Here is a 576,716-nt window from a genome sequence, read left to right as displayed (position 1 = left end):
AACTTGATGATGGAGTTGGAGTTGTGCGTGGCCACGCAATCGTGAGTAAACAGGGAGTACAGAAGGGGGCTGAGCACACAACCCTGGGGAGCTCCCGTGTTCAGGATCAGTGTGGAGGAGGTATTACTGCCTATTTTCACCACCTGGGGTCTGCCCGTCACGAAGTCCGGGATCCAGTTGCATAGGGAGGTGTTTAGTCCTAGCTCACTGAGCTTGTTGACAAGCTTGGAGGGGATAATCCCACCAGCTTACCTGACTTAATTCCTGTGATCAGGAAGCGACGACGGCGCAAGCGGAGCAGACGAGCAGGTGCATTAGTGAAGCTGAGGCGACGTGAACACCGCCCCCCCCCCCCCTTCCGAGTATTCTCCTGGTGAATGTGCCGTCACTGGACAATAAGCTGGACGAACTCCGGGGGAGGCTCACCTTCCAGCGAGACATTAAGAACTGCAACGTCTTGATTTTCACTGAGACTTGGCTTGATCCATCGATACCGGCTTCGGCCATTCAACCAGAGGGATTCAACATTCACCGGCTAGACCGAACAAAGGATTAAGGGAAGAATAGAGGGGGTAGAGTATGTTTCATGATCAACAACTCCTGGTGTTCCGACGTGGAACTACTTACATCTTCTTGTTCACCTGACCTCGAACACCTGATGATCAAATGCCGACCCTTCTACCTCCCGAGAGAGTTCTCATCCGTGATCATTACAGCGGTGTATATTCCACCACAGACCAAAGCAAATAGGGCACTAAACGAGCTGTATGGGACCATTAGCAGGCTTGAAACTTCCCATCCAGAGGCTGCATTCATCGTGGCTGGCGATTTCAAGAAAGCCAATCTGAAGAAAGTACTGCCTAAATACCATCAGCATATCACCTGCCCAACGCGAGCCAAGAACACACTAGATCACGTTTACACTCCGTTCCGGGATGGATACAAGGCCCTCCTCCACCCTCCCTTCGGCAAATCAGATCACGACTCCATCCTGCTGCTACCCACCTATAGGCAAAAACTGAAACAGGAAAAGCCTGTGATGAGATCTCTGCAACGCTGGTCGGATCAATCAGACGCTATGTTACAAGACTGTTTTGATTCCACTGACTGGGATATGTTCCGGAATGCCTCGGACAATGACATCAACACATATACAGATTCAGTCATTAGTTTCATAAACAAGTGCATAGACGACATTGTTCCGAGGATTGTTGTACGAACATTTCCCAACCAGAAACCATGGGTAAATGGCGATATCCGTGCTATGTTAAAAGCACGGTCCATTGCATTCAATTCTGGGGACATGGAGGAGTACAAGAAATCAAGGTACGACCTCAGAAAAACCATCAAAAATGCAAAAAGACAATACACGGACAAAGTGGAGTCACACTATCATAGCTCAGATTCGCGAAGGATGTGGAGTGGACTACAATCTATTACGGACTACAAAGGGAAACCCAGCTGTGTCATGCCCAGCAATGCCTCTCTCCCGGACGAGCTCAACACTTTTTACGCCCAGTTTGAGGCCAACAACAACTGGCCTGTTACAAGGGCGCCCGCGGCTCAGAATGACTGGGTCTGCTCAATCTCCGTGGTTGACATGAGTAAGACTTTTAAGAGAGTGAACACCCACAAAGCACCCGGTCCAGATGGAATCCCTGGGCGTGTCCTTAGAGCATGCGCTGACCAGCTGGCAGCCGTGTTTACGGATATATTGTACTGTACCAGTCTGTAGTCCCCACCCGCTTCAAGATGACGTCGGTTATTCCAGTCCCCCAAAAAAAAGTAAGCTGTTTAAACGACTACCGCCCCATAGCACTCACTTCTGTCATCATGAAGTGCTTTGAGGGGCTGGTCAAAACCTACATCAATTCCTTACTACCTGACACACTGGACCCACTCCAATTTGCTTACCGCCCAAACAGATCTAGGGATGATGCCATCGCCACTGTACTGCATAGTGCCTTATCACACCTGGATAAGAGGAACACGTATGTGAGAATGTTGTTCATTGATTATAGTTCAGCATTCAATACCATTATCCCCTCCAAGCTTGTCAACAAGCTCAGTGAGCTAGGACTTAACATCTCCCTATGCAACTGGATCCCGGACTTCGTGACTGGCAGACCCCAGGTGGTGAAAATAGGCAGTAATACCTCCTCCACACTGATCCTGAACACGGGAGCTCCCCAGGGTTGTGTGCTCAGCCCCCTTCTGTACTCCCTGTTTACTCACGATTGCGTGGCCACGCACAACTCCAACTCCATCATCAAGTTTACTGATGACTCTGCCGTTGTAGGCCTGATCACAGATGGCGACGAGACAGGCTACAGGGAGGAGGTAAGAGCTCTAGCAGAATGGTGCAAGTAAAACAACCTCTCTCTCAACTTCAGCAAAACAAAGGAGATGATCGTGGACTACAGGAAGCGGCAGGGGGAGGGACACACCCCAATCTACATCGAAGGGGCTGAGGTGGAGAGGGTTAGCAGTTTCAAATTCCTGGGTGTATTCATTACGGAGGACTTAACGTGGTCCAATCACATCGACATCGTAACCAAGAAGGCATGCCAACGCCTGTTCTTCCTCAGGAGACTGAAGAAATTTGGAATGGCCCCCCAGATTCTCGCCAACTTCTACCGGTGCACCATCGAGAGTATCCTGTCCGGCTGCATCACTACCTGGTATGGCAACTGCACCGCCACAGACCGCAAGGCTCTACAGATGGTGGTGAAAGCTGCACAACATACTATAGGAATTAAACTACCTGCTGTGCAGGATATCTACCCCGAGGGGTGCCGGGGGAAGGCCCTGAGAATCATCAAAGACGCGAGCCACCCCAGCCACAACCTCTTCGCCCTGCTCCCGTCCGGTCAGAGATATCGAAGCATACGGTCTCGTACCAGCAGGTTTCAAAACAGCTTCTACCCCCAGGCCATAAGACTCATGAACGAATAATTTATTATTTATTACTGTTGTTTTATTTATTATTACTGTATTTCTATTAGTATTTTTATCATTGCTATGCCATATTTATTCCAATGTTGGGAGGACTCGTAAAAATCAACATTTCATTGTGCAGTACACACGTTTGCTGCATATATGACAAATAAAACTGAATTGAATTGAATTGAATAACCTGCTCACCGATGCTCAGTTTGGTTTCTGCCAGTACCACTCGGCTCCAGACCTCATTATAGCCTTGGTCCAAACATGGACAAAAGAGCTAAATTCCAGAGGTGAGGAGAGAGTGGTTGCCCCTGACATCCAGGCAGCATTTGACCAAGTGTGGCATGAAGTAAAATTGAAGTTAATGGGAATCAGGGGGAAACTCTCCAGTGTGTGGAGTTATACCTAGCACAGAGGAATTTCTTCACCCAGAGAGTGGTGAACCTGTGGAATTCTCTACCACAGAAGGCAGTAGAGGCCAATTCATTAAATATATTCAAGAAGGAGTTGGATATATTTCTTAAGGCTAAAGGGATCAAGGGGTATGGGGAGAAAGCAGGGACAGGGTACTGAATTTAGATGATCAGCCATGATCGCATTGAATGGCGGAGCAGGCTCGAGGGGCCGAATGGCCTACTCCTGCTCCTATCTTCTATGTTTCTATGTCTATGTTTTATGTAAAGGAAGATGGTTATTGGAGGTCAATCATCTCAACCCCAGGACAGCACTGTAGGAGTTCCTCAGGGCAGTGTCCAGTGTTCTAGGCCCAACCATCTTTAGCTACTTCATCAATGACCTTTCCTCCATTATAAGGTCAGAAGTGGGGATGTTCACTGATGACTGCACTGTGTTCAGTTCCATTCGCAACTCCTCAGATAATGAAGCAGTCCGTGCCCTCATGCAGCAAGACCTGGATGACATTCAGTCTTGGGCTGCTAAGTGGCAGGTAACATTCGCGACACAGAAGTGCCAACAAGCGAGACTCTAACCCCCACCCCTTGACATTCAACGGCATTACCATCGCCGAATCCCCCACTATCAACATCCTGGGGGTCACCATTGACCAGAAACTGAACTGGGCCAACCACATAAATACTGTGGCTAAAAGAGCAGGTCAGAGGCTGGGAATTCTGCAGCGAGTGTCTCACCTCCTGACTCCCCAAAGCCTTTCCACCATCTACAAGGCACAAGTCAGGAGTGTGATGGAATACTCTCCACTTGCCTGGATGAGTGCAGCTCCAGCAACACTCAAAAGGCTCGACAGCATCCAGGACAAAGCAGCCCACTTGATTGGCACCCCATCCACCACCTTAAACATACACTCCCTCCACCACCGGCGCACCGTGGCTGCAGTGTGCACCATCTACAAGATGCACTGCAGCAACTCGCCACGGCTTCTTCGACAGCACCTCCCAAACCCACGACCTCTACCACCTAGAAGGACAAGGGCAGCAGGCGCATGGGAACATCATCACCTGCAAGTTTCTCTCCAAGTCACACACCATCCTGACATCACATTACTGTTTGTGGGAGCTTGCTGTGTTCAAATTGGCTGTCACATTTCCTACATTACAACAGTGACTACGCTTCAAAAGTACTTAATTGGCACGTCCAGTGGTCGTGAAAGGCATTATATAAATGCAACTCTTTATTTTCTTCTTGCTTACATCTATTTCTCTCCATATTTTAAAAAACAATCTTTTCTTCAATGTCAACATAGTTTCACATGGTTCCATATAACTTGGAGCCTTAAGCACCATCTCCTAAAAACCTGTCTTTTTGATGGTAGTGTGTCTAGAATTACACACAGTATTTCAAATATGGCCTCAACAGTGGGTCTGTGCAAGGTTATAACCTATTTTGACTCAGCCCACTGCCAGAAAGATCCTTGTTTTTGACTGCCTTTGTTGATGGCAGCTTCACATGATCAGTACTCAAGACTAAAATTCTGTCTTTGTCTTTCCTTATGAACACTTGTTTTTAAATTAATATTCCTTGTATGAAGGAAGCGGTTTCAGAGCACCTTCTTGTACGTAGGAAAGGGATATGACAGAAAGGGAAGGGGAATGGAGAGGCTAGGCTGGGGAACACCAGGCACAGTTGAAGCAGAGGGTATTGAGAAAGTGTTTAAAAGGAGGAAGAGGTGGCAAGGCAGAGGAAACTGAGCAAAGATTTTTAAAATATTTGTTCTTGGGATGTGAGCAACACTGGCAAGCCATCCCTAATTGGCCTGAAGGCATTAAGAGTCAGCGCAGTTTGGGACTTGAGTCATACGTAGGCCAAACCAGGCAGAGGTGGCAGGTTTCCTTCTCTGAAGAACATTAGTAAGCCAATTGTGTTTCTACAATATTCTGGCAGATTTCATAGTCAATTTCTGGCACTAACCCAGAAATTAAAAGATTTATTGAATTTTCACAACATGGGATTTGAACTCATTACCTCTGGTTTGCTAGTCTAGTATCATAACAACCGTACTCCATGCTGATGGTGGAGGGGAGCAGCAGGGAGTGAGGAAAAGTTTGGTGTTGGAGCAGTGGAGGGTATGTGCAGGAGATCATCACTGTAGTATGGTGGGGCAAGGATACATATTTAAAAACAAGGATGAGAATTTTGAGATCAACTCGGTGAGGTCGAGCCAGTACAGCTTAGAGGGGATGGGGTGATTGCACTTGGCCGAGGACATGGGCTGTGGTATTTCGGATGAGTTAAGCTTGTGTAAGGTTGATGTGGGGAAGCCAGCTAGAAGGGCACAGGAGAAGACTTGAGGTAATGAAAGTATACACATCATTTCCTCTTCCAGCAGCTATTACCTTACACTTATTCACAATAAAATCTGTATTCCATTCCTTAGCACAGCTATTTAATCACCTGGATTCAGTTTGATATCATTGAAAATATATTATAAATAGCACTCTCTTTCAAGTCTTATGAATAACGAGAGCATTAAGAGACCAATAACTCAAGTTCCTGTGGAAATCCACTAGTCGCTTTTCCCATTTACTACTTCACCTTCTGCTTTCTATTTCTAAGCTGTTTTTCAATTCAGATCATTTGACTTGGCAATTCTGAACCTTGGCCCTCTTTCAAAGATCTCAAGTGAAGCTTTGCCAAATAGCTTCTGAAAATCCAACTCGATCGAATCTGGAACAGTACCCATGGATTGGAGGGTAGCTAATGTTACCCCACTATTCAAAAAAGGTGGTAGGGAGAAAACGGGGAATTACAGACCGGTAAGCCTGACATCGGTAGTGGGGAAAATGCTAGAGTCCATTATAAAAGATGTAATAGCAGAGCACTTGGAAAACAGTGACAGGATCCGACAAAGTCAACATGGATTTACAAAAGGTAAATCGTGCTTGACTAATCTACTGGAATTTTTTGAGGATGTAACTGGTAAAATAGATAAGGGAGAACCAGTGGATGTAGTATATTTGGACTTTCAGAAGACTTTCGATAAGGTCCCGCATAAGAGGTTAGCGTGTAAAGTTAAGGCACGTGGGATTGGGGGCAAGGTATTGACTTGGATAGAAAACTGGTTGGCAGACAGAAAGCGAAGAGTTGGAATAAACGGGTCTTTTTCCAAGTGGCAGGCAGTGACTAGTGGGGTACCGCAGGGATCGGTCCTTAGACCCCAGCTATTCACAATATATATTAATGATCTAGACGAGGGAACTAGACGTAATATCTCCAAATTTGCAGACGACACAAAGCTGGGTGGGCGTGTGTGCTGTGAGGAGGATGCAGAGAAACTCCAGGATGATTTGGACAGGTTGGGTGATCGGGCAGAAGCATGGCAGATGCAATATAACGTGGATAAATGTGAGGTTATCCACTTTGGTGTCAAAAACAGGAAGGCAGATTATTATCTGAATGGCAATAGATTGGGCGAAGGGGAAGTGCAACGAGACCTGGGTGTCCTTGTGCACCAGTCGCTGATGGTAAGCATGCAGGTGCAGCAGGCGTTTAAGGCGGCAAATGGTGTGTTGGCCTTCGTAGCGAGGGGCTTTGAGTACAGGAACAAGGATGTCTTGCTGCAGTTGTACAGGGCCTTGGTGAGGCCACATCTTGAGTATTGTGTGCAGTTTTGGTCGCCTTATCTGAGGAAGGATGTTCTTGCCATGGAAGGAGTTCAGCGAAGATTCACCAGGCTGATACCTGGGATGGCAGGAATGACGTATGAGGAGAGATTGGGTCGATTGGGCTTGTACTCGCTGGAGTTTAGAAGAATGAGAGGGGATCTCATTGAAACTTTTAAAATTCTGACAGAACTAGACAGACTAGATGCAGGAAGGATGTTCCCGATGGTCGGGGAGTCCAGAACCAGGGGTCACAGTCTAAGGATAAAGGGTATGCCATTTAGGACAGAAATGAGGAGGAATTTCTTCACCCAGAGAGTGGTGAACCTGTGGAATTCTCTACCACAGAAGGCAGTAGAGGCCAATTCATTAAATATATTCAAGAAGGAGTTGGATATATTTCTTACGGCTAAAGGGATCAAGGGGTATGGGGAGAAAGCAGGGACAGGGTACTGAATTTGGATGATCAGCCATGATCACATTGAATGGCGGAACAGGCTCGAGGGGCCGAATGGCCTACTCCTGCTCCTATCTTCTATGTTTAAATGCTGTTCCTGTTCTTGCCAAGTGAATTTAAACTTTACATACCATTAAAATCTTTGAAAAGTTCTATGCAAATTCAAAGTATTTTGTCATTTAAATTAACTTAAAATGTATAAGTTGGGAGGACACGCTGAGCTGCAAATAAAAGCTGGGAAACCACAGCAAGGGAGAGTCAGATGTGGGACATAAGCAGGTGGGGTGGTGCAAGTGTGTTCTTGCATCAACCCACTGAGTGAAGACATTTCTCCTCATCTCAGTCTTAAATGGCCAATCCCTTATCCTGAGATTATGTCACCTATTTCGAGACTCTCCAGCCAGGCGAACAACCTCTCAGTATATACCTCATCAATCCCCATTCAGAATCTTATATGTTTCAATGAGATCACCTCTCATTCTTCTAAACTCCAGAGAGTATAGGCCCATTCTGCTCAATTGCTCCTTGTAGGACAGCCCTTTCATACCAGGAATCAATCTAGTGAACCTTCATTGCACCGCCTCCAAGGCAAGTATATCCTTCCTCGGATAAGGAGACCAAAACTGTGCACAGTACTCCAGGTGTGGTCTCACCAAAAGCCCGATACAATTGTAGCAAGACTTCCTTGCACTTGTACTCCAACCCCCTTGCAATGAAGGCCAACATGCAATTTGCCTTCCTAATTGCTTGCTGTACCTACATGCTAACTTTCTGTGTTTCCTTTACGAGGACACCCAATTCTCTGAGCACCAACATTTAGTAGTTTATCATTTAAAAAATATCCTGTTTTTGTATTCTTCCTACCAAAGTGAATAACCTCACATTTCCCCACATTATACACCATCTGCCACCTTATTGTCCACTGACTTAACATGTCTATATCCCTTTGCAGGCTCTTGCCATCTACAAGATGCACTGCAGCAACTCGCTAAGGCTTCTTTGACAGCACCTCCCAAACCCAAGATCTCTACCACTCAAAGACAAGGGCAGCAGGCACATGAGAACACCACCAACTGCAAGTCATGCACCATCCTGACTTGGAAATATATCACTGTTCCTTCATAGTTGCTGGGTCAAAATCATGGAACTCTCTCCCTAACAGCACTGTGGGAGTACCTTCATCTCTCGGACTGCAGCAGTTCAAGGCGGTGGCTGACCACCACCTTCGAGAGTAATTCAGGATGGGCAATAAATACTGGCCTCGTCAGCGACACCCACATCTCAAGATTGAATTAAAAAATGCAGCTCCGATTTGGTATGTTTTCTCTAAGCCTTTTGAATAATAAAAAGTAATTCCGTATTATTTTGGGTCTCCAGATCCACTGGATAACAGCTGCAGAATTCAGCCCCATTTTAATCTAGGATCTGTACAGACACACAGGAAATTCATTTAAGCAGACATGCTAAATGGCTCCAGGAATCACTATTCTAAGCCAACATAGGAACACTACTTTATCTGTGTTACCATTAAGACTTCTACACAACAGATAGCCACATTGTTAAATGTAGATATTCTTGCATGTGCTTCACAGCTAAAACATGATGTGTTCTCTTTCACCCACCCCAATTTTAAATGAACCACTAACCACAGATCAGAAAGTATACCTTGGCCCTACTGGGTATATATTTACTCAAATAGATGACCCAATGTCAAACACATTTACCAATCATTTTAAGTTCTGTGGGTCTGTTCATTGGACAGATACTGGAATAGAATAGAATCATAGAATGGTTACAGCACGGAAGGCCATTCGGCCCATCAAGCCTGTGCCGGTTCTCTGCAAGAGCACTTCAGCTCGTCCCACTCCCCCTCCCCCACCCTTTTCCCCATAGCCCTGCAATTTTTTCTCCTTCAGGTACTTAGCCAACTCCCTTTTGAAATAACAACAGAAAATGCTGGAAAAACTCAGCAGGTCAGGCAACATCCGTGGAGAGAAATTTGAGTTGACGTTTCGGGTCGAACCCTTCTTCAAAATTTCAACCCGAAACGTCAACTCAAATTTCTCTCCACGGATGTTGCCTGACCTGCTGAGTTTTTCCAGCATTTTCTGTTGTTATTTCGGATTTCCAACATCTGCAGTATTTTGCTATCCCTTTTGAAAGCAGTGATCGAGTCTGCCTCCAGCACCCTTTCAGGCATTGCATTCCAGATCCTAACCACTCGTTGAGTAAAAAAGTTTTTCCTCACGTCGTCTTTGGTTCTTCTGCCAATTCACCTTAAATCTGTGTCCTCTGGTTCTCGACCCTTCTGCCAATGGGAACAGTTACTCTTTATCTACTCTGTCCAGACCCCTTATGATTTTAGAACACCACTATCAAATCTCCTTGTAATCTTCTCTGCTCTAAGGAGAACAACCCCAGCTTCTCCAGTCTATCCAGTGGAGTACTGTGTACAGTATTGGTCTCCTTATTTAAGGAAGGATGTAAATGCATTGGAAGCAGTTCAGAGAAGGTTTACTAGACTAATACCGGGAATGGGCGGGTTGTCTGATGAGGAAAGGTTGGGCAGGCTAGGCTTGTATCCGCTGGAGTTTGGAAGAGCAAGAGGTGACTTGATTGAAACATGTAAGATCCTGAGGGGGTCTCGACAGGGTGGATGTGGAGAGGATATTTCCTCTTGTGGGAGAATCTAGAACTAGGGGTCACTGTTTAAAAATAAGGGGTCGCCCATTTAAGACAGATGAGGAGAAATTTTTTCTCAGAGGGTCGTGAGTCTTTGGAACTCTCTTCCTCAGGGCGGTGGAAGCAGAGTCTTTGAATATTTTTAAGGCAGAGGTAGATAGAATCTTGATAAGCAAGGGGGTGAAAGGTTATCGGGGGTAGGCGGGAATGTGGTGTAATCAGATTAGCCATGATCTTATTGAATGGTGGAGCAGGCTCTAGGGGCCGAGTGGCCGACTCCTGCTCCTAATTCGTATGTATGTTCGTATCCACGTAACTGAAGTCCCTCATACCTGGAATCATTCTCGTAAATCTTTTCTGCACCCGCCCTAAGGCTTTCACATCCTTCCTAAAGTGCAGTGCCCAGAATTGGACACAATACTCCAGTTGAGGCCAGACCAGGTTCATCATAATTTCCACGCTTTTGTACTCTATACCTCTAGTCATGAAGCCCAGGATCCTGTAAGCTTTTTTAACTGCCATCTCAACCTGCCCTGCCACCTTCAACGATTGTGCACATATACCCCTAGGTCTCTCTGTTCATGCACCCTCTTTACGATTGTACCCTTTCTTTTATATTTCCTCTCTTCATTCTTTCTACCAAAATATATCACTTCGCACTTTTCTGCGTTAAATTTCATCTGCCACATGTTCGCCCATTCCACCAGCCTGTATCCTCTTGAAGTCTATCACTATCCTCCTCACTGTTCGCTATACTTCCAAGTTTTGTGTCATCTGCAAATTTTGAAATTGTGCCCTGTACACCCACGTCCAAGTCATTAATATATATCAAGAAAAGCAGTGGTCCTGGAACCGACCCCTGGGGAACACCACTATGCCTAACTGGGGAACAGGGGTATGGCACCTCAGCATTTATTTTATTTGAATGCCTGTGAAAGCAACAACATTTTTAAATACTGATTATTTGCAGAACATGAAAATTTCTTAATTCCTACACTCAGAATAAACTTTAAAAAATTTAATGCTGTCACACTTAGCAAACAAATACTTAAATTTGTGTGAAGAGTTGAATACTTTTAAATGTTAACACTTTTATATTTGCAGTTCAACAACTTTTTGCGGGACATTGAGCAATATAATAATCCTGTTGAGCAGGAGTATGGCAAGACAGACAAGGAAGCAGTTTTCAATCATAGCTAATCCATTTTATTTTAAAAGATCACAGATCTTATCTCAGACTCAATGAGCAAATCTATTCAATGCTGTGCAGAGGTGAATAGTTTAATGCCTCAAAATAAGACTGGATATCGATTCCATAACCAAAAATTAATAGCTTTACTTTTTGATAAAGGTAAACTGTGCATTGCCCACCAGAAGTAATCCTCTAGCTTTACTGCTGTGGGGAGACACATACCTCCACTACAAACTGTGGTGTCCCTTCTCCTTGATGATTTGGTGAAGAGGAGTTACTGCAAAACAACAGCATTTATGAGTTGCAGTTCCAACTTCACGCATTTTTAAATAAGGAAAAAGATCATAGTACTATAAATCTGTACTGCCCAAGATCTGAATAGGAATTTTGACTTTTATGCGTTAATCAGGACAGATGCTTAAATTTATCAAGTCTTAATGCAACTACATTAAACTGTATAAATATCACTGTACCTGTCAGGAACGCTGTAAGTACCGATTTGTCCAGACGTAAATGCTGGAGTGGTAGAAGGACTGCTGTTCACGTATGCATTATCTGGCCAAGGGGAGCACTGTAGTATTTAAAAAAAAGAGCAGAGATTAGGACTTCAAATTCTTTACAAAAACAGGGAGGGGGGAAAAGCTCCTATTGGGTACAAATGAATTGTGAATTTATGTATTAGGAGTGGGAAGAAAGCAGAACAACTGAGAATTGAACATTTTCCAAATGTAAATGATAAATCGCTAAGGATAGCAAAAAGAATCGATCAAATTGCCACTGTATAATCAGAAAAATGAACCAGGTAAGCAAAGGTGCAGATTTCAAACTAAGCATGTGTTAACACAAATAATGTGCTGTGAAGTAGTGGAACACATTTAGTGAAATGCCTGCAGTGGTCTTGCTGCATTATCTTAATTTCAATCACAGGATCTTACTTCAAAAATGTAAACAAACCTCAAGAACTGAGGTAATGAAAACACTATTCTGTAGTTTAGTTTCCAGATGATATGGTTTTAGTATCGTTTAGCACAAAATTACTCTAATTAACTCTCTTGCACACCACAGGATAGAAACTGTAAACGTACAAGTCCTAGTTAAGCCATGTTAAGCTATTAAGTTAGTTGCTTTTCATTATATTTATTTTCTTCAATTTCTACAGATAGTTCGATGCCAATATTAGTATAAAACTAGAACTGGTAGATTTACAGAACTCAACTTGTACAGAAATATGAATTTTTGTTTGGAAGAAAAAATAATTTTAGTCCAATATTGAATAAGTAGTCAATTCATATGGATCTACTGGCAATGTTACAGAACCAGTTAAACTACGCTGACTACAATCACTCAAAAAATGAAAATTAGTTGAGACCAGAGATGCATAAACATATTCCCAGGTTCCCAACTTACAAAAAAAAGAACCAGAATGTCCTGGAACTGGCACACTGCCTTTCACTTCCAGGACTTAGTTGGAAGTTAGCACCACTAGCCCCATTTTAAGTGAGTTTGGACATTCACATCAAGCCAGTTCCACGACACAAAAACTGCATGTAATTTAGCACAAAGTTGCAATACTGTTCAGAGAGACTGCAAGGACAACCGGCATGTGAAGCGGAAATACAATATTGGTACATTAAGGAGAACTGTTCTAAAGTTGGGTATGGGAATTGTCAGAACAAAGCAAAGGCCCCATTCCCCTGGATCTAACCTGAAAGTCAAACAAAGAATTGGATCAATTCTGCAACATTGACCTCCTTCGCCTTGAGTACAAAACTTCAAATATAAATCCGTAAGTTGGACTATTCTGAAAGTTGTGTGTAAAATGTGTGCTTTCAGAAAGAACAAACTTGCATTTACATAGCACCTCATATTCCCAATATATTTGCATACATGACATTGACTGTAATTGAAAAATAATTCACTGCTTTTGGTTTTATTGGGAATAAAACCAAAAGCAGTGAATTATTTTTCAATTACAGTCAATGTCATGTATGCAAATATGTCGCACACAGCAAGATTTGCAGACAGCAAATGAGATTTAACCACCAATTAATCTGGGGTTTTTTTGGTGGTGTTGGTTGAAGGATGGCGGTTGGCCAGGATACGAGGAGAACTCCCTGCCCTTCTAATAGTACCATGGATCCTTTAATATCCACTTGAACAGGTAGACTCAAGTCTCATTCAACAAATGGCACCTCGGAAAATGCAGCACTCCCTTGTTATGGCACGGTTATGTCAGCCTTGATGGTGTGCTCAAGTCCTGGCGTGGGATTTCAACTCTCAACCGTCTAGCAGAGAGAAGAGTGCTATCAACTGAGACCTTTGACAAACAGAGAAACTGAATGTCCTTTGAGGAGAACATAAAAGACTCCATACTGCTACAATATTCTTTAAAGCTATTTCTCTGCAACATATGGCACCTTAGCCAGAACAAATGGTATGCGTCATTCTACAAAGCAACTTTTCAAGAAAAGTGAAGCCATTATAGGCTCTGCTCCAATTTGGTTTAAGAAATTATGAATTACAGAATGATGGGAACATATTTGTTTCTCTTTCCCTTCCCCTGCTCTGGATCCTTCCTGTTTCTCTCCCACCACACTGTCAGCTCCACGGGCAGCAAAGATGCTCCATAATCTGCCAATAGGAGGGAGGCTTTTGCAGGGGAGAACAAATCTTAACAGATTTTTTTCTTTCCAGCTTTGTGTGAACAAAAGCACAGATGTAATTCTAGATTCAGAAACCCTGAATTAAAGATTATTCTGCTTAAGCATTCGTTAGGAAAGTGTTAGCCATAAAGTTGTATTCACTTTCAGATCCAGTACCAAATCCAACAAAGATTATTATTGTTGGCCTATGAAAATGACATAAAAAACATTTGGGCAAATGTTTATCAATTATGGTCTGTACTGTTCTGTTCAGATTCTCACTGCTTTTTGTTGCATCTTCATTCTAAATCAAAAATTGAAAGATAAGATAATGCAGCTTAAAAAGGGTGACTATAGGAAGTACTTTTTAATGAAAGTACTTCTTTTTATAAAGGAAAAATGATAAAACCATCTTTAACATTTTTTGAAAAATTTAATTTTTCTGCTACATAGAGATCCTCAAGTGCATGTCTCCAGGACATCAATTAAATGAAGCATGCCAAAGCAATTCCATTTCAAACAGCCACTTAAAGCTGCTCTGAGATATATCCGGAGCTGCCCAACCACACAGAATCATGCTCCCAACCCAATTATATTGGCTCAAATCTTGCTGGAAAAAGAACGGTGAGTTCACGATGCAAGCCGTTATTAATGCACAAATCCACCAGCAAGTTCAGGCAAAGAGATACGCCAGGGGTTGCAAATCACCAGAACTTGGTCAATTTACGCCGCTCCACCGTTTGCCTCGCCCTCAACTTCCCTATTATTTTTAAGAACTTGTTGCATTTTCACATTAATGGCCCTTTAAACTCACCACAAAAAGTTAGTGCTCGTACTTTACAGTGCAAGTATCCTTTTAATGACGCTATAATAGTAATGCAATACCAATCAACCTCTCCAGCCCAGAAAGGGAACAATTTAAACTGTTTAGTCTCATTCCTGCATGTAGTAAATTCTTGAGATTTTAAAAATACTTTTCCTTTCTGCCTTTTTCCTCTTGATGCAATCTTTCGCTCTCATTTCTCTTTTTATACCTGCTTTGACTCCAATTGACCCTCCTTCTCCTTTGTTCCTTTCTCAATCCCTAAATCTCATTGGTTAAGGAGATAGACTGTTGGTACCGTCGTCCACCAAGGTCCCAGATGCCCCATTGCCCTCCTGTTATTAGCTCGCACATGCAACAAAATACAGGGCAAAAAAATTTCCAAGCTGAAGGGAGCAGGAAAACGGCCAAAGGCGCACACCTCAAGATGCCCCGCTCCAGCAAGATTTGGACCATTAGGCCAGATTTTACTGTCAAAATAACAGCAAGGCTAATGGCGCTTGCCGTTATTTATGGGTAAATGGTACAGCATTTCAGGTGGTTAAATGTGAATATCCAAGAAAGGTTGCTGTACGAATTGTGCCGCTCCGCTGTTAGCTATGTGGAAAAAAACTCTCTCTGGCCCTGGAAATGAACCATTACAAGTATGGAGACTTTCCTTCAGGGTTTGAATTTTTTGGGGAGATTGTAAGTGTAAAATATTCTAACTTTCCCTTTCTGTCTCTTTTCTCTTACTCCAATCCTTCTTTCCCGCTCTATTTTTCTTTCTGTACCTAATTTGACAAGAGAATTTATCCCCTTTAATTCACCCTCTTTCTCAGTCATTCCTGCGTTTATTTCATAATCCTTAAATCTCATTGGTTAAGGAGATGCCCTGTTTACTCAGGTCCCAGATGCACCCCTACCCCCACCCCCCCGCTGTGCTGTTATCAGCTCACACTTTCAGCAACTTTGAGCGCAAAAATGTTTTGCATTGAAAGGTGCAGGGCCAAGTCTAACTAATGTCATTAGAAGCCCTGCAACAGCAAATTCTGGCCTAACAGTTCCTGGACTTGGGGAGCTCTGAAGCAGTCCCTCATATTTAATTTTGCAAAGCCACCTTGCAGGGACAGACTCTGTTCAAGGTTCTGCATGTTGGAAAGAAAACTAATAAATTTATATATTTTTTTGGAAATTAAGATAAGCTTATTATTTTCTTCTGTAAAGATTAAGTTAAAAAAAAGACTTTTTCCTCTTTAAGCAGTGATCTCTTGAAGTTCTGCTCTAAGTTTTGATAAAACCATTAAAAAGCCCTATAAAGATTCCACTTGAATGAAATCTCTGAAGTTGAATCACCTCAAGTAAACATTGCTAGGTTTCCCATGCTTAGCCAAGACAAGCAAGCAATGTGCTCCTTGACTTTTAAAATAACTATCTCCTCCAAATCAGTAATGACTGCAGGTTAGGTGAAAACTTATATTTATTATTAGTTGTCCCTGGAATGTGAGCAATATAGTATTTATTACCCATTCCTAGTTACCTGGAAAACATTAAGAGTCAACCACGCTGTGTGAGACTGGAGTCGTGTGCAAGACAGGTTCCTTCCCTAAAAGGCTTAAGTGAACCAGTTGGGTTTTATGGCTAGCCAGCGACTTTCATGGTCATTTTCTGGTGCCAACTTTGTTGAATTTAGTTTCACAATTTGCCATATTGGGCTTTGAACTCATAACCTCTGGGTGCTAGCCCAGTACCAGAACATCAAGTTACCATACCCTCCATCCTGAACCTTTCATTTTTTTTTTTAAACAATGCAGAGAACACAAAAAGTTACCGCTAGAGACTAGATATCAGAGTAGTGCTTTGCGTGTTAAAGACAGCAGGTTCAAACCTGGAGTTTGCATTCCTGTGAGTTCTGAATTCTCCGTGAAAAGACAGCACTGAACAAGTTACACATACACACAATAAATTAATGAGTACCCCTTCAAAAAAATATATGAAAAAACTATGCATCTTCAAAGGGCACTTTAGCTAGCCTAGGCTAGAAAAGGATTAACAGTACAAACAGCTGACAGCATTTGAAAGGTGAGGGAAAAAAGTAGAGAAAGACAAAAGAAAAAAAATCAAAAGCAACAGGAAGAGAAATAGCCCAAGTAGAACACATTGTTTACAATGAAATATAAAGCCGAATTATTCTACTGTCCACTTGTTAAATTATGCAAAATGTCTCACTGCTTTAGGCCACAAAAACCAAAATATATATTTATATGAATCTCAGCTCATTGAATTAAGTTTTTTTCCCAGCAAAACATTTTTACTATATTAAACAATTCATGAACAACTTTCAGCAGAGACCTCACATCAGTACTTTCCCCCTGAACATTCCCTCTCGAACTGTTTTTAAAATTATGACTGCCAATTTCAGCATGTAAAATATTATAAAAATTAAGACTATTCAGATTAAACAGCAACGTACTAGATGCATATTTTTGTGGCCTTTGAGGAATTAAGAGCTTCTGTATCAAGTGTTAGATTTAGGAGGGTTAAGAGCTGAAGGAGTTGAAAGTTTTGCATAAAAAGACCAAACTAAGTCCTTTCACAGGTTAAGTGTTATACGTAGGTAAAAGCTAATCCTATATCTAACACTTGATTGTATTCTTGCACAAGCGGTCTTGTACAACGAAAAGGTAAGCAGAAGTCCTTACACTGCCTCGCTTTGCCAGAGAATCACCGCAGTCTGCTGGCAAAGTCCGCTTGGTGGACTTTTTCTGCTCATGTTCAAGTGCATCTTCAATAATAGGCTCAAGCCTCATCTGGACAGACACCAAAGACTCGGATCAATTTATACAGTACATCATGAAATCATGAGCACAACACCTAGCAGTGTAAGCATTTCTTTAACATTAACATTTTTTTAAATTCAACTTCAATATGGAAAAACAGAATCCATCCGGACCTTCAATTTACTCTTCAGATGCAACTAAATATTTGGCTGTTCTCCATTAACTCTCACAAATATAGCTGGCTCAGAATTCCAGCATCACCAGAAGATATGTTTTTTTTCTTGCATCTGGCTTGATTTTGGCATAATTCAATGTAAATGTACCTCAAAACAAATAAAATCCAGACATCCCAAACAACCACTTGAGGCACAAATATTGGACGTGCACTAAGCTTAGATTTTTAATTTAAAATGTTTGATGTCTGGGCTCTAAAAGGCACTAGAAAGATTTCAGGAAAGGACAAGTTCATTTTGAGTTATATTGCTCACTTGTTCCGATACAGTTCAAAACCTTGTGTGCCGGTGTTAAGATTCTTGTGAATTGCCAAGATATTGGAGTACTACACAATCTGTGATGAAAAGCATATTTCCTTCCACATACAATCAACACGGACTGAGTTCAGCGCATCGGTGCTGACTTCCAGAAAACAAATCTGACCTTTATACTAAAGTCAGCACACACACCACCACTATTAAACTCGTAACTGTTCCAGGATTGGGTTAGAACTGCCTCCACTCTTGGGATTCAGGTTGTTTGTAAACTCTGCTTGAGCTTTTCTCACCTTCCAGATCATCATCTGACCAGGTAGGGAAGAGTCCGAGCCTTGTAATGTTTTAATACATCTGTTCATGCCATGATGTTCAGCTCAATAGCAGGCACAGTAGAACTGGGATGTGCATGGTTAAGTACTCCCCTTTCATCCTGTCCATCTACAAGCCCAACTAATTGATATGCTTCAATGCACGAGGTTTAGTTCAGAGCTCTCAGACTCAGACTCAAACTCACATCCTTCTGGTTTGGAATCCAAGTGTTATTCCTACCCAGTGAGCATTTCCATTTCTTTTAGACATTATACTTCCTGCAGATCCACGTTTCTCCATTTGGCCAGATAAAGTGTAGTGGAACATGGCGACAAGGATAATAAACATGGCTGCAAGCTAGAATCCCAAACGTATGGTGGAAGTGTACAAGTCAACATAGTACTACTGCCAATATAGAAAGGATAATATAAATAAAAAAGGTGCTAGCCATCAAAAGTGAAACGCATAAATTCTGCAATTGATTCCATAGTTAAACATGTCAGAATCCGAGGAGCTCCTTCTTTATGCATCCACCACTTTAGTGTTCATTTACTGGCTTCTCCAAAGCAAGTGTGATTCCAAATAAACATCCACTAGACAGTTAACATCAAAGTTACAAGCATATACTTTTTCAAAGTAAATTAAAACAGAAGTGGAAACAGAGCATCAGTAACACTTTGGATTCCTTGAATCTAATAGTGGGCTCCTGCAAATTAGAAATGAAAGCCAGAATGGACTCCAAGTTTCAGAATCCTTAGTTTTAAAGCCACGTCTTTACAAGATACTTCACCTTGAGCAATCTTGAAACAATTACAATAGCATTATTCACAGCTTCCTTTTTCTAAACTCAACATGAAGATCCAATATTATTGGAACAAACCAATCAAGTAGTCCAAGGATAAAACAAAGATGATTCTCTCATACTTTACATTATATACTGACAACCACTGGAGCACATTGCCTGCACCTACTGGAACCTCATTAACTAACACATAGGCCCAGAAATTAGTGTCCCAACGCGCGAGTAAGCACCGCGTACTCACGCGTGGGACCGATGGAATTGCCGGTTTTCTGCATGCACGGGAAACCGGCATTGCTGATCCTCTGAACCAAGGGGTTCAGAGGTTGAACGCGTGCGCGCAGGAGTCTGCGCGTGCGCGTTGAACTTCCTTTTTTATTCCAGGTTTGCCCGTGCGTGAAGGCCTCCACTTTTTACACTTTAAAAAAGCAGACGTAAGGACTTAATTTTAAAAGGTAAGTGGTCTATTAATTAAAATTAGAATTTTTTTCCCCACAGGTTTATTATTTTTAAAGACTTTACAGTAAGGTAAGTGTATTTTTAGCCCCGATTTTTTATAAAATTATTTTTTTCAAAAATTTAAATTATTGTTTAAAATAGTTTTTTTAAAGTTATTTGTAGTTCATTTAAATAGTGTGATTTTTTTTAAATTTTATTTCAAGTTTAAATACTGTTTTGGGCGCCTGGAGTTTATGAGTTTGTCAAACTCATGAATGGACTTTTCCCTCCTCCGATCGGTTGCCCAGTGCTCACGTGATCCCAGCCGACGCATCGCACTAAGTACACCGCTGGATCACGCAAGCACAGCGCGCCGGGAGCTGGACCGGGCCACAGAGAGGAAATCCACGCAGGCCCAGGCCTCAACTGCCAGCACGCTAGGTAAGTGTAGGTCGGGGGCTTGCACCCGCGGGAAGCCCCCGACACGAATTTCTGGGCCCTTAACTCAAATGTAAGCTTCAGCATAAAATCCTTGATTCGGAAGTTTTGCCACCCTTTTTGAGCCATGTACAGTACATGCACAGTAAGGTCACTCACATGGCATAGGTTCACACCAAGTAACTGTGCTCAGAAACTTCCACAGCTTTTCCCTCTCCAGCACCTTTGATAAACTAGCCACCCCTCTAAATCTAAAGTCAGCAACTGGTAAAATGAAGAAAGTGAACTCCAGTGTATTTCAGTAATTACTTTACAAAGTATGTAGACCTTCAGTCCCACAAACTGAAAAATGAACCAAGCTTCTTTCAATTCTGGGATGACACATCGCGTCTTCTTATCCAGTGTTGATTAACATTACAGGACAAATTCCTTCCAATACCTATGCAGCAGTTCTAATTGTGTCCTGTCAAAGCTGATATATTTTAGATGCAGCCACAGATAAACAGGCAATACATATTTGTAGCCGTGCAGGTCAACCAACTGCCTTTTAGCACCAGGAATAGTTACAAGAACTTTCAATTACAGGAAACTCTCGATTTACCGGCACCTAAATAACCTGAAATCTCTTAACCGGCAAATTTCAGGATTAGGTTCAGGTAAGTTTTACTTCACATTAGTGGCCGTTCCTGGATCTGTGGCCGTGTAACCGGGGTTCCTGCACCTGTTGCTATGCAACAGGGACGCCTGGATCTGTGGCCGGGGTTCCTGCACCTGTTGCTATGCAACAGGGACGCCTTGATCTGTGGCCGTGTACGGGGCTCTTGTACCTTTAACTATACCTCTCTGTAATCCGGACTTTTTTATAAACCGGCACCACGCCGGTCCCGGATAAAAGAGAGTTTCCGGTAGAACAAACCTGACTTTCCTACTCATATACAGTGGAGCTAGTGTGTTATTAAACAGCATTTTCAAGACTATTTGCACTGGAATAGATTGTAATAAGTAAAAAGAAATATTGCATAATTACAGTGAATAAGAAAATAAATGCATGAGCACCTTAAATCAAATGGTCACGTGAAAATGAGAATTGGTGAATGAGTACAAGTGAGGGGGAAATCAAAAGGTTAAGTGTGTCAGGAATGTTCCACTTAGAGAACATGAAGCAAATTTGAGTTTTAAGGTGTCTTTTTTCAAAAACAGGGTCTACAATAAAATGGCAAACAATGTCACAGCATGTCAGTACACCAAAATTTTGTATCATTACAAAATGCACTAATGACACCAAGTTATTTGACCAAGTGATTAGCATCGGGGAGATTAACAACATTCAGAGACATTTGGTCCAATTAAGCAGGTGGCAAAGCTATGGCAAATGGTTTTTAGTGTGCATATAAATGTACAGTAATAGATGTTGGAACAGGAAACAAAGGTATACAATTAATGAATGTCCATTAAGCAAGGTAGAAAAGGAGGGAATTGTGAGAGATTATTGACTGTTCACTCAAGTATCCCATCAACGTGAAGCTGTTATCACCAAGGTTAAAACATAAGACGTAGGAGCAGGAGTCGGTCATTTGGCCCCTCGAGCCTGCTCCGCCATTCAATAAGATCATGGCTGATCTGATCTTGGCCTCAACTCCACTTCCCTGCCCGCTCCCCATAACCCTCGACTCCCTTACCATTCAAAAATCTGTCTATCGCCACCTTAAATATATTCAATGACCCAGCCCTCTGGGGAAGAGAATGCCAAAGATTCATGACCCTCAGAAGAAATTCCTCCTCATTTCCAATTTAAAAGGGTGCCCCCTTATTCTGAAATATACCCCCTAGTTCTAGATTCCCCCACGAAGGGAAACATCCTCTCTGCATCTACCCTGTCAAGCCCCTTCAAAATCTTATATGTTTCAATAAGATCCCCTCTCATTATTCTAAACTCCAATGAGTATAGGCCCAACCTGCTCAACCTTTCTTCATAAGACAACCCCTTCATCTCTGAAATCAACCTCGTGAACCTTCTCTGAACTGCCTCCAATGCAAGTATATCCTTCCTTAAGGAGACCAAAACTGTACACAGTACTCCAGATGTGGTCTCACCAACGCCCTGTTCAGTTGTAACAGGACTTCCCTACTTTTATACTCAATTCCCTTTGCAATAAAGGTCAACATCCATTTGCCTTCCTAATTACTTGCTGTACCTGCATGCTAATTTTTTGTGATTCATGTACAAGGGCCCCCAGATCCCTCTGTATTTCAGCGTTTTGTAATCTCTCCCCATTTAAATAATTTGCTTTTTTATTTTTCCTACCAAAGTGGATAACCTTGCATTTTCCCACATTATACTCCATCTGCCAGATTTTTGCCCACTCACTTAGTCTATCTATATCCCTTTGGAGATTCTTTGCGTCCTCCACAGAATTTGCTTTCCCACCTATCTTTGTATCATCAGCAAATTTGGCTACATTACACTCGGCCCCTTCATCCAAGTCATTAATATAGATTGTAAATAGTTCCCCCCCCCCCCCCGACTCCAATAGTCCCCTGATTATCCATTATTGGGATGCTTTTAGTGTCTTCCACCGTGAAGACCGAAACAAAATATTTATCAAAGTCTCCGCCATTTCCCTGTTTCCCATTATTAATTCCCCAGACTCATCCTCTAGGGGACTAACGTTTACTTTAACTACTCTCTTCCTTTTTATATACCCGTAGAAGCTCTTACTGTCTGTTTTCATGTTTCTTGCTAGCTTACTCTCATAAGCTATCTTCTCTCTCTCTCATTTTTTAGTCGTCCTTTGCTGGTTTTTAAATATTTCCTAAACCTCTGGCCTTCCACTAAACTTCGCAACATTGTATGCCTTTGTTTTCAATTTGATTCCATCCTTTACTTCCTTAGTTAGCCAAGGATCGTTCATCCTTCTCTTAAGAGTCTTTCTTTCTCACTGGAATAGATCTTTGCTGAGAGTTACGAAATATCTCCTTAAATGTTTGCCACTGCTTTTCTAGTCTTAACCTGTAATATATTTTCCCAGTCCACTTTAACCAAGTCTGCCTTCATACCTTTGTAATTACCTTTGTTTAAGTTCAGGACACTAGTTTGAGACCTAGCTTTCTCACCCTCAAACTGAATTTGAAATTCTTCCATGCTATGATCACTCTTCCCAACAGGATCCTTCACTTCGAGATCATTAATTAATTACAGCCTCAGATCTAAAATAGTCTTCTCCCTGGTTGGTTCCACAACGTATTGTTCCAAGAAACCATCCCGCATACATTCCAAGAACTCTTCCTCAAGTCTACCTTTGCCAATTTGCTTTGTCCAATCAATATGAAGATTAAAATCTCCCATGATAAAAGCCGTACCTTTCTTACAAGCCTCTATTATTTCTTGATTTATAATCTGTCCTACGGTGTGGCTACTGTTTGGGGGCCTGTACACCACGCCCACCAGTGACTTCTTACCCTTATTATTTCTTATCTCCACCCAAACTGATTCTACGTCTTGATCTTCTGAGCCAATATCATTTCTCACTACTGCACTGATCTCATCCCTTATTAACAGAGCTGCACTACCTTTTCCTTTCTGCCTATCCTTATGAAATGGCAAATACCCCATAACATTCAGTTCCCAGCCTTGGTCACCTTGCAACCACGTCTCTGTAATGGCTATCAGATCAAACCCATTTATTTCTATTTGTGCCGTCAACTCATCTATCTGGTTACGAATGCTGCGTGCGTTCAGATATAGAGCTTTTAATTTTGTCTTTTTACCATTTTTCCCTACTCTGACCCCTCTTTCTGATGCACTCTTGTGTATACACTCTATCCCTTCCTGTCACACTCTGGTTATCATTACCCCCATCTACCCTGCACTTTTGCCTTCTCCTTTTTCTTTGACTTTTTAAATTTCTGCTCAGCGGATCCCTCCCCCCAACTATTTGGTTTAAAGCCCTTAATCAAGCAGTAGGTTGCATCTCAGGACATTTAGGTCAAAACAAGTTATTTTAATTCTGTAAACGCAACAGTAACACATTAGGTATAGTGCATCCCAGAAATTGGCACCTTACCTTGCAAAATAAATTAATGCACTGAAAAAGAGTTCAGAAAAGAACGACAAGGACAATTGCATGAATTAAAGCACAAAGTTGCGAAGAGACTTATACCCAGCATAGTATGAAGTTATATAGATCAGAAGGTCCAAGGTTAAGAGTCTAATAATAATAATCAACTTTATTGTCATTGTTAGTGCACAAGTGCAGTACAACGAAATGTAAGCTTGCGGCTCTCGAGTGTACATTTTGATTAAGACATTTAACATTCATGTGCAATGCATTTTTTTTTTTTTTTTTAAATGACATCCTTGTCAGATTTGGAATGGGCTAAAATGGTCATCCTGGATAAGAAATGGAGCATGAGAATAGGCCTTAGTGACTCTAGGCTTTGGGGGGGGGGGGGGGGGGGGCAGGCGGAGGGGAAAATTCAACCAGACTTTCCATTGCATTATGAGTATCTGCTGGAAAGTATGCATGTATAGGATCAGACTCAGGAGCAATGCCCTCCATGGTAGAATGTCTAGACGAGACGCACCGTCTAGGTTAATGTCTGAAGAATAGCCATTTCAGCAAGGTCTGCACCTGCAGGAGAAGAGGTGGAAAATGATTTTTAAAAAGGCTCTCAGAACAGAACTTTTGTTTTTACTGGAGACAACGATTGAGAAGTGATGCATCTTAGATTTGTGAAATGCTGAGGCAGAGATAGCAGATGCAAAAAGGCTGTTTTAACTTGCACCGTGAGAAAATGGAAAATAATAACAAAACTAAAAGGCTTCAAGCAAGGAATAAAAGGAAAATGTTGCCACAATAGTGGATATGTGGAGCAGAGTTCTGGAAAAAGTTCAGACACATCTTAAACATCTTTACAGAATGATCCTGATAAATGTTAGTTAGGAATGGGATTGAAGAATGTCATGGGGTACAGATAAAAAATAATCAACTACTTCCATGCAGCACGGTGGCATAGTGGTTAGCACTGTTGCCTCACAGCGCCAGGGACCCGGGTTCAAATCCGGCCTCGGGTGACTGTCTGTGTGGAGTTTGCACATTCTCCCCGTGTTTGCGTGGGTTTTCTCCGGGTGCTCCGGTTTCCTCCCACAGTCCAAAGATGTGCGGGTTAGGTTGATTGGCCATGATAAAAAAAATTGGCCCTTAGTGTTAGGGGGGATTAAATACGTGGGGTTACGGGGATAGGGCTTGGGTGGGATGGCTGTTGGTGTAGGGACCGGGTGCTAGGGTTTGGATGATCAGCCATGATCTCGTTGAATGGCGGAGCAGGCTCGAAGGGCCGAATGGCCTACTCCTGCTCCTATCTTCTATGTTTCTATGTTTAATGGTTCCTACACATCTGGGTCAAGGAACTCTAATCGGATTATGTGACACAGAAGGGTTGTATTGTGAAGGGGGGAAATTGAAAGATACGTTGCAGTTTTGCCCAATTATTTTTGAAATTTTGCAGAACTTATTCTTCAGGATAGAGACCACGACAGGGTAAATTGCACATGGTCGGTGGAAAATACATGTTTGAGTGGCCAAATCGCTTTTTCTCCCTCCCTACTTTAGTCAATTATTTTCCCACTCTTGAATAGGACTTGCTGCATTCAGTGGAGCAAGAGAATAGATGGACAAAAGAGCATTTGCAGAACCAAGAGAAAATAAAAGAATGACATGGATAGGGTGAAGTAAAACAAAAAGTAACATGATAAGAACTCCACTGCATTTTTTTGAAAACCTGTCAGCTTACAGGGAAGACAATAATTGTGGGCTCTGTATAAATCAGATTGTCAGAGAATGATTTACTCGTTTTTTTCCAATGTATTTAAGATTTAAGAAAAACTGCACCTGCGCTACCTGCATTCTTACTGTTCTTCCTTAACCTATACTTTCCTGTATTTTACCTCAGTCAAGATTGTTGTTTCATATGAAGGTTGATACTTTTCTTTTTCTTGAGCTGTTCGCTTCTCCATTTTTTCTCTATCTGTTTTCTGTTTTCGGTCTGCTCCTTTTGGCTGGAGAAAGAGAGGAAAACTGAAATCCTGCAACTCAAAATTATGTGGTAGAGAACTATCACAATTATAATGCATTAAAACTGAAGCTCCACTTTGCCCATTGAGTCAGTGAGCAAATACACCAGTACAGTACTCAGTGGCACAAAGGTGGTACCAAATTTAAACACTAGTTTGTGCTGTGAACTGATCTCAATGGAGATGGAGACACAAGAACTGACCTCAGTTCTAGGAAAGCCAAGGTTTACACTCCTGATTTTTTTTTTTTTTTAAAGCAGTGATCCTTACATCCATGTTACATCCCTCCCCACAATTGAACAGCCTACTAAAATTCATTCTAGACTCACTCATCAAAAGCAGCATTTTAGAGGGGTGTCCTTGTGCAGGGCCCATTAGATCACACCCCAGCTTCAATCACATTAGGTAGATTGGAGAAAGTGAAAAATTATTGAAAAGAAAAGTTTTTACATCATAAGATCAACAAAATGACACCCCTACATAAAGCTTGCATAATAAAAAAGCATCCGATTTACACAAAAATGTTACCACAGAACTTCAGGCCATTGGGGGCAGATTCCTATCTTTGATGATTATCTGTTCAAATGCGAGAATTACAAAGATGAAAAGAAACAATCAAAATGAAGTCTTGGGCACTGAAGGGTTTTCAGTTTCATTAAGTTTCTACTTCATAATTCAAAAGCATCACCCTGGAAAAAAACAGGATGCAAAACACCACAAAACACAATGTGACCAAAGCAGATGCATGAAACTCACTGCGGTCAGTGAGAACTTTGAAAACAAGGTATGTTTTCCTAGCAGATGCGTTAAGGCACACTGTTCAAAGAATGAATTAAAATGAAAAATATATATCCCAGGAAATAAGAATTTACAAGCTTCAAGTGGCACAAAGGCTTCTCAATTATGGGTACTGCAGATTTATAAAAGATAATATTTTAATCTATCACTTGACAAGTATTCTCACTATCCATAGAGGCGTCGTCAGAATATTACATCACCAGCTGTATTATCTTCAAGATGCAGTGCAGAAGTGCCACCTTAAACTAGAATGCATCACTTTACCTTGAAAACTTTAATTTGGCAGCTGGCTGAATGAAGATGGTCGGTGTACTCTCCAGTTTCGTTTTGCTTGAATGTGTCTATCTGAATCCTGAACGGAACCCCCTTCTCACCCCCATGTTTTCTGGGAGTAAACTCTGTGCTAATGCAATGTACCTGCAAGAAAAACAAATGTGTAGTTTTTAGGTTTAAAACTGAATACATTTGAGTTAAGCTACCACAAAACAACTGCTATAGATTTTTTGGCAGATACAATAAAACTATTGTATGATCCAGCTTCAAAATCAACAGTTTTACAGGCTTTCAAAGCTAGACAGAGTATTTCATTCACTGTACACTGTAAACTCATGTCCACACATGTAGAACTTGCACTTCCAACATCAGATGGCCATTTTCAATTATACCCAGTGGCACCCTGCCTAGCTGTTTAGTAGATTAGTTTGCACCCCAACTAGCTATTATACCATTATTTACACTAGCAATATATCTTTTAATGGAGAACAAATATCTCTACCAACCTGAACAAAAGCAGAGGTGTGTTTTGCTGGGTCCCACAGGAATTCAATAGTATTCAGTTGTGCTGGATTAGTCCTTGGGTCAATAATTCCAACCGACATTGGAATATCTGTCGTTATTTTAAAAACATAAATCTGTCACATCTCCAGAATAGGCACACAATAAAATCAAAGTCAGTGCAACTGATGTCAGTATTTAGCTATACACTACAATACATAAATTACACCCATCCAGCTCTCTCGTTTTCCTCCAAATGATCAGAGCTAACTTGAGGGAAATTGACTATGAAGTTTAAATGCTAGGTAACCTAAAAATAGGAGATTCAACACAGGCTAAGGATTGAACCTTCCTAGTCTATGTAGCTCACTGCTAAGTCATGTGGTATTGGTCAACCCACTGAGCCATCTGGGAAGTACTATTTCTTCTTGCACTTAAAAAAACATGAAAGAATGTTATGCCCTGCCTAAGGTGCAGCACTGCTCAATATTTCAGTTATTACCAAGGACCAATTAGGCAAATCTACCAGGAAAGTGGTTGGGGAAGAGGAGGAGATAAATCACATGGGGTAACTACTCATTCAAAAAGATTTCAAACAGAACAATGCAACCTCCATTCCTTGTACTGTATGGACCATATCCTCATTCAGCAACGTTTAAAAACACATTGGCTCTGATTTTGAGGTATAAATAATGGCGAGGCTATCAGTGCTCACTGTTATTAAAGAGTAAATCGGACACCTTCGGGCGACTGCACATGCGCAGTTAAGCGCAGAAATCAGGAAGTTGTTCTCCCTGCTCATCCAGAAGCTTCACTCCAACAGTATTTCGCCGAGCGACTCGGTATTCAAACACGTGGGACGGCGTGAAGTTGGGGTAATTGCCCACTAGATGCCAACTAAACACGGCATAAAAAGTTACAGCTTGTCCATTCAAGTATAAGTGAATTTTTAACGGCGTGTTAAGTCTTAATTACTGCCAAACAACCTTTCTGCCACTAAAAATTAAACTTTTAAAAGTGTGGAGTCTCACTCCTTCAGATTTTAATCGTTGGCGATTTTACTTTCTCTCTTATCTCCTTCTCTTCATTCCATCTTTCTTTTCCTGTCTTTATTTCTCTTTCTGTACATGATTTAACATTAAATTAAATATTCTAACTTACACCTCCTGGTTTAGACTGTGAGGATTCTTCAACCTGCTTACCCAGTTCACACTGGTCCCAGATCACTTGCAGAGGGCACCGCATTGTTTTGGATTTCTAATCACTGCAAATTCCAGTGCAAAAGCCCACAGAAAGTCTGTGGACAAGTATAAGTGTGATGAACGGCTGGTGACATACGTTCACCACTGACCACAAAATCCGGCCCAATATTTTGCCTAGCCGGCCCTGATCACGCAGATGATTTCAGAATGGTACCAACTTCTGGATGTTATCAAGGTCTTGTAAGTATGGTGATTAATTTTGCCCTTTAATTGCTGACTTTAATTTTGTTTCAGTTTCATTTATAATTTGCTGTAGTTTTTTCTTAAACAAAATACAAAACTGTCCATGATTCAGTATTTACCGATGCTCAGGAAGACCACAGGAGGACTGCTATACGATAGTAGGGCTGCTCTTCAGAGGCAGACAATTGCTTGATCTCAAGGCTGGGGCTGGGAGGAGATAAATGCCTCCACTCTGAGCATCAACATAGAATCATAGAATGATACAGCACAGGAGGCCATACGGCCCATTATGCTTGTGCTTGCTCCTTAGTAGAGCTATCCAATTAATCCCACTCATCTCTTTACACATAGCCCTGTAAAATGTTTCCTTCAAGTATTTGTCCAAATCTCTTTCAAATGTTACTATTGAATCTGATTGCACCACCCTTTCAGGCAGTGCAATCAGATCACAACAACTTACTATGTAAAAAAAAGTTTCCTCGTGTCGCCTCTGGTTTTTTTGCCAAACACCTAATCTGTCCTCTGGTTACCGACCCTTCTGCCACTGGAAAGTTTCTCCTTATTTACTCTATCAAAACACCTCAATCAAATCTCCTCTTAACTTTTGCTGCTCTAAGGGGAACAACTCCAGCTTCACCAGTCTCCCAATAACTGAAGTCCCTCATCCCTGGTACCATTCTAGTAAATCTCTTCTGCACCCTCTTCAAGGCCTTGACATCCTTCCTAAACAGCCTTCTCAACTTGTCCTGCCACCTTCAAAGATTTGTGTACATACACTCTGATGCCTTTCTGTTCCTGCATCCCCTTTAAAATGGTACCATTTAGTTTATACTGCCGCTTCTCATTCTTCCTACCAAAATGTATCACTTCATACTTCTCTTCGTTAAACTTCATCTGCCATGTGTCTGCCCATTTCACCAGTCTGTTTAGGTTCTATCGGAGACTTACTATCCACATCACTGTTTACTACATTTCCGAGTTTCGAAACAAGATGAGTTTCTAACAGAGCTTGATGAAAGTTATGTAATATTCAAAGTATGTAATGGAACAATATCTGTATATGCACAATATAACAAATAACCTATCCACCTCATTGTTTGCTACATTTCAACGTTTCGTATCATCTGCAAACTTTGAAATTATGCCCTACATACCCAAGTCCAGGTCATTAATATAGATCAAAAGGAGCAGTGGTACACTTCCCTCCAGTCTAAAAGACAACCATTCACCACTACTCTCTGCTCACTCACTCCTTTTTCAGGTCTCCTCTGCACTTTTATTCAGCTTTGTTCTCTACTGTATTATGAACCTTACAATTGACATAAGCCTCCTTTTTTGTCTCATTTTAACATCTATATCTTTAGTCGTCCATGGAGCTCTCGCTTCGGATGCTTTCCTTACCTCCCCATAGGAATGTGTCTACTCTGTACCTGAACCATCTCCACTTTGAAGGCCTCCTCCCTTGTCCAATTACTGCTCTGCTTACCAATTTTTGATTCCAATCTACCTTTTCAAGTCACTGAAGTTAGTCCTCCTCCAGTTAAGTATTTTTACACTTGTTTGCACCTTGTCCTTTTCCATTACTATTCTAAACCTAATGATATTGTGATCACTACTCCCAAATACTCTCCAACTGAATCATGCTCCACTTGCCCCACTTCATTCCCCAGAACTAGTTCCAGCACTACTTCCTTCCTCATTGGGTTGGAAACACACTGATTAAGAAAGTTCTCTTGTACACATTTCAGGAGTTGTCCCCCCGCCCTTGCCCTTTACACTGTTAGTATCCCAGTCTATATTAGGATAATTGAAGAACCCGATTATCACTACTCTGTAGTTCTTGCATCTTTCTGTATTTTACCTGCAAATTTGCTCCTCTATCTCCTTCCCACTATTTGGTGGCCTATAATATAGCCCCAGCAGAGTATTAGCTCCTCTACTGTTCCTTAATTCTAACCAAATACACTGTCTTTGACCCCTCAACTACATCATCCATCACCGGTGCTATGATCAATACGGCCACCAACAACCCACCAACCCGCACCCGCCCACTCTTCTTTTTCCTTTCCTATCTTTCTTGAATAGCTTGTAGCCGGGAATATTAAGTTCCCAATCCGCCCCTTCTTTTAGCTAGGTCTCCGTTACTACCACTATATCATAGTCCCATGTGGCAACTTGTGCCTGGAGCTCACCAGCCTTATTTATTGGCCCGGAATTTGCGGTCGGGATGACGGCGAACTGTCAGCATTCACCATCATTCCGCCTTTGAAACTGACAGCAAAATCCCAAAGTTGCGGCCAGTCATTTACAGCTCTGAAATGGGCTGCGCTGTGCCCCCCACCACTACAGAGCCGGCAATCTGTGTAATCAGCCAAATCATTGAAACTTATGAAAACTTTGGCTCGTCCGCAGTAAGTATGCTGTTAAATTACCCACTAAAAGTTAGAACAAATGTTAAGGGCCTGGATGCCTAATTTAAATTTTTTAAATTAAGTAACTGAGGAAAAAAAAAAATGTTTTTAAGTTTGTCTATCTTTTTCAGGTTTGCCTTTCCCCTGTGCGAGAGCCCCAATCTTTGTTTTGCTCTCTATAACATTTTTTAAAAGTTAGAATTTTAAGAGCTTACTCACTTCCTTGCTTGCTGTCTGTGCGAATTCTGCGTTTTGATCGGCTGCTTAGGCAGCTTGTTGACATCACAGCAGCTCGCACTAGGGGATCCCCACTATACTGCGTTGATTTGAATTGAAGACCGGAAAACCCGAAGTTCTTGACACAGGGATCACAAGATCCTTGTGCGAGGCGTAATTTCAGAACCAGCAGCGAATGCCTTCACTTCGCTTCTGACCGCAAATTCCAGGCCATTGTTTTATTGTGCCTTGCGCAGACTAGAATATCTATCTGAGAAAAGGAAGGGAAAACATAACAAAAGCAAGACTAGTTTATTATAGAAAACTTACCTAAATCAAGGAGTCGATCACCAGGCCGGTTCCATTTCCAACCTTCCAGTTGCTGATGCTCGGTGTATTGGAGTCTTCGGTCATGGAATACTACTCGCACTATACTCTAGGGTTGAGATGGTACAAGTCAGGATTATTTTCTATATACAAAGGCAATGAATCATGGAACTCTTATTTCTGCCAAACCTGGCTGTACTGTTAGGCAGAGAAAACTGCACATTACCCACCCAAGTCTTTTTGAAACCTACTACTATGGTGACTCAACATGTAATTTTTTTGCCTGCTGCTCAAGACAGCAGGAACCTGTCCCAGGCTCAATCCCTAGTTTAAGCGAAGTTAGCTTATCTCAGTAGGGGTGCCAGAACAGGAGGGAGGTGGGTGCAAGTGGCCAGGGCTCCCACTTCAAATTATCTAGCAATCCTTGCTGGAAATGCATCTGTGGGTACACGTGGTTCATTGTGCCAACTAAGCTTGATGTACATATAGTATACAGTACACACAGCATGCAGCTCTTCAGTATTTTCAAATCTGTTTATTTGACTGATATATTAGCACATTTGAATTCTTGATCCTACTTGTTGCGCTCCCCTACACATTTTAGCAGATGTCACTAGCTTCCCTCTTTTCCCTGTACAGGAAACTTTGGTTTATCCAGAGGTTGTATGTCCAGAAACCTCGATCTAACGGCAGAAATCAGCAGCCGTTTTGTTAGGTTTTTTTTCTTTTTTTTTTCCTTCTCCTAGCATTTTTTTTTTTTTTTTTTAAAAACAGTCTCTGGAAAGCCTCTCTGAAGCTGTTGCTAAGCTACAGAAACGCTTCCAAGGTACGGGCCGACTGTTTACAAGCTGTTGCTAAGCAACAGTGTTTGTTGTCAGATACGGAGATGAAAACCTCCGTATCCTTCAACATTAGCGCTGGTCTGTCCGCAAGTTTTCATAGATCGGCATCACGCCGGTCCCGTCGGTGCCGGATATCGCAAAGTTTCCTGTACAAAGGGAAATCCACCGAGCAACCTGAATGAAAAGTGATGAAATACACCAACTGTGGCAAATAGATCACTTCATACATTATCAGACCCAAACTCTCAACTTTCTGGTTAACAGTTGATCAACTTCAGTAAATACATTTGTAAGCCGTAACTGTCAAGGTACTGCAAATATCAAAAACAGTTGTGTTGGAAATCAGGGGTGTCCAAAATATATATGGTTATGTGGATAAAATTGTGATGCGAGTAATGCTGCATTTACGTGATTGTATTAGAACTGGAGACAAAAAGTCTCTTCAGGCTAGTATTAGAATAATTAGATAGATGCTTAGAATTTGCTTGTGTTTTGATTCTCTGCGGATGTTATAGCATTCTGTACTGTGACGGTCATAAATAATCTTGTTCCCAAGCTAACTATCTGCTGTTTTCAAGTTGTGATTTCAACTTGTTTATGTATCTTTAATTTGACCAACCAAGGCTCAAGACTTATATTTCTTCCATTACTGCTATTTTGACTTTGGTTAACCAAACTATTTCAAAATGCATAAGTTAACCAGTGTAGGAGAATAGAATAGAAGATATCTTTGGGAATTTAATTATTCATTCCATGGTATAATAGTCTGATAATGAAAGAGTTAGTTTTGCATAGCTAAAGCTGCATAAACATAAATAACTGGTAACAAGCAGTTACGAACATCTGATGGCCGAGAATGGCATGTCTGACTCCAAACTAGGGAGGATAGGGACAAGGGAGATAAGAGAAATTCCGATGGGTAGGCCATCAAAACGTATAAACAAAAAAACATGTGTAATGATTGTGAAGACCCCTCCTGGAGGGAGGATCTTCATCTCGAAGTCGAGACAAAGAATTCGATGCCCCATTGGGTAATAAGGTTTATGGGGAACCTCTATAGGTTAAATGGTTGTCGTCAATAATTTGGCCTCAGGCTCACCCCTAAAACGAGAATAAAAGTAACACCCTGAGTGCTTGCCCACGCAGACGGTGGAGGGAAGAGCCAAGCAGAAGATGGGTTGGTCAAACCCTCTTTTGAGAGTGACTCCATGATCACCAACTCAGGTTCTAGACGAGAGGGAGAGAGGCCGGAAGCCAGAGAACTGTTCACGCACACCAACCGTCTGTTGATTCGGGACCGGCACCATCTGCTTGTCACTGTCGTATGTTTTTTGCTGTATAACTAGCATTCCTTCTTAAACTCTGATTAAACACAAAATACTCACCATATTGGTTTGCAGTCGATCCCGATTATTTGAAAGACTAGAGATAAGCTCCTAATTGGCCTAATCTTTACAGTTGGCTACAACAACTTGCATCATAATGTCTCTAACATAAAAAACAGGAGAAACAGGAGCGAAGCAGAAACCAAAAAGCAGGAGTGACTACCAAAAGCATAGTTTTAATATATGGAAGAATGCTTCTACCCTAAACTCAACAAAAGGAGGAAAGTCTTTGGCTATTTTTAAGAGATGGGGTTTAAAAGCTAGCTGCTTTCTTATTGCTGCTGTAGTGGGGATTAACAGTCTACCCAGACAAAGGCTTCTCGCCTATCATCTAGATTCACATTATACACCAAGAAAAGAAATCACATATTCAAATTGTTACAATTAAGTATACATCAACATGTTTAGTCTTCTGCCCTATTTATATCTATATACAGTCATTTATAAAACCATTTGTCATTTAATAAAAAGGTGACCCACCTTCACCATTTTTCCACTTATTTCTGGTAAATCTCCTATTTTTCGGTTATCCAGCATTCGGATTTCATAAGATTGACCTGTTGAAATTCAGATGTTAGCTATAAATGACAAAAGTCTTAATTCAAAACCAACTACAAAGTAATGATCATTTCCAGTAACGTAGTTCAGTGATTCTTAATTTAAAGTCACTTTTTGGTTGAAAATAATCCACCAGTGTAAATTAAGCAAAACTGTTGGAACAGTACAGAAAAATCTAGAGGAACACGATAAGATGGCATAAAGCATCAAAGCTACTACTGAAATACACATGATCAAAACTTGTGAAAGCTGCACCGTTCTATAAATTGCCACAATTCTGTATGATGATGGTTTACTTCCTGCCAACAGCACATTAATCCACAAAATTGTGAAGTCTATTTAGCATAAAGCTCTATTAAGACATGTGGCTTAGCTGTAAGCCATTTATTCAGGAATCAAAGATTTGATCAACATGGCGGTAGTACAAGCTGTTCCTCTACTTCGGTCAACTGGTTATATCCACAGCCTTGAACCTCCTCCTCATTCTCGCTTTCACTGGTAGCAACATCCTCCCGCACAGCATCAACAGCAATCTGGACATCACGACTTCTTTATTAACACCAACAATGGATTCAAAACTCATGTCTATGGGCAGTGCAACATCGGTGCCTGAAGGAGATCCTCGACTGCTGGTGGGATGAATTTACTTTTCCAAGAGCAGTTGGCAATAGATTTCGCTTTTAGATGCAGGCACTTCGTGTAAGCCCCAGGGCAGTCAACCATCAAGGCAACTTTGCTGTCTTTCGGTTAAAATGACAAAGCCATTCATCCACAAAGTTTTGGTACCTCTGTAAGCTACAGGCAAACTAACACAACCAGGAATTTCTTGGGATGGGGACTGGAATTCCCAATCACCAGCTGCTTTCTATCTCCCCCAGTCTTGCTAGCACAACCCATCACAGCACGATGCTGCTTAGCCTTTTTCCCAGCGGACCATTTTTCAATGATGAAAGCTCAAGTTCTCGCTCGAGAGCAGCGGTTTGAAAGAAAAAAGCCGTTTCATCCAATATCTTTGGGCTTATAATGAGATAATAATTCACAAGTTTTATTGCACATCCAGTGGTCAACACTTTCTGTGGGAACATTGTTTGCGCCGCCTGGACTTAATTGGGTGGTGATTTTTGAAGCAGCTGATCCATGTTACAGAAATGTTTCCAACCAAATTCTTTGGCGAATTCATTCACCCTTTCTAGCAAGACAAAAATAGATAGCCCTGGAAGGTTAGCTGCTTTGTTGATCATGGAGGTTGAAATTGGGTTAAGCAGTGGATTTCACTGGTCAGGGCCCATTTCAATGCACGGTATTTTTTCTGCATGATTTGAATAAAGCAACTTTGAATTAAAACTAGACTCTGCCAATAATGTGGTTCAGTGCAAAGCAATAATAAAGTAATGACTATTACCAGTAAAAGAAAAAAAATATTGCAGTTGCTAGAAATCTAATGAGGAGGGGAGGAAAATGTATTTTGCACAGCGAGTTATGATGATCCGGAATGCACTGCCTGAAAGAGTGCTGCAGATTCAATAGTAACTTTCAAAAGGCAATTGGATATATCCTTGAAAAGGAAATCATTGCAGAATGGCCTCCTTCTGTACTGTATGATTCTATGAATTCTGAAATAAAAACAGAAAATGCTGGATACACTCAGTTCTGACGAAAGGTCATCGAGCTGAAACGTTAACCCTACCTTTCTTGCCACAGATGCTGCCTGACCAGCTGATTGTTACCACTATTGCCAGTAATGCGGTTGGGAAATTGTTTGATGACAAACCCCAACACATTTTGTTCATACTAAATTAACCTGTTATATCTGTAACCTTTTACAAAATAACCTGTATTCCTGACCCCTTAAAAGCTTCTCAATCATCTACATGACTCAAGCGCAATAGAATAAGAGGGCAATAGAATATTCAACAGTTACCTGGATGGGTGAATTCTGCATTGGAACACGAGTAGGCCACTCGAACATGGCTGATCTGTACCTCAACTCCATTGACCCACCATTGCTCCATATCCCTTAATGCACTTATCCAAAAATCTAGCAATCTCAGTCTTGAAAATTTCAATTGGAGTACAAGTTACAGATTTCCACTACCCTTTGAGTGCAATAAAGTGCTCCCTGATGGCTTGTCTCTAATTTTAAGATTATGCTCTCTTCTTCTAGATTCCCCCACTGGAAGAAAAATGTCTCTGTATCTGCCCTATCGAATCCTTAAACACCTCGATTAGATCACCTCTCAACCATCTAAACTCAAGGGAATACAAACCAAGTTTATGCAACTTGTCCTCAATTTAACCCATTAAGCCTTGGTTTCATTCTGGTGAATCTGCGTATACATTTCCTATATTATAACTACAGGAAACTTTGGTTTATCCGGAGGTTGTATGTCCGGAAACCTCGATCTACCGGCAGAAATCAAGAGCCGTTTTGTTAGGCTTTTTTTCTTCGTGGCCTTTTTTTGCAACAGTCAGGCTCTGGAAAGTCTCTCTGAAGCTGTTGCTAAGCTACAGAGACGCTTCCAAGGTACGGGCCGACTGTTTTGAAGCTGTTGCTAAGCAACAGTGTTTGTTGTCAGATACGGAGATGAAAACCTCCGTATGCTTCAACATTAACGCTGGTATGTCCGGCAGTTTTGATAGATCGGCAACAGCTCGGTCCCGTCGGTGCCGGATATAACACAGTTTCCTGTAATATCTGATGAATGTATCATGCTGATAGATGAAAGATACACAAAACAGCATCTACTCTGCACACAAACAAGAATTGTAATCTACAATGGCAAACATATATCTCCAAATAAAACAGCTAGAACGGGCTAACCCAATGAAGACTGCACCCAAAAGAGGAAGGTTCAAAACAAATTCCTAAATGATGCAAAAGGGTAGTTATGGGGACTTCCTGAATTCTGCTCAACTGAGCATATGCATGAGGTACAGTTTAAAACGCGTATACCTGAAATGTACACAGGTGTTTGACTCATGCAGTGCGTTATGTTTTACACCACTGACCTACACAATTGACCCAACATGAAATATTGATGACAACATGGCACTGCTACAATAAAACAGGATCATCAGCTCTGTATCCTTGCAACAAGAAAACATCTTTGGAGCACGCCAGTGGCGCAATCAGTCGCTGGTTGGTGTGATGGCCAGCCACTATCTCAGACCCCAAACTGCCCCCACATCTACCGCTTATGCCCCCAAATCTTTGAGTTACATCAAAGCATGACCCAGACCTTAATCCTGTCCTCCATCCCCAGTCATTGTACCCAGGCAGCCCGTCATCATGCTGGGCTATGGAGCAGTCCGCCGCTGGCATAGTCGCACAATCCGCCACTCAGGGAATCCTGATCTGAACCAGGACACTGAACAACGCACCAAGCACAGGCTAGACACTTACTCAGAGAGGAAAGGAACAATGTCACCTGGGCCATGCTGGCACACCTAGCAGTTGCCTACCCATCTTCCTCAACCAATGCAGATTATTAAGTGAAAGGAGATTTTTTTTTTTTTTATACTTCGAGGCACTCTTGAGCTCTCAATCTTCAAAAGAAAAATCATGATCCAGTTCGCACACATCAAAGGGGAACTCATTGACTTACATCTCTCAAAGCATACTAAAGAACATAGATCTGCAGAGGCTAGGAAAATAGCACAAAATAGATTTATGCTAACTAGCATTGCCATATTGATGTACACCAGGCCCTTCCAGTTCTGATAGATACACAGCATGAAGAAGTTTGGAAAGGATTTAAATCCATTATACAAATAGGAACACACATAGTAAATTAAACTTAACAGTGAGAAACTTTGGAGGCAGTGGAGAGGTGACCAAAGCTGCAATAATAATAAACAACAAGCTCGACACCATTCAGAACAGTGTAGTGCACTTCATCAGTGCCTCTGCCACTGGACTCAATATCCAACCTCTCCCCATCACTGGCACATTATGGCTGCAGTATGTACGATCTGCATGATGCCCTGCAATAACTTGCCAAGCATTTCCCAGCCCCAGGACCTCTATCACTAAAAAGGACAAAATCAGCAACATCACAGGAACACCATCATCTCCAAGTCAAACACCATCCTGACTTAGACATATACCACTGTTCCTTCAATGTCACGATCAAAATCCTGGAATTGCTTACTTTCATGGGAGTATCAGCACAAGGACTGCAACGGTTCAAGAAGGCGCATCATTGCCTTCTTATGATTAGGGATGGGCATTAAAGCCACCATGCCAGCGTCACCCACATCAGAGGGTATTTGTGGGGGGGGGGGGGTGGAAGAAGCCCCTAAACATGGCACAGAAATATGTAAAGTCTTAATTTTTTTTTCTTAAAATCAATACTCCACAACTTGCCTAAACACTCATAAGCGTAAAAAAAAAATCAGCTATAGCTCCAGCTCCGGATTGCCATACAGCAACCCCTGTAGGAGCGGTTGTGCATTTGAGCGTCAGATGAGGATAGGACTAGGCTCAGCTATGATACTCTCCATGGCTGCTGACATTAACTCATTTGTGGTATCAAATGGCTTCTAATGTCCCAGCACATATCACTACCTTCAGGAGAGGAGAGAAAATTTTAAAAAGAATGCTATGCAAATGAAGCTGACCAAGCAGTACATTTCAGTTTTTGTTACCAAGTTAAGTATGTCATTCAAATGGCAGAAGTCATCAGAGCTGACCTAAATACTGGTATATTGTTGCATGGTCCAATATACACAATTGCATCCAGTGGCAGGGATCAGATAACACAGTTACGTAACATTATCTGATGAAGCCTTTGGACGGTCAGGCTTCAAAAGAATGTTTCCAATTGGCAATTATCAAAAGATAGCATGTACTTCAGGCCCAGGGAATAGGGCTTTTAAACTGATATTCTGAAATGATTCGGGATAAGCAATTGAAATATAATGCTGCAGGTCGTTTCATTGCATGAATTTACTTTGGTTCACACTACCTCTAACATCAAGAATGCTTGCTGCTACCTCAAAAAACTAGTGCCTCAATTTGTCTTGTGTATAGATATTTTATATATATATATACAAGAAGTTTCAATAAAAGGAAAAATAATTTTTGCACTACATGAAGCAGTGTTCGAAGACAATTCACATGTTTTAGATGTTATGCTCGGCACTAAATATTATTTCCTTTGTAAATAAAAAGGTGCACAAGATCAGAGCCACAGTAATGCTAAAAATGAACCATTCACACATAATGCTCACAAGGCTTTCCAGTAAAGTTGACGCATCTTCCAAACAATACTGCCAGAGATGGATTTCCACAGGTAGAAAGGTTGCATGATGGATACAAGATATAGAGGTGCAGCTCTTCTGTTCCAGATACAGGCGTGGAAGGTCTGGTTTGAGCACTAGCAACTCCGGTAATGTTGTTACAGTGTAATCTTGCAGTAGACTTGCAGGTTAAACACCACTTTTCAGCAATGCAGAAGCCAGGCCCCAGCACAGAGTAGGCCATCTCCACCAAGCCGGGGCCTTGTGACCCGAAACTTTTTGCGCGCACATGACCCCCCACCCCCACTCTGATGGGCTGGGTCTGCACTTTGTGCACGTGCTGAGTTCTTGATTTGAACGAGATCCTTTCTCCTGAGCGTGGAGGTTGCAGCAGGTGGTGAATGAACTACGCTACACTTCACAAATCGGTTTACGCCCGGTTCCAGTGGCAGCGGTTTGTGAGGTTACGTGCCTGCCTTCTTAATCAGGAATAGTGCTGGGAGAAGAAGTAAACATTTGTCGATGGCAGTCGGTATGTCTTATCCAATATGTTGATGGTATCTAAAGTCAGTCTGATTCGTGAAACTTTTCAGTAGTTTCAGTGATCATAGAATTGGGCAATTTCTTTATAAAACTGACACCGATTCAGTTCTTGCGAATTATTCTGAATGGCTGGGCCTGCCCCCTCACTCAATCCCACATCTCACTCACTTTGCAACGAGTGATCCCTGCCGATTGAGCCGATTCCTCTCCTTGGCGCCGCGACCCTGTGCCACCCTCCGGATAAGTGATCAGAGCGCCTGCGGGGCCCTTCAAACAGGTGCCTGAACGTGTTGACGCAAACATGTACAATCCCACAGTGCAGTAGTTAAAGGACATTCCAGTGGGACAGTATGGCGATGAGCAATGTCCCCTGTAATTTTTCTTGGGGCTGTGCGGGCCTTTCAAAATACCTCGCATGCGCGGTATTTGCATTGAAAAGCCAGCAAGCCAGCTGAGAGAGTTCCCTGGAGTGCTGCACAGCAGTGCAGCTTAAAGGGAAGATTGCCGATGAGTCATGCTCCCAGCAGTATCCCAGCATGTGCATGGGTGCTCGTGCCCTTGCTCACCTTGGCCAGCCTACTGACTGCTTTAAAAATTGTCCAGTACTAAGTAGCTAATAATGGCCATCTGTTGCCACGGAGTACCCAGAATTGGTGCGGGAAGCAGACACACCCATCTCACTGATATCTGTAAGTAAATACCTGTTTTTTTTAAAAGCATTATTAAAACACTCTTAACATGCAGCACTTTCATATTATGAGTATTATATATTACAATTTAGATGGGGGGGTCCTGTAATTACTAATCCATTTGAAAAGGTGTCCTTCAACTAAAAAGGTTTGAGAACCACTGCTCTAGACCCATCCTTGTTTCTTTTATTGTCCCATTACCACCCCCTTTTGCTTTGTACTATCATCCTTTCAGTCATTTAATCACTCCTGCCTTCCAACCCATCAGAGACCTTCCCTTTTGTTCTTACCACCACCCCCCCACCCCTTTCCCTGCCTCTGTACTTGCTTAATACCTGTTCCATCTCTAACTTTTTTCCACTTCTGATGAAAGGTCACCAACCTGAAATGTTAACTGTTTCTCTTGCCACAGATGCTGCCTGACCTGCCGAGTATTGCCAGCATTTTCTGTTTTTATTTCAGATTTCCAACATCTGCAATATTTTGCTTTTGTACTGGTTTCTAGTATAGGTTTATATTTTCTTCTATTAGAAGTTCTTCCTATGCTTTATCATTGTGAAGAACGTACAAACTGACACCAACCAATGTCAAGCAGGAAAAGAGAACTGTATAAACTATTTTATACACACACGCTCTGACAAACCTGGTGAGACAAACAGGTTCTCACATTGCTGTCTGAGCTGAAGTCACTATCAGACAGATAACAATCATTACTAGAACTACCACTTCCTCCCACCGAATGTTTTACAGTGCGATAACATACTGACATGTACAGAACCCGAGGTGCAAAAGCAAGGTTTCTTTCTGGGCAGTAGCCAATGATGAATTTGGCAGAATCCTTCGAGTGACGACATTAAGCAAATACTGACACTGTAACTCATTCTTCCAAGTAGTATTCAAAAACCAAAATGCCCTAAGAGTTTAACACTTATCCTCTGTTGAGACAAATTTTCCATGATAGTCACGCTTATAAAGAATGTTAAACGACAGCTCACACAGCATAATAGGTAGTATTAAAGTGTCAACTGATCTGGCTGATCTCCATCTATTCCAGATGCTGCCTGCGAATGGCCTATACAGGTGCTCCAGAAGCCAGGTGATGAAGAAGGAAGCCAATAATGTCCTCCAGAAAGGGATTTGATACAGTAAATAAAGAGAAACAGTTTCCACTGGCAGGAGGGTCAGTAACCAGAGGGCACCGATTTAAGAAAATTGGCAAGAACCAAAGGGAAGATGGCGAGATTTTTTTTTTTTTTTTTTTTTTTTTTTTTTTTAAACACAACGAGTTATGATCCAGAATACATTGCCTTAAAGGGTGGTGGATGCAGAGACAATAGTAACTTACAAAAAGAAATTGGATCTAAACTTCAAAAGGAAAAACTTACAGGGCCACAGGGAAAGAGCAGGGGAGTGGGACTAATTTGATAGCTCTTTCAAAGAGCCGGCACAGGCACAAAGGGCTGAATGGCCTCCCTCTGTGCTGTCTGATTCTATGAAATGTCAGAAACTCCATATATTAACACTGGCAAACTACATCTCAAGCTCCGAGGGAATAGCAATAATGCACACGAGATCTCCCAGTCATTCACTATGGGCAAGTTCAAGCCCCATCGTGAGAATTTAAATCAGCAAATAAATATACAATGGGGAATAGTACTGATGCACTATCAATTGCTACAAAAGACTGGAAGTTGAGAAAGTAACAAACAGGCTTTTATTACCAAAGAACAGAGCATGCCTCTTGTGGTTGCCTGGTATCCAAAAGGGCCGGGGGCTGCCGAGCAGCCACCTTTATACCCAGCCATGAGGGTGGAGCCAGGGGCGGAGTCAGCTGAGGCATGCACAGACAAGTACAACAATATGCAAGAGTGAACAACAGTACTAACCGTGAACAACAGTACTAACAACAGTGGTGAACAACAATACTAACAACAGTGGTTTACCACAAGTACAATATTGAGTTCATGTCACTCTAGCGACGACTACTTGTGCTTTAAGGTCTTCCTTATTGTAGAATAAATTTGGTATTCCTGTTATCCCTATGGATCTCGGAGTTTACAGGCACAAATGATAACTTCAATCTGCTCTCGCTGTCATGCCACACAGGGTAGAATAGCTGCAGGTTTCCATCTCTGGGCTGCCCATCACCTGAATTCACCCATCAGACTTGCAACAAATTCTCTCGATTCAAAAGCACAAAGTGGAACATTTCTCAAAAGTACTTCACAGATGACTAGTACCAAAAGGGAAGGGAAAGAAGGATGACTTGGTTCAACTCTTGCCCCCACCCCCACACAAACCACTGTTTGCCAGCATAAAGAGACAACATGAAGTTAAGCCTGTTCCAAGTATTTAGATATACCTTGGTTCAAGTAGGTGAGTGTTTCATCGTGTAGTTTAACAGCAGGAGATGTGGCTGCGTAGAGCACATACTGGAATGGCGGATGTTTCGTTTCATTCTCTGGAAGGTTCGAGTCTTCTTGCTTGAAAATGGGCAGCGCCAAGACATCACTGCAAAACAAGAATATCAGTATCAATCAAGGCAGTATTAAAATTAAGTAAAGAATAAAAATTCTGTTCAACAGAATGAATAAATTAAGTTATTTCTAACTACACTTTCATTTTTTTTTAAAAACATAATTCAAACCAGAAAATGTAATTCAAACCTAATGCATAATGCTGAGATTTACTTCATAGTTTTAAAACACTGTACATTCAGATTAACCTGTTTCTGCCGATCAAACTATCTCTAAAAAGGACTACTAAACACATTCAAAAATGGAATCTTTCACATTTTGTTTATCAGATAAGATTTTGCACTTGTTCCCTTCAATGTGAGTACACTGCCTGCTCCAAATGCAGAACACACTACCAGACTATCAAAGTTTCTTCTGACTCTCATTGAAGGCTCAACAAGATATGCCGAATCGTATTTCAATTAAAAAGGAGAAAAGAGCAAAAATAAAACCACACGTTTACTCCAGGCCATGAAAAGGGGAACCAATAAAATGACAGATTGGACAGTTCATGACAATATCATTCATTAACTGCTCAATGTTGTTAAAGTGCCTTATTTTACACAATGTGGATGCAACAAATGCGTACGTGACGTGCCACCTGTCAGCTGTAGTTTATCGTGTAAATGATCCAACATTCGGCAAACAAACATCATTGTAGATCCAAGAAAGTGCTGTTGGATGAAGGTTGCTGGTTTCAGTTATAACAGGGAGTCAGACGCCCGCGTTTGCAATTAGCAATATCAGTGTAACTGCCAGCAAAGAATCTAAAACTTGCTTTATCCCTTGAAATTATCCAAATACAGTAACTGACTTTACTCTTGGAAATTTATCCGTGGTTGTACATCTTGCCTGGGGCTGGACCAGTCTGCAATTATAACCAGTTTGCTTAAGTTCTTATGTTTCAACTATGAAATACAGATCTTTACTGGTTACACCAGCTGCTTTTATATTGTTCCTTTAATTCAGTTTTCCTGAATTCCAGGTGAACTGGGTCTACAAGCCCTGCCACCAGGCAACAGAAAAGTGATTTAACAGTACATGCACCGGAAGCGACTCCCGAAAAACAAATATAAAATCAGCCGTCTGCTGCTGTTCCTTTAAACTAAGTATGAAGACTGTTGATGACTTACTGTAAAAAGGGGCACTTTATAAAAAGGTTTAAAATACACACACACCCACCCCCCCCGCCCCCCCCACCCAGATTCAATCTTGGGTCTGTGATCTGTGGAAACAGGTGAGCCATTATAATTGGATTCAGTGTACCTAGGCTAAGGGGAAAAAAGTAAGTCACGGCTCCAGCTCCTATGCAATCCACTGACTCCTGCTGGAAAGTGCACTGGTGCAGAATTGGGCTGGTTGTAATGAGCTCCAATAATGCTCACTGTCTCAACCTCGGGCTGCCTGCACCTATGAAGCCAAAGTCTGCCCTTTCAGAAGGAGGGAGAAAATTGGTAGGAAATCAGATCACACAGAAGAGCTTTAAAGTTTCAATTATAGATTCAGGTCTACAATCAACAATGTTAGCACTTAAATATGCACAAGTCATTATGGTCCCACAAAAAGAAACAGAAAATGTTGAGAAATACACAGCAGGCTAATCACACCTGTAAAAATAAAAGACAGGATGTGACATTTCAAGCATGTAAACCTTCATCAGAACAGTTCCAAAAGAAAATAGCAGCTTAGACAGACAGCAAGCAAATACTTAGAACAAATGGGTGCTGCTCGAGTTGGAGAAGGGTAGAAGTAGTGTACCCAAAGGATCGATGCCTGGTCCACCTTTATTCTCGGTATACATAGATGATTTGGACTTAGCTATAGGGAACACAATCTCAAAATTTGCTGATGTAACAAAAGTACAGTAGTACGTTTGGAAAACAGTGAAGAAAACTGTAGAAGATTGCAGTAAAAAACAGGTTAGTGGAATGGGAAATAGGCAGCAGATACAATTTAATACCGATCTAAGCATGAAGTAATACATTTTGGGAGGACAAACAAGAAATGGCAGTGTACACTCAATGGAAAGGTGTTGACAGGTGTGGACGAACAGAAAAATTTATGTTTCAAAAACATAATTCCCTGAAAATGCAAATGTGGGTGGATGAAGCCACAAAAGTCAACAGCATTTTGGGTTTTATACATAGGGGCATTGATTACAAGAGTAAATAAATAAAGATGAATTTGCACAGGACGATTAGCGAGTTCAGTGTGCAGTTTTGGGTGCCTTTATAAAGAGGGCACTGAAGCCATCGAAAGCATTAAGCGTAGGTTCACCAAGATGATGCAAGAGACATTGAAGTATAGTTATGAGTAGATACTCGAGATACTAGGACCATTTCCACTAGAGAAGTGGAGGCTAAGAGGAGATTTAATACAGTTTTTGAAATTATGAAGGGTTTTGAGAGTAAATAGAGGAAGACCATCAGTGACGGGGGTCATTGATTTAAAATTACCATTACGAGTGGAGAGAGAGATTAGAAGTGTATTTACACAGACGGCTGTTGAAGCATGGAATGCTTTGCCACAGTGAGTGGTTGGAGAAGAAAATATTCTGAAACACAGGAAAATAATCGGGCTACAGAATGAGACTCGGGCAAGGGGGATTCGTTTTGGCGTGCTCTAGCATAAAGCTGGCACACCCAACGTACTGAATGACCACCTCCTTGTGCTGTAAGTTTTTGCTGTTCTTTGTGCAGATGCTGACCACCCCACTGTGTATCTCCAGCATTTTCTGGTTTTTTGTTTCAGATTTCCAGCAGTTTTTTTTTTATATTTCTTTGAAGTCTGGCACAGTATGAAAAATCCTGAGAAAACTCTTAAAAATAAAGTCTGCTGAAAAGAGCTGGAGCAATTTAAGATTACTTCACGATGGTTCATGCACGTTATTGAATACAAACTCTCAAGGGAAAGTATCCCTTTGCTTTGGGTTTTCCTACAGAAAATATATTTATCTTTAAAAATATCCAAAGTTTCCTCAATCATTTTGGATGGAATGATTTCAACTAAGTTTTCAATTGTAATTACATCTATATTAGGCCATTTAAAAGACAAAATGGGTACCAAGTTATTTATCAAATGTGTTGTCTATATTCCACCTTCACAGTAGTGTTAAGTGGATCCTATCTAGTGTTTCTTTCCTCTCATCCAAAAAAATACTTCAGCCTATGTTTATTTGTTAACTCACAGCTTTTTATCATTAACATGAATAACTTTCCAATAAACCCAAATCTGATGCAAGCATAACCTTTATAATCCCATATCGATTATTTCCCCTATTTTATACAGAGATCCGCCACATTAATTCAAGCATGCAAGGTATTAGCTCCCCGAACTGATAGCACCCACCCAGACTTCATATCCAGCTGAAAATGGGAAGATTCAGGTCATGTATTTATAATAGCCCAATATGAAATATCTGCTTCACAACTGCCAGCTAACTTCCTGGAAGTGTTTTTATTCCACAGAATTCTTAATTTAATAAAAATGTTGCATCACGACAAGCTAATCAGGAGCCCTGTTTCACAGTGCCAAAATGCTAATATTGACCCGGAATTTGCCGTCAGCGGCAAAGTAACTGCTCTTGCCGCCGACCTTGAAGAAAGCTGCCCACAAAGATCTAGCGATCTCTGTGGCGTGAATTTCAGATCTCCCGACATTAATTTCATACTGGTGACCAGTCTGGAGAATCTCCAGTGTCTAACAGTGATGTCATCAAGCTGGCTAAGCAGCCAATCACTTTAAAGAATTCTCAGACAGCAAACCAGGAAGTAAAATGCACTGATTTTCCTTCACTTTTTAATCATTTAGAGAGCAAAATAAAGATTGGGATACACACATGGAATTAAATAGAAACTTAAATATCAAACAAACTTTTTTTTTTTAAATTTAAAAAATAAAATTAAAAAATGTTAAAACCATTCAATTTTTAAAATGTGACATTCCACAAATATAAAATTACTTTTTCAGGGCCAGAATGGCTGTTCTGCAGTAATTATGAATCAGTATGTCATTAAAAACCCAGTTACACCTCATTCAACAAGGCTTAACTTTTTCAGGGTTTTTTTTTAAAGAGCAATATTACAGGGTAAAAGCTTAAGTTCTGATCAGATCAGTGATTTCTCAAAGACTGCCACTCCGGGGGGTTCAACTGCGCACTCTATGGAGAAGCGTAGAATCAATGACAGCAACTTCTGGATTTCCGCATTTTTGTGCGTATGCGCGCGCTCGCTCTCTCTCTCGAACTTGCTAGCCATAGTTGCCTGGAACATGTCGTTGTAAAATGTATCACCATGGCAACTGTCTGGCCAGGGTTCAAAGGACTTAGATTCAGCAATGTACAACTCAGAACAGTTGTACCAATACGATAGCAAAATACTGTGGATGCTAAAAATCCGAAATAACAGCAGAAAACGCTGGCGGCGGTCCGCGCGCTCTCCCCCTCCCCCCGCTCTCCCGGTTGCTAGGTCCCGGTTGCTCGGAGGCGGCCCGTCCTCGCTCTCTGTCACGCTCGCCCCCCCAGTGCAGTCCGGCTCACACGGTCATGGCGACGTTCAGATCCAGACACACTGCCGTCCCTCTCCTGCTCTTCCCCCCTCCTCCTCCTCCCAGAGAAACAGAGTCAACATTTCAGGCCGATGACCTTTCGTCAGAACTGCTAAAACGTTGACACTGTTTCTCTCTCCACGGATGCTGCCCTGGCCTGCCGAGTTTTTCCAGCGTTTTCTGCTGTTATTACAGTTGTACCAATGCAATTATCACTTTAAAAAGAGGAAACTGTCAAAATGCACATGAAGAGGAGACAATTCCGTATCTACTTTTTTTAAATTTCCAGTAAATTTTCTTTCAAATATTTCTCAACCTTGGTCTTTGCATTCTCCAACAATAAATTGTTTAAATATATTAAAAAGCTAGAGTCCACCTTCTCTGGATACACTCAATTCTAGGAGAGCCTTGAAACCAGCGTTATCACTACATTTACCGAGCTATTGGTACCAACACTGTAGAAAAGAAAAATCATACTTAAACAAATACACAATATTGTACCTGTTCCATTCATATTATGCCTCTGTGAAATGCCTTGGGCATTATTCTACATTAAAAGCACAACTTGCTTTTGTGTGATGCTCTTAATTCCTTACCTTAAATTGTTTCCACCACTACCATCAATAGGCCTGCAACAGCTCAAAATGCTCTCAATAGAATGGAAAGGCAAACTAAGACCATGCGATATAATAATTACATTTCATGTTTGTTACACTTTACTGAAGTGCCAGGCAATGACTATCTCCAACAAGCGAGAATCTAACCACCGCCCCTTGACATTCAATGGCATTACCATCGCCAAATCCCCCACCATCAACATCCTGGGGGGTCACCATTGACCAGAAACTTAACTGGGCCAGCCACTGTGGCAACAAGGGCAGGTCAAAGGCTAGGTATTCTGCGGCGAGTGTCTCACCTCCTGACTTCCCAAAGCCAATTTTAAAAATGACAGGGCGAAAAACAAAAAGGAAAAGCTGCAAATTTAGGAAATCAGTTTCCAGTTCTAAAGAAGCATTATGCCTAAAACATTAACCTTTCTGATTCTATGGTTGCTGATTTGACCTGTTGTGCATTTCATAGGGTTTTTTCAATCCTTTTTAAAGTGGGGGGGTGAAGAGTTGAATTTCCAATGCATTTGCAATCCAATTCATCAGCTTAGTCTACTTCAACGGTGCACATTGGACAGTAGGATGTCTTACAGATCGAACCTGACTTCCTGTAAAGCATCAGCTATAATAAAAAATACATTAAAAGGCCCATGAAACAATCAGCACTCCAAGAAATCACATAAGGAGCACCCCCGCATACGGGCCGCCTAGTCACCGCTGAAGAGCAGGGCCTGTGGAGTAAAGTTGCCGATCCCAGTCGCACATTGGAGTCCTGCTGCCGAACAAAAGACCCAGGACCGAGGCCCAGGAGATCCCTCCGATCTGCACCGCCTTTCGCCTCTCACCTCATGCTATAAGCCCCGGAACCGAGCTCCTGGCCGATCCCGGACAAACTGGAGTCGAAATCGTGCACCAGTCCGGACTCGATGGCTTCGTCCATCTTCAGCACCCAGGCCATGGTCAGGGAGGGCGGCCGGTCCGGGCCGGGCCGCCGGGGGTCAGGGGAGCGGGCGCTTGCAGGCGGCGGTCCGCGCGCTCTCCCCCTCCCCCCGCTCTCCCGGTTGCTAGGTCCCGGTTGCTCGGAGGCGGCCCGTCCTCGCTCTCTGTCACGCTCGCTCCCCCAGTGCAGTCCGGCTCACACGGTCATGGCGACGTTCAGATCCAGACACACTGCCGTCCCTCTCCTGCTCCTCCTCCTCCTCCTCCTCCCAGTCGCTGTAACGCCGGCAGACGTTGGCACGTCTGGATCACGCACAGCCCGGCCGGCCGACGATGCCAACGCCGCCACCACCACCTCCTCCGCTCCGCTCTCTCACCGATTCCGGCACCAACATGGCCGCTCGCCCCCCTCCTCCTCTTCTCAGTCGCCGCCGACCGAACAACTGCGTCACCGCGCGCAGCGCCGCGAGCGCTCAATCCAACGGCAAACGCGCCAGGCGGAGGGGGGCGAGGCCCGCTGGCTGACTGACAGCACCTCGCGGCTAATCAGCACAGAGCTACTGGCTACCGCCCACCGCCAGCTGGCCAATAAGCAGGCAGGATTCCACCGCACTACGATGTTGATCATAAAAACATAGAAGATAGGAGCAGGAGTAGGCCATTCGGCCCCTCGAGCCGGCTCCGCCATTTAATGGGATCATGGCTAATCATCCAAATTCAGTACCGGTCCCTGCTTTCTCCCCATATCCCTTGATCCCTTTAGCCTTAAGAAATATATCCAACTCCTTCTTGAATATATTTAATGAATTGGCCTCAACTGCCTTCTGTGGTAGAGAATTCCACAGGTTCACCACTCTCTGGGCGAAGAAATTCCTCCTCATCTCAGTCCTAAATGGCTTACCCCTTATCCTTACACTGTGACCCCTGGTTCTGGACTCCCCGGCCATCGCGAACATCCTTCCTGCATCTGGTCTGTCTAGTCCTGTTAGAATTTTATAAGTTTCAATGAGATCCCCTCTCATTCTTCTAAACTCCAGCGAGTATACCTCGGCCCCTATTATATTTTTATATTTTTTATCCACACTTTTGGTTTGTGACTTTCCCTTTTTTTTCCTCTCTCCCACATGGCAGCTGTCTTCCACTCTGCCAGCGCATTTCACACTTCATTTAGAGCCATTGTCTGTTTCTTCACCTGTCCTATTACTATCTCATCTCACCTTGAATATCTCTTAATGTCTCTTCTTTCATCCCCTCCCCCATTTCCCAGCCCCCAAACTGCCTTTTGTTTCATTTCCTGCCTTTTCTCTCAGTTCTGTAGAAGGGTTTCAACCCGAAATGTTGACTCTATTTCTCTCTCCACGGATATTGCCTGGCCTGCTGAGTTTTTCCAGCATTTTCTGTTGTTATTTCGGATTTCCAGCATCCGCAGTATTTTGCTATCCTACGATGTTGATTGATGTGCAGAGCGGAGGTGTGAAAATGGTGCACTCGGAACAATACTGGGCAAGTTGGGTGTCGAGAGCTGCGTTTGGGGAGTGAGCTTTGACATCAGCTCACACCAGTTGCGGCGAGGCCAGGAAACTATCGAAGTCCGGAAGCTGGTAGGTGAGTCAGCATCCGAAAGATAGGACCTGTAACGTTAACTCTTGTCTCTCTCTCTCTCTCCACAGATGCTGCCTGTTTCCAGCATCCGCAGTATTTAGCCTCTGAAAGAAAAGTAGGTTGATGCGTGGGGTATAGTCCAGCAGAAACATTTATAAAGTGCTGGTTAGGCCACAACTGGAGTATTGCGTCCAGCTCTGGTCACCACATTTTAGGAAGGATGTGAAGGCCCTTGGGAGGGTGCAGAGGAGATTTACCAGAATGGTTCCGGGGATGGGGGATCTTGGCTACAAGGACAGGTTGGAGAAGCTGGAATAACAGAAAATGCTGGAAAAACTCAGCAGGTCAGGCAACATCCGTGGAGAGAAATTTGAGTTGACGTTTCAGGTCGAACCCTTCTTCAAAACTGGAAAGAAAAGAAATTAGATCGAAGGCAGGGCTGTGATCGGACAAAAGAAGTGAAAGAAACAAAAGAGCAAGACGAGATGGTAATAGGCTGAGATTAGGTGTAAAGTGTACTGGCAGGGCAAGAGATAGCTGCCAGGTGTGAGAGTGAAACAAAAGGAAAGGGGGGAGGGGAAAGGAGTGGAAAAATTACAAGAAAAAATGTGTAATAGGGGCTGAGGTTATGATCTGAAATTGTTGAACTCGATATTGAGTCTGGAAGGCTGCAGAGTGCCTAATCGGAAGATGAGGTGCTGTTCCTCGAGTTTACGTTGAGCTTCCGTGGAACAATACAAGAGGCCAAGGACGATGAGGTCCGAGTGGGAATGGAGCGGTGAATTAAAATGACAGATGACCGGAAGCTCAGGGTCACCCTTACGGACTGAACGGAGGTGTTCCGCAAAGCGGTCGCCCAATCTGCGTTTGGTCTCCCCAATGTAGAGGAGACCGCGTAGTGAGCAGCGAATACAGTATACTAGATTGCGAGAAGTACAAGTAAATCGCTGTTTCACCTGGAAGGGGTGTTTGGGGCCCTGGACAGTGGGAAGGGGGGAGGTATAGGGGCAGGTGTTACATCTCCTCCGCTTGCACAGGAAGGTGCCAGGCAAAGGGGAAGGGCTGTTTGGGGTGATAGAGGAGTGGACTAGGGTGTCTCGGAGGGAGCGGTCCCTATGGAATGCTGAAAGGGGAGGGGAGGGGAAGATTAGTTTGGAGAAGCTGGATTTGTTTTCATTAGAGCAAAGGAGGTTGCGGGGCGATTTGATAGAGGTGTACAAGATTATGACGGGTTTGGTTAGGCTAGACGGGGAAATGCTGTTCCCACTAGTTGATGGTACAAGGACTAGGGGACACAGATTTAAGGTTTTGGGCAAGAGGTACAGGGGGGATGTGAGGAAAAAACTTTTTTACGCAGTGAGTGGTGAGGACCTGAAACTTGCTGCCGACAGAAGTGGTGGAAGCGGAGACACTCAATGTTTTCAAGGGGAGACTGGATAGGCACTTGAGGGAAATAAACTTGCAGGGCTACAGGGATAGAGCGGGGGAATGGGACTGACTGGATTGCTCTACAGAGAGCCGGCATGGACTCGATGGGCCGAATGGCCTCCTTCTGTGCCGTTATGTATCTATGACATGCTTAAACAGCTAATGTGGATTTCCAGGTGTTTTTATTTCAGATTTCCAGAAATTGATGGGATGTATTTTTCCCCACAGTACTGACTCAAGGGCTGACTGCAGTAATCCGCCAGCCTAAAGGAGCAAGAGTAACTCTGGAAGTAACCGCTGCCCATACAGAGCTGCAATTTATGATCAATATCATTTTCTAAATAGCAATAAAAACAGAAAATGCTGGAGATACTCAGCAGGTCAGGCAGCATCTGTGGAGAGAGAAACAGAGTTAATGTTTCAGTTCAATGACCTTTCATCAGAACTGGAAAAGTTAGAGATTACCAGAATTTTAGCAAGTACAGAGGTGGGGAAAGGAAGGGGAGGGGTGGAAAGAACAAAGGGGAACGTTTGTGATGGGGTGGAAGGCAGGGGTGATTAAATGACAAAAGGTATGATAGTACAAAGCAAAAAGAGATGGTAATGGGACAGGTAAAGATACAAAAGATGAGTCTAGAAGAGGTGTAAATTGCGAGCCCATTTAAACCCGTGGAAATCTGGAACTCTAAAAAGCTGGGCTAGGTCAATGGAAAATGTCAGAGCTGAGTGATAGATTTTTGTTAGGCAAGGGTTACAGAACCAAGATGAAGTTAAGATACAGATCAGCCATGATCTAACTGAATGGGAAGAGGTTTGAGGGGCTGAATGTCCTGCTCCTGTTCCTAGAAACAGTTCTATATGTTTAAATGAGGGTGCAAGGTGGAAATCTGAAATAAAAGTAACTGGAAATGCACAGCACTTGCGTTATTTCTTCCACCGTACATCTGAGTGTGGCAGACTTCAAGATTGATCACATTTTAGCCAAGGGGAGCGATTGTTATTCCAAAAAGTGACACTTTGTGGATCTGCTCGAAATTGAAATTAATCCGCGGCCAGATGTTAAAAGACCCAAACTGCATATCAAAGCTCACGGTTACACCTGGGTGCCTGTAATTCGTGGGATTGCCACTTGAATGGAAACTTTTCGGTTCGGAGTCTTGGGGTCGAGGACTTTCTTCCAGTACAACACTAGTGCAGCAGGATATATTTGGCTTTATGAAAAGCAGTTTTAGGGAGACAAGTATTAAATATAAAACGAATCTAATTAAGATCTGGTGGATCTGATTCTCTATAACTTCAGCGAGGAGTTAACTTGTTATAAAATTGTTCTGCTAATAACCACATTAGGAAAGCTCCGCAAATTTACGAAACTAATTATCCAAAGTTGTAAAGAACTTCATTTTTTATTTGTTTTTTTTTAAAGGCGTTTTATCCCACATACTCATCAGTACTTAAAGATGCCAAGTGTCAGTAGGTGTTAAAAGTCGATTTAAAGGGTAATTGTTGGGCCATTCAAAAATGCAACCGCGATTGTGAACGGAAATCCAATTAATTTGAGTTTGCTGACGACTCGCTGTTGTGGGAAGGTTTTAGTTTCGAACCCGAGAGTTGTTAATAGGTCATTCTATGCGTAAAGTCCACACTAGACACAGCCTAGATCCGGCGTGGGGGCTGCTACGGCCAGCACAGATGCAATAATCATCGAAAGGGGAAGGGTTGAAGCTCCATTAACGTTCCTAAACCTTGGGGTCAATGAAAAGCAATCCCCGATCCCACTGCCTCCTCTCCAACGCTCGACCCCTCGTTTGATTTGACAGAAACAGGTGATATCTGCACCCGTCGGCTTTTACCCTGCAAATTCCTTCATCGGATTCATTACTATCGGAACCCAAAGCATCAACAGGTCTGATCCCTCCACAGACCTGCTCTGCATCTCCAGCATTTCCTGGGATTTTTCTGTTCCCAGCATCTCCAATCTTTTGTCTTAATCATAACATGAACCTGTTCTAAACGTTTTGCAAAGTTAGTTGTAGTTTTGGTTTTGTGGAATGAAAGGGGATTGTGAATATTTAAGACTCAACGCGCCAATAAAGAGCCAGGTTATTGTAAGCGAGAGAAACTACAATTTGGGTTCGTAAAGTTAAACGACGCTTGAAATAAAGAACTGAGTTAGAGATCGTGTTATTTTACTGATTGATCGAATAGTTCGGTTTAGGATGGAGTACTAAGCATCGTCCAGCTCCGTATACAGAACAAGGTAATACAAATTACAGAAAGGACATTCTTACCGGAGGTAGCTATTACTGCTGGGGTATTGATGGTATTGTTCGGGTTGCGAGTGCCAGAAGAGCATTTTGTGATGTGATCCGTGGTGTTCAGCCGAGTGGTCACTGAAACGAGAGAATGAGAGAGCGCTTGAGATTCCCGATGAGCCACCGTGTGCCTGGTGCTTTCCCTGGGACCCGCCGGCGACTTTATCACCTTTACCTGACGTCAGTTACACAGACAGGCACATCCAATGGGGCTGGGGAGGAAGAACTGCCCAATCACACAAAAAGAGGGATCAGTCACTGAGGAGTGTGCGAAAGACAAATATCCCCCTCCCTCTCTATATAAAAATAAATATTGACATATACATACAATATAGATATTTATACATATATATACATACATAGATAGCTAAAGATCCTAAGAGACATACAACTTCCATAGGAGGTTTATAATAATATTACAGGAAAACTTAATTATGCAATTTCATCAATATAAAAATCACTTTTCCGGTTAGAAATCGCTTGATAATATGTTCAGACATGTAGGGAGTGTAGGGGAGGAGTCTCATTTTATTTTAAAAATCTGAACTTTGTTTAATTAAATAATTGCACATTCCATGTCTCTTAGATTTGCTAGCTTTTACCGCTGATCAGAGTAGTGCATTGTAGCGTTCAAGCCATACAACAGTCGTGATACAACACTGATCCAAGCAAACCTGCTATGGAATTTGTATGTCTCTCTTCGGACCACCTTTTAGAATCATCGAATGATACAGCACAAAAAGAGGCCATTCGGCCCATTGTGCCGGTGCTGGCTCTTTGTTAGAGTTATTCAATTAATCCCAGTCCACGGCTCTTTCCCCGTAGCCCTGTAAAATTTTCCCCTTCAAGTATTTATCCAATTCTCTTTTGAATGTTACTATTGAATCTGCTTCCACCACCCTTTCAGGCAGCACATTCCAGATCACAGCAACTCGCTGTGTAAAAGTCCTCATGCCCGACATTCCCTCTAAGCTGTGTGGCCCCGCAGCTCTCTGCCAGTCCCACACAGCCCGGGATCGGCTTTTTCAATGTTAAATTTCACGCATGCGAAACTGTGAATGGGCCATGCAGCCCCTTAAAGTAGCCGCACACCCAGAAAAAAAATTGGGGGGGGGGGAATTGCTCATGCCGCCTCTGGTTCTTTTGCCAATCACCTTAAATCTGTCTCCTCTGGTTAATGACCCTTCTGCCACTGGAAACAAGTTTCTCCTTATATACTCTATCAAAGCCATTCATGATTTTGAACACCTCTATCAAATCTCCCCTTAACCCTCTCTGCTCTAAGGAGAACAATCCCAGTTTCTCTAGTCTACCCACATAACTGAAGTCGCTTATCCCTGGGACCATTCTAGTAAATCTCTTCTGCACCCTCTTCAAGGCCTTGACATCATTCCTAAAGTGCGGTGCCCAGAACGGGACGTATACTCCAGCTGAGGCCTAACCAGTGTTTTATAAAGATTTAGCATAATATTCATGCTTTTGTACTCCATGTTTCTATTAATGAAGCCAATGATCCCATATGCTTTTTTAACAGCCTTCTCAACTAGTCCTGCCACCAAAGGTTTGTGTATGTACACCCCCAAGTCTCTCTGTTCATACACCCCTTTTAAAATTGTACCATTTAGTTTATATTGCCTCTCCTCATTCTTCCTACCAAAATGTATCACTTCACATTTCTCTGCGTTAAATTTAATCCGTCATGTGTCTATGACTCAAAGTCTATATCCCTATGTCATTTTTTATATATATATATCTCAACAAAAGCAATGGCCCTATTACCTACCCATAGGGAACACCACGGTATACTTCCCTCCAGTCTGGAAAAACAACCATTTACTCCTACTCTCTGCTATCTGTCCCTTAGCCAATTTCGTATCTATGCTGCCACTGTCCCTTTAATCAATGAACTTTAATTTTGCTAACAAGCCTATTATGTGATACTTTATCAAATGCCTTTTGGGTGTCCATATATACGTCAACCGTATTACTCTCATCAATCCTCTCCGTTAATTCATCAAATAACTCAATCAAGTTAGTCAAACATGATTTGCCTTTAACAAACCCATGCTGTTGCTTTATTTGTTAGCCCATACTTTTCCAAATGTCAATTAATTTTGTCCCAGATTATTGTCTCTAAAAGTTTCCCCGCCACTAACCTTAGGCTGATTGGCCTGTAGTTAATGGGTTTATCCTGCTCCCCTTTTTTGAACAAGGGTGTAACATTTCCAATCCTTTGGCACCACCCCATATCTAAGGAGGATTGGAAGATTGTGGCCAGAGCCAACGCAATTTCCACCCTTATTTCCTTTAGCAACCTCGGATGCATCCCATCCAGACCGGGTGACTTTTCTACTTTGAGGTCTGCCAACCTTTTAAGTACATCCTCTTTATCTATTTTTATCCTATCCAATATCACTACTCCCTCCTTCTTTACTACTACATTGGCTGCATCCTCTTCTCCAGTGAAGACAGATACAAAGTACTCATTTAGTACCTCAGCCATGCCCTCTGCCGCCACAAGATGATCTCCTTTGTGATCCCTAATCGGCCCACCCTTCCTTTGAATACCCTTCCACTATTTATGTGCTTATAAAAGACTCTTGGGTTCCCTTTTATATTAGCCACTAATCTATTCAAATACTCTCTCTTTGCCCCTCTCATTCACTTTTTTAGATCGCCACTGTAGTTTTTGTATTCAGCTTGGTTCTCTACTGTATTATGAACCTTACAATTGTCATATGGCACCTTTTTCTGTCTCATTTTAGCCTGTATATCTTTAATCATACAGGGAGCTCTCACTTTGGATGCGCTTCCTTTGCCCCTCATAGGAATGTGCCTACACTGTACCCCGATCATCTCCTCTTTGAAAGCCTCCCATTGTTCAGTTACTGTTTTGCCTACCAATTTTTGAATCCAATCCACCTGGGCCCTATCCCTTTTCAAGTCACTGAAGTTAGCCCTCCTCCAGTTAAGTATTTTTACGCTTGATTGCACCTTGTCCTTTTCCATAACTACTCTAAACCTGATGATATTATGATCACTGCTCCCCAAATGTTATCCCACTGAAACATGCTCCACTTGTCCCACTTCATACCCCAGAACTAGATCCAGCACTGCTTCCTTCCTGGTTGTGCTGGAAACAAACTAATCAAGAAAGTTCTCTTCTACACATTTCAGGAATTCCTCCCACTATTTGCCCTTTACCCTGTTACTATCCCAGTCTATATTAGGATAATTGAAGTCTCCCATTACCGCTACTCTGTAGTTCTTGCATTGTTCTGTAACTTGCCTGCAAATTTGCTCCTCTATCTCTTTCCCACAATTTGGCAGCCTATATTATACACCCAGTAGCGTAATCGCTCCCTCAATTGTTCCTCAATTCTAACCAAATAGACTCTGTCCTTGGCCCCTCAAATACATCATCCCTCGACAGTGCTAAATCGTTTCTTTGATCAATACTGCCACCCCCTCCTTTTTTTCCTTCACTATCTTTCCTGAATACCTTATAACCAGGAACATTAAGTTCCCAATCCTCCCCTTCTTTGAGCCAGGAATTTTGGTAGTCTTCTGGTTTGATCTTGTGTGATATTTGTCCAAACCCTGCTGTGACAGGAGTGCCGGGTTTCCTGCTGAATGGACAGCAGGAGGAGCTGTCTGTGCAAGTGGAAGGGATGCTGACCCAGTACCAGCACAGTGCTGCTGCTGCCACCAACTGGTCGATTTCAGCAGTACTTCCAGTTGGGATCATATGCTTTTTACAATGAAATGCGAGGATCATTTAACTGTTCTGATAGGCCATTTCTTTTTGGACAATATTAAAGGAACACTATCTCCGTAGGATAAGAAAAAACACCTTTTTGGCTACTGACAAGAAGTAATGGAAAAATTGCATAGAAAAGCTTGTGCTGACAAATTGTGAAAGAACAATGTTGTTTCTCCTTCACCATAAAAATACTTTTGCACAGAGAAAGTGCTCCTTTAAAATGTACCTGAATATACAACACCACTGTTAATATACAACAAACCCGCGACCTCTACCACCTAGAAGGACAAGGGCAGCAGGCGCATGGGAACATCATCACCTCCAAGTTCCCCTCCAAGTCACACACCATCCTAACTTGGAAGTATATTGCCATTCCTTCATCGTCGCTGGGTCAAAATCCTGGAACTCCCTCCCTAACAGCACTTACTGGTAGTACCTTCACGCGGTCTGCAGCGGTTCAAGAAGGTGGCTCACCACCACCTTCTCAAGGGCAATTAGGGATGGGCAATAAATGCTGGCCTAGCCAGCGACGCCCACATCCCATCAATGAATTAAAAAAAAACAACAGAATTCACTATTAGCTGTCAGCCGTTGCTCAGTCTTGGCACGCTCACCCCTAAGTTAGATGGCCGTGGCTTCAAACCCCATTCCAGGTATTTGAGCACATAATCTAGGCTGACACTTCAGTGCAGTACTGAAGGAATGCTGCACTGTTGGAGGTGCCGTCTTTCAGATGAGATGTTAACCATTTCCCTTTCAGGTTGACATAAGAGATCCCATAGCACTATTCAAAAAAAAGCAGAGGAGTTTTCCTGCGTCTTGGTTAACATTTATCCCTTAACCGACAGATTATCTTTTCATTTATCTCATTGCTATTTGTGGGATCTTGCTGTGTGCAAATTGGCTGCAATGTTTGTCCTACATTGCAACTTACACTTCAAAAATATACTTTCATTGCTCGGGGTTTTGAGGTTGTGAAAGGCACTATATAAATGCAAGTTCTTTCTTTTTATCACCTAATAATTAGCATCAGTGAACGGAAACAGACTTCACGCCCTGAACAAAATGGGGAGGTTTTTTTGTGTTACTTATGTAACAGAACAAAGTAAATGAGCAATGGCTGGCTTTCAAAGAGGAGATTGTTCAGGTACAGACTAGACACATTCTCACAAGGGGGAAAGAAAGGGCATCCAGAGCTAGAGATCCCTGGATGACTAAAGATACAGAGATTAAAATGAAACAGAAAAAGGAGGCTTATGATAAATGTCAGGTTCATAATTCAGTAGAGAATCAAGATGAATACAAAAAGTACAGAGGTGAACTGAAAAAGGAAATAAGAGTGTATGAGAATATAAATTCACAGGTAACATAAAAGGGAACCCAAAAGTCTTTTATAAACATATAAAAAGTAAAAGGGCAGCCAAAGGAAGGATGGGGCCGATTAGGGACCAGAAAGAAGATCTTTTTGTGGAGGCTGAGGCATTAAATTAGTACATTCCATCTGTCTTCACTGAAGATGAGGATGCTGCCAATGTCACAGTAAACGAAGAGTGGGTAGAGAAATTGGATGAAATAAAAATAGACAAAGAGGAGGTACTTAAACAATTGGCAGTGCTCAAAGTAGAAAAGTCACCTGGTTTGCTGAGGGAAGTAAGGGTGGAAATTGCAGAGGCTCTGGTCACAATCTTCCAATCCTGCTTGGATATGGGAGTGGTGCCAGAGGACTGGAGGATTGCAAATGTTACACCCCTGTTTAAAAAAGGGGAGAGGGATAAACCTGGCAACTACAGGCTAGTCAGCCTAACTTGGTAATTGTATACAACATACTGGCATACGCCATGTCATTTAGTTTAATTAGAAAGTAGGCTTTTCCCCGTAACTCAAAACCGTAAGTTTGGTCTTAATGAACTTGGATGATACATTTACCCTTATGCATTAACCCATTAACTCAGGACAGTATTTCACATGATTTTTTCCGTTCTCCACACCAACCATTCATGCTGCATCTCTAGGCAAGATTGTCAGTATAATGACTATTTTGTGCCAAATTCTGGGCAGGTTTGTGCTGTGGACACTCACCCATTGGGAAACTTGGGGAAACCTTTAGAGACACTAATCCAGGAAAAAATTGATTAGCACTTGGAAGAATATGGGTTAAAAAATGAAAGCCAGCATGAATTTGTTAAAGGCAAGTCATGTTTTACTAACTTGATTGAGTTCTTTGATTATGTAACGGAGAGGGTTGATGAACCTAGTGCGGTTGATGTTGTGTATCTAGACTTTCAAAAGGCGTTTGATAAAGTACCACGTAATAGTCGCGTTAGCAAAATTGAAGCCCATGGGATTAAAGGGGCAGTGTCTGGGTATGAAACTGGCTAAGAGACAGAAAGCAGGGAGTAGTGGTGTACGGTTGTTTTTCAGACTGGAGGGAAGTGTGCAGTGGTGTCCCCCAAGGGGTCGGTGTTGGGACCACTGCTCTTTTTGAGATTATATATATATATATATATATATATATATATATAAATAAATAAATGAATGACCTGGATATATCAGCCATCATTTCAAAGTTTGCAGATGACAAAAAACTCGGAAATGTAGTAAACAGCGAGGAGGATAGTAACAAACTTCAAGAGGACATAGATTGATTGGTGAAATGGGCAGACACATGGCATATGAAATTTAACGCAGAGAAATGTGAAGTGATTGGTTTTGGTTGAAGAATGAGGAAAGGCAATATGAACAAAATGGTACAATTTTAAAGGGGTGCAGGATCAGAGAGAGCTGGGGGTGTATGTATACAAGTCTTTGAAAGTGGCAGGACAAGTTGAGAAGGCTTTTAAAAAGGCAAACAGGATCCTTGCCTTTATAAATAGAGGCGTCGAGTACAAAAGCAAGGGCGGTATGCTAAACCTTTACAAAACACCAGTTCGGTCCCAGCTGGAGTATTGTGGCCAGTTCTGGGCACCACATTTTAGGAATTTAGTCAAGGCCTTGGAGAAGGTGCAGAAGATATTTACTAGAATGGTACAGGGATGAATGACTTCAGTTACGTGGAGAGACTAGGGAAGCTGGTTTTGTTATCCTTAGAGCAGAAAAGGTCAGGGGGAGATTTGATGGAGGTGTTAAAATCATGAAGGGTTTTAACAGAGTAAATAAGGAGAAGTAGTAGAAGGGCCAGTAACCAGAGGGCACAGATTTAAGGCCATTGGCAAAAGAACCAGAGGCGAGATGAGGAATCGTTTTTTAACACAGCGTGTTGTTAGTTTGGTTTCATCAGCAAATTTGATCACTTTGGATTGAATTTGAGTCCAGATTATTTATGTAAATGAGAAGTAATAATGTTCCCAATGCCGAGTCCTGGGGCACCCCAACCCGACATAATTATTCAAACGACTACTCATTGCTTTCTACCCTTCAACCAGTTTCTTACCCATTTCCAGGGTCTACCCTGAATCCCCACAGCTTTGAGTTTAACGGATAGTCTTTCATGGGGCACTTTGTCAAATGGAATTCTAGGCACTCTATGTTGTAGGGCTTTTCACAGTCCATTTGGGATGTTACTTCCGCAAATAAGTCGAGGACGTTGGTCAGGCAGGATCTTCCCATTCTGAGTCCTGCTGGCTGTAGTAAATGGGTGGTTATTACACAGATATTCTTCCAGTATGAGGGGTTTTGATACAGTAGCTAGGGAGAAACGGTTTCCACTGGCAGGAGGGTTGGTAACCAGAGGACATTGATTTAAAATAATTAGCATAAAATTAGGAGAATTTTCTTTACTGAGCCAGTTATGATCTTGAATGCACTGCCTGAAACTTTCAAAATGGAATTGGATAAATACTTTAAGAGGAAAAATTTACAGCGCTATGGGGTAAGAGCAGGGGAGAGGAACTAATTCATTAGCTCTTTCAAAGAGCTGGCACAGGCATGAGGGGCAGAATGGCCTCCTCTGTGCTGTATGGTTCTATGACTTTATGATTCTAAAGTCCTAGGAGAAGAAATTCGAGTTGGGGCGCTAACTTTTGAAATCTTGAAAAATTAGCGCCAGGCGCTAATAATTGTGAGCTTCCAGTAAATTGGCTGTTAGCGCTCCAGGACGGAAGTGGAGCGCTAAATCAAGCGCTATAACTTCCCTTGGAGCACTAAAGCCGGCAAGAGGGGCGGTAGCAGTGCAGCGTTGCCCAATGTCGAGGGCAGCGCTGCTGGGAACGGAGGCTCCTTCCCTCCCTTAAAGGGAAGGGCCATCGCTGCAGGCTCTGCATTGAAACGAGGTCCCTCGTCACTGACGACAGCCACGATCTGACACTCCAGCAGAGTGCAGGGCTGATTGATTGCAGCCAAAGAAAATGCTGAAAAATGGGCGTAAGGCATTAAGAATTTTTTTTTCACGTAACCATCATCACCTTTAATTACCGCTCCCCAAGTGGTTAGCCTCCCTCACAACGCCTCCTTCAGCTATTGGTGTTGTCGCCCGACGATGCTGCAGGGAGCGGAACCGAATTTCGGGTCCAGGGCGATGCGCAGCACGATGATGTCATGATCTCCGGGCGCAGGAGAGCATGGCGCTAGGGGATACCGCTGCCGCAAACCTCGACGGGAATTTCGCAGGTGTTGGTACTCTCGCCGTGCCCGGTTGCAAAGCCGATAGCGCCCCGTTATCGCCCCCCAAAGGCGCTAACGGTAGGTGCAAAGGAGGCAAATTTGTAGCCCCTAGAGGTAAAAGCAATCAAGGTAAACTTTCCATATTTTAACTAATAATGCAAAATAGCTAACTTAAATTTACAAAGTTTGAAATGCATACCTGCTACATTAGTTGGAATAACAGTTGCATAACTTGGTAATTGTATACAACATACTGGTAAACGCCATTAGCTTAATTAGAAAGTAGTCTTTGCCCAACAACTCAAAATCATAAGTTTTGTCTTAATGAACTTGGATGATACATTTATCAGGTGTGGCATAGCCAGTTGTGTAGTAAAGCTGTCCCTTGTGCATGAACCCCAACCTCAGGGCAGCATTTCATGTGATTTTTTTCTGTTCTCCACGCCAACCATTCTTGCTGCGTCTCCAGGCAAGATTGCCAGTTTAATGCCCAAATTATGGGCAAGCCTGTGCTATGGACACCACCCACTAGGAAGTAGGTTGAGACTCCACAAACTCATTTCATTCCAGGTATCAGGAGGTGCCACAAAACAAGCCAATCAAATCAATCAAGCAATTCTTTTTCCAATTTCTTTGATAGCCTTGGTTTGCCAACTATATGCATCTTAAACTTGGAACTTCTAGTATAACAACTTCATAGAAACTTAAATATAATTTCCAAAAAATATTTAATCTTTCCTATAAAATTATTCAAGTCCTGTTGAAAATCATTCCAATAAGGTTTAGCCGCAGAGGCCTACCCTCTTTCAGGGGCCTGAGACTTCATTTTGATTCTTTCCTGAATTTGTTTTGTGCAGTTGGACTTTTGATCCTGATACTCTTTGAGCCACAATGTGTATACCAACTGAGTCCCCTCTGTGGCTGCATTTTAATTCTGCTTGCTTCCCTCCAGTACCCCTGCCCATATCAAAACAGCTTCACAGCCTCTTCTGCTATGCTTCTTGCCCTTCCCACCCATCATAACACTTCTACTGGGCTCTTGGCTCCCACAGTATGACAGGTACTTAGTGTCTCCTGCATTGCCTTCAGTTCCACGTCCCACTGCCTCCAACCCCCACATTCCCTAATCAGTGCTCCCAAAACATGTATACCACGTCAGTGCTACTACAATTCAGTCCACTCCAGTGCTCCCACATCCCACCTACCTCAGTACTTCCACATCCCAAACCACCCTACTCCCAGCCACCCACTATTCACACACCCCTTCCACTCAAGTGCTTCCAGCCCCCCTTAAGTGTTCACACCACCCCATTTATGAAGGCCCAGACACCAACCTCTCCACAGAGACCTCGCACCCCATATATCACGTACTTCCCCTTAAGGCATCCCCAATACAAAAATGCCCTAGATAGAGAGAGAGAGAGAGAAGGGGGAGAAAGAAGGACAAACAGAAATAGAGAGTGACACAAGAAGAATTGGATCAACTATTTTTATAAGACATGGTGTAATGCTCCTGTCACTGTAAAACAGCATATCCTGCAACTCACCATGAGCAATGCCACAGGAAACCCTAGGTGTGTTAAACGCAGTAACAGTGTGTGTTATTAATAATATGGATGTAAAACAGAATGTTACTATTTTATTCAAATAAAAATTGGGAGAGATGTGAAATGGGCTTACGGCTCGCTATAACGCGTTTTACATATTGCACAAAGTCAAGATCTACCTCACTCACTAAAATATTGGTCTTGATTTTAACCCCCCGCCCCACCCAGAGGGTAGAGGGTCAGGAGGAGGTTAAAATATCAGGATCCAGCAACCCGGCCCCATTCCCATCCATTTAAATTTTTACAAACCCAAATGAGGCCGTTAACAAGGCTCCCATGAAAGGCAGGCAGGGCCCTAATTAACATTCAAAGGTTGCGGCCCAATGACATCAGAGCCGAGAATTAAACTTAACTGTACGTCAGGGGAGGCCCACACGGTCGGTAAGTGCTGAAGATCAGCTCCTTTTAGCATTCCTTGTTGGGAGGATGGAGCAGAAGTGCTTCCCCCAGGCCTCACAAGTAAGCCTGCGGCCTCCCCCAGCCCTGATTTTCTGCCTCCCCAATCATGGCCCCTGATCACGCCCCAGAGCCTTCCTGCCCCTACTGACTGCCGTGGATCGTCCACACGGGTCCCTGGCTGTGGCGTCCTGCCACTAACACTCCCGCCCGCCAGCCAGGCAGTCAATGTGGCCGGCTGTCAGACAGGCTTCTGTCCAAAATTATTCAAATGAGGCCGTTAAGATCGGCCGGACCTCTACGCCCCAGCCTTGCCGGGTTCTTCGCTCACTACTGGTGTCCCCTGCGCCCTCCCCATTAATATCAGAGCCATGGTTTCCTCAGATTAGTTTTGAATTTACCCTCATTCAAGGGTAGGCCATGCCCTCTGGCTCTACTCTGCTGAACCAGGTGAAACAGCTTGTCAGGATCTACATTATCTAGTCCCTTTAGAATCCTAAAAACAGCAATCATATCACCTGTCAACTTTTTCTTTTCCAGTGAGAACATGCCCAATTTACATAATCACTCCTCAAAATCCAATCCCTCCAACCCCTCAATTATTCTGGTTGCTTTTTTCTGTATCCTTTCAATAACCAAGGTCAGTATGACCTGAATTCTATAAGAAGCACTGGGAAGTGAAAGAGATGCAACACATTGATCTCTGTGCTTATCTAGAATCAATTGCAGCCAATTCCAGTATCAAATGCTGGTTTATAACACTGCAGGCCCTAATTATAATCATTATGTTACCCATTGAACCGGAATTGGACACAATACTCCAGTGGAAACCTAACTAGCAAATTATAATGGTTTAACACAACTTCCTTGCTTTTGTACTGTATGGGGGCTAAATTCGATAGCCCCTGAAAACGTGTGCAGGGATCACAATGCGCGATTAACCCGTGCCTGTTGCTTCTGATTCAGGCAGCATGCCAACTTCGTGCTGCCTGCTAATTTACACGATTGCTGTGTGAAGCCAGCGTTAACTGCGCTATTGAGTGACTGCAACACCTCAGCAGAGGGCCCAAGATTGTGTGATGCTAGCGCCATTTAAAGCTAGCCTGCACTACTTAAAGCCAGCCTGCACCTCTTAAAGGGGAGGTGCATTGTGGCTGGAGCTGTGGAAGACATTCTGACCTGGAAGAAGACATACTAATGGCAGAACAGGGGAGAGAGCAGGCACCAAGATGTTCCGATACTGTACTGGAGGCCTTGGTGGAGGAGGTGGAAAGGAGGAGAGATGCGTTCTATCCACAGGGGGCCAATAGGCTCTCCAGACAAATTTTGCAAAGGCAGTGGGAGCAGATAGTCATGGCAGTCAATGCCAGGAGTCAAGTCCCGAGGACCTGGTTGCTGTGCCACAAAAAGTTCAATGACCTCACACGAGTGGTCAAGGTCAGTGAATTCATCTTCAAATGCCATATCTCACCAATCACGACTGAGACCTAACATTCATAGCTTCACCTCACCCTCACACACTTAGCACTGCTGTAAGCCTCACACCCACATCTCACAGCATGCACACACTGCCAGCTATTCAACCATGACAGGCACATCACCCAAACACATTGCACCACACTCACTGACACACTTCCCTCTCTCTTGCAGGACAAGGTGGCGCATAACCGGAGGCAGCAGGAGCTAGCCAGCGAGGGACAGGCAAGCCTGCATCTCCTAACCCTCATGGAGGAGATGGTGCTGGACATTATTGGAATGGTAATTGCTGAGCCCATGGCCAGCAGTGGGGCTGAATCAATTGAAGATGACAATATCCTCATACATAATTCGTCTTCTCACATCCCACAATATTTTCTGATTTAGAAGCAGATGGTGTAACCATGCACTTCTTACTTTGCCCCCTCCCCGCACTGCAACCCTACCCTTGTGCCTTTCTCTTTTCAGATACGCAAGAACTGCAACCTGGCCAGGCAGTGGTGGAAGAGCAACAGGTGGAAGAGCAACAAGACAGTGATGAAGAAGAAACACAGTCACTCGATTTCACACTTGCAACCACCAGCTCAGATACCGACACTGCGCGTAATTTAGAGGATAGCTTAGAGGCAGGATCTGCACGTGGTGAGACACCAGGCCCGAGTAGCCTGCAGCCAGGGAAGGGGGCAAGGGTGGCACAGGTGCAAGCTCGCCGAAGAGCGAGGTCGCACACAAGTTTTGCTGCTGAGGACTCAGATGAACACTTCGGTGGGGCGGCTACAGAAAAAGGCTGATGGGTACGCACAATGCAATGCTTGGTGCATTGGCAGGCCTGCCAGAAAGCCTGTGTACAATGTCAAGGAGCATGGAGGAGTCTAGCACCGACTTGGCACAGGGCATTGTGCAGAATTTGGAGCCCATGCTTTCCAGCGTGGAAGTGGTGGCCAACTCCATTCGCACATTTGTGGACCCAACCATGACACACTGTCTGCTGGCCAATGTCTCAGCTGCCATTGCAGCACAAGCGGAAACGACCCAATGTCTGAGTGCTGCAGATAAGGCTCAGACTTCTGTCATGCAAGGTTAGCTTGCTGCCATGCAAGCTCAGACTGGTGCCATCATGGCTGTGATACCAATGTTCAAAGGATCTTGCAGGATGTCACATCAGTCTAGCAATCTGTCCTCTAACAGATTACTAGGCTTGCTGAGGCAACGCCCCGGGGGAGTGGCAGTCACTCCGTGGAGCACAAACCTGTTGTCCTCTCTCAGGATGACAGTATTCGTCCTCCCACCACTGCCACTCAGCCAGTGCCCTTGTTGTTGCCTGTCAGCCAGCCAGTCCAGACTGCTGTCACCCATGCCGAGGTGGTGCAGTCCAAAGCCAGGCCTTCTAGGCCCAGAGTTGCTCGATGTCATCCTACAAGACCATCTGCAGTCTCCCCCACTGAAAGTCAGCAGCCTTCCACCAACCATGCTGCAGCAGTCTAGGTTGCCTTCTCCCTTCCTCTTCCTCCTGCTCCTCAACTGCTCGCCGTATAGCTGGTGGCAAGGGCTGTGCCCTCATGATGGTGAGGTTGACCACCACGAGTCTTGACACCTGATCTGCCGAGTACTGTAGGGCTCCTCCAGAGCGATCCAGGCAGTGGAAGCGTTGTTTCAGCATGCCCATGGTCTGCCCTATCACATTTCATGTGACAGCACGTCTTTCATTGTATACATACTGCCCACATGTGCATGGGTTGCACACCAGAGTCACGAGCCATGTCAACAACGGATAGCCCTTGTCGCCCAGTAGCCACCCTTTGGTTTGTTGTGGTGGATAAATGGAGAGCGGACTGCTGCAGAATGAAGGCATCATGACTGCTGCCAGGATACCGGGCATTGACCTGCATGATTCGCTGCGTATTGTCACACATCAACGGGACGTTGAGGGAGTGGAACCCCATTCAGTTGCGGTACATCTCAGAGTTGACATGTGGCGCCTGCAAAGCGACGTACGTGCAATCAATTACACCCTGCGCCATGGGGAAGCTTGCAACCCTTGCGAAGCCATGTGCTCACTTCACCTACTGCTCTCTGGCAAGGGAAAATTAAATGTAGTCCGCTCTCTTGGAATATGGAGCCGAAGTGAGCCAGTGTAAATTAATCAGTACTAACCTGCAAGTAGTTGATGATTCTTTATGTAACAGTGCATGGCAAGCTGCGAGATGTTGCAAATATCTCCAGTTCCAGCCTGGAAGGAGCCCGCGCATAAAAGTTCATGGCCATGGTCACCTTCACAGCTACTGGTCGTGCGCGCCTTGCCCTGCTCTGAGGTTGCAGTTGTGGCTGCAGCAGGTGGCAGATTTCAGTGAGGATGTCCTTAGTGAAGTACAGACGTCTGACACACTGTTCCTCGCTGAGGACCAGGTAGGAGTATTGCTCCCTGAACAACCTGGGTAAATATGGCCTCCTGCTGAGAGTCCTTCTCCCCGCCGCCCTCCTCCTTCTGCCATCAGCTTGTCCTGCTCTGTGTCACCTCTGGTCATTCTCCCAGTCATAGTCCAAGTGGAATGCCTACTACTGCACCCATGCCTGGGAGCAAGTGGTTTGTGCAGCATCCTTGAAGTCAGGACAAAGCTCTTCAGTACGTCCCACACCACTCCCTGTAGACTTTAGCAACTTTAAATAACTCTAGAAAACACCAAAGATTTCCACAATCGCAGTAACACCCAGTAGAAATCAATCAGCAACTAATCTGAAAGTAGTTAATGATCAATGTATCCTTTCAGCTGGAGGTCCTGCATAGCCAGCTCACTGGCTTTTAAATGGCGAAAACGCATATGTGCAAAATTTTGAATGGGCCACGTAGCCTGTTAAAGGGGCTGCAAGGCCCCCCCAAAAATTAGAGGGAACATTCCTGATGATCCCTTTAAATAGCACGGGTGGGAGGTTTTCCTGCTGCTGAACGTGTGTTCAGCTGTGCGTGTTTAAGGAGCCAAACTTTGCAGCCTATGCCTCTATTTATAAAGCCAGGAACCCCCTATGCCTTTTTAACAACCTTCTAAATGTGTCCTGCCATCTTCAAAGATTTGTGTATGTGAATCCCCAGGTCTCTCTGTTCCAGCATCCCCTTTAACATTGTACCATTTAGCTTGTATTGCCTCTCCTCATTTTCCCTTCCAAAATGTACCACTTCACACTTCTCTGCATTCAATTTCATCGACAATGTGTCTGCCCATTTCACCAGTCTATGTCCTCCTGAACTCTGCTACTATTCTCCTCACTGTTTTCTACATTTCTGAGTTTTTTGTCATCTGCAAACTTTGAAATGATGGCCATTATACCCAAGTCCAGATCATATACACTGTGGAAAGTCAGGGCCTATCACCCTGCGCTTTAAGGTAGCTGCCCTTTGGTTAGTCACTTTTAATATAAAGTGTTTTGGACTGCACTGTGTATCTAACAACAGATACACCTGTCTGGGTGTATTTTTGTGAGGTACATGTTATGCACAGCATGTTTGGATTGGTTCAACTGTAAATATTTCTCCCAAAAAGAAATGGGCTGATTTCCAAATTGCAGGCAGATGACAGTTCCCTGCACCCCTTGAATTGAAATGAAAAGCTCAGACTAAACAAACGTGATCCAAAATCTAGTAACAATCAAATTAAAATGGATATAAAGGAGGAACAAAAACTTCCAGCAATCCTGCAAGGGGAAGGGGTTCACTGGCAGCAATGCAAGAAAATGCAGAAAAGAGTTAAAAGGTGGATCAGAGGGGAAAAAAAAAGTGGCAGAGGCTAAACATAACAGTAAAAAATGATTTCAGTACCACAACAGTAAGAGGGCAGTCAGAGGAGAAGTGAAACCATAAAAGATGCAAACAGATCCAAAACTGAAGATGAGCACAAGATAGTTAATATTCTGAATGATGACTTCCTTCAAATATTCACAAGGAAAAACGTGAACAACGTGCCCTCCCCAAACAGGGACAGCAAAAAGTAAAGCAAGTGGAGTGTAAACTCCTTTAGGTCTGTTTTCAGGCCTGAAATGGACGTCACGGACCTCAACCGGGAGGCTCAAGGCTGGCCTGAAATTGGGCCTCGGACTTCATTAACATTATTTGGGCAAACTACCTTTTGCACTTCCACAGATGGCTCACCCATTTGATGAAGGTGAATGTTAGCCCGACGGTAAATCTAGGGAGAGCGGGTGGAGCGGCGGTGGTAGGGTCGATTGCGAGTACTATGAAGTGGGGGAAGCACGCCTGCCCCTTCTGGCACCACAGCAATGTCTTTTGAAATTATTTGTAAAAAAGTGGGGGGTTATTTTGGCCGAAGGGTGAAAACAGACGCTAAATGGGTGCTGTGCTAATAAGACATGACTGTTTGAAAGTCTGGGGCCTAGAACTTGGATAAGGTCCAAAAACGGGTGCGGGCAGCGCAAAGCGCTATGTACCCGCACCTATTCAAAGTGGTGCAGTTAGCACGCAAAATTCCTGCTGCCCGCTCATTATAATGATTGCAGCACTGATCTCAGCGCTAAACGCACTGCTGATTGGCTTAGCATTGAACGGGGGTGGGGGCCAATATCGGGTGCAATCTACAATAAAGTTTGGCCGAGACTCTCTGCACTACTTAAAGTGGAGGTGCTTTGTTGCAGAAGCACCTCATCGTCATCGTGGAGAGAGCCATGGCCCAACAGCCAAGGGAAAGGGTGAGGAGATTTTCAGCTGTGGTACTGGAGGCTTTGGTCCTGGGGGTTTAAAGACGCTGTCAGGTACTGTACCCACAGCGGGGCTAGAGACCTTCAAGGCAGAACATCAGAAGACTGTGGGAGGAAATGGCTGAAGCTGTCACTGCGACGAGTGTTGCCCCCAGGACCTGGATCCAGTGGTGCAAAAAGTTTAATGACCTCACACGAGTAGTCAAGGTGAATGAATACATCATCAAATGCCATATTCCACCATTTGCACCACACCCCCATCAGTCACCTACCAACAATCTCTAGCTATCGCCACTCATACCTTACAATCATAGCTTCACTTCTCCCTCACACACTTACCACTGCTGCAAGACTCACACCCACATCTCACACCTTGCACACACTGCCAGCTATTCTACCATGACAGGCACATCTCAACACATTTCACTACACTCACTGGCACACTTCCTTTTCTCTTGCAAGCAAAGATCGCTCATAAGGGGTCTAGACAGAGTAGATAGAGAGAAATTGTTCCCATTGGTGGAAGGGTCGAGAACGAGAGGACACAGATTTAAGGTGATTGGGAAAATAACCAAAGGCAACATGAGGAAAAACTTCTTGCTCAGCGAGTGGTTATGATCTGGAATGCACTGCCTGAAAGGGTGGTGGAGGCAGATTCAATCGTGGCTTTCAAAAGGGAATTGGATAAATACCTGAAGGAAAAAAAAATTGCAGGGCTACAGGGAAAAGGTGGGGGAGTGGGACTAGTTGAAATGCTCTTGTAGAGAGCCGGCACGGGCTCGATGGGCCGAATGGCCTCCTTCTGTGCTGTAACCATTCTATGATTACTGCTGGGAGGAGCAGCAGACAGGTGGAGGGGAAGCCCATCTGCAGAACCTGATGGAGCTGGAGGAAGCAGTGCTGGAGATCACTGGAGGGGCAGTCACAGTCCGTGGCGAGCGGGAAGTTGAAAGCATTGCTGATGATGACGGTCTGCTCATACCTAATACTTCTTCTCACATCCCCCTCATCCCACAATCTCTTCTCACTTACAAGCTGCTGATGGTGTATGCATGGATATTTGTTTTTCCCCTCTCCACAACCCAGCCCTTGTGCCTTCCTCATTTCAGATACCCAAGAACTCCAACCAGGCCAGCCAGTCTCTGAAGTGATGGAGGAGGACAGTGAAAGTCAGCTGTCTTCCACCAGCCATGCTGTAGCCACTGGGGGAGCACTTCGTAGGAGCACTGGAGTAGGAAAAGCAACATGAAAGACCGACACTAAGGGAATGCACTAGGGTGATTGGTTGACTTTGTTATTTTGATTTTGATTTGATAAATTTATAAATTATGTTTGGAATGTTCATTTTGTGGTGGCTCTCATTTCAGCTTCGTGCCCAGGGGGGACGCTGTGATGTTCCGTGACAGAGGGATGGTAAGATGGGGACGTGGTGAGCAACGGGGATCTGGGGTTTCATCCATTGGAACCGGAGTCTGATGAGGCGCTGATGGACAGCTTGTCCGGAATGGGAATCTGCTGCCTTCCTCCTCCTCCTGAGGTGATCTCAGAACCCATGGTGGCAGTGGGTGCGCCCCCATGATGGCCAACTTGTGGAGGTTGCAGCAGACTACCATGAATTGAGACACCTGCTCCGGTGAGTACTGGAAGGCTCCTTCCGAGCGGTCAAGGCACTGGAACCGTTGCTTTAGCACCCCGATGGTCTGCTCGATGAGGTTCCTCGTAGCAGCATGACTGTCGTTATATGATTGCTGGCCACGGGTGGTGGGGTTGTGGAGGGGAGTCATCAGCTAGAGCCTCTGTGACCTCCCAGACGGTGAACTGGGGGATGTTAGCTATGTCTCCTGCTCCAGACTGGAAGGGTCTGGTGGCGAAAAAATTGATGGCCACGGTGACCTTGAGGGCCACTGGGAGAGTTGTCGTTGCCCGCTTCTGAGGCTGTCGGTCTGGTTGCAGGAGGTGGCAGAGTTCTGTGACCACCTCCTTGGTGAAACGGAGCCTCCTAATACACTGCTCCTGGCTTAGGTGCAGATTGGAGAAGTGCTCTCGGAACACCCTAGCTGGATTAGGCCTCATGCTGAGAGCCCTCCTGCCCTTCCTCCTCCTCCCTCTGCAAGCATCTTGTCCTCTTCATCGCTGCCTCCGCTCCATCCCCCTGTCATACTCGAGCGCGAGGGGGACTGCAAGCAAAGCCCCCATGACTGGGAGCAAGTGGTATGAGCAGAACCCTTTAAATGAGAAGCAAGGCAATCTCCAATTGCAGCAACTTTAAACAACTCTAGAAATCTCTAAACAGCCGCACAAATATCACAGAGCCAGTAGAAAAGAAAAAGCAAGTCAGCTGCAAGTTGTTGATGATCCCTTTAAATATCGCTGCTGGGGACTCCTTCCTGCCACTGAACGCTTGGTCAGCTGGTCGTGATTAGGAGAGGGCGTTAAATGATGCAGCGATGACCAAAATGGCAGATCATGTGTCCAATCAGCATTGTAAGAACATAAGAAATAGGAGCAGGAGTAGGCCAATCGGCCCCTCGAGCCTGCTCCGCCATTCAATAAGATCATGGCTGATCTGATCCTAACCGCCAATCCACTATCACATTAACGTCACGATTTGCCCTCATGTCCCTCTCTCCTGCAGCAGCTGGTGCTGCTTTGCCTGACCTCACATCCTCCTCTCATTCCTCATCCAGAAAAAGGGGATTCCCTAGCAAGATGCCCATTCCCAAGCACTCCCTTTCTCCTGATGATTCCAGTATATTGTCCAATAAGGTGGAGTAGCACAGCACTTACTCTTTTTAGGTGTCATCCTCAGAGAATTTGTGGAATAAATGTTGCTCGAGTGTTGGTGAAGTCTTGACAAAATGTCCCAGAAAGTCTGCCGATGCTCTTCACAGTACCAGCAGCAAGTTTTTTTTATTCATTTATGGAATGTGGGCTATCATTACTTGAAATCCACACCCCCTGGTTATTGACCTCTCTGCTAAGGGAAATAGGTTCTCCCTATCCACTCGATCTCAGCTGCTCATCATTTTATACACCTCAATTAAATCTCCCCTCAGCCTCATCTGTTCCAAAAAAATCAACCCCGGCCTATCCAATCTTTTTTCATCGCTAAAGTTCCCCAGTCCTGGCAACATCCTCGTAAATCTCCTCTGTACCCTCTCTACATTACAAGAGTGACTACACTTCAAAAAGTACTTCATTGGCTGTAAAGCGCTTTGGGGCATCCGGTGGTCGTGAAAGGCGCTATATAAATGCAAGTCTTTCTTCTTTCTCTAGTGCAATCACATCTTTCCTGTAATGTGGTGACCAGAACTGCACGCAGTACTCTAGCTGAGGCCTAACTAATGATTTATACAGTTCAAGCATAACCCCCCTGCTCTTGCATTCTATGCCTCAGTTAATAAAGGGAAGTATCCGTATGCCTTTTTAACCACCTTATCTACCTGTCTGGCTACCTTCAGGGATCTATGGACATGCACTCCAAGGTCCCTCTGTTCCTCTATACTGTACTTCTCAGTATCCTACCATTTACTGTGTATTCCCTTGCCTTGTTAGCCCTCCCCAAATGCATTAACACTTCTTCGGAATAAATTCCATTTGCTACTTTTCTGCCCACCTGACCAGTCCATTGATATCTTCCTGCAGTCTACAGCTTTCTTCCTCATTATCAACCACACGGCCAATTTTCGTATCATCTGCAAACTTCTTAAACATGCCCCCTACATTGAAGTCTAAATCATTGATGTATACCACAAAAAGCAAGGGACCTTAATGTTCCCACTAATTTTGCTTGGTGCCGCATGGCTTACAGGGAACATTGGACCGAATACTGAGCCTTGTGGAACCCCACTGGAAACAGCCTTCCAGTCACAAAAACACCCGTTGACCTTTACCCTTTGCTTCCTGGCACTGAGCCAAATTCCCTCGGATCCCATGGGCTTTTACTTTTCTGACCAGTCTGCCATGTGGGACCTTGTCAAAAGCCTTGCTAAAGTCCATGTAGACTGCAACAAATGCATACCCTCATCGACCCTCCATGTTACCTCCTCAAAAAAGTAAATCAAGTTAGTCAGACACGACCTTCCCTTAACAAATCCATGCCGACTGTCCTTGATTAATCCGTGCCTTTCTAACTGACGATTAGTACGTTCTTCAGAATCTTTTCCCAATAATTTGCCCACCACTGAGTTTAGACTGACTGGCCTGTGATTACTCGGTCTAGCCATTTCTCCCTTTTTAAACAATGGTACAATGTTAGCAGTCCTACAGTCCTCCGGCACCTCACCTGTAGCCAGAGAGGATTAAAAAATGATGGTCAGAGCCTCCGCTATTTCCTCTCTTGCTTCTCTTAACAGCCTGGGATACATTTTATCCAGGTCTGGCGATTTATCTACTTTTAACAATGCTAAACCCCTTAATACTTCCTCTCTCACTATGTTTATCTCATCTAATATTTCACTCTCCTCTACTATGGGCCGTATTTTGCAACCCCCACGGGTGTGTACGAGCCCGTAAGGGCCGCGCAAGTGCCGGGTTTAGGTATGCGAAGCGCATGTGCTGAAACCCGGCACTTGCGATCTGTCAGGAATCCTCTTGACAGATCCTCTGCATCCCTGGGAAAAGGGCCTCTGCATGTGGAGAGTTGCGCTATTTGCCCAACTTCCGCCCGCTGAAAGGCTGTGGAATTCTTACGCCTGATCAAAGCAGGTATAAGGCCTGCCTTTACCAGCATAAGAGTTTTAAAAAAATGTGATCACTCACTTATACATTAAAAACCCTGTCCAATAAGGTATTGTAATTTTTGTATAAAATATTTAATTAAATGCCATTTTAATTAATTTTGTGTAATTAAAAAAAAAATTATTTCATCGTGTTCATGTATTTTTTTTTTAAAGTCATCCCCATTCATACTTATGACAGTTCCGTACATACAGAACTCACGTAAGTATGAATGGGGATTCCCTTCTTTCATTGGTTGGGCTGGCCCACATGATCCCAGGGGTGCTTACGAACTGCACGCGCCCCTGGGATACGTGGATCTCTATGCATTTCTACCAGGAGAGGCCCAGAATCGCAAGCCTCCGTATCTCTTGGACCACCAGGGAGATGCATAGAAAATTTGATGATCGGAGGCATTTGCCCGCAGGAAGCCTCCAATCGCAAATTCAGGCCCAATGTCTGCATCGTTCCTCTCTTTTGTGAAGACAGATGCAAAGTATCTATATCTATGTCTTCTGCCTCAACACAGGTCTTTTTGGTCTGTAATAGGCCCTACTCTTTCTTTAGTTAGCCTCTTACTCTTTATGTTTGGGTTTTCCTTGATTTTACTTGCCAATATTTTTTCATGCCCTCTCTTTGCTTTCCGAATTTCCTTTTTAATTTGACCCCTGCACTTTCTATACTCCTTTAGGTTTTCTGCAGTATTTAGCTCTTGGTATCTGACATAAGTTTCCCGTTCATGTCTTATCCAACCCTGTATACCCCTTGACATCCAGGGGGCTCTAGATTTGGGAGTCCCACCCTTTTTCTTTGTGTGAACATTTTTGCTCTGAACCCTCACTAGCTTCTCCTTGAATATTTCCCACTGCTCTGATACTGATTTACCTTCCAGTCCACGTTTTCCAGCCTTTTTTTTCCTCTGCTTAGCGGGAACATTGGTGGGGACCTCAGGAGGAGGCCGAGATGGATCATCCACTCGGCACTTCTGGCTGAAGATGGTTGTAAACGCTTCAGCCTTGTCTTTTGCACTCACTTTCTGGGCTCCGCCATTATTGAGGATGGGGATATTCATGGAGCCGCCTCCTCCTCCTGTTAGTTGTTTAATTGTCCACCACCATTCACGACTGGGTGTGGCAGGACTGCAGAACTTTGATCTGATCCGTTGTGGGATCGCTTAGCTCTGTCTATAGGATGCTGCTTCCGCTGTTTAGCATGTATGTAGTCCTGTGTTGTGGCTTCACGAGGTTGGCACCCCATTTTTAGTTACATCTGGTGCTGCTCCTGGCATGCTCTTCTGCACTCCTCATTGAACCAGGGTTACATAAGAACATAAGAAATAGGAGCAGGAGTAGGCCAATCGGCCCCTCGAGCCTGCTCCGCCATTCAATAAGATCATGGCTGATCTGATCCTAACCACCAATCCACTATCACAGAACCATCTCCTGAATCTAACAGAATTAGACACACGAAATAGGAGCAGGATCAGGCTACACGGCCCCTGGGCCCGCTCCGCTACCCACGGGGCCATGACCGATCCGAACCTAGACTCATGTCCAAATTCCTGCCCGCTCCCCGTAACCCTTAATTCCCTTTACTTCTAGGAAACTGTCTATTTCTGTTTTAAATTTATGTAATGATGTAGCTTCTACAGCTTTTTGGGGCAGCATATTCCATGGACCTACCACCCTCTGAGTGAAGTAGTTCCTCCTCATCTCAGTTTTGAAAGAGCAGCCCCTTATTCTAAGACTATGCCCCCAAGTTCTAGTTTCACCCATCATCGGGAACATCTTCCCCGCGTCCACCCGATCCAACCCCTTCACAATCTTATATGTTTCAATAAGATCGCCTCTCATTCTTCTGAACTCCAATGAGTAGAGTCCCAATCTACTCAACCTCTCCTCATATGTCCATCCCCGGGATTAACCGAGTAAACCTTCTTTGTACTGACTCGAGAGCAAGTATGTCCTTTCTTAAGTATGGACACCAAAACTGTACGCAGTATTCCAGGTGCGGTCTCACCAATACCTTGTACAACTGAAGCAATACCTCCCTATTTTTATATTCTATCCCCCTAGCAATGAAAGCCAACATTCCATTGGCCTTCTTAATCACTTGCTGCACCTGCATACTAACCTTTTGAGTTTCGTGCACCAGGACCCCCAGATCCCTTTGTACTTCAGTACTTTCCAGTTTCTTGCCATTAAGATAATAACTTGCTCTATGATTTTTCCTGCCAAAGTGCATAACCTCACACTTTCCAGTATTGTATTCCATCTGCCAAATCTCTGCCCACTTACTTAGCCTGTCTATGTCCCCTTGCAGGTTTTTTATGTCCTCCTCACTCACTACTTTCCCTCCCATCTTAGTATCATCTGCAAACTTTGATGTGTTACACTCGGTCCCCTCCTCCAAATCGTTAATATAGATTGTAAAGAGTTGGGGACCCAGCACTGACACCTGCGGAACACCACTAGTTACTGATTGCCAGTCTGAGAATGAACCATTTATCCCAACTCTCTGCCTTCTGTTAGATAGCCAATCCTCTATCCATGCCAGAATATTACCCCCAATCCCGTGATTTTTTATCTTAAGCAATAATCTTTTGTGTGGCGCCTTGTCAAATGCCTTTTGGAAGTCTAAATACACTACGTCCACTGGTTCCCCTTTATCCACCCTATATGTTACTTCCTCAAAGAACTCCAGCAAATTTGTCAAACATGACTTCCCCTTCATAAAACCATGCTGACTTTGTCCTATTAAATTATGATTATCCAAATGTCCTGTTACTGTCTCCTTAATAATGGACTCCAACATTTTACCTACCACAGATGTTAGGCTAACCGGTCTATAGTTTCCAGCCTTCTGTCTACTGCCCTTTTTAAATAAGGGTGTTACATTAGCAGTTTTCCAGTCTGCCGGGACCTTTGCCGAGTCCAGGGAGTTTTGGAAAATTATTACCAATGCATCCACAATCCCTACTGCCACTTCCCTCAAGACCCTAGGATGTAAGCCATCAGATCCAGGTGATTTATCCGCCTTGAGTCCCATTATTTTACCGAGTACCACTTCCTTAGTGATTTTGATCGTGTTTAGCTCCTCCCCCCCTTTAGCCCCCTGTTTGTCCAGTGTTGGGATATTCTTAGTGTCTTCTACTGTAAAGACTGATATAAAATATTCAGTGTTTTTGCCATCTCCATATTTCCCACCATTAATTTCCTGGTCTCATCCTCTAAGGGACCAACATTTACTTTAGCCACCCTTTTTCTTTTTATATAACTATAAAAACTCTTACTATCTGCTTTTATATTTTTTGCTAATTTACTTTCATAATCTATCTTCCCAAGCCAGGGTTGGTCCCTTGGCTTGATGGTAATGGTAGAGTGAGGGTTATGCCAGGCCATGAGGTTACAGATTGTGGTGGAATACAATTCTGCTGCTGCTGCTGATAGCCCATGGCGTCTCATGGATGCCCAGTATTGAGGTGCGAGATCTGTTCTGAATCTATCCCATTTAGCACAGTGATAGTGCCACACAACACGATGGAGGGTGTCCCGAGTGTGAAGACGGGACTTCGTCTCCACAAGGACTGTGCGGTGGTCAATACGGATGCTTCTGCGACAGGTAGATTGGTGAGGACGAGGTCAAGTAGGTTTTTCCCTCGTGGTGGCTCTCTCACCAGCTGCCACATGCCCAGGCTGGCAGTTATGTCCTTCAGGACTCAGCCAGCTCGGTCAGTAGTGGTGCTACCGAGCCACTCTTGGTGATGGACATTGAAGTCCCCCACCCAGAGTACATTCTATTCCTTTGCTACTCTCAGTGCTTCTTCCAAATGGTGTTCAACATGGAGGAGTACTGATTCATCAGCTGAGGAAGGGTGCTAGGTGGTAAACAGCAGGAGGTTTCCTTGCCCATGTTTGACCTGGTGCTATGAGACTTCATGGGATCCGGAGTCAGTATTGAGGACTTTTTTTGGGTCGTGCAGCCCCTTTAACGTGCTGCGTGGCTCATCGAAAAGTCAGCGCATGTGCGGTTTCTTCAATTTAAAAGCCGGCTGACTGGCTGCATGAGACCCCTGAAAATGGAATATTGCTTACAGGGCCACTGCCTCCAGGCTGTATGCCACTGTGTCGCCACCTCTGGTGGATCTGTTCTGCCGGTGGGATGGGACTTACCCTGGGATGGTGATGGAGGAGTCTGGGATGTTGGCTGAAAGGTATGATGCTGCGACTATGACTATGCCAGGCTGTTGCTTGACTAACCTGTGGGGCAGCTCTCCCAATTTTGGCACAAGTCCCCAGATGTTAGTCAGGGGGACTTTGCAAGGTCGAAGGTCTGGGTGCGCCTTTGTCATGTTGGAATCTGATGCCTAGGTTCATGCGAGGTGGTCCATCCCGTTTTATTCTTCTTATACTTTGTCGTAGCAGTTTGTTACAACTGAGTGACTTGCTAGGCCATTTCAGAGGGCAGTTAAGAGTCAACCACATTGCTGTGGGTCTGGAGTCACATATAGGCCAGACTGGGTAAGGATAGCAGATTTCCTTCCCTAAAAGGACATTAGTGAATCAGATGGGTTTTTATGACAAAACAATAGTTACATGGTCACCATTACTGATTCTAGCTTCTAACTGTATTCCAGATTATTTAATTAACTGAATTTAAATTCCCCGCTTCCATGGTGGGACATTAGTCCAGGCCTCTGGATTACTAGTCCAGTAACATAACCACTATGCTACCATATGTGACTAATATCAGTGGTGCCACCTCTCAAACCTTGACAAACATGGACAGTTCAATCCAATTAAACACATTCCAGACCTACTGGTGTGTACTGCCTCTCTCCAGCCACTGCGCAGCGCTGCACCCTACCATGGAGTGGCTTTATGGAAGTGCTGGCTTGTACCAGTGTTTTCACAGTTGAAGCTGACAGAGGGGCTTGCTTCCATCTGCTAACTGCTGCTGAAGTTATTTAAAGAATTTCCCCCACTTTTTTTTTGACTATTGTTTTTGAGTAAAGGGTGCCCAGGCCTGTGGTTGGAGATGTTAATGTTTCTATATAAGGGGTAACTTTCCGACTCCGTGCTGCCAGTAGGGAGTCTTGCCTGGATGTCGGAAATTTGGGCACATGCGGTGCATGATTTTCCAACCTCTAACTTGTGCAAAGTGTGCGCTGCCATGGGTGTGGCTTCCCAAACAGAAACCCAAAGTCAGAAAATTGCCCCTGTAACGTATACATCAATATTTATTTTTAAACTATTGTTAGGGTACAATGGGCAGATTTCAAAGATATGCGGACTGATTTGCAGAGATGAACCAGTTTTCTGTGGAGCAATGATGATTTAAGGGAGGGTTCATGGTCCAGGTGTTTAAAATGCTGAGAGCTGTACAGAATGTGAATGGAAGCTATTAGACTTGGACTCTGAGGATCTAAGGGGTAAAATTAACAGACCTCAACTGGGACTAGAGGAATGAACCTCACCCCCTCCACACACACAACAGTAGGGAGCAGGTTCTAAGATAAGAGTAAATGCTGCACTGGTCATTCAAAAGAAGAGCTGATGAATATCTGGTTCACGTGATTGGAGGTTATCATTTATGTACAAGCATGGATGGTCAAACACTCCACAAGCTCTGGTCATAGCAATTACAGCACAGGTGGAGGCCATTCAGCCCATCATGACTGTGCTGGTGCTAGCACGAGCTCTTGAACCGGAGTATCTATTGTAACCCAATTTTCCTGCCATCTCCTGTATCCTTTTATAGTTTTCCTTTTGAAATATTTATCCAAATTCCTTTTAACCACTTGTGGTAAGCATTCTGGGGTAGAATTTCTGCAGGAGGTTCCCTGATTTCCTGTTGTAACTGGAAGAATGAAGGTCAAAGGAAATCCCTAAAAATGGCAGTTTACATCGTTTCTCTGTTTCCATCGAATTCACTTTCCTGGGATTATTCTAGTGAGTCTTCGCAGTAGCTTTTCCATTGCTCTATTACCCTTCCTATAATGGAGTGACCAGAACTACAGGCAATATGCCAATTCTGGCCTAACCAAAGTCTTGTACAAATTCAACATCACTTCATTACTTTTATATTCAATGGCTCCATGTATAAAATCCAGAATCCCATTTGCCTTTTTCTGGCCATTTTTACCTTTAAAAGATCCATGTATCTGCATCCCTGGATCTGTCTGTCCATCCACCAGGGTATGCTCCCTTTCATTGTTCTTTTTCCCAGAATGTAGTCCTTCACATTTCTCTGCATCTGCCACCTACCTGCCAACTCTGCTAACCTGTCTGTGACCTCCTGCAATCTCTTACATGCTCTAGTTTGCAATGCCTCCTAATTTGGCATCAGTAATCTTCGAGATGAATCCTCTTGTGCCCATGTCCAAATAATTTGTATAAATGAAAAACCAAAGCGGTCCCAGCAGATCCCTGGAGCATACCACGACTCTCATCCCGGCAATCTGAAAAACATCAATTTGCCACCTTTCCGTCCCACAACGATCCTTCGGTCAATGTGGTCACATTGCGTTTAATACCATGTACCTCAGTCTTGCTATGTCACTTTTGTGGCACCTTATCAAATGCTTTCTGAAAATCCATTAAAAACAATATCCATGCATTCCCTTTATTTAATATAAATTCACTCCCAGTGGGCAGGTGTGCCAGAAGGAAATGAGTTGGAAAATTATTACATTGTAGTAACCAAGTCACTGACTTCTTCCCCTTCAAGCACAACACCCTGGTGAAATACCCTTCTGATATTTCCTCAAAAAATTGAATTCAATAATCAAGCATGATTTTCCTTTTCAGATCCATATCCACTGTCCCTGATTAGCTCATGTCTTCCTAAGTGTTCACTACTTTCATCTCATTATGAATTCCAGAAGTTTTCCTGCAATCAAGGTAAGACTAACTGGCCGATAATTTCCTGGCTTATCAACATAGATCAGTGATCAGTTATTTAACAGTTCAAGTCTCTGAGGAGAGATAGAACACAACCATACAACAAGAGAGACAATGAGTGCAAGCTTAGTTAAGCTAGGATAAGAGGAGAACTGAAGAAGACAATGATCATGTATCGCGATTCACTGCAGGCATCCGCAGAGATATAACTGAGCACCAGAGGAAATTAAACAGCTAATGCAACAAAATCCAGTCTACTACGACAAGGTTGTATGTTTGTGTTCCTATTGCTAAGGGAAAGCCTTCCTGTTGGAAGCTGGTAGTTTACCAGCAATACATTGAATACAAACCACGCGGAACCTTGCTAAATATACACTGAACTAGGACACAATTTAACTGTTATACATTGAAACTCTTAATACTGAGATACTGCAGTACTCTTAACTTATGAATGCCTGGAATGATTTAATCTTTTGGTTAGTACTGTAATAAATACCTGACTTTGTGATGGTGTTAACGTTGCCATAGATGTGTTAATAAAATGGTATTAGTTGACACAGCTTGTGTCTGATTTCATCATTGACAACTCTGGTGATTAGGAGTTAATAACTCCACACAGTAATGTTCTGTGTCCCTGTGGTTGGTTTGGTTTGTGCAATGTTCATATACTTTGGACAGGTTAACATAATACAGTTCAAAGGTAAATTAAATTTTAGGCATCTCATAACCTTAGATGTGGATAGTAAATACTGGTTTGTGTCACAGGTAAATATTGGATTTAATCTACCTATAACTTAAACTAGATCTAGTAATTAGTTAAAAATTAAACTATAAGCTAAGTTAATTAAAAACATAAACCTAATTCATTAAATAAATAAATAAAACAAGGTCATATAGGGATGGCAGTGCAGGCGGTGTGCCGCAACTGCAGCATGTGGGAGTTTGTGGAGAGCAGTGGTCCCGGACAACCACGTTTGCAGTAAGTGCCTGCATCTTGAAGAACTTCAGCTCAGAGTTGTTGAGCTGGAGTCCGAGGTACAGACATTGCGGGCATCAGGGATAGGGAGAGTTACTTGGACACTTTGATCCAGGAGGCAGTCACACCCTTAGGTTAGGTAGTGGTACAGATCTGGTTAGTGGTCAGGGACAGGAGGGCGTGACTGTGACTCAGGCAGGTTAAGGGGACCCCAGGTGCAGTGCTGGAGGAGCCTCAGCCTTTGCCCTTGTCCAACAGGTATGAGGCTTTTGCTGCCTGTCTGGATGAGGGCAAAGTCTGAAGGGTGGCTGAGCAAACTGACCATGGCACCATGGTACAGGAGGCCATTCAAGTGGGGGGAGTGAATAGAAATGTTCTTCTTCTTAGGCAGTCCCTCGGAACCGAGGATGACTTGCTTCCACATTAAAAATGAGCTCGCATGTGACCGATTAGTCCAATGCAGGACCTACAGTCTCTGTCACAGGTGGGGCAGACGGTGGATGAAGGGGCAGGTGGGTGGAGTGCTTGGGTTGACGTGCGCTCCTTGCGCTGCCTGCGCTTGGCTTCCGCGTGCTCCCGGCGAAGAGACTCGAGGTGTTCGGCGCCTTCCCGGATGCTTCTCCTCCACTTTGTGCAGTCTTGGGCCAGGGATTCCCAGGTGTCGATGGGGATGTTACACTTTTTCAAGGAGCAGTGGTAGGGGATAGTATAATCAGGGGCTAGATACTGTTCTCTGCAGTCATGACCGGGAGTTCCGAAGGTTATGTTGCCTGCCCGGTGCCAGGGTTAAGGACATCGCTTCACAGCTGGAGAAGAATTTGGAGTGGGAGAGGGAGGGTCCAGTTGTCATGGTCCATGTAGGAATCAACGACATAAGTAGAACTAAGAATGAGGTTCTGCTCAGAGAGTTTGAGGAGCTAGGGTCAAAATTAAAAGGCAGAACCTCAAGGATAATAATCTCTGGATTGTTACCTGAGCCACAAGCAAATTGGCATAGGGACAAACAGATTAAAGCGTTAAATGCGTGGGTGAAAGAATGATGAGGGAGGAAGGGGTTTCAATTCATGAGGCACTGGCACAAATACTGGGGAAAGAGGGAGCTGTTCCGTTGGAACAAGTTCCACTTAAACCAGGCTGGAACCAGTGTCCTGACGAATTGAATAACTAGTGCTATACATAGGGCTTTAAACTAAAAAGGCAGGGAGGGGTTAGGTGAGGGGAAATTTAGAAATCTAAAGAGAAAAGTCAAGGCAATGAAGCAATGTAGCAATTTTGGTAAAGATAAGCAGGGTGTGACAGGAAGGGACAGAATGTTTAACGATAGCAGTGCAACAGCCCATGAGGTCAAGCAGGGAATAATTTTAAAAAGTTCAAATTAAAGGCTCTTTATCTGAATGCACGAAGCATTCGTAACAAGATAAATGCGTTTGATTTGATAGCCATTACAGAGATGTGGTTGCACGGTGACCAAGGTTGGGAATTAAATATTTCAGGGTACTTGACATTTCGAAAAGACAGGCAGAATAGAAAAGAGGGGGAGAAGTAGCCCTGAAAATAAAGGATGACATAAGGACAGTAGTGAGAAAGAATCTTGGCTCGGAAGATTAGGAAGTAGAATCAGTATGGGTGGAGATAATAAATAACAAGGGGCAGGAAACACTGATGGGAGTAGTTTATAGGCTCCCTAACAGTAGCTATACCATTGGACAGAGCATTAATCAAAAAATAATAGGAGTTTGTAACAAAGGTAATACAATAATCATGGGGGACCTTAATCTTCATATAGACTGGGCAAATCAAACTGGCAAAGGTAGTCTGGAGGATGAGTTCATGGAATGCATTCGAGACAGTTTCCTAGAATAATACATCGTGGAACCAACCACGGAACAGGCTATTTTGATCTTGCATTGGGTACTAAGGCAGGGTTAATTATTAATCTCATAAGTATTTCACTCTAAAACTCAATGTGAAATTCTAAGTACGAAACTAGAGTCTTAAACTTAAATAAAGCCAATTACATAGGTATGAGGGGTGAGTTGGCTAAGGTAGATTGGGAAATTAGATTAAAAGGTATGACGGTAGATAAACAGTGACAAACATTTAAAGAAATAATTCTAATGAGAGTGAGGAACTTAAAGTAATTAAGATCAGTAGATCCCTAGAATCTAGAACGGTCCCAGCAGATTGGAAGGCAGCAAATGTAACCCCACTATTCAAGAAAGAGAAAGAGAAAACAGGGAACCACAGGCCAGTAAGCCTGACATAAGTCGTCGGGAAAATGCTGAAATCCATTATTAAGGAAGTGGTAACAAGGCACTAGAAAATCATAATATGATCAGGCAGAGTCAACATGGTTTTATGAAAGGGAAATCGTGTTTGACAATTTTATTAGAGTTTTTTTGAGGATGTAATTAGCAAGATAGATAAAGGGGAACCCGTGAATGTAGTATATTTGGATTTCCAAAATGCATTCAATAAGGTGCCACATAAAAGGCTGCTATGCAAGATAAAGGCGCATGGGGTTAGGGGTAATATATTAGCATGGATAGAGGATTGCTTAACGGACAGAAAACAGAGAGTAGGGATAAACGGGTAATTTTCAGGCTGGCAGGCTGTAACTAGTGGGGTGCTGCAAGGGCTTGGGCCTCGGCTATTTACAATCTACAGGAAACTTTGGTTTATCCGGAGGTTGTATGTCCGGAAACCTCGATCTACCGGCAGAAATCAGGAGCCATTTTGTTAGGTTTTTTTTCTTCTCGTGGCTTTTTTTTCCAACAGTCAGGCTCTGCAAAGTCTCTCTCAAGCTGTTGCTAAGCTACAGAGACGCTTCTAAGGTACAGCCGACTGTTTAGAAGCTGTTGCCAAGCAACAGTGTTTGTTACCAGGTACGGAGCTGCAAACCTCCGTATGCTTCAACATTAACGCTGGTATGTCCGGCAGTTTAGATAGATCGGCAACAGCTCGGTCCCGTCGGTGCCGGATATAACAAAGTTTCCTGTATATTAATCTAGGTGGGACAGTAAGCTGTGTGGAGATGACAAAGAACCTGAAAAGGGATATAGACAGGTTAAGTGAGTGGGCAAGAAGGTGGCAGATGGAGTATAATGTGGGGAAATGTGAGGTTATTCACTTGGGTAGGAAGAATAGAAAAACAGAATATTTTTTAAATGCTGAGAAACTATTAAAAGTTGGTGTTCAGAGAGATTTAGGTGTCCTCGTACAGGAAACACAGAGCGTTCGCATGGAGGTTCAGTAAGCAATAAGGAAGGCAAATGGCATTTATTGCAAGGGGGTTGGAGTACAGGAACAAGGATGTCTTGCTACAGTTGTAAAGGGCCTTGGTGAGACCACATCTCGCGTATTGTGTGCAGTTTTGGTCGCCTTATCTGAGGAAGGATATTCTTGCCATGGAAGGAGTTCAGCGAAGATTCACCGGGCTGATACCTGGGATGGCAGGAATGACATATGAGGAGAGATTGGGTCGATTGGGCTTGTACTCGCTAGAGTTTAGAAGAATGAGAGGGGTTCTCATTGAAACATATAAAATTCTGGCAGGACTGGACAGACTAGATGCAGGGAGGATGTTCCCGATGGTCGGGGAGTCCAGAACCAGGGGACACAGTCTAAGGATAAAGGGTAAGCCATTTAGGACAGAAATTAGGAGGAATTTCTTCACCCAGAGAGTGGTGAACCTGTGGAATTCTCTACCACAGAAGGCAGTAGAGGTCAATTCATTAAATATATTAAAGGAGGAGTTGGATATATTTCTTAAGGCTAAAGGGATCAAGGGGTATGGGGAGAAAGCAGGTACCGGGTACTGAACTTGGATGATCAGCCATGATCGCATTGAATGGCGGAGCAGGCTCGAGGGGCCGAATGGCCTACTCCTGCTCCTATCTTCTATGTTTCTATGTTTCTATGTACAAAAGTAAGGAAGTCTTGCTACAATTGTACAGGGCATTGGTGAGACCACACCTGGAGTACTGTGCATAGTTTTGGTCTCCTTATCTGAGGAAGGATCTACTGGGCTTAGAGGCGGTGCAACAAAGGTTCACTAGACTGATCCCTGGGATGAGAGGGTTGTCCTATGATGAGAGATTGAGTAGATTGGGCCTATGCTCTCTGGAGTTTAGAAGAATGAGAGGTGATCTCATTTGAAACATGTAAGATTCTGAGGGGGATTGACATGGTAGATGCTGAGAGGTTGTTTCACCTGACTGGAGAGTCTAGAACTAGGGGGCATAGTCTCAGGATAAGGGGTCAGCCTTTTAAGACCAAGATGAGGAGGAATTTCTTCACTCAGAGTGTTGTGAATGTTTGGAATTCTCTGTCTCAAAGGGCTGAGGATGCTGAATCGGTGAATATATTCAAGGCTGAGATAGATAGATTTTTGGACTCTTGGGTATGGAGATCGGGCGGCAAGGTGGAGTTGAGGTCAAAAATCAGCCATGATTTTATTGAATGGCAGAGCAGGCCCGAAGGGCTGTATGGCCTATCCTGCTCCTAATTTTTATGTAAATCTTCAGTTCAATTCTCTGATGTGGAATTGAAGGAAAGGGGCAAAAGATTCAACTGAGATTTTTTGATCTATATTCCTTACAAAGTCTATGGCCGCGGTTTTGCCAGTGCTCAGAGGGCGTGTTTGGAGGCGGGTCAGGAGTTAAAATTTAAATGCTTGACGGCGGGTTGTTTAAGCCGAGATCCATATGCACTGTGGCCTCCTTGGAAAACCCTCTCCCCACATTGACTGAGCGCTTATAACATCTATTCCTCAACTGAGATATACCAGCGGAATGGAAACCACTTATACCCTCTCATCCTGGTCCTCAGAAGAGCAGCCGCGGGAGCAGCAGAACCAGGCACACCAACAACAGGAGCGCCAAGCTTCTCCTCACCCACCTGATGCTGCACAGGGCAGAGGGTGTCAGCGCAGGGTTGCACCGCGTCGCAGGAGATACCCCCAACACAGGGTTTACAGGCAGAGGATGAGCTTCCTCAACATGAGCAGCAGTGCCAAAGGAGGCTGAGACATTCGCGAAAGGTAGTCACTGACATCTGCACATTGCTGCACCAACAGCTGGAGCCCAGAAGAGCGTGTGGACACTCCTTACCAGTGGCTGTCAAAGTCACCACCGCACTCAACTTTTTTGCTTCAGGGTCCTTCCAGGGATCAGCAGCAGACATCAGCGGCATCTCCCAGTCGGCCACACACACTTGCATCACGCAGGTTACTGATGCCCTCTTTGCAAAGTCGCACAATTACATCCACTTCTCCCCGGATGAAGCAAGTGTAACTGCGCATGCAGTTGGCTTTGCAAATATGGCAGGTTTCCCAAGGGTGCAGGGTGTAATAGACTGCACCCATGTGGCCATTAGGGCACCCCAACACAAGCCAGCTGTATTTGTGAACCGCAAGGGCTTCCACTCCCTTAACGTCCAGTTGGTGTGTAACCACACGAAGAACATTATGCATGTTTGCGCCAAGTTCCCTGGCAGTTGCTACGACTCGTTCATCCTGCGGCAGTCTACTGTGCCTCAACTGTTAAATCTGCCAACCCAATTTTCCGGATGGCTACTTGGAGACAACGGCTATCCCCTGAAGACGTGGCTAATGACACCGATGAGGAAGCCATCAAACGAAGCTGAGGAGCACTACAATGTGAGCCACATTTCCACCAGAAGCATCATAGAGCAAACCATCGGCTTGCTCAAAGTGCAATTCAGATGCCTCGACAGATCTGGTGGAGCGCTACAGTACTCACCAGCCAAGGTCTCCAGAATCATCATGGTCATCGCACAGCAGCGTGGCTTACTGCTGCCTGAGGAACAAGTGGCTCAGTGCACTGCCTCCTCAGAGGAGAAGGAAGACCTTGCGGAGGCGGATGTGCCAGTTCCACCAGCATGCGAGCACATTACTGGCCGTGAGACAAGGGATGCACTAGTCCATGCCAGATTTGCGTAAGTTTACGAAGCAAACACATGTGGCTGCCATGTGGAAATGAGTGTCTGGCCGACCTTCTTAACACACCATACAGCATCTGTACAATAAACTGTGGGTTCTATCACTCTCACCACTATCATTACAGATGAAAGGCGCCCTCACCCCTCACCGTGACACTTCCATTTCTGGACACACATAGGCCAACTCTTTGAATCTTTGCCATCGCATTTCATTATTACAATTGAAATAACAATGAGATTCTTCACTTTGTATTAGATCAAAACACCCAAGTGACTACCCTTGTGACTATTTGTGTGTTAACTTTCTCTTACGAGTGCTTCTATGTGGTGCTTCCCCTGTGGTTTCAACGGATGTTGAGGCACCTTGCTCACTTTCAGGCTGCGCCTGCTTCGACACCTTTGGCGGGCGTCCTCTGGGTTTGGGAGCCTGGGAGGGCTCAGCAACAGTCTGCTCCTCCTGCAGCTGTGCAGGCGCTGAGACGGCCATCTCAGTTGGGTGAGGAATCTGGGGCTCTGACCGAGGGCTCCGCAGTGGCATGGGAGTGTGAGCACTTGGAGAGGAGCCCACACTTCCTTGTTGTCGACCACCAACATAGAAACATAGAAGATAGGAGCTGGAGTAGGCCATTCGGCCCCTCGAGCCTGCTCCGCCATTCAATGAGATCATGGCTGATCATCCAAATTCAGTACCCTGTCCCTGCCTTCTCCCCATATCCCTTGATCCCTTTAGCCTTAAGAAATATATCCAACTCCTTCGTGAATATATTTAATGAACTGGCCTCCACCGCCCTCTGTGGCAGAGAATTCCACAGGTTCACCACTCTCTGGATGAAGAAATTCCTCCTCATCTCAGTCCTAAATGGCTGACCCCTTATCCTTGGACTGTGACCCCTGGTTCTGGACTCCCCAGCCATTGGGAACATCCTTCCTACATCTAGTCTGTCTAGGCCTGACAGAATTTTATAGGTTTCGATGAGATCCCCTCTCAATCTTCTAAACTCCAGTGAGTATAAGCCCAATCGACACAATCTCTCCTCATACGTCATTCCTGCCATCCCAGGTATCAGCCTGGTGAATCTTCGCTGCACTCCTTCCATGGCAAGAACATCCTTCCTCAGATAAGGCGACGAAAACGGCACACAATACTCAAGGTGCGGTCACACCAAGGCCCTGTACAACTGCAGCAAGACATCCTTGTTTCTGTACTCGAACCCTCTTGCTACGAAGGCCAACATACCATTTGCCTTCTTAACCTCCTACTGCACCTGCATGCTTACCTTCAGCGACTGGTGCACAAGAACACCCAGGTCTCTTTGCACTTCCCCTTCTCCCAATCTATTGCCATTCAAATAATAATCTGCCTTCCTGTTTTTGCCACCAAAGTGGATAACCTCACATTTATCCACATTATAGTGCATTTGCCATGTTTCTGCCCAATCACCCAACCTGTCCAAATTGTACTGGAGTTTCACGACATCCTCCTCACAGCATACCCTCTCACCCAGCTTTGTGTCGTCTGCAAATTTGGAGATATTACATTCAATTCCCTCGTCCAGATCATTAATATATATTGTGAACAGCTGGGGTCCTAGGACCGATCCTTGCGCTACCCCACTAGTCACTGCCTACCACTCGGAAAACGACCCGTTTATTCCAACTCTTGGCTTTCTATCTGCCAACCAGTTCTCTATCCAAGTCAATACCTTGCCCCCAATCCCATGTGCCTTAATTTTGCACGCTAATCTCTTATGCGGGACCTTATCGAAAGCCTTCTGAAAGTCCAAATACACCACATCCACTGGTTCTCCCTTATCTATTTTACCAGTTACATCCTCAAAAAATTCCAGTAGATTAGTCAAGCATGATTTACCTTTTGTAAATCCATGTTGACTTTGTCCGATCCTGTCACTGCTTTCCAAGTGCTCTGCTATTACATCTTTTGTAATGGACTCTAGCATTTTCCCCACTACCGATGTCAGGCTTACCAGTCTATAATTCCCCGCTTTTTCTTTACCACCGTTTTTGAACAGTGGGGTAACATTAGCTACCCTCCAATCCATGGGTACTGTTCCAGAGTCTATCGAGTTCTGGAAGATGACCAGCAATGCATCTACTATCTCCAGGGCCACTTCCTTAAGTACCCTAGGATGTAGATTATCAGGCCCTGGGGATTTATCGGCCTTCAATCCCGTCAACATCCCTCTCATGGGTCGCCCACACTTCACTGCTAGCAAGTAGCTGGAGACCACCTTGCTGCACATCAGTGGGGCCATGAGGAGCCTTCTCTGTACTGACAGTCCTCATAACAGGGACGTCCATGTACCTCTGGTGTCTCTCCTCAATAGCTGCCCATCTATCCTCCATAGCAGACCATCTATTTAGAACAGTCACCATGTTCGTTTGCATCTGGCGATTTATGTCCTCCATGGAGGTTGCCATCCTTTCCATGGCGACACCTGCATTCGCCATTGAGTGCACCACGGCATTGCTCATGTTTGAGATGGACTCCTCCATTCTCTGCACACTCACAGTTACAGTGGTTGCAAACCCTGTCAGAGGCTCCTGCACTTGTTCCTGAAGTTCCAGCACTGCTCTCTTTCTGGATGGCCCCAGAGGCACAGCGTCTACATGCAGCTGAGCAGAGCTAGGAGCGCCCTGCGGCCTCCGACGAGGACCCTCCACTGCTGTCCCTGTCTCCACCATCTGCTGATGCTCACTTGTGAGTTGTGATACACCAGGTGACAACACTAATCTATCTTGCGAATGACCCACAGAGGTGCGCGACTCTGCGCTGGTGCTGGATGGGCTCAATTCTGCTGACACTGCACCCTCAGAGGTTGGAACTTCCTCTGAGGTATCTTCCGGCTCTTCCTCCTGGACAGTGGGGAGGGGGGCTCTCGATGGTCCTGTGGGGGAGTAAAGGCATGAGATAGACATGTAATATTAACGTAGCAGACACATCCAATTGTGCAGATGATCAGAACTCAATCTGTGTGAACATCTGATGCCATATCAGTCTCTTATGCTATCTAAATGAGAGGGTTGCAAATCTATTCTGTCAGCAGCTTGCTCTACTGCGCCCATCTCTCCATCCACCACTTCCAGCTCCTCAGCACCTCCGGCGATGTCAAGAGCAGCCTCCTCAGTGGTGGTCAAGTGCGCCATGGAAGGTGGTCCTTCTCCTGGCCTCCTCTTTCCCTCTTATTGTGGGCTCTCTTTTCCTGCAATGAGGGACACAAGTGGAGTTTGAGTGAGAATGATGGAGTGAGTGTAGAGAATCCATAGCATAGATGCTCAGAGGGAGACAAAGATGGAGCCAATACCAAGGTCCCTCCCTGTGTGTTGTTAGTTGTTGTCATGGCATAACAGTGATAGCGAGTGTGAGGGGTGCATAGTAGAATGGTGAAGTGATTCTGTACATAGAGAGAGGGATGGTTAAGGGTGCAAGGATGCAAGGGTAAGTTGTGATGTGCAGAGTGCTGGTGATGAGAGGAGATGGGGAGCAGATTGAAGGTAGATGTGATGTTATACTCACTTTTGCTGAGCGTAGCGGATCATTGAACCTTTTGCGGCACTGAACCCAGGTGAGAGTACAAAGATCTGGCGCTCACCTCAGCAATTTGCAGCCAGGCTGCCTTGGTTGGCTGAGGAGGCTTCCTCTATCCATTTGAGGGAAACAGAACCCCTTTGTGCCCTCTCACTCCCTCCACAAGAGCATGGAGGGAGTCATCATCGAATCTTGGAGAGGCCTTTGCTCTTGAAGCTGTCATATCGCTATCTGCCACACTAAGAAGCAGCAGAATATGAATGAAAAACCACAAGGCTGTGTGGGCCCCTTAAATGCAGCTGGATGGAAGATGTCAGCAGAGGCGAGCAGCAGACCCGAACCTACTGATTGGGCCGGGTAACGCGCACGACGGGCTTAATCAGCCCAGTTAAGGGACAATCGTTAATTCAGCGTGGCTGAAACCGACAGCAGGACCGGAACCCGCCGAACAGCCATCCCGCCGCCGATGGTAAAATCGCAGCCTGTGGCTTTACCTTCCCAGCAGCATCACATTTCCAGGCTTCTGCTTGTGGAACACTCACTGTGTCGCACATCCCTCATATGCAGACTGAAATGATCAAAGCACTGCATTGCATTTACGTCCTTGCATGGATGGTTAACGGCAACACAGGCTGGTTGGGCTGAATTGTCTGTTTCTGTGTTGTAATTCTTATGTATATAATTGGTTAATGTAAATATAATTAGAATCATTAATATTCCGTCACCCTTGTATGGTATCAAATAGAATTTACTGGAACTAACAGAATTGCGCTAGAAGAACCTTGCAAGTTCACGGTTCCATTTGTGAAAGATCCATAGAACTAGAAATCTTTGGACCAAGAGGTTTATTGCATTACCAGTAGAGGAGCATGAGGTGGTACTAATTCCAATTCTTTTTATGACAGCCAGGAGTTAGAGGAAACGTTCATTGCATTGCAGGCAGCATGTTAAATTCACGCTGCCTGCTGTTTTACATGATCGCTGCATGCAGCCAGTGCTACCCGCACTGTTCATTGGCTGCACACATCAGCAGGGGGCCGATATCACGAGTGGCTTGCGCTACTTAAAGGCAGCCTGCACCTCTTTAAGGTGAGGTGCAGTGTGGTTGCAGTAAGTGGTGGGAGTCATGTGTGAACTGAATCTGTGCTGTAAAAGATTGAATAGCTGAACATGTAAGAGAGTGTGCACCGAGGTCTTCCAGTAAAGCACTGGAGGCCTTGGTGGAAGTGGTGGAAAGGAAGAGAGATGTCCTTTATCCACAGGGGGGCAGGAGGTAGTGGGAAGAAGTAGCTGCAGAGGTCAATGCAGGAGTGTTGCTCCTGGAACCTGGATGCAGTACAGGAAGAAGTTTAATGATCTCACACGAGTTGTCAAGGTGAGTGAGTTCATCTTCAAATGGCATATCCTACTAACTAACCAGCCTCATCCACTGCTCAATTCACTACACCCCCATCACCCACCTACCAACAATCTCTATCAATCACGACTCAACCCTAACATTCATATGCTTTACCTCACACACTTAGCACTGTTGCAAGCCTCGCACCCAGAACTCACAGCTCGCACACACTGGCAGCTATTCAACCATCAGCCACATCACCCAAGCATATTATAGAACACTCACTGATAGGGTAGAGGAGGGATCTGCACGTGGAGAGACACCGGGCACAAGTGCGCTGGAGCCATGGCGGTGGAAAAGGATAGCGCAGGTGTCAACTCACCGGAGGACGAGGTCACACACTAGTTCTGCTGCAGAGGACTCGGAGAACTTTGATGGGCCAGGCTACAGAAGAAGGCTGATGGCCGTACACAACCAAATGCCTGGTGCACTGGAAAGCCGGTGCTCAATGTCAAGGAGCATTGAGAAGTCCGGCACCAACTTGGCACAGGGCTTTACACAGACCTTGGAGCCCAGCCTTTCCAACATGGAACCTCTCTGCCCGGTACCGGCTTTTTCAGTGTTAAGTTTTGCGCTGTGAATGACTGCGCACCCAGAATAAAATTAAGAGGGAACATTGGTGATCACCTCCATAAGCACAGCTGTAGAACCCACCATGATGCAGCATCTGATGGCCAATGTCACAGCTTCCATCAAAAATAAAAACAGAAAATGCTGGAGAAACTCAGCAGGTCAGGCAGCATCGGTGAAGAGAGAAACAGAGTTAACGTTTCAGGTCGATGACCTTTCGTCAGAACTGGAAAAAAGCTGGAGATGGAACAGATTTTTAAGCAAGTGTAGGGGCAGGGAAAGGGGGGGAGGGGATGAAAGAACAAAAGGGAAGGTCTGTGATAGGATGGAAGGCAGAAGAGGTTAAGAGACATTGAGAGATATTCAAGGCAAAAGGAGATGGTAATGGGACAGGTTAAGAAACAAAGGATGGCTCTATCAAAGGTCTGGGTGCTGCTGTGGAAGCTCAGACTGCTGCCATCATGACTCTGGATACCACTGTTCAAAGGGGCTTCCAGGGCATCACAGCAGTCTATCAATCTGTTCTCCAACAGATCAGTAGAATTGCTGAGGGCCGCCCTGAGAGAGAGGCAGCAGCTCCATGGAGCACGAACCTGCTGTCCTCTCTCAGAACGACAGCATTCCTGCTCCCACCAGTGCCCTTGCTGTTGCCTGTCAGCCAGCCAGCCCAGACTGCTGCAGTCCAGGCCGAGATGGTGCAGTTTGAAGCCGGGCCCTCTAGGCCCAGAGCTGCTCGAGGTCGCCCTCCAAGGCCATCTACAGTCTCCTCAATTGAAGGCCAGCAGCCTTCCACCAGCCATGCTGCAGCCACTGGTGAAGCACCTCATATGACCACTAGGACAGGCAGACACAAGGAAGACAGGCACTAAGGTAATGCACAAGGTGATTCGTTTATTTTTGTATGCATTATGTAATTATTGAATTGATACATTTGGATTTGAATGAGCATTTTCTGGTAGTTTTTTACTTTTGTGTTGTCAGAAAGATGATGATATGATGGCCAGTGATAGAGGCAACTGTGGGACTGTTGGTGAATGGGGAGGTGTAGTTGGGGTTACTGGTATCGCTCATTAATTATTTCATCAAGTAGAGCCCGGTCAGAAAGGGGTTGTCTACGTTGTAGCCTCTCTTCCTCTTTCTGTTCCTCCACTTCCTGTTGCACTTCCTCGTCCTGCTCCTCATGCTTCTGGTCCTCAGCTTCTTGCGTGATATGAGGGAACATAGAAACATAGAAGATAGGAGCAGGAGTAGGCCATTCGGCCCTTCGAGCCTGCTCCGCCATTCAATGAGATCATGGCTGATCATCCAAATTCAGTACCCTGTCCCTGCCTTCTCCCCATATCCCTTGATCCCTTTAGCCTTAAGAAATATATCCAACTCCTTTTTGAATATATTTAATGAACTGGCCTCCACCGCCCTCTGTGGCAGAGAATTCCACAGGTTCACCACTCTCTGGGTGAAGAAATTCCTCCTCATTTCAGTCCTAAATGGCTTACCCCTTATCCTTAGACTATGAGCCCTGGTTCTGGACTCCCCGGCCATCATAAACATCCTTCCTGCATCTAGTCTGTCCAGGCCTGACAGAATTTTATAGGTTTCGATGAGATCCCCTCTCAATCTTCTAAACTCCAGTGAGTATAAGCCCAATCGACACAATCTCTCCTCATACGTCATTCCTGCCATCCCAGGTATCAGCCTGGTGAATCTTTGCTGTACTCCTTCCATGGCAAGAACGTCCTTCCTCAGGTAAGGCGACGAAAACTGCACACAATACTCAAGGTGCGGTCTCACCAAGGCCCTGTACAGCTGTAGCAAGACATCCTTGTTCCTGTACTCGAACCCTCTTGCTACGAAGGCCAACATACCATTTGCCTTCTTAACCGCCTGCTGCACCTGCATGCTTACCTTCAGCGACTGGTGCACAAGAACACCCAGGTCTCTTTGCACTTCCCCTTCTCCCAATCTATTGCCATTCAAATAATAATCTGCCTTCCTGTTTTTGCCACCAAAGTGGATAACTTCACATTTATCCACATTATAGTGCATTTGCCATGTTTCTGCCCAATCACCCAATCTGTCCAAATCGTACTGGAGTTTCTCGACATCCTCCTCACAGCTTACCCTCCCACCCAGCTTTGTGTCGTCTGCAAATTTGGAGATATTACATCCAATTCCCTCGTCCAGATCATTAATATATATTGTGAACAGCTGGGGTCCTAGGGCCGATCCTTGCGGTATCCCACTAGTCACTGCCTGCCACTCAGAAAACGACCCGTTTATTCCAACTCTCTGCCTTCTGTCCGCCAACCAGTTCTCTATCCAAGTCAATACCTTGCCCCCAATCCCATGTGCCTTAATTTTGCACGCTAATCTCTTATGCGGGACCTTATCGAAAGCCTTCTGAAAGTCCAAATACACCACATCCACTGGTTCTCCCTTATCTATTTTACCAGTTACATCCTCAAAAAATTCCAGTAGATTAGTCAAGCATGATTTACCTTTTGTAAATCCATGTTGACTTTGTCCGATCCTGTCACTACTTACCCTCGCCACCACCTAACGGCCAGGTTGTGCAGCACAAATCTTGATACTGCTCAGCTGAGTACTGCAGGGCTCCTCCAGAGCAGTCCAGGCAGCGGAAGCATTGCTTGAGGAGGTCGATGGTGTGCTCTATAACATTCCTTGTGGCAGCATGGCTCTCATTGTAGGTCTGCTGTACACGTGAGTTCCGGACTGGAGTCATGAGCCATGTAATGAGTGGATAACCTTTCTTGCCCAGTAGCCAGCCTGTGACTTGCTGTGGTGGTTCAAATACAGGTGGCACAGAGAACTGCTGCAGAATGAAGGAATCGTGACTACTGCCAGGATACCAGGCATTGACCTGCATGATGCGCTGCCTGTGGTCACACATCAGCTGCACATTGAGGGAGTGGAATCCCTTTTGGATTAGGAAAATAGCAGAGTTCACATGAGGTGCACGCAGAGTCCACATGAGGTGCACGCGAGGCAATATGCATGCAGTCAATGGCACCCTGCACCATGGGGAAGCCTGCAATCTGTGTAAACCCTCAAGCTCACTCCACTTGCTCGTCTCTGGCAAGAGGGAATGAGATGCAGCTGTCTCTCGGTGTATAGAGAGCCTCAACCTCAGTGACCTTCCTTATGCAGCAGTGTACTGAAAAATGCAAGATATTGCTTATATCAGCAGCAGCCTGGAAGGAGCTAGATTTATAAAAGTGAAGAGCCACAGGCAATGTGGTCCTTGCCTTGCTTTGAGGTTGCAGTTGTGGCTGCAGCAGTTGGCAGATTTCAGTCGCGACCTCTGAAGTGAAGCGAAGGCGTCTCAAGCATTGGTCGTCGCTGAAGTTGAAGTAAGAGAATTGCTCCCTAAAGACCCTCTGCCGATTTGGCCTCCTCCCGAGAGCTCTTCTCCCCCTCTTCCTTCTTCCAGCAGCTTGTCCTGCTCTGCATGGCCTCCCTTCATTCTCCCAATCATGCTCAATTCCAAGAGGAAGGCCTACCAGGCCACCCGAGTCTGGAAGCATATTGTTTCAGAACAAGCTTTTAAATGAACAAAGAAGTACTTCAGCACCAGCCAGACCACTCCTTGTAGATTACTGAAAGTTTAGGTAAGTATAGAAAAGCTCCAAAAACATGTACAATTGCACCAACAGCCAGAAGAAATAAGCCAGCAACTAACCTGTAAGTAGTTCATGATCACTGGTGGGTGGTCCTTCATGCCGTTTAACATCATGCTCAGCTGTGCGAGGTTAAGACAGGGTATAGGCTGGAGCGTGTCATTCTAAAATGGCAGTGTTGGCGTCAAATCAGCCTTGCACACTGATTGACATCATAATCTGCCTGTTCTGCATGCTGCCAGCGTAGGTGCGCGTGCGCAAACCCTTTACTAAAATGGCTTCTGCCGCACTTCCTGTTGGAATTATGCGCGTGCATCGCAGACACCATTTTCGCGCTTTAGGAGGATGCGTAGTGCCTAAAAAAATGGGCTCTACAGAGCCCAATTTCTCCCCCAGTATGCATAGTTAAGAAACAACAAAGGATGCAAGACTCTGGCAGTTGTCTACAGACCTCCAGACAGCGATGACATAGTGGGAGATGTATAATTTCAGAGAATAAGGAAGCATATAGCAAAAACAAAGTTATAAGAAGAAATATTGTTTCACATAAACTGGGAGAAGCAAAACAGCTTAAGTAGTACAAGCAATGAATTTCTAGAATATGTTCAGGATGTGTTTTAGAACTGACAAGGGAACAGGCCATTCTGGTAAGTGATGAATAATGAACCAGAACTAGTTAACAATCTGTCAGTAAGGAAACATCTCACAAATAGTAACCACAATATGACTGAATTAGCTGAGAGAGAAAAGGGAGTATCACAAACCAAAGTTTAAAATTTAAGTAAGGCAAACTTTGAAGGGATAAAAGAATGAACTGCAGTCAACTGGGCTGAACTGTTAATAGGTAAACATACAGACAATGGGAAATATTCAAAGAAGTATTTGGCATGATACAAAACCAGTACATACCCCTAAAAGGCAAAGGCTCCACTTGTGTAGTTAAATAACCACGGTGAACAAATGAGGTAAGAGACAGTATTGAGCTAAAATAAATGGCTCACACAAATGCAAGGGAAAGTGATAATGCAGTGGACTGGAAAAGCTATAAAAAGCAACAAAAGGATACAAAGAAAATAATGAGGTGCATAACAGGAATGTGAAAAAAAAACTTACAAGAGTAAAAGTTTTTATAAATATATAGAGAGAAAAAGAGTGGTAAAGGAGCATGTGCACCCTTTAAAGACAGATACAGGAACATCTATAGATAATAAGGAAATGGGAGACTTGTTAAATAAGTACATTGTTTCTGTTTTCACAGTGAAGAGGGCAAAATACCAGCAGTACAAGGGAACCTAAAAAAATAAGTTGAGGGGAGGTACTTAATAGATTTAATACAAGTAATAAAATGCTCATGGAGAAAATAATTTGGCTTGCATTTCCTCGAGTTTTAGAAGGTTGAGCAGTGATCTAATCGTGTTTAAAATGGTAAAAAGATTCAATGGGCTACATACTGAGAAACCATTTCCTCTTATGGAGGAATCCAGAATAAGAGGGTATAATAACTTTAGAGCGAGGCCATTTAAGAGTGAAATCAGGAAGCATTTTTCACAAGTGGAAATCTGAAATGCGCTTCCCCCAAATGGCTGTGGATGCTGGGTCAATTTAAATTGTTAAGAATGAGGTCAGTAAGATCTTTGTTGAGTAAGGGTATCAAGGAATATGGAGCAAAGGCGGGCAAATGAAGTTGAGGTACAAATCAACCATGAAGTATTTGAATGGCGGAACAGGCTCGAGGAGCTGTATGGCCTACTCCTGTTCCTATGTTTAAGAACAGGTACTGTGACAGTGTGGCAACTATATCACAGTTCCTCAAATCTCTTGCTCCCTCCTCCCTATAGGAACACACACAACCCAAGACCCAGTGCTCATTTTATCAAAAACTGAGCGAACAATTGGCCCCAACTGACTCTCCAACCAAATTATATTTTTGGGCATGAGTGCCTTAAGTCTTTCAAAATGCAATTTATTTTTGTCTACTGTGAATTCTGTAAAGACTACTGATCCAGACATCAAACAGGGCATATTGATTAACTCTACTGCTCAAATCCCTGCAGGAGCGCGAACAACTAATATTTAAATAATTCTCAATGTTTTCCCCTCCTTTCTACGGATTGGACGATTGGGTTGGTCATACTGAATTTCTTTTTCAATAAAATGAGACTAGTCTTAAAAACTAGTTGTTCACAAATGACCTAAAAATGAGATCCAAATATGTATAAATGATTCAGACTTAAACCAAAGTAAAAAATACAGTCTACAAGAACCAACTGAAGTCATTCAAAGGGCATCAGGTAGAAATACCAAACATGCAGTACAGAACCCATATGCCACAAATTACCAAATTTTATCCATTATGGTAACAGAACAATTAATTACATCATTCGTGGAACCATCTTTCACATGGACCACTCAGGATTTCTCAGTTTATCTCTGGTTCTAGTCTTTTTCAAAACTTCAAAAAAACAGATGACAAAAATAATCAACTTTAGCGACTCAAGAGCGAGTTAATAATGTTATATACAGTTTATTGCCAGTGTATGCACATTTGTAAGCACATAACTATAAATACATCAAATAATACAGTGTAAACCAAATAAGCATTCACGTAACACTATATCCTTGATGCAGGTGCTAAAAAAAGCCAGTAACAGATAGACGGTTCCCTTAAAATCTTTAAATACATTTCTACAAATTCTTCATTAAACAAAAAAAGGGCAACTTTTTAAACAGCAGCAAAACAACAGCCTGATCATGTTTTGCTTTCTCAGTTAGATTCAGTTTTACTTGGTGCATTCACTTTAGTGTTGGACTTCACACATCCAGCTCCACGAGCATCACCATCACAGAACAACTGGCAACAAAACTATTTCCAGTATCGACTTGGGACATGTCACTGAATGTTAGGTATTATAAAGGATTTTTATGACTCAAACGAGCAACCAGGTAAAAGTCGTAGACTTTTTTTTTAAAAAGCGAAAGTTATGTTAGCAGGTTGAAAGAATACCTGTCTGCAACAAGAGGTAGAGAGAACACTAATGTAACCTGCTGACATCTCCCTAGTGATCCATCTTATTTGCTTTCCTAAATGGACACTATCAAAATCTTATGACCTTCACACTGTACTGCGTACACATAGTAGCTATTGATGTTAAGCTTCCTGGAACATCTACACAAAGCCATCACAGACAAGCAGGCCAGTAGTACCATCACCATAATTGTTCTCTACCTACTTAAAGTTACTGCGGAGGCAAAACTTGCCACATAGGCTTTTCTACCTGATGAATGTGTGCATTTTACTAGAACTTTAGAAACACATACTAAATATAAACAAGTTACATACTGAGTATGCTTGTGTAGAGCACTCCACTCCGATGCACCCTGCTTGAAGAAGGGGTGATGACACGTGTGGTTCATGTCCATTTGGTAATGGTGCAACCCTAACGCAACCCGCACCTAGCCACTTAAACCTACTACTGAGAAATAGGACAGAGACGACTCGCTGCTGCTCAGGAATGCTCAGCTCTTCTACCTTTCTTCTGTTTAGTTTGCATTACTTTTATTGAGGGAACAGCAGAGTAAATTGGTGAATAGGAAAGTAACACCAGCAAAACCAGACAATTCCAGCCCCAGGCCTTGCACGACATGAAGTAACAATCCCTAAAGTTTTGTTATGACAGCATGCACCCAAAACAAGGCAGTTTTTGTTACTGCTTCAATCTGGTTCTGATCCGACTTACTGGAGGCTTCTTCTTTACCGATGATTTGTGAAATCTAACCAGAAGTAAATTATGTAGTAAAAGGAAATTGTAATGCCGCTGGATAGAAGCAAAAAACTTTACTGAAGCTTAAAGCATTCCTTTTTAATCATAATTAGCATTTTATTTATATAACTGTAACACTGGTAAACGTTAATTAGAAGACACACAGAGGGGTCTGAGTGAAGAAAGATAAATGATTGGAGTTTTATCTGGACTGACTAATACTGTCTCCTCTGATCTGGAATAAATTCTGGTGCAACAGTCACATGCAGGCTGAGGGAAGCCATTTGTTGTATATAGCTGTGATGAATCAAGTTCCAAAGAAGAGTCCGATCTTGAAAAACTGGTTGTTCTTTCCCCAGGAGACCTATCTTAAAATAGCTGCTATCTCTAGCTTTGACCAGTGAGATCTGACGCCGAGCCACTTGTGCTGGAGCCAGTTTGTGCACGTTTAATGTACAAGTTTAACAATTTCATCTGGAACACAAAACAAATGAAGGAATGTGTTACTTTTTCAGTGTACAGGATTTAAACAGGGCTGCAAACACTGTACACAATCTAACTCCAAAAATCATCAATTCAGAGCAGCAGGAATATGGAGATTGAGGCTTTGAAGTGTTTACATAAGATTATAAATATTCTGCATTGTGTAATTTTTGCTTCAAATGTTGTCACAGAAAAAGAAGAAAATGAATTCACAAATAAAAAAAGTTCTGTTAAGAATATGAGCATTTGAATTATTTCAGAGTCTTGTTTCAACAGATTGTAAACACTTCATCTAATACACCAATCACAAATGCTTCTGTTAACACAGACCAGTTATCCTCTTGCTTGAGTGAAGTGCAAGGCTATAAATAAATTAAATGGCCACAATATTAGCATTATTATAATTTCTAACAAAGATTGCATTCTAATCTGCATAACTGGCATCAAACGTGACTTGTGTAAATTAGCAGCTAGAATCTTGTATGCTGTTTTCGGACATTTGGGATGATTATAAGAGAGATTTAAAGTACAATAGGATTGATAGGAAGGTAACTTGTGGCAAAGGCACAGTAGTCCTCCCTGTTTATTACATAAAAATGGTGTCAGCTGTGTCATTACACCACTAATAGCAAAACTATTGCACAGAAAAAATAAGAGATACAGGCTTCAGTTTTTGTCATGGAGAAAACACAGCTGTATTGAATGCTCACCTATCCACTGATGATGGGTGTACTTCAATTCACAGGCTTCATCATACACGTGATATTATTTATAGAAACATAGAAGATAGCAGCAGGAGTAGGCCATTCGGCCCCTCGAGCCTGCTCCGCCATTCAATGCGATCATGGCTGATCATCCAAATTCAGTACCCTGTCCCTGCCTTCTCCCCATATCCTTTGGTCCCCTTAGCCTTAAGAAATATATCTAACTCCTTCTTGAATATATTTACTGAATTGGCCTCAACTGTCTTCTGTGGTAGAGAATTCCACAGGTTCGGCACTCTCTGGGTGAAGAAATTCCTCCTCATCTCAGTCCTAAATGGCTTATCCCTTATCCTTAGACTGTGACCCCTGGTTCTGGACTCCCCGGCCATCGGGAACAGCCTTCCTGCATCTAGTCTGTCTAGTCCTGTTAGAATTTTATAAGTTTCAATGAGATCCCCTCTCATTCTTCTAAACTCCAGCGAATATAAGCCTAATCGACTCAATCTCTCCTCATACGTCATTCCTGCCATCCCAGGTATCAGTCTGGTGAATCTTTGCTGCACTCCCTCCATGGCAAGAACATCCTTTAAAGGGCTTTCGATTGATTTTGAAATTCTAAAATATCGCTTTCAATCAACTTTACAATCAATAGCAGCACAAACGAGGGAGCATAGGTTTTCTTTCTTATTTTTTGTTGTCAGGATGTGGGCAAGGCCGCATTTATTGCCCATCCCAAGTTGCCCTGTTTTGCAACTCATTAGCTTGTCAGGCCACTTCAGAATGACATTAAGTCAATTATTGAGTGTGGGACTGGAGTAACATGTAGGGCAGACCAGGCAGGGGTGCAGGGTTCCCTTCCCTGAAGGGTCTTTACAACAATCATTTTCTTTTCTGGTGTCGGCCCACAAACGATCAAATATATTGAGTTCATTTTCACAACTTACCTCCGAGATGTTAAATCGGGCACTAGAACCATGGCACTGTATTAATCAAGTCACAAGAATTAGGTGGAGGGGAAAAAAAAGTGGGCTTAATGAAAGAGTATAATGCTTTTCAGCTTTGTTGCAAGTGCAGTTGGATGAAGTGCAAGAGCTAGTTTGTCCATTGTGTGATGTGAGTTTAGACTGCTTTGAACAGTCCCATCAAATGAATTCTGAATGGAAAAATAGTCATTAGGACGCTAATGTCTCCAGCAGGAAACTTGAAATATTATGTCGATAAAATATTGACTTTTTTGTTTTTAGCATTGTAACAAGGGAGATAGCTAGAAAATGAATGCCACAGGGCATGGCTCAGCAAATCAGTGCACAAATATGCTGCCCAATAGCGCTGATAGGACAAAGATTCACAACCTAAGTTCTCAGCACAATGCACTCTAATCTGAGCCAGTTTACAGGGGTTAAAAGAAAAAAAAAGCCAAATAAATGAGTTTGGTACCTTAACAGCAACATTGGCAGTGATATGGGAGAGGATCACAGAAAACATAGAAGATAGGAGCAGGAGTCGGCCATTCGGCCCCTCGAGCCTGCTCCGCCATTCAATGAGATCATGGCTGATCATCCAAATTCAGTACCCTGTCCCTGCCTTCTCCCCATATCCCTTGATCCCTTTAGCCTTAAGAAATATATCTAACTCCTTCCTGAATATATTTAATGAATTGGCCTCAACTGCCCTGTGTGGTAAAGAATTCCACAGGTTCACCACTCTCTGGGTGAAGAAATTCCTCCTCATCTCTGTCCTAAATGGCTTACCCCTTATCCTTAGACTGTGACCCCTGGTTCTGGACTCCCTGGCCATCGGGAACATCCTTCCTGCATCTAGTCTGTCTAGTCCTGTTAGAATTTTATAAGTTTCAATGAGATACCCTCTCATTCTTCTAAACTCCAGCGAGTATAAGCCCAATCGACCCAATCTCTCCTCATACGTCATTCCTGCCATCCCAGGTATCAGTCTGGTGAATCTTCGTTGCACTCCCTCCATGGCAAGAACATCCTTCCTCAGATAAGGCGACCAAAACTGCACACAATACTCAAGGTGTGGTCTCACCAAGGCCCTGTACAACTGCAGCAAGACATCCTTGTTCCTGTACTCAAACCCTCTTGCTATGACGGCCAACAAACCATTTGCCTTCTTAACCGCCTGCTGCACCTGCATGCTTACCTTCAGCAACTGGTGCACAAGGACACCCAGGTCTCATTGCACTTCCCCTTCTCCCAATCTATTGCCATTCAAATAATAATCTGCCTTCCTGTTTTTGACACCAAAGTGGATAACCTCACATTTATCGACATTATACTGCATCTGCCATGTTCTGCCCAATCACCCAACCTGTCCAAATCATACTGGAGTTTCTCGGCATCCTCCTCACAGCTTTGTGTCGTCTGCAAACTTGGAGATATTACATCTAGATCACCTGCCCATCATTGCAGACATGGATTGGACTATGGAACCCTTACGGTGGAATGCAGCATTCACTAGTAGAGGCAATTTTTCTTTGCTTATCCAAAGATTCTCAAAGAATCGATAAACAAGGCTAACTTCTTTCCATTAAACTAGTTGATCTCCTGTGGTGCTGCTCAAGTGTACTTGTCAGATGAAGCACATGTCAACTAGTCCAAGACATGCAGACATAATTCCATTATGAATTACTATATCCACATTTGTAATAGAAACTGCCTATGTAAACTTGTCACGCTGAAGTGCCTCAACTGGGGGGGTCAGAGTGCAATTACAGCGTGACACGTTTACACAGACAGTTTCCATTATAAATGGGGACACTAGAATTTATAAAGTTGATAAAGTGCATGCAGATGTAGGATTTTTAATTTACTACATAGACAGATTTACTAATCAAGGTAAAGCTTGAGTTGTGATGTTTGCTTTATGTATGCTTTCAATTTCTAGAGAGAAAACTTAATTTTACTTAACGAGGCTTCAACTAATGGTCCAATTGAATCTCAGAAAAATTACTTTAATATACATGTAAATTGATTCCAGCAAGAGTAAATCTTTTGATGACAAAATTTCTTCAACCAAACTGAATGACACTGCAGCTTCAAAAGTTAGAATTAACCGATTCTGTAGTGGAAAAATTGAGGACTTCTGCTACTGCGAGAGCAAATTCAAGACACTGCTGTTGGGAAGAAGAAAAAGAGGACCTTATGTGACAGTCACATGAGTCTTGCAAGAATTCAGAATGTGTAAAATGCTTGTGAAGATTCTGCTGAAGTAATTTTCCCCAGTTGATGATGGATCTGTCACAATTAGGAGTAGGAAAGGCCATTAAACCCAGCATGTCCTTTTTTTTTAATAGTTCCATCTATCTACCCACCCCTTCTGACCATATCCCTTCTCGCTTTAGAAATGCATCTAATTATTTCTTGAACCTATCGATATTGTCTGCTTCATTAGTTTCCCCAAGTAATTTGCTTCACAACTCTACTACGTTTGTGATTCGCTAAATAATAACTCCCTTTCTTGAATCGTTTAACAGAGTGCTTTTCACTATCCCCTCTGACCTTCCCCTCTCTGACCCGAACGATCAGTCCCCAGCAAAGGCCCAAGCTTCATCCCCTTACGCACACCTCATTACATTTCGGGTTTGGCACATCGCTGAGCTCTTTTTCCATCACCTTTGCCTCCGTGCTCACTTCTTTGACCAGGAATCTTCCCCCGCAAAGCGGACCCTTTCTCCTATCTTCAGAATTCTCGTTCTACCTGGACCCCTCCCTTGACCTTTACCCTCTCTGGGTCTTTTCATTGGGAACTGCCGGTGTGACATCAACCGTCTCAATTTCTCTGCTCCCCTCACTCACTCCAACCTACCTCCCTCTGAACCTGTAGCACTCTGTTCATTCAAATCCAACCCTAACATTGTCATTAAACCTGCTGACAAGGGTGGCACCGTTGTTGTTCGGCAAACTGACCTCTACCTTGTGGAGGCTAAACAGCAACCCTGTTCCTCCTTTTGATTAGGCACTTTATAGCCTTCCGGACTCAACAATGAGTTCAACAATTTCAGATCATAATCTCTGCCCCCATTTTTTCCAGACAGCAGGTGCTGATTCTGCTATTTCCATTTACACTTCTTCTAGACCCATCTTTTGTTTATTTCCCATTACCATCTCCCTTTTACCTCGCACCATCATCCCTTTTGTCATTTAATCTCTCCTGCCTTCCACCTATCACAGACCTTCCCTTTTTGTTCTTTCCTCCCCTCCTCCCCTTTCCCTGCCTCTGTATTTTCATAAAACCTGTTATATCTCTAACTTTTTCCAGTTCTGATGACAGGTCATCGACCTGAAACGTTAACTCTGTTTCTCTCTCCACAGATGCTGCCTGACCTGCTGAGTATTTCCAGCATTTTCTGTTTTTATCTCGGTTAGTTACTTTCCAGTCCTCAGGAATGGCTTTCACATTTAGCAAACTTACAGAAATGTTAGCTGAAGCTTAACTAATTTCAAACTCCATCTCCTTTAAGATTTGTAGGTCATTTGTCAGTTTTAATAGTAACTAACTTTTTAAAATAACCATACTAGTCAATCTCCTGTGGTGTTTACACAGGGAGTGAAGACCAAACGTAATCTTCAGGTGAAGCAGAGATCGATGGTGAAGGATAATTAGAGCACAATGTGCAGATGTCAGATTTTTCCGAAGATATAGAGGTGTATTCAGCATTATTTGTATGTCATTTAGCTCCGCTAATAGCATTTCTGGAAATCTGATGTAAATTGTGCAACCTTCCTTCCTGAGTAATTAGATATTTAATAACCACTGTTGCTTTGTATCTGGATACCAGGGTTTTACATGGGACAATACTTTTCCACTCTTTGTTTACTTCATTGGACTGGAGACAACTCATAGCGATTTACACTCAATTTTCCTTTTGGTTTCTCATCCCTTGGTTCACCTATATTTTCTTGTTCTTTTGCTGCCTGCTGGATTCTTGAAGTTTTGAAAGTATTCTGCTTATTCCTCATATACTATTCTTTATATTCCTACATCATCACCATGACCTCTGTTGCCCTGTAACCAGTTTTGATTTGGCTGGAATGAAATTCAATTCTAGCTTCACCAATACTTTCTTAAATACTCTTTTATTGAAGGGCTCTCAAACATTGTCTTTAATTAACCTTTTCTAACTCATTTCATATTCTTTGATAATCTGCTCTTTTGGAGTCCAATATTCTTGTATCACTATCTTTTTCTGAAACCTTATGAGTACTTTGATTCTAAAAGTAGAATAATCACTGCATCCTTGATGGTTCTCTAATTCTACTATATGTGCCATAACGTGATCACTGCAACAGATTACACCCACAATAGCCACTGATGGCGTTTGCTGTTTGATTTTGGAGCTGGTGCAAGATGGCTTCCACACTCAAGTTTGTCCAAGTTTTACCCGTGCTATTTTTCCAATGAATATCTAGGTAATTGAAATCCCCATGATCAACATATTGGTTTCTTTACAAGTCTCCCTCATCTGAAATAAAATAACCTTTCCTGCTGTGCAGGGTGCCTTTGACAACTAGTAATCGCCTTCTTTTCCTTATTATCCTTGACCTTTGTCTAAATTGTCTCTGCTGCACCAGTCAGGGCCCCGATATCAATTCTTGCTATGGACTTTACATCCTCATTTGCTCTCTCTGCCACTTCACCAACTGTTTTGTTTTGCGTAATCTTTCTGTAGATCTCCACCAGATACATTAATCTCCCAGTTAATACAACTACAACTTGTATTTATATAGCGCCTTTAACATAGTAAAACATCCCAAGGCGCATCACAGGAGTGTAAAAAGACAAAAAAAAAATCACACATTTATATTACATTTAATACTAGCTTATCAGAGTCTCTGCTATCCCTGTTACATCACACATTTCTTTCAATGTTTTTTCCAAATTCACAAACTTATCTCTTATGCTTTCATCATTAGAATAAATTTAAGGTATGTGATGGATGAGGGGATTGTCATATATTCCTGGGATGAGGGGATTGTCCTATGAGGACAGATTGAGTAGACTAGGCCTATATTCCCTAGAGTTTAGAGAATGAGAGGTGATCTCATTGAAACATATAAAATTCTTAAGGGGCTTGACGGGGTAGATGCTGGGAGGATGTTTCTCTTGGCTGGTGAGTCTAGAACCAGGGGTCATAGTCTCAGAATAAGGGGTCGGCCATTTAGGACTGAGATGAGGAGAAGTTTCTTCACTCAAAAGGTTGTGAATCTTTGGACATCTCTACCCCAGAGAGCTGTGGATGCCAGGCTGTGGATGCTCAATCGTTGAGTATACTCAAGACACAGATCGATAGATTTTTGGATACTAAGGGACTCAAGGGAAATGGGGATAGTGCAGGAAGGTGGAGTTCATAGAATCATAGAAATTTACAGCACAAAGGCGGCCATTCGGCCCATCATGTCCGCGCCGTTCGACACAGAGCTATCCAGCCTAATTCCACCTGCCAGCTCTTGGTCCGTAGCCTTGTAGCCACGGCACCTCAAGTGCACATCCAAGTTCTTTTTGAATGTGGTGAGAGTTTCTGCCTCTACCACCCTTTCAGGCAGTGAGTTCCAGATCCCCACCACCCACTGGGTGAAAAAATGTCCCCTCAAATCCCCTCTAAATCTCCTACCGTTTACTTTAAATCTGTGCCCCTTGGTTATTGACCCCTCTGCTAAGGGAAATAGGTCCTTCCTATCCACTCTATCAAGACCCCTCATAATTTTATACACCTCAATTAGGTCACCCCTCAGCCTCCTCTGTTCCAAAGAAAACAACCCCAGCCTATCCAATCTTTCCTCATAGCTAAAATTCTCCAGTCCAGACATCCTCGTAAATCTCCTCTGCACCCTCTCTAGCGCAATCACATCTTTCCTGTAATGTGGTGACCAGAACTGCACGCAGTATTCTAGCTGAGGCCTAACTAGTGTTTTATACAGTTCAAGCATAACCTCCCTGCTCTTATATTCTGTGCCTCGGCTAATAAAGGCAAGTATCCCGTATGCCTCCTTAACCACCTTATCAACCTGTCCTGCTACCTACAGGGATCTGTGGACATGCACTCCAAGGTCCCTCTGCACTTCTCAGTGTCCTACCATTTATTGTGTATTCCCTTGCCTTGTTAGCCCTCCCCAAATGCATTACCTCACACTTCTCCGGATTGAATTCCATTTGCCACTGTTCTGCCCACCTGACCAGTCCATTGATATCTTCCTGCAGTCTGCAGCTTTCTTCTTCATTATCCACCACACGGCCAATTTTTGCATCGTCTGCAAACTTCTTAATCATACCCACTATATTCAAGTCTAAATCATTGATATATACCACAAAAAGCAAGTTGAGGTAGATGATCAGCCATGATCTTACTGAATGGAGCAGCAGGCTCGAAGAGCCGAATGGCCTACCTATGCTCTTGTGAACAAATGAGGAAAATGGTTTGGTAACGAATTAAAAGAAAAGCTTGCAAACATTTTTTATTGGGAGAGTAAAACGCAGAGTATTCTGTCACAAACAGTTGCTGAACATATTCTATAGATTTCTTTAAAAGGGAATTAGATAGTTGCTTGAAAAAGAGGAATATTAAATAGTATAGCAAGCAAGTTGTATTACATTAGGTAGCTCATGCAAGGACAACCAGCACAACTGATGGTATGAATGCCTGTTTGTGTTGTGACGTGCTATAATTCTATTCTTATATAGTTAATGCTCATTTGCAACTGGCAATATGAAGTTAATATCCTGTCAGTAATTGAACCTTAAGACCTCTCCGTTAACACATAATTGTCAGCCTGAAAGATTACCCACATATTTTTGAAGAAAATTATATAAGCAGCAGTGGGCTTCTTTGCTGGAATTGCTGATGCATGTGTAGCTGTACCATTGAGCACACCAAACTACTCACAACAAATCCACAGCCATAGGTGCATGATACAAAGTATACAAAAACAACACATTTAGTTTACCTTACTGCCAGTGAGTTGACCCAGGTGGGGTTTAAGATCTTCACCAATAACTGAATAGATGGCTACAAGGCAAAATACACTTGCCTTGCGAACACTGCTCTCCGTATTGTCATAACCCTGAAAAAAATTGTGGTTAATTTAAACAGATTGTTGTCATATTTTACTGCAACTGTGAAAGTTACATTAACTTCTCTAGATGATTTGTAATGTTTAGGGAAATTTCAGTATTTTTTTTTTATATAACTGCAGATATTCAGGGTAAATACGTTTTAGAAATAGCTAGAGTTTAATATAGCCTACCAAATTCCAAAATGCAGATGTTCCCAAACTGAGGGTGCCGCCCCCTCCCCAAGTGGGGTGCGACAAGGTTATCAGAGGGAAGCGAGGAGGACATCGGGTCTGAACAAACATGAGTTGGGTGCATTTAATCAATGGTGATACCCACACACAGGAATGAACGCAATCCAATGAAGGGTGATTCTCGTTGCTGTTTTCACTGGAACAGGAGGAAGCCATTCAGTCCCTCAAGCCTATTCTGCCATTCAATTAGATCATGGTTGATCTGTACCTCAACTCCACTTACCCACCTTTGTTTCATATCCTTCGACACCCTCACCCAACAAAAGTCTATTGATATTAGTTTTGAAATTTTCAGTTGACCCAGCATCTACAGCCTTTTGGGGAGGGGGGGGGGGGGAGGAAAGAGAGTTCCAGATTTCCATTAACCTTTGAGTGAAAACATGCTTCCTGATTTTACTCCTTAATGGCCTAGCGCTAATGTTAACAGTATGCCTCCTTGTTCAGGGTTACCCCACCAGAGGAAATAGTTTTTCAGTATCTACTCTAGCGAATCCCTTTACCATTTTAAACACCCCTCAACCTTCTAAGCTCAAGGGAATACAAGACAAGTTTATGCAACCTGTCATAATAATTTAACACTTTCAGCTGCTCCGTTACCACTGGCAGAACCACCGAATGACTCTGGCTAACTGTATATAATTCTCTTTAACGATGTTCTAACACCAACCTAAACCTGTACCATTGTGTTAGGCATTACTGTGTTTTGTATATAGAGTTTGCATGTACGGGGCGTGGCCCCTTTAAGAGCGCGGGAAAACGCGGGCAAACGCGATGCCGTCACGTCGCAAATCACGGGACTGCCCAGTCAGTCCTCATGGCATCTCCGTTGAGTAAAGACCTGTTTAATCGTTCTCTGGTGTCGATCTCAGTTATTCGTAGGAATTCGTTAATTCCTACATTGGTGACCCCGTTTTTGTGAATGTTTTCACAAAAGAGCACAGCATGGAAGCAAACGCCGTTTCAATGAAGCTACCGCAGTTCTGGGAGCAGCAAGCGCCCCCGTGGTTTATTCAGGTCGAGGCCCAGTTCGCCCTGAGGAACATCGATGCGGATCAGACCAAGTATCTTTACGTGGTCTCCGCACTCGACAGCTCTACCGCCTCTCGGATCGTCAGCCTCCTCGAAAACCCCCCAACGGAGCGCAAGTATGAAACCCTCAAGGCGCGGTTACTGCAGGTTTTCGGACTCACAAAATCGGAGCGCGCCCGTCGATTACTCGCTATGCCTGGGCTCAGGGACTCCAAGCATTCAGAGTTGATGAGCCAAATGCTCACACTCCTGGGCTCAGAACAGGAATGTTTCCTATTCCACGAGATTTTCCTCAGCCAACTGCCTGAACAGGTACAAGCTGCCCTGGCCAGATCTGAAACTGAAGACTGCGCAATACTCGCTGCGGAGGATGACAAAATTTTCGCTGCAACTCGGCAGTACTGCGCTGCCACAAGGCACCCATCCCCCGCAGACACCGCCCCAGCTCATCCGCCTGCTGGGCTGTGTTTCTACCACGCGCAGCTCGGCGCGAATGCGAAGCGTTGCCGCCCTCCCTGCAGTTTTCCCCCCCCAAAAAAACGACCGACATTGCGACCACCGAGGAACGGGTCTAACGGGCACCCCGCGGCCGCGATGGCGATCGGCAACGCGGGAAATTGCTCATCACCGATACACTCTCCGGTCGTCGTTTTCTGTGCGACACCGGAGCGCAGTGCAGCATTTTACCCGCGTCCGCCCTCGATGTGCAGACGGGGAATCACGGACCCGCCCTTGAAGCGGCCAATGGCGGAACAATTCGGACCTTCGGCAGACGGCGAGTGGAGTTGTGCCTCGGGGGCCAACGTTTTCACTGGGAGTTTGATTACGGCAGACCAAGTGCGACCGCCCGCCAGACCGCCAAGCAGCCTCCGCCTCGAGAGTACAGGAGTTGTTCTGACAGGCTTGTCAGACCCCCTCACCATTTGACTTTGTCCGTTAAAGCGAATTCTGGGGGGCGCATGTGGCAGAACCACCGAATGACTCTGGCTAACTGTATATAATTCTCTTTAACGAGGTTCTAACACCAGCCTAAACCTGTACCATTGTGTTAGGCATTACTGTGTTTTGTATATAGAGTTTGCATGTATGGGGCTTGGCCCCTTTAAGAGTGCGGGAAAACACGGGCAAACGCGATGACGTCACATCGCAAACCACGGGACTGCCCAGTCAGTCCTCGCGGCATCTCCATTGAGTAAAGACCTGTTTAATCGTTCTCTGGTGTCGATCTCAGTTATTCGTAGGAATTCGTTAATTCCTACACCACCTGTTTTACACCCCCGTCAAAAATTGAAAGTTCTGTCTACTGTTTCTTAGAAAGACAGGGGCCCGCATGGGACTTCAAGGCACTCTGACTCCGACATCCAATTCTGGATGAGCAGAAACTTCCTCCAACTAAATATTGGGAAGACCGAAGCCATTGTCTTCAGTCCCCGCCACAAACTCCGTTCCCTAGCCACCAGCTCCATCCCTCTCTCCAGCATCTGTCTGAGGCTGAACCAGACTGTTAGCAATCTGAAATGAGCTTCCAACAATATACCCGTGCCATAATTAAGACCGCCTGTTTCCACCTCCGTAACATCGCTCGACACCACCCTTGCCTCAGCTCATCTGCTGCTGAAACCCTCATCCATGCCTTTGTTACCTCTAGACTTGACTATTCCAACGCACTCCTGGCTGGCCTCCCACATTCTACCCTATGTAAACTTGAGGTCATCCAAAACTCGGCTGCCCGTGTCCTAACTCGCATCAAGTCCTGTTCACCCATCACCCCTGTGCTTGCTGACCTACACTGGCTCCTGGTTAAGCAACGCCTCGATTTCAAAATTCTCATCCTTGTTTTCAAATCCCTCCATGACCTCGCCCCTCCCTATCTCTGCAATCTCCTCCAGCCCCACAACCCCCTCCCCCGAGATATCTGCCCTCTAATTCTGCCCTCTTGCGCATCCCTGACTATAATCGCTCAACCACTGGTGGCTGTGCCTTCAGCTGCCCAGGCCCTCAGCTCTGGAATTCCCTCCCTATATCTCTTCACCTCTCTACCTCTCTTTCTTCCTTTAAGACGCTCCTTAAAACCTACCTCTTTGACCAAGCTTTTGGTCATCTGCCCTAATTTATCCTTATGTGGCTCAGTGTCAAATTTTGTTTTATAATGCTCCTGTGAAGCACCTTGGGATGTTTTACTACATTAAAGGCGCTATATAAATACAAGTTGTTGTTGTTTTCAGGGTAAGCAGGAGAATGTGCAGGGAGTCCCATATGACCTCCTGTAAATCATACCTCTATTGAATAGCAATTATTAGTGCTGTCATTTCATCAAAGCACACATATGGGTGCATGTTTCAGTTCATAGGAGACTTGGTCAAGCTTATGGAGACGGTTTTTCATAAAATGAGACAGAAGGAGGCTATTTGGCCCATCGTCTCTGTGCCGGCTCTTTGAAAGAGCTATCCAATTAGTCCCATTCCCCTGCTTTTTCCCCAGAGCCCTGCAAATTTTTCCTTTTCAGTATATATCCAATTCCCTTTTGAAAGTTACTACTGAATCAGTTTCCACACCCCTTTCCAGATCATCATAACTCAGTGAATGACGAAGTGCTTCCTCATCTCCAGTCTGGTTCTTTAGCCAATTACCATAAATCTGTGTCCTCTGACTACTGACCCTCCTGCCACTGGAAACAGTCTCTCCTTATTTACTCTATCAAACATTTCACGATTTTGAACACCTCGATCAAATCTCTCCTTAACCTACTCTGCTCTAAGGAGAACAATCCCAGTTTCGCTAGTCTCTCCATGTAACTGAATTCCCTCATCCCTGGTACCATTCTAATAAATCTCTGCACCCTCTGTAAGGCCTGGACATCCTTCCTAGAGTGTGGTGCCCAGAATTGGACACAATACTCCAGCTGGGGCCTAACCAGAGTGTCTTATAAAGGTTTAGCATAACTTCCTTGCATTTGTACTCTCTGCCTCTATTTATAAAGTCCAGGATCCCGGGCTGCTTTTTTAACAACCTTCTTAAGTTGCCCTGTCAGCTTCAAAGATTTATTTATGTAAACCTCCAGGTCTCTCTGTTCCTGCAGCCCCTTTAAAACTGTACCATTTAGTTTATACTGCCTCTCTTTATTCTTTTTTCCAAAATGCATCACTTCACACTTCTCTGCATTAAATTTTATCTACGATGTGTCTGCCCATTTCACCAGTCTGTCTATGTTCTCCTGAAGTCTGTTACCATCCTGCCCACTGTTTACTATATTTCAGAGTTTTGTGTCATCTGCTAACTTTGACATCATGCCTTGTGTACCCAAGTCCAGGTCATAAATATATATCAAAAGGAGCAGTGATCCTAACACTGACCAATGGGGAATACCACTGTATACTTCCTTCCAGTCTGGAAAAACAACCGTTCACCACTACTACAAAAGGCAAAGTACTGCAGATTCTGGAAATCTGAAATATAAACAGAAAATACTCAGCAGGTCAGGAAGCATCTGTGGAGAGAGAAACAGAGTTAATGCTTCAGGTCTGTGACCCTTCTTTCTCGGATTCTCTCTCCTCAGATGCTGCCTGACCAGCTGAGTATTTTCAGCAGTTTCTGTTTATAACTTCACCACTACACTTTGCCTTCTGTCTCTTAGCCAATTCTGTCTCTTTTTCATATCCACACTGCCACTGCCCCTTTAATCCCATGGGCTTCAGTTTTGCTAACAAGTCTATTATCTGTCACTTTATCAAATGCCTTTTAAAAATCCATATGCACATCAACTGCACTACCCTCGTCAAAGCTCTCCGGTACTTCATCAAAGAACTGAATCAAGTTTGTCAGGCCTGATTTGCGTTTAACAAATCCAAGCTGGATGTTATTTATTAACCCATGTTTTTCCAAGTGACGATTCATTTTGTCCCGGATTATGGTCTGCAAATGTTTCCCCACCACCGACATTAGGCTGACTGGCCTGTAGTTACTGGGTTTATCGCTCTCCCCTTTTTTGAACAGAGGTGTAACATTTGCAACCCTCAAGTCCTCTGGCACCACTACCGTATCGAAGGAGGATTGAAAAATTGCAGCCAGATCCTCCGCTATTTCTACTTTTACTTCCCTCAGCAACCTATCCAGACTGGTTGACTTTTCTACTTTAAGCGCTGCCAACCTTTTTGAAGTACCACCTCTTTATCGATATTTATCCCATCCAATGTCTCTACTACCTCCTCCTTTACTGTGACAATGGCAGCCTCCTTTTCTTTAGTGAAGACAGATGCAAAGTACTCATTTAGTAGCTCAGCCATGCCCTCTGGATTTCTATTTTGGTTCCTATTTGGTCCCCCCTTCCTTTGACTATTTTACTCTTTATATGTTTATAAAAGCCTTTTCTGTTGCCCATGAATCTTTTCTCATATACTTTCTTTGCCCCTCTTATTTCCTTTTTGATGTAAACACAATTAAATATGTTGGGAGAAAGCCCAAATCATAACACCATGTCCCCAAATTCAAACGTTATTCCAAGCCATATTAAATATAGACCATAAATTCAAATAACTGCTACTCTAAAACAAGCAAAATACGAACTTCAAGTAATCCAAGGGCTTAAAATTGAATGGACAGAAATTAGAACCAAAGTGTAGTTAATAAACTCGTCAATCGTCTACAGCGTTGCACAAGAGTAGTCAAGACCAATTGCTGTCTCCAGTTCAAGCTGGGTTAGAGGGTGGAAGCATTTTGGGACCAAGGTGCAGGAAATGGTGGAAGTGGCAAAAGAGGGGGGAGGGGAAGAAAGACTGAAGGGAAGAAGGGGGAAGGGGAGCAGGGGAAAGGAGGTGGGTGGGGAAAAGGAAAGAAGGGAGAACAGAGGGGAAAAGGGAAACCGGGGAAGAGGAGGGGAGGGGTAGGATGGTAGAAGAGGGGGAAAAGAGGGTTAGCAAAGTGCCTCTGCGAATGAGGTAAGCAATCTATCAATTTTACTATATAATAATGGAGATAATACTGCTGGAATAAATTGCACCACATATCCAACACACTTTTCTCAAATGTCCAATCCCCATTTCAGACTCACTCTGGCTACAATGTCATCTAAATGACGTTATTGCTTTACATCACTAATACGCTGTTTACCCACTATTCCATTTTCAACTATAACTGATTTATTTTATAGTGATTGAAATTAAAATATATAAATTATTTATATTTGAAGTTCAACCGTAGCTACATACCATTAACAGACCAGGAATAATATCAGGCAACAACTGGTTTAGAGTCTCTTTATGGACTCTTTCTATGATCTTGGTTTGCATTTTGATTGCTGCGAGGTTTATGGGGCATTCTGCAGTCTGGATAATGGGACAAAGCACTTTAATACACTGCTCAGGGTTGATGGATGTTGCCAGGGCTGTTGCAGCTTCTTCGGCAGCTCTTACCACCTAATGAAGAACACACAGATGTTAGAATTCCATGAAGCTTCTCAGACTAGCACAATATTGTTTTACCTGCATTAAAAGGGGACAAAATCAATAACAAATAGGTATAAAGGTCCTAGGGATGTAGAGAGTGATTAACGAATAGCTCAGTGACCCTGATTCACAATAGGACCCATCTGTCCATTTACTATTACTGTTAATGGGCAGGATGCTGTTTTCGTGCTCCCGCAGATTTCTCCTGTGCCAGACACTATTCTTTTACCGAGCGAGCAGCTTTGTACCATTCCGCTCTTAAATTGACCGTCTCTTGGTTTGTGGTAACTGTTTATTTGCCTCCAGATTCTTCCTTTTCCATCTCACCTCCATTTGATTCCTCTCTAGATGATTTAGCTGAGATTACAGTAAACATGCTGAAGTCTCATGCTACCATTTCACTACTTAGTTTAAGTGGTCAAACTTATTGTGCTGTAAAACAATCATCTCAATTTGTAATAACAACAGAAAATGCTGGAAAAACTCAGCAGGTCAGGCAACATCCGTGGAGAGAAATTTGAGTTGACGTTTCGGGTCGAACCCTTCTTCAAAACTGGAAAGAAAAGAAAATAGATCGAAGGCAGGGCTGCGATCGGACAAAAGAAGTGAAAGAGGCAAAAGAAGTAGAAGAGACAATAAAAGGTGTTCGAAGCCAGACGAGATGGTAATAGGCTGAGATTAGGTGTGAAGTGTACTGGCAGGGCAAGAGATAGCTGCCAGGTGGGAGAAACAAAAGGAAAGGGGGGGGGGGGGGGGAAAAGGAGTGGAAAAATTACAGGTAAAAAATTAATGGGGGCCGAGGTTATGATCTGAAATTGTTGAACTCGATATTGAGTCCGGAAGGCTGCAAAGTGCCTAATCGGAAGATGAGGTGCTGTTCCTCGAGTTTACGTTGAGCTTCCGTGGAACAATGCAAGAGGCCAAGGACAGTGAGGTCCTAGTGGGAATGGAGCGGTGAATTAAAATGACAGGCGACCGGAAGCTCGGGGTCACCCTTACGGACTGAACGGAGGTGTTCCGCAAAGCGGTCACCCAATCTGCGTTTGGTCGCCCCAATGTAGAGGAGACCGCATCGTGAGCAGCAAATACAGTATACTAGATTGCGAGAAGTACAAGTAAATCGCTGTTTCACCTGGAAGGGGTGTTTGGGGCCCTGGACAGTGGGAAGGGGGGAGGTATAGGGGCAGGTGTTACATCTCCTCCGCTTGCACGGGAAGGTGCCAGGCGAAGGGGAAGGGTTGTTTGGGGTGATAGAGGAGTGGACTAGGGTGTCTCGGAGGGAGTGGTCCCTACGGAATGCTGAAAAGGGAGCGGAGTGGAAGATACGTTTGGTGGTGGGATCACTTTGGAGGTAGCGGAAATGCCGGAGGATGATCCGTTGAATGTGGAGGCTGGTGGGGTGAAAGGTGAGGACAAGGGGAACCCTATCGTGGTTCCGGGAGGGAGGGGCAGGGGTGAGGGCAGAAGTGCGGGAGATAGAACTGACACGGTCGAGAGCTGTGTCAACCACGGTGGAGGGGAATCCTCGGTTGTGGAAAAAGGAGGACATGTCTGAAGCACTGGTGTGGAAGGTGGCATCGTCGGAGCAGATGCGGCGGAGACGGAGAAACTGGGAGAATGGAATAGAGTCCTTACAGGAGGCGGGGTGGGAGGAAGTGTAGTCCAGGTAGCTGTGGGAGTCAGTGGGCTTGTAGTGAATATTGGTCGATAACCTATCCCCAGAGATGGAGATGGAGAAGTCGAGGAAGGGAAGGGAAGAGTCAGAGATGGACCATGTGAAGGTGAGGGAAGGGTGGAAATTGGAGGCAAAGTGAATGAAATTGTCTAGTTCGGGGCGAGAGCAGGAAACAGCACCGATACAGTCATCAATGTATCGGAAAAAGAGGCGAGGGAGGGGGCCCGAGTAGGACTGGAACAAAGATTGTTCCACATAGCCCACGATTTGTATTTAAATGTGCACAAACTACACAAAGAGCACCAGTGTTGCTGGTCTCCATCCAGCAGGGCTGATGGATTCTGATAAACTAGTATACAATAATAAGGCGGCAACATTTTCGTTGATGTATAATTTTATATTAAATATTTGAACAAACATTGTAGAACATTTCATAATACTTCACTTTTTCAAATTATTTTCCTTGTATAAACATACTGTGCATAGATGGCAGCTTTAACATATTTCTATACTGACAATTGGGAAACATTTTCAAATGAACGTCACTAAAATTACCCATTCATATGTTCCCATATCTGTAATTTTGATATAACAGTATGTATAACAATGACTAAAATTAAATAGAAATCTTTTCAATGTGTACACAATTCTATCACAATCATAATGTGGCCCTCGGGTGCAAATAATATTGCACATTATAATAAAGTGTGTGTTACTGTGAAATCGCATAACCTAGAATAAATTGGATACAAAACAGAGAGAGAAGCAGAAGGAGAGACAGAGAGAGGGGAGAGACGGAGAGAGAGGGAGGCGGAGGGGGAGGGCGAGGGAGGGGGAGGGAGGGAGGGAGAGGGAGGGAGAGGGGGAAGGGGAGGGGGAGGGGGAGGGAGGGCGAGAGCGAGGGAGGGCGAGAGCGAGGGAGGGCGAGAGCGAGGGAGGGCGAGAGCGAGGGAGGGGGAGAGCGAGGGAGGGGGAGAGCGAGGGAGGGGGAGAGCGAGGGAGGGGGAGAGGGAGAGCGAGGGAGGGGGAGAGCGAGGGAGGGGGAGAGCGAGGGAGGGGGAGAGCGAGGGAGGGGGAGAGCGAGGGAGGGGGAGAGCGAGGGAGGGGGAGGGGGAGAGCGAGGGAGGGGGAGGGGGAGAGCGAGGGAGGGGGAGGGGGAGAGCGAGGGAGGGGGAGAGCGAGGGAGGGGGAGGGGGGAGAGCGGGGGAGGGGGAGAGCGAGGGAGGGGGAGGGGGAGAGCGAGGGAGGGGGAGAGCGAGGGAGGGGGAGAGCGAGGGAGGGGGGAGAGCGAGGGAGGGGGAGGGAGGGGGAGGGGGAGGGGGAGAGCGAGGGAGGGGGAGAGCGAGGGAGGGGGAGGGGGAGAGCGAGGGAGGGGGAGGGGGAGAGCGAGGGAGGGGGAGGGGGAGAGCGAGGGAGGGGGAGGGGGAGAGCGAGGGAGGGGGAGGGCGAGGGCGAGGGAGGGGGAGAGCGAGGGAGGGGGAGAGCGAGGGAGGGGGAGAGCGAGGGAGGGGGAGAGCGAGGGAGGGGGAGAGCGAGGGAGGGGGAGAGCGAGGGAGGGGGAGGGGGAGAGCGAGGGAGGAGGAGGGGGAGAGCGAGGGAGGAGGAGGGGGAGAGCGAGGGAGGAGGAGGGGGAGAGCGAGGGAGGGGGAGGGGGAGAGCGAGGGAGGGGGAGGGGGAGAGCGAGGGAGGGGGAGGGGGAGAGCGAGGGAGGGGGAGAGCGAGGGAGGGGGAGAGCGAGGGAGGGGGAGAGCGAGGGAGGGGGAGAGCGAGGGAGGGGGAGAGCGAGGGAGGGGGAGAGCGAGGGAGGGGGAGAGCGAGAGCGAGGGAGGGGGGAGAGCGAGGGAGGAGGAGGGGGAGAGCGAGGGAGGAGGAGGGGGAGAGCGAGGGAGGGGGAGGGGGAGAGCGAGGGAGGGGGAGAGCGAGGGAGGGGGAGAGCGAGGGAGGGGGAGAGCGAGGGAGGGGAGAGCGAGGGAGGGGGAGAGCGAGGGAGGGGGAGAGCGAGGGAGGGGGAGAGCGAGGGAGGGGGAGGGGGAGAGCGAGGGAGGGGGAGAGCGAGGGAGGGGGAGGGGGAGAGCGAGGGAGGGGGAGAGCGAGGGAGGGGGAGGGGGAGAGCGAGGGAGGGGGAGGGGGAGAGCGAGGGAGGGGGAGGGGGAGAGCGAGGGAGGGGGAGGGGGAGAACGAGGGACGGGGAGGGGAGAGCGAGGGAGGGGGAGGGGAGAGCGAGGGAGGGGGAGGGGGAGAGCGAGGGAGGGGGAGGGGGAGAGCGAGGGAGGGGGAGAGCGAGGGAGGGGGAGAGCGAGGGAGGGGGAGAGCGAGGGAGGGGGAGGGGGAGAGCGAGGGAGGGGGAGGGGGAGAGCGAGGGAGGGGGAGGGGGAGAGCGAGGGAGGGGGAGGGGGAGAGCGAGGGAGGGGGAGGGGGAGAGCGAGGGAGGGGGAAGGGGAGAGCGAGGGAGGGGGAGAGCGAGGGAGGGGGAGGGGGAGAGCGAGGGAGGGGGAGAGCGAGGGAGGGGGAGGGGGAGAGCGAGGGAGGGGGAGGGGGAGAGCGAGGGAGGGGGAGGGGAGAGCGAGGGAGGGCGAGCGAGGCGGAGGGGGAGAGCGAGGGAGGCGGAGGGGGAGAGCGAGGGAGGCGGAGCGGGAGAGCGAGGGAGGCGGAGACGGAGAGCGAGGGAGGCGGAGACGGAGAGCGAGGGAGGCGGAGACGGAGAGCGAGGGAGGCGGAGACGGAGAGCGAGGGAGGCGGAGGGGGAGAGTGAGGGAGGCGGAGAGCGAGGGAGGCGGAGGGGGAGAGCGAGGGAGAGAGCGAGGGAGGCGGAGGGGGAGAGCGAGGGAGGGAGACGGACGGACAGAGAGGGAGGGAGGCGGACAGACAGACAGACAGGGAGGGAGGGAGAGAGACAGGGAGGGAGGGAGAGAGACAGAGAGGGAGGGAGACACAGCGACAGAAGAGGCAAAGGTTGCCCTTTGACCCCTCCCTCAACTACAGTATCTTGAATGAACTTATCCCCCCTTAGAGTGGAGCTTATGGCACCTGTTTATGCAGATAAGCCCCCGGACAACATATTAAAAGAGAACCCATTCTAGCATCAGGTTGGGAACTCTCTCCTGGGTGTGCTCAGCAACTTCTCGGTCTCAAAGCTGGCACAATATGCAAAAGTACAGTTTATGATAGCTATACTGGCTGGCCTGTTTGATATCCCATCTGGAACCCAACCTAAACAACTTTCTAAATGGCTTGTCTATTTCTGGGAGTTAACCCTTTGTAAGCTGCGGATGCTCAGTCACTGAAGTATTTTCGAGACAGAGATCGATAGATATTTGGATACTAAGCTAATCAAGGGATAAGGGGATCATGCGGGAAGGTGGAGATGAGGTAAAAGATCAGCCATGATCTTATTAAATAGCGGAGCAGGCTTGAAGGGCTCAATGGCTGACTCCTGCTCCTACTTCTCAGGTTTTTTAATGAATCTAAGTTTGTAACTGTATCATACATAAATTAAATCAAAATCCCCTCAATGTCAAATAGGTAAGATCTCAAAATGTTACACCTGGGTTTTGACATACCCAATTTACTCCTAGTTGAAATCTATTTAACCTGACCGCAACCAACTCACATTTAAGTATCTCAAACTGCTGGCCCTGTTTGACCTGCCATTTTTCCCAACCAATTAACCTTGACTAAGTCTCCACTTATGCCACTGAAAGTAACTATTTTCTAGTCCAACAAATTATTTTGAATTCCCCTTTTTCATTGCAGGAAACTCTCGATTTACCGGCACCTAAATAACCGGAAATCTCAGTTAACCGGCAAAATTCAGGAGTAGGTTCAGGTAAGTTTTACTTCATATTAGTGGCCGTTCCTGGATCTGTGGCCGTGTAACCGGGGTTCCTGCACCTGTTGCTATGCAACAGAGACGCCTGGATCTGTGGTCGGGGTTCCTGCACCTGTTGCCATGCAACAGGGACGCCTGGATCTGTGGCCGTGTACGGGGCTCTCGTACCTTTTACTATACCTCTCTGTAATCCGGACTTTTTTATAAACCGGCACCGCGCCGGTCCTGTCGGTGCCAGATAAAATAGAGTTTCCTGTTACAAGTTTAATGATAAATCTAATTAGATATGGTCACAATTTTCCATGTATTCTACTTTCAAGTCACTGATTGGTCCTGATTTGATATTATCTTGCACAATCCAGGGTCAACACTATTTTTCAATAGCTCAAATGTTCTTACTACATTTAGAGGAGTTATATTAATGTGAACAAGACTTGAAGTTGAGGGAGACACTAAAGGGAGACAGCAGATCTGCGAAGGCCAGCAATACCCTGTGCCAGACACGGCAAATGGCCTCAAGTGAGTGTATAGGTTGATGGCCAACAAAGAATATTGATGGAGAAACTGTTTCCACTGGCAGGACAGTCAGTAACTAGAGGACACAGATTTAAGATAATTGGCAAAAAATCCAGGGGGGAAATGAGGAGAATTCTTTTTTTTTTTTTTTTTTACACAGCAAGTTGTTATGCACGACCTGAAAAGGTGGTGGAAGCAGATTTAATAGCAACTTTCAAAGGGAAATTAGATATATACACCGGAAAAGGAGAAATTTGCAGGGCTATGAGGAAAGACCAGGCGAGAAGGACTAATTGGGTAGCTCTTTCAAACAGCGCACAATCTGAAAAATTACCCTCATATATCTCCTCCTCACTGGCACTTCAATATGAATCAGAACATGTTTAAATTGCAGAGCCCCTGCCTTTTCTGGCCACCTAAACGCTGGTCTTAGTCAAGTTAAACTTCCGGTGAGCAGACTGGAATGCAACAGTCCAACTGGTAATGGTAACCCATAGTGGGGGTCTTTTATATTTAGTTTGTTCACGAAAAAAACACAAATGAGGCTACAAGGTTGTGCAAATATACATTCCTCAGTGGCTGTGGGAACTCCATGTATCTGGCTGGTTTCAAGGCGACCTCAGCTTTCCAATACAATCACAAAAGGAGGATCTCAAATCTATCACATTAGGAGAATCTGGAACACTTGGGAAATAGTGACCGTAACTTAATTAGGAATATTTTAATTGATGATAACTTCATCAGGTCTAAAATGGAGACTTAGTTACCCATGTTCCCTGGGATAGGAAATACAGTTCCCACCACTTACACCGTCCTCGCTTATCCCGGACAGCCGCCTATATCGGGCAAATGGCGCTAATCATTTGCCATTACAAAAGGCAATTTAGCGGCTGACTATTTTGGGCAGATGAAGCAGCTGTACGCACCTCGTTAAAGTGCCGCTGCATACTTCAGCCCCTTTCAGCTCTCCAACAGTACAGGTGAAACCGTTTGGATTACTGGAGCATTTAGACAGAGTGGGAAGTTCAGAGATGGAGGATGAAGATTTCCATGTTTTTAAACAATTTCTTCTTTACACTGGCCACCGCATATAGTTGTGTTGACACCAACGCGCCCGCTATAAGCGGTGGAGACTGTACCAGTGGAAAGCGGAACTTGCAGTTATCAACAAAAAAAGACTAGATTTTTGAGTGAAGAATAGTTTCTATTTTTTCTCAATGTCCTTTGAAAACATATTTCCCTTCTGCTTCTCAAAGAAAATGGGAATTACCTTCTGCCGTAAGGGAATTGGTTGGCATCACAGAACCAGCAGCAGATAGAGCCCATATGAGGCTTTAACCAACTGCTGCTGGTTGCGATGCCAACCAAGTTGCATAATGCAGGATATATTGGTGCCAATGTCTCAAGTGTCAGTGCTAAAACAATGAGACAGGGATGACATTTTTGTGGAACAAAGCCAGTCATAAATACTGTAAATATTCACTATGGCTCAAGGCGCAGTGATGGAGGTATCCTTCGAAAAATGCGAAAGGTAGACCTGTAGTCAACAACTTATTCCTGCATTTGTGTATTGCTAAGAATGTCTGTCAGCCAAAAGCAATGACTGGTGTTCTGCACCACAGCAGGAATTTCAAATCAGTGCTCAGCTGAATTTAATGGCACCGGGTACAGCAAATAGTTGAATCAAGTGTCCCAATAATTGTCTATAATCTGGATGAAGACACTGATCATCATTCTGTGAGATAATACTGGAGCAACTGAAGAACCCTGAGATGAAATAGGTTTGTGAATAATGTTGGAGGAGATTTTGAGCCTTAGAGGAACCCAACACTTTCTGTCTGGCCACACAAGCCAATATGCACTGTTACTTGACACTGTCTTGACAAAGGGTTTTGACCTGAAACGTTGACTCTATTTCTCTCTCCACGGATGTTGCCTGGCCTGCTGAGTTTTTCCAGCATTTTCTGTTGTTATTATGCACAGTTACTGTGCTGGTGAATCTTTCCTAGAATGCTACTGAGAGGGAACACTCTATCTGAACTAGATTTGTTTTCTGATCAGAAGCTAGAGTTCTCTGGAACTTTAGGTCTCTGAGTTTGGAAGAATTGCGTTTGTATACTCTTGTCTTTATGATAACCTTCTGGTGAGCAAGATCGCCACAGTGACTTTGAAGCGGTTGTTGCATTTCTTGAAGTTGCATAATATCATAAGACAATGCATGCAGGTATAGTGTGGTTGTTAACCAGTGGGAAGAATCTACGACATGTGATATAGAAGTTGAAACGAGAAATGGAAGTGCAAGGCGAGTTGATGAAAACCGATTTAACTAGTGGACTGATACTGAGGCACAAAAAATAACACTGTATTGGCAAAATGATCATTTTAAATTGGCCATTCGAAAATCAAATTTTAATGATTTTTCAACTAGACTATTCTGTACTTCAGGAAATTTTAACAGGACAAAGTAGTGAACTACGTACTGTAAAACTGCTCCATTTTACCGTGTAGAAAAGCACTGGGAATGGGGGGGAAAAAAAACTTAATTCTTTCCTATATGCATGGGTAACAGCTCTGACTGCTATCAACAACACAGGTAAAAAAAAAATCCTAACGTTGCAGTCCAGGTAAAATCTTTATTTACAAAGTGCGAGGCAACACAAACATCATGGCTGTGCAAGAGTGGAAGTTTCTTCATGGAACGTTCTCCTGAGGCAATTCTGCTCTTGCCCACCCCACCCCAAAGAATGGTGCAAGTCTTAATTGTGAGAGGAGGTAGAACAATAAACAGTAACTAAACCTTCAAACAGAATAAAGGGAGCGAGAATGCGTGAACATGATTGTGTCTAGTTGACTCATCTTTGGGCTCCAGTTTCTGATTGCAATGTCTGCACTAAATGTCATAGTTCCCAGTGACTGCTATCCAAAATACTTCTATAAACTGCCTTTTGATTCTGCGACACTTTGAGTGTTCCAAAATTAACAGCCATTTTGTTCGCTGCAAGTGGAGAGAAAAAGAAAAGTATGGAACGACTGAACCATGTGGAGAAAGGGGAGCAGGAGGAAAAAGATCAGCAACAGCAGTAGGTTTGGGGGAGGAAGAGCAAACCACACAGATTGTAAAAATCAAAGGCAATTGATTTAGACAGAAAAACTGGAGTAATAATAAGGGAGCAGCAGAGTTATGCAGAAGCCTCAACGAGAGCCAACATCAAGATTTGTTTTTAGTTTCCGAGTCAGCTCAGTGGAGACATGACGATAATGTACACAGATGACTGTTTTTTGCATGTCTTACTGCTATAACACTACAGGAAACTTTCGATTAACCGGCCCCTAAATAACCGGAACGCTCTATCCACCGGCAAAATTCAGGAGTCGGTTCAGGTAACTTTTTTTACTTTTATTACTTTTTTTACTCCATTTGTTGCTGTGCAAGGGTGTAGCTGAAGCTGTTGCTAAGCTACAGAGACGCTTGCAACTTGTGCCGATTGTTTTGAAGCTGTTGAAGCAACAGGGTTTGTTGCTTTACACGGAGCTCTGAGCTCCGTATCTTTTACTATAGCGTTCGGTTATCCGTAATTGATGATGAATCGGCACCACGTCGGTCCCGTCCGTGCCGGATACCAGAAAGTTTCCTGTATTTTCCATAAATGCTCAACTTTCAGCTATTAAATGTACAAAGAACAATGGGTCCTCTTAGTCGTAAGTTCTTTCAGGATCAGCTGAAAATAATTCCAGAATGGGTATTATTATAGAATTTTTCTTTTTAAAACAATGTTTTCATTTTTTGTGCATTTAAAATTGCTGTCAGTTGAAAGGCTTGTTCCCACATTTACAGACTGTGCTGAAGGACAGCATTTGTTTGGATTAATAAGGAAAAACATTGTCCAGTAGCCCTTACCATAATTTGGTCTGTAGCACCAAAGAGTATCTTAAAAAGATTGCATGCAATCAATACAGTTGTAAACCTTTTTTTTGCTAGATGATCAGTTAAAGAGTAATATTTGCAGAGAAACAGTAAAACAAACTAAATTTGCTATTACTTCACTTTTCAAAAAATCAGTAAACAGCCAACCTCTTTTTGGGGATCTTTGTGAGCTTCCAGTGTCCTTATGATAGTGAGTTCTGCATAATTTTTGAATCTTTCCGGCTGGTGTTTTAAAATCTCTTTTAAAACTCGCAGTGCCAATGCTCTGATTGTATGCTGTAACGCCAAGAAAAAAGAAACAAACCAACAAATTTATCACTATATACAAACTTTGAAGGTTTTCCGAATTTGAAGTCCCATCGAACAGCAAAAGTTTCACACCATAATTATGGTTATTTGAAGGGCAGGATTCTAGGGGTATGGCATTCTCCTCAGATGGGAAGGATCAAAGAGAGGGGGAAAAAAGGAAAAAATTCAGCATATAAACACATCGGGCTCAATCAGCTGACACACGTTCTCACAGCACTACACACCGATATCGTGCACGTGATGCATTCAAAAAAATCAGCATTGAGAAAAGGAGATTGAGCCCATGAAACTCCAGCGCTTCACTGATGGCAGCTCAACTGCATCTTCAATCACCCCAAAGTTTTTGCCCATTCTCTTGATCGGTTGATTATTCCAAACATTTATCACTAGGAAGAAAATATTCCCTGATACCGCTCTAAATTTGTTATCCACAAATTTCCATTCTGTTTTCTGGTCCTATTTTCTTGGCATTTTGAAGCAATACTTTGGGTTTGTCTTTTTCGGATTGTTTTATCCATACCAGTTAATATTTGGTATACTTCTATGAGGTCGCCCCTGAACCATCTTCCTGCTGGAGTGCAAAATTTAAGCTTTTCTAACAGCTCATCCCTGTTAAATTTGACAATAGATTGTCATCTTTTCTGTACCGTTCATAATTTGTTTCCCCTGGTGTGACCAAAACTGAACGCTATATTCTAAATGTGGTTTGCCAGTGCACTTTAAGCACTTCACACAACTAGTGTAGACTTGTATTCTATTGTGCTAGCCTTCTGTTAGCTTTTTTAATTGTTTCACCACATTTTCTGGACATTGCAACATGAGTGTCAGCTTGGCTTAATGGTAATACTCTCCCCTTTGAGTCAGAAAGTCGTGGGTTAAAGCCCCACTCCCAAGATTGAAGTACACAATATAAGATGACACTTAAAGTCCTATACTGAGAGAGTACTGCATTGTCAGAGGTGTCGACTTTCAGACGAGACATGAAACCGAGGCCCCATATACCTCTTCAGGTGGATATAAAAGATCCTACGGCAGTTTTCGAAGGAGGTCTCCCAGTCTCCTGGCTAACATTTATCCCTCAATACCATCCAAACAGATTAACTGGTCATTTATCCCATTGCTGCTTCTGAGGCCAGTACACAAATTGACTGCTGGGTTTGCCTACATAACAGTCACTACACGTCAAAAGTACTTAGAATCATACAGCACAGAAGCAGGCCGTTCAGCCCACTGTGCTGGCTCCTTTCAAGAGCTATCTAATTAGTCCCACTCCCCTGCTCTTTCCCCATAGCCATGAAAATATTTCCTTTCCAAGTATATATCCAATTCCCTTATGAAAGTTATTATTGAATCTGCTTCCACCACCCTTTCAAACAGTGTATTTCAGATCATAACAACTCGCTATGTAAAAATAATTCTTATCTCCCCTCTGGTTCTTTTGTCAGTTACCTTGAATCTGTGTCCTCTGGTTACCAGTCCTCCTGCTAGTGGAAACTGTTTGTCCTTATTTACTCTATTAAAACCCCTCTTAATTTTGAACACCTCTATTAACTCTCCACTCAACCTTCCCTGCTCTGAGGAGAACAATCCCAGCTTCTCTAGTTTCTCCACATAACTGAAGTCCCTCATCCCTGGTACCATTCTGGTAAATCTCCTCTGCACCCTCTCCAAAGCCTTGGCATCCTTCCGAAAGTGCAGTGCCCAGAATAGGACACAATACACCAGCTGAGGCCTAACCTGTGATTTATAAAGGTTTAGAATAAATCCTTGACTTTTCACTCTGTGCCTCAATTTATATAGTCATATTCATTGAATATCAAGCAATTTAAGGCTTCTGAGGATATGAAAGGTGCTGTATAAATGCAAGTTCTTTCCTTTCTTGCTAATGACTACTACTGACTCACACTGCACGTAAAAGACGACATTGGCATCTTATATGATGAGATTATTAAAGTAATTGTACAGCTAATAATGGGTCACTTTAACTAAACCCAATATTAACTAGTTGAGTACCCAAATGAAACTGTGGTGACAGAATGTGAATAAGTGAAAATTACATTTCAAAGCAGATTTAAAAAATAATCTTTACTCCAAAGAGTGATAATCTACCAAGGAAGATAGTGAAATCATAAAACCTAAGAGGAGTTCAAGATGCATTTGAATGCTAGACTGAGGTGAAATACTGAGGGATCAGCTTGATGGATTGAATGGCCTTATCTCAGCTTTGATTGAAAGGAATCAACCTATCATTAATCTCAGATGCCTCTCAAAGTCTCCCTGTGGTAATTCAATTCCACTCAATGCCATTCATTATGTTATGCACAATATGCTGGCAAAGTTCTGTGTTGCCTGTGTGGCACTGGGCTTGAAGGGGTGAAAGAGATTTCTGGCTGTGCCTCTGCAGGAAGGTAAATGGGGAAGGAGGGCAGAGTTTATACCCCTGAGGGGCAAGAGCTCTACTTGCCAACAAAAAACCCCCAGCCATGGACAACTAAAGAGGTGAGAGACAACATAAAACTAAAAAAAATACAAAAATGCAAAAAATAGCACAGATCCTGGCAAATGGGAAAAATACAAAGAACAGCAAAAAGTGACAAAACAGCTAATAGGAGCTACAAAAGGGAGTATAAAAGAAACTTGCAAGGGATAGCAACATCAATACAACATTTTTTTACAATTATATTAGGAAAAAGAGGGTGGTCAAGAGCAATGTTGGTCCCTTAAAAACTGAAAGTGCTGATATTGTCAATGATAATAAGGAAATGGCGGACATGTTGAATAATTACGTTGGGTCAATATTTACAGTAGAGGAAGAGGATAGCATGCCGGAAATCCCAAGGAAACTAATACTGAATCGGGACAGGAACTCAACAAAATTAACGCAAGCAAAATAACAGTAATGCAGAAAATGGCATTAAAGAGTGACAAATCCCCAGGACCAGATGGTTTTCATCCCTGAGTTTAAATGAAGTAGGTGAGCACATTGCAGATGCCCTAACTATAATCTTCCAGAGTTCTCTCGATTCAGGAACCTTTCCTTTAGATTGGAAAATTGAGCATGTCACTCCATTATTTAAGAATGGCGAGATGGGGAAACTGGGAAATTATCGACCAATTAGCCTAACATCTGTTGTCAGGAAATTACTAGAGTCTATAATTAAGGATAGGGTGACTGAACACCGTGGAAAATATTTAGCTGATCAGAGAGAGCTAGCATGGATATGTAAAGGGTAGGTCATGCCTGGTGAACCTGATTGAATTTTTTGAAGAGGTGACGAAAGTAGTGGACGGGGAATGTCTATGGATGTTATTTATAGGGACTTCCAGAAGGCATTTGATAAAGTCCCTCTTAAGAGACTGTTAACTAAGGTAGAAGCCCATGGAATTAAAGGCAAATTATTGACCTGGTTAGGAAATTGGCTGAGTGGCAGGAGCCAGAGAGTAGGGATAATCTAATTGGCAGGATGTGACTAGTGGTGCCCCGCAGGGATCTGTGTTGGGGCCTCAACTATTCACAGTATTTATTAATGACTTAGATGATGAGATAGAAAGTCATGTATCCAAATTTGCCAATGACACAAAGATAGGCGGCATTGTAGGCAGTGTGGATGAAAGTATAAAATTACAAGAGATATTAATAGATTAAGTAAATGTGCAAAATTGTGACAAATGTGAGGTCATCCACTTTGGACCAAAAAGGATAGAACAGGGTACTTTCTGAATGGTGAAAAGCTAAAAACAGTGGAGGTCCAGATACATAGATTATTAAAATGTCATTAACAGATACAGAAAAAATAATCTAAAAGGCTAATGGAATGCTGGCCGTTATATCTAGAGGACTAGAATACAAGGGGGTAGAAGTTATGCTGCAGCTGTACAAAGCCCTGGTTAGACCACACCTGGAGCACTGGGAGCAGTTCTGGGCACCACACCTTAGGAAGATATATCGGCCTTGGAGGGAGTGCAGCGTAGGTTTACCAGAATGACAGCCGAACTCCGGGGTTAAATTACGAGGAGATTTTCCCTGGAATTTAGAAGGTTAATAGGTGATTTAATTGAAGTTTTCAAGATATTAAGGGGAACGGATAGGGTAGAGAGAGAGAGAAACTATTTCCGCTGGTTGGGGAGTCTAGGACTAGGGGGCAGAGTCTAAAAATTAGAGCCAGACCTTTCAGGAGTGAAATTACGAAACACTTCCACACCCAAAGGGTGGTAGAAGTTTGGAATTCTCTTCCTCAAACGGCAATTGATGCTAGATCAATTGTTAATTTTAAATCGGAGAGTGATAAGATTTCTGTTAACTGAAGGTATTAAGTGAAATAGGGCAAAGGCTGGTATATAGAGTTAGGTTGCAGATCAGCCATGATCTCATTGAATGGCGGAACAGGTTCGAGGGGCTAAATGGCCTACTCCTGTTCCTATGCATGTGGGGCATTCTGGCCACTGAGGGTGGGATTGGTCTACATTTCAATTTGAAAAGTGCTGCTCGGATCTGGAGGCAGTGTTTAGTAGTGGTATATTACATGCTGCACTAATCCCAAGAAGGAAAAACTCAAAGTTAAATGCATTTCCCTACATCCTCTATCTATACCCATCAAAGTACTGTACTGGCACAGCAAGTTCTAATTCCTCAAACTCAGACTGCATATGCCGTGGTTCCAATTTAGTGACTGAAAGTTTGATCAATAAGGTGTGTTTTGAGAAAGGTTTTAAAGGACAAGTGCCAGCTGCATGGGTTGAGAGGGAATTCCAGAGAGTAGGGCTGAGGTGGTTGAAGACGATGCCCCTGAAGGAGCACAAAAGGCCAGGGTCAGAGAACCCCTGAGTGCCAGAGGGGATAATAGGGTTAAGAGACTTCACTTTCCTAGGAAATAAACATATTCGGAAATGGTGACTTTACTCCGTGCTCTCTCCCGCTCCCCTAAGACTGTTTTTCTGCCTTTTTTCACTGCTTTCCATTTGAATCTGGGTTCATTTTTTGTTCTTCTGCCCCGCCCCCACAATCTTTGTTCTTGCCCTTTCTCAACTGCTGTTCAAACAATCACCTATCCAGGCCCGATCTCTGGAAAGTCACGAAAGGAATATAACTACATGCACTAGCACCAATAATAATAATAGAACAGCAACTGCAGTAGGTTTTTCAATTCAATAGACTGTGATGCCCAAGGGAACCATACATTTGTTAATGGAAGAGGAAAGTGAACATATTCTGAGAACAATTACGCTAAATGGTAAATGAAAAGCCTGTGTACAAAGAAGCTCGAGAGAAACAAGCAAAGAAACAAATGCATTTTGGAGCAAATTGGGAATTAAACCGTACCATTCCACAGAGTAGGCTGTGGATTTAGGCCCATGATTCCCTACAAGGTGAGCTCCTGATCTCAAGTAGGAGCCAGGTGTTTTCCCCACAGAGGGGAAAATGAGATGGGAGCATAAAAGGAGGCAGCTCTGCATACCTCAGTGACCAAGTTCAATCCTACAGGACGCTGGGACTTGCTGTTTATCCTCTAGGCCAGCAGTATAATCTGGGGAAATGGGAGAAATATACACACACAGCATATACATAGATACAGACACAGTATACACAAAGACACAATGAAATGGCCAATTCAAATAATTTAACGAACCTCTCTGTCTCCAAGTGTCTCGAGAAGCAGCAGCAAAACAGTTTTGAAATGTTCATCCCATACTCCCAATGACTCTTCTTGAATTGATTTAAGGAGTTCATACATTGCTGCTTTACGTTCTTCTATTCTCTCATTGTGATTGGAAAGTTCCTTTAGCAGCTCTGCAACCAAATCAGATTGGTCCAAAGAAGTATCTGTTTACAGAAGTGAAATAACTATTAATGCCTAAAATAAATAATTCTTAACAAAAATTGCTATTTTGAGAACAGAAAAACTTTAGAACAATTTGTTCAAACAAAAAGTAAGAAATGGCCAAAGATTTCCCAAAAGAATATTTAGAAAAGAATCTGAAACCATTTGTAATAGCAGTCAGAAGAGAACAAAAACTCTTGTTTCAAAACATAAGTAATGGAGCATATTTTCCTTTCTAGAAAGTGCAATTGAATATAAAAATCACTCCAACGACATACAGCTGCTCAATTTCAAGTAGTTCAAAGATCAGTTAATTCTCTTAAAGACTTAACTGAAAGTTATGAAAAATGTTTGACCATCAGATTTCTCATTTCCAAACATGACAGAGCCACCAAATTGTTATGGAAATGAGTCAATACTGTAACTGGGAGCGGGCTCATCAGATAGATTGACAAGTGTAAAGTGATGAGACCAGGGAAGGAAAGCTATAACCTAAATGGTGTTTGTCCACAGAATGCAGCACACGAAAGGGATTTGGGATATTTGAGGACAGTGGGCAGTAGCAGTAAATAAAGCAAATGGGATCTTGGGTTGGACACCACATGAAATTGAACACAAATCACAGGATGTGATACACAGGGGACTGGTTCATCCCCATCTGGAGTACTGCATACAGTTTTGGTCGCCATATTACAGGAAAGACATCATGGTACTGGAAAAAGGATAGCGGAGGGCTACTTGTCTGGCACATGTCATCAGATACCTGAGCTACAAGAAGACTACAGAAGCTGAGTTTATTTGCACCAGGGAAGAAAAGACTGATGGGATTTTATTGAAGTATTCAAGAACCTTAAGCGCATCGACAAGTTGAACCCGAGAAATAACTTACTGTGGCTCCAAGAATGACAACCAGGGGGCATGCGATGAAGCTCAGAGGAGGGAAGTTGAATGGACAGATCAGATACAACAATGCCACACAGAGGGTGGTGGACCGTACAATGGATTGCCCAGGGAGGTGATTGAAGCTGATAACATCAGCAATTTTAAGAGGGAGTTGGATAGACATTTGGCGAGAAAATCAACAATTGGTAGTGAACTCTACATTGTTTTTGAACTCGGGCTGAGCAGATGGATGGAAATGTTTTTTCCTGTTCATGTACATTCCTATATTCCTTTGCACCAATGCCATAAATATAATAAGATTAAATACAAGAGATCTAGAACAGAGAACAGGAGAAACTTTCTTTTTCACAAAAAGTGTTGTGAGGCTGTGGAATACACTACTGGAGTTAGTGATTGAAGCAGAGACTATGTCAACGTTTAAAAACAGGTTAGAAACGTGATTGAAAGGAACAGAATAAAGGTTTACGGGAACAGGGTGGGCACACGGTATTGGACTTACATGGAGCATAAACACTAACATGGACTGGTTGGGCTGAATGGCCTGTTTCTGTGTTGTAATTTTTATGCAACTCTTTGTAAGATTTGACACAAGTTGCAGGGACATGGTTCCATCAGGAAACCTGAGAATCAGGATTTAGGGTGGGACTAGTCCAGATGCTGACTTAAAGTGGCTTGAACTAGTGAAGGTCAGCACAAGCCAGGTTTCGGGCATGAATAAAGATAGTACCAGTGGCTGATTTTAAAGATGGTGTTTTTTTTTAAAAAAAAGCAAACTTTACATGAATAGTCATATCATAAATTATCACCCTGATGGTTTCTGCCTTCCAAAAATAGTAAACTCTTGAAACTACAATTCCAGGCTGGCATCATGCAACCATGGATTGGGACACGAATGCTCAGCACCACAAAGGAGGAAAATACAGGTTCAAACCCACTGTATAAGTGGAAGTTCTTTGTTTCTTTTGACTCTGTTCAATTTCTGATCACATAAATGCTCCACTATTCTTTGTAACTGTGCTGGAAGTAGATTCTTACTGCCTGAAGAATGAGGACTAAGGAAAATTGACACAGCTCCATCCAAACCAACTCTATGGAAGTCTGGCAACGCCAATGGATTTAGAGAACGCCAATTGATCCTCAACAGCACCATAAACAAATAGTATTTAGGCACCGACTAATCAAGAAAGACACTTCCCAGCAGGAATTGATGTACGAGTGAAAGAAGGCAACACATTCTCCTCTTCCTGCTGAACCAGAAGATCACAAACTATAACAGTCAGCAAGATCACTGAGTACTTTAAGTACATCAGCAATGCCAGACTGAGCTAGTGTGTATGATGGAGAAGATCTGTAATTAGAATGAAAGCTGGAGCAGCCATTTCTGACGTGAAGGTTGAGGTTGAAACCAGGGTCACAGCAGCATTGCGGGATATCATATTCTTAATAGTTGCCAACAATTTGACAAATTCAACAATGAAATGGGAAAAAATGCCTCGATCAAGGACTTTCCAGCACATACTACTGCCTAACCAGGACAACCCGGTCTAATTTTCCTTCCCCATGGATGCTGTCTGCTTATCAGCTCAGTGCAACTCAGATTGGAGTGGTTAAATTGAACCTGCATCCTTCCACTTTGTGGCACTGAGCATTGGTGCTCCACAACGCTGCTATATAAATGGCAAAAATGTGAAAAGCACAGGTTCACAATGCAAGTAACACAAACCACTCCTTCCTGCAACCAGTCTGCACCATAAACATCTTTTCAATAGATTAAGCTTCTAATTATACAGGTGCTGATTTATACAGCAGTCGTATTTTATAGAATGTTGTTAGTACTAAAGGCTATAATGCAGTTAATGGTAATCAGAAAACAGTAACATTAAAAAAATATTTCAAAATATACTAAAAACAAGTTAACTTCATACAATCATTTCATTCTCCAATCAGGTTGATACAAAGGATTGTGGAATGAAAATCACTGAGGCAGGGGAATACATTCTTCTAGAAAGGAGCAGGTGTAAATATCTGCCCCCATCATTTTCCAGAAATGTAAAAACATAAAACAATCTCTTCGGAGTTCCATGGGACACCAACCACACAGGGAATTGCATTTACTCGTTCTGCTGTCACTTTTTAAAAACTGCATCTGCTGGCCAAAATGTTTTGTCAACGCAGTATTACCTGATTCGATGTTTGTGGTGCTAATATGTCAACATACATACATCAAATACAGGTATAGCACTTTTATACGCTGACATAATTTAAATTCGTTTATGACCTTGTGATAAGTCTGGCCAGAACTAGATTTCTGTAAATTTACAACACACCAAGTGTCCTGCTTTGCATTCATGAAGCCAAACCACTGAAATGTTCATTTACTATTTGAAATAGCTATCCTCAATGTGTCCAAGGCATACATCAATCTACTCGAGCAGTAAAAACATTTTCCCTTACAAATCACCTTTACACAAAGGTATCACACACGACATGCAATCCTCAAAGTACAGAACATTGAGCTAACCAATTTATCAATGTAATCTCTCATAGAATCATAGAATGGTTATAGTTTAAAAGGAGGCCATTCAGCCCGTCGAGCCCGTGCCAGCTCTCTGCAAGAGCACTTCAGCTGGTCCCACTCCTTCACCTTTTCCCCATAGCCCTGCGAATTTTTATCTTTCAGTTTCTTATCCAATTTCCTTTTGAAAGCCACGATTGACTCTGCCTCCACCACCCTTTCAGGCAGTGCATTCCAGATCCTAACCACTCGCTACGTAAAAAAGTTTTTCCTCATGTTGACTTCTTTTGCCAATCACCTTGAATCTGTGTCCTCTGGTTCTCGACCCTTCTGCCAATGGGAACAGTTTCTCTCTATCTACACCCCTCATTATTTTGAATACCTCTACCCAAGCTCTCAATTTTCTCTGCTCGAAGGAGAACAACCCCAGCCCCTCTAGTCTATACACGTAACTGAAGTCCTTCATCCCTGGAATCATTCTCGTAAATCTTTTCTGCACCCTCTCTAAGGCCTTCACATCCATCCTAAAGTGCAGTGCCTAGAATTGGACACAGTACTCCAGTTGAGACCGAACCAGTGTTTTATAAAGTTTCATCATAACTTAATAAGGTTCATCAGGGAACAGTAGTGTAGTGGTAACGTCACTGGGCTGGTAATCCAGAGGCCTGGACTAATGATCCAGAGACGTGAATTCAAATCTCATCAGGGCAGCTGGGGAATTTAAATTCAGTTAATTAAATAAATCTGGAATAATTACTAGTATCAGTAATAAAACTACCGGATTGTCGTAAAAACCCATCTGCTTCACTAATGTACTTTCGGGAAAGAAATCTATCTATATGTGACTCCAGACCCACAGCAATGTGGTTGACTCTTAACTGCCCTCTGAAATGGCCCAGCAAGTCACTCAGTTGTAACTAACCGCTACGAAACATAATAAGAATGAAACCGGACAGACCACCCAACATCGACCTCGGCACTGGCAACGGCACACCCAGCCCAGTCGACCCTGCAAAGTCCTCCTCACCAACATCTGGGGACTTGTGCCAAAATTGGGAGAGCTGTCCTGACATAGTCATACTCACAGAATCATACCTTTCAGCCAATGTCCCAAACTCCTCCATCACCATCCCTGGGTATGTCCTGTCCCACCGGCACAGTGGTATACAGTCGGGAAGGAGTGGCCCTGGGAGTCCGCAACATTGACTCCGGACCCCATGAAGTCTCATGGCTTCAGGTCAAGCATGGACAAGGAAACCTCCTGCTGATTACCACCTACTGCCCTCCCTCAGCTGGTGAATCAGTACTCCTCCATGTTGAACACCACTTGGAAGAAGCACTGAGAGCAGCAAGGGCACAGGGTGGGGGACTTCAATGTCCATCACCAAGAGTGGCTTGGTAGCACCACTACTGACTGAGTCCTGAAGGACATAACTGCCAGTCTGGGCCTGCGACAGGTGGTGAGAGAAGCAACACAAGGGAAAAACCTACCTCACCTTGTCCTCACCAATCTACCTGTCACAGATGCATCTGTCCATGACAGTCGCAGTGACCACCGCACAGTTATTGTGGAGACGAAGTCCTGTCTTCAAGACAGCCTCCATCGTGTTGTGGCACTACCACCATGCTAAATGGAATAGATTCAGAAAAAATCCAGCAGCTCAAAACTGGGCATCCATGAGGCGGTGTGGGCTATCAGCAGCAGCAAAATTTTATTCCACAATCTGTAACCTCATGACCCGGCATATCCCTCACTCTACCCTTACCATCAAGCCAGGGGACCAGCCCTGGTTCAATAAGGAGTGTAGAAGAGCATGCCAGGAGCAGCACCAGACGTACCTAAAAATGAGGTGCCAACCTGGGGAAGCTGCAACACAGGACTACATGCATACTAAACAGCAGAAGCAGCATGCTATAGGCAGGGCTAAGCGATCCCACAATCAACGGATCAGATCAAAGCTCTGCAGTTCTGCCACAACCAGTCATGAATGGCGGTGGACCACTAAACAACTAACGGGAGGTGGAGACTCCATGAATATCCCCATCCTCAATGATGAGTGAGTGCAAAAGACAAGGCAACCATCTTCAGCCAGAAGTGCCGAGTGGATGATCCATATTGGCCTACTCCTGAGGTCCCCACCATCACATAAGGAGGTCTTCAGCCAATTCGATTCACTCCATGTGATATCAAGAAACGGCTGAGCACACTGGATACAGCAAAGGCTATGGGCCCCAACAACATCCCGGCTATCGTGCTGAAGACTTGTGCTCCAGAACTAGCCGCGCCTCTAGCCAAGCTGTTCCAGTACAGCTACAACACCGGCATCTATCTGACAATGTGGAAAACTGCCCAGGTATGTCCTGTCCACAAAAAACAGGACAAATCCAATTACCACCCCATCAGTCTACTCTCAATCATCAGCAAAGTGATGGAAGGTGTCATTGACAGTGTTATCAAGCGGCACTTACTCACCAATAACCTGCTCACTGATGCCCAGTTTGGATTCCGCCAAAACCACTCGGCTCCCGATCCCATTATAGCCTTGGTCCAAACATGGACCAAGGAGCTGAATTCCAGAGGTGAGGCGAGAGTGACTGCCCTTGACATCAAGGCAGCACTTGACCGAGTGTGGCATCAAGAAACCCTAGTAAAACTGAAGCCAATAGGAATCTGGGGAGAAACTCTTCACTGGCTGGAGTCATACCTAGCACAAAGGAAGATGGCTGTGGTGGTTGGTGGTCAATCATCACAGCCACAGGACATCGCTGCAGGAGTTCCTCAGGGCAGTGTCCAAGGCCCAGCCATCTTCAGCTGCTTCATCAATGACCTTCCCTCCATCATAAAGTCAAAAATGGGGATGTTGGCTGATGACTGCACAGTGTTCAGCGCCATTCACAACTCCTCAGATAATGAAACAGTCTATGCCTGCATGCAACAAGACCTGGACAACATTCAGGCTTGGGCTGATAAGTGGCAGGTAACATCCGCGCCACACAAGTGCCAGGCAATGACTATCTCCAACAAGCGAGAGTCTAACCGCCGCCCCCTGACATTCAACAGCATTACCATCATCGAATCCCCCACCATCAACATCCTGGGGGTCACCACTGACCAGAAATTAACTGGACCAGCCACATAAATATTGTGGCAACAAGAGGTGGTCAGACGCTATGTATTCTGCGGCAAGTGTCTCATCTCCTAACTCCCCAAAGCCTTTCTACCATCTACAAGGCACAAGTAAGGAGTGTGATGGAATACTCTCCACTTGCCCAGATGAGTGCAGCTCCAACAACACTCAAGAAGCTCGATACCATCCAGGACAAAGCAGCCTGCTTGATTGGTGACCCATCCACCACCTTAAACATTCACTCCCTCCACCACCGGCGCACCGTGGCTGCAGTGTGTACCATCTACAAGATGCACTGCAGCAATTCGCCAAGGCTCCTTCGGCAGCACCTCCCAAACCCACGACCTCTTCCACCTAGAAGGACAAGGGCAGCAGGCACATGGGAACACCATCACCTCCAAGTTCCCCTCCAAGTCACACACCATCCTGACTTGGAAATATATCGCCGTTCCTTCATTGTCATTGGGCCAAAATCCTGGAACTCCCTCCCTAACAGCACTGTGGGAGTGCCTTCACCGCACGGACTGCAGCGGTTCAAGAAGGCGGCTCACCACCACCTTCTCAAGGGCAACTAGGGATGGGCAATAAATGCTGGCCTTGCCAGCAACGCCCAGATCCCATGAACGAATAAAAAAAAACGAGGCCCGATTTGCTCTCTCAGGTGGACGTAAAAGATCCCATAGCACTATTTCGAAGAAGAGCAGGGGAGTTATGCCCGGTGTCCTGGGCAATATTTATCCCTCAATCAACATCACTAAAACAGATTATCTGGCCATTATCACATTGCTATTTGTGGGAACTTGCTGTGCACAAATTGGCTGCCGCGTTTCCTACATTACAGCAGTGACTACACTTCAAAAAGTACTTCATTGGCTGTAAAGCACTTTGGTATCTATTTCTTACCCTCTCCCTTTGTACAAGTTGCTCCTTGTATCCTCATGTCTGCAGGTCTTTTATTCTCTCTATCTGCCTCTCTTACACAGTTGACTTATCTGTCTGTACATCTCCATGTTTCTGTAGTTCTTGCACCCTGTATGTCTCAGACATTCTCTCTTCATCTCTGACAGTTTTGGTGCATGACTCACATCTCTCCTCTCTTTGGGATTTAAAATTCTGATAGGTAGAAAAATATAATCTTTCTCTGGGAGCAAAAGAGGAGTATTCCTGGCATCCAATTTGGCTAAGGCAGAGGAGAATGGGTCAAAAACTTCAAAAGGGCTACCTTGCCTAGCACAATTGATTACAGGATGACATTCATTGACCTCCAACCACTGTTTCTCAATCCCATTCTTGGAGGACTTGATACCTCCCAAATCTGATCTACCAGGTGGTAAACCAATGCAATTGCACTCAAATACACAACTACAATACCACCCCATCAATACAGAACCACCTAATGATAAAACCGTGACACTGTAACCTAAAACATACCACAAAGTCAGTAAACAGTGGGAAAGCACAGTAATTACTTTCAACTAGACGAGAAAGAGTGAGAAGCTTGGGATGCACTGCTGTTGAGAGCACTTGAGCTCCGATCAGCTTTAGTTGATAAATGTATAGTTGGAGAGCTGCCCCCTAAACATTGTTCAGTATTATAGCCATCCTGATTCATACCCCATATATTTTGCAGAACCATTTCTACTTGAAGCGGTTTTGCAATATGTGTTGGTTCTGAACCCACCCCACCACAGGCAGAATTCAAAGTAGGAGCAACAACTGTTTAACCCATCATGGCCACGACAGTACATTTCTGGCTGTAGATCTTCATCAATGAGGAGGAAGATCCGTACAGACCAGTTGTGCAGAAATGGAGTACATTAGAGAGAGAGCTCAGCCTGCCTGGACTGACCAATGCTGCTACCAGCGGCTGGTTACAGGGACTGGATCCACTCGAGGTTCCTGACTGGTTCAGGGCCTCATGCAATTGCACGGCCCGAATGCCGCCCCTGCTGTGAGGGCATCTTCAGAATTAAGTCGTTTTATAATGACCCGGGTTCGAATCCGGCCTCGGGCGACTGTCTGTGTGGAGTTTGCACATTCTCCCCGTGTTTGCGTGGGTTTCCTCCGGGTGCTCCGGTTTCCTCCCACAGTCCAAAGATGTGCGGGTTAGGTTGATTGACTATGATAAATTGACCCTTAGTGTTAGGGGGATTAAATACGTGGGGTTACGGGGATCGGGTGGGATATGTGTCGGTGCAGGCTCGATGGGCCGAAATGGCCTCTATCTGCATTGTGGGGTTTCTGTGATTTCTGTGATCTGTGACTTGGGGTCTGACCCAACAGGCTACAGTAAAGTCCAATCTGCATGGAGATTACAAAAGGCACTGGACTGTGCTGCATAGCTAGAAGGCCTTAATGAACCTGGGAGAAGGTGGACTCCATTCTTTTTCTTCTAACTAACGGTAGAACTGCAGTTGTGGATTCATGCCAAATTCCTATAAGCTGAAGTGAGAGAAGAACAAGTAGTCTGGGGAGATCAGTGACAGAACTACAATTTATTACACTGTGATCGTGTGGAGAGAAAAATACAAGAGGACAGTCAGAGGACTGGATGTCACAGAAAGGTGGCATAAGGTTGGAGACGGTTACAGAAGAGGGGAGGGGTGTGCAGCGGTGAAGTGATTTGTAGACTAGGACCTAAACAGGACAGTTTACGATGTGTCAACTACCTTGATGTTCTAGATATCAAAGTTCAATGCATCAGCTTTACTCATCACCAAATGCTTAATCTGGGTCACCATAAAGGGCTTTGGCAAAAAGATGTGATAAACATGTGTAATCCCGATTTATTTTGTGAGCAAGAGAGAGTTGTTCTTCATATTGTTAATTGTGATCAAAAACAGACCAGACCAACACGGTTTGCTTTTTAGGTTATAGCACTTACATTAAACACTTTTCTTTTACACTCATGAAATAAATAATTGTCAATAGTTAAAGGATCTTTCAGAAATTTAAAAATGTAATACAGACAGAATGACACAACAGTAAACCAGCAAATAATGAACTTCTGAGCAAACTGTACCACCACCAAATAACAACAACTTGTATTTATATAGCGCCTTTAACGTAGTAAAACGTCCCAAGGCGCTTCACAGGAGGATTTTAGGGCAACAAATTTGACACCGATCCACATACAGAGAAATTAGGGCAGGTGACCAAGAGCTTGGTCGAAGAGGTAGGTTTTAAGGAGCGTCTTAAAGGAGAGAGAGGTTGAGAGGCGGAGAGGTTCAGGGAGGGAATTCCAAAGCTTAGGGCCTCGGCAACAGAAGGCACGGCCAGACGGTTGAGCGATTATAATCGGGGATCCTCAAGAGGGCAGAATTAAAGGAACGCAGATATCTCGGGGTGGGGGCGGTTGTGGGGCTGAAGGAGATTAGAGAGATAAGAAGGGGGCGAGGAAAAATAAAGGTACTTAATCCTGAAATACGTCTGCTACTTACCATCAGGAAACTGTTCAGCATCATCATCAAACATGGCTTCTTTTAAGGCAGACTTATTGACTGAAGAGCTATCAGAATAGTTGTAGGGATTATAATCACGTGGTCGTGAGCTACTGCGTTGTGGCACGGTGTTCAGTAGTGAAGTCTTATTGTCCAGAGCAGTTCGCCCCGAGTCAGTGGCATCACCGCCTCCTCGGATATCGGCAACTCCACCAGTGGCCTATCGAACAGAAGCGGAAAATAAGTACCATTACTAAAACCATGGTTTAAGGTGTTGCAGAGAAAGTATTCCTCCCCTTTTTCCTCACTGTATTTCTCCCCACACCCTATTTTCTCCCTTTCTCTCCGAAAAGGAATGACTCATTTTGAATATACTTCCATTCATAGTGCCAGCTTGTTGGCACCTCATCCAAGTGCCCATTCTAAATGTGAGAATCTAGCAAATAAGTGCTTGGCAACTCACTGAACAAAGGGTAGCGGGTTCGGTGTTTGGGGCATTTCTCATTGGACACTAGGTCCTAAACTCACCTCAGCACCAACATTTCTAAACCACTCCCTGGGCTGAGACTCAATAAAGGAGAGTTTTCATAGAATGATAGAAAGTACAGCACAAAAGGAAGCCATTTAGCCTGTGTCGTTACTGGCGCTCTCTCCTGTAATCCACCATTTCCGCCCCAGATCCTTTTATGTTTATCCTTTTCAAATCCTTATCCCATTGCTTTTTTAAATGATGATATAGTCTCTACCGCAAGAGTCACTTGTGGTGAACCATCCCATGGTTTAATGATCAAAACCCCTCCATCTCCCTTCCCCACCGGTTCTTCCTGTGAGAATTCGCAGTCTCTCGGCTCTTGTTCCTCATTTGCCCACCAGTACAAACAATCTTTCACTGTTTACCCACAGTAAGGTTCCCAGGTTTCACTCACCAATTCACGAGCTGCTCCTCTCTCTGTGCCGGTCCCACTCACGACGTTGCTGCTGCTCCTGGTTCTGCAGGAAATGCTAGGCTCCATCCCCTGAACCCATTTTCCAGTCTCCCTTTGCTCCCCAGAACCCCAGACCCATGCCCCCTTGTGCTGGATTCCCCAATCAGAGGAAATAGCTTCTCTGCATCAACTCCATCCAATCCTTTTATCAGTATTTTAAATCTCAGATTTGCTTGTGTACACTCAAGGAATATCACGGTTTTTCTGCTCCATACAAATCTCATTATCGGATAACCACAAGGAAACTATTGGAAACAATGAAATAAGTACTACAGTATATATGTAAGATAGTTAGAGGGAGAGCAGAATATATTCTGATTACAATTCCTTATTAAATCCAGGAAAGCAAAACACAAGAAATACATGTAATTATATGAAACTTATAATGTAGAAAATGTCCCAATGGTATTTTGCACAGAGGGAAGAAAAGAAATGGAAGGAATAAAGGAGCAGATGGTGAGCAAAGGAGAGAGTAGTAGGACAGGTGACTAGGATTTGTCAAAGATGGGTTTTGAGAAGATTTTTTTTTTTTTTTTATAAAAGAGGGGGGATTGGTTTATGTCGGGAGTTCCAGAGAGTAGGGCTGATGTGGCTGAAGGTTCTCCCTCCACAAATTCACAATTGTCAACAACGGTCACTGGACAGACTTCAGAAGTGGGAACCCTGGATGATTTTCCCACTCCTAGTCCAGGAGTGCAGACACCAACTGTAGCACCTCAGCTATTTCCCCAGCTCAACTAACTCATTACACAGGCTGCGAATCGATCTGGGACCTTCTGGCCCGTGTGTCTCAATTATTCATTTACTTCACAGCCATTTTGGTGGGGGGGGGGGGGGGGCGGGTAGGGAAGAGGAGAGGAAGAGGGGGGAAGCACTACATATTTTTTACATGGTCAAAGAAATATCCTCCATTCACCCCAAGTTGGCATCAAGTAAGCTGAAATACTTCTCATAAAAATGCATAAAATACTCACCAGTTCCCCATCATCATCTTTTTTAGCATCCCGTCTCAAAGGTTCATTCATTTCTTCTTGACTAAGAAGACTAAAGTTCTGGATTGCTTCAGTCACTCCTCGGAGAGAGCAGTATATTTCTTCTGAATTCATGTTCTCTGCGTCATAGTTAAATGCACTGTTTACAGAACAAAAAGTTGCACAGGAAGGAAACCAATAATGTCAGTGCCAGTCTCTGCTTTCTGCCCCAGTCCCATTCCCTACTGTCACTAAAAGAACAGGAATTAATTCTTTTTCATTTTGTAATTTTTGTATAGAAGTCTATTTTTTTCCCCCTCAATCCCCAGATGCTGAGCCACACATTAGCCAACTTATAAGTGCAGTTTAAACTTGTCCAATAATTTGTACAGGGCACTGCTTGCTGTTGCAAACATACATGTGACACCCACTTGGAAAAGTATTATACAGACTGACAGAAAGAAAAACATGAAAGGCACTCAAGAATTGTGAATAAATAGAGAATCATAAAAAGACTGAGCGGGTTGGGCAACATGGATAGTGACCGCTAAAGGTAACAAACTGATTGAATTTTTCGAGGGGGTGACTAGGGGGGTGGATGAGGGAAATGCTGTGGATGTGGTTTACATGGACTTCAGTAAAGCTTTTGACAAAGTCCCGCATAGGAGACTGGTCAAGAAGGTAAGAGCCCATGGGATCCAGGGTGCCTTGGCGCGTTGGATCCTAAACTGGCTGAGTGGCAGGAGGCAGAGGGTGATGGTCGAAGGTTGCTTTTGTGACTGGAAGCCTGTGTCCAGTGGGGTACCTCAGGGATCGGTGCTGGGTCCCTTGTTGTTTGTGATCTACATAAATGATTTGGATGAGAATGTAAAAGGTATGATCAGTAAGTTCGCAGATGACACGAAAATTGGTGGGGTGGTAAATTGTGAGGAGGAAAGCCTCAGGCTACAGGACGATATAAACGGGTTGGTCAGATGGGCGGAAAAGTGGCAAATGGAATTTAACCCTGAAAAGTGCGAGGTGATGCATTTTGGACGGACAAATAAGGCAAGGGAATACACAATGAGTGGTAGGACCCTAGGAAGTACAGAGGGTCAGAGGGACCTTGGTGTACATGTACATAGATCCCTGAAGGCAGCGGAACAGGTAGATAAGGTGGTTAAAAAGGCATATGGGATACTTGCCTTCATTAGCCGAGGCATAGAATATAAGAGCAGGGAGGTTATGATGGAACTGTACAAAACGCTGGTGAGGCCACAGCTGGAGTACTGTGTGCAGTTCTGGTCGCCTCACTATAGGAAGGATGTGATTGCTTTGGAGAGGGTGCAGAGAAGATTCACCAGGATGTTACCTGGGATGGAGCGCCTCAGCTATGAAGAGAGGCTGGACAGGCTGGGGTTGTTTTCCTTGGAGCAAAGAAGGCTGAGGGGGGAACCTGATTGAGGTGTACAAAATGATGAGGGGCATAGATAGGGTAGACAAAGAGGAACTTTTCCCCTTAGTAGGGGGGTCAATAACAAGGGGGCATAGATTCAGGGTAAGGGGCAGGAGATTTAGAGGGGATTTGAGGAGGAACTTTTTCACCCAGAGGGTGGTTGGAATGTGGAACTCAATGCCTGAAAGGGTGGTAGAGGCAGGAACCCTCACAACATTCAAGAAGCATTTGGATGAGCACTTGAAATGCCATTGCATACAAGGCTATGGACCAAATGCTGGAAAATGGGATTAGACTGGACAGGGATGGATGGGCGGCGCAGACACGATGGGCCGAAGGGCCTCTTTCTGTGCTGTAAAACTCTATGACTCTATGACTCTAACATGATTTTCTAAATTTGACAACAACAATTTGCATTTATATAGCACTTTTAACTAGTATAATGGTTCAAAGTGCTTCACAGGAGGTTATGAGACAGAAGCGTAAGGTCTGCTTTTACCAGCTTAAGAGTTTTAAAAAATAGTAAAATGAAATTTGATAACTCATTTATAAATTAAAAATACTCAACAACAACAAGTACTTATATAGCACCTTTAACGTAGTAAAATGTCCCAGGAGTATTTTAAGACAAAAATTTGACACCGAGCCACATAAGGGTAAATTAGGGCAGATGACTAAAAGCTTGATCAAAGAGGTAGGTTTTAAGGAGCGTCTTAAAAGAGCAAAGAGAGGTAGAGAGGCGGAGATGTTTAGACAGGGAATTCCAGAGCTTAGGGCCCAGGCAACAGAAGGCACGGCCACCAAAGGTTGAGCGATTATAATCAGGGATGCTCAAGAGGGCAGAATTAGAGGAGCGCAGATATCTCAGGAGGTTGTGGGGCTGGAGGAGATTACAGAGATAGGAAGGGACGAGGCCATGGAGGGATTTGAAAACAAGGATGAGAATTTTGAAATCGAGGAGCTGCTTAACCAGGAGCCAATGTAGGTCAGCGAGCACAGGGGTGATGGGCGAACGGGACTTGGTTCGAGTTAGGACACGGGCAGCCGAGTTTTGGATGACCTCAAGGTTACGTAGGGTAGAATGTGGGAGGCCAGCCAGGAGTGCGTTGGAATAGTCAAGTCTAGAGGTAACAAAGGCATGGATGAGGGTTTCAGCAGCGGATGAGCTGAGGCAAAAGCGGAGATGGGCGATGTTACAGAGGTGGAAGTAGGCAGTCTTTGTTATGCTGCGGATATGTGGTCGGAAGCTCATTTCAGGGTCAAATATAACACCAAGGTTGCGAATAGTGTGGTTCAGCCTCAGACAGATGTTAGGGAGAGGGATGGAGTCAGTGACTGGGGAACGGAGTTTGTGGCGGGGACCGAAAACAATGGCTTCGGTCTTCCCAATATTTAATTAGAGAAAATTTTTGCTCATCCAAAAATGTATGTCGGACAAGCAGCCTGACAATTTAGACATTGTGGCGGGGTCGACAGAAGAGGTGGTGAGGTTGAGCTGGGTGTCGTCAGCATACATGTGGAAACTGACGCTGTGTTTTTGGATGATGTCGCCAAGGGGCAACATGTAGATGAGAAATAAAAGGGGCCAAGGATAGATTCTTGGGGGACACCAGAGGTAACGATGTGGGAGCGGGAAGAGAAGCTGTTGCAGGTGATTCTCTGGTTACGATTAGATAGATAAGAATGGAACCAGGCGAGTGCAGTCCCACCCAGCTGGACGACGGTGGAGAGGCGTTGGAGAAGGATGGAGAGGTCAACCGTGTCAAAGGCGGCAGACAAGTCACGAAGGACGAGGAGGGATAGTTTACCTTTGTCACAGTCACAAAGGATGTCATTTATGATTTTGATGAGAGCCGTTTCGGTACCGTGGCAAGGGCGGAAACCTGATTGCAGGGATTCAAACATGGAATTGCGGGAAAGATGGGCACGGATTTAGGAGGCGATAAAACGTTCAAGGACTTTGGAGAGGAAAGGGAGGTTGGAGATGGGGTGGTAGTTTGCAAGGAGGAATCAAGGTTTGGGTTTTTCAGGAGAGGGGTGATGACAGCAGATTTGAGGGAGAGGGGGACAGTTAACAATGTCAGCTAACATGGGAGCCAGAAAAGGAAGTTGGGTGGTCAGCAGTTTGGTGGGAATAGGGTCGAGGGAGTAGGAGGTGGATCTCATGGACAAGATGAACGCAGAGAGGTCAAGAGGAGAGATCGGAGAGAAACTGGAGAAAGGTGCGAGTTCAGGGCTAGGGCAGGGGGCAACCTTAGAGTAAGTTTGGCCCAGTGGGCTAGGGGAAAGAAGGGAAGTGGCAGAGGCAGCTGAATCTCTCAATCTTAGAGACAAAGAAGTCTGTGAGCTCCTCACATTTTGTTATCGGAGGTGAGGGTGGAGGAGACAGGGGAGAGGGGTTTAAGAAGATGGTTAGCAGTAGCGAATAGGAGCCGGGGTTTATCTTTGCATTCCAGAATGATTCTGGAATAGTGAGCAATTTTGGCAGATGAGAGCAGGGCCCGATAGTGCTTTGTGTGGTCCAGCCAGATCTGGCGGTGAATGGCTAAACCGATTGTCCGCCATATCCGTTTGAGTCTGCGTCCCTTGGACTTAAGGGAGTGAAGATGAGAGCCGTACCAGGGGGAGCGGCCAGGGTGAGAGAGGGTAATTGTTTTAGTACGGACTAGGGCATCAAAGATAGTGGTGAGGGTGTGGTTGAGCAGATTGGTTGCTGCAGAAATGTCGAGGTGAATGGAGGGCCAGAGGCTGGACAGTTGTGATTTCATAAGCGCAGGTGTAAGAGAGTTGGGAGAGTTTTTTTTCCCCCAGGGGCAGACACAGTAGCAGGGTTGGGGGCGGTTCTTCAAAAAGTTACATTTATTTTTATCCCTGTAAAAACATTAAATTTTTTTCAAAAAATAAAATTTTTGTTTAAAATATTTAATTAAATGGCATTTTAATTAATTTTAATTACGTAATTAAAACAAATTATTTAATGTTTCAGTGTGTTTTTAAATGCGATCCCCATTCATACTTTTGACAGTTCTGTCCGTACGGAACTGTCAAAAGTATGAAGGGGGATTCCCTTCTTCCATTGGCTGGCCTGGCCCACGTGATCCCGGGGCACTTGCGAGCTGCCTGCGCCCCCCTGGGATACCTGGGCCTCTGCGCATTTCGAAGAGGAGAGGCCCAGGATCGCAAGCCTTGGGATCTACGGAACCAGCAGGTAAGTTTGTAGATTTCTTTCCGATCAGAGGCATCTGCCCGCAGGAACCCTCCGATTGGAAATTCAGGGCCATTACTTTCTCAAGCACAGATGTGTCAGCCTTGGCTCAGTTGGCAGCACTCTCACCTCTAAATTAGAAGGCTGTGGGTTCAAATCCCACTCCAGAAATCTGAGCATAAAATCTAGGCTGACACTCCAGTACAGTACTGAGGGAATGCTGCACAGTCGGAGGTGCCGTCTTTCGGATGAGATGTTAAACCAAGGCCTCAACTGTGCTCTCAGGTGGACATAAAAGATCCCATGGCACTATTTCGAAGAATAGCAGGTGAGTTCTCCCCAGTGTCCTAGCTGATATTAAACCCTCAACCAAACAGATTATCTGGTCAATCTCACACTGCTGATTGTGAGAGCTTGTTGTGTGCAAATTGGCTGCTGTGTTTCCTACTACAGTGATTACACTTCAAAAGTACTTCATTGGTTGTAAAGCACTTGGAAACATCCTGAGGTCATGAAAAGCATTATATAAATGCAAGTTCTTTCTCATTGTTTCTTTCTATTCTAAAGAAAATATTTCACTCATCTTCTCACAAGAAATATAATTTTATTCAGCCAGTAGAGTTGGTAGTTGGCCTATTTTTTTACGGTATGGTAGCATAAGAACATAAGAAATAGGAGCAGGAGTCGGCCATTTGGCCCCTCGAGCCTGCTCTGCCATTCAATAAATTCATGGCTGATCTTCCACCTCATCTCCACTTTCCTGAACTATCCCCATATCCCTTGATTCCCTTAATATTGTATCAGCAGCAAACTTGGATATATTACATTTGGTCCCCTCATCCAAATCATTGATGTAGATTGTGAATAGCTGAGGGCCAAGCACTAATCCTTGCGATACCCCACTAGTTACAGCCTGCCAACCCTAAAATTACCTGTTTATTCCTACTCTGTTTTCTGTCCATTAACCAATCCTCAATCCATGCTGGTATATTACCCCCAATCCCATGAGCCCTAATTTTGTTTAATAACCTCTTGCGTGGCACCTTATCGAATGCCTTCTGAAAATCCAAGTACACCACATCCACTGGTTCCCCCTTATCTATTCTGCTAGTTACAACCTCAAAAAACTCCAACAGATTTGTCAAACATGATTTCCCTTTCATAAATCCTTTTCCATTTTGCCTATCCCTTCTAAAAGTAATGTATCCTGGAATATTTAGTTCCCAACCTTGGCCACATTGCAACCACGTCTCCGTTATGGCTATTCGATCAAACCTGTTAATTTCCATCTGCGCTATTAATTCATCTATTTTGCTGCGAATGCTTCGCGCATTCAGATATAGTGCCTTTTGTTCTGACTTATTTCTCTTTTTTCCCTGATGTCACCTTATTATACCTTATCACCTTTGTTACTCTCTCTGTCCCTGCCTGACACACTCTGCTTATTTTTACCCAAAACTCTACTCTGCTCTACAGCCTTGACATTTCTCTCGCTGCTTTTAAATTTACTCTTTCCTGAATCCCTCCCCCTCCACCCCCCTTCATTAGTTTAAAGCCCTGTCTACTGCCATAGTTATTTGGTTCGCCAGGACACTGGTCCCAGCCTGGTTTAAATGGAGCCCGTCCCAACACAACAGATCCCTCTTTCCCCAGTACTGGTGCCAGTGCCCCATGAACCGAAACCCCTTCCTCCCACACCACTCTGAGCCACGCATTTAAACCTCTAATCTGTTTGTCCCTATACCAATTTGCGCGTGGCTCAGGTAACAATCCAGAGATTATTACCTTTGAGGTTCTGCTTTTTAATTTGGATTCTAGCTCTCAGACTCTCTCAGCAGAACCTCATTCCTAATTCTACCTATGGCGTTGGTTCCTACGTGGACCACGATAACTGGATCCTCCCCCTCCCACTCCAAGTTCTTCTCCAGCCGCGAGGAGATGTCTTTAACCCTGGCACCAGGCAGGCAACACAATCCTCGGAACTCTTGGTTGCGGCTGCAGAGAACAGTATCTATCCCCGACAATACTGTCCCCTACCACAACTACATTCCCTTTCACTACCCCCACTTGAATGGCCTCCTGCACCATCATCAGCCTGCTCGTTCAAACTTGGAAAGACTTAGAAACATAGAAGATAGGAGCAGGAGTAGGCCATTCGGCCCTTCGAGCCTGCTCCGCCATTCAATGTGATCATGGCTGATCATCCAAATTCAGTACCCTGTCCCTGCCTTTTCCCCATATCCCTTGATCCCTTTAGCCTCAAGAAATATATCCAACTCTTTCTTGAATATATTTAATGAACTAGCCTCCACTGCCCTCTGTGGCAGAGAATTCCACAGGTTCACCACTCTCTGGGTGAAGAAATTCCTCCTTTCAGTCCTAAATGGCTTACCCCTTATCCTTAGACTATGACCCCTGGTTCTGGACTTCCCGGCCATCAGAAACATCCTTCCTGCATCTAGTCTGTCCAGGCCTGACAGAATTTTATAGGTTTCGATGAGATCCCCTCTCAATCTTCTAAACTCCAGTGAGTATAAGCCCAATCGACACAATCTCTCCTCATACGTCATTCCTGCCATCCCAGGTATCAGCCTGGTGAATCTTCGCTGCACTCCCTCCATGGCAAGAACGTCCTTCCTCAGTTAAGGTGACCAAAACTGCACACAATACTCAAGGTGCGGTCTCACCAAGGCCCTGTACAACTGTAGCAAGACATCCTTGTTCCTGTACTCGAACCCTCTTGCTACGAAGGCCAACATACCATTTGCCTTCTTAACCGCCTGCTGCACCTGCATGCTTACCTTCAGCGACTGGTGCACAAGGACACCCAGGTTTCTTTGCACTTCCCCTTCAAATAATAATCTGCCTTCCTGTTTTTGCCACCAAAGTGGATAACCTCACATTTATCCACATTATAGTGCATTTGCCATGTTTCTGCCCAATCACCCAACCTGTCCAAATCGTACTGGAGTTTCCCGACATCCTCCTCGCAGCTTACCCTCCCGCCCAGCTTTGTGTCGTCTGCAAATTTGGAGATATTACATCCAATTCCCTCGTCCAGATCATTAATATATATTGTGAACAGCTGGGGTCCTAGGACCGATCCTTGCGGTACCCCACTAGTCACTGCCTGCCACTCGGAAAACGACCCGTTTATTCCAACTCTTTGCTTTCTGTCCGCCAACCAGTTCTCTATCCAAGTCAATACCTTGCCCCCAATCCCATGTGCCTTAATTTTGCACGCTAATCTCTTATGCGGGACCTTATCGAAAGCCTTCTGAAAGTCCAAATACACCACATCCACTAGTTCTCCCTTATCTATTTTACCAGTTACATCCTCAAAAAATTCCAGTAGATTAGTCAAGCATGATTTACCTTTTGTAAGTCCATGTTGACTTTGTCCGATCCTGTCACTGCTTTCCAAGTGCTCTGCTATTACATCTTTTATAATAGACTCTAGCATTTCCCCCACTACCGATGTCAAGCTTACCGGTCTATAATTCCCCGCTTTTTCTCTACCACCTTTTTTGAATAGTGGGGTAACATTAGCTACCCTCCAATCCATGGGTACCGTTCCAGAGTCTATTGAGTTCTGGAAGATGACCAGTAATGCATCTACTATCTCTAGGGCCACTTCCTTAAGTATCCTGGGATGTAGACCATCAGGCCCTGGGGATTTATCGGCCTTCAGTCCCGTCAATTTTCCTAACACCGTTTTCCTACAAATACTGATTTCTTTCAGTTCCTCTCTTTCATCAGACCCTATGTTCCCCGGCATCTCTGAGAGGTTATTTGTGTCCTCCTTTGTGAAGACAGAACCAAAGTATGTATTTAGTTGGTCTGCCATTTCCTTGTTTCCCATTATAAATTCCCCTGATTCTGACTGTAAGGGACCTACGCTTGACTTCACTAATCTTTTTCTCTTCACATATCTATAAAAGCTTTTACAGTCATTTTTTATGTTCCCTGATAGCTTACTCTCATATTCTATTTTCCCTTTCTTAATTAATCCCTTTGTCCTCCTTTGTTGACTCCTAAACTGCTCCCAATCCTCAGGATTATTGCTTTTTCTAGCCAATTTATATGTCCTCTCCTTGGATCTTATGCTATCCCTAATTTCCCTTGTTAGCCACGGTTGAGTCACCTTTTTTGTTTTATTTTTATGCCAAACTGGGATGAACAAATTCTGTAGCTCATCCATTCGGTCTTTGAATGTTTGCCATTGCCTATCCACCGTCAACCCTTTGAGCGCCATTCCCCACTCAATCCTACCCAACTCGCTCCTCAGACCATCGTAGTTTCCTTTATTTAAATTGAGGACCCTTGTCTCTGAGTCAACCACTTCATTCTCCATCTTAATGAAGAATTCGATCATATTATGATCGCTCCGACCCAAGGGGCCTCGTACAAGATTGCTAATTAATCCTTTCTCGTTACATAATACCCAGTCTAAGATGGCCTGATCTCTGGTTGGTTCCTCGACATATTGGTCCAGGAAACCATCCCGTAAACACTCCAGGAATTCCTCCTCCACAGTATTTTTACTAATTTGGTTGGCCCAATCTATATGTAGATTAAAGTCACCCATGATGACTGCTGTGCCCTTACTGCACGCTTCTTTAATTTTCCTTTTAATGCCATCCCCAACCTCCACCTTACTGTTTGGAGGTCTATATACGACTCCCACTAATGTTTTTTTCCCCTTAGTATTTCTCAATTCTAATTATTCTAAAATTCTAATATTTCTAGCTTACCCTCTAAAAACCAGGGATACTCACTATATTGATCATAGGCCAGCTCAATTATTACAAGTCTGTGACAATGCCCTCAGCAAGGTTCAAGGTAGTCTCGCTTTTCTGCACTGCTTTTTCACATTGCGCTTCCAGTCCCAATCCCGCTCCTGCACGAGTGTCATTATTTCTATTCACATGCAGAAATAGCAAATGGACTAATATACCAGTGGATAACTGTTCACATACAGCTTGATTAATGAGAGTTATTTAGAAGTATAGCCAGTTAACCCTGTTGCATTGTGTCTACTTTGCGTTTTTGTAGTTAAATACAAAATTCCACGCAGGTCTGCTCCATGGCAAGGTGAAGGATGCAATTGCTAGCTTGACTGCTTGAGATATGTGAAATGCCCAAGGTGAAGCCATGGGTTTTGTCAGTGCCTAAAGACAGTTCAGTTCACCATCAATCCTGCTCAGAGGCTCATTCCTCCTGCCTTCCCCCATTAAGATCTTGCCTAAAATGCACAAATTCAAATGGGCCACTAATGTGGGTTTTCAATACATTTCTGATTTGATATTTTAATCAATTACAAGAAACTTTCGTTTAACTGGAGGTTAAATGTCCGGAAAGCTCTATCTACCGGCAAAATTCAGGAGCCGTTTCCTATAAGTTTTTTTACTTCTCGTTGCTTTTTTTTCCAGTCAGGCTCTGCAAGGTCTAGCTGAAGCTGTTGCTTAGCTACAGAGACGCTTTTAAGCTGCGGCCGACTGTTTTGAAGCTGTTGCTAAGCAACAGGGTTTGTTGATTCACACGGAGCTCAAAAGCTCCGTATGTTTTAACATTAGCGCTGGTTTCTACGGCAGTTTTGATGGCACGGCACCAGCTCGGTCCCGTCAGTGCTGGATACCAGAAAGTTTCCTGTAGTGCTTCTAATTAAATCTACCTACATGAATGTGTAAATAACCGATGAGAACTTATTTCTGGAGCTACAAAAATTCTTAGAAGTGATGCCTAAATACAAGTCTGCTAGCTCATTCTTCAATAACTAATGGCGTCTCACCTCTTAAGTTCACATTACCTTGGTGGTAGAGTATTCTGAGTTGTGTTGGTTGGTGAAGTGAGGGGACTGGTCCAACCTGCGGGTGAACGCGGTGTGCTTCGTGCTATAGAGCTGTTGCCAGGTCCCTGCTATGTAAAAAAAAGTTAAATCCAATTAATATTTAGTCAAGCAATTTACCAATTTTATCTAAAGTAAAAAATACCAATAGAAAATTGCTTAATATTTCAAATAAATAGTTATACATCTTGAAAAATAGATTTTCCAGTTCATTAGTTCATGACCTTACACAGTTTGGTAGTCTATATGGCCTACAGGTCACCATTTAGTTATTTTCAAACAGCGCAATACATGTATGTCGCTTTCCCAGAAAATGCCATTATACTTTAGCCAACAACAGCTCATGTTCAAGATTACAACTAAAATTTATTGACAATAACTCGTGTATGGAATGAGTGTGTGTGGTCCCTCCTGCAACATTTTACAGCATAGAAAGAGGCCTTTCAGCCCATCAAGTCTGTTTTTCTTCATGAGTAACATAGTCTAATCTAACTCTCCTGCTCATTCTCCAATATTCCTCATCTTTCTGATTCCCATTTGAAATTACTTATGGACTTGGCTTTCTGTATAAAGACATTTTTTGCTAATCTGTCTTTGAATATTTTTTGTGCTTTATCTTAGGTTTGTGCCCTCTTGTCACTGTCTCACCAACCAGTAGAAACAATAAAAAAAAGACTTGCATTTATATAGCACCTTTCATGACCGCTGGACGTCCCAAATCCTTACTAATATTGAAGATCTCGATCAGGTCACCGTTCAACCTTATTAGCTCCAGTGAAACTTCTCAAGTCTCTCTTTTGCAACTGTAACCCCTCGCCCGGTAACCGTCTAGTTATGAGAAATGGTGCAGGAGGGAGGGCTTCAGTTTCCTGGGGCATTGGGGCCAGTTCTGGGGCAGGAGGGACCTGTACAAGATGGGCAGGTTGCACATCAACAGGGCTGGGACCAATGTTCTTGCGGGGAGGATAACAGCTGCTATTGGGGAGGGTTTAAACCAATTTGGCAGGGGGAGGGGCACCAGGATAAAGAATTAGAGAGAAGATACAAGATGCACAGAGGACTGGGAGAGACAAACATTAGAATAAAGAGTAATTCAGAAATAAGAGGGATCAGACGGGGGTGGGTGGGGGGATGCGAGGCAGACTAAGATGGGGTTGGAGTGCATGTGCATAAATGCACGGAGCGTGATAAATAAGGTTGGCGAGTATCAGGCACAAGTAGCCACATGTGATTATGATATAGTGGCAATAACAAAGGGATGGCTCAAACAAGGGGAGGAATGGGCACTTAATATTCCTGGATTCAATGCATTCAGGAAAGATAGGGGGAAAAATAGGGAGTGGCAGTATTGATTAAAGATACTGTTATGGCACTAAAATGGATGATGTAGTTGAGGGTTCAAAGACAGAATCTATTTGGTCAGATTTAAGGAATAGAGGATGCTGTTGGGCGTATATTACAGACCATCAAATAGTGGGAAGGAGGAAAATTGTAGAAAGATTCAAGAACTTTAGAATAGTGATATTATCCTAATATAGACTCGGAAAATGTCAGTGAAAAGGTAACTTTAGTTGCTAGGTCAACAAAGAAGGAAATGCTGCTGGATCTGGTTCTGGGGAATGAAGCAGGGCAAGTGGAGCATATTTCAGTGGGGAAGCATTTGGGGAACAGTGATCACAATAACAGGTTTAGCGCAGTTATGGAAAAGGACAAGGAAAATTAAATGTGAAACTGTTCAACTGGAAGAGGGCTAATTTCAGTGAGTTGAAAAGAAATCTGGCCCAGATGAACTGGAATCAAATTTTTGGAAGGTAAAATAGCCTTCAAAAGGGAATTGGATAAATATTTGAAGGAGAAAAAATTGCGGGGATATGGGGAAAGAGCGGGGAAGTGGGACTAACGGGATTGCTCTTCGAAAGAGATGGCGCAGAATCGATGGGCCGAATGGCCTCCTTCTGTGCTGTACTATTCTATGAAAATAGTAAATGAGCAACGGGAGGCCTTCAAAAAGGAGATAGTTTGGGTACAGACTAAACACATTCTCACAAGGGGGAAAGAAAGGGCATCCAGAGCTAGAGATCCCTGGATGACTAAAGATATAGAGATTAAAAATGAAACAGAAAAAGGAGGCTTATGATAAATGTCAGGTTCATAATTCAGTAGAGAGAATTCAGAGAACCAAGCTGAATACAGAAAGTACAGAGGGCAACTGAGAAAGGAAATAAGAGAGGCAGAGTATAAGAATAGATTAGTGGACAGCATAAAAGGGAACCCAAAAATTCTATTATAAACATATAAATAGTAAAAGGGTAGTCAAAGGAAGGGTGTGGCTGATTAGGGATCAAAAAGGAGATGATCTTGTGGAGGTGGAGGGCATGACTGAGGTATCTTCACTAAAGAAGAGGATGCTGCCAATGTCACAGTAAAGGAGGAAATAGTAGAGAAATTAGATGGAATAAATATAGATAAAGAGGATGTACTTAAAAGGTTGTCAGCGCTCAAAGTAGGAAAGTCACCCGGTCTGGATGGGATGCATCCGAGGTTGCTGAGGGAGGCAAGGATGGAAATTGCGATGGCTCTGACCACAATCTTCTAATCCTCCTTAGATATGGGAGTGGTGCCAGAGGACTGGAGAATTGCAAATGTTACACCCTTGATCAAAAAAGGGGAGAGGGATAAACCCAGAAATTGGTCAGCCTAACGTTGGGGGGTGGAGAAACATTTAGAGACAATAATCCATGACAAAATTAATTGTCATTTGGAAAAAATATGGGCTAATAAATGAAAGCCAGCATGGATTTGTTAAAGGCAAATCAGGTTTCACTAAATTTCATCGAGTTCTTTGATGAAGTAACGCAAAAGGTTGATGACGGTAGTGCGGTTGATGTGTGTACGGACTTTCAAAAGAAGTTTGATAAAAGTACCACATAATAGACTTGTTAGCAAAACTGAAGCCCATGGGATTAAAGGGACAGTGGCTGTGTGGAGATGTACTTGTCTAAGGACCAGAAAGCAGAGAGTTGTGGTGAGTGGTTGTTTTTCAGATTGGAGGGAAGTGTGTCATATCCCCCAGGGGCCGATGTTGGGACCACTGCTCCTTTGATATATATTAATGACCTGGACTTGGGTATACAAAGAATAATTTCAAAGTTTGTAGATGACTTGAAACTCAGAAATGTAGTAAACAGTGAGGAGGGATAGCAAATAGACTCTAGGCGGCTATTCCAGCAGCCAGACAAAACAGCTTTCCTGCAGCATCTTTGTTTTATTGAATTGGTTTTCAAATGTTTTCCTGTAAACTATTGAGCTCAACAGAAGCATCTTGCAAAATTAAGATACCCACACCTCGTGGCCAAATTCCTGCAGCATCTATCCAATTATGCGATCAAGGGAAGACCAGTGGATGCACAAAACAAGCATAATGACGATTGCTGTGCTTTCAGAATTCATTTTTTCTGTGGGAGAAAACTTTGGAAGAGGTACAGACTAGGTTATTCATTATATTATGCTACTGTTTCATTACATACTTTGAATATTACATAACCTTCATCAAGTCCTGCCAGAAACCCACCTTGTTGTTATGAAACTCAGAAATGTAGTAAACAGTGAGGAGGATAGTAACATACTTCAGGACACAGACTGGTGAAATGGGCAGACACATGGCAGATGAAATTCAATGTAGAGAAGTGTGAAGTGATTCATTTTGGTAGGAAAAATGAGGAGAGGCAATATAAACTAAATGGTACAATTTTAAAGTAGATGCAGGAACAGAGGGACCTGGGGGTGTATGTTAATGCTCCCTCTAGTTTTTTTTGCTGCCACTGGACCCCTTTAAGGGGCTATGCGGGACATTCAAAATACCACACGTGTGGTGTTTACATTGAAAAGCCGGCTGCACGGTGTAGTGATCAATAACATGTCATTCTGTGGTGGACACTAGGTGGAGCAGTAGAGCTGTATATAGCTGTATGTATAAGACTACATTACCCATGAGGCTAGGCTACCCACAAGGCAGCAGTCAAGATGGAAGCCTCTACAGATACTGTACCTAGTCCACATGGGCTCAATAAAGTAACTAGCAAAAGCTAGCTGTGTTCATAATAAGAATGTCTAGTTATTAATGAACATAACACGGGTTCCCTGGAGCACTATGCGGCCGCTTAAAGCGAACGTTGGTTTACGTGCACAAGTCTCTGAAGGTGGCAGGACAAGGGAAGGCTGTTAAAAAGGCAAATGGGATCCTGGGCTTTATAAATAAAGGCAGAGAGTACAAAGCAAGGAAGTGATGCTAAACCTTTACAAAACACTGGTTAGGCCCCAGCTGGAGTATTGTGATCAATTCTGGGCACCACATTTTAGGAAGGATGTCAAGGCCTCAGAGAGTGTGCAGAAGAAATTTACCAGAATGGTACCAGGGATGAAAGACTTCAGTTACGTGGAGAGACTCGAGAAACTGAGGTTTTTCTCCTTAGAGCAGAGTAGGTTAAAGGGAAAATTTGATAGAGGATTAGAGGGAGGATTTTGATAAAGTAAATAAGGAGAAACCTTTTCCAGTGGAAGACACATATTTAAGGTAATTGGCAAAAGAATCAGAGGAAAAAAAAATATGTAACAAGTTGTTAAGATTTGGAATGCACTGCCTGAAAGTTTGGTGCAATCTCTTGGTTCCAATACCAAGATTTAATACTGATACAGGAAACTTTCGATTAACCGGAACGCTCTATCCACCGGCAAAATTCAGGAGTTGGTTCAGATAACTTTTATTACTTTTTTTACTCCATTTGTTGCTGTGCAAGGGTGTAGCTGAAGCTGTTGCTAAGCTACAGAGACGCTTACAACTTGTGCCCATTGTTTTGAAGCAAGCAACAGGGTTTGTTGCTTTATACGGAGCTCTGAGCTCCGTATCTTTTACTATAGCGTTCGGTTATCCAGAATTGTTGATGAACCAGCAACACGTCGGTCCCGTCCGTGCCGGATACCAGAAAGTTTCCTGTAGTATTCAAATAATTAAGGATCATGTTGGGGAAGTGAGGGGTGAGGGTGAAGATGCTTCATTACATAAGTAAATTGTGCAACTATTCCTAATGACATGAATGAAACACATGTTTCACCCTGCCTACCCCCAGTCCCATAAACAAAACATTTAAGTTTAATCTTCTTCTTCTTAGGCAGTCCCTCGGAACCAAGGATGACTTGCTTCCACATTAAAAATGAGCTCGCAGGCGACTGATGAGTCCAATGCGGGACCTACAGTCTTTGTCACAGGTCGGGTGGGCGGGGTGCTTGGGTTGATGTGCGCTCCTTGCGCTGCCTGCGCTTGGCTTCCGCTTGCTCCCGGCGAAGAGACTCGAGGCGATCGGCGCCTTCCCGGATGCTTCTCCTCCACTTTGTGCGGTCTTGGGCCAGGGATTCCCAGGTGTCGGTGGGGATGTTACACTTTTTCAAGGAGGCTTTGAGGGTGTCCTTGAAGCGTTTCCTCTGCCCACCTGGGGCTCTCTTGCCGTGCCGGAGCTCCGAGTAGAGCGCTTGTTTTGGGAGTCTCGTATCGGACATGCGGACTGATGTGCCTCAATAAATCCGAGACTCAATGTTAACTGAACAAAGCAAGGCTTTTATTAACTTAGAAGGTAACACACAGTGGAGAAGTGTCTCCCATCCAGAGGTCGGCTGCACTGGATGTGAGACACGCTGGGCCTGCTTAAGTAGAGGCCAGGTATGGGCGGAGCCCTACACACAATAAAATACAGGTGAGGAAATGGAACTGAGGTAAGGGAAATGAAACTGAAACTAAACCACAGTCACAGGCACAATCACACACAGAGAATACAGATGAGTGATGAATGGCATATTTCATCACATTCACCCCTTCTATAGATTTAGTCTGTTCGGGGGTTTGATAGTCCTCTGTGACCGACGTGGCTGTTGTGGTGCCGCGGGTGTCGGCTGGGTGTCCCCGGTGGCCTCCTGGGTCTCTGCCGGGGGCGCCGCCAGGGTTGTTGAAGGGGTGGTTGGTGGGGGTACCGTTGGTCGATGTTCTTCCGGGGGTGATGAAAGAGTAGTGGGTGGGTAAGAGTTGCTGTGATCGTTGTTGTGGTTGTTGTCGTTACCGGCTGGGGCGACGTCTTTTATGGACACGGTGTCCTCCCTTCCGTCGGCGTGCCGGACATACGCGTATTGGGGGTTGGCGTGGAGTAGGTGCACTGACTCCACGAGAGGGTCCGTCTTGTGGCCCCTCACATGCCTTCGTACAAATACCGGACCTGGGATGGAGAGCCATGACGGCATGGATACGCCTGAGGTGGATTTCCGGGGAAAAACAAACATTCGTTCATGAGGCGTGGCATTAGTGGCAGTACACAATAGCGACCGTATCGAATGGAGCACATCTGGGAGGACTTCCTGCCAGCGGGAGATAGGGAGGCCCTTGGTCCTTAGAGCTAGAGTGACTGCTTTCCATACTGTCCCGTTCTCTCGCTCCACCTGGCCGTTACCCTGGGGGTTGTAGCTGGTGGTACGGCTCGTGGCGATCCCCCTGGACAGCATGTACTGGCGTAGCTCTTCGCTCATGAAGGACGCCCCCCTATCCGTGTGGATGTAGCTCGGCATACCGAACAGGCAGTTGAGGCATTTAATGACCGTGGCGCTGGTCATGTCTGGGCAGGGGAAGGCGAATGGGAAACGGGAGTATTCGTCCACAATGTTCAGGAAGTAAACATTGCGGTCGGCTGACGGGAGGGGGCCCTTGAAATCTAAGCTGAGCCGCTCAAAGGGCCGTGTAGCTTTGATTAAGTGGGCTCTATCTGGGCGGTGGAACCGAGGCTTGCACTCAGCGCAAGTGCGGCAGTTCCTGGTCAGAGACCGAACTTCCTCAATCGAGTAGGGTAAGTTGCGGGACTTTATGAAGTGGAGCAGCCGTGTGACCCCTGGGTGGCAGAGGTCGTTGTGGAGGGTCTGTAGCCGATCCCCGGTGGCACTGGCACACATCCCTCGTGAGAGGGCGTCGGGGGATTCGTTAAGGGCCCCTGGCCGGTAAATTATGTCATACTCGAAGGTGGAGAGCTCGATCCGCCACCTGAGAATCTTATCATTTTTAATCTTCCCCTTCTGTTTATTATTAAACATAAACGCTACCGACCGCTGGTCGGTAAGTAGGGTGAAGCGTTTGCCGGCTAGGTAGTGGCGCCAGTGGCGCACTGCCTCCACGATGGCTTGGGCCTCCTTTTCCACGGAGGAGTGTCTGATCTCGGGCCCTTGGAGGGTCCTCGAGAAGAAAGCTACGGGCCGCCCCGCCTGGTTGAGCGTGGCCGCCAAGGCAAAGTCAGACGCATCACTTTCCACTTGAAAGGGAGTGTTCTCCTCCACTGCCTGTAGCGTGGCCCGCTCAATATCCAGCTTAATGCTTTTGAAGGCGGCGTGGGCCTCAGCAGAGAGCGGAAAAGAGGATGCTTTCAAGAGGGGGCGGGCTTTGTCGGAGTAGTTGGGGACCCATTGGGAATAATAAGAAAATAACCCCAGGCACCTTTTCAGGGCTTTGGGAGTGTTGGGCAGGGGCAGCTCCCGTAGGGGGCGCAATCGGTCGGGGTCTGGTCCGATTTCCCCATTCTCCACCACGCTGCCTAGTATGCAGAGGCGCGTGGTGTTGTAAACGCACTTGTCCTTGTTGCAAGTGAGGTTGAGTTTTTGTGCGGTTTTCAGGAACCTCTCGAGGTTCGAGTCGTGATCCTGCTGGTTGTGACCGCAGATGGTGACGTTGTCGAGGTAGGGGAAGGTTGCCTGCAAGTGGTGGTCATCGACCATGCGGTCCATCTCCCTCTGAAAGACCGAGACCCCATTCGTCACCCCAAAGGGGACTCTGAGGAATTGGTAGAGGCGTCCGTTCGCCTCGAAGGCGGTGTACGGGCGGTCCTCTGGTCTGATAGGGAGCTGGTGGTATGCTGACTTGAGGTCGATGGTGGAGAACACCCGGTATTGGGCGATTTGGTTCACCATTTCTGATATGCGGGGTAGCGGGTAGGCGTCTAGTTGGGTGTACCTGTTGATCGTTTGGCTATAGTCGATCACCATCTGTTTCTTCTCGCTACCCCTCACCACCACCACTTGGGCGCGCCACGGGCTGTTGCTGCGTTCAATAATGCGCTCCTTCAGGAGCCTGTCTACCTCGGTCGCGATAAACCGCCTGTCCTCCCAGCTGTACCTCCTGCTTTTGGTCGCTATTGGCCGGCAGTTAGGGGTAAGGTTCGCGAATAGCGAAGGCGGCTTTACCTTCAGGGTAGCCAGGCCGCACACTGTGAGGGGCGGCTGGGACCCACCGTAATTGAGCGTGATGCTTTGGTGGTGGCACTGGAAATCCAGGCCCAAGATCACGCTCGCACATAGATTCTTCATGATTAGTAATTTAAAATTATCGTATACAGTTCCGTTAACGGACAATTGTACCGCGCAGTAACCCATAATGGTCGATGTCTGGGTTTTAGCAGCCATAGAGATGGTACCCCGAGTAGGGACCACCGTTAGAGAGAGTTGTTGTGCTAGTTCAGGGTGGATAAAACTCTCCGTACTTCCACTGTCAATTAAACCTTTAACCCCGCACCCGTTTACCTCGATGTCCACCATTGATTTGGATAGCGGGTTCGGCCTGGTCTGGTCCACTGTGACCGATGCCACTGTAGGGCCCTGATCGAGACAAGATGGCGTCCACGCTGTCTGCTCACAAGATGGCGGACCCCACGAGGTCGGGCAAGATGGCGTCCAAGATGGCCGCTCCCACGGTGCACACGCGGCGGTGGCGGGTTTTCCGGCGGGGTTCCCTCTGCACACCTTCCCGAAGTGCCCCTTCTTACCGCACTTGAAGCAGGTGGTGCCTTTCGCCGGGCACAGGTTTCTGGTGTGTTTCGGCTGTCCGCAGAAGTAGCAGTTGGGGCCCTGACGCGTCGCGGCTGTCGTAGGGCTTCTGGGGGGAGAGCGGGGCCCCGACGGTGTCGGGCTGCCGGGCGGGGAAGGTGCCTTCCAAGATGGCGGCGCCCTTGGTGCACACGTGGCGGCGTGGGCGGCGCGGGCTGAAGAGTAGGCGTCCGAGTTTCTCTGGGCCACATCCAGGGATCGCGCTGTGTCCACAGCCTGTTTCAGGTCCAATCCCGTTTTCTCCAGTAGTCTCTGCCGGATGTAAGTGGAGCTGAGGCCTGTGATAAAGGCATCACGAACAAGCTCGTCAGTGTACACTGCGGCTTTTACATCTTGGCACTTGCAGTCTTTGCCAAGCGTTTTCAGGGTGACTAGGAACTCATCCAGCGATTCCCCAGGTCGCTGTGCACGAGTAGCGAGCAGATGCCTAGCATACACCTCATTCGTAGGCTGCTGGTAATGCGCCTTTAAGATGTCGCAGGCGGCCGGGTACGTGTCAGCGTCTTGGATGAGGGGGTAAACCCAGTGGCTTACCCAATTCCGCAGGATTCCGAGTTTCATACTTTCAGCGTCCGTAGCGCCTGTGATGGCTGCGGAATTGTCCAGGAAGAATTCCATACACTTAAACCAGTGTCCGAAGCGTGCCGATGCGTCCGAAGCATGCTGGTCCAAATCCAAACATTCGGGTTTCAAGAGTTGATCCATTGTGTTGAAAAATAAGTTAATAAAATTGACGTGCCTCAATAAATCCGAGACTCAATGTTAACTGAACAAAGCAAGGCTTTTATTAACTTAGAAGGTAACACACAGTGGAGAAGTGTCTCCCATCCAGAGGTCGGCTGTACTGGATGTGAGACACGCTGGGCCTGCTTAAGTAGAGGCCAGGTATGGGCGGAGCCCTACACACAATAAAATACAGGTGAGGAAATGGAACTGAGGTAAGGGAAATGAAACTGAAACTAAACCACAGTCACAGGCACAATCACACACAGAGAATACAGATGAGTGATGAATGCATATTTCATCACACGGACAATGTGACCCGTCCATCGGAGCTGATTGAGCGTGGTCAGAGCTTCGATGCTGGGGATGTTGGCCTGAGCAAGAACACTGACGCTGGTGCGCCTATCTGCCAATGGATTTGCAGGATCTTGCGGAGGCAGCGTTGGTGGTGCCTCTCCAGTGCTTTGAGGTGCCTGCTGTACATGGTCCATGTCTCCGAGGCATACAGCAGGGCAGGTATCACTGCTGCCCTGTAGACCATGAGCTTAGTGCCGGGTTTGAGGTCCTGGTCTTCAAACACTCTCTTCCTCAGGCGACCGAAGGCTGCACTGGCACACTGAAGGCGGTGTTGGACTTCGTCGTCGACGTCTGCCCTTGTTGACAGTAGGCTCCCGAGGTATGGAAAGTGGTCCATGTTGTCCAAGGCCTTGTCGTGGATTTTGATAATCGGGGGGCAGCACTGTGTGGCATTATTTGTGTTGACTTGTCCCGATCACTTTCAAATGGCATCATTATTGCTGCACTCTTTAGCTGTTTTAATTTTAAAAGCAAAAATACCACTGGAGTTACAGCTATATTTTCTGTTAGGAGTAGAATGTAGTGGCTGTGTTTTTCCGCCCACTGATTGTAAATTGAAATGGGCTGTATTTTCTGCCAGAAGTAAAATATAAAGACTATATTTTCTACTGAGAGTGAAATGTAATGGTGTTAGCTTAATAATGGGATGTTAAAATGCAGAAGTAACATTGTGGCACTGACAAAATGAATGTTTATATGTCCTGAATGATTCCAACAACCATTTTCCACATCTGGTGTGTGACTAAGATGTGCTGAGAAGAGGCCCGGCAGTGTGCTGATTTCTCCATTTCTGACCTCTCCGAGGAAGACAGTGAAAGTAATTTCATCCAATGAGAATTATGATGATAGCAGTAATCCTGAATGATGTGGTTTTTGCCCTGATGCAATTAGCACCTTGAAGCTATGGCTTTTTCTGAATGGGGCCAGAGTCCTTTGCTCAGCTGTGACAAAGGAGCTTCTTAACAGGCGTTATCTACAAGATGGAAATCACAGAAAGGAGGAAAGATCCAGATAGAAAGCAGCTTACAAAGGGTACACCAGTAGCAGATTACTATAAATGAAAAATCTTGCAAGATATGGAATTCTGATGCTAAAAGTATACAATTACATGTTGAATATATGAACTAATATAAAAGAAGTATGTTATAACAAACAAAATAAATGGCAAAATTAAAACAATTCTTTCATCTTTTTTCTAAAGAAAAATTAAAATAGTGGTGTGAAAATTTGAGCAAGGGTCCTTGTGGTATGTCCTTAAACTAGATGTTCCCATAGAAGAAATATCAGACAGGTTACTGCAAAGCAATGCTGGGCTGCATAAGAGGTGGGAGGGTCCACCTTCTTTCGATAAAAATAGGAAGAGTGGCCAGTGTGACTGAGTGCTTGTTGCTCCTCGGAATTCATTGCTAAGTCTTTTATATTTATGAATGAGTAACAAGAAAATGTTTAAATTTGTCCTCTGTTAAAAAGTGTGCTTCTACGGTCATTTTTCTTCACTTTTGGATGAGAAAATAAATTTGTTTTGTGGTCTTTCTCATCATTCAGGAAAGATTAATCTTTAAGAGCGCAATCACCATAGCTTTTCAGGCAGAGAAATTACAACAAAATGAATGTCAAATTGCAACTATCCTTTCTGAAAATAGCACAAAAGCCATATAATAATAAATTACTGTAAAGAATTCTTTGGCAGACTCAAAAGGGGGGGCACACAACTTGCAACTTAACATCATACATGATCCTCCTCTCTATAGCTGTACTTTGAGACAATGGCCCCGATATTTACGGGGTGGCAGGGAATATGTGGGGGTGGGTGATAAAGGCTGGGAACGCGTGGAGGCCTGGGACACGGGCGATAAAGGCTGGGAATGCATGGAGGCCTGGGACACGGGCGATAAAGGCTGGGAACGCGTGGAGGCCTGGGACACGGGCGATAAAGGCTGGGAACGCGTGGAGGCCTGGGACACGGAAGTCCTGACGAATTTAATGGCAGAACCGCATTATAATTTTTTTCTTCCATTTCCACCTGGCAGCCGATCAAATTTACCGGCTGGCCAGTTGCCGGGCAAGAAAACCAACAGCAGGAGACAGCAGCCAGGGACCCTTGGGGACGGTCCCCAGTAATCAGGAGGAGGGAAGGCCGGAAATCAGAGCTTGGGGTAGAGGGTGTTTGGGAAGAGGAACCATTGCAGGAGGGGGAGGGAGGCCGGAGATCGGGGTTTGCTTGGGGGGGGGGGGGGGGCGGGGGTGGGTGCAGGGAAAGTTAAGCCATGGCAGGACGGGGAAGGGGTGGGGAAGCCCGGAGATCAGAGCTATCGACCCATATTATTTCCTGGACAACTGTGATGGCCTGGCAACCATTGTTGCAGTGTTGACTGGGGGCCTTGAAAAAGGCATAAAAACCTGTAGGGCAATCCTGGAATATAACCTCCCAGAATAATTTCAACTAAAACCCTCTCAATGTTGTTTCAAATTGAAACAAAATGTGCTTCAGACCAACATTCAGCCCTTTCAGGGGCAATGTCCCACGTACTGGGTCTTAAAGGGCTTTTACTGACAGGAAGCCAGAAGCAAGCAGCTACCTCACCACCTCTACTTTCCAGCAGTGACATTAGTCCACAGCCAAGCACAGCTGCACAGGGAGGTTCAATTGCAAAACAGCCAAGTTTTCAGATAGTTAGAGGGTAGTACCATCAGATGCCTGTGCTTTGAGACAACAGATCCAGAATATCGCTAACATTCCACAACGGATTCCCCAAATTCGCCCGGCAGGTGGGGGGTGGGTAATTCTCTGAGCTTAGAGCAGTCAAATCAATTTTCAGTTGTGCGCACATAGAGGAAGTTCCATCCCCGCCACCCCCCAGCACAGCAGCAGGTTATACGCCTGCTGCTGTCATATCCCAAAAGTTGTGAGAATGTCACCCATCCTTGATTGGTATCGTATGAAGAAACATACAACCCAAGAAGTAGCTGCTCAGGATAGTGACTTGCCAATTTATCATCTGGACAGTGTGTCCAGGAGTCTAGCTGACCACTGTGCATCGAAAGGAGACTTCCACTTGGCCATTACACAACACAGGAAGTTTTTTTTTTTAAATTCTGTGCCCTGGAGAGAAGTCATGAGTATTGCCACTGAGGTTCAGATCCTAGTATTTCATAAGTGCCTTTTTGTGGTTTATATGGCTTTTCAAAATGCATTTGATAAGGTACGACATAAGAGACTTATGATAAAGATAACAGTACATGGAATTAAAGGGAATATGGCTCGATCGATAGAGACAGAAACAAAGGGCAGAATGTGTCATAAACAAGAACGACGTGATGAATGATATTCCGCATGGGTCTGTGTTGGGGTGCTTTTACTGCATACATAAATGATCTTGAGGGAATGACATTGGAAAATTGCAACAAGGACTTTAAAGACTGCAGAAGGACATAGATAGGCCAGCAGGATGGACAGATTGGGGGCAGATGCAGCTCAATGTAGAGAAATTAGAACACAGCAACACAGTCATTGGGTTGGATTTTACCAGCCCTGAGGAGGTGGGACTGCTGGGAAAGTCAAAAAGAAAAGGAGCGGATCCCAAACCCGCTCCCATCCCGCCTCCATACAATCTTCCCGGGAGTCGGGTCCCCGATTTGCGCAGGGACCCGACACCTAGCGGCGGGAAGAGGATTATAGCCACTTAACTGCCTGTTAACAGGTAGTTAAAAGGCAGTTAAGAGGCTTTTCCCAGTTTTTCAACTGCTGCTGTGGGCTTCCCGACATCTGGGAACCCCGCCCAGGGTAAGTGAGGCGTGGTCTGTTGTTATGTTGGTGTTTGGATGACAGCTGCAGAAGCGGTGTGAGGGACGCAATCGGACACAGGTTAGTATCAGAGGTCAGGACAAGTTGTGAAAGTAATTTTTAATGTGTTTAGATGTTTCTGCAGGCGACAAGCTGTCAAGTGTTTGTGTAGCCTCATCTCATCGGGAGAAGTGACAGATCGCTTCTGCAATCTCAGCTGCAATCTGTTTTATCCTAGGGAGAGAGTAATTGGAGAGCCTGGGTGCAAGGGCTCACCTTTGGACAGTGATTATCAGTGTTTGACAGCACCTCAATGCTGAACACTGTCATCTGTCAAACAAGTGTGATGCATATGCCTTTAAGAAAACCGGAAGATGAAGCGTCATCAACTGATGTCATTTGACACCGGCTTTCCCTTAATTGGCCGGCAAGCCCGCAGGGCGGGCTTAACAAGGCCAATCAGAGCAAAATAGCGTCAGTTCGTCAGATGTCGGTGGGGGCGGGACTAGAACCTGGAAGGCAGCAGTCCCGCCCCCAACTCGTGTTGGTAAGTAAAATCCAGCCCATAATGTTTGTTTTGTGCATCCACTGGTCTTCCCATGATCGCATAATCGGAAAGATGCTCAAATCTATACACTGCAGGAATTTGGCCATGAGGAGTGTTTATCTTAATTTTGCAAGATGTTTATGTTGAGCTCAACAGTTTATAGGAAGAAAAATGAAAACCAATTCAATAAAGCAAAGATGCTGCAGGAAAGCTGTTTTGTCTGGCTGCTGGAATATCTCAAGATATAACCAGATCCATAAGCCATCTTTGGTTACTGCAGGTTAAAGATAGAATGTTTCCTGCAACAGCTATGTTGTAACATCCTATAAACCTGATCATAAATACCTGTCATGTGCTGAGGTCAAAAATAAATCACATGGCAAGTCTATCTCAAATGAGATGGTTGAACTACATTAACTACCTGCTTTAATTAAATTAAAGTTAAACAAATGATCTGTATAAAACAGGCAGCTGGAAACAAGTGTGCTAAATTTGCAGTTTAGATGATCATATGAGCTAGGCTTGTTCAAGTTTTGTTCTTGCAGTTCATGATTATCCTGATGCTCCAGTGTTCAACTGCCCAGTAACTCACAGAGTTATCTATTATTGTAAATGGCATTTAAAATACCTGGGTAGTGCTGCCTAAACTACGAAGATGGGTTTGAAGAAGTTTGGTGGCTCCATCCTGAAACGTTTTGGGTAGAGCTCCAAGTAGCATGCTGAACTCTGGAGTGTTGAGTTGAAACAGGCATATCAAAACTGCTTGAGCTGCCTAAAAGAAAAAAAAGTGCATAAAGTGATGTCAAGAGGAAAACATTATTCCACCAATTATCATACCTACAATGTCAAAAAAATAAATGGTGCAGTGTTTCTCCAGTTTCACATATGTCTCTCACTATCACTCATTTAAATATCTTTTTGTTTGAAAAGCAGTAATCCTTAACTGACACTAGAAGTCAAAATTTTGGTACTATGGCCATCAACAATTTTCACATTAAACTCATTTTAACCGATTTCTAGCAGAACAACACTGCCAATTTGCCATTTACAGAAGAGTCTCCATAAACTACAAATGCAAATTATTGTCCACTAAGTTGGAGATGTTAAAAGCTCACCCGAATGAAGACATCAGATGGGCTAAAGATGTTTTTAAAATTTCCTAGGTCCTCAATATTTCCTAAACATTTGTTTCTCACTGGTGGCTGACATTTCAGTGCAATGTTAAGGCACTACAGGAAACTGGTTTATCCGGAGGTTATGTGTCCGGAATACTCGATCTAACGGCAAAAATCAGGAGCCGTTTTCTATATGTTTTTTTAGTTCTTGTTGCTTTTTTTTCCCCCAGTCAGGCACTGCAAGGTCTGTAGCTATAGCAACAGCTTCAGCTAGAGACGCTTGCAGCTGCAGCCGACTGTTTAGAAGCTGTTGCTAAGCAACAGTGTTTGTTGTCAGATACGGAGGTGAAAACCTCCGAATGCTTCAACATTAACTTTGTATGTCCGGCAGTTTTGATAGATCGGCAACAGCTCGGTCCTGTCGGTGCCGGATATCACAAAGTTTCCTGTACTGAACAGTCGCAGATGCCGTCTTTTGGGTAAGACAGTGAACCGAAGCCCTATCTGTCTGTTTCACGCCACTATATCAAGTACAGCAGGAAGTTCTTAGAGTGCCCTGCACAACCTTCATTGCTCAAACAACACCAAAACAAACTACCTGGTGATTTATCTCACTTCGTGTTTAGGAGACCTTGCTGTGTACAAATTGATTGCTGCATTTGCAATCAAAACAGTGACTACACTTTAAAAACAGTTCCCTGGCAATAGAGCACTGTGGGATGTCCTGAGGATACGTAAAGCACTATACAAATACAAGATCTTTCTTTGTTCCCACTGCTCTGTTTAGTTGCTTTGCAGACAGTTTCCATTTTAGGCATAAATGTGAACATCAAGCTGACAGATATAACTTAGCTAGATGCAGAGTAAAGCTCCCTCTTCTATATCCAACAACGTGCCTCAGCACTCACAACTACACCAATGCAACATGTTTTCCATTTCTTGCACCAACTGTCCTTAGACTTGTCTGAATGACATTGTCAATTGGTGCCAAATTAGGGGCAGTTTTGTGCACTGGCCCTTGTTTAGTAGGAACTGGATTGAGAGTACCCAAACTCATTTCACATAGTTACCTTTACAATCAGCAGGTAGACAAGATTTATCATCAGTCTGGGCTTGATTTAAAGCAGCTCCCAGAGGTAAAATGACAGTATTTCTTCTTAGGCAGTCCCTCTGAACCGAGGATGATTTGCTTCCACATTAAAAATGAGTTCTCAGGTGACTGATGAGTCCAATGCGGATCTACAGTCTCTGTCACAGGTGGGGCAGACGGTGGTTGAAGGGGCGGGTGGGTGGGGTGCTTGGGTTGACATGCGCTCCTTGCGCTTGGCTTCCGCTTGCTCCCGGCGAAAGAGACTCGAGGTGTTCGGCGCCTTCCCGGATGCTTCTCCTCCACTTTGTGCGGTCTTGGGCCAGGGATTCCCAGGTGTCGATGGGGATGTTACACTTTTTCAAGGAGGCTTTGAGGGTGTCCTTGAAGCGTTTCCTCTGCCCACCTGGGGGCTCTCTTGCCGTGCCAGAACTCAAAATAGAGCGCTTGTTTTGGGAGTCTCGTATCGGGCATGCGGACAATGTGACCTGTCCATCGGAGCTGATTGAGCGTGGTCAAAGCTTTGATGCTGGGGATGTTGGCCTGAGCAAGAACGCTGACGTTGGTGCGACTATCCTGCCAATGGATTTGCAGGATCTTGCGGAGGCAGCATTGGTGGTACCTCTCCAGTGCTTTGAGGTGCCTGCTGTACATGGTCCATGTCTCTGAGGCATACAGCAGGGCGGGTATCACTGTTGCTCTGTCGACCATGAGCTTAGTGCCGGGTTTGAGATCCTGGTCTTCAAATACTCTCTTCCTCAGGCGACCGAAGGCTGCACTGGCACACTGAAGGCGGTGTTGGACTTTGTCGTCGACGTCTGCCCTTGTTGACAGTAGGCTCCCGAGGTATGGAAAGTGGCCCACGTTGTCCAAGGCCTTCGTCATGGATTTTGATAATCGGGGGGCAGTACTGTGTGGCGGGGGCAGGTTGGTAGAGGGCCTTTGTCTTACGGATGTTTAATGTAAGGCCCATGCTCTCGTACGCTTCGGTGAAGGTGTTGACGATGGTTTGGAGTTTGACCTACGAGTAAGCGCAGGCGCAAGCGTCGTCTGCATACTGTAATTCGATGACAGAGGATGGGACGACCTTGGATCTGGACTGGAGGCGACAGAGGTTGAACAGTTTCCCGTTTGTTCTGTAAATGAGCTCCACCCCAGTGGGGAGCTTACTGAGGGTGAGATGGAGCATTGCAGCAAGGAAGATTGAGAAAAGCGTTGGTGCGATGACACAGCCTTGCTTGACCCCGGTTCGTACGTGAATTGGGTCTGTGGTGGAACCGTTGGTCGGGATCACGGCTTGCATGTCGTCGTGAAGCAGGCGGAGGATGGTGACAAACTTTTGAGGGCAGCCGAATTTGAGGAGGACACTCCATAATCCCTCACGGTTGACAGTGTCGAAGGCCTTTGAGAGATCAAAGGAGGCCATGTACAGCGGTCGGTGCTGTTCCCTGCATTTCTTTTGTAATTGACGTGTGGCGAAGATCACGTCCATTGTGCCCCTTAGTGGGCGGAATCCGCATTGCGACTCTGGGAGGAGCTCTTTGGCTACTGGGAGAAGGCGATTGAGGAGGATTCTTGCGATGACTTTCCCTGTGGCAGACAGCAGGGAAACGTCTCTGTAATTACCGCAATCGGACTTGTCACCTTTCTTGAAGATGGTCACAAATACGGCATCTCTAAGATCCCCTGGCATGCTCTCCTCCTTCCAGATAAGAGAAATTAGTTCATGAATTCGCGCCAGTAATGCTTCTCCACCATGCTTTCGTGCCTCGGCGGGGATTCCATCTGCTTCCAAGGCCTTGTTGTTCTTCAGTTGTCGGATGGTCTTTTCAACCTCATGCCGGGCTGGGGTTGTGCCGAGATGGTGGCGGGTATCATGCTGTGGGATGGAATTGAGGACACTTGCGTTGAAGACAGAGTTGCGGTTAAGGAGCTCTTCGAAGTGCTCCTTCCAGCGGGCACTGACTACCTCTCTGTCTTTGATGAGTGCCTCTCCGTTCTTGGCCCGCAGTGGGGTAGGGCCTTGGGTGCTTGGGCCGTAGATGGTCTTGACTGCGCTAAAGAATCCACGCACGTCCGAGCGAGGGACTGCAAGGACGTCCGCATCACCCGCGCCATGACAGGAGCTGATGACTGCTGGACAGACCACTGCCTAATCCGCTCTGTCATCTCCATCAATGTAGCCCCAAAACAGCGGCGGCAACAGAAACAATGCTGCAGGAAAATTAACGCTGGAGCACTCAAAGACCCTGCTAAGAAAGCCCTATTCAGCCTGTGCCTCACAAACAACCTGACGACTCCCTGCAGAGACACAGAGTGGCCACAGCGCCTGGTCTGCACTCAAGGCCTCCATAATCAGCACCTGTGAAGTGACGTTCGGTCACTCGACCAGGAAACACCAAGACTGGTTCGACGAGAACGACCAGGAGCTGATAAGCCGCAAGTGCAAGGCATTCCTGATCTGGAAACAGCAACACATCTCGAGAGCAAGAAAGCAGCTCTACAGAAGCCTGAAGGCCGAGGTCCAACAAAAAACTCGCGACCTAAAGAACAGATGGTGGGTGGAGAAAGCGCAGGAGATCCAGCAGCTAGCCGACAACCACGACAGTATTTAACCCACTGTACAATACTCTTCTTGCAAATATCCCTATACATATTTCACACTGCCTTACGACATGGCCACTGCATGTGCTTTGCCAGAGTTTAAGGATCAGCCTTGGCTCAATAGTAGCACTCTTGTCAATGAGTCAGAACGTCATGGGTTCAAGTGTCCCACTCCAGAGACTTGAGCACATCATCTAGGCTGGCACTTCAGTGCAGTACTAGTGGAGAACTGCACTGTTGGAGGTGCTATCTTTCGGATGACACATTAAACCGAGGTCCCGTCTGCCTGCTCAGGTGGACGGAAAAGATCCCACGGCGCTATGCGAAGAGCAGGGGAGTTCTCCCAGTGTCCTGGCCAACATTTATCCCTCAAACAACATCACTAAAAAACAGATTATCTTGCCAATTATTTCACTGCTGTTTCTTGCTGTGTGCAAATTGACTGCTGTGACTGCACTTCAACTACACTATGTTAGCTGTAAATTGCTTTTGGACCTCCTGAGGTCGTGAAAGATACCATATAAACGCAAGTCTTTCTTTTAACAATGAACAGTTTAAAAAACATTTTAGCCTGATGCAGCTCTGTCGTGGATTTAGACAAATCACCTGAAATTTCTGAGAGATTTCTCTTGATCTACTGCCGTAACTTCAGCAGAAAATTGGGACCACCCAGCGAAATGTTGTGTATATTGCTAATAAAAGGACTGTTCATGCCATTTTTCCAGGGTTTTCATAATCTTATGCTGAAGTTATGGTAGCAGACTGGAAGAACCTCCATGGAAATTGACCCCCCAATATGTTTTGAATAAGCCGAAGAACTGCTAAGATTGACAGAAAGACCTGGAAATACTCAGCAGTCAGGCAGCATCTATGGAGAAACAGAGTTAACATTTCAGGTCGATGGCCTTTCGTCAGAACTGGAAAAGTTAGAGATATAACAGGTTTTAAGCAAGTGTAGGGGCAGGGAAAGGGGAGGAAAGAACAAAAGGGAAGGTCTGTGATAGGGTGGAAGGCAGGAGAGATTAAATGACAAAAGGGATGATGGTGCAAGGCGAAAGGAGATAGTAATGGGACAAGTAAAGAAACAAAAGATGGGTCTAAAAGAGGTGTAAATGGGAATAGCAGAATCATCAACAGCTGCCATCCAAAAAGATGGGGGTAGAGGTTATGGTCTGAAATTGCTGAACTCAATGTTGAGCCCAGAAGGCTGTAAAGTGTCTAATTGAAAGATGAGATGCTGTTCCTCAAGCTTACGTTGAGCGTCATTGGAACGGTGCAAGAGGCCGAGGACAGAGTGGTCAGAGTGGGAGTGGAGCAAAAATTAAAGTTACAGGCAACCGGAAGCTCGGGGTCACGCTTGCGGACTGAACAGAGGTGTTCCATAAAAACAGATGTTCCTGGCCTGAAATACCCAAGTTGCAATATGAATAAATTAAAGCTTCCTATCAAGTGAATAATTATCAAATGATGGATAAAGCTTTGAAAAAATAATTTCCTAAGATAGATTCTGCACACACTTCAGATCTGGTTAAAGTCGTACAAATTTTTGGCCCGTCCATGTAATCCTGCCAGCATTTTCTTGGGGGTGGGAGGAGGGGGAATCCTTATTTAATATGCAGGATGGGATTTGCAGCCAACAGCTACCACATGAACCTTAAACAAACTAGGTGAGAGAGCTTTATTCAATAAATACTGTCGGTAAGAGAAAACAGCTGAGATTTCAGATACCAAAGAGTTGTACTTATTCTTGTGCGAATGCACAAATAATTTTTTTTTAATGCTGGAAAATGTAAATGCGCTAATACAGCATAAAGAACTGAAGAGAGAAAATGCTGCAAATTTGGCTTGTTCTCTCAAGAGCACATCCATCAAATCGAAGGCGTGGGGAGTATCGTGCTTTATCTAGCCCACCATATGAACAGGAGATCCCATCACTGCAGGATCTCAAAAATTTGATCAATTTCAACAGTTCTCTGAGCTAAACTTTGTTCATCCAATGTAGAGTCAACAAAATTGGCACCTTCTAAATCCCTAACTTGTGGATCCTGGGTTTGAGAAGAAACAGTGGGTTTGCACATTGAAAATGTACTCACCCAAGAGATTGAAGAAAAACTCAAATTTAACATCGGTCTCTTGCAACATAACCACATCAGCCTTTCAGTCAGGAAGAATTCTCATATCTCTTCCTGGATTACCTGCACTTGTCAAAGATGGGCTAGGTTGTCTTGTCCCTAGATGAAGTGCTCATTTATGTAAGTGAACATAAGAATTAAGAGCAGGAGTAGGTTATTCAGCCCTTCGAGCCTGCTCTGCCATTCAATAAGATCATGGCTGATCCTTGAGCTCAACTCCACTTTCTCGCCCAATCCCCATATCCCTCGATTCCCCATGAGTCTAAAAATCTATCTGTCTCAGCCTTGAATATACTCAAAGACTCAGCATTCACAGTCCTTTCATGTAGAGAACTCCAACCTTCTGAGTGAAGAAATTCCTTCTCATCTCAGTCTTAAATGGCCGACCCCTTATCCTGAGACTATGCCCCCTGGTTCGAGACTCTCCAGCCAGGGGAAACAACCTCTCGGCATCTACCCTGTCAATCCCCCTCAGAATCTTATATGTTTTAATGCGATCACCTTTCATTCTTCTAAACTCCAGAGAGGAGAGGCCTAATCTACTCAATCTCTCCTCATAGGACAATCCTCTCAACCCAGGGATCAATCTAGGGGACCTTTGTTACACCGCCTCTAAGGCATGTATGTCCTTTCTCAGATAAGGAGACTAAAACTGTGCACAGTACTCCAGGTGTGGTCTCTCCAAGGCCCTGTACAATTGTAGCAAGACTTCCTTACTCTTATACTCCAACCCCCTTGCAATAAAGGCCAACATGGCATTTGCCTTCCTAATTGCTTGCCGTACCTGCATGCTAACTTCCTATGTTTCCTTTAAGAGGACACCTATATCTCTCTGAACAGCAACATTTAATAATTTCTCACCATTTAAAAATATTGTTTTTCTATTCTTCCGACCAAAGTGAACAGCCCCACATTTCCCCACATTATACTCCATCTGCCACCTTATTGCCCACTCACTGAACCGGTCTGTATCTCTTTGCAGGCTCTGTGTCCTCCTCACACTGGACCCTGAATTAGTTCACGATGTCCACTCTGACATTCCACCAACATAGTGAGGAGTTTAATCAGAAAGGAGGACAAGATTTAGTTAACACCAGTGCCATATCAGCTTGGTGCTGGGATGCAGAGATGATGCCCCCCCAGTTTATGTGCTTCACTATGGTAATATCCATACAGAATTTTACCAATTTGGTAAAGACCCAATCCTTGGATGGCCCTGGAGTGGTCAACTGCTACCTAACCTATGCTCTGAATTGTCTATAGCTGGATGTGCACAAATACAAGTGCTTTATTTACTGGATTTTCTTGAGTTGCAAGGAAGTACAACACGTCCAATAAGTCGGATCTGCTGGACTGATCGATGCAACATCTGAGAGAGTGGTGGTGAGCTGCCTTCCTGAACCGTTGCACACTCCCACAGTGCTGTTAGGGAGGGAGTTCCAGGATTTTGATTCAGCGATGATGAAGGAACGGCGATATTTTTCCAAGTCAGGATGGTGTGTGACTTGGAGGGGGAAAGTGGAGGCGGTGGTGTTCCCAAGCAACTGCTGCCATTGTCCTTCTAAGTGGTAGAGGTCACAGGTTTTGGAGGTGCTGTTGAAGAAGCCTTGGCGAGTTGCTGCTGTGCATCCTGTTGATGGTACACACTGCCTAGATTGCAGTATTAGATTCCCTACATGGATTAACACCTGATCTCCATTGCTGCTTTTCTACCAATCTAGTTGAGATTTGCATTTGGATTGTAAGGAATTGCCAGACTAAACTGTACCCTTGCCTCGATGGTGCAATGCAGTGTGTTACAACGCCTCAATTTAATAATATTAGAATGTGAATTGCTGCCTAGCCAGCAGCCAGATAACATTTTTTAAATTAGTTAATATTCTTAATAACTTGGACCTTTAAAGATTACATCAGATTTGTCATCTGAAGAAAGGGTTTAATACAGCAACAGGTGGAAATTATGCAAAAGAAGTCCAAATGTTTTTCACCAGTTAAGTCAGAAGACAGTATGATAGCCCAAGATTTGCTTTAACATACTGCTATTCATCACCTATTTTTGATGAAAACACACTGTATGAGCATTGGGAAGATAAATGGTAAATTCTTGGTTGGATGCCCATGTCCAATAAATACAAAAATATCTTTCTATTGCCAATCCTAGTCTGTGTCAAGCTATTTTTAACCCCGGCTTAGATGAGATTTTTATAACATGATCCAAATTACCATTTTCTGCTGGCTATTTCAACTGATGACAGACAAGCAAAGCTGTGTGTCCTCCACTGCACCAGAGTATATAGGCAATAATGATGTTATTTTAACCATCATGATGCTGGCTCATAAAACATATAATTATTTGAAATTACTAGAAATTTAAAAGACAACAAAGCAGCTTCTCAAACTTGAATTAACAGCGGACCATAAAGGATAAATTGCAACCTCAGAAACTCCCTCTACAGCTAGCAAAAAGCCAAAGGAGATGGGAACATATAAAGGGTAAATTGATGCCTCAAGATCAAATAATTTTCGCTAAGTTATCCCCAAAGTAACTCTAAACACAGAGTGCAATGGGGTGATACTTGAATTCTGCAATATAGGATTATTAACAATAAGCACATGTTGTCAACCACACAAATAAATTGTCTTTCAATGATACCCCTGTCAAGAGAAATACTATTCAGAACCATGGCTATGAGTAACTCTGAAACAATCAGAAGGACAGGGCAAGACTAAAACATATGCATGAATGCAGCTTCAGCAGATTTCATCTTATAGCACTTAATCTGCTATTACCCATAGTACCACATTCTTAACAGTTAACGAGGGTTATTCAAGGTGAAAAGTTAGTGCTATTTTGTCTTGGTTTGATTTCCTAAGTGTTTTAAAAAGTTAGTACTGTAGTTTAAATTATTCTATCACTGTTTTGTCATCCGAATACTCCTTTAAGTGAATAAACTAACTGATTTGTCCTGCACTATTTTTATCTGCTTTGGCAATCATGGTAGGACACCTTAAAAATAAATAATAATGGAGTACAGATTCTTTCAATTATTCAGTCTACTGTGACCAAGAAAACAGTACAAAGCCAAAATGAAATATGAGAAATCAGGTAAAACAGGTACCTTTCTAACATCGGAGCTTTTTGGCTCTGTTGTCCATGTGATGATCCGCGATACTGCCAGACGTGTTTCACTAGAATTTACAAAATCTGTAGGGTCCATCTGTAGAGTCAAGGTCTCAATGTATTTCAAAATGGCAACTTTCACCTGTAATTCACAGACATAAAAACAGTTGACATTGCTTTTCTCTTGCACATAATGCCACAATTTACACAGTTAAAATCAAGAATAACTGTGCTATTAATAATCAAGATGAATTTAGAAACCATCAAGGGGAACTCAAAAGGTAGTTATAAGAGCAAAACCAGGATGTCCTGGCATTTTATTTATCAGGCTATTAATTCTTCACTTCCTGCTTTATCCACTTTTATTATAAGACCTCTGTTCTCATCAGGCAGTTTTGAATTTGCCTTCACTTGTTCATATCTTTACCCTTGCAGAAACAAATCTTGTTGAATAGTAGTTATATACAGCGCAAGCGTAACATTTTCAGTTCTGAACAACAGAACAGGAATAGGCCATTCAGCCCCTCGAGCCTGTTTCGCCATTCAACAAGATCATGGCTGATCCATCGTTCAAATCCATTTACCTGCCATTGATCCATCTGGCTTGATATCTATACATAATAAAAATCTGTCGATTGTCAATAGATTCTCTCAGTTGTAGAAATGAAAACCTGAAATCGTGATTGTAATCTAACCTATTCTCAGTGTTGAATGTGCCTTCCTCTACAAAAGATTCACTACGGCAGAAGAATGTGCTGCAAGAGTTCACAATATCTCTGGGGAGGGAGGGAGGGAGGGAGAGAAAGAAAGAAAAACTCTCCGGTTTCCTCCGGGTGTTCCGGTTTCCTCCCACAGTCCAAAGATGTGCGGGTTAGGTTGATTGGCTATGATAAAAAAATTGACCCTTAGTGTTAGGGGGGATTAAATACGTGGGGTTACGGGCTTACGGGGATAGGGCTTGGGTGGGATGGCTGTCGGTGTAGGGACCGGGTGCTAGGGTTTGGATGATCAGCCATGATCTCGTTGAATGGCGGAGCAGGCTCAAAGGGCCGAATGGCCTACTCCTGCTCCTATCTTCTATGTTTCTCAGTGACTTGACTCTTCAACTTGTGAGAGGTGCATCATCAGAGGAGTATCGAACAGTAAGTGGATTTCATCGGTTTATAACCAGAAGTGGCTTTTTTTTTTTTAAATCACTGAGAAACCAAAATGAATGGCCAAGATGTACCACATGCAGACACCACGTGGGTTAAAAAGAACAGAAGGAAAATCGGGAAGTAGTACACCAGGGACTCTTTTTGAACTATTAGACAGCAATCAGGATTTGATATGCTAACTGATAATATTTCTCCTTGGCCTGAGAACTTGGAGACTAATTACTGGGCTCCAATGTTGACCTGATTCAACACTGGCTAACAATTGAACCTGGGTCCTTCCTGGTCTGTACAGATGAGTTACTACACAATCCAGTGTTGCAAACAGGGATCCAGTGTAGTCATCAGGGAACTACAGAGCACAAAGACAGCAGCGCCAACACTTGAGATCCACTTGTGCATCCTCAATATTTGGCAATTCGAATGGGAAATTCAACACAAGTTTCTTTTAAATGTAATACAGTAATCCCTCCCCAACCGCGGGGGATACGTCCCTGAAAACCCCCGTGGTTGGCAAAACCGCGGTTGGCAAATACAAGACCCTATGGGAAAAATGGGGTTGGGGGAACGCGGCCACATTTAAACTCTTCAGAGCCTGTGTAAGTTGCTTGTTCTTTTATTAAACACAAATAAAATACACAATAATGTAACAAAATCAATAAATGTTCAAATAACACAATAAAAAAGATCAACTGGGCGGTTTCTTAAAGAATTCTGTGATGGATAGTTGACTCATTTTTTTCTGAATATTTTTCTGGACCTGCTTGTATGGTCTCATTAAATCCTCCAAACCTCGCTGGAATTTTAAACTACGCTCCAAGAATGGGTCAATCTCCGTAAAGAGGTCCGAGAGATTAGTAGCAAAGAGCATTGCCTTGCTAAGGTTGGCACTTGTCATCTTAGACTTCTCCACCATATTCTCGTCTTCATCCTCGTCCTCTGCCTCACTAGAATGCTGTATCAGCTCATCAAGATCCTCCTCTGTCAACTCCTCGCCGTGCAACTCAAGGGGCTCCTCGATGTCATCAGGCTCTATGTCGGCCAGCCCCTCACCTCCCAAACGTCGCGCAACCTTCACAATGCGATCAACTTCATCGTCAACTGTAGGGAAGCCTCGAAGGTCATTCACTGCCTCATTCCAAAGTTTACCCCAGCAGGCGTTGATTGTCGTCCTCTTCAGTTCATCCATCGATTCTTTTATGTTGGTGATGTAGTCACCGATGGTGTAATCCTTCCAACAAGTTTTCACCGTCAGTGTTGCGTCATCCTCCATAGCCTCCATCATGCGGTCAAAGCTGCATCGTATGTAGTATGCCTTGAAGGTGGCTATCACACCTTGGTCCATGGGTTGAAGGAGTCATGTTGTGTTGGGAGGCAGGAAGCCGACTTCAATGTCAGGGTGGGCGAATTGGCGTGCCGGCGGGTGACCGGGGGCATTGTCGAGGATGAGTAGGACGTTGAAGGCCAGATTTTCTCTCGCAAGGTACCGCTCCACGTCATGCACAAAACAGTTATGAAACCAGTCCATGAAGACTGCAGCAGTAACCCACGCCTTGTGGTTAGAACGCCAAAAGACAGGTAGATAGTTTTTGTTTTTGCCCTTCAGAGCGCGAGGATTCAGAGAGCGGTAGAGCAGCATTGGCTTCACTAAACAGTCTCCCTCGGCATTAGCACAAAGGAGAAGGGTCACTCTATCCTTAGCCAGCTTGAATCCCGAAGCATGCTTCTCAGCCTTCACGATCAAAGTTCGGGAAGGCATCCGCTTCCAGAAGAGACCAGACTCATCCGCATTAAATACCTGCTCCGGCAGGTAACCCTTCTCGGCGATCAACTTCTTCAGCTCCTCTGGGAACTTGGCAGAGGACTCGTGATCGGCTGAGGCTGATTCCCCCACAAACTTGAGGTTAGTCAAGGCGAACCTCCTCTTAAAATTTTCCAACCAGCCCTTACTTGCTTGAAACTTTATGTCATCTACACTTTCCCCGGCAGCTACAGTAAGATGCTTGTAGATACTATGGGCCTTCTTACGTACCCATACGGAATTAACAGTTGCTTTTTTCCGGTTCAGGTCTTCCAACCTGATATGAAGCGCCTTCTCCATTTTTTCAAGCTTATGGTCTCGTGGCATAAACAACACTTTAGCACTTTCTGAAGAGCCACCCGCAATACTAGCCCTTATTGACAACTCACTTTTTTTATGGTTCTAATGGTGGACTCGTTAACCCCCATTAGTCGTCCAACCGACGCTGTACTTTCACCATGGGCAAGTCTATTAACAACACCTAATTTCCTATGTAAGGTTAGTACATTCCTTGCCCTTTTGGCTATTGATTCACCTTTGCCACTGAGATTACGCTTAGGGGCCATGCTCGTTGACTTACATTGGCAACCAACAAAGTTCCCGCTAAACTACGCGGCTGTCTAGAGGTCCTGTGCAGGCCGCTTACCGACTTATCAATGGGAGATTTTGCGCATGCACAAAATGTTGAATGGGCCACGCAGCCCGCTAAAGGGACTGCGCACCCAAAAAAAAAATTTGGGGGGTTGGGGGGGAAGACATTGTCCACCAACACCTTGATCTTAAAATCCCTCCATAGCTCACCCCTTCCCATCCTAACTTGGCAATGCAAGTGCTCCTAACCTGGGAGGGTGAGCCCCGTCTGTTCTCTGAAAGCAGTAGTGTTAGCACTGTGAGCTCTGGAACCTGGCTGTCACAATGAATGGATCAAATTACACATTGCAAAGATCTTGATTACTGTCCCAGCAGGCAGGATCAAATTACACATTACTGTCAAATTGTTGGGTGTATCTTTTCCTCCAAGGGGACCAATAAGAAATCTGGTCTTGTCCTCCAAGGGGACCAATCAGAAATTTGGTGTTGCAAATAGACACACCCAAATTTGTTAAGATTTCCCTGGCATATTTTTGGCTCCATATACTATTAGAAGATTAAGTGGCCAGGCAGATATAATGCTTTCAGGTCTCTGTCATTGCTGTTCCTTAAGCCAAATATGTGCAAACGTTGCCTAGGGTTATTTATTGAATTGTGACATTGTAGCCACAGTCATCCAAGTATTTTACCACAGAAGCAGGCTACTTGGTCCATCAAATTTCTGCCGCTGTTGTTCTTCACAAACCACCTAGTCTAATCCCACTCTCCTGCTCTATGTCCCTACCCTCTGATATTCCTCTTTTTCAAACAACTATCTAATTCCCTTTTACAAGAATTTACAGACCTTGTTTCAATAAAGGCTTGTGGTATAGAAATGCACATCTTCTGTGTAAAGAATTTTTTCTAACCTCCCCATTAGTATCCTTTTCTGACAAATCTTAAATCTGTGCCCTCCCATTACTGTAACCCTGCTTCATCACTGAGGCACTGCAACATACAACTTTTATCTTCAATTACAGTGCAGTGATAAAGAGGATGCTGTGATCATCTGATTTTGAATTGGCTGTATATTTTAACAGTTACCAAACTGAGATTAGTTTCTGCACTTTAAATTACATCACTTAAAAACAATTGATTCCCACGTGACAGAGCTGGGATTAGTCACTAATCGGTGAAGGCAAACTCGTGCTTTTAATGAGGAATGTTTGTGCTAAGAAAATTCATTATCCAATAATCGAATGAAGCGATGTAAATAGCACAAAGTGCAAAGTCAGTAAGGAAATAATGAATTATTCAGATAATTTGGATGAAGCAACTTTTAATTAAGAGTAGATTATCAAAAATCACAGATTCCAGATACACCATTTATTATTTTGTGTCAGAACTAACACAAGATATTTCATAGTGGCACAATGGACAAGTGGATTTCGAGATAGGTTCATATTTTTGGGGAAGTGAAAAGGAGGTAAAGAGAGAGTCTTCTGTTTTTCGATTTGACTTTGTCAAGATCTGCAAGAGATCCGAAATTGACACTAAAAGAAAACAAACTGAAAACCAAGAGTGAGATTTCCTCTATTGGAGGGTGGCGTGAGAAATGCTCATTGAAGGAAAGGCAGAAAGAACTAGGAAAACTGAAAGACCATAATCCACAAAGCAATCAAAACATATCCGAAGATTGCGGTCTCTAAATCCAATGGTTTTCTATGCATTCACAACTAACCTTCAAATTTGGAGTCTGTGTCTGATCAACCGTGAATCTCATCAAAATACTGAACTGAAGGTCATTTGGGAAAGACTCTCTGCAAAATAATTTTTAAAAGTGTTGTTAGCTCATTGACATTTATCCAACTTCCTTATACTTTCTCAGTGCTTATCCAAACTTCAACATAACTTTTTCTGAAGTGATCTGGTGTTTTCTGGGGAGGTTGTTGAAGATATATTAAGTGGCACAGTTTGTTGCTGCTGCTGCAGTGTAAGCATTTGGCAACAAAAACTCAACTGCATTATATTTCTCCATCAAAAGGCAGGATTTTGGCACTTCTGTGGAATTCCCTAACCTTTTCAACGTGGAAATGTACCATTGTGCTGCCAGTCGAGCAACCTTATGCTGATAATCGTTCCATAGTGGCATAGTGCTGGCACTGAGTTGCCATTTGAAATCAATGCAAAAGGAAACAGCTAACTCTTCCCCTTCCAAGATGCAGGGAACCTAATTGCTCACGATGCAATTTCTAGACAAGCTCAGATATATCACGGCTGGGGAAAGTTGAAATTGTGGCAACAAGCACAGTTGAGATGTTTCCTCTCTATTGTGATTTAACCCCAACACCAAAGTGACATTTTGGAATTGTCAAACCAGGCATCCTCATATTCTCCAAGTGAGACTACCAATTTTTGATAATTTCAGGCCCGTTTTGAACTTGAGGCCTGTGTTAGGTATAAACTAACACTGTTTGTTGAGACTGCTCAAACCCATTTCACTCAGCATTGCTACAGCTGTCAGAGACAAAGGCCGTAGTTTCCTGGTTGTGCGTTCGCCAATTTGCAATGTTCCCATTATTCATTTTAATGGACAGGAAAATTGCAGACTGGCGAATGCAGAAGTGGAAAACCCCAGTCTGGGCTGGGTCCAAACACAGGTCCTAGAAATGAAGACAGTGTGCTATATGCCACTGTGCCACACAGTCCCTGGGCAAGAAACATTGGCCTAGAAATATGGACACGTCCAATTTTGGGTGCACAGGGTACCGGTGCCTGAATGGTGAGACCGATTTGCACACAATATTGGGCCTCATTTCCAGCAGCCCTCAAGTAAGTTAGAAAGTGAGGGGACCAGGTCAGAAGGGGGACAACTGGGTCAGGAAGGTTGAGCAATTGGGTCGGGAGGTAGCGGCTCCACATTCACGTAATTATAATTTTAAAACTTACCTTGTTGGTTAGGGCCTGGTTTTCTTCAATGCAGACAGCGCTGGCTGCCTCAGGGCAAACCAATCTTGCAGTGGGAGCCTCAGACAGCCATGGGGACCTTTATTTGCATATCATCATAGAAATGTACGGCACAGACGGGGGCCGTTTGGCCTATTGTGTCTGTGCCGGCCGAAAAAGAGCTCTCCAGCCCAATCCCACTTTCCAGGTCTTGCTCCGTAGACCTGTAGGTTACTGCACTTCAAGTGCATATCCAAGTACTTTTTAAATGCGATGAGGGTTTCCGCCTCTACCACCCTTTCAGACCCCCACCGCCCTCTGGGTGAAAAAAGTTCTCAACTCCCCTCTAATCCTTCTACTAATTACTTTAAATTTATCGCCCCTGGTTATTGACCTCTCGGCTATGGGAAATAATTCCTTCCTATCCACTCTATCTAGGCCCCTCATAATTTTATACACCTCAATTAAGTCTCCCCTCAGCCTCCTCTGTTCCAAAGAAAACAACCCCAATCTTCCCTCATAGCTAAAATGCTCCAGTCCTGGCAACACCCTTGTAAATCTGGCAACATCTTGAAGGGTCCCAGACGTGAAACATTAACTCTGTTTCTCTCTCCACGGATGCTGCCTGGCCTGCTGAGTATTTCCAGCATTTTCTGTCGTTATTTCAGATTTCCAGCATCAGCAGTATTTTGTTATTGTACCCTTGCAAATCTCCTCTGTACCCTCTCTAGTGCAATCACATCTTTCCTGTATGTGGTGACCAGAACTGTACAAAGTACTCTAGGCAAAGGCCAAAAGCCTGTTTCAGGCATGGTCATGGCATGTCCATTTATTTGGCCTTTATCCGCCACATTGGAGGCTTAGGAGGCCATTAACGCCCCCAAAACAGGTGCCATGCAGCTGACTTTCGAGGCCATTGTTAGATATCTTATTCTAGGTGGTGTACTTTAAATGTAGTTCAACCACAACAAACAAATTGTCATCCTGTATAAATACTTTCATTTAATGGTGGCAAACTCCTAACGACACTGTCCCTTTTAAGCATTTTATGATGGCCATCAGATGGGAGTGATCAGGTCGTGTTTTCCACTGTTATATATAAAGCCCCATTATGGACTAGTCAGAAGACAGACCAGAGTAGATATCGTTGGGATGTGTTAGCAGACACCACAGCAGAAATGACAAGTGAATGCAAACATACACACTAATAATATTAATCACAAGCAGCACAAGGTCAGAAAAAGAATCAAAGAATATGCTGGGAAGAATCTCAAAGTAGTTGAATTTAAACAGTTCAGAATTAAGCAAGTCCAGGCCAACAGTAGATATCACTTTCCTCATTTGCTGTCACTATGGAATGGTTGGATGTGCCTCACTACTGGAATCCTTCCTATACCGTTTCTGAATATACCTACACACCAAAAACCATTCCCTGTGGAACTCCACTGCTGGTCCTCCACTCCTCAAACAAAACTTCGCTCATTGAGCCACGAGTTGACAGCTGGCTGATTTTCCATCAATTCCACAAACTTCTTGAAAAGCTTTTAAGCAGCTCGGCTCATCAACATATAGCCCCTGAAAATCCAGGTAGATTATATCCCGTGGATTGCCTCCAACAACCAAGTTAGTTACATACTCAAAGAATTCTAATGGATGTGCGAGGCATGACCTGCTCCAAGTCCATGAAAAATGTTGCTTATGGCCTCCCTGAACATTCTTAGATTGCCATAAAATGCTATCAGACATTTTCCCCACTACCACCAATAGGTTAAATGGTCTATAATTTCTAGGTTTATGGCTCACTGCTTTTTGAATAACATTTGTTGTCCTCCAGTCCTCACTAACCTCCTGTATTTATGGAACACTAAAATAAATTAATAACCAAAGCCACAACTATATTCTCTTTAACTTCCAATGACTCCAGGGTGCATACCATTTGGTCCAAGTGCCTGATAAACATAATTCCTTGCGTTTCTTCAGGTTAAGACCCCGAATTTCTTCACATCCCTGTGTCAATAGGATTGGTGTGGAGATGCCGGTGTTGGACTAGGGTGGACAAATGTAAGAAATCACACAACACCAGGTTATAGTCCAACAGCTTTATTTGAAATCACAAGCTTTCGGAGCGCTGCTCCTTCGTCACTTCACCTGACGAAGGAGCAGCGCTCCGAAAGCTTGTGATTTCAAATAAAGCTGTTGGACTATAACCTGGTGTTGTGTGATTTCTTACATCAATAGAATTGAACCATGCCTCTGACTGGCTGTTAAGAGGAACCCAAAAACTGCCAGCTAAATTTGCAACATGAATGCACAAAGTAGGGAGCAAAGTGTATAAAAGGATTTCCTACTTTACAGAGTTTAACAGAAAATCAGGACAAACTTCTAAACCACATATATTTACTTTCAACAAGTCCAATTTTATTTAGAAACATATGTATAGAATGAAACTGTGACATTTGTCACATAATGCTGACCTTGCAATATCAAGTGCTTTCTGCACCTTTGCCTGTACAGAACCAAGCAAATCAGCACCCATTTTCTTCAGTAGTTGAGTCAGTAAGACAAACAACCAGTCTTGAAGGTCTTCCTTATGGACATGAATGAAGTCAACCAGTGTTTCCAAAAACATACTGAAAACCTGAAAATATGGACATATAAAGAATCATGCTCTTGCAGCAAGCCTCATACTTCAATAATAATTTCAATGAATTCACTAGATGCCAATTTTTGCAGCCAAGCAGAAAACTCTAGGCAAATCTGCATGTGTATTATGTAGTGTATAAAATTATATTTTGGATTCTTGAATTTTATTACCCTCAAATGTGCATGCAACTGCAATATCTAGAAAGCTTTACCATTTTACTTGATGCTAAGAAAATGGTTTTCCAATTTAAAAAATCAGGGTAAATCTGAAATGGTGTCTCTTATTTGCGTTGTTGTTTAACCACTATGCAAAGTGGATTTGGGTGAGCATCGCCATGAGAGTGGCAGCGTAAGTCGGGAGTCAGGTTGGTAGCCTCTCACACTGAAGCCATGCAGGTGTGAGACCACTTCTGGTAGGTAGTTTCACATGCATGGCTTTGTGTTTGTGCTCTATAACAGCAGCATGGCGCAAAACCAAGTTTAAAATGTACCCAGTCAGCTTATTGCACTTGCAGGGAACTTGTTTTCTCCCAAAAAAAATTTGATCAATTTTCTTCCCACTCCTCTGAAGACATTGACTCCATGGTGGGGCATGGTCCCACAGGCACAGGTTTCTGGCCAAAGCCTCTCCCAAGTAGCCACAATTCATGTGTGTGCCTTGACAGTGGGCTATTTGACAGCATGAGATATCATGTTTTTCATAGCCCAGTGCCCACACACATGCATTTCCAGCAGAGGTCATCAAGTGGTGACCAGGAGCAGGAAGTGTGATACTTCAGAGGTCTTCCCACTCTTTATTCTGGTGGTGCTGAAGCTAATTACATTCCACCACCAGTCTGGCCCGAATCAACTAACTCAGCACAGACCAGGAGTGAACTTGGGAGTTTAATTGTCTGTATATATCAGTGACTCACTGACTGAGCCAGAGCATCTGGGAACTTTTTAAACTTAGTACGGTATCTTGTTAAGGTTATGAGAAGCAAAGCTCACACTTGCTGCCTAGTAACATTAATAGTTAGTCACCTGGGAAGCATTGCGTGTTTCCTCTGTTGCTGAGCTTGGGTCTGTCTGTTCAGTGCACATCACACTATGCATATACTGGATTTTAACAACACCCCAATGGAAGGTCTGACTATAGCTTCTTGCATCGAAAAATCTGACAAATACTACCTTATATGTGGTTGTGTAATACTTCACTACATTCAGTGCATTATTTACATTACACAAAAACATTTACAATAATTCTATTACACCAGGTGATTAGTTGTGATGTTTGCAGCTAAATACAAACAGTTTCTCCCCACTTCTGCTCCATCATGGTAGAGTTTTGCAATTATTCATTAATTTTATTGTACAGAAATAAAACTGAACCTTCTGTTTATAAGTAACACACTAAGTTAGCATATCTTAACAGCAAGGTGAAAATGAAATCACACCGCTGACTGTGTGGGTTTATTTCGTGAAATGGGAAAGGCCGACAGCTGATGGAACAACTGCACAAATGTCTTAAGGTATCGTCGCTAGCAGAATAACAGCAGTAACACAGAACCAATCCAATATTCTGTCACTGGTGATCCAAATACTTGGGTTGCGCTTAAAGCAATTTTAGTTATTGATCAACAGGGAGAGCATGAGATACTGTATAGCTTAAAAGACACACAAATCTTGGACACTGCAGAAAGAAAAGTAAATCGAACAGAAAAAGGAAGGACTATATTAAATAGAAAGTACACACCATAAACCATGAAAACAGACTGTTAAGAAATTACAGCAGTAACAGCATTGCATGGTTTGTTTTAGAATGCATAAGTCACTGCATTAAGTTCATAGCATAAAACTTTCAGCATTTTCATGATTTCCTGAATCTTAAAAGAATTCCAAATCCTTCAATTTAATGGTCCTCAATTTTTCACCATCCTTTCTTAGCGAACCACCAATACATGCCCCTGAAGGCATTGCTGATACTGAATATTTACTGAGACTGTAAGTGTTTGCCCATGACTCAATACTCAATAGCACAGAACACTGCAAAGCCAATGTATGTTACTGCCGTGGAATTCAGTACCTATATTTTATCTACTTACATAAACTCAGTCGACCAAAAGAATAAGGTCCAAATAAAGTTTGAAGAAACTTGAACCCCAGCTCTGTCAAACATATCTGGCAGACTGTGAGTGAAATCACAGTGCATGCCCAACGATTACCCACTTTACCTTTTAAAAAGGTGAGCTCTTTATTCACCCATTCTCTACCAAGCTAAGTCAGGTATTTCCAATGTGATAATGAATTCCAAATCTGTTAGAAAACCTTCAACAGACTGTGGTTAAAATTCATGTACAGGAAACTCTTTTTTATCTGGCACCGACGGGGTGCCGGTTGATCAAAAAGTCCGGATTACAGAAGTATACTTAGCAAGGTACGAGAGCCCTGTACACGGCCACAGGTGCAGGAGCCCCAGTTACACGACACTTGTGCAGGAGTCCCGGTTACACGGCCACAGATCCAGGAGTCCCTGTTGCACGGCCACAGGTGCAGGAACCCCGGTTACACGGCCAAAGATTCAGGAGTCCCTGTTGCACGGCCACAGGTGCAGGAGCCCCGGTTACACGGCCAAAGATCCAGGAGTTCCTGTTGCACAGCCACAGATCCAGGAACGCCGGTTACGCGGCCACTAATATATAGTAAAACTTACCTGAACCTACTCCTGAATTTTGCCGGTTAAGAGAGATTTCTGGATATTTAGGTGCCGGTTAAAAGAGAGTTTCCTGTACTGAGCTTTTTTGGGGGGGTGGGGCGGGGGAAGAGGAAAGAGAGGGAAAACAGCAAGACTGTTTAACTGACAAGGTGAATTCATCCTTAAAATATAAGCATTTTCCGCAGACCTGTACTCAGTGAATTGGAGAAGGATAGGAAAGGGAATGATATCCTCAGCACAAAGGTTTTTTTTGACACCCGACATGATAACATGCCATGTGATCTCTTCCAATACACCACGATAATTTTGATCACAGGAGGCCGTGTACAAAACTTTTGAACCATAAACATGAATACAGCCACCAAACTATATATTCATGATGATGATCTACAACTGTACACAAAGGCTTACTGGGAGAGATACAAGTTACAGAAGATGCTTCTATTAGAACAATTAAGACATCCAACCAAGCAGCCAATTTATCGTCCTTCTTTATTTCCAATGGCTCAACATACCACAAGGAAATACATCAAGGAAATGTTCCTAACTTGGAATAAATTCTTGCTGCAAGGTTTAGACAATAATGATTGATAGAAGTGAGTCAAGTAGCAAACTTCCAGACATCAAAAAAGGACCTTCTTTAGATTGGCACAAGATGTAGCAGTGGATCTGGTGGAATGATTCCTGCTTCAATGACGCAACAGTTCAAAATGCTTTCAACATCCATTTCTTTCATTTTTATTTGGAAATAGCAGATGTTCCAAAAGACACAAATTGTCAGGTCTGAGAGACTTAGTTCCACAAATGAAGACCAGGAATGTTTAATGTTCATCTAATGAGTTCCAACTAAGGCTAATACAAAGGCACACAGAATGGGGCAGTAATTTCCTGTTGCAAATTAAATTTTGATATCACCTTAGGGAGAAAACAAATCTTTCAAGACCACACACTTATCATGCCATATCAAGTAAATCTGCTCAACCAGCAGTGCCAAGAGTGCAGTTTCTGCACATAAGAATCTTTAAATTACAGTAAAATGAAGGGTGATAAATTTTGCACAAGTATAATCTTTCACAAAGCAAAGGAGAAGAAAGTCCTGAAAAAAAAACAAATCAAGCAACAAGCAGCTGAGTACACCCTGACAAGGAGATAAAAATAACTGAATATTGGAAATTGGACATAAAAATAAAACTGTTAGAAATAAATTACAGGTAAGTTGGCATCTGCAAGTGAAAGTGATATCTTTAATCAGAATGACTGAGCTGGATTTTGAGGTGTCTGTACACCAAGCTTGAAGATTATTACATTTCAAAAGTAATTCATTATCTGTTAAGAACATAGAAGATAGGCGCAGGAGTAGGCCATTCGGCCCCTCGAGCCTGTTCCGCCATTTAATGAGATCATGGCTGATCATCCAAATTCAGTACCCTGTCCCTGATTTCTCCCCATATCCCTTAATCCCTTTAGCCTTAAGAAATATATCCAACTCCTTCTTGAATATATTTAATGAATTGGCCTCAACTGCCTTCTGTGGTAGAGAATTCCACAGGTTCACCACTCTCTGGGTGAAGAAATTCCTTCTCATCTCTGTCCCAAACGGCTTACCCCTTATATTTAGACTGTGACCCCTGGTTCTGGACTCCTCCGCCATCGGGAACATCCTTCCTGCATCTAGTCTGTCTGGTCCAGTTAGAATTTTATAAGTTTCAATGCGATCCCCTGTCATTCTTCTAAACTCTAGCGAATATAAGCCTAATCGACCCAATCTCTCTTCATAGGTCATTCCTGCCAACCCAGGTATCAGTCTGGTGAATCTTCGCTGCACTCCCTCCATGGCAAGAACATCCTTCCTCAGGTAAGGCGACCAAAACTGCACACAATACTCAAGGTGTGGTCTCACCAAGGCCCTGTACAACTGCAGCAAGACATCCTTGCTCCTGTACTCGAATCCTCTCGCTATGAAGGCCAACATACCATTTGCCTTCTTAACCGCCTGCTGCACCTGCATGCTTACCTTCAGCGACTGGTGCACAAAGACACCCAGGTCTCGTTGCACTTCCCCTTTTCCCAATCTATTGCCGTTCAGATAATAATCTGTCTTCCTGTTTTTGCCACCAAAGTGGATAACCTCGCATTTATCCACATTATACTGCATTTGCCATGCATCTGCCCAATCACCCAACCTGTCCAAATCATACTGGAGTTTCTTGGCATCCTCCTCACAGCACACACGCCCACCCAGCTTTGTGTCTTCTGCAAACTTGGAGATATTACATCTAGTTCCCTCGTCTAGTAATATATATTGTGAATAGCTGGGGTCCTAGCACCGATCCCTGCGGTACCCCACTAGTCACTGCCTGCCACTCGGAAAAAGACCCGTTTATTCCAACTCTTCGCTTCCTGTCTGCCAACCAGTTCTCTATCCAAGTCAGTACCTTACCCCCAATCCCATGTGCATGCTCGTCTCTTATGCGGGACCTTGTCGAAAGCCTTCTGAAAGTCCAAATACACCACATCCACTGGTTCTCCCTTATTTATTCTACCAGTTACATCCTCAAAAAATTCCAGTAGATTAGTCAAGCACGATTTAAGTTTTGTAAATCCATGTTAACTTTGGCCGATCCTGTCATTGTTTTCCAAGTGCTCTGCTATTACATCTTTTATAATGGACTCTAGCATTTTCCCCACTACCGATGTCAGGCTTACCAGTCTATAATTCCCCGTTTTCTCTCTACCACCTTTTTTGAATAGTGGGGTTACATTAGCTATCCTCCAACCCATGGGAACTGTTCCAGAGTCTATAGAATTTTGGAAGATGACCAGCAATGCATCTACTATTTCTAGGGCCACTTCCTTAAGTACCCTAGGATGTAGATTATCAGACCCTGGGGATTTATCGGCCTTCAATCCCGTCAATTTCCCTAACACCATTTCCCTACAAATACTGATTTAATTCAATTCCTCACTCTCATTAGACCCTATGTTCCCCGACATCTCTGGAAGGTTATTTGTGTCTTCCTTTGTGAAGACAGAACCAAAGTATGTATTTAATTGGTCTGCCATTTCTTTGTTCCCCATTATAAATTCCCCTGATTCTGACTGCAAGGGACCTACGCTTGACTTCACCAATCTTTTTCTCTTCACATATCTATAGAAGCTTTTAGTCAGTTTTTATGTTCCCTGACAGCTTACTCTCATACTCTATTTTCCGCCTCTTAATTAATCCCTTTGTCCTCCTTTGCTGAATCCTAAACTGCTCCCAATCCTCAGGTTTGCTGCTTTTTCTGCCCAATTTATATGTCCTCTCCTTGGATCTTATGCTATCCCTAATTTCCCTGGTTAGCCATGGTTGAGTCACCTTTTTTGTTTTATTTTTATGCCAAACAGGGATGAACAAATTCTGTAGTTCATCCAATGATCTTTAAATGTTTGCCATTGCCTATCCACCGTCAACCCTTTAAGTAACGTTCCCCAATCCATCCTAGCCAACTCGCGCCTCATACCATCGTAGTTTCCTTTATTTAAATTCAGGACCCTAGTCTCTGAGTCAACTACTTCACTCTCCATCTTAATGAAGAATTCTATCATATTATGATCGCTCCTCCCCAAGGGGCCTCACACAACAACATTGCTAATTAATCCATTCTCATTACGTAATACCCAGTCTAAGATGGCCGGATCTCTAGTTGGTTTCTCGAACATTGGGAGATCCTGAAGGGCACTAAATAAATGCAAGCTTTCTTTCTTTGGTGTCCTGTATCCTATTTCAACAATTGAGTCAATCACACTGAATCTTTATGCAGCATCATTAAAAAGGCTTCACAAATGAAAAAAGCTACTTAACGAAAGGCAACAAAGCGGGTCTTCGGTTCAAAGGGATTTATTCAAAACAACTTTGACCAATGGATGCATGTTTAAGTTTGACTGAAGTAGAACTGAGTAACCTGCAATCCAAGATGGCATTAGCAGAAAAGCCACAGAATTTTATTCTAACTTTAAACAACTTAAATTTGGTAAAGTAAAAATCATGAATGACATTTACCTTTTACACATCCAGGGACTGAAGGAATGGATATATAGTTGTTAATAGCAATTAATCTACTCACTGGTGTGGAAAACAAATCAAGCTCTACTACCGACTAAAAAATGAAAACCTGCTCCAGAAATACTGTTAGAGAGCAGGGAAGTGTTCCAGGTAATTTCCCCTCACTCTGAAAATAAAGAATGTATAGTGACACCGTGCAGCTACTTAGTTTAATGGGGCCTCAGATGATGTCACTTCCTCCCACAAAGTTCTAACTTGCAGGAGCTCAGTAACTCTGGGGTCTTTGTGATAGATCCTTGCAAAGAAAATCACAAGCACCAAAAATAGCTGCTTTTGGTGAGTTTGCTTGCAATTCACAGTGGTACAACTGAGTGTCTGATTAACTACTTCAGTTGTAAAATTTTTGTACATTCGTTGTATCTCTTAGTTCCAGGGATGAGGGACTTCAGTTACGTGGATAGACTGGAGAAGCTGGGGTCGTTCTCCTTAGAGCAGAGAAGATTGAGAGATTTGATAGAGGTGTTCAAAATCATGAGGGGTCTGGACAGAGTAGGTAGAGAGAAACTGTTCCCATTGGCGGAAGGGTCGAGAGCCAGAGGACACCGATTTAAGGTGATTGGCAGAAGAACCAAAGGAAACATGAGGAAAAACTTTTTTTTAACACAGTGAGTGGTTAGGATTTGGAATGCACTGCCTGAGAGGGTGCTGGAGGCAGATTCAATCATGGTTTTCAAAAGGGAATTGGATAAGTACCTGAAGGAAACAAATTTGCAGGGCTATGGGGAAAGGACGGGGGAGTGGGACTAGCTGAAGTGCTCTTGCAGAAAGCTGGCACAGGCTTGATGGGCCAAAGGCCTCCTTCTGTGCTGTAACCATTCTATGATTCTAGTAGTGAATTGTAGTAGTGGCAGGCATGACTGCTTTAATCACAGTGGTGACCCATTGGTTCCTAGTAGCTACATGAGACTGGTGCTATGCTCCATGTGGCTGCACACTTTTCCTGGCTGCACTAGCCTATGAGAGTATAGTGTGTGATGCCAAATTAATCTTGGGGAATCCTTCAGGTTTTTACTCTATGAAAGTTCGCGAATCACTGTGTGAAAGTCAGAGTTTAGTTTGCCACATGTTGAGTCCAGCGCACTTGATGTGCTCCATGTGAAGCCCTCTGTGCCATTTGTTTGGTGCCCCTTGTCTAGTGAGTGTCTAAAGTTTCCCTCCTTTGTCTGGTGAGCATGGACAAAGGGCATAGGTATGGGGGAGCACATGGAGCAAAGCTCTAGGCACTCGCTAGACAAAGGGCACCAAATAAGGGCTTCACATGAAGCACATCAAATGTACAGTACTGAACTCAACATGCAGCACGCGGCATATAGCATTATACTATATTCGTGCTGGCTAGTGTAGCTAGGAAAAGTGTGAAACCACATGGAGCACAGCACCAGCTCGTGCAACTACTAGAAAACAATAATGCAACTAAAGTAGTTTATCATTCAATAACACTACGAATTGCAAACACACAACCAACCAAAAGCAGCTATTCTAGAGTGTTACTAAGAAAAGCACGGACACCATAGCTCCTTCACTGAGCAACAGATTAATTTCAAGCACCACCTTCAGGCAGCAAGGCACAGAGCTCCCGAGAGGTTGAACATCGGGAGTGAGGAAGTGATGTCATGAGAGGGTCTGATCCATTCATATATGCGTGGTCAGTGGCGTCACCAAAGGTTCGAAAATTCGAAGTGGCTGCATAGTGTTGCTAATCACTCCGCATGATTTTAACGGCACCCGTCTCTACTACTTAACTCACTGCTACTCTCACGCGCTTGTCCTCTACCTGCTCAGGTCAGATCACAACAGTCACTGGCAGTCGTCTCATCAACGAGCAGAAAAAGCAGGGCTTGAGCTGGGTGCGGGGGGGGGGGGGGTAATCCTGCTCACTGTGGGGGAATTTACAGTCTGTGCTGAGAACACATGCTCCAAGTCAAAGGTGAGGGGAGGCAAGAGCACTTTGAAGAGAACCAGCCGCAGGACCCCATGTGAACTTGCAGTGCTGTGCACAGGGTCTTCCATACAAAGGGGCGGGCCCATGAGTCAATTGCTGAGTTGGCCTGGCAGCTGTGTACAGATGTTGCTTGATGACACTATTGCTGATTTCTACCATCACTCTACTGATGATTGGGAGAAGGTTGACAGGGCAATATGTGGTCAGGTTTAGAGCAATCCTGGTTTGTTGGGTGACCGTCCACATTAACAGGAAGTTGCCAGTGTCACACTTGCACTCGAGTAGCTTGGCTTGGAGAGCGGCAAGCTCTGATGCACGAGTCTGCTGCACCTCAGCTGAGATGCCCTCACAGCCCATGGCCTTTGCTCCGCCCAGTGCACTGAGCCACTTTGCAATGTTATATGTATTGAACCACATAGACTGGACCCTAGCACCCGAGATGGTGGGGACCTTGGGAGGAGGCTGAGCAGGATCATGCACTAAGCAGCTCTGGCTAAAGATGCAATGCATGGCTCCATCCCGTTTCAGGATGTTGAAGCCTCATGGAGCCTCTTCCTCTTGTCAGCTGCCACGTTGTCCGCCACCTTTCTCGAAAGGCACACGAACTGCCCTTCCACACCACGCATTGCTTAGTCCCCTGGCATAATGGTGAATCAAGAGTGTGGGCCACGAGGTCAAAGAGGATGAGGGGTGATAGTGCACCACGCCCACAGTGAGTACATCCCAACTTGTTGGAGGTGAGGAGGAGGTGTTTAAGGAAATAGTTAGTAGTGGAGTAAAGAAACAGGGGGCTATCTTTGCTCTCCAAGATGACCCTGGAGCAATTAATGGTCTTGGCATAGGAGGGCGAGGCCTGATGGCGCTTGATGTGGTCCAACCTGATACAGTGATGGATGGTTAAGCCTGTTGTGTGCTAGATACACCCAGGTCTGTGCCCTTGGGCTTAAAGGAGTGAAGATTAGAGCCAAGTCGGCGTGAAAGAGCAGAATGGTAGAGGGGAAATTTTTAGTGTGGACAAGGGCATCAAAGGTGGAGGAGAGAGGTTTACCGCTGATGGTTTGCTAGTCCAGTCCAGAAGGCATGACGAGTCAACCACATTGAGTGAGACTAGAGTCACATGTAGGCGTGACCAGGTGTGGGTGGCCCACACGAGATTTTCCAACTGGTTCCCGCACTTTGAGCATCTTGCTGTGACTGCTGCTATTGTAGGCCATTTTGTTAAAGCCATAACATCAGCCCTCTTATGTCACGTATTTAGTTCTGTCGCAGGGTGCCTTGTCTAACTCCAGAGGTTTGGTGTACTCAAGTCAACTTGATTGGTGGGCCACACTACAGGTTTCGGTGTTGTGGAATAGCTTCTAAGTTTTGCGGGACTAGTTAGTTTAGAGTGGTGCTGGAACAGCAAGTTGTAATTGCTTGGAATGGCGATTAATGTTTTGCCAGCCTGCAGCGCTTTGCCTCCTTGGTGTGCGAGGTCAAACTTAGGTCGGCATTTCGCCTTGGAATAGTTTGATTCAATTTGCAAGTTTGCAGCGCTGGTTGAACTTCAGATGTCCATTTGGGGCGCTGGGTCAGTACTTCCCTGGTCAAGAGCCAGCACAGGCAGTTGGCTAGATCTTAGGAGCGTGTCGGACCTTTGATGAATTGACAATGTGGGTGTCTTGTCTGCTGGGGGTGTCAATTTGGATGTTAGGTCTTTCGGTGCAGCATCACTGATGGGTGCGTTGTCAGTCAGGGCAAAATGTCAACTTGGGTCGTAATTGGGGGAATTGCTGAATGGCAGGTTGCGACTTGGGCCTACCCACGCAATTGCATCAGCAGCTGGTTGCATCTTCTGAAAGGACTCACTGAGAATTCCAGCGAGAAATCCATCTCTGACTGTCACCACTGCTGGAAAGGAGGGAAATCAGGGTCGGCTGCAGCTGGAGAAAGGCTGCAGTGTCCACAGGAGCAAGGTTCAGTGAGAAGGGGAACTGAGAGTGGAAGTTGGAGCCGCACTTGATCACTGATAAGAGAAATTTCCTGGCAGAGATTGGGCTCAGAAGGTAAAGACTCCTTGGTACCCAGGAAGTTATGCCCCAGGTAAAGGACGAGGAGGCAGTCTGGATGGAGGTGGTACCTGGAGTGGGACAGTAGTAACTCCACCACCCCACAATTAGCCACTTTGTGCTGGAAAGACTTTAAAGGGTGGCAGAATGGCATCAGGCACCTCAGCGCATAAAGGAGGAAGCAAGATCTGCAACTTTTGGACAGTTACACTGGGCACCTGTGGCTGATGGAGAAAAGTGGTCAATGGGATAGTGTGTTTACAGAGCTGTGAGGTTTTGATGTCAGCTGATATTTTGATGACGGTAAAGGCCTGCTACAATTGCTTAGTCACATCTCATAATACACAAGTCAGTTGGTTGTTGTTTGCATCTCGCAAAGATGCTGAATGCATAGCGAAAGAAGCATAGGACCAGACTGGTGACTCCAGAGGAATCTTCCTGCATCTGATCCACTGATTCTGTAATGGCAACTTGTTTACTCAAGCAACAGCTCTGATACACTCACTCAGGGAGGTGGTATTACTGACAGAGTGGATATTAGTGGGTGGATCACAGAGCAGCAGTGAGCAGGAAGTGGGCAACACTGAGGTGACGGCCGTCTCTCCCCGGAGGTGACATAACAGGCTTTAGCTGAGGATTTCAAGACCAAGATCTCAGGTGCCCAGGCTGTTAAGATCAATAATTCAGGAACATTGATATCATGTGCAGGCAGTAGAGGCAGTCTCTTCTCATCTGGTGCTGACAAAGGAACCATTGGAGGAATCCAGAATCCATATCTGCAATGCAATGTGGGAGGTAGGACATGAAGTGAAGAAGAGCCTGATGACTGTAGCAGTTCAGGAGATCAATGCAGCCTCCAGTCATCAGGAGGAGGGTATAATAGCTATTGCCACTTCTGTAGTAGCAACAGTTGCTGCTTCCATAGATGTGAATCTCACAAAATAGCCTTGACTGCTCAGAAACTGCAGTTTCACTGTAGTGGACGTGACACCCAGTCAAAACCATGTTGCAGAATTGTACTTTTATGAGCTTTCATTTAACCAGCCTCCCTCTCCTACATTTGATTCCAGTAGGCGCACTGCCAGCAGAATGATCAGGGCCACAGTGGGGTCATCATGGCAGAAATCGAGGTGGCCAGTTCTGGTGCGGAGTTTTGGCTGACGGGCCCGGCCCTATTTCACTTGACAGTCCACCTCTAACCCACCCAGAAATGGGTGGTTTTTGTACGGAAAGTCCGGGTCTTTACATCAGAAGTTATGGTGATTAAAGTGAACAGTCTACTGCTCAAAGCACACTCCAACTCCAGTGTGCAATTGTCTGAACTCAGCAATGTAATGCGCTTGAATGCAGTACAGCCTGACTGGATTAAATTGCACATTCCAAGCATTGTGTTGGAGGAGTGGTGTCCAATTACAGCTCCCACTTCTCTGTGTTGTCAGTACAGTTTTACTAAGTGAAACATCGTGGTCAGCAAACGCAGCCCTTAAAATCGGCAGCTACTTCTTATCTATTAGTGGAAGTGTAATGAATGTGGAACATCATCATCTAGTATTTATATAGCACCTTTAACGCAGTACACGGTCCTTCACGGGAGTGTTATAAAACAAAATTTGACACTGAGCCACACAATGAGTTATTAGGATAGGTAGGTTTTAAGGAGTGTCTTAAAAGAGGAAAGAGAGGTAGGAGGCGGAGAGGATTAGGGAGGGAATTCCAGAGCTTAGGGCCTGGACAGCTGAAGCCACGGCCATCAAGGGTGGAGCGATTGAAATCGGAGATGTTCAAAATGACAGAATTAGAGGAGCGCAGATATCTCTGAGGGTTGTGGGGCTAGAGGAGGTTACAGAAATAAGAAGGGGCAAGACCATAGAGGGATTTGAAAACAACGATGAGAATTTTAAAATCGAGGTGTTGCTTAACTGGGAGCCAATGTCAGTCAGTGAGCACAGGGGTGATGGGTGAACGGGATTGGGTACGAGTTAGGGCACAGGCAGCAAAGTTTTGGATGACCTCAAGTTTACGGAGGGTAGAATGTGTGGAGGCCGGTCAGGAGTGCGTTGGAATAGTCAAGTCTAGAGGGAACAAAGGCAAGGTTGAGGGTTTCAGCAGCAGATGAGTTGAGGCAGGGGTGGAGTTGGGCGATGTTTCAGACGTGGAAATAGGCGGTCTTAGTGATGGCGCAGATATATGGTCAGAAGCTCATTTCGCAGTCAAAAATGACACCAAGATTATGAACAGTCTGGTTCAGTCTCAGACAGTTGCCAGGGAGAGGGATGGAGTTAGTGGCTAGGGAACGGAATTTGTGGCAGGGACCGAAGATAATGGCTTCAGTCTTCCCAATATTTAGTCGGAGGAAATTATGTCTGACAAGTTAGAGGCAGTGGAGGGGTTGAGAGAGGTGGTGGTGAGGTAGAGTTGGGTATTGTCAGCGTACATGTGAAAACTCACGCTGTGTTTCGGATGATGTCGCCAAGGGGCAGTATGTAGATGAGAAATAGGAGGGGGCCAAGCATAGATCTTCAGGGGACACAAGAGGCAACGGTGCGGGAGTGGGAAGTGAAGCCATTGCAAGTGATTCTCTTGCTACGATTAGATAGATAAGAATGGAACCAGGCGAGTGCAGTCCCACTCAGCTGGACGACTGTGGAGAGACGATGGAGAAGTATGGTGTGGTCAAACGTGTCAAAGGCTGCAGACGGGTCGAGAAGGACGAGGAGGGATAGTTTACCTTTGTCAGTCACATAGGATGTAATTTGTGACTTGGGAAGAGCCGTTTCGGTACTGTGGCAGGGGCAGAAATCTGATTGGAGGGATTCAAACATGGAGTTCCGGGAAAAATGGGCATGTATTTGGGAGGTGACAACACATTCAAGGACTTGGCGAGGATTGTGAGGTTGGAGTTGAGGCGGTAGTTTACAAGGACGGAGGAGTCAAGGGTTGGTTTATTGAGGAGAGGGGTGATGACGGCAGATTTGAAGGAAATGGGGACAGTACCCGAGGAGAGAGAACTGTTAACATATCAGCTAAAAGTAGAAGAGCGAATACCTTCTCTAAATTTCAACCTGAAATATACAGGATTTTCTCGACCCATAGATGGATGTGTAGAAGGGAAATTTAATTTTTGCTTTACAATTCTACCAAATTGAGTTGTTTTAAGCAAAAACAAAATCTGCAGGAATTCTGCTGATGCCATCTTGGATGTGACAGGCTGCAAAATAAATATTGCTTCCACCTACTTCTTTGATGGAATTCAGGAAAGCCAATCACGAGGATGGGGCAACACCAAGGATACCTGCATTCTTGGTATTGAAGCTTGCTGTTCCAGAAGAAGGGCTACTGGTAGAGGCCTTGTCTAGGCCTCCAGAAGCTCAGTGCAGTCAGTAACTGCCCATTGGTTAGAACTGAGGCTTAGTTGACAGCATTTATAACTCCCTTTAGTGGTATCTCAACCTGGCCAAAAAGCAACTCTAGCAGTTTGGTCTGTGTTTCGCTGGAAGAGTAGCAATGCATAACTAATCATGCCGGTCAATGACAATGCTATAAGAAGTAGACCACAGTCCTTGGTCCAGGATGTCCACTGCAATATTCGATCCTCCATCCACTGCAACGCAAGGTCCTGCACAAAAATCAGGGAGATTCTTTTGGCTGGGTAATCCTGATAATACAAGATCTGTGATTTTGTTTGGTGAGAGAAACCTTTCCAGTAACTATATGGCAGGCTATCCTCATTTATACAGCATCCTGTAGAATAACTCTACAACCCTTGTTTTTAGTTGTCAAGACAACAGATTTCTTAATTGTACTTCCATTGCATTTAGTACACCATGCTCAATTGGTTACCGGTACAGGGGCTCTGATATCAATAAGTTCCTTCAAGGTAGAATGGTGGAGGTCCAAACCCTGGAATTATGTACGAAAGAATTAGATGCAGCAATGGGAGGAATGAATGGATGAAATAGGATTAGGTGAATGGTCTTCCTCAGCTATAAGTATCTTGCAATAAAGCTCAATGGACCAGATGCAAGCAGTTCATCATTTCAAATCGTTCAACTGCATCCTGCTACACTTCTCTTGTGGTGATTCGATACAAGAATTCTAGGTCAAATATCAACATGGATTCCTTTGACAGCTAAAGTCGTCAAAATGACCTTCAGGCTATTGGCTATGCTTACAAAGGAGCAAATGTCTTAGCAGAAAGGTTCAGTTTGGCTGTCTTAAGTTGCATCTCAGCAATACTTGCAAGTGTCCAAATAGCATCGGTGACTTGCAATGTTCAGAAATATGGAGGGGCTTGGACTCACTAAGTGTTAGTTCCATCAGAAACAAAGTCAAAATGCAGGACAATATAAACTGAGTCAAAGTGAGAATCTTTGGAATCTGGACCAATCTCCAGGACTGAGGAAGGCGGTGCTAGAGTTGTGCTCAAGCTCAATGGAGCAAAGAAGAATCTCACACCAACTAAATGCTGTGGATGCCGAGGGCTCCTCCGTTAATCAGCCCTAGCACATTTAGAAGGAGTTAAGAAACATCCCTATTTTTACGTTCAGAAATCTTCGTCTGGACACCAGTTAAGAATGCTAAAGGCAACTACATACATGAAAGAAAAGCAGCAGCATCAATCCATAGAAATCGGCAGTTACTGTGGCAGTGTGAAACTACTTATCAGCTGCTACCAAACCGGAACAGTGTGCACTACCAGCCAGTGGCATGTCTAAAATACACTGTGGCAATATCTTGGAGGGCACAATTCCTCAATTGTAACAACCAATCTTAGCTGATACCTAGGCCTGAACTTGTGGTGGACTGTTCGTGCTACATCGTCCCACCTCTGTCACTTATCACAACAGTTGAAGCAATATGAAAAGCAGCAGAAACAATTATCATGAATGTTAGAATATTTTAAAGTGGTTTAAATGGTCAAGTCAAATGTGGAGAAAAGGGGAAGCTTTTCGTTTCTGTGTGAACAAAATGAGCTGAGCCATTAGAATCAGACACCGAGATAAGGGGTGCAGGTGCTAAGTCACCACATACCACGGTATACCGCTAAGGCAGTCAGAACTGTGAAGGCTTGAAGGCTACAAGTAGATAAAGATTGGCCTACGCATTACATTACAATAAACAAAGCTTGCTGGACAGGGTTTGAAGCTGAAAAGATTAGGACATGGTGCAAACACCTCAAGTATGGTGTCAGCAGGGATATGGTTATAAGTATGTGCAGCCCAAGGTAGCCGAATAGTATAGACGTGAGACCAGCCCCCTCCCCCCAAAGTTAGCGTGCTCTCATGGACAGTCAGAAGTCCTTTTGCCTTAACGGTAATCCACAAATGTGTCTACAAGTCTGATCAGCTTGGACTTCGTGGAGGAAACCGGTTGTATTAATTGCTGGTCATTTAACAGGTAGAAGAACAATACTGTTACTAGTCAATGTATATTAAAGCTTGTAGTTTAAAACCAGCTCGGGCCTGAATCACGTGGAGGTTATTGTTGCAGGGCTAACAACCCTTTGTTGCAACCGTAACCATGGGAAATCCGGCAACATCTGGCGTCCCTGGGTCATGCATCCCCTTGATTAAGCAAACAGAAAACATAGAACAGCCAGGGGAGTTGGTTAAAACACTAACCAAAAAGAAGCATTTAAAAAAAGGAAAATTGGAACGTTATGGCTGTGCTCTGGCAAGGACAGTAAATTATAAAACTAAAGAAACAATTAGAAGCAGATAGTAATTGCATCAAAAGTTTGAAAACCCAATTAGACCAAAACACCCAAACCAAAATCATTTGCATCAAAAGTTTGAAAACGTAATTAGATCAAAAAATCAAAGAAAGCACAACCTTAGCCACGTCAGTAGATTATCTTTAAGCCGAAAGTACAAGGAAATTCAGAAAATTAGTAACGTAAAGCCAAGCAAGAAGAGGAGAGTTTAAATACAATGTGGGAATGAAAGACAGAGAAGTTAACTAGTGCATTAAGTGGGGTCCTCAAACAATAACTGGAGACACAACAGATCATACACACTGTCAAAAGGAAATTCTAAAGCCAAATAAAGGCATGTTGCATGCCATAACCACCAACCTCATTTAGTATGAGCACGACCAATACAGAGAGCGAGAGGACCAGGGTCCGGAACCAGGACCTCCTGACATTTCCCAAACTCCCCAGATGGTGATGAGACCCATACAAGTAGTAAAAAAGGCTGCAACAGGCATTGAAGTGGGATTCTCGAACATTCCCTGGGCGCCGCGGTGAGAAAGTGAGAGAGAATGTGTGGGCGTTTCCTGACCTGCACATGTTGAACAGAGCTGTAAGCTGTTTAACATCTGTAGTCTTGTCTTTGATTTTGGAAGTATTTTAAGCATTTTAATCAATGTCTTTCTACAAGCGTATGCTGTTTTAAGTTAGTTAATTGTTTTCTCTATGTATGTATGTATACACATGTATTATTTTTGAGATACTTTGTCATGTTTTTGGTTTTGAACTGAATATTCCTTGGGCTCGCGACCTGGGAAGATCACATAAAATTTTGGCACCCGAGTTCATAACCAATTAGCTGTAACAATATTTTTATGATGCATGAAAGTGTGAATATGGTTGCTGAGTATGTTTATTTCAGTTTAAGATTGTGTACTCAGAATTGAGGGAAACTTTGTGATTTACATTTTAAGTTAAAGACGCTGGTGCGTTTTCATTTTGACTAAAATTTACTTGTGCAACTGTGAAAAGCAGAGGGAGTTTGTTCCAATAAAAAAAGATAAGATTCAGACTTGAAGAATTACAAGTTACAGTTGCTATGGTGTCCCGTAGTAGATAAATTTGAACTTTTCAGAGGACTTTGTTTTAATTGGATTAAGCTAAAAATTGTTCTTGCTTTATGTAGTTTAAATTAAAGATGCGTGGTCTAGTTTTACAGGAAACTCTTTGGTATCCGGCACCGACGGGACCGCTGCGTTGCCGGTTGATCAAAAATTCCGGATGATGGTGAGGGTTATCTACCGAGGCTATTTTTAACAAAGAAAAATTTTAAAAAATCAAGAAACATGCAGTATACAGTAATTGGGTACTCACCTACAGAATGTTGTGTTAAATGGATGGTGGAAGATGCTTGATTAAGTACAGTACTGCCAGTTGAGGGTAATGCAATGCAATGACTACCAGCAGCGTGGGAGACACACAGTACCCCTGTAAAATGGCGGATCAGAAGAGACTACCGGCAGCGCGGGAGAGTCAGACTCCTGTTATTGAGGTGTTCCGACTCCCGACAGCGCCAAGAAGCCGAGTAGTGGCTGTTTGGAGAACGACCCCACTGACTAACTCGGCCAACGCGGAAGACTCGGACTCGGCAACATTGCCGGTTATTGAGGTGTTGTTTTCGGAGTGAGAATTTTGCCGGTTAATAGAGAATTCCGGATATTTAGGTGCCGTTTAAACGAGAGTTTCCTGTAAATCAATCTGAACATTTACAAAGTACCGTTTCCTTAATTTGTTTACTGCAATTCTGAGACCTGCTTCTTAAATCACCCTGGGCCAGTAAGAACAGCAAGGCAGATCAACTAGTCAAGGAATTTGAGATTGCCCTGGAAGTGAGAGGACCACCAGATAAATAAAATTCAAAGTGAAACATCTTCTTTGGATCTTGCAGGGTGAGGACCCTTGGATTAAATCAGTCCTGGGCAATTAAAAGTGAGGGCTCATGGCCCCAAGATGCCTTTAACAGAAAAGAACAGGATAACTTGTTTTTTCATCAGGGTAAATGGGTAATCCCGCAGTCACTGTGTAATGAGGTAGTCCGTTGAGCCCACACCCCTAGTGGGCACCAGAAGGGTGATAGCCTGGTCCAAAGGCTAGTGCAGTAGATGTGGTGGCCTTCTGTGGATCAGACCGTGAATGCCTCACGTATGCCCAGTATGATCCCGGGCCCAGAGTTAAAACGCCCTCTAGCCATGTCCCAGCATCCATGGGCTGTAGAGAAATTTGCAGATTGATTACATTGGCCTGTTTCAAAGGAGCCATGATGTGGAGATGCCAGTGTTGGACTGGGGTGGACAGATGTGAGAAGTCACACAACACCAGGTTATAGTCCAACAGCTTTATTTGAAATCACAAGCTTTCGGAGCGCTGCTCCTTCGTCGGGTGAAGTCAACTGACGAAGGAGCAGCGCTCCGAAAGCTTGTGATTTCAAATAAAGCTGTTGGACTATAACCTGGTGTTGTGTGACTTCTCACATCTGTTTCAAAGGACTCAGAAGAGTAACCAGTATGTCTTGGTTATAATTGACAGTTTTTCCAAATGGGATAAGTAGCAATCATCAGAAATTGTAATGAATGACCTGACCTGCTGATTCCAGTTGATATTTTTTGGATGTGCATCATGTAGAGGCTTTTTTTTTATTTCTCTGGACAGAAAACAATTCATCACATGATTTTACATGAGAATTTTTCCAACCAAGTAAAACTGGGAGAAGCTCTCCATGGATGAATTGAAAAAGAACTGCAAAGCAGCTGGTAGAGGCCTTGCCTGAGCATGGTTTGTAGACAAGGTTGACTAAAGTCCAATGCATAGGTGGTCTGCTGCTAATGGCTTTTTATATTGCGCAGAAAGGAAATATCACATGAATGTCACCCCCCAATGTCACAAACATCAGAAACATCTTCAAAAGGACCATGCTGTCATGAGGATGGTGGACTAAGAGAATTCTTTAATTTGAAAATTAATACTACGGTCATAGTCATACAATAATCAGAAGATGTTAAACCCTTAAGTTGTTATTAAAATGACCAAGTTATGTACCTCTGAGAAAATTAAGTCTTGTTTTGCATTCACTCTAATGAGGAAATTACGACTGATTGAACGGAAATATGATTGAACGGAAATATACATCTAAGTGACTGAGGACCTCAGCCTGCTTAATGATAAATTTAAAGCTCAAACACTCTAGGCTTAAAGAAGTGAGGGGGTACAGGTACTTTCAATGGAAAATATTTACCATTGAATTCAGTAAGACAACTGTAAAATTTACCACTTGTTAAATGCAAGACAATTTCTGGTTCTGAAACACTGTAGGTCTTGAAACTGACCAGGAATGCACATGTGTAGATGAAAGGAGGACAGTAACTTACTTCGACACTTCTCATCTGTCTATGCCATCATTTAAAAAAACTAATTTTGTAAGCACTTTTCTGATTTCAAAGGAATCAACAAAAAATGGTTTAAAGTATTTTGGCATAATTGACGTTACTTCAATATGACGGTATTGAATATAATGGTTGAATAAATTCTAATCTTGTGAATTAATTTCTTAGTTAGGTAGCTCCCACTAATGAATATAAATGACAGATTTATACCCTGCAACAAGGCAGTGAAATAATCAATTATTGTTGAATAAATGAGTCATGTTACTTTTGCTGTACTGGTTTTATAAAGTTTGAAATTTAACATTGCAGCAAGCACAAACAACCTGTAAGTACAGTATTGAAGTAAACTAGGTTAAATGTACGATTGGGTGGATCCAATCTAAAAAGCAGGCTGTCTGAAGTCCTAAAGAACCTGCTTAAAAGGTAAGACTTATAATTTGTCTCAATAGGTATGGTGATGCACACAAAAACCAAACATGCTTTGGGAAGGTGGGACAGAGAGTGACCCTTTCTACACCTCAAGCTTCTTGTGCAATTTTATATATTCGAAACACAAATATCCAGTCAAATAGGAAGTGCTCTATTGCTGTGCTAAGCATCATAGTACAAAGACAAAGCAGGTAAAGCACTCGACAAGCAATGTCAGTTCATTAGTAGATCACAGTGCACACTATTTTAGAATAAAATTAACCACTGCTTCTCATTTATGTAACAATTGTTGAATTCGCTACTCAAGCTTCTCGGATGACAAAATTTGTGATCAGCAGAGTGCAAAAGGTTAATTTCTGTCATGCAAAGTTAGGCTTCCAACAAATACTGAACAGACTTACTCTCTATTGAGAGTTCCAACACAAGGGTTTGCATGCAAAAAAAAGATAAACAGACTAATTAGTTGCCATCAATAAGAATACCTATGGGGAAGAAAGCATATTTAACATTTTTCTTACCACTTCAAGATATGCAAGTGTGATGCAGGACCAATTCAATTTATATTGTACTGCACTCATACGAAAGCTTCCTTTATGCTTGTGTTGAAATCCCTTAATGGCCTCACCCCTCCCCGCCGTTAACCTCCTCCAGTGCTGCAACCTCCCCCAAAAAACACTATTTCCTCTGACCCCTGCCTCTTATGTGTTCCCTCCTCTTTTTGCCCCACCATTGGTGGCCATGTCTTCAGCCACCTAAACCTCCACACTCTGGAATTCCCTTCTAGAATCCGTCTGCCTAACAACCGCCCTCCTTAAAGCCCACCTCTTTGACCAAGCTTTTGGTCACTCATCCTAATATATCCTTCTTTGGATCTGCACCCATTTTTTTCCTTACGTGTGAAGTGTCTTCGAACATTTTCCTACATTAAAGGTGTTATATTATTGCAATTGGTTGTATTTTCTCTCTTTCCTCGTCCCACCTTCACCTCACTTCTGTAAATCTATCCCAACAAAGTCAAAGTCTAAATCTATACTTCAAACAAGTTAACAAAAACTTAAGTGGTGCAGCACATTAGATCAACAGCATGCTGTGACGTAAGCATCTATATAAGCTCCCAATTTTAGCTGAGACACTGTTGGAAAGGTCCAAGTAGTAGCAGAACAATTACTTTCAGCAACTGGCTGCTGAACTGCATTGGAGAACTTTGGCCTTGATCATACCACTGGGTGAAGCACCAAGTGGAGGCAAGGCTTCCCCTCCCACCTTTTCCCAGTCCCCTTTTTCCCCCAAAAATGGGGAAAGAGAGCCAATAGTGGAACTTGCCCACTCATTCATGTTCCTTGTTGCCCAATTGCAGAGCTGCGGGGTGATAGGTATGGGGACAGTTATATCCTGAACAGTCCTAGCTGAAGTGGACCAGTGTTGTGGGAGTAGCATAAGGTATTATCAAGCTGGATTTAAAACACTGCTGAATTTGTTCAATCAAATGCCATTCTGTTAAACCTCTGTGCTGCATTGTTGATGTACAAATTCACAGTAAAACAAGTCCACATAATGAACTATGATTACACTTAGTAATTATTATGGTAACTCTTTAGCTTATTAGCTTATCCATATTTAGAATGGTTTGCTTTTCTCCTCCAAGTTCTCCCATGATTTAAACACTACATTTTCCCACAATACAGTATTGATAATGCCGAGTAGCCAGCATCATTCACAAGAAGGTCAACATTCAAATTGCCCATTTGACATTGGCTGGGTTTACCCCATGAAGGGAAGTTGCAATAGTTTCAACCACACTGTCTGCAAAAGAACAGAGAGGAAACACTGTCTCTTTGCATCTTTAGAAGTCAGATATAGCTTCTGTCAAATTACCAAGAAGCTACACTGACAGTTCATGGGATGTGCTATCTAAGAGACCACACAGATTCTGTAACAAACGACCACTGTGCTGCCCTATTCTTCATTCTAATGTTGACTTACTTGCTGTTTCGCATCATCGATGAGATATACTACAGATATTACAATTTTTACAGCTGTACTAATAATGCCACATGGTAAGATCGTGTCCCTTGTGCTTCACTCAGAATTCTATCAGTAAGACATCAAGGAATTCATTATGTCACCCACGTGGCCTTCCCTTTCCATTAGGTATAAGGTGCATTGGCATCACAAGTTCGATTCAAAGAAAGAACATACTAGCCAACTTGGTTATTCATTCTTGTACACTCCATATACTGCATGAGACTGGCTCAGTAATACCTCAAAGGAAGGAGGGACTTTCAGTCTGATGGCTTACATCCCAGGGTTTTGAGGGAAGTGGCGGTAGGGATTGTGGATGCATTGGTAATAATCTTCCAAAACTCCCTGGACTCAGCAAAGGTCCCGGCAGACTGGAAAACTGCTAATGTAACACCCTTATTTAAAAAGGGCAGTAGACAGAAGGCTGGAAACTATAGACCGGTTAGCCTAACATCTGTGGTAGGTAAAATTTTGGAGTCCATTATTAAGGAGACAGTAACAGGACATTTGGATAATCATAATTTAATAAGACAAAGTCAGCATGGTTTTATGAAGGGGAAGTCATGTTTGACAAATTTGCTGGAGTTCTTTGAGGAAGTAACATATAGGGTGGATAAAGGTGAACCAGTGGACGTAGTGTATTTAGACTTCCAAAAGGCATTTGACAAGGTGCCACACAAAAGATTATTGCTTAAGATAAAAAATCACGGGATTGGGGGTAATATTCTGGCATGGATAGAGGATTGGCTATCTAACAGAAGGCAGAGAGTTGGGATAAATGGTTCATATTCAGACTGGCAATCAGTAACCAGTGGTGTTCCGCAGGGGTCAGTGCTGGGTCCCCAACTCTTTACAATCTATATTAACGATTTGGAGGAGGGGACCGAGTGTAACACATCAAAGTTTGCAGATGATACTAAGATGGGAGGGAAAGTAGTGAGTGAGGAGGACATAAAAAACCTGCAAGGGGACATAGACAGGCTAAGTAAGTGGGCAGAGATTTGGCAGATGGAATACAATACTGGAAAGTGTGAGGTTATGCACTTTGGCAGGAAAAATCGTAGAGCAAGTTATTATCTTAATGGCAAGAAACTTGAAAGTACTGAAGTACAAAGGGATCTGGGGGTCCTGGTGCACGAAACTCAAAAGGTTAGTATGCAGGTGCAGCAAGTGATTAAGAAGGCCAATGGAATGTTGGCTTTCATTGCTAGGGGGATAGAATATAAAAATAGGGAGGTATTGCTTCAGTTGTACAAGGTATTGGTGAGACCGCACCTGGAATACTGCATACAGTTTTGGTGTCCATACTTAAGAAAGGACATACTTGCTCTCGAGTCAGTACAAAGAAGGTTCACTCGATTAATCCCGGGGATGAGGGGATGGACATATGAGGAGAGGTTGAGTAGATTGGGACTCTACTCATTGGAGTTCAGAAGAATGAGAGGCGATCTTATTGAAACATATAAGATTATGAAGGGGTTGGATCGGGTGGATGCAGGGAGGATGTTCCAGATGATGGGTGAAACTAGAACTAGGGGGCATAGTCTTAGAATAAGGGGCTGCTCTTTCAAAACTGAGATGAGGAGGAACTACTTCACTCAGAGGGTGGTAGGTCCATGGAATATGCTGCCCCAAAAAGCTGTCGAAGCTACATCATTACATAAATTTAAAACAGAAATAGACAGTTTCCTAGTAGAAAAGGGAATTAAGGGTTACGGGGAGCGGGCAGGAATTTGGACATGAGTCTAGGTTCGGATAGGTCATGGCCCTGTGGGTAGCGGAGCGGGCCCAGGGGCCGTGTAGCCTGATCCTGCTCCTGTTTTCGTGTGTCTAATGCTGTTAGATTCAGGAGATAGTCCTGTCATAGTGGATTGGCGGTTAGGATCAGATCAGCCATGATCTTATTGAATGGCAGAGCAGGCTCGAGGGGCCAATTGGCCTACTCCTGCTCCTATTTCTTATGTTCTTATGTTCTAGAACAAACATCTGCACATCCAATTGAACTGAAGTGACAGGGCAATGATGCTTAATAAATGGGTTTGCCAAGCAGCAAGCCATTATATGCCAAAACTTACCATTGCAACAACAGCCTATCTGGTTGTTATAGTGACTGAATAACTAAATACACAAGTTTGGTACATTACTAAACCATATATCCCAGGAAGGTGACAAGTTAGTTCATCTGAGCCAGAATATCAATGGGCCACTATAATATCCTAAATGCCCCTGTGCTAGAAAGAGGGAGAAAACAAAAATATCAATACAATTTCCTGCCCAATCACTATCCAGTGATCCCTACCAGAAAACAAATGTGAATCTTGGATAACACCCCAGATGATGGCCAGCAAAGCTCACTTCTCCAACAGCCACTGGTGACTTACTGGAAGATGTTGGAATCCAGGGAACCGTGGCCAGTATGAGTCACACTCTTTAAGAATGGAAGAGCAGATAATTGAAGAGGGATGTGTGTGAAGAAAGAGAGATAAATAACCAACAAGTTACTATCGATCCCGTGGAACACTCCTTAACATTGCTCAGAGGTTTTCCGCCCCTCAGGTGAGAACAACTTAGAGTACATTTAACCAGCCGCTTTGTCAGCTATCAGCTTAACATGGCATACCAGATACTGGTGGAAGCTGGAAGGTAAACCCAAGAGATCATTCTCCTTTAGATTTAGAGCCAATGCAACAAAGTTTGTATTGCTGGTTTAATTTACTGAAAATTTCAGGCCGGTCCATTTCCTTGATTTAATTAGTAGCAGTGCTCGTTTGTTTTCAATTGCAATATAATCATATTTAGTGGATCACCATCATAGTAATTGTGACTTTTAAAAAAATTAATTGCAAATGTATACCAAGATTCAAGCATTCCAAACAGCAGTTTGACAGCACTGAACTGCTTTCAAAAAGCACATGTTTAAATTGTACAAGATATCTCAGAAATAGACTCTGAGTGTAAACGAAGGTTCAAACAAGAGAAGACAAGAATAGACTGAATTTGGCATTCGGAGACAGCTATTTCATCATCGAATTAATGATTCTTAAACTCAATCTGAAGCTGTTCTAATAAACGGCAAGTGACCCATTATAGATAAAGATAAATATATAACTTTCATATTTGATCAATTTTGTATTTTATGTTACTGTATTTAGTTGACAATATAATTGCTTGAATGTAAAGCATTTTATGTTATTGTTTATTTCGTAATAGTCATCATTTTGAAGAAAGCTTGGTAATGTAGTGCAAAACTACATAAATCCAGCTAGCAGATTACTCCAAGTGAAGTAACTGTTCATCCCTAGTCTATGTAGCTCTACAAGGATGGAGTTTAGGAAAGGTACAGCTTCTGGATTGCAAGGGACAAGATCCACTTACAGAAACTGCTGTTAAAACAGTTGAGAGAGGGCAGAGTTATTAAAAACTCAACATTGTTCGTCAGTCTATCCTTACTGACATGAAACATTTTAGAGACCATAATCTAAGATATATCCTTGCAAAAAATTTGTGGTCTTGCACCAATACCACTGAAAGAGGCCACTGTTGTCACACAATGAGCATAAAATATTGATCTATTAACCAGGAGACAACTTTCACATTGCATGAAATTGGGTGCTAATAATGTCCTTCCCTACTTCAGAATGAGTTGAAATTTGCCTTTACAGAAGGTAAGTACTGTAGAAAATGTTATGGAGCTTGAGACCGAGCTTCAGACACTGCGACACATCAGGGAGGGGGAGAAGTTCCTGGACTCTATGTTTCAGGAGATGGTCACACCTATGAAGTTAATTACTGCAGATGTAGTCCGTGGTCAGGGACAGGACGGTGTGACTACGAGTGAGGAAGGTACAGGGATCCAGGATGTAGTGTTGAAGGAGACGCAGCCCTTGTTCTTGTCCAGCAGGATCGAGGTTCTTACTCCCTGTGAGGGCGGGAGCGGGGACTGCAGGGAGGATGAGCAAATTGGCCACAGCACCGTGGTACAGGGGGCCATTCAAGTGGAGGGAGTAAAAAGAAATGTTGTAGTGGTAGGGGATAGTATCATTAGGGGGATAGATAGGGTTCTCTGCAGTCAAGAGCGGGAGTCCCGAAGGCTGTGTTGCCTGCCTGGTGCCAGGGTTAAGGACATCTCTTCTGGGCTGGAAAGAAACTTGGAGGGGGAGGATCCAGTTGTCGTGGTCCATGTTGGTACAAACGACGTAGATAGGACAAGGAAGACGGTTCTGTTAAAGGAGTATGAGCAGCTAGGGGTCAAATTAAAAAACAGAACCTCAAGGGTAATAATCTCTGGGTTATTACCTGAGCCATGAGCGAATTTGGCTAGGATAAATAAAATTAAAGAGTTAAATGCGTGGCTCAAAGACTGGTGTGGGAGAAATGGGTTTTGCTTCTTGGGACACTGGCACCAGTACTGGGACAGGAGGGAGCTGTTCTGTTGGGACGGACTCCACTTGGCCAGTGCTGGGACTAGAGTCCTGGCGAATCATATAACTAGGGCTGTAGAGAGGGCTTTAAACTAATTAGTGGGGGGGAGGTTTCTAGAGAGCAAATAATAGAAATGACAACAGAGAAGGTCATAGACTTAGGTAGCAGTGGGGGAATTAAAAAACAGAATGTGTCAGGAAGGGACAGAAGGTATGGAGTAAAAAGTAAAGTACTAAAAAGGGAAAAAACAGGAACTAAGTGTTACAAAACATATTTGAAAGTTCTTTATCTGAATGCACGTAGCATTCGTAACAAAATGAATGAGTTAACGGCACAAATAATGACATATGGGTATGATCTTGTGGCCATTACAGAAACATGGCTGCAGGGTGACCATGACTGGGAATTAAACATACCAGGTTATTTAACAATCAGGAAGGACAGGCAGGAAGGGAGAGGAGGTGGGGTGGCTATGTTAATAAAGGAAGGAATCACTATAATACAGAGAAATGATATTGGGTCAAAGGAGCAGGATAGTGAAACAGTTTGGGTGGAGATAAGGAATAATAAGGGGAAAAAAACACTAGTGGGTGTAGTCTATAGGCCTCCGAACAGTTGCAACTCTGTTGGACGGAGTATTAATCAGGAAATAGTTGAGGCTTGTAATAAGGGAACAGCTATAATTATGGGGGATTTTAATTATCATATTAACTGGACAAATCATATTGGGCAGAGCAGCCTTGAGGATGAGTTCATTGAGTGTATTAGGGATGGGTTTCTTGAGCAGTATGTAACTGAACCGACCAGGGGGCAAGCAACCTTAGATTTGGTCCTGTGTAATGAGACAGGATTAATTAAAAATGTCCTAGTAAAGGATCCCCTTGGAATGAGTGACCATAACATGGTTGAGTTCCATATTCAATTAGAGGGTGAGAAGGTTGGATCTCAAACAAGCGTGCTGAGCTTGAATAAAGGAGACTATGAGAGCGGAATTAATTAGAGTGGACTGGGAAAATAGATTAAAGGGTAAGACGGTACATGACCAGTGGTGTACATTTAAGGAGTTATTTTACAACTTCCAAAAAAAATATATTCCACTGAGGAAAAAAGGGTGTAAAAGAAAAGATAGCCATCTGTGGCTAAGTAAAGTAATTAAGGATAGTATCCGACTAAAAACAAGGGCATATAAGGTAGCCAAATCTAGTGGGAGGATGGAAGATTGGTAAGTCTTTAAAAGACAGCAAAAAATAACTAAAAGATTGATTAAGAAAGGGAAGATAGATTATGAAAGTAAATTAGCAAAAAATATAAAAACAGACAGTAAAAGTTTCTATAGTTACATAAAAAGAAAAAGGGTGGCTAAAGTAAATGTTGGTCCCTTAGAGGATGAGACCGGGAAATTAATGGTGGGAAACATGGAGATGGCAAAAACACTGAACAATTATTTTGTATCAGTCTTTACAGTAGAGGACACTAAGAATATCCCAACACTGGACAAACAGGGGGCTCTAGGGGGGGAGGAACTAAATACGATTAAAATCACTAAGGAAGTGGTACTTGGTAAAATAATGGGACTTAAGCCGGATAAATCCCCTGGACCTGATGGCTTGCATCCTAGGGTCTTGAGGGAAGTAGCGGTAGGGATTGTGGATGCATTGGTAATAATTTTCCAAAACTCACTGGACTCAGCAAAGGTCCCGGCAGATTGGAAAACTGCTAATGTAACACCCTTATTTAAAAAGGGTAGTAGGCAGAAGGCTGGAAACTATAGACCTGTTAGCCTAACATCTGTGGTTGGTAAAATGTTGAGAGTCCATTATTAAGGAGACAGTAACGGGACATTTGGATAAACACAATTTAATAGGACAAACTCAGCATGGTTTCATGAAGGGGAAGTCATGTTTGACAAATTTGCTTGAGTTTTTTGAGGAAGTAACATACAGGGTGGATAAAGGGGAACCAGTGGACGTAGTGTATTTAGACTTCCAAAAGGCATTTGACAAGGTGCCACACAAAAGATTATTGCTCAAGATAAAAAATCACGGGATTGGGGGTAATATTCTGGCGTGGGTGGAGGATTGGCTCTCTAACAGAAAGCAGAGAGTTGGGATAAATGGTTCGTTCTCAGATTGGCAACCAGTAACTAGTGGTGTTCCGCAGGGGTCAGTGCTGGGTCCCCAACTCTTTACAATCTATATTAATGATTTGGAGGAGGGGACCGAGTGTAACATATCAAAGTTTGCAGATGATACAAAGATGGGACGGAAAGTAGTGAGTGAGGAGGACATAGAAAACCTGCAAAGGGACATAGACAGGCTAAGTAAGTGGGCAGAGATTTGGCAGATGGAATACAATACTGGAAAGTGTGAGGTTATGCACTTTGGCAGGAAAAATCATAGAGCAAGTTATTATCTTAATGGCAAGAAACTGGAAAGTACTGTAGTACAAAGGGATCTGGGGGTCCTGGTGCACAAAACTCAAAAAGTTAGTATGCAGGTGCAGCAAGTGATTAAGAAGGCCAATGGAATGTTGGCTTTTATTGCTAGGGGGATGGAATATAAAAACAGGGAGGTATTGCTGCAGTTGTACAAGGTATTGGTGAGACCGCACCTGGAATACTGCATACAGTTTTGGTGTCCATACTTAAGACATACTTGCTCTCGAGTCAGTACAAAGAAGGTTCACTCGGTTAATCCCGGGGATGAGGGGGTGGTCATATGAGGAGAGGTTGAGTAGATTGGGACTCTACTCATTGGAGTTCAGAAGAATGAGAGGCGATCTTATTGAAACATATAAGATTGTGAAGGGGCTTGATCAGGTGGATACGGTGAGGATGTTCCCAATGATGGGTGAAACTAGAACTAGGGGGCATAATCTTAAAATAAGGGGCTGCTCATTCAAAACTGAGATGAGGAGAAACTTCTTCACTCAGAGGGTGGTAGGTTTGTGGAATTTGCTGCCCCAGAAAGCTGTGGAAGCTGCATCATTAAATACATTTAAAACAGAAATAGATAGTTTCCTAGAAGTAAAGGGAATTAAGGGTTACGGGGAGCGGGCAGGAAATTGGACATGAGTCTAGGTTCGGGATGGTCATGGCCCTGTGGGTAGTGGAGTGGGCCCAGGGGCCGTGTAGTCTTGTTCTGCTCCTACTGTGTTCTAATTCTGTGTTAGATTTCAGGAGATGGTTTTATTCCTGTTCCTGGCTGGGGTGGAGATCGCCTTTACAGAAGGTAAGTACTGTAGAAAATATAGGGACAGAGTGATCTCCTGGAAGAATTTCGATCGCCTAGATGGGTCGGAGAGGAATTTCCCAGATTTTTTTCTCCCAAATTGGCCATTGGGTCTTTATCTGGTTTTTCGCCTCTCCCGGGAGATCACATGGGTTCGGGTGGATGCAGAGTGATAGAAGATTTGAGGTTAGGATCAGATCAGCCATGATTTTATTGAATGGTGGAGCAGGCTTGAGGGGCCGATTGGCCTACTCCTGCTCCTATTTCTTATGTTCTTATGTTCTCACAACGAACTTGAAATTCCAGACTTATGTTAGGTTCCTTACCAAGTGGTTTTAACAATGTGTTCTGATGAGGCATGTATGCATTGCTCCTCGTGTACGTGGGGAAGGGGAAACTGGCAACCAAGCAGTAGTATTGGATTTGGATGGGGTAAGGATGTGGAAGGTCTTGAAAGCGACGATAGGGATCTTGGCAGCCAATTTTCCAAGGCACAGGAAGCTAATGGAATAAGCTGGGATGAGAGTGATGCATGTGCTGTATTACTTGGGGGAAGAGGACTCAAGCTGTGGAGTTCAGGATTAACTGAAGTTTGTGAAAGGTGGGGGCGGTAAGACTGAAAAAAGCATTTGGGAAATTGGTCCTCAAGATGGTGAAAGCATGGATGAGGGTTTCAGCAAGGAAAGTAGTTGAAGTAGTAACGATGAAAATAAAAGTTCTGAAGGTAGGATATGAAGTTTAGCTAAGGTTCACATGGAAAGGTGAAGCTCCCTACTGCCAGACACAGCCATAGAGCAACCAAGGAGCTTGATGGAATCTGAATCACAGGCACCGAAACTCCTCACATCAGAAGTCTGGGCGACAGAAGTCAGAGGAAATTGTTTGTGGTGGCAAAAAGGAATTTGGGGTTTCCTTGTGCAGCCCCGATAACCCTGGAGTGATGGGAACATTTTCCCACAGAGAGGGAATGGTAGTAACATAGTAACAGTTTCAGACATGAGACCACCTTGGATCCATCTAGCCCACCTATCCACAGAATGCCCTTTGTGCATTTCGAGTAACTCTGAATCTCACTTGTTGACAAGAGCCTGTCTAGCTCTTTCCTGAAACCCATTAGGGTTTCTTGCCCCACCACCCCTGCCAACAATCTAAATACTTGCCACCCTTTTCATAAAAAAATTCCTGCATTTCCTATTTTCTTTTGTTGTCCTTAATTTGTAAGCATGATCCCTTGTGCTTAAATGCAAAGAGAGAGAAAAGCTTACTTGGATCCAATTTGTCCTAACCCGTCATAATTTTAAACACTTCTATCATATCTTCTCATAGTCTTCTCTTTTTAAGAGAAAAGAAGTAAAATTCAATCTTTCCTCAAATGTCATTTCCTTAAGCTCTGGGATCGGCATTCAGGCTTAGGCTGATATGTGGCAGGCAACATTCGTGCCACACAAGTGCCAGGTGATGACCATCTCCAACAAGTGAGAGTCTAACCATCTCCCCTTGACATTCAACGGCATTACCATCGCTGAATCCCCCACCATCAACATCCTGGGGGTCACCTTTGACCAGAAATTTAACTGGACCAACCACATAAATACTGTGGCAACAAGAGCAGATCAGAGGCTGGGTATTCTGTGGCGAGTGTCTCACCTCCTGACTCCCCAAAGCCTTTCCACCATCTACAAGGCACAAGTCAGGAGTGTGATGGAATACTCTCCACTTGCCTGGATGAGTGCAGCTCCAACAACACTCAAGAAGCTCGACACCATCCAGGACAAAGCAGCCCGCTTGATTGGCACCCCATCCACCACCTTAAACATTTACTCCCTCCACCACTGGCGTACCGTGGCTGCAGTGTGTACCATCTACAGGATGCATTGCAGCAACTCGCCAAGGCTTCTTTGGCAGCATCTCCCAAACCCGCGACTTCTTCCACCTAGAAGGACAAGGGCAGCAGGCGCATAGGAACACCACCACCTCCAAGTTCCCCTCCAAATCAGGTACCATCCTGACTTAGAAGTATGTTGCCGATCCTTCATCGTCGCCGAGTCAAAATCCTGGAACTCCCTACCTAACAGCACTGTGGGAGCACCTTCACCACACGGGCTACAGCGGTTCAAGGCGGCGGCTCATCACCACCTTCTCAAGGGCAATTAAGGATGGACGATAAATGCTGGTCTTGCCAGCGACGCCCAAATCCCATAAAACAAATTTTAAAAAAACCATGTAGCCCTTCTCTGTACCCCAATAACTAAATATCTTTTTTAAAATAGAGCGATCAAAACTGCACACAGTGCTGCAGGTGTGGTCTTGCTGTAGCCAAATGCAGTTTTAAAATGACCTATCTGGATTTATAGATTATACCCGTTGGTATGCATCGTAATATTCCATTAAAAAAAAAACCAGCCTGGCAACACTATGCTGATGGTTTTAGTGACACGTCCACTAAAAACACAAAATCTCATTCTTGCCTCAAGTACATTCCCATTTAGCACACAATCCAAAGCAACCTTATATTTCCCGATATTAAACTGCATCTGCCATTCCTCCGCCAACTGATTGAGCTTGTCAAGATCAGCTTAAATTTGTGCGTGTTGATATTCATCATTTACTACTGCTCCCAATTTGGTACTATCTGCAAATTTCAACACTTTGGCACAATTCCTTCTTCTAAATCATTTATAAAAATTATAAACAACAGTTGCCCCAACACTGAACCTTGTGGCATTCCAACCATGCCTGCCCATACACTACTACTTGCTGTCCAACAACTATTTGCCAATCCATTTCATAGATTCCTACCTATCCCATGGGCTTGGACTTTATGTAGTAGCCCTTTTGGTAGAAGCCTATTATGTGGGACAGTGTCAAATACCTTCTTGAAATCCAGGTTGATAACAACTAGGCCTAGAAATTCAGTGGGCTGCGCCACCCGTTAGCGCCTTAAGAGGGCGCTAAGTGGGTTGGACGCCACTGGCCACGCCTCCCGCTAAATTCAGTGGGATGCTAATGGCGGTGCTAGCCGTTAGCGCTGCACCGCTACCGATGACGTCATCGGCGTGCGCAACATCCCGCTAACGCCCCGATCGCGATATTTAGATGCGCCCCCTGCTTTAACGCTGGGCGCTATTTGCGACCGGTTCAGGGGGGCCTACCTGCGGCGGTAGAGGCGCTAATTAGAGAGGTGCGGGGCGGCCATTTTTTTTGCTGGCCGCCTGCAGCACCTCTCCGCGCTGCCGTCCCCGGCCTCCTGAGCCCCCCGCCCCCGCAGAGTGCCGACTGCGTTCCAAGAGCCCGGCACTTCTCCTCGGTGCCGGGCTCTTTTGCCGGCACTCGCGATCCTCAATCACGCTGCACAAGGCCCCTCCCCTTTAAGAAGGGGAGGAAGGCCTGCAGTACCGCAGCGCGCCGTGCCGCAGCGTGTGGCGCTGCGGCATGTTGCGCAGCGATATTCAGCTGCAGCGCCCCAAGGAGGATGCGGGGCGCCTCCATTAGTGCCGCGCTTCCCTCTGGGACGCGCAAACTGAATTTCCGGCGGGCGGCCGCCACTGCTTCCGGGGCGCTACTTTTAGCGCCTTGGCGAGGCTGGCGCCCCAAACGGAGATATAGTGAATTTCTAGGCCCTAATCTCTCCCGCATCTGCCATCTCCTCAAAGAAATCCAATAAACTAGTCAAGCATAACCTCCCACTTACCCAAATAATTCTGACCATCTCGGATTTGCTCATGTCGCCTGAATATGCTCCCTTATATTATCCTTCAACATATTTTGGAACAGTTACCCAAAAGTGAAATTAAGGCTTACAAGTCTATAATTTGTTGGTTTATCACGCAACATTTTTTTTGAATTTAGGAGTCACATTTGCTATTTTCCGGTCCTCTGCAATTTGGCTCGAGTCTAGTTAACTCTTTAAAAAAAAAAAAATCCCAAGGGAACGCGCAATCATATTTTTTTATTATTTATTCTCGGGATGCAGGCGTCACTGGCAAGGTTGGCATTTATTGTCCATCTCTACTTGCCCCGAGAAGGTGGTGGTGGGTTTTCTGCTTGAACCACTGCAGTAAGTGTGGTTTGTAGCAGTTTAATACAACTGAATGCCTTGCTAAGCCACTTCAGAAGGCAGTTAAGTCTCAACCACGTTGGTGTGGGACTGATGTCACAAATAGGCCAGGCCAGATTTGGCAGGTTTCCTTTCCTGAAGGATATTCACAATTGTTTGAGCCAATTGTTTCAGAACCCTGGGGTGAAAGCTGTCAGAGCTCGGAGCTGGTCTTACTCTTTTATTCTGCCCCTATCCTATTGTAGGGATAAATTAATTTTCCATCTTTAAAACTATCCCTTTGAAACTATTCCAGTTTCCTTCCAGTATCTGTTCCCACGTTACCATTTCCATGCATTATCTCATACCCTTAAAATCATCTTGATAAAATGGTAGGACACTGAGAAGTGCAGAAGATCAGAGGGACCTTGGAGTGCATGTCCACAGATCCCTGAAGGTAGCAGGACAGGTAGATAAGGTGGTTAAGAAGGCATACGGGATACCTGCCTTTATCAGCCGAGGCATAGAATATAAGAGCAGGGGGGTTAGGCTTGAACTGTATAAAACATTAGTTAGGCCACAGCTAGAATACTGCGTGCAGTTCTGGTCACCACATTACAGGAAGGATGTGATTGCACTAGAAACATAGAAAACATAGAAAAAATAGGAGCAGGAGTAGGCCATTCGGCCCTTCGAGCCTGCTCCACCATTCAATATGATCATGGCTGATCCTCTATCTCAATACCATATTCCCTCTCTCTCCCCATACCCCTTGACGCCTTTTGCGTCTGGAAATCTATCTATAGAGGGGGTGCAGAGGAGATTTACAAGGATGTTGCCTGGGCTGGGGAATTTTAGCTATGAGAAAAGATTGGATAGGCTGGGTTTGTTTTCTTTGGAACAGAGGAGGCTGAGGGGAGACCTTATTGAGGTGTATAAAATCATGAGGGGCCTAGATAGAGTGGATAGGAAGGACCTATTTCCCTTAGTAGAAGGGTCAATAACCAGGGGGCACAGCTTTAAATAATTGGTCGGAGGCTTAGAGGGGATTTGAGGAGAAATTTTTTCACCCAGAGGGTGGTGGGGGTCTGGAACTCACTGCCTGAAAGGGTGGTCGAGGCAGAGACCCTCATCCCATTTAAAAAGTACTTGGATATGCACTTGAAGTGCCGTAACCTACAAGGCTACGGACCAAGTGCTGGAAAGTGGGATTAGGGTGGATGGCTTTGTCGGCCGGCACGGACAAGATGGGCCGAATGGCCTCTTTTTGTGCTGTAAATTTCTGATTCCATGAAAGTCTAGCTTCTTAATTGCCATCCATTTGTTTTATAAAAAGAAAAAAAAAGACTTGCATTTATATGCAGGTAGACTATCCTTTATCCGAAAACCTCGGGACCAGCCGAGTTTCGGATAAAGGAGAATTTCGGATTTCGGAAGGTGGGTCGGCAGGGGTCCGCGGGGGGGTCGGCGGGGGGTCGTGCGCACAACTTACGCTGACGCTCAGCGTAAGTCAGTCGGGGTCGGCGGGGGTCGGGATCGGCGGTTGTCGGGGCCGGCGGGGTCCGCGGGGGGGTCGGCGGTTGTCGGGGCCGGCGGGGTCCGCGGGGGGGTCGGCGGTTGTCGGGGCCGGCGGGGTCCGCGGGGGGGTCGGCGGTTGTCGGGGCTGGCGGGGTCGGCGGTTGTCGGGGCCCGCGGGGGGGTCGGCGGTTGTCGGGGCCGGCGGGGTCCGCGGGGGGGTCGGCGGTTGTCGGGGCTGGCGGGGTCGGCGGTTGTCGGGGCCGGCGGGGTCGGCGGTTGTCGGGGCCGGCGGGGGGGTCGCGGTTGTCGGGGCCGGCGGGGGGGTCGCGGTTGTCGGGGCCGGCGGGGTCCGCGGGGGGGGGTCGGCGGTTGTCGGGGCTGGCGGGGTCGGCGGTTGTCGGGGCCGGCGGGGTCCGCGGGGGGGGGGGGTCGGCGGGGGGTCGTGCGCACGACTTACCCTTTATCCGAACTTCCGAAACCGGAACCCTCTAAAAACCGAAGGTTTTTTCGTTCGTACGCACGACTTACGCTGAACGAAAAAACCATCGGTTTTTAGAGGGTTTCGGTTTTCGGAAGTCCGGATAAAGGGTAGTCTACCTGTAGCACCTTTCATGACCACCGGACGTCTCAAAGCGCTTTACAGCCAAATGAAGTACTTTTGGAGTCACTGTTGGAACGTGGGAAATGTGGCAGCCAATTTGTGCACAGCAAAGTCCCACAAACAGCAATGTGATAATGACCAGATAATCTGTTTTTATTATGTTGGTTGAGGGATAAATATTGGCTTGGACAATGTATGTACCCTGAATGTCAGAACATTATGGCCACTAGATCCCAAATGTTCCCATATTTCTACTTGGCTTATTATTCCCTCCTCATTTGTTAAAACTAAATCCAATATTGCATTACCCCTTGTGGGTTCCATAGCATACGGTGTAGAAACAAGTCCCTCATAATTTTAGTAAACTCCTTTCCTTATTGTGCACTCAGTCAATATAGAAAAAGATTGAAATCCCTCAGGATTACTACGGAAGACATGGCACATATTTGTCTTATCATCTCCCACAAAACTGCATTAGCCTCTCTTGATTACTGGTGTCCTGTAGTATATTCCTAAATGTTTCCTTTTACTATCCTTCAATTCTATATAAACAGACTCAGTACCAGTATCCAACTCCAGCATAACTAGTCCCTCTCTAACAAATAATGCCATCCCATCTCCTGTCTTAACTTCTTGGCCCTTCCGAAAACACACAAAAATCCGCAAGTTAATTCCTGATCATTATTTGATTTCAACCAGGTTTCAGTCACTCCTACAACATCGATTTCCTCCTGATGGACAGTCACTTCTAGCTCACCAATTTTATTCCTTTTACTTCTTGCATCCATATCAGCATAATTCAAGTTACAGTATCCAGTAATACCCGTACTCCCTCTTCCCTAATTATTCTTAAACTGCAGTCTGTTCTGCTTTTCCCTCCCCACCGCTATATTAGTTTAAATCCACCCGACTTCCTTATTTACCCTAACAACAAGCGCATTAGTACCCCTCCAGTTCAGGTGAAGTCCGTGCCATCTGAACAGCTCCCCTCTGTCCCAGAACTGGTCCCAATGTGCTAGGAATCTAAAACCCTCGCTCCTGCACCACCTCAAGTCACACATTAATGGGTTTAATCTGACCATGCCCAACCTGTCCAACGCATGGCACAGGAAGTCATCAGGCAACAAACATTTCTTTGGTGCAAAGGATGAAAGCTCTCACTAAGGCAAGACCAGAGTAGCTGCACTGGTTTATGAAAGAATGGACTAAAACTCATCAGCACCACTATCTGTTCTTCTGTATCCACAGTGGTTAGTGCCACAGATGTTAAAGGAATGCCACAGATTGGTGCTAAGAGGTTTAGCCAACAAGAACCACATTGCCAATCCAGGGTGTTTCTTACTTCATCCAGCCAGCACTTTTAGTCAATGATGTGAGCATAATGTTTACATTAGCAACAAATTAGCCTCACTGGAAGGGTGCAGTGCTGCCCCACCAAAGCTCACTTTTACAGCACATATTCTCCTGAAGGATGGCTTCCCAATGCTGGAGTCAGCATCGCCTCAATGAGGGAACATTCTCAAACCCAACTCACAGACTGCCAGGTCATATTTACACTGATTTGAGAAACAGCCAAGATATGAATATCACAAAGGTGGAGGTCAGGGAAAACGCATAGGATGGTACTGAAACCTGAACGTCTTGGGCATCTGGCTACACCTGTTTTTGACTGAGGCACCATGTAGAATAAAACAGATGAATAACAACTTAGTCAAATGAAGAAGAGCGACTTTCTGTACTTGAGCACAGCAGCAGCTAGTGTCCACCTGCCAACAGGAAAAGAAATGAAAGAAAGAAACTGCATTTATATAGAGCCTTTCACAACCTCAGGATGTCCCAAAGCGCCTTACAGCTAATTAAGTACTTTAATGTAGGAAGCGCGGCAGCCAAATTGCACACAGCAAGTCTCCCACTAACAGCAACCTCAATCTGTTTTAGTGATGTAGGTTGAGGGATAAATATTGGCCAGGAGAGCTACCCTGCTCTTCTTAAAATCTTGCCATGGGATCTTTTACATCCACCTGAGGGGGCAGATGGAACCTCGGTTTAATGTCTCATCCGAAGATGGCACCTTCGACAGTACAGCGCTCCCTCAGTGCTGCACTGGGAGTGTCAGCCTGGATTATGTGCTCAAGTCTCTGGAGCGAGACTTCAACCCACAACCGTCTGACTCAGAGGTGAGAGTGCTACTACGGAGCCACGGCTGACACCCAAGAAGCAACACAGCAACTCAGAGAAAGAGCCTCCTCCATGGAGCAGAGAGAGGAAAGATTATGGGGGTAATTTCCCAAGGTCAGTGCATTCAAACTTCTTAAAGGGACTGCCCAGTTTGTCATTTTCCGTGTCAACTTGGGTTGTTCCTGCAATATATGGAGGGTACTGGAATGCTGCAATGATAGTTCTAGAGGGGAATAGAATATTTAACCTATTACTATATTGGGGAGTGTCATCTTGGTGTAAAGTAATCGCTGGTTAAAAAAATGTTGATTTTATTTGTCAATTCAGATGGATACATTGGTTGCTGTGCATAGCACTTTTAGAGGTCAATAAGATTTATAAGTTTAATTAATTTCCCTTCCTTAAAAATCTATACTATAGAAACATGAAGAATACCATTTATTTTGTTAAATGGAATTTACTACTCTGAATCCGTAGTTGGTTAAAACTAGGAAAATCAATTAAACTAGGATAAGTGCATGTCAGAAAAAGATGGGCATCCCAAATTAATTACATCAAAAGGTTCAGATAATTCAGATGATTATAGTATTAAATGTTAAATTATCAGAAGTTGTGAAAATAGATATTACTTTGTAATTATACTTCATTGATGTTGATGAATATGAAAATTTTGCATTCCAGCAACTGTTGAACTTTGTGATCCTTAAAAATCACCTTTAAATAAAACTTGCACGGAGAGGTTGGTGGGAGGGGAGTTGCATTCTGCGATGTTCAGTACTCAAGTCCCGTGATTTCAGAAGTAAGTTTTATGCTTGATGTGAGAAATTTAAACATGGAGAACTATGTTTAAATTTTAATACAAATTGCTAGCATTAAGAAAACTTTCTCTAATTGTGGGAATTGAGCCTCTTGGCTGGACTATCTCTGGGGATGGGTGGTGTATGGGCAGTGGAGGGTGGAATGATGGCTAACATTAATGGCCAAGACACTCAATGTAGTTGATGAATGATAATGTCCTCAATGGAGGGGTAAACGACTGCCATAAAAATCACTTCAAGCATATGAAATAATAATTGGCAGTTGATTTTTAAAAAAAATCACATTTGAGAAGCTCCAACTCTCCTTAAAAAATAATAGAATTGGCAAAGACTACAACAGTTTGAAATTCCAAGTATTCCACTGATATTGATGAGTTAAATATTAAAACGTTTTAAGCAAAAATACCCTAGCATACCTTGCTATGAGGATCCGCAAACATCCTAGTGAAGATTTCACACAATCTTTTCAATTCAACACGACTGTTGAGAAGAGAATAATTATGGATTAGCCAACAATACTACACAACTTGAAAACACAATATAAACTTATTAATCACCTTACCTTAATGTCCGTTGGTTTTTCAGTAAATTCTGTAAGCCCAGCAGGCCCTCTTTCCTTTCTGAAAAATTAGTGCTTGCACAGCGGTTAAGGACCTCAGCTACATCTTCAGTCTGTCGCATATATGTCGGGATGCTGCCGTTTCGAGAGCTGTAGGAACGCTCAGAGCAGACGCTGGATGCATCACTGTTGGCATCATCATCTGAATATATTCCATACGATTCATACCTTCTCCTTGCTGGCTTTTTCTGTAATGTAACAGGACGTATTATACACCTTTACTTTTTTTTTTATATTCGCTTTTCGACAAAAAAATAAATGATTGAAAATTAATTTCAGTCTTTCTTTTTAGTAAGAGAGGAAGTTAAAAGCAATAATCATAATTTAGTTCCTTGGCATCTCTGTTTAGTTTACCCTCAGGTGACACTGAATTCATTTGAGTAATCAGCAAAATAGATGCCTGCAAATTGGTCTAATTTTATCAAATGATATAACTCCTAAATGATGGGTAAGCCTTTAATACTATACTTATCCGCCACTGTCCCATGAGCTTAAAAAGCACATATGGGTATTGTTCTTTCAGAAATTAGACAATTAGTTTGACTTTGTAGAACATGAAAATATTTTTAAAATTTAGAACAAGATTTTTCTAAAACAATATTTTCTATAAAATAGAGTTTTATACCACTATGTTTCACAAATGTAATCAATCCTGCAACAATAGTTACCTTCTGTGGCAATTTTGGATGAGAAACTGTTTTACAAGAACAGGAATGTTATACAGTATAACACACATTGTATTATTCTGTGACTGAAGTCGAGCTGCATTTAACTAGCTTTCCCCTTTAAGGTCACCAAGTCTAATTGCTACAAATAGATACATCCCGAGATCAATTAAAGGTTAACTGGCACTGCTAAAAGAACCTACTGCTCCTTATAAATCTCATGCTCCACGTCAGAAGAAAGCAGTAGGAAGAGGCTCTTGGTTCACTGTTAAGTTCCCATCTGTCCAAATCTCATTTATTGCTGTTACATCAATATAAGCCAATCAGACACAAGTGCGACACTTTCACCTGACCCACATGATGCAAAATAGATGCGCTTCCAAATGGTTCTGTTTGATAATGCCTTAGGGCGTTTTACTATGTTAAAGGCGCTATATAAATGCAAGTTGTTGTTGCTGCTTGGTGACTGATCAACATGTTATGTATATTGCTCTATACTAACAGAAAACTTTTTCTGTAATGATTTCCCAATTTTCCCTTGGGTAGCTGAGTGTCTTTCAAAAGTTAGGACAAAAGATATTAGTGGAAAAGTGTTAGTTACTTCCTCGACAGAATGATGCAGAATGTCATTCTGCAGGCATAATGATTTGAAAAGATCTATCAACTTACAGCATTACAGAAGGAAACCACACATTTAATAAATGTAATCTGTGCTCAGATTGAAAGTGTAAGGAAAGAGCTGCCTTGGGCAACTGAGCCTGACAGACCAGGAAGGTCTGGGCTCTTTTCAGCAGCGCAACAATATAGCTCATTGGTAGAGTACAGGATTGATTCCAACACCTGCATGGCTGAGAACGACAAGTTCGCAGTATCATTGAGAAAATATAAAACATCCTCCCTAGGCTCCTTCCCAGCTCCAGCTCACATCAACAGTGGTGATGCGCTACATATACGTGAACAATATCTCTTGCATTTTGGGTTTTTTGACCATTTTATCATGAAAGGATTCGGATATGATTCATGGTTACATTTAAGTTAAAGGTCTGAAATCCAGCTTGGAACTAATTATCTTATCTCAAGTACAGTACATATATTCAGTGAGATATTAAGTCATGCTGTTGAATTCAATTCTTGAAAATGCAGCTTGGTGCTTACAGCACAACATATAATTCTTCATTGAAAAATAGTCTTGGAAAGAAGAATATCTCTACCTTACTCCGTATGTCTCCTAGGAGCTGGTAGCAATTTTTGGGAAGAAAAATTGAGAGCAGTCAGACTATGTTTTGTTAGTCGTGTTTATTATTTCAGCCACTGTTATGATGCAAGACAATGAAAGCACAACCAACAGAAGCAGAAAAAAATGTGGGGATTCAGAGTCGAATATACAGACATATGAAAATGATAACGCTCACACACACACCCCATTGTGAAACATAAATTAGTTCCAGTAAACTTGAATTTGTAGAGAACGTGTAGAAAGATAGTTGCTCAAAATTATAATCTAAACCCATCCTTTTGCAGTCTTCTCATTATCATTATCATTATCAAAGGTGTTATGCACCACATACCATACTTCAGGTCAATGATGAAAATTACTAGGAGGCTCATGAAGTTAGGAGTCAAACGTTCCTCGTTAACCTTATTGTTGCTTCTTGTAAAGCTCCAATTTTCTCTATAAAACAGAGACTTTCAAACTGGGGTCCCTGGATTCTCGGGGCTTAACAGGAAATTCTACAAGGTCCAAAATGTCATCAGATTTCTGTCCATCGACCAGGTATTCCAAGCATGGAAGCATCATGTTGGGAGAATACTGCATTCGATATTTTTCCAGCACTGCAGCCCACCGAGATCTTTGCGTTCCTCCAATTCTGGCCTCTTGCGCACCCCCAGATTTTGATCGCTCCACCATTGGTGGCCGTGCCTTCAGCTGCCTGGGTCCTAAGCTCTGGAATTCCCTCCCTAAACCTCTCGACCTCTCTCTCCTCCTGCTCCTTAAAACCTCCCTCTTTGACCAAGCTTTCGATCACCTGTCCTAACATCTCATGTGGCTTGGTGTCAAATTCTGTTTGATAATGCCGTAGGACGTTTTACTATGTTAAAGGCACTATATAAATGCAAGTTGTTGTTGCTGTTTGGTGACTGAACAACATGTTATGTATATTGCTCTATACTAACAGAAAACTTTTTCTGTAATGATTTCCCAATTTTCCCTTGGGTAGCTGAGTGTCTTTCAAAAGTTAGGACAAAAGATATTGGGGAGTGCGTCAATATTTGGAAGGAATCATTGGGAATGTGTCAATACTTACACTGGGTCCCCCAAACAGGAAAGTTTGAAAATCACTTCACTTAAGAATACAGTTTTCAGTTAGGGGAGCTCTATAAAGCCCGGGTGAGGCAGCGGACCTGGGCGTGACCAGCGCGGGAGCAGAGCGAGAGAGGCAGCGGCGATAAAAGGAGCGCGGAGTGCAGGCCCTGACCAGAGGAGGCAGCGGACCTGGGCGAGACCAGAGCGGGAGCAGAGCGAGAGAGGCAGCGGCGATAAAAGGAGCGCGGAGTGCAGGCCCTGACCAGAGGAGGCAGCGGACCTGGGCGTGACCAGCGCGGGAGCAGAGCGAGAGAGGCAGCGGCGATAAAAGGAGCGCGGAGGGCAGGCCCTGACCAGAGGAGGCAGCGGACCTGGGCGAGACCAGAGCGGGAGCAGAGCGAGAGAGGCAGCGGCGATAAAAGGAGCGCGGAGTGCAGGCCCTGACCAGAGGAGGCAGCGGACCTGGGCGAGACCAGAGCGGGAGCAGAGCGAGAGAGGCAGCGGCGATAAAAGGAGCGCGGAGGGCAGGCCCTGACCAGAGGAGGCAGCGGACCTGGGCGAGACCAGAGCGGGAGCAGAGCGACAGAGGCAGCGGCGATAAAAGGAGCGCGGAGTGCAGGCCCTGACCAGAGGAGGCAGCGGACCTGGGCGAGACCAGAGCGGGAGCAGAGCGACAGAGGCAGCAACTCAACAGAGGCAGAATTCGTAAGAGTGATGTCAGAGTAGAATAAGTGATGTCAGCACAAGGGAAGGAGCTGATTGGTGAGCGTTTTTAAAAAAAGTTTTTACGTTTAGTTCTGCTCAGTTAGTTCTTAGTCTATTAAATAGAGGCATGGCAGGGCAGCTCAGTCCCGTGGAGTGCACATCCTGTGCCATGTGGGAAGTCCTGGACGACCACATGTGCAGGAAGTGTCACCAGCTAAGGCAACTCGAGATCCGTGTTTCGGAGCTTGAGCAGCAGCTGGAGTCACTGCGGTGCATCCGCGAGGCTGTGAACTTCATGGATAGCACGTTTCTGGAGGTGGCCACGCCACAGCTTAAGAGTGTGCAGGCAGAGAGAGAATGGGTGACCGCCAGACAGAAGACGACCACCAGACAGGTAGTGCAGTAGTCCCCAAAGTGCATCTCACTCTCCAACCAGTATTCTGTTCTGAGTACTGGTGGGGGCAGTGGTTCCTCTGGGGGGTGCAGCCAGAGCCAAGTCCACGACACCACGGGTGGCTCAGCTGCACGGGGGGGGGGAAGAAGAGTGGAAGAGCAATAGTGATAGGGGAATCGATAGTTAGGGGAGCAGACAGGCGTTTCTGTGGCCGCAGACGTGACTCCAGGATGGTATGTTGCCTCAAGGGTCAAGGATGTCACCGAGCGGCTGCAGGGCATTCTGGGGGGAGAGGGTGAACAGCTAGAGGTCGTGGTCCATATCGGTACCAATGACATAGGTAGAAAGAGGGATGAGGTCCTGCAGGCAGAGTTTAGGGAGCTAAAAAAGAGATTAAAAAGCAGGACCTCAAAGGTAGTAATCTCCGGATTACTCCTGGTGCCACGTGCTAGTGGACAGTAATAGTAGGGGATTTCAACTACCCTAATATTAACTGGGATAAAATTAGTGTGAATGGTATAGAGGGTACAGAATTCCTAAAATGCATTCAGGAGAACTTTTTTAGTCAGTATGTAACAAACCCAACAAGGTAGGGGGCAGTTCTGGACTTAGTTTTAGGGAATGAAGCTGGGCAGGTAGAAGGCGTATCAGTGGGAGGGCATTTTGGTACTAGAGATCACAATTCAGTTAGAATTAAGGTAGTTATGGAAAAGGACAAAGAAAGACCAGGAATAAAAGTTCTCAATTGGGGAAAAGCCAATTTTGCTAAGCTGAGATGGGATTCAGCCATTGTGGACTGGAAACAGCTACTTGAAGGAAAATCAGTGTCCGAGCAGTGGGAGACATTCAAGGAGGAGATCCGGAGGGTTCAGAGCAAGTATGTTCCCTTAAAGAAAAAGGGTTGGACTAACAAATCTATAGCACCCTGGATGTCAAGGGACATACAGGGTAGGATAAAGAAAAAAAGGGAGGCTTATGACAGATACCGAGGGCTCAATACTGCAGAAACTCTAGAGGAGTACAGAAAGTGCAGGGGTGAAATTAAAAAGGAAATTAGGAAAGCAAAGAGAGAGCATGAAAACATTTTGGCAAGTAAAATCAAGGAAAACCCAAAGATGTTTTATAAATACATTAAGAGCAAGAGGATAACTAAAGAAAGAGTAGGATCTATTAGAGACCATAAAGGTAATCTGTGTGTGGAGGCGGGAGATGTGGGTAGGGTTCTTAATGAATACTTTGCGTCTGTTTTCACAAAAGAGAGGGGCGAAGCAGACATTGCAATCAGGGAAGAGAAGTGTGAAATATTAGATGAAATAAACAGCGAGAGATGAAGTATTAAGGGGTTTAGCAGCTTTGAAAGTGGATAAATCTCCAGGCCTGGATGAAATGTAAACCAGGCTGTTAAGAGAAGCAAAAGAGGAAATATCGGAGGCTCTGACCATCATTTCCCAATCCTCTCTGGCTACAGGTGTGGTGCCGGAGGACTGTTAACGTTGTACCTTTGTTTAAAAAGGGAGAAAGGGATAGACCGAGTAATTACAGGCCAGTCAGCCTTATCTCGGTGGTGGGAAAATGATTGGAAAAAATTCTGAGGGACAGGATAAATCTTCATTTAGAAAGACACGGATTAATCAAGGACAGTCAGCACGGATTTGTTAAGGGAAGGTCGTGTCTGACTAACTTAATTGAATTTTTTGAGGAGGTAACAAGGAGGGTCGATGAGGGTAGTGCATTTGATGTAGTGTATATGGATTTTAGCAAGGCTTTTGATAAGGTCCCACATGGCAGACTGGTCACGAAATAAAAGCCCATGGGATCCGGGGCAAAGTGGCAGGTTGGATCCATAATTGGCTCAGAGGCAGGAAGCAAAGGGTAATAATGGTTGATGGGTGCTTTTGTGACTGGAAGGCTGTTTCCAGTGGGGTTCCGCAGGGCTCAGTACTGGGTCCCTTGCTTTTTGTGGTATATATCAATGATTTAGACTTGAATGTAGGGGGTATGATAAAGAAGTTTGCAGATGATACTAAAATCACCTGTGTGGTTGATAATGAAAAAGAAAGCTGTAGACTGCAGGAAGATATCAATGAACTAGGCAGGTGGGCAGAACAGTGGCAAATGGAATTCAATCCGGAGAAGTGTGAGGTAATGCATTTGGGGAGGGCTAACAAGGCAAGGGAATACACATTAAATAGTAGGACACTGAGAAGTGTAGAGGAACAAAGGGACCTTGGAGTGCATGTCCACAGATCCCTGAAGGTAGCAGGCCAGGTAATAAGGTGGTTAAGAGGCACAGAATACAAGAGCAGGGGGGTTATGCTTAAACTGTATAAAACACTAGTTAGGCCTCAGCTAGAGTACTGTGTGCAGTTCTGGTCACCACATTACAGGAAGGATGTGATTGCACTAGAGAGGGTACAGAGGAGATTTACCACAGCTAGAGTACTGCGTGCAGTTCTGGTCACCACATTACAGGAAAGATGTGATTGCACTAGAGAGGGTGCAGAGGAGATTTACGAGGATGTTGTCTGGACTGGAGAATTTTAGCTATGAGAAAAGATTGGATAGGCTGGGGTTGTTCTCTTTGGAACAGGGGAGGCTGAGGGGAGACCTAATTGAGGTGTATAAAATTATGAGGGGCCTAGATAGAGTGTATAGGAAGGACCTATTTCCCTTAACAGAGGGGTTAACAACCAGGGAGCATAGATTTAAAGTAATTGGTAGGAGGTTTAGAGGAGATTTGATGGGAAATGTCTTCACCCAGAGGGTGGTGGGGGTCTGGAACTCACTGCCTGAAAGGGTGGTAGAGGCAGAGACCCTCATCACATTTAAAAAGTACTTGGATGTACACCTGAAGTGCTGTAACCTGCAGGGCTACGGACCAAGAGCTGGGAAGTGGGATTAGGCTGGATAGCTCTTTGTCGGCCGGGGCGGACACGATGGGCCGAAATGGCCTCCTTCCGTGCTGTAAATTTCTATGATTCTATGATAAAGCTTTGTTTAGCTGCTCTCCCAATGGATAAGAGATTAGCTGATCAGTAACGGAGCTATACACATGTTAATCGCCAGACCTTTGCTGTGTTAGCCATCAGCCAAGGCTGCAAGAAAGCTACAAAATTGGCCACAGAAATCCTGGCTAAGGAAGAGGAAAGTAATGACCAAAAATCCTTGCTCATGGCAATTATCTTGTGACTCTTCCTCAAAGTTTTATTGTGCAGATGGAGAACTGGTGAGGACAGGTTCAAGCTTGGCTGCAATGCATCCAATGTCGAGGTTCAAACATGAATAGCCACGAGGAGGAAGTAAGTACTGGAGGGTGATCTGTCCCTGGGACTATATCCCAACAAGGACTCAATCCTTCAAGAAAGACAGGAAAAGGAGAACTTTTTAAAAAATGTTCTGTTTAAGAGTCTGGTGGACACCAGAAAACAAATCCAAGAAAATAAGGAACTTGTATTTTTATAACACCTCACCACTTCATCAGAAACACTTCAAGGTGTTTCACATACAAGTCATTACTTTCAAATGCAATGACTGTTGTTATGTAGTCAAATGTGGTCACTGCTTTGCAGACAGCAAAATCCCTCAAATAGCAATGAGATAAATGACCAGTTAATCATTTGTTTGATGGTTATGGACGAGGGAATTTTATTCATCAGGACATAGGAGATGAATGATGGCACCTCGAACAATTCAACACACCCTCAAGTACTGCACTGAAAGAAAAAAGACTTGCATTTCTATGCGTCTTTCATGACCTCAGGACGTCCCAAAGTGCTTTATAGCCATTGAAGTACTTTTGAAGTGTAGTCACTGTTGTAATGTAGGAAATGTGGCAGCCAATTTGCAGACAGCAAGGTCCCACAAACAGCAATGTGATCATGACCAAATGATCTGTTTTTGTGATATTGATTGAGGGATAAATATTGGCCAGAACACCAGGGATAGCTCCACTGCTCTTCTTCGAAATAGTGCCATTTCTGACAGTGCAGCACTCACTCAGTACTGCACTGGAGTGTCAGCCTAGATTTTTGTGTTCAAGTCTCTGGAGTGGGACTTGAACCCACAACCTTCTGACTCAGAGCAATGAGTACTTGAACCCACAACCTTCTGACTCAGAGCAATTGAGCCGCGACTGACACGTGAGGATCAGCCAGGAGTTATGTGCTCGTGTGCTGCTGGAGGTTGAATCCCAACCTTCTGAGTTGATGTGACAGCAACTGAGCCAGAAAGACCTAATTTAGGCATACTCTGATCACCATATCTTGTACCACTGCATCAAGGACATCCATTATACTCCGATACTGTAGTTTGTGGTCTACATCTGACCATCTACCAGCAGGTGCGCCAGGACAATACTTGGGCTCCAGCACTGGCGGAACACAACGCCAACAAATAGAGTGTTGGCCACGGTTCTGGGCCCCGTTGATTTGTTTTCCTACCAATCTGCAGATCCAATTCTTTCAAATGAGTTCTAATATTTTCATTTTTATGTCAGAATCTTTCCTGGGTTCCTTTTCAGTTGTGCAGGTGTGTGACTTGACATTTCCTTCTTAATTATTGATATTTGCTAACATTGCTTTAACCACCCACACCAAACCCTATTTGAAAAACTGGAAGCAGCAACATGCACTTCTGGGGGACGAATGTCAAGCTTTAGTTGAGAGACCACAGATAACAGTGGCAGCAAGTCAGCATGTCTCTGTGGCAGACCATACAATATTCCTCAGAGGACAGAGTATCTGCTATACTAACAGCTGTTAAAAGATGAACTGTAACTAAATACTTCAAATAACAATCTTGCAGAGACAGAGTTGGAAGTCAACAGTCACAAACAAAACTAATACTGGAGGAATCCACACAGAAAACAGTTCATATACTGGGCAGTTAATTTTTTCCAGTTTGCTATGATAAGCATCTGGTAACAGCTCTGCAGATGAGGAGCAAAGGGAGTAACCATTTATGGAGTGAAGCTTATACCTAGCAAGCTGCTGCTGATGGAAGAAAAGAACCGAGGGAGCAATCATGGATTGAAGCTAATACATAGCACAGGCAGGATTGGGCAATTCACAAGACTGATCACAGAATCACAGAAACCCCACAGTGCAGATAGAGGCATTTCGGCCCATCGAGCCTGCACCGACACATATCCCACCCCATCCCCGTAACCCCACGTATTTAATCCCCCTAACACTAAGGGTCAATTTATCATAGCCAATCAACCTAACCCGCACATCTTTGGACTGTGGGAGGAAACCGGAGCACCCGGAGGAAACCCACGCAAACACGGGGAGAATGTGCAAACTCCACACAGACAGTCACCCGAGGCCGGATTCGAACCCGGGTCCCTGGCGCTGTGAGGCAACAGTGCTAACCACTATGCCACCGTGCTGCCCACCGATGTTAGAAGCTCTGCAAAGAATACTGTTTCCGTGATTTCCCCAATACAATAATTGAGCTATTCTGTAGTCTGTAACGAATAATGACATAACATTTTGCATCACAACAATAGGCTTTTAAGAGAAAGACACCCATCAAAATTCAAATGATTAATCACAAATACATGACCATATAACTTAGCAGTACATACCAAAGCATCGGCAACAGCTTCCTCTACATCAGATCCTGTGTTGAGAACTCGCATGGCACTCACTGATGCAGACAATCTACTGGACTGATTAAACCCATAGCGGTCGGACCCTGCTATTTTATCAGCAAGAAACAAAACCAACTTTAAGCACTTATCAATTAAATAAATATCACATTTCTGAAGAATCTTTAAGGAATGAAAATATGAAATGGGGTACCAGTTAGGATCACTGAAAAAAAGGTTCAAACAGAACAAACGGTCACATGCATAATGGCTTGTGATATAAAAATAAATGCTGTAAGTCAAGATATCAAACAGAAAAAACTTAAAAGGTTTCTGCCTATCCTATCAGTTTACACAGGGCAGTGTTATATTAAATGATATTTATTCTGCAGAGAGTTCTTTAAAAAATGCTGTGCATGGGGATACAGAAAAATGTGCTGTGATGCTGCTCATTAAATCTATTAATTCACTGGTACAAACAAAAAGGGTCAATAGCAAAACCCCATCAGTAACCTCTGCAAAAGCTACATTTTTATCTTTTGTTTTCTCAGATTGTAGCTCCATTACAATTATTTTCAATAACTGTGGGGTGACTGCCATCTCTGCCCAGTGTGTGTACTCTAGAGGAACAGAGACCTACGGTACAGATACATAGATCTTGACAGGTAGAAGTGCACACAGAAAAGGCCATTAAAAGGCAATGGGGCTTTGGGTTTTATACACACAGGGCAGTGACTATCAAAGCAAATGAGTGATGTTGAATATGTACAAGACATTGGATTTGAAAGGGTAAATAGTGAAAGATTGTTTCCATAAGATGGATTCATAATAAGGGGCATAAACTGAAGACTATTATAAGAACAAAGGGGGAAGTTAGAAGAGATGTTTTCACATAGTCGGTTATTAGAATGGAATATTTTACAACACATGGTGATTGAGACAGAAGAAACTGCAACACCATTTCAAAAGAATTGGATAAGAACAAAAGTTCTGGGGAATTTGAATTACAGGCAATAGCTTTAGTTGATCCGAGTGATGGGCTAGAAGGACCTCCCTCTGCGCTTTAATTTCTGTGCGATGGGCTAGAAGGACCTCCCTCTGCGCTGTAATTTCTGTGTGATGGGCTAGAATGACCTCCCTCTGCGCTGTAATTTATGTGTGATGAGCTAGAATGACCTCCCTCTGCGCTGTAATTTATGTGCGATGAGCTAGAAGGACCTCCCTCTGCGCTGTAATTTCTGTGTGATGGGCAAGAATGACCTCCCTCTGCGCTTTAATTTCTGTGATGGGCTAGAAGGACCTCCCTCTGCGCTGTAATTTCTGTGTGATGAGCTAGAAGGACCTCCCTCTGCGCTTTAATTTCTGTGTGATGGGCAAGAATGACCTCCCTCTGCGCTTTAATTTCTGTGTGATGGGCAAGAATGACCTCCCTCTGTGCTGTAATTTCTGTGTGATGGGCAAGAATGACCTCCCTCTGCGCTGTAATTTCTGTGCGATGGGCAAGAATGACCTCCCTCTGCGCTGTAATTTATGTGTGATGAGCAAGAATGACCTCCCTCTGCGCTGTAATTTCTGTGTGATGGGCTAGAAGGACCTCTCTCTGCGCTGTAATTTCTGTGCGATGGGCAAGAATGACCTCCCTCTGCGCTGTAATTTCTGTGCGATGAGCTAGAAGGACCTCCCTCTGCGCTGTAATTTCTGTGTGATGGGCAAGAATGACCTCCCTCTGTGCTGTAATTTCTGTGTGATGGGCAAGAATGACCTCCCTCTGCACTGTAATTTCTGTGCGATGAGCTAGAAGGACCTCCCTCTGCGCTGTAATTTCTGTGCGATGAGCTAGAAGGACCTCCCTCTGTGCTGTAATTTCTGTGTGATGGGCTAGAAGGACCTCCCTCTGCGCTGTAATTTCTGTGTGATGAGCTAGAAGGACCTCCCTCTGCGCTTTAATTTCTGTGCGATGGGCAAGAATGACCTCCCTCTGCGCTGTAATTTCTGTGTGATGGGCTAGAAGGACCTCCCTCTGTGCTGTAATTTCTGTGTGATGAGCTAGAAGGACCTCCCTCTGCGCTTTAATTTCTGTGCGATGGGCAAGAATGACCTCCCTCTGTGCTGTAATTTCTGTGCGATGGGCAAGAATGACCTCCCTCTGCGCTGTAATTTCTGTGTGATGGGCTAGAAGGACCTCCCTCTGTGCTGTAATTTCTGTGTGATGAGCTAGAAGGACCTCCCTCTGCGCTTTAATTTCTGTGCGATGGGCAAGAATGACCTCCCTCTGCGCTGTAATTTCTGTGTGATGGGCTAGAAGGACCTCCCTCTGTGCTGTAATTTCTGTGTGATGAGCTAGAAGGACCTCCCTCTGCGCTTTAATTTCTGTGCGATGGGCAAGAATGACCTCCCTCTGCGCTGTAATTTCTGTGTGATGGGCAAGAATGACCTCCCTCTGCGCTGTAATTTCTGTGTGATGGGCAAGAATGACCTCCCTCTGCGCTTTAATTTCTGTGTGATGGGCAAGAATGACCTCCCTCTGCGCTTTAATTTCTGTGTGATGGGCTAGAAGGACCTCCCTCTGCACTGTAATTTATGTGTGATGAGCTAGAAGGACCTCCCTCTGCGCTGTAATTTCTGTGTGATGGGCAAGAAGGACCTCCCTCTGCGCTGTAATTTCTGTGCGATGAGCTAGAAGGACCTCCCTCTGCGCTGTAATTTCTGTGTGATGGGCAAGAATGACCTCCCTCTGCACTGTAATTTATGTGTGATGGGCAAGAAGGACCTCCCTCTGCACTGTAATTTCTGTGCGATGAGCTAGAAGGACCTCCCTCTGCGCTTTAATTTCTGTGCGATGGACTAGAAGGACCTCCCTCTGCGCTGTAATTTCTGTGTGATGGGCTAGAAGGACCTCCCTCTGCGCTGTAATTTCTGTGTGATGGGCAAGAATGACCTCCCTCTGCGCTGTAATTTCTGTGTGATGAGCTAGAAGGACCTCCCTCTGCGCTTTAATTTCTGTGTGATGGGCTAGAAGGACCTCCCTCTGCGCTGTAATTTCTGTGCGATGAGCAAGAATGACCTCCCTCTGCGCTGTAATTTCTGTGCGATGAGCTAGAAGGACCTCCCTCTGCGCTGTAATTTCTGTGTGATGGGCAAGAATGACCTCCCTCTGCGCTGTAATTTCTGTGTGATGGGCTAGAAGGATCTCCCTCTGCGCTGTAATTTCTGTGTGATGGGCTAGAAGGACCTCCCTCTGCGCTGTAATTTCTGTGTGATGGGCAAGAATGACCTCCCTCTGCGCTTTAATTTCTGTGTGATGGGCTAGAAGGACCTCCCTCTGCGCTTTAATTTCTGTGTGATGGGCTAGAAGGACCTCCCTCTGCGCTGTAATTTCTGTGCGATGAGCTAGAAGGACCTCCCTCTGCGCTGTAATTTCTGTGCGATGAGCAAGAATGACCTCACTCTGTGCTGTAATTTCTGTGCGATGGGCTAGAAGGACCTCCCTCTGCGCTGTAATTTCTGTGTGATGGGCAAGAATGACCTCCCTCTGCGCTGTAATTTCTGTGTGATGGGCTAGAAGGACCTCCCTCTGCGCTGTAATTTCTGTGTGATGGGCTAGAAGGACCTCCCTCTGCGCTGTAATTTCTGTGTGATGGGCAAGAATGACCTCCCTCTGCGCTTTAATTTCTGTGTGATGGGCTAGAAGGACCTCCCTCTGCGCTTTAATTTCTGTGTGATGGGCTAGAAGGACCTCCCTCTGCGCTGTAATTTCTGTGCGATGAGCTAGAAGGACCTCCCTCTGCACTGTAATTTCTGTGTGATGGGCTAGAAGGACCTCCCTCTGCGCTGTAATTTCTGTGTGATGGGCTAGAAGGACCTCCCTCTGCGCTGTAATTTCTGTGCGATGAGCTAGAAGGACCTCCCTCTGCGCTGTAATTTCTGTGTGATGGGCAAGAATGACCTCCCTCTGCGCTGTAATTTCTGTGTGATGGGCAAGAATGACCTCCCTCTGCGCTTTAATTTCTGTGTGATGGGCAAGAATGACCTCCCTCTGCGCTGTAATTTCTGTGCGATGGGCTAGAAGGACCTCCCTCTGCGCTGTAATTTCTGTGTGATGGGCAAGAATGACCTCCCTCTGCGCTTTAATTTCTGTGTGATGGGCAAGAATGACCTCCCTCTGCGCTTTAATTTCTGTGTGATGGGCTAGAAGGACCTCCCTCTGCGCTGTAATTTCTGTGCGATGAGCTAGAAGGACCTCCCTCTGCACTGTAATTTCTGTGTGATGGGCTAGAAGGACCTCCCTCTGCGCTTTAATTTCTGTGTGATGGGCAAGAATGACCTCCCTCTGTGCTGTAATTTCTGTGCGATGGGCTAGAAGGACCCCCCTCTGCGCTGTAATTTCTGTGTGATGGGCAAGAATGACCTCCCTCTGCGCTTTAATTTCTGTGTGATGGGCTAGAAGGACCTCCCTCTGCGCTGTAATTTCTGTGCGATGGGCTAGAAGGACCTCCCTCTGCGCTGTAATTTCTGTGTGATGGGCAAGAATGACCTCCCTCTGCGCTTTAATTTCTGTGTGATGGGCTAGAAGGACCTCCCTCTGCGCTGTAATTTCTGTGTGATGGGCTAGAAGGACCTCCCTCTGTGCTGTAATTTCTGTGTGATGGGCTAGAAGGACCTCCCTCTGCGCTGTAATTTCTGTGTGATGGGCTAGAAGGACCTCCCTCTGTGCTGTAATTTCTGTGTGATGGGCAAGAAGGACCTCCCTCTGCGCTTTAATTTCTGTGTGATGGGCAAGAATGACCTCCCTCTGCGCTGTAATTTCTGTGTGATGGGCAAGAATGACCTCCCTCTGCGCTGTAATTTCTGTGTGATGGGCAAGAATGACCTCCCTCTGTGCTGTAATTTCTGTGTGATGGGCTAGAAGGACCTCCCTCTGCGCTGTAATTTCTGTGTGATGGGCAAGAATGACCTCCCTCTGCGCTTTAATTTCTGTGTGATGGGCTAGAAGGACCTCCCTCTGCGCTGTAATTTCTGTGTGATGGGCAAGAATGACCTCCCTCTGTGCTGTAATTTCTGTGTGATGGGCAAGAATGACCTCCCTCTGCACTGTAATTTCTGTGTGATGGGCAAGAATGACCTCCCTCTGCACTGTAATTTCTGTGTGATGGGCAAGAATGACCTCCCTCTGCGCTGTAATTTCTGTGTGATGGGCTAGAAGGACCTCCCTCTGCGCTGTAATTTCTGTGTGATGGGCAAGAATGACCTCCCTCTGCACTGTAATTTCTGTGTGATGGGCTAGAATGACCTCCCTCTGCACTGTAATTTCTGTGTGATGAGCTAGAAGGACCTCCCTCTGCGCTGTAATTTCTGTGTGATGGGCAAGAATGACCTCCCTCTGCACTGTAATTTCTGTGTGATGGGCTAGAAGGACCTCCCTCTGCGCTGTAATTTCTGTGTGATGGGCAAGAATGACCTCCCTCTGCGCTGTAATTTCTGTGTGATGGGCAAGAAGGACCTCCCTCTGTGCTGTAATTTCTGTGTGATGGGCTAGAAGGACCTCCCTCTGCGCTGTAATTTCTGTGTGATGGGCAAGAATGACCTCCCTCTGCGCTTTAATTTCTGTGTGATGGGCTAGAAGGACCTCCCTCTGCGCTGTAATTTCTGTGTGATGGGCAAGAATGACCTCCCTCTGCGCTTTAATTTCTGTGTGATGGGCTAGAAGGACCTCCCTCTGCGCTGTAATTTCTGTGTGATGGGCAAGAATGACCTCCCTCTGCGCTGTAATTTCTGTGTGATGAGCTAGAAGGACCTCCCTCTGCGCTGTAATTTCTGTGTGATGGGCTAGAAGGACCTCCCTCTGCGCTGTAATTTCTGTGTGATGGGCTAGAAGGACCTCCCTCTGCGCTTTAATTTCTGTGTGATGGGCTAGAAGGACCTCCCTCTGCGCTGTAATTTCTGTGTGATGGGCAAGAATGACCTCCCTCTGCACTGTAATTTCTGTGTGATGGGCTAGAAGGACCTCCCTCTGCGCTGTAATTTCTGTGTGATGGGCAAGAATGACCTCCCTCTGCGCTTTAATTTCTGTGTGATGGGCTAGAAGGACCTCCCTCTGCGCTGTAATTTCTGTGTGATGGGCAAGAATGACCTCCCTCTGTGCTGTAATTTCTGTGTGATGGGCTAGAAGGACCTCCCTCTGCGCTGTAATTTCTGTGTGATGGGCTAGAAGGACCTCCCTCTGCGCTGTAATTTCTGTGTGATGGGCTAGAAGGACCTCCCTCTGCGCTGTAATTTCTGTGTGATGGGCAAGAATGACCTCCCTCTGTGCTGTAATTTCTATGATTCTAAGTGCAAGGCTGTGTAAAGAAAGAGATAGAGAGAGATGAAGAGAGAGATACGAGATGAAGAAATAGATGAGATAAAGAAATAGACAGAGAGATAGACAGATCATACTTGAAAGAAAGTTAGATGTTAAATTTCTCATTTTTTTTTTAAACATACAAGAATCTCTGCAGCAATGTGTACAATTAAATAACACTGCAACCAAAGTGAGATCTTCAAAAAAAGAATTACCAGTTTGGTGAGAAAATAAGGGTGACAAAAATGTTCTTTGTGGATACAGATTTAGGAACATGCCAACCAAAAAAAGTCAAAGTGAAAAGTTTGCAGAGACAATGTTGGCATGCTGTTACCCCATGTTTCACCTGAAGCTGAGTATGTGTCTGCGGTGTAGAGAGCACCAGTTGATCTGGAGTGATGTCTGGAGGCTGTAAGTATAGGATGACACAAACCCTGTCTATTACCATGGCAAGCCCTGCATTATAGGCAAATGTTAACTTGAATGCAAAGCTTTCGCCACTTAGATAAAAATAGCACAGGAGGTCAAAATTTTGCTCACACTTGTTCTAAAAATAAATAACGAGATTACATGCAATTATAGCTTCATGTCATCCTGAAAGCCAAGAATTACCACAACTGGAATTACATCTCCCTTCTCCCATCGCTCTTCGGTGCAACACTTGTCAGAATATTAAATTGCACCATCTTCTGCAGCAATATCATGATGCATTGCTTTGAATATTGGTACTTGCATGGTTTGTATTTTTACTAAAATTCAGAGTACCCTTTAAACACAAATAATTACAACAATAACTTACTGTCAGTGAGCTGTGTTTAGCTGGTGTCACTGCATTAAAACACATCTTACAATCGAACAGCCGAAATGTTTTACCTAAATCTGTGCTTGGGTTATTAATAAAAAGTGCTTTAAATAAAATAGTTAATGCCTAACTACTACCAACCATAATTATCCCACTCATAAGACAAGATTTTATGTCTTAATGCATTTAATGAATATCTGTGTGTTATGTTCTTGGCTGAAGGATCTATTACCTCCACAATTTCTGTTCTTGTTAGAAGGTTTTCTTTATTTTTCTGAATTGAAAATCATTACCGACATATTACCAGGATAAGTTCAGGCCGTCAATGGGGACAATTGTGGAAGTGATGTTCCTCTAAGATTTGAGCTTGTAAGGCTGAGTTGATCAAAAATGGTAAAAACAATTTTCAAGGGATAAAAATGAATTCTCCGTGGATTCGGTAGTGCACAGAGGATGCTTTCAGTTTGAAGCCCATCTTACCAGGTTGACCACTGCCATATTCATTCACACCAAAACAACAAATGAGAAGATTTTTTAAAAATTCGTTCACGGGATGTGGGCGCAGCTGGCAAGGCCAGCATTTATTGCCCATCCCTAATTGCCCTCGAGAAGGTGGTGGTGAGCCGCTTTCTTGAACCGCTGCAGTCCGTGTGCTGAAGGTACTCCCACAGTGCTGTTAGGTAGGGAGTTCCAGGATTTTGACCCAGCGACAATGAAGGAATGGCGATATACTTCCAAGTCAGAATGGTGTGTGACTTGGAGGGGAACTTGGAGGTGGTGGTGTTCCCATACGCCTGCTTTCCTTGTCCTCCAAGGTGGTAGAGGTCGCGGGTTTGGGAGATGCTGCCGAAGAAGCCTTGGCCAGTTGTTGCAGTGCATCCTGTAGATGGTACACACTGCAGCCACGGTGTGGCGGTGGTGGAGGGAGTGAATGTTTAAGGTGGTGGATAGGGTGCCAATCAAGCGGTCTGCTTTGTCCTGGATAGTGTCGAGCTTCTTGAGTGTTGTTGGAGCTGCACTCATCCAGGCAAGTAGAGAGTATTCCATTACACTCCTGACTTGTGCCTTGTAGATGGTGGAAAGGTTTTGGGGAGTCAGGAGGTGAGTCACTCACCACAGAATACCCAGCCTCTGACCTGCTCTTGTAGCCACGGTATTTATGTGGCTGGTCCAGTTAAGTTTCTGGTCAATGGTGACCCCCAGGATGTTGATGGTGGGGGATTCGACGATGGTACTGTCATTGAATGTCAAGGGGAGGTGGTTAGTCTTTCTCCTTTTGGAGATGTCATTGCCTGGCATTTGTGTGGCGCGAACGTTACTTGCCGCTTATCAGCCGAAGCCTGAATGTTGTCCAGGTCTTGCTGCATGCGGGCACAGACTGCTTCATTATCAGAGGAGCTGCAAATGGAACTGAACACTGTGCAATCATCAGCGAACATCCCTACTTCTGTCAGATTTAAGATTTCATTTAATATTCTGTAAAGTTATATGCACAGTGATTAAAGTAGGACAGAAAACCAAAATTTAGTTTGCCTTTCTCTTTCCTACTAAGGAATTATTTTGATCTGCTTTTGGGTCCCATGCTTCATTCTCTGATTTTATAAAGCATTCAATCTCCTTTAAAATTGTCATACCTCAATACTTAAGGTTGAAAATGTTTATTAGATGCAATGCTAAAAAATATATGTAGCATTAAAAAAAAAATCACGACTCTAAATAATCTGTGCAAACTCAGAAGACAAAGTCTTAAACAATAAGCCCAATAACCCAAGGAATAATACCCATTCAAGCAAAAAACTGGCCAAGTGTCCCGCTGATGATTGGCAAAAGATCCTCGAGACGCATCCAAATGTATCTACATTTTTACAGACCTCAAAAACCTGGAAAATCTGAGTTCGGACCGCCATTTATGGTAGTTATGAAGTTTCAATTAATTTCCAAATCCTCTTCATACACAGATCTGTAACTAGTTTGGTCATTGCTTCATGAACATTATAAAATGGACATCCAGGTAAAAATGAATCTGATTTGTGCATTGTTGAGAAGTATAATCTTACCAGTAAAAATATAATCTTATCACTCAAAAATCTATCAGCATATTCAAGTGTTAAATTAAAAAAAGCTCTGCTTGTAAAATCTCATCTATTAAATTACATTGTATAAACAGTTTCTTTACAGTTTTGTGCGAGGCCAAATGAATCAATGTACAAATATTGTACAGTACTACCTTGTAATATTTCCGCAGCTTCTGCAATCTGCACAGAACAGACATAAACCCAGTAACCGAGTTTTCTTTCCAGTGCCTCTAGCAGTCACTGAACCTGCTGCAGGCTATCTAACCACAAGGTAACCGATCTACTTTAACAGTACCACTCTGTTTTGCTCAAATATTCATTGAATTGTTAAGTACCAGGGTGTAAGGTTTCTATAAATCTTATCAATAAAACATTCAAGTTACACAAGACATGCTATAATGCAATAAAAATGATTAAATCTCTTCCAGCCCAAAAGGTCCAATATTCCATGCTCAATGAAGCTAAACAGCTGAAGGTCAGTGCAAAAAATGGGAATCACACTAAATATTTCAATGATAATGAAAAAGTACTGAAAGGAAGGAACTATAAAAGAATAATCTCAAAGATGAACCTTAAAACGACAATAGATTGGCCCAGAATTTACTGTGAAAATGTTGGGCTCACTGTTATTTATGTGTAAATCGGACAGCAACCTCCGGCGAGCGTACATGCGCATTTAAACACGAAAATCGGATGTTGCTGTCCGAGGTGCACTGCCCCTCCATCAACGTCGCAAAAATGGCATCTCGCCATCTGACTCACCATTCAAATATATTGATCGGCGTGAAGTTCCTGTACTTACTTGGCAGATAGAGACTAAACGCGCCACAAAAAGTTAGGGCTTGTCCATTTCAGTCTAAGCACCCTTTCAACAATGTGAGAAGTCTTAATTACTGCCAAACAACTTCTCTGGCATTGAAAATTAACTTTTACAAGTGTGGAGTCTCATTCCTTCAGCTTTTAACTGTTGGGAGATTTAAAAAAATAATTTAAATACTTATTAAAAAACTTTTTCTTTCTCTTTTTTTCTCTCTCTCTCTTAATCCTATCTTTCTCTTCCTCTCTTTATTTTGGTTTCTGTACCTGATTTGACATTGAGTTTATTTTTCTAACTTACACTTCCTGGTTCAGACGCTGCACTGCTCATTAACGATTCTTCAATTTGATTGGTTAAGGAGGTATGCTGTTGCTTGCGCTGTTCACATGGGTCCCAGATCCCCTGTAGAGGGCGCTGTGCTATTTGGCTCTCTAACTTACAGCAACTTCCAGCACAAAAGCTCATGGAACGTATATGGGCAAAGGCAAGTCCAACGAACGGCATCGCCTCACACAGTAAATTCTGACCCACAGAGTACCTATTTTGATGCACTTTACCATGTTAAGTAAAACGTGCCCACAGAGCCCTGAAGGTAGCAGGCCAGGTAGATAAGGTGGTTAAGAAATCATATGGAATGCTTGCCTTTATTAGCTGAGGCATAGAATACAAGAGCAGGGGGGGTTATGCTTCAACTGTATAAAACACTAGTTAGGCCTCAGCTTGAGTACTGCGTGCAGTTCTGGTCACCACATTACAGGAAAGATGTGATTGCACTAGAGGGGGCACAGAGGAGTTTTACAAAGATTTTGCTGGGAGTAGAGAATCTTAGCTATGAGGAAAGACTGGATAGGCTGGGTCTGTTTTCCTTGGAACAGAGGAGGCTGAGGGGAGACCTTATTGAGGTGTATAAAATTGAGGGGCATAGGTAAAGTGGCTATAAAGGGCCTATTTCCCTTAGCAGAGCGGTCCAAAACCAGGGGCACAGATTTAAAGTAATTGGGGGAAGGTTTAGAGGGGATTTGAGGGGAAATTTCTCCACCCAGAGGGTGGTGGGAGTCTGGAACTCACTGCCTGAAAGGGTGGTAGAGGCAGGAACCCTAACCACATTTAAAAAGTACTTGGATGTGCACTTGGGATGCTCTAACCTGCAGGGCTATGGACCAAGAGCTGGGGAGTGGGATTAGGCTGGATAGCTCTTTGTCGGCCGGGGCGGACATGATGGGCCGAAATGGCCTCCTTCTGTGCTGTAACTTTCTATGATTCTATGTGCCCATTTAAAAAAGGCATTAAGCCATTTTGTTTCGGTTTAACTCGGCTATCCCATATAAACAGATTTATGTCTGTTTTAAACTTTAACAGGTGGTTTGTAAATGCAAATAAGTTCACCAGGAATTGTATCTGATGACTCAATTTTGCACTACATGAAAAACAACAAATACCAGTAACAATTATCGATTTAGGGTTGCTTGTACATGAAATTGAACATACATTTGTCACGATCTGGCAAAAATTAGCACTTTAAAAAAAAAAACACCTTCTGCAGCACAATAGCCACTGTACTAGTAACAGATCAATGTGCTTCCAGTTTTTAACATCAACTAAAAGGGAAGGAATGGCAGTGTTCTTGTTCAACAATCTCAAGAGACTGACAAGCTCCTTGTAAATACACAAGCTTTCAAATTTTTGGAGCCAGTAAAAGTCAATTCTTCGATGATTAGATTTATGCAATTAAAGTGGTAAAGTTTCTCATTTTATACATTTCTCCACTTTCTGCTTCATAACATTCAGCATTGAAAACTTACAGGCTATACTTTTAAAATTGGAAAGATTTGCAGTACAGTGACTGTTAAATTAAACTGATGAGTATTGCAGGCTGTCAGTTGTCTGACAAAAAAATTGATGCACAAATAATGGAGGAATTCTTGGCTGGAAGACATTTAACTTGCATTTCAACAAGCAGATACTAAATTCCACAAAGCATACAGCAAACGCAATGAAACTATCTTGATGCATAGTCATAAAGTAGTTAAGCTGCTCAATGATGCAGGTTAATCTACTGGAAATGAATAAAAAGAGGGTTCTCTACAGTGGATACTAAATGGAAAAGGACAATGTAGCCAAACAGAACCACTAGCCAGATGGCAATGGAAGAGAAAAGGGTAGCCATGCATTAATAAGGACTCCTTCTACTTACCAAGTGGAGTAAAGGATCGAACAGGACTGGTGTCCCTGCTGCTTTCACGGCTCGCATCCCTGCTGCAGCCCTGACTCACACTTGGTCGAGGGATACGGCTGCCCCGAACTAGCAGGGATCAGGATGGGTATAGAGCAGCACAATTACTAAAAATAGAGATGCTGAAATATTCTTCTCGTAATCATTAAGTATCCACTGTCAAAACTGTAGCCTCAAGATTTCAAAACTGAAGACTCATATGTAGAGTGATGTCTTCTTGGCTCATTTTAAAACACTTATGGCCTGCATTTTCCTTCAGGTGGGCAATAATGTTGCCACCAGCAGTTAATTCACCGACTCATCATTATGCTTATTTCATACCAACTAGTCGTAATGACCAGGTTAAAATACAGAAATTGACTAGCTGTTGTTCAGCTTTGGAAAATAACCAATGCCTTTGGTAAACTGATATCAAAAATCCAGTGGTGAATTAAGATCAGGTTCCAAAAACCAAAAATTACTATTGCACCCTCCTTCCTACCAAAAAAAGAGCCGTTACAAAACATGGCTGGAATATTTCCCGTTGATGATAGGACTCTCGCCATATCGAAGAAACAAAAAATATATATTTTTTAAAAATTAGCAGTATAGAATTTTGACCACCACCTAGTTGGCCTCGTCTCCTGGCATTCAATAAATGAAATCAGAAGGTGGGCCAGTAATACTACTAGCTTGTTCAGTTTACCCCATCATGCCTTCAGTGATTCTCACCAAGGTTAATGTCAATAGGAAAATCATTTGGGCAGTAGCTGTTACTATCAAATTAATTAAATCATCCTTTTTAGAAGCAGGAGATTGGTATGAAATGGTACTGAATCAAAGGCAGACTTGTAATTAAAAGTTTCACTTGGAGGAATAGCAATTAAATGTAACAAGAGTGAAACTATCGATAAGATAACAAAGTAGGGGCGGTTATACCAGTCTACAGAAAAATAACTTGTTAAAACTAAAATTATTGATAAGGGACACAGAAAGAACCTCATTAAAATTCAGCTTAAATGGGGTTGTAGTTTACCTTTTGTATAATCATATAATGTAGGAATGTGTGGATTGTCACAAAGAGGGGGCAAGAAAAAGGTATAAAAAGTGGGTGTTGGAACAGATGTGTAGGATTCAGTAAGGTCTGACCAACCTGTATACCGAGCTCGCAACTATGATGCATTTGAGCCCCTCAACTAAACCCGCAAGGTTTTGTTGTAAGTAATGTCTTTTAAGTTTATGTTTAAGTATTATTATACATGCACTGTATACTTAATAAATCTGTGATACCAGATATTCAATGTTTAAGAATCCTATTGATTTGAGGAGTAAATATAAATTAGAACGTTTATCCTCTGTAACAATACCACCAGGTTAGGTTTATTAGACATTAACTGTAGTGCAGTGATACTAACAATTTACATAAAATGTTTGTGGTTATGGAAAGGTGAAAACCAAACAATGTAATCAGGGTGGCAGAAATTCAGTATATAGGTTACTACTACACCTTAAAAAATACCTGGTAACATTCATCAACCCCTCCAAAAAAAATCCTCGACCTCTTAGGTAGCCTCTCAATCTGAACTTTCAGCAAATAAAGGGCCGTAATTACCATCAGTTGTGCCCAAAGCTAACAGTTCCCATCCATGGGCAAGTGGCAAAACTCAACTGCATCAAGTAGTTTTACCCATGTCAAAGTGCATAGTTAAAACAGAGTGCCACTGAGGAATGAAAGAAATAGTGAAGGAATGCACAAAGAATGTCGGTAAAAAATTGTGTGTGAAGGATAAATTACTGCCAATAGTCCAGCTAATTTTGAAACCAATTCTGACCACTAGTTTTTCTTTTAAAAGGACACTGGTGGAGAAACGATTGCCATAATTTGACAATTTCTGCCACTGAGCATCCAAAAATACATATTACGACTGCAATAAAGCTTTGGTTTTCCCAGTTTGTTGCAGTTCCCAATGATTTGACGTTAGTAAATCATCCTTGAGTGCGGGTCCCTGAATGTGTGTTAATATAGTCTCCGGCCCCAATGCCGATTCAGTTGAAATCAATCATGCTTATCCAGCTACATATTTGCTGCCACTGGAGCCAAATACACCTAAAACTTCAAAGATTTTGCCATATGGTAAACAAAAAGCTTCAAAGACCCCCTTGGCGATTAGCTGCAACTGTTACAATACTACAGGTCGACTATCCTTTATCCGAAAACCTTGGGACCAGCTGTGTTTCGGTTTTCGGAATTTTTCGGATTTCAGAAGGTTTTCATCTCCGTATCTGACAACAAACACAACAGCTTGTAAACACTCGGGCCCTGCCTTGGAAGCGTCTCTGAAGCTGTTGCTAAGCTACAGAGACTCTTTCCACAGCCTGACTGTTTAAAAAAATGCTAGGGAAAGAAAAAAAACCTAACAAAACGGCTGCTGATTTCTGCCGTTAGATCGAGGTTTCCGGCTCCCCCTGCTCCGTATCTGAATTCCTTGACTTAGCGGGGGTCTGGGGCTCGACTGCCGCCGCCAGTTGTGGGAAAGCCGGATATCGGCTGACTCCTACACTAAGCTGGCCCGCAAATCAGGTCGTGGGGGGTGGAAGAAAAAACTATCGGACGGGCCACTGCAGCTATCGGACGGGCCGCTGTATTGTTGGGTTCACTCTCCCGGTACCTCCTTCACACTGCCCGGCTCGGCCTGCAATCTCCTACCCAGGAGGGAATTCTGTGACCCTCTGCCCTGCTCACAGGGAAAGGCAGAGCTCCCGGACCACTCGTGTCATGTTTGGCACCTCTCGGGTCATGTCGTGCGCACGACTTACGCTCCACAAAAAAACTTTCGGTTTTTAGACGTTTTCGGTATTGCGGATAAAGGATAGTCTACCTGTACTAATGTTCTCTTCATACACATTGAGCTATCATTTAAGACATTTTGGTTTTACCAATCACAAAATCTAGCCTAAATCGAATTTAATTCTGATTTGTTAAATATAGTACAATGATTAGGTAGTCTGCTTTATTAAATGCGTTACAGATGTGTTCAATATCAAAAAGTATAAAACTATTACTGCAATCATTTAGCAGGACTTAAAAACTGCAGAAAAAATATATTGCTCAGCAAATTCCACAACAAAGATATGGACAAAAACTGCATGCAAATTTGGTACTGCCTTTGGAACTGGTCTCATGACTAGATCACGACAAACTACTCTCCCTCCCCCCAGCCCCTTCCCTTTTCACTTATGTAAGAAGTCACACAACACCAGGTTATAGTCCAACAGCTTTATTTGAAATCACAAGCTTTCGGAGCGCTGCTCCTTCTTCAGGTGAAGTGGAGAAATGCATTTCTCCACTTCACCTGAAGAAGGAGCAGCGCTCCGAAAGCTTGTGATTTCAAATAAAGCTGTTGGACTATAACCTGGTGTTGTGTGACTTCTTACATTTGTCCACCCCAGTCCAACTCCGGCATCTCCACACCTTTTCACTTATAATATGGGCCCTTTCACTGAAAGCAGATATGGAAGAATGGGCCACGTTAGACAAAATAATGCAACCCGCATTCGTGGATTATTTGCTAATGTTGAGGTGAAGTAGTTTTTAATTTCTGACAGGCAGAGAGACGGCAAAGTGGCATTTCTGATATCAACAGAAAGAGGAAAAAAGCCAGCTCCCATCAGCAAACATATGGAAACTGCTAAGTGTTTTTGAGGGGCAGCATGTAGATAAGAAATGAGAGACAGAAACTTGGGGTACAGCAGAAGTGACTGAACGGACACAAGAGGTAAAATTTCTTACCTAAAGTCAATCGAGACGGGCTCGCTTCTCTGCTGCATCCTTGACTACGTGGTATCTTACTGCGTTTCTGCCCTGGAGCGCCTGTGGGCATGACCCGCTGAGCTCCAATGCTCACAGTTGAAAGTGCAGTGCTACTCAATACTCTTCCAGGAGAACCAGAGCGACTGGCAGCTGAAATAAAAATATGCAGAAAACATTTGATTGCTGAGCTGTTCAGATGACAAAAGGACAAGTAACTAGAACCATGTATGTTCATGTAGTTGATGGATTCAAATGCTCGTGCTTTATTACGATACAACTGTTGTTTAACTGTCACCATGTGCTCGTGATAACGTGGCCAAAGGTACCAGCAAAACAAATGAAAATGTACAGTTTAAGGATAGCTAACCTGGTTGTGCAAGTACCATTAATGTGCAGTTGCAGCACTGCCAGTTAAGCAAAAATGATCAAAACTGGTTACCTCACTAATTTATTAAGCAGTTTCTCTGTAGCTGCATACAATAATCTTCAATTATTCACTGCATCCGTCTTTATAAAGGTAAAATTGTCAGTTTGCTAAATTGTTTTAGACTGTTGCATGTCACTTTCAGAGTTAGCAACCCTTAACATTTAAATAATGAGTAGGAAAAAAACACACACAATTTGGGTTACATAAAACAAATGAATGCAATGCACTTTAAACCTCTAGCTTAACATTAGGCTTCAATTTTAACAAACTAGATGGTCTTGAAGTAATGGCTTAACTAAAATTCACATCAATACATCTGAAGCAAGTTACATCAGTGAAGATTATTGAAACACTTAGGTTACAATTTCCTAGAGGATTTCTATACCACTTCATTTTCAAAATGAAGCAAACAAAGATATAGAGGATTAAAATAAAATAGAATGCATGCATCAATGGCCTTTATTGTAAGAAGGTGTGCAAAACTTCTAATTCTGTAACCTTATTGGCATTATTCATTTCATGTGTCATTTTTACTTTCAATCTGTTGTACCCCCTTCCCCTCTATGTTTTGCTCTGTCCTATAAAAGGAATTCAGTTATCTTCCAGTTTTACAAAGAGCCTAAAATCTGACAAGGGCATCTTACACTTTGTCCCCTCCCCCACCCTAAAAGATGCTGACGGACCTGCTGCTCATTTCATGCATTGTGCGTTTTCACATCAGGCTTACAGTATTTGCTATTCTATTTCTTCTTTGATGTATATACACACACACACACACACACACACACACACACATACACATGTTTCTAACTGCAGGAATGCATGGAAATGACAAGCATATCACAGACATCACATCTAAAATCCAGAGAATCTTACCACCATTTGGGTTGGCTGACTGCGATCCTGAACAAGTGTAAAGGCACGATTAGGGATTTAAAAAAATATTTTTTTTGTGTTTTGCTTTTTGGAAATCCATGACAAGGAAAGGAACAGAGTCGGTTTAAATGAATGGCAAATGGAGGAAAAACAGCTTTGTTCAGTTCACTACAAGACAAGAGAGGTTGTGCCAAAGCAGCATGCTGAAGAACTCAAAGTCTGACTCATATATAATGCAGGTGAAATTAAGACACACACGCTGGTGACACTTGTAGCCAAGTATCACTGCACATTATTCTGCTGGGGTCAAGTAACTAACACATAAACAAGAGCTTTTCTCCCATCCCCAGTAAAGGAGCAGAGAATCTTGCAGATAGCCATTTATGGACATAATACAGTAAAAAAAACTCTTAAAAAAAGAGAATATTCAAGACAAGCCAAGAAATAAAATACGAAAAAGCAGTAAACACTGAGCAATGAGAATTTGTAGAAGAAGAATTTTAGTACATCAGGACCGTGGTGGTATTAAACCAACAAGCAGTAAAAAATGGACTGGCAACTCGTGCAACAGTTAAGACATTCACTTCACAACCCTGGCCTCAAGACTGCCTCATGTTTAGATGTGTCAAATACACTTGGAATGAGGTTGGCCAGTTCTTGAACATTCAGGCCACTTCATAGTAATAGACCCTGTTCCCAAAATAAAGCAGATAGAATCTTGACCACAGTGTGCATCTGCAGTCACTGAGAATAATATAACACTAGCATTAGCAGTGCGAAGTAAATTACAGGATCGCTCTCCTTTAGCTGCTCCACGAAGAGAGTCCCACAAGAAAATGGGCAGGGAATGAAATTGAGGCAACAAATTATAACAGGGTCCCAAAATACTAAAATTCACAAGCACATCAACGGCTGGGTTTTTTTCCTGTGATTATGCAAAATGCACCCTTTGAATTGGCACATAAATAAGGAAATAAATATATGTCTATAATAACTTCCATTGATACTGTACAAGTCCTGTGGCGTGACAGTTTTTTTTTTAAACTTCAGAGGTGTATTTTACAGGAGTACTGTACATTTGAGGTTGTAACGTCTGGTAACATTGTCTGTAACTATGCTGACTGAATAATGCAAATAAAGTACCACTCAAATTTCATGCATGTGAAAGAAAATTAACTTAAATGCAGTTTTTCAAATGTATTCTGGAGTGAGAAATGGTCACTAAACTGCAAGCTTTATGGCTTAGAACCAAAAGAATTAACGCATCAAAAATCAGTATGTTAACTTTGCAATACTGACATTTTGCTTCTCCCCACACCTCAACTCATAAAACTATGTTTGTCGAAGTGCTTTCTACACAAACTAAAGGTTGTAGCACACAACACAAGCAAACTCCAAAAAAGGATGATCTTAAAATAATTCAGAAATTAAAGTTAAAAAATAAAGTAGTAGTCAGCTGCTCAAGTAGCAAGCAAAGAATCTAGGCGTTTACTTATGGTTTAAGAAATATACAGTGCATCGTTGAGTAATGGAGATAGCAGCCAACTGAGAAATGTGTATCCCAAATACATCAGTAATTCCAAAACATATTCAAGATATTTTCAATCTCAGATTACACAACATGCAACTGAAGGTTATGAAATTTTGCTCATATTTGCCTGGTTTGAATGGCTCTTTGCAGCAAAAATGGAATGGTTGCAAATTTGAACAGAAATTTGGTGAATCGTTTGAACTTTCCAAAATATACTGATCAATGATTAGTGTTTGTCACAACATGGCTTTCCAACATTCATGCTTATGGATCATAAGTTTAATGTGGTGTGACAGTTATAATACAGGTGACAGAGATAATAATTTTCATATGGAAGTGATTATGAACAGACAGAACATTAATGCTACATCGACTCCAAGTACACAATACTATGGGCAAGTAACTGCTATTAGAAGGGAAATTGCCACAGTAGAGGCCACAGATCAAGAGTGGGCAGGGGGGGGGGAAGAGTTTAAGTATAGAAGATCCAGCAAGGAGCAACTACTGCAGGTTTTCCTGTGCTCTTTTCATATATCTTCCCACCTTACCCCCCCCTTCTCAAACAACTGTTGGCTTCTATTTTTGACAACACATAGTTCTCTTCACTTTCTCTCTATTCTCCCTGATCCCCCTGGACTGAGCACCAATCCTGGGTAAGTGCAGCTGGCAAGAGATCGTAAAATGTCAGTCTTCAGTAAACTACTTGGAGGTATATGAGAATATCCAGTCATGATTCTCCTTTTCATCTTACTTCTGCCCCTCAATGCCTTGCAGTTCCCTCCACCTCCAGATCATCATTGGTCTACAGCTGGTATCTCTCCTCAGTGCAGCAGCTGAGATTAGCAGCTTAGTGCTGTGGGATTCAGTTTATGTTCCTCACTCCTCATGTTGAAAACACTGATAAATCCTGTAAGTGTTTCTCCACCCATGGCTCAGTTGGTAAATGTGCTGTCCAGTTAACAGATCGGGAAGATCCCGAGTTTAATCAATGGTTTGGGCAGAGTTTGTTGATCTCAGCTGGGGAATACTTAGCGTAATCACCTTGTGTTGTGGGTTTGGGGGGATGAAAAAGAGACCAGAAATCAGCAAAAGTTCCCGCTGCTGATCACTATCCAGCAACATCTGTTAAAAATATACGCGTGGATGGCAGCTGAAAACACCTTTGGGTTCTGGTGTGATGGCCCCAAACAAAAACAGCCGGCCGACATTTGCCATTCTAGTTCACAACTGCAGAATGGTCACTTGGGGAAAGTACCAGAGGGCTGCTGGTGCCTCTCGAGTACACACTGGCACGAGTCAGTGTCTTTGGAAGAGGAGAAGAGAAAATGTAAAGGAAAATGCCTTCAGCAGAAATTCAACATGAAACTTTTGTCTATTTAGAGCTCTTAACATAAGTGTGAGATTTGAACAAGTGGAAAGCAATTTTTTTTTGGGGGTGGGGGGAAGGGGCATATTTCATATATTTTTCAAGCAGTTCATAGTCAAAACGTTAAGTTTTTATTCAAGAGCTGCAAAACTACGCAAAATATAGTGCTCTGAAAGGCCACATTCATTTAATTCCCTGCTCACAACGTCTCCCTTCTTTTCCCTCCTGTTTCCCCGCACCCCTCGACCACTCTGTTGTGTTTTCCAAATTCAATTTTCCAACTCAACTCTAATAACTTAGTGGTCAAATTCATTGCATGCTATGGTATTGTGCCAATACAGACAAGCAAACACTCTCGTTCAACCTCTGGTTTGTGCTGACTAAACCGACCTTGACCAGGGTAGAGGTTGGGAAATCACCATCAGCTTCAGCGCCTCAGGCTATGGGAGTGGGGTAAAATAGCCATCAAAGTAACCATCTTAAAACATACATAATGAGACACAAGGTAATTAAATAGTTACATTTGTATAGTTCTTTATTGGAGTGAAAGGGGGTTTACGCAATGAATGACTACTTAGAGTGCAGTGACTTATGCAGGTAAGCACAGTAGCCATCTTGTGCCAGCAATATCCTGCAGGCAGCGATGAAATAGGTGACCAGTTCTAGGGTTTTTCAATGGTACTGGTTGAGGGAGGAATGTCACTTAGAAGAGCAAGGGAACTCGAAGTTCTAGTGTGAATATTACCAAGGGATTTTTAACATTGGCCTAAACAGGCTGATGGGGCCGTAATTTAATATCTCATGCAAATGACGCTTAGGCCAAAGTTACAGCCTCTGTCAATACTCCCACAGTGGAGAGCAGCCTAGATTATGCAGTCAAGAACAGCACAGTATAAAGAATGGCTGTGACACATTGCCTACCAACACTTATTATTCAGGCTTACAAATGAATCACCACTTAACTGAGTTACCACTGGGCTGCCAGTGCATGTGCAGCACACCTCAGCAAGAGCTACCAAAAGGGATAGTGGAAAAAATAAATTCCCCACTCTTTGGATCATCTCAGCATGCTCTATTCCCCAAGTAAGAAGGTGGATGGACAATCTGTTTGCAAGCCTCTACTGATGGGTTTCTTTAGCCGATTGCTAAAATCTGCACAAGCACAGTTTGTGGTGACTTGACCTATTATTTTGCCTCTCTAATGGGAAGCAGCTTCCCTCTACATGACACATCCCTGTTAGCAGCACAAACAAACTCAGTTAGCAAATACACATGACACATTAGAGAATCATTACACTGCATCATCTACTAAAGGGAATTTTAATATGGCAGACAAACCTCTCTGAAGAGAGCCTAAGTATCCCCATAGAGGTGGTAGAGCCTAAGTATCCCCATAGAGGTGGTAGAGCCTAAGTATCCCCATATTAGGAGTATTAAAGTAGCTTTTATACTTGTATAAAAAATATTTTATTTAAGATAATGACAAACATAATAACTAATTGCAGAATACTATTTTAGCCCATTCTTAAGAGAAACCTTTACAATTGACTTATGGGCTTAGTTGTTACATGGCCTTCACTGATCGGAATGTCATTTTTGCAGTGTTAACTATGGAGCATCTATAAATCATTCAATGACCCCAAAAGCATGAACTGCACTACGTGTTAAAATGTTTCCAGGATATAAGAAACAGACTTATAATCAGGGTACTTCCCCCTATTGTAGTCTTTTGAGGTAATTGTGAAATGTAAAACAATACAGTGAGACAAAGATGAAATGTCCCAAGGACAAAGATTGAAGCTCTTCCTCTTATGGTGGTTCCCTGTATAAAAGGAACCAAATGCTGCTTTCTTGTTCTGACATTTGCAAAGTTCATGGTAAATCTTAAAAATTTAACAGCAACAGATTTAATTCACATTTGCTGCTCATGGCTGTCTACTACTTTAAGGAAGGAATTTGACAAACTTATTAGAACACTTAGCTTAACTTAAAATCACCAGAGCATGCAAAAAAAAAACAACAAAAATATAAACAATAGCAAGATACCTTTGTTATCTTCAGATGATGTTAAACCTGAGGCATAGAACAGTTGTTCAAAACTTAGTGGATAATTCAACATTTTAAAATGGCAAGTAAAGTACTAATGCATCCTCTCTGCGTATAAACAGAACGACAATATTTGCTGTACCCCCGATTTATAAAACTAGATGTTTTATACATCACACTGCATGGCAACACGCCAGATACATACGTTGGGACTGAGACACCACTTTCGTACGACTTCGCCCTCTGGAATCAGCAGCATCGCCACCACCAGTGGCAGCTCCCGAGAGTAGTTGCCTATTACGAATACGACCTAGAAAAAAAATAAATGCGTGAGTTAGAAAAGGAAAGCTATTGACAAATATGGTGGGTTACTCCATGTATAGGTTAGCTTTTATTTTTTACTTTTTTAAAGAAAATTCACATAAAAAGGCAAAGTGCAAAATATAAAAGGTCTGGCTATCAAACACAAATGATTTGTGACAATATAAGATCCTTTAAAGGGATGGGTACCTGAATCTAAATGGACAATCTAAACTCCATTGAGTTTCAGCTCATTAATCCTAATGCGTTTCACACGTGTCACATTTTCCTGCTAAACTGGACTCTGAGGTTCCGCAAAACCAGGTGATTAATGAGCAGAGATCAACATAATCCCAATGCAATTCACATTGTTTGAAACTGAAGTGTGCAGGTTATATATCGGCTGGCTATACTTTCCACCATTTGCCCCGCCGAAGCCGCCGCGGTTATCTCTAAATCACACCTTGGTCCGTCTCTCTACTCCTCGGGCAACTTCTCCTCCTTTGAGCATCTCACCTTGTTCCACCCCTCATGCCTCTCTTTGAAAGTCCTTGTTCTGTACTGCCCACCTGAGTATCACACTAATTTTCTCACTGAGATACCTTCTCTGCTTTCCTCCCTCTGCACTGAGCGACTTCTCACCCTCGGTGATTTCAACCTCCACCTCAACTCTTCTTGTTCTCTCTCCTGAGTGCACTGCCCTCGTTTCCTCCCTTGATTTCTCCCTCCATATAAATTCTCCTACCCATAAAGACGACCACTTCCTCGATCTTGTTATCTCACGTGCCCTCGCTACCCCTACTGTAACTATCACTGATAAGGCAATATCTGATCATTTCCGTATACTGCTCTCTACCCATATTCCCCTTCGTCCTCCCCCTCCGAACCCCACTTCTTTCTGTGTCCGCCCCTGGAAAAAATTCTCCCTCAAGTCCCTTACTACTGCACTTTCAAATTCGCAACTATCTAGTCTTTGGCCTACAATTCTTCATGACATTTCTGCAGCTACTAATGTACTAAATCACACACTCTCCACCACCTCTGATGCCCTTGTCCTGACTAAAACCATTACACACTCTCACTCTTGCCTTTCCCCTGGTATACCCCTCATCTCCGCTCCCTTAAGTCCAAGGGACGCAGACTCGAACGTCTTTAGCGGACAACTGGTTTAACCATCCATCACCAGATATGGCTGGATCATGTAAAGCATTATCGGGTCCTGCGCTCCGTCGCTAAAATTGCTCACTATTTGAAGATCACGCAGGAAGGGAAAGGTAACAGCCAGCTTCTCTTCACTACAAACGGTCTTCTTAAACCGCCTCCTCCTCCTCCCTCACCTCCAAAAATAAATGAGAGAAGTTCAAGGGTTTTTTTGTTAAAAAGATCGAGAACATCCGTTCAACTGCCTCTGCTACTTCCCTTCCTTCCCCTAGTCCACCGGGCCTAACTTCCTCTCAGTTTCCCCCTTGCCCTAACCCTGAATTTGCATATTTCTCTAGTTTCTCTCCTATCTCCACTCACGCCCTCTCAAAGCTCAGCTTGTCAATGAAACCAACCTCCTGCTTTCTCAACCCTATTCCGACTAAACTGCTGACCACTCAACTTCCCTTCCTGGCTCCTATGTTAGCCGATATTGTTAATGGTTCTCTCTCCTCAGATACTGCCCCCTCTCCCTCAAATCTGCCGTCATCAGTTCTCTACTCAAAATCCCAACCCTTGACCCCTCCGTCCTTGCAAACTTGCCCCATCTCCAACCTCCCGTTCCTCTCCAAAGTCCTTGAACGTGCTGTCACCTCCCAAATCTGAGCCCATCTTACCCGGCATTTCTTGCTTGATCCCTCTAATTAGGTTTCCGCCCTTGCCACAATACCAAAACGGCTCTTACCAAGGTCACAAATGACATCCTAATTGACTGTGACAAAGGTAAACTATCTCTTCCTCATCCTTCTCGCCCTGTCTGCAGCCTTTGACACAGTTGACCACTCCATCCTCCTCCAATGCCTCTCCACGGTCATCCAGCTATTTGGGACTGCACGCGTCTGGTTCCATTCTTATCTTTCCAGCCATAGCCATAGAATCACCTGCAAAGGCTTCTCTTCCTGCTCCCGCACCGTCACCTCTGGTGTTCCCCAAGGATCTATCCTTGGCCCCCTCCTATTTCTCATCTACATGCTGCCCCTCGGTGACATCAGCAGATGACACAACAACAAGAACAAGTATTTATATAGCGCCTTTAACGTAGTACAACGTCCCAAGATGCTACAGGAGTGTTATAAAGGAGGAAAGAGAGGTACAGGGGCAGAGAGGTTTAGGGAGGAAATTCCAGAGCTTAAGGCCTTGGCAGCGGAAGGCATAGCCATCAATGGTAGAGCGATTAAAATCGGGGATGCTCAATAGGCCAGAATTAGAGGAGCACAGATATCTCGGAGGGTTGTAGGGCTGGAGGAGATTACACAGATAGAGTTTTCATATGCACGCTTATGATATGCAGGTCTATCTCTCCTCCACCTCTCTCGAACCGTCCACTATCTCTATACTGTCAGACTCCCAGCACTGGATGAGCAGAAATTTCCTCCAATTAAATATCAGGACGACCGAAGCCATTGTCTTCGGTCCACCCTACAAACTCCATTCCCTTCCCACCGATGGCATCCCTCTCCCTAGCAACTGTCTGAGGCTGACCCAGTCTGTTTGCAACCTTGGTGTCAAATCTGATCACTAGTTGAGCTTCCTCCCTCATATCTGCTCCATCACCAAGGCTGCCCATTTCCACCTCTGTAACAACGCCTGTCTCTGCTCTTGCCTCAGCTTATCTGCTGCTGAAACCGTCATCCACGCCTTTGTTACCTCTAGACTTGACTATTCCAATGCACTACTGGCCAGCCTCCCTCGTTCTACCCTTCTTAAACTTGAGATCATCCAAAACTCTGCCGCCTGTGTCCTAACTTGCACCAAGTCCCACTCACCCATCTCCCCTATTCTCGCTGACCTACATTGGCTCCCAGTTAAGCAACTTTAATTTAAAAATTCTCATCGTCATTTTCAAATCCCTCCATGGCTTCGCCCCTTCCTATCTCTGTAATCTTCTCCAGCCCTACAATCCCCCGAGACCTCTGCGCTCCGCCAATTCTGGTGTCTTGAACATCCCTGGATTTTAATCGTTCTACCATTGGCGTCCATGCCTTAAGCTACCTAGGTCCTAAGCTCTGAAATTTTCTCCCTAAACCTCTCCACCTCTCTTTCCTCCTTTAAGACTCTCTTTAAAACCTACATCTTTGACCATCTGCCCTAATATCTCCTTATATGACTCGGTGTCAAATTTTGTTTTTGATATCGCGCCTGTGATCTCCTTGGAACGTTTTACTATGTTAAAGGCGCTAGATAAAGGTAAATTGTTGTTGTTGAATTGCATCGGGATTAATGTGTTGCAAATCAACAGGCAACAGAATGTTGGTTTGACACCATTCAGATTTTGGTCACCAAACCTTGGTTCCAATACAGTTAACGGGAAAGAATAAAAAGGGGGAAAAAGTAGTAGAGGAAAAATTTCCTTCCAGGTTCAGTCATTTCTGTGGCCATGGAACTGCCGAGCAGAAGGAGACCTGATTACAGCTGACCAGGTCAATAATAGAGCTAATCGCAACTTGATAACCAAATAAAAGAAGCATGTGAGGGGCCAAATACAACTGTTACTAATAATTTCAATTTACATGGGATAAATTGGGAGGATTACAATGGGAGTAAAAAGTCAACACATACTACTGGATAGAATTATGGAGTGCAACATGAGTCAAATCATGAAGGAAACTAGAAGGCAATGGGGCGATATTGGATCTAATTCTAAAGAACAACCATGGGATGGTGGAGGAGGGTTTAATTAGAGAACAAATCCAACACTGATCACGATATAGTAGAGTTTAAAGTCAAATTTATAATGGAGAAGGGGAAGAGAATAACAGACGCTCAAACATTAGGAAGATGGATTTTGAGTGAATAAGATGGTTACAATGGAAGCTGACTGGATAACGTGGCAAATATATTGGAGCTCTTTGAAAGACCAATGAACTTAGGAATGAAGTGGGTGTTTCATTGTATATTTCATTTTAGCAAAAGTTATCACAGGAGATTAGCCTACAACATTGGAAAGCAAGGAGTAATTAACAAAGTGGGTTAGCAATTGGTTGAATTAGGGACACAAATAAAGTGAAGTTCATTGTGGGGAGCAGAAGAGTGTATCCTTCTGAAGGCAACAAGCAAGTGCGAGTGGGATTTGGATAGATGCTGTGATTTCATTTGGAAGGTGGCAAAACTGGGGAAAAGAATAGTAGTGCAAATACAAGAATAATGACATCATTCTGCAGGACACAACATGGAAGAGGAATCTGGAGTACTTGTGCATAGTATGCACCCAAGAGACCAACAAGATCTTGGGGATGTTAGTTAGAGGGACAGAGTACAGGTCTGAGTAAGTGACACCGAGTTGCTACAGACAAGCCCTACCTGGTGTCCTTGTACAATTCTACCCACCGTACTACAGTATTGGCATCTTAGTTTTCAAGAAGGGTACAGCAAAGGGCAATTTAGGTGATACCTGGTATGAGACACCTGAGCTACAAGAAGCAGCTACAGAAATTAGAAATATTTACACCTTAGCAGACAAAGCTGAGGGAAGATCTTATTGAAGTACTCAATTCAAATTCAAGAGAGCTGGATAGTTGTTGGCGAGGGAAACAATTGAAGAGTATGAGGGATAGAGTTGTGTACGATTCTTGTCGCACTTAGGCACAGGCCTGGTGGAACATAATGGTCTTATCCAGTCATAAATTAGCTTTATTATAAAACAAGAAGGGGATGACAGGAAGGTGGCCAAATGCTGTAAAAACTCCCAAGACGATAGACATTACATTTCTTGTCTATATCTAATATGAAACCAAGAAGGGAAGGCAACTTATCTATAAACTATGAATGTGAGCAAAGATATAGAATGAGAATCTAGGGAGAAATCCAATATAGGGAGTAAAAATGATTAAGAAAGAAAAACATATATTACAAGGGCTAAAATAGAGAACAGATGAGCAACCACAACAAGTTACAGGAAGACATTAATAAACTTGCAGAATGGGCATATAATTGGCAAATTAAGTTCAACACAGATAAATGTGAGGTATTACATTTTGATAGGAAGAATAGGGAGGTCACTTATCACTTGGAGGGTGCGAGTCTAGGTGGGGTAGAAGAACAGAGAGATCTGGGAGTACAAATCACTAAAAATTGCGACAAAGGTTAGCAAGGCCATAAAAAAGCAAACCAAGCACTTGGGTTTATTTCTAGAGGGATAGAATTGAAAAGTAGGGAGGTTATGCTAAACCTGTATCGAACCTTGGTTAGACCACACTTGGAGTACTGCGTACAGTTCTGGTCACCATATTATAAAAAGGATATAGAGGCACTGGAGAGGGTGCAGAGAAGATTTACAAGGATGATACCAGAAATGTGAGGGTATACATATCAGGAAAGGATGAACAGGCTGGGTCGCTTTTCTCTTGAAAAAAGGAGCCTGAGGGGTGACCTAATAGAGGTCTTTAAAATTATGAAAAATTTTGATAGAGTGGATAGAGAAAGAATGTTTCCACTTGTGGGGAAGAGCGTAACTAGAGGCCATCAATATAAGATAGTCACCAAGAAATCCAATAGGGAATTCAGAAGAAACTTCTTTACCAAGAGAGTGGTGAGAATGTGGAACTCGCTACCACAGGGAGTGGTTGAAGCGACTAGTATAGATGGATTAAAGGGGAGGCTGGACAAGCATATGAGGGAGAAGGGAATAGAGGGTTATGCTGATAGATTTAGATGAGGAAAGGCGGGAGGAGGTTCGTGTGGAGCTTAAATGCCGGCAGGGACTGGTTGGGCCGAGTGGCCTGTTTCTGTGCTGTATATCCTATGTAATCCTATGTAAAAAAAGAGAAAAGTTGTGAAATAGCTGTGTGCTGGGCCATTGGACTTTCCATAAAGGGGAGTTAAACAGAGCACTTCGTAACCCATCTAAACACAGCTTCACTACTGTGGTCAGGAAGCTATCTGAGCACAGAGCAGTTAAGTGCAATTACAACTGATTCACAAGCAGAATAATTCAAAACAAGATCAAACCTTTAAAAATTTATCCTGAGCGCAAGATTTTCTCAGAAAATGTTTTTCTAAACCTCTCAAGTTCAGGTAGGTTGGTGAGCTGGGACACAATAACTCACTGTGGAATTGGTGACAGAATTGGGCCATTTATTGCAAGATCATTGTGCTGTAAAAATGCTTTGAAATGCTAATGACCTTAATACTAAGAATGTCCCTCCTCTCTCTCTCCACCTCCCAAAAAAAGTCATGCTTTGTTGCAACTTCTAGTTGCAACTGAGTAACTTGCTAGGTTACACTGGTGTGGGACTGGAGTCAAATATAGGCCAGACCAGGGAAGGGCAGCAGGTTTGCTTTCCGAAGGAACATTCATGAACCAGTTGTTTTCTTTAACAATTCGGCAGCTTCATGGTCACTTTTCCAAGTATAAAAAAAAACGGAATTCAAATTCTGAGTGCTTACCATCTACAGAAGTTGTTCCTAAATAGGAAAAAAGTTTCAAAGTGACAACATACATAATCTTAGTACAAGTTAATATTATGATTATGGCTTTTGACAGTAAAATTACTTGGTGAACTGATTGATTAATGCACCTTTATTTTGCTTCAGGGATGATTGGTGTATTTGGAAACATTTATGGAAAACACAGATTAAAAAAATAAGTAGTATGAGATAACTTGGGCTTTAGAAGCTTGCTGAGAAAATGCATGTAGTTAATTTTGAATTGCATACATACAACAAATATATTACACCACATAGCAACTTGTTGGTACTGTCTCTTCATGGGATGATTTTCCAGGACACAACTTGCCATATGTTCCACATTTTACCAAGCTGAAGTAACTGATTACTCCTCAGACTTCCAATTAAGAGACGTGACAATTTGTAATGTTAAATCTAGCATTTATACCGATAAGCATATTAAAACATGTTAGTTACAGATGTATAACAAGATTATAGGGAACGACAGGTAGGCAATTTCCTTACCATCTGCCTTGTCGGATGCATCATCTTTGTAACAGAGCAAGCAAAGAACAGGAAAGAGTTACTGTGTTAGATTTCATCTACAATAAATAATCACTACAGGTGAAATATTAACTTATGATAAAAACTTTTTTAAACAGGATAGCTAACAGTGCATAAAATATTTAAGAAAGCAAGAATATGAAAGGTATCAAGTAAGGTGCTATATGTGTGGTTTGAAGCATGTACATTACCTGCTACATGATGAAACAAAGCTCGAGACATAAAAGATCTTCTCATTCGCTTGTATCATGTATTGTCAGACTCACTGCTGGGGGGAACCAGGAATGTTGAAGTAGTTGTGATGTACTGCTAGGTGTCACGAGTGGAAGAGTACACCAGTTGGAAACAGCAGCTAACAAATCCACAACAGTTAAGGTTGAACTGTACATCAGCTGTACCAATAAATATACATATTTCTGCAGCTCATCACTCATCCATTTGATTTCATAATTGCATAACAGCAGATTTTAATAAGAAACTGCCAGCTTTGCCTGGCCATGAGCTACTGGTAGTAAGTCTGACAATGAATGATACTACAAGCAAATCAGGAAGCCCATCATGGGTGCACTTTCACATACTCATGCATCAGGTTATGTTTCACAAAATTAATGCAGTACTTCTCTTGAAATTTAAAATGTTCTCATTTTCTTAAATATTCTTAATTGCATTACATCCCATCATTTTGTGTAGCCACAAATTAGCTTTTTAACCCTCTTGGTAAAAGACTGAACAAGAATAAAAAAGACAATGTGTCATAATGCACTGAAGCCCTAAAACCCTGTGTCAAAGAGTGACGTGATCTGTGATTTCCCATGTGGTGCATCATTGGTCTCAGCTGTGACAAAAGGGTGAGGTGCAGTTTCATCATAAAAAGGAAAGTGGGGAAGATTGGGGGACGAGCAACCCGGGCTGCTCTCTCATACCAAGTGGGTAGCATAAGATATGGTTGTTTGCTGACACTCTATGTAGGGGATGATGAGTAAACCTAGAGTAGGAAAAGGGTATAAATATAAAACAACAAAATAAATAGGATTAAAAAAAAATATTAGTACATAGGAACAGGAGTAGGCCAGCCAGCCCCTCAAGCCTGCTCCGCCATTACGGTAGCTTAACTCCATCCATCTGCCTTGGCTCCATATCCTTGTCTAGCAAACAAATATCGATCTCAGGTTACAAATGATTAATTGAGCTTGCATCTACTGCTTTTTGTGGGAGAGAGTTCCACACTTCTTCCACCCTTTGAGTGAAGAAGTGATTCCTAACTTCTCTCCTGAATGGCTCAGCTCTGATTTTAAGGTTATGTCCCCTTGTCCGAGACACCCCCACCAGCAGAAAAGGTTTCTCTCTGTCCACCCTATCAATTCCTTTCAAAATCCTAAAAACCTCAATCAAATCACCCCTTAACCTTCTATATTCCGGTGAATACAAGCCTAATTTATTTAACTGCTCCTCATAATCTGATCCTTGAAGCCCTGGTAACATTCTGGTGAATCTCCTTCCAAGGCCAATATATCCTTTCAAACTGTACACCGTACTCCAGATGGGGTCTAACTAGGGCTTTGTATAGCTGCAGCAAAACTTCCTCCCCTTTATATTCTAGCCCTCTAGTTATAAAGGCTAAGGGCTAGATTTTACCAGTCCTGAGGAGGCAGGATTGCTGGGAAAATGGGATAAATTGGGAGCGGGTCCCAACCTGCCTCCGAACCATCTTCCCGGGAGGCGGGTCCCCGAGTCACACGGGGATCCGTCTCCAAGCGGCGGGGAGGGGATTAAAGCCAATTAACAGGTAGTTAACAGGCAGTTAAGAGGCTTTCCCCCATTTTCAGCCTACTGATGCGGCCTTCCTGACGGCGGGAAACCCCGCCAGGGTCAGCGAGGCAAGCTGTGGGTCTGCTGCAGTGTAAGTGTGCAAATGACAGCTGCAGAGGTAGTGTGATGGGTGCAATGGTGCACAGGTAAGTAAGACAGGTGAGAGAATGTAGTGAGATATATTTTTATTCTGTTTATATGCATCTGCAGGTGACAAGATTTGATGTTTCTGGGAAGCCTCATCTGATCGGGAGAATTGACTGATGGCTTCTGCAATCTCACATGCAGCTGCCATCTGTTTTCTCCTAAGGAGAGAGTCATTTGTTAGCCTGGGCGCAAGGGCTCACCTTTGGACAGCGATTGTCAGTGTTTGACAGCACCTCAATGCTGTCAAACACTGACAATTGATCTGTCAAAATATTATGGGGCCTGTCACTTTAACAAAACCGGCAGATGAAGCGTCATGCACTGACATCATCTGACACCAGCTTTCCCTTAATTGGCCGGCAGGGCGGGCTTAACAAGGCCAATCAGGGGATAATAGAGTAAGGTCATCAGACGTTGCTGGGGGCGGGACTAGAACCCGGAAACCAGCAGCCCCGCCCCCAACGCGCCTCCTCAGGTAAGATCCAGCCCGAACAGTCCATCAGCCTCGTCGACTCCTGTGGAGTTGTTCCACAGGTAGTCCAGGGCCTGGAGTGTGGTACCTGATGTTCAGCCCAATTTTGCAGTAGGCCAAGCACAACATTGCTGTTATACAGCACATTTACTCAAGCAATACATCACAACTGATATGAGAGAAAATATAAAACCTTAATAACACAGAAACATAATGAGCCTCAGATTGATTATAAATACTATATACTATGATATTACATATGAGAAAAATAAAGAGATTTGAATAGTTTTGTCTGCTACATACATTACATTACAATGTAAAAAGAAAATGGATAAAGAATAGCAGTCATTTACTGCTGACATTTCTAACCTTGCTAATCTGGATTCCTCGAGGGTACAAGTGGGGGTTTATAAATAGCTAAAAATTCAGAAAAACTTTTATTAAAAATTAATCCCCAGATCACTTCCTCACAAGGAATACTGGAGCAGTGGCTTTGAAGGGATAAGACAGGTCAAACACAACTCTGTCTTAGCAGCAAAACTGTGCTCCAGACCTCAGAATACCTATGAGCAATGCCAGAGAAAACCCATTTATATTGGTAATACTATTTATCTCTTTCTCTTCCAAAACTGGAGAAGCAGGTAAGCTTTGTTGTCTCTTCCCTTCTCAAAAAGAAATCGTTCTTATTTACATTATAAAATAAACAGTTTTTGGCTTAGCTCTCAGGTGGATTTGCAGTTTTTGCTAAACATATAAATATTTTGTTCTTCCCTTATCCCTACAAAAACTTCTTTCTTTTTCTCAGTTATTTGTATGGTTCTAAAAGGTTTCTTTTTCTTCTCCAGGAGAATTTGTATCTCTTTCCCAAGGTGTTGTCAGTGTAGTGCTGTGCCAGGGAGGTTTTCTTCCCCCATTGTCAAATCTGCAATGGCCAGTAGCCTAAATGGGTATCCTATTGGCCCGAGTTACCTACGTAATCTGGCTGCACTGCAAAGCAAACTGCAATATTTCCCCTAACCTGTGGCTCCAAATTCAGCGCCTTTCAGCGATGCAAAAAAATCTCATCCCACACAACAGTTAGCTAAGGTTGTTTTTATTTAATGTTTCAGATGCTGTAAAAGTGTCATTATTTTCTATTGCTTGTGCTTCAAAGTCATTGGTTATAAATTTTCGACACGATTGCCAGGCACTACACGTTGTGGTGCATTTTGAGTATTGTAACTCCATAGAAGAAGAATGAAAACTACAATTTCCATAATTCATGGCTCAAACACGAAATGGTTCAACAGTACCCAATGCCCAAGTGAAATTTCCAACCCTGTGAAAACCCATTCTCCAGGTCCCACAGAGAGAGAGAGACACCCCTGTGAAGGCATTCCTTGTTCCTAACTGTTGACTTTGAGAAAAAAAACCAAGGGGGTGAAGTTGCAAGGTGGCTCTCCTACAGCATTTACACTTTTTTTCGGGGTTTTTGTGGCTGTTCCACCAAAGTTATGGTGGACGACTGGGAGAATGCCCGCAGAAATTCACTCTCAAGTCTCTTGATTAGTTGGCTCTGTGTCGGCAACAGTTAATTATATAGTTAATGTTAGTTTATACAATTTACACAAATTTTGTGCTCGAATTTACCAATATTTGATCTAAACTTTATCTTCCTTTGCAGCTGAATATTGAAAGTATGTTCTCTTATCCAATATCCCCAATTGTTAAAATATTACCAGTATATCTGCACTCAAAAAAAATCAAAATGATCTCATCTCTAACATTATACTTACTAAAAGATAGCGCGATTCTTTCACCTTGTTGTCACGACAATATGCAAGTCGAGTAATTATATTGGTTGCAATTTGCTTTTTCTACTGCATCTATCTTCCTTTAATCAACACTGAAACTCCTATAATTAGTCCATCTCCGACTACTAAGCCAGTTTTTGATCCACATCTCCCTCCTCTAATTCTATGTTCTATTATTCTTAGCATCAGTCTCGTAAGTTACTTCACCATTAAATTCGAGATCCAGAATATCAGGTGAATTTTACCACCTGTTAATGTAACCTTTTCTTCACGCATGTCCAGGAAATACTTAAAGTGTTGTGTATGTACCTTTAAGAGAATATAACTGGTCTCAGACTGCAGTACCGGCAGTGACCACCCCTGTATAAAAGGGGCTAGCGAGCCTCTGTTGTTTCAGTTTCACTATTGACTTCCACCAGTAAAGACTTGTTTTGTTCAACTCCTGCTGTCCGTGTCTCAATCATTCACGGACGTAATATAAAGTATATAATATTATGAGCCACCCATTTCAATCCCACATCCTTCAGTATTTCTTTTTAACAAGCAACTATCTAACTCCCTTTTAAAGGAATGTATGGACTTTGCTGCAACAACTGTTTGTGGAAGAGAATTCACATTCTAACCATCCTGTGTGTGAAGACATTTTTTCCAACCTACCTTTTATTTATTTTTCTGATTACCTTAAATTTGTAGTCCCTCGTTACTATCTCGCCAACCAGTGGAAACCTTACATAACTATTAGCCTCATCATAATCTTGAAGACCTCTATCAGGTCACCCCTCAACTTTCTTAGTTCCAGTATAAAAACTGACAACTGCTCAAGTCTCTTTTCATAACTATAATTCCTCATGCTTAAGAACATCCAGTGAATCTAAGCTGCACCTTTTCTACTGCTTTTATATCCTTCCTATGATGGGGTGCCCAAAACTACACACAATATTAAACTGTGGCCTAGCGAACGTCTTGTACAAATTTCAAAATCTTCTCGCTTTTGTATTCTACGCCTCTAGATACAAAACTAATGGTTCCGTTTGGGTAAGATAGCCTAGTGGTTATGTTACTGAGCTCATAATCCAGAGGCCTGGAATTGCTCCGTCATCACTGCCTCTCAACCATCAAAGGCCATCATAATTTTCAAAACCTCTTATTAAATCTCCTTAGCCATCACTACTCACGTGGAAATAGTCCCAGTATCTCAAGTCTCTCCTCACAACTATTGTTTCCCATTCATGGTATCATCCCGGTGAATTCAGCCAATGTCCCAAACTCCTCCATCACCATCCCTGGGTATGTCCTGTCCCACCGGCAGGACAGACCCACCAGGGGTGGTGGCACAGTGAGTGGTACACAGTCAGGAAGGAGTGGCCCTGGGAGTCCTCAACATTGACTCCGGACCCCATGAAGTCTCATGGCTTCAGGTCGAGCATGGGCAAGGAAACCTCCTGCTGATTACCACCTACCGCCCTCCCTCAGCTGATGAATCAGTTCTCCTCCATGTTGAACACCACTTGGAAGAAGCACTGAGAGTAGCAAGGGCACAGAATGTACTCTGGGTGGGGGACTTCAATGTCCATCACAAAGAGTGGCTCGGTAGCACCACTACTGACCGAGCTGGCTGAGCCCTGAAGGACATAACTGCCAATCTGGACCTGCAACAGGTGGTGAGAGAACCAACACGAGGGAAAAACCTACTTCACCTTGTCCTCACCAATCTACCAGTCGCAGAAGCATCTGTCCACAACAGTATAGGTAGCAGTGACCACCGCACAGTCATTGTGGAGACGAAGTCCCGTCTTCACACTGAGGACACCCTCTATCGTGTTGTGTGGCACTACCACCGTGCTAAATGGGATAGATTCAGAACAGAGCTAGCAGCTCAAAACTGGGCATCCATGAGGCGCTGTGGGCCATCAGCAGCAGCAGAATTGTATTCCACCACAACCTGTAACTTCATGGCCTGGCATATCCCTCACTCTACCATTACCATCAAGTCAGGAGACCAACCCTGGTTCAATAAGGAGTGTAGAAGAGCATGCCAGGAGCAGCACCAGGCGTACCTAAAAATGAGGTGCCAACCTGGGGAAGCTGCAACACAGGACTACATGCATGCTAAAAAGCAGAAGCAGCATGCTATAGACAAGGCTAAGCGATCCCACAATCAACAGATCAGGTCAAAGTTCTGCAGTCCTGCCACATCCAGTCGTGAATGGTGGTGGACCATTAAACAACTAACGGGAAGAGGAGGCTCCATGAATATCCCCATCCTTCATGATGGTGGAGCCCAGCATCTGAGTGCAAAAGACAAGGCTGAAGCATTTGCAACCATCTTCAGCCAGAAGTGCCGAGTGGATGATCCATATCGGCCTCGTCCTAAGGTCCCCACCATCACAGAAGCCAGTCTTCAGCCAATTCGATTCACTCCACGTGATATCAAGAAACGGCTGAGCACACTGGATACAGCAAAGACTATGGGCCCCGACAACATCCCGGCTATCGTGCTGAGGACTTGTGCTCCAGAACTAGCCGCGCCTCTAGCCAAGCTGTTCCAGTACAGCTACAACACTGGCATCTATCCTACAATGTGGAAATCTGCCCAGGTGTATCCTGTCCACAAAAAGCAGGACAAATCCAACCTGGCCAATTACTGCCCCATCAGTCTACTCTCAATCATCAGCAAAGTGATTGAAGGTGTCATCGACAGTGCTATCAAGTGGCACTTACTCACCAATAACCTGCTCACTGATGCTCAGTTTGGGTTCGGCCAAGAACACTTGGCTCCCGACCTCATTACAGCCTTGGTCCAAACATGGATAAAGGAGCTGAATTCCAGAGGCAAGGCGAGAGTCACTGCCCTTGACATCAAGGCAGCATTTGACTGAGTGTAGCATCAGGAGCCCTAGTAAAACTGAAGTCAATGGGAATCAGGGGGAAAACTCTCCACTGGCTGGAGTAATACCTAGCACAAAGGAAGATGGTTGTGGTGGTTGAAGGTCAATCATCTCAGCCCCAGGACATCGCTGCAGGAGTTCCTCAGGGCAATGTCCTAGGCCTAACCATCTTCAGCTGCTTCATCAATGACCTTCCCTCCAACACATAAGGTTAGAAATGGGGATGTTCGCTGATGACTGCACAGTGTTCAGCGCCAATCATAATTCCTCAGATAATGAAGCAGTTCATGCCCACATGCAACAAGACCTGGACGACATTCAGGCTTGGGCTGATAAGTGGCAGGTAATATTCGTGCCACAGAAGTGCCAGGCAATGACTATCTCCAAAAAGCGAGAGTCTAACCATCTCCTCTTGACATTCAACGGCATTACCATCGCTGAATCCCCCGCCATCAACATCCTGGGGGTCACCAGTGACCAGAAACTTAACTGGACCAGCCACATAAATACTGTGGCAACAAGAGCAGGTCAGAGGCTGGGTATTCTGCAGCAAGTGTCTCACCTCCTGACTCCCCAAAGCCTTTCCACCATCTACAAGGCACAAGTAAGGAGTGTGATGGAATACTCTCTACTTGCCTAGATGAGTGCAGCTCCAACAACACTCAAGAAGCTCAACACCATCCAGGACAAAGCAGCCAGCTTGATTGGCACCCCATCCACCACCTTAAACATTCACTCCCTCCACCACCGGTGCACCATGGCTGCAGTGTGTACCATCGACAAGATGCACTGCAGCAATTCACCAAGGCTTCTTCGGCAGCACCTCGCAAACCCGCGACCTCTACCACTTAGAAGGACAAAGGCAGTAGGCGCATGGGAAGACCACCACCTCCAAGTTCCCCTCCAAGTCACACATCATCCTGACTTAGAAGTATATCGCCGATCCTTCATTGTCGCTGGGTCAAAACCTGGAACTCCCTACCTAACAGCGCTGTGGGAAGTACCTTCACCACACGGATTGCAGCGGTTCAAGGCGGCGGCTCACCACCACCTTCTCAAGGTCAATTAGGGATGGACAATAAATGCTGGCCTTGCCAGCGATGCCCACATCCCATAAAACGAATATTTAAAAAAATCTAAATGGCTTTAATGCACTCTCTCGAATGGGCCAACTAAAACTTGCACAGGGTGCTCCTTTACCAATGTTTTGTTCACATTTATTGGTTCTTAATTGTTGTACTCTATCTGCTATTTATAAAACCTAAAATACTGTTGGCCTTTCCTTTGGCTTTATCTACCTACACTTGCATTTTCAGGAAATTATGTATTTGAATCGCTAGGGCAGTGGCGGGCAAAATACGGCCCGCGGCTGTATCCGGCCTGCCAATAGATTCAATCCAGCCTGCCAAGGCTTGGCTTCGAGGCCAAATGTCAGTTGCACCTGACCCCGCCCCACGTAACGTCAGGAGGCGGGTCATTGGTCCGAGACAGCAGGGGAGTCTAGCAATGGGCCTTAGGGAGAGGCAAAGATATGAAGACCGGTAGCTATGGCGGACAGAAGGCAGCCACAAGTCGCGGATTGGGCCACGGCCCCCCAGGAAGGGCCTTTTACCGACGGCAGCGCAGTCCCTAAACTGGCGCAGATCCATCTTCCCCAGCCCAGACCCAACCCCCAATGATTGGGTGACTGATGAATGATACCTGTTAACCAGTTATTAGCTACCACTTAACTAATTAATGCAAAACAGATTTGTGTTTACTAATGAGTAGTTTAATTAGCTCAAATTTATTTATTTACCGCTGATTATTTATACTAACTGATCATTAGTAAATTAGTTAATAGATTTATTCACTAACTCAACACCCTCTGCTCGTTAGGCAATTGGTGAGAATTTAATTGTGCTCATTACTGTACTGATTACACATCTATTAATTTAAAAGCTGCTGAGTGGCCTGCGCGGGACCTCCAGACCAATGCACAACCATGCGGCCACGCAGCTTAACGGGAACATTGGTGTGTGGCCCTCAACAGCTCACCACAACTTGTTAAATGGCCCTCCAGCCCAAATAATTCCCCACTCCTGCACTAGGGCCTATTGTTCATCCATTCTCTTCAGCATCATTCCATTGAAGTTTGCTTTTTTCCCTGTCACGTGCCCTTATCCTTGACTTTCTTTTCTTATTCTTGTACTGATCTGTTCACAAATTCCAAATGACTTACTAATGCTAGGTCAGAATTTTGTGTTTCAGTCCCAAACCAGGGCTTCAAGAACACAATCTAGATTGACACTATAATGCAAAACTGAGAGTGTGTTGTATTGACACAGGCAATATCCTTTCATTACATAGGATATCGAGCACAGAAACAGGCCATTCAGCCCAACCAGTCCATGCCGGCGTTTATGCTCCACACGAGCCTCCTCCTGTCTTTCCTCATCTAAAGCTATCAGCATAACCCTCTATTCCTTTCTCCCTCATATGCTTGTCGAGCCTCCCCTTAAATACATCGATACTATTTGCTTCAACCACTCCCTGTGGTAGCGAGTTCCACATTCTCACCACTCTTTGGGTAAAGAAGTTTCTTCTGAATTTCCTGTTGGATTTCTTGCTGACTATCTTATATTGATGGTCTCTAGCTATGCTTTTCCCCACAAGTGGAAACATTCTCTCTGTATCCACTCTATCAAAATTTTTCATAATTTTAAAGACCTCCATTAGGTCACCCCTCAGCCTTTTTTCAAGAGAAAAGCGACCCAGCCTGTTCATCCTTTCCTGATATGTACACCCTCACATTTCTGGTATCATCCTTGTAAATCTTCTCTGCACCCTCTCCAGTGCCTCTATATTCTTTCCATAATATGGCGACCAGAACTGTACGCAGTACTCTTTATAAGTGTGGTCTAACCAACGTTCGATACAGGTTTAACATAACTTCACTACTTTTAAATAAACCCTAGTGCTTGGTTTGCTTTTTTTATGGCCTTGCTAACCTGTGTCGTAACTTTTAGTGATTTGTGTATTTGTACTCCGAGATCCCTTTGTTCCTCTACCCCACCAAGACTCGCACCCTCCAAGTGATAAAGTGATCTCCCTATTCTTCCTACCAAAATGTAATACCTCACATTTATTGGTGTTGAACTTCATTTGCCAATTAGATGCCCATTCTGTAAGTTTATTAATGTCCTCCTGTCATTTGTTGCAGTCCTCCTCAGTATTGACTATCCCCCCCAATTTGGTGTCATCCACAAATTTAGAAATTGTGTTTTTGATTCCTAAGTCTAAGTCGTTAATGTAAATTGCAAACAGCAGTGGTCCCAGCACTGATCCTTGTGGAACACCACTACCCACCTTCTGTCCCTGTGACTAGCTACCCTTTACTCCCACTCTCTGCTTTCTGTCCTGAAGCCAGCCAGCAATCCATTCTGCTGCTTGTCCCCCGACTCCGCATGCACTGACCTTGTTCATCAGTCTATTATGGGGTACTTTACTCAAAGGCCTTTTGAAAATCCAGATAAATTACATCTACTGCATTACCATTGTCTACTCTCTCTGTTACTGCTTTAAAAAAATTCAATGATGTTGGTCAAGCTAGACTTTCCCTTTTGAAATCCACGTTGACTATTCATTATTATATTTTTCGTTTCCAGATGTTCTTCTATTTTCTCCTTTAGTAGGGATTCCATTATTTCTTCTACCACCCATGTTAAGTTGACTGGTCTATAATTCCCTGGACATGTTCTATCCCCCTTCTTAAATATCAGTATTACGCTAGCTATCCGCTTTCGGTGAGACATTAAACCGAAGTTCACTTCTTCAGGTGGATGGTAAAGATACCAATAATACAAAAATCAGGAGACATTACTAGCACAAAATGGTTGTTATGCTTGGCTACATAGAACTTGGTGCAGTCGAAAAAAATCTTGTGTAGAGAACCTTAAACTGTTTTGACATAAGGCACTACAGGGTAAATTCCATGATCTTATGCTTTCAGTGAGAAGCTGTGTTTGAAGGGACTCCACGTTGAAAAGAGGGCTACAACACTATAGCCCCGATTCTCCAAGCCAAACTCTCTTCAAGTACAGTTCCCCAGCGGGAATGGGGGAAATTAACTCTTGTCCACTGTATTATTCTATGGTTTTCAACAGATAGCCATAGTACTGGTGGAAACAAATTAAAAAATCTAAAGGGCCCCATAAAACTTTTTTGTTGTTTTTTATGAGTACGATGTCAAACTCACTGATTCATAATTCAGAGGAATATCTCCTCTTCTTTTCTTCAAATTTTCAGGTATTGTTGCCAAGTTACAGTTTCTGTCAAATTTTCCCATACCTCTGTCTAGTATTCTCTAAAATCCATGTGCTTTCACTCAGATCCCAATGCCTTACTTGCTCGTTGAAAAAATATGTAACCAAGCACCTAATATCTATCTTCCTTATATACTCTTCCCATCTTTGCTCAAAGATCAGAGTGGGATCTTTCTTCCTGAAGGCAGCAGTGAATTTAGCCCCAGTGACCGTCTGTAAGTGATTTGCTAGCTTAATTCATTCCAAGTTCAACTGGCTGTCCAGTGCATTGCTTACTATGATTTATGGAATAGAATGTTGACAGTGATATCAACTTGCTAAAACATAGGGACATTTTTAAACTGCAATTTGGCTTACATTTTTGAGACTATCTAGCTTATTACCAGCTCCAATGTTTAAATCCATTTGCTAAAAAAGCTGACTCCTTGATCAAAGCACTTTCATTTTTTTTAAATTCTACCAACAAATTGCATTGATACAGTGCTTTTATAGTAGGCACTTCATGGAGGTACAAGCAAATAAAATCTTGTCTCTGAGCCCAAGGAGGAGATATTAGGATGGATAACCAGAGCTTGATCAAAGAGGTGGGTTTTAAGGAACATCTTAAAGGAGGGGAGGGAGGTGTAGAGACAGAGGGGTTTAGGAAGGGAAATCCAGAACATGTAGCCTAGCCGCCTGAAGGCACTGCCACCTATGATGGGGGGTGATTGGAGGTGAATGCAGAAGAAGCTGGAGTCAGAGGAACACTGTTCCAGGCAAAGTTTGGCAGCGGGGGGGGGGGGGGTTTAAAGAGAGAAGATTTTGTAGGGGTGGCGAAGATTACTTATATACATTTCCAGCTTTTTTCCAGTTCTGACGAAAGATCATCGACCTGAAACGTTAACTCTGTTTCTCTCTTCACAGATGCTGCCTGACCTGCTGAGTATCTCCAGCATTTTCTGTTTTTATTTCAGATTTCCAGCATCTACAGTATTTTCTTTTTGTATATTACTTATATAGGAATGGGAGGGGGACCAGGAGCCAATGTAAGTCAGCAAGGAGAGGGGCGATTGGTAAGCGAAAGTTGGTGCAGGATTAGGATACAGAATTTTGGATGAGCCTGAGGTTTAGAGGGTAGAGGATGGGGAGGCGAGCCAGGAGCGCATTCGAAAAGTCGAGTCTGGAGGTGACAAAGGCCTGGATGAGGTTTCATTTGCAGATGGGCTGAGCTAAGGGAGAAATCAGGAGTAGGTGGTCTTTGTGATGAAGAGCATATGGTGTTGCAAACCCAGCTTGGTGTCAAACAGGCCGCCAAGGTTGTGAACAGTCTGGTTCAGTCTGAAATAGATGCTACCGAGGGGGATGGAGTTGGCACGGATATGTTGCTTCTGACAGTGACTGAATCATAGAAATTTACAGCACAGAAGGAGGCCATTCGACCCATCATGTCTGTGCCGGCTGAAAAAGAGCTATCCAGTCTAATCCCACTTTCCAGCTCTTGATCCATAGCCTTGTAGGTTACGGCACTTCAAGTGCAGACCAAGTACTTTTTAAATGCGATGAGGATTTCCGCCTCTGCCACCCTTTCAGGCAGTGAGTTCCAGACCCCCACCACCCTCTGGGTGAAAATAATTCTCCTCAACTCCCCTCTAATCCTTCTGCCGATTACTTTAAATCTATGCCCCCTGGTTATTGACCTCTCTGCTCGGGGAAATAGGTCCTTCCTATCCACTCTATCCAGGCTCCCCACAATTTTATACACATCAATCAACTCTCTCCTCAGCCTCCTCTGTTTTAAAGAAAATAACCCCAGCCTATCCAATCTTTCCCTCATAGCTAACATTCTCCAGTCCTGGCAACATCCTCGTCAATCTCCTCTGTGTCGTCTCCAGTGCAATCACATCTTTCCTGTAACGTGGTGACCAGAACTGTACACAGTACATAGTACACTAGCTGTGACCTAACTAGTATTTTGTACAGTTCAAGCAGAACCTCCCTGTTCTTATATTCTATGCCATGGCTAATAAAAGGAAAGTATCCCGTATGCCTTCTTAACCACCTTATCTACCTGTCCTGACACCTTCAGGGCTCTGTGGACAAGCACTCCAAGGTCCCTCTGTTTCTCTACACGTCTCAGTATCCTACTATTTATTGTGTATTCCCTTGCCTTGCAAGCCCTCCCAAAATGCACTTCTCCAGATTAAATTCCATTTGCCACTTTTCTGCCCACTTGACTAGTCCATTGATATCTTCTTGCAGTCTACAGCTTTCTTCCTCACTATCAACCACATGACCAATTTATGTATCATCTGCAAACTTCTTAATCATGCCCCCTACATTAAAGTCTAAATCATTGATGTATACCACAAAAAGCAAGGGACCTAGTACTGAGACCTGCGGAACCCCACTGGAAATAGCTTTCCAGTCACAAAGACATCCATCGACCATCACCTTTTGCTTCCTGCCACTGAGCCAATTTTGAATCCAACTTGCCACTTTCCCTTGGATCCCATGGGCTTTTACTTTTCTTACCAATCTGGGACCTTGTCAAAAGCCTTGCTAAAATCCATGTAGACGACAAACGCACTATGCTCATCAATCCTCCAAGTTACCTCCTCAAAAAATTCAATCAAGCTAGTCAGACACGACCCTCCCTTAACAAATCCATGCTTACTGTCCTTGATCAATACATGCTTTTGTAAATCTCAGAATTTTTTTCAACAATTTTCCCACCACCAAGGTTAGGCTGACTGACCTGTAATTACTCGGTCTATCCCTTTCTCCCTTTTAAAACGGTATAACGTTAGCAGTCCTCCGGCACCACACCTGTAGCCAGAGAGGATTGAAAAATGATGGTCAGAGCCTTTGCTATTTCCTCCCTTGCTTCTCTTAACAGCCTGGGATACATTTCATCCAGGCCTGGGGATTTATCCACTTTCAAAGATGCTAAACCCCTTAATACTTCCTCTCTTACTATGTTTATTACATCTAATATTTCACATTTCTCCTCCTTAACTACAACATCTGTATCGTCCCCGACCCTTTTGTGAAGACAGACACAAAGTATTCATTAAGAATCATGCCCATGTCTTCAGCCTCCACACACAAGTTTCTTTTTTGGTCTCTAATAGGCCCTACTCTTTCTTTAATCATCCTCTTGCTCTTTATGTATTTATAAAACATCTTTGGGTTTCCCTTGATTTTACTTGTCAGTATTTTTTCATGCTCTCTCTTTGCTTTCCTAATTTCCTTTTTAATTTCACCCCTGCACTTTCTATACTCCCCTAGGCTTTCTGCAGTATTTAGCTCTCGGTATCTGACATAAGCTTCCCGTTTTTGCCTTATCCTACCCTGTATACCCCTCGACATCCAGGGAACTCTAGATTTGGGAATCCCACCCTTTTTCTTTGTGGGAAGATACTTGCTCTGAACCCTCTGGATCTCCTCCTTGAATGCCCCCCACTGCTCTGACACTGATTTATCTTCAAATAGCTGTTTCCAGTCCACTTTTGCTAAATCACATCTGAGCTTAATAAAATTGGCCTTTCCCCAAACGAGAACTTTTACTCCTGATCTATCTTTGCCCTCTTCCATAACTACGCTAAACTAAATCTAACTGAATTATGATCACGACCGCCAAAATGCTCTCCCACCGATATCCCTTCCACCTGCCCAGCTTCATTCCCTAAAACTAGGTCCAGAACCCTCCCCCTCTTTTGTTGGGCTTGCTACGTACTGGCTAAAAAAGTTCTCTTGAGTGCATTTTAAGAATTCTGCGCCCTCTATACCTTTTACACTGATTCTATCCCACTTAATAGTGTCAGCTGTGGCTCAGTGGGTAGCACACTTGCCTGAGTCAGAAGGTTGTGGGTTCCAGCCCCACTCCAAGGACTTGAGCACATAAAGCTAGGCTGACACACCAGTGCAGTGCTGAGGGAGTGCTGCACTGTCGGAGGTGTCGTCTTTCGGATGAGACGTTAAATCGAGGCCCCGTCTGCTCTCTCAGTTGGATGTAAAAGATCACAAGGCACTATTTCGAAGAAGAGCAGGGGAGTTCTCCCCGGTGTCCTGGACAATATTTATCCCTCAATCCAGATAACAAAAACAGATTATCTGGCCATTATCACACTGCTGTTTGTGGGAGCTTGCTGTGCGCAAAGTGGCTGCCACGTTTCCCACATTACAACAGTGGCTACACTCCAAAAGTACTTCATTGGCTGTAAAGCGCTTTGAGACGTCTGGTGGTCGTGAAAGGCACGATATAAATGCAAATCTTTCTTTCTTTAATGTTAGGGTAATTGAAATCCCCAATTACTGCCCTATTGTTTTTGCACTTCTCGGAAATTCACCTGAATATGTGCTCTTCTATCTCCCTCTGACTATTTGGGGGTCTATAGTACACTCCCAGCAGTGTAATGGCCCCTTTTTTGCTCTTCAGTTTAACCCATATGCCCTCATTTGATGATCCTTCCATCATCCCTCCTCACAGCTGTAATTGTTTCTTTAACCAATATTGCAATCCCCTACTCCTTTTTTATCCCCCTCTCTATCTCATCTGAAAACCCTGTAACCAGGAATGTTGAACTGCCATTCCTGCCCTTCTTTCAGCCATGTTTCAGTAATAGCTATATTATACTTCCACATGTCTATCTGTGCCCTCAGCTCATCTGCCTTTTTCACTAGACTCCTTGCATTGAAGTTTATACCATAATGCACTGCCAAACCCCTTTGTTGTCTATTTTCTAGCATTTGTTTCCTCTGCCTTACAAACTCACTTACTAATTTACTGCCTTCCATTTCCAGCTTTGCTTCTCTCCCTTCTGAATCTACGCTCTGGTTCCCAAGCCCCGGTCAAGCTAGTTTAAACCTTCCCCAACAGCACTAGCAAACCTCCACATGAGGATATTGGTCACAGCACTGTTGAGGTGCAACCTGCCCGGCCTGTACAGGTCCCAACTCCCCCAGAACCGGTCCCAATGCCCCAATCTAAAGCCCTCCCTCCTGCACCATCTCTCCAGCAACGCATTCATCAGCTCTATTCCTATTTCTGTACTCACAAGCGCATGGCACCGGGAGTAATCCTTACTACCTTTGAGGTCCTGCTTATTAATCTTTCCTAACTCCCTAAAATTTGCCTGCAAGACCTCATCCCTCTTTCTACCTATGGCATTGGTACCGATATGGACCACAATCTCTGGCTGTTCATCCTCCCGCTTCAGAATGTTGTGCAGTTGCTCAATGCGGGGAGGTTTGCTAGCACTGCTGGGGGGGGTTTAAACTAACTTGGCAGGGGGATGGGGTACAGAGTGGAGCTATAGTAGGGGGTGATTTACAGCCAAATACAGAGGGAAAAACAAGTCAGCTGGGAAGGCAAAGCAAATATGTGAAGGCAAAAGAGAATATGGCAGGGCTGGAAGGCATTTATTTTAATGCAAGGAGTCTTGCAAATAAGGTGGATGAACTGAAGTTGTTGTTGAACACATGGGAGTACGATATTGTTGCTATCACGGAGACATGGTTGAGGGAGCGTCAGGACTGGCAGCTCAATATTCCGGGGTATAGAATCTTCAGGCGAGACAGAGGGGGGTGTAAAAGGGGAGGGGGTGTTGCAATATTAATTAAGGAGTCAATTACTGCTGTAAGGAGGGATGATATATTAGCGGGTTCCTCTAATGAGGCCATATGGGTAGAACTTAAAAACAAAAAGGGGGCAAGCACTTTGCTGGGAGTGTACTATAGGCCCCCAAACAGTCAGGGGGAGATAGAGGAACAGATATGTAGGCAAATCTCAGAAAAGTGCGAAAATAATAGGGTAATAATAGTGGGGGATTTCAACTTCCCCAATATAAATTGGGATAGTCAGAGTGTGAAAGGCTTAGAGGGTGCAGAATTCTTAAAGTGCATCCAGGAGAGCTTTTTGAGCCAACATGTAGAAAGTCCTACAAGAGAGGGGGCGGTACTGGACCTAATTCTGGGGAATGTAGCCGGGCAAGTGGTGGAAGTGTCAGTAGGAGAGCATTTTGGCGACAGTGACCACAATTCGGTGAGATTTAAGGTGGTCATGGAAAAAGACAAAGACGGCCCGGAAATAAGGGTTCTAAATTGGGGGAAGGCCGATTTTAATATGATAAGGCAGGATCTGACCAAATTGGACTGGGAGCAGCTACTTATAGGAAAATCCGCATCAAAACAGTGGGAGACTTTCAGAAGGGAAATAGAGAGAGTACAACGCCAACATGTTCCTGTAAAGGTCAAGGGTGGGACCAACAAGCAAAGGGAACCTTGGATGACAAGGGATATACAAAAATGCATTAGAAATAAAAGGGGGGCTTTTGGCAGTTACAAAAGACTAAAGACGGAAGAAGCCCTAGAGGAGTATAAAAAATGCAGGGGCATACTTAAAAAAGAAATTAGGAGGGCGAGGAGGGGCCATGAAATAACACTGGCGAGCAAAATAAAGGAAAATCCTAAGATGTTTTATAAGTATATTAAGGGCAAGAGGATAACCAGGGAAAGGGTAGGGCCCATTAGGGACCAAAGTGGCAATCTGTGTGTAGAGCCAGATGATGTAGGTGGGGTTTTAAATGAATTTTTTGCATCTGTGTTCACTATGGAGAAAGACGATGCAGACATAGAAATCGGGCAAGGGGGCTGTGACATACTTGAACATATTAGCATCGAGAGGGAGGAGGTGCTAGCGGTTTTAGCAGGCCAAAAAGTGGATAAATCCCCAGGCCCAGACGAGATGTATCCCAGGCTGCTGTGGGAGGCAAAGGAGGAGATTGCAGGGGCTCTGACACAAATTTTCAGAACCTCTCTGGCCACAGGGGACGTACCAGAGGACTGGAGAACAGCTAACGTAGTACCATTATTCAAGAAGGGTAGCAGGGATAAACCAGGGAATTACAGGCCAGTGAGCCTAACATCTGTGGTAGGGAAATTATTGGAAAAAATTCTGAGGGACAAAATTAGTCTCCACTTGGAGAGGCAAGGATTAATCGGGGATAGTCAGCATGGCTTTGTCAAGGGTAAATCATGTCTGACAAATCTGATTGAATTTTTCGAGGGGGTGACTAGGGGGGTGGATGAGGGAAATGCTGTGGATGTGGTTTACATGGACTTCAGTAAAGCTTTTGACAAAGTCCCGCATAGGAGACTGGTCAAGAAGGTAAGAGCCCATGGGATCCAGGGTGCCTTGGCGCGTTGGATCATAAACTGGCTGAGTGGCAGGAGGCAGAGGGTGATGGTCGAAGGTTGCTTTTGTGACTGGAAGCCTGTGTCCAGTGGGGTACCTCAGGGATCGGTGCTGGGTCCCTTGTTGTTTGTGATCTACATAAATGATTTGGATGAGAATGTAAAAGGTATGATCAGTAAGTTCGCAGATGACACGAAAATTGGTGGGGTGGTAAATTGTGAGGAGGAAAGCCTCAGGCTACAGGACGATATAAATGGGTTGGTCAGATGGGCGGAAAAGTGGCAAATGGAATTTAACCCTGAAAAGTGCGAGGTGATGCATTTTGGACGGACAAATAAGGCAAGGGAATACACAATGAGTGGTAGGACCCTAGGAAGTACAGAGGGTCAGAGGGACCTTGGTGTACATGTACATAGATCCCTGAAGGCAGCGGAACAGGTAGATAAGGTGGTTAAAAAGGCATATGGGATACTTGCCTTCATTAGCCGAGGCATAGAATATAAGAGCAGGGAGGTTATGATGGAGCTGTACAAAACGCTGGTGAGGCCACAGCTGGAGTACTGTGTGCAGTTCTGGTCGCCTCACTATAGGAAGGATGTGATTGCTTTGGAGAGGGTGCAGAGAAGATTCACCAGGATGTTACCTGGGATGGAGCGCCTCAGCTATGAAGAGAGGCTGGACAGGCTGGGGTTGTTTTCCTTGGAGCAAAGAAGGCTGAGGGGGACCTGATTGAGGTGTACAAAATGATGAGGGGCATAGATAGGGTAGACAAAGAGGAACTTTTCCCCTTAGTAGGGGGGTCAATAACAAGGGGGCATAGATTCAGGGTAAGGGGCAGGAGATTTAGAGGGGATTTGAGGAGGAACTTTTTCACCCAGAGGGTGGTTGGAATGTGGAACTCAATGCCTGAAAGGGTGGTAGAGGCAGGAACCCTCACAACATTCAAGAAGCATTTGGATGAGCACTTGAAATGCCATTGCATACAAGGCTATGGACCAAATGCTGGAAAATGGGATTAGACTGGACAGGGATGGATGGGCGGCGCAGACACGATGGGCCGAAGGGCCTCTTTCTGTGCTGTAAAACTCTATGACTCTATGACTCTATGACATCCTTGACCCTGGCACCAGGGAAGCAACATACCATCCTGGAGTCACGTCTGCGGCCGCAGAAATGCCCGTCTGTTCCCCTAACTATTGAATCTCCTTTCACTATTGCTTTTTTGACCTTCCTCCTCCCCCTTACAGCTGAGCCACTCATGGTGCCATGGACTTGACTCTTGCTGTGCTCCCCAGAGGAACTATTATCCTCACCAGTATGCACAGCAGACCGGTTGAAGAGTGAGATGCACTCAGGGGACTCCTGCACTACCTGCCTGGTCCTCCTTGTCTGTCTGGCAGTCACCCATTCCTCCTCTGCCTGCAAACTGTTAAGCTGCGGGGTGACCACCTCCTGAAACGTGCTATCCACGAAGCTCTCAGCCTTGCGGATGCACTACACTGACGCCAACTGCTGCTCAAGCCAGCTGATGATGCTGCCTGCACATGTGGTTGTCCAGGACACGAGAAGTATCCTGTACTTCACACATGGCACACGACTAGCGATAATATTTAGCTGGAGAAAATTGCAGCTCATGCAAGACTGAATGTCAAACCGTGCGACAGCACAGGGACAATAGAAAGGTCAAGATATGCGGTGGAGAAATACAACTGGGTGTAATCGGTGTACAACTGTCATTGGGAAAATGCTGGAGTCCTTCATTAAGGAAGCAGTAGCAGGGCATTTGGAAAATCATAATGCAGTCAAGCAGAGTCAGCATGGTTTTATGAAAGGGAAATCATGTTTAACAAATTTGCTGGAGTTCTTTGAGGAGGTAACGAGCAGGGTGGACAAAGGTGAACCAGTGGATGTCGTGTATTTGGATTTCCAGAAGGCATTCGATAAGGTGCCACATAAAAGGTTACCGCATAAGGTAAGAGCTCACGGAATTGGGGGTAATATATTAGCATGGAGAGAGAATTGGACAACTAACAGAAAGCAGAGAGTCGGGATAAATGGGTCATTTTCCGGTTGGCAAACTAGTGGGGTGCCACAGGGATCAGTGCTGGGGCCTCAACTATTTACAATCTACATTAATAACTTGGATGAAGGGACCGAGTGTAATGTAGCCAAGTTTGCGGATGATACAAAAATGGGTGGGAAAGCAAGTTGTGCAAAGAATCTGCAAAGGGATATAGACAGGCTAAGTGAGTGGGCAAACATTTGGCAGATGGAGTATAATGTGGGAAAGTGCGAGGTTATCCACTTTGGCAGGAAAAATAAAAAAGCAATTATTTAAATGTAGAGAAATTATAAAATGCTACAGTTCAGAGGGACCTGGGGGTCCTTGTGCATGAAACACAAAAAGTTAGCATGCAGGTACAGCAAGTAATCAAATAGGCAAATGGAATGTTGGCCTTTATTTCAAGGGGTTGGAGTATAAAAGCAGGGAAGTCCTGTTACAACTGTACAGGGTATTGGTGAGGCCACACCTGGAGTACTGCGTACAGTTTTGGTCTCCTTCTTTAAGGAAGGATATACTTGCATTGGAGGCAGTTCAGAGACGATTCACTAGGTTAATTCCAGAGATGAAGGGGATTGTCTTATGAAGAAAGGTTGAGCAGGCTGGGCCTATATTCATTGGAATTTAGAAGAATGAGAGGTGATCTTATTGAAACATATAAGATACTGAGGGGGCTCGACAAGGTAGATGCAGAGAGGATGTTTCCCCTCGTGGGGAAATCTAGAACTCGGGGGCACAGTTTCAGAATAAAGGGTCGCCCTTTTAGAACTGAGATGAGGAGGAATTGTTTCTCTCAGAGGATCGTAAATCTGTGGAATTCTCTGCCCCAGAGAGCTGTGGCGGCTGGGTCATTAAATACATTTAAGGTGGAGATAGACAGATTTTTGCAAGATAAGGGAGTGAAGGGTTATGGGGAATGGGCTGGGAAGTGGCTTCGAGCCCAAGATCAGCCATGATCTTATTGAATGGCGGAGCAGGCTCGAGGGGCCAAGTGACCTAATCCTGCTCCTATTTCTTATGTTCTTATGTACTGTGAAAGCTGACCCCAAGTTGGCAGATGTCATTGTCAAGGGCATAGCGTGTGCATTCGGAAGAGGAGGAGCCAAGGAGAGACTCACAAGCTAACGGCACAGGAGTGGGAAGAGAAGCCATTGCTGCAGATGCCCTGTCCACAATTGAACAAGTAAAAGTGGAACCAAGCATGGGTAATCGTACCAATCTTAGAATCTGGATGATGCTGGCAAGGCCACAGGTTTTGCCCATCCCTAGTTATCGTGAGGTGGTGATGGCAAGTCTTCTCCTTAAACGGCTGCAGTCCTACAATGGTGTTAGGTAAGGAATTGTAGCTAACTGACCCACCGACAATGAAGAAAAGGTGACAGATGTCCATGTTAAGATGTAAGAAGTCACACAACACCAGGTTATAGTCCAACAGCTTTATTTGAAATCACAAGCTTTCGGAGCGCTGCTCCTTCTTCAGGTGAAGTGGAGAAATGCATAAAGACACAGCTTATATAGTCAGAGAATCATGTCAGATGTTTACAGGTAACCTTTCCAACTGCCATTTATCACACCTCGGCAGAGAGATAATCACAGCAGTCAAAGGTGTGAATGGTGTCCAAACAGGTCAGTCAGGGAAACATTACATCAAAGAACAATGAGGTGGGGTCACAAGGGGTCAAATATTGCAGATGCTGGGGTCTGTATGAAAAACAAAAAAACAGACTGGTGATTGTTGCGCGGTGTCCGTTCATCCGTTGTCGCAGTGTCTGCATGGTCTCGCCGATGTACCATGCTCCGGGGCATCCTTTCCTGCAACGTATGAGGTAGACAACGTTGGCCGAGTCACATGAGTATGTACCATGTACCTGGTGGGTGGTGTCCTCACGTGTGATGATGGTATCTGTGTTGATGATCTGGCATGTCATAATGTTTTCCTGACTGACCTGTTTGGACACCATTCACACCTTTGATTGCTGTGATTATCTCTCTGCCGAGGTGTGATAAATGGCAGTTAGAAAGATTACCTGTAAACATCCGACATTATTCTCTGACTATATAAGCTGTGTCTTTATGCATCTCTCCACTTCACCTGACGAAGGAGCAGCGCTCCAAAAGCTTGTGACTTCAAATAAAGCTGTTGGACTATAACCTGGTGTTGTGTGACTTCTTACATTTGTCCACCCCAGTCCAACTCCGGCATCTCCACACCTGCATAAAGTCCACAGTTAGTATCATGCTCGCCTCAATCGAGTCAAAAGGTTGTGGGCTCAAGCCCCACAGCAGGACGTCAGCACATATCTCGGCTATCACTTCGGTGGAATACTGAGGTGGTGCTGCATCGGTGGGTTTGCTGACTTTTAGATGAGACATTAAACTGAAGCCCTGTCTGGATGTACAAGATCCCCATGCACTATTCGAAGAGCAGGGAGTTCGCCTGGTGTCCTGGAAACCATTCACACTTCAAATTTCCATAAGTAAAATGAACCCTGAAACATTTTCAGCGGTAACATTATACTGTATTAGAATGAAGTTCCAAGTCAGAATTAAAAGGCAAATTATAAATAATCAACCAGCTACATTGTATACCAGATTCTATTGTGTAATTATTTTTCCCAGTTTCACATAAATAAATTAATTGATGATTTTAATATTACTACTAGTGTCAAGATGTAAAAAAAATTACAATGTTTGACAAAGATAATACACAATTTCGAGCACTTTTAGCTTCATGGCAACGATTCATTGATCAGCGGCAAAGGGAGATAACAAACTTTGGTGAAAAACCTGAACTAATCAATCTTACCGAGTGAAGAATAGGCTCCTGAAGGGATATTAGATGCAGTTAAACGGCTCGCTCCTGTGCGCCCAGTGGTATGCCGTGATTTTGCAGATGCAGCAGCATTCACATCTATGTCACTTCTCGAGCGCTGCAAACCACCAGGGGTAGCTGCAGACTTTGCACTTGAGCCTGAAACAAAGAAGGAAGGGAAAAGATTGTGAAGTTTAACAGGTGTTACTAAAAATAACAAAGTTCAAGTGCAATAATGGTTCTGAATCTTCAAAAAAAAGTAGCCAGAATCATAAAGCTGAACAAGCAATAAAATTACCAACATTTTAAGAAATACAATACAGGGGAGGTATCGAACGGAAATAGAACAAACAATGGAATGAGCTCAACTATAATTAGATACTTGTATCACAAGGAAATATTCATCTGCCCATTTCAAAAAGTTCATTTATAACAGAAACTTAATCAACGTATTGCATAACAGACTGGAAGGAATAATTACATTGAAGACCCTAAGGTTTGATTTCCAGACTGTGCTCAGTCAACTGACCTCAGCCAAGGCAGTGGCTGGGGTGCTACAAATGGCTAACAGCAGCAACGTCATTGGAAGACCATCACCTCCACGTTCCTCTCCAAGCCACATACCATCCTGACTTACACGTACATTACTGTTGCATCATCGTCACTTGATCAAAAGTTTGGACTTCCCTACCTAACCACCATTACAGGAACTGTAGCTATTAAAGAGGAAGGCCCTCCCACCATTACATCCTTGGAATGGGCAATTAATGCAGCCTTGCCAGCATCACTCATATCCAGAGAACAAATATATAAGAACAGCTGAGGCAAAACTGGGCTTTGTAGTCTGTTGGTTGAGGAAGTAGGGAACTCTTAAAAGGAATCCTACTTTTCAGAGCTATTCCTGTTCAAGTACACCAGTTCTGCTCGTATTTCTTGAAAGATTCCGGTTCCATCTTTTCCCCAAAATTCTTTTGCTGTCGAAGGGCATTTAAATAGCTGCTGATGTAGCTCTCATGGCAGTGACCCTAAATGCGATCCTGGCAATCTGTGGAGCAATACGTTGAATGGCAATCGATCTGGCTGCCGAATCCAAGGTATAGGCAGCCACTTAAGAAGGGTGAGAGAGAGAAACCAGGAAATTATAGACCAGTTAGTCTAACATCTGTTGTGGGGAAGTTATTGGAATTTGTAATTAAAGGACAGAGTGACTGAGAAAAATTTGAGCTGATTAGAAAGAGCATACATTGGGCCGGATATTCCGAAGCGCATGCGCTAAGCCCCGGCACTTCTGATCTGTCACTCTTGACAGATCATCCGCCAGGCATAAGGCCTGCTTTTACCAGCATAAAAGAGTTAAAAAAAAATTAAAAATAATTTTTTCCCCCCACTCATTTAGAAGTTAAAAAAAGGTAAGTTTATTTCTAGCACTATAAAAAACTTTAATTATTTTTTTCATAAAATTAAATTTGTTTAAAATATTTAATTGAATGTAATTTTAACTAATTTTAAATACGTGATTTAAAAAAAATGTATTTAATGTTTAACTCTTTTTTTAAGTGATCCCCATTCATACTTTTGACAGTTCTGTGCATAGAGACCTGTCAAAAGTGTGAAGAGGGAATTCCCTTCTTTGATTGGTTCCCCATGGCCCACGTGATCCCAGGGATGCTTGCGAACCGCATGCGCCCTGGGATATCTGGGCTTCTGCGCACGCGGACCAGGAGAGGCCCAGGATCGGAAGCCTCGGGACCTATGGAGCCAGTAGCTAAGTGCATAGATTTTTCCCAATCGGAGGCATCTGCCCGCAGGAATCCTCCGATCGGAAAATCCAGCCCATTGATTTGTAAAGGGTCGGTCATGTCTCATAAACCTAAATGAATTTTTTGAGGAAGTAACTGAAGTAGTAGACAGGGGAATAGTAGTTTATATGGACTTCCAGAAGGCATTCAATAAGGTTCAACATAAGAAACTGTTAGCTAAAATTAAAGCTCATGGAATTGAAGGCAAATTATTGACCTGGTTAGGAGACTGGTTAAGCGGTAGAAGACAGAGAGTAGCAATAATGGGTACGTACTCGAATTGGTAGGAAGTGACCAGTAGTGTCCCGCAAGGATCTGTGCTGGGGCCTCAACTATTCACTATATTTATTAATGACTTAGATAACACAACAAAGAGCCATATATCCAAGTATGACAATGACACAAAGATTGATGACACAGTACGTAGTGCAGGCAGGAGCTGGAAATTACAAAGAGACATTGGTAGATTGAGTAGGCAAAGTTGTGGCAAATGGATTTCAATGCAGGCAAGTGTGAGGTCATCCATTTTGGGCCAAAAAAGGATCGATCCGAGTATTTTTCAAATGGTGAAAAGCTCGGAGCTTTGGAGGTCCAAAAAGATTTAGGGGTCTATGTACACAGATCACTAAAATGTAGTAGTCAGGTTCAAAAAATAATCAATAAAACAAATGGAATGTTAACCTTTATAACTAGAGGGCTAGAATATAAAGGGGAGGAACTTTTGCTACAGCTGTACAAAGCCCTGGTTACACCCCATCTGGAGTACTGTGTACAGTTCTGGGGCCCACACCTTCGGAAGATAAATTGGCCTTGGAAGGAGGACAGCGCAGATTCACTAGAATGTTGTCAGGGCTCCAAGGGTCAGATTAAGAGGATAGCTTACATAAACTAGGCTTATATTCTCTGGAATATAGAAGGCTAAGGGGTGATTTGATGGAGGTTTTTAGGATTTTGAAAGGAATTGGTAAAGTAGATAGAGAGAAACTTTTTCTGCTTGTGGGGGAATCTGGACAAAGGGACATAACCTTAAAAATAGAGCCAGGCCATTCAGGAGAGAAGTTAAGAAACATTTATTCACACAAAGGGTGGGAGAAGTATGGAACTCTCTCCCACATAAAACAGTAGACGCTAGCTCAATTAACAATTTGAAATCTGAGATTGATAAATTTTTGCTGGACAAGGGTATAAAAGGATATGGAGCCAAGGCAGGTGGATGGAGTTAAGCTACAGATTAGCCATGATCTCACTGAATGGCAGAACAGGCTCAAGGGCTGAATGGCCTAGTCCTGTTCCTATGTTCCCAGCTCTCAGTCTACAGGTTCATGGTTCATTTTCTGTACAGTAGATTTCCATTCTAAGAGATAACCAGAAGTAAACAGTCTACACAAGATTTTAAAAAGACCCTGTACACTGGTAATTTTAGCATTAAATGTTGACAACTTGTGCACGTTGAGCGAGAAATTTGTAACCATGATCCATCAGGATGTGGTCATGACAAATCCTATGCAAACTTCATGGCAGAGATCTGTAGAGAAAGGTCCATTCCAGGTTATGGGACCCCAGGAACAATTATATTAACACTTTGGGCAATTCTCACGTGAAAACATTTCTATATTTGGAGCTTTGGCCCAACAATTTTACCTTGGGCAATATTACAATGATTCCCCTTTGAAGAAGTCTTATTTGCAATTATCTTTGTGAGAACAAGGCTTCAGGTCCATTTTTTTTATTCGTTCATGGGATGTGGACGTCGCTGGCAAGGCCAGCATTTATTGCCCATCCCTAATTGCCCTTGAGAAGGTGGTGGTGAACTGCCTTCTTGAACCGCTGCAGTCCGTGTGAGGAAGGTACTCCCACAGTGCTGTTAGGTAGGGAGTTCCAGGATTTTGACCCAGCAACAATAAAGGAACAGCGATATACTTCCAAGTCAGGATGGTGTGCAACTTGGAGGGGAAACTGCAGGTGATGGTGATCCCATGTGCCTGCTGCTCTTGGTAGAGGTCGCGGGTTTGGGAGGAGCTGCTGCAGAAGCCTTGGCGAGTTGCTGCAGTGCATCCTGTAGATGGTACACACTGCAGCCACGGTACGGCGATGGTGGAGGGAGTGAATGCTTAAGGTGGTGGATGGGGTGCCAATCAAGCGGGCTGCTTTGTCCTGGATGGTGTCGAGCTTCTTGAGTGTTGTTGGAGCTGCACTCATCCAGGCAAGTGGAGAGTATTCCCATCACACTCCTCACTTGTGCCTTGTAAATGGTGGAAAGGCTTTGGGGAGTCAGGAGGTGAGACACTCGCCGCAGAATACCCAGCCTCTGACCTGCTCTTGTTGCCACAGTATTTATGTGGCTGGTCCAGTTAAGATTCTGGTCAACGGTGACCCCCAGGATGTTGATGGTGCAGGATTCGGCGATGGTAATGCTGTTGAATGTCAAGGGGCGGCGGTTAGACTCTCGCTTGTTGGAGATAGTCATTGCCTGGCACTTGTGTGGCACAAATGTTACTTGCCACTTATCAGCCCAAGTCTGAATGTCGTCCAGGTCTTGCTGCATGCAGGCATAGACTGCTTCATTATCTGAGGAGTTGCGAATGGCACTGAATATTTCACTTCAGACCTTACGATGGAGGGAAGGTCATTGATGAAGCAGCTGAAGGCCGAGGACACTGTCTTGAAGAACTCCTGCAGGGATGTGCTGGTGCTGTGATGATTGACCTCTAACCACCACAACCATCTTCCTTTGTGCTAGGTATGACTCCAGCCAGTGGAGAGTTTTCTCCCCGATTCACATTAACTTCAGTTTTACAAGGGCTCCTTGATGCCACACTTGGTCAAATGCTACCTTGATATCAAGGGCAGTCACTCTCATCTCACCTCTGGAATTCAGCTCCTTTGTCCATGTTTGGACCAAGGCTGTAATGAGGTCGGGAGCCGAGTGGTCTTGGCAGAACCCAAACTGGGCATCAGTGAGCAGGTTATTGGTGAGTAAGTGCCGCTTGATAGCACTGTCGATGACACCTTCCATCACTTTGCTGATGATCGAGAGTAGACTGATGGGGCAGTAATTGGCCGGGTTGGATTTGTCCTGCTTTTTGTGGACAGGTCATACCCTGGGCAGTTTTCCACATTGTCGGATAGATGCCAGTGTTGTACCTGTACTGGAACAGCTTGGCTAGAGGTGCGGCTAGTTCCGGAGCACAAGTCTTCAGCAGAATAGCCAGGATGTTGTCAGGGCCCATAGCCTTTGCTGTATCCAGTGCGCTCAGCCATTTATTGATATCATGTGGAGTGAATCGAATTGGCTGAAGACTGGCTTCTGTGATGGTGGGGACCTCGGGAGTAGGCCGATATGGATCATCCACTCGGCACTTCTGGCTGAAGATGGTTGCAAATGCTTCAGCTTTGTCTTTTGCACTCAAGTGTTGGGCTCCATCATCATTGAGGATGGGGATATTCACAGAGCCTCCTCCTCCCATTAGTTGTTTAATGGTTCACCACCATTCACGACTGGATGTGGCAGAACTGCAGAGCTTTGCTCTGATCCACTGATTGTAGGATCGCTTAGCCCTGTCAATAGCATGCTGCTTCCACTTTTTAGCATGCATGTAGTCCTGTGTTGCAGCTTCCCCAGGTTGGCACCTCATTTTTAGGTACGCCTGGTGCTGCTCCTGGCATGCTCTTCTACACTCCTTATTGAACCAGGGTTGGTCTCCTGACTTGATGGTAATGGTAGAGTGAGGGATATGCCGGGCCACGATGTCACAGATTGCGGTAGAATACAATTCTGCTGCTGCTGATGGCCCACAGCGCCTCATGGGTGCCCAGCTATGAGCTGCTAGATCTGTTCTGAATCTATCCCATTTAGCACGGAGGGTGTCCTCAATGTGAAGACAGGACTTCGTCTCCACAATGCCAATGCGGTAGTCACTGCTACCAATGCTGTCATGGACAGATGAATCTGTGAAATGTAGATTGGTGAGGACGAGGTCAAGTTGGTTTCTCCCCTCGTGTTGGTTCTCTCATCACCTGTCGCTTCTCTCACTACCTGTCGCAGGCCCAGTATGGCAGCTGTGTCCTTCAGGACTCGCCCAGTTCGGTCAGTAGTGGTGCTACCGAGCCACTCTTGGTGATGGACATTGAAGTCCCCCACCCAGAGTACATTCTGTGCCCTTGCTGCTCTCAGTGCTTCTTCCAAGTGATGTTCAACATGGAGCAGTACTAATTCATCAGCTGAGGGAGGTAGGTGGTAATCCTTGCCCATGCTTGACCTGAAGCCATGAGGTTTCATGGGGTCCGGAGTCAATGTTGAGGATTCCCACAGCCACTCTTGATGGAGGAGTTTGGGACATTGGCTGAAAGATATAATTCTGTGAGTATGACTATGTCAGGCTGTGACTAGTCTGTGGGACAGCTCTCCCAATTTTGGCACAAGTCCCCAGATGTTTGTGAGGAGGACTTTGCAGGGTCGACTGGGTATGCCGTTGTCGTGTGCGTAGCCGATGCTGAGGTCGGTGCCAGATGGTCTGTCCGGTTTTATTCTTATTTTATGTACTGAGGCCTTAGACCTTTGTATGCTACTACTTTTAAGGAACAAAAAATATGCATTTACACAGCTCATTTCATGTCCTCAAGATGTCCCAAAGCACTTCACTGCCTATGAATTAATTTTGAAGTGTAGTCACTGTTGTTTAGTAGGCAAACACAGCTGCCAATTTATGCACAGCAAGGTCCCACAAACAGCAATAAGTTGAACACCAGTGAATCAGATTTTGATGCTGCTGGTTGAGGGATAAATGCCTGCCAGGATGATTCCCCAGAACTTCTTCAAGCAGAGCCACAGGATGTTTCACGTTTACTTACACAGGGCCTTGGTTTAATATCTCATCCAAAAGATGACACATCCAACGACCCCTCAGTATTGCGCTGAAGTAATGAAGCTGGGTGGGACTACACTCGCCTGGTTCCATTCTTATCGATCTAATTGTAACCAGAGAATCACCTGCAAAAGCATCCTACTCCCGCATCGTTACCTCTGGTGTCCCCCAACGATCTATCATTAGCCCCTCCTATTTCTCATCTACATGCTGCCCCTCGGTGACATCATCCGAAAACACCGCGTCAGTTTCCACATGTACGCTGACGACACCCAGCTCTACCTCACTACCTCTTCTCTCGACCCCTCCACGGTCTCTAAACTGTCAGACTGCTAGTCCGATATCCAGTACTGGATGAGCAGAAATTTCCTCCAACTAAATATTGGGAAGACCAAAGCCATTGTCTTCAGTCCCTGCTACAAACTTCATTCCCTAGCCACCGACTCCATCCCTCTATCTGGCAACTGTCTGAGGCTGAACCAGACTGTTCTCAACCTTGGTGTTATATTCGACCCCGAAATGTGGTTCGGACCACATATCCGCGCCATCACCAAGACTGCCTATTTCCACCTCCGGAACATTGCCTGACTCCGCCCCTGCCTCAGCTCATCTGCTGCTGAAACCCTCATCCATGCCATGTTACCTCTAGACTTGACTATTCCAATGCACTCCTGGTCAGCCTCCCATGTTCTACCCTCTGTAAACTTGAGGTCATCCAAAACTTGGCTGTATGTGTCCCAACTCGCACCAAGTCCCGTTCACTCATCACCCCTGTGCTCGCTGACCGACACTGGCTCCCGGTTGAGCAACGTCTCAATTTCAAAGGGAAGTGGAAATCTGGAAACTCTCTACTCCAAAAAACTGTTGAGGCCGGGGGTCAATTGAAAATGTCAAATCTGAGCTAGATTTTTGTTAGGCAAGGGTATGAAGGGTTACAGAACCAAGGCAGGTAGATAGAGCTAAGATACAGATCAGCCATGATCCAAATGAACGGCGGAAAGGGCTCAAGGGACTGAATGGCCTCCTCCTGTTCCTATGTTGTGGAAGCTGGTGCCAGTGGCAGCACCTTAGAATCCTGGGAAACCTTAAAAAAAACTGTTTGATACTCCGTTCATCGAAGCCAGCTACACCTGCAGAGAAACTGGAGCCTTTTACCCAATGTTTGACAACAAAAGAGGGCACAAAATGATAAAGAGTGTCATTTTTATACTTATCAGATGCCATTTTACTTGCTGACCAAAATATTCGGATAACCTGGGACAGGGCAATGGAAGAGATGCAGAGTATGCAGGGTCAACAGTGCACCTGCTGTAAGGAAAAAAGCAGAGCAATACCCATTTGTGCTAGAGAGAAATAACCTTGCTCTTTTAATCACTTTTTCAACACAAACGCCAATTTCAAAACAATGGTGGACCTGATCAGGTTGAACCTAAAATAAACAAGAGCCCTCACAATTATGGAGGTCACACAAGAAGCTGTCCTGCCTGACTCTGTTAAAATTTTAAATTAAATTTCATATTAATAGGTTAACTTACAACTTATTTCCATCAAAATAATAAACACATTTTGATAGCAACTTGAGAATTTTCCACGATTTAACGAGTAAAAGAACAAAGTTAATTTATCCTGCAGTAGTGGTGAGAGAAATAAGAGTGAAAACAACGCAGACTGGTGCGCATTGGTGAGTTGGTGCGTGGGCCAGAGACAGTGGGGAACGGAGGACAAAGAAATAAACAGAGCCTAGAGATTCTTGGGGCAGAGCACCAAGTACAAACTCCATTTTACATAGAAGAGCTGAGATGAGCAGGGTAAGGAGAACAGAAACAGGAAAATGCACAGTAGAACAAGTCAAAGGAAAAAGAAAAATAGAGAAACAGTGGGAGAGAAAAAATGAAGTCAGGTGAATAAAAGCTGAAGAAAATAAAAATGAGATTAAAGAATAAAAGACATATACAGGAGAGAGGACAAAGGAAGATGGTAAAGGACTTGGTCTCATTACTTTTTATAGGCAACCGGTAGTCCAGTTTGTTTTCAAAAGTACAAATTAGTGCAAGGTAGCACTTGGAGTACTGTAATGTAGATCAGCAAAGGAAACGAGGCCAATGTTTAATTTATACTACACAACAAGAATGTCCCTGCATCCAGTCTGGGATGAGAGAAATAGATTGTAGGATAAACATGAATAAAAATCACAAGGGTGGGTGTTAAACAACATCCACGGTCCAGTATTTCATAGTTTCAGTTCTGAATTTTTAAATACAAAACTAACCTCTTGATGCACCCCCGCTTGCGACTGACCATTTAGCAGGAAAGGCACGGCTGGAAAGAAACCAAAACAGCTTACATCAACCCAGGCAGGGAACATAAATGAACACAGATTGGAGGCCATACATCCCATTTATCTCTCAATACATTATTCTATTAAATTCTTTTAAAAAAGAAACTTAAAACATTCCCATTAGGTAACCAATATCTTAATGGGGCCTCCATCTTTGACATATTATCAATATATAGTTTTCCATCACTGACACTTGACTTCCATCACCCTCTGCTGACAATTGCTTTCACTGAATCGTGGTGGTTGTTGGATTGTCACAGCAGCTGAATAAGTTGAATTCCATTTTCTACTGATGTTTAAGGGATTGAATTCGGTGACACCGTTCATTTCTCCATGAAAATCTCAAACTGGTGCCCGTAAACGTTCTGGCAAAACTGGGATGGGGGTCTCAAGGTCTAACAGTACTTTGACAGATGGGGGTCCCAGAGTTCCAAGAACATTAGAGTGCAAGATTCCAGGATTACAGGGAGAAGGATCTTGAGACCGGGGGGGTTATTGGGGAGGAATCTCTCAGGTGAAGGAACACAGGGTCTAAAAGGTTTAGCGACACCAACAGGGGCCGTAGAATCGGGGACTGGGGTGCCCTGGAGTCCAGGAAGTCTGAGGAGGGACAGAGTCTGGTAGTGCTGGGGGTTTCTGGGATTTGACAAAATTGAGAAGAACAGGATCTAAATTCTAACAGCCTGGTGGGAGGTGGGGGTGCGGGGAAAGAGTAGGATATCAGGAACAAAACTGCTGTTGGTCATTTTTGAACCAACAGTTCCGTCATTACCTCCCTATTTGCCTCTTCTCTGACCCATCCACAGCTCTTTTAACATCTTCAACACCCTCTGTGCCCACCCACCATCAGCCAGTTCTTGTCCATATTTTACTGCTTTAAAGCATTTAACCATAAAGTTTCAGCTTTTTAAAATGAAGGGACAGAAAATCACATGCTGGAGCTGTGCAGTTTACTCACATGCACTGGGAGAAAAGCAGCTAAAGATTTAGTGCACTATTAGCAATTTTATCAACATACACTGTCTTAATAAACAAATTTCAATAAGCAAACCAAAACCAGCACATAAAATACTTAATGTTTAGGCAGTTTTCAAGTTTTTATAAATAAACATTACATTAAACTTCAAAATGGTTCAGTTTATAAAAAATACTCTGGTTTAAAACTGGATTTTCAATAGCAATAAAGAGCGATCCAATTTCCATCACTTCTATAAATGTGTTTTCTTTTCTAACCATCAACAATGAAACCAAGTCACAGACGCTGTCTGCCAATAAAATTTAAATAAATATCAGACATGCCTGGAATAAATCACTGACAATTAAATTTGCAATTTCATTCAAAGTTTTTTGGAAAAAGCAAGGAAACTCTCAAAGCTCACATGAAGAGACACACCCTTCTACATTTCAGGTCCGGTTGATGCAGTTTGTATGCTGGAAAATTCTGCTAACTACACATGTTCAAACTGCATAGATGTAACTAAAAGCTCTCTCCATTTGCTGCGAATTAAAAATACCTGGTCAAATCCCAGGCTTTGGAGAGAGCGCAGGAGGAGTAGTCCAGTCAGCCCCTTGAGCCTGTTCCGCCATTCAATTAGATCATGGATGATCTGTATCTCAACATTGACCTGTCACTGTTCAAAAATCGATTGATCTCAGTCTTGAAAATTGCTATTAATCCAGCATCCATACCCTTTTGGGAAGCAAGTTCCAGATTTCCACTACCCTTTATGTGAACAAGTGTCTTGTGATTTCACTGCTGAATGGCCTGGCTCGAATTTGAAGACCATGCAATCTTCTTCTGGATTCCCCCACCAGTGGAAATAGTTTCTCTGTATCTACCCCATCAAATCCCTTCAGCATTATAAACCCCTCCATTAGATCACCCCGCAACCTTCTAAGCTCAAGGAAATCCAAACCAAGTTTCTGCAATGTGTCCCCATAATTTAAGGCTGCGTTTGTCGACCACGACATTACAATTAATAAAAAAAACTGCCAGGAAATAGGTTTAAATGGCCAGCACTCACCCAGCTATCTGCATGGACTGTGTAATTTGATCCAGTCATTGGCAGGCAGGCTTCAGAGTGGAGTTTTCATGCTGTCCCTTGTCTGAACTCAGGATTTTTAGAGCTGTGCCTTGTCCAAACTCAACAATGAAGAGCTTTAAAACAGCGCTAACACTTCCGAGTTCAGACAAGGCACAGCTCTAACACTCTCCAAGTGCTTTGGAGGTGGTAACGTGCAGTGCTCACAGTAGAAGAGCCAAACTTCACTAATGCTAACTCACAAATGGTCACCGAAAACACGCATCTAGCCTGCTGACTGGAACAGTGTGGCATGGTTTCCTGTTTCTCTTTATGAGGAGGAAGCTCTGTGAGGTTATGCTGAAAAGTGTTGAATTTGGCCCAACTGCTGCTGGTCAGTATGGGTACACTCCTGTGTTGAGAGAATATCTACTACTACTTGTATTTATATAATACCTTACCATAGAAAAACGTTCCAAGATGCATCACAGGAGCGGTAAAAACAAAATTTGACCTCAAGCTTCATTAGGAGATATTAGGGCAGTGTGGTAAACCACTGTCATACCTGTCTGTGTCTGTATGTGTATTCCACTAGGTACAGGTCTGGACATGCCTCGGCTGACTCCTCCCACTATTCCAGGTATATAAGTGACTACCTCCCAGTCCCTTAGTATTCTGGACGGGTCGACCACTCGAGACAAGACCTTCATTCTTTAGTTAATAAAAGCCTGATTGTTACTCGCTCAACTTCAGTCTTTTGAGTAATTGATGGCGCATCAATTTTATTAACTAAATTTTTTATAATGGAGAAGATCCTCACACCAGCATGCCTGGACCTGGACAGTCGGGAAGCGGACGCTTCCACCAAGTTTGCTCACTGGCTTACGTGCTTCGAGACATTCCTGACTGCCTCCACTGCGGTCGAAACGGATGCGGACAAACTGTCTGTCCTGATCTCCAAGGTGAACCACCGAGTGTACTCAGTCATCCGGGATGCGACCTCGTACACAGCCGCCCTCCAGCTCCTCAAGACCCAGTACACGCGCCCTGTGAACGAAGTATACGCTAGGCACCTTCTGGGGAGTCGCAAGCAACAACCTGGGGAATCGACTGAGGAATACCTCCAAGCACTGTCCGTGCTTGGCCGGGCCTGTGGGTGTAAGGCGGTAACGCCCGCTAAGTACACGGAGGAACTGATCCGGGATGCCTTCGTAGCGGGCCACAGGTCCAACTACACCCGACAGCGACTGTTGGAGCAGAGTGACCTCACCCTCGACAAAGCCTCCGACATCGCACTAACGCTGGACGCAGCCTTCCGGGGCATGGATGCCTACTCCTCTGCACCGTGGACGCCGCGGGGAACGACAACCTGGGACACGGTAGGACAGCCCCATAGCACCGTGCCACCCCAGCCACAGCCCAACAACGGCCCAACTACCGCAGCAGTGTCCCAAAGCCAGACAGCAGTATCCCAAGGCCAGAAATGCTACTTCTGTGGCCAGGCCAAACACCCCAGAGCGCGCTGCCCGGCGAAGAATGCAACCTGCTCGGGCTGCGGGAAAAAGGGACACTACGCCAGCGTCTGCAAGGCCAAAGCCACCCCGAACGCCAACAGCGCCGCGTGTGGGCCGTGCGAGCCGCCATCTTGGGCCTCCCCAGCCATGTGCGAACCACCGCAGCAGCAGCCATCTTGGACGACTCCAGCCACATGGGAATCATGGGCGCCGCCATCTTGGACACCAGCCGGGACGCAGCAGACCGCCAACCCCCACCCATCTGATACTCGCAGCGACACACCGACCCCTACGCTGGCCTCTGTGACGCTGGACCAAACGAGACCGCACCAGTTAGCTCGGTCCAAAATGGACGTTAAGGTAAACGGCCATGCAATAAACTGCCTTTTTGACTCCGGGAGCACAGAGAGCTTCATCCACCCCGACACGGTGCGGCGTTGCTCTCTCCCAGTCCTGCCTGCGCACCAGCGGATTTCTATGGCCTCCGAGTCCCAGTCAGCGGACATTGGCGGCTACTGCGTGGTGACACTAGTAGTAGACGGGACTGTGTTCAATAATTTTAAACTCCTGGTCCTGCCCGACCTCTGCGCTGCCGTTCTACTGGGGTTGGATTTCCAGTGCCACCTCAAAAGCGTTACGATGGCGTACGGTGGCCCCCTCCCCCCACTCACAGTCCGCAGCCAGCAGCCTCCAAATTGCCCGCCGCGCACTAGATGCAACCTCTCCACACTCAGAGTCCCACCCCCCCCACTGTTTGCTAACCTCACCCCTGACTGTAAGCCCATCGCCACAAAGAGCAGGCGATACAGTGCCGGGGACAGGGTTTTCATCAAAACCGAAGTGGAACGGCTCCTGAAGGAGGGGATTATTGAGGGCAGCTCCAGCCCCTGGCGAGCCCAGGTTGTAGTCGTTAAGACCGGCGAGAAACAACGCCTGGTCATCGACTACAGCCAAACAATAAACCGCTACACCCTGCTGGACGCCTACCCACTCCCCCGCATAGCTGACATGGTCAACCAGATCGCGCAGTACCGCGTCTTTTCGACCATTGACCTGAAATCAGCGTACCACCAGCTCCCCATCAGCCCTGAAGACCGCCAGTATACTGCTTTTGAGGCAAACGGCCGCCTCTATCACTTCCTTAGGGTTCCCTTCGGCGTTACCAACGGGGTCTCCGTCTTCCAAAGGGAGATGGACCGGATGGTCGATCAAAACGAGCTGCAGGCCACTTTCCCTTACCTAGATAATGTGACCATCTGCGGCCATGACTTGCAGGACCATGACGCAAACCTCGAGAAATTCCTCCGCACCGCCCAACTCCTGAACCTGACATATAACAAGGAGAAGTGCATATTCCGCACAGACCGCCTCGCCATCCTTGGCTGTGTTGTAGAACACGGGGTCATCGGTCCCGACCCGGACCGGATGCGTCCCCTTATGGAACTCCCACTGCCCCACTGCCTAAAAGCTCTGAAGAGGTGCCTAGGGTTTTTTTCCTACTACGCTCAGTGGGTCCCCTACTATGCAGACAAAGCCCGTCCGCTGATCAAGTCCACCTCTTTTCCCGTGACGGCAGAGGCCCGCTTAGCCTTCCACCGTATCAAGGAAGACATTGCCAAAGCCACCATGCACGCAGTGGACGAATCCATCCCCTTCCAGGTGGAAAGCGATGCGTCCGACTTCGCTCTGGCCGCCACCCTTAATCAGGCGGGGAGACCTGTGGCATTCTTCTCACGAACCCTCCAGGGCCCGGAGACCAGACACTCCGCGGTCGAGAAGGAGGCCCAGGCTATCGTGGAGGCTGTGCGTCATTGGAGGCACTACCTGGCCGGAAAACGATTTACCCTGCTCACTGACCAGCGTTCAGTTGCTTTTATGTTCAACAACAAGCAGAGGGGCAAAATCAAAAATGACAAGATCTTGAGGTGGAGAATCGAACTTTCCACCTACAATTACGAGATCTTGTACCGGCCTGGGAAGCTCAATGAACCCCCAGATGCCCTATCGCGTGGCACCTGCGCCAGCGCGCAGATCGATAGGCTGAGGGCCCTCCACAATGACCTCTGCCACCCGGGGGTCACCAGGTTCTTCCACTTCATCAAGGCCCGCAACCTGCCTTACTCCATTGAGGAGGTCAGGACCATGACCAAGAACTGCCAAGTCTGCGCTGAGTGCAAACCGCACTTTTATAGACCAGACAGAGCCCACCTGATAAAAGCCACTCGCCCTTTCGAACGCCTGAGCGTCGATTTTAAAGGGCCTCTCCCCTCCTCCGACCGCAATGTGTACTTCCTCAACATCATTGACGAGTACTCCCGGTTCCCGTTCGCTTTCCCCTGCCCGGACATGACCAGTGCCACGGTCATTAAATGTCTGAACAGCCTCTTCACCCTGTTCGGTTTCCCCAGCTATATCCATAGCGACCGGGGCTCATCGTTTATGAGCGACGAACTCCGCCAGTACCTGCTCGCTAGGGGTATTGCCACAAGCAGGACCACCAGTTACAACCCCCGGGGGAACGGACAGGTGGAAAGAGAGAATGCAACTGTTTGGAAGGCTGCCCTACTAGCCTTAAAGTCTAGGGGCCTTCCGACCTCCCGCTGGCAGGAGGTGCTCCCCGATGCGCTCCACTCGATTCGGTCACTTCTCTGCACTGCCACCAATGCCACCCCTCACGAGAAAATGTTTGTCTTCCCAAGGAAGTCCACATCGGGGACATCGTTACCGCCATGGCTGACGTCCCCAGGGCCGGTACTACTGAGAAGACACGTGAGGGCCAATAAAACGGACCCCCTGGTCGAGAGGGTCGACCTCCTCCACGCCAACCCCCAGTACGCTTACATTGCGTACCCGGACGGGCGGGAGGACACAGTCTCCATACGAGACCTCGCACCCTCGGGGACCGCTGTAACCCACTACCCATTACCACCCCCCCCCACGACCCGATATCCAACCCCAGCAGCCGGCTCGCCTTGGACCGTCACCCATGAGGACTACACTCCAGGGCCCCAGCCTACACGGGACGCGACGCCGGAAGCTCCACCACCCCTGCCGTCGCCACGTCGATCACAGCGGCAGACAAGACCTCCGGAGAGACTCCAATACACGAACTTTTAAATACACTTCACCCCGCCGGACTCATTTTTAAACAAGGGGTGAATGTGGTAAACCACTGTCATACCTGTCTGTGTCTGTATGTGTATTCCACTAGGTACAGGTCTGGACATGCCTCGGCTGACTCCTCCCACTATTCCAGGTATATAAGTGACTACCTCCCAGTCCCTTAGTATTCTGGACGGGTCGACCACTCGAGACAAGACCTTCATTCTTTAGTTAATAAAAGCCTGATTGTTACTCGCTCAACTTCAGTCTTTTGAGTAATTGATGGCGCATCAGGCAGATGACCAAAAGCTTGGTCAAACAGGCATGTTTTAAGGGGCGTCTTAAAGGAAGAAAGAGAGGTAGAGCAGCGGAGAGGTTTAGGGAGGGAATTCCAGAGCTTAGGGCCTTGGCAGCTGAAGGCTTGGCCACCAATGGCGATTAAAATCATGGATGCTCAATAGGCCAGAATTAGAGGAATGCAGATATCTCGGAGGGTTATAGGGCTGGAGAAGGTTACAGAGATAGGGTGGGGGTGAGGCCATAGAGGAATTTGAAAACAAGGATGAGAATTTTAAAATAGAGGCATTGCTTAACCGGGAGCCAATGTAGGTCAGCGAGCACAGGGGTGGTGGGTGAACGGGACTTGGTGCAAGTTAGGACACAGGCAGCAGAGTTTTGGATGAGCTCAAGTTACAGAGGGTAGAAAGTGGGAGGCCGGCCAGGAGTGCGTTGGAATAGTCAAGTCTAGAGGTAACTAAGGCATGGATGAGGGTTTCAGTAGTAGATGAACTGAGGCAGGGGCAGAGTCGGGGTGATTTTCCAGCGGTGGAAATAGGCGGTCTTAGGGATGGTGTGGATATGTGGTCGACAGCTCATCTCTGGCTCAAATATGACACCAAGGTTCAGCCTCAAACAGTTGCCAGGGAGAGAGGTGGAGTCAGTGGTGGGGAACGAAGACAATGGCTTCGGTCTTCCCAATATTTAGTTGGAGTTAATTTCTTCTCATCCAGTACTGGAGGTTGGATAAGCAGTCTGACAATTTAGAGACAGTGGAGGGGTCAAGAGAAGTGGACGTGAGGTAGAGGTGGGTGTCATCAACGTACATGTGGAAACTGACACTGTGTTTTCGGATGATGACCTAAAGCAGCATTTGCAGCAAGGTGGACATAAAATCACCTGCCATCTTATGCATTCCAGGCACAATTATTGAGATTAACATGGCAACAACAAAGCAACTTAAAATTTATATGGCACCTTTAACATAGGGAAACATCTCTAGGTGCTCCACAGGATTATAATCAGACAAAAATGGACACAGAGCCAAAGAGGATAGGTGACTAAAAGTTTGGTAGGTTTTAAGGAGGACAGGGAGGTGAAGGGGCAGAGAGGTTTAGGGAGGGAATTCCAGAGCTAAGGGCCTTACTTCATGTCCTGCCTCCTTCATTGCACTGCAGTTGCAGGTTCTCGACTCCTCCGATGGTTCCATCAGCACCATGAGAAGAGACTGTCTCCATTGCCTGCATGCAAGGCCAATGCCCCCAAGTCATTGATCTTTAACAGCCTGGGCCCCTTCGATCTTGGATTCCTCAACTGAGGCCTTTGGCTTAAATCGTCTCCAAAGAGAGACAGATATCTCCTCAAAGTTTTCTACCAGCTCCTCCAGTTCAATGCTGATCTGGGATCTACCCAGTAATATCTGCTTTGTGTCATTAATACCACCTCCCTGAATAGGTGTTTCTGAGCTGTTGTTTGAGTAAACAAGATGCCATTACAGAATGTGTGGATCAGAAAGGGTCCTTCTAGATGCACCAGGCTCGCTCAGATTCTTCTTTCTAAAAGCATTCAGCACCTTTGGGCGATGCAAAGGACAATCAACTGACTTGTACGTCATAAGGGTGTGCCACTCTTCAATATCACAGTGTTTCCCTGCACTTCTTCAAGAGCTGACTGCTGCCAGAGTGAAAGCTTTACAGTGCTTTTCACAGAATTTTGGCCCTTTCCCATCTGGAGGTGGGTGGTAATCATTGAAGTGTCACAAACCAAGATACTAAAAACAAACTCAGTGAGGAGGCACAAAACTAGTTCTGTGACCAGGCAGAGGAGTGACACAGCAGCTACTTCCCTTGTTTAGGGCTGACCAAAAGGACAAGCAGGTGAAAAAAGTAGCTCTGAGGACTGACCAGTCTGGCAAGCCAGGCCCCACTCTAAACAGGGTTGCTTGGCACCAATTTGTGCAAGTTGTTGTGAACCTGGAAGCACGCATGGGACACTATCAGCACGATCTGTAAAAACGCCACAACATTTCCGTCTGGAGGGGGTGTGAGGTCTCCACATTGAGCAGCCACGCACATCGCTTTGACTTTGGAAACTCTCCATGCCATGCCAACCCAGCAATTGATTTGTGGGCGCCTTCAAATATGTGACCCTGTGAACAGGCACTGCAAGATCATATGGTGTAATGTAATCACTTTTCTCAGGCTAAATCATCAAATCCACAGCACTGACTATTTTGTATTATTTGAGCTGCAAGGTGTCTGTGAGAGACAGAGGGAACGGCAGCAGAAAAAGAGGAAACAACTTCTCCAAAACTGATCCCATCTCATCGCCAAGGCTGGGGATAGATAACCTCACCGCCTTCTTAGGAAGTTTAACCACTTAACTCACTTTCTTATTTGAGCACCATTTGGAATTAGCGTTTATTTTATTATTTTTTGTTGCATGTTTAACGACAGCGTTGAAGAGGGAAAGAGAAATTTGGAGCAACTTCTGTCAAAGCTGCAATGAGACTTGAAAAAAATTTAAAGATTTTTAATGAACTTTTCACAAAAAATGAGTGTTAAAAACTACTTTTTTCCCCCCATAATTTCGAATATGATTTTGGAAGAAACAGAAACAAAAATCAATTTTCCCCTCATCTAAATAAGTTTCAACCAGGTCTTGAAGTCCAACCACTTTTAAAGAGGTTCTGAAATGCTTAAAACATTTTTAAAAATTGAAATTTCTCAATATTTGATTTTGAATGATCAACTGAAATGAGTAGCTTTACACAAATATGCAACCATGCTGTTGAGGAGAGGGAGGGCGGGGAGGATTTGTAGGAGTTACATGTTAATATTTTTTAAAAAGTCAATAAAAAGTAAGATGTTTAGGAAGAGAACCAAAAAAGGGGAAAAACACAAACTTTTTATTTTGTCTATTGTTCTATAGTCCTAACAAGTCCCAAGAATAATGTAAATATAGATTTCCTCTTAAACATTTAGTGGAGTGTTAATAGAAACACGAGTTATGTGATGATGTATAAAAATTGCAGAAAGCTACTTTAGAAGAAACTGCTATTTGTTTATTGAGAGAAACACAGAAAGTACTTTGATTAAACTGATCATGTACAATTTTGATTTGGTATAAATGTTTGAAATAGGAGATTAAAAATTGAGAGTACAATGACGTTTGTTTCCCACTATTTAATTGGGAAGTACTTAAAATAATTCAACACTTTTCGTGTTACGAGCAGGGATTAATATTGTGGAGAATGTTTGAGAGATAAACATTAGAAGCAAAATTTGTAAATTAACATCTTTATGTCAACATATTGGTAAACATTTCCAAGTCAGTCTGATTGGTTCTCCTGTCCAGGAAGAAAGATGAATGTTTCTCTCTGTTAAATCATAGATTTTCCTGTTTTATTTTTAATTCGGTGACACAAATTGTGTTTGTGTTTTTCTGCACTTGTGAATAAGTGTTGCATTTCTGACATGTTACAGGAAACTTTCGATTTACCGGCACCTAAATAACCGGAAATCTCGGTTAACCGGCAAAATTCAGGAGTAGGTTCAGGTAAGTTTTATTACTTGCCTTCCTCGATCTGTTGCTGTGCAAGGGTGTGGCTGCAGCTGTTGCTAAGCTACAGAGATGCTTGGAGCCATTGTTCTGAACCTGTTGCTAAGCAACAGGGTTTGTTGCTTTATACGGAGCTCTCAGCTCTGTATCTTTTACTATAGCTTTTGGTTATCCGGAATTGTTGATGAACCGGCACCACATCGGTCCCGTCGGTGCCGGATTAAAAAAAGTTTCCTGTATGTGGAGGGTGTGCTGGTTCAAGAAGACAACATTTATTAATGGGAGTGATTGAAGTTGGAAAGACGGATACCCGTTTATGTTCAATTCTTTTCAATACCATGAACTAAAGCACTTCATATTTGTTGGTTATCTGGTTGCATTGTAATTAATATTCTAATGACTTACGTGGACGTACAGCATGTCAGCGCCATAGGAAAGCCGCTGCTCCTGCTGCTTGTGCAGCCACTGCTATAGTGACATGAGGGATGGGCTAATACGTTGAAAACTTTCAAATTGATACAAATTGCACAAATAGATATGCCTCTTTCAGCTCACCTTGGGCTTTTGGATTGTTTGTCGATGCATAACCATGTAACTGAGTGATGTTTCTGAAGTGTTAATGCATTATTATGCAGCTCTTTTATATCCCAGTCATTTCTGACAAGTAATTTATTAAATAGAGTTTGTACATGACGAACTAAAAGCTTTTCATTAATTATACCACAAACAAACTTTCAGAATGGGCATGTAAATGAAAAATGAATTTCAATATAGTTAAGTGTGAGGTGGTGCATAGGAGGAATAAGGAGGCGACCTACTCCTTGTAAAGTAAGAATCTAAATGGGGCAAAGGGATCTAGGGGTATAGATTCACAAATCATTAAAAGTAGCAGCGCAGGTTAAAAAAGCCTTAAAATGCAAATAAAGCACTGGGGCTCATTTCTAGAGGAATAGAATTCAAAAGCAGAAAAGTTATTAGATTTGTATAGAACCGTGTCTGATTGTCTCATGATTTGAGACGGTGGGGGTGGCAATATGGCATTACTGTATACAGGAAACTTTGTTATATCCGGCACCGACGGGACCGAGCTGTTGCCGATCTATCAAAACTGCCGGACATACAAAGTTAATGTTGAAGCATACGGAGGTTTTCATCTCCGTATCTGACAACAAACACTGTTGCTTAGCAACAGCTTCTAAACAGTCGGCTGCAGCTGCAAGCGTCTCTAGCTGAAGCTGTCGCTATAGCTACAGACCTTGCAGTGCCTGACTGGGGAAAAAAAAGCAACGAGAACTAAAAAAACGGCTCCTGATTTTTGCCGTTAGATCGAGTATTCCGGACATATAACCTCCGGATAAACCAAAGTTTCCTGTATATGCTTTTAAGTGGTTGCTGTTATAAACGTTGTTGTTGTCATTTTAAAATTTGTTCTCGGGCGAAAAGGTCATGCTCAAAGGAGTTCGTGGCCCACTCAGTACAAAAAAAAAAAGCAGAGGGGACACTGATCCTATCCCTCTTGAACTATTGCCCTCTGATTCCCCCAGAAATAAAGGTTAAATCCTTTACCTTCTTCCTTTAGGCTCTCATGGAGGTGTAAACATGTTTCAAGGATGTATTTTCAGTCTATCAAAAGCCCAGATCAATCTTGGACATATTTTTACACATCAAATGAAAAAAGGGCAACATGGGTGTACATACTACCAGCCTCCAGAACCCCCAAATTCCTGAACAAGCAAATTAATCTGTAGTCAAAAGGTTAATATGCAGTCCTGATAAAAATGATATTTCCTAAGTGAAAAATTTAGAACTTGGAGGCAGATATTCACCAACCACAATCACAATGGAATCAGAAGATAGTTATCCAACAACAGTGACTTAACGGCATTTTTGAAGTACGAAAGACGTATAATTTATAAGTGCTACAAGGAGTTAGAATCAGCAGAATAATTCCTGCATTTTATCAGTTCACTGCTTCCGCCGAACAAGCTCAATTTACAATGAGTCTTTAAAGGAGCCGTGCACCTTCATCAATGACAGAACTTCCCGAGTGACTTTTGTAAATAATTGTTGTTTAGATCAAGGTCACAGTCCTTCAACACTACTGGGGCTTCCATTTAAAATGCAAGCTGAGCCAGTGGACAACATAGTTCCACTGACCACACTTTCCAGGCAAGGCAAAACACAGTGACAGACTCGACATGCCCAATTTGTGACCTTTACTCATCATTTTTAGAAAACTTAATCTGTTGGAAAAAAACATTGAGTCAATATATTATGAAAGAATTCTGGGCTATGCAGTGATTTATTTTCAGGAAAATAATTTCAAAAATAATCTTTTCATACTTAAGGCTCTCTTGTGAGCTGGAAGAGGACCGGTCCGAGTGAGGGAGAGATGCAGCACTGGTGGAACTCTTCAGGTGAGCCTGAAAACCTTTTTGATAGGAAGGCTCCAGGGAGTTGTACAATGCATCAGCTTCTGCAGGAAAATGGTTTCGAAGACTCCAATAAGTTCTATTCGGAAAAATTAAACATCATAAGTTTCAGTATTTGAAAGGAACGTTAGGTACTCATCTGTAAGCAATATTATAGATAGCCTCTACTTAACTAATTTCTGGGGGGGGGGGAGGAAATCAAGTAAAATGTGAAAAAAGCTACAGAGCAACAGAAAAGTAATGAAATAATTAGACTCAAATCTCTTATTATTGTTCCACCCAATGATTTTTCTAACAAAAACACATAGGTTCTGATGTTATTCAAGTACCTCAGTGTATTTAATGTTGAGTAAATAAAAATATGTACAATTTCTAATTTTAATGGCAATTAAAAACTGGAATTCACTGAAAAATCATGCAGGAAAACCAAGACATCCCCTGCCTCCATTTTCTCCTGTTCTCAAGATGCTGACTCTTGTTTAAGTGTGGTTACACAGGCACCAGCAGCCCTCTGGTACGTCACTGAAGCTGCTATTCTTCATGCACGAGTCAAGGTGACGGTCGGCAAGCTGTTTGCTTTTGATGGGGAAACACAGCTGAGTCCAACAGTCTTCTCAGAGGATCAAACATTAGCACCTTTCAGCAAGAGGTGCTGGATAATGACCAGGCACAGGAATCCTGGCTGAATTTTCCCCTCCTAAGCTAAGGGACTGAGGCTAGTTGTAGTGTCCTAATGGCTGCTTGGCTGAAATGAACAAACTCAGTATAGATCAGCAAACAAAGCTGGCACCTTCTGTTCTATATGACTTCGAACTATATCGATCCATGTTTTTAACCACTGGGAGAGCTAAACAGAACTGCCTGAAGCAATATGGGGGTAATAGCATTGTAGCAGCTTGTGTCATCACCTTTAATGTGTTCAATGGGCAGAGTTGCAGTTTATTAAATAGAATGATATTTAACCAAAAAGTGTGTAATTGAAGATCATCAATGTTGATTACAATTACAGTTGCATTTTATATATATTTTCTCTGTACATTCTTCTTCTTAGGCAGTCGCTTGGAACAGAGGATGACTTGCTTCCACATTAAAAATGAGTTCTCAGGTGACTGATGAGTCCAATGCGGGACCTACAGTCTCTGTCACAGGTGGGGCAGACGGTGGTTGAAGGGGCGGGTGGGTGGGGTGCTTGGGTTGACGTGCGCTCCTTGCGCTGCCTGCGCTTGGCTTCCGCTTGCTCCCGGCAGAGACTCGAGGTGTTCGGCGCCTTCCCGGATGCTTCTCGTCCACTTTGTGCGGTCTTGGGCCAGGGATTCCCAGGTGTCGGTGGGGATGTTACACTTTTTCCAAGGAGGCTTCGAGAGTGTCCTTGAAGCGTTTCCTCTGCCCACCTGGGGCTCTCTTGCCGTGCCGGAGCTCCAAGTAGAGCGCTTGTTTTGGGAGTCTCGTATCGGGCATGCAAACAGTGTGACCCGTCCATCGGAGCTGATCGAGCGTGGTCAAAGCTTCGATGCTGGGGATGTTGGCCTGAGCAAGAACACTGATGTTGGATTTGCAGGATCTTGCGGAGGCAGCGTTGGTGGCCCCTCTCCAGTGCTTTGAGGCGCCTGCTGTACATGGTCCATGTCTCTGAGGCATACAGCAGGGTGGGTATCACTGCTGCTCTGTAGACCATGAGCTTAGTGTCGGGTTTGAAGTCCTGGTCTTCAAACACTCTCTTCCTCAGGCGACCGAAGGCTGCACTGGCACACTGAAGGCGGCGTTGGACTTCGTCGTCGACGTTTGCCCTTGTTGAAAGTAGGCTCCCGAGGTATGGAAAGTAGTCCACGTTGTCCAAGGCTTTGTTGTGGATTGTGATAATCGGGGGGCAGTACTGTGTAGCGGGGGCAGCTTGGTAGAGGACCTTTGTCTTACGGATGTTTAGTGTAAGGCCCATGCTCTCATATGCTTCGGTGATTATCTCTGTACATTACATATCTACAAACTGTTACTTTTTAATTCAATAAAAGGCTGTGTGTTAATCTGGAGCAGGTTTACTGTATTGTTTTAAAAATTGGATTAGCTCTGTAGTAGTTCCGTACTTTCTAGCTTCCTGTCTGGCTTCTGCATCAGCATCCGAAATGCCCTTCTTGATGGTCTCCACCAGAACAGTCACATGTCTGAGCAAAATATAGAATGATGCATCTGTTAATAGCTTAACCAAAACATTGTAATCATTAAAAATGCCTCTGTATCAATACATAGAGTGAAATCCAGCTATACTGATTGTGACAGCCAACTGGTGTACCAACACAATGTACTTCCTAATTACTGTATAGCAATTGTTTCTTTCTCTCAATCCCCGACGTGTCACATTATCCTCCATGCTGTAGGTGGCGAGCAGAGGCAGCAGGGGAGAAAACAACTAGACAGTACGTAAGCACGGGCACCCATAACTTCTAGCACCTCATCAAAGAGTAGCACTGGCACAGACATGGAAGTAGGTTGTCTTTGACTGAGAGGGCATGCAGAACAGGATGTGATAGGGGACCTAAAGCTGAGGCATGACAAAAAAAACACCCCACTTTTGAGACAGATGTTAATCTTTTGAGACAAGTAGCTTTCTAACACAGGCTGTAATCTGAACAATACACATTTACTCGAGATTAATTGATTTCTTCAGAAGGTTTTTTTAAAAAAAAAGTATCTTCCCATCTAAGTGTAAATTGATGCTCTTACTAAAAATACAAAGCGAAATATTTACAATCCTGAACTTTCACTTTCAATTTTTCCAAATATATATTTTCCTTTGCATTTTAAGCAACTGATGGAAGCTGTGGTTGAACCTTAGCCAAGCTTCTTGTATTAGCTAATCAATTTATTATTATATCACTCAGTAAAACAGTGCATAACAAAGTAAGGGAGCAGTACTGTTATATGGTAGAAAATTGAGATTTAGAACTTTTGCTTTTAATCAATTGCAAATGTTAGAACTTCTAAAAGTATGTCACCAGTTTGGGAATTCACGTGAGGTAAATTTTTACTTTATATGCTATTACAAAGTATACAGATATGAAATATATTTACTCATGTACACAAAATATTCAATTAAAATGAGTTACATAAAATAACCACAACCTTGACATCTGTTTAAGTCTGTTTGCAAACAGTAGGACATCACCAACAAGCAAGCCCGACAAAGCCCATATAGTTTTACTCTCAATTTGGAGGTGCAAAAATAATCAATTTTCAAATTTGCATACAATATTTAGCACACCATTTGTCTCTATGATTTAGCATTTGTATTACGCTTTTTAATAAATTACTACAGATTTATAAATAAAAGATGCAATGAGCTTTGAAAAAAAAGTAGTCAAATGATTAACAAGTATCATTAGATATTATTATGCACACCCTGATTGTAGACTTCATTCTCCTCAGAAACAGATTTTACTTCTTTTGAATTTCTACTTGATGTCCTTACCTTTCTAGGGAATGTGTGTGCCATTCCTGCAGCAACAAATCTAAAAACTCATAACAGCGTCTACAAATAATAATATGGAAAAGTCAGTCTGTACAAGTGAAATGATCAATACTCTCCAAGTTGAGTTCAAACTCTTGCTTGACATCTGGAATTTTAAGTTAACAAGAAATATTTCTGTGAACAGTTTAGATAATGTAAACAGGTTACTTTTGCCCACTTAGGTAACCGTGTGCTGCATAAACATACAGTCAACAGCAAAAGTTATCAGGGTTTCTGCAACTCAAACTGGGACAGCAAAGCTGCTCCAAGTTGTGTGGGATTATAGAGTGAGTTTCTGATGTCATTGTTAGCCACTGCAGCCTAAATTCAATTGCAGTTTGCTCTAATATGGCAAAAATGATTAAAGAAATAGATCAGATACTAACGTGGTTAAAAATAATGCAACTTACAGGGCTTCAGATATACATTTCATATTATTAATTCACCATTTTATTTAAAATACAAGTAAATTTGTTCTTCTTTCCCAGCCAAATATCTCTTGGCAGTTTTCGGAGTTAGTTCCAGGATTAGTTTCGATGAGTTTTTTTTCTTCCTTCACTTCTCACCGTGGTTCATCCTAAAGCTGTCATTGGTGTTGGAGTGCTCAAGGAGATTACCCCCCACTCTGAAGGCTTTAGTGACCCACACTGGAGTCAAATCAGCCAGCCACACTGGGACTGCACCATGGTTCTGGTCTGGCTGGCTGATTGATTCCTGTCTCAATGACCAAATCTAAAGCAGCATCAAAGCACCTCAAGCATCTCTTCTGGCTCAATGCAAAGACCGGTTTCCTTCGGCAACACAAAAAGCACCGTTACAAACTAAATCGTTAGCTCAGAAATTTTATTTAATGGCTTAACGTGTACAAAATGCTGACAAAGATATATAAAATTGTAGCACTCATACTTCAGTTATTTGTAATTTTTTTGGTTCATTATTGAAACACTCTGGGTACTTCAGTTCCACAGAAATTGGATGAAAATTTCAACTCTCTCACACACAATTTCTTCATAGAAGCTGAGAACACCCCAATCCTTTCCTACCTGATTGCTGTAGTGCAATCTGTGTATTGCTGGCTCACAGGAGCAGGGCAAAAATGACTACAGCTACTATGATTTCTCCTCTTTCACACATTTGCACATGCACACACTCCAATAGCAGTTGGATTCCAGCTGAGGAAACCTGAGCAGCTTCCTGAATAAAAGACCAAGTTCAATAGTGACCAAATGTCTGGTATACATGGAAAGTAGTACTGTTTCAAACTTCTGTTCTGCACTAGTCTCTTGGGTGCAGTGTCCTCAGTCACTTCTTTAAGACCCCCCAGCATCCCCTACAATCTGGAGAATAAATTTACCACCAATATCTAGTTATACCATATTATCATTTGCAGTGGGAGGCAGAACAATGAATGCCTCCTAGTGTGAACTGGGTACTATGATTTTGCACATGTGTTTCTCCTGTATTTCAGAGAACGAACTAATGAGCATTCTTGTGAAACAAGGCCAACTACAAACCAACAAATTCTTATTTTACATGAAAATCATGTTTTAGATGACTGAAACAGAATTTTCACATTCTTCATTTCCTATTGCCGCTCAATGTCAAAAATAATGAATTAAGCAAACTCTGTCCTTGATATGGGACAACCCTCCTATAGCCTGCCTACCACCCTCTCCCCTTCCCCCGCCACAGAGAGGAGGCTAACAACTTCAACTCTGTACTACCACCAGAATTCTGTGTTGAAGATTGACTCAACACAAACTACCAAACAAATCGTGAAAGAGGATCCTTTCCCTCCCTGGTGTGGGAGCCATGGCACCAATTTTGCCTGTTTCGCAAAGATCTCTGCTCTCTTCAATGCATGCAAGCCATTCTATTACTCGGGCTGTGAATATCTCTCGGAGGTGGCAAATAAGCTTCATGATGCAAACTAACCTGGTAGACAAAAAATAGAATTTGGAAATGGCTGATCTCCAAACTAATATGCCTGTAATATCATTCTGGATAACTTGTGCATTTCTGGGAGTTAACCACTTACAAAATGAATTTAACTTAGCAGCAACATCATAATATAAATTAATCTGAAAATATCTTCTTGGCCAAAAAAGTAAATCTCTTGACACATGACTAGCATTAACACCTTGTCCCACATAGACTGATGGCAATCTCTTAATTAGGTAAACCACTCAACATTCATTTTCCATTTACAAGGGCAAAGAATTGTCCTCATATACAATTTGATCATAATACAGCCACAGTATAAGAGAAATGGTCTACCAGCCTCAATTATGCACTCACACACAGGACTGAAACCTGCTCTCTTGAACTAGAATAGACATTTAAAATAAAAACATAAATCCACAGCGTGCACTGGCTTAATAATCTAAATTCTGATTTAATCAAATCTGACTAAATTGTTTTCCATTCACTCCCACTGCAAATAATTCATTACCTACTCATAACATTTAAATTAATAATTCCAGGATATTAGAACTATTGCGAGGATAGAGTAAAGATAACTAGAATTCTACCTGCAATGAAAGGTTATGTAACGAAGTGGAAAATGTTCAGTTTCGAAGTATTGACATTTGAAAACAATTATTATAAAAATGGCCACTCTCAAAGTTTGTCTTGGCCCCGATCAGCTATATAATCCACAAGAACATACAATTTTGTTTGGAAACAAACAACTGAAGTAAATGCCTTCAATGTCTTACCTCCTCACAGCCACTGACTTTGAAGTACAATTGCTAGTTACTAAGGGTATCAACCTTGGAACGTGAGTGTGCTGCATGAAAAAAAATAAGTTAGTATCCTTTGTAATCAAATTAAGTTATACCATCAAGGTCTATTTATAATATGTAACACGCAAAGAGGTTTTTTTTTACTGGATGAGAAAGACTGAAGTAGCACTGTGCATACATCACCAAGGGCCTGAAAAACAACCTTCTGAACATGTAAGCGCTCGTGACCTTATTCCTCAAGAAAATCTGACACTTTATAAGGAAATTTCTCTATCACTGGAGTAAAAGAAACCATGGCTTGTTAAAATGCGACGTCGATCAAGCCAGTTCCTTCCACGGACATTATGGACTCTATCCAACCCACCATGTCCTGAAGAAAATTTCTGCAAACCCTCTCCCTACCTGTATATTATCTTCAAATGAGTCAGGGCCAGTCATAGTGCACAAAGCTGAAGTCTATTTATACGCGCAGCATATCTTAAACTCCCAGAACCCAAGTTGACTCCAGATGGATCCCTACCTTGCAACAGAGGCACTGGTGAGGGAGTGGGGCTGCAGCCACAGCCAAGGTCTGGGTGCTCTGTGACCAACACTGAAAGATGTCAGATGATTTCTTGGGACAGTGGATGGTCTGTAAGGTAGCTAACTGCAAGATTTTCCACTTGTACAGGCCAAATGAATAAGTTTACAAAAGGCACAATAAAATGCCTTCTGCCATGGGCTCATGGGATTGGGGTAATATATTAGCATGGACTGAGGATTGGTTAACAGACAGAAAAGAGAGTAGGAATAAACGGGTCATTTTCAGGTTGACAGGTTGTAACTAGTGGAGTGCCGCAAGGGCTCAGCTATTTACAATCTATATTCATGACTTAGATGAGGGGACCAAGTGTAATGTATGTAAGCTTGCAGACGATAAAAAGCCAGGTGGAAAGGTAAGCTGCAAGGAAGACGCAAAGAGGCTGCAAAGGGATATAGACAGGTTAAGTAAGTGGGCAAGAAGGTGGCAAATGGAGTATACTGTGGGGAAATGTGAAATTATCCACTTATAGAAAAGCAGAATATTTTTTAAAAGGTGAAAGACTAGTAAATGTTGGTATTCAGAAGGATTTGGGTGTCCTTGTACACGAAACATAAAAAGTTAATATGCAGGTACAGCAAGCAATTCGGAAGACAAATGGTGTGTTAGAATTTAATGCAATGGGGTTGAAGTATAAACTTGCCTTATTGAACAGGGTTTTTCATGTATAAATGAGTGATAACATTTTATTTTTCTATTTTTTAAATCTCTTATGCTGGTAAAGGCAGGCCTTAAGCCTGCTTTTACCAGGCGTAAGAATTTCACAGGCATTCAGCGGGCGGAAGTTGGGCAAATAGCACAACTCTCCATCCGCAGAGGCCCATCTCCCGGGGATGCGGAGGATCTGTCAAGAGGATTCATGACAGATCGCAAGTGCCGGGATTTAGCACATGCGCTTCGCATACCTAAACCCTGAACTAGCGCGGCCCCTAAGGGCGCGTACACACCTCGTTCGCACCCGTAGGGGTCGCAAAATACGACCCAGTGTCTTATACAGATGGTGCATTCTGCCAATATTGAATTTCAAATACTTTCTGTTGGCTTCACTTATCTACATGTGGAATTAAGACTCCTTTAGCTCAATATTGCTCACTAACAGTGCAAATGACCTCAGCAATTCCTCCTTGACTATGGAGGATGAACAAATAAGAATTAAAAAAAGACTAAGTAATCACTAACACAAGTTGAAAGAGAATATGTACACGATGTACTCACACGGATGATGCACCTAATTGTTGCTACTCCAGATGTTGCCATCACTTTTGCACAGTTTGGGACGAGGTTAAATAACGTAGGCACAATGGCTTCAGCACTATGATCAAATTTGTTGCCTAGAACAGTTGACAGGTGCCTGTGTAACAAAATTCCAACAAATGAACTTTGAACAAAAAAAACCCAAATTTTCCTATTAAATTTATAGCGGTACCAAAGGAATAAAGATTGTACTTATACAGTTAAAATGTACAAAAGTAACCCAATTTTTGACTGTATTGTACAACTGAAATATTTCTTGTTACCTAAAAAAGTGTGCCCTTCTTGGGAAATTAGCATTTTAATCACAATGGTCTAGAAATTGGATATGGCCCAAAAACGGGCGGTGTCATGGCCCAGCGCTATTAGGCTGCGCCCGTTCAAAGTGGTCCAGGCAACACGCAAAATTTGTGCTGCCTGCTCATTTACACGATTGGAGTGCTGATCTCAGCGCTAAACGCGATGCTGATTGGCTTGCTGCTCAACAGGGGAGCCAATATCAGATGTAGTCTAATGGCCAGGAATGTTTGGCCTGGTTTTTCTTCACTACCTAAAGGGGAGGTGCTTTGATGCAGCAGCACCTCATTGTCAATGCAGTTGGAGTTGGAATTCCATTTGGAAGACATGGCTCAACACCAGCAAAGAGAACGAGCCAGAAGGTTCTCCGATGCGGCTCTGGAGGCATTGGTACTGGTTGTGGAGAGGAGGAGGGCTGTCCTGTTCCCGCAGGGTGGCAGGAAGCCATCAGCGCATACTTCGAGAAGACTGTGGCAAGAGACAGCTGGGTACATCACAGCCAACAGTGTCGCACCAAGGACATGGATCCAGTGCCACGAAAAGTTTACTTGACTTCACACGGCAGGTCGAGGTGAGTGAAGGCTTCAGCAAATGCCATAGCCCACCCTCTGCACCACAAGCCTCACACACTGCTCAATGCATCACATCCCCATCACTCACCTACCAATAATATTTACCTTGCACCACTCAGACCTCACAATCACAGCTTCACTTCACTCTCACAACCTTGCCACTGCTGCAACACTCACACTTGCATCTCACACCTTGCACACATTGACAGCTATTCAACAGCACATTACCGAAACACATTGCACCACACTCATTGACACACTACCCTTTCTCTTGCAGGCCAAGGTGGCTCACAACCGCCGCGATCAGCGGTAGACGGGAGGCAGCCAAGCTGCTTTACAGGCCTTGACCCAACTGGAGGAGGCAGTGCTCGACATCACTGGAGGGGAAGTCACTGAGGCCGTGGCAACGGGCGAAGTTGAAGCCCTTGGGGACAGTAATGGTATGCTCATTCCTAATCCTTCTTCTCGTATCCCACTTCCCCACATTCCACAATCTCTTCTCACTTGCAGACCGCTGATGGTGTATGCATGGATATTTTGCTTCCCCCACCTCCCCTCACCATAACCCAACTCTTGTGCCTTTCTGCTTTCAGATGACCAAGAAATGCCACCTGCACAGCCTGTCCCCAAAGTAATGGAGAAGAGTGGAGATGAAGAAGGCGGCACACCATCACTGCAGCTGACACCAGCTCAGAAATTGGCACTGCGCGGAATGTAGGGGGTAATATAGATGCGGGATCTGCACATGGTGAGGCACTGGGCACAAGTGGGCTGCAGCCAGGCCAGGGGGTAAGGATAGCTCAGGGGTCAGCTCCCCAGTGGATGAGTTTGCTCACGAGTTCTGCTGCATACGACTCAGATGACCTCGATGGGGCGGCCTTCAGAAGCAAGGTGATGGGCATGCACACCAAAATGCTAGGTGCAATGGCAAGCCTGCCAGAGAACCTCTTGGCAATGTCAAGGAGCATGGAGGAGTCCAGCTCCAACATTGGACGGGGATTTGCGCAGAGCTTGGAGCCCAGGATTTCCAGGCTGGAAATGATGGACAACTCTAGAAGACACCTTGTGGACCCAGCCATGATGCTGCATGTGATGGGCGATGTCGCGGCTTCCACTGCAGCACAGGTGGAAGCGACACAATGTTTCAGTGCTGCAATGGAAGCGCAGACAGCTCACCTGCAGGCTCAGCTTGCTGCCACACAAGATTAGACTGCTGCATTCGTGGCTGGGTTTACCAGTGTCAAAAGGGGCTTGCAGGGTGTCGCAGCAGCCCAGTAATCTGTCCTCCTACAGATTGCTAGGAATGCTGAGGCAGCACCCTGGGGGAGTTGAGGTGGGTCTGTGGAGCAGGAACCTGCTGTCTTGTTTTAGTATGACAGCATTCCTATGCCCACCACTGCCACTGCCCTTGCCGCTGCCCGTCAGCCAGCCAACTCAGACTGATGCTGCCCATGCCGAGGTGGTGCAGTCTACAGGCGGGCCTTCTCGGTCCACAGCTGGTTGAGGTCGCCCTGCAAGGCCATCTAAAGTCTCCCCCACGGAAACTCAGCAGCCTTCCACCAGCCATGCTGCACCCACTGGGGGAGCACTGCATAGGAGCACCAGGGTAGGACAGGGCACACGAAGGACAGGCACTAACAAATTGCATAAGGGTGATTAGTTGATATTATAATGTAAATTGAACAGTTATAAATGTATTAATTTCATTTTGGAACGTTTGTTATGTGGTGGCTCTCATTGCAGCTGTGGACACTGTGATGGGGATGTGGTGAGCAATGGGGATCTGGGGTTTCATTCACTTGACTCGGAGTCTGATGAGGCGTTCAGACAGCCCGTGCAAAAGGGGGATTTGCTGCCTGCCTCCTCCCTTCCTCCTCTTTATCTTGCTCCTCTTCCTCCTCTGCCTCTCCCTCGTCCTCTTCTTGAGGTGGTCCCGCAATCCCTGCTGGCAAGCGCTACACCCTCATGATGGCTAAGTTGTGAAGCATGCAGCAGACCACTACAAAATGGGACACGCACTCCATCGAGTACTGGAGGGCTCCCCGCCCCCGAGTGGTCAGCACAGTGGAACAGTTGCTTCAGCAGCCAGATGGTCTGCTCAGTGATGTTCCCAGTGGCAGCATGGCTCTCATTATATGAGTGCTGGGCACGGGTGTTGGGGTTGCGGAGGGGAGTCATCAGTCAAGTGCAGAGCGGATAGCCCTCAGGTTTGACGTGATGGCTGGAAGATTTCTGGCACACCGGACTGGCACAGGATGAAGGCATCATGACTGCTGCCAGGATAGCGGGCACTGACTATCAGGATGCAATGGGCGTGGTCACACAACAACTGCACATTAAGTGAGTGGCAGCTTTTGCAGTTACGGAAGATCTCAGGCTTGTTATGCAGCGCCCGCAAAGCCATGTGTGTGCAGTCGATCGCACCCTGCACCATGGGGAAGCCCACTATCCTGGCAAAGCCACATGCACGCTCCCCCTGCAAAAAGAAGACAACGTAGTCCCTTCTCCTGGTGCAGAGAGCCTCTGTGACCTCCTGAATGCAGCAATGGACAACGAACTGGGAGATGTTAGCTATATCTCCTGCTGCAGACTGGAAGGATCCGCTGGTGAAGAAATTGAGGGCCATGGTGACCTTGAGGGCTATTCGCCCTGCTCTGAGGCTGCAGGTCTGTTTGCAGGAGGTGGCAGAGTTTTGTGACCACCTCCTTGGTGAAGCAGAGCCTCCTAATACACTGCTCCTGGCTTAAGTGGATACAAGAGAAGTGCTCTGAAGACCCTAGGGTGGGTAAGGCCTCCTGTTGTGAGCCCTCCTTCTCCTCCCTCTACGAGCATCTTCTCTTCTTCGCTGCCTCCGCTCCCTCTCTGAAAATACTCAAGCACGAGGGGGACTGCCAGTAGAGCCCCATGACTGTGATCAAGTGTTGTGAGCAGATGCTTTTAACTAAGAATAAAGGCGTTCTCCACTTGCACCAGCACACCCTGTCACCTTAGGAACTTGAAACAAGTTTAGAAAACTGCCAGAGTTACACAGAGCTAGTCAAACTGAACAAACATATCAGCTGCAAGTTGTTGCTGATGATTCCTTTAAATAATGCTGCTGGAGGCTCCTTCGCGCATGTGAACGCTTGGTCAGCTGATCGTAATTAACACAGGCCGCTAATTTGAGCGGAGAACTCTAAAATGGCAGATCGGGCATCAGGTGAGTGTTGCACACTCACTGATGTCACGTTCTGCATAATCTACATATCCCTAGCGAGCACGGACATCGGCAGCGCTGGCGCCCAGGTTCTTTTGCTGAAACAGGCCTTAACAACCAGCACAAAACACCTCCAATTTCTAGGCCAATGTTTCTTAATAGCAATGCACACAGACACACAAGATCTAAAATCATACAGATTCAACTAACCTGCAGTTTATTTATCCAATGAAATGACAATGTCAATTCTTTATATTAAGAATGTTCTTTTGCAAGTATACTGAGAATCAAATTACTTGGATATCTTTTTAAAAAAAGCACTATTTTGGCGATATTATTATACAAATTAAAATTGGACAATGGACAAATCCCCCCATCATGAACTCTACGTAACCCATTTAAATTCTCAAGGAAGAGTTCTACTTAAATACTCCATGGTCCCAAAGTTAATTGAGCAAAACTCAAGAATATTCATCCATCTTCACCATTCAATCTTAGGCTGCAGATGCCCACCAACATCATGGAACAGAGGGGTGGATGGGCACATCTGTAGATCCTTTGGTACATGGGATTTGACAAATCCCATAAATTACCTGTCAGCCCAAGATAGTACAATTATCTACACTAACATCTATCTGTCAATCCTTAATCCATCTGCTTAATTGGTCAGGATGTTTTTGAATCCTGTTCATCTCCCTTATATTTCTCAATGGGTCTTATACCGTGTTATAATCAGTCAACTTTATTATACCACTCTACTCAAAGTAATTTGTGGAGTAACTGAAGTCTATGACAGATCTATTTTCCATGTTTCATATCTCTTCTTTCTAATGGCAGAGTAGTTTTAAAATTCAACTGGCTAATTTTACATAAATTTTAACCTATTTTAAAAATTACATCTTCACATTGGGCCAGAATTTGCTGTAGCAGGGCATCCATCGGCGTCTGCCGTTAGTTAGACCTGCCCCTGCACCCTTCAGCTCCAACAAAATTTGCCCACGAAGTTGCTGAAAGTGCAAGCTGATAATAATAATAATAATAATAAACTTTATTGTCATTGTTAGTGCACAAGTGCAGTACAACGAAATGCAGGCTTGCGGCTCCCGAGAGTGTACATTTAGATTAAGACATTTAAACATTCAACATTCATTTGGCTTGTAATACATAAACATAACCATAATAAAGTGCATTGGCAGATGTGCAGGCTTTAGAGTTTATTTGTGGAGTTCAGTGGGATGACAGCCCTGGGAAAGCTGTTCCTAAATCTGGTCGTACGGGTGCGGATGCATCTGTAGCGTCTCCCAGATGGCAGGAGGGCGAACAGACTGTGGCTGGGGTGGGTAGGGTCTTTGATGATGGTCCGTGACCTCCGTAAACAGCGTTTCTGGTATATGTGCTCTATGGTCGGTAGCCGGGTGCTGGTAATGCATTGGGCAGTTTTGACTACCCGCTGCAGGGCTTTCCGGTCATAGTAGCTACAGCTGCCATACCATACTGTGATACAGTTCGTCAGGATGCTCTCTATTGTGCAGCGGTAAAAGTTAGAGAAGATCAGGGGTGACAGGTTACATCCCTTCAGCCTCCTTAGGAAATATAGGCGCTGCTGGGCCTTCTTCACCAGAGAGGAGGTATTGAGGGACCAGGAGAGGTCTTCCGTGATGTGGACTCCGAGGAACTTAAAGCTGTCCACCCTTTCCACCACAGCCCCATTGATGTGGATGATGCAGTGAGGGAAACACGGATTGGAAAATAAACACAAGGAGGACTGAGAAGGAGGGTGAATTAAATGTGGTGAATTCAATGTCAAATCAGGTAAAGATAGAGAAATAGAGAGTTTAAGAAAAATTGGATGAAGAGAAAGAGAAAAGAGACAGAAAGGAAAAGTAAGAATTTTTTTGTTGACATTTTTAAAATCTCCTTGAAAAATTCAGAACCTGAAGGAATGAGACTCCACACTTGTAATAGTAAATTTTCGGTGCCAGAGGTTGATTGGCAGTCATTAACACTTATTACGTAATTGAAAGGGTACTTATGCTTGTAATGACTAGACTTGACTTTCTGTGGTGAGTTTAATGGGCAACTAATGGCCAAATACAGCAAGTTTCTGAAAAATAAATGGGAAGGCTACAGGTGAGATGCCATTTTCACAAAGCTAATAGCGGAGTGGCACAACTCAGACAGCAACGTATGGGTATTCACATTTAACCAAGCATCTGCTGCTCACCTGAAGTTTCTGTAGCGTTTACCCATAAATAACAGCACGTGCCATTAGCCTTGCCATTATTTTGACAGTCCTCTCACACTCAGACAATTGCTGCTTTACAGGTCATTATAGAAACGTGTGTGTTTATTTACTCCAGGTTGCTAAAAAAAAAGCTCAACAGGATAGACTGGTGAGCCTATTCCTGGAATCATTTTATATAAAGTACAATCAATCCCATAATGGAATTTCACAGTAGCACCTTTTTACTGTAACAATTCAGAGATATTTTAAAATATATTAAACAGGTCCAAGTATACTTCCAACAATACTTACGCTACAGTAATGCAAGCTTCCCTGACAACCTGTGACCGGAGATCCTTAGCTGACAATTTAAAAGCTCCTTCCAATAATCTTAAATGCTGAAAAAAACAGTCATATTCTGCAGCTCCAGCAATCAGTAGTGACCGAATCTTCTTGAGCTAGGAGGAAAAAGGAAAAGTCTTCAATCATCTGTGCACTAGGTCTCCCCTGATGGCCCAGTGGGTTTAGCACTAAGTAGCTGAGCTGAACAGAACAGATCAGGAAGATAATCAATTTGATCTTTTGTCTGGCTGAGTTAGCTGATTAGAGCTGGTATTGTCTTAGGGGTGCTACAGTTGGCCTCTGCATCCTGGGGTTAGGTTGGGGACAGAAAGATAATAAGGGTTCCCATTTCCCTGCTGGAAATACTCATGCATGTGCATCAAGTAAGGCCATCATCCCAAACAACTGTGATGGCCACAACAACCAAATAGCCTGTCGATACTTGCTGTTTAGATTCGTAAACGAGTAATGCACCGAGGCAAGATATTGGAGGTAATTGGCACAATGGCACTTCTGGAACCACACCCCCAGCAAGGAGGCAACACCTGAGGAAGGGCGAGGACGTACAAAATTAGGGCAAGAAAACTGGAGGAGGGAGGAACCTATCCATTAGCTGGGTCAAATTTTTAGTAGTTTCCAATATAACTAAAAACATTCTCCAAGTGCAAGAACAAATTACTCTGGATTTATTTTACATGGTCCATACACCACCAATCGAAAAATATGTAGTGCTAACATTTATCCACAAGATGCTGCTAGCCCATTTCAGAACATTTAAGACTGCACATTATGTACAAACCTCAATAGTAACATCTCATTTAAGGCAATAATGCACTAGCTTTAGAAAAGCAAAATCCATTTCTGAATGGAGGGAAAGGGCAGACTGGAGAGCTCCATTTAAGCTTCCCTAATAGCTCAGGGTTGACCCATTCACACCACAACGATCCAATCCTCAGTCTGAGCCGAGTCCGTTGATCTCATGTAAGAGGTGAGAGGGGGAGAGGGAGGAGGTGAGGGGGAGAGGGAGAAGGTGAGGGGGAGAGGGAGAAGGAGAGGGGGAGAGAAGGGAGCAAGAAACTTGAATCCCATCATTTTGGGCTAGATTTAGAAGAGGCTCAGAGGTGAAAGGACAGTGGCCCCACTATACCACCCAGTTCACACATCAATGCTCTTTTTTAAAGATAGATAAAATTACATCAGTGAATTTGAGTTCAATTAACTGTGAATTATAAGCAATCTCAAGACTACCAAGGTGAGCGTTATGGAACAATAAAAGTCACCCTGATGCAGTGGGTTATGATCTAAAGTTGAGTTTAACACAATCAGAAGGATGTTCTAGATTTCATCTTGGCCTTTCAACAGTGTGTGCAGGGAAAAAAATATTTCTGCGTGTCAGTACAAAAATCCTCCTCCACAAAGTTGTCACAACTTACAGCACTGGCTCGCTGATCCCAGTCATGTTTATCATCAGACAGTATTTCTCGGATTTTGTTGAGCGTTTCTTCAAGTTCTCTATTAGAGAAAATCTGAAAGACAAGAGATATAACTTAGGAGACCATTTCAGCACGTACACCATCTTTACTGAGACATTTGCTTCACAAAAAAGTACATTCTATTGCACCAAAACAATTGGCAACAATCACACAGCCGACCATGTCAAAACTATTACTTAAATATTTTTCGGAGAGATTACTGGTCATTAAGGCCCATTTACATTTCCTTCCCTGATTTTCAAAAGGCTTTTGGCATGGAAGCTATGAGAGTATATGGCTAAAACTTGGATTGTATCCTGGATGTGTACAACAACTATAAAATATATGCAAGACCAGATGAGAGCTTGAACACAGCTTGTGAAAAAAGAGCTAGACAGGTTGTTGCCCATAGAATTACAATATGGAAACAGGCCATTCGATTCAACCACTAACACAATAGCAAAATACTGCGGATGCTGGAAATCCAAAATAACAACAGAAAATGCTGGAAAAACTCAGCAGGCCAGGCAACATCCGTGGAGAGAGAAACAGAGTTAACGTTTCAGGTCAAAGACCCTTCATCTGACGAAGGGTCTTCGACCTGAAACATTAACTCTGCTTCTCTCTCCACAGATGTTGCCTGGCCTGCTGAGTTTTTCCAGCATTTTCTGTTATTTTGATTCAACCAGTTGTACTGATGTTTATCTTCCACACAAGCATTCTCCCTTTTCATCATCACCCAGTCAGAATATAGTTATCCCTTTTATTTTTGAACCAAAATGCATCACTGACAATGGCCCACTAATTCCGGGCACAACGCGTGAGTACGGACGGGGTACTCACGCGTGTGCCCGGAGGAATTGCCAGTTTTCAGCATGCACAGCGCATGTGCTGAAAACCGGCATTTCCTGTCCTCTGACCCAAGGGGTTAAGAGGCAGAACGCGCGTGACTGCACAAGCAGCGCGTGTGCAGTGAAATTCCTTTTTTCCTCCCCAGAGTTGCGCGTGTGTAAAGGCCTTCAGTCTTTACACATTGAAAAACCACACGTAAGTACTTAGTTTTTCAGGTAAGTGGGCTTTTAGTACAATTGAGAATCATTTTTCCCACAGGTTTGTTATTTTTAAAGAATTTACAGCACAGTAAGTTTAGTTTTAGCCCCGATTTAAAAAAAAAAATTTTCTTCAAATTTTAAAATTATTGTTTAAAATAGTTTTTCAGAGTTCTTTATTGTTCATTGAAGTAGTGCAATTTTTTTAAAATTTTCTTTCAGGTTTAAGTAGTGTTTTGGGGCCAGGAGTTTTCCTGAGTTTGACAGCTCTTACTGTCAAACTCATGAATGAGTTTCCCCTCCCCCGATTGGCTGCACAGTGCTCACCTGATCCCAGCCGGCACATCGCACTAACTGCACCGCTGGATCAGGTAAGCACATCGCGCCGACATCTGAACCGGGCCAGTGACAGGAAATGCAAGCATGCCCGGGCTTCAGATGTCGGCGCGCAGGGCGAGTGCAGATCGGGGGCTTGCACGCGCGGCAAGCTCCCGATCCTAATTTCAGGGCCATTGAATTCCATCTGCCACTTTTTTGACCTTGTCATTATTTTTTGATAGCCTCTTGCAGCTTCCTCTGGGCCCATCAAATCTGCCCTCTTGTTTGTTGTAGAATGTTGTAGAATGCGCTCACTGAAAACAGAATCGACATTGAATCCACTCTGGAACATTGCCCGAGGAACACTTGGAAGGGAGAGGACTTGTTACTGAGATGCAAATCTTCCGATAGATTTTCTGGAGATGGGCTGCTTGCTTTATTTTGAAGTTAATTATGGCAAAGGTACTTGAAATCAGGAATGAACAGATGCGATTCCTGCATTTATGAGAATTTCAGCATAAAGCCTTTTCTTTGACCAGGTCTGCACCACGGAATAATATTCCAAAATATCTCAAAGGGGTTGACCGACAGCTCCATGCCTAGATAGTGGCATATATTTTCAGCAACCTTCTCCCCAATTCTTCAGTTCTTCTCAGTTCATCAAAATACAGACAAATACTAAAAGGTTTAGGCCTAGAAATTCAGTATCGCCACGTTTGGGACGCTACAGCCGGGCGTTCGCTAAATTTAGCGCCCGGCGCAATTTAGCGCCACCTTCGCCGAAATTGAGTTGCATCACCCCAAGAGGTTGCTGCTGCGCTAAAGCAGGCGGTGCACGACTATCATAAGGCGCAAAGCCGGTGAGCCGAGGCGCTACCACCGAGGGCGGGCGCAGCGCAGGTGTGGCGAGTTATCGATTGCAGGCAGACACGCTGGCGCCGGTCACCTCTTAAAGGGGGAGGGTCGATTTGGTTTGCAGCCACGCCCTGCACACTGGAGCCCTGATTCTAGGCCTGGACAGACCTGCTTCGACAACGCTATGCCCACGACCATGGAGAAGGCTAGGGAGCGAGCGCAGCGCTTCAGTGAGGGTGCCCTGAAGGTTCTGGTTGGCGCAGTGGAGCGCAGGCGACCTATCTTCTTTCCTGACAGTGGCAGGAGGCTGCTGCCCAGTGAATATAGAAAAGCTTGGAGGGAGGTGGCACACAGAGTGACCTCCAGCAGCATGGATCCCAGGACACCAACGCAATGTAGAAAGAACTTAAACGACCTCACTCGGGTTGTCAGGGTGAGTACCCTTTCCAGTATCCTCTTCATACCTGCATGTGCACCTCACTTTATGGCCAAAGGGTCCTGAAAGCCCCAGTGCCCAGTCCTCATCCAACACCTATGGGACTCTCATGAAAATCACATGCACAATCACCACTTTACACACTGTCAGGGCTATTCGGCCATGGGAGGCAGTGCAGGCAAGATCAGGGCTTGACACTGTACTCAGAGCCCGTCCTTTCTCTTGCAGGGCAAGCTGGCCCACAATAGGAGGCAGCAGCAACGGACCGGGGGAGGCCGTGCTGAACTTAAAGTCCTCAGCGACCTGGAGCAGCGAGTGGAGCGGATCATGGCAGGCCGGCTGATTGGCCCCGTCGCCACTGGAGATGCCGACCCCATTCTGGACAGCAATGGTAAGGTCATCACCTTTTTGACCTCTCTCTTTCCACTCGTGCCTCACACCAGCATCCTTTGCCACTCTCGAACCAATGCAGTGCATAGCAGCACTCATGCCTCCCTCGCTGCCGCCCTGTCCTCACTCTAAAGCAACTCTTGTGCCTCCCTGCTTTGAGATGCTGATTCGCCAGGTGAGGAGGCGGGCCCTCAAGCTGGCACTGTGAGTGAATCAGAAGGCAAGGAGGAGGAAGAGGAAGCCGGAACATCAGTGCCACCCTCAGCCGAGGCAACCCATGGCCATGATGGGGACACGTCTTCCCTGGAGGGGAGCAGCGGGGGGAAGGGTCTGAGGAGGGTGAAGCTCCGGGGCCCAGCAGGCTGCAGCAATGCGGGAGGGGTAGGGAAGCTCGGCGGCCTTCTCCCCGGAGGGTGAGTGTGGCCTCCAGTCCTGCTACAGTGAGCGCAGAGGAGGTGCGGCTCCTTGGTGAAATGGGCGCCCAGGCTGAGCGCAGGCACATTGAGCTCATGGCTGCAGTGGCAAGGATGCCTGACTCCATAGAGTCACTGGCAAGGAGTGTCCAGGAATACGGGGCAGCACAGGCCAGGAGTCTGCAGGACTTCGGGGCAGCACAGGCCAGGAGTCAGTAGGACGTCGCTGCATCACATGCGGCTTCCAGCCAAGTGCTTAGTCGTGCCATGCAGTCACTGGCTGGTCTGATGCAGACACAGATCAGGGACACACGAGCACTAACTGCTGCCACCCTCGCTGGATCGGCCAGGAATCGCCGAGGCCCTCGCCGTGCCGCAGCAGCCTGTCCTTCAGCAGATTGCTGCGCATGCTTCAGTGCTGGCCCGTGCGAGTGCCAGTGTCTCGTCCGACCAGGGAGTGCCTGTGCTCTGTCACGTTGGCAGCATTCCTGCTGCCAACACTGTCACTCCTCCACTGCAGCTGCCACCACCCGTAGGACCGACTGCTGCAGCCCAAGCAGAGTTGGAGCAGTCAGCAGCCGGGCCCTCCGGGCCCAGAGCTGGTCCAGGCCGTCCCCCAAGGGCATCTGCCAACTCACTATCTGACCCTCAGCAGCCTTCCCCCAGCCTTGCTGCAGCCACTGGGGTCCCATTGCGGAGGAGCTGCAGGGCGGGAAGGGGCCAATCCCATAAGCGAGGCAGATCACCCTCGCAGGCCGAAAAGTAGGAGGTGTGGCAAAATGTTGTGTTTGTTTTTTATGAAGGCCGACAATGTTGTGTTTGTTTTTTCTGAAGGCCGAGGATCATGGTCATTTTTGTTTTACTGTTTTGTTCATTGTCTCCAGGTTGTGAGAGACAGTTATGTGTCTGACTGTTTTTTGGGGGTTTCTCTGTATTTGTTTGTCATGCGGGAAGGGCCCAGAGTTTGTTAAATAAAAAATTGTCTTTATTCAGATTGTGCATGTTTGCACTTTGAACTATTTGTTGCCTTGACCGCCTCGGGGTTTGCGGAGCGGCTCCATTCATGTTCTTCCAATGGCACAAGCCATTCCCTCAGAGGGGGCCTAGAACCGACTTGCAATAAGCCGCCGACGGACGGCCCTTGCACTTTGTGCCTCCCTCCCGTCTTGGTGCTCCTCTTCCTCCTCTGGTGGTGCTCCAATGTCTGCTGGCAGTGGCTGAGTCCTGAGGATAGCCAGGTTGTGCAGCATGCAGCACACTACAAAATGGGAGACTCGCTCAGGCGAGTACTTTAGGGCTCCCCCGGAATGGTCCAGACAGCGGAACCGTTGCTTCAGCACGCCGATCGTGTGCTCAATGCTGTTCCTGGTCGCTTGATGGCTGTCATTATATCGTTCTTCAGCAGGGGTGGTGGGCGCACGGAGCGGGGTCATCAGCCAGGTGCACAAAGGATAGCCCTTGTCCCCGAGAAGCCAGCCTCCTGGGTGAGCCGGGGCTTCGAAAATGTCTGCCACTGAAGTCTGGCGCAGGATGAAGACATTGTGGCTGCTGCCTGGAAAGCGGGCATTGACAGCTAGTATGAGCTGCCTGTGGTCACACACCAACTGCACGTTCAGCGAATGGTACCCCTTCCGGTTGCGGTAATCCTCGGCATTCTCTAGAGGCGCCCGCAAAGCCACATGCATGCAGTCAATGGCGCCCTGCACCATGGGGAAGCCCACTATTCTTGCAAATCCCATTGCACGCTCTTGCTGCTTGTCCAGGGTCATGGGGAAGGAAATGTACTGACGTCTCCTTCTGAAGAGGACATTCATGACCTGGCGGATGCAGCAATGCACCGCGAACTGGGAGACATTGGCAGTGTCCCCAGTAGCGGATTGGAAGTAGCCGGTGGCACAGAAGTTGAGAGCCACCGTCACCTTCACTGCCACCGACAAAGACGTCCTGCTCCTCAGCTGAGGCTGCAGATCTCTCTGAAGCAGGTGGCAGATCTCAGTGACCACCTCCCTTCTGAATCGAAGCCTCCGAATGCACTGCTCCTCAGACATGTTGAGGTAGGAGAAGTGCTGGCGGTATACCCTGGGAGGGTAAGGCCTCCTGTGCCGACGCCTGTTGGCCCTTCTCCGTCTGGCCATGATTGGCACTCTCTCTCGGCATCTGAGCCCTTTCAATGCAATGCAGAAACCCAACGTTTCCACCCATTGCAGCTCCCACTCAAGGCTATGGCACTGAAAAATGTATCCAACTGCAAAGCTCTGACCTGAAGCCAGAAGTACCTGTGCGAGCGCTGAGTCAAAGCAGAAAGCTCTCTCCCTTTGTCTCTTTCCAAATCTCTCTCTCACACAGAAGGAGTGATTCAAAATGGTTACCACAAAGAATGCAGGAAGAGTCCCTTTTAAATAGTGCCCCCCCAGCCCCACAGCGACTGGGAACCGTTCCACTCAACCAGTCGCTGCGCGCGCCAGGCGGAAAGGGGGGCGCCACTGAAGTTCCGGTTCGGGGCGCACCAAGGGCGTTGCACCATGAAATGACGTCAGGATCTGCGCGCACAGCTGAGCGGGCATTGCAGTTTTGCGCCGCCGCTAAATCTTCACTCAAGTTGGCGAGAGGCGCAGATCGCGCCGCGCCCGGGCGCTAGCCGCTTCGCGCCCCACTTATCGCCCTCTTAAGGCGCTAGCGGCTGGCGCTACCAACTGAATTTCTAGGCCTTAGTTTTTGTGGATGAAACCTCACATGTAAAAACATTTTTGGTGATTGACTAACCCAGGCTTAGTATTACTAATACTTAAAGTGCTGCGCTTTTTGTTTCTATTATATTCCAAGATGTTGAAGTTAGAAATTCTGCAACCACGTGAAATTTGGTGTTTTGACTTTATAATGTTGTATAATCTCTAATCTTAAACCTTAGTCATGTGGCCCGACAGTGTGATTACTCTTCTGTCATTTGAAGAGAAAGAGAACATGAATGGAGTCAGGTCCATTGCAGAAAGCTGTATGAAGGGTTTTTGCTCAACCGTTAGGAAATCCTAGATTATAAGATATTGCGCATATAACGTCATACTCCAGTTCATAGGGAGTGAGGGATCACTTAATGGAATTGTTTGTTGAGCTGAGCATGAAAGAAGTCTAGAAATTTAGCAGTTGGTCTGTTACAAGCTACCTCAAACAGATCCTTTTACCACATTGAAGGCATATATCCATTGTATAGTTGATGAGACGACTCAGATTTGACACGAAAGCTGCTGGAGAACATTACCTGGAGGTCAGGTTTGTCAGCAGGCTCTCATATACTAGGGTTCAATGCCTACCATGATTGGATTACAGAAAGGCAAGCAGATGCTGAAGCACTGAACCTGCAATTTCTGTTTGATGGGGTATGGATATGACCATGCTGTGGTCAAGAGGATGGTGGTAACAATGCACTCAAATTTTATGGTGAGTTGTGCTGCACACCATAACGCCTGTGAGGAGCTTCTTGGTACCTGCTGTCTGCCAGGTGAGGGCTGAATCCTGTGCTAATCAGTTGTCTAATTGCTAATTAGTGACTGTTCTCCTTGTGGTCGTGGAATATGTAGACTGATCACCAGAGGCAGGAATTTCTTTTTGTGCATTCATGGGATGTACACGTCACAGACAAGGCCAGCATTTATTGACCATCCCTAATTGCCCTTAAGGTGGTGGTGAGCCACCTTCTTGAACCACTGCAGTCCGTGAGGTGAAGGTACTCCCACAGTGCTGTTCGAGGGAGTTCCAGGATTTTGACCCAGCAACGATGAAGGAACAGTAATATATTTCCAAGTCAGAATGGTGTGTGACTTGGAGGGGAACTTGGAGGTGGTGGTGTTCCCTTGCGCCTGCTGCCCTAGTCCTTTTGGGTGGTAGAGTCACAGGTTTGAGAGGTGTTGTCAGAGAAGCCTTGGCGAGTTGCTGCTGTGCATCTTGTAGATGGTACACACTGCAGCCACAGTGCATCAGTGGTAGAGGGAGTGAATGTTTAAAGTGGTGCATGGGGTGGCAATCCAGCAGACTGCTTTGTCTGGATGACGTTGAGCTTCGAGTGTTGCCTGGCACTTGTGTGGCACGAATGTTACTTGCCACTTATCAGCCCAAGCCTGAATGTTGTCCAGGTCTTGCTGCATGTGGGCACAGACTGCTTCATTATCTGAGGAGTTGCGAATGGAACTGAACATTGTGCAATCATCAGCGAACATTCCCAATTCTGACCCTATGATAGAGGGAAGATCATTGAAGCAGCTGAAGATGGTTGAGCCTAGGACACTGCCCTGAGGAACTCCTGCAGCGATGTCATGGGGCTGAGATGATTGGCCTCCAACAACCACAACCATCTTCCTTTGTGCTAGGTATGACTCCAGCCAGTGGAGAGTCTTTCCCCTGATTCCCATTGACTTCAGTTTTACTAGGGCTCCTTGATGCCACACTCAGTCAAATGCTGCCTTGATGTCAAGGGCAGTCACTCTCGCCTCACCTCTGGAATTCAGCTCCTTTGTCCATGTTTGGACCACGGCTGTAATGAGGTCGAGAGCTGAGTGGTCTTGGCGGAACCCAAACTGGGCATCCGTGAGCAGGTTATTGGTGAGTAAATGCTGCTTGATAGCACTTTCGATGACACCTTCCATCACTTTGCTGATGATCATCACAGCCCCAGGACATCGCTGCAGGAGTTCCTCAGGGCAGTGTCCTACGCCCAACCATCTTCAGCTGCTTCATCAATGACCTTCCCTCCAACATAAGGTCAGAAATGGGGATGTTCACTGATGACTGCACAGTGTTCAGCGCCATTCACAACTCCTCAGATAATGAAGCAGTCCATGCCCGCATGCAACAAGACCTGGACGATGTTCAGGCTTGGGCTGATAAGTGGCAGGTAGCGCCACAGGAGTGCCAGGCAATGACCATCTCCAACAAGCGAGTGTCCACCTCCCCTTGACATTCAACAGTAGTACCATCGCCGAATCCCCCACTATCAACATCCTGGGGGTCACCATTAACCAGAAACTTAACTGGAGCAGCTACATAAACACTGTTGCAACAAGAGCAGGTCAGAGGCTGGGTATTCTGCGGCGAGTGTCTCACTTCCTGACTCCCCAAAGCCTTTCCACCATCTACAAGGCACAAGTAAGGAGTGTGATGGAATACTCTCCACTTGCCTGGATGAGTGCAGCTCCAACAACACTCAAGAAACTCGACACCATCCAGGACAAAGCAGCCCGCTTGATTGGCACCCCATCCACCACCTTAAACATTCATTCCCTCCACCACCGGCGTACCATCTACAAGATGCACTGCAGCAACTTGCCAAGGCTTCTCCGGCAGCATCTCCCAAACTCACGATCTCTTCCACCTAAAAGGACAAGGGCAGCAGGCGTTTGAGAACACCACCACCTCCCAAGTTTTCCTCCAAGTCACCCGCCATCTTAGAAGTATATCGCTGTTCCTTCATCGTCACTGGGTCAAAATCTTGGAACTCCCTCCCTAACAGCACTGTGGGAGTACCTTCACCACACGGACTACAGCGGTTCACCACCACCTTCTCAAGGGCAACTAGGGATGGGCAATAAATGCTGGCCTAGCCAGCGAAGCCCACATCCCAAAAACGAATTTAAAAAAAAACTCCAACTCTCTGTAGATTTCTCATGAGCTTGGGTTGACAACTCAAAAATGGTGACTTTGCACAAGTACCAGACAGGCAGACACCTGTCTTACCAAAATTGACTATTTTTCACATTTGTCTCCTTTACAATATTTGACTTGCACATTGGACTAAAAGATTCAGAGCAGGGAAAAAATAGCATTTGAACTTTTACAAACAAGCCGTGCATAATGTACTGGACTCGTCTGAGTTCCAAAAACAGACTGCTGACCATTTCCGAATACAGTTTTTGTAATGCCATCACAATTGCTGAACTGTTTAAAATAATCAACTCACAGTACCACAAGTGCACCAGCTGTTACACAAAAACAGAACCAAAACTAAATGAAGTCACCTCAAAGAATGAACACCATTTGTACACCGATCTCCTGTCGCACTGCTTGCAGTAAATCAGAGGATATATACTGTTTTATAATGAGGAGTTTATATCAAGAAATGCAGAATGTATTATTACAGTATGGGCAAGGGATGTGTTGCGATGCAATACCCCACAACTAATCATGCAGTTTTCATCCTGGAGTACAATTATCCGTACTAACTTCTTCACTCACCACATCAATTTTAACCAGCAATAAATTTTCAAGTGCCGCTCTCAACCCAAGAGTGAAGGAAGTTTCCAGAAAATTAGTTAACAGCTACTCCTCTGGTTAGCACAAGCTCTACCTACCAAGAGTTCAATTCAGCTCTTCATTTTACAGCAGGTACCAAGAATCTCCAGCTCTCTCACATTGCGAGACCTGCACGTGTCCACACACACACTTATCCCTCTCTCACATACATTACTTACAACGGAGGAGTCCTTGAAAATCATTTTCCTATCAAAACTTAGCTTAAAGTTCCAAGTTCACATTTACCTTGTTTTGATGTCTTTCGGAAAAATAAATTATTATAACCATCATACGTCAGCCTTCCAGTTGAAGTGAACAGATAGCCTGCAAACCCCCAGTAAGCAATCCATGCTGGGGGTTTTCACCAGAGTACACACACTCAGATAGGGATATCATGGGGGTGTAATTGTTCAGGCCCGTCAGCTGATAGAGATAGCTATGGAAAGTCACATGAGTGCAATGTGTTGACTTTTCAAGACAGACTGGGCCTCATTTGGAAAACATTGGTGCATATTTTAAACATGCAAAATGCTGCTGTATAAGTAAAGTTTAATCACTGTCTTGCAAAAGTTGTAATTTTTTTGATATCAAAATTATGTTACAAAGCTTATTTCCCATACTAAGTTTCTCAGCTAGTGAGACTTCAAGACAGTAGGCAGAAGAAATTTCAAAAAAATCTTGAAAGCAAACGCAGTGTGTGTGTGTGTGTGTGTGGCCTGTTGCGAGGTCGGGTAACCCAATGTCCTGCAGTTTATAACTGCAAGGCTCCTTTAAAAAAATTTCAGTTGGTTCCCTGCCCACAGGCAACAGGGTGGGGGTGGTTGAGAGCAGATGTCAGTTGGGGGAAGGGGGTAGCAGATGGCCGTCGGGGGGTGGAAGGCAGGGAGCATCAGGGTTTGGGGGGGTCGGGGGGGGAGCAGACGGTCATGGGGGGGGCGGGGGAGGGCAATGGTGGTCCGTGGGGAGGGGTCCAATTGTGTTGGTGACGGTGGTGGGTGCAGGGGGGTGTGGGGAAGAGAGCGTTTACTGGGTAGCTTGTCGGGCCTGAAGGAAATACTCCTGGCCCGCAAGCAGTGCTGTATAGGCATTTATTATCTCATGGATTCAGCCCTGCTCGCCTCCTTTCAGATGCCAGGTTTCCAGAGGTCTCGGAAGCCCCAAACACTTCTTCCAGGTGAAGCAGCAATTTACTTGTACTTCTTTCGATTTAGTATACTGTATTCGCTGCTCATGATGCGATCTCTACACTGGAGAGACCAAACACTGGTTGGGTGACTGCTTTGCTGAACACCTCCGTTCAGTCTGCAAGCATGACCGAGCTTCCGACTGCTTGTCATTTTATTTCTCCGCCCCACTCTGGCCTCAGCCTCCTCCACTGTTCCAATGAAGCTCTACAGAAGCTCGAGGAGCAGCACCTCATCTTTCGATTAGGCACTTTACAGCCTTCCAGACTCAATATGGAGTTCAACAATTGCAGATCATAACCAGTGCTCCCATTTTTTCGGATAGCAGGTGCTGGTATGGTTCTGCTGTTGCCATATACAGTTCCTGTAGATCCATCTTCTGTTTCTTTACTTGTCCCATTACCACCTCCTTATGCCTTGCACTATCCTCCCTTTTGTCATTTAAATCACTCCTGCTTTCCACCCCATCACAAACTTTCCCTTTTGTTCTTTCCTTCCCCCACCTTTCCTTGCCTCCGTGCTTGCTTAAAACCAGTTGCATCTCTAACCTTTTCCAGTTCTGACGAAAGGTCAGCAACCTGAAACGTTGACTCGGTTTCTCTCTCCACAGATGCTGGCTGACCTGCTGAGTATTTCCAGCATTTTCTGTTTATATTTTTAATACTCGCCAAAACTGAGGGTGGTGGTTGTGGCACCAGGGTCTGGTAGCACTGGCAAGGGAGTCCCAGCCAGGTCTGGTGGTACTGGAGGTGAGCGGATCGGAAAATGTCATCAGTTTCAGGCTGCAGGTCAGGAGTACCCAGCTTTAAATGCCTGGCTTTCCATCTCCTTTCTTAAACATTATTATGCTAATTGAGTGCAGCATTTGGAGTGAGAAGTCTCAAGTGGGACAAATTTAAAAAGTTGCTTTTATATTGTGCCTTTAATGTAAAGTAATGTGCCAATGCATTTCACAAACAGATGTAAAGAAAGAGCCGTCAAACCAGGAAGAGTGAGATTACAAATAATGACCAAAAATTCAGTTGAAGTGATTAGTATTCAGAAGTTATTTAAAAAATGGCGGAGCGAGAAGTGCAAAGGTTTTGGAAAGAAGTTAAGGAAGGGAGGGCTGAAGTCAGAGGAACGAAGTGTTGGGAAAGGGATATAGGACTATAAGAGCTTACAGAAATAAGACATGAAAGGATTTGAAGAGGATAAAGATTATGGCCTGTAATTTGTGGTCAGTGGCGAAGCAAAGGCATTTGCCACTGGCCCCGAAGTAAGCTTCCCACAAAGATCTTGCGATCTCTGGCGAGAAGTTCAGCTTTTCCGACATTCAGCTGAAAGCAGTGCAAGTTAATGGGGAATTCATTGCATGAGCTGCTGTGTGTGACGTCAACAAGCTGTCTAAACAGCCAATCACAACGTAGAATTCTCACAATCCGGGAACCAAGAAGTGAATAAGCTCCTTTTATTCTAACTTTTTAAAAATGCGAGAGAGAGCAAAACAAAGATTGGGGCTCTCACAGGAAATAGGTTAACCTGAAATAGAGAGGGACAAACTTTAAAAAAAAATGTTTTTAAGTTTCTTCAAAATTATAATTTTTATTAAAATGGCTAAATTTGACATTCCACAAAATTAAAATTAGTTTTTCAGGGGCATAATTTTTGCTTAGCAGTCACTACGCTGTTAAAAGTCTAATTACACCAAATCCAAAAGGGTCTAACTTTTAATGGGGTATTTAACAGCGATATTACCACAGAAAAGCCAGTTTTCAGCACTTTCACCGATTTCCCTGAATGCACAGATGTGCATGTACTAAATCCTGAAGTTGCGGTCAGTCTCAAAGGGGTCATAGCAGCGAACGATCAATTTCAAAGGGGTCATAACAGAACCATTAAATTATTACATTGGGAAACTGGGAACCAATGTTGATCAGTGTGATTAGGAATGATGGGCAAGTGGGACTTAGTGTGGGACAGGAAAGATGCAGTAATGTTTTGGTCAAGTTGGAGTTTATGGAGGGTTCAAGATGGAAAGCCAGCAAAGAGTTGTGGAGCAATCGACTCTGAAAGTGGGAAAGACATACAGCATGTTTTTAGTGGCAGAGGCGGGCAATATCGGAGAAGCGATCAGTCTTGGTATGTGGAGTTTAAAGCGCAGCTCAGGGTCAAATAGCACACCAAGTTTACCAACTGTCTGACTGAGTCTGAGACCAGGGCCAGGATAGGGGGCGGAATCAGTAGCAGGAGAACCGAGTTTGCACAGGGCACCAAAGATGATTGTTTCAATCTTTCCCATGTTGAACTCGGGGACATTTGACTCATCCAAGTCTTGATTTCGGAGAGTCAAGCTGACAGCATGGAGGCACACCCACACACACTTTTATATAAACGCAGGTGAATCTCCACGTTATTTGCGTTAAATCAGATGACACACTGTTTCATAATGACAGGAGTATTACATCATCAAATACAGAATGTATTAGAATAATTAGGGCTAGTGATTTGTTGCGATACTTTGGCCTGGAATTTGCGGTCCAAATGACGGCGAACTGGCAGCGTTCACAGTCATTCCGCCTTTGAAACTGGCCACAACTTCAAGATTTGGCAAATACGCAGCCGCATACGGAAATCCTAAAGTTGCGGTCTGTCATTCACTGCTCTGCCACAGGCTGCGCTGTGTCCCGCCCACCCCACCCACCCACAGAGCCGGCAATCAATGAAATCACTCAAATCAGGGAAACTGACGAAAACTTCGGCTCTTCCGCAGTAATTACGCTGTTAAATTCCCCAAATAGATTAAGTGCAACTGGGGTTTTAAACAGCGTATTGGCTGCTAAACAACGGTTATGGGCCTGAAAAACCAACTTTAATTTTATGCAATATCAAATTTATCCATCTTAATAAAAACTAAAATTTTTAAGAAACTGAATTACAAAGTTTGTTCATCTTTATTTCAGGTTTGCCTTTTCCCCAAGTGAGAGCCCCAATCTTTGTTTTGCTCTCTAACATTTTTAAAATGTTAGAATTTTAGGAGCTTACTCACGTCCTTGTTCATCGTCTGTGAGAATTCTGCATTTTGATTGGCTGCTTAGGCAGCTTGCTGATGTCACAGCAGCTCGCACGAGGGGATCCCCACTATACTCCACTGAATTAAATTACACGTTGGAAAACCCAACCTTCTCAACACAGAGATTGCGACATCTTCGTGCGAAGCTCACTTCGGGGCCAGTGGCGAACGCCTTTGTTTCGCCGCTGGCCGCAAATTCCAGGCCTCTATCCAGTAATTTCCCCCTTGAGCACAATCCTCCTCATCAGTTTCTTGCCTCACTGGCACTTAAATTTTAATCAGCAGTACTTTCAGTGCCAGTGTTCTGCCTCTCTCAACCTGCCCAACAGTGAATGAGGTTTCCTCTGGCACCCTGACAAATGGCTGTGCCAGCAGCATGTGCTCCACGTACCAGCAATTTCATCCAAATTGTAATTTTACATAGTGGAAGTGATTAACTGTATTGCCAACTGTATGGTCAGCTGTTACATTAATCACCTGGAAACTTCTTTCAATGTTAGGCTGACAGAGAGGCAGAGTGAATGTACTGATTTGCCTTGTTCTTTATTTTAATGATAGACGTTCATTTTTATTCATAATTTCCTGAACTTCGTGCTTGATGGTTTTAATTTCTGCTTTTTGTTCTTGCTGACCGAGACACTCCCTATCTATTGTGACTTGCTGTTTTACGAACATTTACTTTGAACCAATGAAATTCGGATGAAAGAAATATATTCATACAAGGACTGCTTGATGCCTCTAATGTGAAACAAAATAGACACTACATGCACCATTTAGATAATTTTTCTTCAGTTCATTCTTGGGTTGTAGGCCACGTTGACCAAGTTGTATTTTTATTGCCCACCCCTAGTTGCTCTGAGAAACCGATAGTGGGTGTCCCCCTTGAGCAGCTCCAGTCCTTGAGCTGATGGTGCTCTCCCAATGGTGTTACGTAAGGTCATTTCTAGAATTTTGACCCAGCAATGATGAATGAACAGCAGTATATAATCAAATCAGGATGGTGTGTGACTTGAACGTAACGTAGAGGTGGTGCTGTTCCCATTGTATTGATTCTCTTGTTCTTCTCCTTGGTAAGACTGCCAGGCTAAGAGGTGCCACTGAAGTATCATTGGATAGTTGCTGCAGCCGCAGTGCACAGGTGGAGGGGTCGATAGTCAGCCGAGTGGCAGAGGCACCAATCATGTGGATTGCTCTGTCCTGCTGAAATTGAACACTGTTACAGCTGCACACATCCAGAAGGGTGATGAGTATTGCGTCATAATTCTCAATGAATATACATTTCATTGAGAAACACAAACGCCACGAGAAAAGTGATCCATCTGTGTCTCACTAAAGAGGTTAAGGATAGGATTAGATAAAAAGAGGCTTATAATGTTGCCAAGAAGAGTTGTAAGTCTGAGGATTGGGAGAGTTTTAGATACCAGCAAAGGATTACCAAGAAATTGATAGAGGGAGAAAATAAAATAGGAAAGTAAACCAGCAAGGAATATAAAAACAGATTGCAAGAGCTTCTACAAGTATGTAAAAAGGAAGAAAGTAGCAAAAGTAAACGTTGGTCCCTTAGAGGCCAAGACAGGAGAAATTATAATGGGGAATAAGAAAATGGTAGAGACTTTAAACAAATATTTTGTATCCGTTTTCACAGTAGAATACACAAAAAAATTCCAGAAATAGTGGGGAACCAAGGGTTAAACTGGATTGAGGAACATAAAGTTATTAATATTAGTAAAGAAAAAGTACTGGAGAAATTATGGGACTAAAAGCCGACAAATCCCCATGACCTAATTGCCGACATCGTAGGGTTCTAAAAGAAGTGGCTGCAGGGATTGTGGATGCATTGGTTGTGATCTTCCAAAATTCCCTAGATTTCACAATGGTCCCAGTGGATTGGAAGCTAGCAAATGTAACACCGCTATTCAAGAAAGGAGGGAGAGAGGAAAAAGGGGACTACAGGCCAGTTGGCCTGACATCAGTCGTTGGAAAATGTTGGAATCCATTATGAAGGAAGTGCTAACAGGGCACTTAGAAAATCATAATATGATTAGGCAGAGCCAACATGATTTTATGAAAGGGAAATAGTCTTTGACAAATCTATTAAGAGTTTTTTTGAGGATGTAACTAACAGGGTAGAAAAAGGGGAACCAGTGGATGTAGTATATTTGGATTTTCAAAAGGCATTCAATAAGGTGCCATACAAAAGATTGTTGCACAAGGGTTCATGGGGTTGGGGGCAATTGGTTAATGGACAGAAAACAGAGAGTAGGAATAAATGGGTCATTTTCAGGTTGGCAGGCTGTTACTAGTGGGGTGCCGCAAGGATCAATGCTGGAGCCTCAGCTATTCACAATCTATATTAATGATCGAGATGAAAGGACTGTGTGTAATGTATCCACGTTTGCTGACAATACAAAGGTACGTGGGAAAGTAAGCTGTGAGGAGGACACAAACTGTCTGCAAAGGGATATAGACAGGTTAAGTGATTGGGCAAGAAGGTGGCAGATGGAATATAATGTGAGGAAATGTGAGGTTATTCACTTTGGTAGGAAGAACGGAAAAACAGAATTTTTTTTTTTTTTAAATGGTGAGAAACTATTAAATACTTACTACATAAATACTGTGGCTACAAGAGCAGGTCAGAGGCTGGGTATTCTGCGGCGAGTGTCTCACCATCTGATTCCCCAAAGCCTTTCCACTATCTACAAGGCACAAGTCAGGAGTGTGATGGAATACTCTCCACTTGCCTGGATGAGTGTAGCTCCAACAACACTCAAGAAGCTCGACACCATCCAGGACAAAGCAGCCAGCTTAATTGGTACCCCATCCACCACCTTAAACATTCACTCCCTGCAACACCGCTGCACTGTGGCTGCAGTGTGTACCATCTACAAGATTCACTGCCAAGGCTTCTTCAGCAGCACCTCCCAAACCCGAGACCTCAGCCACCTGGAAGGACAAGGGCAGCAGGCGCATGGGAACACCATCACCTGCAAGTTCCCCTCCAAGTTACACACCATCCTGACTTGCAAATATATTGCCAGTCCTTCATCGTTGCTGGGTCAAAATCCTGGAACTCACTCCCTAACAACACTGTGGGAGTACCTTCACCACAAGGACTGCAGCGGTTCACCTTCCCAAGGGCAATTAGGGGTGGGCAATAAATGCTGGCCTTGCCAGCAACACCCACATCCCAGGAATGAATTAAAAAAATATTGGTGTTCAGAGGGATTTGGGTGTCCTTGTATATGAAACACAAAGTTAACATGCAGGTGCAGCAAGCAATTAGGATGGCAAATGGTATGTTGGCCTTTATTCCAAGGGGGTGGGGAGTATAAGAGTAATGAAGTCTTGCTGCAATTGTACAGGACCTTTGGTGTCTCTATCTAACGAATGATACACTTGCCTTTGAGGGAGTGCAACGAAGGTTCACTGGATTGATTCCTGGGATGAGAGGGTTGTTCTCTGAGGCGAGACTGAATAGAATGGGCCTATGCTCTCTCAAGTTTCGAATTACGAGAGGTGATCTCATTGAAACATACAAGATTCTGAGAGGGCTTGACAGGGTAGATGCTGTGAGGTTGTTTCCCCTGGCTGGAGAGTCTAGAACTAAGGGGCATGGTCTCATGATTAGGGGTTGGCCATTTAGGACTGAGATGAGGAGAAATGTCTTCACTCAGAGGGTTGTGAATCTTTGGAATTCTCTACCAGAGAGGGGTGTGGGTGCTCAGTCTTGAGTATAATCAAGGCTGAGATCGATAGTTTTTTGGACTCAAAGGCAAACAAGGGATAGGGGAATTGGGCAGGAAACTGGAATTGAGGTAGAAGATCAGCCACGATTTTATTGAATGGCGGAGCAGGCTTGAGGACATGTATTGTCTACTCCTGCTACCATTTCTTATGTGATTTTTCCTCAGATTTGAGCATTGTACATGGTGGACTGGCTTTGAGGGGTCAGGAGGCAAGTACCTCTGCTCTGCTCCAATACCCATATTATTGATATAGTTGGCCCAGTTTACCTACTGATGAATGGTAACTGCCAAAATAGTGATGGGGGACTCAGAGTTAAAGTTTGGGGCAAGTGATTTAAGCATGTCTTTTTGGTGGCGGCCATTAACTGCCTTTTATGTGGCATGAATGTTGCCAAATTTTGTTAGCTCAATCCTGAATGATATCTAGGTCCTGCTGGTATGTGCTGCGACATTATCAGATGACCCGAATGCTGTGGAATCATCAAACCCACTCCTGACCTAATGATGGAGGCAAAGTCATGGATGCAATCACTGAAGATGGTTGGCCAAGGACACTTTTCAGAAGAACTCCAACACCAATGGCCTAGGCCTGTAACAACCTCAGTCATTGTGTCATCTATGACTCCAGCGACAAAGGTTTTCTATTTTGACACCCATTGACCTCAGTTTTACTCGGACTCATGGCTACCATACTCAGTTGAATGTTGCCTTCATGTCTTGGGTGACTAATCTCACCTCTCCCCTGGCATACAGCTTGTGTCAGTACCTGGATGAAGGCTGGAATGATGTCTGGAGGCAAGTGGTTTTGGCAGAACCCAAACGGAGTGTCAAAGAGCAGGTTACTGGTTAATAGGTCCCGCCTGACAGCACTTTCAATGACTCCTTCCATCGCTTTGCTAGTGATCGGGAGAAGGCTAATTGGCAGTGTTCAGCTGGGTTAAATTTATCTTGTTTTGTGTGAATAGGACATGCTTGGGTAATTTTCCACATTGTCAGGTAGATGAGAGTGTTGAGGAAACTGAAAGCTATGCCCACATGTGGCGGATCTATCCTTCCAGTGTGTCAGATATATTTAGGATGGTGCTGGGGGACTCTGGGATGTTGACTGATATTTCCCTTATGGTTGTGCTTTGTAACGATTGTTAACAATAGAGTGGCTTGCTAGGTCACTTCAGAGAGCAAAACGAATCAACCACATATTGTGGGACTGGAGTCACATGCAGGGCAGATCAGGTTATGGTGCCAAGTTCCCTTTCCTGATGCCTTTTTCTGCAAATTACCAAATAAAATGAAATCAATTTCACAGTGAGCCACAGGGGGATTTGAATTCACAATTTCTGGGTTTCTTGTCAAGGAACATAATCAATGCTCTACAGTAGCCACAAAATATACATCCCCTGTTGTGCGACTCAAATCAAGTAGATGATGTGCTGTTTGGTCCAGCTGTAGCTTCCTCACTTCTGATTCAGAAGGTTACCGATTCCCACTGCTGGACTTCAGCAAATAATCTCGGCTGACACTTTAGTGCAGTACTGAGGGAGTGCTATCGTCGAAGGTGCTATTTTCTGTATGTGACATTAAACCAAGGCCCTCGCTGCCTGTTCAGGTGGATGTAAAAGATCCCAAGGCACTTTTCAAAAAAGAACAAAGAAGTTTTCCTAACATTCATCTCTCAAACAACACTAGCACAACAAACTATCTGGTCATTTATCTTATCATCTCATCACTACAAAGAATTATGACTGCAGTAGTTTAAGGCGACCCATAACCACTTTCTTAAGGCAATTAGAGATGAGCAATAAATTGCAACCTCGGCAGCGGCACCCATATCCCAAGAATGAATTTTTAAAAATGAGGCGGTAGACCTTCACTACCTGGGTTTTCAGAAAGCCTTTGATAAGGTACTTCGCAATAGGTTGCTCTACAAGATAGAATCTTATGGAATTAGTTGGAAGCTGCTACAGTGGATTAAGAATTAGCTGCATGTCTGTAGGCAGAAAGTTTTTATCAATGGCTTAGAGGCTAGTTACCAGTGATGTCCCGGAGAGATCGGTCGTAGGGCCTTTGCTTTTTACTATCTTTATTAATGATCTAGATGTTGGTGTTTGGAGAATGATCCTCAAGTTTGCAGATGATACTAAGATTTATGAAAATGTAGGACTATAGTGGAGACTAAACTACTGCAAGCAGATCTCAATGTGTTGGGGAATGGGCCTGTATTTGGCAAATGGTATTCAACTTTGACAAGTACAGTGTTAGGTAAGTGGGCAGGACCAACATTAAATATACATACACTTTATAGTGAACAGAACTGAAACCTGTGATGAAAGAAAAAGATTGTGATATCATTGTTCATAACCCTCTAAAGGTTCATAATCTATGCTGTGAAGCTTTAGCTAAAGAAAAGAGGGTACTGGGCTACATTTACATGACTATTTAATAGAAATAAAATGTACCATTTTGTCCTTGTACAAGAATACTGTGTCCAGTTTTGGTCCCCTTATATGGTGGGTGACATGAGGCATTTGGAAAAGGTTCAAAAGAGATCCGCAAGATTCATTCCCAGTTTAACCTTAGCTACCCAGATAGGCTTAAAAAGCTGGGTCTACATACTTTAGCAAAGCAAAGCAGAGACTTGGAGGAGATTTGATTGATGGCTATAAAATAATGAAGGGACTAGATTGTGTTCACATTGACAAATTATTTCCAATAGATAGATTGGGCAGAACCAGGAATCACGCTTATAAATTACACAAAGGCAGAAATAGCTTAGATGTTAGGTGGTTCTTCTTTTCCCAGAGAATAGGAGACCTACAGGAGTTCCTGGCTCGTGCAGTGAATGCTGATTTACTGTATACCTTGCTTTTCAAGTTAGAAATCAGAACACTAGGACAAAATATTTTGGGTTGTCTTTTTAAAAAAAATAAAGACTCAGTTTTGTATGAAAGATGCAATAATTTCAAGGAGGCTGTGCAAGTGTCCTCTTCATTCTACATCTTTAATGCATTGTAGGAGCCATGTCAAAGTAGTACCAATTTAAGAGTGGAGTCCCTAGCTAATTCTGGCTGTCAATGTAGATCTGCTAATAACCTTGCCAAATTTGAACAGTAATGCCTACTAAATATGAGAGGCACTCTATACAGCTGTCTTACAGATGGTCAATGGTAACCTGACTGAGAAAAGCTCAGGAAGCAGCTATAGAATGAGCAGAGTTACCCCAGCAGTCCAATTCAGGGCATTTTCTGGCTAAATGACAACCATTTCGCATACATTCCAGGGTCACTGCACAATACACTGCTTGGTATGAATTACCAAGGCCTTCTCATTATACGGCAACAAATAACTCGCGAGTTCCTAAATGTCAGAGCTTGGTGAACATAAAAATTAAACACTCTCTGTGCAGCTACACAGTGATTCCATCCAATCAATAGGTAAGCAGATAAAAAGAGAGTACAACATAGACATACACATAGAAGATAGGAGCAGGAGTAGGCCATTCGGCCCTTCGAGCCTGCTCCGCCATTCAACGAGATCATGGCTGATCATCCAAACCCTAGCACCCGGTCCCTACACCGACAGCCATCCCACCCAAGCCCTATCCCCGTAACCCCACGTATTTAATCCCCCCTAACACGAAGGGCCAATTTTTATCATGGCCAATCAACCTAACCCGCACATCTTTGGACTGTGGGAGGAAACCGGAGCAAACCCACGCAAACACGGGGAGAATGTGCAAACTCCACACAGACAGTCACCCAAGGCCGGATTTGAACCCGGGTCCCTGGCGCTGTGAGGCAACAGTGCTAACCACTATGCCACCGTGCTGCGTATGCCACTATGCACAACGATCTCCTTAAAAACACAGAACAGAAACCACCTTAGCAAGCAACTCAATAACCTGCAGACTGAAACTAAAGCTAACAAAGTCCTCTCCCAAGTATGAGTGACAGGGCTGGTACAGAGTGATCAGAATTAATTTCACTCGATGCTCTTGTGCCTTCTGCAGCACCATGATGATCTGGGGAATGGAATAAAGAAATGCGGATAGAAATTTCTATATCCAGGTAAATCAGAGATGCCAAGTAGCTTCCTAGCAGATGATTTAGACTTCAATGTAGGGGGCATGATTAAGAAGTTTGCAGATGATACAAAAATTGGCTGTGTGGTTGATGGTGAGGAAGAAAGCTGTAGACTGCAGGAAGATATCAATGGACTGGTCAGGTGGGCAGAAAAGTGACAAATGGAATTCAATTCAGAGACGTGTGAGGTAATGCATTTGGGGAGGGCTAACTAGGCAAGGGAATACACAATAAATGGTAGGATACTGAGAAGTGTAGAGGAACAGAGCGACCTTGGAATGCATTGCCACAGATCCCTGAAGGTAGCAGGACAGGTAGATAAGGTGTTTAAGAAGGCATACGTGATATATTCTATGCCTCCGCTATAAAGGAAAGTAAGAGCAGGGAGGTTATGCTTGAACTGTATAAAACACTAGTTAGGCCACAGCTAGAATACTGCGTACAGTTCTGGTCACCACATTACAGGAAGGATGTGATTGCACTCGAGAGGGTGCAAAGGAGATTTAAAAGGATGTTGCCGGGACTGGAGAATTTTAGCTATGAGGAAAGACTGGATAGGCTGGGGTTGTTTTCTTTGGAACAGAGGAGGCTGAGAAGAGACTTGATTGAGGTGTATAAAATTATGAGGAGCCAAGATAGAGTGGATAGGAAGGACCTATTTCCCTTAGCAGAGAGGTCAATAACCAGGGGGCACAGATTTAAAGTAATTGGCAGAAGGATTAAAGTGGAGTTGAGGAGAACTTTTTTCACCCAGACGGTGGTGAGTGTCTGGTACTCACTGCCTGAAAGGGTGGTAGAGGCAGAAACGCTCATCACATTTAGAAACTACTTGGATATGCACTTGAAGTGCCGTAACCTACAAGGCTACGAACCAAGAGCGGGAAAGTAGGATTAGGCTAGATGGCTCTTTTTTGGCTAGCACAGACACAATAGGTCTATTGGCCTCCTTCTGTGCTGTAAATTTCTATGATTCTAACCCTAATCGGGAGCAGAAATAAGGGGGAATCATTGTTCCAAAGTATGGCTGGAGGTCAATTTCTGGCAGCCCCATAACTCGAATATCCCTTTGGGTGCCGGTTCCTTTCATACAAATGGATTATGAGGTGACTACAATGGCCAACTTAGCTAAATACTGAACTGAAAGAAAGAATGAGTGAGTAGCCACCAATTTGTCACTGTGCTGCATCTTGACAGAACACAAGAGAATGTAGCATGGATTCCACACTCACATGAAATGCATCATCGAAATACAACCTGTGATCATCCGCTCATTAAGTTTCAAGGAAGAAAAAAGCCCGCTGTGCATCTGTGATGCACTCGATGGTAGTCTGGAATCGGGCCTAAAGTTTCTTCACTCATTTAATGGGCTATGGTATTGTCTGTTGAAATGCACACGAACAAAATACTGTCATGCTTGCCCTACTGGGTCCCAACAGTTGACATTCCACATAGACCCTTCCACTGTAAATTGATGGGGACTCCCACTGAAGGAACCTGTAGAGTTAACCTTAATAAAGATTGCTGCCTGCCTAATAGCACAACAAGTATCGCAGCAATGAAGCAGCTAGAGAAGAAATTTACTAATGAAATAATTCTTAAGTCTATGGATTCCAGCCAAGCACTGGAATTCTTTTCTGCAGAGTTTGACTATCCCATGGAAGATGGGACCATACATGTTTTGAGCTCAATTCAAAATGAGCAGAAAGTGAAAGTGTAGAATGAAGTGAGGTTGGGTGTCGATTCTGACCTCGGGAATCACTGATCCTGGTGAACATCACTTATTATCCCCAAGGAATGAGTATCAAATCTTCCGAAACAGGGCCCCACCCCAAGACAAATTGAGCTGGTGCAGATCACCTGCACTGAGGCTGCTCCGGCAGCTCATAAGCTGCAGTAGAGGGCTTCAATTGCAATGGCTTGTCTGAGCACAGAGAGTGAACACTCTGCTTGGGGACTCATGTCTGTTCCACCATTCAATTAGATGGTTGATCTACACCTCAACTCCACGGTAATCTCCTCCAGCCCGACAATCCTCCAAGAACTCTGCATTGCTCCAACTCTGGCCTCTTGTGCATCCCCCACTCCTTTCACCTGACCACTGCTGACACTAAGCTCCGGAATTCTCTCCCTAAACCCCTCTCCTCTCCACCTCTCTTTCCTCCTTTAAGACTTTCCTTAAAACCTACAACTTTGGCAAAGCTTTTCGTCACCCCTTCTAATTGCTCCTTCCTTGGCTTGGTGTCAATTTCTGTCTATTTATCCTCCTGTGAAGCACCTTGGAATGATTTCCGATGTTAAAGTCGCTATATAAATGCAAGTTGTTAATGTTGTCGCCCCACATCCCTTGATACCCTCCTCCAACAAAAATCCATCAATCTCAGTCTTGAAAATTCCAGTTGATTCAGTATCCAGTCTTTTGAGGAAAGCGTGGCCCAGATTTCCACTACTCGGTGAAAAAGTCTCTCTTGATTTCACTCCTAAATGGCCAAGCTTTAATTTTAAGATATGCCTTCTTGTTCTGGATTCCCCACCAGAGGAAATAGTTTCTCCATACAGTGAAACCTGTAAATTACAGACACCTAAGGGACTGGCATCAGCTGTCCTTATTTTCAAAATGGTCTTTGTATGTACTGACAGCTGTTGCAGGGGTGATTCAAATCCTGATACCGGGAGGGACAAAAAGGAATCCAGTAACAATCCATCGGTCATCGCGATCTTCAGACTCAGATACAGCATGTACTTTGAACATTTTAAAGTGTGACGTCAGGCTGTGTCACCTGTTTTAAACGGGGTTAGTGCATTGAAGTAATTCGTAATTTGCGAGTGTTCGTGGTTTCAAAGTGGCTCTTGCATCTGTTACAATGGAAGTGAGAATAATTGGACAGCTCTTTCAAAGAGCCGGCACAGGTACGATGGGCCGAATGGTTTCCTTTTGTGCTGCATCATTCTATGATCTGCCATAGCTTTGCCCATTCATTTAGTCTATGTCCCTTTGTAACCTCCTGCTTCTAACCACAAAACTAAGTGCGTCTCCTAACTTGTCATCTGCAATCGCAGATATATAACTTTCTGGCCCAGAAATTGGGGAACACTGGAAACTTGCCGGTAACATTGGCGGCCAAGGATAACAGCCACCAACCAAGAGAGCGCAGGCATTTTGGTACTGCCTGTTCGTTATCAGAAGCGTGGCGGTGATTTTCCAGTGCAATGCGCTCTTTGCAGCACTAATCTCAGAAGGAGGCCAAAAGTCGCCTCTATCTCCCGGTCACAGTGTAGGGGAACGGGGAAGAAAGGAGCAACCCAAACAGTTGCTGTATGTGCACCCAAAATATTAGCTGCCACCCTATGTTTGTTGATTCTTTTTGTTTGTTTATCACATGCATGCAAATAAAAGAGCTCTCATCACAGATCATTCTTCAATCATTGCAATGGAGTTCACCCATTGATTTACTGATGCACAAACACTGTTGGCCTCCCAGAAAGGTGCCAGAAAATGCAACCCCCACCCCACCACACACACTGATGGACAAAAAATGAAACTTTAAGAGAAAAACCTTGGCAAAGGATGAAGTTCCGCTGTCCATCCTCATAAGTCCTGCTAGACTCCTCATGGCCGTTAACACTGCTGAAAGACCTTTTAGCGGCAGCATTCACTGGCGTGATTTAGCGCTGGCGACAATGCCAGCGGGGAAATCCAAAATGGATGAGCTAGCATCAAGTTGGCGTTGCACATCGATTGATGTCACGCTTCAACTCGTTAAAATAATCTCTGCACTAGCAGGCAATGGCAGCTCTGCCGGCCTGCCGAAAATGGCAGCCACCGCAGGACCCGCTACCAGCTGGCAGAAGAATGCCGCCTGCCATTTTTCCCCATTTCATGGAGCTAATGGGTGGTGCAAACCACCCGAATTTCTAGGCCATTGTTCCTTCATCCATGTCATTAATATATATGGTGAAAAGTTGTGTCCCCAGAACAGATCCCTGGGGAACACCACTTGTCACATCCCATCAATCCAAACAAAATTCCTGAATCTAAAAAGCTTTGGAAAATTTCCTCATCAAGTTCTTTTAATACCCTGGAGTGGAAACTATCAGGTTCTGGAGATTTGTCTATCTTAAGTTGCATTATTTTCTCAATTACCATTTTAAAAACTATATTAAATCTACTAAGTTCCTCACCTTGACTTAATTTTTACATTGCCTTGTAACTAATATTTTGGTTTTTTCCTCCACTGTGAAAATGGATACAAACTCACTTACAGTTCCAAGTAGGAAAGTGGATATGTCTTGATAGCCTTTCCCAACAGGCATAAGGAGACTGCCCGAAGGATGACCATTTGCTGCTCAAGCTGGCCTGTCTCCTTAAGGCCACAAAGTCGAAGCGATGGAGAAGATGCTTAACTAGATACCTCCAAGCCAATCAGAGGTTAATTAAATAGAGGCTATGACCCAGAAATTCGGGTCGGGGGCTTCCCGCGGGTGCAAGCTCCCGACCTGCACTTACCTTGCGCGCCGGCCGTTGAGCTGTGGGCCCCCGTGGAATTCCGATCCTGGGCCTGCTCCAACTGCCGGCGCGCAGTGCTTGCGTATCCCAGGGGCGCAGTTAGTTCGATGCGTCCCCTGGGATCACGTGGGCCATGGGGAGCCAATCAGAGCAGGGAATGCTTCATTCATAAGTTTGACAGGAAGTGCTGTCAAACTTAGAAATACAACGAGCCCCAAAACATCACTAAATCTTCAAATAAATTTTTTAAAAACCATCACATTTTTTAAATAAACTATAAATTACATGAAATAACTATTTTAAACAATAATTTAAATTTTTGAAAAAAATAATTTTATTTTCTAACGGGGCTAAAAATAAACTTACCTTTCTTTAAAGTATTTAAAAATAATAAACCTGTGGAAAAAATGTTTTAATTTTAATTAATTCACCACTTACCTTGTAAATGCAAAGGTGGTGCCCGAGACGGTCCGGTGCTGAGCACGCTCTCCTAGCTTCGGGCGGCCAGCTCTCGCCGCTCGCTCCCGCAACCGGAGCGAAGTGTTCGGCGAGTTGGGTAGAGGCAGCGCAGCGCGGCAAGCAGCAGCAGCAGCCACGACGACCCGCTGGAGCACGTCGGCCGGCAGCTCCTCGGCGGGAAGGCATTCCGACTGGGAGGAGGGGAGCCGAGCATGGTGGCCAGAGTCCGAACCGTGAGAGGGAGAAGCGGGCCCCGGGCCGTCGGAGTCGGCGAAGGTGACGGAGTCGGCGAAGGTGAGGAGGAGGCCACGGCGACCGGAGCATTCACATCCCGACAATGTGTTCAGCGAGTCGGGCGGAGGCAGCGCAGCGCAATGAGCAGCAGCCACGACGTCCCGCTGCAGCACGTCGGTCGGCAGCTCCATGGCGGGAAGCTCGCAGTCCGACTGGGAGGAGGGGAGCCGGGCATGGCGGCCAGAGGTTGGATCGTGAGCGGGAAAGCAGGCCACCACTTGGAGCCGGCAACAGTGAGGAGGAGGCTGCGGTGACGAGGAGGACGGAGCGGCTGATGGACATCGTGCTCCCACTGCCACTGGAAGCCATTGTATTGACTTTCTGAACGCAGCGCTGTAAGAATAGCTGACGCGTCCCTACGGGGAGTAAGCATTCCATTGTAATTGTACTTGTACTGGTTACATATGGCAAATAAAATTGAATTGAATTGAAAAGCAGGCCTTACGTCTGCTTTTTAAATGTGTAAATTCTGGAGACTTACCCTCCCGGGAAAACCTGCAAAAAAAACGCAAGTTCGATGCGCACGCGCAGCCTCTCCTGCGCACGCGTTCAAACTCTGAACCCCTTATTTCAGGAGAATGGAAGTGCTGGTTTCCCGCGCATGCAGGAAACCGGCACTTCCATTGGGTTTACGGGTGAGTACCCCGTGCGTACTCACCCGTGGAGACCCGAATTTCTGGGTATATGTTTAAAAACAAAATATTTGGAAAAGAAATGGAGTAGCTTTCTAAAGCTACAGAATAGCTGCTACTGTACTTCGAAGTCACCAGCTTCTGCACTCCCCCACCCCTCCCCCCCTTGGGATCATGAAGTTCAGAAAGCAATAGCCCACGCAGTTCTAGAGACTGCTTTGTTTCGAGAGAGCAACTGGCTGGTTCAAGCTCAGTCATCAATTTCAAATGAGACAGGACAGGAATGTTCAGTGTTCTTTCAAAACCTCTTTTTAATCATATATAAATGATTGTGCCTAGCAACTGCGTTTTCTTTGAATTCAGGATCCGGAGTTGAAAGAATGCAATTTGAGCAGTTCTCCTTGACCGTTCGTTTACATTCTAGCAACGAAAGTAAATAATTTTCTCATTTCAACTCAGCATCTTAGAACCTCAGGATGATTAGCTCCTAGAAGAGAGAGTGGAGCACAGATCGACCCCAAAGCGCCGTCTTAAGTTATTTTCCTTTTGTGTCTTCGCTCTCCTTTCAATGTATGCTTTTCTTTAAACCTTCATTCTTGAATGCAGTGGGATGATGAATCTCAAACACGCCCTGCGACCTTGAATTGGTAGGGTGTAAGGAAAGATTCTCTCTCAAAGGGCTGTCTGAATATATTGCTTCCTGGATCTGATCAATTTGTTGGAAACCACATACCGATAGTGTTGTTCAGTTTCTAACATATCTTACTTATGAGCAAGGGTCCATGAAATACTGCCAAGAAATTTATGGTTTGATTATCTTTAATACAAAGACTTAAAACAGAATCCATGCTAAAAAGAAAAATGTACCAACTGCACCAGTGCCAGTTCTTTGGAAGGAAGAACTGGCAGCTTAATCCCACTGTGCTGCCCTCTCCCTTCAATTTTATTCTGTTCAAATATGTATCCACTTCCTTTTTAAAAACTTCGGAATTCAGCTTCCACAACTATTTCTATGTTCTAACGTATGTGGATAGCACGTTTCAGGAGGCGGTCACCCCACAGTATAAGGGTGTGCAGGCAGAGAGGAAATGGGTGACCACCAGACAGACAAGGAGGGCCAGGCAGATAGTGCAGTAGTCCCTGGAGTGCATCTCGCTCTCCAACCAGTATTCAGTACTGCTGAGGGCGATGGGTCCTCTGCGGAGTACCTCCAGAGCCAAGTCCACGGCACCACGGGTGGCTCAGCTGTAAGGGGGGGGGCGGGTTGGGGGGGAGGAGGATGATCGGGAAAGCAAGTGGTAGGGGAATCGATAGTTAGGGGAACAGACAAGCATTTCTGCGGCCGCAGACGTGACTCCAGGATGGTATGTTACCTCCCTGCTGCCAGGGTCAAGGATGTCACTGATCGGTTGTAGAACATTTTGAGGGGGGAGGGTGAGCAGCCAGAGGTTGTGGTCCATATCAGTACCAACGATATAGGTAGAAAGAGGGGTGAGGTCCTTCAGGCAGATTTTAGGGAGCTAGGAAAGAGATTAAAAAGCAGGACCTCAAAGATCGTAATCTCCGGATTACTCCCGGTGCCGCGAGCTAGCGAGTATAGAAATAGGAGGATAGAGCAAATGAATGCGTGGCTGGAGAGATGGTGCAGGAGGGAGGGCATCAGATTCCTGGGACATTGGGACTGGTTCTAGGGGAGGTGGGACCTGTACGGGCAGGGGTGGGGACGTTTGCTAGTGCTGTTGGGAATGGTTTAAACTAATTTGGCAGCAGAATTGGCACCAGGATGTAGCATAAGAAAGGAGAAACAAAGTGCACAAAGGATTGGGGGGGACAGATAGCACTAGAGTAAGAAATAGTATGGTATTACGTGCGGTCAGACTAAGAGAATACAAGAAAGTCTAAGATAGGTTTACAGTGCATGTGTGTAAATACACAAAGCATGGTAAATAAGGTTGGTGAGCAGCAGGTAGAAATAGCCACATGGAAATATGATGTCGTGGCGATAATGGAGACCTGGCTCAAAAAAGGGCAGGGTTGGGTTTTATATATTCCTGGATATAAGGTGTTCAGGAAAGATAGCGAAGGAAAGAAAGGAGGTGGGGTGGCAGTATTGGTTAAGGAGAATGTTACAGTGCTGGAGAGAGAGGATATCCTAGAGGGGTCAAGGACAGAATCTATTTGGTAAGAGTTAAGAAATAATAAGAGGTGCCATTACACCACTGGGCATATTCTGTAGGCCACCAACTCGTGGGAAAGAAATAGAGGAGCAATTTTGTAGGCAAATTACAGAGAGGTGCAAGAACTGTACAGTAGTGATAATGGGGGACTTCAATTATCCTAATGTAGACTGGAATAGTAATAGTGTAAAGGGCAGAGAGGGGGAAGAATTTTTGAAGTGTATTCAGGAGAACTTTCTTGATCAGTACGTTTCCGGCCCAACAAGAAAGGAGGCATTGCTGGATCTGGTTCTGGGGAATGGGGTGGGTCAAGTGGAGCAAGTATCAGTAGGGGAACAGTGATCATAAGGTTTACATTCGCTATGGAAAAGGACAGGGAGCAATCGAGAGTAAAAATACTTAATTGGAGGAAGGCAAATTTCAGTGGGTCGAGAACGGATCTGGCCCGGGTAAATTGGAATCAAAGATTGGCAGGCAAAACTGTAATCGAACAATGGGCTGCCTTTAAAGAGGAGATGGTTTGGGTACAGTCGAGGTACATTCCCACGAAGGGGGAAAGGTAGGGCAACTAAAGCCAGAGCTCTCTGGATGACGAAAGAGATAGAGAGTAAAACGAAGCAGAAAAAGTGTGCGCGTCAGGTTGAGAATACAAGTAAGAATCGGGCTGAATATAGAAAGTTCAGAGGGGAAGTGAAAAAGGAAAGAGGGGCAAAGAGAGAGTATGAGAATAGATTGGCAGTGAACATAAAAGGGAGGCATATAAATAATAAACGGGTAGCAAGAGGAGGAGGGGTGGGGCTGATTAGGGACCAAAAAGGAGATCTACGCATGGAGGCAGAGGGCATGGCTGAGGTGCTTAATGAGTACATTGCATCTGTCTTCACCAAGGAAGATGCTGCCAAAGTCAGTGAAAGAGGAGGTAGTGGAGATACTGGATGAGATAAAAATTCATAAAGCGGAGGTACTAGAAAGGCTGTCTGTACTTAAAGTTGATTAAGTCACCAGGACCAGATGGGATGCAGCCTAGGATGCTGGGGGGAGTGAAGCAGGAAATAGCAGAGGTACTGGCCATAATCTTCCAATCCTCCTTAGATACGGGAGTGGTGCCAGAGGACTGGAGAATTGTAACTGTTACACCCTTGTTCAAAAAAGGGTATATGGATAAACCCAGCAACTACAGGCCGTCAGTTTAACCTCGGTAGTGGGGAAGCTTTTAGAAACAATAATTGGGGACAAAGTCACTTGGACAAGTATGGATTAATTAAGGAAAGCCAGCACGGATTTGTTCAAGGCAAATTGTGTTTAACTAATTTGATTGAGTTTTTTGATGAGATCTCAGAGAGGGTTGATGAGGGCAATGCGGTTGACGTGGTGTACATGGACTTCCAAAAGGCATTTGATAAAGTGCCACATAATAGGCTTGCCAGCAAAGTTGAAGTCCATGGAATAAAAGGGCAGTAGCAGCATGGATACAAAATTGGCTAAGTGTCAGGAAACACAGTAGTGAATGGTTGTTTTTCAGACTGGTGGAAGGTGTTCCCCAAGGGTCGGTACTAGGACCACTGCTTTTCTTGATATTTATTAATGACTTGGACTTGGGTGTACAGGGCACAATTTCAAAACTTGCAGGGGACACAAAACTTGGCAGTAACGTGAACAGTGGGGAGGATAGTGATAGACTTCAAGACGACAGACAGGCTGGTGAAATGGGCGGACACGTGGCAGGTGAAATTTAACGCAGAAAAGTGTGAAGTGATACATTTTGGTCGGAAGAACGAGGAGGCGCAATATAAACTAAAGGGTACAATCGTAAAAGGGGTGCATGAATAGAGAAACCTGGGGGTATGTGTGCACAAATCGTTGAAGGTGGCAGGGCAGGTTGAGAAAGCAGTTAAAAAAAAGCACACAGGATACTGGGCTTCATAAATAGAGGCATAGAGTTCAAAAGCAAGGAAGTTATGAACCACCTTTATAAAACACTGGTTTGGCCTCAACTGGAGTATTGTGTCCAATTCTGGGCACCGCACTTTGGGAAGGATGTGAAGCCTTAGAGAGGGTGCAGAAAGGATTTACGAGAATGATTCCAGGGATGAGGGACTTCAGTTACGTGGATAGACTGGAGAAGCTGGGGTTGTTCTCCTTAGAGCAGAGGATTGAGAGGAGATTTGATAGGTGTTCAAAATCTTGAGTGGTCTAGACAGAGTAGATAGAGGGAGATACTGTTCCCATTGGCGGAAGGGTCGAGAACCAGAGGAGACAGATTTAAAGGGGATTAGCAAAAGAACCAAAGGCGACATGAAGAACTTAGTTACGCAGCGAGTGGTCAGGATCTGGAATGCACTGCCTGAAAGGGTGGTGGAGGCAGACTCAATCATGGCTTTCAAAAGGGAATTGGATAAGTACCTGAAGTAATAAAATTTGCAAGGCTACATGGAAAGGGCGGGGGAGTGGGACTAGCTGAAGTGCTCTTGCAGAGAGTTGGCACGGACTTGATGGGCCGAATAGCCTCCTTCTGTGCTGTAACCTTCAGGATTCCATGTTTCTATGCCAGGGAGAGACAAAGAGAAATAGGACATACAGACACAGAGGCAGGGGCGGCGGGGGATAAGTTGATAAGAAAAAGGAGGCGAAAGAGATGGGGAGAAAGTGGAGGAGAAATAATTGAAAGGGGAAAGAGGAGAGAGAAAGCGGGAAGAGAAAAAAGGTAAACATAGCGTTGCATTATGTTTTGGGAGATTCTTTGCGCAATAGAATCTCCCCACTGATTACCGGAGTTGCTCTTCTACTCCTTGTACCGCCGCCAATACCGCTGCGCTGAATATCAGCGCAAACTCATTTTTGGCGTAGAAGCCCTCTTTAGGCGGTAACTGGCCGCAAAGCTGGCAGCGCCCTAATGAATTTCTAGGCCTTTATTCCTCGGACTCTGGCTTCTTGTGCATCACCATCCCTTTACCACATCACTCACAGCCATGCGTTCAGCCGCCTAGGCTCCATGCTCTAGAATTCCCTCCCTAAACCTCTCTTGACCATTCACCTCCCTCTCCTCCTTTAAGACCCTCCTTCAAACCCACCTCTTTGAGCAAACTTTTGCTCACCCCTCCTAATATCCCTTCTTTGGCTGAGTGTCCATTTTATTTCCATTACACCTCTGAAATGCTGTGCGATGCTTTTCTACATTAAAGGCACTATATAAATGCAAGTTGTTACGATTGTTCCCAGTCAGGAAGGCAGCAGTGGCTGATTGTGCTCTTGAACTCAGCAGTTTAGTTGGGAGAAGGGCAGACAGGCAGACAAAATGAGGATGAGAGAGATAAAAACAGGAAATACTAAACACAGAACAGGTCCACCAGCATTTGTTAAAAAAAACAGTTTAATGCTTTAGGTATAGAAAATTTCTAATGAAGGACTTCCACTGGAAATATTAACCTATTTTCTGTCTATACAGATGACATACCTGCTGTATATTGCTAGCATTTTCTCTTTTTATGTCAGATTTTCATCATTTGCAGTTACGGATAATCAAAGAATCAGTTTAAGGGCCAAAACACTGTTCTAGAGCATTTCAGACATTTTAACAACTGCTTTGAATAGTTTTATTTCATCTTAGTGCTGAAACTGTGTCAGTCCTACTATAGCAAGCCAGGACCCTGAAAGGAGCACATGGCCATTTTAATGGTCGGCCAAATGTGGATTAAAAACACAAATGATGCATTAATTTAATTTTGTGGCCCACATCATGCAAGAGTGCATCCCGCCAAACATGAAGGAGAGCAAGCTCGCAGTCTGTGAGACTGTGGCAGGAGCTGCACACGAGTTGCTGGTGCTCAAGTCAGAGCTTGGAGCACAGAAACTGCTCCTCGACACACTTCACCAAATCAATAAAGTCTGCACCTTACCAGGATCATAGCTTCACACACTACTTCTTCCATACATGGAATACTCCTAGACAGTCGCATTGCATGAACCTCTGTTCATTCTGTACAAGTTTGAATGCTGAGTTTAGAAACATTACACCAGGGTGAGTGGATTGCCTTTTATTATGCTTGCAGAATGTTTCCAAGTCTCTCCTTAGTCACAGAAACTAACAGGATCAAGTAAGTGTGCATGTGTGTTTAATTCAAGGAATTATCAACTATATGGACAAAAATTCCGAACAAATGATGTGTAAGCCTTCTCCACCACTTTCCTCTTTGAATAGTCCTCTAAGTGAGGTTAAGATGACTAATACCTGGAATTCAACACCTATAAAATTTCAACACAGAATAAATTGCATGATACAGATAAATTTCAAACATAATCTTACAATTTAATTCATACCACAAAGCAGAGGAAAATATGGACTGAAATCTTGAAAAATCCAACTTGGTTCTAATATTTGGAGCACTGGCAGTAGAACATTTTTGTGGCCATCCCTAATGAACAAATTTAGGCCCTGTTAAAAAAAAAACTGACTTCCACAAAACAAATACTTGGAAAATTGTAGTCTTGCAACTATTGGTTATTTAAACATAATGAAAAGTTGACTGTACCATATGGACACCACCTGCAGTTGGTTTCAAAGACAGAGAACCTTACATGTACAACTCAACACTGTATTCAAGAACACTGACAAAACAGTTAAACAAAAATTCAAGTCTGTTTAAAGGTGGTCTTTCCTGGAACTAACAGCTCCCAGCAACAACTCAAAACCCCATCCAAATACTGGAAAGAATCACATTCAGCTTCTTGGAAGGCGGCCACGGTTCAAGTAGATTATGCTCTGACAATCAGGGAAACAAATGCAGTCTTTCACTTCTTGCAATATCTCCCACGACATCACACAGACACTTTCAAAAATGTAGCATGCCTAAAACAGCACACGGCACCACAAAACATTTACACTCAGCATAAACAGAATACAGTACCATGTTATCAACTAAACATGGAATATATCATGAGGACCTGAATCTTTTACCCCATATATTTGAAGAATATTTGCTCTTCACTTTGCTATAAGCTTCATTTTGTAGACAAAGTATAACCAAGCATCCTACATTAATAATTAGAACTAACAATCCAACTTTCACTGAGCACTCAAGAAGAAACTCAAAAACTTAAGATAAAATGTCATCTTGATAAATCATTGCACTAAACCTTAGTCAGGCCGCACTTGGAATACTGTGTCCAGTTTTGGTCTCCTCACATGGTGGGTGATTATTGAGGTTTGAGAGGATGCAGAGGAGGGCCACTAGATTAATTCCCAGTCTAAAGCATCTTAAGTTATCAAGATAGGCTAAAAGAGTTGGGACTCTACACCTTAGAGAAGCGTAAACTTAGCGGGGATCTGATTGAGGTTTCTGAGATAATGAAGGGGATAGATTATGTTCCAGCTGACAGTTTATTTCAATTAAATAGGTTAGGCAGGACAAATTTAAGTTATATAAGGCTAGATCTAGGTCAGATGCCAGGAGGTGGTTCTTTTCCCAGAGAATAGTGGACCTCTGGAACAGGCTGCCGTCTTGTGTGGTGGATGCGGACTCGCTAAATGCCTTCAAGCGAGAGCTGGATTTGTTTCTGGCTGGGGCGGAGATCACCTCTTGCAGAAGGTAGGTACTGCAGGGAATTCAGGGCCAGAGCGATCTCCCGGACAAGTTTCCATCGCCTAGAAGGGTAGAAATTTCCCAGATATTTTTTCTCAAATTGGCCTGGGTTTTTCATCTGTTTTTTTGCCTCTCCCTTGAGATCTCTCAGTTTCGGGTGGGGTGGAGTGTATATGTTGTGACACGCAATTGTGTGGGACAGGCTCGATGGACGAGATGGTCTTTACCTGTCCGTCATTGTTCGTATAAATGTCATTGCAAAAAAACTTACAAAAAAATCTATGCATAGGAATAAAATTCAGGATAATACACAACACACAATGAATACAAAGCATGGCTACACAGAATCATACCATTAATAAGTACTTTCTGCTGTATTAAAAAGAAAGGATTTCCCTGGAGTGTTTCAAATGTGTATGTTCAATATCTGAAAACATATTTATTTTAATTATTTCAGCAGACTAAGTTCTGTGACTATGTTTACCAATTCAGATCAGTCACTTAACCAAAAAATTGTTTGGTAACCAGAATTTCCTACAAGCACACTGCCTTCAATAAGCAACAAGTGAAGCATTTTCTTGCCACCTGTTAAGTTTATGGGCAAACAGTAAATATTGAAAGATAGTCTTAAAACTAATTTCAACTTTTAGCAGCTGTATCCTCCTCAATGTGAACATAACAGTATTCAGCAAAAAAAAGTGAGTTGCTTGCTGAACAGAGTTTAGATTATCAAATGTTACAGTATTTACCACTTAACTTGGCTACTTGACTTGATTGGCCAAAGCTTTAAAATTTCATTTAGGACAGGCAATTACTGTAATCAAAATCAAAATACTGCGGATGCTGGAAATCTGAAATAGAAACAGAAAATGCTGGAAATACTCAGCAGGTCAGGCAGCATCTTTAGAGAGAGAAACAGAGTTAACGTTACAGGTCGATGACCCTTCGTCGGAACTGGAAAACATTTCCAGTTCTGGCGAAGGGTCATCGACCTGAAACGTTACATCTGTTTCTCTCTCTACAGATGCTTCCTGGCCGGCTGAGTATTTCCAGCAATTACTGTACTCAAACTCTCTTGAACGCAACAGGGATGACAGAGAGAACAGGCTCCAATTCCTCTTGGTCATCAAACACAACAAACATACATTTGTAATTAAAAGAAAATCCACGGAACAGCTCAATTCTAGTCAATTTTGACCTTGTAAAATATGCTGACATTGTGCAGAAGGCATGCACATACAGACAGACCCTAAATTTTACAAACACAGAATCAGGTTACTTGGCATGATTAACATTTTCTAATTATTAGAAGTCCAACAACAACAATTCACACAGATACCTGTATAGTAGGCACATCGATAAATGCCTTCGAGAAATCATCTTCATCCAGTGCTCCATCTTTTGATGCCCCTGAATCAGTAAAAAAAAGCCATTATTTCATAACAATCAACCTCAAAGATGTATCAATATTTTCGACCTTAAGTAAAATAATTTCTAGTTGGTAAAACCATCAGCAAGGTACACAGACGGTCTAAAATCATACTTCTGTCATTAAAAATGCTTTCCCAAAAATATAAAACATATGACAAATAATTCATTGTTATACGTAATCTTCATGCAAACATGAATTCTGAAGTAAACCTTCCCGGTGAAATCAATTCGGAAAGTCAAGTGAATCCCAATTTTAGCGTTCGTATTCGACATAATTGACCTGGCAACGACACGCCTCGTTACAAGGTTAATTTTTGCAATATTGTAACTGACAAATCTATCACTTTGTATAAGCAGAATAAAATCTAGGTTGTCAGAGAAAATCAGAGGTAGGTTATGTAGATTGCTTTTGCACCTCACTATATAGAGGAAGTGTGGATCAGCAAATTCAAATTAGCTCCATTACTTCATTATTTCTGCTTCCTGGTCCAATTGCAAAATGGATTTCGTTCAGTGTAGTCCACAATCTGTGTTTTAACTCGAAACACAATTGATGCAGGCATCAATTGCAACCTAATTGGACTCCTGACCAGACTCGGGCACGGCAAGCTGTTGACCAGGCGAGACATACCCAAAACTATAAAACCTGGAGTATATGGCTACTGGCGATCCCCATCAACAAAAAACGAAGTTAAAGAACCACCTCCTGGGTGCTTAGGAAGAGTTCTTCAATACCAACAGTTTTATAAACATGGCAGAGGGTTCTTCAGTTCCCTCGGCAACGCCGGGTACTCCAGCTAGTAAAATATAAAGGCTTCCCATAAATGTTCACAATACAGATCAAGGTGATGGCAAAAAAACTAGAGGCAACAGGAGGAAGAATTTTTTTTATGGAACGAGTGGTTAGGATTTGGAATGCACTACCTGATAGGGTAGTGGAAACAGATTCAATAGTAGCTTTCAAAAGGGAACTGGGTAAATACTTGAAGAACAAATTGCAGAGATATGGGGAAAGAGCCAGGGAGTGGGGCTAACTGGATCGCTCTTTGAAAGAGCCGGCGCAGACTCGATAGGCCAAATTGCCTCCTTCTGTGCAGTACTATTCTATAAGTGAAATGCTTATTTCAGTGATGCAGGGATTTCTTAAAATACAGAAGTCCCCTTTATGTTACTCAAAGTACAAGAGTGTCAAGGAGACCGTAACAATATGCAACAGTGATTGAATGTTGCTAACTGATAAGCATTTGGGAGGCAGCAAAGGCAGACAGACATCATTGGGAGGAGAATGCAGAAGCAGTTGGTTTGAGACAAGAATTTGATCACACTCCAAATGACAAAAAAACTTGGCTGGATTTAGTGAAACCAGTTTACACTGATACAACAGTTATAACTGTAAGTGCACCCTCAGAGGGTTGCAGGTCTGAACACTCCAAGTACCACTACACTCAGAAGTGCTCTACAGGTACATTACACGGGGTATGCCTGTGCACTAAAGCCAGATGACAACTACTGCGGTAATTTCCAATCAATCTGCTGGGAATGCTGGACACGCAAAAATAAGTAGGGTCACCCATAAGTGACAACACCCAATCATCCTTATTTCCACAGTAATGACCAACAGGATATAATATTTCAAAAAGAAAAATACTATTGAAGGTGTGTGGTAAACCACTGTTTGTATTCCACTGTGTACATGCCTGGACATGCCTCGGCTGACTCCTCCCACAAGTCCTAGTATAAAGGTGACTGCTCCCCAGCCCCTTTGTATTCTGGACCGGTCGACCACTCGAGGCAGACCTTCATTCTTTTGTTAATAAAAGCCTTTAGTTACTCTCTTAACTCTCAGTCTTTTATGAGTAATTGATAGCGCATCAAGGTGAAAATCTGAAATATAAACAGAAAATGCTGTAAACACTCAGCAGGTCAGGCAGCATCTGTGGAGAGTTTCTACAATAGGTCATCAACCTGAAACTTTAATCCTCTGTTTCTCTCTCCGCAGATGCTGCTTGACCTGCTGAGGATACAGTATCTGCTCGACTTGAGCCTCATGGCCTACACCTGGACAGCACAATAGTATGAAAAAAGAATGCGTTTTGTACCAGTTTCCTCACCTTTCATTAAAATAACATTTTAGTATATGCACTTCAATGAGCACATTAAGCACTTTCTTTGCAAACTAAATTAGATTCTGCATATTTGCAAAGATTAACTGTAGCACAATAAAAAAAGATAGTGACATGAACAAACACAAGCCACATTTAAGGTCTTTATCTGTGCTGAAGTTAGATTGTGGTTTCGACATGCATACACATCTCCAGATGTGAGGGCACAGAATCATCTGTCATTTGTATTAGCACATAGTCAACTTTCAAAATGCCTGAAATCATTTGTCACGAACAGATGGTGTACTATCCAATACTTACAAATGCAAAAGGTACAGAAGTACAAAAGTGAAAAGGAGAATAAGACCATTAGGATTATTTCCCTTACAAATATGACCAATATTTCCCAAAATACGAAAAGAACTTCCATTAATATAGCTCCTTTCATGACCTGAAGACATCCCAAAGCACTTTACAGCTCAAAGTACTTTTGAAGTCTAGTCACTGTTGTAATGTAGGGAATGTGGCAGCAACTTGCACAGCAAGGTTCCACAAACAGCAATGAGACACATGACCAGAAATTATGTTTTAGTGATGTTGGTGGAGGGATAAATTTTGGCCAGGACACCAGAACTCCCCTGCTCAAATGGTGCCATGGGATCTTTTACGTTCACCTCAGAGGCAGTCAGGGCCTCAGTTTGATGTCTCTTCCAAAAGGCGGCACCTCCAATAGTGCAGCACTCCCTCAGTACTGCACTGAAATATCAGCTCGGATTATGTGATCAAGTCTCTGGAGGGGGCATTTAAACCAGGACATTCTGACATAGAGGTGAGAGTGCTACCACTGAGCCAAGGCGACACCTTGGAGAGTATTTTGTTTGAAACAACTGATTTTTGTTAGAAAATCAACAATTTGGACTATATTTGAAATTGCAAATTGACACTGGAGTTTGTCCATTAACAAAGAACAAAAGCTGCGTTCATTAAACATGATTCGGACTAGTCAGAACAAGATGCTGGCCACTCTTAATTTGTAGCATAGTGAGCATCTTATACTTTCACATGCATAGCAGTTCAACTGGTAACAGATAGGCCCATCAGCCATTGTCCTGTATCATTCGAAAATCTTCCACGGTTATCAATCTAAGTGGATATTTGCATTATAGTTTTACACAGCAAATATTTTTCTTTCTCATCAATACTGTTCAACTTGGGTGGTGATTGTGGGGAAGTACACTTCATGGATATATCATGTTTTGACTTCAAATCAAACTGGTAGTATAAGCCCTTGAGATGTGAAAAGGAAGAAACCAAATGTATACTGCATGGGCAGATTCTGTCAATACATTTATATAATAATAAACATAGAAGATAGGAGCAGGAGTCAGCCATTCGGCCCTTCGAGCCTGCTCCGCCATTCAATGAGATCATGGCTGATCATCCAAATTCAGTACCCTGTCCCTGCCTTCTCCCCATATCCCTTGATCCCTTTAGCCTCAAGAAATATATCCAATTCTTTCTTGAATATATTTAATGAACTGGCCTCCACCGCCCTCTGTGGCAGACAATTCCACAGGTTCACCACTCTCTGGGTGAAGAAATTCCTCCTCATTTCTGTCCTAAATGGCTTACCCCTTATCTTAGACTATGACCCCTGGTTCTGGACTCCCCGGCCATCAGAAACATCCTTCCTGCATCTAGTCTGTCCAGACCTGACAGAATGTAATAGGTTTCGATGAGATCCCCTCTCATTCTTCTAAACTCCAGTGAGTATAAGCCCAATCGACACAATCTCTCCTCATACGTCATTCCTGCCATCCCAGGTATCAGCCTGGTGAATCTTCGCTGCACTCCCTCCATGGCAAGAACGTCCTTCCTCAGGTAAGGTGACCAAAACTGCACACAATACTCAAGGTGCGGTCTCACCAAGGCCCTGTACAACTGTAGCAAGACATCCTTGTTCCTGTACTCGAACCCTCTTGCTACGAAGGCCAACATACCATTTGCCTTCTTAACCGCCTGCTGCACCTGCATGCTTACCTTCAGCGACTGGTGCACAAGGACACCCAGGTCTCTTTGCACTTCCCCTTCTCCCAATCTATTGCCATTCAAATTATAATCTGCCTTCCTGTTTTTGCCACCAAAGTGGATAACCTCACATTTATCCACATTATAGTGCATTTGCCATGTTTCTGCCCAATCACCCAACCTGTCCAAATCATACTGGAGTTTCACGACATCCTCCTCACAGCTTACCCTCCCACCCAGCTTTGTGTCGTCTGCAAATTTGGAGATATTACATCCAATTCCCTCGTCCAGATCATTAATATATATTGTGAACAGCTGGGGTCCTAGGACCGATCCTTGCGGTACCCCACTAGTCACTGCCTGCCACTCGGAAAACGACCCGTTTATTCCAACTCTTTGCTTTCTGTCTGCCAACCAGTTCTCTATCCAAGTCAATACCTTTCCCCCAATCCCATGTGCCTTAATTTTGCACGGTAATCTCTTATGTGGGGCCTTATCGAAAGCCTTCTGAAAGTCCAAATACACCACATCCACTGGTTCTCCCTTATCTATTTTACCAGTTACATCCTCAAAAAATTCCAGTAGATTAGTCAAGCATGATTTACCTTTTGTAAATCCATGTTGACTTTGTCCGATCCTGTCACTGCTTTCCAAGTGCTCTGCTATTACATCTTTTATAATAGACTCTAGCATTTTCCCCACTACCGATGTCAAGCTTACCGGTCTATAATTCCCCGCTTTTTCTCTACCACCTTTTTTGAATAGTGGGGTAACATTAGCTACCCTCCAATCCATGGGTACCGTTCCAGAGTCTATCGAGTTCTGGAAGATGACCAGCAATGCATCTACTATCTCTAGGGCCACTTCCTTAAGTACCCTGGGATGCAGACCGTCAGGCCCTGGGGATTTATCGGCCTTCAGTCCCATCAATTTTCCTAACACCATTTCCCTACAAATACTGATTTCTTTCAGTTCCTCCCTTTCATCAGACCCTATGTTCCCCGGCATCTCTGGGAGGTTATTTGTGTCCTCCTTTGTGAAGACAGAACCAAAATATGTATTTAGTTGGTCAGCCATTTCCTTGTTTCCCATTATAAATTCCCCTGATTCTGACTGTAAGGGACCTACGCTTGACTTCACCAATCTTTTTCTCTTCACATATCTATAAAAGCTTTTACAGTCAGTTTTTATGTTCCCTGATAGCTTACTCTCATATTCTATTTTCCCTTTTTTAATTAATCCCTTTGTCCTCCTTTGTTGACTCCTAAACTGCTCCCAATCCTCAGGATTATTGCTTTTTCTGGCCAATTTATATGTCCTCTCCTTGGATCTTATGCTATCCCTAATTTCCCTGGTTAGCCACGGTTGAGTCACCTTTTTTGTTTTATTTTTATGTCAAACTGGGATGAACAAATTCTGTAGCTCATCCATTCGGTCTTTGAATGTTTGCCATTGCCTATCCACCGTCAACCCTTTGAGTGACATTCCCCAATCAACCCTACCCAACTCACTCTTCAGACCATCGTAGTTTCCTTTATTTAAATTGAGGACCCTAGTCTCTGAGTCAACTGCTTCATTCTCCATCTTAATGAAGAATTCGATCATATTATGATCGCTCCGACCCAAGGGGCCTCGTACAACAAGATTGCTAATTAATCCTTTCTCGTTACATAATACCCAGTCTAAGATGGCCTGATCTCTGGTTGGTTCCTCGACATATTGGTATTTTGATAGTTTGATATTCATGAATGTCAAAAGATCAGATATTCATGAATGTCAAAAGATCAGACTAGGTTCACGTTTGGTATACATTCAAGACAGAAAAGGAAAAGCAGTATTCCACAGAAACAATTTTACTTCATACATACATATAAAAAGTTGCGATTAAGAGTGTGAGACTATGTAAAAACAGCACTGAAAGATCATACTGGAATGGTTTCAATCTAGCATATTAGAAATAGAAGATGGGGTACTGAACATAATTTGAGCCAATTAATGTCCTGAAAGAACCAAGAGATGCTTTTATTGGTTGAAATTATGTGTGAATCAAATAAATTGTATAAAATATACTGTCTTAGAAATAACCACTGGTTTACGTGTCACTATTTGCATTTTGAAACTTATGAAGGAACCAGAAAAATATGCTTAACCTTTTTCCAGTTACTACACAAAAATATTTCAAGACATCACCTCCCAAACCAAAAAGCTCTACCACCTAGAACAGTGGTTGGCAAAATACGGCCCGCCAATTGATTCAATCCGGCCCATGCAGTGGTTCTGAATGGAATGCCTAAATCTCGAGATAAAACACGGTAATTTGCGCATACGCAAAAAATGTACGCAATTTGCGGATGCGTGAATCGCATATATTTTCCGCGCTTCTGCAAATCGGGGGCTCTGAGGTTTAGACAAGTTGTAGTTTCTGAGAGGTGGGGTAAGAACCAGTGAAGTAAGTGGATGATGGCGAAGTGTTTTATGACCTGCTTCATGGGAAATTTGAACTGCACATAAAGTGTGTCCTATTATTATTCAGGAGCTAAGTCAAGGATTTCAACTCTGCAAAATAGTCTGATTCAGGCAGTTCTCATAGGCTAGGTATGAGCTTGAATTATTGCAGACAACAAAAGACAAGAAGCTAAAAAGTGGATCATATGGATACTGGAGATCTGTCAGGCCCCCTGGGATTACATGTAGTAGTTGGTACAAGCAGTAGTTGGGTTATCAATGCATCCAGCTGAAGCAGCAGCAACAAGTATTTATATAGCGCCTTTAACGTAGTAAGATGACCCAAGGAACATGTGAATAACAAAAGCGTCTCTCTGGGTACAGTGTTTGTGCGCGATTTGGGCCTGGCTGGGGTTCGTTAAGTTTTGGGTAAACTTGTATCATGTTCGTTAGCACATTAATAACTTGTTATATTTTTAGCAAGTATGGAAATGATATGAAGGGTTCTTTATACAATAAATGCCACAACAAATTTTAATGGTAGCTGTTGCTAACATAATTCATTTTATATGTGCGGTCCTCAACAGCTCACCAAAACTTATCAAGTGGCCCTACAGCCCATATAATTGCCCACCCCTGATCCAGAAGGACAAGGGCAACAGGCACATGAGAACACCACCACCTCCAAGTCACGAATCTTCCTGACTTGGAAATATATCGCCGTTCCTTCATCATCACTGGGTCAAAATCTTGGAACTCCCTACCTAACAGCACTGAGAGAGTAACTTCACCACACAGACTGCAGTGGTTCAAGGCGGCAGCTCGCCACGGGGAATTAGGGATGGGCAATAAATGCTGGCTTTGCCAACGACACCCACATCCCATGAAAAAAAGTTAAGCCAGGTGTGTTGAATATTCAGGTCCACAGTACAATGCATATGGGCATCCATCATTGTATTTCTTTCCTTCCCCTTCTCCCATCAATAAAATTGGTAGGACCATATTCTTATTGTAATTCAGTGCATTCTGTGGTGTGATAGGAATCCATTATACCACTGTACTCTCCCACTGCTTGTGCAAGTGTAGAAATCTCAGAACACCAACTAGGGATACAGCTTAGAAAGAACTGACATATTCTATCTCCCTTTTTATATATAACAAGTCTAGGGACCTGTAGACCAATTAGCTTAATGTCTTTGGCAGGAAAGATACAGTAACAGAATCCTTAATCTAAGATGCAATAGAACAGCATCTCGACACTGAAAATATAATAAAGAGTAGTCAGCACGGGGTCCAAAAGGGAAGGTCATGCTTGACCAACCTTATTGAATTCTTTGAGGTAACAACAAAAAGGGTAGATAAGTGTAGTGCAGTTGACATAATTGTTGGAACATGGGACATGTTGGAACATGGAGAAGGAAGAGACAGAGAGCTTGATGGGAAATTAAGGCTAGCTCAGCATTAGCTTATGAGGCAAATGAATTAGCTTGGTGTTTAAATTAGTATTTCCTGACAGTTAGAATGGTCATTAGTTTCAAGGTCTCCATTAACTGTTGAATAAGTTTGTAGGAAGCTAAAAACAAAGGGAAGGAGAGACTCGGCTTTGTCTCTGTCCAAATGGGATACGGCTAAGCATTATGGCGCACCATCATAATAATCCATACGTCTGTGCATAAACTTGTTAACAACAGTTAATTGAACAAAAGACATTGTACCTGGACCTTAAAATAACCTGCCAAAGAGGAGCTTTTTGGATAGTTGCCTGGGAAACCAGATTGGAAATACAGCTCCAAACAGTGTAATAACTAAGACTTCATTGTTCAGACAGAAAAGCAGGCCAATTACGAGTTAGGAGATCAGATAAGGGACATGTTACATGCCATGAAGCTTAGTCTTTGGGCTAGGCTGGCTGTAATGTACTGGGGGGAGAGGCCATGTTTAGTCAGGTGACAGAAGGAATCCAATCAAGGGAAAAGAGGCAGATTCACTTCAGGCACAGAATTAAATAAAAAGACATGTTGTGTTTTGAAGTTTAGTACACTGAATGCATGCTTACGTCTGTTGTCCTCTGCCTGTGAATCTACTCTACTTGTAAATTGCTTTGCATGCTAAAGGAAGAAATGAAGGTGCTGAAATGGAGCAATGACTGCTTTCATTATTATAGGTACAGAGACAACGTGGGTCTCTTTACCAACATCATTTACTTCAGTAAATGTATCTGGATTTCCAAAAAGCCTTTGATAAGGTACCGCACAGTAGAGTCATGACTGAGGTCAGAACATGTGGAGTCAGGGGACAAACGGCAGAATGGATAGCAAGCTGGCTACAAAACAGAAGAGAGAGTAGGGGTTACTCGGATTGGCAAATGGTGGGAAGTGTTCCACAAGGATTGTTGCTGGGACCACTGTTGATCACCATTTAAATAAATGATTTGGACTCGAGAATCGGAAGTGAAATTTCAAAATTTGCAACTGACACCAAATTGCAGGGGGGCGGTGGTTGTAGTTAATACAGAGGAGGACTGTGGCAAAATACACAAGACATTAATAAACTTGCAGAATGTGCGTGTAATTGGCAAATCAACTTCAACTGTGGGGTACAGTAATACATTTTGGTAGGAAGAATAAGGTGGCCACATACTTCTTGGAAAATAAGTGTCTAAATGGAATAGAGGAACAGGGGGATCTGGGGGTACAGATTCACAAATCACTAAAAGTAATAACGCCGGTTAATAAGGCAAACAAAGCAGCGGGGTTCATTTCTGGAGGGATAGAAATAAAAAGCAGAGAAGTTATCTTAAACTTGTATAGAACCTTGGTTAGACCACACTTGGACTACTTAGCACAGTTCAGGTTTCCATATTATAAAAAGGGTATAGAGGCCCTGGAGAAGGTGCAAAAAGGATTCACTGGAATGATACCAGATCTGAGAGGTTATACCCATCCGGAATGATTGACCAGGCTGGGGGGTCTTTTCTCTAGAAAAGACAAGAATGAGGGGTGACCTGATAGAGGTCTTCAAGATTATAAAAGGGTAGACGTAGAGAAAATGTTTTCACTTGCAGGCGAGACCAGAACTAGGGGCCATAAATATAAGATAGTCACTTAAAAAATCCAATAAGGAATTCAGGAGAAACTTCTTTACCCAGAGCGTGGTTAGAATGTGGAACTCGTTACCACAGGGAGTAGTCGAGGAGAATGGCACAGATACATTTAAGGGGAAGCTAGATAAGCACATGAGGAAAAAAGGAATAGAAGGATATGTTGATGGGGTTAGATGAAGAGGGGTGAGAGAAGGCTGTGTTGAGCATAAAACCCGGCACGGAGCTGTTGGGCCAAAGGGCCTGTTTCTGTGCTGTAAATACGGTGTGATATTCCTGAAAGACAGGAGAGGAGCAGCAAAGGATCAGGTTCCTTCGCGGGATTGCAATTTTGCATTATTTTGTCTAATTAAAGAGTTACTAAAAGAGATTCTGTTTACTATGTAACTGTTATATCACTGTTAAAATATTCACTTCTTTATCAGTTGTGCAACATTCACTTGGTATTTTAAACAAGGTCTTGTATGATGCTCTACCATTTTCAAAGACTGAACTGAGACCTTATGGAAAAATAAAAAAGTCAAGTACTTAAAGCAAGGACCAGAATTTTCTGTTTAATTACCTCGGCGCATTACCGAAAGCTTACTTGGATCCCAAGACAAGTACAGACACTCTTGCAGGTTCCGAGAGCTGGGTCTCACCCATGAGAGAGATACCATACAAGAGTCAGGATAGGGCAAGGAGTTTCGAGAAGACCCAAAACATCCTTGTTTCATTATATTTAGAATCATGAGTTAATATGATAATGATCTAGACATTATCTAAACAATATATTTTCATTCCTAAATGAATAATAGGAAAACTTAATTAAACATTGATTAATCCATGGATTTTACTTTCATAGTTTATTTCTAAAATATGCCTCCCTTTACCTTAGAAAAGATTTTGCAATGTTTTTATCACAGTACATTGCCTAAGCGTGAATAACCAATAAAACAGATCTGGCTTTTGCACATATTCCACTGGTATTAAATAAGCTGTGAATAGAAATAGCCAGCCTACGTTTCAGGAAATTCACCCTTTGCACCTGGTTATGGAGGATTAACTACATAAACAGCGCACTCGGCTTGCCATTTTTTTCCCTGCTCTTGAAGAAAAATCCATTGAGACCATTAACTGTATGTAATTTTCTGCAGGGCAACAAATTCTGAAGAGCTTTTCCAGCCAGGAAACCTGGAGAGGAAGTTCGCAACCATGCAGCCTATTTGACCCAGAGTTCAGCGGGAGAGAAAGAGAGAGAGTGGCAGATAGAACAAACAGAACAAACAGCAGAACGAACGAAGGGCAGAACGATGAAGTGAGTTAAAAGCTTCCATTTGAAGACATGTCACTTGGAGCCAATTTGATCTCCAACATCTTGCCTCACCTTTTAGTGCTCATTTGCAGTTAAAAGGAGCAACTGATGAACTCAAGAGCTCTTACATTGGGTAAACAGATATAAAGGGAAATGGTGTTAGGGAAATTGATGGGATTGAAGGCCGGTAAATCCCCAGGGCCTGATAATCTACATCCTAGGGTACTTAAGGAAGTGGCCCTAGAAATAGTAGAAACATTGCTGATCATTTTCCAACATTCGATAGAATCTGGAACAGTACCCATGGATTGGAGGGTAGCTAATGTTACCCCACTATTCAAAAAAGGTGGTAGAGAGAAAACGGGGAATTACAGACCGGTAAGCCTGACATCGGTAGTGGGGAAAATGCTAGAGTCCATTATAAAAGATGTAATAGCAGAGCACTTGGAAAACAGTGACAGGATCGGACAAAGTCAACATGGATTTACAAAAGGTAAATCGTGCTTGGCTAATCTACTGGAATCTTTTGAGGATGTAACTGGTAAAATAGATATGGGAGAACCAGTGGATGTGCTGTATTTGGACTTTCAGAAGGCTTTCGATAAGATCCCGCATAAGAGATTAGCGTGTAAAGTTAAGGCACATGGGGTTGGGGGCAAGGTATTGACTTGGATAGAGAACTGGTTGGCGGACAGAAAGCCAAGAGTTAGAATAAACGGGTCTTTTTCCGAGTGGCAGGCAGTGACTAGTGGGGTACCGCAGGGATCGGTCCTTGGACCCCAGCTATTCACAATATATATTAATGATCTAGACAAGGCAACTGGATGTAATATCTCCAAATTTGCAGACGGCACAAAGCTGGGTGGAAGTGTGTGCTGTGAGGAGGATGCCAAGAAACTCCAGGATGATTTGGATAGGTTGGGTGATTGGGCAAAAACATGGCAGATGCAATATAACGTGGATAAATGTGAGGTTATCCACTTTGGTGGCAAAAACAGGAAGGCAGATTATTATCTGAATGGCAATAGATTGGGAGAAGGGGAAGTGCAACGAGACCTGGGTGTCCTTGTGCACCAGTCGCTGAAGGTAAGCATGCAGGTGCAGCAGGCGGTTAAGAAGGCAAATGGTATGTTGGCCTTCGTAGCGAGGGGGTTTGAGTACAGGAACAAGGATGTCTTGCTGCAGTTGTACAGGGCCTTGGTGAGACCACACCTTGAGTATTGTGTGCAGTTTTGGTCGCCTTATCTGAGGAAGGATGTTCTTGCCATGGAAGGAGTTCAGCGAAGATTCACCAGGCTGATACCTGGGATGGCAGGAATGACGTATGAGGAGAGATTGGGACGATTGGGCTTGTACTCGCTGGAGTTTAGAAGAATGAGAGGGGATCTTATTGAAACTTATAAAATTCTGACAGGACTGGACAGACTAGATGCAGGAAGGATGTTCCCGATGGTCGGGGAGTCCAGAACCAGGGGTCACAGTCTAAGGATAAAGGGTATGCCATTTAGGACAGAAATGAGGAGGAATTTCTTCACCCAGAGAGTGGTGAACCTGTGGAATTCTCTACCACAGAAGGCAGTTGGGGCCAATTCATTAAATATATTCAAGAAGGAGTTGGATATATTTCTTAAGGCTAAAGGGATCAAGGGGTATGGGGAGAAGGCAGGGACAGGGTACTGAATTTGGATGATCAGCCATGATCTCATTGAATCGTGGAGCAGGCTCGAGGGGCTGAATGGCCTACTCCTGCTCCTATCTTCTATGTTTCTATAAAGCCAAAGTGCCGGGACATGATGAACCGCACTATCACATCAACATTGCAGCAAAATCATTCTGAAACCGTATTCATTACATATGATTGGGAGCTTTCGTTTTTAGCTTTTTCTTTGCCGAGTTTTACTACTTGTTCACAGTAAAGATGAACAGGGATAAGGGCAAAACTGAAATCTTTCTATACCTGCATGAAGAAACGGGAATGCTCTGAACCATGCCAGCTAACAGATAAACACCAAAGGGAATCCTATCCAATGCCACTCATTAAATTTGTTCACATAAAATGAGGGACTCCTGTGCTCATTGGAGGAGCCATTCAATCAGAAATAAGCGGCAAAGAGAGGGAAAAAAAATCCAGGAGTGACATCACAGGACAGCTGGTAACTGATTGGTTTGTAACGGTCACTGTTTTTTTCTGCTCTTCAAGTTAGGGGCCAGGGTTAAATAGCTGGTTTGGGATAAAGCAGGAGCTTGGAGATTTGTAGCTGTTAATACTATATTAAATTAGCAACTGTTAATAATACATTGTAGTAATAATGTGAATTAGGTACATCTTAGTCTCAAGTTCCTGTAAAGTTAATTAATAGTTGAATAAATAAAGGCATGGCAGGGCAGCTCAGTTCCGCGGAATGTGCATCCTGTGCCACGTGGGAAATCCAGGACGCTTCCCATGTTCTGGACAACCACGTGTGCAGGAAGTGTCGTCAGCTGGAGGAGCTCGAGCTCCGGGTTTCGGAGCTTGAGCGGCAGCTGGCGTCACTGCAGTGCATCGGCGAGGCTGAGAGCTATGTGGATAGTACATTTCAGGAGGGGGATTTCCAACTATCCTAATATAGACTGGGATAGTAATAGTGTAAAGGGCAGAGGGGGGGAAGAATTTCTGACGTGTGTTAAGGAGAACTTTCTTGATCAGTATGTTTCCAGCCCAACGAGGAAGGAGGCATTGCTGGATCTGGTTCTGGGGAATGAGGTGGGTCAAGTGGAGCAAGTGTCAGTAGGTGAACATTTAGGGAACAGTGATCACAGTATTATAAGGTTTAGATTCGCTATGGAAAAGGACAGGGAGCAATCTAGAGTAAAAATACTTAATTGGAGGAAAGCAAATTTCAGTGGGATGAGAACGGATCTGGCCCGGGTAAATTGGCATCAAAGATTGGCAGGCAAAACTGTAATCAAACAATGGGCTGCCTTTAAAGAGGAAATAGTTTGGGTACAATCGAGGCACATTCCCACTAGGGGAAAGGTAGGGCAACTAAAGTCAGAGCTCCCTGGAGGACGAAAGAGATAGAGAGAGTAAGATGAAGCAGAAAAAGAGTGTGTACGACAGATGTCAGGTCGAGAATACATCTGAGAATCAGGCTAAATATAGAAAGTTTAGAGGAGAAGTGAAAAAGAAGAGGGACAAAAAGAGAGGGTATGAGAATAGAATGGCAGCTAACGTAAAAGGTCATCCAAAAGTCTTCTATAGGCATATAAATAGTAAATGGGTAGTAAGAGGAGGGGTGGGTCGATTAGGAACCAAAAAGGTGACCTACGCATAGAGGCAGAGGGTATGGCCGAGGTGCTTAATGAGTACATTGCATCAGTCTTCAGCAAGGAAGAAGATGCTGTCATAGACATAGTGAAGGAGGAGGTAGAGGAGATACTGGATGGGATAAAAATTGTTAGAGGGGTTACTAGAAAGGCTGGCTGTACTTAAGGTAGGCAAGTCACCAGGACCAGATGGGATGCATCCTAGGACACGGAGAGAAGTGAAGGATGAAATCATGGAGGTAATGGCCTTACAAACGGAAGTGGTGCCTGAGGACTGGAGAATTGCAAATGTTACACCGTTGCTCAAAAAAGGGTGTAAAGATAAACCCAGCAACTACAGGTCAGTCAGTTTAACCTCGGTACCTGTAGTAGGGAAGATTTTAGAAAGAATAATCAGGGACAAAATTAAGTCACTTGGACAAGTGTGGATTAATTAAGGAAAGCCAGCATGGATTTGTTAAAGGCAAATCGTGTTTAATCAACTTGATCGAGTTTTTTAATGAGGTAACGGAGAGGGCTGATGAGGGCAATGCGGTTGACGTAGTGTACATGGATTTCCAAAAGGCGTTCGACAAAGTGCCATATAATAGGCTTGCCAGCAAAGTTGAAGCCAATGGAATAAAAGGGACAGTGGCAGCATGGATACAGAATTGGCTAAGGTGACAGGAAACAGAGTAGTGGTGAACGGTTGTTTTTCGGACTGGAGGAAGGTATACAGTGGTGTTCCCAGGGGTTGGTTCTAGGACCACTGCTTTTCTTGATATATTCATGACTTGGATGCGAGTGTGCAGGGCACACTTTCAAAATTTGCAGATGACAAAACTTTGAAGTATAGTGAACAGTGAAGAGGAGAGTGATAGACTTCAGGAAGACAGACATGCTGGTGAAATGGGCGAACACGTGGCAGATGAAATTTAACGCAGAAAAGTGTGAAATGATACATTTTGGTAGAAAGAATGAGGAGAGGACATATAAACTAAATGGTATAATCCTGAGGTGGGTACACGAACATAGAGACCTGGGGATATGTGTACATAAATCGTTGAAAGTGGCAGGGCTGGTTGAGAAAGCAGTTAAAAAGGCTTACGGGATCCTGGGCTTCATAAATAGAGGTATAGATTACAAAAGCGTGGAAATTATGATGAACCTGTATAAAACACTGGTTCGGCCCCAACTGGAGTACTGTGTCCAATTCTGGGCACCACATTTTAGGAAGGATGTGAAGGCCTTTGAGAGGGGGGCAGAAAAGATTTATGAGAATGATTCCAGGAATGAGGGACTTCAGTTATGTTGATAGACTGGAGAAGCTGGGGTTGTTCTCCTTGAAGAACCCCAGCTTAATTAAGGAAAGCCAGCATGGATTTGTTAAAGGCAAATCGTGTTTAACCAATTTGTTCGAGTTGACAGAGAAGACTGAGAGGAGATTTGATAGAGATGTTCAAAATCATGAGGGGTCTGGACAGAGTAAATAGAGGGAAACTGTTCCCATTGGCAGAAGGGTCGAAAACCACAGGACACAGATTTAAGGTGATTGACAAAAGAACCAAAGGTGACGTAAGGAAAAACTTTTTTACTCGGCAAGTGGTTAGGATCTGGAGTGCAATGCCCGAAAGGGTGGTGGAGGCAGACTCAATCACAGTTTTCAAAAGGGAGTTGGATCAGTGTCTGAAGGACAGAAATTTGTAGGGCTACGGGGAAGGGGCGGGGGAGTGGGACTAGCTGAGGTGCTCTTGCAGAGAGCCAGCATGGGCTTCGACGGGCTGAATGGCCTTCTTCTGTGCTGTAACCATTCTATGATTCAATAGGATTCTATGATTCTCACCTTCCACATCATCAGCCACCGTACGCACCAGATTGTTTGCTTCCAGGTTACCAGATTTACCAGGATGGTTCCGGGGATGGGGAATCTTAGCTACAAGGACAGGTTGGAGAAGCTGGATTTGTTTTCATTAGAGCAAAGAAGGTTGAGGGGTGATTTGATAGAGGTGTACAAGATTATGACGGGTTTGGATAGGCTAGACGGGGAAAGGCTGTTCCCACTAGTTGATGGTACAAGGACTAGGGGACACAGATTTAAGATTTTAGGCAAGAGATACAGGGGAGACGTGAGGAAAAACTTTTTTACGCAGCGAGTGGTGAGGACCTGGAACTCGCTGCCGATGGAAGTGGTGGAAGTGGAGACACTCAATGTTTTCAAGGAGAGACTGGATAGGCACTTGAGGGAAATAAACTTGCAGGGCTACGAGGATAGAGCGGGGGAATGGGACTGACTGGATTACTCTACAGAGAGCCGGCACGGACTCAATGGGCCGAATGGCCGCCTTCTGTGCCGTTATGACTCTATGTAGATGATCCCAACAAATTCACCCCTGTTATGTCTGCGAGTGCGGTCCCAAGCTAATTGCAGCTTGCCAGTTAAACTCACTTTCCCGTTCCCATTCTGATCTCAATCATTGGCCTTGTACACTATTCCCATGACGCTCAATCTGGGTTCCAATATCAGTATCTCTTCTTTCCCCGAGGGAGTCTGTAACCCTCTGGTCTGAACGTGATGCCATTTGCCTGCAATGCTTCCAGATTACCATGTCATCTAAAATGCCAACCTATCCATAATTAGAAACCTACTGAAATGAGAGAAATAATTGAAGATGTGGTCTACAATAAAGAATAAATGAAAAATTGAAATGATTTACTGATCTGACTAAGTGAAATGCTAAAATATTAATGGTAGTAGGTAAAATATGGAAATGCTTTATGAAATGTTAGACAGGAAATCTAGAAATGGCCATCTAAGGTAAATAACGTTAAAGTATTTTTAAATGAATTGCAAATAAAGATGTATGTGAATTAAAAATGTAAAAATTGATTATAATTTGTGAAATGAATATTGCTTTCATTGCAATATTATTTGTTTTGGATGATGAAATGAACACTGAAAAGTTTAAAATTATGACTAAATCAACAGCTGCTAAAGGAAAGTTATTTCTGGAGAAACAATTCAGGAGAAACCAAAATGGTTTCAAAACCAACCTGGGAAGCTGGAGTCAAGGTTGGATAGGCAGGGGAGAAGAGAGGACAAAGAGCTGGGCGTCGCCCAGAGGCCTGGTCCTTGGCAATAAAAAACATTAGGGGAAAAAAAATCAAAAAAATACTGCTGAGGGGAAAATCAATTAACAGCAGGTGTGTGGGAGACAGAGCCCAGGAGCAATTTTTAAAAAAAATATAAAGACAACAGAGGCTGCGCTGCCAAAGACTGTTGTGACGATGAAACAAACACAGCAGGGAGCAGGGCTGGTGGCTGCTGCAGGGCCGGGCCGGCTCGCTGGCCCACAACGGCACGGCCGAGCCCGGGGAGAGCGGGCCCAACCACACCGAGCTCGAGTACCGCGACCCCAGCTCCAGTACCGCGACCCCAGCTCCCCGCTGGTGCTCTGCAGCTCCCTGCTAGAAGAATTTGTTCAATGTGATGGCCCAGTGGACCTTTTTGGCAATGTGACTGCGTACCAAGAACAGGGATATGGCTGTGTAAAATTTGGCGGGCAGGCTGACAATGAAGTGGAGCACACGCCAGTGCGTTGTGCTGCATTAAAGGATATAGAGTGTGCTGGACCACGCACTTTCCTCAGAGGAAATGTATTATGTATCAACAAAATACTGCAGATGCTGGAAATCCGAAATAACAACAGAAAATGCTGGAAAAACTCAGCAGGCCAGGCAACATCCTGGAAGGTCGGACACCGCGAGAGGCTCGGAGGTCAGACCGGGTGGAAGGAGAGCCAGGGAGAAGCAGGCCCCGGGACGTCGGTACCACGGCGGCTGAAGATTGTCGGGCAGGAGTGCGGGAAAGGCGGAGCGAGGCGAGAGCGGACCCTATTGTGATGGCGCCGATGAAGATGGCTGCCGTCCTTGCGGGCTCCGTGCGTACCAGGCAGCTAAGTGTCCTTTGCTGCTTGGTGCGCTCGGCTCATTAAGAAAAAAGCATTTCACTGACTGGATTTCACTTGTTGTATTTGGTTATGTGACAAATAAAATTGAAATTGAAACTGAAATTGAATTGAATTGAAGGGGGCTGGAAAAATGGGCTGATGGACACCAAAAATCATTTTGCTGCTGAGTAATAGGGAAAATTGAAAAAAGATGAGAACACCACAGCAGCAGCAAGCAATAGCACTCCAAGCAGCATGAGAATCAGGAGCTCAGCTGAGGCGGACATGGACAGGGCCGACCCAACGTTTTACGAATAGAGCTGTGGGGGTGGAGGTTGAGAGGATCCAACAGGCCACAAAAATTACCTCATAGAAAGTTGGAAGGGGTGGGGGGGGGGGGGCGGGGACAGAAGTTAAGAAACTGATAAGAATTGCAGCAGAGCATATTTATGGCCTGAATAATGGCAGCCAGAGTAGGGCCTCAATTAAGAGTTCTGAAAATGGTCTGAAATAATAGGAGAATGGCAGCCAGAATTCATGTCAATCAGGACTCTCTTTAAGCGGGTCATTAAATAATTAAAAGCTTGTGAAAAATCAAGAGTGCCATTAGATCTGGGAGAGAAAGTTCAATTTAGGAAATACAAAACATTGAAGGTGCTGAAGTGAATATTTTTAAAGAATTTTCAGAAAAAGCAGACCATGTATCTGTACAACCAGCACCTGCCTGCAACACCATCAAGCTGTGACAGGCAAGGTGCAACACCCTTCAGAAAAGCTATTAAACTCAAAGGTTTCAGAGTAAACCCTGGGAATGAATGAGAAGCTGGCTAAAAAGTTGGAAATGCGTACTAATTCGAAGTTGCGTCAGAGTGGGGGATAGAAATACTGAGTGGGGCAGCTGTACTGGGATCACGACTGTTTTGAATTTTCATAAATGATGCCAAAGTAGGAGGGACAATGGAATCACAAGAGGCAGTGAAGAAATTACAAATGAGTTTGACTATGTGGGCAACAATGACAAATGAAATGTAATGCAGACAAATGTAAAGCGTACACATAGAAACTAAAAATAGGCAACACACACTTCCTGAATCGTGCGGAAATAGCTCAAGGTGAAGTTGAACAAGAACCCTAGGAGTCTCAGCAGACTCAATGTTAAACATCGCCAGCCAATGCAGAGCATCAACACTGCCAACAGCATGTTGAACCACATAGCTAAAACAGTCAAATAGAAGTTGAATGAGTTAATGAGCAAACTTTGTCGTGCTCTAGTCAGACTGCATCTTGAATATTGCGTCAAGTTCTGGTCACCAAGAAACAAGATAAACATTCAAGCGCTGGAGGCACCGCCGAGAAAAGTCATGAAGGTGACCCCAGGGATCAAGAACAACTTGTATTTATATAGCGCCTTTAACGTAGTAAAACATCCCATAAGACAAAAAATTTGACACCGATCCACATAAGGATAAATTAGGGCAGGTGACCAAGAGTTTGGTCAAAGAGGTAGGTTTTAAGGAGCGTCTTAAAGGAGGAAAGAGAGGTAGCGAGGCAGAGAGGTTTAGGGAGGGAATTCCAGAGCTTAGGGCCTCGGTAACAGAAGGCACGGCAACAGAAGGCACGGCCACCAAAGGTTGAGCGATTATAATCAGGGATGCTCGAGAGGGCTGAATTAGAGGAGCGCAGATATCTCTGGGGGGGATTGTGGGGCTGAAGGAGATTACAGAGATAGGAAGGGGCGAGGCCATGGAGGGATTTGAAAACAAGGATGAGAATTTTGAAATTGAGGCGCTGTTGAACCAGGAGCCAATGTAGGTCAGCGAGCACAGGGGTGATGGGTGAACGGGGCTTGGTGCGAGTTAGGACACGGGTAGCTCAGTTTTGGATGACCTCAAGTTTACGTAGGGTGGAATGTGGGAGGCCAGCCAGGAGTGCATTGGAATAGTCAAGTCTAGAGGTAACAAAGGCAGCGGATGAGCTAAGGCAAGGGCGGAGACGGGCGATGTTACGGAGGTGGAAGTAGGGAGTCTTTGTTAAGCTGCAGATATGTGGTCGGAAGCTCATTTCAGGGTCGAATATGACACCAAGGTTGCAAACAATGTGGTTCAGCCTCAGATAGATGTTAGGGAGAGGAATGGAGTCAGTGGCTAGGGAATGAAGTTTGTGGCGGGGACCGAAAACAATGGCTTCGATTTTCCCAATATTTAACTGGAGAAAATGTTTACTCATCCAGAACTGTATGTCAGACAAGCAGTCTGACAATTTAGACACCAGAACTCTCCACCCGCAGCGGCCCTTCTCCAGGGCAGACTTGTGATCTGTCAAGAGGATTCTTGACAGATCGGAACTGCCGGGTTTCAACGCATACGCTTCGCATGCCTGAAACTGGCATTTGCGAGGTCCCTAAGGGTGTGTACACAGCTCGTACACACCCGTCGGGATCGGAAAATACGGGCCATTAAATCTATTTCTCTCTCCACAGAGACTGCCTGACTTGCTGAGTGTTTCCAGCATTTTCTGTTTTTATTTCATTACTTGTAGGACGCCATCTCATTGGATGAAGCGGATTAATATAACTCCTACTTGTTCTACCCAGCTTATCAGAATAGGATTCAAATATATCTTTGACGCATATCTATGGTGCTGTAGGCAACTAAAAATCAATTTAAAATTTGGACAGATAGTGCACCACGTGTATCCTGCATACATTAACAAAAAGGGATCCCAAATTGATGAAGGGCATGCAAGTGCATGATCAAATATTTTCTCCACTGTACTACTGCATTCAAGTGATTCTGATCTTACAGTAAATAGATCACATCACACGGCATGGATATCAGACAATAACAAGCAATGTGCATCCATTTTGAAAACCAACATCCTCATTCCATAATGACAAGTTGCAGATAACTAAGCGGAAGCCAAGCGCAGGCAGCGCAAGGAGTACACGTCAACCCAAGCACCCCACCCACCCGCCCCTTCAACCACCGTCTGCCCCCCCTGTGACAGAGACTGTAGGTCCCGCATTGGACTCATCAGTCACCTGAGAACTCATTTTTAATGTAGAAGCAAGTCATCCTCGGTTCCCAGGGACTGCCTAAGAAGAAGAACTTAACTGCCATCTATTAACATTCTATCCAGTGCTCACGCAACTCAGTAACACGCCCCCACCGCAAGTTCCTCTTTAAAAGAGACTTAATTATTATTTGCTTAAGATTTTTTCCCCCTTCTTCTAGTTCCTTCCTTTATTTTCTCTTGTCTCCTCACTTTCTCTTATATTTTTTTAATTTACCTTCTCTCCTCATTTTCTTGCTTCTGCTCTCTCACTTTTTTTCCCATGTCAGTGATCATGTTCCTCCTTCCAGGCCTCTGACTGATTTGTTTAATTTGTTTCTGGGATGTGGGCGTCGCTGGCAAGGCCAGCATTTATTGCCCATCCCTAATTGCCCTCAAGTAGGTGGTGGTGAGCCACCTTCATGAACCGCTGCAGTCCGTGTGGTGAAGGTACTCCCACAGTGCTGTTAGGGAGGGAGTTCCAGAATTTTGACCCAGCGATGATGAAGGAACGGTGATATATTTTAAGTCAGGATGGCTTGTGACTTGGAGGGGAACTTGGAGGTGGTGGTGTTCCCATGCGCCTGCTGCCCTTGTCCTTCTCGGCGGTAAAGGTCGCAGGTTTGGGAGGTGCTGCCGAAGAAGCCTTGGCAAGTTGCTGCAGTGCATCTTGTAGGTGGTACACACTGCAGCCACATTACGCCGGTGGTGGAGGGAGTGAATGGTTAAGGTGGCGGAAGGGATGCCAATCAAGCGGGCTGCTTTGTCCTGGATGGTGTCGAGCCTCGAGTGTAGTTGGGGCTGCACTCATCCAGGCAAGTGGAGAGTATTCCATCACACTCCTGACTTGTGCCTTGTAGATGGTGGAAAGGTTTTGGGGCATCACTCTCCACAAAATACCCAGCCTCTGACCTGCTCTTGTAGCCACAGTATTTAAGTGGCTGGTCCAGTTATGTTTCTGGTCAATGGTGACCCCTCCCCCCCAGGATGTTGATGGTGGGGGATTCGGCGATGGTAATGCCGTTGAATGCCAAGGGATGGTGATTCGATTCTCTCTTGTTGGAGATGGTCATTGCCTGGCACTTGTGTGGCGCGAATGTTCCTGGCCACTCATCAGCCGAAGCCTGAATGTCATCCAGGTCTAGTCTTCTCTGGCTTATTCCAGGTTGCCCTCTGTGCATCTGCTCTCAGCTCCACTGACTTTTTTCATATCCTATGCCTATTTATGTCTGGAGTCCTATGCAAATTGTTTCTTTTATAAAGGAGTAAAATGAAATCAAACAGCTTCAAGCTAGACTCGAAGCTCAAGTCAGATGAAGGATAAGAAAGTAAATGTGTGAAGCGCAGAACAGGTACATGGGGAAGTGGGAAGAAGCAGAGAAGAACAAAACCTACAGCCCAAGTTCAGGAAGGGTAAAGCCATGAATCAGGCCAGAGGTCAGAACTAAAGCTGGTTCAAACTGTCACTGTTCTGGAAGGTATCTAACTGGTCCATCAGGTCAAAATGTTAACCATAAACCAATCATATTCCACAGAGAACATCACAAATGGACTCCATTTTTCAGAAACAGTCAATAGCTAGGTGTGCAACGTTGTGATGTCACAACTAGTAGTTTTACACAAAATTCCTGCTTCAAGCCTAAGTAAGTATACTATCTACTTTTGGCAACAGTATTCCAGCATCTTGGCTGCCAAAGAAATGCCAAAGCTACAGTAAAATGGGCCTGTACAGAAGGCATGACGGAATAATCTGCACCAACTACAGCAATTTGAACTCTGCTGTACATTTTCTAACACCAGAAATGCTGGCCACCTTCTGCAGCTCTGTCGTGGTTCAAAGTATGAACCGCAGTTATATTATGAAAAGCAGTGCTCTGCACCTGCATTCAATTATACATATATCTGCAAACACATAAATAATCTGCCTCCACACTACAGTAATATATGAGTGGGCACAGCAAACTCTCACCTCGATCTAAGTAGTGAAGCAAAATGTGGACAGAGATGGGGAATTATATTTCCAAGAAGAAAATTATGCTCTTAGTTGAGATTTCTGTCTTGGAAAACACACAGCAATTTTTCAGTCGCAGTCCAGAGGCTTCATTAGCGTCTCCCTCCCTTCTAAGATGCTCCAATCATGTCAATTACAGGGAGCATCACCACTACAAACAAGGGAGTTGCAACTTCAAAACCAGCTGCAGGACACTGGAGTTTGCTGACTGACAAACCATGCAAATTTGTACGTCTGTAGCATGCTTTACCAGGCTGGGCCGGTTCCAGAGTGGCTCTGTGGCCACTTTGAAGCTGAGGCGCACGTTTTTTGTAATGAAACCACCCAGATGCCGGCTAACCCAGGACACCATACAAATTTTCCAGCTTGGTGTCCTCGGGCCCAGTAGGCTTCAGAGTGGCTCTCAAGCCAGTTTGAAGTTAAGCCTCACATTCTGTACTGTGGAACCACTCGAGACACACAAAGGTGCTCTCCAGAACTGAAATCATTGGTGTGGCCTAGCAGGGAGGGAGACACTACTCAAGGGACACGAGGAACAGCTGGAAAATTTACATTAAAAAAAAAAAAATCTATGAAAAGGGCTCTGACGTAAGAAAACTACTCGGCACTTGGTCTAAGCGTTAAACAAAGCTTTAATCAACTGTTTTACAACATGGAGGTCTCGTTGTGTCCTTCACTAGTTCCTGTTAAAGAATGTCCTGCGCAAGCTGGGCCCGTGCCTGAGTATTTATACTCTCCCTGGACAGTGCCACCCGCAGGCCGCTCAGTATTATTTCATAAGTCTTTCTTTCATGAATGATTGATTCATGTCAGGCACTATTTTGAACAAATAATACATCTTCACTTTCTTTCCCCTTGAAGTCAATACTGCACTGGTATTTGATTTAGTATAAGAGATACAATTCAGCAGATAACACTTCTTCATAAGGTTCAGGAAATTTGCTGCTGGTGAGTACACTAAATATTTTTTCCACACAGCATTCCCAGCAACCACAGAATGGATACCTTCAAACATTTATCCCTGTGAAAGTCATCTCTGGTTGTTCAGGTACCTCATCAAATAGAAGGAAATGTTTTTAGAAAAATAAACTGAACAGGTGATTATTTGCCTTTTCATCTTCCTCACAAAAGAAATATAAATTGTCCCTTCAATATTCATGCCAATTAAATCTGCACTTGAAAGATAAGTCACGTTATTAAAAGCAATAAAAAAATTAAAAAAAATCGAACACCAGTCCCACTTTACCTGATTTAGATCCGGGTGCAGAGGCTGATCTTTTGCCACCAATGGTCGCACTTCCCATTTTCTTAGTAGCAGATACCTTAAATGTAGAACTGGCTGATGGTCTGTTTCCATCCACAGACTCCTCATCATCAAAGCTTTTATCTTTTAAAAAAAAAAGCACACAAAATATTAAAGCTACAGTAAACCTTGAATAACCAGCTATCACTTCCAGTTCTCATTAAAAGAAAAATCATCAATACCAATCATTACTATGATTTTCATTCTCCATGACCAGTGTGACTGTAAAATGAAAATGAAAAAATACCCACCCTGGTGAAGCAGCATTAATCTAGCCTTTTGCATCCTACATAACAAGCACTTCAACCCAGACTGGAGTAAATCTGCATACCAATCTATTTTATTTACATTTTAAATCCTGCTTTAAATGCCAAAAAGGACTCGTGAAGCAAATCCTTGTTTCTGCTGCTTTTGTATGTGCTCCAGCCTACACATCCTCCCACTTTGTGTCACCAGCTCTCTGCCTTTCCCACCCAGATTCTGCAACTTACAGGCACAGATCCTCTTGCAAATCAGCCGTCTCATTCCTTTTTTAAAAAAATGCTGTCAATTCCTCTCATGCGAGAAGCTACCAATAGATCACATGACCAAGTGTAAGTCAATTTCTAATAACAATCAATTCACATCCCCCATCTCAAAATACTCGCCATGAATACAACAGAGGTTTATTCCGGCATCTTTACCCTTTCTCCCTTCACTGGGTGCTCAGCAGCCAATCAGCTAAGAGATGACATCATTTTATACAGCCAGTACCGGATAAGAGATGAAAATTCCTCATGCATATAAATCCTGTTCTCATACACAATTGCAATTCCTTTATTACAGATTCTACGAGATAAACCCTGCTCAGTTGAAATATGATCTAGCACTCGAGTCTAAAAGTATAGAAGCTGTATGGTTTTCTACATCTTATTTCCTTCAGCATGCTTCAGTTACACAGCTAATGTTACTTCAATAATCAATAGCAAGACGTCTTTCATTAGTGGGACACCTTTCATTTTGTACATTAAGCTGGGAGCAGCTTTTGATTTTAGCCAACCAATAAATACTGCATAATACAAAGTACAATATTGCTGCCTGTGTCACTGAAGAGATTTTTTAATTGCTGGCCTACAGCACAGCTGTGCTGATATAACTGCACAAGCTCGAGCTTTGGGTTCTGTGCTGCGGAAGCTGAGATTTCATTAATGAATGCCAATGAACAGGGTGGGGCCCAGTTGTGTTGTTTTGCATCCTAATCAGTTTCTCAAAGCCTTTACACACAATGAAATCTTAATATTAAGTATCAATAGTCGAGATCTTTTAATATTCAATTCTGGAGACACAATTATCCAGTTTCAGCATCCTAAAGGACAATACAGAATTTAAAAGCAATGTACTGTAATGAAATGAACAAATACTGAAAGCCTTATTTAAATGAATTTGAAATTGTAACAAATTTAGCAATCTGTTTATCAGAAACCATTCAAGCTTTGTACTTAACAGTATTTAAGAACTTAATACTGTAGTATGCATAAAATGCTAGTTAAGAACCTATCAAATGGCATTGTTTCTCAGATCAATTGCAGCCAATTTTACACCTTGGATTGGGGGGGGGAATGGGAAAAGAGGATTAAATGGAACAAGATTCCTCTTTAATACCCCATTTCTGTTAGGGAACCGCTTTCAGTGGAAAGAGTTCCACAATATGAAATGACTATGACATATCTCCATCAATGTTAATGGAAGCCAGCAACATCGAGTGTGCCTACAGCTTGTCGCTATTTAAGTTTTCCATCCACATTGCTTTATCCCTAGAAGCAGTGAATAAAAGGTGTTTTTTCCTGCCCAGAGAGAAATGTATACTGCTCAATTTATATTAAAGTGCAGTAATTTAAATATGACACAAGCTAACTCTGCCATATATCACCTCAGCCCAGATGATAGATAAGTGAGTGTGTCCAAGCTCCTGCCAATGATGCACTAAATCCATTTACAAGTGCATTTGTAAGACTTGACAGACTCTGCCCTCCAACCTTCTTTCTGTCCATGTGGAAAAGCACCCAAGCCTGGTATTCAGCATCTTTCTACAACTGAGATCCACAAGTCTATGTGAATTTACACTTCAAGATGCAGCACATTTGCGCAACACTGCCTTGTTTTATTTTTGATTTGAACAGGGGAAATATCAAATTTATAAATTTATGTATTGTAACAAATTCATTTTAATTTGTCCTTTACACAAATCAGAAGAAACACAGAATATCCTTTCTGTGCATTCAGCAGAATGTTTTAGAAAATTTACCAAAGAGTTAACCAGTTTAAACAGGAGCTTAACTCTTGAAATTTAGTCTTTTGAAATGTTGGTCGTGCTGCCTAAATCTAGGTTAACTGTAGAAGACAACCAGAACCAATTAGTCAATGTTTAGATGTGCAGTGAAACAAAGTTGGAGATCATTTTAGGATACCAATCAACCTCAGCAATGGGAGTACAACTGGCCTTAGCGCCCACTTGCATAAGAGGCAGAAAATGGAAAACAGGGTTCCCATTCCTGATTGGTGACTTTCCATCACTTTCTGGTCATTGCAAGAAAACATGGTTTGCAAGTGAGACAGTCAGCTCAGCTGTGATTCTTTCACTCATTCCCATTTCAAACAGACCATCAACACTTGTCTTAAAAATGGCCCTATGGGTGAGGCTGCCAGCACCCATGGAAACATACCGCAACCTGAGGTGCCGAAAGGAAAGAGAAGTGGAGAGAAAAAAATGGTTTTGCAATTTTTCCTTCTGTTGAGATAATGAGTTTGAAGAAATATGTCAACACATGACAGATTTCTGCCACTCTACATTATGTGATTTTAGGATGGAAATATTCTGACAGTTTAGAGCCAAGAATCCCTCAGTTAAACCTATTTTCTTCAAGGTCAGCCTCAAGGGAAAGGGCAAAGTTGTGTCAAAGATCAAGACACACTCATCTTTGGGGCTTTCCTCAGCCCACGGTTATCAGGATTAGAACACCCTGCCCGAGCCTTCTGCAGAATTTCCAGGAACTGAATGAAGAGACAGCACACCCATCATAATGAAGTGTTGAGAGAGACTGGTCTTAGCCCACATCAAAGCCAGTGTTCCTGCCTCTCTTGACCAACACCAGTTTGCCTATCGTGCAAACAGGTCAACGGAGGATGCAATCACAACTGCTCTACACTCGGAACTGAATCACCTAGATGGTAAGGAGACCTACATCAGAATGCTGTTCATAGACTACAGCTCAGCATTCAACACTATCGTCCCCAACAAGCTGGCCACCAAACTCCAAACTCTTGGCCTGAACACTTCCCTCTGCAACTGGACCCTGGACTTCCTAACAAACAGACCCCAGTCTGTCGAATTAGGTAACCACACCTCCCCCCCACTGACCCTGAACACGGGGGCCCCACAAGGATGTGTGCTGAGCCCCCTCCTCTACTCCCTCTTCACCCACGACTGTGTGGCTGTTAATGGTTCCAACACCATCATCAAGTTTGCGGATGACACCACGGTAGTAGGCCAGATCACCAACAATGATGAGTCAGCCTACAGGGAGGAGGTCCAGCATCTCGTGAAGTGGTGCGCCGATAACAACCTGGCCCTTAACATCAAGAAAACCAAAGAAATCATTGTGGACTTCAGGAAGTCCAAAGGCGGAAGTCACACCCCCATCCACATCAATGGGGCTGTGGTGGAAAGGGTGGACAGCTTTAAGTTCCTCGGAGTCCACATCACGGAAGACCTCTCCTGGTCCCTCAACACCTCCTCTCTGGTGAAGAAGGCCCAGCAGCGACTATATTTCCTAAGGAGGCTGAAGGGATGTAATCTGTCACCCCTGATCCTCTCTAACTTTTACCGCTGCACTATAGAGAGCATCCTGACAAACTGTATCACAGTATGGTATGGCAGCTGTAGCTACTAAGCCCTGCAGCGGGTAGTCAAAACTGCCCAACGCATTACCGGCACCCGGCTACCGACCATAGAGCACATATACCAGAAACGCTGTCTACGGAGGTCACGGTCCATCATCAAAGACCCTACCCACCCCAGCCACAGTCTGTTCGCCCTCCTGCCATCTGGGAGACGCTACAGATGCATTCGCACCCATACGACCAGATTTAGGAACAGCTTCTTTCCCAGGGCTGTCATCCTACTGAACTCCACAAATAAACTCTAAAGCCTGCACATCTGCCAATGCACTTTATTATGGTTATGTTTATGTTAATATACTACAAGCCAAATGTATGTTGAATGTTTAAATGTCTTAATCCAAATGTACACTCTCGGGAGCCGCAAGCCTACATTTCGTTGTACTGCACTTGTGCACTAACAATGACAATAAAAGTTGATTTCATTTGATTTTTGATTTGAATGCATCCATAAAACTCCCTCCCGTAAGACACTGCTGAAACGAACTTCGAGCTCGGAGTTCCATCACAGAATATGTCAAGCCTCTTCTGTTGAGAAGCATCTGCATCAAACCAATTCTACAGTAATGGTATTCAAACTTCTCTGCCTGGAACCTCCTGCAAACATTCGCACATATCCAGACACCATCTGAAAATATGGACACACTGGACAGCGTAAATTTTCAGCATTAGGAAAAATGACCAAAAGAATAGGTGAAGAGATGGGTTTTGAGGTGGCTCTTAAAGAAATGACAAGGCATCGGAATTTGGGGAAGGAGTTCAAGAGAGTATGACTGAGACAGCTCAAGACTGTTGCCATCACTGATAGAGTGGAGGGAGGGATGCAAAGGAGGTCAGAACCTGAAAACCAAAGGGCATAAATTGGGCTGTACAAATAGAAGAGGCAGGGTAGGGCAAGGTAAGATCGTGGAGGATGTGTAAAAAAACGACGATTGTGAATTAAAAAATCTTGTGAATCAGGTATTTAAAGTTAAGACTAGCTGTGGAGATGAATTGTGATTTCTCGGGAGTATAAATTAAAATGTTGCATTTGATATTTCAGCCCTTTAAGGGGATAATTCAATGGGTGAAAAATTTTAGTCGTTCAATTTTGTTGTATTCCATATAAACCACCTTTCTCTCCACTCTGCCCTCTTCCCTGCATCTTCACTGGGCTGAAATGAAGACTCACCACACTATCTCCGATTCTCATTCTTTTACAGGACTTAAAGCTGTAGAACACCATCACTTGAGACCTCCCCCTTCTCCTGCAATCTTCAGGCTTTTAGACCCCCAAACTCATCACCAATATAGTCGTTGATTCACTGTGTCTTTTCTCCTGATATGCCCTAGAATGTGGATTTTAGCTCTTCAAGATTTCTCAAAAATAAGGACTTGTGAAAAATCTGCTTTATCATCATCATGAGACAATGGGAAAACATGAATCACACCAGAAAAGCAAGGACACACTGCAACCATGTGGTAAATCACTTTTATCGTTCACTATCGTTACACTATGGTTATCACTGTTTATATCGTTACACTATGGTTATCACTGTTTACACTGTTGTATCACTACACAAGGTCACCTCTTGTCACGCTGTTATACCTGGGCTGACCACAGCTGACTCCGCCCATGGCTCCGCCTGCTTGCCCAGGTATAAAGGTGGTCGACTGGCTGGTATTCCTCCTTGTTGGATCCGATCACCCACGAGGGTGGGCTCTGTTATTTAGCCAATAAAAACCTATAGTTACTAACTTAACTCGTCGCTTTTCATGAACTGAATTGATAGGTATATCAATTTTATTGGCTAAACAACATTCAAAATGGAAATTTGATGACCTGAAAATGGAGCTTTAAAGATCTAAGTAGGTTTATAAAACACAAAATGTAAGTACTAAAATACCCATCAAATAAACAGAAGTTTTTTTGACATAAAATTACTTGGATTTATGTTCTACGTGTATCTCAATTCATGGCAAGAACTAGTCTTACCTATAAACACATGAACATTAAAATAAGGTTAGCTGCTGCCATTTTGAGACTTGCTTTCAAAAGAATTCCAGACACGGTCACGAAAACGCTGATGAAAAGGCCCTAAAATATGCCTCAGAGGTGACCTCAAAACAGAGTATTCAACGGCCCTGCCAAACTCTGAGAATCAGAAAAGGCTAATTCTAAGTATCATAGATACTCAAATGAAACAGACAACTCCGTGTTCTCCTCATAGCCAAGTGGTAAAGCCACAACTGCCAAGAGGTAGTAACACAGATTTTCCTGCAACGGCGAGATCAGCACCAGACACTAATTTTAGCGTCTGGCACACAAAGCTCACCAATGATAACTTGCTCATTAGCAGCTAAGCCAATGGCCCATGTATTGATTGTGCCTTAACAGTGCCTCATTTTTTTCACTCTATTGTAAACATCTTTGTCACTAAATTAACGATAAATGTTAGTAGACATGAACATTTACTGGGTTTGTAAATTTCAGGAAGGTTTGTTTGAATCCATGATTAGTCAGAGATCTGTGTTCCATGAGCTGTTGATGAAAATATTTGAACTGGTCCCCATAATCCGATTCTTCCATGTCACGTGGCAACTCAAATTTCAAAAGAGGGGGAACACAGATAACCAGGATGATCTTCATGTGCCTGTCAAGACTTTGATGACAATTCCTAGTAAGGGATCATTGAAAGAATCAGACTTAAATTAAATGTTATTTTTTATGCACTGCTGACAACCATCAATTGATTTAGACTGCACATACTATGGATTTTACTTTGCAGATTAAAACAGAGTTGTCAACTAATTAATCAACTAGTTAAAAATAAATTCCATGTGTTGTAAGGATAATCGACAAAATTAGCAGTGAACATTTCAAGCAGGGCCGAGTACCATTAATGTATTCAGAATACATTTATGGAGCAACTGTATAACTATTGCTGCATTTGCATGACTACTGGGATATACTATCTATTATACACCAATTGGATCCCGATAAAGGCATAACTTGTTTGCCAAGAAATGTTGGACTGGGATTGTGCCGTCAAGGATAAGTGTTGCAGCTGCAGTTCTTCAGATAGTACAGGCGAGACGCTTCAGCTGGATTGATTTGATTTTGGCTTTGTTTTCCATACTGATCTTGGAGCAAGAAGACATGCCACTGAGACCATTATTTTAAGCCCAAGTGGCAGCAGCGTGAAAACTGGCTTAAATGCAGGAAAATCGTGATCATCATTGATTGTAATGGAGGCGGGGCTATGATAATTACCTAACTGTTTGCAGTGAGGGCAACAGCAGAGTGCCACAAAAATCTGAGGAAAATTTGGAGTGGCATAATTCATGGTGTAAGTCACTCACTCCATAATTTCCACTCACTTCTGTGCTGTTCAAAGTCCCAACGACATAGATGCGCTATTACAGTGGCGCAAGCCCCCAGGACAATCTGGGCAGGAGACAACAACAAAAAAATGCCACTTTTATCTGGAGCGGTTTGGTTCCTTTGTTATTGAAGACTGAGAAGTGATGGGAGTACCATGAACCACTTGACATGTCTTGGGGTGTTTGCTCCACAGTTAATGTGGGGTCATTATAATTCTCTGATTTGAAGGGGTGAACTCTTGCAATACACATCTTTCGCTTGGTTGAGGATAAATTGAATGGGTACATTTGAGAATCAAAAGGTATAAAAGATAATGTTTTTGAAACAAATGTGCAGTGAAAGGTCGGTGGGAAAGCATCCCGGTGCTTCCTAAAAAGGGGAGGAGAAAGAGCGAGCGTGAGAGTGCAAGAAATGACAGGAGTTTAGAGAGACTTGCAGACAATGCAACCAGATGGTTAAGTATATCACTTGGATGTACAAGTTTCCCCGAGAATAAGGGAAGCAAAATTTGATGTAGCTCTACTCCAAATATAGTTACCAATGTGCAAGGTGAATCTACCCAGCAAACAGATGATCCAAGAGGGAACGGATACAACAGCTAAGGAAAGAATTCACTTATCTGACATCCCAAAGGATGCCAATGCAACCAACTCTACTGAGCAAACTATGAAGGATGAGATTGTACTTCTAATTGTTTTATAAAAATGTTAATAAAAATGTTAGGTTGCGACTTCATGGTCTAACTTCAAGGATTTGGGAAGAGGGTAACTGGTTCATTCAGTTGCTTATACATATCCTAATGGGGGGTTGGTAGTGTAAACGTGCATGTAATTTGGACTTGCTGATGTAAGATGATTCCAGCAGACAAAATTTAGGTATCTAGTACTTCCCTAGACATAGACTAGACAGTAAAGCCCAAAGGCGTTAATGACTCATCTGGTGCCTTTTGATTAATGTAATATAGTTTACTCGTTGGGGAGGGTTTAAACTAGCTTGGCAGGTGGATGGGCACCAGCATATAGGAGTAGAAAAGAGGAATAAGGTGCATAAAAGAGTGAGTGTGTTGGATAGTACTAGAGAAGATGGTACTACAGGTGGTATTAGTACCATATTAGATAGGAGCAGACTAAGACTACGAAAAATTCAAAAATGGGTTAGAATGCATGTACATAACGCACAAAGTGTGGTGAATAAAGTTGGTGAGCAACAAGCCCAATTAGCCGTGTGGCAATAATGGAAATGTGGCTTAAAAACGGTGTGGACTGGACACTTAATATTCAAGGGTACAAGGTGTTCAGAAAAGATAGTGAAGGGAAAAAGGGAAGTGGGGTGGCAGTGCTGATTAAGGAAGACATTGTAGTGTTGGAAAGGGAGGATGTTCTTGAGGGGACAAGGACAGAATCCATTTGGTTAGAGTTGAGGAGCAAAAAGGTATGATCACGCTGTTGGGGGCACTCTACAGGCCTCCAAATAGTGAGAGGAGCAAATCTGCAGGGAAATCGCAGAGATATGCAAAAGCTATAGAGCGGTGATTTTGGGGGACTTTAATTACCCAAATATCGATTGGGATAATGCTAGGGTAAAGGGAAAGGAGGGGGAGGAATTTCTGATATGAGTTCAAGAGAATTTCCTTGACCAATATGTTCTTGGTCCAACTAGGAAGGAGGCATTGCTGGATCTGGTGCTGGGGAATGAGGTGGGCCAGGTCGAACAAGTGTCTGTGGGAGAACACTTGGGTACGAGTGATCATTGTATCATAAGATTTAGATTAGCAATGGAGAGGAACAAGGAACAATCTAGAGTGGAACTTCTAAACTGGAATAGGGCTAACTTCAATGGGATGCGAAAGGATCTAGCCAGGGTAAAATGGAACCAAAGGTTGACAGGAAAAACTGTAACGGAACAATGGGTGATCTTTAAGGAGGAGATGTTGCAAGTACAGGCTAGGTACATTCCAACAAGAGGGAAGGGTAAGGTAATCAAAGCAAGGGCTCCTTGGATGACGAGGAAGATAGGGAAGATGATGAAACAAAAAAAGAGGGTGTATGATGCATGTCAGGTGAATTCTTCAAGGGAGAACCAGACCAAATACAGTAAGTTGAGAGGTGATGTAAAGATGAAAATAAGGTTGGCAAAGAGAGATATGAGAGTGGAATGGCGGTTCACATAAAAAGGAACCCAAAAATCGTCAACCGGCATGTAAACAGTAAGCAGATAGTAAGAGGCGGGGTGGGGGCTATTAGGGACAAAGAAGGTGATATATGCTTAGAGGCGCAGGGCAAGGCTAGAATACTCTGAGTACTTTGTATCGGTGTTTACTAAGGAGGTGGATGCTGACAAAATATCGGTAGAAGTGGAAAAGGTAGAAGCAATGGAAGTGGTGAAATTTGATGGACAGGATGTACTAGAAAGGCTGGGTATGCTTAGAGAGGACAAGTCGCCTGGTCCCGATGGCTTGCATCCCAGGTTGCCATGGGAATTGGGGGAGGAGATAGCGGAAGGGCTTGCCATAATTTTCCAATCTTCCCCAGATGCGGGTGAGGTGCCTGAGGATTGGAAAGTGGCAAATGTGACACCATTGTTCAAGAAAGGGTGCAAGGACAATCCTAGTAACTACAGGCTGGTCAGTTTAACATCAGCGGTGGGTAAAGTTTTAGAAACAATAATCAAGGAAAAAATTAACAGACACTTGGAGAGGTTTAAGCTAATTAAGGAGAGCCAACACAGATTTGTAAAAGGCAGATCGTGTTTGACTAATCCAATTGAATTTTTTGATGAAGTAACAGAGAGGATTGATGAAGGGAATGCAATGGATGTTGTCTACATGGAATTTCGGAAGTGATTTCACAAAGAACCACATAGAAGGCTGGTTAACAAAATTGAGGCTCATGGAATAGGTGGGTCAGTGGCAGCTTGGATAACGAATTGGCTTAAGGACAGAAAACGGCGAGTTGCGGTAAATGGCTGTTTTTCAGACTGGAGGATGGTAGACATTGGTGTTCCTCAAGGGTCAGTGCTGGGGCCACTGCTTTTTTTTAAAATATATAAATGACCTGGATATTGGAATACAGAGTAGAATTTCTAAATTTGCCAATGATACCAAACTTGGGGGTGTGGCAAACAGTGATGATGATACCAATCGACTGCAACAGGACATAGAAAGGTTAGCAGAATGGGCAGACAAGTGGCAGATGGCATTTAATACAGAGAAGTGTGAGGTGATGCATTGTGGCAGAAGGAACAGTGAGAGGCAATATACACTTAATGGCACAGTTTTAAAGAGTGTGCAGGGACAGAGGGACCTGGGAGTTAATGTGCATAGGTCCCTGAAGGTGGCGGGACATCTTGAGAGAGTGGTTAGCAAAGCATATGAGATCTTGGGCTTCATAAATAGAGGTATTGAGTACAAAAGTAGAGAAGTTATGCTGAACCTTTATAAAGCACTGGTTAGGCCACAATTGGAGTATTGCGTCCAGTTCTGGTCACCACATTTTAGGAAGGATGTGAAGGCCCTCGAGAGGGTGCAGAGGAGATTTATCAGAATTGTTCTGGGGATGGGGGATCTTAGCTACAAGGACAGGTTGAAGAAGCTGGATTTGTTTTCATTAGAGCAAAGGCGGTTGAGGGGTGATTTGAGAGAGGTGTACAAAATTATGATGGGTTTGGATAGGCTAGACGGGGAAAGGCTGTTCCCACTAGTTGATTGTACAAGGACTAGGGGACACAGATTTAAGATTTTAGGCAAGAGATACCGGGGAGATGTGAGGGAAAACTTTTTAACGCAGCGAGTGGTGAGGACCTGGAACTCGCTGCCGATGGAAGTGGTGGAAGCGGAGACACTCAATGTTTTCAAGGGGAGACTGGATAGGCACTTGAGGGAAATAAACTTGCAGGGCTACGGAGATAGAGCGGGGGAATGGGACTGACTGGATTGCTCTACAGAGAGCTGGCATGGACTCGATGGGCCGAATGGCCTCCTTCTGTGCCGTTATGACTCTAGTTCTTATATTTTTGCAACACAGAACTTAGAAACTACACGCAGCATGAAAATGATGGTATGCATTACAAAATTACCAAATGTTAAATCGTAGCTCTAACTGGTGGGGCAGAGGTTATTCCTCTTGCAAGAGACAAAACTGAGGGTATGGTAGCATCGTGGTTATGTTACTGGACTAGTAATCCAGAGGCCCGGAGTAATAATCCGGCGGCATAAATTCAAATACCACCACGGCAGCTGGGGGATTAAAGTACAGTTACTAGCTTTTTAATTCCAGATTTTAAAAAAATTATCAGTAATGGTGGACCATGAAACTACCGGGATTATCGTAAAAACCCATCTGATTCACTAATGTCCTTTAGGGAAGGAAATCTGCTGTCCTTACCCGGTCTGGCCTATATGTGACTCCAGACCCACAGCAATGTGGTTGAATTGGAACTGCCCTCTGAAATGGCCGAGCGAGACACTCAGTTGTACCAAACCGCTGCGACAAAGTCAGCACTGTGGGAGTAATTTCACCACAGGACTACAGCGGTTCAAGGCGGCGGCTCACCACCATCTTCTCAAGGGCAATTAGGGATAGGCAATAAATGCCAGCCTTGCCAGTTACGCCCACATCATATAAACGAATAAATGAAAGAAAAAGACACATCGCTTCCACTTTCTGGGATTTCGACCCCATATCCTCTCCATCACCAAGACTGCCAATTCCACCTCTGTAACATTGTCTGTGTCCGCCCCTACTCATCTGCTGCTGAAACCCTCAGCCATTCTTGTGTTACCTGTAGACTCAACTATTCCAATGTTCTCCTGACCAGCCTCCCTCCTTGCACCCTCTGTAAACTTGAGTTCATCCAAAACTCTGCTGCCTGTATCCTAACTCACACCAAGTCGCATTCACCCATCACCAATATTCCTTCTAATTTTTTTGGGTGCGCGGCCCCTTTAACGGGCTGTGCGACCCATTCAAATTTCCGCGCAGGCGCGGTTTTTCCATTCAGAAGGCAGTGGTTGGCCTGCGCGGGACCTCCAGACTGCTTCGCAACTAAACAGGAACTTTGCCCATCACCCGTGTGCTCACTGATCTACACTGGCTGCCAATGCCTCGATTTTAAAATTCTCATCTTTGTTTTCAAATCGCTCCATGGCCTCGCTCCTCCCCATCTCTGTAACTTGTACAACCCTCCAAGATCTCTGCGCTCCTCCAATTCTGGCCTCATGCGCATCCCCGAATTTCATTATTCCACCATTCACGACGGGGCCTCGAGTTGCCTGGGCCGTAAGCTCTGGAATTCCCTTCCTAAACCTCTTAGCCTCTCTACCTGTCTCATCCTTAAAATCTCTCTCTTTGACCAAGCTTTTGGTCACCTGTCCTAATATCTCCTTATGTGGCTTGGTGTCAAATTTTGTTTGATAACACTTCTGTGAAGCAGCTTGGGACGTTTTATGACAATAAAGGCACAATATAAATCCAGTTAACAATCAAGATAACATTTAAAATCTGTTGTTTTTGTGTTGAAGTTTCGCTCTGACTCCTTTTCTGTTTCCAACCCTATCTTTCTCTTGAGCTCCCCTCTCCTTAATTCTTTTTGCTTCTCTCTAGATCCTCTTCTGCTTCTGTCTTTTCTTTTTAGTTAAGAGCTGGTGACTGGCATGGCTGGGCAGAGGTGCTGACAGCTGTAGGTTGCATTTTCCAATGAGGGTTGCAACGAAAATGCAGCTTTCCCGCAACCTTCTCCTCTTCCTAACACCACTCGTTTATTTTTCAACACGCTGTGTGTGCACCTCTCGGTCAGCTTAATAGGCTTATAGAACACAAGTTAAAGTCTACAACTGTATAAATTCAGTACAGGCCGTCATTTTCTCTTTCCAAAAAGAAAACCCAGTATAAACTTTACCTGAATAATTTTGCAAAGTTGAGCACAAGCTGCTAGAAACTGAAGAAACATAATCCCCAGATTGAGCAAACAAAATTATATTAATTACAGCCTGGAAGGCTGGGCACATTGTACTGCTCAAAGTTAGACCTCACGGGATTGGAGGTAATACATTTCTTATGTTGTTTCTCATCATTGTATCTGCAAGGCGTTGAAGCTCTGTGATCTTCCAGACATAAGAAATAGGAGCAGCATTAGGCCACTCGGCCCCTCGAGCCTGCTCCGCCATTCAATAAGATCATGGCTGATCTTGGGCTCAAAGCCACTTTCCTGCCCGCTCCCCATAACCCTTCACTCCCTTATCTTGCAAAAATGTGTCCATCTCCACCTTAAATGTATTTAATGACCCAGCCCCCACGGCTCTCTGGGGCAGAGAATTCCACAGATTTATGACCCTCAGAAAAGAAATTCCTCCTCATCTCACCTTTGATTCTAAAACTGTGCCCCCGAGTTCTAGATTCTCCCACGAGGGGAAACATCCTCTCTGCATCTACCCTGTCGAGCCCCCTCTGTATCTTATATGTTTCAATAAGATCACCTCTCATTCTTCTAAATTCCAATGAGTATAGGCCCAGCCTGCTCAACCTTTCCTCATAAGTCAACCCCCTCATCTCTGAAATTAACCTAGTGAATCGTCTCTGAACTGTCTCCAATGCAAGTATATCCTTCCTTAAATAAGGAGACCAAAACTGTACGCAGTACTCCAGGTGTGGTCTCACCAATACCCTGTACAGTTGCAGAAGGACTTCTGTGCTTTTATATTCCAACCCCTTTGAAATAACGGCCAACATTCCATTTGCCTTTTTGATTACTTGCTGTACCTGCATGCCAACTTTTTGTGTTTCATGCACAAGGACCCCCAGGTCCCTCTGAACTGTAGCATTTTGTAATCTCTCTCCATTTAAATAATAGTTTGCTTTTTTATTTTTCCTACCAAAGTGTATAACCTCCACTTTCCCACATTATACGCCATCTGCCAAATGTTTGCCCACTCACTTAGCCTGTCTATATCCCTTTGCAGGTTCTTTGAGTCCTCTGCACAACTTGCTTTCCCACCCATCTTTGTATCATCAGCAAACTTGGCTACATTACACTCGGTCCCTTCATCCAAGTTATTAATGTAGATTGTAAATAGTTGAGGTCCCAGCACCGATCCCTGTGGCACCCCACTAGTTACCGTTTGCCAATCGGAAAATAACCCATTTGTCCCGACTCTGCTTTCTGTCAGTTAGCCAATTCTCTATCCATGCTAATATATTACCCCCAATTCCGTGAGCTCTTATCTTATGCAGTAACCTTTTATGTGGCACCTTATCGAATGCCTTCTGGAAATCCAAAGACACCACATCCACTGGTTCACCTTTGTCCACCCTGCTCGTTACCTCCTCAAAGAACTCCAGCAAATTTGTTAAACATGATTTCCCTTTCATAAAACCATGCTGACTCTGCTTGACTGCATTATGATTTTCCAAATGCCCTGCTACCGCTTCCTTAATGAAGGACTCCAGCATTTTCCCAACGACAGATGTTAGGCTAACTAGTGTATAGTTTCCTGCTTTCTGTCTCCCTCCTTTCTTAAATAGGGGTGTTACATTTGTGGTTTTCCAATCCGCTGGGACTTCTCCAGAGTCCAGGGAATTTTTATATGTCTGTAGAAGCTCTTACTATCTGTTTTAATGTTTCTTGCCAGTTTACTCTCATAATTTATCTTCTCTCTCTATTTTTTTTTTAGTTATCCTTTACTGGTTTTTAAAAATTTCCCAAGCCTCTGGTCTCCCACCAATCTTGGCAACATTGTATGACTTCGTTTTCAATTTGATACCATCCTTTACTTCCTTCGTTAGCCACGGATGGTGCTCCCTTCTCTTAAAATCTTTCTTTCTCATTGGAATATATTTTTGTTGAGAGTTATGAAATAGCTCCTTAAATGTCTGCCACTGCATTTCAACTGTCTTACCCTTTAATTTATTTTTCCAGTCCACTTTAGCCAGTTCTGCCCTCATGCCACTGTAATTGCCTTTGTTTAAGATCAGGACACTGGTTTGAGATACAACTTTCTAACCCTCCAACTGAATTTGAAATTCAACCATGCTATGATCACTCTTTCTAGAGGATCCTTTACTATGAGATCATTTATTAATTCTGTCTCATTACATAGTGCCAGATCCAAGATAGCCTGCTCCCTGGTTGGTTCCATTGCATACTGTTCTAGGAAACCATCCCGGATGCACTCTATAAACTCCTTCTCAAGGTTACCATGGCCAATTTGATTTGTCCAATCAATATGGAGATTAAAATCACCCATGATTATTACCGTACCTTTTTACAGGCCTCCATTATTTGTTGATTTATACTCTGTCCAACAGTATTGCTACTGTTCGGGGGCCTGTAGACTACGCCCACCAGAGACTTTTTCCCTTTATTATTTTTTTTTTATCTCCACCCAAACCGATTCTACATCTTGATCTTCTGAGCCAATATCACTTCTCACCACTGCACTGATCCCATCTTTTACCAACGAAGCCACCCCACCTCCCTTTCCTTTCTGTCTATCCTTCCGAATTGTCAAATACCCTGGAATATTCAGTTCCCAGCCCTGGTCACCTTGCAACCACGTCTCTGTAATGGCGATCAGATCATACCCATTTGTATCGTCAACTCATCTATCTTGTTACGAATGCTGCATGCATTCAGATAGAGCTTTCAACTTTGTCTTTTTACCATTTCTCCTTGTTTTGGCCCTATTTTCTGTTGCACTCTTATTTTTAAACCTTTTTTCAATTCCTGTCACACTCTGATTATTATTTCCCCCATCTCTAGCCTGCTCTATTGCTTTCTCATTGACTTTTTAAATTCCCGCTCACCTGGATCCTCCCCCCAACTATTTAGTTTAAAGCCCTCTCTACAGCCCTAGTTATTCGATTCGCCAGGACTCTAGCCCCAGCATGGTTCGAGTGAAGCCCGTCCAAACGGAACAGCTCCCTCTTATCCCAGTACTGGTGCCAGTGCCCCACAAATCAAAACCCATTTCTCCCACACCAGTCTTTGAGCCACTCGTTCATTTCTCTGATCTTATTTACCCAAAGCAAATTTGCTCATGGCTCAGGTAGTAATCCAGAGATTATTACCTTTGTGGCTCTGCTTTTTAATTTAGCCCCTAGCTGCTCATACTCTCTCAGCAGGACCTCTTTCTTTGTCCTACCTATGTCATTGGTGCCTACGTGGACCATGACAACTGGATCCTCCCCCTCCCACTCCAAGTTTTTCTCCAGCCCAGAGGAGATGTCCTTAACCCTGGCACCAGGCAGGCAACACAGGCTTCGGGACTCACACTCTTGGCTGCAGAGAACAGTGTCTATCCCCCTAACTATACTATCCCCTATCACTACAACATTTCTTTTTATTCCCCCCCACTTGAATGCCTCCCTATACCACGGTGCTGTGGTCAGATTGCTCATCCTCCCTGCAGTCCCTGCCCTCGTCCACACAGGGAGCAAGAATCTCGTACCTGTTGGACAAGGCCAAGGGCTGAGGCTCCTCCATCACTACCTCCTGGATCCCAATACCTGCCTCGCTTGTAGTCGCACCCTCCTGTCCCTGACCATGGATCAAATTGGAAGTAATTACTCTAGTGGGTGTGACTGCCTCCTGGAACATAGCGTCCAGGTAACGCTCCCCCTCCCTAATGTGTCGCAGTGTCTGAATCTCGGACTCCAGCTCATCAACTCTGAGCCGAAGTTCCTTGAGCCGCCAACATTTGCTGTAGATGTGGTCGCCTTGGACCTCAATAGTGTCCACCAGCTCCCACACCCAACAACAACACATTGCCTGTAGACAGTAGCACTTGTTACAATATGATCAGTAACTTCCAATTTCAAAATGCAGATGATAATCCTCAAGCACAGTGCGTTATTTTGAAACAAATTGCAACTCCAATTTTAATCTTTCACTTCAGCGACAGCTACCTTTAGGATGTGCATCTTCAAGGTGTACTGACACTGGGTCGTGAAACTGCATCCAAATCTAAAGAATATAAGAATGTCCCTAGGCAGGTTGTAATTGGATGTAGTTTGGTTACAATAATTTTTAGCATGATGAAGCAGTATTCTTTTCCGCTGTGAATAGCTAACACCAGCGCAGTACGTCACTGTTGTGACAAAGGGTCCCAGACCTGAAACGTTAACTCTGTTTCTCTCTCCACAGTTGCTGTCTGACCTGCTGAGTATTTCCAGCGTTTTGTTTTTATTTAATATGTCGCCTTAAAGTCAGCATCTCTGACAATGCATAACTCCCTCAGCACTGTACTGAATTATTAGCTTAGATGATGTGCCCAAGTCCTGCAATGGGCCTTGAACTCAAGACCTTCTGACTTGGAGGCAAGAGTGCTACCATTGAGCCAAGCTTGCAACATTAATGGAAAGGGAAAAACAATTATGTAGTTTGCTTCTTCCTTCAGTAATAATTAGCTTGAATTTCAAAAGTTGCCTGCTGAGAAAGCTTGTAAGGCCAAATTGAAATGGTTTTTTTTTGGTGCTTCTTAAAAAAAAACTGCAGTTTTGCTGTTCCAGCATATCATGTATTACATTAATGGTATACAGGCCGAATGGTGCAACAGGTGAGCTTTAATGAGCACCTCGTGAGCAACACTGGAGCTGATTGTTTGGGTGTGGTGGCAGTGTTTTAATCCACAAGCAAGTGCAGCAGTGTACCCAGAGTCAAATGGGAGGTGGACAGCAGGGAGAAATTGATAGAATTCCTCCTCTATGATTATTCTAGCAGGATGCCTTCCTCAACGCTATGCAGCTAAAGTACCCTTTTTCAGTCGTAGCCCCTGGTTTTGGTTTGTCTGGTAAGGCAGCTGCCATTAGGGTCGTTATTAGCCGTCAGTAGCATTACTCAGAAGTTGCAACCCTGATATTTCACTTGCAGCCTTGAGAGGGTTCCTGCCATGACAAAGGACACTCTTGTTTTCAGTGGTGTCCAAGACATCACTCTCTGCCACACCTCGCACTCTCTTTTTCTAGATCTTCCTTGTCTACCAGCCCCTAGTTACTTCCCTTAATGGTATCTCCTCCAATACCAAAATCTCCTCCCTAAGTCACTGCATCTAGTAATTACTAATCCAGTGGAGTTTGGCAGGCCACTTTAACGGGATAGATTGCGGGAATGTGGGACTAATTGAAATTTATGTAGGGTGGAGTTTGGGATTGGGAAAGGCAGGGGTTGGGAAAGCCATCTTGAGATGACACGGGCAGGAATGGAGGCTTCAACAGCAGTGGCGATGAGGTAGATGGAGGCGGTGGTTGTTATAGAGGTGAAGAGGGTGGTCTTTGTTACGTACTCGATGCCGGGTTTGAACCTCAGCTCTTTGTCAAGCAAGACGTCTATGTTGTGCGCTGTCAGATGGACTTTAAGAAGGAAAAGGAGAAAGGGGAATGGCGATCAGAGCTAAAAAGTGTGGCATTCATGTTTATCTCCATATGTTTCTCCTCCACCTTCAATATGCTTCGATCCTCACCAATCTCCCACCCGTATTATTTGCTCCTGATGCAACAGCCACCTCCAGGGACTGAGATCTATGGGCCTCAACCTCAAATGCACATGGCCAGTGACCAGCCTGGTTATCCACTACTGGATCTGGCTTGATCAGTAGACTTAGCATTCCAAGATCTTATTAAAGAGCAGAAACAGCTTTAAACTCCTCCCACTTCACCATCAAACATCTTGTCCACTCTCCATTCCCACTTTGGCCACTAGCTGCCAGTAGCTCATCGACTTTCCTGTGTTAAAGATAGAAGTCATCCACAAATCTGCCGCCTCCTCTTTCTCTCCACCCTTTCCCACCCCACTCCCCCATCACCCCCTTGGCTGTCATTACACTAATCTGTGAACCCCTCATCATTTGTCTCGTATCCTCTTCTATCTCAGCTCATCCCAACCAACTTCTTCTGCTCGCTAACATCCTCCCTGTTCTCTGGCATGGTGCCTATTTCCTTCAAAATCACTGCTATGTCCCCCTCCTTAAAAAGCTATCTGCTTCTCCATTCTCCGCAACAACTTTTGTTCCCTGATGTTCTGGAGCAAATTGCCTTAAAACTAGGCTCTAACACTCTTTTTGACAGCTTCCATATGTTTTACATAGATACATAGAAGTTGGAAGCAGGAGTAGGCCATTCGGCCCCTCGAGCCTGCTCCGCCATTCAATGCGATCGTGGCTGATCATCCAAATTCAGTATCCTGTCCCTGCTTTCTCCCCATATCCCATGATCCCTTTAGCCTTAAGAAATATATCCAACTCCTTCTTGAATATATTTAATGAATTGGCCTCCACTGCCTTCTGTGGTAGAGAATTCCACAGGTTCACCACTCTCTGGGTGAAGAAATTCCTCCTCATCTCTGTCCTAAATGGCTTACCCCTTATCCTTAGACTGTGACCACTGGTTCTGGACTCCCCGACCATCAGGAACATCCTTCCTGCATCTAGTCTGTCTAGTCCAGTTAGAATTTTATAAGTTTCAATGAGATCCCCTCTCATTCTTCTAAACTCCAGCGAGTATAAGCCCAATCTACCCAATCTCTCCTCATACGTCATTCCTGCCATCCCAGGCGTCAGCCTGGTGAATCTTCACTGCACTCACTCCATGGCAAGAACATCCTTCCTCAGGTAAGGTAACCAAAACTGCACACAATACTCAAGGTGTGGTCTCACCAAGGCCCTGTACAACTACAGTAGGACATCCTTGTTCCTGTACTCGAACCCTCTTGCTATGAAGGCCAACATACCATTTGCCTTCTTAACCGCCTGCTGCACCTGCATGCTTACCTTCAGCGACTGGTGCACAAGGACACCCAGGTCTTGTTGCACTTCCCCTTCTCCCAATCTATTGCCATTCAGATAATAATCTGCCTTCCTATTTTTTGACACCAAAGTGGATAACCTCGCATTTATCCACGTTATATTGCATCTGCCATGCTTCTGCCCAATCACCCAACCTGTCCAAATCGTACTGGAGTTTCTCGGCATCCTCCTCACAGCACACACGCCCACCCAGCTTTGTGTCGTCTGCAAACTTGGAGATATTACATCTAGTTCCCCCGTCTAGATCATTAATATTATGGTTTATCATTCCATTCTCCTTAAATCTGTCTCGTGTGCGGTTCAATTAAGCGGCAGTGCACACTCCTAGTTCTGTGCATACGAATCAATTCAAAGATGTTTTATCTTCAGTTTTTCTTCCTGTACCCCTCACAATCAACCTCCTGACGTACCCCAGGACCCCATCCTTGGCCCCCTCCTTATCATGATTTACATGCTTCCACATATATGCCATTGATTGATACCCAGTTTCTCTCTCCAACTCCTCTGACAACTCTGAGGCAGTTGCATTGCTCTCCAGCATTGAGACCTGGATAAGCTCAAGTTTCCTCCAGTCAATGATGGCAAAACTGAATCCTATTTGCACCCAATTCTTGATGTGTGAAACCTCTGTGCTGCTCTTCTGAGATGAGCTTCCTTCCTCACCTATCTTCCAAAATTGAGGCCATGTTCCTCCACCTCTAACATCACCTGCGTCTGCCCCTACTGCTCCCTTTTTCTGCGTAAACCTTAACTTCTCTCATGCTCTCCTATTGGCTTTTCCATCTCACTCCTTGCAAATTGCAGTTCATTCAAACTAAGTAGCCTGCATTCTCACCCACTCAAGTTTCCAGTCCCATCACCTCTGTCTTTGCTGGCTTTTCATGCTCTCATGAATTAACTTTAAAATCCTTGTCATTGCTGTTGCATTTCTTAATGTCCTTGCCCCACCTAACTCAGCAAAGTGCTCCAAACATGTTTCAAAAATGTATTAAACTTATAATTGTGATTACATCTAGTTCGAAGGGTTAAAAAGCCCACAGTCACGCAGATCATTTCTCAAAGGAAAGGCACTGAGTTTAAAGGTTCAGACCATCAGGTTCTGCTGTCGTTTACCATGATTTTGGGCACAAAAAGCACACCGTCTGGCCTGTAGGGGACACGAGATTTGATTACGGGAGTGGCCAGTGATATTGAACCGGAGAAAATATCCAGTGTAAAAGCCCAAAAATGTGATGAATATCTTCCTGTCCACAAATTTTTCTTTATCTCGTCACTATTTTTGCTCACGTTTTTGTCAGCTTTTCCCATTTCTAAATTCCATTCTCACCATTCCTCATTGAATTTTGCGAGGTCATCTTTCACTGTCCTGATTGACTGTCATCTTCCAATTGAAACACTCCAATTCATCTGCCACTTTTTCCTCAGTACCTGAAACTTATGAGGTCCAAAACGTTGAAAAACAATTAAAAAATCCAAAGAAATGACACGTTTGAAATAACACAATGGCCTAGAAATTCAGTTGGGCGCGCCAGCCGTTAGCGCCTTAGGGGGGAGTAGATCTCGAGCGCTAGGCGCTTATCGCCCGGGCGCAGCGCGATCTGCGCCTCTCCCCAACTTCAGGACACATTTAGCGCTGGCGCAAAGTCTTAGCGCGCGCCCTGCTGCGCGCGCAGATCATGACGTCATTTAATAGTGCAACGCCCTTTGTGCGCCCCAAACCGGAACTTCACTCGCGCCGGCCCATTGTGCGCCGGGCGTCCCGAGCGGCTGTGAAGTGGAACGGTACACAGGCCAGCCGGGCCGGGGGGAGCGCTAATTAAAGGGCACTTACCCAGCAGTATAAAGGCCAGCCATTTTGCAGCATTCACTCTTGTGCAACGGTTTTTTGGACAGAGACCAAGGAGGAGAGTTTACTGCTTTGGACCAACACTTGGACAGGTATTTTTGGCTCAGGCCAGAGCTTACCAATTATCTTTGCCTTCATTCAGAGCTCAGTGTTTGCCAGCATATAATGGGGGCTGCATTGGGTGGCAACGCTGAATTTCAGCCTTATGCCAGAAGGGCTTACAGACGCCGTGAGAGAGTGGCAGCCCTAGCTAGACGCAGAGGGGGCAACAGGCGTCGCCAACTGAGGCCTTACCCACGCAGGGTATACCGCCAGCAGACCTCCTATCTGACCATGTCTGCCGCGATGTGTGTTAGGAGGCTGCGATTCCGAAGGGAGGTGGTTGCAGACATCTGCTGGCTGCTTCAGAGAGATCTGCAGCCACAGCTGATGCGCAGGACGTCTCTGTCGGTGGCAGTGAAGGTGACGGTGGCTCTCAACTTCTATGCCTCCGGCTCCTTCCAATCCGCTACTGGGGACATCGCTAACATCTCCCAGTTCGCCGTGCATTGCTGCATCCGCCAGGTGACCGAAGCCCTTTTCAGAAGGAGACATCAATTCATCTCCTTCCCCATGACCCTGGACAAGCAGCAGCAGCGTGCAGTGGGGTTTGCAAGAATAGCGGGCTTCCCCATGGTGCAGGGTGCCATTGACTGCACGCATGTGGCTTTGCGGGCACCACTTGAGCATGCCGAGGATTACCGCAACCGGAAGGGCTACCATTCCCTCAATGTACAGCTGGTGTGTGACCACAGGCAGCGCATCCTAGCTGTCAATGCCCGCTTTCCAGGCAGCAGCCACGATGCCTTTATCCTGCGACAGAAAACTGTGGCTGACATGTTCCAGGCACAGCCTCCCCCAAGAGGATGGCTTATCGGGGACAAAGGCTATCCTTTGTGTACCTGGCTCATGACCCCGCTCCGCGCGCCCACGACCCCTGCTGAAGAGGCATACAACGAGAGCCATCAAGCGATGAGGAACCTCATAGAACAAACAATCGGCGTGCTCAAGCAATGGTTCCGCTGTCTCGACCGCTCCGGGGGAGCCCTCCAGTATTCGCAGGATCGAGTCTCCCAATTCGTCGTCGTTTGCTGCATGCTGCACAACCTGGCTATCCGCAGGACTCAGGCACTGCCACCTCACGTTGGACCACCACCTCAGGAGGAGGAGCAGGAGGAGCATGAGGACGACGAGGACGAGGAGTACCAGCCCAGGAGGGACGCACAAGGTCCAAGGGCCGCCCGTCGTCGGCTTATTGAACGTCACTTCTAGGCCCCCTGTCAGGGAATGGCTTGTGCCAATGATAGAACATGATTGCAGCCGCTCCGCAAGCCCTCAGCCGGTTAAGGCAACAAACACTTCAAAGATCAAACATGGACAATGTGAATAAATAAAATGCTTTATTGTACAAACTCTGGGCCCTTCCCACATGAAAACCAAAAACAGAGGAAACCCCCAAAAAACACTCCAACACATTACTCGCTCCCACAACCTGGGGAGGATTAACAAAATAGGGCAACTAAAATGGCCGTCATTCTCGGCCTTCGTCCAAAACAAACATCACATCATCGGCCTTCAAAAAACAAACATCCAATTCTCGGCCTCAAGAAACAAACACAAATGGCCACACATTTGACTATTTGGCCCGCTAGGGCGATGCCTTGGCCATCTTTGGGTGGCCCCTGCCCGCCCTGCTGCTCCACCTCAAAGTAAGGCCATTGGCTGCTGCAAGGCTGGGGGCAGGCTCCTGAGGGGCACATGTCGTGACGGCAGATGCCCTTGGGGGTCGGCCTAGTCGAGGTCTGGGCGTCGAGCGGCCGGCTGTTGATTGCTGCAGCTGTGGCTGGCCAGCATCAGTCGCTGCAGCAGCTCCTGGCAGCTCCACTGGGGGAGTGGCAGTGGTGGCTGGAGGAATGGCGGCAAGCTGGCGGATGGCAGGCGCTCGCTGGTCGCCTGAGACACTGGCACTCGCCCGGGCCAGCACTGCAGCATGCGCACCAATTTGCCGAGGGACAGACCGATGTGCTGCTGCAGCGCGCCGGGTGCCCTGGCGATGCCTGGCTGACACAGCGAGTGTGGCAGCAGTGAGTGCCCGTGTTGACCTGTTCACTGCCCGCAGCAGAGCAGCCAGTGACTGGACGGCACCACTAATCACCTGGCCAGTCGCTGAAAGATCTGCCCGGTATTCCGCCCGACTGGTGGCCTCTAAGGGCCCGAACTCGGCCACACTCCGAGAGAGGGAATCGATGGACTCAGGCAACCGTGCCACTGCCGCCATGAGCTCCGTGTGCCGGCGCTCCGAGTCCGCGGACAAGTCTTCGAGGCGTTCCATCTCCTCGGCGAAGAGCATCTCCTGACTGGAGGCCGGACTCTCCCTCTGGGGAGAAGGCCGCCGAGCTGGCCGACCCTTCCTGCGTTGCTGGAGGCCGCTGGGCCCAGCAATTGGACTCCCCTCCGACGCATCCCCCCTCTGGGGAGAAGGCCGCCGAGCTTCCACCCCCCTCCCGCCTTTCTGCAGCACGCAGGTCCCAGGAGCTCCCCTCCCCTTCGACACTTCCGCCACGCTGCCCTCCACGGAAGACGTGTCCCCTACATTGGCCTGGGTGGCCGCGGCTGAGGGTTCCCCTGATGGGCCGCCTTCCTCTTGCTCCTCCTCCTGCTCCTCCTCGGAGGGTCTGTCACTGGCAAGTTGAGGGACCTCCTCTTGACCATCTGAAAGCAGGAAGGCACAAGAGTAGCTTTAGAGTGAGGAGAGGGCGTCAGTGCGGGATGCATGAGTGGTGGCATTCAGCGCATTGGTCGGACAGTGGCAAAGGATGTAGATCTGATGCGCGAGTGGGACGAGAGAGGTGCAAAAGGTGATGTCCTTACCATTGCTTCCCAGAACAGGGTCGGCATCTCCACATGCAACGGGCCCAATCACCCGGCGACCCATGAGGCGCTCCACGCGATGTTGCAGGTCGGTGAGTGGCTGGATATGGGGTCGTCCTCCCCCGGTCGCAGTCCGGCTCCTGCGATTATTCGCCAGCTTGGCCTGCAAGAGAAAGGACGGCCTCTAAGTACAGTGTGTCGCCGTGATCTTGTGTGCACTGCCTCCCATGGTGGAATAGCCTGGCCAGTGTGTCGCCATGATCTTGTGTGCACTGCCTCCCATGGTGGAATAGCCTGGCCAGTGTGTCGCCATGATCTGCTGTGCACTGCCTCCCATGGTGGAATAGCCTGGCCAGTGTGTCGCCATGATCTGCTGTGCACTACCTCCCATGGTGGAATAGCTTGGCCAGTGTGTTCAGTGCAGAATGTGCAATTGATGCTCATGCCTGTGCCATAGCTGCTGGATGAAGGCTGGCCATTAGAGCTTTCAGGTCCCTTTGCCCATAATGTGAGGTGCACATGCAAGGATGAGGAGGTCATTGGAAAGGGTACTCACCCTGACAATGCGTGTGAGGTCATTTATCTTTTTGCGGCATTGGGCACCGGTCCTGGGGACGTCGCTGTTGGCTGACAGCTTGCTGGCGACATGCCTCCAGGCTCTCCTGTAGACGCGGACCGTCGCCTTCTTGCCATTGTCCGGGTACAAAACATGGCGCCTCTTCTCCACAGCAGCAAGCAGCACACTCAGATCACGCTCTGAGAAGCGCTGCGCACGTTCACGGGTCTTCTCCATGTCTTCAGGCGCTATTTGGGTCCAGCAGCAGTGTTCAGGCCTAGCTGGAGGGCTCCACTATCCAGGGCGTGGCAGCAGACACAGTCGACCCTTCCCCCTTAAGAGCTGGCCGGCGCCAGGGTGTCTGCTGTCAGTCACGAGATGGCCGCACCTGCGCTGCGCCCGGCCTCGGCGCTATCGATCACCACCTCCGGCTTAGCGCCCAAAGAGAGGCGTCCAACAGCAGTTTTAGCGCTCGCCCGAACTAGTAGGGCGAAGCTAATGAATTTCGGAGAAGTGGCCTAGATTTGGCGGCGGCCGCTAACTTTAGCGGACGCCCCACTTTAGCGCCCCAAAAGTGGCGTCAATGAATTTCTAGGCCAATAAATTTACACGATGATTTTGTCTTGTGTGTCTTTCAATGACTTGATTAAAGTTTTTACTTGAACATAAGAAACAGGAGCAGGAGTCGGCCATTCGGCCCTTCGAGCCTGCTCCGCCATTCAATGAGATCATGGCTGATCATCTACCTCAACTTCACCTTCCCGCACTAGCCCCATATCCCTTGATTCCCTTAGTATACAAAAATCAATCGATCTCTGCCTTAAATATACTCGACGACTGAGCCTGCACAGCATCTGGGGTAGAGTATTCCAAAGATTTGTTTTCCTAATTGTTATTGTACCTGCATGTTAACTTTCTGTGATTTATGTACAAGGACACCCAGGTCCCTTTGAATACCTACATTTCCCAATCTCTCGCCATTTAAAAAATATTCTGCTTTTCTATAACTTCACACTTCTCCACATTATATTCAATTTGCCATGTTCTTGTCAACTCACTTGGCTTGTCTATATCCCCTTGAAATCTCCTTGCATTCTCCTCACAACTTACATTCCCACCCAGCTTTGTATCAGCAGCAAACTTGGATATATTACATTTGGTCCCCTCATCCAAATCATTGATGTAGATTGTGAATAACTGAGGCCCAAGCACTGAACCTTGCAGTACCCCATTAGTTACAGCCTGCCAACCCGAAAATGACCCTTTTATTCCTACTCTGTTTTCTGTCCGTTAACCAATCCTCAATCCATGCTAGTCTAATACCCTCAATCCCATGAGCCCTAATGTTGTTTAATAACCTCTTGTGTGGCACCTTATTGAATGCCTTCTGAAAATCCAAATACACCACATCCACTGGTTCCCCCTTATCTATTCTGCGAGTTACAACCTTAAAAAACTCCAACAGATTTGTCAAACACGATTTCCCTTTCATAAATCCGTGCTGACTCTGCCCAATCCTATTATTATTTTCTAAGTGCCCTGTTACCACATCCTTAATAATAGATTCTAGCATTTTCCCTACTACTGACGTCAGGCTAACTGGTCTATAGTTCCCCCGTTTTCTTTTTCCCTCCTTTCTTAAATAATGGTGTTATATTTGCTGCCTTCCAATCCGCAGGAACCGTTCTAGAATTTATGGAATTTTGGAAAATGACAACCAACGCTTCCACTATCTCTGTAGCCACCTCTTTCAAAACCCTAAGATGTAGGCCATCAGGTCCAGGGGATTTATCGGCTTTCAGTCCCATTAATTTCTCCAGTACTATTTTTTCATTAATACTAATTTTTTTCAGTTCCTCATTCTCACCAGAGCCTTCATTCTCCACTATTTCCGGGAAGTATTTTGCGTCTTCTTCCGTGAAGACAGACAGAAAATATGTTTAATGTCTCTGCCATTTCCTTATTCCCCATTATAATTTCTCCTGTCTCAGCCTGTAAGGGACCCACATTTACTTTCGCTAATCGTTTCCTTTTTACATACCTGTAGAAGTTTTTACAGTCTGTTTTTATGTCTCTTGCTAGTTTACTCTCATATTCTATTTTCCCTTTATCAATTTCTTGGTCCTCCTTTGCTGAATTCTAAAATCCTCCCAATCCTCAGGCTTACTACTCTTTCTGGCAACATGTGTCAGCTGTGGCTCAGTTGGTAGCACCCTCGCCTCTGAGTCAGAAGGTTGTGGGTTCAAGTCCCACTCCAGGGACTTGGGCACATAAAGCTAGGGTGACACTCCAGTGCAGTGCTGGGACAGTGCTGCACTGTCGGCGGTGCCGTCTTTCGGATGAGACGTTAACCGGGGCCCCGTCTGCTCTCTCAGGTAGACGTAAAAGATCCCATGGCATTATTTTGAAGAGGAGCAGGGGAGTTATCCCCAGTGTCCTGGCCAATATTTATCCCTCAACCAACGTAACAAAAACAGATTATCTGGTCATTATCACATTGCTATTTGTGGGACCTTGCTGTGCGCAAATTGGCTGCCACGTTTCCCACATTACAATGAAGTGACGCCATTTCAAAAGTACTTCATTGGCTGTAAAGCGCTTTTAGACATCCGGTGGTCCTGAAAGGCACTATATAAATGCAAGTCTTTCTTTCTTTAACATTATAAGCCTGTTCTTTTGATCTAATACTATCTTTAACTTCTCTTGTTAGCCATGGTTGGACCACTTTCCTTGTGGGGTTTTTGTGCCTTAAAGGAATGTATATTTGTTGTAAATTTATTAATTCTTCAAATGCTAGCCATTGCTTGTCTATCATCATACCTTTTAATGTAGTTTCCCAATCTACCTTCGCCAACTCTCCCCTCATACCTACGTAGTTTGCTTTGTTTAGATTTAAGACCCCAGTTTCGGATTTAACTAAATCACTATCAAACTCAATATAAAATTCTATCATATTATGGTCACTCTTCACTAAAGGCCCCTTTACTACAAGGTTATTAATTAACCCTTTCTCATTGCACAATACTAGACCTGAAATAGCCTGTTCCCTAGTTGGTTCCTCAACATACTGATCTAGAAAACTATCTTGCATCCATTCCATGAATTCGTCCTCCACACTATTACTGCAAATTTGGCAAATCTTGAAGTGTAAACATGAGCTTCTTACTGCATACAAACCCTACTACTCTACTGCTCGAAAGCAGCCCTGCTACAGATCTGACCTGTCCACAGTGAGTAACTTGCTGTGGGAGTGGTTCCAACATGCTCAGTCACAATCCATCCCCATCTCCGTTGCACTCCAACAAAGGGCACTCCAAAATCCCCCAGCTATCACCACGTTCAAGGCTACCGATGGGTGGCTGGAGTCATTCCACAGCCATCACTCCATCTCATTCCAAATCATCTTGGGCGAGAGTGACAGCGTCGACCCCAATGACTGCAAGCAGCATCTTGCGTCCGCGGTCGAGTCATATTAACCAAGAGACATCTACAATGTGGACAAGATCAACATATTTCTCCGGGCCTTGCCCAACAAGACCCTCACCATCTCCCATGAGCAATGTGACGACAACAAAAAGTCGAAGGACTACATCACAGCCGCCCTTTGCTGCAATGATGTGTGGGAGTTCACCATGTCTCTGATCATCGGCCGTGCTGTTAAGCCCAGGGGTTATCGGAACCTGGACTAATTCACCCTTCCAGTCATCTGTGAGCATAACAAGGCAGCCTGGATGACCAGTGCGATCTTCACTTCCTGGGTTAAGGACTTCAACAGTCAAACAGGCAGCCGAAAATGCATGGTCATTCTGTTTGTGGATAATGCCTCCTCTCACCGTCTTTCCAACATCAAGCTAGTGTTCTTTCCATCCAACAGCTTCGCCATTTTTCAAATGGCAAATGAATTTCAACACAGTTAAGTGTGAGGTATTACATTTTGGCAAGAAAAATGAGGAGGTCACATATTACTTGGAAAGTAAGAATCTACATGGGGTAGAGGAGCAAAGGAATCTGGAAGTACAAATACACAAATCACTAAAAGTACCGATGTAGCTTAATAAAGGCATAAAAAGCAAACCAAGCACTAGCGTTTATTTCTAGAGGGATAAATTGAAAAGTAGAGAAGTTATGCTAAACGTTTATCAAACCTTGGTTGGATCACACTTGGAGTACCACGTATGTAGTGTATGTAACCGTCTACCTTTAAGGGAACTATTGAATGTAACCGTTCACCTTTAAGAGGACTACTTTCGGTGTGGCACTATTTGTTTGGCTTCTGTATACTGTAATACCGATAGTGACCACACCAGTATATAAGTGTTGTGGCAGGATTGCTGGGGCAGATTCGCCCGGACCTTCGAATAGTAAAGACCTGTTTGTTTGTTACTTCTGAAGTCTGTGTATTTATTAACCGCACAACCCACAGACTTTACAGTGGCGACGAGTCCGATCGTACCCTGCGGCAAGACTACCAAAGCAAGAAGAGCGTCGAAGAGAGGCAACCGCCCTCGTCGTGCTGCTGGAAGAAAACACGAGGCTGCAGCAGGAGAAAGGTGGAAGACTTTAGCAACAAAAGCTTCCGTCTGCAACAGGCACTGACTACCCTTCTACCACGGTGCGGAGTGAGCCGATCAGCAGGGAACAAGGCGGCCAAAGAGACTGTGAGTAGGGGAAGGTGTAGAAGTATCCGGAGGATAAGGGCTGTGCACTCGACCACGGTCGAGGGGGAGCTGAGCCGGTCAGAAGTCGGGTCCAACGGCGTCGGGTGACAGCCGGACCGCGATCGGCGGGAAAAGCCGGGCAGCGCCCGCAGCCACGAAGCGCTGAGACTGGGAGTAGGCGCGGGAAGAGAAACCCAGCCGCAGCCGGGGAGGGAAACACCGGTCTGCGAGAGGGCTGGGAGGCGAACAGGAACCGTGCGGGTGGGAGAGAGAGACAGAGCCGAGCAAGGGGAGAGAGACTGTGCGAGAGCCAGTCCAGCGGCTGAACTGTTCTCCACCAACGGGGTACCCAGGGCCGGTAGAACCGAACATGCGGGAGAGAGAGCGACAGAGCCGGGTACGGAGAGAGAGACTGCGCGAGAGCCAGTCCAGCGGCTGAACTGTCCTCCGTTAACGGGGTGTACCCAGCGCCGGTAGAGCCGTGCGGGCGGGAGGAAAAGACAGAGCCAAGTAAGGGGAGCTGTGCGGAAGCCAGCCCAGCGGCTGAACCTGTCCGCTGTGGGGAAAGCGTACCCCTTCCACCAGGGAAGAAACGCGGGAAGCCGCCATTAGGCGGAGAAGACGATTGAAGTGGGCGGGGCGAGAAGGAAAGAGCGGGAAACCGCCATTTTCGCGGGAAAACCGCCATCTTAGAAATAAACAAATAAATAAGAATACTTGAAGAAATACTTGTGTTGTACCCAAGGAAAGAAAGGTGCCTAAGCGGGCGGACATCAACGAGTTCAATTCGGAGATAGAAGACTGGGCCACGTACGTAGAACGTATTGAGATACATTGTAAGGCTAACAAAATAGCTAAGGAGGAAAAAGCTTTAACCTTACTTAACATGATGGGTGCGAAAACATTCGGGTTGTTGAAGCATCTTCTCTCACCAGCTAAACCGGCAGATCAGACTTTCGATGATATTGTAGCAGTGCTGAAGGATCACTTGAACCCCACACCGTTGATGCTGGCTGAACGATTCAAATTCTACGCAAGAACGCAGAGGAAAGACGAAAGCAATGCGGAATACTTGGTCGAACTGCGTAGGATAGCGAAATACTGCCAGTTTGGAGGGAATCTGACAGAGGCACTGCGTGACAAGTTCGTATGCGGATTGTCCAAAGAAGGAACGCAGAAGCGACTACTGGAAGAAAATGACCTCACACTGGACAGGGCTGTCCTCATAGCTGCATCGCACGAAGCCGCAGCGAAAGGAACGGCGGAAATGCAGTTAAAGGCGGCGGCACTAGGGGTGGACCAAATTACTTCGAGCACAACAAAATGCTACCGTTGTGGGAAGACAACACACGACCAGAATCAATGCTGGGTTAAAAACCAAGAATGCAGGAAATGTGGCAAGATCGGGCACATAGCTAAGGTATGCCGGTCAGGAGCAACGTACAACAATAAGTCACCACAAAAATGGTACGGGAAGGTACAAGAGGTGACTAAGAAGAGTCTGAGGGAACAGAAGTCGGTCTCACACTCCAAATGCAAAGGACTGGACAGTCTGAGAATTCACAACGTGAGCAATGAAGCTGACCGACAAACTATCTGGATAACGCTACAGATTGCAAAGGTCCAAGTAAAAATGGAAGTGGACACCGGATCGGCGTTGACGGTCATGAATAAGCATGACTATAAGAAATTTTTCAAGCATATTCCACTACGGGATACGGAACTAGTACTACAGACATACACGGGGCACAAAGTATTCCCCATCGGAATGATAGAAGTCAAGGTGAGATACAAGGATAAAGATCATCACCGGTTGGACCTGTATGTATTGCCTGAGGGAGGACCACCACTTCTGGGACGGGAGTGGATCCGAAAAATAAAGTTGGACTGGCAGTCACTAAACACCATGACGGTGGATTCCGAAAAAGAGGATGTCAAACCTGAACGGTTGTCCAGAATATTGGACGAAGCTCAGGAGGTATTCCAGCAAGGACTGGGAACACTGCGAGGTATTAAAGCAAAGGTTAAGATTGCAGAAAATGCAAGCCCAAAGTTTTTTAAGGCCAGATCGGTACCTTACGCAATACGACCAGCTGTGGAGGCAGAACTGGAAGAACTTGAACGATCAGGGGTTCTGTCAAAAGTGGACTGGAGTGAGTGGGCCACGCCCATTGTTCCCGTCATGAAGTCCTCACCGAGGAATAAGCCAGGGGGACCGGGGAAGGTCCGTATCTGCGGAGATTTCAAGATTACTGTGAATCCGGTGCTTCACACGGTACAATACCCGCTTCCGCGGATTGAAGATATCTTTGCTTCGTTGGCTGGAGGGAAGCATTTCACGAAAATAGATCTGGCTCAAGCATATCTACAGATGGAGGTCGAGGAAGAGTCACGCCAGTACCTCACCATCAACACTCACAGAGGCTTGTATCGCTACAATAGACTGGTCTTTGGGGTAGCTTCGGCGCCAGCAATTTGGCAGAGGGCCATGGAACAGGTGTTACAAGGAATTCCAAGCACGCAGTGCTACTTAGATGACATTTTAATCACGGGAAAAGATGAGGAAGAACACCTCACGAATTTGAAACTGGTACTCACCAGGTTGAAGGAGTATGGCCTTCGGGTTAATCGCAAGAAGTGTGAGTTCTTCCAAAAACGGATCTCATACTGCGGTCATGTCATTGACCGAGAGGGACTGCATAAGTCACCTGAAAAGATAGAAGCGGTCGTGAAGGCCCCCGCTCCAGGAAACGTATCACAGTTAAGATCATTCTTGGGGTTGATTAATTACTATCACAAGTTTCTGCCAAATTTATCCACGGTACTGCATCCGCTGAATGACCTGTTGCGGAAAGAAACACCATGGAAGTGGAGTGAAGAATGCAAAAAGGCTTTTCGCAGAAGCAAGGAGTTGATTACCTCTGAAGAAGTGTTGGCTCATTTCAACCCAGCATTACCCCTTCGTCTAGCTTGCGATGCTTCCCCGTACGGAATTGGGGCAGTACTCTCGCACAGGCTACCAAATGGCTCGGAAAGGCCAGTGGCTTTCGCGTCCCGATCATTGACACCCGCGGAGCGAAATTACGCCCAAATAGATAGGGAGGCCCTCAGTCTTGTGTGGGGCGTGAAGAAATTCAACCATTACCTACAATGTAAAAAGTTCACATTGCTGACAGACCACCAGCCGTTGGTGTCCATATTCAACCCAAACAAGGCTGTGTCCACCATGACAGCACAAAGGTTACAAAGGTGGTCCGTGTTACTTGGGGCACACCAATACGAAATTGAGTACAAAAGGTCTAAACAGCATGGAAATGCTGATGGGTTGTCACGCTTGCCATTGCCGATGGTAGAAGAAGCGAGTATAGTGGACCCAGTAGAGTTGTTCCACTCATCCATAGTGGAGTGTCTACCGATAACAAACTCAATGATTGAGAATGAGACAAGGAATGACCCGACTCTTTCACGAGTCTATGATGTAACGGTGGAGGGATGGCCAGCACAGAGCGAACCAACACTGCAAGCATTTGCACAGAGGAAAGAACAACTGTCAGTGTGTCGAGGAACCCTGATGTGTGGATCTAGAGTGGTGATTCCACCCAAACTCCAAAAGAAGGTGCTAAAGGAGCTGCACGAAGGACATCTGGGGGGAGTAAAGATGAAGAATCTAGCAAGAGCGTTTGTGTGGTGGCCAGGCATTGATGGAGACATAGAGGAGATCACGAAGAACTGCCTAGGATGTCAGAGGGTTCAGAACGCGCCACCCCAGGCTCCTCTGCATCCATGGGAGTGGCCCTCATCGCCTTGGCAAAGAGTACACATCGACTTTGCTGGTCCATTTATGGACTCGATGTTTCTAATAGCGGTGGATGCCCACTCCAAGTGGCTGGAAGTAATTAAGATGACCACCACCACGACGGAAAAAACCATCACAGTGTTAAGGACTATGTTTGCTCGGAATGGCCTGCCGGAACAGATCTGTTCTGATAATGGACCACAATTTGTGTCCGAAGAATTCAAGAAATTCTTAAAGAGCAATGGGGTTAAACATTACACGTCAGCCCCATACCATCCCGCCTCCAATGGATTGGCTGAAAGGGTTGTCCAGACCTTCAAGAAGGCCATAAAGGCCATGATTAATGAAAATATAAGTCTGCAACATAAGGTGGATAGCGTTTTGTTGGCATACCGAAATGCGACACATGCGGTCACAAATCAAACTCCCGCAATGATGTTCTGTAATAGACGCCTAAGATGCCGGCTGGATTTACTAAAACCAAACGTCAGAAGAGACGTAGAGAACCGGCAATTCCAGGGCATGAACGACAGGGTCACTAGGTCTTTCCAGATCGGTCAACGAGTTTTGGCCCGGGACTACCGTACTGAGAAATGGCAGCCTGGAACTATTGGGAAAAGGCTGGGGCCATTGATGTACACCGTGGACATTGGAGACAATATAATAAGGCGCCATGTTGACCAAATCATAGGGTCCGCCACAAATGGGCAACCGACTTCACCACCTTATCCGGGTAATGTTGAAACTGAGATACCCAGAACACCTACTTCCGATCTAGTGATACTGGAGTCAGCTGAACCTGACACGGCTTTTCAAGCCGAATCGACCTTGCCAGAAGCACCTCCTAGCCCGCCTGAAATGACGGCACCACTGCGGCGTTATCCGGACAGAATCCGGAAACCCCCGGAAAGACTGAATCTATGAACTGTCTTACATAAACCTGTATATATGTTAGAATGTATGTTCACTATGGACTTAGTAAGTCATAAGCTAAAAAGGGAGGATTGTAGTGTATGTACCCGTCTACCTTTAAGGGAACTATTGAATGTAACCGTTCACCTTTAAGAGGACTACTTTCGGTGTGGCACTATTTGTTTGGCTTCTGTATACTGTAATACCGATAGTGACCACACCAGTATATAAGTGTTGTGGCAGGATTGCTGGGGCAGATTCGCCCGGACCTTCGAATAGTAAAGACCTGTTTGTTTGTTACTTCTGAAGTCTGTGTATTTATTAACCGCACAACCCACAGACTTTACAGCGTACAGTTCTAGTTGCCATATTATAAAAAGGATATAGCGGCACTGGAGAGGGTGCAAAAAAGATTTACAAGGTTGATACCAGAAATGCAAGGTTTTCCCCATCAGGAAAGGATGAACAGGCTGGGTTTCTTGTCTCTTGAAAAGATAAGGCTGAGCTGTGAACTAATTGAGGCCTTTAAAATTATGGAAGGTTTTGATAGGGTAGACACAGAGAGAGTGTTTCCGCTTGTGGGGACTAGTAAAACTGGAGGCCATCGATATAAGGTAGTTATCAAGAAATCAAATTCTTTACTCAGAACGGTGAGAATGTGGAACTCGCTACCACAGGGCGTGGTTGGAATGAATAGTATAGATGCATTTAAGACTAGATAAGCATACGAGGGAGAAAGGAACAGAGGGTTATGCTGATAGAGTTAGATGAGGAAGGACAGGAGGCTCGAGTGCTGCATAAAGGCCGGCACGGACTGGTTGGGCCAAATGGCCTGTTTCTGTGCTGTATGTTCTATATAATTTGATGTAATTCTATGTAACCCCTCGACCAAGGTATAATCAGGACCATCAAAACTCACTATCACAAGGGTCTGCTGAACTCTCGTTACCAAGATCGATTCACAGTCTGCATCCACCTCGCAATCCTCATCACCTGCCAGTGAATTCACCCGCCAAGTCAAGGTACTCAATGCCTGCTGCTGGACTGCCTCTGCAGTACAGTAGGTCAAGCTGCCCACTGTCACCAAGTGCTTTGCCAACTGCAGCTTCCCAGTCAGTGAAGAACAAAATGGGGAGCTGCCTGCCAGACCCGACGTCTCTCCCCTGCTGTCCTCCCTCACTCTGCCCACCCCCGTGTCAGCAAAGGAGTTTGGCTCCTTTGACAGTGAAGTTCCTAATGAGGAATCCCTGACCAAGTCCTGGGAGCAAGTTTTCATCACCCTCTGCTCACCCAAATGCCACAGCCTGTAACAATGACGTCAGTGATGACACAAAAGTGCAGCAAGCACCCGACCCCACACCTGTGGAAATAGTCACATTTCAAAAAGTAATTTCAATGACATCCAAAATCCAGTTCGTTGCCTCCCGCTGGGGCAACAACTCATTGTTTTCCTACATCAGCGTGTCTGAATCTGACTCAACCGACTGCTACATGGAGTCAAAGGCCCATACTGTGCAGACATCAATTACTGACTACCTACTTAAGTGACTATTGAATAATGTACAGTATGTGTTTTATTTGTATGAAAATAAAAATACCATTTCTTTTCTTTTTAAGAGATTTGTTTCCATGAATGTATTCGTACAATATTGTATTTAGCGGGTAAAATTCAATCAGGTAAGTACCATATGAACAAGCCTATCTGAGCAACTGATGACCATCTTTGAACAAACTGGCTGAACCTACTGTACTGTACATACAGAACATACAATGACCATTTTCAAAATAAGAACACCTGCAAAATAAAGACACCTGATCCAAGTCCCATAGGTGTCCCTAATTTACAGCTTTCATTGTATTGGGAAGACCGAAGCCATTGTTTTCGGTCCTCGCCACAAACACTGTCCCCAATGTCTGGCTTCTTCCGCCTCCCAGCCAGCCGAAACTTAGCATTATGAATGCATTAACAGGGATCTTGCATTAACAACAGACTATTACATGGACTTTGCGGGTTGCACCCAGCCACTGACTCTATTAACACTCCCTGGCCACTGTCTGAGGCTGAACTAGACCCTTCTTAATCTTTGCGTCCTAGTTGACCCCGAAATGTACTTCCGACCTCATATCCTCTCAGTCAATAAGACTGCTTACTTCCATCTCCATCACATAGCCAATCTCCACGCCTGGCTCAGCTCATCTGCTGCTGTAACCCTCATCCAAGCCTTTGTTAACTCAAGACTCAACTATTTCAATGCTGTACTGGTCGGCCTCCCACCTTGAGCTCATCCAAAACTCGGCTGCCCGTATATTAACTCGCACCAATTCTGTTCACCCATAACTTCTGTGCTTGCAGTCCAACACTGGCTCCCGATCTGGCAAAGCCTCGATTTAAAACTTCTCATTCTTGTTTTCAAATCCCTCCATGGCCTCACCGCTCCCTATCTCTGTAACTTCCTCCAACCCGAGAGGTCACTGCACTGCTCCAATTCTAAACTCTTGCGCATCCCCGATTTTCATCACTCCCACCATTGGTGGCCGTACCTTCAGTTGCCTAGGCCCTAAGCTCTGGAATTCCCTCCCTAAACCTCTCCGCCTCTCTACCTCCCTCTCCTTCTTTAAGGCCCTCCTTAAAACCTACCTTTTTGGCCAAGCTTTTGGTCACCTGTCACAACATCGCTTATGTGATCAGTGCCAAATTTTGTTTGATAACGCTCCTGTGAAGCGCCTTGGGACATTTTACGACATTAAAGGTGCTATGTAAATACAAGTTGTTGTTGTTTTGTTTGAATATATATTTGGTTACCAGATCTACTTAAATTGAAGAAATACACATTTAAACTTCCTTCATCCCAGTCAAATTCTGAAAATATATTTTAGCCTGTCTTGTTCCAATTGACGATCCGTCTGAAGTCATTGACTAGCGAGACTGCATGAAATGATACATAGTATGTACAGCACAGAAAGACAAAATACTGCGGATGCGGGAAATCTGAAATAAAAACAGAGAATGCTGGAAATCCTCAGCAGGTCAGGCAGCATCTGTGGAGAAAGAAACAGAGTTCACGTTTCAGGTCGATGACCTTGAAACAGGCCATTCGGCCCAACTGGTCCATGCCAGTGTTTCTGCTCCACACGAGCCTCCTCCCACCCTTCATCTAACCCCATCAACATATCCTTCTAATCATTCCTCCTACATATGTTTATCTAGCTTCCCCTTAAGTGCATCCACGCCAGTCGCCTCAACTATCCCTTGTGGTAACGAGTTCCACATTCTAACCACTCTCCGAGTAAAGAAGTTTCTCCTGAATTCCCTATTGGATTTATTATTGACTATCTTACATTTATGGTTGGTAGCAAACCTGTTGTTGTTCAGTGACCTTGTGTCAAATGCAGTTTGCTTTGAAGCTTAGCACCAGATGTGACTGTTACTTTCCATCTCCTGAGGAAGAATAGCTTAGCCTGGAACTGCTGTAAATCTACAGTGCGTCATAGAGTCATAGAGTTTTACAGCACAGAAAGAGGCCCTTCGGCCCATCGTGTCTGCGCCGCCCATCCATCCCTGTCCAGTCTAATCCCATTTTCCAGCATTTGGTCCATAGCCTTGTATGCAATGGCATTTCAAGTGCTCATCCAAATGCTTCTTGAATGTTGTGAGGGTTCCTGCCTCCACCACCCTTTCAGGCATTGAGTTCCACATTCCAACCACCCTCTGGGTGAAAAAGTTCCTCCTCAAATCCCCTCTAAATCTCCTGCCCCTTACCCTGAATCTATGCCCCCTTGTTATTGACCCCCCCACTAAGGGGAAAAGTTCCTCTTTATCTACCCTATCTATGCCCCTCATTATTTTGTACACCTCAATCAGGTCCCCCCTCAGCCTTCTCTGCTCCAAGGAAAACAACTCCAGCCTGTCCAGCCTCTCTTCATAGCTGAGGCGCTCCATCCCAGGTAACATCCTGGTGAATCTTCTCTGCACCCTCTCCAAAGCAATCACATCCTTCCTATAGTGAGGCGACCAGAACTGCACACAGTACTCCAGCTGTGGCCTCACCAGCGTTTTGTACAGCTCCATCATAACCTCCCTGCTCTTATATTCTATGCCTCGGCTAATGAAGGCAAGTATCCCATATGCCTTTTTAACCACCTTATCTACCTGCTCCGCTGCCTTCAGGGATCTATGTACATGTACACCAAGGTCCCTCTGACCCTCTGTACTTCCTAGGGTCCTACCACTCATTGTGTATTCCCTTGCCTTATTTGTCCGTCCAAAATGCATCACCTCGCACTTTTCAGGGTTAAATTCCATTTGCCACTTTTCCGCCCATCTGACCAACCCGTTTATATCGTCCTGTAGCCGGAGGCTTTCCTCCTCGCAATTTACCACCCCACCAATTTTCGTGTCATCTGCGAACTTACTGATCATACCTTTTACATTCTCATCCAAATCATTTATGTAGATCACAAACAATAAGGGACCCAGCACCGATCCCTGAGGTACCCCACTGGACACAGGCTTCCAGTCACAAAAGCAACCTTCGACCATCACCCTCTGCCTCCTGCCACTCAGCCAGTTTAGGATCCAACGCGCCAAGGCACCCTGGATCCCATGGGCTCTTACCTTCTTGACCAGTCTCCTATGCGGGACTTTGTCAAAAGCTTTACTGAAGTCCATGTAAACCACATCCACAGCATTTCCCTCATCCACCCCACTAGTCACCCCCTCGAAAAATTCGATCAGATTTGTTAGACATGATTTACCCTTGACAAAGCCATGCTGACTATCCCCGATTAATCCTTGCCTCTCCAAGTGGAGATTAATTTTGTCCCTCAGAATTTTTTCCAATAATTTCCCCACCACAGATGTTAGACTCACTGGCCTGTAATTCCCTGGTTTATCCCTGCTACCCTTCTTGAATAATGGTACTACGTTAGCTGTTCTCCAGTCCTCTGGTACATCCCCTGTGGCCAGAGAGGTTCTGAAAATTAGTGTCAGAGCCCCTGCAATCTCCTCCCTTGCCTCCCACAGCAGCCTGGGATACATCTCGTCCGGGCCTGGAGATTTATCCACTTTTTGGCCCGCTAAAACCGCTAGCACCTCCTCCCTCTCGATGCTAATATGTTCAAGTATGTCACAGTCCCCTTGCCCGATTTCTATGTCTGCATCGTCTTTCTCCATAGTGAACACAGATGCAAAAAATTCATTTAAAACCCCGCCTACATCCTCTGGCTCTACACACAGATTGCCACTTTGGTCCCTAATGGGCCCTACCCTTTCCCTGGTTATCCTCTTGCCCTTAATATACTTATAAAACATCTTAGGATTTTCCTTTATTTTGCTCGCCAGTGTTATTTCATGGCCCCTCCTCGCCCTCCTAATTTCTTTTTTAAGTATGCCCCTGCACTTTTTATACTCCTCTAGGGCTTCTTCTGTCTTTAGTCTTTTGTAACTGCCAAAAGCCCCCCTTTTATTTCTAATGCATTTTTGTATATCCCTTGTCATCCAAGGTTCCCTTTGCTTGTTGGTCCCACCCTTGACCTTTACAGGAACATGTTGGCGTTGTACTCTCTCTATTTCCCTTCTGAAAGTCTCCCACTGTTTTGATGTGGATTTTCCTATAAGCAGCTGCTCCCAGTCCACTTTGGCCAGATCCTGCCTTATCATATTAAAATCGGCCTTCCCCCAATTTAGAACCCTTATTTCCGGGCCGTCTTTGTCTTTTTCCATGACCACCTTAAATCTCACCGAATTATGGTCACTGTCGCCAAAATGCTCTCCTACTGACACTTCCACCACTTGCCCGGCTACATTCCCCAGAATTAGGTCCAGTACCGCCCCCCTCTCTTGTAGGACTTTCTACATGTTGGCTCAAAAAGCTCTCCTGGATGCACTTTAAGAATTCTGCACCCTCTAAGCCTTTCACACTCTGACTGTCCCAATTTATATTGGGGAAGTTGAAATCCCCCACTATTATTACCCTATTATTTTCGCACTTCTCTGAGATTTGCCTACATATCTGTTCCTCTATCTCCCCCTGACTGTTTGGGGGCCTATAGTACACTCCCAGCAAAGTGCTTGCCCCCTTTTTGTTTTTAAGTTCTACCCATATGGCCTCATTAGAGGAACCCGCTAATATATCATCCCTCCTTACAGCAGTAATTGACTCCTTAATTAATATTGCAACACCCCCTCCCCTTTTACACCCCCCTCTGTCTCGCCTGAAGATTCTATACCCCGGAATATTGAGCTGCCAGTCCTGACCCTCCCTCAACCATGTCTCCGTGATAGCAACAATATCGTACTCCCATGTGTTCAACAACAACTTCAGTTCATCCACCTTATTTGCAAGACTCCTTGCATTAAAATAAATGCCTTCCAGCCCTGCCATATTCTCTTTTGCCTTCACATATTTGCTCTGCCTTCCCAGCTGACTTGTTTTTCCCTCTGTATTTGGCCGTAAATCACCCCCTACTATAGCTCCACTCTGTACCCCAACCCCCTGCCAAGTTAGTTTAAACCCTCCCCAGCAGTGCTAGCAAACCTCCCCGCAAGGATATTGGTTCCCCCCTGGTTCAGGTGTAAACCGTCCGACTTGTACAAGTCCCACCTTTCCCAGAAGCAGACCCAGTGATCCAGGAAACTAAAGCCCTCCCCCCTGCACCATCCCTTTAGCCACGCATTCATCTGTTCTATCTTCCTATTCCTATACTTACTAGCACGTGGCACCGGGAGTAATCCAGAGATTACAACCTTTGAGGTCCTGCTCCTTAATCCTTCACCTAGCTCCCTAAATTCTTGCTGCAGGACCTCATCCCTCTTTTTACCTATGTCGTTGGTACCAATGTGGACCACGACCACTGGCTGTTCTCCCTCCCCCTCCAGAATGCCCTGCAGCCGCTCAGTGACATCCTTGACCCTGGCACCAGGGAGGCAACAAACCATCCTGGATTCACGTCTACGGCCACAGAAACGCCTATCTGTTCCCCTTACTATAGAATCCCCTACCACTATTGCTCTCCCACTCTTTTTCCCCCCTTCCTGGGCAGCAGGAGCACCCCCAGTGCCAGGAAGTTGGCCGCTGCTGCCTTCCCCTGGTGAGTCATCCCCCTCAACAGTATCCAAAGCGGTATACTTGTTTGAAAGGGGGATGTCCGCAGGGGTTCCCTGCACTACCTGCCTGCGTTTCTGTGGCCGTAGACGTTGGTACCAACGACATAGGTAAAAAGAGGGATGAGGTCCTGCAGCAAGAATTTAGGGAGCTAGGTGAAGGATTAAGGAGCAGGACCTCAAAGGTTGTAATCTCTGGATTACTCCCGGTGCCACGTGCTATTAAGTATAGGAATAGGAAGATTGCAACTGTTCGCATCCGTTTAATATTTAATAAACTGGTTTGGCAGTTTATAGGCTAAAGCCATAGGCAAGTGGAGTGTCTCATCTACAGCCTTCTGAAATAGAGTAAGAATGGAGAGAAACAGTAAGCCAAAATACAGTGCTAACGGTTTTCTGCTCAGTCCTTCGGCTCACGATATTGGGGAGGTAAAGGCACCTTGAGTTCATGGAGAGCAAGGGATTGTCCAGGGGAGTGATCGGAGACACTGAGCCAATAAAATATATCTGGACATGACCACTGGCCTTGGATCAGGCAGTATTATCCATTGGATTATTTAGCAATTCATAAAAATAACAAGGAAACAATGCTAACACTACTGAACAAATGGGAAACTGATCACTGAACTAACACTAAGCAGGTTAAGAAAACTACCAATGAAGAATATCACAATTGTTAAAACAGCTCCAGAAATTAGCAAGGTAAGCAGGGATCCAACAAAACATTCAAAACATTTTTTAAATATGCATTCAAGTGCAATGTTTCGTACTCATTGGATTGCCAGCTCAGCAGCTGCTCACTCCGGCTCACAATCAAAAATATTCCATTTGCTTCGCAAGGCCCCCTTTCAATTTCTATGGCTCTCGTTTCCGGACGGCACATGAGCAACACACATGGTATTTCCGTGCTTAACAAAAATATCACACAAGATCTGCTAGTGATTTTTTTCCCCCCAAATGGTATGGCAAGAGGATTAAAAACAATGACCATTGAAGTTGAATATCCAGTGAAAATAAATGTCAAATAAAAATGAGGTTTTGAAATTAATGTTAATGTTTTACAGATGGCCAGCTGAACAAGTACAGATCGCGCAAAAAATAATTCCACTAGACACTAAGAATTATGCAGAAAATGTATTTCATTCAAATGTACTTCCTAATGTAACACCAAACCTATTAAACCACCATCGAGAAGATGCTGAATACAAACAGTAAATTGGACAAAAGAATCTAGTATCACTACATATTTTCACAGTGATTAAAAAGCAGAATTTTTTCAGTTCTGACTGGCTAATATTTGTAGTTGTCATTGAATACTTCACATCAAATGCTGAAGGTCAAACAACCATGAAAAAATGTTGACCCAATTTCTTGCACCAGTCAATTAACACAGTGGAGCAGTGGAAGGCTGGAAAATTAATGTGCTTCACCTTGAAGCAAGCATCTGCTTAACCTTCAAAACAGATATAATCCTCCAGCTGAAAAGGAGTCTTGGCATCGGGATTCCTTTTTAAAAAAAAAGCCACTAAATTGCAAAATATTATTAATATTCTTTCCTACTCTTGCATCCATTTCAGCCCATTTTTAAAATGCTGCATTTCAAGAGTAAGTGTTAGTGACAGCACAGAGGATTCCGCCTTGGACTGGTTGCAGAGCTGAGAGAGAGATAAATAAACAGTTGATGACTCATCTCCAAGCTTATAAGTATCTCCAACACTTAATGTTCAAACAAATCTAAATTACAGCTGACAAGAGGATGAACAAAAGGATGTTAAAAATGGTGACATATTTTTATCAATACTCCACCTTTAGCATACTAATTTCATTTGCTGCAGAGCATAAAGAATAAATGGTAAAAAGAATTTATGGAAAAATACTGTTACGTATTCTGATTAGTGAAAAATCAGAAGCAGATAGACTCCCAGTCAGACATTAAACCAAGTGATCTTGTCACTATCAAAGATCATGAATGTTAAGTGCTGAAGGAACATAAATACACCTGATGATAACAAATGAAACAAAAGTTCTTCACAATGAACAGAAAATTTGCTCAGTTCTTTTCCAAGACCACTTTGTAAGTAGCAACTCGGCAACATTTTCTAACCAACATTCAACAAAAATCCACTTCAGTGTTCCTCCCACAAGTTGCAGAGATATGTGGAACATTTTGTGGGAAAACGTGGAACATTCTTTGTTCCAGTCCTACTCGGGTCCCCTCCCTCACCTCTTTCTCCGGTACATTGATGACTGTATCGGTGCCGTTTCCTGCACTCGCCCTGAACTAGAGAATTTCATTCACTTTGCTTCCAATTTCCACCCTTCCCTCACCTTCACACGGTCCATTTCCGACTCTTCCCTTCCTCGACTTCTCCGTCTCCATTTCTGGGGATAGGTTACTGACAAACATTCACTATAAGCCTACTGACTCCCACAGCTACCTGGACTACACTTCCTCCGCTTCCTATAAGGACTCTATTCCATTCCCCCAGTATCTCTGTCTCCGCCGCATCTGCTCTGACGATGCCACCTTCCATACCAGTGCTTCCAGTAAGTCTTACTTTTTCCTCCCGAGGATTTCCCTCTACCTTGGCCCTCAACCGCGTCTGTTCTATTTCACGCACTTCTGCTCTTACCCTTGCCCCTTCCTCCCAGAACCACGATAGGGTTCCCCTGGTCCTCACCTTTCACCCCACCAGCCTCCACATTCAGCGGATCATCCTCCGCCATTTCCACCACCTCCAGCGTAATCCCACCACCAAACACATCTTCCCTTCCCCTCCCCTCCCTTTTCAGCATTCCGAAGGGGCCGCTCCCTCCGCGACACCCTGGTCCACTCCTCCATCACCCCTTCGCCCAGCACCTTCCCGTGCAAGCGCAGGAGATGCAACAACTGCCCTTTTACCTCCTCCCTTCCCACTGTCCAGGGCCCAAAACACTCCTCCTAGGTGAAACAGCGATTTACTTGTACTTCTTTCAATTTAGTATACTGTATTCGCTACTCAAGATGCGATCTCCTCTACATTGGGGAGACCAAACGCAGATTGGGTGACCGCTTTGCAGACCACCACCGTTCAGTCTGTAAGCGTGACCCCGATCTTCCGGTCGCCTGTCACTTTAATTCTCCACTTCACTCTGATCTCTCCGTCCTTGGCCTCTTACACTATTCCAACAAAGCTCGAGGAACAGCACCTCATCTTTCGATAAGGCACTTTACAGCCTTCTGGTCTCAACATTGAATTTTTTTTTTTTTATTCGTTCATGAGAGTGGGTGTCGCTGGCAAAGCCAGCATTTATTGCCCATCCCTATTTGCCCTTGAGAAGGTAGTGGCGAGCTGCCTTCTTGCACTGCTGCAGTCCGTGTGGTGAAGGTATTCCCACAGTGCTGTTAGGGAGGGAGTTCCAGGATTTTGACCCAGCGACGATGAAGGATCGGCGATATATTTCCATGTCAGGATGGTGTGCGACTTGGAGGTGGTGGTGTTCAACAATTTCAGACTATAACCTCGGCCCCTATTTTTCTTCGATTATTTTTTTCCCTTTTTTTTCCCCCTCACATGATGATTCTTCCATTGCCATTTACACCTCATCTAAAGTCATCTGTTTCTTAACTTGTCACATTACCATCTCCTTTTGCCTCGCACCATCATCCCTTTTGTCTTTTAATCTCTCCTGCCTTCCAGCCTATCACAGACCTTCCCTTTTGTTCTTTCCTCCCCTCCCTCCTTTCCCTGCCCCTACACTTGCTTAAAAATCTGTCCCATCTCCAACTTTTACCAGTTCTGACGAAGCTTCATCGACCTGAAACGTTAACTCTGTTTCTCTCTCCACAGATGCTGCCTGACCTGCTGAGTATTTCCAGCATTTTCTGTTCTAATTTCAGCATTTTGCTTTTGGATTTGTGATGGGTAAGTCACGTCTGAATAATTACATTTTTATAGGCTGTCACTAACATGGTGGATAGGGACTTCCAGAAGCCATGAGCAGATTCCACACAAGAGATTAGTAGCAAAAATAAAAGCAGAAGAAATTGGAAGTAACCTTGTGACATGGATTGGTAACTGGTAAATGGACAGGAAACAGAGATCAGGGATAAAGGGAATGTAATCTGATTGGTGGGATATGACAAGTGGTGTTCCCAGGGACTTGTACTGGGGCCTCAGCGTTTCATCATATTATCAATGACTTGGATGGAGGAATAAAGAATTATACATCCAAATTTGCAGAGATCACCAAGTTAGGAGGTGCAGTAAATTGTATGGATGGGAGCAGGAAGTTACAAAGAGACATAAAAACAGATTAAGTGAGTGGTCAAGACTGTGGCAGATGGAGTTCAACGTAGGGAAGTGTGAGGTCATCCACTTTGGATCCAAAAATGACAAATGGGAATATTTTCTTAATGGAGAGACTAGGAACTGTGGAGGAACAAAGGAATTTGGGTGGCCAGGTACATAAACCACTAAAAGCTAGAGCACAGGTACAAAAAGTAATTTAAAAAGGCCAATAGAATGTTGGCCTTTACCTCAAGGGGGCTGGAATACAAAAGTGAGAAAGTGATGCCTCAGATGTATGCAACCTTGGTCATGATCCATCTGGAGAACTGCATTCAATTTTGGGCACCGCACCTCACGAATTGGCCTTGGAATGGGAACAGTGACGATTCACCAGAATTATCTCAGGCCTTACAAGGTTAAATTATAAGGACAGGTCGCACAAACTTGCATTATATTTCCTTGAGTTTTTGAAGGGTGATCTAATTAAGGTGTTTAAAATGATAGAGAATCGATAGGGTAGCTACAGAGAAACTATTTCATCTGGCGAAGGAATCCAGAACAAGGGGGCACATCATACAATTAGAACGAAGCCATTCAGGAGTGAAACCGAGCAGCAGTTTGTCCACACAAAGGGTCGTTTAAATCTGTAAATCTCTCCCCCAAAAGGCCGAGAATGCTGGGTCAATTGAAATTTAAGACTGAGCTCAATCATTTTTATTCGGCAAGGATATCAAGGGATATGGAACAAAGGCGGGCAAATCGAGCTGAGGTACAGATCAGCCATGATCTGTTTGAATGTCGGAACAGGCTCAAGGGGCCGAATGGCCTACTCTTATTCCTATATTCCCTCAGGTAGGTCCAATGGGGAGGGGTGAGGCAATGCTGAAGGCGACAAGCCCTGGCCTGCAGTTCTTTTGTGGAGCCAGGAGAAGCAATCCTGCTCCTTCCAACTACACCCAAAAAATAATAATTCTGGGGCTGTTTTCCCAACCCTTAAGGACCGCTGGTAAGCCTGCTTAAGACCCAGTACAAATAGGTGGAGCCTATGGTGGGTAGGGGAGTGTCTATGGATGTTACCTATATGGACTTCCAGAAGCTCAACCCATTTGTACTCCAATTTTGCAATCGAGGTCCGACAACTGGCATAGGACAAGGATTCAGATAAACAAATCAGCACCTATCGCCCGATCTAATATGGCAGCCAGTTTTCCCCTTATGTTATGCTCAAAAATTAGCAAAATAAGGTTGAATTTCTGCCCCATTGTTCCTTTGGATAAGAAACGAAAGGAAAGAAAAATCCGCCTGGGTTCCTGATGTCAATTGTGCTTCTCAGATGGTGCATTTATATGAGCACCTGGCAAGGGCAATCAGGTTCAGCTGCTGTGCACCCCCCACCCCAAACATGATCAATGCCAAGACTTGTACATGTGCGAGAGGGTTACGAGCACACGTGGGATACACATTGTAGCTTGAATACAGAAGCGAAGAAACAGGGACAAAAATCATGTAGCATAATAGCGAGAGGGGGTCTGGAGGCTGCTGAGCATTGAACAATTCCTGCAGTCACAATAATCTCAGTCTGCAGCCTCAGCATTTATTCAGCACGTATGAATTGTTTAATGTCTCGATCTACTGATCTCAGATCAAAAATTGCACAATAAAAACAAAAAGAAACATCAGAACTGCATACTCCCACCTTTCCAAGCGGCAGCGTGTTTATGGGGGAATTGGGAAGGGGTTAGAAGTTAATTTCAGTCTTGTTTGAAAGTAGACTTACAAAATACTTTTACTTTTTTTTTTTTTTTTGAGAGGTGCTAAATGAATTGATGGCCACGAGGATACTTACAATGCCAGGTGACTAAAGGAGATTCACTGAAGGAAAAACGTTACTCATCAATAGTGACCTGGATTGAATTAACCCGAGAAAGTATAATTTAAAAATTGAGCACTTCAGTCAGAAGAGAAGTCAGGAATCACCATACAGGGAAAGCTTACATTACCAATAAATAACAAAGTACTGCACAAACATTCGAAGCAGGCTCGCTGATTGTTGTATTCCAAGAACAAATATGAAATTATGCAATCAATCCATGAATGGTCCCATCAGTTTCTTGCATAAACACAACCAGCACCTCATTTGTCTAGCCACAATTTCTGCACAAAATACAAAAGGCTTATTACAAAAAAAAGAAAAACTTCAATCTGAAACAGCGAGTACATAATCAGTAACAACTCCAAAAGGTGATGAGTCTTAGGATGAAGTGGTGACGAGCTGAAAAAGATCACAATCATTTCAAACAAATAGCAGGGTTGAGGCTCCATGAAAATCCCCATCCTCAATGATGGTGGAACCCAGCACGTGAGTGCAAAAGACAAGGCTGAAGTGTTTGCAACCATCTTCAGCCAGAAGTGTCGAGTGGATGATCCGTATCGGCCTGCTCCTGAGGTCCCCACCATCACAGAAGCCAGTCTTCAGCCAATTCGATTCACTCCACGTGGTATCAAGAAACGGCTCAGCACACTGGATACAGCAAAGGCTATGGGCCCCGACAACATCCCGGCTATCGTGCTGAAGACTTGTGCTCCAGAACTAGCTGCGCCTCTAGCCAAGCTGTTCCAGTACAGCTACAACACTGGCATCTATCCGGCAACGTGGAAAACTGCCCAGGTATGTCCTGTCCACAAAAAGCAGGATAAATCCAATCCGGCCACTTAACGCCCCATCAGTCTACTCTCAATCATCAGCAAAGTGATGGAAGGTGTTATTGACAGTGCTATCAAACGGCACTTACTCACCAATAACCTGCTCACTGGTGCCCAGTTTGGGTTCCGCCAGCACCACTCAGCTCCAGACCTCATTACAGCCTTGGTCCAAACATGGACAAAGGAGCTGAATTCCAGAGGTGAGGTGAGAGTGACTGCCCTTGACATCCAGGCAGCATTTGACTGAGTGTGGCATCAAGGAGCCCTAGTAAAACTGAAGTCAGTGGGAATTGGGGGGGAGAACTCTCCACTGGCTGGAGTCATACCTAGCACAAAGGAAGATGGTTGTGGTGGTTGGAGGTCAATCATCACAGCCCCAGGACATCGCTGCAGGAGTTCCTCAGGGTAGTGTCCTAGGCCCAACCATCTTCAGCTGCTTCATCAATAATTTTCCCCCCAACATAAGGTCAGAAATGGGGATGTTCACTGATGACTGCAGTGTTCAGCGCCATTCACAACTCCTCAGATAATGAAGCAGTCCGTGCCCTCATGCAGCAAGACCTGGACAACATTCAGGCTTGAGCTGATAAGTGGCAGGTAACATTCGCGCCACACAAGTGTCAGGCAAGGACTATCTCCAACAAGCAAGAGTCTAACCACTGCCCCTTGACACTCAATGGCATTACCATCACTGAATCCCCCACCATCAACATCCTGGGGGTCATCATTGACCAGAAACTTAACTGGACCAGCCACATAAGATACTGTGGCAACAAGAGCAGGTCAGAGGCTGGGTATTCTGTGGTGAGTGACTCACCTCCAGACTCCCCAAAGCCTTTCCACCATCTACAAGGCACAAGTCAGGGGTGTGATGGAATACTCTCCACTTGCCTGGATGAGTGCAGCTCCAACAACACTCAAGCTCAACACCATCCAGGACAAAGCAGCCCGCTTGATTGGCACCCCATCCACCACCTTAAACATTCACTCCCTCCACCACCAGCACACCGTGGCTGCAGTGTGCACCATCTACAAGATGCACTGCAGCAACTCGCCAAGGCTTCTTCAGCAGCACCTTCCAAACCCTCAACCGCTACCACCTAGAAGGACAAGGGCAGCAGGCACATGGGAACACCATCACCTGCAACTTCCCTCCAAGTTACACACCATCCTGACTTGGAAATATATCGCCGTTCCTTCACAGTCGCTGGGTCAAAATCCTGGAACTCCCTCCCTAACAGCGCTATGGGAGTACCTTCACCACACGGACTGCAGCGGTTGAAGGCAGCAGCTCACAAACACCTTCTCAAGGGCAATAAATGCTGGCCTTGCCAGCGACGCCCACATCCCATTAACGAATTTTTAAAAAACACTCCTGACTTGTGCCTTGCAGATGGTGGCGAAGCTTTGGGGAAGAGGTGAGCCACTCGCTGCAGAATATCCAGCCTTTAACATGCTCTTGTAGCCATTTATGGAGCTGGTCCAGTTGAGTTTCTGGTCAATGGCAACCCTCAGGATGTTGAATGTGGAGGATGTCACTGAATGTCATGGGGACGTGGTTGGACTCTCTCTTGTTTGAGATGGTCACTGCCTGGCACTTGTGTGGCCTGAATGTTACTGCCACTTATCAGCCCAAGCCTGGATGTAGTCCAAGTCTTGCTGTATCCAGACATGGGCTACTTCATTGCGACTGGAGCTGAACACTCTGCAATCATCAGCGAAGAGCCCCACTTCCATACGAACATCTGACCTTATGATCTATCTACGGTTGGATGATTGGTAGAAATGTACTACACAGAATAACACAGAAAACAGCGAATCATAGCTTTCTTGTTTTGGCAACCCCGAACAATTAATTACACCGATACATTAATACACTGAAATGTTACGACATATAGGATATCTCACCCATAAGATTTAATACAATTAAATGTTATTACCGCTCCAAAATGCCACTTAACACTGTTAATTCTAAAGGCCATAAACAAAAAATTATGGTCATTGTACGAGTAGCAGAAATCTGTGTTTCCAACACATAATTCGTTGTGAAGGACTCAGATCAAATTGATTCTGGAACGTTATGTGCTTCTGCTGCTCACTGATGTTCATCTGCAAAATCATCATCTAAATAGTAAAATATATAAATGAACCTATAAACAAATTTATAGTGAAGTATTTTCAGTATATAATTGCAGACCACCAAAAATTCACTTCTTTCCATTTAATCTTATTTTATTTTGCAAAGGTGCCATTGAACAACATATACTGTCGATGCAAACACCTCAATTTAATATACAAGCATCTCACCAAAGTATGAACAGCCGCAATATCATGCTCTTATGTCAGCCTTAACCGGGGATTTAATCCTTTAATCCTTGCTCTCATGTTTTTCAGCAATTCAATGACACTCTTATCCAGTTGTACCTGTCTTTACAGCTATCTCCTCGCTTGTTTTGACTTTTTCTTACACTACTGCAGTTTGTGCCTTCAATGTCTTTAAGCTCACTTAACCAAATAGATTGGGCTGGAAAAATGGCTGTAATAAAAAGGTTCTACCATGCATACATAACTTTTTTCAACACACTGACATTAAGACATCAATATTCAAAAGACTTCCAGCAAACTGTTCTTTAGCTCAGACAAGCTTCCATCTGGTTTTATGGTCATATCGTAATACGCACTTAAATTGCACCAATGCTGCAAATCATTCCTGGCATCATTTCATCAAGCTCCTGCACATATCATCTCACCCTATGTGCTGTGCACTTTTTTTCCCCTGGCATTAATGAATAATTTCCACAAAGAATGTGGCCCCCTCAAGGGACACATAGCCATAATTTAGAACTGCAAATGCTACAAACCCAATTCTGGGAGCACATAGGAAGCTGCAACACTAATCTAGGCAGGTGCCTTTCAGCTGTTTTTGGCCCAAATCAGTTACGACAAGGAGCATTGTGTGTTGTTCAACTAGAGAATAGAATTAAATAGCAATTAGTACCAAAAAATGCTATGCTTTAAAAAAAAAATCAATGTTTTGAGTAATATTTCAATTATTAACCTTTTGGCTACTGGAATTTGATACCAATCCTCAATTTTTTTTCCACTTTTCTTGTAAATGCATTTCAATAATTGCTCTCTCTGTTTATACTATTTCTCATCATCCAAGATATTCAACATTTTGACCATGCAGACCATTTCTGCAGCTGAACCAGTTCCTCAGATAACGTGCAGTCCTCAGCAGGTAAATAAGCCCATTTGACCAAAATATCAATTCACTGCACAATCAAAACCACAATTCCGCAAATGCTTCATTCATTAGGCATTTCATTTGCATACAAAACATAGATTCCACAAACAATTTTGATACTTTTGATTATATTCTATAAATTTCAATTAATATAGCGAAGTTATCACTTGCTGCAATTCAAATTCATTTGGTTTTTAATTTTAGCAAGAAAAAGCTATAATTTCTGCTGTCAAGAATACTTCAGATGAAGAAACAAAAAGAACACCTAATGCAGATCAGAAGATTTCAATGTTTATATTACCAATAAATAATTCGAAGTACTGCACGTATATTCTAAGCAGGCTCTCTGATTGTTGTGTTCCAAGAACAAATCTGAAACAATCCAATCAATAAAAATTCAATGAAACAAACCACAAGAAGCTTGACCTCCCTCCTCTCATCATATCTAATAAAGCGACAAAAATGAAAACTGAGATAGCATAAGCTTTGTCCTACATTTATCTATGAATATTGCGACTCTACATACTCTGGCTATATTTCTTGTTGCCACTCACCATCATCCATGGCCATGTTTCTACAAAAGCTCCCGCTTGCAGAGTGAAATACCAAATCTGATCCTGAAGCAGCTGAGTAACTGTAGGTGCCTGTGCCGCTATCTCCAGTGCACCACACAGATAAGCAAAACACTATGTGACCTAGTCAGATCTGCAGTTTCACACTGCAATAGCCAACAGCTGTTGGATGAGTTCAGAATAAAAGTCACCCTGCTTACAGGGTTTTATGCAAAAGGCTCCTGTCGTTTGTAAAACAAATACCTGAAATCACGTAGGCTCCAGATGACCCACTTGGCACGGACATAAAGATATACTACGTTTCTGAAAAACAGCTTCACACAAGCACACAGAACACCTACTGTACATCAAAATTCTGCTCACTGGTCACAAGCTTCCAGTATAAAGACTCTTAAGAGAATCACAACACAAGACACATGTCCAGTAACCAGAATCTCTGTATTCCCTACAGATGCTGAACGGAATCAGACAGCAGTCACGTGGGCCAAAGGATTAAAGCTTATCTGCATAATATTAAATATTTTGTATTATAAGCTGAAATTGCATTATAAGCAGATCTGCACACAAATGTGTTAATTCAAACTTCTGAATCAGGCAATGCTTTATAGAAAAAAAAGAAAATATTTCTTTTACATCTGAATAAGCAGCACATGAAAACAAAAGCATCAAAGGCTTCAGTGTACGGGAAGCTACATAACATTTTAGGTAGAATGGTCCTATTGGAGACAGCGACACAAGCCGACAGGATACGCAGGTGCAATGAGTGTGCAATGAGCCTTTTGTCATGGAAAATTACAAAGCATTTCAACTTCCAGGCTTCATCAATTATGACAGCTGAGCAAGAACAGAGGAACCAAAGAAGCTAAATGAATGCAAATCAGCACAAAGCAAACAAGAAAGGCCTCTGTAGCTTTATTAACAGTCAAAATTTTCTGTTTATTCCAGGCATCCCTTGAGCAAATCAGGCCTAAATAAAACTCGACAATCAACAATCCTCTGAGTGCCAAAGCCTTAGGAGGAAAAGGTGGCAATATCTTCTGCAAAATTAGCAATTCAAACCAGAACTGTAAAATTGTAAACATTTGGAAACCGCAATTAGCATTATCAGACGTTATTTTAATTACTTCATCAAAGCCAAATGCAGTCTTCAGGTCAAGCACGATTAGAGGGCAGAAGATAATTCAATCAGGGATGTTGGAGGACTATGATGATGGATGTAGAGCAGAGTTAAAAACCAGGGGAACATGGGGAAGAGGGAGCATGATTAGTGGCCAGGGGGAGGGTAGAACCCAGTAAATGGTTAAAGAGAAGTTAGAGGGCTTGGAGAAGGGGTGAGAGAATCTAAGACTGCTGGAGGACCCCAGACTAGGGTGGAGCCCCAAGCAAATGTCCGCACTGTTATAACAAGTGATACCAGTACAGTAAGCCCAACCAGAGAGGAGGGGGAAGCAGGGAGGTGAGGTGATCTGGGGTAGGGAGTAGGGTGTGTTTGGAGGGAGGGAAATTCTTCCATATATTCCATTAGAGCTCTAACACTGAATATGAATGTACATTTAATCATGTTATCATAATACACAATTTCCTAAAGATAGAATAGCAGGCAATTTTATTTTACAAACAATTATAGTAATTTGAATGGATGCCAGTTTAACAGATTCTACTGCAAAAATAATGAAAAATTGGTAAATAACTGTCAGGACAAAGTGGAATTGGCATTTGCTAGTAGAAATGATCCACAGTTTCTGTGTTTTGAGTGTGAAAGGAGCAGAGTTGAACTGTATATTAAACAAAATGCTCAAAGAAGAGCAGGGCCGAACTTGAAAATCAAGAGTGGGAGTGAAGTGGAGCTGTGCCCGATATGGTAATTGCAGCAGCCATTTCTCTCCCTTTCCAAGGGCCTGTTGCCTCCATCCCCGCCTGTGCTGATTTCATGAGGCCTGGTGACTTTCTGTGACCCTGGATATGAGTGCAACAACGCTGTGATTCTGGTCCCAGTTGTAAATCATAAAGACAGTTACCGCAGCAGAACTGGACACTCGGGTGATGCGCAGCACAAGGGTGCTGGGTCCTCAGAGTAAAAGCTATTATGAGACATAGCAGCAGCCAAGCAAATAAACAGCATGAGCAGGTAACAATGGGCCAAATCTTACTGGAGTGGCGCATCTCGTGGAATGCACTAAGACAGACTTTTTCCTGCAACCTTCAGCTTGAATATAATTTGCATCAATAACTTGCTGGAAGTGCAAGGACATCTGGGACCTCAGTGAATGATGAGAACAACAGTGTTTCTCTTTAACCAATGAGATTGATGGTTTGCGACAGAAACAGAATTTAAATATCGAGAAAGAAACTGAGAAGGAGGGTGAATTAGAGTAAAATCATACATAGGAAATAGGAGGCGGCCATTTGGCCCTTCGAGCCTGCAATAACGGACATTCAATAAGATCATGGCTGATCTTCTACCTCATCTCCACTTTCCTGAACTATCCACACATCCCTCGATTCCCTTAATATTTAACAATCTATCAATCTGTGTCTTGAATATATTCAACGACTGAGCCTTCACAGCCCTCTAGGGTAGAGAATTCCAAAGATTCACCACCCTCAGTGAAGAAATTTCTCATCTCAGTCCTAAATGGCCGATCCCTTATTCTGAGACTGTGACCCCTGGTTCTAGACTCCCCAGCCAGGGGAAACATCCTCCCTGCATCTACCCTGTCAAGCCCTGTAAGAGTTTTGTATGTTTCAATGAGATCACCTCTCATTCTTCTAAACTCCAGAGAATATAGGCCTAGTCTACTCAATCTCTCCTCATAGGACAATCCCCCCGTCCCGGGAACCAGTCTGGTGAACCTTCGTTGCACTCCCTCTATGGCAAGTATATCCTTCCTTAGGTAAGGAGACCAAAACTGTACACAATACTCCAGGTGTGGTCTCACCAGGGCCCTATATAATTGCAGTAAGACGTCTTTACTCTTATACTCAAATCCTCTTGTAATAAAGGCCAACATACCATTTGCTTTCCTAATTGCTTGCTGCACCTGCATGTTAACTTTCAGTGACTCGTGTACAAGGACAACCAGGTCCCTCTGAACACCAACATTTCCCAATCACTCACCATTTAAAAAATACTCTGCTTTTCTATTTTTCCTACCAAAGTGAATAACTTCACATTTCTCCACATTATATTCCATTTGCCATGTTCTTGCCCACTCCCTTAGCCTGTCTACATCCTCTTGAAGCCTCCTTGGATCCTCCTCACAACTTACATTCCCACCCAGCTTTGCATCATCAGCAAAATTGGATATATTACATTTGGTCCCCTCATCCAAATCATTGATGTAGATTGTGACTAGCTGAGGCCCAAGCACTGATCCTTGCGGTACCCCACTAGTTACAGCCTGCCAACCCGAAAATAAACCGCTTATTCCTACTCTGTTTTCTGTCCGTTAACCAATCCTCAATCCATGCTAGTCTATTACCCCCAATCCCATGAGCCCTAATGTTGTTTAATAACCTCGTGTGTGGCACCTCATCAAATGCCTTCTGAAAATCCAAATACACCACATCCACTGGTTCCCCCTTATCTACTCTGCTAGTTACAACCTCAAAAAGCTCCAATAGATTTGTCAAACACGATTTCCCTTTAATAAATCCGTGTTGACTCGGCCCAATCCTATTACAGGAAACTTTGCGCTATCCGGAGGTGAGCTATCCGGCAATCTGGAGCCACCGGCAAAAATCAGCAGCCATTTTTAATTCTTTTTGTTTGTTTTTTTTGCTTTGTTTGAACAGTCAAGCTGTGCAAGGTCTGTAGCTATAGCAACAGCTTCAGCTACAGAGCTTTAGGGCCACACCCGAGTGTTTAGAAGCAGTGTTTGTTGTCAAATACGGATCTCCGTATCTCTCAACATTAACTCTGGAGAGTACGGCAGTTTTGAGGCAACGGCAGCAGCTCGGTCCCGTGGGTGCCGGATAGCACAAAGTTTCCTGCATTATTTTCTAAGTGCCCTGTTACCACATCCTTAATAATAGATTCTAGCATTTTCCCAACTACTGATGTCAGGCTAACTGGCCTGTGGTTCACCATTTTCTCTCTCCCTCCTTTCTTAAATTATGGGGTTACATTTGCTACCTTCCAATCTGCAGGAACCGTTCTAGAATCTATGGAATTTTGGAAAATTGCAACCAATGCATCCACTATCTCTACAGCCACCCCTTCCAAAACCCTAGGATGCAGGCCATCAGGTCCAGGAGATTTATTGGCTTTCATAACAACATAAGAAATAGGAGCAGGAGTAGGTCATTCGGCCCTTCGAGCCTGCTCCGCCATTCAATGAGACCATGGCTGATCTTCTGCCTCGGTGGCATAGTGGTTAGCACTGTTGCCTCACAGCGCCAGGGACCCGGGTTCAAATCCGGCCTCGGGTGACTGTCTGTGTGGAGTTTGCACATTCTCCCCGTGTTTGCGTGGGTTTTCTCCGGGTGCTCCGATTTCCTCCCACAGTCCAAAGATGTGCGGGTTAGGTTGATTGGCTACGATAAAAAAATTGGCCCTTAGTGTTAGGGGGGATTAAATACGTGGGGTTACGGGGATAGAGCTTGGGTGGGATGGCTGTCGGTGTAGGGACCGGGTGCTAGGGTTTGGATGATCAGCCATGATCTCGTTGAATGGCAGAGCAGGCTCGAAGGGCCGAATGGCCTACTCCTGCTCCTATCTTCTATGTTTCTATGTAACTCCATTCACCGGCCCTATCGCCATATACCTTGATGCCCTTACTAGTCAGAAATCTATCGACTTCTGTTTTGAATATACCCAATGACTGAGCCTCCACAGCCCTCTGGGGTAGAGAATTCCAAAGATTCACCACCCTCTTTGTGAAGAAATTTCTTCTCATCTCAGTCCTGAATGGCCTACCTTTTATCTTGAGGCAGTGGCCCCTGATTCTAGACTCCCCAACCAAGGGAAACATTCTCCCAGCATCCACCCTATCAAGCCCTGTAATAGTTTTGTATGCTTCAATGAGATCCCCTCTCATTCTTCTGAATTCAAGAGAATACAGGCCTAGTTTTCTCAATTTCTTCTCATGCGACAGTCCCGCCATTTCAGGAATCAATCTCGTGAATCTTCATTGCACTCCCTCTATGGCAAGTATATCCTTCCTTAGTTAAGGAGACCAAAATTGTATACAGTACTCCAGGTGTGGTCTCACCAAGGCCCTATATAATTGGAGTAAGACTTCTTTACTCCTGTACTCAAATCTTCCTGTAATGAAGGTCAGCATACCATTTGCCTTCCTAATGGCTTGCTGCATCTGCACATTCACTTTCAGTGACCCATGTACAAGGACACCCAGGTGCCTTTGAGCATCTACATTCCCCAATCTTTCACCATTTAGGAAATACTCTGCCTTTCTGTTTTTTCACATTTATCCACATTATATTCCATCTGCCATGTTCTCGCCCACTCACTGAGCCTGTCGAGATCCCCTTGAAGCCTCTTCACAACTGACACTGCCACCTAACTTTGTATCATCAGCAAATTTGGAAATGTTACATTTAGTCCCCTCATCCAAATCATTGATATAGATTGTGAATAGCTGGGGCCCAAGCACCGATCCTTGCGGTACCCCACTAGTCACAGCCTGCCATCCTGAAAAAGACCCGATTATCCCTACTCTTTGTTTTCTGTCTGTTAACCAATTCTCAATCAATGCTAGTATATTACCCCCAATGCCATGTGCCCTAATTTTGTTCACCAATCTCGTGTGGGACCTTACCGAAGGCCTTCTGAAAATCCAAATACACCACATCTACCGGTTCCCCTTTGTCTACTCCACTAGTTACATCCTCAAAGAACTCCAATAAAGTTTGTTAAACAAGATTTCCCTTTCATAAATCCATGTTGACTCTGCCCAATCTTACTACTAGTTTCTAAGTGCCCAGTTATTGCATCCTTTATACAGGAAACTTTGTGCTATCCGGCACCCACGGGACCGAGCTACTGCCGTTGCCTCAAAACTTCCAGATAGACCAGCGTCAATGTTATCAGATAGGAGCTTTTCATCTCCGTATCTGACAACAAAGACTGTTGCTTAGCAACAGCTTGTCAGCACTCGGCCCCTGGCTTGGAAGCGTCTCTGAAGCTGTTGCTAAGATACAGAGATGCTTTCTAGAGCCTGCCATATCTGACCACAAACACTTGCTCAGCAACAGCTTGTAAACACTCGGCCCAGTAGCTTGGAAGCGTCTCTGAAGCTGTTGCTAAGCTACAAAGACGCTTTCCAGAGCCTGCCTGTGAAAAGAATGCTAGGAGAAGAAAAAAACCTAACCAAAACGGCTGCTGATTTCTGCCGTTAGATCGAAGTTGCCGGACATTCAACCTCCGGATAGCACAAAGTTTCCTGTAATAGATTCCAGCATTTTCCCAACTACTGATGTGAGGCTAACAGGTCTGTAGTTCCCCGTTTTCTCTCTCCCTCCTTTCTTAAATAGCGCGGTTACATTTGCTGTCCTCCAATCTGCAGGAACCATTCCAGAATCTATAGAATTTTGGAAGATGACAACCAATGCGTCCAGTATCCCAATGGCCACCTCTTTCAAAACCCTACGATGTAGGTCATCCGGTCCTTGGGATTTATCGACTTTTAGTCCCATTAATTTTGCTAGTACTGTTTTTTTACTAATAATAATTTCTTTAAGTTTCTCATTCTCGCCACACCCTTGGTTTTCTCGTATTTCTGGGTTTTTTTTTTGTGTCTTCCTCCGAAGACAGAAACAAAGTATTTATTTAATTTCTCTGCCATTTCCTCGTTCCCCATTATAAATTCTCCCGTCTCTGATTGTAAAGGACCTACATTTACCTTCGCCAGTCTTTTCCTTTTCACATACCTATAGAAGCTTTTACAATCCGTTTTTATATTTTTTGCTAGTTTGTGCTCATATGCCATTTTCCCTTTCTTTATCAATTTCTTGGTTCCCACTTTGCTGATTTCTAATAAGATCCCAATCCTCAGGCTGACCACTTTTTCTGGCTATTTACAGGAAGCTTTTTGCGTCTTCTTCTGTGAAGACAGACACAAAGTACTTGTTTAATTTCTCTGCCATTTCCTTATTCCCCATTATAATTTCTCCTGTCTCAGCCTGTAAGGGACCCACATTTACTTTCGCTAATCTTTTCCTTTTTACATACCTATAAAAGCTTTCAGTCTGTTTTTATGTCTCTCACTAGTTTATTCTCATTCTGTTTCCCCTTTCTTCATCAATTTCTTGGTCCTCCTTTGCTGAATTCTAAAATCTTGCCAATCCTCAGGCTTACTACTCTTTTTTGGCAACATTATAAGCCTCTTCCTTTGATCCAATACGATCTTCACCCTCTCGTTAGCCACGGTTGGACCACTTTTCCTGTGGGGTTTTTGTGCCTTAAAGGAATGTATATTTGTTGTAAATTATGTATTAATTCTTTAAATGTTAGCCATTGCTTCGCTACCGTCATACTTTTAATGTAGTTTCCCAATCTACCTTAGCCAACTCTCCCCTCATACCTACGTAGTTTGCTTTGTTTAGATTTAAGACCCTAGTTTCAGATTTAACTAAATCACTTTCAAACTCAATATAAAATTCTATCGTATTATGGTCACTCTTCCCTAAAGGCCCCTTTACTACAAGGTTATTAATTAACCCTTTCTCATTGCACAATACTAGATCTAAAATAGCCTGTTCCCTAGTTGGTTCCTCAACATACTGATCAAGAAAGCTATCTTGCATACATTCCATGAATTTGTCCTCCACACTATTACTGCAAATTTGGTTTACCCAGTCTATATGTAGGTTAAAGTCCCCCATGATTACTGTATTACCCTTGTTACATGCGCCTCTAATTTCCTGATTTATACTCTGTTCCAAATTACAACTACTGTTTAGGGGCCTATAAACAACTCCCACCAATGTTTTCTGCCCCTTGCTGTTTCTTAGCTCCACCCAAACTGATTCTACTTCTTGATTTTCAGAGCTAAGATCCTTTCTCTCTACTGTCTTTATCCCATCCTTTATTATCAGGGCTACCCCACCTCCTTTTCCATTTTGCCTATCTCTTCTAAAAGTTAAGTATCCTGGAATATTTAGTTCCCAACCTTGGCCACATTGCAACCACATCTCCATAATGGCTATTAGATCAAACCTGTTAATTTCTATCCGTGCCATTAATTCATCTATTTTGTTGCGATTGTTTCGCGCATTCAGATATAGTGCCTTTAGCTTTGGCTTATTTTTATTTTTCCCTGATGTCAACTTAGTCACTGATGCCTTATTACCTTTGTTACTCTCTCTGTCCCTTCCTGACCCACTCTGCTTATTTTTACCCAAAACTCTACTCTGCTCTAGAGCCTCAACATTTCTCTCGCTGCTTTTAAATTTACTATTTCCTGAATCCTCCCACCTCCCCATCATTAGTTTAAAATCCTGTCTGCTGCCATAGACATTGGTCCCAACCCAGTTTAAGTGGATCCCGTCCCAACGGAACAGCTTCCTCCTTCCCCAGTACTGGTGCCAGTGCCCCATGAACTGAAACCCATTCCTCCCACACCACTCTTGAGCCACGCATTTAAACCTCTAATCTGTTTGCCCTTATGCCGATTTGGGCGTGGCACAGGTAACAATCCAGAGATTATTAACTTTGAGGTTCCGCTTTTTAATTTGGATCCTAGCTCCTCAAACTCCCTCAGCAGTGCCACGTCCAGATATAATTAGTAGTACAGGTGTAATGTATTTTCCCACATAAGCAAGCTTTATATAAAAGACAGGTCCCACGTATGGAGTTTAACATGTAATAGATTGGTGGTGTTTCTCACAGTGAGTTGAAGGATACAGTTTGACATAAGGGGAGCTAATGTGGTTCGAATAGATACCCAAATCCTCTGCTGTGTCTGTTCCATTATTGATATATTACCTATCACCTAAAGTGAGCAAGTGGCTTAATGGTGGCATTTCGGCCTCAGTCAGAAGGAGCAGGTTTTAAGCCCTGCTTTATACAGTCCCAGTGAGTAGAGCCCAAAGCTCCATTCTTAATTCTGGGTTGACAATGGGATATTTGTGTGCAGTGGGTGTGGGTGTCCCCCCACTCCTCATGGTATAGGTTGTGGGAGCCTATAAAACCCTCCTGCCATATAGGACTAACTAGGAGCGTTCATGTCGCAGCCTGTCAGACTTTTAATCAGCCACGCTTTCTTCCACTACTTCACTCTTACTGTTCTCCAAGGGAAGAGAATGAAGATATGAAAATAACCTATTCCCTGCAGATTGTATTACTGTTATAATAGATCAACTGGTTCCTACCAGGTTAACTACTGCCCTGAGCTTTGTATTTCTGCCCACATTCACTTGATTACTGGGCAGACCTTGCATAGAATTTTACAGGATAGAAAAATGCTAGCTGGCCCATTACACCTGTGCAAGCTTCTCTGAAAAGAGACTTATTCCCAGCACCATGTGCTTTTCATCATCATCATCACTTGTCACTCCAAAACTGCAGTCAGGATCTGATGTCCTTTATTTCAAGCAGTTTCTCAGGAGTACAGGATGTTGGCAAGGGGCATTGCGTCAGGCAACGTGCAAGTGTTTGTCTCGGCTCTCGCAGAGTCAATGAAATTGTGCTCCCAGGGCTTGATCAGGGATTCCTCAATAGGAACGTCAATATCAAAAGAGACAAACGCCTCTGCTGACATGGGGGTGGGCAGGGCGAGGGAGAACAGCAGGAGCGGGGTCAGGTAGTTTCTTCTACACTGACAGGGAAGCTGCAGTTAGTGAAGCACTTGGTGACAGCGGACAGCCTGACCGACTGTACTGCAGAGGTAATCCAACAACAAGCATCGGTCAGGCCAACTTGGCAGGTCAATTCACTGGCAGGTGATGAGGATTGCAAGGTGAATGCAGACTGTGAATCGATCTTGGTGACGACAGAGTTCAGACGACACTTGTTGTAGGGGTTGAAGAATGGAGGTGGTTTTGGGTAGGAAGAATGTTAGCTTAATGTTGGAAAGACAGTGAATAGCAGGGTGAGAGGGGGCATTGTCCACAAACAGAATGACCTTGCATTTTTGGCAGCACATTTGACTGTTGAAGTCCTTAATCAAAGAAGTGAAGATCGCACTGGTCATCCAGACCTTCTTGTTGTGCTCCCAGAGAGTGGAAGGGTGAATAAGTCCAGGTTACAAAAACACCTGGGCTTAACAGCACGGCCAATGATCAGAGGCTTGGTAAACTCCCCTGCAACATTGCAGCAGAGGCCTGCTGTGCTGCAGTCCTTTGACTTTTTTGCCTCCTTTACATTGTTTACGGGAGATGGTGAAGGTCTTGTCCAGCAAGGCCCAGAAAAACATGCCGGTCTTGTCCATATTATAGATGTCCCTTGGTCCACCATGGACACAAGATGTTGCTGCCGGTCACTGACAACAATGGGGTCGATGCTGGCACTCTTGTCCAAGTAGACTTTGAATGAGATGGAGCAACGGTTGCGGAATGACTCCAGCCACCCAATCCAGACCGTGAACGTGGCAATATCTTGGGACTGGGTGTACTGGAGGGTTTTATGTTAAAGGGGTGGGCAGGAAATGGGGATGGATTGTGACCGAGCACGCTGGAACCACTCCCACATCATGGTATTCACCGTGGACAGGTCAGATCTGTAGTAGGGACACTTTCTGGCAGTAGAGTACTGTAATTCTGGCATTAGAGTAGTGGAGTTCATATGCATCAAAAAGCTCACATTTATGCTTCAAGATGCTGAAAACTTGTATTTTACCATGAGAAGGCTTTTGCCAACTCACGGACGCTTTGCTTGCCATGCTCGTGCTGGTTAAAATGAGCTATATTTTTTGAAACAGTGACTCATTACGCTTCAGTTTACCAGCCAGGTTTTCAAATCTTTCCTCGTAGAGACTTTCCAACCAATCTTGAAGAACATAAGTAGTAGGAGCAGGAGTAGGCACATGGCCCCTCGGGCCTGCTCCGCCATTCAATAGGATCATGGCTGATCCGAACTTAGACTCACGTCCACTTCCCTGCCTGCTCCCCGTAATCCCTAATTCCCTTATCAGCTGGGAAACTGTCTATCTCTGTTTTAAATTTATTTAATGTCGCAGCTTCCACAGCTCTCTGGGGTAGCAAATTCCATAGATTTACTACCCTGAGTGAAGAAGTTTCTCCTCATCTCAGTTTTGAAAGGGCAGCCCCTTATTCTAAGATTATGCCCCCTAGTTCTAGTCTCACCCATCAGTGGAAACATCCTCACCGCATCCACCCGATCAAGCCCCCTCACAATCTTATATGTTTCGATAAGATCGCCTCTCATTCTTCTGAACTCCAATGAGTAGAGGCCCAACCTACTCAACCTTTCCTCATAAGTCAACCCCCTCATCTCCGGAATCAACCTAGTGAACCTTCTCTGTACTGCCTCGAGAGCAAGTATATCTTTTCTTAAATATGGAAACCAAAACTGTACACAGTATTCCAGGTGTAGCCTCACCAGTACCCTGTATAACTGAAGCAAGACTTCCCTGCTTTTATACTCCATCCCCCTTGCAATAAAAGCCAAGATTCCATTGGCCTTCCTGATCACCTGCTGTACCTGCATACTAACCTTCTGTGTTTCATGCACCAGGACCCCCAGATCCCCTTGTACTGTAGCACTTTGCAGTTTCTTTCCATTTAGATAATAACTTGCTCTTTGATTTTTTCTGCCAAAGTGCATAACCTCACACTTTCCAACATCATATTCCATCTGCCAAATTTCTGCCCACTCACTTAGCCTGTCTATGTCCTTTTGCAGGTTTTTTATGTCCTCCTCACTCACTGCTTTCCCTCCCATCTTTGTATCGTCGGCAAACTTGGATACGTTGCACCCGGTCCCTTCCTCCAAATCATTAATATAGATTGTAAAGAGTTGGGGTCCCAGCACTGACCCCTGCGGAACACCACTCGTCACTGATTGCCAACCCGAGAATTAACCATTTATCCCAACTCTCTGTTTTCTGTTAGATAGCCAATCTTCCACCCGTGCCAGTATATTACCCCCAATCCCGTGATTTTTTATCTTGTACAGTAATCTTGTGTGACACCTCATCAAATGCCTTTTGGAAGTCCAAATATACCACATCCACTGGTTCCCCTTTATCCACCCTGTTCGATACGTCCTCAAAGAATTCGAGCAAGTTTGTCAAACATGACTTCCCCTTCATAAAACCATGTTGACTCTGTCTGATTAAATTATGCTTATCCAAATGTCCTGTTACTGCTTCCTTAATAATGGACTCCAACATTTTACCAACCACAGATGTTAGGCTAACTGGTCTAGAGTTTCCAGCCTTTTGTCTACTTCCCTTTTTGAATAAGGGCATTACATTAGCAGTTTTCCAATCTGCTGGGACCTTTCCTGAATCCAGGGAGTTTTGGAAAATTACCACTAATGCATCCACAATCCCTACCGCTACTTCTCTCAAGACCCTAGGATGCAAGCCATCAAGTCCAGGGGATTTATCCGCCTTTAGTCCCATTATCTTACCGAGTACCACCTCCTTAGTGATTTTAATTGTTTTAAATAATCCCCCCCTATAGCCCCCTGTTTGTCCAGTGTTGGGATATTTTTAGTGCCCTCCACTGTAAAGACTGATACAAAATATTTGTTCAGCGTTTTTGCCATCTCCATGTTCCCCACCACTAATTTCCCGGTCTTGTCCTCTAAGGGACCAACATTCACTTTAGCCACCCTTTTTCTATAACTGTAGAAACTCTTGCTATCTGTTTTTATATTTTTTGCTAGTTTACTTTCATAATCTATCTTCCCTTTCTTAATTAATCTTTTAGTTATTCTTTGCTGGCTTTTAAATGCTTCCCAATCTTCTATCTTCCCACTAGATTTGGCTACTTTATATGCCCTTGTTTTCAGTCGAATACTATCCTTTATTACTTCACTTAGCCACGGATGGCTGTCTTTTCTTTTATGCCCCTTTTTCCTCTGTGGAATATATTTTTCTTGAAAGTTGTGAAATATCTCCTTGAATGTACACCACTGCTCATGTACCGTCTTACACCTTAATCTATTTTCCCAGTCCACTTTAGTCAACTCTGCTCTCATACCTTCATAGTCTCCTTTATTTAAGCTTAGTACGCTGGTTTGAGATCCAACTCTCTCACCCTCCAACTGAATTTGGAATTCAACCACGTTATGGTCACTCATTCCAAGGGGATCCTTTACTAGGACATTTTTTAATTAATCCTGTCTCATTACACAGGACCAGATCTAAGATTGCCTGCCCCCTGGTTGGTTCAGTAACATACTGCTCAAGGAACCCGTCCCTAATGCACTCTATGAACTCTTCCTCAAGGCTGCCCTGCCCAATTTGATTTGTCCAGTCAATATGAACGTTAAAATCCCCCATGATTATAGCTGTTCCCTTATTACAAGCCCCAACTATTTCCTGATTTATAGTCCGACCAACAGAGTTGCAATTGTTAGGAGGCCTATAGGCTACGCCCACTAGTGACTTTTTCCCCTTATTATTCCTTATCTCCACCCAAACTGTTTCACTATCCTGATATCAGCTTAGATTATGATCTGCACCTAATCGCCTGCAACAATGCTAGGAACTTCACTTTGGAAGCAACAAAACTAATTTACCTGTACCTGCTCCTATACCTGTTCTCAATAACAATTCCAATGATCACAGACAAACGTAAATTGCTGGTTGGATGGATGTTTGTACAGGTTGCACTGTAGTTAATCTCAAAGCTGTGAGGATTCAGGTGAAATCTTAGGAATGGATAACAAATTGGCGGAAGGGTAGAAATCAACAAGTCTTTGTTAAATAAGTTAGTGTCAGGTTATGGGAGGGCAGGTAGTATCAAGTGGGACGCCCCATGGATCAGTGTTGGCACCACTACTTGTTCTAAATTTACATCAATGACTTTGATTCAGAAATTCAAGGTAAATTGATCACATTTACTAAACGTAGCAAACTAGGAGGGGCAGTGGAATCAGATGACAGCTTTGGAATGACAAAAATGGGTTCGGCAAAATATATAAGTGCACAGGACAATCACATGAAATTTAGTGCTGACAAGTTGAAAAATGGGTTACACGTATACTGCACGAATGGAGTTGAATATAGTTGAAAGAAACCTAGGAGCCTTAAACACAAATGCTCTACATGTTCAACCAACAGAGAGCAGCAATCAAAGCCAATTGAATGATGAACTTAACAGCCAAGACATGAAGTTATGATCAACTAGTCTCATACTCTGGTCAGACCATATCTTGAGTACAATGCTGAGTTTTGTTCACCAAGACACAAGATATTCAAGCATTGGAGATTATGCAGAGAAGAGCCACAATGCTGATTTGGATGGAGTATTGGAGGTTAAAACCCTAGATTCATTTAAGAACTAATTGAATCCTATGATGGGGTCTTTAGGTTCTTTCTGGATGGATTAACCAAGATGGTTGATTGGCCATTTTCTGCTGCAGTTATAAACTCAATGAATGCTTCAATGTATTAATGCAATATACAGTGAAACCTGTAAATTACAGACACCTTGAGGACTGGCATCAGCTGTCCTTTTTTTGCAGATGTCCTTATTTTCAAAATGGTCATTGTATGTACATTAAAAAATAACCCGACATTCATAGTGCAAGAGAAAATGCTCTATATCCCCGAGACAGAGCCGTGCCAGAGGGAGAGTGGTTTCTCTGCAGCGATGCATGTTGGGTAAAGATTTCCCCATTCCACAAATGCCGTTTCTTTCACAAAACCTGCTGCCGCCTTGCGCTGACCGGCATACACTGACCTCATGAGAATTTGGGGGCAAAAAAGCAAGCTAGCTGCAAGGGGACGCGCCAGTGACCCCAACTCAGTGAAAGTTCCAGATGCAGCAGCTTTGCAACAGACTGTTCCCATGTTTTAAATTAGAAAAGGGCTTGGTGCATTGAACGTTGTCAATAGCTCATAATTTGTGAAAGTCCGTGGTTTGGGAGTACCTCCTGTATATTTTACCATGCAAGTTATTTAGGTCTCAGTAAGTTTTTTGGGAATGTCTGTTTATGCAGGTTTCATCGTACACGCCAATTTTCAAATAATATGCACTTATAATGGTTTGCTATTCAGTGTCTGCTTCAAAGAAGGCTGTTAACTATGATCTATATGAAGGGGTATCCCAGGTGCATGCGTGCATAATATGGAGCCCCACAGAGCACATATAAAGTTTATAAATCCATGTTCCCATGCATCTCAAGTTATTCACACTAAACCATCTTGGTGATCTGATTTTGGATTTAGCCACCAAAGCATGCCTACTACGATATATGAGGCAATTGGAATTAGGGCTTAGAGGCTTCCAAGTGTCAACTGAATAACTACACAACTAAAATACATCTAGCTCATTCTTTGATCAGTGTTTTAAATAAGATTGGGTAACATATGCATAATGCAAGAAACAATAGTGGAGCAGTTTTTATTTTGGGCTGTTGCACCTTAACAAAGATCACGGTTATACTTCTGCATTGGCATTACAGGTTTTTTTCATTGTTGCACTTTAAATGATTCATGGCTTTCATAATCCGAGTAGATACTTCAAAGCAGTACTGATAGAGTGCTCCAACAGTGAAAGTGCCGTTCTTCAAATGTGATGTTAAACCTAGAGCCCATTGCATTGCCGAAAAACAACCAGAGAGCACTCCGCTCTGCCCCCATCAATGCCCTGCCCAGCATTCCTCCCTCAACCAATACCTCTAGAAAACAATTTACTGAGACATTCATCTTACTGCTGTTTGTGGAGCAGAAAAGCTGCCTTGTTTGCCTACATAACAATTATTACACTTGAAAGTAATTCACCACGTGAAGCTCTTTGTGGCATTTTAATGACAGGATGTGCTATGTAAACAAAAGTGTTTCTATTTCTTTTTATTTCAGCTGGTATTGTATCTTTGTTGGGTGATGAAATGATGTTGATCTGCAGTTCTGGGAACAAAAGAAAATATGGGCTTGCAAACCCGAGTTCAGAATTCACCGAGGAGATCTGCTGACTAGCCACTCAAAAGAAGCTGTCTGTAACCAAATGAGGAGGAGGAAGGGAACGGTTTATGGACAGTATGCGTTTTAAAACATACAGAAGACGGTTGTGCTGAAGGAAAAGTCCTCATAGCAGATTGATGCTTTAATGGACTTTCTATATTTTATGTATGCAAATTTAATTTTATATTCTGTAATCTGATTTCTATGTCTATTTCTTCTGCTTCATTATGTTTAATTTATGAATAAATCAGTTATTTTAGCCTGTATAACTTTGATGCATAACAGGCAAAAGAACGAGAGGCGACATAAGGAAAAACATTTCGGCAGCTAGTTGGAATGATCTGGAATGCATTGCCTCAAAATGGTGGTGGAATCAGATTCAGTTAAAAACTTTCAAAAAGGGAATTGGATAAATACTTGAAGTGGAAAAAAAACTGATGAGCGATGGGGAAAGAACAGGGGAGTGGGACAGCTCACTCAAAGAGCCAGCCCAGGCAGAATGGCCAAATGGTCTCTTTCTGTGCTGTGTCATTCTATGATTCGACGTTGCATTTTAATTTCCAGCAAAGAGTGACTGCAGGGTGTAGCACGCTCTTCATATATTCCTAAATTTCTGCATCCAAGGATCCTAGATTCACTGCAATATAAAACATAAGTACTGTAGAACTAATGCAAGAGGAAAAAGGTGTTTTTAAAAAGCAAGAATGGTAATAGAAGGAATTAACAGGCGAGGAGTCGGTACCAGAGGCGGCAGAGAATAAAGAGAGCAGGACCCGGGGCCAGTGCGGACCTGCGAGGAGTGCAGCGGGCACAGAGTGAACAACTTGGAGTTTGAGCGGTGGCAGACCTGAACGGGAGCAGACCGAGGCCTGAGAGCGGGGATCAAAGCAGCAGCAGACCTGCAACGAGAGTGAACTGCAATGTAATATCACAAGTAAGGCAGGTCAGTGATTGGTAGTGATGTGGGCTAAGTTTTAAGTTAACATATAGCATATAACTAAATTTAATAAACTAAACGAGGTAAATAATTGGAATAACACTAAACTAATTAATTAAGTAAATAAAATAATGGGAGAACAGGAGCTGTGTTGCTGCTGCAATATGTGGGAGCTTGTGGACATTTTTGTCCAGGGCGACGACATCTGCGGTAAGTGTCTACGGCTCAAGGAATTTCGGCTCCAAGTTGAGGAGCTGGAGTCCGAGCTGCAGACACTGCGAGAGGGAGGGAGAAAGTTACCTGGACCTTTTGCTCCAGGAGGCAGCCACATCCTTTAGGTTAAATACTTTAGAATTGACACGTGGTCAGGGACAGGAGGGTGTGACTGCGAGTGAGGCAGGTACGGGGATCCAGGAGGTAGTATTGCAGGAGCCTCAGTCCCTGCACTTGTCCAATAGACTCGAGGTTCTTGCAACCCTTGTGGTCAAGTGCGGGGACTACGAGCAAACTGACCACGGCACCGTGGTACAGGAAGCCGTTCAAGTGGGGGGGGGGGGGGGGGGGGGCGGGGGAGAGTAAAAAGGAAGATGGTTGTAATAGGCGACAGTATAGTTAGGGGGATAGACACTGTTCTCTGCAGCCAGGAGCATAAGTCCCGAAGGCTATGTTGCCTACCCGGTGCCAGTGTAAAGGACATCTCCTCCAGGTTGGAGAAGAACTTGGAGTGGGAGGGGGAGGATCCAGTTGTCGTGGTCCACGTAGGTACCAACGACATAGGTAGGACAAAGAAAGAGATTCTGCCGAGAGAGTTTGAGCAGCTAGGGACTAAATTAAAAAGCAGAACCACAAAGGTAATAATCTCTGGATTATTACCTGAGCCACGAGCAAATTGGCATAGGGTCAATAGGATCAGGAAGATGAATGCGTGGCTCAAAGATTGGTGTGGGAGAAGTGGGTTTCGATTCGTGGGGCACTGGCACCAGTACTGGGGAAAGAGAGAGCTGTTCCGTTGGGACAGGCTTCACCTGAACCATGCTGGGACGTTCTGGCGAATAGAGTAACTAGGGAGGTAGATAGGGCTTTAAACTAAATTGGGGGGGGGGGGGGGGGGGGGGGGAGGGGGGGGTCCCGGTAGAGAGGAATCTAGAATGCTAAAGAGAAAAGACAAGGAAGCAGTGCAGTAAAGTGATTGGGGTAAGGATAACCAGATTGAGTCAGGAAAGGACAGAGTGTACAAACAAAGGAGTGCACTAACAAATAGGGTCCGGGCAAGAAAATATGGTCATAAGACAAATAGGGAAATAGTACAAAAAAATGTTAAGGTGTCTAAAAATATTAAAAAGACAAATCTGAAGGCACTGTATTTGAATGCACGAAGCATTCGCAATAAGGTAAACGAATTAACAGTGCAAAAAGATGTAAACGGATACGATATAATTGCGATTAGGGAGACATGGCTGCTGGGTGACCAAGGCTGGGAGCTGAATATCCAAGGATATTCGATATTTAGGAAGGACAGGCAAAAAGGAAAAAGAGGTGGGAGGGGCATTGTTAGTAAAGGATGAAATCAGAGCAACAGTGAGAAAGGATACTGGCTCAGAAATCAAGATGTAGAATCAGAATGCGCGGAGCTAAGAAGCACCAAGGGGCAGAAAACATTGGTGGGAGTTGTCTATAGGCCTCCAAACAGTAGCGGTAATGTAGGGGACGGCATCAAACAGGAAATTAGAGATGCATGTAACAAGGGTACTACAGTAATCATGGGTGACTTTAATCTACTGATCAATAGACTGGCCAAACCAAATTATTAATAATACTGTGCAGGATGAATTACTGGAGTGTGTACAAGATGGTTTTTTAGACCAGTGTGGCGGAGCCACCAAGAGACACTGAACAATCAGTAATCATTCCTTTAACCACTCTGTAGTGCACTTGTGGACTGCACCTTTAAGCTGTATGTAGTTTCTTGTATTTCTGCGTGATGACGCCGATCACGTGACCCCCAGTTGGCGCGGAAAGCGTGATGACATCATGACGTCAGTTTCCAGTATTTAGTGGCAGTCTTGGAGAGGCTGTAGACCTGCACAGACCTGCTGACATCTGCTCTTGTAGTTTATTAGTTAAAGTAATTTGTTTATTAAAGCTTGATTATTTCGTTTCACTGCGTTGGACTTCGTTATTCAGATAGGAACTTCCGTTCCTACACCAGTATGTTGAGGAGCCAACTAGGGAACAGGCTATCCTAGATTGGGTATTGTGCAATGAGATGGTGTTAATTAATAATCATGTTGGAATAAACGGGTCTTTTTCCGAGTGGCAGGCAGTGACTAGTGGGGTACCGCAGGGATCGGTCCTAGGACCCCAGCTATTTACAGTATATATTAATGATCTAGACAAGGGAACTAGATGTAATATCTCCAAATTTGCAGACGACACAAAGCTGGGTGGGCGTGTGTGCTGTGAGGAGGATGCCGAGAAACTACAGGATGATTTGGACAGGTTGGGTGATTGGGCAGAAGCATGGCAGATGCAATATAACGTGGTGAGGTTATCCACTTTGGTGGCAAAAACAGGAAGGCAGATTATTATCTGAATGGCAATAGATTGGGAGAAGGGGAAGTGCAACGAGACCTGGGTGTCCTTGTGCACCAGTCACTGAAGGTAAGCATGCAGGTGCAGCAGGCGGTTAAGAAGACAAATGGTATGTTGGCCTTCATAGCGAGAGGGTTTGAGTACAGGAACAAGGATGTCTTGCTGCAGTTGTACAGGGCCTTGGTGAGACCACATCTTGAGTATGGTGTGCAGTTTTGGTCGCCTTATCTGAGGAAGGATGTTCTTGCCATGGAAGGAGTTCAGCAAAGATTCACCAGGCTGATACCTGGGATGGTAGGAATGACGTATGAGGAGAGATTGGGACGACTGGGCTTGTACTCGCTGGAGTTTAGAAGAATGAGAGGGGATCTCATTGAAACTTATAAAATTCTGGCAGGACTGGACAGACTAGATGCAGGGAGGATGTTCCCGATGGTCAGGGAGTCCAGAACCAGGGGTCACAGTCTAAGGATAAGGGGTAGGCCTTTTAGGACAGAAATGAGGGGGAATTTCTTCACCCAGAGAGTGGTGAACCTGTGGAATTCTCTACCACAGAAAGCAGTTGAGGCCAATTCATTGAAAATATTCAAGAAGGAGTTGGATAAATTTCTTAAGGCTAAAGGGATCAAGGGGTATGGGGAGAAAGCAGGGACCGGGTACTGAACTTGGATGATCAGCCATGATCGCATTGAATGGCGGAGCAGGCTCGAGGGCCCAAATGGCCTACTCCTGCTCCTATCTTCCATGTTTCTTTTCTTATTTCAGATTTCTGCTATTTGCAGTTCTTGCTTTTTATTTTACGAAATAGATTGAGTCTTTACTGAACAAAGGGACATAGGAGAATCCCATCTACCTGTCTGCTTTTATTCTAACATTTTCTCTTTTATTGTAACATTTTCTCTATGATGTGAATTGCATTTAAGAGGACTGGAACTGAAAATGACTCAATCTACATTACTATGTGGCAAAGAAGGGAGTTGTTTGGGTCCAAATGATTTGTATATTAGGCACTTCCACTAGCCAGGCTAAGTAAAATGATCAAAATCACATCCGCTATATATTAGTAACGGTCTCAAGATTCTAAAAATATGGTAGGGAACAGTATCAGAAGGGGGATAGATAGGGTTCTTTGCAGCCTAGAGTGAGAGTCCCGAAGGCTATGTTGCCTGCCCGGTGCCAGGGTTAAGGACATCTCCCCTGGGCTGGAGAGAAACTTGCAGTGGGAGGGGGAGGATCCAGTTGTCGTGGTCCATGTTGGTACCAACGACTTAGATAGGACAAGGAAAGAGGTTCTGCTGAGGGAGTATGAGCAGCTTGGGGCCAAATTAAAAAACAGAACCACAAGGGTATTAATCTCTGGATTACTGCCTGAGCCATGAGCAAATTTGGCTAGGGTAAATAAAATGAGAGAGTTAAATGCGTGGCTCAAAGACTGGTGTGGGAGAAATTATGAGGGGCATAGATAGGATGGATACTAAGGAGCTTTTTCCCCTTAGTAGAAGGGTCAATAACTAGGGGGCATAGATTCAAGGTAAAGGGCGGGAGGTTTAGAGGGGATTTGAGAAAGAACTTTTTCACCCAGAGGGTGGTTGGAGTCTGGAACTCACTGCCTGAAAGGGTTGTGGAGGCTGGAACCCTCACAACATTCAAGAAGCATTTGGATGAGCACTTGAAATGCCATAGCATACAAGGCTACGGACCAAATGCTGGAATATGGGATTAGATTAGACAGGGCTTGATGGCCGGCGCGGACACGATGGGCCGAAGGGCCTCTATCCGTGCTGTATAACTCTATGACTCTACATGGGTTTTGCTTCTTGGGACACTGGCACCAGTACTGGGACAGGAGAGAGCTGTTCCGTTGGGACAGACTTCACTTGGCCAGTGCTGGGACTAGAATCCTGGCGAATCGAATAACTAGGGCTGTAGAGAGGGCAGTTTCAAGAGAGCGAAAAATAAAAATGTCAGCGGAAAAGGCAATAGAGCAAAGTAGCAGTGGGGAAATTAAAAACCAGAGCGCGTCAGGAAGGGACAGAAAATATAAAAGGTAAAGTAGTAAAGGGGGTAAAAGCAGGAATAAATTGTCACGAAACATATTTAAAAGTTCTTTATCTGAATGCACGCAGCATTCGTAACAAAATAGACGAGTTGACGGTACAAATAACTACACATGGGTATGATCTGGTGGCCATTACAGAAACATGGCTGCAAGGTGACCATGACTGGGAACTAAACATCCAGGGGTATTTGACTATTAGGAAGGACAGACAGGAAGGAAAGGGAGGTGGGGTGGCTATGTTAATAAAGGATGGAATCACTGCAATAGTGAGAAATGATATTGGGTCAAAGGATCAGGATAGTGAAACAGTTTGGGTGGAGATAAGGAATAATAAGGGGAAAAAGTCACTAGTGGGCATAGTCTATAGGCCTCCTAACAGTTGCAACTCTATTGGTCAGAGTATAAATCAGGAAATCGTTGGGGCTTGTAATAAGGGAACAGTTGTAATCATGGGATATTTTAACTTTCATATTGACTGGACAAATCAAATTGGGCAGGGCAGCCTTGAGGAAGAGTTCATAGAGTGCATTAGGGACGGGTTCCTTGAGCAGTCTGTTACTGAACCAACCAGGGGGCAGGCAATCTTAGATCTGGTCCTGTGTAATGAGACAGGATTAATAAAAAATGTCCTAGTAAAGGATCCCCTTGGAATGAGTGACCATAACATGGTTGAATTCCAAATTCAGTGGGAGGGTGAGAGAGTTGGATCTCAAACCAGCGTACTAAGCTTAAATAAAGGAGACTATGAAGGTATGAGAGCAGAGTTGACTAAAGTGGACTGGGAAAATAGATTAAGGTGTAAGATGGTACATGAGCAGTGGTGTACATTCAAGGAGATATTTCACAACTTTCAAGAAAAATATATTCCACTGAGGAAAAAGGGACGTAAAAGAAAAGATAGCCATCCGTGGCTAAGTAAAATAATAAAGGATAGTATCCGACTGAAAACAAGGGCATATAAAGTAGCCAAATCTAGTGGGAGGATAGAAGATTGGGAAGCATTTAAAAGCCAGCAAAGAATAACTAAAAGATTAATTAAGAAAGGGAAGATAGATTATGAAAGTAAACGAGCAAAAAATATAAAAACAGATAGCAAGAGTTTCTACAGTTATATAAAAAGAAAAAAAGGGTGGCTAAAGTGAATGTTGGTCCCTTAAGAGGACGAGACCGGGAAATTAGTGGTGGGGAACATGGAGATGGCAAATACGTTGAACAAATATTTTTTATCAGTCTTCACAGTGGAGGACACTAAAAATATCCCAACACTGGACAAACAGGGGGCTATAGGGGGGGGAAGGAGCTAAACACGATTAAAATCACTAAGGAGATGGTACTCGGTAAGATAATAGGACTTAAGGCGGATAAATCCCCTGGACCTGATGGCTTACATCCTAGGGTCTTGAGACAAGTAGCGGTAGGGATTGCGGATGCATTGGTGGTAATTTTCCAAAACTCCCTAGATTCAGGAAAGGTCCCAGCAGATTGGAAAACTGCTAATGTAACGCCCTTATTTAAAAAGGGAGGTAGACAAAAGGCTGGAAACTCTAGACCAGTTAGCCTAACATCTGTGGTTGGTAAAATGTTGGAGTCCATTATTAAGGAAGCAGTAACAGGACATTTGGATAAGCATAATTTAATCGGACAGAGTCAACATGGTTTTATGAAGGGGAAGTCATGTTTGACAAATTTGCTCGAATTCTTTGAGGACGTAACAAACATGGTGGATAAAGGGGAACCAGTGGATGTGGTGTATTTGGACTTCCAAAAGGCATTTGACAAGGTGCCACACAAAAGATTACTGAACAAGATAAAAATAATCACAGGATTGGGGGTAATATACTGGCATGGGTGGAAGATTGGCTATCTAACAGAAAAGAGAGTGGGGATAAATGGTTCATTCTCGGGTTGGCAATCAGTAACTAGTGGTGTTCCGCAGGGGTCAGTGCTGGGACCCCAACTCTTTACAATCTATATTAACGATTTGGGGGAGGGGACCAAGTGCAACGTATCCAAGTTTGCCGACGATACTAAGATGGGAGGGAAAGCAGTGAGTGAGGAGGACATAAAAAACCTGCAAAAGGACATAGACAGGCTAAGTGAGTGGGCAGAAATTTGGCAGATGGAATATAATGTTGGAAAGTGTGAGGTTGTGCACTTTGGCAGAAAAAATCAAAGAGCAAGTTATTATCTAAATGGAAAGAAACTGCAAAGTGCTACAGTACAAAGGGATCTGGGGGTCCTGGTGCATGAAATACAGAAGGTTAGTATGCAGGTACAGCAGGTGATCAGGAAGGCCAATGGAATCTTGGCTTTTATTGCAAGGGGGATGGAGTATAAAAGCAGGGAAGTCTTGCTTCAGTTATACAGGGTACTGCTGAGGCCACACCTGGAATACTGCGTAGTTTTGGTTTCCATATTTAAGAAAAGATATACTTGCTCTCGAGGCAGTTCAGAGAAGGTTCACTCGGTTGATTCCGGAGATGAGGGGGTTGACTTATGAGGAAAGGTTGAGTAGGTTGGGCCTCTACTCATTGGAATTCAGAAGAATGAGAGGCGATCTTATCGAAACATATAAGATTGTGAGGGGGCTTGATCGGGTGGATGCGGTGAGGACGTTTCCACTGATGGGTGAGACTAGAACTAGGGGGCATCATCTTAGAATAAGGGGCTGCCATTTCAAAACTGAGATGAGGAGAAACTTCTTCACTCAAGAGGGTAGTACAGGAAGCTTTTGCTTTACCGGCACCTAAATAACCGGAAGTCTCGGTTAACCGGCAAAATTCAGGAGTAGGTGCAGCTAAGTTTTACTTCATATTGTACTTGCCTTCCTCCATCTGTTGCTGTGCAAGGGTGTGGCTGCAGCTGTTGCTAAGCTACAGAGACGCTTGGAACTTGTGGCCATTGTTCTGAACCTGTTGCTAAGCAACAGGGTTTGTAGCTTTATACGGAGCTTTCATCTCTCCGTATCTTTTACTATAGCTTTCGGTTATCCGGAATTTTTGATGAACCAGCACCACGTCGGTCCCATATAAAAAAAAGTTTCCTGTAAATCCATGGAATTTGCTACCTCAGAGAGCTGTGGAAGCTGCGACATTAAATAAATTTAAAACGGAGATAGACAGTTTCCTAGCTGATAAGGGAATTAGGGGTTACGGGGAGCGGGCAGGGAAGTGGACGCGAGTCTAGGTTCGGCTCAGCCATGATGCTATTGAATGGCGGAGCAGGCCCGAGGGGCCGTATGGCCTACTCCTGTTCCTACTTCTTATGTTATGTTCTTATGTTCTTATGTTATGTAAATGGCACTGTAAAAGTAACTTAAGGCGACCAACCGTTACAATAGGGCCGGACCTAAATTTACCCAACAGCCCCTAAATTAACATACAGTACATGAATCCTTCGAGTAAAAATCTATCCCCATCATCGATCAAGATTTCAGTCCTCAAACATCACCCTTTCCCCAACATTGCACATTGAGCAAGGTTTTAGCCCTCAACCAATACCCTCTCCCCTTCCCAGGCAAGATTTCAACCCTTGAGGTTTCATACCCAGTAGTTCAATATTACCCAATATATTAAACACTGGAGGCTGATGTTCTTCACAATTCTGGCAGTTGACAAGATGAAAGGCTATGCTTTTCTCCCAACTTGTGGAAGAGGGATATAATTAGATAGAAACAACTGAATTTGTCATATCAGAAATCAGAACTTTTTGTTTACATGATTTACCAAGACCTCTTTTTCAACTACATTTTGAGGGCAACTGACCCTTTATACCTGGATATATATTATTTAATTGTAAATAAATATTAATTATTTTGTCTGCTATACCAGCCATTTCAAAGTAAAACTTCTGAAATGTAGGGGTTAGGCCGACTTGCAGGAAATTTAACATTAGCCATAGCGAGGGATCCAAAGTATATCACACTCAACCTCAAAACAGCACATCTTACTGCATCAATATTAATTTTTCTATTACTTGCATCAGCCATCTTTGTAGCTTCCTTTTGCAAGATTGTCAGTTCACTGGCAAACTATCACATTGAACAAGAACAGAGTTGAAATTGCTCTTAGCTCTTTCCTTAGGACCACTGCAGAGGGAGTAAACTTGCATTCAATCAGTCTGACTGACATTTGATTCCAACTGCGAGAGACACTGTGCGAGTGTCTCCTCCCCCACAAAATATATGTTAGTTAACAAGCCAGCTTGTAAGTAATGCTTGGGGGGAAAAAAAATCATTAAATGCCTGCCTTGCAAACATTCTGCAATGTCTGTTCATTTTGTTTTTTGACTGCGGAGTGATTTCACCTAGCTAACTGGCAGCAAAGAATGAACCTGTATTTATCGAGTCTTTCACAACCTCAGGATGTCTCAAAGTGCTTCATAGCCAATGAAAAAATCTTTTTCTTTTATATAAAGTGTAGTCACCGTTGTAATGTAGGGAAACTCGGCGGCCAATTTGTGCACAGCAGTTCCAAAAAAACAACTCTTAAGTTGTAACTGATTTTCTTCATACGATGGTCTGCAGGTAGATTCTTTCAACAAGATTGTGTTAATGTTCAGCATGTATCGGCATTTGAAGGATAAGCGTGTCTTTAAGGAACATTATTTTGACTTACAAATCAAGAGACTGCCGCATCATCACTCAATGAGTACTTGGGAAGTCAGTAAAATTAATTATGAACTTTCTTCAGGTATTTCTTCAACAGTAGGTAGTTTGTAGATCTAAAAGTCTTGTAAACACAAATATAATCAACAGGAGAACTGAATTTTATATTTTATTCTTCACCTGAATGTGATGAATAGGGGGTCATTGCCAATTCCAATTTAATCAATAGGAGAATTGAATTTTATATTTTATTCATCACATGAATAGGGGTCATTGTCAATTCCTAGAGCAACAATATATATTTTTAAATCACTACACAGTGCTCCACTGGTCTTACTTCCATGATGCACAGGAACTATCCAGCGTATAAATTTTGAAGAAGGGTCAAACCCGAAACGTCAACTCAAATTTCTCTCCACGGATGTTGCCTGACCTGCTGAGTTTTTCCAGCATTTTCTGTTGTTATTTCGGATTTCCAACATCTGCAGTATTTTGCTATCGTATAAATCTTGTACTTCCAAGTGCATGGTCATCATGTGATTCATGCTCTGCTCCTATGTGGATCATATGAACCATCAGCTACAGTAACAGTCTTGGTTCCAGACATATCACTTGACGTGCCCGCCCCAGAAACCACCTTAAATTTCGATGACCTAGCTGTGACTCTTAAAATGTCCGACATACATGAGCTCTCGGGTTGCAACTTACGACACCCACTTGCCTTGCAGCAACAAATACATCAAATTAACCTGAATTTATCGAAGCAATAGCCAACTGATGTTAATGCTTACTACAAACTACCGCCGAGTATCTCATTCACCATATCTATGTACAGCTTCCAATTTTCCAGAAATCTTATAATGTTAACAAATTAAGATTCAAATGCAGCTAACCTTATGGTTAAAACTTCCCAAAAAGCCTTTTCCTCACGTCAAATTTACTAACAAACTCTTGTGACTGAGTGCACTAAAATACTCTTGGCGAATGTGCAGCACCCCATTCATTCATTAATACAAAAGCAAAATACTGCGGATGCTGGAAATCTGAAATAAAAATAGAAAATGCTGAAAATACTCAGCAGGTCAGGCAACATCTGTGCAGAGAGAGAGAGAGAGAGAGAGAGTTAACATTTCAGGTCGATGACCCTTCGTCAGAACTGGAAAAGTTGGAGATGAAACAGGTTTTTAAGCAAGTGCAGGGGCAGGGAAAGGGGGGAGGGGAGGAAAGAACAAAAGGGAAGGTCTGTGATAGGATGGAAGGCAGGAGAGATAAAGGATGGAAGGCAGGAGAGATAGAGAGAGATTAAGAGATGGTGCAAGACAAAAGGAAATGGTAATGGGACAAGTTAAGAAACAAAAGATGGCTCTAGACTCCTCTCCAGCTTTTTCCAGTTCTGACGAAGGGTCCCAGACCTGAAACGTTAACTCTGTTTCTCTCTCCACAGATGCTGCTTGACCTGCTGAGTATTTCCAGCATTTTCTGTTTTTATTTCATTCATTCATTGCTGCTTCATAGTTATGGTTGCAGATGTTTGAAAGTTTGTCTACTTCAGCTTTGCTGTGGAAATGATGATGAGCAGTTGTATAAACTTTATGAAGCAAACTGGCTTATCTTTCCATTTAATAAATTATTTCTTCTCATAAATGTTCTTCTCCAATAGCAAAATATGTATCTGAAATTGGTCGCAGTTGATTTCTGGAGAACACGACAGCAGATTTCCATTGTCACCATCACTAAATGTTGCCTTCAATAGAATTTATTCCAACATTGTGTGTGTTCTGGCTTCTCGGCTATCATTGCTGATAATATTTTGTGGATATGGCAAATTAGACACCTACATTAGAGTCTGAATGCTTGCATCACTTAGGAGCACTGTAGCCATGTCGAAGAGCTTGTCTTGTTACGCTCCTGTGAAGCGCCTTGGGACGTTTTGCTACATTAAAGGCACGACATTCAGGCAAATTATTGCTGTACCACTGTTAAAATCAAGCAGTTGTCTCTTGAAATATCCTTCTATAAGTGATTTCCCTGTGATTAAATTCTGGATGTCAGCTAAAATTATTTTCATTGCATCCATGGATCCTCGTTTGGTTTGCTTGGATAAGTTCATATTCTTTACAAGACAGACTTGAAGAGCAATCTTCCATCCAAGGATCTCCCGGAGCTTTGAAATGATCGTACGGTAATTAGCTTGCTGCACACAGTCTCCACTTCTGGCTTGTGCAATTCTTCAAAGATTCTCGTTTCCGCTCGGAGTCAGGAATTTTCCTCCCAGAACGTGACAGAGGATTCCAGTTAGGTGCAGTCACCTTATAGGGGCTGTTCTGCTTGTATGATTGCACTTAAAAAAGAAAAAGACTTGCATTTATATAGCCCCTTTTCATGGCCTCGGGGACGTTGCAAAGCACTTTACAGCCAGTGTGGAACTTTTGAAGTGTAGTCACTGTAGTAATGTAGGAAACGCCGCAACCAATTTGCGCACAGCAAGGTCCCACAGATCCGACCAGATCATCTCTTTTTAGATGTTGGTCGAGGGCTAAGTATTGGCTAGGACACCAGGTTGAACTCTCGTGCTCTTCTTCAAAATAGTGCCATTTTACAGACACCTGATAAAGGGAAGGCAGTCTCAGCTGAAAGACTCCTTCAGCACCGTACTGTGCTCAAGCCGCTGGAGTGGGACTTGAGCCCGCAACCATTTTTTTTTTTTTTATTCGTTCATGGGATGTGTCACTGGCAAGGCCGGCATTTATTGCCCATCCCTAGTTGCCCTTGAGAAGGTGGTGGCGAGCCGCCTTCTTGAACCGCTGCAGTCAGTGTGGTGAAGGTACTCCCACAGTGCTGTTAGGGAGGGAGTTCCAGGATTTTGACCCAGCGACGATGAAGGATCGGCGATATACTTCTAAGTCAGAATGGTGTGTGACTTGGAGGAGAACTTGCAAGTGATGGTGTTCCCGTGCGCCTGCTGCCCTTGTCTTTCTAGGTGGTAGAGGTCGCGGGTTTGGGAGGTGCTGCCAGACAAGCCTTGGCGAGTTGCTGCAGTGCATCTTGCAGATGGTACACACTGCAGCCACGGTACGCCAGTGGTGGAGGGAGTGAATGTTTTAGGTGGTGGATAGGGTGCCAATCAAGCGGGTGCTTTGTCCTGGATAGTGTCGAGCTTCTTGAGTGTTGTTGCAGCTGCACTCATCCAGGCAAGTGGAGAGTACTCCATCACACTCCTTGCTTGTGCCTTGTAGATGATGGAAAGGCTTTGGGGAGTCAGGAGGTGAGACACTCGCCGCAGAATACCCAGCCTCTGACCTGCTCTTGTTGCCTTCTGACTCAGAGGCGAGAATGCTACCATTGAGCCACAGCTGACTCAAGGCTAATAGCATTGTGAATTACTCTTTGCTCAATTCCTTAATCAACAATGAGATTTCTACACAATATATATATACACAAAACCAATAGCTGGCTTTATCTGGTGGTAGCCTGTAATCCATTGCGAAAATGGAAGCTGTGCCATCAAAGTGCTTGCCCTCACAATGTCTCTTGATGAAATCTCAAGAACATCTTCAATTAAGTTGGCAGTAACATCTCCAGTTAATTTCAAGCCAATTCCAACATAGCCTGAAAACTTTTCATTTAGAACAATGGTTTTGGAGTACCCACTGACCACTTTAGTACACATCACATTTCTCTCATTTGCAATGATTAACAAGTTTATTTTGAATCTATCAAAAAGTAAAACACTTTAGGGCGCTGCCTCCACTTTAAGGCCAAGCAATCTTCCACTCAAAGATCGAGAAAACCGAGTTGGTTTGCTTCATTTTGCTTGTTGCCCATAACCGACATCAGAATTTTCAGAGTGCCTTTTTGTAAACAGCTGATCTTCATCCAGGGTCTTCGATGATGACATACTTACACAATAAGATGACTCATGCAGAGATCTGATTGCAGTAAATTGGTAGCAAAAGTTCTTTTCTGGTACAAGAAAGTTGACTGGCAATTTTCTAATTTTTGGCACCGCTGGTGAAAACAGGCTCAACAAATCACTGAACTTCAGGAGATTGCGCCATTCAGCTTTGACATGTAAAACAGGAGTACCCCACATCACATCATTTTTTATTAAAACCCATGGTGCAACTTTCAGGTTTTCTGAAACCAGAATTACTACTTTCAATTGTCTGCACAGCTAGACTGCAAACACCTAGTGTTAGTAGATCTGGAATCAACACTGGTGTCACCACAAACACTATCCCGTTAGTTCCCCTCCCACCACTCCCCCAAACTAGAAACTACCACTCACAATTCTGCAGAACAACTTGGCTTAAAATGTCAGTTCCAGAATGTCTTCATTTAAATAGTAATAAAGTCATAGAATCATAGAATCTTTTTACATAGAAGGCGGCTATTTGGCCAGTCATGCCTGTGCCAGCTCTTTGAAAGAGCTGTCAAATTTAGTCCCACACCCCAGTTTTTTCTCCATAACCCTGCAAATTCGTCCTCTTCAAGTACAAGTATTTAAAAAGTAATAAAAGTAATCCAACTAAATCTGATCTTGAACTGCTTTTGTATTTAAACATGATTCTCAGAGAAACAATAAAAGCTAATAAGCAACACTTCATTAATTAACAGATGTCTCAATCGGGAAAAGCATCAAAAGCCACCCAGTAAATATACACTCCGCGAAAAAATGTACAACTGGTACAGTGCATACACTTTCTCTGTATGGGCACATCAAACAGGAATGGAGGAACACGAGGAGGCAATTCGGTCCCTCGAGCCTCTTCTGCAATTCATTTAGATCATGGCTGATCTGCACCTCAACTCCATTCACCTGCCATTGATCCCCTCACCGAACAATAAATTATCAACCTCAGTCTTGAAAATTTCAATTGACCCAGCATCCGTAACCTTTTCAGGGAATCAGTTCCAGATTTCCACCACCTTTTGTATGAAAACGTCCTCCCTGATTTCACTCCTAAATGGCCGAGCTCTAATTTTAAGATTATACCCTTTGTTCTGGATTCCCTCACCAGAGGAAGTTATTTCTCTATCTACCCTGTCGATTCCTTTTATCATTTTAAGCACCTCACTCAGATCACCCATTCCCTTCTATACGCAAGGGAATACATGCCCAGTTTATGCAACCTGTTCTCATAATTTAACCCTTTTAAGACCTGGCATCATTCTGGTGAATCTGCGCTGTACCCCCTCCAAGGCCAATAGAAACATAGAAACAGGAGTAGGCCATTCGGCCCCTCGAGCCTGCTCCATCATTCAATGCGATCATGGCTGATCATCCAAATTCAGTACCCTGTCCCTGCCTTCTCCCCATATCCCTTGATCCCTTTAGCCTCAAGAAATATATCCAATTCTTTCTTGAATATATTTAATGAACTGGCCTCCACCGCCCTCTGTGGCAGAGAATTCCACAGGTTCACCACTCTCTGGGTGAAGAAATTCCTCCTCATTTCAGTCCTAAATGGCTTACCCCTTATCCTTAGACTATGACCCCTGGTTCTGGACTCCCCGGCCATCAGAAACATCCTTCCTGCATCTAGTCTGTCCAGACCTGACAGAATTTTATAGGTTTCAATGAGATCCCCTCTCAATCTTCTAAACTCCAGTGAGTATAAGCCCAATCAACACAATCTCTGCTCATATGTCATTCCTGCCATCCCAGGGATCAGCCTGGTGAATCTTCGCTGCACTCCTTCCATGGCAAGAACGTCCTTCCTCAGATAAGGCGACCAAAACTGCACACAATACTCAAGGTGCGGTCTCACCAAGGCCCTGTACAATTGCAGCAAGACATCCTTGTTCCTGTACTCGAACCCTCTTGCTACGAAGGCCAACATACCATTTGCCTTCTTAACCGCCTGCTGCACCTGCATGCTTACCTTCAGCAACTGGTGCACAGGAACACCCAGGTCTCTCTGCACTTCCCCTTCTCCCAATCTATTGCCATTCAAATAATAATCTGCCTTCCTGTTTTTGCCACCTGAGATAAAGAATAGATTTGCCTTTCTAATCTAGGCTTTACTAACTTAAAAATCCGGTAGCACATCTTCAACACCCAGTCCCAACTAAAGGCTGGAAAGAACTGAATTTAAGATGGCCACCACAAATCACATGACATCAACCACCAATGAGATTACAGCATATATCCCAAGGCAGGAAACAAACAACCAATCACAATACTTCTTACTAAACATAAAGAATAATCACCACACCACCAAAGTGGATAACCTCACATTTATCCACATTATGGTGCATTTGCCATGTTTCTGCCCAATCACCCAACCTGTCCCAATCGTACTGAAGTTTCACGACATCCTCTTCACAGCATACCTTCCCACCCAGCTTCATGTCATCTGCAAATTTGGAGATATTATATCCAATTCCCTCTTCCAGATCATTAATATATATTGTGAACAGCTGGGGTCCTAGGACAGATCCTTGCGGTACCCCACTAGTCACTGCCTGCCACTCGGAAAACGACCCATTTATTCCAACTCTTTGCTTTCTATCCGCCAACCAGTTCTCTATCCAAGTCAATACCTTGCCCCCAATCCCATGTGCCTTAATTTTGCACGCTAATCTCTTATGCGAGACCTTATCGAAAGCCTTCTGAAAGTCCAAATACACCACATCCACTGGTTCTCCCTTATCTATTTTACCAGTTACATCCTCAAAAAATTCCAGTAGATTAGTCAAGCACGATTTACTTTTTGTAAATCCATGTTGACTTTGTCCGATCCGGTCACTGCTTTCCAAGTGCTCTGCTATTACATCTTTTATAATGGACTCTAGCATTTTCCCCACTATCAATGTCAGGCTTACCGGTCTATAATTCCCTGCTTTTTCTCTGCCACCTTTTTTGAATAGTGGGGTAACATTAGCTACCCTCCAATCCATGGGTACTGTTCCAGAGTCTATCGAGTTCTGGAAGATGACCAGCAATGCATCTACTATTTCTAGGGCCACTTCCTTAAGTACCCTAGCATGTAGATTATCAGGCTCTGGGGATTTATCAGCCTTCAGTCCCATCAATTTTCCTAACACCATTTCCCTACAAATACTGATTTCTTTCAGTTCCACCCTTTCATCAGACCCTATGTTCCCCGGCATCTCTGGGAGGTTATTTGTGTCCTCCTTTGTGAAGACAGAACCAAAATATGTATTTAGTTGGTCTGCCATTTCTTTGTTCCCCATTATAAATTTCCCTGATTCTGACTGCAAGGGACCTACGCTTGACTTCACCAATCTTTTTCTCTTCACATATCTATAAAAGCTTTTACAGTCAGTTTTTATGTTCCCTGAAAGCTTACTCTCATATTCTATTTTCCCCTTCTTAATTAATCCCTTTGTCTTCCTTTGTTGAATCCTAAACTGCTCCCAATCCTCAGGATTTTTGCTTTTTCTGGCCAATTTATATGTCCTCTCCTTAGATGTTATGCTATCCCTAATTTCCCTGGTTAGCCACGGTTGAGTCACCTTTTTTGTTTTATTTTTATGCCAAACTGGGATGAACAAATTCTGTAGTTCATCCATTCGGTCTTTGAATGTTTGCCATTGCCTATCTTTACAATCTATATTAACGATTTGGAGGAAGGGACCGAGTGCAATGTATCCAAGTTTGCCGACGATATAAAGATGGGAGGGAAAGCAGTGAGTGAGGAGGACATAAAAAACCTGCAAAAGGACATAGACAGGCTAAGTGAGTGGGCAGAAATTTGGCAGATGGAATATAATGTTGGAAAGTGTGAGGTTATGCACTTTGGCAGAAAAAAATCAAAGAGCAAGTTATTATCGAAATGGAGAGAAACTGCGAAGTGCTACAGTACAAAGGGATCTGGGGGTCCTGGTGCATGAAACACAGAAGGTTAGTATGCAGGTACAGCAGGTGATCAGGAAGGCCAATGGAATCTTGGCTTTTATTGCAAGGCAGATGGAGTATAAAAGCAGGGAAGTCTTGCTTCAGTTATACAGGGTACTGGTGAGGCCACACCTGGAATACTGCATACAGTTTTGGTTTCCATATTTAAGAAAAGATATACTTGCTCTCGAGGCAGTTCAGAGAAGGTTCACTCGGTTGATTCCGGAGATGAGGGGGTTGACTTATGAGGAAAGGTCGAGTAGGTTGGGCCTCTACTCATTGGAATTCAGAAGAATGAGAGGCGATCTTATCGAAACATAAAAGATTGAGGGGGCTTGATCGGGTGGATGCGGTGAGGATGTTTCCACTGACGGGTGAGACTAGAACTAGGGGGCATCATCTTAGAATAAGGGGCTGCCCTTTCAAAACTGAGATGAGGAGAAACTTCTTCACTCAGAGGGTAGTAAATCTATGGAATTTGCTACCTCAGAGCTGTGGAAGCTGCGACATTAAATAAATTTAAAACGGAGATAGACAGTTTCCTAGCTGATAAGGGAATTAGGGGTTACGGGGAAAGGGCAGGGAAGTGGACGGGAGTCTAGGTTCAGATCAGCCATGATCCTATTGAATGGCGGAGCAGACCCGAGGGGCCGTATGGCCTACTCCTGCTCCTACTTCTTATGTTCTTATCCACCGTCAACCCTTTGAGTGACATTCCCCAATATTTATTTCCTGAGGTTCAGCGCTAAAAACTGAACACAGCAGTCCAGATGAGATCTGACCAGGTCTCTGTACAGTGAAGCATCACGTCCTCACTGTTGTATTCCAACTCCCTTGAGATAATGGCCAACATTCAATTCGCCTTTTTGATTAAATTTTGTACCTGTACACTAGGTTTTTTGTGATGTGTACATTGGCACTTAAATCCCTTTGCTCCTCCATAGCTCTTAGTCTCTCAAGATATTCCGATTGTCTTTCTCAGATCCGAAGTGGGTGACCTCGCACTTCCCCACATTGAACTCCATCTGCAATAGTTTTGTCCTCTCAGTTAACCTGTCTATGTCCCATTTTAACTTCCTGCTCCAATCCACACAATTTACTGTGCCTCCTAACTCCGTGTCATCTGCAAACTTAGACGGGCAAATGGTTGCTGCTCAAGTTCTGTATGTTCAGAGAGTGGAAATGCTATTTGAATATGGCATCCCTGCTGTGGTCAGAAGGATGTTGAGCTGTGCCCATCACTATTCCACTCATGTATAGCTCCTGGTACCTGCTGGCTTTAAACCTGGTGAGCTTAAATCTTCAGTTGTCTAATTATCAGTCTTTCTTAGAGGGGTCTTTGGGGTCAGAACTACTGATGTTATCACAGAAGATTGACACGATTAAAGATTGGAATCAAGTCAATCTTCTGTGATAACCTCAGTAGCCCGGTGCTTGAGCCAGTCATTCATCCAGCTTCCTTAGTTAGGAGATTTAAGATACAGCATGGCAAGTGACAAGTCTCAAGGGCCCCTCTCCAATCAACTGGAGCTGGGATACTGCTGGAGACTAACCAACCAGAACTGCAAAGCTGAACAATAGAGCACTGAAAATTCTTTATTTCACTGCTGCTCAGCTAGTCAGGACTACCAAATTCTTAATGGCATTAGCCTGCAGAGTTAGCTGGAGTTCAACGGAAAAATCACAGCTGCCAGTGAATGGCCGACCTCTCCATGTTTCACTAATGGGACAGAGTGGCTGGCTGATCAATCACCCAACAGTGTCTTGAAACGATACACACCAGCCTGGCTCAGGTTTAGGACATCCCAAAGTGTTGGTTGGGACATTCTCAACTGTCCAGGCTGTGGTTATATTATGCACAGTATAATATTTTATGTATTCATTAAAATGATAATATTGTTCTTAATACACAAAATTCTCAGTTATCACTGCCACACATATTAAACAATCGAGGAACCCAGGTCCACACTTATTTTCTAAAAGCGCACACACAAATTTATTGTTAACGTCTTGTCTGACCGGAACACATCTGTTTTTCCTTAGTAAATGTAATCCATAAATTTCAAGTAAGTTTAAGTGGCTGCTACACATCTATTATACTTCAATCTTCATTTTATGTTTGCATCCATAACACAATCATTGCACTTCAAAAGTAATCATTTGTGAAGTGCTTAGAAATATTCCAAAAGCACTGTAAAAAAGAAAATACCACTGGTATAATATTAACATACTGCTGCACTTACAAATTAGTCTATTTCCTTCGACATATTCTATTTATTGCATCAAGTTTCCTGAAGATACAATTACAGACAGTAATAATCGCAACACAACAACCATAAGATACCAGTATTGTGGTCTTTATGAACAGCTATAAACACAAATATATTCATCGTCAGGTGGTACAGAATTTCTACACAATTGCACCAAAATAGTGCACTTCCATTATTTTTTTTTATTTTTTATTTATATAAATGGTGCACTCAATAGTTACTTCATATTGACACACTGGTACTTCATATTGACACACTGGTACTACATATTGACACACTGGTACTACATATTGACACACTGGTACTACATATTGACACACTGGTACTACAATCAAACAAAATATGAAGCCTGTAAAGAATTAGCACTCGTCTATACTTACCGTGGCCGAAACTCACAATCATGTTCCCAGACTTCTGCACTTCGTCAAACTTTCCAAACAGTGCCTGTAATCTAAAAACAGATCATTTAAATCACATTAGCACCTGCACAGAATAACTCCCAACATTTAATAGAACTAACATTGAAGCCATAGTGAACCAAACAGCTGTGATGTAGTTGGAGTTTTTTTAAACACAGTGAAACATGGAGAGGTCGGCCATTCACTGGCAGCTATGACTTTTCCGTTGAACTCCAGCTAACTCTGCAGGCTGATGCCATTAAGAATTTGGTAGTCCTGACTAGCTGAGCAGCAGTGAAATAAAGAATTTTCAGTGCTTTCAGAGCTTTGCAGTTCTGGTTGGTTAGTCTCCAGCAGTATCCCAGCTCCAGTTGATTGGAGAGGGGCCCTTGAGCCTTGTCACTTGCCATGCTGTTATCTTGCACATACTTTTGTTCTTTCTGGTCAATTCCCTAAAAACCTGAATGTACCTTTTTAATTAGATTGGTGTCGACTTCCTCACATGCATGTGGCTTAATGATCTAAACCTTGTAATCAGTTTTGTTGCTTTGTCCACTGGCTCTATCTCGAGATATGAAGCAATGTCTGCCACATCTGTTGGGGTAATACTAAATCGTTGTAGGTAGGTAGAAAATATGAAATGTAAGAAAACATTTGCCCTGTCATTGCACAGGTGTTTAGTCATATTATATTTTTATTGTTTCCCCAACTAGCAAAAAGGACAAAGACTATTGTAGCAATTGCTGTAAAGAATTATTGGAAAAAGTAACTGCTTCCTGTTTTGGTGATTATTTTGAGGGTTACAGTGCAATTCTCTCAGCATGTTCATTAGTACAGGTGAGAATTTAATTGCATTTCATTTGAAGATTTCCAAAGCAGGGCATGGCTTACTTGATTAAGAAAGAACAAAAGTATGTGCAAAACCAGTTTAAATCACTGAAAAAATGAGCTAAACTCAGCAGAAGGAATTTCTCCACAATGTCAATTTATGCAATGCACTGCCACCAAGTGTTGTAAATCAGCAATAACAACAGAAAATGCTGGAAAAACTCAGCAGGTCAGGCAACATCCGTGGAGAGAAATTTGAGTTGACGTTTCGGGTCGGACCCTTCTTCAAAACTGGAAAGGAAAGAAACTAGATCGAAGGCAGGGCTGCGATCGGACAAAAGAATAAAAGAAACAAAAGAAGTAAAAGAGATTAGAAGCTGGACGAGATGGTAATAGGCTGGGATTAGGTGTAAAGTGTACTGGCAGGGCAAAAGATAGCTGCCAGGTGTGAGAGAGAAACAAAAGGAAAGGGGGAGGGGGGGAAAGGAGTGGAACAATTACAAGAGAAAATGAAATGGGGGCCGAGCTTATGATCTGAAATTGTTGAACTCGATATTGAGTCCGGAAGGCTGTAAAGTGCCTAATCGGAAGATGAGGTGCTGTTCCTCGAGTTTACGTTGAACTTCCGTGGAACAATACAAGAAGCCAAGGACGGTGAGGTCCGAGTGGGAATGGAGCGGTGAATTAAAATGACAGGCGACCGGAAGCTCGGGGTCACCCTTATATACCTCCCCCCTTCCCACTGTCCAGGGCCCCAAACACCCCTTCCAGGTGAAACAGCGATTTACTTGTACTTCTCGCAATCTAGTATACTGTATTCGCTGCTCACGATGCGGTCTCCTCTACATTGGGGAGACCAAACGCAGATTGGGTGACCGCTTTGCGGAACACCTCCGTTCAGTCCGTAAGGGTGACCCCGAGCTTCCGGTCGCCTGTCATTTTAATTCACCGCTCCATTCCCACTCGGACCTCACCGTCCTTGGCCTCTTGTATTGTTCCACGGAAGCTCAACGTAAACTCGAGGAACAGCACCTCATCTTCCGATTAGGCACTCTGCAGCCTTCCGGACTCAATATCGAGTTCAACAATTTCAGATCATAAGCTCGGCCCCCATTTCATTTTCTCTTGTAATTGTTCCACTCCTTTCCCCCCCCCCCTTTTCCTTTTGTTTCTCTCTCACACCTGGCAGCTATCTTTTGCCCTGCCAGTACACTTTACACCTAATCCCAGCCTATTACCATCTCGTCCAGCTTCTAATCTCTTTTACTTCTTTTGTTTCTTTTATTCTTTTGTCCGATCGCAGCCCTGCCTTCGATCTAGTTTCTTTCCTTTCCAGTTTTGAAGAAGGGTCCAACCCGAAACGTCAACTCAAATTTCTCTCCACGGATGTTGCCTGACCTGCTGAGTTTTTCCAGCATTTTCTGTTGTTATTTCGGATTTCCAACATCTGCAGAATTTTGCTATTGTAAATCAGCAACTTCACTGAAACACTCAAAATGAAATAGGACAAATTAAGGGGGAGAGAAGAAATACTCATTTGTTTTTTAAGACCCAGATCAGGACGTGAACAACAAATGTTACCTCACATACATGGAAGTTAGCAAAATACACTAAAGCCACTAAAAAAAAGTTTATTTTGTACAGCATTCAGATCAAAATAACACATCACCACCATTTCACCCTAATCCCTTGCCAATCAGAAATGCACCAGGCTGAAAAATACAAGAGGAAGCATTTAATGGATTTAGAAACTGCAGTGTCTCCCAACTTAATTATTCAATGCTTTTCATTTTCAATTTCAAATCCTGTTTCCCTGATTTTACAGGTGCTCCTTCAATTTTTACTTTCTTCTTCCTGCACGTTGTAGGCGACTATGGGATACCATTTCAATGGGGAAAGGCTATCAGTTCAATCTTATCCCACTGATAACTGTATTAGGGATACATTATTGAAAAGGCCAGGGACTGGGGTTCAAACATGTAAACTCAAGGCCTAATGAAACTATCAGGTTAAACCATCACTGAAGGTCAAAACTACAAAAGGAGTCATATAAAGTTGCCAGAAAAAGTAGCAAGCCAGCGGATTGGGAGCGGTTTAGAATTCAGCAAAAAAGGGCCGAGAGATTGATTAAGAGGGGAAAAATAGAGTGTGAGTAAACTTGCAAGGAGCATAAAAGCGGACTGTAAAACCTTCGACAAGTATGTAAAAAGAAAAAGATTAGTGAAGACAAATGTGGGTCCCTTAGTCAGAAACGGGAGAATTTATAATGGGAAACAAGGAAATGGCTGAGCAATTAAACAAATACTTTGGTTCTGTCTTCACGGAAGACGACACAAATAAGTTCCCAGAAATGCTAAGGAACCAAGGGTCTAGTGAGAAGGAGGAATTAAAGGAAATTAATATTAGTAAAAAAATAAATAGTGCTGGAGAAATTAATGGGACTGAAAGCCGATAAATCCCCAGGACCTGATAATCTGCATCCCAGAGTACGAAAAGAGGTAGCCATGGAAATAGAAACATAGAAACATAGAGATAGGAACAGGAGTAGGCCATTCGGCCCTTCGAGCCTGCTCCGCCATTCAATGAGATCATGGCTGATCTTCGTCTGAGATCATAGCTGATCTTACCAGTTCAGTACCCCGTCCCCGCCTTTTCTCCGTAACCCTTAATCCCCTTAGCCTTCAGAAATATATCCAATTCTCTCTTGAAAATATTTATTGAATTAGCCTTCACAGCCCTCTGTGGCAGGGAATTCCACAGGCTCACCACTCTTTGAGTGAAGAAATTCTTCCTCATCTCTGTTTTAAATGATTTGCCCGCTATTTTTAGACTGTGGCCCCTGGTTCTGTGCTCCCCGGCCATTGGAAACATTCTCTCTGAATTCAGCCTGTCCAGGCCTGCCATAATTTTATATGTTTCGATGAGATCCCCTCTCAATCTTCTAAACTCCAGTGAGTACAAGCCCAAACTATTTAATCTCTCTTCGTAGGTCATTCCCGCCATTCCAGGTATCAGCCTGGTGAATCGCCGTTGCACTCTTTCCATGGCAAGAACATCCTTCCGCAGATGGGGCGACCAAAACTGTACACAATACTCCAGATGCGGTCTCACCAGCACCTTGTACAGCTGTAGTAAGGTATCCCTATTCCTATACTCGAACCCCCTTGATATGAAGGCCAACATACCATTTGCCTTCTTAATCGCCTGTTGCACCTGCATGCTCTCCTTCAGTGACTGGTGCACAAGAACACCCAGGTCCCTCTGCACTTCCCCATCTCCCAATCTATTGCCATTTAGATAATAATCTACCCTCCTGTTTTTACCCCCAAAGTGGATAACCTCGCATTTATCCACATTATAGTGCATCTGCCACGTATCCGCCCATTCCCCCAACCTGTCCAAATCGCACTGTAGCCTCCTGACATCCTCATCAGAGCCCACCCCTCCTCCTAGTTTAGTGTCGTCAGCGAATTTGGAAATATTGCATCCAATTCCCTGATCCAGATCATTTATATATATTGTGAACAGCTGGGGTCCCAGGACAGATCCTTGCGGCACCCCGCTGGTCACTGCCTGCCACTCCGAAAACGAGCCGTTTATTCCAACTCTCTGTTTTCTATCCGCCAGCCAGTTCTCTATCCACGTTAATACTTTGCCCCCAATCCCATGAGCCTTAATTTTGCATGATAATCTTTTGTGTGGAACCTTATCGAAGGCTTTCTGGAAGTCAAGGTACACCACATCCACTGGCTCTCCCCCATCTATTTTACCAGTTACTTCCTCAAAAAATTCCAGCAGATTAGTCAAACACGATTTACCCTTTGTAAATCCATGTTGACTCTGTCCGATCCTTTCCCCATTTGTCAAGTGCTCCGCTATTTTATCCTTAATAATGGACTCTAGCATTTTGCCCACAACCGATGTAAGGCTTACTGGTCTATAATTCCCTGCTTTCTCTCTACCCCCCTTTTTAAATATTGGGGTAACATTAGCTACCCTCCAATCCACGGGTACTGTTCCCGAGTCAATGGAGTTCCGGAAGATGATCCTTAGAGCATCTGCTATCTCCAGGGCCACCTCCTTAAGTACCCTAGGATGTAGTTTATCAGGCCCCGGGGATTTGTCGGCCTTCAGTCCCCTCAACTTACCCAACACCATATCCCTAGAGATACTAATTTCTGTCAGCTCCTCCCTCTCATTAGTCCCTATGTTTGCCGATATTCCTGGGAGGTTATTTGTGTCCTCCTTTGTGAATACAGAGCCAAAGTATGAGTTTAATTGGTCTGCCATTTCCTTATTCTCCATTATATATTCTCCCGAATCGGACTGCAAGGGACCGACTTGGGATTTTACCAGTCTTTTCCTCCTGATATACCGATAAAAGCTTTTGCAGTCTGTCTTTATGTTTGCTGCAAGTTTACTTTCGTATTCTATTTTCCCCTTCCTGATTAATCCCTTTGTCCTCTATTGCTGTATCCTGTACTGCCCCCAATCTTCCGGTCTGGTGCTTTTTTTTGCCAGTTGATATGCCCTTTTTTTTTGATTTTATGCTGTCCCTAATTTCCCTCGTTATCCACGGTTGAGTCACCTTTTTAGGTTTATTTTTATGCCAAACCGGTATAAACATGTTCTGGAATTCTTCCATTCTATCTTTGAATGCTTGCCATTGTCTATCCACTGTCAATCCCCCCAGAAACACCACCCAATCAATCTTACCCAATTCCCGTCTCATACCCTCGTAATTCCCTTTATTTAAGTTCTGGACCTTAGTCTCTGATTCAATTTCCTCACTCTCCATCTCGATCATATTATGATCGCTCTGACCCAAGGGGCCTCGTACAAGAAGATTGCTGATAAGTCCCTTCTCATTGCACAATACCCAGTCTAAAATGGCCTGATCTCGAGTCGGCTCCTCGACATATTGGTCCAGATAACCGTCCCGAAAACATTCCAGGAATTCCTCCTCCTCAGAATTTTTTTTTAGTGGATGCATTGGTTGTCATCTTCCAAAATTCTATAGATTATGAAACAGTTCCTGCAGATTGGAGGGTGGCAAATGTAACCCCACTATTTAAAAAAGGAGGGAGAGAAAACGGAACTACAGACTGGTTAGCCTAACATCAGTAGTAGGAAAAATGCTAGAGTCTATTATAAAGGATGTGATAACAGGACACTTAGAAAATATCAACGGGATTAGACAAAGTCAACATGGATTTATGAAAGGGAAATCGTGTTTGACAAACCTACTGGAGTTTTTTGAGGATGTAACTGGTAGAATAGATAAGGAGAACCAGTGGATGTGGTGTATTTGGATTTTCAGAAGGCCTTTGATAAAGTCCTACATAAGAGGTTAGTGTGCAAAATTAAAGCACATGGGATCGGGGTTAATATACTGGCATGGATTGAAAATTGGTTAACAGACAGGAAACAGAGAGTAGGAATAAATGGGTCTTTTTCGGGGTGGCAGGTGGTGACCAGTGGGGTACCACCGGGATCAGTGTTTGGGCCCCAGCTACTCACTATATATATCAATGATTTGGATGAGGGAACTAAATGTAATATTTCCAAGTTTGCCGACGACACGAAACTAGGTGGGATTGTGAGTTGTGAGGAGGATGCAAAGAGGCTTCAAGGCGATTTAGACAAGTTGAGTGAGTGGGCAAATGCATGGCAGATGCAGTATAACGTGGATAAATATCCACTTTGGTAGGAAAAACAGAAAGGTACGGTATTATTTAAATGGTGATAGATTGGGAATAGTTGATGTACAAGAGGGACCTGGGTGTCCTTGCACATCAGTCACAGAAAGCAAACATGCAGGTGCAGCAAGCAGTTAGGAAGGCAAATGGTATGTTGGCCTTCATTGCAAGAGGATTTGAGTACAGGAGCAAGGATGTCTTACTACAGTTATACAGGGCCTTGGTGAAGCCATACCTGGAGTACTGTGTGCAGTTTTGGTCTCCTTACCGAAGAAAAGATATACTTGCCATAGAGGGAGTGCAGCGAAGGTTCACCAGACTGATTCCTGGGATGGCAGGACTGTCGTATGAGGAGAGATTGGGTCGACTGGGTCTGTATTCACTGGAGTTCAGAAGAATGAGAGGGGATCTCATTGAAACGTGTAAAATTCTGACAGGGCTAGACAGACTGGATGCAGGGAAGATGTTTCCCCTGGCTGGGAGGTCTAGAACGATGGGTCACAGACTCAGGGTACGGGGTAGGACATTTAGGACTGAGATGAGGAGAAATTTCTTCACTCAGAGGGTGGTGAACCTGTGGAATTCTCTACCACAGAAGGCTGTGGAGGCCAAGTCACTGAATATATTTAAGGAGATAGATAGATTTCTAGGCACAAAAGGCATCAAGGGGTATGGGGAGAGCGTGGGAATATGGTATTGAGAAGGAGGATCAGCCATGATCTTATTGAATGGCGGAGCAGGCTCAAAAGGGCCGAATGGCCGACTCCTGCTCCTATTTTTCTATGTGACACAATTGGCTTGGGGAGGGGGGCGGGGTGGAGAGGGAGGAAAAGATTTTAAAAGCAGCTATAAAAGACCTTACCAACTGCCTAAAAATATTCATCACATGTACCACTCACTATAATATTAAAAAATAGTTGAACTACAACTTGAAAGGTATGAATAGAACCCTTCAAAGCAACCCTCTTAGCTGCAGGCCACTGATTATGAATCAGAATTCACTAACTCTTCAATTACTAATGCAATGGGAAGTAAAATGCCTGGTTTTCAGCTATGATGGACCTTTGTTTTCCCACCCTATAGAGTCTGCTTCTTGTTCACAAGACCACTCAACTGAACTTATGACTGAACACTGACCAAACTCAGTCACATGGATGACTGATTTCAGTGTCTCTTGCTACATAGAAACTTGCCTAAGGAAACAAATATCATGAAATTACTGACTTAGCCACGACTTCAAATACACATCTCTCCAATAAGGAAACAGTAATTGCATTTCAATGTCTAAGTCTCATTTGGTTTTTGTTATTTACAGCTGGAAGCGTGCTTCTCCAAGTAACTGAATTTGAAGGTCACAGTCATCCCTGAAAGAGCAACTCTGCTCGCCAGCTTAAAATTGCTCGCCTTGCCCTGGATCTTTGTATCATTTGCTTCAAACCATATCTACAAAGGAAAGCATACCAATTATTCGTACTTGCGGCAAAACCACAAACAACAGCCAAGTGGGTGCAGCATGTGAAGGATACTCATTAGAAGAAAAACAACCCGACACAGCAGCTTATTTTTGGTTCTCCTAAATATCATGCCACTGGAGATCAACCGAGCAGTACGTCAGGGACAGAAACAGGGAGGCCTTTGAGAGACAGTCGAGAGTCCATCTGAGAGACTGTGCATTTATGCATTCGAAGTCCAAACAATAACATATGGTAAAAGTATGTGGATTACTCCAGGTCACTGCTCCGCAGAGGCTACTGATGGACACCCATTTCAAGGGTTATTCGGACGCAGCTAAGAAATGGATCACATTACATTTACTGACCCTATAGATTTCCTGCCAGCCAGGTGGTAGCAATGCAAAATGCACTGCACAAGCCAGATGGCAAACCCCTGTTTAATGACAATCTTGGCAAATATGGACAGCTTTTGGCAGGAAATTTGCATATTTCTGATGTACTACATGACCAATATGATTGATAATCAGTACCTGCATCTCAGTATATCTGCATGCTGAAACTAGAGCCAAAAGTATTGTATTTCCCAACAGGTGTGTCACATCATACATACCAAAAGCTTCAAACACAAGGTACATTTACTTTTAGGAAGGAAGGAACTATTCTTGAAAGGGTAAAGCTAGAGCTAGTCCTTGCAGTGAGAAATACTCCACGATCCAGAACGTGGTTGATTATGACAGGCCCCGTGATCGTATGCCAGCCGAGCACTCTGACTGAAGCCAAAAAGGGCTACTGTGGACAGAGTACCCAGACCCACAAAAGGTTGTGTCTACTCCCACTACCTGCTGCCAATCCAAGAGTGGCCAAAAAGTTCTACTTGTGGCATTTTAAATCAAAAAGCAGCTATAATAGTTGCTGCTGCAGTTCCCTGGGCAATCGACCCTGCTGCAGCAATGCCACCTGGAGGAGGTTCCCAAATAATGTAGGTACTATACCCTCAAAAGGCTTATGATGGGTCCTTGCCATAGGATGGGCACCAATTGATAAGAAAACCCAGGCCAGTGAATTTAGTGGCACAGAAGCCTCTCCCATAAATCCAGCCACTTTGATTCCAGATCAGGTTATAGAGGATAAGCCTCCTCGTTGAATGCTTTGTAATTGGGATTGAAGAGCCCCCACCATTATATAGTACCTTTATTGTAAAGAACGTCACAAGGCACAAGGTGAGAAAAGCACTTCAACTTGAACACTTGAAATGCAACTGTCGGCGAAGCGGATACCTCAGTTATCATCCTCTTGGTTTCCCAGTAGGGTTGGTCTGTGTGGCAATTTCCTTACAATAGAAGCTGCAAAAAAGGCTGGATGAGAGACTCCTTATCCTCAGAATCACAGGAAGCTGCTCTAACTGGGAGTTGCTGAATTGAGTGTTAACTCTACAAGACATACGCTCTTGTCATTCTGGTTAGCTGTGGTGCTCATATCTTCCTGGGGAAGGAGGCGGATCCCACAAGATCTTCAATATCGCTTTGCAGTTGAAGGGAGCTGCAGAGAGTGCCAATGCTGTGGTGCTTGGTGTATAGGACCCATCATAAATATGCAAGGCTTAATGCCAACCTGCTGGCAAGTTCACCTACAGAAAAGAAACCTGTTGCCTTGGAAGACAGCATATCCAACCTAAACTATTCCGCTCCGATGGAGGCCATTTGCCCCTGATTATTCGCACTAGCTGAGGCCAACAACATGGAACCATAGTACAGCATAAAATAGGTTAACAACACATTTTGCCAGAGTATCAGGGAGCCTCCCTCTTGATTACACATCCAGTCTGACCTGGAATGAAAAGTCAAAACAAATGCTGTAACTGCTAGCATTGTGCTTCATTGCTGGTGCGAGTTATGCCCATCTGCAACTGTAAATGCCCACAAACACATCAAAAACTGTTCAAACCTGATGCAGTTGTGGCCACTAGGCAAGAAATTGAAAAGATGGAGTAAAATGCGCACAATATTTACAATACCATGGAAAATATCTCAAAAAGATGCACAATTGTGGGCACTGACTGTAGACTTCTAATGACTAGCTGCTGCATAACTTCAACATTTTACTATGAGTCAAGCCCTTGTAAAAGTCCCAAGAACCAAATACCAGCAGATCCTGAACCAGTCTGTTCTTTACACTTCCAATTCAATTTCTCCATATGTGAAGCAAAATGCTATCAGGAAGCATTTGATTTGAAAGATCCATCTCGACCAAAACAGTGCAAAACCACCGCTTTAAAAATCTGCATTGAAAACATCGGAATAGGAGTAGCCCATTCAGCCTCTGAAGCCCATACAGCCATTCAATCAGATCACGAACCACAAATCCATTTACCCGCCTTTGATACCTGGACCCAATAAAAATGTCACTGTGTTGGAAATTTCAATTGACCCAACATCCGAAGCCTTTTGGGAGCAAGAATTCCAGATTCCCACTACCCTTTGTGTGTACAAGTCATTCATGATTTCACTCCTGAATGGCCTAGCATTAATTTTGAGACTGTTCCCCCCCTTGTTCTGGATTCCCCCATCTGAAGAAATAGTTCCTCTGTATCTATCCTATCGAATCGTTTTATCATTTTAAAAACCACAATTAGATCAGTCCCTCAACCTTCTCAAGGAAACTGTCCTCAATAATTTAACCCTTTAAGCCCTGGTATAATTCTGGTGAATCTGCGCTGTACCCTGTCCAAGGCCAATATATCCTTTATGAGGGGCGGTGCCCAAAATTGAATGCAGTGTGTGAGCTGGGGTCTGACCAAGTCTCTGTACAACTGAAGCAAAACTTCTTCCCCCCCCCCCCCTTGTATTCCAGCTCCTTTGAGATAAAAGCCCACATTTCATTAGCCTTTCTGATCACTTTTTGGACATGTGCACTAGCTTTTAGTGACTTGTGTACCCACACCCTCAAATCCATTTACTCTTTCATAACACTTAGTCTTTCAACATCAAGAAGATATTTTTGTGTGTCTTTCTTGGATCCAATGTGGATGACCTCACTTCCCCTCAATGAACTCCATCTGCACACGATACACCTATTTACAGAAAATGATTTCATTATGAATTTAAAGGAACTGAACCGAGCCAAACAGACTAAAATGATTCAGAACTGAAAAAAAACATTTAATTTTCTTCATAATCTTCCCAAAAATAGCTAAATGTAAGAAACCAAACACTGTACAGTAAATTCAACTCTTTCAGAAAAATCCTGAACCAATCTTAAAACTAAGTATCTTGGAAAAAAAAACCAATTCATTGGAGCTTTCAATTTCACTTCTATCAGTAGATACCACAGCCATTAATTACCACACAGAAAGATAATGTTTTCTTTGCCATTTCTCTCTGCTCCCAAAAGCATGGGTGCTTTACTGGGATACAATTCCACACATACTGGGCATCGCCTGGTACCTTGTTCATATGACCGTTATTATTGTAGGAGACGTTACACATGAATAGGTGCCATCCGGCTATTCGATCGACAGCCTTGCCCAATATCAATGCACAGTCAATTCTAATAAGGATCGCTGGAGAAATGTCAGAAATTATTAAATGTTGGTGGTCAGAGAGCTTCAGATGTCCTCGTTCAGGAAACACAAAAGGTCCTGAATTTGCGATCGGAGGCTTCCCGCAGGCGTCTGCCTCCGAACCGCAATACAACTACAAACCTATCTGATGGTCCTGGATCCCCGGAGACTGGCCCTCCTGGGCCTCTACGCGTACACATGCGTAAAGGCCCACGTATCCTAGGGGCGCAGGCAGTTCGCAATCGTACCTGGGATCACGTGGGCCGGCCCAATCAATCAGAAAGGGGATCCCCATTATGCTCATGGGGATTCCATTTACGTACAGAATCCCCATAAGCTTAATAGGAATCACCCAAAAAATACATTTTAACATTGAAATTAAAAAAAAATTACATAAATACAATTTAATTAAAACATTTAAGACAAAATTGTAATTGCTTGAAAAATAAATTTAAACATTTTTCAAGGGGCCAAAAATACCAAACTTATTTTACAGGTTTTTGAAAGTTAAAATGATTTTTTTTTAATTAATATTTATTTAAACCCTTACGCTGGTAAAAGGCCGTATGAGTAAAATACTGCAGATGTTGGAAATCTGAAACAAAAACAAAATACTGGAAATGCTAAGCAAGTCAGGCAACATCTGTGGAGAGAACAGATGATGTTTCAGTTATGGACCCTTAATGAGAATTGTAAGATATTATAAATGTACAGCATCTGGGAAACGGTAAAAAAAACACATTCCCAGCACTTCCTCCCAGAGGAAAAGAGGGAGCTGTAGTTATGGTCTTATTTGCTACAGTCAATATTAAGTGAATAGGGCTGCAGAGTTCCTAGCAGAAAGGTGCAGTTTCTCGAGCTTGCATTGAGCTTCATTGAAACAGTGTAGAAATCCAAAGAGAGTGGCCAGAGTGGGACAGAGAATTGAAGTAGCAAGCAACAGGAACTTTGGGGTTGCACTTGTGGACAGAACAAAGGTGGTCAGTAGATTCGGTAACCGAATGCTAAACACCGAGTTCTGTCTGGGAGTGGAAGCCCGAGGTCCCTGGCCCTTGCCACTTTCATTCTTCATTCCATTCCCATACTGACCTCTCTGTCTTTGGTCTTCTAGACTTCTTGATGCTCGAGGAACAGCCATATCTTTCTAATAGGCACGTTGCTGCCCTCTGGTCGTAATATTGACTTTAACAACTTAAGACCTTAACCATAGCTCCAAAGAAAAGGCTGTGTGTGAAGAGTACACACCTGTAACATTGTAACCTGTTCTTTCTCTCCAGATATGCTGACTGACCTGCTGTGTGGTTCCTAGTCATACAATCTACTGGGAGAGGCAAAAAAAAGATAGTCTAACTTAGAAAAAAACATTAGTGGGAAATTCTTCTTCAACCCCGGAGGGCAATGATGCAAAATGCACAAAACCACATCGACCTTCTAAACTCGGGTGTCGATAATTTCTGCGGGGCATCTGCTAATCGTCTGCCATAACTTGGATGGAAGATGGGCGGAGGTGCGTCAAGTGAAACCAGCAACAGAACATGTGGTATTTTAGATTATGATGTGGGCACATGCTTCTAATCTGAATAATAGCCATTCTTCAAAAGATGATTCTGCATTCAGTTAAAACTTCACAACTTGGATTCTACCAATTCTGATGCAGAATATAGAAAAGCACTTCCTCTTAAATGGAACAGCAACCGCTAACACAGCTATCAATGACAAAAACTAGGAACTGCTCTGTGGGAGAACACTTCATGCAACATGGGATTCTAGGGAAACTATGACTTTGGCATAATCTCAGTAAAAAGAATGGAATACGAGAAATTTCCCCAGGATGAAAGAAAAGCTCATCCAAACATGTGTAAAGGGTAAACAGATAGATCTCCAAGTGCAGTTTGACAGAATTAGAATTATTAGTAGCGATCACGACCAAGAAGCCGAGGAACTTTCAGCTCAAATTATTATAGATAAGGTTTCTACAACAGCTTGGTTTTGCCCATTTTGTCTTCTTTAATATAACCCTCATTGAATCCACTTCAATGTACTGTAATTTAAGGATCTTTTGAGTTTCCTTTTTAATTTTTTTTAATACATTAAATTAAAATTGTTTGTTATATCATAATATCTTCAATAAAGATCTTTCCAGCTCAAATCCTGAAAAGGACATTACATCAATTAATGGGTTTGAACTTTATACCTTTTCAGATGGAATGCTTTTGCACTTGCCTGAACTACCTTGAGAAACAAAGTCAAGATGATGCTAATAATAAAGCATAATGTGTTTCAAAGATATGAGCAGCACTCATATCTTGAACTATTGCAACCAAGCAAAGTATCAACATTTTGCATTGCTTGTAAATATGTCACAGATTGGATTAACAGATGAAATTTTTACATGTTTGAGCTTTAAATTGTGACCGTTTATCGTATGACAGTATTGCAATCTGTTCCAATAAACGTCAATGAAGTTAATCAACCAAAGTTCTCAAATCAATGCTGCAAAACTACTGAACCCACACAACATGCCATCTATAAAATGGCTGCTCATCATTAAATCATGAAGTAACTTACCGTGCTTGTGGAACTCCCTTTTTGCTGAGGTCAGCTCTTACTTTCTCCCCAACACGACGATAAATTTCCACCATAGCGTTCATGGCTGTATCTCTTACCTGTGGAGGTGCAGTGAAAACTATTAGCATATGTTCAATTAAGGGGAATTGGTGGGTGGGGGGGGGGGGGGGGGAAGAGGGGAATGGAAAAAGTTGTTTATGATCAGACATTAATGCAATATGACTAACTACATCACAGCAGATCCTGAAAGATAAACACCAAGCACGTTACCAGTCACTCCTTGCTTTGTGTTAAGTTATTCTATTTTAGCTGGGGTGGAAGGAGAGCAGGACAATTGGGCTCAGTGTTCCTTGATTAGGGACAAAAAAAAAACCAGATCTCTTGATTTTTTATCATTATGCAACAATCCCTGCTGCAAATGCACAGTGCGAACATCTGCCATGGACAGAATGAGACTGGACTGTGATGCCGTGGCAGATGAAAAGCTAACCAAGACTCAACGTCAGGACACAACCACAAATAATATCAGCAGTGAGGTAATGAAGGCCAGCTGCTACATGGAACCCCCTCAGGAGATGAAGGAATACTATGAGGAGCAAACTAACAGTAAAGGAGACAAGAAAAAACATACATGCAATGTGCATTCTTAAAAACTGTTATACCCATATTTTTCTGGCCATTTGTCAAAAAGTTATGATGGAAATGTATAAAGAATATTTCTGTCATTCAGTAACACCAAGGTAAGAAGTGTGCAACAAGACAATAAAGAAAAAATTGCGGATGAATTTCCAAATATCAAAAGTTTCTGAAGACTACCACCACCTGAAACTGGCAGTGAGGCATGCCTCAAAACATTACAGAAACCGGCCATCGCAATTCGGCATTTTTTGTCGTGGAGTAATGGGCACCTTTACAGAGGTGGTGGTTCAGGTACAGTCAAGGTACATTCCTACAAGGGGGAAAGGGAGGGCAACCAAGGCCAAAGCTCCCAGGATGACAAAGGAGTTGGAGAGTAGGATGAAGCAGAAAAAGGGGCACATGACAGATGTCAGCTTGACAATCCAAGGGAGAATCAGACTGAATGTAAAAAGTACAGAAGAAAAGTGAAAAAGGAACTAAGAGGGGCAAAGAGACAGTAAGAGAATAGATTGGCGGCTAACATAAAGGGGAATTCACAAATCTCCTGTAGGCATATTAAAAGTACAAGAGTTGTCAGGCGAATGGTGGGGCCGAATAGGGGCCAAAAATGGAGAACTATCATTGGAGGCAGAAGGCATGGCGGAGGTACTAAATCAGTACTTGGCATTGGTGTTTACCAAGGAAGAGGACTTTGTAATCGAGGAGGTTCCTGGGATACTGGTTGAAGTAAAAATAGATAAAAAGGAGGTACTGGAAAGGCTGACGGTAATTAAAGTGGATAAATCACCTGGTTCGAATGGGATGCATCCTCGGTTACTGAGGGAAGGTGCTGGCCACAATCTTCCAATCATCCTTAGATACTGGGGTGGTGCCAAAGGACTGGAGGATTGTAAATGTTGTTCAAAAAATGGGAGAAGGATAAACCAGACAATTACAGGCCAGTCAGTTTAACGTCGGTGGTGGGAAAGCTTTTAGAAACAATAATCCGGGAGAAAATTAAGTCACTTGGACAAGCATGGACTAATAAAGGAGAGCCAGCACGGATTTGTTAAAGGTAAATCGTATTTGACTAACTTGATTGAGTTTTTTGATGAGGTAACAGAGAGTGAATGAGGGCAGTGCAGTGTGTGTGTATGTGGACTTTCAAAAGGCATTTGATAAAGTACCACATACTCGGCTTGTTAGCAAAATTAAAGCCCAAAGGATAAAAGAGGCAGAAGCAGCATTGATACAACACTGGCTAAGGGGTAAAGAACAGAGTTGTGGGGAATGGCTGGTTTATTGGACTGGAGGGAGGTATACCGTGGAGTTCCACGGTTCAGTACTGGGACCACTGCTGGTTTTTTGGGCTGGAGGGAGGTATACCGTGGAGTTCCACGGTTCAGTACTGGGACCACTGCTATTTTTTTGGACTGGAGGGAGGTATACCGTGGAGTTCCACGGTTCAGTACTGGGACCACTGCTGGTTTTTTTGGACTGGAGGGAGGTATACCGTGGAGTTCCAAGGTTCAGTACTGGGACCACTGCTGGTTTTTTTGGACTGGAGGGAGGTATACCGTGGAGTTCCACGGTTCAGTACTGGGACCACTGCTGTTTTTTTGGACTGGAGGGAGGTATACCGTGGAGTTCCACGGTTCAGTACTGGGACCACTGCTGGTTTATTGGACTGGAGGGAGGTATACCGTGGAGTTCCAAGGTTCAGTACTGGGACCACTGCTGTTTTTTTGGACTGGAGGGAGGTATACCGTGGAGTTCCACGGTTCAGTACTGGGACCACTGCTGTTTTTTTGGACTGGAGGGAGGTATACCGTGGAGTTCCACGGTTCAGCACTGGGACCACTGCTGGTTTTTTGGACTGGAGGGAGGTATACCGTGGAGTTCCACGGTTCAGTACTGGGACCACTGCTGGTTTTTTGGACTGGAGGGAGGTATACCGTGGAGTTCCACGGTTCAGTACTGGGACCACTGCTGGTTTTTTGGACTGGAGGGAGGTATACCGTGGAGTTCCACGGTTCAGTACTGGGACCACTGCTGGGTTTTTTGGACTGGAGGGAGGTATACCGTGGAGTTCCACGGTTCAGTACTGGGACCACTGCTGGTTTTTTGGACTGGAGGGAGGTATACCGTGGAGTTCCACGGTTCAGTACTGGGACCACTGCTGTTTACGATATAAATTCATGACTTGGAGGCACCAGGCACAATTTCACACTTTGCAGATGACACTTAGTTTGCAAGTGTAGTAAACTGTGAGGAAGATGGTAATAGACTTCAAGAAGATATAGACAGGCTGGTGGAATGGGCAGCCACATGGCAGATGAAATTCAATGTAGAGAAGTGTGAGGCGATACATTTTGGTAGGAAGAATGAGGGGAGACCATACATATTAAATGGTACAATTTTAAAGGGGGTGCAAGAACAGCGAACCTGGGGGGGTGTTTGTGCACAAATCTCTGAAGGTAGCAGGACAGGTTAACAAAGCAGTTAATAAAGCACGTGGGATCCTGGGCTTTACAAATGGAATGAGAGTATAAAAGCCAGGAAGTGATGCTAAACCTGTATAAAACGCTAGTTCGTCCCCAACTAGAGTATTGTGTCCAATTCTGGGCACCACACTTTAGGAAGGACGTGAAGGCTTTGGAGAGGGTGCTGAAGAGGTTTACTAGAATGGTTCCTGGGATGAGGGAATACAGTTATGTGCATAGATTAGAGAAGCTGGGGTTGCTCTCCTTGGAGCAGAGAAAGTCAAGAGGAGATTTGATAGAGGTGTTTAAAACCATGAAAGGTTTAGATAGAGTAAATAAAGAGAAACTGGCCCGTATTTTCCGATCGGAGGCTTCCTGCGTGCGGAGGCCTCCGATCCGGGAAAAATCTTCGCCCTTACCTCAGAGCTCCGGACATTTCCACTCCTGGGCCTCTGCTCTACGAAATGCGCAGGGCCCAGGTATCCCAGAGGCGCATGCGGTTCGCAAGCGTCTGGGATACCAATGAAAGAAGGGAATCCCCCTTCATAGTTTTGACAGGTTAGACCGGTCAAATGTATGAATGGGGATCATTCAAAAAAACATCAAAACATTAAATACATTTTTTTTTTTTTTTTTAAAACCATCACATTTTTACAATTAGTTAAAATTATATTAAATTATTTTAAACAAAAATTTAAGATTTTGAAAACAAAATTAAAGTTTTTTACGGGCTAAAAATAAACTTACCTTTATTAAAAAAAAATTTAAATTATAAATGCGTAAGATTTTTTTTAAGGGTTTTCAGCGGGCGGAGGTTGTGCAGAAAGCGGAACTCTCTCCCCGCAGAGGCCCTTCTCCAGGGCAGGCGGAGGATCTGTCAAGCTTCTTGACAGATCGGAAGTGCCGGTTTTTAGCGCATGCCTGAAACCAGCACTTGCGAGGTCCCTACGGGTGTTTACACACCTCGTACACACCCGTATGGATCGGAAAATACGGGCCACTGTTTCCAATGGCTGAAGGGTCGATAACGAGAGGGCACAGATTTAAGCTGATTGGCAAAAGAACCAGAGGCGACATGAGGAAAAACCTTTTTGTGCAACGAGTGGTGAGGATTTGGAATACACTGTCTGATAGGGCGGTGGATACAGATTCAACAGTAGCCTTCAAAAGAGAATTGGATAAATACATGAAGGAGAAAAAATTGCAGGGATATGGAGTGGGACTAACTATATTGCTCTTCAAAAGAGTTGGCTCAATGGGTCGAACCTCTATGATTCAAAGGTTCCCCATTTTGATACAGACTTACAATGTCAAAAACACATTTCAGAAGTTGTTGGGAAAAAACAATTAAAGCCATTAATTGGTAGGTGGAGTCAATAACATCAAACCACATTGGGGATTCTGATTACTTAAAGGATAAATATTCTGCAAAATACAGCAATCAGCAACATTTCAGCTTGGCTCAGTAGTTGCACTTTCTTCTCAGCATCAGATGGTTGTATGTTCAGGCCCCACTCTGGGAGTTTGAGCACACTACCTAGGCCAACACTTCATCGTAGCACTGTGGGAGTACTACATTGTTGGGGGGTTTCATCTTTCAGATGAGACATTAAACAGAAGCCTCGGCAGTCTGTTCAAGTGGATGTATAAGACCCGAAAACACTATTTCAAACAAGAGCAGGGAGTTCTGCTGGTGTCCAGGCCAACATTCAAATCTGAACCAGCACTACCAAAACAGATTCATGACTCATTTATCTCAATTGCTACTTGTGGGACTGTGCTGCACACATTCGCTGCTGCAACTGTTTACAAAGCAGAGGTGACTACTTTTCATAAAGAATTCACTGCCCGTGAAGGGGTCTGCAATAGTCCAAGAATGTGAAAGGCACTATAAAAATGCAAGTTCGTTCTTCTGTCATGACTAGTATTATCCTTTGTGGAGCAGTGAAACAAGCAGGCACGATATTCTCAGGAATCAATTATATCGGAGGTAAAGGATGTGCAATGCCTGGAATAACGAACACAAATGCTAAAGTCACATGGTAGCACAAGGCAAGGGCACCCTCTGCCTCGAACCACTTGGTTTGTGGCCGTCAAAGCAATAGCAATCCTCATTTTTTTCCCTTATTACATTAGTCCAATCACCTGGCGGAGAGATCGCAAGAATTTGTTGGAGACCTACATCCACCTGCATTCAGGACATAACACGATTTCAGAGATGCCATGCGATCATTCTTTGCTATTGAAATGTGAATCAACGGTTGGAGAAATTCTAAGAATTCCTGATCATTGCTGGCTTCCACAAAGTCTTGGCTATCAAGTGAGACAACAACGTCCAGCCAAATCATGAGGCTTCCAGAAACTCATATACAAGTGGTCAGTGAGGCACAATGCAAGATTGACATGTGAAAGTACAGTATTCAGGATAATCATACAGCCCCTTCAACTTTAACTGATCAACTGAACATGGTAACTAACTGATGTGTTACAGTCCCGACAATCAAACTCAGGATCCCAATGACTCAGTGATGACACGAGGTCAAAGTGACAATCAGTTATACAGGAAATGAATTCACTTCAAAAGTAATGAGGAACTCACCTCTCCTGAGTCAATAAAGGCTGAGGACTCAAAAGTGCCTGCACCAGCAGGATGAGATAGCATTGCCAAGGGACCTTAGGTTGACAGTGTTTCACTTAATGATTCTCCATTGCCAAGACAACTTCATAATATTTGGCTAATACCAGGCCTCTCATACCTTGTATCCACATGAAATTTAAAACATACTTATACATAACAGTCACTGGATTGAATAAACTGTTTGCCAAAGTTTAGCTCATCTTTCTCCTATTGTTAGAATATATTTATACACGAGGAGAAAGTAGACAAGGAGAAATGTGGTAACAGCTAGCACTCAAACCCAGATTCCCCAGGAGTACCTGTATCTGCCATACCATTGTTCGCTATTTCCTCAAATTTCCTTACCAGTTTCTCAGATTTAGTCAGAAGTACAAAGATGAAATCACAGAGTTCCAGTTGTAATTATTTGCAATAACATGTCTCCCGTTAGTTAATGCAAAATTTTGAAACCACTGTTTGGCATAAACCCAATATTCTCTCAAAACAGCGTGGTAAATAATCACCGATACCAACAGGAAAGAAAGAAAAAAATCACTTTTGGATTGTATGGAAGGAGGCCATCACAAGTGCCATGATGCACGACAACGTAAGGCAACGGAAATATCGCAACCTGGGCTCGGGCGTTTCCGGACTTCGGACATCAGAAACACGTTCCGAAGTCTGGAAAACCCCAAAAACTGGCTCGGTCCCGGTCCCGAGGTTGCCGGATTCGGGACGCTCAACCTGTACTGTAATCCTTGGGACAACAGTTCACCATAGTGCAGTCAACATTTGAAAATACCTGTAATATTTTAAATTTGTTACACATATCACCCACTCCTAATTTGAGCATCCTTCTGTCATGTCTGTCAAGATGGCGTGTCAATGAGATTTATCCATTATTTAGAGGGCCGCGCGGTTGATGGCCGGCCACTGCCGCTCCCCCGCTCTGTGTGTCGGGCCGCGCGGTTGTGAGGCCCGGCCCGAGTGACCCCAACTCACGTCCCGCTCCGGCGGGCCGACGCAGTCTCGGGCCGCGCGGTTGACGGCCGCCCGCTGCCGCTCCCCCACTCTGTGTCTCGGGCCGAGCAGCTGTGAGGCCTGGCCCGAGCGACCCCAACTCACCTCCCGCTCCGGCGGGCCGACGCAGTTGAGGAAAAGCAGGGGAAAAAATGGCGGCGAAGTTTCTGGAGGCTGCAGGATTAGGTCCCGCCCGTGACGCACCGATTGGTCAACCATCAGGTCACTGAACTGTAGGATTGGTCAACCATCACGTCACTTAACGCTAATGAGCGGCAGGATAGGTCAACTGTGAATGAGCGGATTTTTGAACGTTTTTTGTACACTGTCGGAACAATTTTTGTCTGACCAAAAAGTAAATACACCTATGACACTCCGCTGATCATCAGCTTTCTTTTGATATAACATATGTGTAGGTACGCTCTATAACTTGAGTGTATAGCAGACAGAGAGACAGGCACCACTATCCTTTCATATATATAATAAAAAAAATAGATATAAAGCTACATGTTGCAATTACACCTGCAGCTGCACACCTCTGCCAGTAGTTGGAGCTTCATCAGCTGGAAGATAATGTCAGGTTCCACATACCTCCCTTGACCCCTCCACTGCCCCCGATTTGTCGCACTGCTTCTCCGACATCTAGAACTGGATGAGCAGAAACCTCCTAACTAAATAATGGAAAGACTGAAGCCAGTGCTTTTGGTCCCGGTCACAAACTCTGTTAACTAGCCACCAACTCCATCCCACTCCATGAGCTGAGGTTGAGCCAGATCGTTAGCGACCTCTGGGTCCTATTTGACCCTGAGATGAGCTTCTGACCTCATATCTGCTCCATCACTGAGGTGGAGTATTTGAAATAAACACTCAACACCAGATCTGCATTCGAAGATTCAAGCAGTCTTTATTCGCACCGGTGGGGGGACAACCTGTTATCGGTCTAGCCAGGCTTCTCTCTGATGATAAAGTTTTAAGCAGTCTTTTATACAAAATATAGGTACATAATTAGCCTCGTGCACGATCCATCTCAACAATTTGATTGGGTTTCGCCCCGTGTGCACATTCACTGATTGGCTGCCCATGCCGCACGTTACATTAAGGTACCGCCTTCATTACCGGAAAAGTATATGTCCGTTATCACCACAAGCTGTTGTTGCAACTATGACCTTTGTTTATGCCAGGTGGGGTCTCACCAACATTGTACTTCTGACTCATTGTCCTGCTTTCCTGCCCCTCTTGGCCTTTTTACTTCCAACTCGTTGTTCTACTTTCCTGCCAGAGCAGAACTTGCATCCTCTAGGTCTCTTATGGTTCAATGTCCAGCTATTTGCAATTGTCTCCAAGTCACACAGCTTGTAGTCGTCAATCATTCTAACACTACTGCAAAATCAACATGTCATTCTTAGATTATCTCAACTGCCAGTTCAGCAACTTAGGAAAAAGCTTACCACTGCAAAGGCCTATTAGTTCATTCGATTCCCATTCTTAACCCTTTAATTATAGTAGAGCTCGAAAGCCCCACTTCAATCACCAAGACCGCTTACTTCTACCTCTAACATCGCCGGTCTCTGTCCCTACCTCAGCTCATCTGCTACTGAAACCCTCATCCATGCCTTAGTTACCTCCACACCTGAATATTCCAATGCTCTCAAGGCTGGCCTCCCACCTTGCACCCTCCATAAACTTGAGCTCATCCAAAACTCGGCTGCCCGTATCCTGACTCACACCAAGTCCCGTTCACCCATCACCCCTGTGCTCACTGACCTACATTGGCTCCCGGTCCAGCAACACCTCGATTTTAAAATTCCCATCCTTGTTATCAAATCACTCCATGTCCTCACCCCTCCCCATCTCCGCAACCTCCTCTGACCCTACAACCCCGAGATCTCTGCGCTCCTCCAATTCTGGCCTCTTGCGCATCTCAGATTTTAATTGCTCCACCATTGGCAGCCGGGCCTTCAGCTGCCCAGGTTTTAAGCTGTGTAATTCCTTCCCTAAACGTCTCTGCCTCGCTCTCCTCTTTTAAGATGCTCCTTAAAACCTACTTCTTTGGCCAAGCTTTTGATCACTTGTCCTAGTATCTTGTGGCTCAATGTCAAATTTTGTTTGGTATCGTTCCTATGAAGCGCCTTGGGCCGTTTTACTATGTTACAGGCACTATATAAATGCAAGTTGTTGTTCATAGGCTCCAAAAGCTGCTGATCCCCACAACTATATCTACAGTATTATTAATGCACCGCAATGATAATTAATTTGTCCTATCTTTCCATGGGCAATGCCATAGGAGATTCATTGTAGAATGCGCAACATATTCTTAATTTTCATAAATCACATGTCCATTTCTATTAACTTGACTTTCAGATTTTTTCCTGAAATAAACCCATTTAAACAAATGTGATCATGAGCAAAGCATCTTTGAGAGGTTGACATAGATGCATTCAGTTATGATTGTTGGTTGAGACTTCGATTGAAAGGTGTAATTATTGTGTAATAATTTCAGTTGCCTCAAAAGTGCAGATAATACCCAAGTTAACAAACCACTGGATAGTTCATTTGTCAGGTATAAATACAGAACATGCAACAATGCATCATCAGTACCTGCTGCAACTTAACGTTGTCAGCACACAAACAGACCCCTCCTTTTAGCACAATCATTGGCGTCAGCATCGAAGTGCAGTTTCAAGAAAATCACCTTATGGAGTACGAGTTCTCAAAAAAAATGGTGCATCAGAAATTGTTATGAAAGAATTATACCGCTTTACTACATTGCATATTTGTGACAACATACTGCATTTTGTACGCTGTTGTGAATTGCTGAAATATCATAAACATACCTGGCTATTTGGATCCCAGAGTAAGTTGCATACGTGTGGTACTATTTTGCTTAATGTTAATGGTTGTGCTCCATAACTGCAAAAAGTAAGTTCAGGTTTATTTGAACACATCCTATGGCAATATTTCATAAAATGTAAACAAACACAGCACACATCATTGCCACTCTAGTCCACTTCATTAGCAAAACTGCTACAGGGCAATTAGGATGCAAGTAGGTAAAGATGACATGCATCTTAACTGAAAGCATTTTAATCACAAGTATATAATTAACATTTTATCAGCAATTATGAACAGTTCACGTTCTACTATGCCTCAGAATTGTTTCCAATTAAAATATATTGTTTTTAAAAAAACTTTTAATCTTGGAAATACTAATGGAAGTAAATTTTGCACGGCAGCAATCAGCAGACCGTGTAAAATTCAACGAAAATTCACCACAAATTACATCCTCACAATTGGGTTCTTGCATTGACCGTTGATGTAAGCATGAAGTCCAACATTTATTACTTGCTTCAGAAACGCTCAAAATCAAGATGGCACTGAAACACTGATGATTTTGGTCACAAATACCCATGGGAAATTTCTACTGGAAAAAAGCCACCACGAAAATCAAGCATAATCGTGCACTCCATTTTTAATGCGGAAAGTGCTCTACCTGAAGATGTTCTTTGCCGACATTCAATTTAATTTTTATTAGAGAACTAGATTGCGGATTGTTTTAAAAAACACAAACACTTGAAATATGTCAAACATGTTGCACTAACAGGTCACATTAACAACTAAATGGAGCAAGTACTTCTGGCTTACATGTTGAGTGTAGTAATGAGACACAGGCAGACTCCTTCTCGTGTTCGAAAGTTCTTGTGTTTAAACCCGGAAGTTAATCGTTCCCAAACATACTGAAAAGAAAGAGGACTGTAATATTATACAGAAACCAACTCAAATATTATACTGTTTGAGTTCAGCATCACCAGTCTCTCCCGTAAGCAGACCCTACATCCCTTACGATCAGGAGTTTACCTTTACTACCTAATATCTAATCTTATGATAGAATGTGCTGGAACTGGGTGGGAGGTAATAATGAAATGCCTTTGTTATGCGAGCTGAATGAACACATATGCATCCTCATATGCATTTCTCCTATCTTCTGATAGGTAGACTTAACACTTCAGAGATAAAAGGCTAATTATAAGCCAACAGTTTACAGTGAAATCTAATCCATTTTCTAACACTCCTCATAATGTAAAAAATATCCAAGCACGTCACAATATTGCCATTAACTGATTAAATACACTCTTCCGATCAGTCATTTCACGCTCCCTGTAACCAACTTCCTCACCAGACTCTGTCTTTTATTACTTAGTGGACAGCATGGCAAAGGCTTAACCTCTAACCCTTCCCCATTTCTCCATTTCCAGAGAATGACCTGTTTAGCTGCCAATCAAAGCTGCTTCAGCTCATCTGCTGTTGAAACCCTCATCCATGCCTTGGTTACCTCGAGACACTATTCCAATGGTCTTATGGCCGGCCTCCCATCGGCCACCCTACATAAACCTGAGCTCATCCAAAACTCTGCTGCCTGTACCTTAACTCACACCAAGTCCCGTTCCCCCATCACCCCTGTGCTCGCTGACCTACATTGGAACCCGGTCCAGCAATGCCTCGATTTTAAAATTCACATCCTTTTTTTCAAATCCCTCCATGGCTTCGCCCCTCCTTATCTCTGTAACCTCCTCCAGCTCTACAACCCTCCAGGATCTCATCGCTCCTCCAATTCTGGCCTCTTGCGCATGCCCGATTTTACTTGCTCCGCCATTGGAGGCCACGCCTTCAGCTGCCTAGGCCCTCGAATTCCCTCCCTAAACCTCTCCACTTCTCTACCTCACTCTCTTTTAAGATGCTCCTTAAAACCTTTCTCTTTGACCAAGTTTTGTCGGTGTCAAATTTTGTTCGACAGTGCTCCTGTGAAGCGTCTTTGGACGTTTTACTACGTTGAATGCAGTATATAAATGCATGTTGTTGTTGAGAACCACGCCAAATATCACACCTCAAAAGATGAAAACATACTCCAAAATGCAAGTGACCATTAAGTATATTCTCGTGACAAACATCTGGGTATGGCATCTATAGAAAACAGGCCAGTTGGATACGGTTCACAAGTAGTTCACCAATTGCCAGGACAATGGTTAGTACTAATTATGGATAGGTCATAAGGATGGCCTGTTTCATTAAGAATTATTGTAAAACTAGAGAAAACTTGCTCAACCTCAGAACTTCTCATTGTACAGCACCAGACTGGAAAAGGTACCCAACAATCTTAACGCACCACAAAAATTCTGCACTAGCAAGGCCTTAAAGTGAAATGATTAAAAAAAACTTGAAAATACAATGCTACTTTTGTAATGTTTAAGGAATAACTGAACTTAAGATGGAAAAGCCAGTACAATACAACTGGAAACCCAAAAAACAAACCTACCTGGGGTGACACAGCCTGGTCCATTATTCGGAGCAGAAGATTCTGTGTCTGTTCTCTGACTTGATCTTTGCTATCGCCTAAACGATCTATAAGTGCTGGTATCGCTGGAGAAAATAAAGCATGCATGAGTGAACAATCTTCGCAGACATTACCATTACTGCATTATTATTCTCGTTTAGGTCTGTGCTTTCATAGCTGATGTTAACCAAAGTCCAAGAATTTGAGATTTTAAAACCATGCAATAATTACAACTAACAAAATAGACAAACAAAAAAAATGAAAAGTTGCCAGATAACTGTTAAAAGTACCGATAGCTGTTGAAATGGTGCTTGGTTCTCAAAGCACTGACTGGGCTGGTATGACTGACCTAGCGAGAGAATTTGCTGTTTTATAACAATATAAAAAGGTGTTTATCCCATGTAAGGGATAACACCAGGGCCACTGATTTACAGCAATCGAATAAGTTAAATTCCATTTTTATTAAATGCTATTCTGGCATTTTTACTGGCGCTCTGTGCAGATTCTGTCAAAACTGTAAATTGAGTGGTCTTAGTTTTATATAGAATTCTTTGACCTATTTTTAAAAAATCCCTTTCCACATTTAATGCCGACAATAAACAGCAAGGTGACATGCAAGTCGAGATCGAGTATTTAAACGTACAAGGTAGGGATTTGGGTTTATCTGCACTTGGGGGCAGTTCTGTGCTTTGGTAGCACAGGGAATGCCCGGAGGCTCAGAGCTCGACAGTTTGGCAACATGGGGGTGGGGGGGGGGTGGTGGGGGGGGAGAGGTGGGAGAGTTCTTTGATCTGACATTACTGAACATTGGCACAACTGGGGGTTAAATCGGAGGTTGGGCTCACTGGTGTCAGTCAGTAGTGAGGGGACGGTGAGGAATTAGGCCGTACAGCACTCTGAGGCAGATTCCATGTCTGGCATTCTAAAGGAACTCTAGAAACATTGAAATTGGTGTTTTGCAATTGGTTCCAGGATGGGTATCTGTGTCTGACTCTGCCTGCTTCTATCTCTCCAGGATGGGTATCTGTGTCTGACTCTGCCTGCTTCTATCTCTCCAGGATGGGTATCGGTGTCTGACTCTGCCTGCTTCTATCTCTCCAGGATGGGTATCTGTGTCTGACTCTGCCTGCTTCGATCTCTCCAGGATGGGTATCTGTGTCTGACTCTGCCTGCTTCTATCTCTCCAGGATGGGTATCTGTGTCTGACTCTGCCTGCTTCTATCTCTCCAGGATGGGTATCTGTGTCTGACTCTGCCTGCTTCTATCTCTCCAGGATGGGTATCGGTGTCTGACTCTGCCTGCTTCTATCTCTCCAGGATGGGTATCTGTGTCTGACTCTGCCTGCTTCTATCTCTCCAGGATGGGTATCTGTGTCTGACTCTGCCTGCTTCGATCTCTCCAGGATGGGTATCTGTGTCTGACTCTGCCTGCTTCTATCTCTCCAGGATGGGTATCTGTGTCTGACTCTGCCTGCTTCGATCTCTCCAGGATGGGTATCTGTGTCTGACTCTGCCTGCTTCGATCTCTCCAGGATGGGTATCTGTGTCTGACTCTGCCTGCTTCTATCTCTCCAGGATGGGTATCGGTGTCTGACTCTGCCTGCTTCTATCTCTCCAGGATGGGTATCGGTGTCTGACTCTGCCTGCTTCGATCTCTCCAGGATGGGTATCGGTGTCTGACTCTGCCTGCTTCGATCTCTCCAGGATGGGTATCGGTGTCTGACTCTGTCTTATAGCCGAGAGATAGAAGCAGACAATGTAAATATTCTAGTTACCATCAACATAAAAAGGTGACATCTAGGGCTTTAAAAATGTAACAGCTTTTAAAATTTGAAAATAAAGACATCACAGCTTGAGATGATCAGGGTGATAAGTTTACATAGACAGTTGATGTTGACATAGGAGTCTAAATTGGAAAAAGTTGACAAAAGTATGACAGTAATAACAGGTTTTATAGACTGGAAGTGGGGACAAGATATAAAGATGTAAACTTTTTTTTAAAAAGCTGTTTAACAAGATACTATCTAGGAACAGGAGTAAGCTACTCAGCCCCTCAAGCCTGTTCTGCCATTCAATGACATCATGGCTGATCTGTATCCTAACTCCAACTACTTGGTTCTGTAACCCTTAATACCCTTGAACAAAAATCTATCAATTTCGGTTTTGAAATTTTCAATTGACCTAGCCTCAACAGCTTTTTGGGGGACAGAGTTCCAGATTTCCACTAGCCTTTGTGTCAAGAAGTGCTTCTTAACACCACCCCTGAACGGCCGAGCTCGAATTTTAAGGTCATGCCCCCTCGTTCTGGATTTCCCCATCAGAGGAAATAGTTTCTCTCTCTCGACCCTATCAACTCCGATAATCATCTTAAACACCTCGATTATATCACCCCTTAATCTTCTATACACGAGATGGAGCTAGGAACACTGGGTAAAGCATATGTCATAAGTGAACAGAATCAGCAAGTGAGGTGGCAGAAGAGGAAGCTCAACAGCCTGGTGATGCTGCAATAGTATGGGCAGGGGGCTGGTATCTAACTGGGCCAATCTTCAGAGCAGGTAATGCAAAGATCAAAATGAATTGGTACATCCTTTGACTTGGTCAGTGCAACTTGGGTATCAAAGCAGTGCTCCAGGAGAGAGTTACTGATATGCCAAGGACCATGGAGCAAGTGGCACTCTGCAAGGGAGTCCCAAAGTAGGGAGAAGCAGGCATAAAAAAAACTTCTCTAAAACAACATTGAGACCTTTGGAACTCAAGAAATTGAGTAATCATTTGAAAAAAATCAGCGAAAAATCACATTTCAGCTACATCAGAAATATCGCTTCCGAGACATCCTACAGACTGTTCTCCTGTAGGGCATCCAGTGGGAAGCCCAGCAGCGAATGTGTGGCAAAAGGCTAAAGGGATATGGGGAGAAAGCAGGGACAGGGTACTGAATTTGGATGATCAGCTGTGATCTCATTACATGGCGGAGCAGGCTCGAGGGGCCGAATGGCCTACTCCTGCTCCTATCTTCGATGTTTCTATGTAAAAGAATCCAAGGAGGTGTCTCCTCTTCAATGATTTGGCACCATTTCCCACTTCAGCCAGGCTCCTGAAAGTAGGCATTCCTGGCAGCCACCGCTTCCAGATATTAAATGGGCTTGCCCAACGGATACGAGTTCTTGAACGAGCATAGATGCATTTAAGGCTAGATAAGTACATGAAGGAGAAAGGAACAGAGGGATATGGTTAGATTAAATCGGGTGGGAGGAAGCTCATGTGGAGCATACACACCAGCACAGACCAGTTGGGCTGAATGGCCTGTTTCTATGCTGTAAATTATATTTAAATATATGTAATTCTATGCTTTTACAGCACCATTTTTAAAACATTCCACAAATAAATCAGATTCCAGACATTACGCCTAACGCAAAGCGCTGAAGAATTGAGTCGAAAGCAACGGCAAGCTACTATTTTTAGCATGCCATTACTGTCCTTCACTGCTCATTCATTATACATGTAAGCAAGACCGTATGTACAAGAACAGCCTTTTTGCCATGAACAGAAAACAACACTGTTGCGAGAAAGCAAAGAGTATATAGGAATAGTTCATGAGTTAATAACTGAAGACTCCGATTCGAACGTTCAGCTTACTCCCAAAATACCAACATTACATATTCCATAGAGATATGGGGTTGGGAGTAATAGATTAGCAAGGATGGAGGATTGGCGAACAGACAGAAAACAGAGTCAGGATAAACGGGTCATTTTCAGGTTGGCAGGCTGTTAGTGGTGGGGTGCTGCAAGGATCAGTGCTGGGGCCTCAGCTATTTACAATCTATATTAATGACTTAGATGAAGCGACCGAGTGTAATGTATCCAAGTTTGCTGATGATACAAAGCTGTGAGGAGGACCCAAAGAGCCTGCAAAGCGATATAGACAGTTTAAATGAGTGGTCTGCATTAAGGTGGCAGATGGAGTATAATGTGGGGAAATGTGAGGTTATTTACTTTGGTAGGAAGAATACAAAAACAGAGTATTTTTTAAATGGTGAGAAACTATTAAATGTTGGTGTTGAGAGAGATTTAAGTGTCCTCGTACAGGAAACACAATCAGCGTGCAGGTACAGCAAGCAATAAGGAAGGCAAATGCCATGTTGGCCTTTATTGCAAGGGGGTTGGAGTATAAGAGTAAGGAAGTCTTGCTCCAATTGTACAGGGCCTTGGTGAGACCACACCTGGAGTACTGGGCACAGTTCTGGTCTCCTTATCTGAGGAAGAACATACTTGCCTTGGAGGCGGTGCAACGAAGGTTCACTAGATTGATTCCTGGGATGAGAGCGTTGTTGTATAAGGTGAAATTGAGTAGATTGGGCCTATATTCTCTGGAATTTAGAAGAATAAGAGGTGATCTCATTGAAACTTAGAAGATTCTGAGGGGGATTGACAGGGTAGATGCCGAGAGGTTGTTTCCCCCTGGCTGGAGAGTCTAGAACTAGGGGACATAGTCTCAGGATAAGGGGTCAGCCATTTAAGACTGAGATGAGGAGGAATTTCTTCACTCAGAGGGTTGTGAATCTTTGGAATTCTCTGCCCCAGAAGGCTGTGGATGCTGAATCGTTGAGTATATTCAAGGCAGAGAGAGATACATTTTTGGATTCTAGGGGCATCAAGGGATATGGAGAACGAGCAGGAATGTGGAGAAATACCTGCTGGATAAGGGCAATAGCCGAGGCTCCTCCAGCACTGCACCTGGGATCGCCTTACCTGCCTGACTCGCAGTCACACCCTCCTGTCCCTGATCACTAACCAGACCTGTACCACTACCTAACCTAAGGGGTGTGACTGCCTCCTGGATCAAAGTGTCCAAGTAGCTCGCCCCTTCCCTGATGCCCACACTATCTGCACCTCAGACTCCAGCTCAACAACTCGGAGCTGAAGTTCCTTGAGAAGCAGACACTTACTGCAGACATGGTTGTCTGGGTTCACGATGCTCTCTACAAGAAGAATGAGAGGTGATCTCCTTGAAACATAGAAGATTCTGAGGAGGATTGACAGGGTAGATGCCGAGAGGTTGTTTCCCCTGGCTGGAGAGCCTCGAGCTAGGGGCACAGTCTCAGGATAAGTGGTCGGCCATTTAAGACCGAGGCGAAGAGGAATATCTTCACTCACTTTGGAATTCTCTGCCCCAAAAAGGCTGTGGATGCTGAATCGTTGAGTATATTCAAGGCAAAGATGGATTTTTGGACTTTAGGGGAATCAAGGGATATGAATATCGGGCAGGAAAATTCAGTTGAGGTCTCAGATCAGCTTGATCTTACTGAATGGCGGAGCAGGCTCGAAGGGACGTACAAGAACATAAGAAATAGGAGCAGGCCATTCGGCCCCTCGAGCCTGCTCCGATTTTGGCCTCAACTCCACTTTCCTGTCCGCTCCCCATAACCCTAGACTCCCCTGTTGCTCAAAAATCTGTCTTGACCTCAATTTGTTTCTTCCTCCATATAGAGTCCCAGGATTCCAACCCTGAGACTGTACATGGGGGCTCGATATGGCCTACTCCTGCTCCTAATTCTTAGGTTATGTAGCTACCTATCAAACATTATTTAAGGAAAAATCCTGCAGCACTATCACAAAAGACTCCAAAGTAAAAATGGAGTGTCAAAAATAATTTAGGAAAACTGCCATCATTGTTTATCTGACTGCCCTAGGTACTGACTCATCATCAGTTTTTAGTGCAAAAATATATTTTAAATCTCTTGATTCAGGAAAGATTCTATAACTGAACTTGAAAAAAACCTATTTAATGACAACTGCTAAATCAAAACACTGAAATATTCACGAAGAATGCAGTTGGATGGAACAGTACAACAATGGTACTGTTGCTACAACATTTGCTCATTTCCCAGAATACAACATTAATACCCACCTGTTGTACTCCCATTTGCACTTAATATTCTCAATTACTTACACTAAACCTCACAGCAGGAAATATAAACTTAACCAAGTCCGAATTATTGACAGTTTTAAAAAACAGTTATGAATATTGGAGTACTGAATTCACGTATCTGCCAGTATCTAACACAGTTTTCAACACAGAGATCCAATAATTCTTTTATGAAGGTATTACTTTATAGATCTATAAGCACAAGACATTTTGGAGGGAAAAATGAATGCTGCTTATTCAAAGCGTTTCATTGCTCCAAAAACATTTAACGAACTGATATTCTGTGGCATTCCTGAAGAGTCGTCTAGAGAACATTTCTATTTAACATGGTCACTTTCTGAGCCAGAGAATAGAGCACAGCAGGGACTGGGGAGTGGAACTCAGTGGCAGGAGGAAGAGATGGGAAGAAGTGAAAAGAATTTCTAAATTAACACCACTGGACCCGAAGAAAAGGTGGTTTCCCTCTTCAATAGTGCCTGGGAACTTGGTGAATGGTCTGGTAGCTGTTTTGAGGACTTTTTTCCTGGACCGAATTTGCAATCAAACAATTGCATCAAGAAGAAATATTTTTTTGTCCAATCAGAAAATCAGACAAGTCTTTAAAGCACTAAAATTATTTTTATGGTTGACAGCAAATCTCAACATTAACACATCAAGCTAATACCTTCTCTTTATATTCCACCCCCTACCTTCATGCACTTGATGGGGAAGAAAGAGGAAATTCTAGCTACATTCTGGGACTTGCAATTTCTTTCTGCTGCTTGGTTTATCCTTGGGAATGCAGAACTCAGGCTTTCGAGACAGGGACAAACCAGTGTAGCAAAAAAAAGGTAATATTAGATTTAGTGAGGAGTAATGAGCCAGAATTAGTCAACAATCTCACGGTAAGGGAACACCGAGCTAAAAGTGACCACAACATGATTGAATTTGATATTAGGTTTGAGAGAGAGAGAGAGAGAGAGAGAGAGAGAGAGAGAGAGAGAGAGAGAGAGAGAGAGAGAGAGAGAAGGGTCAGTCTTGAACCAAGGTTTTAAATTTAGGTAATGCTGACTTTTATGGGTTAGGGCAGAAATTGACCACAGAAGACAGGGCAGAACTGTTATTGGATTAAACTAAAGATGAACAGAGGGAGGTGTTCAAAGAAGTATTTGGTACAGTACAAGACCTGTACATATCCCTAAATGGCAAGAGCTCTACTTGTGTAATTAAACAACATTAGTTAACAAAAGAAGTCAGAGGTAGTATGAAAGTAAAACAAAAGGGATAATACAATCCCACACACTAGGAGAGATATAAAGAACAGCAAAGGGATACAAATAAATGTAGTAGGATCTGCAAAAAAGGAATATGAGGAAAAAACTTGAGGGATATTTAAAAAAGATGGTAGAGAAAAAACGGGGAATTATAGACCTGACATCGGTAGTGGGGAAAATGCTAGAGTCCATTATAAAAGATGTACAGGAAACTTTGGTTTATCCGAAGGTTGTATGTCCGGAAACCTCGATCTACCGGCAGAAATCATGAGCCGTTTTGTTAGGTTTTTTTTCTTCTCGTGGCTTTGTTTTCAACAGTCAGTCTCTGGAAAGTTTCTCTGAAGCTGTTGCTAAGCTACAGAGACGCTTCCAAGGTACGGGCCGACTGTTTACAAGCTGTTGCTAAGCAACAGTGTTTGTTGTCAGATACGGAGATGAAAACCTCCGTATGCTTCAACATTAACTTTGTATGTCTGGCAGTTTTGATAGATTGGCAACAGCTCGGTCCCGGATATAACAACGTTTCCTGTAATAGCAGAGCACATGGAAAACAGTGACAGGATCGGACAAAGTCAACATTGATTTACAAAAGCTAAATCATGCTTGACTAATCTACTGGAATTTTTTGAGGATGTAACTGGTAGAATAGATAAGGGAGAACCAGTGGATGTGGTGTATTTGGACTTTCAGAAGGCTTTCCATAAGGCCCTGCATAAGAGATTAGCGTGTAAAGTTAAAGCACATGGGATTGGGGGGTAAGGTACTGACTTGAACAGAAAGCTGGTTGGCAGACAGGAAGCAAAGAGTTGAAATAAACGGGTCTTTTTCCGAGTGGAAGGCAGTGACTAGTGGGGTACCGCAGGGGTCAGTGCTAGGACCCCAGTTATTCACAATATATATTAATGATCCAGACAAGGGAACTAGATGTAATATCTCCAAGTTTGCAGATGACATAAAGCTAGGTGGGCGTGTGTGCTGTGAGGAGGATGCAGAGAAACTCCAGTACGATTTGCACAGGTTGGGCGATTGGGCAGATGCATGGCAGATGCAGTATAATGTGGATAAATGCGAGGTTATCCACTTTGGTGGCAAAAACAGGAAGGCAGATTATTATCTGAACGGCAATAGATTGGGAAAAGGGGAAGTGCAACGAGACCTGGGTGTCCTTGTGCACCAGTCGCTGAAGGTAAGCATGCAGGTGCAGCAGGCGGTTAAGGCGGCAAATGTTATGCTGGCCTTCATAGCGAGAGGGTTCGAGTACAGGAGCAAGGATGTCTTGCTGCAGTTGTACAGGGCCTTGATGAGACCACACCTTGAGTATTGTGTGCAGTTTTGGTCGCCTTATCTGAGGAAGGATGTTCTTGCCATGGAGGGAGTGCAGCGAAGATTCACCAGACTGATACCTGGGATGGCAGGAATGACGTATGAAGAGCGATTGGGTCGATTAGGCTTATATTCGCTAGAGTTTAGAAGAATGAGAGGGGATCTCATTGAAACTTATAAAATCCTAACAGGACTAGACAGACTTGATGCAGGAAGGCTGTTCCCGATGGCGGGGGAGTCCAGAACCAGGGGTCACAGTCTAAGGATAAGGGGTAAGCCATTTAGGACTGAGATGAGGAGAAAGCAGGGACAGGGTACTGAATTTGGATGATCAGCCATGATCGCATTGAATGGCGGAGCAGGCTCGAGGGGCCGAATGGCCTACTCCTCCTCCTCCTATCTTCTATGTCTATGTTTCTATGCTATCACTAAAGGTTTTTTACACGCATATTAAGAGAAAGAGGATGACCAAGGATAGTGTGGGCCCCATAAAGGCAGACACAGGTGATATTGTAATTGAAAATAAGGAAATAGCAGCCTTGATAAATAATTACGGAAAATAAAAATAAATCAAGGGAACTTACTAGATTTAATATCTGTAAAAAAATGGTAATGGAGGAAATAATTAGACTGAATATGGACAAATCTCCAAGACCTGATGGTTTCCACCTCAGGGTATTGAAAGAAGTAGGTGAGGAAACTGTACATGTTTTAACCATGATTTTCCAAAAATCTCAAGTCAGGAATTGTTCCCTCGGATTGGGAAGTTGCTGATGTCACTCCATTATTTAACCGGAAAGGAGACATATTAGTCCAATGTCTGTTGTGGGGAAGTTACTAGAATCTGTTATTAGGGACAGAGGGACTGAGCCCTTGGACAAATATGAACTAATCAGAGAGAGCCAGCATGGATTTGTAAAGGGTTAGTCGTATCTAACCAATGAACGAGTTGAATTTTTTGTGGAGGTCACTAACATGGTAGATAAGGGAGTGTCAATGCACGTTATTTATATGAACTTCCAGAAGGCATTCAAATAAGCTTCCACACAAGAGACTACAAGAAAAAATTGAGGCACATGGAATTGGAGGCACCTTTTGACATGGGTAGGTAATTGGTCAGGAGGTAGGAAACAGAGTAGGGATAATGGGCATGTGTTCCAATTGGCAGGATGTGACTGGTGATGTCCCGAAGGGATCTGAACTGGGGATTCAGCTTTTAACTATATTTATACATTATATAGAACATGGTGACATTGGATGATCAAATTAGTAATGAGATAAGTGCATTTAAAATAAAAATGGGGATATAGTAAATAAAGTAATCAAGCTCAGAGGATAAAACCCCTGGTCCGGACGGATTACATCTGCGCATTTTAAAATAATCTAGGGAAGAGATAGCAGAGGCATTACTACACATATTTAATAATTTGTTAGAAAAAGGTGTAGTGCCAGAGGACTGGCAGATAGCTAACGTAATACCTATATTTAAGAAGGGAGATAGAACATGTCCAGGGAACTATAGACCAGTCAGCTTAATGTCGGTGGTAGGAAAAATGGAACCCCTACTAAAAGGAGAAAATAGAACATCTAGAAACCAAAAATAATAATGAATAGTCAGCATGGATTTCAAAAGGGAAAGTTTTCCTTGCCCAACCTCCTTGAATTTTTTGAAGCAGTAACAGAGAGAGTAGACAATGGTAATGCAGTAGCTGTAATTTATCTGGATTTTCAAAAGGCCTTCAATAAGGTACCTCATAATAGACTGATGAACAAGGTCAGAGCATGCGGAGTCAGGGGACAAGCAGCAGAATGGATCGCTGGCTGGCTTCAGGACAGAAAGCAGAGAGTGGGAGTAAAGGGTAGCTATTCCCAGTGGCAGAAGGTGGGTAGTGGTGTTCCACAAGGATCAGTGCTGGGACCACTGCTGTTCACAATTTACATTAACGATTTAGACCTTGGAATCAAAAACACAATTTCTAAATTTGCGGATGACACCAAATTGGGGGGAAAGTCAACACTGAGGAGGACTGCAACAAATTACAGGAGGACATTAATAAACTTGCAGAATGGGCATATAATTGGCAAATGAAGTTCAACACAGGTAAATGTGAGGTATTACATTTTGGTAGGAAGAATAGGGAGGTCACATCACTTGGAGGGTGCGAGTCTACGTGGGGTAGAGGAACAAAGGGATCTCGGAGTACAAATACACCAATCACAAAGTTGCGACGCAGGTTAGCAAGGCCATAAAAAAGCAAACCAAGCACTAGGGTTTATTTCTAGAGGGATAGAATTGAAAAGTAGGGAAGTTATGCTAAACCTGTATCGAACCTTGGTTAGACCACACTTGGAGTACTGCGTACAGTTCTGGTCGCCATATTATAAAAAGGATATAGAGGCACTGGAGAGGGTGCAGAGAAGATTTACAAGGATGATACCAGAAATGCGAGGGTATACATATCAGGAAAGGATGAACAGGCTGGGTCTCTTTTCTCTTGAAAAAAGGCTGAGGGGTGACCTAATAGAGGTCTTTAAAATTATGAAAGGTTTTGATGGAGTGGATACAGAGAGAATGTTTCCACTTGTGGGGAAGAGCATAACTAGAGGCCATCAATATAAGATGGTCACCAAGAAATCCAATAGGGAATTCAGAAGAAGCTTCTCTACCCAAAGAGTGGCGAGACTGTGGAACTCGCTACCACAGGGAGTGGTTGAAGCAATATTATAGATACATTTAAGGAAGTGGTATCAGGGCACTTAGAAAATCATGATTAGGCGGAGTCCTGCTTTCTATCCTATCACTGACCTTCCCTTTTGTTCTTTCATCCCCTCCCCCTTTTCCCAGCCCCTAAACTTGCTTCACAATCTATTCCTTTTCCTGCTTTTTTCCAGTTCTGACGAAAGGTCATCGACCCGAAACGTTAACTCCGTTTCTCTCTCCACGGATGCGGCCCTGGCCTGCTGAGTTTTTCCAGCGTTTTCTGTTGGTATTTAGGCAGAGTCAACATGGTTTTATGAAAGGGAAATCGTGTTTGACAATTTATTAGAGTTTTCTGTAGCAGGGTAGATAAAGGGGAACCAGTGGATGCTGTATATTTGGATTTCCAAAAGGCATTTGATAAGGTACCACATAAAAAGGTTATTACACAAGATTAGGGCTCATGGGGTTGGGGGTAATATAGTAGCATGGATAGTGGATTGGTTAACAGACAGAAACCAGAGAGTCGGGATAAACGGATCTTTTTCAGGTTGGCAGGCTGTAACTCGTGGGGTGCCGCAAGGATCAGTGTTGGGGCCTCAGCTATTTACAATCTATATTAATGACCGAGATGAAGCGACCAAGTGCAATGTATCCAAGTTTGCTGACAATACAAAGCTAGGTGGGACAGTAAGCTGTGAGGAGAACACAGAGTCTGCAAAGAGGTATAAATAGACTAAGTGAGTGGGCAGTAAGGTAGCAGATGGAGTAAAATGTGCAGCAATGTGAGGTTATTCTCTTTGATAGGAAGAATAGAGAAACAGAATATTTTTTAAATGGTGAGAAACTTTCAAATGTTGGTGTTCAGAGAGATTTGGGTGTCGTGTGCAAGAAACACAGAAAGCTAGCGTGCAGGTACAGCAAGCAATAAGAAGGCAAATGGCATGTTGGCCTTTATTACAAGGGGGTTGGAGTATAAGAGTAAGGAAGTCTTGCTGCAATTGTACAGGGCCTTGGTGAGACCACACCTGGAGTACTGTGCACAGTTCTGGTCTCCTTATCAGAGGAAGGATATACTTGCCTTGGAGGCGGTGCAACGAAGGTTCACTAGATTGATTCCTGGGATGAGAGGGCTGTCCTATGATGAGAGATTGTGTAGAATGGGCCGATACTCTCTGGAGTTTAGAAGAATGAGAGGTGATCTCATTGAAACATACAAGATTCTGAAGGGGATTGACAGGGTAGATGCGGAGAGGTTGTTTCCCCTGGCTGGAGTGTCTAGAACTAGGGGGCATAGTCTCAGGATAAGGGGTCGGCCATTTAAGATTGAGATGAGGAGGAATTTCTTCACTCAGAGGGTTGTGAATCTTTGGAATTCTCTGCCCCAGAGGGCTGTGCATGCTGAGTCTTCGAGTATATTCAAGGCCTAGATAGATTTTTGGACTCTCGGGGAATCGAGGGATATGGAGATCGGGTGGGAAAGTGGAGTTGAGTTCGATGATCAGCCATGATCTTATTGAATGGCGGAGCAGGCTCGAGGGGCCGTGTGGCCTACTCCTGCTCTTATTTCTTATGTTCTTATGAGGGTCAACAAGCATATGAGGGAAAAGGGAATAGAGGGTTATGCTGATAGATTTAGATGAAGAAAGATGGGAGGAAGCTCATGTGGAACATAAACGCCGGCATGGACTGGTTGAGCCGAATGTCCTGTTTCTGTGCCGTATATCCTATGTAATCAATTAGATGAAGAAATAGAGCTGTATATCCAAGTTTGCTGATGACACAAGTTAGGTGGCACAGTAACTGATGTTGATGGGAGCAGAAAGTTGCAAAGGTACATTGACAGATTAAGTGAGCAAGCAAATCAAGTTCAATGTGGGGAAGTGCAAGGTCGTGCACTTTGGACCCATTAAAGATAGATCACAGTATTTTCTAAATGTTGATAAGCTAGGAATTGTGGAGGAACATTTAGGGGCCCATGTACAGAAATAACTAAAAACAAGTGGATGGGTGCAAAAAATAATTTAAAAGGCTAATGGAATGTTAGCCTTCATCTGAAGGAGGCTGGAATACAAAATGGACGACATTCTGCTTCAGTGCAAAGGAGCCTTGGGTCAGACCCCACCTGCAGTACTGCGTTCAGTTTTGGGGACCGCACCTCAGAGGATATGTTGGTCTTGAAATGAGTACAGCACAGCTTCGCTAAAATTATACCAGGGCTTAGAGGGTTAAACCATGAGGACAGGTTGCATAAACTCGGCTTGTATTCCCTTGAGTATAGAAGATTGAGGGGTGTTTAAAATGGAAGGTACAGAGAAACTATTCACTCTGGTGTGGGAATTAAAAACAAGGTAACAATCTCAAAATTAGAGCTACAACAAAAAAAACCAACAACATGCATTTATATAGCATCTTTAACGTACCAAGGCGCCTCACAGGAGCGTTAACCAACAAGATTTGGCACAGAGCCACACAAGGACAGCTGACCAAAAGCTAGGTCAAAGAGGTAGATTTTAAGAAGCGTCTTAAAGGAGGAGAGCGAGGTAGAGTGCCGGGAGGGATGGGGGTGGTGGGGGGGGGGGGGGGCGGGGGGAGTGGGCGGGGGGAGTGGAATTCCAGAGTTTGGGGCCTAGGCACGGCCAATGGTGGAGCGATTAAAATTGGGCGTGCGCAAGAGGCCAGAATTGGAGGAGCGCAGAGATCTCGGAGGGTTGTAGGGCTGGAGGAGGTCAGAGATAGGTATGGTCGAGGCCTTGGAGGGATTTGAAAACAAGAATGAGAATTTTTAAATCAAGGCGTTGCCGGACCGGGAGCCAATATAAGTCAGTGAGCACAGGGGTGATGGGTGAACAGGACTTGGTTGGAGTTTGGATACAGGCAACAGGGTTTTGGATGACCAAGTTTAGAGGGTGGAAGATGGGAGGTCGGCCTGGAGAACATTGGAAGTCCAGAGGTAACAAAGGCATGGGTGAGGGTTTCAGCAGCAGATGAGCTGAGGTAGGGGCAAAGTCGGGCATCGGAAAATATGCGGTCTTGGTGATGCAGGAGATATGTGGTCGGAAGATCTCAGGGTCAAATCAGACATCAAGATTGCGAATAGTTTGGTTCAGCCTCAGACAGTGACCAGGGAGAGGGATGGAGTCAGTGGCTAGGGAACGAAGACAATGGCTTCGGTCTGCCCAAGATTTAGCTGGAGGAAATTTCTGTTCATCCAGGATTGGATGTCGGACAAGCAATGTGACAAATCAGAGACGGTGAGGGGCTCGAGAGTTGGTGCTGAGGTAGAGCTGGGTGTAGTCAGCATACATGTGGAACGTAGTTGTTTTTTGGATTATGTCGCCTCGGGGCAGCATGTAGATGAGAAATAGGAGGGGGCCAAGGATCGATCCTTGGAGACTCCAGAGGTAACTATGCGGGAGTGGGACAAGAAGCCATTGCAGGTGATTCGCAGGCTTCAACTGGATAGCTAAGAATGGAATCAGGAGCGGGCAGTCCCAACCAGCTGGACGACAGAGGCGAGGCATTGGAGGAGGATCGTGTGGTTAACCGTGTCAAAGGCTGCAGACAGATGGAGAAGGATGAGGGATGATAATTTACTACGGTCACAGTCACACAGAATGTCATCTGTGACTCGGATAGAGGCTGTTTCAGTACTGTGGCGGGGCAGAAACTTGATTGAAGGCGTTCAAACATTGGAGTTGTGAGAAAGATGGGCACAGATTTTGGAGGAGACGACAAGTTGAAGGACTTGAGAGGAAAGGGTGGTTGGAGATGTGGCAGTAGTTTGCAAGGACAGAGGGGTCAAGGGTAGGTTTTTTTGAGGTGAGGGGTGACGACGGCAGATTTGAACGGGATGGGGACAGTACCCGAGTAGAAGGAACCGTTCATAATATCAGCTAACATGAGGGCCAGGAAGGGAAGTTGGTGGTCAGCAGTTTGGTGAGAATAGGGTTGACAGAGCAGGAGGTGGGTCATTATGGACAAGATGAGCTCGGAGAGGGTCCGAGATGATCTAGGCCATTGAACAGGGCAATCAGGAAGCACTTTTCACACAAAGGGTAGTGAAATCTGGAATTCACTGCCCAAGACGCTGTAGGTGCTGGACAACTGGAGACTATGATCGATAGATTTCTGTAAGGTAAGGGCATCAATCAATATGGAGCTAAGGCAGGTAAATGGAGCGGAGGTACAGATCAGTCAGAATCTAACTGGATGACAGAACAGGCTTGAGGCCTGAATGGTTTACTCCGGGTCCTATGGAAATGGTTGGGCCGAGAAGGCTACCTCAAGGAACTCGAATATTGACGTACTGGGGCTGCAATAATTGACCTATGACAACCACAACTATCTTTCTGTGCATCAGGTATAATTCAAACCACTAGAGAGTTTTCCCCATTGACCCCAGTTTTGCAAGAGCTCCTGTTTATAATGAATGAAATTTTAGTTATTTCAGATTGACCCACAAAAAAAAACTGCTAACAGTCTATACTAAGCTGCTGTCTAGCTTAATTTGCAGAATGCGAAGTCTCTGTTGTCCCGACATTGTGGCAAAACTATTATATTGCAATATATTTATTTGAATACTCAGCTAAATAGTCCAGACAACAGAAAAAGTCTACAGAAGTAGTGCGAAGGCTTTACCATGCACTGGTTAGATCAGGTTCAGTATACTGCATTCAGTTATGATGACTGCTACAATAAAAGATTTCCTTGAATTGGAAAGAATACAAAAAAATGCAACCCAGGCTGTATGGAAAGATATGCGGAAAATTAAAGCTTTACCATCTACTAACTTATAAAATTCTAACAGGACTAGACAGACTAGATGCAGGAAGGATGTTCCCGATGGCGGGGGAGTCCAGAACCAGGGGTCACAGTCTAAAGATAAGGGGTAAGCCATGTAGGACTGAGATGAGGAGGAATTTCTTCACCCAGAGAGTGGTGAACCTGTGGAATTCTCTACCACAAAAGGCAGTTGAGGCCAATTCATTAAATATATTCAAGAAGGAGTTAGATATATTTCTTAAGGCTAAAGGGATCAAGGGGTATGGGGAGAAAGCAGGGACAGGGTACTGAATTTGGATGATCAGCCATGATCTCATTAAATGGCAGAGCAGGCTCGAGGGGCCGAATGGCCGACTCCTGCTCCTATCTTCTATGTTTCTAAGAAGTTGGTTACAGTCTGCGTATATAAAAATACTAAATGGCAAAAATAGGTTAACCCAGATTGTGACTTAAAACACACCATGAAAATAGGAATTGAGTGAAAGGTAAATTCACAACAGATAAGAAAAATCTCTTTACTGAAGTAGCTTAATTGGACCAGCAAAATCTACACGGTGGATACAAGAATGTAGCAAAGGCTGTAACTCTTGTCCCTTCAATGCCTCTCCACCATCTAAAAGGCTCAAGTCAGGATGATGATGGAATACTCTCACATGCCTGAATGGGCACAGCTGCAACAACACTCAAGAAACCAGACATCATCCTGGACAATGCAAACTGCTTAATCGGCCGCCCCCCCCCCCCCCCCCCCACCGCCACCCCCGCCACTGGACACAATATCCACCCCCTCAACTATCAACAGGAGGCAACTCAGTAACTCCCCAAGCTTACTATCTCAGCACCTTCCAGCATCATGGCCTCTACCACCGAGAAAGACAAGGGAAGTAACATTATGCAAACATAATCACCTCGAAGTTCCTCTTCTTGGACATATACCACAATTAAATCAAACACCTGGAATTCCCAACCAACACCATTGTAAGAGCGCCGTCACCACAAAGACTGCAACAATCCAGAGAGATGGCCCATCAGGGCAATTAGGGATGGCCAATAAATGCTGCCTTGCCAGCATTGCTCAACTCGCAAGAACAAATAATTTAGAAAAAGCAAAAAGACATTTGGCACAAATAATAAAAATACATAGAACAGCAATGGGAAACGTTTAAAACAGTGTTCAACAGAGTCCAGGAAAAATATATTCCGCTAAAAAACAAGAACAAGCTAAACACTAATGAGACACCATTGATGAATAAAGTGAGAAGGGAAAAATTGAGGGTAAGGAAGGAGGCAGACATTGAGTGCATGGACAGCAGGGGAGAGCGTGATAAGGGAGAATACAAAGAGACTAGGAGAGAAGTCAAAAAATCAGTTAGGAAGGCAAAGAGGAACTATGAAGTTAAATTATCAAGGAACATAAAACAATATAGTAAAATATTTTGCAGGCACATATTTAAAAAAAAGTCAGGTTAGGAATAGAGCCACTGAGGGATGGACAGGATAATACCACAAGCAGCGATAGAGAGATGGCAGAAATATTAAATAATTACCAGTGAGATAGAACAGATGGAAAGGACATTGGATGATGAGATTAGTAATGAGATAAGTGCATTTAAAATAAAAATATTATTAAATATTAAATAAACTAATCAAGCTCAGAGGATAAAACCCCTGGTCCGGACGGATTACATCTGCGCATTTTAAAATAATCTAGGGAAGAGATAGCAGAGGCATTACTACACATATTTAATAATTTGTTAGAAAAAGGTGTCGTGCCAGAGGACTGGCGGATAGCTAACGTAATACCTATATTTAAGAAGCGAGATAGAACATGTCCAGGGAACTATAGACCAGTCAGCTTAACATCAGTGGTAGGAAAAATAATGGAATTCCTAATAAAGGAGAAAATAAGACAACAGCTAGAAACCAAAAATATAATAATGAATAGTCAGCATGGTCTTGCTTGACCAACCTCAACGAATTTTTTGAAGAGGTAACAGAGAGTAGACAAGGGTAATGCAGTAGATATAATTTATCTGGATTTTCAAAAGGCCTTCGATAAGGTATCACATAATAGACTAATGAATAAGGTCAGAGATTGCAGAGTCAGGGGACAAGTAGCAGAATGGATAGCTAGCTGGCTTCAAGACAGAAAGCAGAGTAGGGGTAACATACTCAGCGTGGCAGAAGGTGGGAAGTGGTGTCCAACAAGGTTCAGTGCTGGGACCACTGTTGTTCACCATTTATATTAACGATTTAGACTTTGGAATCAAACCACAATTTCTAAATTTGCGGATGACACCAAATTTGGGGGGGGGGGGGGGGTGGGAGCGCGACTCGGCATTACTGAGGAGGATTGCAACAAATTACAAGACGACTAATAAACTTTCTGATTGGGTATTTCATTGGCAAATTAATTTCAACACCGATAAATGTGAGGTATTACATTTTGGTAGGAAGAATAGGGAGATCACTTTATCACTTGGAGGGTGCGAGTTTGGGTGGGGTAGAGGAGCAAAGGGATCTGGGAGTACAAATACACCAATCACTAAAAGTAGCGACAAAGGTTAACAAAGTCATAAAAAAAGCAAACCAAGCACTCGGGTTCATTTCTAAAGGGATAGAATTGAAAAGTAATGAAGTTATGCTAAACCTGTATCGAACCTTGGTTAGACCACACTTGGAGTACTGTGTACAGTTCTGGTCGCCATATTATAAAAAGATATAGAGGCACTGGAGAGGGTGCAGTGAAGATTTACAAGGATGATACCAGAAATGCGAGGGTACACATATCAGGAAAGGGTGAACAGGCTGGGTCTCTTTTCTCTTGAAAAGAGACGGCTGAGGAGTGACCTAATCGAGGTCTTTAAAAGCATGGAAGGTTTTGATAGAGTGGATACAGAGAGAGTGTTTCAACTTGTGAGGAAGGGCAAAACAAGAGGCCATCAATACAAGATAGTCACCAAAAAAAATCAAACAGGGAATTCAGGAGAAACTTTTTTTTTTACCCAGAGAGTGGTGAGAATGTGGACCTCGCTACCACAGGGAGTGGTTGAAGTGAATAGTATCGATGCATTTAAGGGGCGGTTAGATAAGCATATGAGGGAAAAGGGAAGAGAGGGTTATGCTGATAGGGTTTGGTGAGGAAAGACAAGAGGCTCGAGTGGAGCATAAACACCGGTATAGACTGATTGGGCCGAATGGCCTGTTTCTGTGCTGTATATCCTGTGTAATCCCATGTAATATCCTTTACCAACATTCTCAGTGGTTGACTTATTGGCATGACCAGCTGGTTTGGAATGTTTTGGAGAAAACAAATTGGAATAGGGGAAGTTTACTCACCTGTTCCAAAATGGGGTTTAAAACGATCTTTAATGCGATCCACAAGTGCTCCTATGACATCTAGTCCAAGTAATGTAATCTGCAGTAACAAAAAAATGTTTAAGGACAAAGATTCTACTAGTTTTTTCTTTTTTGTAGTTAAGCAGCAAAATTTACTGGTTATTACATTGCAGCTTACATTTTACTGGGCCAAGTGAATAGTTGAATGCACAAGCTTTTATCTCAAAGATGGCTTCAAGCAAGTCAATACAAAGGTACTGTGAAAGAGTTTTCAAGTCTAATTTCATCAAGAAAAGTTTCTGTGTTCTATTTTACTTGCCCTGTTATTGCACCAGTAATAGAACAAGACTCCCATTATACTGAAATGAATATTTCACAAAAACTCAAGTCAACATCAGTAGTAAAAGTTCTCGCTCGCTCTCTCTCTCTCTCTCATCCATTTCAGCTTGGTGCTGCACATCACTCACATTAATTAAGAACACTTGGCAATTACTGCATATAAAAATTATGTGGCAGTGTGTTTGGCACTGATTTTTCACTTCTGGAATCTGAATTCAAATTTAGCCTTAAATGATAGGATGAAATTCTCATGTCTGCTGGCTGCAATGAGTTCACACACTCTCAATTTAGTTGTAGTTGCTAGTGAGCAACAAAAGTGCCCTAATTCGACACCATCACATTGGCACAGTACAGCGTGGTCTTTTGAGGTTGGGGTTGAGGCACACTATTGAGGCAGAGTAAAGGGAGCTCTACTCTGCATCCGCTTATGATCTAAGTGTTTGATGTGGCCATTGAGTGCCTGAAATAGGAAGCGTTCCATATCTCAGCAGTAACATCTGTCACCTTGAGCACAAAACAACCTACTAAAAATGAGCATGACATATACCTGTAATTGTACTTATCCAGCCAATCCACAATTTCATACAACCTTGCACTATTTGGCCAACTGAGACAAACAGATCCAGCCCTGCACTCCTATCTGCTGGCTATGCATGCTGTTTGATAAGGCAGCAGTTTGAATCCACATTCTGACATGCGAGTTCAGATTGTTATTTCCCCCCCTTGAATGCAGTGAGCTACGAGCAACCATGATAGCTGATTATAACTTAAATTGGCACAGGGTGGCAGGAAACGGAGGGAAGATTGTTCGGGTGGTCCTACTGGACATATATAGAACATCACAAACACAATTTAAACCTTCCTTACGTAGAAGAAAGCCACGTTTGTTTAAGAACATAAAAAATAGGCCCCTTGAGCCTGCTCCGCCATTCAATATGATAACTGATCTTCTACTTCAACTCCACTTTCCTGCCCTATCCCCATATCCCTCGATTCCCCGAGAGTCCAATAATCTATCGATCTCAGCCTTGAATATGCTCAAAGACTCAGCATCCACAGCCCTCTGGGGTAGAAAATTCAAAAGATTCACAACCCTTGAAGCAATTTCTCTTCATCACAGTCCTAAATGGCCAACCCTCTTATCCTGAGACTATGCGGCCTAGTTCTAGAATCTCCAGCCAGGAAAAGCAACTTCTCAGCATCGATTTCTATGGTCAAAAGAAGGGCATATGGTAAAACAAAACCAGATTGACTAACTGGTCGTGTCCAAACATAAATTGGACTAAAACAGAAATATTTAAGTTACAACACTGGTGGATTGTGGAAACCCAGTTGACATTGTGTATCTAGATTTTTTAAAAGCCTGTGCTGACGTACCATAAGTAAAGCTGAGTCTTGCAGGATTGCTGGGTAGATAGCTGCTTAGATAAGGAACTGGTTGCATTTGAGTCGGCAGAAGGTCTGATTAATGGCAGAGGCTTTGCATGGGGGCTGGTCACGAGGAGTCCCGCAGGGATCCCCATTCAGGCCGCAACTCTTCACCTTTATCAACAATCTGCATGAAGAAATCAGGAGAACTATCTGCAATTTTGTGGATAGTACAATAATATGCACGAGTGCAAGGGCCATATTTAAGGAAGGATATACTTCCATTGGAGGCAGCACAGAGAAGGTTCATTAGGTTGATTCCTGGGGTGAAGAGGTTGACGTATGACAAAAGGTTGGGCCTATACTCATTGGATTTTGAGGGGGATTGACAGGGTGGATGCGGAGAGGATGTTTCCCCTAGTGGGGGTATCTAGAACTAGGGGGCGCCCATTTAAGACGAGATGCAAAGGAATTTCTTCTCTCAGAGGGTTGTGAATCTTTGGAATTCTCTACCCCGGAGAGCTGTGGAGGCGGAGTCACTGAATATATTCAAGGCGGAGATTGACAGACATTTGAACTACAAGGGAGTCAAGGGGTATGGGGAGAGAGCGGGAAAGTGGTGTTGAGGACAAGATTGGATCAGCCATGATCTTATTGAATGGCGGAGTAAGCTCGAGGGGCCGATTGGCCTACTCCTGCTTCTTATGTTCTTATGTCCTTTGCCGGAAAAAAATAGATCGCAGGCGGATTTAGATAAAATAGCTGCCAGACACAGACCGTGACCCTATCAAGTGCTGATGGGACCTGCAGAACTGGGTCTGTGGTATTACGGACTGAAGGTGGAACAATATACAAGGTGGGGAGCGACTAAAATCACGGAACCTAGTCGGAAGTACATTGTTTGTAGAGGAGGTCAGACACATGCTTTCTCGCAGCAGCCGACAGACTGGCTTTGGAAGACTGAACTAAAATGGCCCAAGTTTACACAACGTGAAGATTCGTGCCTGCCTGGGTACAAGACTTTGGCTGGAAAGCTGCTTGTGACCTATTTGGACTAAGTGGCTTGAGGATGACCAGAGCTGGGATACATGCTCTTCCCCAAACTGGAAACCGAAATCAGTTGTAACGTGAGTCCAGCCACATCAGGAAGATCCAAAACACACGGTAATATGACAGGTACGTTAGGCAGAGCTGAAAACCTACGTGATGTAGTACAAAATTCATTAAGTAGAGCTACCATTAGCCAGTCCATGATTCTCATGAACCAAAATTTGACAGATTGCACAAAATATATCAAACAAAATTGCCACAAAGCAAACAATGAAACATTCTACTATCAGGCTGGGTCGTACAAATAAGACTGCTTGCTCCAGATCACTCAGAACCAGTGGAACCATGCCAAAATGAGACTATGCAAGCTCAAATTGAAAACGGACAAATTTTATTAAATATTACGATATAGAAACAGGAATTAAACAGCAGATAAACACTATACGTAGCTTTCTACCACCCGTTCCAAAATAATACAAATTTTGAAGTTCTCTTCAGTAACTTTGGATCTCAAAACATGTTCAAAAGCTTTATGAAAGGGTACAGTAGCACAGTGGTTGTTACTAGACTAGTAGTCCAGAGGCTTGGGGAAATAATCTGAAATCCCACCATGGCAGTTTCTGAACCTGAATTCCACTAATTAAATAAATCTGGAATGGTGACCATGAAACGCCAGATTGGCGTAAAAACCCATCTGGTTCACTAATGTTCTTTCGGGAAGGAAACCTGCAATCCTTACCCGGCCTGGCCGATATGTGACTCCAGACCCACAGCAATGTGGTTGACTCTTCACTGCCCTCTGAAAAGGCCCATCAAGTCACTCAGTTGTATCAAAAGGCTACAAAAAGTATAAGACGACCACACAGCACCAACCTTGGCATTGGATTCGGGCATGACGAAGGCACACCCAGCTCAGTCGACCCTGCAAAGTCCTCCTCACTAACATCTGGGGAATTGTGTAAAAATTGGGGGAGCTGTCCCACAGACAAGTCAAGCAACAGCCCGAAATAGTCATACTCACAAAAATCATACCAATCAGCCAATATCCCAGACTCCTCCATCACCATCTCTGGGTATGTCCTGTGCCATCGGCAGGACAGACCCACCAGAGGTGGCAGCAAAGTAGTGTACAGCCAGGACGGAGTGGCCCTGGGCGTCCTCAACATTGACACTGGCATCTACCTGACAAAGTGGAATATTGCCCAGACTACAAAAAGCAGGAAAAATCTAATCCGGGCTATGAATACAATCATAGAATAGTACAGCACAGAAGGAGACGCATCAGCCCAGCGAGTCTGAGCTGGCCCTGTCGAAGAGCAATCCAGTCAGTCCCACTCCCCGCTCTTTCCCCATATCCCTGCAATTTTTTCTCCTTCAAGTATTTAACCAATTTCCTTTTGAAGGCTGCTATTGAATCTGTATCCACCACCCCGTCAGGCAGCGCATTCCAAATCCTAACACTTACTGTGGAGAAAGGTTTCCCTCATGGTGCCTCTGGCTCTTCTGTCCATCACCTTAAATCTGTTTCCTCTGGTTAGCGACCTTCAACCATTGGGAACAGTTTCTCTCCATCTACTCTGTCCAGACCCCTCATGATTTTGAATACCTCCATCAAATCTCCTCTCAACCTTCTCTGCTCGAAGGACAACAACCCCAGCTTCTTCAGTCTATCCACGTAATTGTAATCCCTCATCCCTGAAACCATTCTAGTAAATCTCTTAAGTACCGACTCCAAAACTTTCACATCCTTCCTAAAGAATTGGACACAATACTCTAGCTGGGGCCAAACTAGTGTTTTATACAGGTTTAGCATCACTTCCTGGCTGTTGTACTCTCTGCCTCTATTTATAAAGCCCAAGATCCCATATGCTTTATGAACTGCTTTGTTAATCTGTGCACACACCCACCAGGTCTCTTTTTTCTTGCACCCCACTTCAATTTGCACCATTTACTATGTATTGTCTCGTCTCATTCTTCCTACCGATATGCATCACTTCACTCTTCAACAGCACCTCCCAAACCCGGGGCCTCGACCACTGATAAGGACAAGGGCAGCAGGCGCATGGCAACACCATTATCTGCAAGTTCCCCTCCAAGTTACACGCCATCCAAACTTGGAAATATATCGCTGTTCCTTTATAGTCACTGGGTCAAAATCCTGGAACTCCCTACCTAACCGCACTGTGGGAGTACCTTCACCATACGGACTGCAGCGGTTCAAGAAGGAGGCTCACCACCACCTTCTCAAGGGCAATTAGGGATGGGCAATAAATGCTGGCCTTGCCAGCGACGCCCACATCCCAGGAACGAATATTTAAAAAATATATTTCTGCACTGAACTACGTCTGCCATGTGTCCACACATTCCATCAGCCTGTCTATGCCCTCGAAGTTTTTTTACTATCTTCCTCAATGTTTACTACACTTCAAAGTTTTGTCTCATCCACAAATTTCAAAATTGCGCCCTATACACCCAAGTCCAAGTTATTAATGTACATCAATAACAGCAGTGGTCCTAGTACTGAACCTTGGGGGAATGCCACTGAAAACCACCCTCCAGTCCAAAAAACAGCCATTCACCACAACTCTGTTTTCTGTCCCGTAGCCAGTTTTGTATCCGTGCTGCTACTGCCCCTTTATCCCATGAGCTCCAATTTTGCTAACATGCATATGTGGTACTTTATCAAAAGCCTTTGGAAAGTCCATATACACATCAACTACTGACCTCATTCAACCTCTCTTTTACCTCATCAAAAAACTCAATCAAATGACCTGCAGCGAAGTTTGCCTGTATTTCAGTAAAATAAATCCTTCAAATCAAACAGTTTAAAATTGTGCAGTGAGATATAAAAAAGTATACATCACAAAAATTGAACTCTATGTTGGCTGAGGAAAACCAGTCAAAATACAAGAAACAAAGTTTGAATAAATTAAATCACTTCAGAGTCCATGTTGCAGACTGAGTGAACGAATGCTGCTCGTGATCCACTTCAAAATTATTTCTGAGCAGAACTCTAATACAGACAGAAACATTCACCCTAGACCTATCAATATCATGCCATGCAGACATTTTAGATTGAGTGATAAGAAATGTTTATACCAATAGAAAGCAACATCAAAAAATGACTGCAGTTCAAAGAAGTAAATTGTTAACTTTGATTTAACTTACAACATCAGAAGGAAGCAACATTCTAATTCATCAACGCAGAAGAAATTTACAACTAAGCAACAAGCAAAAAAATATATACGCTGGTAGATCTTCTGTGGCATTCTTCAAGGGTAGTCTGACACCCACATTGCAGTTTCTGACAGTTACTGCAGTCCTGTTGCCAGCTAACATGAAAGTTGTTTGCCCAGGGCTGTAATACACCAAATCTGCTAGCATCACTAACTGATTTCAAGTTAAAAATATTGCACACTTTATTGACACTGAAAAGATACAATATGAAAACGTCACCAACTGCTTTACTAAACTTGCTTAAAATGCAAGTAACTTTGTTCTGCTCTCCCCAAAAACCTAATTCTCAGTTATTTACATGCTAATTGTTTTTAGCTCTACACTCTCATTGTCTGCCTCAAACTCACCCAAAAAGATACTACTGTACTGTACTAGTCATGGTTTAATTAGTTGCACTACTGGAAATAGGTAGAGTGCATGTGGCTTGCTGAAGCAGACCAAATTGCCCAGTTACCTAACATGTCTTGCACCCTATACTGTACAACGAGACGTAGTCTAGTAATACCACCCTAATGCATCAAAATGAAAGGTAATCATGGGATAAGAGCCAGTAATTCAAATTAAAGGAAGATGTAGAAATGTAAGCTGAGAGTAAACTCATTTCAGCCCATTGTGTCTGAGCCACTGTTAGCTCCAGACCAGAGGCGCCTTATTTAGTTCCTTTTAACTGCTCTTTCCCAATATTTTTTAATCATCGGTTTATTCAATTGAATTGGGTTTAATAGCCATTTGTAATGTATTACATATTCTAAAATTTAAAAAACTGAATTTATGCTTTCTGGCTATCCATTCACCAGCCAGTGGAAGTAATCTTTCATACTTCACGAGAACATAAGAATTAGGAGGAGTCGGCCATACGGCCCCTCGAGCCTGCTCCACCATTCAATAAGATCATGGCTGATCTTCAACCTCAACTCCACTTTCCCGCCAGATCCCCATATCCCTTGATTCCAAAAATCTATCCACCTCAGCCTTGAATATACTCGAAGACTCAGCATGCACAGCCCTCTGGGGTAGAGAATTCCAAAGATTCACAAACCTCAGTGAAGAAATTCCTCCTCATCTCAGCCTTAAATGGCCAACCCCTTATCCTGAGACTATGCTCCTAGGGCTAGACTCTCCAGCCAGGGGAAAACAACCTCTCAGCATCCGCTCAAACCCTTAAAAAAAAAAAAATTAACACTTCTATCCCATCGCGCCTTAACCTTCTCTGCTCCATATTTTTAAGCTTTGAATCAAAACTCTATCCTCTCATCCCTGCTATCATTATAGTATGATAAAATTACAAGAAGAATCCATCTAATTTGAGGGGTTATAGTGACATGAAGATTCATCATTGTTCACCACAAAATCATTTACAAGACAGGAGAGGGAAACAATTTTTTGCTGTTGTAAAATTGCATAAACACCGTCTGTTAATGTCAGTTTGTGGTACTTTAACATTCCTCAATAGCATATCAAGCAGCCATGAGAATGCTGAAAGATTTATATTGTTCGGGAACTTATGACATTCTCAAACTTAATTCAGTTAGAGAATGCAAATTTTGTCATGCAAGACACTACAAAAAAAATTATAAAAAAAGAGATCAAACCAAACTCCCACCATGCTATACCAATGTTCCAATCACTTTTCTTAACATAGAAACATAGAAGATAGGAGCAGGAGTAGGCCATTCGGCCCCTCGAGCCTGCTCCGCCATTTAATGAGATCATGGCTGATCATCCAAATTCAGTACCCTGTCCCTGCCTTCTCTCCATATCCCTTGATCCCTTTAGCCTTAAGAAATATATCTAACTCCTTCTTGAATATATTTAATGAATTGGCCTCCACTGCCTTCGGTGGTAGAGAATTCCACAGGTTCACCACTCTCTGGGTGAAGAAATTCCTCCTCATTTCTGTCCTAAATGGCTTACCCCTTATCCTTAGACTGTGACCCCTGGTTCTGGACTCCCCGGCCATCGGGGACATCCTTCCTGCATCTAGTCGGTCTACTCCTGTTAGAATTTTATAAGTTTCAATGAGATCTCCTCTCATTCTTCCAAACTCCAGCGAGTATAAGCCCAATCGACCCGATCTCTCCTCATACATCATTCCTGCCATCCCAGGTATCAGCCTGGTGAGTCTTCGCTGCACTCCCTCTATGGCAAGAACACCCTTCCTCAGATAAGGCGACCAAAACTGCACACAATACTCAAGGTGTGGTCTCACCAAGGCCCTGTACAACTGCAGCAAGACATCCTTGTTCCTGTACTCGAACCCTCTCGCTGCGAAGGCCAACATACCATTTGCCTTCTTAACCGCCTGCTGCACCTGCATGCTTGCCTTCAGCGACTGGTGCACAAGGACACCCAGGTCTCGTTGCACTTCCCCTTCTCCCAATCTATTGCCGTTCAGATAATAATCTGCCTTCCTGTTTCTGACACCAAAGTGGATAACCTCGCATTTATCCACATTATATTGCATCTGCCATGCTTCTGCCCAATCACCCAACCTGTCCAAATCATACTGGAGTTTCTCGGCATCCTCCTCACAGCACACACACCCACCCAGCTTTGTGTCGTCTGCAAACTTGGAGATATTACATCTAGTTCCCTCGTCTAGATCATTAATATATATAGTGAATAGCTGGGGTCCTAGGACCGATCCCTGCAGTACCCCACTCATCACTGCCTGCCACTCGGAAAAAGACCCGTTTATTCTTGTGTTTAACTGAACTTGACCAATTTTGTAGAAAATATAGGGCTCTAAATTTAGGTTTGCGAACCGTCAGCTGTACAAGTGTCACTGGTGTGCGCAAACCATGATAACTTTAGAACTTACTGTACTCCTCTGCTGAGCGTTCTAGTCTTAAGTATAATACGTAACATGGTTTTTGTTACAGTTCAGAGTTTGCATCACCATTTTTCACTCAAATAGCCTGATGTCGGTTTGAATAAGCAGTAGGCATCCCTTATAAGTCAAGATTTCCATCTTTTGATTGCTGACTTGCGGAGCTGAGCATAGCCTGAGTCTAACAATGTACGCCGTTTTATGATAAATTGCTTACTGAACTTACATTTTTAAAATGCTTTTAAATGCAGAAAAATATCCCACAGCATTTCAGAGGAGTAGTCAAAGAAATGGCCGCTGAGCCAACCAAGAAGTTTATTAGGAGGTGTGGCCAAAAGCTTCGTCAAGGAAATTAGTTTAAAGAAGGGTCCTAAAAGTAGAAGTAGAATGGAGAGCCAGGGATTCCCAGGTGTCGGTGGGGACGTTGCACTTTTTCAAGGAGGCTTCAAGGGTGTCCTTGAAGCATTTCCTCTGCCCACCTGAGGCTCTCTTGCCGTGTCGGAGCTCCGAGTAGAGCGCTTGTTTTGGGAGTCTCGTATTGGGCATGCGGACGATGTGACCCGTCCATCGGAGCTGATCGAGCGTGGTCAAAGCTGAGATGCCGGGGATGTTGGCCTGAGCGAGAACACTGCGAGTGAGCGCCGGTCTCTTCGGTACAAGAATCATGGAGATAAGCAGCCATGACTCGACTCTAAAATCGATAGGACGTATTCCAGTACACAGTGCATTCTGGGTACTGACATTTGCCATTGGAGTCCAGAATCGCAGAACGAATCCTTCCAAGATCGGGCCAGGGAGAATCGCTTTTAGGAACTGATAAATTGAATTAAGTATTTCAGTGTGTTTGCCCCGATTGCAGTTCGGGTTTGTATCTGACCCACAAGAAGTGAAATTGACTAATGTGCAGCTCGTGCTCCAGTTCGCGTTCTATTCCTGTCCCGTCCAGTGGGCCGGATTGGATGACTTGGCAGGCCGGATGTGGCCCGCGAGCTATATTTTGCCACCTGCGTTAAACACAGGCATCATCTTCCCCCTCAGGTGGACTAAAAGATACCAGGATATTATTTGAAGAAAAGCATGGGAGTTCTCCTGATGTCCCAGCCAACAATTATCCCTAAACCGGCATTGCTTATACAAGAGGATCATCTCATTCTTCTTTGTGGGCTCTGCTGTGCGCAAATTGGTTGCCACGTTTCCCCACATTACAAAAAGTGATTACACTTCACAAAGTAAGTCATTGGTTGTGAAGCATTTAGGGACATCCTGAGGTCATGAAATGCACTTTCTTATAGAAAAAACCAAAGATTTTCCAATCATACTATCCAAAGTTTTTTTTTTAAGATCAGAGGTGTGCAATTGTATCAGAGGTTTATAGTAAACAATGTACAGTTTTGTAGAAACTAACTTCATGCAGGTTTTGCAGAAGGCAATCAGGAGTTTCAATTTCCAGAACAATAGCAGTCTTTTTCCAATCCACACGAGTTATGAAACCAACTTTTGGACTCTTCCGCAGTATTTCAAGTTTGAAGTACATTAACCAAAGAACTAACACCAAATTTAGATTCATTACATCATAAGATCCAAAGTAACAAGACATGTACACAGTAAATCATACAATCTTAGCTGTTTCTCCAGACTCACACCTTTGAGGCACTACCTATGCTACATGATTCAGATCATTGTCTCTGTGCTTTCAGTGAACAAATACAATTTACCTAAAGCATCACACATGGACTAGCTTCCCTTCTTATTGCCAGAAATACAGTTTACATTTTATAAAAAAAATTAAGATTCCATTCTGATCTGAAGTGGAAAACATCTAAAAACTGTCTGTTCCTTTGAACACTTATTCTTAACTATTCCCCACTCGAACCAGAATTCCATTTCTACTTGCAACTCATTTCATAACAAGTCATACAGTACCATTCATGTAACAAAATGTCCCAAGGCACTTTCCAACGGAAGCAGTCGATACAGTGAAGGTTAATAAGGATACAGTTATGATGATGGATCTTTATTTGAAACATGAACTTATTTTTTTCTCCCCACAGATGCTGACTGACCTGCTCAATGTTTCCAGCATTTTCTGTTTGTGTGTGATTGAATGCAGAGTTCTGCACGAGTTCGGGTTTATGTAGGAATCCAATAGGATGAATTTTGTCTGCAGTCATAGTGACAGGATGCAACTGGTGACTTTGACAAGTTGTTACTAGTGCTGCGAATGGGACCAAAAACACAGACGGGAGATACTCGTGAACAGCTACCGATCTGCTCAACCACACTCTCACCACCACTTTTGATGCCCTTGTCCCTATTTAAACAATTACTCTCTCTCACCCTGGCTATTCCCCCTGGTACAGACCTCATCTTCACTCCCTTGAGTTCAAGGGACACAGACTTGGAACTGACATGGTGGAAAACTGGTTAGTCATTTACCGCCAGATCTGGCTGGGCCACATAGAGCATAATCGGGTCCTGCTCTCGTCTGCCAAAATTGCTCACTAAGAAAAACCCCAGCTTCTACTCTCTACTGCTAACCGCCTCGTTAAACCCCTTTCTTCTGTCTCCTCCACCCTCACCTCCGACAACAAGTGTGAGGAGCTCATGGACTTCTGTCTCTAAGATTGAGACCATCCGTTCAGCTGCCTCTGCCACTTCCCTTCCTTCGCCTAGCCCACCAGGCCAAACTTCCTCTAAGGTTCCCTCCTGCCCTAGCCCTGAACTCGTACCTTTCTCCAGTTTCTCTCCGATCTCCCCTCATGACCTCTCCGTGCTCATCTTGTCCACGGAACCCACTTCCTGCTCCCTCAACTCTATTCCCACCAAACTTCCTTTTCTGGCTCCCATGTTAACAGACATCGTCACAAATGACATCCTTTGTGACGGTGACAAAGATCAACTATCTCCTTGTCCTTCTTGACTTGTCTGCAGCCTTTGACACGTTTGACCACTCCATCCTTCTCCAACGCCTCGCCACTGTCGTCCAGCTGGGTGGGTCTGCACCGGCTTCCATTCTTATCTATCTAATCGTAGCCAGGAATCACCTGCAATGGCTTCTCTTCCCACTCCCACATCGTTACCTCTGGTGTCCCCCAAGGATCTATCCTTGACCCTCCTATTTCTATTTCTCATCTCCATGCTGCCCTTCGGCGACATCATCCGAAAACAGAGTCAGTTTCCACATGTACACAGACTCCTCCCAGCTCGACCTCACCACTTCTCTCGACCCCTCCACAGTCTCTAAATTGTCAGACTGCTTGTCCGACATCCAGTTTTGGATGAGCAGAAATTTTCTCCACATATTGGGAAGACTGAAGCCATTGTTTTCGGTCCCAACCACAAACTCTGTTCCCTCGCCACTGACTCCATCCCTGTCCTTAACATCTGTCTGAGGCTGAACCACAATGTTCGCAACCTTGGTGTCATATTTGACCCTGAAATGAGCTTCCAACCACATATGCGCCTCCCTAACAACATCCATCTTGAAGTCATCCAAAACTCGGCTGCCCATGTCCTAACTCGCACTAAGTCCCATTCACCCATCATCCCTGTGCTTGCTGACCTACATTGGCTCCTGGTTAAGCAACGACTTGATTTCAAAATTCTCATCCTCATTTTCAAATTCCTCCATGGCCTCGCCCCACCCTACCTCTAATCTTCTCCAGCCCACCCCCCACGATATCTGCACTCCTCTAATTCTGCCCTCTTCAGCATCCCTAATTATAAATCGCTCAACCATTGGTGGCTGTGCCTTCTGTTGCCTAGGCCCCATGCTCTGGAATTCCCTCCCTAAACCTCTCCACCTCTTTATCCTCCATTAAGACGCTCCTTAAAACCTACCTCTTTGACCAAGCTTTTGGTCACCTGCCCGATTTTCCCCTTAGGTGGCTCGGTGTCAATTTTTTTTATGTCTTATAATACTCCTGTGAAGCACCTTGGGACGCTTTACTACGTTAAAGGCGCTATATAAATACAAGTTGTTGTTTTTGTTGTTGAACAGGGAGCAGTGGAAAAGGTGGGTACAGAGTTGGTGATAATGATGTACACAACACTTTCAGAGAGGAAGTGGAAAGGAGAGTTGTAGCAGTGGTCAGAGAGGACCGAGGAATTGTGGATAAGCTATTTATAAAGGGAGAGGTGATGATCGGAGATTTGGGGGAATAGTAAATGATGTCTGAGGAATGGTCAGAAGTTGACCCCGTCAATGAGCATTAGATCAAAAAGTCATATTTAACATGTCAGGTGGGGATGAAAGTAGTAGAAACTAGAATCTCAAAAAAAAAATGATGATGGCAGTGGCAGAAGGAGAAAATTAATTTTGATAACCAAGTAATCCAGGAACTTCTCAAATCAGACTACATAGAATTTACAGCACGGAAACAGGCCATTCGGCCTAACTGGTCGAAGTCAGTGTTTATGCTCCTTGGCATCCGAAGGTAATCAACTAAGCTCCAAGAGACCATGGTTACCCACAACACATCACCAAACACAAACTAATCACCATCCCCCCCCCTCTCCCCTATATGTCCTTTCCTTAAGAACATAAGACAATTCATGACCTCAAAGTACTAGCGCCCTCCATGGGGCTGGATCCCAAAAGTCACAGGCTTGCTCCCCATTTCAATTCTCATACTCTGAATATCTTGGTCAATATTTATTCCTCACTGATGCGCTATCAATCACTCAAAAGACTGAGGTTAAGCGAGTAACTAACAGGCTTTTATTAACAAGAGAATGAAGGTGTGCCTCGAGTGGTCGACCAGTCCAGAATACAGAGGGACTGTGGAGCAGTCACCTTTATACCTGGACTCGTGGGAGGAGTCAGCCGAGGCATGTACAGACATGTACACAGTGGAATACAAACAGTGGTTTACCACACTCACCTTCTTAAAATTTGTAACACACTCTTATTTCCCCAACCCCTCTCAATAGGCTACTCCACAATTCTATCCCTCTGTGCATGAAGAAATTATCTCTCAACCGTGTATTCACCTTTTCCCATCATATTGATCATTCTGGGTTCCACTTCTGTTCCCTTGGAAGATCTTAAATATCTCAATATAACCTCCAAGTCACTTTTCTTCCAATGTAAACATTTATAGTGGCCCTGAATTTGCAGCCGGAGGCTTCCTGTGGGGAAATGTATCCGATCCGCAGATAAAATCCGCGCCTACCCGGTGGTACGGACACACGAAGTCCTGGGCAGAGGCCCACGTATCCCAGGGGCGCAGGCGGTTTGCAAGCGCCCCTGGGATCACGTGGGCTCGCCCAAAGCATGACAGAAGGAAATCCCCATTCACATTTATGGGGATTCTGTATGTACGGAAACCCCACAAGCATGAATGGGAATACCCCAAAAATACACCTAGACATAAAATTTTAAAAATCACATTTAAAATTAATTAAAACTGCATTTAATTAAATAATTAAAACAAAAATTTAAGTTTTTGAAAAAAAATTACATGTTTTAAAGGGGCTAAAAATAAACTTAGCTTATTTAAAAAGTTTTTAAATGTATAAATTATTGATAAAATTTTACTTTTCTATTTTTTAAAACTCTTACGCTAGTAAAAGCAGGCCTTACGTCTGCTTTTACCAGGCTTAAGAATTTCATGGGCATTCGCTGGGCAGAAGTTAGCCCAATTCTCCACCCCCATGGGTGCCCTTTTCCCAGGGATGCGGAGGATCTGTCAAGAGGATTCTTGACAGATCACAAGTTCCGGGTTGAAGTGCATGCGCTTCGCAAACCTAAACCCTGAACTTGTGCGTCCCTAACGGGCGCATACGCGCCTTGTTCGCACTTTGGGGCCGTAAATTACAGCCCAGTATGTGTAATCTTTCCTTGTAGCTTTGCTAATCCCACATGTCACACAAGATTAAGTAAAAACAGGAAATGCTGGAAATATTCAGCAGGTCAGGCAGCGTCCGTGGAGAGAGAAACAAAGTTATGTTTCAGGTCACTGACTTTTCATCAGAACTGGCAAAGGTTAGAGACGCAACAGGTTTTAAGCAAGTAGAGATGTTGGGAAAGGTCCTTGTGTCATTTAATCACTCCTGCCTTCAACCGTATCACCGACCTTCCCTTTTGTTTGCCTACCCTGCTCGCCCCCACCCCCAATTCCCTGGCTCTGTACTTGTTTAAATAAACCTGTTACATCTCTAACATTTTCCAGTTCTGACGAAACATCAACCCAAAACGTTAACTTGGTTTCTCTTCCCACAGAAGCTACCTCACCTGCTGCATATTGCCAGCTTTTTCTATTTTTACTTCAGATTTCCAGTATCCACGGTATTTTGCTTTTGTTTTCGTCATATAAAATTGAGTTGTCTTTCCTTGCATTCTTTCTAAAAACTGAGGACATCTGCCAGCCAACCCAGTGATACACTGCCCAGGATTGTGCATAAACTAAAAGTAGGTTCAAAACAGTACTTAGCACAAGCTATCACTTAACTGGGATTTGTGTTCCATGCCTTGGGCTTTACAAATCACTATTTCTATCAATGGCAATCGTTCTGGCACTGCATGAAAAGATTTTTGCTACTCTTACAATGCAATTTAACACACGACATACATGCTACACTATTTTGTTAGATTAGTACCAAAACATGACCATGTCAATTTTCTCCCCTTGTGATCACCTGGAACAAATTGTTTTGCACTACTTCTGTTCCACAAGTAAACATTTTTACCCCAGGAAAGCACACATCACAAGTACTCAATGCAAATGCAAGACTCTTTGTTCATCAATCTCCAGATGACTCCCCACTGCCCCCCCCCCACACCTTCCCCCGCCACCGCCCCCCCCCCACACAAAGGCAGACAGTGCATCACCACTGTCCACCACACTTTTCCAGAAAAGCAAGAAAGCTAATCACAACCGAGAGCCTGCTAAATTAGTTGGAAACAGGTTTAAATGAGTTACTGTACATACAAACATATGACAAAACAGGTCACAAAAGGACCATCAGGCTCATCAATGCCCACCCTATTTGCGCACTGTTCTACAATAAAAATCAGAACCCGGGAAGGGTGATTTTTTGTTCAATCCAGATTCACAGAAATGTTGACAGTATAGCAACGCTAAGAGTAACTTCAGTCAACGCCCAGTGAAAGTTCAATATTGAGACTTCTATCCCACATGCCATCCTTCTCCAAAATGATCATTAAGCATGGGGTTAACTTCAACGCAAGTTGTGTCGCGTATGTCGACACCACCCAATTCTGTCTCTTCCCACCACCATTGACTAAAGGGCTGTTCCTGTATTTCCCAACTGCCTACTCAACATTAATTTCTGGATGACTCAACCTATGGTGTCATTTGTATCAGCCATGCATCAGTGGGAGCACTCTCGTCTCCGAGTCAGAAGCTTGTGGTTTCATGTCCCACTCCAGAGACTTGAGCACAAAATCTCAGCCGACACTTCAGTGCAGTACTGAGATAATGCTGCAATTTCGGAGAAGAGCAGGCGAGTTCGCCCGGTGTCCTACCAATATTTAGCCCTCAGCCAACATAAAGAAAACAGATGATCAGGTCATTATCACATTGCTGCTGGCTGCCGCATTTTCAACAGTGACTACATTTCAAAAGTACTTTAATCGGTTGCAAAACACTTTGGGATGGCCTGATGTCATGAGAGGAGCTACACAAATGCAAGCTCGCTCGCTCTTTTTTTCCTTCCCCAAATTCCCAACTGCTTTCCCCTCCTCCGTAAAACTCAGGATATTTTACCATGAAAGACGCTACGAAAGTGCAATTTGTATCTGTTGTTAACTTGTTACATTTCAGTATCAGTATACCGGAGACAATTGTGTTTGGCTCTCGACCGTAGCATGCCTCTGCCATCCATTCCATTCCGGCTGCTCACAAACGGAGCCTGGCGGCATGCAGCTTCGGCTTTTGTTTGACCGTTGTGCGAGCTGTCTACTTCATATTTATTCAGTCTGGTACCATAACGACCTTCTTCCACTTGCAAAACTTGGCCATCTTATACCCATTACCTCATCACCTCCACTACTGAAACAGTAACCCACACTTCCATCACCTAAAGGATGAATTTCTCAAATGCACTCCTTGCCAGTCCCTTCCCATCTCTGTAATCTCTTTCAGCCCCACAAACCCCCGCCCCCACCCACCCAGAGATATTTGCGCTCCTCTAATTCTGCCCTCTTGAGTATCCCCGATTATAATCGCTCAACCTTTGGTGGCCAAGCCTTTTGTTGCCTAGGCTCCAAGCTCTGGAACTCGCTCCCTAAACCTCTCCACCTTTTCTGAGATGAGGAGGAATCTCTTCTCTGAGGGTTGTAAATCTGTGGAATTCTCTGCCCCAGGGAGCTGTGCAGGCTGGGTCATTGAATATACTTAAGGTGGAGATAGACAGATTTTTGAACAATAAGGGAGTGAAGGGTTATGGGGAGCGGGCAGAGAAATGAAGCTGAACCCAAGATCAGATCAGCCATGATCTCATTAAATGGTGGAGCAGGCTCGAGGGGCCAAATGGCCGACTCTTGCTCCTATTTCTTATGTTCTTATGTTTTTCCTCCTTTAAGGCGCTCCTTAAAACCTACCTCTTTGACCATGTTTTTGGTCACCTGCCCTCATTTCTTATGTGGCTCGGTGTCAATTTTTTTGTCTTACAACACTCCTGTGAAGCACCTTGGGACGTTTTACTATGTTAAAGGCACTATATAAATACAAATTGTTGTTGTAGCTATCACCACCCGTCACAAATTCAGCAAACCCAGACTGCCACAGTCCAGGTCCTCCCCTGAAGAAAGTCCAGCACACTTATTGCCCCCATCCTCATCTACCTCCACTGTCTTCCTGTGTCCCAGCCAATAAACTGCAAGATTCTCATTTCCAAATCACTTCAGACTACTTTCAGCCTATTCAAATAATATTGTCCAGCTCACCCAAAGAACATTTTCCCAACCATTCTGTCCACAGCACATGCAAATCTTCTCCAAAGCCGATTTTTCTCTCTGCTTTCAGAACCTCCTCAAAACCCATCACTTGAACTTCGCCTTCGACCTCCAATCCCCGAACAACTTTCATACCGCCTGGTGAGGTACACTTTCACTCTTCTGATAAAGGTCTCAGGGGCATTCTATTTCATAAAGAGTGCTTTATTAATTAAATTTGTTGTCTTGCTACAAATCCACAAATTCAGATCCTCCAGAACCACGACAATAGCCGCAGCACCACCACCCCCACCCACCCACCCTTCCACAATTCAGTCTGGAGTGTACACATAAAATTGACAGCAACACAAAACTGGCTGTAATTAAAAATGTAACTACAGTACTTCAATTGGTTTAACTCGATTCCTTGGACAACTTTAATTTTCATGCAGCCAATGGGACCTCCATGCAACACCGTGCTCAAGAGACAGGAGCACACTGTTTGTCAGCAGAACAATAACATTTCTTATGTAGCACTCAAGAATAAACAATTTGTGGGATAGGTTGCAAAGGGTGATACTTAGCCTTGATCACATGGCCACTGGTTTGTGGTTTTAATAGAAAGATGAGCAGAATCAGAGAACGTGATGCCCAAAACAATGGTAAAAATTCCAGAATCAAAATGCAATAAAATGAAATTTGATGCAGTCATCATAAATTAGTGGCCTTGGTCATCATTTCGGATATTGATTTTAGCAAATGAAAAGAAAGAAATGAACCATCACTTGGTATTATGCAGCTATTCCAATTAAGCTTTTCTTCCAAGTAAATGATTCTTTCCACCTGTTCAAATTTTTGCTCCTTTTACAATGGCCCAGAAATTCGGGTCGGGGGCTTCCCGCGGGTGTAAGCCCCCGACCTGCACTTACCTAGCGCGCCGGCCGTTGAGCTGTGGGCCCACATGGAATTCCGATCCTGGGCCTGCTCCAACTGCCGGCGCGCAGTGCTTGCGTATCCCAGGGGCGCAGTTAGTTCGATGCGTCCCCTGGGATCACGTGGGCCATGGGGAGCCAATCGGAGCAGGGAATGCTCCATTCATAAGCTTGACAGGAAGTGCTGTCAAAACTTAGAAATACTACTGCCCCAAAACATCACCACATCTTCAAATAAATTATTTAAAAACATCACATTTTAATAAACTATAAATTACATGAAATAACTATTTTAAACAATAATATAAATTTTTGAAAAAAATAATTTTAATTTTCTAACGGGGCTAAAAATAAACTTACCTTTCTTTAAAGTATTTAAAAATAATAAACCTGTGGAAAAAATGTTTTAATTTTAATTAATTCACCACTTACCTTGTAAAAAGCAGGCCTTGCGACTGCTTTTTAAATGTGTAACTTCTACAGACTTACCCTCCCGGGAAAACCTGCAAAAAAAACGCAAGTTCGATGCGCACGCGCAGCCTCTCCCGCGCACGCGTTCAAACTCTGAACCCCTGCTTTCAAGCGAACGGAAGTGCCGGTTTCCCGCGCATGCGCAGTGCAGGCAGGAAACCGGCACTTCCAATGGGCCTACGGGTGAGTACCCTGTGCATACTCACCTGTGGAGACCCGAATTTCTGCCCCAATATCCAAAGATGTGCGGGTTAGGTTGATTGGCTATGATAAATTGACCCTTAGTGTTTGGGGGATTAAATACGTGGGGTTACGGGGATCGGGTGGGATATGTGTCGGTGCAGGCTCGATGGGCCGAAATGGCCTCTATCTGCACTGTGGGGTTTCTGTGATTCTGTGAATATCTCTCCCTCTCCACCAACCCACATATTGTCTGGTCACTGGGGCAAACTGGTCACGAGGGCAAGCCAACAACTTCTCTGCGGCCTCTGCCAATGCCTCTCATCAGCCAGAGTTGTCACCCTGGTCATCAGATTTATTTCTTCCTCTATAGAGAATCTGACCATTCTCTGGCAGTTTCCCTGATGACACAGTGGAGGTTGAGAATATTGCCATGTCACAAGTCAGACAGTTCTTCATTATACGCTCTATAGCACAGCACACTGGAGCATGAGATGTACTACATAGCTAAATGATTTAAAGTAACAAAAAGGATGCAAATTAGTGTGCAGGTCTTCACAGTAACAGCATTCCAAACTAAAATGACCATGTGTGCGGGAAGTGTATCCAGCTACTGGCAGACTGCATTGCGGTGCTGGAGCTGCGAATGGATACATACTGGAGCATTCGCGATGCTGGGGATGTCGTGGATATCACGTTTAATCAGTTGGTCACACCGCAGGTAAAGGCTGCACAGGCGGGAAGGGAATGGGTGACCGCCATGCAGAGTAGTAGGTGCAGGCAGGTAGTGCAGGGGTCCCCTGTGGCCATCCCCCTCTCAAACAGATATACCGCTTTGGATATTGTTGAGGGAGATGGCTTAGCGGGGGAAGGCAGCAGCAGCCAACTTCCTGGCACCATGGGTGGTTCTGCTGCACAGGACCGGAGGAAAAAGAGCGGGAGAGCTATAGTGATCGGGGATTCTATTGTAAGGGGAATAGATAGGCATTTCTGCGGCCGCAAACAAGACTCCAGGATGGTATGTTGCCTCCCTGGTGCAAGGGTCAAGGATATCTCAGAGCGGCTGTAGAGCATTCTGGAGGGGGGAGGGTGAACAGCCAGTTGTCGTGGTGCATATAGGTGCCAACAATATAGGTAAAAACTGGAATGAGGTCCCAAAAGCTGAATATAGGGAGGTAAATTAAAAAGTAAGACAAAAGGTAGTTATCTCAGGATTGCTACCAGTGCCACATGCTAGTCAGAATAGAAATAGAAGGATATTTCAGATGAATACGTGGCTAGAGGAATGGTGCAAGGGGGAGGGATTCAAATTCCTGGGACATTGGAACCGGTTCAGGGGGAGGTGGGACCAATACAAACTGGACGGTTTGCACCTGGGCAGGACAGGGACCGATGTCCTAGGGGGAGTGTTTGCTAGTGCTGTTTGGGAGGGTTTAAACTAAAATGGCAGGGGGTTGGGAACCTGTGCAGGGAGACAGATAAAGGGAAGCAAGGATAGAAGCAAAAGACAGGAAGGAGAAACGCAAAAGTGGCAGTCAGAGAAATCAAGGGTTTAAATCAAACATGGCCACAGTAAATAATAATTCTAAAAGGTCTAAGAGTGTTAAAAAAAAACAAGCCTGAAGGCTTTGTGTCTTAATGAGAGGAGCATTTGTAATAAGATGGATGAATTAGCTGCGCAAATAGATGTAAACGGATATGATATAATTGCGATTAATGAGACATGGCTCCTGGGTGACCAAGGCTGGGAATTCAACATCCAGGGGTATTCAATATTCAGGAAAGACAGGCGAAAAGGAGGTGGGGTAGCATTGCTGATTAAAGAGATTAACACAATAGTAAGGAAGGATATTAGCTCTGATGATGTGGAATCTGTATGGGTAGAGCGGAGAAATATGGGCAGAAAACGTTAGTGGGAGTTGTATACAGACCCCCAAAGAGTAATGCTGAGGTTGGGGATGGCATTGGAGACACGTGCAATAAGGGCACAGCAGTTATCATGGGTGACTTTAGTCTACATATAGATTGGGCTAACCAAATTAGTAACAATACTGTGGAGGAGGAATTCCAGGTGTGTATATAGGATGGTTTCTTGGACCAATATGTCGAGGAGCCAACTAGAGATCAGGCCATCTTAGCCTGGGTATTATGTAATGAGAAAGGATTCATTAGCAATGTTGTTGTGCGAGGCCCCTTGGGGCGGAGCGATCATAATATGATCGAATTCTTCATTAAGATGGAGAGTGAAGTAGTTGACTCAGAGACTAGGGTCCTGAATTTAAATAAAGGAAACTATGATGGTATGAGGCGCGAGTTGGCTAGGATGGATTGGGGAACGTTACTTAAAGGGTTTTGATGGTGGATAGGCAATGGCAAACATTTAAAGATCGCATGGATGAGCTACAGAATTTGTTCATCCCTGTTTGGCATAAAAATAAAACAAAAAAGGTGACTCAACTGTGCCTAACAAGGGAAATTAGGGATAGCATAACATCCAAGGAGAGGACATATAATTTGGCCAGAAAAAGCAGCAAACCGGAGGATTGGGAGCAGTTTAGGATTCAGCAAAGGAGGACAAAGGGATTAATTAAGAGGGGGAAAATAGAGTACGAGTGTAAGCTTGCAGGGAATATAAAAACTGACTGTAAAAGCTTCTATAGATACGTGAAGAGAAAAAGATTGGTGAAGTCAAGCGTAGGTCCCTTGCAGTCAGAATCAGGGGAATTTATAATGGGGAACAAAGAAATGGCTGACCAATTAAATACATACTTTGGTTCTGTCTTCACAAAGGAGGACACAAATAACCTCCCAGAGATGTCGGGGAACATAGGGTCTAATGAAAGGGAGGAACTGAATGAAATCAGTATTTGTAGGGAAATGGTGTTAGGGAAATTGACGGGATTGAAGGCCGATAAATCCCCAGGGCCTGATAATCTACATCCTAGGGTACTTAAGGAAGTGGCCCTAGAAATAGTAAATGCATTGCTGGTCATCTTCCAAAATTCTATAGACTCTGGAACAGTACCCATGGATTGGAGGGTAGCTAATGTAACCCCACTATTCAAAAAAGGTGGTAGAGAGAAAACGGGGAATTATAGACCGGTAAGCCTGACATCGGTAATGAGGAAAATGCTAGAGTCCATTATAAATGATGTAACAGCAGAGCACTTGGAAAACAGTGACAGGATCGGACAAAGTCAACATGGACTTACAAAAGGTAAATCGTGCTTGACTAATCTACTGGAATTTTTTGAGGATGTAACTGGTAGAATAGATAAGGGAAAACCAGTGGATGTGGTGTATTTGGACTTTCAGAGGGCTTTCGATAAGGTCCCGCATAAGAGATTAGCATGTAAAGTTAAAGCACATGGGATTGGGGGTAAGGTACTGACTTGGATAGAGAACTGGTTGGCAGACAGGAAGCAAAGAGTTGGAATAAACGGGTCTTTTTCCCAGTGGCAGGCAATGACTAGTGGGGTACCGCAGGGATCGGTCCTAGGACCCCAGCTATTCACAATATATATTAATAATCTAGACGAGGGAACTAGATGTAATATCTCCAAGTTTGCAGACGACACAAAGCTGGGTGGGCGTGTGTGCTCTGAGCAGGATGCAGAGAAACTCCAGTGCGATTTGGACAGGTTGGGTGATTGGGCAGATGCATGTCAGATGCAGTATAATGTGGATAAATGCGAGGTTATCCACTTTGGTGGCAAAAATAGGAAGGCAGATTATCTGAAAGGCAATAGATTGGGAGAAGGGGAAGTGCAACAAGACCTGGGTGTCCTTGTGCACCAGTCGCTGAAGGTAAGCATGCAGGTGCAGCAGGCGGTTAAGAAAGCAAATGGTATGTTGGCCTTCATAGCGAGAGGATTCGAGTACAAGAGCAAGGATGTCTTGCTGCAGTTGTACAGGGCCTTGGTGAGACCACACCTTGGGTAGTGTGTGCAGTTCTGGTCGCCTTATCTGAGGAAGGATGTTCTTGCTATGGAGGGAGTGCAGCGAAGATTCACCAGACTGATAGCTGGGATGGCATATGAGAGATTTGGTTGATTGGGCTTATATTCGCTGGAGTTTAGAAGAATGAGAAGGGGTCTCATTGAAACTTATAAAATTCTAACAGGACGAGACAGACTAGATGTTGGAAGTGTGTTCCTGATGGCGGGGGAGTCCAGAACCAGGGGTCACAGTCTAAAGATAAGGGGTAAGCCATTTAGGACAGAGATGAGGAGGAATTTCTTCACCCAGAGAGTGGTGAACCTGTGGAATTCTCTACCACAGAAGGCAGTTGAGGCCAATTCATTAAATATATTCAAGAAGGTGTTAGATATATTTCTTAAGGCTAAAGAGATCAAGGGATATAGGGAGAAGGCAGGGACAGGGTACTGAATTTGGATGATCAGCTATGATCTCATTAAATGGCAGAGCAAGCTGAAGGGGCCGAATGGCCGACTCCTGCTCCTATCTTCTATGTTTCTAAAACCTCAAAGATTTTATGCAGTTTCACTTTAAATCCAAAAATGTTTTACACCTTGTGCAAAACTGACAAAGTAGACAGAATATGAACTGTGCAACTATGAAGATTTTCAGATAACAAGGTAATCACTTCAAATCACCAAAAAAAATTGTGCACCAATCCATTACATTGACACATTCACTTATTTGTTACACTTGAAATAGCCAGCAAACAGCACCCATTTGTATTTACCTTGCCAATTAAAATATTGATATATTATATAATATTGATGATATGTATCTATGTTTCAAATGGTATGTTGGCCTTCGTAGCGAGAGGATTCGAGTACAGGAGCAAGGATGTCTTGCTGCAGTTGTACAGGGCCTTGGTGAGACCACACCTTGAGTATCCTCTGTCGTCGAATTACAGCATGCAGACGACGATTGCGTCTGCGCTCACTCGGAGGTCGAACTCCAAACCATCGTCAACACCTTCACCGAAGCGTACGAGAGCATGGGCCTTACACTAAACATCCGTAAGACAAAGGTCCTCTACCAACCGGCCCCCGCCACACAGTACTACCCGCCGATTATCAAAATCCACGACAAGGCCATGGACCACTTTCCATACCTCGGGAGCCTACTGTCAACAAGGGCAGACGTCAACGACAAAGTCCAACACCGCCTTCAGTGTGCCAGTGCAGCCTTCGGTCGCATGAGGAAGAGAGTGTTTGGAGACCAGGACCTCTAACCCGGCACTAAGCTCATGGTCTACAGAGCAGCAGTGATACCCGCCCTGCTGTATGCCTCAGAGACACGGACCATGTACAGCAGGCACCTCAAAGCACTGGACAGGTACCACCAACGCTGCCTCCGCAAGATCCTGCAAATCCATTGGCAGGATAGGCGCACCAACGTCAGTGTTCTTGCTCAGGCCAACATCCCCAGCATCGAAGCTTTGACCACGCTCCACAGCTCTGATGGACGGGTCACATCGTCCGCATGCCCGATACGAGACTCCCAAAACAAGCGCACTACTCGGAGCTCCGGCACGGCAAGAGAGCCCCAGGTGGGCAGAGGAAACACTTCAAGGACACCCTCAAAGCCTCCTTGAAAAAGTGTAACATCCCCATCGACACCTGGGAATCCCTGGCACAAGACCGCACAAAGTGGAGGAGAAGCATCCGGGAAGGCGCCGAACACCTCGAGTCTCTTCGCCGGGAGCAAGCGGAAGCCAAGCGCAGGCAGCGCACGTCAACCCAAGCACCCCACCCACCCGCCCCTTCAACCACCGTCTGCCTCACCTGTGACAGAGATTGTAGGTCCCGAGTTGGACTCATCAGTCAGCTGCGAACTCATTTTTAATGTGGAAGCAAGTCATCCTCGGTTCCGAGGGACTGCCTAAGAAGATATTAGGTGGAACACATAGAAAGTAATTTGAAGGACCAGTGTTTAAAGAAAACATTTAACATTTATGGTTTTATGGCGTTTATAAAAATTAACCATTTCAAAAATCAATCTGGCAATCATCAAACACAAACCGTTGCTTACTGTTAACCACCACCTCAAAACATGGAGTTCCAAGGAAAGCAAAGTCTCAGAGACTCAAGATGCTGAGCTAGATTACACAACTGCAGTTTCGCTGCTCACTTTGTTCTAAATTTGGACCCCAAGGTATCATTTTCCATCGACACGCCAAGACGTATCACTGTAATGAAATGAGTTAGCCTGCAAAAACTTCCACGACACGATCACAGTCTCTACTTTGATCTGTAACGACCGTTCACTGAACTTGCCAAACTGTTTAAGCTACACACACCAGAATAAAAAGAAACTCGGGCTCGCTCTTTAAGTTACATACTATAGCATTTATGGAAATAAAATCGCCCCATTGTAGCTAAAAAAAAAAACTAAGTAGTGTAGTTGAGTACTGACACCACAACAGTGACACAGACACTGGCAGACTCCATGACTCCTAGACACGGTGTAACACTTTGCAGGTTACAAGATACTGCAGCAACTAAACAGGGATACAAACATTTGTAGATTCCACTATCCCAAAAGCGGCGCAACGTTTTACATGTTACTGGATACTGCAGCACAGCAGGGATATCAACACCGGAAAACTCAACTACCCCAGATACTTTGCAACTCAGTGGGTATTGCATCAAGTATAGCAGTGAATTAATAATTCTTACACATTTCAACTCAGGCACTTGACCCATTCACCTTCCCAAATGAATCATGGTCATGTCGAATCTCCCTGGGGGATTTCAAAGCCTCGCCTGTGCATCCTCCCGACCGGATTTCGGAAATCTCCGCCTGCTATTCTCACACATTTTAACATGTTTTTGAAATGCACCCTGGCAGACAACTAATCTGACGATGATAACAGCTCCCAGACGAATGCCACAAGTAAGCCCTGCCCCAGAACAGCTTAGTTCCTTGGCAGGTCCTGCAAAACTCCGGAAAAATGAGTCATGCAGCACATGAAAGGGGTGTGGGTGGTGGGTGACCGGATGATGGGCATTAGTCGGCGGGGTACAGGGGGTCACTTCAGCAGCTCTTGCTGCGTTCCGCCTCCACTTTACCTTGAAGTTGCTGCAGTTCACCCAGCCCGTCAGCTGGTCCACGATGCCGTCCAGCGCCCGTTTCTGGTCGTGGTCCACGTCCGTCGACCTGCTGGGGTCGCTCAGGTAATCGATCAGCTCCTGGCCGACCTGCAGCCGCCGACTGACATCCCTCTGCGCCACCTGCTCCGAGAAGTAGTCCAAGCTGTATTCGGGCTCCATGTCTGCCCGGGCCGGCGGAGCGCGGGGCGGGAGGGGGGGTCTCACAAAGTTGCAGCCTCCTCCCCACCACCTGCCTCTATTCCAGGCGACACTTTCCAACCTCTTGCAGCCTCGAAAGGAAGCCGGGGGTTGCCCCGCTGCCCGGTATCCGCCAGCCCCTGTCGCAGTTCCCGGTCAAGTGGCGAGCCCTTCGCCCTGGTCCGGTCCAGGCCAGGCCTTTAACTCCTCAGTCCTTCCAGAGATTCTCCTTCCACTCAGCAACTCGAGCCGCAGCACCACTTCCTCACACAAGATTTTAAAAAAATGATTACCAAAAAAAAAATCTCTCCCTTCAAGTCCCTAATTCGCCCTTAACACGAATTATAAATAAAAGCAGGGAGCACGCCGGCCCGACGTCTCCTCCTCCTCCTCCTCCTCTATGGCAACGAGCCCGTCCCCGGCAACCCGCCGACACTGTGCGCAGGCGCGCCAGAGCGGGCTGCCGGACCCTCCTCCCATCGGGCGCGCATGCGCGTTCCGTTTGAAGAAAACAAACTGAGGAGAGGCGGGCGAGCGGGGGGGTCCTGCGCAGCGCAGAGCCGCCCGGCACACTGCCGCTGACACAGCGCAGCGGCAACAAGCAGCAAAGAGAAAACTACCGTTATTTTAATTTACTCATCATTCAGGATATTAAACTGGCACCAACATCGGAAAGTGAGAACAATATTTATTTTGCCAAACACCGCAGGCATTGCCTGAACGCTCTCTGCTGTGAATGCGAGGGCCAATGTTAATGCCTGCGCACGCACCTGGCGCACGTCGTGTTGCGGTGGCCATGGAAACCGCACCCGGGCAGGTCCGTGTCTCTGTGTGTCCGCCTGCCCGAACGATGATCCGGCTGGACACTCGGCGTTGTACGCTTTATGATTCAGTGGCCAGTGTCTGTATAATGTTAGCCATAGAGTCATAAGGTCACAGAAGGAGGCCATTCGGCCCATCGAGTCCGTGCCGGCTCTCTGTAGAGCAATCCAGTCAGTCCCATTCCCCCCGCTCTATCCCCATAGCCCTGCAAGTTTATTTCCCTCAAGTTTTCTTCTTCTTAGGCAGTCCCTGGGAACTGAGGATGACTTGCTTCCACACTAAGAATGAGTTCTCAGGTGACTGATGAGTCCAATGCGGGACCGACAGTCTCTGTCACAGGTGGGGCAGACGGTGGCTGAAGGGGCGGGGTGCTTGGGTTGACGTGCGCTCCTTGCGCTGCCTGCGCTTGGCTTCCGCTTGCTCCCGGCGAAGAGACTCGAGGTGTTCGGCGCCTTCCCGAATGCTTCTCCTCCGCTTTGTGCAGTCTTGGGCCAGGGATTCCCAGGTGTCGGTGGGGATGTTGCACTTTTTCAAGGAGGCTTTGAGGGTGACCTTGAAGCGTTTCCTCTGCCCATTGGGGCTCTCTTGCCGTGCCGGAGCTCCGAGTAGAGCGCTTGTTTTGGGAGTCTCGTATCGGGCATGCGGACAATGTGACCCGTCCATCGAGTCGCTCAAGTGCCTATCCAGTCTCCCCTTGAAAACATTGAGTGTCTCCGCGTCCACCAATTCCGTCGGCAGCGAGTTCCAGGTCCTCACCACTCACTGCACAAAAAAGTTTTCCTCACATCCCCCGCTCCTGTATCTCTTGCCCAAAACCTTAAATCCGTGTCCCCCCAGTCTTTGTACCATCAACTAGTGGGAACAGAAATGTCAATTACTGACTTGTGTTTAAAAAAAATATGCGTTTAATCCAAACTAAGAGATGCTAGCCCCGAATGAGTCACACTTCAGCAGCTCTGTGGGTAGCGTGTTAACTGCATGGACTCAGCCAGCTCAGATCAGCTTCAGGATCTGGCAGTTGTTTCCTGGTTCAATCATTTCCCTACAGATGTGCCGTGGGAGGAAAATAGATTTGATCTTTAAAAAAATGAGTGAAGAAAATTGTACACAGCAGTGTTGAAGAGGTAATTAACAGTAATCATCCGACGTGCTGTATATCGCCCCTGTGCTCACTGACCTACATTGGCTACGGTCCACCAAAATCCCAAATTTAAAATTCTCTAGCCCTTCAACCCTACAAGAACTCTGCGTTCCTCCAACTCTGACCACTTATGTATCCATCACTTCTTTAATCCCACCATTGGCGGCCACCTAAGCCCTAAGCACTGGGATTCCACCCCTAAACCTCTCCGCCTCACCATTTCTCTCTCCTTTTAAGAGGTTCCTTAACACCTACCACTTTGAACAAGCTTTTGACCACCTGTCTTAATGTCTCCTTAATACAAAAGCAAAATACTGCGGATGCTGGAAATCTGAAATAAAAACAAAATGCTGGAAATACTCAGCAGGTCAGGCAGCATCTGTGGAGAGTTAACATTTCAGGTCGATGACCCTTCGTCAGAACTGACCAGTTCTGACGAAGGGTCATTGACCTGAAACGTTCACTCTGTTTCTCTCTCCACAGATGCTGCTGAGTATTTCCAGCATTTTCTGTTTTTATTATTAATGTCTCCTTCTTTGACTCGGTGTCAATTTTTGTCTGAGTACACTCCTGTGAAGCATCTTGGGACGTTTTATTATATTAAAGGCGTTATATAAATTCAAGTTGTTGTATTTCCAACATTGTTTTTATTTCAGATTTTCACATGTTGTTTTTGGTTCCTTTTATTTGCAGAAATATCTGATGAAATTCAAAAACAGGTATAATTTCCTTGTCAAAATGCAGTCATCTACTTTTCCAAGTCGAGATCTGACACAAAAAACTTAACTATCTTCAAATCCCTGGTACAGGAAAAGCCACTGGTCCTTATGTCATAGATATATAAACATATATAAAGAGTAAAAGGATAGTCAAGGGAAGGGTGGGGCCGATTAGAGATCAAAAAGGAAATCTTGTGGAGGCAGAGGGCGTGGCTGAGGTACTAAATGAGGACTTTGCATCTGTCTTCAAAAGAAGAGGATGCTGCCAATGTCGCAGTAAAGGAGGAGGGGATGGAGAAATTGGAGGATAAAAATAAAGAGGTACTTAAAAAGTTGGTAGCACTTAAAGTGGAAAGGTCACCTGGTACAGATACGTTACATCCATATTGTTAAGGGAAGTAAGGGTGGAAATAGCAGAGACTATGGGAGTAGTGCCAAAGGACTGGAGGGTTGCAAATGTTACATCCCTATTCAACAAAGGGGAGAGGGATCAACCCAGTAACTACAGGCCAGTCAGCCTGACATCAGTGGTGGCAAAAAGTCAACAGACCATAATATGGGACAAAATTAATTATCACTTGGAAGAATAAGAAATAGGAGCAGGAGTAGGCCATTCAGCCCTTCGAGCCTGCTCCGCCATTCAATGAGATCATGGCTGATCTTCTGCCTCAACTCCATTCACCGGCCCTATCGCCATATCCCTTGATGCCCTTACTAGTCAGAAACCTATCGACTTCTGTTTTGAATGTACCCAATGACTGAGCCTCCACAGCCCTCTGGGGTAGAGAATTCCAAAGATTCACCACTCTCCGTGTGAAGAAATTTCTTCTCATCTCAGTCCTGAATGGCCTACCCTTTATCTTGAGGCTGTGGCCCCTAGTTCTAGACTCCCCAGCTAAGGGAAACATTCTCCCAGTATCCATCCTATCAAGAATGTGGGTTAATAAATGGCAGCCAGCATGGATTTGTTGTAGGCAAATCGTGTCTGACAAATAATGGTTGATGAAGCGAAGTTGATGTGCATATGGACTTTCAAAGGTGGTCGATAAAGTGCCACGTAATAGACTTGTTAGCAAAATTAAAGCCGATAGAATTAAAGAGGCAGTAGCAGTGTGGAAACAAAATTGGCTAAGAGACAGAAAGCAGAGAGTAGTGGTGAATGGTTGTGTCTCAGACTGGAGGGAAGTACACAGTGATGTTCCCCTGGGGTTGGTATTAGGGTCAAAGATCTTTTTGATATATTTTAATGACCTGAACTTGGGTATACAGGGCATAATTTCAAAGTTTGTAGATGACCCAAAACCTGGAAATGTAGTAAACCATGATGAGGATATTAGCAAACTTCAGGAGGGCATAGACAGACTGCTGAAATGAGAAGCCACACAGCAGATGAAATTTAATGCAGAGAAGCATGAAGTGATGCATTTTGGAAGGAAGAATGAGGAGAGACAATATAAGCTAAATGGTGCATAGAATCACAGAAAGTTACAGCTCGGAAGGAGGCCATTTCAGCCCATCGTGTCCGCGCCGGCCAACAAAGAGCCATCCAGCCTAATCCCACTTCCCAGCTCTTGGTCCGTAGCCCTGTAGGTTAGAGCATCCCAAGTGCACATCCAAGTACTTTTTAAATGTGGTTAGGGTTCCTGCCTCTACCACCCTTTCAGGCAGTGAGTTCCAGACCCTCACAACCCTCTGGGTGAAGACATTTCCCCTCAAATCCCCTCTAAACCTTCCCCCAATTACTTTAAACCTGTGTCCCCTTTCTATCCACCTTATCTATGCCCCTCATAATTTTATACACCTCAATAAGGTCTCCCCTCAGCCTCCTCTGTTCCAAGGAAAACAGACCCAGCCTATCCAGTCTTTCCTCATAGCTAAGATTCTCTACTCCCGGCAACATCCTTGTAAATCTCCTCTGTACCCTCTCTAGTGCAATCACATCTTTCCTGTAATGTGGTGACCAGAACTGCATGCAGTACACTAACTGAGGCCTAACTAGTGTTTTATACAGTTGAAGCATAACCCCCCTGCTCTTGTATTCCATGCCACGGCTAATAAAGGCAAGCATTCCGTATGCCTTCTTAACCACCTTATCTACCTGACCTGCTACCTTCAGGGATCTGTGAACCTGCACTCCAAGGTCCCTTTGTTCCTCTACACTACTCAGTGTCCTACCATTTAATGTGTATTCCCTTTCCTTGTTAGTCCTCCCCAAATGCATTACCTCACACTTCTCCAGATTGAATTCCATTTGCCACTGTTCTGCCCACCTGACCAATTTATTGATATCTTCCTGCAGTCTACAGCTTCCTTCTTCAGTATCAACCACACAGCTGATTTTAGTATCATCTGCAAACTTCTTAATCATACCCCCTATATTCAAGTCTAGATCATTGATATATACCAAAAAAAGTAAGGGACCTAGTACTGAGCCCTGCGGAACCCCACTGGAAACAGCTCTCCAGTCACAAAAACACCCATCAACCATTACCCTCTGCTTCCTGTCTCCGAGCCAGTTTTGAATCCAACTTGACACTTTGCCCTGGATCCCATGGGCTTTAAACTTCGTGAACAGTCTGCCATGTGGAACCTTATCAAAAGCCTTGCTAAAGTCCATATACACTACATCAAACGCACTACCCTCATCTACCCTCCTTGTTACCTCCTCAAAAAATTTAATCAAATTTGTCAGACACGATCTTCCCTTAACAAATCCGTGCTGACTATTCTTGATTAATCCGTGTCTTTCTAAATGAAGATTTATCCTGTCCTTCAGAATTCTTTCCAATAATTTTCCCACCACTGAGGTTGGGCTGACTGGCCTGTAATTACTCGGTCTATCCTTTTCTCCCTTTTTAAATAAGGGTACCACATTAGCAGTCCTCCAGCACCACACCTGAAGCCAGAGAGGATTGAAAAATGATGGTCAGGGCCTCTGCTATTTCCTCTTTTGCTTGGCTTAACATCCTGGGATACATTTCATCCGGGCCTGGGAACTTAGCCACTTTTAAAGGGGTTCAGGAACAGAGAGATAAGGGGGTTCACATACACAAATCTTTGAAGGTGGCAGGACAAGTTGATAAGGCACTTTTAAAAAAAAGCATACGGGGTCCTGGGCTTTATAAATAGAGGCATAGAGTACAACAGCCAGGAAGTTATGCTAAACCTTTATAAATCATTGCAGTTGGAGTATTGTGTCTCGTTCTGGGCACCACACTTTTGGAAGCATGTCAAGGCTTTGGAGAGGGTGCAGAGACGATTACTAGAATTATACCAGGGATAAGGGACTGCAGTTATGTGGAGAGACGAGAGAAGCTGGGATTGTTCTTTTTGGAGCAGGGAAGATTATGGGGAGATTTAACACAGGTGTTCAAAATTATGAAGGGTTTTGATAGAGTAGATAGGGAGAAACTGTTTCCAGTGGCAGAAGGGTCATAACCGGAGGACACAGATTTAAGATAATTGCCAAAAGAACCAGAGGGGGAAATAAGGAGATATTTCTTTACGCAGTGAGTTGTTATGATCTGGAATGCACTGTCTGAAAGGGTGATGGAAGCAGATTCAATAGTAACTTTCAAAAGGGAATTGGATAAATACGTGAAAACAAAAAAAATACAGGACAATGAGAAAACTGCAGAGGGGTGGGACTAATTGGATAGCTCTTTCAAAGAGCCGGCACAGGCATGATCAGCCGAATGGCCTCCTTCAGTGCTGTAAGATTCTATATTCAAGATTCTCAGAGCCCTATCTGAGGAACCAGTAACCTACTACTCATTACTTGGACCATCCTAGTCAACCAATGCTGAATCTTCTCCTTATATCAGTTGCCTATTGGAAGTTAAGCATGTGCCCCCTACCAATAAAAACCGTAACAACAAAAAATTAAAAAGAAATTTAAATTAAATTAAAATAGTATTCCTTGGGGTGATGATGCACTCCAGTCCCTCTGGTGCCCACCGGTCGCAGAAGGTCTCAAGCGTATCAGCAGACACCGCGTGCTCATCTCCAGGGACAACCAGGCACGAACGTAGCTGCGGAGGAGAGTCGGGCTGAACGACCGCCCGCTGCCCGGACCTGTTACCAATGCTGTTCTGCCTGAGTGGAAAGCTTCAAACATTGTGTAAAATCACAAGAAGAGTTAAAAATTGATAGAAACTGCTGAATGAGAAGTTATTCCAACATCTCAATCACAATAACCTTGTATCAGTTTGCCGTTGATTCTCATCCTCTAAATACTTACCAAACGTTAAAGCAGTAAATTGTGCTTGTGCACCAGTCGCTGAAGGTAAGCATGCAGGTGCAGCAGGCGGTTAAGAAGGCAAATGGTATGTTGGCCTTCGTAGCGAGAGGGTTTGAGTACAGGAACAAGGATGTCTTGCTGCAGTTGTACAGAGCCTTGGTGAGACCACATCTTGAGTATTGTGTGCAGTTTTGGTCGCCTTATCTGAGGAAGGATGTTCTTGCCATGGAAGGAGTTCAGCGAAGATTCATCAGGCTGATACCTGGGATGGCAGGAATGGCGTATGAGGAGAGATTGGGACGATTGGGCTTGTACTCGCTGGAGTTTAGAAGAATGAGTGGGGATCTCATTGAAACTTATAAAATTCTGGCAGGACTGGACAGACTAGATGCAGGAAGGATGTTCCCGATGGTCGGGGAGTCCAGAACCAGGGGTCACAGTCTAGGATAAGGGGTAGGCCATTTAGGACAGAAATGAGGAGGAATTTCTTCACCCAGAGAGTGGTGAACCTGTGGAATTCTCTACCACAGAAGGCAGTAGAAGCCAATGGAGACAGTAACAGGACATTTGGATAATCATAATTTAATAGGACAAAGTCAGCATGGTTTTATGAAGGGGAAGTCATGTTTGACAAATTTGCTGGAGTTCTTTGAGGAAGTAACGTATAGGGTGGATAAAGAGGAACCATTGGACGTAGTGTATTTAGACTTCCAAAAGGCATTTGACAAGGTGCCACACAAAAGATTATTGCTTAAGATAAAAAAATCACGGGATTGGGGGTAATATTCTGGCATGGATAGAGGATTGGCTATCTAACAGAAGGCAGAGAGTTGGGATAAATGGTTCATTCTCAGACTGGCAATCAGTAACTAGTGGTGTTCCGCAGGGGTCAGTGCTGGGTCCCCAACTCTTTACAATCTATATTAACGATTTGGAGGAGGGGACCGAGTGTAACATATCAAAGTTTGCAGATGATACTAAGATGGGAGGGAAAGTAGTGAGTGAGGAGGACATAAAAAACCTGCAAGGGGACATCGACAGGCTAAGTAAGTGGGCAGAGATTTGGCAGATGGAATACAATACTGGAAAATGTGAGGTTATGCACTTTGGCAGGAAAAATCGTAGAGCAAGTTATTATCTTAATGGCAAGAAACTGGAAAGTACTGAAGTACAAAGGGATCTGGGGGTCCTGGTGCACGAAACTCAAAAGGTTAGTATGCAGGTGCAGCAAGTGATTAAGAAGGCCAATGGAATGTTGGCTTTCATTGCTAGGGGGATAGAATATAAAAATAGGGAGGTATTGCTTCAGTTGTACAAGGTATTGGTGAGACCGCACCTGGAATACTGCGTACAGTTTTGGTGTCCATACTGAAGAAAGGACATACTTGCTCTCGAGTCAGTACAAAGAAGGTTCACTCGGTTAATCCCGGGGATGAGGGGATGGACATATGAGGAGAGGTTGAGTAGATTGGGACGCTACTCATTGGAGTTCAGAAGAATGAGAGGCGATCTTATTGAAACATATAAGATTGTGAAGGGGTTGGATCGGGTGGATGCAGGGAAGATGTTCCCGATGATGGGTGAAACTAGAACTAGGGGGCATAGTCTTAGAATAAGGGGCTGCTCTTTCAAAACTGAGATGAGGAGGAACTACTTCACTCAGAGGGTGGTAGGTCCATGGAATATGCTGCCCCAAAAAGCTGTAGAAGCTACATCATTACATAAATTTAAAACAGAAATAGACAGTTTCCTAGAAGTAAAGGGAATTAAGGGTTACGGGGAGCGGGCAGGAATTTGGACATGAGTCTAGGTTCGGATCGGTCATGGCCCTGTGGGTAGCGGAGCGGGCCCAGGGGCCGTGTAGCCTGATCCTGCTCCTATTTCGTGTGTCTAATTCTGTTAGATTCAGGAGATGGTTCTGTGATAGTGGATTGGCGGTTAGGATCAGATCAGCCATGATCTTATTGAATGGCGGAGCAGGCTCGAGGGGCCGATTGGCCTACTCCTGCTCCTATTTCTTATGTTCTTATTAAATATATTCAAGAAGGAGTTAGATATATTTCTTAAGGCATCCAGGGATATGGGGAGTAAGCAGGGACTGGGTACTGAAACTGGATGATCAGCCATGATCGCATTGATCGCAGGCTCGAGGGGCCGAATGGCCTACTCCTGCTCCTATCTTCTATGATCTATGATCTAAATCTCACAATTCTGGAGCCTCAGAACAGGTTTGGTGTCTCAACCTTATTGAGAAGCTGCCTTCTTCTGACGTAAGGAGGTAAGCTGCTGAACTACTTATCCAGCTTCTTCAGATGACTGAGTCATGGGAAATAGCGCACATCTTAGCATAGCATCTATATAGGTCTGCATTTTAGAAGTATGCATTGGTCCATTCTGTTTCGCATAAGGACAAGATTATGAAAGGAGTCATGCTTAAGCCAGACATCTGTCTTTATCGCAGGAATACAAGAACTGTTTCAGCTGCACTTCAACGTTCTGTCTCTCCGCTTTGACCCTATTCGTTGGAATCAATTTTCTACTTTCACTTCAATGACATAGATTTTGAATTAACCGTTAGCTCTTGGTATACTTGGACTAGTTTAAAGGAAAGGTTAGTGAACAGTACAGCAATAAAATACACATCAATTTTAAAAGCAAAACAACAGCAGGAAACAATTACAAAATACAGCATACCATGCACTTTTTATGTTTTCACAGTCTATAAAGCCATGAAGAATCTACCGCTGCTGCTTTCTCAAGCTTGCAACACAAAACAAAGCCTTTTTCCACTTTATCAGAGCAACAACAAAACAATAGTGTAATATACAAACTAGGAAAAAACATCCACTGGCAAATGGGTTCAATCCATCCAACATGATCTAAAATGGTTCAAAAAGACCAATGTTGAAAGCAACTCAACTGTAAAAATGTACAATTTTCAGTATTGAAGTAGCTTCCAAAATTCGACTGGAATGACACGATTTCTTGTAGTTCTGTTCTGCAAGGGAGTCTCAGCCACAAGTTCCTCTCTGAAACAGAGCAGAACTGGAAAATCTACATAACTAATAAAGTACAAAAGCAAAACAGCCTAACGGGAAAATGGTATTAAAATGACTAAATACCCACAATACCTGTTGGCACCGATGTTAAGTGATTGAAATGAATAAACTTAAGCAGAGGAGTGGTATTTACATTTCATTTAAACTGCGTTGAAACCAAGGCAATTCCTTAGCTGTCTGATTAGAAAAATCGGACAAGAGTTGTTCTCCTTTTGAATAAAAACGAACATCTGCTGTTTTTAAAAGGATAAATTTGCCACAAGTCTATGTAGTCAACAATGATTGACGATAAACGAAAAGTGAGAAAGATGGAAATACATAGCAGGCCATTCAGCATCAGAAAGAGAAAAATCGGATGAACATTTTGGTGGAACCCTTCATTAGGAATCCAACCCAAAACATGAATCTACCTTTCACTTCCAGGTGACAAGCCTACAGTGCATTACCTCCTTACGTCAGAAAAAGGCAGCTTCTCAATAAGGTTGTGACACCAAACCTGTTCTATGTCAATCCAAGATATCTCCATAGATTCCCAGTGGTAAAACCTCACATGCCCACTTCACCTTATTCAAACTTTTAAAAATCTATATTTACAGGCTTTAAACCCCATCAGTTGTCTACTTTCAAAAGTAGTATCTTAACCTGTTATTTTGACCTACCCACAATCCCCACACCTGCTCCCTGCCACCTGTTTCAATCAGTCCTATGAATGTGCTTTCCTATGCCAGCTCTGATGAACTATGTGTCATAAATCTCATCATTGAGAAACTACCTATGAAATAACACTGGACGGTCAGCTGGTGGCGCCGTCCAAGGAGTATAAATACTCGGATGTTGGCCCCAGCTTTCCAGGGACATTTTGTAAGACAAGGAGCTAGTGGATACAACTAGACCTCCATGTTCTGAAACAAGTTGATTAAAGCCTTGCTTTATACTCAAACCAAGTGTGTAGTGAGTTTTATTACGTCACTATGTGCACCTTGAATGCTGCCTGTTTTTTCATGGTGCTCATGGACCAGCTATGTACTTCCAGCATTTTCTGTTTCTACTTCAGATTTCCAGCAATTACTGTTTCTCTTTTGAACATGTGAAAGAGTTCAACCCTGAAAACCAACAACACTGAGTAGAAAATTGTTTCTACACTACGGATAACCATAGCTGTCGTAAAGACAGCGGGGTTTGATTGACAGCTGGTTGACAGCTGACGTCATATCCGGGGGCGAGATCCGACGCCATCTTGGCCATGCTGGCAGTACTGTACTACGAGGCACAGAGTCAGGACTGAATAAATGGCACTCCACTACAACTGCTTGGGAGACTCGTAATTACGTTATTAAGATAACATTACATGGTACCAGGATTTATAGAACTCACGATAAGGACATACTACAACAATGGAAGGAATAAAACCTCCGGCTAGCCTGCAACTAGAAGGAAATGTGGATGAAAATTGGCGTGTCTTCAAGCAATGCTTTCTTCTCTACCTCACAGCGATTGACGCTTCGACTAGCTCTGGAACACGTAAAGTAGCTTTGTTGCTAACAGTGGCTGGCTCGCAGGCAATCGAGCTGTTTAATACATTTACATTTGCAGCCAAAGATGATAAAAATGATCTGGACAAGGTGATAGAACGGTTCGACGAATACTGCACTCCAAAAAAGAATGAAACGTATGAGAGATTCTTGTTTCGCTCCCGCGTGCAAAAGCAAGGAGAATCCTTTGATTTTTTTTGACGGACTTGAAAATAAAAGCACAAACATGCAACTTTAGGGACCTGAAGGAATCGATGATACGCGATCAAGTCATTTTTGGAATACTCGACAAGAAAGTGAGGGAGAGAATGCTTAGAGACAATGACCTAAATTTGGATGCAGCAGTGAAAATATGTCATGCTAGTGAACTCTCAGCCATGCACACGAAAACTTTCGAAGGGAGCAGCACAGCAGCGGGTGGGAGCGCCCTGGGGCTGAAAACCTGCCGGTGGATGTGGTACACAAAAGGGACACAAGAAGGCCCACGGAGTTCAAGACGATGATGCCTTACGAATGCAGACGGTGTGGTAATAAACACGTAGCCAGACAGTGTCCTGCTTATGGGAAGAACTGTGCAAAATGTAAAGGCAGGAATCACTTTGCCAAGATGTGTTTTTGGGAAGAGAAAACTGAAGGTAAAAAGACAGTGCATGCTATTGAGACTGAAGAGACAGGAGCAGAGACTTTGTTTGTTGGAATGGTGCAAAATGAGTCAAAACAGGACAAAAATGCTAATGAAGTGCACTCTGTAGGACCAAAGACTGAAGTTTGGATAGCTCCCTTGCTGGTAAATGGCACCATTGTTCCCTTTAAGCTAGATACAGGTGCTAAGGCAAACCTCATAAGTTGGAGTGATGCACGGAATCTCAAAGTGCGACCTAAAATACTGAACAAGACAGTGTCTTTGAAGGCATACAATGGACAAAGCATTGAAACAAAAGGAACGTGTAGGCTGAATGTTAAGGTAAAAAATCACATTCACCCTTTGACCTTTGTTATAGTGCCTGAAGGACATGAGTCACTGTTGGGGGATAAGGCCTGTGTGGATTTGGGCTTGGTAAAACGAGTCTATACTATCAATGAACTTGACTGTGTGCAGAGTGCCCCCCAAGATAGTACAAATCTGACTCATGAGACTATAGCACACAAATATGCAGATGTATTTCAGGGTTTCGGAGCACTGCCCTTTACATACTCCATCAAACTGAGAGAGGATGCACAACCTGTGATTCACGCACCCAGCAGAGTTCCAGTGGCTCTCCGTGAAAAACTGATGAAAGAGCTAGACCGCATGGAGGGACTAGCTGTCATAAAGAAGATTGAGGAACCGACTGACTGGGTAAATTCCATGGTCTGCGTCAATTCAAAGAAAACTGATAAATTGCGTGTCTGCATGGATCCCAAGGACCTTAACGCCAATATCAAAAGAGAGCACTACCAAATTCCAAGAGAGAGGAAATAGTCAGCGAAATGACAGAAGCGAAAGTCTTCTCCAAGATGGACGCCTCGCATGGTTTCTGGCAGTTGAAACTTGATGAAGAAAGTGCTAAGCTGTGCACTTTTAACACCCCGTTTGGTCGATACTCCTACCAGCGTCTGCCCTTTGGTATTAGCTCCGCCCCAGAAATCTTTCACAGAGCAATGGAGCAAATCATCGAGGGCCTGGAGGGAGTGCGGGTGTACGTGGATGATCTGGTAGTATGGGATTCCACTCAGGGGGAGCACGACACCAGACTGGAGAAAACACTTCAGAGAATACAGCAGTATGGACTCAAACTAAATAAAGACAAATGTCAGTTCAGTGTCAATGAAATCACATTCCTCGGAGACAAGGTCTCTACAGAGGGGATTCAGCCAGACAAGTCAAAGGTAAAGGCTATACATGACATGGAGAAACCAAAGGACAAGAAAAGGGTTCAGCGGGCCCTTGGCATGGTTAACTACCTAGGAAAATTCATTCCAAATCTAGCAGGGAAAACTGTTCATCTGAGAAAACTGCTGCACCAAGAGACAGAGTTCCAATGGGGACATGAACATGAGAGAGAATGGAAGGGGCTGCTACACATTCTAGCAAGTGAACCCCTACTGAAGTTCTTCTGCCCTAAAAAGAGGACAAAAGTATCCACAGATGCCTCTAAGAATGGATCAGGGGCTGTCCTTCTACAGGAAGATGAAGGAGAATGACGACCAGTGGCGTATGCGTCACGCTCCATGACGGCTACAGAGTGCCGGTACGCGCAAATCGAGAAGGAGTGCTTTGGCTTGGCATTTGGGTGTGAAAAATTTCATACCTACATCTATGGTCTTCCCAAGGTTATCCTAGAAACGGACCATAAGCCACTGCTAGGGATCGCAAAGAAGAATCTGTGTGACATGTCACCACGGATACAACGCCTAATGATGAGACTTCAACGTTACAATTTTGAGCTAACATATGTGCCAGGGACACAAATGTTCATTGCAGACACACTATCCAGGGCTGCGCCTTACGCCACACAAAACAGTGAATCAGAAGAGGATGTGGCTCTTCATGTGGATATGGTCTACGCAGCATTGCCCGCCACACAGGAGCAACTATCAGTGATAGTCACAGAGACATCAAAGGACCCAGTCCTGAGTAAAGTAATGAGAAATCTTCAAGAGGGCTGGAAGAAAGGGTCATGTAAACAATATTATCACATTCAGTCTGAGCTCTCTGTGGTCAATGGACTACTGCTTAAGTGTGACAGGATAGTAGTGCCCACCTCTATGCAACGAGAAATGCTCAACAGGATACATGAAGGGCACCTGGGTGCAGAAAAGTCAAAAAGGAGAGCACGTGAGGCACTCTGCTGGCCAAACATGAACTCTGATATTGACCAGTTGATCAGCGAGTGTGCGACATATCAGGAGTATTACTACAAGCAAACAAAAGAGCCCCTCATTACCACAGAGCTCCCATCACAACCTTGGGAAAAGGTCGGAACTGATATATTTCACTATGAAGGAAAAGACTATTTGTTAGTTATTGATTATTATTCCAATTATCCGGAGATGGCTCTCTTGTCCAGTACCACATCAAGAGCTGTGATAACTCACCTGAAGTCAATCTTTGCCAGGCAGGGCATCCCTCTAACCCTGGTCTCTGATAATGGCCCTCCCTATGCCAGTCATGAGTTTCAGTCATTTGCTTCAGAGTATGAGTTTAATCATGTAACCTCCAGTCCGCTCTATCCTCAGGCTAATGGAAAAGCGGAGAAGGGGGTACAGATTGTGAAAAGACTATTAAAGAAAGCAGCACACAGCAACACTGACCCATATCTGGCCCTGATGTTGTACAGGGTGGGCCCGCTAGCAAGTGGCAAGTCTCCAGCTGAGCTCTTACTGGGTCGGAAAATCCGTACACGACTTCCCAGTTATGTCACACCTGACCACAGAGATGAGGTGTGGGCAGACAAGGCTCGGAAACTACAACAGAAACAAAAAACACTTCATGACCGCACAGCCACTACACTAGTGCCTCTACAGGAGCAGGATATAGTTCGCATTGAAGGGCCTGAGTCATGGCCTAAAAGAGCCACCGTTTTACAACAGGTCACCCCCAGGTCATACAGTGTCATGACAGAGAATGGCAATGTGTTTCGCAGAAACAGGAGGCACCTACTGAAAACCACAGAGACCTTTCAGCCTCAGGAGCACAGAGAGGAAGACGAGATGAGGGAAATGCCACAAAGTGACGAAGGACACAGTAGTGATAATGTGACAAGGGACCTGTGTGGTACAGACATGAACTTAAGGGATACAACTGGGGTGGTTCAGCAAACACCCGTTCAGCCACGCAGGTCACAGCGCACCAGAAAGCCTGTAGTTAAACTTGACCTGTAGACAGGGATTGATAAGACTGTAAACAGTTAATGGACTCCTGGGTGTGGGTAAGGTTTATACCTACCTGCAATTAGTTCAACAGTGTAGTTACACTGACTGTTTCTATATGATGTTAACAAGTGTTCTATGTGTTATGTTATGTTATGTTGTTACTGTGTTATGTGTTCATTGAAGGGGGAAGATGTACGGGTAACCGTAGCTGTCGTAAAGACAGCGGGGTTTGATTGACAGCTGGTTGACGGCTGACGTCATATCCGGGGGCGAGATCCGACGCCATCTTGGCCATGCTGGCAGTACTGTACTACGAGGCACAGAGTCAGGACTGAATAAATGGCACTCCACTACAACTGCTTGGGAGACTCGTAATTACGTTAAGATAACATTACATACACTGGGACTAGCATTATGAAAACAATGTATTAGGGTGTGACATCCCACCTTTTGTCACTTAGTTACAATTGCTAATGACTCACAAACTAGTGCTCAGCTCACCAAAAGTACATGCAATGGCTATTGTATCCCATCATTCACTTCAGCAGGAAATTCAATTCAATTCAACGGCATCCAAGTTCATAAAAGAAACTCGAACAGTTACCTGAAATGTGAATTATGTTTCACATGAATTTAGTTTAGATCCATTTGTGGCTGTAGATTATTCTGATTTTAATTTCTTACTTTAAAGATGGATACCCTTCCTGAGCAGATTTATTCTCATTGAGTTACTGAGTTTCAACTCTAGTTTCAGACCAATTTTGTTTTGTTTGGGATTTTGACAGAGCAATCAAAAGACAACAGTCTCTTGGGTCTTATTTTTATCTGGTTTCTGCCTCTCCCGGGAGATCACATGGCTGCCGCTGGGTGATGGGCATTATAAAATCATGATGCTCAGGGTATCGTAGCTGTATGGGGCAGGCTCGATGCACCAGCCACGTCTTTTACTGTCCATCATCTTTCTTTGTTAGTATTTTTGGTAAAAGGTAGATCACAAGATAATTTTGGATGAGGAAGGCTATTCAGCCTGTCTTAGTTCATCCGTTTAGAATGACCCGAAAGTCCCCCCGTTACATCATCCAGTTGGTTCTTAAATATTCTCAGGGTGAAAACATATACCTCCACGATTCATTCCAGGAGCTCATTCCATATGTTGATCACTTCTTTGTGTGAAGAAAAACTTCCGGATATCAATCCAAAATTTGCCCATTACTAGCTTGAACGTGTGAGCAAAGGCAAAATACTGCGGATGCTGGAAAACAGAAAATGCTGGAAATACTCAGCAGGTCAGGCAGCATCGGTGGAGAGAGAAACAGAGTTAACGTTTCAGGTCGATGACCTTTCATCAGAACTGGAAAAATGTTAGAGATGCAAGAGGTTTCAAACAAGTACCGAGGCAGGGAAAAGAGGGAGGGGGAGAGGAGGAAAAATTAAAAGGGAAGATCTGTGATAAGTTGGAATGCAGGAGTAATTAAATGACAAAATGGATGATGGTGTGAGGCAAAAGGGGGTGTTAATGAGACAAGTAAAGAAACAAAAGATGGGTCTAGTGTAGGAGGCCGAGGACAGAGAGTTCAGAGTGGGAGTGGGGCGAACAATTAAAATGGCAAGTGACCAGAAGCTCAGGGTCACACTTGTGGACTGAAGGAAGGTGTTCAACAAAGGGATTACCAATCTGCGTTTGGTCTCCCCAATGTAGAGGAGACTGCATCATGAGCAACAAGTACAGTTTTGTATTAAATTGAAAGAAGTACAAGTAAATCGCTGTTTCACCTGGAAGGAGTGTTTGGGGCCCCGAAAGATGGGAATGGAGGAGCTGAAAGGGCAGGTGCTGCCTCTGTTCTTTTGCTAATTACCTTAAATCTGTGACCTCTGGTTGCCGACCCCTTTGCCACTGGAAACAGTTTCTCCTTATTTACTCCATCAAAACCATTCATGATTTTGAACACCTCTATCAAATCTCCTCATAACCCTCTCTGCTCGAACGAGAACAATCCCAGCTTCTCCAGTCTCGTCACATAACTGAAGTCCCTCATCCCTGGTACCATTCTAGTAAATCTCTTCTCGCCTTCTTCAAGGCCTTGATATCCTTTCAAAAATGTGGTGCCCAGAATTGAACACAATAGTACAGCTGAGGCCTAACCAAGGTTTTATAAAGGTTTAGCATAACTTCCTTGCTTTTGTATTCTATTCCTCTGTTACTAAACCCAAGGATCCCGTATGCTTTTTTAACAGCCTTCTCAACTTGTTCCTGCCACCATCAAAGATTTGTGTACATACATCGGTCCCTTGCAGTCCGATTCGGGAGAATATATAATGGAGAATAAGGAAATGGCAGACCAATTAAACTCATACTTTGGTTCTGTATTCACAAAGGAGGACACAAATAACCTCCCAGGAATATCGGCAAACATGGGGACTAATGAGAGGGAGGAGCTGACAGAAATTAGTATCTCTAGGGATATGGTGTTGGGTAAGTTGAGGGGACTGAAGGCCGACAAATCCCCGGGGCCTGATAAACTACATCCTAGGGTACTTAAGGAGGTGGCCCTGGAGATAGCAGATGCTCTAAGGATCATCTTCCGGAACTCCATTGACTCGGGAACAGTGCCCGTGGATTGGAGGGTAGCTAATGTTACCCCAATATTTAAAAAGGGGGGTAGAGAGAAAGCAGGGAATTATAGACCAGTAAGCCTTACATCGGTTGTGGGCAAAATGCTGGAGTCCATTATTAAGGATAAAATAGCGGAGCACTTGACAAATGGGGAAAGGATCGGACAGAGTCAACATGGATTTACAAAGGGTAAATCGTGTTTGACTAATCTGCTGGAATTTTTTGAGGAAGTAACTGGTAAAATAGATGGGGGAGAGCCAGTGGATGTGGTGTACCTTGACTTCCAGAAAGCATTCGATAAGGTTCCACACAAAAGATTATCATGCAAAATTAAGGCTCATGGAATTGGGGGCAAAGTATTAACGTGGATAGAGAACTGGCTGGCGGATAGAAAACAGAGAGTTGGAATAAACGGCTCGTTTTCGGAGTGGCAGGCAGTGACCAGCGGGGTGCCGCAAGGATCTGTCCTGGGACCCCAGCTGTTCACAATATATATAAATGATCTGGATCAGGGAATTGGATGCAATATTTCCAAATTCGCTGACGACACTAAACTAGAAGGAGGGGTGGGCTCTGATGAGGATGTCAGGAGGCTACAGTGCAATTTGGACAGGTTGGGGGAATGGGCGGATACGTGGCAGATGCACTATAATGTGGATAAATGCGAGGTTATCCACTTTGGGGGTAAAAACAGGAGGGTAGATTATTATCTAAATGGCAATAGATTGGGAGATGGAGAAGTGCAGAGGGACCTGGGTGTTCTTGTGCACCAGTCACTGAAGGAGAGCATGCAGGTGCAACAGGCGATTAAGAAGGCAAATGGTATGTTGGCCTTCATATCAAGGGGGTTCGAGTATAGGAATAGGGATACCTTACTACAGCTGTACAAGGTGCTGGTGAGACCGCATCTGGAGTATTGTGTACAGTTTTGGTCGCCCCATCTGCGGAAGGATGTTCTTGCCATGGAAAGAGTGCAACGGCGATTCACCAGGCTGATACCTGGAATGGCGGGAATGACCTACGAAGAGAGATTAAATAGTTTGGGCTTGTACTCACTGGAGTTTAGAAGATTGAGAGGGGATCTCATCGAAACATATAAAATTATGGCAGGCCTGGACAGGCTGAATTCAGAGAGAATGTTTCCAATGGCCGGGGAGCACAGAACCAGGGGCCACAGTCTAAAAATAGCGGGCAAATCATTTAAAACAGAGATGAGGAAGAATTTCTTCACTCAAAGAGTGGTGAGCCTGTGGAATTCCCTGCCACAGAGGGCTGTGAAGGCTAATTCAATAAATATTTTCAAGAGAGAATTGGATATATTTCTGAAGGCTAAGGGGATTAAGGGTTACGGAGAAAAGGCGGGGACGGGGTACTGAACTGGTAAGATCAGCCATGATCTCATTGAATGGCGGAGCAGGCTCGAAGGGCCGAATGGCCTACTCCTGTTCCTATCTCTATGTATCTATGTATCTCTGTTCCTGCACCCCCTTTAAAATTGTGCCATTTAGTTTATATTGCCTCACCTCATTCTTCCTGCCAAAATGAATCATTTCACACTTCTCTGCGTTAAATTTCATTAGCCATGTGTCTGCCCATTTCCTCCTGAAGTCTGTTACTATCCTCCTCAATGTTTTAGATTTACGAGCTTCATATCATCTGCAAACTTTGAAATTATGCCCTGTATATCCAAGTCCAGGTCATTAATATATATCAAAAAGAGCAGTGGTCCTTGTTAAGTCTGTGTGTTATATTGCGAATTACTACACAGACCACAAGAGTAAACTTTAACAGGACTTTACTATTCGAAGGTCAGGGCGGAACTGCCCAATAAATCCTTACACAGCACTTATATACCGGTGTGGTCACCACCGGTATTACAGTATACAGCAGCCAAGATAAAGTAGTGCAACCCTTAAAATAGTTCTCTTAAAGGTGGAACGTTACATACACTACAATCCTCCCTTTTTAGGTTAACAGTATATATATTCCCATTAAACATAACATCATAACATATATACACAACTTCATGTAAAAACAGTTCACAGATTCAGTCTCTCTGGAGGCTTCCTGACTCGGTCCGGATAACGCCTCGGTGGTGTAGTAGTTTTCGGTGGTGTAGTAGGTTCTTCTGGCAAGGTCGATTCGGCTTGAATGCCAGTGTCAGGTTCATCTGATTCCAGTATTACCGGATCGGAGGTAGATACTATGGGTATCTCTGCTTCAACATTAGGCGTATAGAGTTGTGGAGTAGGTTGGCCCTTTTCGGATGACTCTATGATCTGGTCAACATGGCGCCTTATTATGCTTTCACCAATGTCCACGGTATACATCAGCGGTCCTAGTCGTTTGCAAATAGTTCCAGGCTGCCATTTCTCGGTACGGTAGTCCCGGGCCAAAACTTGTTGACCTATCTGGAAGGTTCTAGTTGGCCTTTCATTCATGCCTTGAAATTGCCGGTTCTCTACGTCCCTTCTGATGTTTGGCTTGATCAAATCCAGCCGGCATCTTAGTCCTCTATTGAAAAACATCATGGCGGGAGTTTGGTTTGTGACCGCATGTGTTGCATTCCTGTACGCCAACAAGAAGTTATCTACCTTATGTTGTAGATTTATGTCTTCATTGCCCATGGCCTTTATGGCCTTCTTGAAGGTCTGAACAAACCTTTCAGCTAATCCATTGGTGGCGGGATGGTATGGGGCGGACGTGTCGTGCTTAACCCCATTGTTTTTTAAGAACTTCCTGAATTCTTCGGACACAAATTGCGGTCCATTATCAGAACAGATCTGTTCCGGCAGCCCATTCCTGGCAAATATGGTCCTTAATACTGTGATGGTTTTTTCCGTGGTGGTGGAGGACATCTTTATTACCTCCAGCCACTTGGAGTGTGCATCCACCGCGATTAAAAACATTGAGTCCATAAATGGACCAGCAAAGTCGATATGTACCCTTTGCCATGGAGATGAGGGCCACTCCCATGGATGCAGAGGAGCTTGTGGTGCGGCGTTTTGGACCTTCTGGCATCCTAGACAGCTCTTGGTCATTTCTTCGATGTCTCCATCGATACCTGGCCACCACACAAACGCTCTGGCTAGGTTCTTCATTTTCACTCCACCCAGATGCCCCTCGTGAAGCTCCTTTAGCACTTTATGCTGGAGTTTGGGTGGAATCACAACTCTGGATCCACACATCAAAGTTCCTCGGCACACTGACAGCTGTTCTCTTCTTTGCGAAAATGCTGGCAACATTGGTTCGCCATGTGCTGGCCATCCCTTCACCGTTAAATCGTAGACTCGTGAGAGAGTCGGGTCATTTCTTGTTTCCTTTTCGATCGTAGAATTTGTTACTGGTAGACATTCCACTATGGTTGAGTGGAACATCTCCACTGGGTCCACTGTAGGCGCCTCTTCTACCGTTGGCAATGGTAGGCGCGATAACCCGTCAGCATTCCCATGCTGTTTTGATCCTTTGTATTCGATGTCATATTGATGTGCCCCTAGGAAAATGGACCACCTCTGTAGCCTTTGCGCTGTCATAATGGAAACGGCCTTTTTAGGGTTGAATATGGATACCAACGGCTGGTGGTCTGTCAACAGTGTAAACTTCTTGCCCTGCAGGTAATGATTGACTTTCTTTACTCCCCACACAAGGCTGAGAGCCTCCCTATCTATCTGAGCATAGTTGCGCTCAGCGGAGGTCAATGATCTGGATGCAAATGCGACTGGCCT

General features: G+C 44.2%; 2 protein-coding genes across 41 annotated transcripts in view; both read right to left on the bottom strand.

Moving 5' to 3' along the window:
• LOC147115353 (upstream-binding protein 1-like) overlaps window positions 1–55,380 on the bottom strand; it is a 109,521-nt gene extending 54,141 nt beyond the window's left edge. For 3 of the 6 annotated variants that reach the window (XR_015079118.1, XR_015079119.1, XM_085993886.1), the window contains exons 1-9: window positions 49,869–50,413; window positions 43,717–43,865; window positions 34,804–34,880; window positions 32,100–32,205; window positions 27,703–27,809; window positions 27,188–27,340; window positions 26,000–26,110; window positions 11,827–11,924; window positions 11,576–11,630 (exon numbers count right to left, since the gene is read on the bottom strand). Coding sequence is in view for 4 of the 6 variants with exons in the window: in XM_085993886.1 (XP_085850012.1) it covers window positions 11,576–11,630; window positions 11,827–11,924; window positions 26,000–26,110; window positions 27,188–27,340; window positions 27,703–27,809; window positions 32,100–32,205; window positions 34,804–34,880; window positions 43,717–43,865; window positions 49,869–49,981 (969 nt within the window). In the remaining 2 variants the exon portion in view is untranslated. Of the gene's footprint in view, window positions 1–11,575; window positions 11,631–11,826; window positions 11,925–25,999; window positions 26,111–27,187; window positions 27,341–27,702; window positions 27,810–32,099; window positions 32,206–34,803; window positions 34,881–43,716; window positions 43,866–49,868; window positions 50,420–55,280 lie in introns of those variants that run through there. The other 3 variants (XM_085993887.1, XM_085993888.1, XM_085993889.1) reach the window with 3 other exon arrangements.
• A 46,689-nt stretch (window positions 55,381–102,069) lies between these two features.
• On the bottom strand, window positions 102,070–555,418 carry clasp2 (cytoplasmic linker associated protein 2). Of its 35 annotated transcripts, none has more exons than XM_085993847.1 (41): window positions 554,791–555,417; window positions 528,439–528,517; window positions 509,095–509,198; window positions 507,426–507,517; window positions 506,618–506,693; window positions 497,046–497,143; window positions 482,920–482,990; window positions 393,428–393,568; window positions 368,827–368,897; window positions 332,003–332,095; window positions 330,540–330,685; window positions 323,903–324,038; window positions 322,081–322,151; window positions 319,325–319,384; window positions 317,943–318,020; window positions 315,773–315,940; window positions 302,887–302,936; window positions 293,948–294,112; window positions 270,454–270,477; window positions 263,249–263,353; window positions 263,044–263,070; window positions 258,101–258,127; window positions 256,777–256,947; window positions 252,969–253,076; window positions 247,415–247,489; window positions 240,738–240,850; window positions 232,958–232,981; window positions 231,025–231,269; window positions 230,879–230,942; window positions 191,121–191,284; window positions 187,442–187,520; window positions 182,174–182,317; window positions 172,745–172,888; window positions 157,766–157,875; window positions 147,320–147,476; window positions 145,360–145,579; window positions 135,182–135,375; window positions 129,393–129,521; window positions 119,064–119,270; window positions 112,471–112,587; window positions 102,070–103,796 (listed from the first exon to the last, which is right to left on the bottom strand). In XM_085993847.1, the coding sequence occupies exons 1-41, from the start codon at window positions 554,989–554,991 to the stop codon at window positions 103,710–103,712; spliced, it is 4,635 nt and encodes a 1,544-aa protein (XP_085849973.1). In that variant the 5' UTR covers window positions 554,992–555,417; the 3' UTR covers window positions 102,070–103,709. The 35 variants fall into 35 exon arrangements, with proteins under 35 accessions (XP_085849973.1, XP_085849975.1, XP_085849976.1 ...); XM_085993849.1 differs by having other exon boundaries at window positions 247,427–247,489; XM_085993850.1 differs by having other exon boundaries at window positions 240,738–240,847; window positions 247,427–247,489.
• Between the last annotated feature and the right edge of the window lie 21,298 nt (window positions 555,419–576,716).

The sequence above is a fragment of the Somniosus microcephalus genome, chromosome 7 (genome assembly GCF_052327205.1).
Source record: "Somniosus microcephalus isolate GS21.2 chromosome 7, FLI_Smic_1.0, whole genome shotgun sequence".
In the NCBI taxonomy this organism is placed as follows: Eukaryota; Metazoa; Chordata; class Chondrichthyes; order Squaliformes; family Somniosidae; genus Somniosus; species Somniosus microcephalus.
This window is presented reverse-complemented; position numbering and strand designations above follow the sequence as displayed.

What these genes read in the sequence shown, in the direction of transcription:
- clasp2 (XM_085993847.1), bottom strand. Translation starts at nt 554,991, where the DNA reads ATGGAGCCCGAATACAGCTTGGACTACTTCTCGGAGCAGGTGGCGCAG. An exon ending in CACAGACTCCAAATTTGAAG is followed by an intron (nt 182,318 to 187,441) that starts GTTAGTTGTGAA and finishes TGTGAATTACAG; the next exon opens with GTGAAAGTTGCCATTTTGAA. An exon ending in GTTTAGGCAGCACTACCCAG is followed by an intron (nt 157,876 to 172,744) that starts GTATTTTAAATG and finishes TTTTTTACATAG; the next exon opens with CAGGGACCTGGCAACAGCTC.